The sequence below is a fragment of the Chrysemys picta genome, chromosome 5, assembly GCF_011386835.1.
Source record: "Chrysemys picta bellii isolate R12L10 chromosome 5, ASM1138683v2, whole genome shotgun sequence".
Taxonomy (NCBI): Eukaryota; Metazoa; Chordata; order Testudines; family Emydidae; genus Chrysemys; species Chrysemys picta.
The window spans coordinates 42,113,959-42,690,674 of NC_088795.1; the positions used below are offsets into that span (position 1 = coordinate 42,113,959).

At 41.0% G+C, this 576,716-nt stretch overlaps 4 protein-coding genes and 1 long non-coding RNA gene across 42 annotated transcripts in view; 3 read left to right on the forward strand and 2 right to left on the reverse strand.

The window, feature by feature from the left end:
- BBS7 (Bardet-Biedl syndrome 7) overlaps positions 1-19,808 on the reverse strand; it is a 48,493-nt gene extending 28,685 nt beyond the window's left edge. Inside the window, exons 1-9 of one of the 2 annotated variants that reach the window (XR_010601326.1) lie at positions 19,602-19,777; positions 18,071-18,136; positions 17,232-17,294; positions 16,102-16,277; positions 6,922-7,108; positions 5,526-5,598; positions 3,305-3,421; positions 2,029-2,159; positions 351-435 (exon numbers count right to left, since the gene is read on the reverse strand). Coding sequence is in view for 1 of the 2 variants with exons in the window: in XM_005290279.5 (XP_005290336.1) it covers positions 351-435; positions 2,029-2,159; positions 3,305-3,421; positions 5,526-5,598; positions 6,922-7,108; positions 16,102-16,277; positions 17,232-17,294; positions 18,071-18,136; positions 19,602-19,637 (934 nt within the window). In the remaining variant the exon portion in view is untranslated. Of the gene's footprint in view, positions 1-350; positions 436-2,028; positions 2,160-3,304; positions 3,422-5,525; positions 5,599-6,921; positions 7,109-16,101; positions 16,278-17,231; positions 17,295-18,070; positions 18,137-19,601 lie in introns of both variants that reach the window. The other variant, XM_005290279.5, reaches the window with a different exon arrangement.
- Positions 19,809-21,778: 1,970 nt separating this feature from the next.
- TRPC3 (transient receptor potential cation channel subfamily C member 3) lies at positions 21,779-81,912 on the reverse strand. Its single transcript, XM_005290277.4, has 12 exons — positions 81,334-81,912; positions 70,203-70,974; positions 57,273-57,458; positions 46,720-46,884; positions 42,420-42,636; positions 40,778-41,011; positions 37,463-37,727; positions 36,667-36,862; positions 33,344-33,553; positions 31,339-31,422; positions 26,655-26,730; positions 21,779-22,716 (listed from the first exon to the last, which is right to left on the reverse strand). Exons 1-12 carry the CDS (start codon positions 81,570-81,572, stop codon positions 22,574-22,576), a joined length of 2,787 nt encoding a protein of 928 aa, XP_005290334.1. The 5' UTR covers positions 81,573-81,912; the 3' UTR covers positions 21,779-22,573.
- A 69,819-nt stretch (positions 81,913-151,731) lies between these two features.
- Positions 151,732-392,998, forward strand: BLTP1 (bridge-like lipid transfer protein family member 1). Of its 25 annotated transcripts, none has more exons than XM_042860071.2 (88): positions 151,732-151,858; positions 154,004-154,075; positions 179,696-179,825; positions 185,469-185,585; positions 187,548-187,626; positions 188,349-188,413; positions 196,590-196,776; positions 198,984-199,065; positions 200,103-200,296; positions 214,354-214,433; positions 219,935-220,085; positions 226,464-226,620; positions 227,560-227,638; positions 228,760-228,851; positions 230,962-231,079; positions 232,204-232,359; positions 241,308-241,405; positions 245,616-245,794; positions 245,940-246,046; positions 250,245-250,453; positions 256,477-256,704; positions 257,351-257,488; positions 262,385-262,561; positions 264,068-264,196; positions 268,616-268,735; positions 271,980-272,260; positions 275,069-275,319; positions 275,793-276,051; positions 276,529-277,372; positions 279,880-279,950; positions 281,055-281,228; positions 281,555-281,675; positions 283,809-283,955; positions 284,375-284,502; positions 284,905-285,107; positions 286,474-286,671; positions 287,471-287,679; positions 288,046-288,197; positions 289,746-289,896; positions 292,986-293,138; positions 293,627-293,867; positions 295,522-295,670; positions 298,341-298,560; positions 300,748-300,906; positions 311,534-311,709; positions 312,358-312,533; positions 313,194-313,900; positions 316,234-316,479; positions 316,832-316,925; positions 318,644-318,694; positions 323,012-323,218; positions 323,374-323,612; positions 330,245-330,489; positions 331,506-331,611; positions 335,676-335,773; positions 336,105-336,290; positions 337,780-337,948; positions 338,533-338,744; positions 340,424-340,622; positions 341,328-341,387; positions 344,986-345,212; positions 345,658-345,855; positions 346,057-346,187; positions 348,576-348,699; positions 349,970-350,079; positions 352,233-352,323; positions 352,929-352,991; positions 354,649-354,893; positions 355,877-356,092; positions 357,802-357,982; positions 360,352-360,541; positions 362,791-362,952; positions 363,061-363,200; positions 364,266-364,467; positions 365,731-365,931; positions 367,568-367,747; positions 370,487-370,624; positions 372,369-372,629; positions 379,925-380,075; positions 381,459-381,616; positions 382,241-382,433; positions 382,670-382,884; positions 384,947-385,198; positions 385,633-385,836; positions 387,648-387,842; positions 388,229-388,363; positions 390,646-390,811; positions 392,271-392,998. In XM_042860071.2, the coding sequence occupies exons 3-88, from the start codon at positions 179,729-179,731 to the stop codon at positions 392,485-392,487; spliced, it is 15,267 nt and encodes a 5,088-aa protein (XP_042716005.2). In that variant the 5' UTR covers positions 151,732-151,858; positions 154,004-154,075; positions 179,696-179,728; the 3' UTR covers positions 392,488-392,998. The 25 variants fall into 25 exon arrangements, with proteins under 25 accessions (XP_042716005.2, XP_065452388.1, XP_065452392.1 ...); XM_065596316.1 differs by having other exon boundaries at positions 372,372-372,629; XM_065596320.1 differs by having other exon boundaries at positions 360,352-360,448.
- Positions 392,999-393,992: 994 nt separating this feature from the next.
- ADAD1 (adenosine deaminase domain containing 1) lies at positions 393,993-425,409 on the forward strand. Of its 13 annotated transcripts, none has more exons than XM_065596346.1 (12): positions 393,993-394,223; positions 395,906-396,112; positions 397,715-397,903; positions 399,491-399,658; positions 400,418-400,486; positions 401,069-401,194; positions 404,728-404,851; positions 405,904-406,074; positions 407,997-408,226; positions 410,149-410,386; positions 419,676-419,808; positions 422,934-425,409. In XM_065596346.1, exons 2-12 carry the CDS (start codon positions 395,914-395,916, stop codon positions 423,045-423,047), a joined length of 1,761 nt encoding a protein of 586 aa, XP_065452418.1. In that variant the 5' UTR covers positions 393,993-394,223; positions 395,906-395,913; the 3' UTR covers positions 423,048-425,409. The 13 variants fall into 13 exon arrangements, 11 of the variants coding, with proteins under 11 accessions (XP_065452418.1, XP_065452413.1, XP_065452414.1 ...); XR_010601331.1 differs by having other exon boundaries at positions 394,064-394,409; positions 395,902-396,112; positions 410,123-410,386; positions 422,934-423,110; XM_065596341.1 differs by having other exon boundaries at positions 394,147-394,409; positions 395,902-396,112.
- An 83,082-nt stretch (positions 425,410-508,491) lies between these two features.
- Positions 508,492-527,786, forward strand: LOC122174673 (uncharacterized). Its single transcript, XR_006176808.2, has 3 exons — positions 508,492-509,875; positions 525,744-525,866; positions 525,952-527,786. It is a non-coding gene; the product is annotated as an uncharacterized LOC122174673 (long non-coding RNA).
- The last annotated feature ends 48,930 nt before the right edge of the window (positions 527,787-576,716 follow it).

Consider the following 576,716-nt stretch of genomic DNA (forward strand, 5'->3'; position numbering starts at 1 on the left):
GAAACCGTAAACAATTCCATCATGTATAAAATCTAAACATTTCTAATGTACTCATCACTGTTATACAGCTGCCTATACCGGACAATAACTAACTGCTGTAGTATACTACAGTGAGATATAAAGTGAAAAATCACAGGGTTTTAATGCAATTTAAAATATATACAATAAAATGTTTCCCACACTCAGAAGTATTTTAAAAGCAGAGAATTTTGTGCCAGAATACTATTCTTTTGTAACCAGAACAAGTTACACTGTATTAATAAAATTCCAGCTCCATTAACAGCACAGTTTGCTTAACCATTATAATACCAATAGCCAAAATTCTTTTAAGTATTCAATAGACAACTTACCTGAATATGTGGATGCTAAGATTTCATCATACCCATCCTTTCCTACACAGCCACCCTGGATAGATGTGATGCTCTCTGACAAGGCCTAAAAAATAAAAACAGACGAGCACTCAGGAGATACATTACTTTATTCATTTTATATGAGCGCTGTTTAAAGAAAAGAAAAAAAAAACCACTTCCCCTTCTGTAATTGTAGTGCAGAAAAATCTATTCAGATGCACAACAGCTCAAAAGTATAAGAAATACTTAATTACTTGTTATTGTGTTTCAGCACATATATTTTTGGTTCTGCTGTATATGTACCTTGAAAGACATATTAGGAACTGGTTTATAAAGTAAAACCTTGATGCACAGTCTAATTTTCAAACAGTAATTACCAGAATGTGCTGGAAGGAAAGAAGAGTGACTATGAATTAAATCCACTATTTTAAACAATTAGTAATAAATACAGCCATACCAGAAAGTATAAACTTTAAAGAGTCACTTGTTTATTTAAGAGGGGAAAAAAATCAATACATTTTAAAGTTTTGGGGGTGGTTTGTGTTTGGTTGAGTGTTGTTTTGTTTAGATTGTTTTACTAACCTGAGTTAGTAACACCATCTTAAGTTATTAAAAAAAAAAAAAGAGAGAACTTTCAAAATGTATGTTTACCATTTGTGCTGTTTAATTTTAGCATTTCATTCAAATTGACTGGCCTGTTTCATTTTCTGGTTCTCACATATTAGCATATTCCTTTTGCGTTGGGGTTTCTACCATTACATGGAAGCATAAAATTTTAAAATACAAATAACATTTTTTAATTCTTAACAGTTTAGGTAAGCCCTTGGCCATTTTTGTAATTGCTATTATACAGTGTGCCTAAAAATAAAATGAAGTTCAGCACTGAACAAACCACCTTTTAAACACTCTTTGACAGCACATAAGAATATAGCTATACCATGCAGACAGAACGGCTGCAGACCATTTAAATAAATAAATTTATATAAAATGTTTAATAATGACTGAAGGGCAAGAAAGACAATGCAAATACATATCTATGGCATACCATTGGTTTAGCTGTGTAACAATATCGTTAGAGCCCTACCAAATTCACAGTCCATTTTGGTCAATTTCACGGCCACAGGGTTTTAAAATTAGTCAATGGCACGTTTTCAGATGTTTACATCTGAAATTTCAGGGTGGTGTAACGGTTGGGGGCCTGACCCAAAAGGCGGTCAGGGTGGGAAAAGTCACAAGGCTATTGTAGGGGGGCCATGGGAGTGCTACCCTCAGCAGTCTCTCAAGTGGAGCCGTGGAGCTTCCTGCAGCCGGGGGCTGACAGCTGGAGCCACGGAGCTTCCTTCAGCTGGGGCAGATCCCGGAGGTATGTCTAACCCGCCCCAGGCGGGGCCCCCTTCAGTGGAAGAGGAAATCTCATCCCTCCCCATCCCTGGCTGGGACTAGCAACTGGAGGCCTGCGGAAGGTAGGAGCCCCAGGGTGAGTGCCAGATTTCACAGGGAGATCAGATTTCACAGTCTGTGATGTGTTTTTGGTAGGCTGTGAATTTGGCAGGACCCTAAATATAGTTACAAATAAAAATTAAGAAATTAAACAATTATAATTCATTTCTTTTCTAATTTAAAGCAAATAAGTTTAAAATATGCCCTGTGAAGAGGGCATTTCTTGTGATGAGCTTACGTGATCATATCGAAGGACAGGCTCATTTGTGCTATCGAAGTTATAGATTTCTAACATACCATCATCTCGGCCAACAAGTAATTCTTTAACTCCATCACCCAGAATGTCAAAGTTATCAACACATAAGATACCTATAAATAAATTAAAAAAAAACCATCTTATGAACAACAAACTGACTGCTCATTTCACCTTTTGTCTCTCAATGAACTATTTGCAAAGTAGCCCATGAAAAAGGTATTACAGTGCATTAATAGTCTTAAAAAAACCAAATTGACAGCGCATTCTTGCTAAGTTTGTAAGGTTTTATTAACGCCATTTTTGGCTTCTGAGTAAAATGAGTGACTTCATCACTTTGATATGAGAAACAATGTACTGGACTAAGTAGGTAAAAAACAGAACTATATTCCAATGCAAAGCACAGAAATAAAGAGACTTAATAGAAATCAATTGTAAAGAACCCAAAACCAAATCTAAGATTCAGGCCCCTTTAAAGCATTTGAGTCACGCAAAATCACAACTCATATTTGAAAAATGACGTAATACTAAGAAGTTTACTAAAAATATTTTTGAGTGACAAAAGAATGAACATAGCAGCATGCTCTACAAGCACATGTGATAACTGGGTTCTATTCATGGTCCTTCCCTTTTCAGAGGAACACCACCTGATATTGCTGCAGAGGCAGCATAAAAATAAAAGGGAATCAATGTCCTGGAAATCAAAGCAATAATTTTTGGCCATTTAAAGAATAGTGGAGCGTCAAAAAGAGCCTTGGCCAATCCTCAGACTGAAAGCAGGTACAAAGTGACAAAAAACAGTATTACACAGGGACAGTGATAACCTGTGCTGGGGGAAGAATTCAAAATGCCACAGGTTTGGAAAAATATGATTTTCATATTTGGACTTATAAGTACAACCACCACAACAGCAGACAGTCAAATTATATATATAAAATAATTTAAAGGAGTTTATTTTTTAAAAGGTCACCTTAAAATAGTAAACAAAAGCATACTAAATAAGAACTGGAAATAACCTGCATGAAGAATAAGAAAAAAAAAAACCCAAGACAAAAACTTCTTCAGCAAGAGGTCAGGAGCAAGGAAACGGAGTACTCAAGTTACTGTAATATACAGGCAAAACTGTGATTTATCTTCAAAATATTTACTATAACACAAAAAATACCCATAAGTAATAATGAAATTTACTAGTAACTTTATTTCATACGGCCTGGTGTATAATGGAATACCAATGATCTGGAAAGATTACCAAGATACATACCTCCTCTCTTCTTCTCATTTCTGACTTCCCACTTATGTACCGGAGATGCACTTGAAACCTGAATGAGACCAACTTTCCCATCAGATGTTCCAAACAGAAGTTCTTCTCCAGAATCACCTAAGCATATAGGTACTATATTGGTTCTATTTTTTACATCTATTTATTATATTTTAAACTATTCAAATATTTTAAGGACTTAAGTCTTTTCTTTAATATTTTCCTTTAGAATGTAATGTATGAATCACAAAATATTCAAATTCATGTTCTGCAACAGAGTTACCAGACTTTTTCAAAACACAGTGGAAGAAACAAGGCTAGAACTTCAGAAGATGGACACTCAAACATCTTGAAAACTATGGGTATTTTAATAATTTGTTCTTTCCTGTTCTTCTTACATGTGTGCATCTCTCACTCAACTCAATAGCTGTTAATGTAAAAGGAGCAGGACATCAATTATATAAATACTGAATACATTAAAGTAAGGATATTTTCCCCAGCTTCTGAAAAAGACTAGCAAGAGAAGTACTTCCCTTCCATTCCTCTTCCCCCACCCCCATTAGATGGTTTGTGGAGAGGTCTTCAAAAAGACAAAACTACCTCACTCATTTACCTCGCTGGATAAGGGCTACAGAATCCAGCTTCTGCTAAGTGGGATTTAAAAGGGAAACTTATTCTCACTCCCAAACCAGCTGCTGCCATCACAGTGCTACTTTCAAATGGCCTGACTGAAAGAAAATGGATTAGGAGCCGGATTAGAGCCATTCATTAATTTTTTTGACCTATAGTGCTAAATTCAGGTGACAGAAGATAGCAAAAGGGCTGGCTAAACAATTTTAAACTTTAAGGTTGTGTCTACCCTACAGAGACTATGTCAGCATAGGTATGCTGGCATAACCCCATAGTGTAGACACAGCCTACACCGCCAAAAGGGGTTTTTCACTAGTGTGGAACACCACCTCCCTGAACAACGTTAGCTACATTGACATAAGCACTCTTCTGTTGACATAGCTGCATCTACCCTTGGGGTTAGCCTGGCATAACTATGTTGGTCAGGGATGTGATTTTTAAATTTAGGCCAAACCTAAATTACATCTCTCCTCCATACGCTCGGATCATGACAGCTCTGCTCAACCTTCTCATTCACCAAATCACAGCTACTGAAGATAAATGTAAAGAAATCCACGGCACAGTGAAAGATCAATGTCCATGAAAAGAATTCCTACATCACACAAAAAATAAAGGCAAAGGCCCTGTTTTTCATTTACAGTAATGTTACTTTTCATATCAGTGATAGTTTAAAAGGACCTTAAAGGGAATGTAAATGCAATTTGCACTCCCTTTTGTGGCCCCTTTACACTGCCAAAGTGGTGTAAAGAGTCTTAGAATAAAAGAGAATCAGGACCAGAGACAGAAAAAGGTGTGTGGGAGAAACTATCAAGTCCTTCACCTCCTGAACAACCCCCATGCCTAAATCGCTGCTGGCCTCTCTCACCATGTCCAGATAGGAGGCTACGATAGTCCCTGAAGTTCCACTTCGTGCCTTTTAGTGCTTGTGGATGCTTAAAACACTGCAGTGGCACAGCTGCACCACCATATACTTCAATGTAGACACTACCTATGCTGACAGGAGGGCTTCTCCCATGAGGAGATGAATTCCCTATGCCTAGGAGATGGTAACTAGGTTGACAGAATAATTCTTCTATCAACCTAGTGCTAGTTTGCACCAGGGGTTAGGTCAGTATAGCCGTCTCTCATACCTGCGAAAGATGTAGCTAAACTGAAGTAAATTACTGGTTTAGGCCGGGCCTTAGCCTCTTACTCCTGCCTGAAGTGGACAAAGGCTGCATTTAATAACACAAGTGCTAGTTATGTTTCTGTATGAAAAATGGAGCTTTGGACATATGACACTTTGAACAAAAAAGACTAACAGGAATCTTGCTTTGTCTCTTAACCACAGCAATTCTGTTTTTGGCAATGAGCTAATTAGAAATGTTCTGACATAAAAGTTTATCAGTCAAATTCTATCAAAGCTACGAAATGTTATATGTAAACTATTATAAGAAAAAACTGCATGGTCAGAGCTGTGACCCTTTCTGCATTTTTCACTTCTAGACAATGTTAACCAAGGTTCTACAATATTTGTAAATAAGACATCCAGATTTTGATACTTTTATTTAAAATACATTTCAGTGAAATACTGATATATTTAAGATCTAGTTACCACCATTTCCATTGTTTAAAGCAAGAACAGTAGGCGGTCCAGAAACTTCCACTTCATATAGCAAATCAGACCCCTACAGATGAAGAAGAAAGAAAAGAGTTTTTAAAATGATCCATTTAAAAAAAAAAATCACTTAAAATTGCATAAGTATGTGTATTCTGTGTTACACGTATGGATAAACTTGCTATGTGTGTTGGTAATCTTTCAAAACTACAGAACAGTGAAGTGTATAAATGGAGTACAAGACTGTTTTTTTATTAAAAGATGTTAAATAAGATGTTTAAAATGTATTTCTAGTGTTTTTAAACTCAGTTTTTGTGGCAATATAACCTGAAAATTCATGTACCAATTCAGTTGCCAACTTTTACGTGGTAAATAAGCACCCCAAACTTTCACAATAAGCCAAAAATCAAGCGAATCCCATTTCAAAACAAGGCCAAAACAAGCCAATCCCTAAGAATCCCCAAACTCTATTCAACTAGATCCCCCCAGCGTGCAGCCTGGGACTGTGGTGGGCCCGTTGTGCACCCCTGACTCTCTCCCCCACTTTCCTCCTGCTTGTCAGGAGCCAATCAAAAAAAAAAAAGGAAGTAACAAGCTACAAGCCAAAAAGCTAGCCAACAAGCAACTCGCAAGCCAATTAAGCCAAAAACAAGCCCAATTTCTGCATTTTTTTCCCCGGGGTTGGCATGTCTGGTATACATGTAATGATCTTTCACATAATTATTTTTATGATTTATAGAGTTAATAAAACTTGATCTGATTAAGTGATTTATTCAAATTGAAAATGTATATGTTATGAGAGACAGATTTAAGCTCCCATCCTACAAACATGTGTTTAAATTTTACTCATATGAGTAGTGCCATTGAAATCAATGGGATTACTCACTTAAATTATAAGGAACTATAGCTTAAGTTAACGATACATGTGAGTAAAATGCAGGATCAAGGTCTAAGCACGTGCACACCACACATCTTTAAGCAGAATTTCACTAATCCTTACCTCACTAGCCTACAAATGTTAATTCTTATCAAAAAGAGCACTCATCTCACTTCTCAGCAGATTTAAGAGTAGATGACGACTACTACTACATTATAAAATATGCTGTAGAATATTTATAGCCAATATACAAAGCATACTTCATGATGTGTTAGATTTGATATTTTAAAATTGTGTTTGTTTGCTTACTTAACATTTCACAAAATTCAATAATTCACAGTAACAACAAGGAGTCCGGTGGCACCTTAGAGACTAACATTTATTTGAGCATAAGCTTTCGTGTGTAAAAAACCCACTTCTTCAGATGCATGGAGTGGATCTTATAGTCAGTTGCGTGAATTAGTGAGGTTCTATGGTACCAGTAAAGGAAGTGACAAAAAAGCAAAGATTTTTAACCTGTAAAACTCTAAGGACTCTATCCTGGCATGCCAATATTGGTCTAATGCAAGACAGTTTCTCTACTGGAAGACAAAGGACATCATTGATTTTATCTCCTGACAGGTAGTAGTGCTGGTCCTTGCAGTCACAGTAATGGTTATAGATATAGCTTGCACAAAGAAAGAGATCTGCTCCCGATATATGCCTGAGAAAAAGAAAAGTATTTAATTTTGTCAGCATTTAAAGTTATAGTGATATTCTCTTGGGCCCCAATATACATGTGGATCAAGTTACACACATGTATAACTGTTTGTACATTCAGGGCCTTACTGAGCAAAATAAGCAATTAATCTGTTTAAATAGATTAAACCTGTTATTTTCTACAAAATATAAAATCATATACTTTACATTCCTTTATATTTTTCCCCTATAGTTTATTTTCATCTCTGCATAAGGGTCTGCAGACAACAAATGCTAAAGAGACCTTACTAATACTCTTCATAATAGAAATTTAAAGAGAAACAAAATTATTGAAAAGAAAAGAAATGCCCTCTTGATTAAAGCATGTTCAGGCAGAGTTCCCCCTGAGCCTTTTAGAATAGGATGAGAGAACATAAAAAATGATCTCCATGTGTGTCTCAAGAGAAGTAGTTAAGGCATTTTTAAAATACATTTTTAGAAGCACAATATAAGCAGGGTGAGTGGGGGCATTGTTTTGACTTAGGGTTTTTTGGTAAATATATTAGATTAACTTTGGTGAAAGGTGAGCAAGAGAAAGGGCTCAGTAATAAATAAATAAATAAATAAATAAAGAATGAATGGGAGTAGAAAATTTAAACATGATGGAGCAGTAACCCTTTTGGGCTTTGGAGGAACACTCCAAAAAACTAAACAAACGTTGAAGATTAACTGTAAAGCAAAAACAATTGAGTGAACACAGATTCTGAGTTAAAATGAGTCACCATAACTAGAATGGTGAAATAGAAGGGTGACATTCTGCACACAAGTAAGTTTTCACTACGGCCTTGGGTAAATTTTCTAATGTGCCCAAGTTACTCTAGGAGCCTAAATTCTATATTTAAGAGTGACTGAGGCATTAATCCCTTGTCTATAGAGGTTTTAGCCACCAGTGAAGCCATACTGACATAGTTATAATAATACAAACTTCTAGCGTGGACAGTTTACAACCATGTATTGTGCGTACATTGGGGTTTGTGCCATTATAACTACATTGATCAAAAAGCTAAAATCCAGAGTGTAAACAAATCCTATGTAACGTTACACTCCTCCCCCCCTCAATATCTGTTAATTTACTGGTTCACCAAAAGCGTTCCACAATGCAGCATTCTGTGACACCCTAAGAATCAGGAGTCTCATCACAGATGATGGATTGCAATGTTTCATTCTGGATATCTTCAGTCAACACAGAAAATTAACATATTTGGTCAACCAATTAGGTCACTTTTGGAATGATGTTTTGCCTCACCTACCACGTAAGTAGCAATGAAATGATTAAATGTAGTTCAATATGTTTTTTCTTAAACTGAGTCACAAAGTTGAAAATATTTTGTACTGAATGAAGCTTTGAGAATAAAGATAAGTACATTTTAATATTTATGTTCCTAGTTTACTTATAAGAGCTATTTAAAAAGTTATACTTAATATTAATTCAGACCCAAATACAAAAAAGAAAAGCATACAGATCTGTTTTTTGGGGGGCCCCCCATTTCAAAAATTATGTCTACATTAATAAATGTGGCAATTCAATGGTGCGCTCCATTTAGGGTGATCAGATGTCCCGATTTTATAGGGACAGTCCCGATATTTGGGTCTTTTTCTTCTATAGGCTCCTATTACCCCCCACCCCCGTCCCGATTTTTTACATTTGCTGTCTGGTCACCCTAGCTCCATTTGTTTCACTGCATAACAGGACTGTCTATCATACCAGTAATAAAGTTACTGGTTTCCTCACTTACTGCCACCTTGTGGCTCTCAGAAGGGGCTCAAAGAAACACTCACACATCAGCAGAAAGACTTCCTTTGATTTAACGGGAGTTGAAGCAGAGCCCAACTTCCCAACCTACTCACTCCTTCTGCTGCCACCTCCCTCTTGACAAGAAGTTTACGAAGTTGGCCCCTTTCTGATCTTATGGCTAAATTACATTTAAAAACTTTTTGGAGAGAGGGAGAAAGAAGATTTACAGTGAAGGAGGTGGCCAAATTATTAATCTAAACTAGGTTCTAGTTAATTTTATAGGATTCTGACAGTGTAATATTTTTCTTTATTTTATACCTTTTAAAAAGCCCTACCTATATGTATGACAACAGACAGACAAAGAGGTTTAAGTATCGGGGGGTAGCTGTGTTAGTCTGTATCTACAAAAACAACAAGAGTCTGGTGGCACCTTAAAGACTAATAGATTTATTTGGGCATAAGCTTTCGTGAGTAAAAACCTCACTTCTTCAGATGCATAGAGTGAAAGTTACAGATGCAGGCATTGTATCCTGACACGTGGAGAGCAGGGAGTTACTTCGCAAGTGGAGAACCAGTGTTGACAGGGCCAATTCAATCAGGGTGGATGTAGTCCACTCCCAATAATAGATAAGGAGGTGTCAATTCCAGGAGAGGAAAAGCTGCTTCTGTAATGAGCCAGCCACTCCCAGTCCCTATTCAAGCCCAGATTAATGGTGTTAAATTTGCAAATGAATTTTAGTTCTGCTGCTTCTCTTTGAAGTCTGTTTCTTTGAAGTTTTTTTTGTTCAATGATAGTGACTTTTAAATTTGTAATAGAATGACCAGGGAGATTGAAGTGTTCACTTACTGGCTTATGTATGTTACCATTCCTGATGTCTGATTTGTGTCCATTTATTCTTTTGCGGAGGGACTGTCCGGTTTGGCCAATGTACATGGCAGAGGGGCATTGCTGGCACATGATGGCATAGATAACATTAATGGATATGCAGGTGAATGAGCCCTTGATGGTGTAGCTGATGCGGTTGGGTCCTCTGATGGTGTCGCCAGAGTAGATATGGGGACAGAGTAGGCAACGAGGTTTGCTACAGGGACTGGTTCCTGGGTTGGTGTTTCTGTGGTGTGGTGTGAAGTTGCTGGTGAGTATTTGCTTCAGGTTGGGGGGGAGGGTTGTCTGTAAGCGAGGACTGGCCTGCCTCCCAAGGTCTGTGAGAGTGAGGGATCATTTTCCAGGATAGGTTGTAAGTCATGGATAATGCGCTGGAGAGGTTTTAGCTGGGGGCTGTATGTGATGGCCAATGGTGTTCTGTTATTGTCCTTGTTGGGCCTGTCCTGTAGTAGGTGATTTCTGGGTACCCGTCTTGCTCTGTCAATCTGTTTCCTCACTTCCCCAGGTGGGTATTGTAGTTTTACGAATGCTTGATAAAGATCTTGTAGGTGTTTGTCTCTGTCTGAGGGGTTGGAGCAAATTCGGTTGTATCTTAGGGCTTTGCTGTAGACAATGGATCGTGTGATGTGTCTTGGATGGAAGCTGGAGGCATGTAGGTACGTATAGCGGTCAGTAGGTTTCCGGTATAGGGTGGTGTTTATGTGACCATCACTTATTTGCACTGTAGTGTCCAGGAAGTGGATCTCTTGTGTGGACTGGTCCAGGCTGAGGTTGATGGTGGGGTGGAAATTGTTGAAGTCCAGGTGGAATTCTTCAAGAGCCTCCTTTCCGTGGGTCCATATGATGAAGATGTCATCAATGTAGCACAAGTAGAGGAGGGGCACGAGAGCTGAGGAAGCGTTGTTCTAAGTCAGCCATAAAAATGTTGGCATACTGTGGGGCCATGAGGGTACCCATAGCAGTGCCACTGACTTGAAGGTATAAGTTGTCCCCAAATCTGAAGTGGTTGTGGGTGAGGACAAAGTCACAAAGCTCAGCCACCAGGTGGGCTGTGGCCTCATCAGGGATACTGTTCCTGACAGCTTGTAGACCCATCCTCATGTGGAATATTGGTGTAAAGAGATTCTACATCCATGGTGGCCAGGATGGTGTTTTCAGAAAGAACACCAATGCACTGTAGTTTCCTCAGGAAGTCGGTGGTGTCTTGAAGATAGCTGGGAGTGCTGGTAGCATACAGTCTGAGGAGAGAGTCCAAATAGCCAGACAATCCTGCTGTAAGAGTGCCAATGCCTGAGATGATGGGGCGTCCAGGGTTTCCAGGTTTATGGATCTTGGGTAGCAGAGAGAATACCCCTGGTTGGGGTTTTGGGGGTATGTCCATGTAGATTTGTTCCCGTATTGTAGCTGGGAATTTCTTGAGCAGATGGTGTAGTTTCTTTTGGTATTCCTCAGTGGGATCAGAGGATAGTGGCCTGTAGAATGTGATCTTGGAGAGTTGCCTGGCAGCCTCCTGTTCATAATCTGACCTGTTCATTATGACTACAGCACCTCCTTTGTCATTTGACATTTGATGATAATGTCAGAGACTTGTTTCTGAGGCTGTGGATGGCATTGCGTTCTGTACGGCTGAGGTTATGGGACAAGTGATGTTGTTTGTCCACAATTTCAGCCTGTGCACGTCTGCGGAAGCACTCTATGTAGAGGTCCAGGCTGTCATTTTGACCGTCAGGAGGAGTCCACGCAGAATTCTTCTTCTTGTAGTGTTGGTAGGAGGGTTCCTGTGGGTCAGTGCACTGTTCAGTGGTGCGTTGAAAATATTCCTTGAGTCAGAGACAACGAAAGTAGGCTTCCAGATCACCGCAGAAATAATTAAAGAGGTTTAATTATTATTCAAGTGTGTATAGATATACACACACACTCGAATGAATATTTTAAGAGTGTTTTTGACTGCTCCAAGTCCTGTTTCATCTCCCTAACAGGCCACTCCATGTTAAAGTATGGAGAAAATATTTTTAAAACATGGTTTTTAAATTTTTATTGACCTACGGTCCCTGCAAGTGTTTTTTGTGCATATCCTGCTGAACTAGTCACTCTGCCATTTGCTACGTGTAGTAGTCAAGTCAGCCTACCACCCCAAGTGGAGTGTTCAATTAACATTAAAAAAAAAATCCAGCAGTAAGACTGTAAAGAGAATGTTTATTACAGCAACAAAAATTGTAATCCATTCCACAGGCCATGCCAATGGAAGTGTAGTGAGATTGATCAAGATCCTGGAGGGAGCCATAATGGGTATAGGATGGGTTAGGGAGAGTGAGTAGTAAAGAAAGCGGAGTCAGAGAATCAATTCATATCTCCCAGCAGAGCACCTTCAGCCACTGCTGTGGAACTCTGCATTCATGCTGGTGTAAGATTCAAACACAGCAATTAAGTTAATATTTACATGAACATGGAATGGAGCGCTAGTTTTGACACATGATTGGATAGAAGACTGAACTTCTTGATATTATTTCAGTTTAGCCTTCAGCTAGAAAAAGCATGTTGTACATTGGTTTATAATGTCAAGGCTATCTCCTCAACCTGAACAGTTAAAAGCTTTTGGTTAGTTGGATACCATTTATAGAAATGGAACTAACTTGCAAATGATGAGCATCCACCCTCTGAAGACATGTCTATAAGGTGCAGCAACACAAACTACAGGGGTATGATTTCTGGAGCTCACTGACTGGTCTGTGCGGACATTGCTGGTGCATGCTATAGGTTCTCCAGTGCACTTGAACACAATGCTGAATGTTTGAACAGCACTATGTTCAAGTGCACTAAGGAACATTTAATGCACAGCAGCATGGTCTACATCGACCAGTCCAGGGGTGGCCAACCTCTTGCTCTGGAGCCACATGCGGCTCTTCAGAAGTTAATACGCGGCTCCTTGTATAGGCACCGACTCCAGTGCTGGAGCTTCATGCGCCAACTTTCCAATGTGCCAGGGGGTGCTCACTGCTCAACCCCTGGCTCTGCCACAGACCCTGCCCCTGCTCAACCCCTTCCCGCCCCCTCCCCTGAGCCTGCCATGTCCTCGCTCCATCTCCTCCCCCACGCCACAAAACAGCTGATCAGGAGGTGCGGGAAGAGAGGGGAAGGCGCTGATCGACAGGGTTGTTGGTGGGCGGGAGATGCTTGGAGTGGTGCAGGGGAGCAGATGGAGGCTGCTGACGTATTACTGTAGCTCTTTGGCAACGTACATTGGTAAATTCTGGCTCATTCTCAGGCTGGCCACCCCTGGATCAGTTAATGTGCAACATGTTAATGATCTTTAGAAATCACATCCCCTTAGTGTGCACTACACCAGTGGTTCTCCCTGTGGGGCCGCGAGCAGATTTCAGGGGGTCCGCCAAGCATGGCTGGCATTCGACTCATTAGGGCCCAAGGCAAAAAGTCCTGCCACTACCCCACTGTGTGGACAAGCCCTGAGCTTTTAATCCAAAATATGCAATTTACATTATACTAACATTATTCACTGTAAAAATCTAAGTATTTTACATACACGCAGTGATTAAATAATCACATTTTGGTGCAAAATAAACCTAGAAGGCCTTCAAGCACATTAGAATATTTTAATCAATGGTCCACAATTTCTAAACTAGTGTGCTTCCTTTGAAGTGTCCAATGTACACATACAACCAAATGCAAAACTTAATAACTGCAAATATTTATGAGTTAACTCACAGTCTACTATGAAAACACAGTAATGGGCCAGTGCCTCAATCTATGCGGATACCTCTGAAGTATTTTTAACCCTGATACTGCATTACCAACATGGGACATCAAATACTTAAGGCTCATACAAATAAAAATTAAGTTTTGTCTTGTGCACCACAAAAAGAGGGATGTATTTCCTCCCATCTCCTCCTGTATTAAACAGGCCCCATAGTTGTTCATTTCCAAGATAAGGTATATTCAAACTGGTATTGTGTGGGAATTGTCCTTCTACTCCCAAATATGCCCCTTAACAAGGAATTTGGGGTCACTCTGGAGTTCAAATGTTTTACTTACAGGATTCTCACTCCTGTGTCTCAGCACCCAAGCCTGGATCAGGCACAACTCCCAAGTTTTTTTCTCTCTAAGGGCAGTAGTAGCAGGTAAGAATGTACACCACACATCCCCTGGCAATCACATACCAACTCTGAACTTAACCACTATTCTCAGAATCTTCTATTCAGTTCCTGATTTTAGCAGGAAGTAAAATCTGCCCAGAGAAGAGTTAGCTAACCACAAAACTCGCCCTTCGATATCTCCTGCATCAAAGACCACAAGCCTCTGATGCCAGGTCCTTGCACCTTGCATTAGCTTTTTATTATCCTGGTATTTGTCCTGAGGAAGAATCTTAACAAGAGCACAGGCTTTTTCCAAAATTTAATGTGCCCTCTTGCCACAAAGACCTATTAGTTCACATCACTAAGTATCCAAATTAGATCTTGTACCAAAGCTCAGGGTTCTGGAGTGCAATGCCACATGTTTAGCCAGTCTTCCTCTAGGTATGACAACCAAGCTCTTGGGTGGGGAGGGATACAGTCAGCAGTATACATACTTATTCTCAGCAGTCTTTAAAGGAGGAGTTATGGTGCAAAGCGTTTGCCACACCTTCTTCAGCAGTTGTTCCAAACCTGTTTGCAAGGGCACAGGCCCTTCCAGGCAGCAGTAGCAGGTCATCCCCATCCCTTCAATGCAGTGATGTCTAGAACCTCGGGCAGTTATGTGTCAGGAAGACAGCTGGCTCTCTGGATGTTTCTTGGTGATGATGCTTACGTGGAGGTGATGCTTCGTCAAATGAGCCAGAACACGATACCACCATCTCAAGAACCAGAACCTGAAAGGCCTTGGGGACTCGGAGATTAAGGGTGCTCCCAGAATCCAAGGTACAACAAAGGCCTCTTGCGTGGTGAAACTATTCTGCTGAGCCAAGAGAGAACCTGAGTGTGTGCTGACACAGAGCTCCACAGCTAAGCCCAGGCACTCTTTTCAAAGATTTTACTTTCTAAGCACTCTGGTTCAGAATGATGAAAATGTATATGGGGTGCCTTGAAGAAGACTTTGAGGCATTGCTCAAGGCACTGAGTACCTGGAGTTACATCTTCAAACAAACCTGACATCCCAGCACAGCAGACCTAAGTCTTAGTACAGAGGATGCAGCAAATGTGACAATTTTCTGCCAGATGGACACCACTTATATAAATACTACTACCTTTGTAGTTCAAAGTACTTTTCAAAACGAAGGTAAGTATAATACCCATTTTACAGATAAGGAAACCAAGGCACAGAAAGGTAAAATGACTCATCCAAAGTACTCAAGATCATATAGTAGATCAAAAGCAAGGCTTAGAACAGAACGCAGGTCTCCAACTCTCATTCCAGTGCCTTATCAGCTAGGGCACACGCTTTCCTTAGTGAATGTTTTTTCTTCCTCCCAAGGGATTGAGAAAATTCATTACATTCCCTTCTCTCCCCTTCCTCTCCACCCCAAACTATTCCCACAGAAACCACACAAAACAAGAAGCCTCAGAGCCCAGGCCTCAACATAATTATTGAAACACCAAAACAAAGGGACCCAGAGATAAACAAAAAAAGTAACGAAATAACTAAGCCCAACGTTTCTGTAGTGCAGTCATTAAGTTCCTCTGAGCTGTCCAGAGCCAAGTGTCTGCCAGTACTCCTGGGCCAGTAGCAGTGACGAATGCAAAGGGGGGTGGGGAGGGCGGAGAGAATCAGAAAAGTAGATTACAAAAAACCTCACTACAAGCCTGACTGGAAGTCAAGGAAGGACAAAAAGAAAAGAATACTGGATGTCATCAAGGCTGATTGGGATGAAGAGGAGCTGGCTAGAAGCTTTCAATTGCAGCAATTAAGTTAATGAATGACAAGCAGTTGTAATGGGGCTCACTCTCCGACTTGCTGATACCTTTACAGGAGTTCTACCTATCTCAGGATAGAGAGAAGAGACTTAAGAGTGAAAATCTTGCACAGATACTGTCTTTAGAGAAAAACTTAATACAACTACTTGGTTGTACAGAAAAATAAACCCTCAAATTTTATTTTGAGAGAAAAAAAACGAGTGCTAGGAGTACATGAAAACTAAAAAAAATTAAACAAAAATAAGTATTAGAACACAATAGTATACTGCACTTAGTTGGGATGTGCTTAATCTGGATGGCCACTTTCCTGAGCTACCTGCCAGAAAACCAATTTAGACTAATGTGATAGAAAATTCTTTCACAGAACCAAAAACTAACCAACTAGTTTTACTAAAATGAAATAATATTGAAAAACAAAGTACTGCACATACATAGCTTTGATGTTTTCAGTGAGGTTAGTTTCAAATGAAAGGAACTGCTTCCCTCTCTTTGTGAAACCTCTAACCTCTGATCCTGTAGCCACAAAAATTTTCTCCTGTGGTGTATTAAGAGCTCCTCCCAGCTCCAGCCTTGTGATCCTTTGCCCTGGCAGTGTCTTGAACACTGGCTGTGGAAGTCAAAAAGGAAAGTGATACTTAATTATTTCAATACTGTATTTGCATTTTTTTAAATACAAAAGATGCCAAATTTGCATTGGGACTTTTGACATAATTGCAGTGATTTTACAGAACATGTATACCTGATGAGGTTTTATTATACGTTAAACAACAAGGAGTCCCGTGGTACCTTAAAGACTAAAATTTATTTGGGCATAAGCTTTCGTGGGTAAAAAAATCTGACTTCTTCAGATGCATGGAGTGAAAGTTACAGATGCAGGCAAGCAGAAGCCTTTACGAAAGCTTATGCCCAAATAAATCTGTGTCTTTAAGGTTCCACAGGACTCCTCGTTGTTTTTGTGGATACAGACTAACACAGCTACCCAGATACCTATTATACATTGTTCCTCAGTATCAGTGAAGAAATCAGGCATTTTATAAATCAACTCAGTGCTCTAAAAGCTAATAGATAAAATACTTAAGATTCCATGCTGTTTATGGAAGCACAGCACAGAGAGCTGTAGTGCAAGCTTCTGCACAGTGCCCCACATACATGCTGCATTCCAATTCCAGAGAAATCATCTCTAGTCATGAAAAAATGATTTTATGGACATGTAAAATTAACTTATCAGACACACTACCAAGATACAAGCTGTGAAAGTTGTTTTTGTAAGTTGTCCTGCTATCCACAACTTTAGCTTCTACAGAGCAATTAGTTCACAGTCATTTAAATATATGTTAGATGTTAACTATTTAAAAAAAAAAAGTCATTACTGACATAGTTTGGAAGCCAACCACTGATCTAGAATCATGGGGCTTAGTAACCTTTTGCCAATGTCCGGAGCCATCTTGTTCCTTTCATTAACACAAACAGCTTTTTAATATTCATTATGTACAATATTGGGGACAGATGAAAAACTGTACACCAAGAACTTTAAAACAATTACATAAATAGCTGACCTTACCATAGCTTCCCCTTTTTTTATGCCAAAACATGTAACAACACCATCATGATCTCCAATGACAACCTGCAAAAATGTAATGCATAATTATATCAGCATTATTCCTGTAAAGATCATTAGCTTCCCATCTTAAAAAGGAAGAACTTTCCTTATATTAGTCATGTGCATCTGCAGTATGGAAAGTAAGCATTACCAACTACTGCATATTTAATGATCATACTATATCATACAAGCACACAACACTTTATAGATATAAAGACAAAGTCCTTTAGTCATAGAGCTTAAATCTAAATTATTTCTCTGAAATTATTTAACTGTCAACCCTTTTCGTATTTGTTGTTTTAAAGAACATCTGTCACATAATGGAATCTTTGAAAAAAATAGTATTATTTTGATAAAACTGTTTTTCTATATTTTATATTGCTCATCCTTTACTTATTACCAGAAATGAAAAAGCATATAATTGTTTTCTTAAGAGTTCATCTATTCTGATATTTTCTTCCCACACAGAAATCATAATCATGAATTCACCAGAAAAGATCTGTTTTAAAAAGAAAAAACAAACAAACAAACAAACAACTCCTGTCTTTAACAAGTGTTCTTAGCAAAAAAGAACAAGGGTGGAGAAATATACAACTAAGAGAATTTTTCACTTGACCAGAGCTAAAGCCTAAGAATGTCCATGCATTGTCAGCAGGTCTTGAAACAGAATTAGTTGGGAAACTTTGCCTATACTGTCCCAGATAGAAAGAACCAAAAGATTATTTGCACCACTATTGTTCCAAGGGAATAATAATATTAATTTTTAACAGAACAAGTATCTCATTGTCAACAAAAGCTACCTTCTGTGTTGCCCTACGTCTTGATGCAGGAAGAAGCTTCATGGTCTTCTGAGATGTCACTCCCACCTATTTGAAAACATCAACTCGTTACTGAACATCTCAACTCTTACATTTCAAAAAATTTAAGTCCCACTCCTCTATTTTAAATTTCATGCATTAGTGTTCATGCTATTTAACGCCTCTATCCACAAAGCAAGAAGAACAGTAATTCAGCATTGCTTGGATAGCCAAAATAATATGCCACAACTCTCATATAAAAAGATGAATTGTAAAGACCATCCATTTGAGACTTGTACTGCTTTGTACTTGCTGACAAGTCTGCTAATTCCTCTGGTTGGGGTACTGGTTTCAGAGATGTGAACACCACCTGTTTCCTGGATAGTTACTTGAGGCAGACAGCCAAAATAAAGCAACATGCATAACAGGTGTAATATTTCAAAAACTGCAATATTTAATAATAGATCCAATTATTAATATTGATTACTATTTCTGATGCTTATTTCTGTTATCCCAGACATTACTGACTCCCACACTGCAGAGTCCCCACAGCTGTATAGATAAATGTGTAGAAATACTATTTAATTTATGATTATAGTATTAGGCCCTGACACTACACAGATTTAAGCAGATGCTTAGAATTACAAAGGTATGATGTCCCACTGACTTAGTAGGACTATTCATGTCCATAAAGTGAAACACTCTGCAGGATTTGGGCCTTTGTATCCAGCAGTTTTAAGGTATACTTGATTTTTTTAAAGGTGTATTAATATTGCAGATTATGTATTCCTCATGCCACCTGATCTTAAGCCAAACTTTGCACCCTCGATAATCTGTATGTTATTCCCGGATAACCAGAAACTTCTATGTTCAAACTCTGTTCACAATTTTTTTTAACATCATCTTAACAAAATTTTAACTTGTTTTAGGCCCCACATTTGGGGGGTGGGAAATGAAAGTTTCATAAAACTTAACACTAATATATTTTGGTTTTAATTGTAATGCTAATAGTTTTCTGTTATAAAATAAACATATCCTAACATGCAATCCAGTAGACTAGCCTACCAGATGCTCAGCCAGGAAGAAGGAGAGGGAGAGAGAGAAAGGAAGAAAGGATGGTCCAGCACTCAGGGCACTAGCCTAAGATTTAAGAGAGCAGGACTCACTTCACTGCTGTGCCACAAACTTCTTGGGTGACCTTGGGCAAGTCATAGAGCCACTTTGTGCCTCAGTTTCCCCATGTGTAAAGTGGGGCAATCCTTGCCTGGCAGAGGGGTTGCGAGGCTGGATCTATTAAAGCCTGGGAGGTCTCAGGTAGCGTTTGTCCCGGCTCAGCGAAACAACAGCAAAGAAACGTGCGGAAACTCCGCCGCAGATGTTACATAGTGTGATAACAGGCAGGGCTCCTGGGAGCGCAGGGCTGGAGCGGGGCTTGGCGGCACAGGAGCTTTTCCCAGACAGCCTCTGTTTACAGACCCGCCGCCAGCCCTGTCCCATCACTGGGGAGCCCCGCGCGGCGCGGCCGCGGCATTACCTGCAAATAATCCACGCGAGCCAGTTGCAGCTCCATGGCCCCAGGCTCGGGGGCGACTCCACCCGCACGGTCCAGGGACTGACCCCGACGGCCGCAGCCCCAGCCCCAGCCTCCCTAACCCGGCCCAGCGGCCCAACTCCCCCCAGCCTTCTCCCAGAGACAGCTAATTATCCGCTACCATGGAGACGCCGAAAAGACACCTCCCCCACAAGTCGGCCTGCTATTGGACACGCGGGACGGCGAAGGGGCGGGGTCAGCATTAAACAGGTGCAGTGATTGGGCAAGGCGTCGCCGCCTCTCTGCGCGGGCGGCATGTCTAGGGGCCGCTGCAGCAGGAGCCCGCGCCTGGCCTGCTGGGAGGAGCGAGGCGGGAGATGGCGGCGAGGCTGGCGCAGAGCCGGAGCGCGGTGCGGGGGTTGCGCGCCCTCGGTTCTCACGGGCGACAGATGGTGATAGCGGGGCGGGCAGGGCTGCGGGTGGTTGGAGGCAGCGGGCCACCCGGTCTTATGGTGGGCAGGACGGAGATACCGCTGCGGCGTCAGAGCCGCAGCCGCTTCTACAGAGAAGGCTGGGATGAGGGTCTCCCAGCACAGTGGCCATCGTGGGGCTGCCAAGGTCGGCGCTGCTCCTGGGGGCCGAGCTCTCAGCCCCGGTGACATCACTGCTGGCGTTGGTACTGGAAGATAATACCTCGCCCTCCTTGTCTAATGTCTAACTGCAACTGTCAGCGGAGACTGGGCGGGGAAATTGCTACCCAGTTTTCTAAAAGTCCCTCCCCCGTGGCAGGGGGGTTCACGCACCTGGGAGCATCATGCCTCCTGGCTTTGAGCGCTCCTACGAAGGCTCCCCAGGAGTTTAATTTCTACTAGGAAGTACCATGGCAGTGAGAGTCATTGAAGGCGCTTTGCAGGCATGGTGTGCCCCGTTGACTAACTGCCATTGCCAATGGCCATCATGTCTGTAAATCAGCCCCTGGATTTCTGTGATTAGTCGGCAGGAAATGAGCTGGACACACAGTGAGTGACTTGCTCAGCATCAAGAAGAAATATATGGGAGAGGCAAAATGCCTCTAGGTTGGCACTGCACTGCTTTACAAAACTCCTGTGCTATGACGCTTACAACTAAACTGGACAAGTAGGGCTAAGCTACTGGAGTGTTGAAACCACTGGTTACCATGCTGACCAGTATTGTTTCCATTAACTCCCCTGTTGATCCATCTTGTCTTATACAGTACTTAGATTGCTCTTTGGGGGCAATGATCATCCTTTTGTTTTGTGTTTATACAGCATCTGGCACACTGAGGTTATGCTCCCTGGTGGGGGCTCACAGGCACTACAGTAATACAAATACCAATTTACATTCTGGCTCCTGGCCCAGTCTTCTCCCTCCCTCATTCCTCTGTCTTCCAGCTACTCCCTTTTCTTCCATGCTGTCAGTGAGGGCTATGAGAGCAGAAAGAGAGACAGTCTCTTCACTCTTGCCTCTGTTGCCTAGCGACACCGTGGCCTCTGCAGTCTACAAGGGCAATTTTGGGGAAATTCTGCTCATCCCTAGAGTAGATTATGCTCAGTCACTCTGTGGGAATGGCACTTATCTAGTTGGTGTGCTTCAGCTTTGTGGGGATAGAACACTTGCAGTGCAGACAGAATCTTTGGAGAATTTCAGTGCCAGACTCTACCAAACATGTACAAACTATAATTTTCAGAGGCACGTAGCTTGGCCACATTTGGACAGATTTTCATGGAAAAGCAAAAGGCCCATCCTTGACAGATAGGTAATTCCCTTGCCAAAAATTTCAAGTCTTTCTCCAAAGCAAGGAGGTGCTAGGACTTCAGTGAAACAGAATTTTTTGAGATAAGCAAAACATATTTTCCCATAAGTTCGTCTCAGAAATGGCTTAGTTTTTGCTGAAATTTCTCCAAAAAATTCAGTCGAAGGTGCACACACATCTGGAATGGAAAATTCCAGCTTGAACATCATAGGTTTGCCAAAGCTTTAAGCAACTGAAAGGTCTTATAATGGAAAATGTTAGGTAATGTTAGGTATAGGTGTTGCTACCAATACTGCCTAAAACATCTTTTTATTACCTTTGATTGATTGTTGTAAAAAGTCTCTGTGTATACCACTGTACACATCAAAATCAGGTGCTGAGTAACTGGGGCAAGTTAAAGAGCCTGTAAAGTATGAATATTTTATTTAACAAGTAAGCATCAGAGGCATCATTTAGAATAGTGTAACAAAATACCAGCCCTGCATAGAATCTGAATTTAAAAAAAATCATCTCTACCACAAGAAAGAATAACTTTTGACTGAATTCACTTTACCTTCAAAAGTTTCTAGTCCCTACTGTTGAAAGCAAACATTATGCTGCATTAAGAAACAAACTGTAGTCTATGTATGTTAAACAGTGCTCCTAAAGTTATATTCACGCTTTGATATTCGTTGTTAAATCTTAAAGTACCCATTCTGTGAGTTCTTCGGTCATATCTGTTATTAGAATAATTGAAAAAACATAAATATTTCAAATAATACTTAACTGAGACTCAGCTGACTACTCCTTATTTATTACATTCTAGAGAATCCTGTTCACACCAGTTGCCGCAGGGAACAGGGTCCTTTGCAGTGCCTTTTTTGTGTGTGTGTGTGCAAATTGTTTAGTGCAAAGTTTTTGAAGTTTGTTCATAAAACAGTCAAAATATCAGCAATGCAAGATTTTTTCACTTTCAATTGTACTTTCTTATTAAATGCAAAAACTGGTATGAGAGTTCTTACTTTTCAATACACTTAAATGAACAGAGCATTTTTTGCGTGATGAGTTAATAAAATTTCCTGACTAAATTTAAAGAAAGCTGTACATAAAGTTATTTAGTGCTAAAAATCTACAATATATTTTTCAAGTATAAGATACTCCAAAATATTATTGCCAATATTTGTGCTGAAGAAAATGCCAGGAATCCCGATAATTCATTGAATCATTCACATCTTGACATATTGGGGTTGAGTTTCTCACTGAGTTTATGTATTAGAATTGCTAAATCTTCTGTTGCTTGGGATTTATCTTCCAAAAGTTCATAGCGAAGACTGGAGATGTCTTGTTTGATTTCCTTTAATTCACCTGTATTAATTGTTGAAAGAAATACTTTAGTATTGTTTGTTAAATATTAAAGTTTTAAGTCACAACAATGCACATTTTTAGAATTATCTCCTACCCAACCAAAACATTCATCAGAATACCATACGTCTTTCCTTGACCTAATAAACTAACACTGTACTTCACCTGTATATAGTACATTTAAGGTTCTCAAAACACTTTACAAATGTTAATAAATTAATCATAACATCATTGTGAGACTGGTAAATATTATCTCTATTTTATAGAGAAGAAGCATGGAAGGATATTTTTAAATGAGTTGCTTAGGTCACACAGGAAGAGTGTGGCAAAGATAAAAACACATCTTCTGAGGCTCTGTCTTCTTCCTTAACCAAAAGCCCATCTTTAGAAAGCAGGGGGAAAAATCAACCTATTTTAAGGGATGTCAGACTTTGACAAGTATAAAAACGGTACTTAAAGTAAAATCTTCCTGGTCAAAACACAAATATCAAGGCCAGGTTAGTGACAAGCAACAGTGGTCTTTATTTCAGGACTTCAAGGGTAGAACCTTTCTTGAATATTCAAAGTATCATTCTTCCCACAAACTATGAGTGCTGTCAATTTTTATCCAGTACCCTGGGCAGAAAATTGCTTGCCATGTGTGAAGTGCAGAGTACAAAATAAGACCTTTACTGTTCTCTTAAAGTGAAATCCTTAGGCTCATATATTTGAAATAATATTTAGCAATCAAAGGATTTTCCACAGTGTATATAGCACCTTACATCCAATATGCTTTGAAAACCATAATTAATCCTCACAATACCACTGTGAGATAAGTATGATGCAGGGTACATATGATCTCTTTTACTGCTGAGAAATCTGAGATTCAGAGAGGTCAGCTGACTTGCTCAAGGTCACAAAGGAGAAGCAGTGAAAGATCAGAATTTAGGTCTCCTGACTCTGTGTTGTGCTCTCAGTGCTTGACTGTACTGCTAACCTGAAATCCAAGTGCAAACACAAGAAGGGACAAAACCCTTCAAAAGACTTGTGCTTTGTCAAGCATTTTGGTGACAGAACAGTAGATACCATCATCTCTATCCTGCTTTGCAAAAGATGTATGTGTAAGTTAAAAATACCAAAACCAGAATATAAATTTTAAAGTTTTTCTGGTACAGTTACATACTTCTGGGCTTCTGGCCAAAAATGCCAAATTGAACTGTATGCTGTACTCTTCTTTTTTGTACAACCCTTGGCATCATCTAGAAACTCAGCACCCCTGGGATTTGTGTGCCGTGCACTTTCCATTTTCTATTCTACTCTTAGTCAGAAATGAGTTCAGTAGTAATAACAGATTTCAGAGTGGGCTGTTCAGTTACTACAGCTATTCTCTTGATTTTGTTTTCTTTTTATTCATATTTTACTGGTTTTCAAATGTACAGAAATTTCTAGTTTACGGTGTATAAAATAAGATTAAGGTATACATTATAGTTTAATTTCTTTTCAAGCCTAGATTCAGGTTTCAATCAGCTTGACGGTCTTTTTGCGGCTGTCACTATTTTGCCAATGCCATAGCACTCAGGAAATGATTCACAGGTTATGAGAGTGAAAAATAAGTTTAGAATATGTTTTTATTTACAGTAACTCCTCACTTAAAGTCATCCCGCTTAACGTTGTTTCGTTGTTACATTGCTGAGCAATTAGGGAGCATACTCATTTAAAGTTGTGCAATGCTCCACTCTTACACTGTTTGGCTGTCTGCTTTCTCCACAGCTGGCAGCCTCCCTGTGGCCTCCTCCCCCCCAGCACCTCCCGCCCGCTGGCAGACTCAGCGGATCAGCGACTTCCCCCTCTTCCCCCCCGCCTCCTGCTGGCAGCAATCAGCTGGCTTGCGGCGTTTTGGAGGGAGGGGGGAGGAGCGAGGACTCGGCGTGCAGGCTCCCGCTCCCTCCCCTGCCTCCGGAACACAGCAAGCCAGCTGATTGCCCCAGGGAGAAGGGAGGGGGGAGTAGCGAGGAGTTGGCGTGCCTCCCCCCTCCCTCCCCTACTCAGCAATCAGCTGGCTTTTGGCGTTTAGAAGGGAGGGGAGGGGTGAGGAGGAGCCAGGATGCAGCCAGTGAAGTAAAGGGGGAGGAGGTGTGGGGGAGAAGAGGCGGGTCAAGGGTGAGGGTTTGGGGGAAGGAGTGGAGTGGGCGGGCTGAAGGTTGAATCCCCCGCCTCTGGTGCTTGCAGAGTAGGGGAAGCTGCCCTGGAACCTAACCCCCCCTATTTACATTAATTCTTATGGGGAAATTGGATTAGCTTAACATCGTTTCACTTAAAGTTGCATTTTTCAGGAACATAACTACAACGTTAAGTGAGGAGTTACTGTACATTTAAGCATATTTAGTATGGTAGCAAGGCTTTCGGTGTATAAAGCATCAATTTTTTTCAGAAAGCTATTTTGCTTAACATTAAAAATAAGTGCTAAACCGCTCTGAAAGAAGGGCCCATTCCTATCATGCATGGATAGTCCAAATGATTTCACTAGAATAAATCAAGCCACTAAACCCTATACCTGGCAGAGTTTGCATGAATTAGCCTTAACTGTAGAGATGGAATTGGTAGTGGCAGTAATTAAATAAGATCCAGTTTAAATCTAGATGTGAGACCATGAGCACTAACATCAATCAGGGCTAACTAACAAATTTAGCATGCAGGATGTTTGTTTTCAAGGATATTTTTCAATGTCTTTCTTAAAAGATTTTAATTATTACAGTTTAGCAGTAAAAAAGAACTGCCTTTTTTTTCACACCAATGTTTAGGCAATATTCTGAGTGATATTTTTGTCACATGAATGGTTTTGATAGCACTATGTTTGAAGAAGTATTGCTGAGCAGTGCAATGCATGTGTGATTTAATATAGGCCTATATGATTCCCCTCACTGTGTAGTGTGAATGAGTGCAAAACCATGGAAATCCTGCAGAAACTGGGGTGAGAGGGCCATACAGAGGGAAGAAAGCTATGCAGGGCATCCTTCCCCATCATACAAACTGCCTGCAGCCTCTGCTTCTACAGTGCACAAGCTCAGCTCTGTAAGGGCCATCTGGTGAGGGGAGGAGTTAGGGTAACAGCTGCTATGCAGCATGTTTGCCTCTCAAGCAGAGTAACCAATGATGCATTTTGCATCATAAATTCTTTTTTCTCTGAGCATAACTAACTTCCTGCTTCCACGTCTGCTTCTCCTTGCAGAGAGTTATGGGTATGTAGTGACCAATTGACAGGCCAACGTCACTACTGCAAGTTAGAGAGCCATGTTGCCTTGGCTGAAATAGAACTAGGGTCAAAGAAGCTTTCTGAGGCCGACTAAGATTCGTTAAGAGCTGTCCTACCATTTCTCATAGGACTCTGGCCCCCACCAGGAACTGTGGCCATTGCCCCTTTCTTTTCCCACCATACAGCTACCACATAGCCATTTTCAGTGTAGATTGGTGGTTCTCCCAGGGCCATGCAATTTTACAGGTGAATGTTCCCTCTTCCATTTCCCTCTTCTAGTTTTATGGTTCACAGTGTAATACAATACATTGCGTGTTCAGTTGAAATGAAATGAAGAGGAAGGATTTTCAAGGTGCTTAAGGTACCAGACTGAGGCGTAGGATATCTGAGTTCATTTCCAGGCTCCACCACCGATTTCCTGTGAGATTTTGGGCAAGTTACTTGATCTCTCTGTCCTTCAGTTACCCAGTCTAGAAAATAGGAATAATACATCCTTTCTCCCACCATTTGTCTGTCTTGCCTATTACATTGCAAGTTCTTTGTGGCAAAGACTGTCTCTTGCTGTGTATTTGTGCTAAGTTCATCTAGTAGAATGAGGCCCTGATCTCAGCTGGTGTTTCTAGGTGTAACTGTAGAACAAATAAATAATAATAATATAGTCCTGCAGAAAAACAATATCTGTGAATGCTGTGTTTACAGTGGCTCTCACCTTCATTCACTTCATCGTTTTCTTTGTCCACTTGTGCTTTCAGAACATAACGTTTTATAAGCCTTTTCATGATTTGCTGTTGGACAAAAAATACATAGTTAAGCAGTTAGACAGCCTGTGTTCTATTCACTTAAATGTCTCATATGCCTGTAAGTGAAACGTCCCACAGCCAAGAAGTCAGCACTTTCTTCATCTTTGCTTTTATTGGTGGGTTAAGTAGACCCAGATATTAAATTATGATCCCTTCCTTGTCTACATTCCTCTTATATGCAGCCCAGGCCAGCAGGAGGTCTTAACTGGAGTGGTACAAAAGTGCTAACAATATTTTCATGACATTATTGTCCCTTCATCCCAAGCAATTTCACACCCCTGAAATTTTGCTTCTCCACAAAATTCTACAAAATAGCTATTTTTTATATCTAAAACATGTACCAATCCTCACATGATTTTGCAACAAAGCCACATTCACTTGAAAATGGGTGTTTTTACTGGAAAAAATTAGCAAAATTTGGCAATGTTTTTGAGAAAATATGACTACTCTTCGCACTTGTAACAAAATATCCAAATCTTCAAATTTAAAATTCTTTCCATTACATTATAAATATTGTGCAGACTTCTAGTTCTAACTTCCCTATGTCAGGGACTCAGTATGTTAGGTTAACTGTAGGATTTTCATTCACACCTTCCGAGTTGATTTTCCCCCATCCCTTACTTTCTAAGGTCCCATTCTACTTCCTTGTGCTTTGGCAGGAGCTGTGTCACCGCATACATGCTATGATTTAGAGGACTTGCTACCTTCCCTGAGGCTATAATAAAGCAGCTCTTTACTGATCAGAATGCACCATACAATATAAGGTTGAATGGAGTGCTGAGAGATGATTTATAAAATCAAACTGGCTATTGTACAAGGCATTAATGCTATAGAAATTTCCTGTAAATACCATCTGAAAATACAATGCCCAAACTGCACATTCATCTGGTTATTTCATTTTCACCTTATGGTTCAAGCAGTGTCCCTTACTCAGGCTTAAGAGCAATGAGAGAGTTGCCTGAAAAGAACTGCAGGACTTAGCAATAATGACCTCAGCATAGAACATTTCCTGAGGATTAATGACCAGCTGGCATTTGTATTTATTTGAACTTCAGGCCATCAACTCCTTCCAGCCAGTCATTAATACTCAGGAAACGCCAAGTTACCTCCATTGTTATTGCTTAAGATTTAAAATTATGGACCCCCATGCAAAGCCTAAGTAATAGGCCTTATACAAGAGACATCTACACAGTCATCAGGGATGGAATCCTGCGGGCCCCACATACCAGAACAGCTCCTCTACAGCCCTTTCCCGATGCCGTGATTCTAACTGGAAACAACCCCAAATGGACTCAATTGCGACCCCTCCCACCTTGTTCCAACTCCCTTGATATAGCTGTGGAGCACTGTTCTGTTTTTCACTGTACAAAAGGTATGGAATTATCCCGTGCAGCCTCTCTGCAGTCGGCTTCCTGCTTCAGCAGAACCGTGGTGGTTTTACTGTGTTTGGATCCTTCTGTACCCAAATAGGGGAGCAGGTTTTGCCCCTAAATATGTGCCCTCACCCAAAATGATGAGAGCTTCACGTCAGTGCTGTGAACCCCTTTCAGCACAAGGCATGAGCATCCTGAGGTTGGATTGAAACTCAGGTATCTCACGAGGTACTGAACTCTGATAAGCCACCAACCCCATCCTAAGCACTTTATGTGTGCCTACAGGTCAGCTCTAGATCAAGAGTAAAAAGTATCTGGACATAGGAGCAATCTTTTAAATTGACATATATGCTTGGATTAATCTATGGGGATTGCTGTTTGACATTAACTAGCCATAAATTTTTCACTGTGATTGATCTTGGCAAGCCTGAATATATAGTGTGTTGTGACCTTCCTTTAGGATTTGTTTCTTTAGTTTAATGTATGTACCAAATGGGCAAAAACTTCAAACACAACTATTTAAAAAAAACGTTTAAATACACTGAAGTCAGATCATTTAGAATTAGGACTGATCATCCTGTTTACCACTCCATCCCTTTAACTCATATATGATTGTCCATGGGAAAAGGTTAGGGTTGCAATATCCCCTAAGTTTTCAGCATTACCTCTCAATTGTAGGGGTTTAATTCTGCCCCTTCACAGTAATTTTTTTTGCAGCTGAATTCACTTTATCATTATCTATGGCAGGGGTTCTCAGACGTTTTCATCATGCGAGTCACAATTTAACAGGAAGATTGTCTTGGGGTCACCCTCCTGCCCATTCAGATCAAGTGGACTACCACTTCTCACACGCACATGGCATTAGCCATCTCCTCTCCCCTTCATGATTGCATAATATGCCTGTGACAACTACAGCAATTGCTTACAGGGTTAAGTAATATTACAGAAGGTATTTAATGAATTTTTAGCTGCTTTTATTTCAGTTTGGCAGCTGGAAACAAGAAAAAAAAAGTCAGCACAATGTGACTAGCTAGCAAATGCTTCCACAAACCACCAGGGATTTATGGACCACAGTGTGGGAACTAAAGCTGGGTGGAAACTGGAATTCCAAATCGGTGATAAATTCTGAAATTTAAAGCAAGTTTTTGTTCTAAAACAGAACAAAAGACAAAGTTCCAAAATTTCCTGCAGAACAGGAAATCCCAAATTTCATTTAGAAAGTCAAAATGACATTTTGGTTAGACATTTTTTAAATGTTTCCACGGCTCCTTGAGCACCTCACAATCCTGCCAGCCCACCAAATAATAAATAACTTTTAGTTATTATTTATTTTTTCAGCACCTTGCTGTCTGTCAGTATCACTCAGTGAGGAAATGTGCTCCACTCTGCTTTTCTACCCTTTGTTTCTCTTCCTTTCTTATTGTCTGTTCTCATTTTCTCTCCCTCTCTGTCTTCGTGAGTCTCCTGTCCTCCATGCATTTCCTTCCCTGAAGAAAAACTCATTTCCTGCTTTCCTGTGGGATTCACTGCCACTCCCTTCTCCATTCTATAAACCAAAATGATCAGCAATGAAATCGTTAATGTTAACATTGACATATCATCATTGGGCTTCAAAGCTGACTCTGAGACAAGGGAGTTTACACCTCTACGTTATTATGTAAAGCTGTTGGCAGCCTCAGGAAGACAGCACTGTCTCAGTTATACTTGATTCATATTTGAAAGGTCATCTTTGCAACCATGAGGACTAGAAACTCACCTTTTTTCACAATAAACTCTGCATAGTCTAAGTATGTCCTTTGGCATAAATGTTTTAAGCAGGCAGGATCTGGCCGTTGGGCCATATTTTGGACACCCCTACTGCAAGGGCTCCTTTTGTGCACTCCTGTTGTTGCCCTACTCATATCTGTGGCTATGCAAGTTTATTTACTGATATATAGCCTAACCTAACCCCTACAGATTCCTAAAGCCCCTTTCACAGGATCCAGGGCCGGCTCTAGGCACCAGCGTTCCAATCATGTGCTTGGGGCGACACTTTTCAAGGGGTGGCACTTGGGGGTTTTTTGTTTTTTTTTTGCTTCGGCGGCGACACTCCAGCATTTTATTTTGTTTTGCTTGGGGCGGCAAAAAACCTGCAGCCGGCCCTCACAGGATCTGCTTAGTGTGCAAAAGATTCACCAGTAGGGGCCAGAGCAAATATTCTTCCCTTTCTGAGCTGTATGAAATGGTCTTTGACAGGTTCCGCATCCTAGCAGAAGGAGCCACCCTGTCCCCCCACTTCTCTCATAGAATCATAGACTTTAAGGTCAGAAGGGACCATTATGATCATCTAGTCTGACCTGCACAATGCAGGCCACAGAATCTCACCCACCCACTCCTGTATCAAACCTGTGCCTGAGCCAAATCATGGTTTAAAGACTTCAAGGTACAGAGAATCTTCCAGCAAGTGACCCATGCCCCAAACTGCAGAGGAAGGCGAAAAACCCCCAGGGCTTCTGACAATCTGCCCTGGAGGAAAATTCCTTCCCGACCCAATATGGCGATCAGCTAAACCCTTAGCATGTGGGCAAGACTCACCAGACAGACACCCAGGAAAGAAATCTGTAGTAACTCAGATCCCACTCCATCTAACATCCCATCACAAGCCATTGGGCAAAGACAAATTAATTGCCAAAATTAGGCTATCCAATTATACCATCCCCTCCATAAACTTATCAAGTTTAGTCTTGAAGCCAGATATGTCTTTTGCCTCCACTACTCCCCTTGGAAGGCTGTTCCAGAACTTCACTCCTCTGATGGTTAGAAACCTTCGTCTAATTTCAAGTCTAAACTTCCCCTCCATCTCCAGGACATTCAAGCATCACAGAGCACATGTAATCAGAAAGAACCTCTAAAGAAAGGAAGAGAAGATAATATCAACCCAGTGCTCTCTGGATCTTTCCCCAGAAATTTGCTTCTGTCACTTGCTGCACAGGCTGTCAAAATGGTCAGATCAAGGAAAGGCCTATTGGAGAACTAGTTTTAAATGTTTCAAATGATGGGGCTTGAAAAACAAGCTACAAGTACTGTGCGCACACAGCAGCAGCAGCAACAATATGCTTCTCTGATTGCCGAGATAATTCTTTTTCGTCTTGGGAAGACTCAGTGTATTTGAAGCACAGAATTCTGTTAGTATCCTCACATTATCACAGTGCTCTAAACTAGAGCCCACTGAATTCCTTACCTGATAGCGTGTTGGCTGATTGAGAATGCTGTTAAAACTGTGCGATTCGAAAACCCTTGAGTTAGATTGAGTGACGAGGTTTAACTAGGAAACAATAAAGCTAAATTAGAACATATTCTATGGAATTCACAGCTACTATAATCCAGCTTCATCTGGCAGTAGCGCATCATTTCAGAATATTGTTTTCAGAAAACATTGAAAATAATTTGGGCCCAAACTCAGCAAAGCACCTAAGCATGAGTTTAATTTCAAGTATCTGCTTAAGGCCATCCCTATTCAGCAAATCAGTTAAGCATATACTTCAAGAATGTGCCCAAGTCTCATTAAAGTCAAAGCATGGGCATATGTGTTTTGCTGAACCATGGCCTTGAGGAATAATAATAATATATTTGGAAAACAGTTCACCATCAAGTTATTAGTGCAGCAATAAACTCTTGTAATTGCTATCAGAGTCCAAATACTTAGAGTTTTATAGCTCTGGAGTAGAAAGAGAAGGGAAAAAGGGTTGTGGAAAGATGGTCTTGTGGCTAAACCATAAGGTTGGGGATTAGAAGATCTGAGGCCTCATTTATAGCAGTGGGAATTACGAGTTACAGCAGTGAAAAACTTGTGGAGATGAGAGGAGAATCAGACTCTTGGAATCTATTACTGGCTCTGCCATGAACTTCCTGTGTGACCATTTAAAGTCATTTAAAAGTGACCATTAAAAATATAGATACAGATAGATCAACACACACACACACACACTCTATTTTGTTTCTCTGTGATGTATAAAGAAAGCCTGAGTGTTTTTATCATAACAGAAACAATTCTGCTTAATTTTTTTTTTTTTTTTTTTTTTTTTTTTTTACATTATAAGTTCAGGTTTTACCTATCTTGAAAGACTTTCTGAAGACTGGAGTACTCGTGAAATGAGGACATTACAAGAGACCACAGAGTGACAACCCAGTAATTAGGAGGGGAAAGGTTTTTTAGCTAAACTGTTTCAAACTACTTTTGGGGATATGTGTGGGGTTTTATTTATTTATTTATTTACACACATATTTAACTCCAGTGCCCAAATAATATGAAGGTAGAGAGATATCTTTGTTAAAGATTCAACACTCCTGACAGGTCACAACAAACAGAAGTTTCAGGAAGCCCTTCATCAAAACCTGCAAAGACCAAACTTGACATTTCCCATATTTTATAAAGTAAAAAGCAACCAAAATATATGACTTTAAAAAATATTCTTTCAATCCTTCTGTATACCAGGTAAACCATCAAAAAAGGCGATGATCCTAATTTATAAAAAAATCCTTTGAAGGTCACTTTTAACCTCTCTGTGTCCCTTGTACCCATCCGCAAATGGGAACAATAGTTATCTACCTCACAGGAGTGTTGCAAGACTGAATTTATTGCTATTTGTAAAGAACATTTCAGATGCTATGAGTGAAGATGTTAGGGAAGCGCTAGATATTATTATACCACAAAGGCATAATTATCCCTCATCCCTGTCAGGAACATAGCTTTTGGTAGTGAAGAAGTTTGGGAAATGGTATACTATATAGCTGGCTAAACTTGCCCCTTCACCTATTCTGGTGATGAAAGGAAAAGTTAGCTTTCCAGATCTTCCAGTTTTTACCCTTAAAATACATGAAAGTCCACCAGTGGCATCTTTCTGGATAAGGCTGAAGACTTCTTTGTTTACTATTTAGGGCATTTCTTGTGGGATTTTATTTTTGTTGTTTGGTAGTTGGCGAGGAATGATGTTTTTGTTGGGTTATTTATGCTTTCAGTTATATTTAGTAAAGGGACCTTGCTGCCTTGCAAAACTGTATCATTTTACTTTGCTTTTGTGCTGTGCTTAAAAGGCATCTGGTTACAGCACTTTAAAAATAAAATGCTTGATTAATTATGGTACTATCCTTCACAAGTACAAACTATCCCCTAAGATTTAAAGGAAAGAAAAGAGCTAGGAGGCAAACACATTTATCCAGTGCAATGAAAACATTTTAAGACCTACCCTAGATTTGGAGTTACTCATCCCTATTTCAGTATCTTTCTGCAGTCTTCTCCTCCTGCACTTAGAAAAGCTGACGATCCTCATGATGAAATAGAAAAAAGACTTGGGGCTTGGTACAAGACTGAACGGCGGAGGTAATGTTTTTCCATCATCAAAGTAAGATAACCAGAGCTTAGAGCGAGCAAACTTCCACTCCACATCACTGTCATCCTGCGTTGGAAACAAAAAGATGTCTACTTTGTTTTACTTAACTTTAGGTTTCATACAATTCAAGACTCTTTCAAAAGTAGTTTACCTTAAATAGCTTCTCTTTTTGTTTTATACAGAAATGTGATGAACTTGTTAGTGTCAATGATTCCCAACTGAAATGCAGCTGCGTTATCAAGTCTATTTTAACTTAATTCCTGCTGTGTCTATTTTTATGGTCATATTTAGTTGAAGCATGCAAATAGTTTTAAAAAGTGTTATATCTGCAATGAGTGAAAACTGAAATATTAAGGTCCTGCTATTAAAAGAGAAAGTTATTTAATAAAAGCAAGTATTTTCTTCCTTAAATTTAATGCTGAAATGTGGTGCCATGCAAGTGAGGAAATAATAGTGTTGCCTTTTGGGTAGGTATAGTGTGAGCAGTTAACATGCAAGCCTTTCCACACAGCCCTGCCTATGAACATTAATTTTGATCTTCTTTTGATGGTTAACCCAGTATCATTTTTTTTAATTGGCATCCATAGGAAGGAATAAGCAAACAGATTTTGTGCCCAGACTGGTAAAATCTCATGGCAGTTTTGCGAGCCTCAACTCACTGAAATTTGAACACATTCTCCAAAGATGAAAAGTTAGTTTATTTGTTTCCAGATTAAATTTAATCCTAAGGAATATAAAGTATCAGAAATGCATGTGCAAAACATGTTTTGATTTTTCTCCTTTTATTTTAAATTTTTAAGTCAATTTATTACTCATCAAAAAATGCCAAAATTACAGCCCTGGATACTGCAGCCCTGCATTTACCCACAGAATAGGTAAAGTTTTCCCATTATATCCTGCCAAGGTGAACTGTAGGGACCTCTAAACTAGGTGTGATGGCATAGTTCAGTCCCCATGGCAATACATTTGGGCCTGTCTGCTGAGATTGCCAGCCAGAGTATAATTGCCAGTCATGATGGTGATTTGCATAATTTGGGCTCTTGTCTAGAAAGGGTTGACTGAAATCATCAATTCCATTTAATATAGGTCACTCAAGAGCCAGCAGATACTAAAATCTCTCATGATCTGGACCATAAATATGTGAGTAGGGAGCAGAGAATAGACCCTAAAGTTTGGATGTTTCCATCATATTTTGTACAGAGTAAATCATCTTAGAATTTCCAAAAAAAAACTATTTGTACGTAATTTTTACGTACTTTCTGATATCACAAAAGCAAGATGAAATTTTGCTAAAACTGTTTTTGTAAGGCCACAGATTGATTGGCATCTTAAATATACTTTTGTCTTTGTAAGCAATCTGGTTTTGACTTTTAAAACCAGTAATCTTCAGCAGTTTGGGTGTGTCTTTCTTTCTTTCCTTCCTTTCTTGCACAGTATTTGAACGGTAAGCACCTACATTTAATTAATTAAATTCTGAAATGAAGTTACACCTCTACCCCAATATAACGTGACCCGATGTAACATGAATTCGGATATAACGCGGTAAAGCAGCACTCCGGTGGATCAAAGCAAGTTTGATATAACGCGGTTTCACCTATAACATGGTAAGATTTTTTGGCTCCCGAGGACAGCGTTATATCAGGGTAGAGGTATATTTGCAGTCCCAATGAACCCCAAATAAAGCACCTGGCTGAGATGAAATAGCTATTCATAATTTTGAGAACTCATTCTAATTTAAGATAAACTGCAGGTATTAAAAATCTGCCACTCTGCAGGTGTGTGTGAGTGCAGCCACTAAATTTTCAGGGCACACGGCAATGTGTAGCTAAGATTAGAATCAAGTTTTAAATATTGTACTGAAAGCAGAAAAATGGTGCTTACACTTCAGACTGAATAATTAAGCTTGAAACAGCTGTTAAATGTGATTTAGTCATCAGAACACTCTCACACGAAAATCTTTGCTTATGTCATGCATTAGCATAGTGCGTAAACCTAAGAAAGTGTATGTATTAATGAAGCTGAAGTATCTAACACATCTATGTTTAGTTAAAAGGTTTGGGGAAAATGCACTAGCGAGCCAATTATCTTTATGGAATACAGTAAAATCCATCTAACCAGCACCGAAGGCCTGTCCATCCAGTCAAATGTACTGTGTTCAGGAAAAGGTGTTATGAAATGTTTAAAAAGTAAGAATTAGGGAATCAACTAGCCATGTGCTAAAATTGTCTGCTCAATAGCTCTGCTGTCTATTGTATCCCATCCTTCATTTGAAAGTTTGTTTAAGTTGTACTTTTTTGGGGACAGTGCTTACCATACTCTCATGTCTGTATAAAGGTAATGAACTATACTATCTGTCCAGATCCTGGGAGGTCCCAAACAGCTTGGCTTGTTTGCCAGGTAGAGCCAAATCCTCAACCCAGTTTTTCTGCCATGTCTGCAGGGCAGAGGACCAGATTGGCAGGTATTAAATGGCTGTAGAACAAATGCAGTAGGGGATCATTAAGCTACAGGACTCAGCTGCCAACCATAGAAAGAAGGAAGAGGGGGATTCTGATTAGAATTGCATTCACACTTGCATTGTCACTGATACTGCTTCCATCCAGAAAAGAGTTGAAATTTGATTTTGTTTGAATTCTTGTTTGGACTCTGGGTTTTTACTGGGCTATATCATTGTGTAGAAATATGTTTATAACACAATTTGATACTATTTACAGATTAAACTACATGGTGACATGGTAAAGCATAACTTTACTGTCTAGACAGGCCCTTAAACATGGTTCTGGCTACCAAATTCCTGTCTGTGTGGACCAGACCAAACTGTTTTGGAAAAAAAAGTTTTGGCCTTTCAATGCTAGTAACCAAACCCAGACTGGGGGTGGGGGTGGGGGAATGATTAAACCATGTTTTTCACTGATGGTTCAAAGTACTGTTTAAATAAGGTGTAAATGAGTTGTTCTCACTCTAACTTCGACTTTGTAATATTTTGTAGCTTTTTTCTCTCTAAAGTTGTTACGAAATAAGCCATTATCTCCTACCACAGTGTTTTCTTGTGAGCTTCTTTAACTGGGGTAGTCCCTTTACTGATACTTATTTCCATCAGAATGTGCCCATTAAGAGGATTCTAGTGTCCTTTTAAAACATAACAAAAGGGAGAGATACCTTAGAGAGAGAGACCTTACCTCAATTTCTTGGTACGAGCTGTTGATCATAGCAATCAGCATGTTGAGCAGAACTACAACCATTGTTACATTGTATATGCCATACAAAACATAGCCAATATTCTCTATGAATTTATGATCATATTTGAGGACAACTGAAGTCACTTCAGATAAACCAAATATTGACCAAAACAAGGTCTTGAAACTTTCTTCAACTCTGTATGAAAGAATTGAGAGGAATGTTACTAATTATATAATAAATACACAGTTCTTATGACAAATTTAGTAAATAACCTCAAATTTCTGTCTGTGATTTAGATTTTAAAGTTTTGTAAGGGATTTTAGTGTAGATGTTTAATCAAAACAACAAATACAAAAAATATTTTTTCACAGAACGTTTGATTTCTTCCCATCTTGATTTGACTATACTGGGAGCAGAGGGCGCTCAACATCTCACAAACTCAGGCTATGTCTACACAACAGAGATGATATCAGCACAGCTCTGCCAGCATAGCTCTGCCAGCACAGTCCCACCAGCATAGTCCTTAGAGCAGACACAGCCTACACCAACAGAATGAGTTTCTCTGTCAGTGTAAAAATGCCACCTCCCCAAATGACATTAGCTACATCGATGAAAGCACTCTTCGGTCGACATAGCTGCATCTACACCAGGGGTTTCGTTGCCATAACTGTGTTGGTCAGGGGTGGTTTTTTTCACATATAGCTATGTCGATATACCATTTCAAGCCTCAGGCCTCTAGCGGGTAATGACTAAAATTTTGTATTTCCTTTTGCTTAAGCACAACTTCATACTTACGTTGTAAAAGCAGAGTTTACTTTAGCTCCAAGGTAGTAGGAGTAGAGTATGAACATCCCAATCATAAATGCAAAAAATACCATAATAAAAAGGACCATAAACTTAAAAATGTCCTTTACAGTCCTTCCAAGGGAAATCTGCAAGGGCCCAAAGCTCTCATTTGCAGGCAGGATATATGCAATCCGAGAGAAGCTAAGCACAACAGCTATTGCATAGAGACCTTCAGATATTATCTGTGGATCAGATGGGAGCCATTTGTCTCTGGCTGGAACACATGAAATAAAAGGGTAAATAATTGAGTTTCTTACTTATCACCATGTTTAGAAAAATATAGCTATAGATTGGGAATTGTCATGCACATATCTGTATCTAGTAAGGACAAACATTGTGGAGTCTAATAGCTGATGTTGTATTACAATTAGTTTTTAAGTTATAAATGAAGAATTTGAAATGTATACTTTTTCAGTGGAAGTTATAATGTAAAGAGACATGAGGATCTCTTCTAATAGTGTGTGTATTTACCTCTCTATTGGTAGTTAAGCATGAAAATTAATATGAGGATCTACCCCACCATAGTATGCATTTTTTATATTATTACATATAACAATTATAGATTCTATAATAATTAAAATCACTACTAATATTTGCATGTTTCTGTACGTGATAAAATTTTCCAAAATAAAATTAATACATAGTAGTATTCTTATATGTACCTAATCTTTATTTCTCTTTATTTAATTTGTTTAGGTATCTATAACAGCTAAATAGGACCACTAATCATTATTCAGTCTTTCCTGAGTCTGGACGCTATGTCCCAGTCCATTTTTGTTTAACAACAATAATTATTTTGTATTTAAATTGTATCAATGACTAAAGACCGCTGCTTTAATAAGATATAACCACACATATGTTCTATAAAAAAGTTATTTTGTAGGTTAAAAATCATAAAATATCCATAAAAGAGTAATAATGACATCATAAATAAGGACAGTAAAATAAATATTTAATACAAAAACTTTTTAGAGAAAAATTAACAGTGAATTATGTGGAAATAAATACAATATTAGCTTTTTTTTTCAGTAACGTGTTAATATCATATCAATATCACCAAAGGTTGTGGGGTGTTTTTTGGTTGGTTGTTTTGTTTTTTAATTAAGGCAATGGAAAGGCTAATAATTTATTAGGAGTTATCATATGCAGGATTGAATCAGTAGCAGTGTATGAAAGCGGCAGGGGGGTGGTTTGGTTTTTTTATGGAAAGCCAGCAGTGTTGGCTGAGGAACAAATTTAGTTTATTGAGTGCAACAGGCTATTTAGGTTTTTGTTACAATTTTCTCACCAAAAAAACAAGAGAGAGGAGTCTCCCCCTTATACCCATCAGCCCAGTTCAAATCCCCACTGTTCCTGATTCAGAGCAAGGACTTGAACCCAAGTCTCCCAGGTGAGGGCCCTAGCTACTGGGCTAAGGTAGCCTTGGAAGGATTAGACAGGACTGTCCCTAGGGGGCGTGCATGGCCTGGGACAAATTAGCCACCGCCGGCTTGGGGGCCCCGCTCTGCATTGGCGGCTGGGCTGGATCCAGCCTGGTGCTGGGCAGCCTGCTGCTGCTGGCAGTTGCTGGCACCAACTGCAGGACTATTGTTGGCCATAGTGCCATGGTAGCTCAGGCCTCCGGCCGGGGCTCATTACAGCGAAACATGGGCAGCTGAGCCGGGCACTGTCTCCGCTAAGATCGTGGGCGTGGGGCGGCAGCCAGGACCCCGGGCGTGTGGGGCGGCAGCCAGGAGCCCAAGGGTGCTGCAGTACCCTCCGCACCCCTAGTTCCCACGCCGATGTCTTCCGGGACCGACCACGCTGGCCAATCGCACCGACCCATGGGGCCTCCCCAAAGGGCAGGGCCCAGAGCTGTCACCTCAATTAGCCCTACCTAAGGGACGGCTCTAGGATTAGATTGTTATTGGTAAACACTGGTCATCATACACATGCAAACGGACAAAAATATTTCCATCGATAATAATTAAAATGAACAAACAGGCGAGTAAGAAAAATGTTGCTTGAGAACTTAGAGTCAAAGTCCAATAATTTAGACTTGTGAATTAGGCTTGTTACAAATGGACAAGTGAATGAGCAGTAAAAACAGATATGATATGTTGATTTAAAGATATTTATGTTGTATATTTTGACATCTGATGTTGACAATTTGTGTTTTAATGGTTTATAAAGCTTTAACGCTTTGAATTGCAACATCTACTGTCATTAAACATTTGTCTGATCCCCTCATAATTTCATGCAGCTGTGAAAATTTTAATAGATCAAAGTCTAAAAAAATTCTTAAAAATACACAGCAATATTATCCATCAAAATTATAAAAATCAAATTTTGCCAAACCTAGATATAGGATATTTTGGGGGGGGGGGTTCCTCAATTTCACCTGTTGAAGCTGTTCCTCCCTTATAAAATGCTTAAGCATTCATTGGACCAGAAAGAGGATGAGAATGACTCTCTAGCCCAGTGGTTAACGCACTCACCTAGAAGACCCAGATTCTAGTCCCGGCTCCAATGAATATTTAAGTATTTTATAGAAAGTGGAACAGCTTTGACAGGAGAGACTGAGAGAAACCCACTCTAAAAAATACCCTATGCCCCAACACTCAGCTGGGAGACCTGGGTTCAAATCCCTGCTCTGTATCAGGCAGACTGGGGGTTTTAACTTGTGCCTGACATCCCACATGAGTGCTCCAACCACTGGCTATAAGGAGGATGGCACTATATCCTCAGCTGTGTTTTGTGTGGGGCCCAATCCAGAAGGCAGCCTCTAAGCATGCCTACCAGATCAGGCTCCACAGAAGAGATAGGTGAGGGAGTTTTTTGCATGTCCACCAACAGAAATATAGGCACCTACAGGGTTAGGTGGCAGCTGAGCAGAGGGTTTTGAGGATCTAAATTTTGGACTTAGGTACCTAAAGTGGCAGTAAGGCACCTAAATCTCTTGTTGAATCTAGCCCTAGGGGTCAAATTTAGCTCTGGCATAAGCAACTGCATGGACTTCATGGTTATGCCCAGTTAAACCTGAGCTGAATTTGGCCCTATTTTGTTTAGTATTAGTATGCCAATACGTTATTTGTTAAACTGATGGTCACAACAAATACTGTTTAAAAAGCATAAAAAATAAAAACAAATGGGCAGAAACCTTAAGGTAAATATTATGAATTCAAATAGTTGTAAAGGGTTTCTATTTATGCCTAACAATCCTAACACTGTCCCTTTATATGAGTGTCCACTAGTTTACTATTTGAAAGTAACATTCAAACTCACCGTAAGTAAAATACTCTATTTCGGGTGGAAGTGTGACTACGGAGAGGTCACTCTCCTCAATGTAGTTGTCCACATATTGCTGTGCTTTGGTGGCCTGCAGAAATGCTAGGAGCCTGGCTGTGAAAGCAGCTATGAAAATGGACAACATCCCAAAATCCAGAACATTCCACAGCTGCAAAATATATTCCCTGGGTCCTTCTAGCCAGAGCTCTTTGCATTCTGACCACATCATACCTGCAACAAGAAAGGAATAGAGCCAGTTTGGTCACAACTGAGAATCATTTAACTTTCCCTCCCATAAAATCGGGATTCACCAGGAAGGCACTGAAGTACACATTTTCAGTATTACAGGGTTGCTACCTATATCAACTTTCCTAGGGATGTCTTTAGGGCCAAAGCTCAGTCATCATACATTGGGGCTGCTACATTGTAATATAATGACTTCACGGTGCAAACATCATGACCTCTCAATGTGATGTTTTTGTTGCAGAAGGATATCTTTTAAAAGTGGAAGGATAACCCTACCAGTGCTCCTCTCCCATTTCACTTAATAACATACATAAAATCTCAAACAGGCTGGCAGATGATCAGGCAATGAAAAAATGTCTAGTAACAAAAACTGAGTCATTAGCCCTTTGACACTGAAAGAAGCTGTGATTTCCTCCAGTGCTAAGTAAGCACTAATTAGCTAATGCATTAACATCGAGCCATGGAAACACCTGACCTTCTGGCATATACAACGGCATAGACTTTGTGATCTTGTTTAAAATAACCAGTTTATGTTGTCAAGTATCAGAGGGGTTTACAGTCTGGATCTGTAAAAAGCAACAGAGAGTCCTGTGGCACCTTTAAGACTAACAGATGTATTGGAGCATAAGCTTTCGTGGGTGAATACTCACTTCGTCAGACGCATGCGTCTACATTCGTCATGCGTCTGACGAAGTGGGTATTCACCCACGAAAGCTTATGCTCCAATACAACTGTTAGTCTTAAAGGTGCCACAGGACTCTCTGTTGCAGTTTATGTAATTACACTATTGTATCAGTGATATTACACTAGTCCTATTACATTCTGAAAGCTATGATATTATTGATATGATATCTATGATATTACACCAAACCTGGGTTTCTGCCACAAATGCCAGGATTTCTGAACATTGTAGTAGTATCATTGTGAGTCATTGAATTTTTCATTTATTATACAGTGATACAATCTTCCTCCTCTGAAGAACACAGCTGGCCATTTTACTCTTGCAAATATGTGGAAAATTACTCATTTTACAATGTTAAATAAAATTGTTCATTACACTGAACATAAGAAGACATGTTGATGATGTTCACTTAACTGAGACAGCTCTTACTGAAAGCAGAAGAAACTAGAAACATGCTTTTCCTACCCATGGCACTTTTGTACACCAGGGGCTGCATGAAGGGCAGTGTGGATCTGCTTATACCAATTGTTGGCGCTGGAAGTTTTCCTCTGGGAGCCACTGTAGCCCCTGAATACCACTGGAGCCATATACACGGCTGCATTGGGGGGGGGGGGGGTCAGCATTTGGGCCTCGCGTTTTTCTTTTAGAATGTCTATCTACACAATACATCTGTCATGGAATTGGAGTGAAGCAGTAATATTCTATACTTACCAAGCACCCACACCATGATCAGCATCTCTGTCCAAGTGAACTGCGTAGTTTTCACCCTAAAGATCTGTTTAGGGTAATCAGTAACAGTGACATTTGGGAGGGTTGTGATGCCTTCAAATCTGTCTGAGGCATTGAACACCAGTAGGCCCAAGAAAATAATGAAGGAGGCTGCATGTGCCACAAATTTCATAAATGGGCTGCGGAGAATTTTTCCAAGCTGTGAAGGCAAAACAAAACCAGTCCCTCATTTTTAAAAAAGATACAGCATTTCCCTTGCATCACACAGCTCAGAAGCATAAAGAAGCACTTACAGATAATGGTGGACTAGAATTAAAGTACCCACTATTGCTTAGGGATACCCTTTAAGTGCACTGAACAGTCATGCAATGGTATCATTCCTGACAGTAGTCTCAAGAAGGCAACCCATACAGGATGATGTTCTGTCAGTCAGCATTTTTGATGCTCCATAATCACATAGAAGACAATGTCTGCAGAGTATCCTCTCTGGAATTACATCCACACCATCTCAGCATTCACTACTTTCAGAGAGGACCTGATCTAATGCCCATGGAAGTCAATGGAGAGGTGGATCAGGCCCAGGGAAAAGTGGATAACAAAATATCTTCTCTACCAACAGGGAAGATATTCAAAGTTTTCAGGGCATTATTAGTTTACTTATGATAATTAGCTGTATCGAGTTCAGCAAATCAGAACATCAAAGCACTATTTATATCATGCCTGAGGAAAAGTAGACTCTTCTCTGGATGATGTATTCAGAGCATAAAATATCCCCCAGATCAAGACTTTTTAAAAAAATAATTGAAAAAATTTACACAGCAACAAAGTAAAGTAAAACGAGTTCAGAAATATTAACATGTTTAAATGAATTCATCTGGATTAAAAGAGCACTCTGTGGGCTAGAGAGTGGCTCTATTAATGTTGCTGCATTTGGGGTGGGTGGAGGTGCATTACAACAGTGGCAGTGGCTAGCAGCAGTCTTCCTGCAGAAGATAGAGGAAGCAGCACACTTCAGGGAAGCTGAAGGGAAAGCACTCTGGAGCTGCATTTGCTACCTCCTGTACAAAGAGGGAGCATGTGATCCCATTTGCACTAGCCCGGTGCCACAAGCCAGTGTGGTAAGGGGCAGGGCCATTGCTCACCTTTTCTGGAGGGATTCTACTGCCAACCTCTGGGGGGGGGGTTCTTGTACCTCTGTTGGTGCTGTGACTCCCCAGTTTATGCACTCAATGAGTGCCAGTGAAAGGGTTCTTGGGGGATGGGCATTCTTTCCCCCTAACCTCCTGTAATGCACCCACAAAAGAGCAATCAAATTCTGGCCCAAAGACTTCGGGTAACTATGGACCAGTGTGTCATTTAGATGTTGGCCTAAAGTGGAGACTGTGCAGAGATGCAACCACCCCACACCATTGGGAAATCCAGGAGGGACTGCATTTTAGGAAATTCAGTTTCTACCAGTTTCCTCTCCCAGCTTCCTTCCAACCCCTTTTGGAGTGAATAGCACCCTTGGGGATATATGCATGGAGCAGTCTCTGAAGAGCCCTGCGTGTAAGGACTACTGTTACCCCGTCCTTTCACGAGATATTGCACGGTTAGTGGTGGTCAGAACTTCTTGCCTCAACCCCTGCACAGTCTCTCAAAGATGCAGGAATTATCTGGCTCCCCAAATATAGCAAGGGAGTAATACTAAGTTAGTTCAAACATATCAGTTGTATTCATAGATTCCAAGGCCAGAAGGGACCATTGTGATCATGTGCTCTAGCCCCTTGTATAACACAGGCCACTAAACTCCCCAAAATAATTCCTAGAGCATAGCTTTTAGAAAAACATCCAATCTTAATTTAAAAATTGCAGTGTTAGAGAATCTACCATGACCCTTGGTAAATTGTTCCAATGGTTAATTACCCTCACTGTTAAAAATTTACACCTTATTTCCAGCCTGAATTTGTCTTCAACTTCCAGCCATTGGATTGTGTTATACCTTTCTCTAATAGATTAAAGAATCCATTATCAAATATTTGTTCCTCGTATAGGTTCATATAGACTGTAATCAAGTCCCCCCCTCAACCTTCTTTTTCTTAAGATAAATAGATTGAGCTCCTTGAGTCTGCCACTGTAAGGCATGTTTTCTAATCCTTTAATGATTCTCTTGTGGCTCTTCTCTGAACCCTCTCCAATTTTTCAATAACATTCCAGAACTGTGTGCACCAGAACTGGACACAGTATTACAGCAGCAATCACACCAGTGCCAAATACAGAGGAAAAATAACCTCTCTACTTCTACTTGAGATTCCCGTTTATGCATCCAAGGCTCACATGAACTTTTTTGGCCACACCGTTGTACTGGGAGCTCACGTTCATCTGAGTATCCACCACAACCCTCAAATCCTTTTCAGAGTCATTGCTTCCTAGAATTGAGTTCCCCATCCTGTAAGTATGGCCTACAGTCTTTGTTCCCAAATGTATATATTTTCATTTAACCCCATTAAAATGCATGTGTCCTTACACCTAGCTTACCAAGTGATACAAATCGCTCTATATCAGTGACCTATCTTCATTATTTATCACTCCCCCAATTTTTGTGTCATCTGTAAACTTGATCAGTGATTATTTTCTGTTTTCTTTTGGTCATTGATAAAAATGTTGAATAGCATAGGGCCAAGAATGGTATTAATTATGACATAAGACAAAATATTATGTGAGATTTTAAAACCTCATCTGAAGTTCTGTATTAACAGCAATATCCTTTCACAAGAAAGCCAGTGAATTTAGTGAGTGAGGAGTCTAAAGTAGTTTCCCTATCTCATGGTTTTCCTGGACCTGAAGTCAGGGGTCAGATTCAGTGAGCTGAGCAGTAAAGTATGCACTAATTTGACATTCACTAGTTATACAAAGGACTTTAATAGCCCCTGTTTGTACCTGACCTTTATAAAGCATTTTTAAATTACAGTATTAAGCAGTTGATCTGTACGCCCAATACTTTGATTTCACATGAGCATTCAAAAACGGCCAAGTGTTTCTGGCAGTGGGAATTAAAGCTCCTGGAGAAATGTCATTTTTTCCATATCAGACATTAAAAAAAACTGACCATGAGTTTACATGACATCAGTCTACCATGCAGCTATAAGGGTTACCTTTACAACAGCTCATCAAGGGAAGTGACATTTCAGAAGATAATCTGAGTAACAATTATGCTATTTCATAAAGATTAATCTTTAAAATAAACAAATAAATAAATGACCAGGGAAAGAAAACATCAGTTTCCTTTTAAAAATGTATGGGGTGTGCAGAATCTTATCACCTCTTAAAGGTGAACTGCAAAGCAAAATATAAACTCAAATGGAACACAGATTTCTGTGCTGGATACCCCATCTGAACGAGCTTGTGGGGAAGGGCCAGGAAGACATTACGCAAAGAAGTAAGTTCTAAGTAAACTTTAAAAAAACCTTCTCTCTGTGAAATCCTCTTTTGTTCTTCCTGGTTTACTGAAGATATATCAGAATACATCATTTGGTTGACATCACACATATCATGGAATGAATGGATTTCAGTGAGACTGCTGGTATTTGTGTTGTGACATCATCTGTGAACCTAGAAACACCAGGATGATTTCACCGGGGAAAATATAAATATGAAATGATTTGTTAAAAATGTTGTTCTCTTCTGAATGCCCCCACAGTGTGGTTAGAAAACTGTGCTTCATTTAAATTTTGCTTTGCAATTCACCTTTATAAGCAATCTGACCTAACAGTTTAGCAACAACAAGTATTTCATTTAGGGCTCAGTCCTGTACCATTGAAGTCAATGGTAGTTTTGCTATAGAATTATATGAGAGCAGAATCAGATCCCTGAGATGCCAGCTGAGAGGAACTGATATAGAGCTTTTTGGGCCACTGTAGGAAGTGGTCATTAGCAAAAAGTACATAGTACTTGTACAAGTTCAAGTGCATAGCTGGTATCATGGAGAGAATCTAACCCAAAATATTAAAACAAACATAAATATCATGGAGTCTGAGAGAGCTTACTACATATCTTAGTTCTCAAACACAATTTACTTGCACATAGAATAACATTTCCTCCTCATACTTGATCAATCTTATCCCCTCTTTAAAATAAGAGAATTTGGTTCAAGGCTGCGATTTCTAAAAAATCTGAATAATCAGTTAAAATTCAGGTGATACAAAACTAGGAGTGCAAGATTACGTTGAAGATGACAGTAACTGAAAAGGAACATCTGGACCAGTACAAGGTGTTTAATATGTAATTTATAAAAAATCTGTACCCTGCTACATGGTGCAATCCAGTAACCAATGGCAAGAAGTGGAAGGCCCAATGCAACAACCAGCACAACGAGACACTTGATAGCTATGGTCTGTTCCCGTAATCCTGACAGATTTTCATACCAGATAGTCAACAGCTGTTGCTGACAGTTTGGATGGGCCACAAACTGTAGATAAAAAGAAAGAAAATCAAGGTTCAATACAATTTATAATAAGAATTATATAAACATTACATGCAGGATTAGCAAATAAATAAATAAATAACAAGTATTAATTTAGATCTTTAAAAGCATGTTCTTTTTGTCCTTTCCTAACATTTTGGTTAATTTATAAATAAACAAAAAAGAGAAGGAATAGAAACTGAAGTGATGATCTGAATTAATGAGCCAAATTCTGCATTTGGATGCACATGTGGGCAGCGCTCATTAAATTTAACAAAAGCCTCACATCTGAGACCAAGTTTGGCTCTACAGATTATGGGCTAGCTCCTTCGGAGCTGAGTGCTCTCATGCGTTTTCACAAATTGCTCAGCCCCAGCAGACCAAAATTGTTCCAATCTATATGAAGTGTTTCTATGGATCCCAGAACTTTCAGATCTGAATCTAACTCACCTGTAACCCTACCCCCTGCCACTCCCACACACAAAGAATCTAATTTCTTTTTGAAAACCTAATTACTTTTTGAAAGCATTAAGCACCTCTTTCACTAAATATCCCATTTTAAGTTTAAAATGGACTAAAACAAGAAATATAAATCAGCAAGATTATAATATGAGGTTTGGAACACTCCTACTGAGCAGCAGAAGCTATATTGTAATGTGTATTGTAGTGGCACTGTGTAGTTATATTAGTCTCAACAAGGCATGATACCACTACTCATCTGACTTCTTGACAATATGGAAAGCAATCACAGGACATTTCTAACAAAACATCCCAATGGAATGGAATTCTATGGAAAACAAACAAAAATTGCCACGATGTAATACAAGGAAATTCCATTTTGGGAATCTAGTGAAAAGCCACTCTCGTGGTCCATAATGTTACCAGAACTCTCCGTTTACTGTGTTACATGCTTTGTTATAAATTATTCTAAACATTTAAAATAGATATCACAATCTATTATCATGTTTCCTTAGCTGAAAGATACTATTAAATGGCGTGGTTTGATGGTCTTCCGAAAATGATTCTTTCTCTTGTATTATTTTAAAAATCAAAAGGTTCTTGAACATAGAGATTGTTACCACTATGCAGTTTTATGCTATAATTACATTTATTTATTAATTTACTAGTTTTACTGAGCTGTTATCATAACAACACCTTACAGAGGCTCAAATGAGATCTGAGAGGTGTATGTTTTAACTAAAAATACTAAAATCTGTTCTTTTTAGTTACAGTAGATCATTTGATTTTGAGCAAATCTCTCATATGGGAGGTTTATTTTATTTTTGTCCAGTGCACATTATTTTTATTTGTTCATTTAGATTGCAGTAGTGCTCAAAAACCCCAATTGGAATTGGGACACCATAGTGTTACATGTTGGACAAACACATAAGGAGACATGGTCCCTGCCATAAAAGATCTCAGGTCAAACTTGAGTGCTTAAAGTTATGCACCTAAATCCATATTTAAGCATTTAAATAAGAATGGCCTGATTTTCAGAGGTGCTGAGTATACACTGCTCTCATTAACTGTAAATCTTTAAAATCAGGCCACTTATTTAGGTGCCTGAATAATGAATTTACATGCCTAACTTCCAGACACTCAAATGTGTACATTTGGGATGGGATTTGCAAATCTTTCTGTGCTGGCCTAACTCCGATTGAGGTGAATAGTAAAACTCCCATGCCATTTCTAAGTGCTTTTGAAAATTCCACCCTTACGCTTTAGAATCTAAAAAGGCAAAAACTAGACAAAAGGTGAGAAAAGATGTATAGCATACAAGTGAAGCGATCAGTGTCCTACAACAGACAGAAACAGACAGACAGAGAAATGCTATCAAGTTGAGTGTAGGAACTTGCTTCTCCCAGTTAGCTATTAATTATCACTGTTATTAATAAATACAACATTAGCACTGGGTTGCTTGTCAGATGCTATCATTCATGCAAGGTTTACTGTCTTGTAGTTTCCACAGCCTTTTTTTCCGTCTGTCAGAAAGTTTAATGGAAATAATACATGAAAGCTTTAGATCCAAAAATGAGACATCCTATGGGATCTATTTCCTGTTAATGTACAGGGATCTTTCTTCTTTCAGGCACATTATATTTATCTGCAACAAGTAGATGCATGCACACATTACTTTCATTAGCATCAGTAAGAGATTCACATATACATAGAGAAGGGTATATTCACCAAAATGTAATTCTATATTGACAAGCTGTGACTAACTCTGCGTGGAGTACTGTACTTAATTCCATTTTAATATTTATTACAAATAAACACTGATATAAGAAATAGAAAATGTAGTGTAAAAGAAAGACACTTGCATTTGTTTTGATAACTTTTAAGCTTTAGTCTATTAAAATCAGTTTTGTTTTGATTTTGTTTAAAAGTGTTTAGCACTGTTTTTTAAACCTTGACTTTGTGTTTCTATATTATTGTGAAGATGTACAGTAAGACTGCCATGTAGTGCAAGAGTGGTGTGAAGTTGTGCACAAGACTAAGCAGGGTGAGCACAAAAATAATAGCATCCTCATTGCTTGAAAACTGATTCCTTTTCTAGTTCTGGGCAAGTCTGACTTTTAACCTCAGTTTCTCCATTTGTAAAATGAAGATAATAAATAGCATTTATCTGAGACAGACTGTCTCACATGGTGTTGTGAAGATTCAATTAATGTTTGCCATGCACTTTAAAGATGAGAAGTACTATTCAAGAGCAAAGTATGCTTACTTTGTAATATTTATAAAGTAGTTAAATTGGCCAATACTTGTGTAACAAAGTGAGAATATTTTTAAATATTTTTATGAATCCTCTGTTTGCCTCAATTTTCCCCATACTTTACATTGCTACCCAGTTGGGAGAAAAGGATTAAGTTTGATCTCAGGGCGGACTAAGAGACATAGGTGTGTTACCTCCCTGTCTGGGTGCAATGAATAGAGTCATTAAGAAACTGGCCAAAACCATCCCAGCTCAATAAGGGGTCTAAAGAGACAATGCAAGCTCCAATGACTCCTGGATTGACACTCTCAAGAGGGAAGCTGAGCAGAGACCCCCAACTTGAAAACAAAGGACTGGGATGTGTGAGTAGGAGAGCATAAGTGTGGTCACTGGAAGAAACTTGAGCTCTCTCGCACATGGGGACTGATCAAAGAGGAAGTCAGAAAGACAGAGCCTGAAAATGGAGTTCACTACAGATTGGCTGGTGAATTATGGCTTGACCAGAATGGACTATGCTTTAACCTTCATTTCTCTATGCTAACCTAAGGACTTCCTATGCTGTGTTCCACCTCATTAATAAATCCTACTCTGTTTTGAAAATGCTGGATGTCATTACAATACTGGCTGGGGTGCACTAGTCCCTGAAGAGTGTACAAGTCTCTATCAGGAGTCTCTCTCAGTTGGACTCACTGGGAAGAGCTTAGCGTGTGAAGCAGGGGTGCTGGAGCCCAGTAGCTCTCCCTAGGAAGTGGCGAGGCTGTATGGCCTACCCTGAAAGAAGAGTAAAACCCCTGGGGAGTCAGGCACACTAAAGGGGTTCCTCCAAAAGACTGTGCAAAAGCTGGGGCATAGCACAGATCCTGCCGATCTGTGATAGCTTGCCACTAAATTAGAAAATTATAGGAGTCGTCACAATTTTTTTAAATTATTCTGATAACAACATACAGTACTCCTGTACGCACGCTAGCTAATTCTCTATGTATCTTAGACAGATTGTTTCAGACTGCATTTTGCGGTTTGAACTGAGTTCCTCAAACTAAATCAATATAATGTAAGCATTGTACATCTACGTTACTACTTCTTCTTTACATCTTCGTTCTCTGTTGAGATCATAAGGTACCATTCATTGTTGCTTGCCAACTCTCTTGCAAGCTAACGTCCACTTAATGTCAAATATAATTTAAAAATGCTTATAGTAAAATAGGGCAGGCTTCTTAACAAAAATTAAATCAAGAGGCAGGTAATGAAGACAAGGAAATCTCTCGTCTCTTAGGGAGAAAAATGTTAATTTGATGCAGTGGCTTTAAACAGGGAAGTGATCTTCACCTTTTAATCCACTTTGCTAGAAAGAAAATTCTCTAAATATGCTGGTGTGTGACTCATGTGCCAACTAAATCACATAGTAAAGCATTTTCTGCTTACAATAGAATGGCAGATCAAGAGCTAAAAGTCATTAAGAGCTTAATGTACATCTGGTCTCTTAACTAACCGTCACCACTTAGAAAAGTGAGGGTCATCCTGAGTTAATTAGCAACCTTGCCCATTTTGAAAAAATACACACAAATATTATTTTATTTGGAATTTGGCTTCTTTTGAGTTCTAGTTTTCTTGTGCTCTTTCCTTTTGCAAGAATAAGCCCCACCCTTTGCACAGATAGGTCCACTGTTCACCAGCAGGGGCACCCAGCAGGAAGCAGCAGGTTCATCTTGAGCAGCAGAGAAAGACTGAAGTCAACAGGTTACTTCTAGTTCCAAAACTGTATTTAAGCCAGCCCTAAAAAATCTTGGGGAAAGGGGAAGTAATACCTGCCTCACCCCAAATATCTGCGGGACTGGGAAGAAACAGCCCCTCTACTCCAATAGTTATTACGCTCGGGAGGTACAGGGGTCCTGGTCCTGGAGAGTGAAGTCCCCCAGTGCAAGCACACTTCTAATACGCATCCACAGACAAGTCTTGCCACCCAGTTGGCTTGTTGCTAATGGTCTAGTAGCATTTTGATTTGACATTAAGAGGAAAACTGCCCATGTTATCTATTTCTTCACTGACATGAGAGAGGACCAAGTGGGGAAGAGAGTATTGTCAACTGTTATGCAAGTTCCCTTCAGGAAACAGATCAAAGAGCTGCCAAGAGGAGATTAGAGGTGAATTTAACCATTGACAACTGCATTATCTCCCCTTTATTCTATTTTATGTAGGTTTTTAAACCATGTTCATTACCATAGTATCTGACCACTTTCCAGTAGTGCATTAAGGAACATGACTACACATCTGTCATTTGTTGTTTGTTTTCTCATCCTCTCCCGGGGAAAGCGTGTACAGTGGAGTGTCTTGTTCATGTAGGATTTTAGAGAATTTTGGTTTTGTTATAAATATACATGTTGCTACATATTTATGTCAAAGAAGGCAAGGTCAAAAAAATGTGCCTTGCACTTGAAATGGAAGGTGATAAGGTTTGTGATGGTCCTTAGATCTTGGGGGAGTTCACTCCACATCTCAGGGGGGCCTCTAAATAAAGCTCTGGCTCCCACACAGACAACTCTTACTGGAGAAGGCTTCGTTGTGCTAGCGGAGCGTTGTAATTGACCACAGTCTTCATCCTGGCGCTTTAGGTGGTCTTTTAAACATCCTGGGCCCAGATCATAGAGCACCTTGAAGATAAGGATCCCTCACCAAATCTTGTCACTTCTCCTATAACGGCTCTGAAACCCACTGGATCCACTACCAAAATTTTAATTCATGCTTTGGTCATTTCTAACCTCACCACTGCAATCTCTTCTTTGGCTTCCATCTTCTCAGCTTTCCCCCTACAATCTCTTCAGGATGCTACCGCTCAAACTCTCTTCCAACCACATCACCCCTTCCACTGGTGACTTCTGCATTTCTGCTATCTCACATTCTCACACCCGCATCCACCTCATCTTTCATTACATTTATCTATTTTAGGGCCCAATCCCACTCCCATTAGGGTGACCAGACATCCCGATAAAATCGGGACCGTCCCAATTTTGAGCTGTTTGTCCCGCATCCCGACCGATCTCTGGTCGAGATGCAATTTTTGTCCCAATATTTTGTGCCGCCGGGATCACTCGGCTTTTTTTTTTTTTTTTTTGCCCCCCTTGGTGTCACGATATTTTCTTCATCTCATCTGGTCACCCTAACTCCCATTAAACTCTGAATAGGCACAGAGGCCAGATCTGATAAGCCAATTTTATATAGCTGTTTTTGACTTTCACATCTTGTAGATAGTTAACAGAGAACCACATTTCACTATTCAGTTTTCATTTAGTTTACCGACTATGAAAATTCAGGTAACAATGCAAGTTGTAATACATATCTATTTTTCTGTATGAGTAGATGTAATTATAGAATTACATCATTCATTTTTAACATTCCCATGAATTGTGTTAAGTCCCTGTGATGATGCATCTGCCTCACACTGGCAGAAAAGAGGTTAAAAGCTACCCTAGGGAGGCTGTGTAGGAGACAGCCAATCACAGAAGGGCTTATAGGAGCAGCCAATCAGGGTCGGGCTGGCCCATATAAGAAGAGCTGCAGAACTGAGCAGGGGCAGTCACTCCCTGGAGCTTGAGAAGGGAGGAAGATTGGCTGCTTTGTAGGTGGAGGGCAGCAAGCACCCTGGACAGAGCAGTACTGCAGCCAGAGATCTGCAGACTGAGGCCCTGATGCAAGGTGCTGGAGCCACTGAAGGAAGTGGCTAGACCATGGACTGCAATTTGCCACTGAGGGGAGTGGCTGGACAGTACTCTGGCCAAACTCCCATTGATTTCAGTTGAACATTCCTGTAGTGGGTTTTGCCTAAATAAGAACTGCAGGATTTGGCCCACTGAGAGCAACTTCTGTGAGATTGTTTGCAGTTTAAATACAGAGATAGCTAGCACACAATAAGGAAGGACAAGCAGCATGGCAGCAACTCCTTAGCATGGTGAGCCAGTCTAGTTATGCTAAAGAGTTTCTCCTGGCTTTTACTTCCTTTGGACATATGCTGTTTGAGAGGCTGCAGTTTTATCTTGATCATTAGCCTCAAAATCATACCCTGTTTCTGGAGCAGGGCTACGTTTTTTTTATGCAGCGCATAGGATAGTAAGTGTAGGCACTCTATTGGATAGTCAGAGTTATGAGCTGCATTTCCCACACAATGCGCTTCTGAGGACATTAGCTTTTAACTCTTTTTTTTAAAAAGAGGCTTTTTTTCTCATTAATTATTACATGGAGCTGCAATCCTAGCAATGCTTGGCTGTACTTTTGTCTCACAGAAGTTCACTTTTCTTTTGTAGTTGAACTCAGAAGTCCAGACAGAAATATGGGAGGCTAAGGATTATGGGTGAAATTTTCAGGCGTGCCTCACTTATGCATTTTTCAAAATGTTACCCCACTTCCTTGTGTGAAGCCAAGGACTGTTTAACACAAAGTTGAGGGTATGAGGGCAAAGGTCCTTTTGCAACCCCCCAAACCCAAATCTGCTCTGCAATTTGACGGCTGTTACAACTTGCACCAGCTGCCAATGGCCCCAAAAGGCTATTAGAGCACCAAGGGGCCCTCCCAGGGTAGAGATTCCCTGGCCATGCCCCCTTTCTCCTTATCATGCTCTCTGTCCTGGCCATCTGTTGGGAGTGGCATAGGCATAACTACGGTGACTTTACCCCATCTGAGGATCTCCATAACCAGCACAGATTCTCTGGGGTCACCATGGTCACCAATTCACTGGGTTTAGGTCCTGTTGTGCCAATGGAATGGCCCAAGATTAGGGCCTAAAACCTTTAATTTATCTACAGAACAGGTACAGTGTGTGCACCAGAAACACGCACTCCGTGACACCCTCTTAATGTGCTCCTCAACTCGATGTGAGGAGACTGAATGGACATTGAGACTGAGAAATCTTCTTTCTCTCTCTCTCTCTCTGCTGAGAATGCAAAGAAAAACACCATAGTGATGGTGATTTTTTGCAGTGAAGATGCTTGTCTACTGGGACTTGATTACAAAGACAGCTCATTTAACAAAGCATTGAAAAGACAGCAGATGGTAAAGAACTTTCAGGGTATGTCTTCACTACCGGCTGGATCGGTGGGCAGCAATCGATCCCCGAGCGCTCTCCCGTCGGCTCCTGTACTCCAGCTCAGCGAGAGGCACAGGCAGAGTTGACGGGGGAGCGGCAGCAGTCGACTCACCATAGTGAAGTAAGTAGATCTAAGTACATCGACTTCAGCTACGTTATTCATGTAGCTGAAGTTGCGTAACTTAGATCGATCTCACCCCCCACAGTGTAGACCAGGGCTGAGTCTCTACCAATCCCTTCTAGGCTTTTAGACCATGTTCATATTGGCTAGCTTTGAACCACTGATCTAGCGAGAGGTTCCTGTTCCCATCATTAAACATGTGTCAAGAATTGTGAAGTTTGCCAAGAATTATATTGGTTTTCCCCAATTTTGAAGTATGACAGGTTGTGCAAACACCAGCCTGGAAAGAAAGGGATTAAGCAGCTGCTCTGGCCCCAGGTGCCCACCCCACCCTATCTGCAAAGCACACACAGCTTGGAGGAGGAGATCAAAAGGGGAACAGGTCAGCTTAGTAGAGGAGCAGACAGTGAAGGGAACTGACTACACTCTGAGCTCTTGGGAAGGAGTAGTGGGAGAGGTCCTGTTGCCCGAGGCTCTGGTTGCAGAGACAATACCAGAGCCATAAGAGAGAGACTTGCAACACTCAGAAGATCTGAGACTTTACCTTTGATGTCAGTTATTTACTGTTTATTATTTTACCTGTTGGGAAAGAGGGGACTGGTAAAAAAGTGATCCAGGGCGGCAGCAGTACAGCTCTTTTGGGCACAGGACTTAGAAAGGGCAGGCCCTGGTTCCCCTACCACCAGGAGGGCAGAAGGCATAAACCCTACCCCTAACAGGGAGAACCTGGGCAAGGGAAGATCCTAAAGGCCTATCACCTAACCAACAGGGCAACCCCATTAGGGCTCTTTATATAACTGCAAAAGGGGTGGACAGAAAGGTGTGACCTAGGCAGAGGGTTGGAGTACAAGGAGAGCAGACCACCACAGGGCTGGAGTAGCTGACATCAGGGGCGGTGCCAGAGAAGAAGTAGCCTTGCTACACCTGTGCCCAACCAGAAGAGGACACCTGTGGTGAGCAGCTTCCTTCACTTGAAGATTTTACACTTTTACAAAACTGTATGATGATTACTCATGTATTTCACCCTGTTGGAAAAGCTTATAACCATAGCTAGTGGAAAAGTGGGTAAATAAAGTGAAAAATGGGAATTTTGAAAAGTTGGGAATTCCCATATTTTTGTGGGGATCTAAAAAAAAATTAAATGGAAAATCATAACATTGTGAAAATAGCAGTATTTTTGTTATGGTAATTTTATCCTGCCTCTGCACACAACCATCAGCATAAGTCATCCAATAAATATAATATAGCTGTCGCTATATTTCTTCTGTATGTGCTGCTAACATTTCTTTACATGATAATGAATTGATAAAACCAGGTGGGTGAGGTAATCTCTTATGGGACCAATTTCTGTTGGTGAGAGAGACAGAGCTCTTGTAAGAGCTCAAAAGCATCTCTCTCACCAGCAGAAGTTGGTCGAATAAGAGATTATCTCACCCACCTTGTCTCTCTAATATCCTGGGACTGACACAGCTACAACTACACTGCATACAATGAACTGATAAACATTTAACTAACCGGTTGCATTCTACAGCGTTGTATTTCTGGCTGTAAAGAATATTCATTTCACAGAATAAAGTATTTTTTTGGCAAACAAAATCTTTGCCATTGGTATCCACTGCAGATATACCGTGCTTTGAGTATTTACAAAAACATATGAATAAACTAATTGATTAACTGACAATAAAACTGAAGTGCATATTTCCACAATTGAACGCACTCTGATTTATTTAAACAGAAGACACTATAAGTCAGACAGAATTTTTTTCTATAAGGCTGCTTGATTAACAGCAACACATTTGCAGATGAGCTGTTTGGTGCTATATGATGCCTTCAAAAATATGATAAAGAAACTGAGTAACAATTGAAATGTGTTCTCTTTCAGAGCAGTGAAATGAAGGTTCTCCTTAAAAAGAAAAATATGTGTAGACAGCTATCCTAGTGGACAGATGCAAGACTTTCCAAGCAGCTTATGATATAATTTATTTGATCAATTCCAATACTGCAAGTAGCAAGTAAATATAACATTTTAAAAATGTTATATTTACAAAATAGCCCTTTTATGATAACATGAAAGAAATCTTGTTGTGGCTACAGCCTTCACTTTTGATTAAAATGCTATCACAGGGATTGGCAAGAAGACTCATGCACATAGCTACATTAACGGAGTGAAATGCTGACCCCACTGAAATCTTCACTGCCATTGACTTGGTTGAGACCAGGATTTCACCCACTGTAATTTGTGTAAATATATCATCTTTCTGGCACATGCTATTTCTGTCATTAAAAATGCAGGGCCAAATTCTCAGCTGGTATACACTGACATAGTTCCATTGGAGGGTTTTTGTGTGTGTTAGTTTATACCTGCTGCGAATCTGGCCCACATATTTTGTCTTAAGATAATTTACTGTCAGTCCATTAATACATGCAGAATATGATACAATGCATTCACATACAACATTGTCTAAAAGTGCTGGTTACACGGTTACCTTTTTTACTTCATACTTAATGGCTAGTTTGACACGACTCAGTGAAGCTCTGTGCCTCTGTGTTTCAACTGGCTCAGCATCCAAATCCCCGTTTAGAATGGCTTCTACCTCTTCAGAGTCTCGGCAGAGATCAAGGACACCAACCACGAAGTCCTTGCATTGCATAGACAGCTTGCGATAGTCATTCTGAAAAGGAAGTTAAAAAATAATAGCCTTTGACTCACAAGATGGGTTTGCTTAGCAGTTGACAATAAGGAAATATGGACAAATTAATGAAAGCTTAATAGTGTCATATTTATATTGTACTTTACATCCTGTGAATCTCTAAGTACTTTACAAATTTATATTGTACTATATTATATATTACAATCACTTCACTCTCTACTAAAAGGCAACAGACCACCTCTGAGGTGGCAACCGTTTAACAGTGCACTACAATATTACACAAAGGTTTAGGACAAGTGAAGAAGAATCCTGAATCAAAATGGAAGAGCTAAGGAAATTTCAGTGGTAAAATGGAATTGCCCAAATTGGAGACCAGAACCCTGGACTTATTAACCTTACTGCTGCAAAAAATGCCAATGTATTTTTAAGTGCCAGATACATTCTACAGAGATCGCCATTTGAGCTACAAAATCTAATTTCTGTTCCTCCATCATTGCTAAAGGTGCTGATAATCCTTGTTCTTACTTTTCATTTTTTTCTCTATTCCTCTCTCCCACTCATCATTTCCCCAGCATTTCTGAGAAATTCCAAATTGCAATAATTTGTGTCTTCTCCAGCACTCCCTACATACCTTTCCCTTCCTTTCCTCTCCCCTCTCTCCTATGTACCTCTTGCATATGTCTGATACGAACAGTCCCTTCACAAAACTATCTACCTTCTTAATCCCTTGCCCTTTCTTCTCATTTGTTCATTTTCCACCACTGTTTCTCCCTCCACTACCATTACTGTCAATAATTGCTGTCTTTATTACCTTCCCCAAGTCTCTAAAATGTCTCACTATCTGCCCCCCTTCTTAAAAAAACCTTCCTTTGCTTCAGAGATTCTTTTTAAAGTCCCCAGTACTGGAAATTAACACTGTGTTATCTGAACTAGTTTTAAATGTAGTTTAACACAACTTAAACATGGTTTGCCTGGACAGTGTTGTTTAGAACAGTGCTCTAACCTGTTTACCTAGGCTGCCCATTGCCTCCCTCCTCGCAGCATAGATGGGACCCTGTAGTGTCCTAACTTCTCTTTTTCTAAAAAGCACTTGAAAAAGTAGCATTTTCTCATCTCTCCAGTTTTGCACTACAATATGCTTGTCCATTTTCAGTCTGGGTTCAGTGCAGGTGATAGCATGGGAATCTCTCAATTGTATATAGTTAAATACTTCTCTCTTTCTGCTGTCTCTGGGACTCTTTTCATTCTCTGTGACCTCACTGCTTCCTTAGACACTGTGGGTTACTCTATTCTCCTGGACTACACCCATTGTTATGCAGGTGTGTCGAGATCCCACCTTTATACCTGTCAAACTATTATTTCTAGAGTGCTGCAGTGACAGCTTTTCTGTGCATAAGCCCCTGTTCTATGCAGTGCATAGCACATTGCTGACTCTTCTACCCTTTTCAATTTACCTCCTCCCACTGAGTCATCTTATTTCTACCGTTAACTGTAGCTGCTACTTTCACACTGGTAACACTCAGTTGTTCATATCTGTCAAAGCCTTTAACAATTTCCATCTGTTCACCCTCTTTGCTTATCTTCACAGGAAATTTGTGGCTGCATCTCAATATTGTTGATCCAACCTCTGTACATAATTTTAGTGTAATGCCTAACCTTGAACCTTCTTTCTGCAAACTTTTATGTCTGCATATCTGCCTATTATCACCTCTGTGACATTAGCCATGTATGCCTATATCTCAGTTCCACTTCTCTTGAAATCTTCATTCATGCTTGATTTCTCTAACACCTTCCTCAGTGGCCTCGCCAAGACTCAGCACTTGATTCCCTCATATACAGGTGCAGTTGGCCACCTTCCCACAAGTACAAAGAAATATGATCCTATCAGTTGCATAAACAGTCCATCATTCATTTCAGGACCCAATTCAAGATTGTACTCCCTTTTCTTTTAAAATCCCCCAATCATTTGCTCCAGCTAGTTTTTCCTATAGGCTATAAAAGGACCAATGTGAATCCTTTGTCTCTTCATACTGACTATTCTCTATGCATCTAGCACTGGCATTCTCTCTTTCTTTTCACACACTCCATCTTCTGAACACTCTGAACATGTGAGATCTTTCCTCTCTGCAACTCCTGTCAGCTGGAAAATCCTTCCTATATATCTCAGCTTTACCGTCTGCCCATCTGCAAACATATCTTTTCCCTTGTTTAAGCACCTCAATTTCTTTCCCCTTCTGCTATTAGTTTTGTTAATTTTTTAACTGAATTAGCTTTTTGTAATATGTTTTGGAAAGTTGCTCTACACAGCAGTGTTATACAGTATTTATTTGTACTATTTTCTAATTTCCAAAAACAAAAGCATTGCATATCAGTAATTAAGAAATTGAAAGGTTTCCCTTAAATAATTAATTTGCTACTTAAAGACAGTTGCTACCATTTTCACTACAACTAAATAGGCATTTATATAAATGGTGGAAAGGAAAGCACATTAATCACCATGTACAGAATCATTTGGAGTTAAAACAACAGGCATAAGAAGGGAAATTAAAACTTAACATTTTGTTAATAATATAAGGAGTAGCAACCTGCATGGAATTTGGAAGGAGGAGCACAGGTTGCAAGAGAGAAGAGTTTGGAGGAGGCACCAAGAAGCCAGTCACTGTGCATATAGCTTCAATTAGGGTTGCCAGGTGTCCGGTTTTCGACCGGAATGCCTGGTCGAAAAGAGACACTCGTGGCTCCGGTCAGCACCACTGACCGGGCTGTTAAAAGTCTGGTCGGCGGGGCTAAGGCAAGCTCCCGGCAGTTCCTGGAAGCAGCAGCATGTCCCCCCTCTGGCTCTTAGCCATGGGGCAGCCAGGGGGCTCCGCGTGCAGCCCGCACCCCAAGCGCCAGCTCTGCAGCTCCCATTGGCCGGGAACCACAGCCAATGGGAGCTGCAGGGGCGGCGCCTGGGGAAGGGGCAGCGTGCCGAGCCGCCTGGCCACGCCTCCGCATAGAAGCTGGAGTGGGGACATGCCGCTGCTTCTGGGAGCCACCTGAGGTAATCACCGCCTGGAGCCTGCAGCCCTGACCCCCTCCCATGCCCCAACCCCCTGTCCTAACCATGATCCCATGCCCATCCTCTGAACCTCTCAGTCCCAGCCCAGAGCACCCTCCTACACCCCAAACCCCTCATATCTAGCCCCACCCCAGAGTTTGTACCCCCATCTGTAGCCCTTACACCCCAGCCAGGGCCAGCTCCAGGCACCAGCCCACCAAGCTTGTGCTTGGGGCGGCACTTGGAGGGGGGCGGCGCGGTGCGGCCCCCGGCGCTCTGGCCACCGGGGAGAGCGGAGCTCTGGCCGGGCTCGCCGCCCTCCCCCCGGCGCTTTGGCCACCGGGGAGAGCGGAGCCCCAGCCGGCTCGCCGCTCTCCCCCCGGTGCTCTGGCCGCTGAGGAGAGCGGAGCCCCAGCCGGGCTCTCCGCCCTCCTCCCAGCGCTCTGGCCACCGGGGAGAGCGGAGCCGCAGTGGGCTCTCCGCCCTTCTCCAGGCGCTCTGGCCGCCGGAGAGAGCGGAGCCGCGGCGGGCTCTCCGCCCTCCTCCTGGCGCTCTGGTCGCCAGCGGAGCCGCGGCGGGCTCGCCGCCCTGCCCCTGGCACTCCAGCCAGTCGGGGAGAGCGGCCCGTGGCCGGGCTCGGCGCCCTCCCCTGCTGCGTTCGGGGGGGTGGCGGGAGGCTTTTTTGCCTGGGGCAGCAAAAAAGGCAGAGCCGGCCCTGACCCCAGCACCTAAACCCCCTGCCCCAGCCTTGATCCCCTTCCCACCCTCCAAACCCTTCGGTCCCAGCCCAGAGCACCCTCCATCACCCCAAACCTCTCATCCCCATCCCCAGCCCCACCTCGGAGCCTGCACCCCCAGACAGAGCACTCACACCCCACCTGCACCCAACCCCTCTGCCCCAGTCCAGAGCACCCTCCTGCACCACAAACCCCTCATCCCCAGCCCCACCCCAGAGCCTGCACCCTCAGCCGGAGCCTGCACCCTCAGCCGAGCCCTCCCACCCCTCTCAACCAGCATGGAGTCCCCTCCCGCACCCTGAACCCCTCATTTCTAGCCCCACCCTGGAACCCACACCCCCAGCCCAGAGCCTGTACCCTCTCCCACACCCCAATCCCCTGCCTCAACCTGGAGCCCCTTCCCATATCCAAACCCCTCAGCTCCATCCCCCATCCCAGAGCCCCTTCCTGCACCCCAAACCCCTCATCCCTGGTGCCACCCCAGAGCCCTCAGCCCCAGCTGGAGCCCTCACCCCCTCCTGCATCCCAACCCACTGCCTCAGCCTGGAGCCCCCTCCCGCACCTTGAATTCCTCATTTCTGGCCGTACCCCGGAGTCTGCACCCCCAGCCGGAGCCCTCACCCCCTCCCGCACACAAACCCCGAGCCAGCCTGGTAAAAATGAGCAAGTGAGTGAGGGTGGGGAGAGCGAGTGACAGAGGGAGGGATGGAGTGAGCAGGGGTGGGGCCTAAGAGAAGGGACGGGGCTTCGGAAGAGGGGCGGGGCAAGGGTGTCAGTTTTGTGCAAGTAGAAAGTTGGCAACCCTAGCTTCAAAGGTAGCGTCAGTTGCAGCATCTCTGTACATAGCTCTCTTAATAAACAGGCATTTTAGTTTTAGAAACATGGAATCCTCTCATGTTATCACCCAGCACGCCATACAGGAAACATAAGGCCACAAATTATGGCTCAGATCCTGCAACTGATAGTGTGTGGGAGGATGCACCTACGTAAAACCTCATTGCCAGCAGTAACGGCATTATATTGATGGGAGAGGAATCACAGCCATCCTAAATTCTGTTTTCCGGCACTTAAAATTTTTTAGAACAATCAGTCTTTGCTCTGACATAATTAGGCCTATTCTCTGTTCAATGCTGATTTTTTTAAAGTTTAGTAAAATTTAGTTTGGCTTTTTTTGAGTTATCCAAATGACATTTTTTATGCAGCAAGATCCAAATTTTGTCCTTGCATGAATACAATTTAATTTAGTTCTGAGAAAACTGACCAGGCTTTTTCTTGCACTTTAAAATGCCTTTATTGGTATGTACATAGATCTGAGTGATGAATGTGGGATTTACTAAATGAAGAAATTGGCTGAGAAGTAAAGAAGTTCTAATCTGAAAATAATAGTGTACCATGCAAGCAGCTCACACAACTTCCTTTACCATCTAAGCATTCATTTGCTTTTCTTTTTTCTTAAAAGAACATGGACATTTAATGGAAAAAGCTGTTAGTGAAAAGCTATTTTTGAAAAATAAAAGAAAAAAGCTAGGAAATTAAAATTTAGTTTCACTCCACTGAAACCATCACTTAGCCACATTATACATATACATATTTAGGCATCAATTTAACAATTTATGCAGTAATACAAAATACTGTGGGCCTGATCTTCATTTAAACTAAGGCTATATCACAGTGGTTATAAATTACATTTATATTCACTCTAAGGTCCCTTTACATTGCCAGAGTGGTACAAAGTGGCCTTAATGTAAGTGAGAATTAGGCCCTACCTATACAAAAGAGGGATGGGGTGTGATTGCTGCGAGAGCTAAGGTTTCCCGACTTTTGCACATTTAGTTTTTCAACCATTACATTGATTACTGCTTCCTGGCTCTGATCCAGTATTTGCACACCCAAAACTCCTACAGAAATGTGCACAGGGAATGAAGAATTGGGACCAAAATCTAATGTGGATTTCCTCCACTAAACATTTTAAGAATTTGTAACAAGTTCTTAAATAACAAAAGTATTTATTCAAATAAAAATGTATATATATACTGTATATATATGTTATGATCCATATTTTCAAAATGGCCAGAGCACAGGGGCACATAGAATTGCATAACTAATTCACTCACACAACTGGTGCAAGTGCACATGCAAACTTGGAAAGTATAAAAATGGCTATTTAGACCATGTGCATAAATACCCAATTTGTGTGAGTTATAAGAACTTCATGCACAAATCAAACACAAATTTGTATACATTAATGCATATTGATTCGAGCTCTTAAAATCTGGTTCTAAATGTAGAAGTTTGAATGCTCTTTATTAGTTCAGCTAAGGAAGACTACGCTAATTGACTTGGAAAAGGGATATCTGCCCTTAAATGCATATCCATATCTTCCATCAGTTTCAATGGGAGCTTCAAGCACAACCAAGTGTAGGAATTTGTCCTATATAAAGTGGGACTAGAGAGCTCTTTGATCCTTGACCTGAAGGACCAAATTCAGCCCTGGTGAAAGCAAGTGCAATTCTTGCTAAAGTTTATATGAGGGCATTTAACCTAATGCCATTATATGTAAACCAAATTATAGCATTGCCATTTTTAGCAACCTCATCCCTTTGTAGGTTCATATTTAACTTTTATCACTCACTATACCAAAGGGCTGTCAGCTGATCTGACTGCTAGAAAGCCTTCCATTGTCCCATGATAAAAACTTAAAAATGTAAAACAACCAATTATAATCTATTTTATCTGAGAAATATAAAAGGTCTAAAAATAAGTCTCAGCCAATCAGTTATCAATAAGATGATGCAAACAGATGGACGTAGAAGCTCTTTGGGACTATGAACGTAATGTTTTGCAAAGTGCTCAGATACTTTAAGAACTATACAAGTAAGAAACCAATAACTAACTTCAGTGTCCTAAGGGCCTGCTGAAACTAGAAGAGCAGGGATCTACAATGGTTGGCGGTATTTGTATTCTAACAAGTTTGTTGCAAATGTGGATGGGAAAACCATGGGCTTGTCTATACTTACGCGCTGGTTCGGCGGCAGGCAATCGAACTTCTGGGTTCGATTTATCGCGTCTTGTCTGGACGCGATAAATCGAACTCAGAAGTGCTCCCCGTCGAATCCGGTAATCCTGCTCGCCGCGAGGAGTACGCGGCATCGACGGGGGAGCCTGCCTGCCGGGTCTGGACCGCGGTAAGTTCGAACTAAGGTACGTCGACTTCAGCTACGTTATTCACGTAGCTGAAGTTGCGTACCTTAGTTCGATTTGGGGGTTTAGTGTAGACCAAGCCCATGATTCTATAACCATGGTTATGAACAATGTTGCACCATAGGTCAAGCCACAGTTACAGAACTGTGTTTTCCTATAAAGTCTTGCAATGAAAAAGTGGTAGTACACAGTGCCCCAGCCACTGCATAAAAAACATGTGCTAGCCTGGTTCTTCTTGTAGTATAGCATACTCTAACTCTTCATAGTTGATCTTTTCCATAAAAAAAAGAAAGAAAGAAATCTAACCACCACATTTATGTGCCTCAAAAGTGTCATTGTACTTCTAAACATTCTTTCTGAGCAGATACATTGGTCAGAAAAGCTTTTTAAATATCAAATTAGGTGCAAATCCACTACTGGAGCAAAATTCATATTCTATGACTATCATGACTTAGTCACAGCAAGGTCTTTCTCAGCATCACTATTTTCCTTCTAATCCTCTCTAAAGCTTCTAAAATGTTATTGAAGACCTAATCATGGCTGCTGTATCTCCCTGACAGAAGAGAATCTAATCAGTTGTTTTAAAAGATTAAAATTTGGTATGGAATGAATGTTTTTAATGGAATGAATGTTTTTCAATACTTGCCAACAGTCCTGATTTATCTGGGACAATGTGGAATTTCTGACTTCTATCCTGAACCTTGTTGCCTAACCCTACTAGTGAGAACTTGGAGTAGGGGAGGGGAGGAATTACTGCAATTCTTGTTGTGGCCTCCAGGAGTTCATGCTGCTGCTGGGGCTACAAGATGCTCATGCTATTGCTTTGTTTATCCCTCAGCTGGCTTCCAGAGATAGCCATCTGCAGTTTCATCTGAGACCAACCTCGCTTCACCAGATTAGGGAGAGAGGAAGAACTACATAGAGGTAGAAGACAAGAAAACCCCACAGAAGGAAAGAAAAAGGGGGAACCGCAGGGAGTGGGCAGAGAGGGAAAGGACAAGGGAAGGGGAAATCCCAAATAGGGGAACTTGAAAAGGAAGAAAGAAGAAGGGAGGGAGAGAGAAGATAGAACCACACACAGGTGCTGAGACGAGAAAGGCAAAATCCTACCACAGGGGCAAGAGGTGGAAACCCACACTGGCAGCGATAAAGAAGACACACCAAAGGCAGCAGAGGAAGAGTGGAAAGGGAAACACTAGAAGGAGGAGTTGGAAGTAGGGAAAAGATAAAGAAGTCAAATATACCTAGGAGCCTTCAGTTTTCCTTTCTATTTTCAGTATTTATATTTGGCCACCTTAGTGTCTTGTAACTTCAACAAAAATCAGGTTTCATTGGTTCCTTTGAATTCTTATTCCATAAATTTGAGAAGAAATCAGTTTCATTAGCAGTGAAATAAACACTAACTTTTATCCCCCATTAAAAATCTAATTTTCAAGACTGAGTGCACTAAACTGCATGCAAACAAACTCCACTATGTTTGTGCAAACCTTGATTTGCATGTGTACATCAGTATTTTCTTGTGCAAATAAGCAGTTATGCAGCTACATTGGGCTTTTCACATACCCAACTGTGCACATTCAATTAAGCATGTCTGCTTTTGGAAATTTAGCCCCAAAACATTTTTAAACCACCCCTCATTAAATGTGTAGCCAACACTCCCACTCTGTAGGGAACCACACCCAAAGCTGCTTACTGAGCTGCTGGTGCTGCTACATGTAACCAGAAAGTGAAATGCAGAGAGTGCAAACAGGAAATGAGACAAGCTGCAATTTACCATAGGCTTTGAGAACAGTTCATGAATTTCTTTTGAAATGAATCTTGCTGTTGTCTAGGTATGAAAGGGGGTTGTGTCTATATTTTAAAAACAAATCTTGGAAGAATTATGTTCAGTGCTGTGTTATCAGTTGCTTTTGACTGAAGCTGAAAACTTAAATCCCTCGATATCCCCCATGATGATCCCAGAGGAGCAGGGCTGGCTCTAGGCACCAGCGTTCCAAGCATGTGCATGGGGCAGCCCTTTTCAAGGGGCGGCATTCCGGCCCTTTGCGGGCAGCACTTTTCAAGGGGCTTTATTTTATTTTATTTTATTTTATTTTATTTTTTTGCTTCGGCGGCGGCACTCCATCCCTCCCCCCCCTTTTTTTTTTCTTGGGGCGGCAAAAAACCTGGAGCCAGCCCTGCAGAGGAGGGAGCATGAGAGGACTATAGGCCACACTCAATCATAGTGGATGGGAGTGCCAGCTTCCCCTCAGGGCGATGGCAGTACATAGCAAGGAGTCAGTACGCCATTCACCTTTAACCTCAGCTTCATGCCAGAATAGACTGAAGAGACACTTATAAAAAGGCAGCTCTATTTAACAGTGTCACAACTTGGGCTTGCACCAAACAAACATGGGTAAACAACCTAGAATGGATTCATGTGAGATACAGAAAAGATCTGCTAACAGGTTGCTCTCTCAGTCCCAGCTCTAGCGCCAAGGCTGCCAGTGTGGCATGTTGTGTAACCCTCAGGCTTTTGGCAGCCCTGCCTGCAGCCCTGATGGAATTTATTGCAATCCTCTCGTGACTTTATTGCAAGTAATGTGATTTGGGCTGCTAATGGAGCCAGTCGGGCGATGGTGTTAAAAACTCCAGCCTTCATGCCTTCCCCATGTCCTCACCTCCTGGGGAAAAGCTGCTGCAGGAAGCAGGCAGAGAGAGATCTCCACCTTCCCCTCTGGAGCCAAGAGTAGGTATGTTTTTTGGGGGGCGGGCAGAGGGGAGATGGAGCAGCCAACACCAATCTTGCAGGAAGGGATGAGGAAGGAGAAAGCAGAAAGAGCCCAGCAACTCAGAGTGGCTCTGCTCCTTCCTCCCCACTTCTATCCTGTGAAAAAAGGGTCAGTCTTCTCCCTGCTCCTCCCTGCTCCCATTTCTATCACATTCCCTGTAACTTCAGGCCTTGGAAGGAGAAGCGGGGAGCAAAGAATCCTAGGAGCGGCCCTTCCCCACAGGCTTGGGAACAGATAGAAGGGGGCCTTGTCCCTCCAAGGCCTGGAGGTGGTGAGGAACTCCGAGAGCTACAAGATGAGCAGATGTACCCAGAGGGGCAAAGGGCAGATGTGGGACTGGAGTGAGGCAGAATTGATTTGAGGGCTGGGAGTTTCACAATTCGTTGGTGGCTGGGAATGGGCAGATGTGGGGCTGGGTGGATGAAGAACAGAATTAATTAATTAATTTTGGTTAGGAGAGAATCTGGAAGTTCTGTACCAGCTCAATCCACCAGTGAGAACTCTTGCAGCAGGGTCAGTGTCACCTCACTATAAATCTGGAAGAGCTGGCAACACTATAACTGCCACACATGCTAGGCTGGTATGAGATGAGCATGTGGGGGACTGTGGTGGGGTTCTTGCCGCAAATTTCTAAGGGAGTAGGAAAGGGGCAACACTCTGAAGTTTTGCCTGGGGCAGCAGATTGGCTTGAGTGGCCTTTGACCTGAGGCATAAGCTCTCCAGTACTCCTCATGGGGTCATTTGAACCCATATCATCCAGTTCACGCAGCAGTGGTATAATTGCCGCCATCTGGCCTGTCAGATGCATCCAAACTCTGAACCTTTGGGGTTTCCCTGTCACTGGGTTTATATTGTATAGAATTCCGCTCTACTGATGTTGGGGTTTGCTTCGGCATGTTTTTGCATGACTGCATCTTCATGACAGTGTTTGTTGGTTACACACACCTGTGTCTTATCTTAATTTAGTTCTTTGTGGCAGGGACTGTCTTTTACCTATGTATTTGTATAGCACAAGGGAACCTGGGTCTAACAGGGTCTGAGCATTAATGTCATAATAATTAAAGTGACACACAGTAAAACACTTGCATGTAGGATTTAGTGCTGTGTCGGTCCAGTAGAAGAGTGATTTTTAAGAAGAGCCAGAAAAAGGCATTAACTTTATGGTTCTGATAACTGAAATATTATTTAAAAAAACATGAGTCATCAGCATATACACACATAACTTTGGAAGACAGGATCCTGGCTTATTTGGAAAATAGTCCATGGTAAAAAAAAATACTAAATTGGTGTCAACTATGGTTTTTCTGTCAATAATGATTTGCGTGTGAAGCAGGTAACTACAGGTCTTAGTGTGGGGCATATATGCCAACAGTCTCTGTTTTGGAGGAATAGTCCCTATTTGGCAAAAAAATCTCTCTCATTTTTCAGTTCTATCTCTGCAAAATCTTTTCCCATACAAATATATTTCAGTGGAAATAAAGACATTGTTTGATCTACCTCAATATACCACAGGTGGTGTGGGGAATTTAGAATAGACAGTATGTTATTTCTGTAATGGCAGCTTCTTTCTCCATGTGAGGAAGACGAGAAGTTCAAAATGATGGAGAAAGACTAAAAGAGGCTCTAGGATGTGTAGGCTATAAGGAACCTTACAGAACCCAGAGGTCTTGCAGCCCTTACTGTAGAGTTTTACCTGAGTAAGTGCCACAGTGGTTGGAGTAAGGGCTGCGGAGCCCATGTGAATTTTGTGCAGAATCAAGCCCCTAATCATAAAATATTTGCTTTGGCATTATACTCTGTCAGCCATGCAGGCCATTCCTGGAGCACAAACTCATGTTCTGTTAAAGTTATCTCATAACCACCCATAGGTTTTTCTCAGTATTAAAGCTTTCCTTCTTACTAGTTCTGCCTCGCTTCTGTTATCTAACAATATTTGGGATTACTCCTGTCCAGAAAGATACATTCGTTCTTTGTTCAAATGAAACTTCATTCTATTCATTCCTACCCATTTTCCCCCACCCACTCTAGATCCACTTGTATTTCTTCTCAGTCCTCCATTGTGTTTGTAATAAATTACAGCTGGCTGTGATCTGCAAAGATTAATGAGTCTTTTCCCCTCCTTCACATCATGTATGAAGATGTTAATTAAATAAAGTGGTACTCAACATTGACCCTGCAGGACCCCATTAAAATTTTTGCTGCAACTAGATACATCATTTATATAACCACTCTCTGTTTACAGTCTGTCATTCCCTGATCCAGGCTTTTTTTAGTGCAGTGTAGTCTCAACCATACAGCTGGTTTTTGTGAGTGTATTACAGGGAACTGCATATCATGAAGAGGCAGCACATGGTAATATTTATCATTGTCTAATCATGAATTACTTAATGGAGATGCTGAGATATACAAAATAATTAGTGTACAGTGAAACTAAAAAATACAAGTCAAAAAGAGAATAAAAGGGACTGCATATGTAAACAGACAAATACATTTCTGGGCAGACAAATACACTCCTGAAAAATGAATGAAAAAATTGACTGTCCAGTGGTAAAACAACAATCACACGTCATCTTCATAATTTGCAGAAAACAGCATTCAAAATGTGTGTGAATAAAAAATGGAAACAAAGTCATTGTGTAAATGAAAAGTGTCATTTTGCTGCTTGATGCTCAGATTATATTACCCCTGTAGAGTGCACATCAGCAAAAACAACTATTATCTGTTACAGTGAATAAAATTGTTTCCCATCGATTGTAGGGTTAATAATGCTCACACTGGCACTTTTTCTGTATCTCTTGATGCATATTAAGTGTAAAAGCAATTTTGTTTCAAGCAAAATTGCTTTTTAATGGTTTACTCAATGAGCATTCAAAATAGCAAGAACCAAAAGGAACAATATAAATCAAACAACTTTAACTCAAAAGGTAAAATACAGGAAATAATGTCAAGCATCTGATGACATTACAAGTAAAGTCAACATTAAAAAAAAAAGAGGCAAACAAAAAAGATCTCATACCTTGAATTCTTTTTCAATGTTGGCCAACTTGGCAAGCTCATTACTGAGTTCTAGAGCTGTGAGAACTGGGTCTTCGCTGGAAAGAGACAGGTAAGCAGGACTAGCCAGGCCTTTGTAGGCATTTATCCTCGACCTGGAGTGACTAAAAGAATCATGCTTTTGCTTTTCAGTGCAGTCATTGCATTTGCAGAAATAGTCATGAGGTCTTTCTATCCTCGCTCCTTTCAATAACAACATGTGCACAACCTCGTATTTTTGGCAGTGGGCAGCTAAAATGATGGGGGTGATATCTGGTGAAAAGCGGGTGCCGTCTTCATCATAGGAATAAAAATCATCATCCTGGAGCTCCTGCTCGCAGGGGCTCAGAGTCAGTCGCTTATTTGCTGCAAAACCAGGATGATTCAAAATTGCTTCCACTATCCGGATGTACCCCTTGCTAATAGCGAGCAGCAGTGCATCTCCAATTCGTGCCAAGTTCTCCTTCTTCAACAGAAGTTCTGTCACTTCCAAATGCTCATTCCCTACAGCCAGCTGCAAGGCGTTTTGGCCCATATAATCAACACAGTTGACATTTAGTGTTTTTGACTCCTCCAGCATTTTGCGCACCACGGGAATGTTCCCATACTCTGCTGCATCCAGAAAACGCTCTTCTTCAGCAGTGAGGCTTGTGCCCCTGTTGTTGAACATGAACGCCGGGCCTCTAATAGCTTGCCGTCTTCCCTTTTCCCTCATCATAGTCATACGTCTCAGAGACGGGCTTCCTTCAATGGACCTAATAAGCAGAAAAGATAAATAATTGTAGACTATTATAGCAATCATTTCCTTGGCAGTTTCTTCCCCAGCGGCTATAGACACTGATAACTTTCTCCTTTGTCTTGTGTCATTTGCCCAGCTGTCTGCCTGTATCTCCCTCTGTCCTGGCCCTTCACTCTTTACCCTTGCACAGAAAAGGCTTCTTGGTAGAGAAGGGGTCACAGATCCTTATATTGTCTTTTGCTCACAACTGAAAGGTGTTCACAGACTCATTTCGTGTAGGCCCATTTCTCCTCAAGGACCATGGTAAACTATTTTTATGTGCAACATCATTTCCTTTCAAAAATATCTTCTAAGCACATTCAATAGGTACACATAGGAAACATCAAGTCCTGTATCCGCCCCACAATAGTGGCACAGACCTGATGGTTTAGAGGAAGGCAAAATGCAAACAAAACATATGATACCTTGCACCACATGCAATGCTGTAAGTGGGGAAAACTTCTTTTTCTGACCCTAGCTGGTGATCTCTGCACATAGACTGTACAAGACCAATTACATATTTTTTAGCATGCACCACTACCAGTGTTTGGCCAACTTCTAAAAACTATACTCCGCCTAGGGTTATCATATCTAGCAAATAAAAAAAGAGGACCCTCCACGGGCCCTGGCCCCGCCCATTTCCCCACCCCGGCCCCGGCCCAACTCCGCCCCTTCCCCGCCCTAACTCCACCCCCTCCTCCCTCCCACTCCCAGCCACGCGGAAAGGATTGCCCGAGCGCTACCGGCTTCACGGTTTGCCGGGTAGCCCCCAGACCCTGCGCCCCCGGCCGGCGCTTCCCCAGCGCAGCTGGATCCTGGGAGGGGAAGCGCCCAGCCGGGGGCGCAGGGTCTGGAGGCTGCCTGGCAAACCGTGAAGCCGGTAGCGCTTGGGCTTCAGGCAGCCCCCTTGCCTCTGGACCCTGCGCCCCCAGCCGGGCACTTCCCCTCCCGGGCTCCGGCGGCGCAGGGTCCGGAGGCATGGGGGCTGCCCGAAGCCGATAGCGCTCGGGCAGCCCGGCTCTTAAACAGAGCTGAAGAGTCCGGGAGGAGCAGAGCCACCGCGGCTCTGTTTAAGAGCCGGGCTGCCCGAGCGCTACTGGCTTCGGGCAGTCCCCATGCCTCCGGACCCTGCGCCGCTGGAGCCCGGGAGGGGAAGTGCCCGGCCGGCGGCTGGGGTCCGGAGGCAAGGGGGCTGCCTGAAGCCCATAGCGCTCGGGCAGCTTGGCTCTTAAACAGAGCCGAAGAGTCAGGGGAGGAGCAGAGCCGCCATTTTCCCGGACATGTTCGGCTTTTTGGCAATTCCCCCCGGACGGGGGTTTGAGTGCCGAAAAGCCAGACATGTCCGGGAAAAAGAGGACGTATGGTAACCCTAAGATTCAGCCCTTACTAACTTCAATCTGAGTTTTGCCTGAGGAAAGACTAAGTAAAAAGAGAGTGAGGACTTTATTATTTGGCCCGTTGTTGCTGGTCACAAAGTTATCTCCAATGATGCCATTTTACTGTATGACAGCTATTAATGAAGTAGATATCTATTAACAGAAAATAGCTTCCCCCTCTGTAAGCCATGTTTTTATTATAGGTGTGGCTGGCAGCACCATCTGCTATTAAGTATTAACGCTTCCAATTATAAGATCTTGTTTTCAGTTGCTTATAATTCTGCCAAACTTTAACCATTTGGGCTTAAATTTTCCATGCTGGGTGTTTGCCTCAAGCTGAATTATTTTGGAAAGTTTAAGCAAAATGGTTCAGCTATTTCTGGACATAAGATTAGGGGAAAATGCATTGTTTTGTCCATGTTAATGAATTGGTTGTAAGAATTATTTTTAGAAGTTGCTGTAGGAGTCTACATGCCTTGAAGCAGGGACTTGAAATTTGTCAAGGGGTGGCCTTAGTGTAAGTCACCCACATTTAGCTAAGTTATGACTAGGCTTGGCAGAATTCAGTTTTTATTTTATAATTTCAACAGATCATATCAATGTTTATTTGAAGCATTTTTTTATTTTTATCAATTTAAATTTTCATAGTCCTGGGAAATTATTTGTATGTGGGGGTCAGAGCAGAATAGTGTACAGTAAATAAGGCCTTGGGCCATACATTGAACAACAAGTAGTAAATAAAATATTAATTAGCTGTTTATTAAGTACAGTCCATCTGTGGAAAAAAATAGTATGTGATGATGTAATTAAAGACTGCATCACCATGCACATGGGGCTGAATTAAGGTTAAACAGACAACCTTAATTAGGGCATTTTCTAACATCTGAGTGCTTGACAATGCAACCTTCTTAACAGTGTTCTCTGTACCATGGCAGTACAATCCAGTCAGCAAAGAATTCGCATTGACTTCAGTGGGAATTCAATACAAGGTGCAGCCATTTTGGACCCAAAGATTTTTATTTTGCATAAAAAATTCCATTCATGATGTAGGAGGGATGCTGCTGTTGAAGCTGTCTGCATCAGCCCATAATATATTGAGCAAAACAAACTCTTTATAACTTTATGAAAGCTACAAGCATCCTGAAAGCACACTGGTCCAGCCCTTGGATATTTTAGCTAACACAAATGTGCTGTTTCATTGTAATCTGGATGGTGATATTACAATATTAATTACCAATGGCAGGCCTCTCCCATGATAAAATATTTTATCTTATTTAAATGTTCAAGCATGATTAGTGTTTTTGTATAGCAGCAGTGACTTGTGTGGCACTACCGTGTAGTCTATGCAAAAAGAAATATCTGTTTTTGAAACATGTCAAACGGCTATGCCAAAGAAGACACATCCATTATTCTTTGCTCCTGAACCTCTTTACTTATGTCTACAAAAAGGAAAAGCTGTGTTACAAAGAGGATTTGTGATTTTGTGCTAAGCTCAGAACTGATTTAGGCATATTTTACATGTGAAAGCATTTTGAGAGAGGTTTGACTGTGGAGTATAGGTGATAAACAGTCAGATGCTATCACCCTCTTGTCCTTAAATCACAAATAAAAATGAGAATATAGTAAATATGAAAAGGCTAGTTAAACAAGATCATAACTAATATTTGACATGCTGCTTGGTTTCTACCTGTCTTTCCCATCCAAAGATGTAATGGTACCTACGGGGAGGATCACTCTCATAAATTGTAATTTTTTTATTATAATTTTATTAAACAGCAAATAAAGACAGAATAAATTCTTTTATGATTAATCCTTGATCTAAAGAAGTTCTAACAATTCACTTTGCAACCCATCTATCTTTTATGAAATAAGTGTTTAACATACCATTCATTTTCAAATATTCAGTACAATTTTTTCAGTACATTTTTATTTCCCATTCTATAAATCATTCTTTCAGAACCCACTGCTAGAGTAAAGAGACTCATTTGGTTTCTTTGGAGGAGATACATCCTTCCAAAGGCACAATGTGGAGTATGTTTTGCCAATAAGAAAAATGTACTCAGCAATGTATTTTATGACAAAAAGATATGACGTGCGTGAGATGTCTTTTCAAAATACTTAAATGAAAGTTGCTGGTATTTTACTAACTAAACAGACCTTCTGAAAAAAATCAAGAGCTAGCAATTTTGTATGGTACCACATTGCCAGAATATATGGCTAGATTCAGGCAACTCTCTCATCAAATTTATACACCTTTCTGAAGTCAGTTGAAATTGTCAAAGTAAGAAGTGTAGGATCAGATAGTCTGCTATGTCCTTTTCTAATTTCCATTTCTTAAATTTAATTATCACTTTTTAAAAGGAATCCCAAGGAATCTATGAAATATTTTGAATAATTGAAGTTTTAGCTTTTTGATTGCACTATAATTATCCCACATTTAGTACCTGCAATCCAAAGCATTCAAAAATCAAGTCAAGCCTCCCCAAAATCATGAGACTGACTTTAAAAAAGTCACAAGATTTAATATATTTTTGGTTCTTTTTATTTGCCTTCTGTTTTTTCAGCCTTTAGGGTTCACATGTTCAAGCTTTTCTCTGTAACCATGAAGGATAAAAACAATGACAAATATAAACTGAGATTCTCCTGACTCCAATGCGTTCTTAGTCAGACGTAATGTTAGTTTATAAGTAAATTCTACTCCCAATGCACAGCTTGAATAACTAAGCTGTTCAGTGGGGAGATTCAGATCAGGAAGGTGAAGTCCTACTCCCACTTGCAAACCAGGGACTGAGCTGCTCTTCAGATCCTGGTGCCGGCTAGCAACACAAGCATGCACCCAAGGTTCCAGGAAGGCTTGTACAGCCTGTGCCCGGGTCCTTGCCACTGAAGCTTCACTGCTATTTTTAGTTGTGCTCACTAGATTAAAGTTAGCTCGGATATGCCTACCCAAGCTCCAATCATGCCTCCAACTGTAGTTTAGACAAACCCTTGGTGTACCGCTTTTTGTTTCAAGGAACTTAAAAGCTTCACTAGCAAACAGGATGAACAAGTGTAACCTAGAGCAGAATTTGACTCAGAGCATCCCTAATCCTGAACTAATTGGCTAACAGTGTACAATATCTGCTTATGGCATGGATAAAGCAAGCATGTTCCTGGTGTCCTAAATTACAAATTGTAGCTTCTTAACTACGTTACCAATAGTAGTCATTTGCTAGCATGGATCCAGTCCTGAACTTAGTTAGGCAAAACTTCGAATGACTTTAACAACAGTTTAAATGTGTAAGGACTACAGAATCAGACCCTAAATTATTAACAGTTAGCCTAACCATGACTATTATTACTCATGCAAGCTCCTGTTTTACAATACCCATCTCACTAACATATTCTAGCTTTTCAGAGCCAGGCTGTGGTCCTAACACTATTTGCAGAGGGGAGAGTACATCTCCAGTTTCATAGTATAATCCATGGTTATGTTTTTCTAGGATAACATGAAATAGGGACAGTACATCTCCTTCTTCCCTTTTGTGCCACCCACTCCCTCCATAGTATGGGCATGCTTTAGAGTGACCGAGAAAACACTCTATGAAGTCACTTAATCCTAATGAGATACAGCAGGAACTTTCAGAAGCAATAATAATATGTTCCTGGTAAGTCTGTGATTAATTTACACACAAGGAAGTTTCAGAAAATAAACAAATAAAAACTATCCTACTTCATAACCATATTTTTGTCCACAAAATTCATCATCTTTGATACAGGTAATAAATAAAAAAGAGACATTAAAGCCCTCTTTTCTCCAGAAAAAGATGCTTAAGAAGTCTCTTCATCTCATGATTTGCATGCATAACACTATCACATTAGCATGCGCTGCTTTGTTGCCTGAACACTCAAGTCTGCTCCTGAAGCTAAATTTTCCCTCTAGATGGACATATTGTTACTGCTATGCACTAAGCTAGAAACATCATACTTAGCAGTGACAAGCTGGGCATTCGGCTGTTGGTTCCTCTACTTCTCAAATGTAATGTGATGAGCTGCTGCCCTCCTCCACACCAACCATACCTTTTAACCTTCAAACCTGCCCAAGTGTGACTGACAATTGAAATGTGTGACAAATGACTGAAACGTGGGACACCTGTGCTTTATTGCTCATTGTGTCATCACTGACAGACAATGTTTAACTATAAAACTTGTTCCTGAGTTAGTTTACACAGTGAAAACACAAAATTAACCAATTACAAAAAAGAAAACTAGAGAAACAGAAATTGCATTATTTGCAGCCATAAGGATCCCTCACATAGGTTGAGAGCAGGGACTTTAGATCCCCAGTAACGACTTCTGTAATTTGAGATTAAAAAACCAACTGCTGTCTTCTTTGGACCAGCTAGGAAGGGGAGAAGTGACAAGTGTATACAGTAGAACCTCAGAGTTATGAACACCAGAGTTATGAACACCAGAGTTATGAGCTGACCAGTCAACCAGATGCCTCATTTGGAACCAGAAGTATGCATTCAGGCAGCAGTAGAGGCAAAAACATAAAATAAAAAAGGCCAAATACAGTACAATATTGTGTAAAATGTAAACTACTAAAAAATAAAGGGAAAGCAGCATCTTTCTTCTGCATAGTAAAGTTTCAAAGATGTATTAAGTCAATATTTGGGTGTAAATTTTTGAAAGAACAACCATAACGTTTTGTTCAGAGTTATGAACATTCAGAGTTACGAACAATCTCCATTCCTGAGGTTGTATATGTGTGCCTGAGAAGGGACTGTGGTCTACCAGTTACAGTCAGAATAGCTAAGTACATCAGTATATCAATCTAAAAGCAGCATAGATGAGGCTTGAATCTGCTGTATAAAAGACCTAGTTTCTATTCCCAGTTCTGTCAAAAGTAACCTTCTGCAACCTCTCAGTTAACATTTTTATAGTGGAGGGAATGATACTAGCTTTGCTCGTAGGACAGCAGTGCTGAGGCCTTGCCCAACAGTAAATGTTTTGAAGTGCTCAGAAATATAAATACCTGTCAGTAGAAGAGATGAACTTAAACTCACAGCATCTTGGCTCAGTGCACATTCCCCTAAATCCAAATGTATAACATGAGGATTTCTCTCTCTCTCATCTGTAAAATATCACCTGGCTTGCTGGAACAGAGAGGCTCACTCACTTGAAATGCACTCACATAACCTAGGACAGCTGAGCAGTCTGATCCCAACCTACAGTATAACACTGGTCCATTCTGAAGTAATCTCATCCAAAGTGGATATAATGAATCATTGTTAGTGGAAGTGCTGGTTCATGGCTGTGAAGACAACAGTCAGACCACGTCAGCAGAGGTAAGATACAGTAAGATATTCAAAGGAAGACATCACTCCATTCCAGTCCCCTCCTCACAAATCTTTGTCATTTTTTACCATCCCTGCTTGCTTAGGTACAAATAAGCTCAGTGGAAAGAACAAGTAATATGCTTCATAGGAAAAATGTTTTACAGTTTAGTTTACAGCTAGACAGATTCTGATCTCAGGGCCAGATCTGTGCAGACACAGCACAAGGGAAACAGCCTATACAGAGAAGCAACATGGTAAGGGGTGGGCAGAGGAGAACATTAAACTCCCTTGCACTCCTCCCCCTGATCTGAGCTGTGATTGTCAAAGGAGTCTCAGGGAATTAGGTGCACAACTACCATTGCATTTCAGTGGGAGATAGGTGCCTAACTCCCTTAAGGTTTCTTTGAAAAATGGAAGCCACAACTCATAGTATTTTTGCCGGTGTGTTCCTTGACAAGACCATTAATACCTTGTGAAATCAAGATCATAATCCAAATGTTACTCTAGTGCAAATTTGGGAAAAAATACTTTCCAATGACACATGGCACAGCCTTAGTCTAGAAAAGGTGTGTGCCTAAACATTCAGAATGCCCAAGTAATATATGCAATAGAATAAGTGTCTGACCAGTAGCTAACCAGTTTGTCACCATTAAATTACTTAATGATCAAGGATCACACTACCAATATAATCCCTTCCTTCTTTTACAATGTTTTATCAATACTTGTCTCCTTCATTTCGTCTTGTTTACAAAACTATGATGAATAGAACAAGAACCCTGGATATATAGTATACATCATGTAGCAGCCCAGCACTTGTCAGTACATAACTTGGATAGATAACTGGGCTGGGAATCAAGAAACCTGGGTTTTATTCCCGGTGCAGCCACTCACTTGCTGTATAACCTTGGGCAAGTCACTTTAGTCCTCTTTGCCTGTTTCCCCTTCCATCCTTTATCTGTCATGTTGACTTAGATGGTAAACTCTGCAAGGAGGGGACTGTCTCTTATTCTATGTTTGTACAGCTACAGCGCGTACCAGGACACCTTATCTCAGTTAATCAGTATACTTATTCACATTGACTTCATTAATATGTGCTACATTTTTTTAGCATTTAAAATCCTACTTAAAACAGCATCCCAGAGGAAACGACCTGACTATCTAGCAGAAACCCTCTCTAACATGCTATGTTAGTTTGGAATCAGACTGCAGAGTTGGTCATTCAGTAGAGATAGCAGAAGTTACATATCCTTTCCCCGCTATACCCTGTTGCTTCAGCATGTCCTATTACGTTGATTGGGGAGTACTAGTATCAGCCCAGTGGACTGTCACTTCTAGGATAGGAATGCAAGAGCTGTATTCTGATAAGTAATTCCAACAGGTGGAGCTCATCCCAGATACAAAAGCCTTGAGCTGAGTAAACTGGACTCAGGTATTAGTCCATGTTGGTGTAATATTCATTTCTTAAGGAAGGGAGTATGTCAGTGGCTCTGTGACACCATTTATATTATCAGTAAAGAGATCTAGAAATTTAAGTCTCTTGATGTCTGGGCCACTGGCTACAAAGCATAATACAGTGTAAAACTCCTACCCAGGGATGGTAGAATGTACATATATTTGTGATTATCACATTCTAAGTGCTACTCTAATTGTTGTATTTTAAAATCTTCCCCAGTGTGATTTTAATTAAGCACATTTACAAACACAGAACACATTCTGTAATAATATATAACTCAAAAAGTGTTCATTTGCTTAGTAATGAAAACATTTAATTAAGAATTAATTTGACCTGAAATTGTAAGATATTCAGGTAATCCTTGGAGACCAAAATATTGAAGTGTCAACCAAAACTATAACATATTAAAGGACTGAACAATTCCTAGGCACCACACACAAAAACTGGGCAAGCCAGTCCCTTCCTAGTCCTCTTTCTCTAGCTAGCCATTGTATTGATTTTGTAAAACAGACAAAAAAAATAACCTCTTTACAAAAGTAAATGTATTTCTGTTGCAGGTAAGTCCTCCTAACTATTAACCATCATGATGTTTTCAGAAGGTGTCAAAACTTGAAATAAACTTACAAGATGCAGTTCAAAAGTTTGTCCCTCTGCACAATTCTTTCAGTTTTCTATTTTTGGGGTGTGATTCTATTAGTGTAGATTTTGAACATATTTTTCACCATATGAAAATGTAAAAATACTTTTGTACCTGTGTGGAAGTAATAGTTTTTTACCACTGGGACAAGAGAACTTCATTAACTCCCAAAACTTTGACTAAGCCAACAATTGGATTTTCTCAGAAAACTATTTTAGTAGGCACAAAACATCATGTTATATAATTGCTGTCAATGTAAATTAAGTTTAGCCAGTAGGATATTAAAACATCCTCTCTTAGGAAATGTCTTGGATTTTGAGTAACCTTACTAATAAGTTTGGTAAAATATTTCCATCCTGGCTTTTGCAGAAGGAATCTGCGCTGTGTCACATCTAACATAAATTTAATTTTAAAAGTTTTGTGTGAATAACAGTTGATTTGATAGAATAAAGATTGCCCGAGAAAACCTGCTCTTGGTAGGATATATAAACAAACTGATAAACCATCGCATTTCTCTCCTGTTTGCACCCAACAAAATCCTTTGCAATATTTCATCTGCATCTGCTGGGTCTAGCTCTAGGTAAACGCTAGTAAGGGATAGGCAGGGTAGGAGCTCAAATACTGTCTGTCCGGGGCAGTTTGGTGGAGTGCGCAGGAGAGACACCAGGGGGCACTGCTGACCCTCGGTCTCTGAGCTCCATCCTTGGGCCTCCTGCCTACCATGAGAATCTTCGGGGATATGGGGAGGGTCTTCTTCCTTCTGCACGAGAAACAAACTGAAAGGTTGTGTTGCAAATCCAGGCCACTCCACCCAGCCTAAAGAAAGGAGAAAGCACCTATCTACTGTATCTAGATCCAGGCTGTCCCTTTCCTTTGGGTTTTTTCCTCCCCTCTGTCTTGCTTCAAATCCAGATGTAACTCCGGAAATGAATGGAAGTCTATTTTTCCTCCAACTCAAAGAGACACATTCTAGCATTGCATTTAATTTCCCAGGAACAGCAAATCTCACGGACCCCTCTGCAAGTGGTCCAGGCACCTGCTCTGCCTGTGTAATTTTACTGACGCAGCATCCTTCACTTTCCCAGTCCCTTGCCCAGAATAATAAAGCAAACTCGGGGGGGGGGGGGGATTTGTAACCCCATCATCATGGCTTTATTGAAAGCATCCACCCCAAGGCTAGGTACCTGTACCTCCTCCCCCATCCGCTCTGCATTACTGACCCGCTTGTATTTCTAAACGGAGATCATCGCCCCACCATCTCCTCGGAGTGGCTCCAAGGGAACTGGCCCGCGCTGTCCCCCTGGAGAGACACAATCAGGCGGGTGCCTGAGCGGGATAGGAGAGCGGAGGGGTGCCCGGTTTGGCGGGGCTGCCAGAGCCCCAGCGTCTTGTTCACCTGCCTCGCAGCCGGGGCGCGCTGGCGTGACAAGCGCTAACTTTGTGGCTGTACAATCGGAGCCTTTCCCCGACCTCCCGCACATCTCCTCTCCAGGCGCCGCCAGGGCACCAGCAGGAAGGGGGCCACCCCCCAGCCAGCGCCGGTACTTACATGCTGCTGACCAGTGGAAGGGTCGGGTAGTAGCCGTAGGGGTCCCGCTGGGTTTTCACTGCTCTCTGCTGCTGCTGCTGCTGCTGCTGCTGCGAGGGCTCCAGCCCCCCATTAACGCCTCTCCAGCCCCGCCGCCGGCGCTGCTGCTCCTCTTCCTCTCCCCCGTCCTCCTCCTCCTGCTGCTGCTGGGGGAAGGTCACTCTCCCCTGCTCCTTACATCGCCTGCCCTTGCTGGACATGCTCAGGTTCTTCTCAGGATGCTGCTGCCGGCCAACCTCGGCTAGCAGCCTGTGCTGGGGAAGCGAGGAGGAGGAGGAGGAAAGCCCTGCCCAGCAAGGGACAGAGCAGCTGGAAGGGACAAAACCCTCACCATAAAATAATATCCCTTCCCCTCCCAGGCTGCTGCTGCTTGTCAGGAAGGAAAGACAATGTGCAGCCTGATAGGCAGAGCTGAGGAGTAGGTCTGAGTGAGGAGCTGATGAGGAGAAAGCACTCCAGGTCTGTCCCTCTCCTCTCCCTTTTCATCATCACTTTGCTAGGACAGACAGCATCATCACTCCGAGAGAGAATCGATCATCTACCAAAGCAGGCAGTGAGGAGAGGAGGGGACTCCACTCCAACCTGCACATGAGCAGGGAAATAACAGCTTCCCTCTCCCGCCCCAAATCAGCGCATGTCTCAAACAAAGCTGGGGCATTTCAGAATAGTTCCTATTGAAGAAAGGACAGACAAGGCAACTTTGCTACGGGGCAGTTATAAGGATTCCCAGACACAAATGAAGCCCACACTAAGCAGCCTTTATGTGCATTTTATCGATGTAAATAGTTTTTCTCCCAGGCATAACTTCTAAGTAGGGTTATATGTACAGTAATATTAACATGGACATGGTGCTTTCAAGAATATTCAAAAAGACACAAATTGTATATTTTATATGCATAGCAGCATGAAGCGGTGCATGGCCCCAAACAGTGTGATTTCCATAAAAACGTCCAAGAAACAAATTAAAAAGTAATCAATTGCCTGATACAATCATATAAGTCTCATAACGAATTACATTTCTGAGCAGTCTCTCTCTCTCTTTCCCCCCGCCCCCCGCCCAGCCCAGGAAAATGGTTTAAATAAGGTTCCCTACACGTGAAAATAAGAAGAGTTCAACATTTTCATTTGCTTGCCTATGACAAAAATGCAATGACAATCTAGATTTCCAAATTATTTTTAAGTGACAAGTATAAAGAAATAAAATGTGAGCATTAAGACACTTATTATGCCTCTTACTGGTAACTGAAGCTAATTATACTCATTTGTATAGAGCTCAATCACAAAGATTCTTGTTGTAAAAAGGAGAATACAAAAGTTACTTCTTCTTTTGTTCCTATGAGAGTTTCAGGTAATTATATTATGAGGCAAATTATGCCCTCATAACTGTGCAACCCCATTAGAGTCAGTAGGGTTGCACTGAGGGAGAATTTAACTTCATCTGTTTTCATAAGTAGTCTGTACAGCAATCAATTTGTTAGTTTATTCACTACAGTATAGCTATTCTCTTTCTATCTCCACATTGCAGACTGCAACCAGGTTTTTTTCTTGCTTTGAACTTAAAGGCTTAATGTAGCAGCCACTACGCATTGGAGCGAGAAAGACTGAAGTCCAGATCCTACTGCCACTGAAGCTAATGGGAGTTTCACTATCTATTTCAATGGGAGAAGAATCCATCCCGAAATACTATTCCCTCCTTAGAGAGAGATAACTATTGAGCAACACAAGACACTCACCTCTGCTAGGGCTGAGTGTACAAGTCTCCTCAGTACGCCTAGAGAACAGGTTTGCAATACCCTACTTCTTTCTTTTCTGATGCACAACTAGTTTTCAATATGAGCTGAGATTCTGCATTGTGTATTTTCACCACACATAAGTTTGTATTGTTGCATGTGTAGGAAGAATCTTGAAGAGATGCATAACCTCATTCCAGTTCTGCTAAAATTTTGGCATTTGGAAAATGAATCAGTTTGTCTTTGTCAGTTTAATCCATTAAAAAAAATATCAGTGGGCCATTTTCTGTCCATTTACGCCATGTCTAACCCGCTTTGTCTTCAATAGGATTATATAGGTTGTAGGGCAGAATGGGCCCAGTTTTAGATATTTATAAGCACTCATCATCATAATATGTGCTAACCACAGCAATTTAGAATCACATAGGATTATCCATACAAGACAGACATCAAGATGTTAAACCTAATTCTTCTACACTGTATTAGAGCCCAGTCAGCCGACGCATTCTGCTAGCACTGACACCTGCAGAGTCTCATTGACCTAAAACGATAATACTCATTTTGCACTCCTTACTCAGGAAAGGATATATGGGATGACCTGGGTAATTATAGTCCTGACATTGATCCTGGACAAGATAATGAGTGGCTCATATGGGACTTGATTAATAAAGAATGAAATGAGGGTAACATAATTAATGGACAGTACTGGGTTTACAATGGCACCAATGGCGCCAGGCCCACACTTGGAAGGGGCCCTTTATGATTGCCAGGCAGGAGTGCTGGAATCTCCTTAGAAGTGGGGGAGCCACTGGCGCAGACTTTGCTCTGCCTATGCTCCACCCTGTGGCCCCGCCCCACCCTATGGCCCTGCCTCTTCACTCGTGGCTCTGCTCCTGCTCGGCTTCTCCCCTCTCAACTTTTCTCCCCAAAGACCATGCCCACCATTCGCTCCTCCAGCCCCTCCCCCCGTCGCTCGCCTTTGGCATCTTGTGCTTTATCTGTTAGGACATTGATCCATAAGCATTCAAGCATTTTTTTCTTCACAGTTAGTGTCTTGGAAACAGGTAATGCCATTTTTGACAGAATGCTACTGCCACACCCCCTCCCCCTTTTGCTAATTCAGTCCTTCCTAAATAAGTTATAAGCATTGATTTTAACATTCCAATTATGTGAATCATCCCACCAGGTTTCAATAATACCAACTAGATTGAATTTTTGCTCATAAACGAGCAATTTCAATTCCTCTTATTTGTTTCCCAGGCTCATAGCATTGGTGTATAGGCAATTCAAGAATTTCTTCTCTTCATGTCCATTGGTTCCTTGATTAATGTTGTTCTCAACATCTCTATTTTCTCATGAGCGCTCATAGCTTCCCTCTTTTTACCCGCCCCCCTTTTGATATTAGTTTAACCCCCTTCTGACCCAAGGAGAATGGTCTCTCTTCTACTGAGGTGAAGGTCATCCAAACTATACACCTCCCTCTCCCCATGGAAGGTGAGCTAATGTTCCACAAAATCAAAACCCTCCACCCTGCATCTAGCCAGCACTTCATTTCCAGTCACTTATCTAGCCAGCAGTTCAACATTGCCTAATATAAAATATAGAAGTCTCTACTATTTCCAAGAGAAATGAATACTTTTTGTATGTAGCAGAACAAAAATGACAGTTGAAAGTGTGGAGCACAGATATTTAATTTATACATCTATTCTGGGATACTTGGAAGCTTATTAACATTTGAATGGATACAATTTCTAATACACCTCTACCCCGACATAATGTGACCCAATATAACATGAATTCGGATATAACGAGGTAAAACAGTGCTCCGGGGGGGCGGGGGGGGGGGGGCGGGGCTGCACACTCCGGTGGATCAAAGCAAGTTCGATATAACGCTGTTTCACCTGTGACGCGGTAAGCTTTTTTGGCTCCCGAGGACAGCGTTATATCGGGGTAGAAGTGTATGTATTATTGAAAGACTGTTTACTGGCTACATTGAATTTTACTTATGTATCCTGAGAAAACTGGTTATAACCATTTGAAATCAGGTCCCCTAAGTAATTAATACCATAACCTTATCTTGGGAGACAAGCCATATTAAAAGTGTCTTGTCAATCTTTAGCATGGATTATATCATAAAGAAACTACTGATAAAGTGCTTTGAGAATGAAGTAAACACATCTATAGATAACAGGAAGCTTCTATAGCGACAAGAATATTAGGATGAAAATTTAAGTTTGTGGGGAGATATATTGTTATTAAAAGACCTAAAGAATGAGCGGTGATTTGATTTAAAAAAAAATCAGAACCACCATTTCCCCCACTCCCATCGCCCTATTAGAGCATTATTTCTTTCATGAGGAGTGGCATATGCTATCTTTCGATAATGAGAATCCTAACTTTAACCCTATCCTTGAGAATCAATATTTAACTCATATACACTTGTTTTCACACACAAAACTTCACAGGAGAGACAATGCCCAATAGCAATGCCCTTAGCCATTAAAAACTTCCAGGAGTGAAGAATGAGGGTCCATAGTGTTTTTAAATAAAAGTGAGGTGGAAACTGAAGCAATAGCACTTAATGTGGACTCCTGCCAAAATGCACCTATCTCCAAGTCCTACCCCCAGTGCACAACTTCAACAGCCAGGCTATATGTTGATCTCCTCAGCCATAGGCTAGGTGGGGAGGAATTCCTCCTCCCATACTGCAATGTGGCAAAAGAGCCACTCAGCTGCCATTACTGCAGCTTCAGGGCTGGGAGAATGGTCACATAGCAGTGGATCCATTTCCCCTGCTCCTCCAGCAAACTTTCCACTGTACAGTAGTGTACTAGGAGCCTCTGGAGAACTTGGCTCAATAGCACACAGGGGAGGCACATCCTCTTTGTGGGCTCCTCACATTTTCCTACTCTGGTGCAGCAGAACCACCCCTTGTGGCAGGTGAGTCTCAGAGGGTTATCCAATATGAATTCTTGCTGGTCAGGCTGACGGGCCCACAACCTCAGCTGTTTTTCAGCTATGTAACAATGAAATTTTATGTAACTAAACATGACACACTAGGTTACATTTAATCACATGGAGCAGCAATAAAAATTCTCTTAGAAACATCCTAAGGAAATTAGCTATTAAATTACTAACAATACTAATTTTATTTCGATTTTGTTTGTATGCAATTTCTTGCACCTTGAGAGCCTTCGTTAGTAATTCTTGTGATAGTCTTATTTTTAAACTTTTTTAAAAATTGTAAATCCTCAGTTTCCCTCACAATTTGTGGAGTTCTACTAAATCAGATTATTGATTTCACAAATTATGGGGGGGGGGGAACAATTGGAGGGGACAAGTTACCCAGACAAACCCCAGGCTTTCAAGTCAGATTTCATGAGGCATCATGGTATAAAGTAGAGGAAATTGTTTGTCAAAGGAGTGGGAGGGGCATGGCTTTCCAGTCCCACAGATCTGCAAATAAGTACCGCAGAGCCAGCTGTACAAAGGGCCAGAACATCTGTAACGGGGACCTGCCCTTGTATATTGCATTCTTTCCTGGCAACATGATCCCTTTAGGAACCTTGCTTCCACTAGCTGCCTTCTCTGTACCTTCACCCATACCTCTCTGCGTGATGGAGGAGAAAAATGCAGAGAGGGTTTTCATAAAACTTTCTGGGTCAGGCTGCCATGATTGCACTCATTCCAGATGTTTAGGAAGAAGATAATGTCACATGAATCAGTTATATCCCTTTATCTGCCTCGTCTTACTACCCCAATCCACAAAGCCCAAATAAATACTGCTAATGTTGAGGGGTCTCTACAGATTTGGACTAGGTGCTGCTGATTATGCTTTTCTTCATCCTGCCCTCCCTATTTTACTTGTTAACTAGCCAATTGAGGCTTGCATTTCAACTCTCCTTTCCAAAGTGAGGAGAAAATCCTTTTGGAGAAGTAGCTGAGATGTCAATTAAAAATTCCATTGTGTAGCTCAAAATCCTTGTATTGTTTTAGTTTCAGAAATATTTTGTACTTCTAACCAATATTTTCAGATCTTTTAGAAGCAATATATAGGATCTATGTAGAGATGTACTTCTAATCTGCACGAGTAATATATATAGATAATCTACAGTAATCTGAAGGAACAGAAAGAACAGGAAGATTAGAGCTAGGCTATGAGCTCATCTGTCTTCTTGTATCTCAGTCGCCACCATGGTATGTGAGTAGTCATCAGTTCAAATGCAGCCCAAGGGTAAAGTTTTCAAAACTACTTAAGTGTCTTACATTAACAAAAGTGACTCAGGCTCCAAAGGGCCAGATTTGCAAAGATACTTAGATGTCTAAAGAGACAGTTACATGCTTTTGAGAATTCCAGTGGGTGCCAAACTCTCACTGAAATCAAACCTTTGAAAATCTGGCCCTAAATATCACTTTTGAAGATGTGCTCCAAAGTCACTTATGAAGTTTAACCCCAAGTCAATAATATTCCAGAGGCATTACTCCTCTTATTTAGTGACATCATTGCAGTTCTTAGTGAACAGATGTCCACATGAAAGCTACAGCAAAGAGACCAAAGAATGAAGAGCAGGTCCTTTCAGAAATGGTTTGAGATATATTGGTAGAACAGCATGGAGAAGCTTGTGCTTCTACTGTCTTAGCTCAGGGAGGACCTATGTCTCCAGGGCTGTCAGTTTGGTACTTTTTCCATGAGCACTAAACAAATAGACTGTATAGTACTTTGAAATGACACAATTTTAGTTTAGAAACCCCCTACTTGGTAATCATTTAGATAGGAGTAAAAGAAAGATGTTACTACAAGGACACACTGAATAGTAAAAGAGTAAGATATTTAAAATAAATAATAGAGCATGGCAGAGGCAGTAGTCTTTATTACTTAGAGTGCTGTTTGTTGAATTAATTTTCACATTAATGTTTGTGGTGTAGCTTTAGTTCCATAAGTATTATAGATCTCCGCTGGAACAGCAGAATTAAGGCAATCTCTCACTCTTATCAAGAGCATGAGTTTATCAAGCTAGGGATATTTTGGTAAAATTGTATTGGACAAGGGGATTGTTTATATAAACCAACTGTTCTGATGGAATATTGTTATCCTGCTCAAAATTAAGAGAGGGGCACAGTTTAGATAACACCCACTGACAGTATCTCTAGCTGAGGTGACTGATCAGCCAAAGGGCAGGTCTAAAATGGAATAAAATGCTTCAAGAAACTGCAGTCATAACTTTCCTTTGAGTGTGATAAAAAAACAAGAATCCCAGTCTTATCTATTTTCTGGTTTCTATCTCTGTAAGATAAATTAATGGAGCAAAGACCTGAATTATAAAACAAATAGCCTGACACCAGTGTTTAAAAATAACAAAAAGAACAGGAGTACTTGTGGCACCTTAGAGACTAACAAATTTAAATTTTAAATTTGTTAGTCTCTAAGGTGCCACAAGTACTCCTGTTCTTTTTGCGGATACAGACTAACACGGCTGCTACTCTGAAACCTAAAAATAACAACTTTACCTTAAACTGAAGCTATTTCAACCAAAATCAAAATTGTTCAGAACTTATTGGGCTTCAGCATGCATAATGAGAGTGGCAATGAAAGTCAGCAAGAGATGATGGTGAATAGAAGGGGTGTTTTATTCGTAAGATATGGGATTTTCCATTAACAGAATTTGGGGGGGAGGCATGTTTAAGAATTAATTTGATAATGGACTTAATCTGCCTGTTGAAGCTAGGCATTATTTCCCAGGAGATAAGCATCAGCAAGGTTCAAGAAAAAAAAAATGTACCGTGCAATATTACCTTAAATTGTATATGATGATGCCAAAGTTCTTTGCAAACATTATGTCTCATAACATTTCTGTCAGGTAGGTAAGCAATATTTTCCCCCATTTAAAGATAGATAAAGAAAGACACAAAGCAGTAAAGTGTCTTGACCAACAAATCAGTAGCAATGCCAGGAACAGAATCTAGATTTTATGCTCTGCTGAATCCTGCTCTCATTTACATACATGCAACTTTCATGGGAATCAGGAAGTCAGTGGGAATTCCAACAGTGTAAATTAAAAGAGTTGGCCTTCTGTTTCCTACATGGAATTTACCAAGAGTCTAATATTTTAAATGGTGTTTAGCTGCAGAATTAAGTACTTCCATGTAATCCTGAATGTCTCACCTAGCATGAAGAAAAATAAGGGGCCATATCAAGTCATTTATTTTTAAGCAGAACTCTGGACTAAGCTAATGTTACGGTTTAAACTAAATGAAACGATACACAAAATTTGACCTGAACCTATGATTCTATGCACCTCGTGTAGTCATTAAGCTCTATGCAAAGTGAGTAGGTGTAAAATATTACCAAATCACTAGAGGAAAATCAGTCTCTCAGAGTTGTGTTTTGAAGTTGTATTATATGATCTCAGTGGCTACTGTAGCATCATGCTGATGAAGATACTAGCCATATTTTGAAAGGTCTACATAATGGTTGATCAAGGCAAAAATGGATCAACACCCTTTTCTCCTGCAAGCGTATGTAGGTCTAAACATTTGCACATGCCTAGCTAGGTACATCTGCATACAAATCCAATGTCCTCATCCTCCACACATTAAGCCTTCTTTTTCTCCTCTTACTGAAATCAGGAGTCAGTAGAAAGATTACTAGAATAAGGGCTGCAGGATCATTTTACTTCTTTATACATTGCTGTGCTGACTGCATATATTTTAAAAATAAAATATTAATTAAGCATAGTGTATATTAATTAAGTATAATAAATTTTGCTTTTCTGTCATCTATATTTAGCTCAAAATACAAGGTTTTTCAAGCCAGGACTTCCTTCACGAAAATCATATCTTATGCCCTTTTCTCAGTCAATACTCCCTACAGATGCAAACATTGAGCCCATCCTGTTGCTGTATAGAAGTGGGCAACTGCCTGGTGAACAAGTTTACTGTCAAAAAGACAAAATTCCTAAACAATTCAATGTTTTTCTTTTGCTGGCAGTGCTGCAAATAAGAATGGATAAATGGAGCATATCTATACCAATTGGTACAAGAGTTACTGTATGGCGATATTCAGCAATTTGTTATATTTTGAACTTTTTATTCAGTTTAGTGAAAGAGTGTAAGGATGATAATATATACCGTCTATGAAGAGCCAGCATTATATAACATTATGGGCAGTGATGCTTCAAGAGATTCATTCAAGATATCACAATCTAAAAATTGCAAACAGTCTGGAGAGTTCTGCAAGTAACATGGAGTATAATTTTGAATCACAACCATCATGCCCTCCCCAGTTTGGATTAACAGAATATAAATTTGGTATGCTTTGGTCATACCTACTATTCAGAAAAGGAAGAAAAAATGTTCTGATCATTGGTCTAAGACTAATGCTTAGAACAGTTTACTGGTTCTGTAGATTTTGTACTCATCTACCACCTTTTTCCTAGACCTTGAAAGTTGTTAAGTAGTCTATCTTAAAGTGTATGAATTGTAGTTGTAGCTGTATCAGTCCCAGGATATTAGTGAGACAGATAGGTGAGGGAATATCTTTTATTGGACCAGCTTGTGTTGGTGAGAGATAACAAGCTTTCGAGCCACACAGAAGATGGTCCCATAAAAAATATTGTCACCCACTTTGTCTATCTTAAAGTGTGTCATTTAATTTAAAATATTTTCCAATACTTTTGCTGTGTTAAGTATCAGCTATATTCAATTTTAGCCATTTCACAATATATTAAACTAAATTCATAACTATACATTTGCTGTGGTTCTGTCTTCAGCCTAGAAGGCTACTGGAGTTCCATGCTGTCATTGCTAACCTCATAGATTATCCCTATTCTGTGTTCAAGAGGACCTAAAACCACTCAATTAGGATAAGTGGAGGAAAAATATTGGAATTTATCTTATTTCCCCCCTAAATCCAATATTTTCTTTTCTTAATCCAATTAGATTGCTGTAGCTGCATTTCTCCCTTCTATGTATCTTATTTCACTTCAGAAGAGATGCAATTAGTTGATACATTAAGTGGGCAGATATTTTGTTTTATCTGACTCTTGTACATAATTAAGATTCAGGACCCTATGAGAGTCCTAGTGCTTTTATCACATAATGTGACCCAGACCTAAATCTGGGTCTCTGGTGCAAGTTTAAGGTGGGCAGAGGCCAAGACGACTGACCTCCATTTCCAGAAGATCCCCTCCAATTGCAGAGTTCAAGAGGATAATTGGCCCTCTGGTTGTTAAACTTTTCTAGAATTGGGATGATGTGTTATTATTAGAGCTAGGCAAAATGTTCACAAAACCCCCCTAGCCCAACAAAGCTCATTTGGCTTCTGGTTTTGTTATCAACTCAAATCTGAGCCTAGATTCACCAGTTGACTAAGTGAACCTGAATCAATATGTTTTTTTTCCCTCAACACTAGGTGACACATGGCTGCTTTTATTGAGCATCTCTTTGAATTTTGGGATTAGGTAGAACTTGGAACTCAAGGAATATGAATCTATGTGACTGCAAGTCATAAGAACATGAATCAAAACTGCTGAGTTTAACCCAGTTTGTGTACCCAGTCCTGACTTCACTGGGACACTTTGCATGTGCAAGGGTTGCAAGATCAGGCCCTATTTTTTTTATAAAGTCCTTACAACCAAATTGTTAGCCTTTCTGAGAGCAGGCGGAAAGAATGATGTTTTGAAATTAGGCATATTGGAAGCCAGTGTCTCTCTTCTGTTTTGTATATCTGACACATTGTCTAGAGACCTGCCAAGTCTAGTCATGGTAGAGTGGCCTCCTTCATGCCCCCATAGCCTTCTAAAAATATGTATATGTATAATCTGTTAACATTGGCATAGAATAAAGTATCAATGGAGCCTTTAACAAGAAGGTAAAATGTTACAATGCATAACATCAAGATTTCCCTTTTGAATTGAAACATCCTCTAAGACATTGCTTCTGAGGTATCCAAGAACTCTAACCATTTCCCTAAGAGATATTTGCTTCTGAGTACCCTTCATTTGTAGAATGTGCAGGAAGATGTGCGCCATTTAAGAAATTATGCCTCTTATAAAACTAAAGCTTTGTCCGCTCACAATCTTAGTGTAGAACAGGAGGCAAACAATACCTTAGGCTAGTTCCAGAGACAGTCAATAAGGGCTCAATCCTGCAAGGAACTACTAAACTTAGCTTTAAGCATATTAATAGTTCCATTGACTTCAATGAGGCTACTTCCATGCTTAAAGTTAAGCACCTGCTTAAGGGCTTTCCTGTATCTAGGTTGGAGTGCTCAGCACCTTGCAGAACTGAGCCCTAGAAGAATAAAAAGGCCACAAAGGCATGTACACATGCTGGCGGTTCTGTCAGATTAGTTTTTGTTGTTGATCATTATCCCAATTCTTGTATAAAACTCATAGGTATAACAGGAAAAAAGTCTTGCTCTGGGAAAACTACAATTGTATTTCTAGTTTTAGCAGATCTGTTGCTGATGAAAGGTGCTAGATTGACAGCACAAATACTGATGATCAATGCACCACATGAAGATGCAGTAGAGCAACCTCCCCATTCTGTCCTGCCAATATGTTTTTGCCTTGACCTACAGCAACTGCATCTAGTTATGTTTGATGGATCTGCTAAACGAGGATTACAACTGCCATGAACCCCCTCTTCACAGGACTTCCCTTTCTCTTTCCCTGGCCAGAGGAAAGTGTCTTGAAGCAGAAAGTGGCCAGGCTGGCTCTGTGACATAGAGGCTGCATGTTAGGCAAGGAGCTGCAGAGAAGCTGGATGCAGAAAGAATTCCACAGGAACTGTACACAGAGCAGTGTTTGGAACGGGCTGTAAGGGCTGGACTTTACAGCTGTGTATAGGTCTATACAGGACTTATTGGGAAGCAGCATCAGCTGGGCAGGGAACCAGTGCAAAGGGACCCTGATGAGACACACTAACTGAACCTGGCTTAGAAACCTACAAGCCTTATTTGCTTGAATAGAGATTGGACTGAAGAGGACACCCCCCAGCCCTAGCTTGAAGAGCCCTAACTCACACCTGGACTGCTCCAGGAACCCAAACATTCATAGCTATTGCTTACTTTGAACTGTAACTGTTAAGTTTCTGCACGTAAGGTATCTGCAACCTTTCCCTTTTGTGCCAGCCCTAGTAAAATACCCTTTCATTTAACCATTCAGACATGTGGCTATTGGACTTAGGGCTTGTCTCCAAGTCACGGTACACTACTGGCACTTTAAGTGTTTTGTGTACTCCATGACTGAGTAGCCTCAATATTTACATATGAGTAGGTAGTTTTATTTCATGTCCATTCTGGGGAGATTTTCCAAAGGCACAAAGAGCAGATAGGTTCCCAACTCCCTTTGTAAGTCAAGGAGAGTTGGATACCCAATTCCCATTTACACCTTGAAAATCATTTCCTTATGTCTTTGTCCTAGACTAACCTGTAGGAACTAGACTGAAACAAAATCAGCTCATTTCATACTGGCCACAAAACAACTGACAGATAGCAACAACTTTTGGTCTGCTGACCTGAGCCCTATTTAAACCAGCCACCTCCAGCTGAAAGGCCGCATAATCTGTTCCTAACCCCTTGAACCACCCAGTCTGTTCCATAGTCATATACCTCAGGAAGCAGCACACTGAATTACAAATGGGATTCAGGATCACGATGGATGAATAGAGTGCAGAACAGATAAGATTTTAGCAAATTAGCAATGATTTTTGTCCAGTGCAAATGATTAAGTCTGAATAAATTTGTAGATAGTTCAATCACTCTGTAACTGGGAGATCAGCAGCTGAGTTGCTGCAGGGTCTGGACATGATAGAAAGTACATAATAAATACAGAAACTGGTTACATAACTATATAAGCCAATCCACCATGATTATTTCCAGACAACTATTTTTCCTGTCTTTTTACAAACTGTAATCATAATCTATTTTAATTTATGGACACATTCCCAAAAAGCACTCTGGGCACCTTAAGAGAATTAAATTAAAAACACAGCTAAACAATACAAGGAAATATGGCCAAACAAACATATCCCAGAGAGAGAGGGGGGGAAAAGCCATTAACTTGACCCTCAGCATACAAAGTTGCCCTTGGGTATAGTTGGTGATTTTAATAGATTACATATTTGCGTTAGTAATGCAGCACTTCATTGTTAAATTCCTTCAGAACTCATGGACAGATACCATCCGGTCTTTGTTACAATTCAAAGTATCGTATGTTCTTTTGGTGGAAGAGTGAGACCAAAAGTGCATATAATCTATTTTTTATAAATAATATTTTTTGCTACCTGGACTGGTAGTACTCAGGTGATGGACTGTTTGTTGAATGACTTTGACCTAGTGGCTAATTTGTTACCACATGCTTGCTCCCTTGAGTGGATGTGGAAGGCTGAAAGGGGTGGGGACCTTGAAAGCCATGTTCCCTTATAGTGAAATACTAAGGGAACAGAACCCATAGAAATTAATTATATTTAAATGAACTGTAAGAAAACACTATTAATGAGCAAGCCTTTTACCTGTAAAAAACTCAACGTACACAAATTGTCGTAAGTTATCTGACCATTTCCCCAGGAAAATTGTACTTTGGATCTGTTCTTCTGGTTTGTAAACAACCCGTTTTATATAAATATTTCTAATAAAAATCTGGGAACATTAAATACCAAAGGAGAATTCTCTGAACCATTTCTACAAAGGCTCTTTTCCTCCCCTGTAAAGTCAAAACACTAAGGGTGCAGTTTGCAGACCCTTAGGTTTTTTTAAGCCTCATTTTAAGGAGGATTCATACAACCATGAACATTTTCCATAGTTTGGTCTCTACTATATTGTTCAATGGTTTTGGTTCAGCTGCTGGAGAACTCTGCAGTTTTGGTAGGAACTAAATATCTTGGTCTTAAGACACTGGATTTATGGCTTATTACAACAATCTAACCCACTAACTCCCCTTTTTTGTCCTATGACCAGAGGTGTTAGTGGGCCACTTTACCTTGAATGGTTTCTTAGAATGTGTTAGCTATTTATGCTAAATAATCTGCTCCACCTTGTATTTGACTCTCACATGGAGTACCTTTTCCAAACCTGAAGCACTCTGTGTAGCTCAGGGGTTCTCAAACTGAGGATTGGGACCCCTCAGGGGGTTGCGAGGTTATTACATGAGGGGTTGCGACCTGTCAACCTCCACCCCAAACCCTGCTTTGCCGCCAACATTTATAATGGTGTTACATATATAAACAAGTGTTTTTAATTTATAAGGGAGGTCGAACTGAAAGGTTTGCTATGTGAAAGGGGTCACCAGTAAAAAGTTTGAGAGCCACTGGTGTAGCTCAAAAGCTTGTCTTCTTTTACCAACAGAAGTTGGTCCAATAAAACATATTAGTTCACCCCCATGGTCTCTCTAAACTTACTGTATGGAATTTGACTATATATCAGAATCTCACTTCACTTTATCACCTGTTCATCTCATCTTGATTCAGTCTTCCCATCAACACAAGTTCATTCAAGCATGAAGGAGAATGTCTTCAGCTTCAGATAGCATCGAGCTTGCCCTTATAGTATGTTACCTGGCATTGTTCTCTTGGGGGTGGGAGATGGGAAGAAATTAATGGTATACCAAAACAAAGAACAAAAAGTAATGATATACGTCTCCTCTCACCTGCTATTTTTTCCAGCTAGCCTGCATGTGAATATAACAAGCCCACAGCCTCTAGTTCAAGCATGGCTAACAGGGTCTTATTGCATTGGCTGACACATATATTCTCTACCCACTCAGCAGGGAACGGAGGAGTCTGATTACCTGCTCCTAAAAAACCTCAGCAAATTCTTTGACTTCAATGGTCTGGAAGTTTTGCCATAGACTTCAGTGGGGCTAGGATTTCACCGACTACCATTAATGGAAGTACAAAAACAACCTATCCTCCTGGGGAGGTAGAATAAACATTTCCCCTGGCTTCTGTCAAACCAAGCCAGACATGCAGCTGAGACAAGTTAAGAAGAAAGAAAGAAAATCTCAAGTTTCCTTCATTACAGGTGATGAGCATGAACAGCTCCCACTGAAACACTGAAAATAAGGCCATGTATGTCTACTCAACACAAATCTGGCAGGACAGAAGACATTCTCCAGTGAGTTGCGAACCAAATGTAAGGAGATGGCTGTTTATGTACCTAGAAATACACCTCTACCTCGATATAACGCTGTCCTCGGGAGCCAAAAAATCTTACCGCATTATAGGTGAAACCATGTTATATCAAACTTGCTTTGATCCACAGGAGTGTGCAGCCCCGCCCTCCCCGGAGCGCTGCTTTACCATGTTATATCCGAATTCGTGTTATATCGGGTCGTGTTATAGCGGGGTAGAGTTGTATAGACATATCTTAGCCAATCTAAAGCTCCTAAACCCATATAGTTCTCCATGCAGGATCATACCCTATTTGGGCTGGTCCACACTAACTCCCCACTTCGAACTAAGATACACAACTTCAGCTACGTGAATAACGTAGCTGAAGTCAAAGTATCTTAGTTCGAACTTACCGCGGGTCCACAGGCAGGCTCCCCCGTCGACTCTGCGTACTCCTGTCGCGGAGCAGGAGTACTGGCGTCGACGGCAAGCACGTCTGGGATCGATCCGGGATCAATTTATCGCGTCTAGACAAGACGCGATAAATCGATCCCAGAAGATCAATTGCTTACCGCCGGACCCGGAGGTAAGTATAGACGTACCCTTTGTGTTATACTGCATACAAACACAGAGAGTTTTATTTTGGGGATACTGCTGTGGTGGAGAAACTTCTAGACATACTTATAGGAGATTTGCTGGTGATAGTGGGCTCAAATTAAGATTTTTTAAATTTTATTTATTTATTTTAGCAAGGGGTATATTTTAATGAGACATATAGTTAACTTTGAAAAGTTGTAATATCAGGCGTGATGATTAGTCTTCCATTCCTACTCCCCTCAGATGGTGAACTTTATACAGTTGATCTTTAATTTTTTTGTATAGCAGATATGAATCATCTTTTAATCCAAGTTGAACGCTCCATTTTTTGTATATCCTAAGAATCATTATTTGAATATTTACATAGAAGAGAAATAGTGTTTTGTTTGTTCTTAAGTTCTTTGAAAGCTACAGCTTTATATTTTTTTCCTATAAGTTTTAATGTTAGTGTCCAATTAATTACAAATGCACTTTCATAGTTAAAAAAATCATGAGATATGTGTTTTGGACTGATCCATTAAATGAATGGTAATCTTTACAGGAAATGTAGGTGAATATTCAATAGTTCCTAGCCCCAATAGTTAGGCCTCTTGCAATGGTCTACCTAAGATTTCTAAAATGAAATGTGATCCAAAGCAGGTTGCTTGTCAGATGGACAGAGACACTATAATAGATGAGGAGAGACAGACATATTCATATCAAACTTTAATGCTAAGATTCTTGATTTTTTTTAAAAAGCCTCTTGCTTATCAATCAAGCTCAACTTGACAAATGATCCAGAAAACTGCCAAAAAATGAATCTGTATAAAAAAACTGCAAATGAAAGTTTTCACGAGCATGCTATTAAAAAAAATATTGCATGAACAAAATCTGGCCAGTTACTGAGTTTTCAAGAATAATCACAGCTTATTCCATTTTTCTGGCGATAACAGAGCTGAATTATTAAATAAATAAGAAAGATTACTTTTAGAGAACTCTGAATGAGTTGTTCATAACTAAACCCCAATACCAGATACAATATTTTAATGAGGCTTTCCAAATTCAAACTTATTTTTAAATTGTAAATCATTATCCAGTTGAAACCTTCCATTTCTTATCAGTCCAGGCATTTGCCCTTCAATACGACCTTTGGCTTGGTGTTTAGGCAGTCCATTTTCAGACTCCCATAGTGCTTAATATAATTTCTGTATATCAAACTTTTTAGAGAGAAAAGGCACTGTATTATCCATTCTGTTTGACATTCAAATTAAAAGGATTAACTGCAAATGAATATAGCTATGGGTGTCTCTTATCTGATAGGAGTGTTATCTCAGTCATAATTTTGGTGATAGAAATGCTCTTGTTGGCTTCCCTATTCTCTTCTACACAACTTGTAATAAAGATACTTGTATCAGATAAAACGCATAAAGAGTGGTACACATTTGCATTATAAAAAGGGGAGGGTGAAAATGATATACTGATAGCCAAATTGGCTGGAAACAAAATGAAAGCTCGAGAAGCCAAACAACGGTAAAATCAGACCTGCCAGAAACACTGATGCACACAATCAGAAATGATGTTTTGAGGAGGCCATACAGAAAGACAGCCTCACATTAGCTCTTGTCATTTACATTGCCTTCCCAACAGAGGGGAGTCAGATCAAGTCCTTCTGGGGTGGGGTCAGGTAGTGACATGGAAGGAAGCACCAGCTCTGTGATTGTCATGGTCAGTCAGGCCTGGCCCTCTGGAACCAGGACTCAGACCAAGAAGGGCTCAGAACAAGGCAGGCACAGGACCAATCACAGCCACTGCCCAAGACCGACTGCTGGACTTAGGAGCATTTCTGGCAATGCAACTCAGCTGATCTGGCCAATTGGGGGTTTCAGCTGCAGTTAACTAGCTGTTCCCAGATCATCTGCAGGCCCTCATTCTGAGTATGACATTCTCTTCTCTTCCTCTCCTCTGTGTGGAATCCCTGCTAGTTGATACACTATGGAGTTCAGCCTAGAGCTGGAGGGAAGATCACTGTACACAACATTGTCTCTTACTTGGGAGTTTGGTATTTGCTTCCTTCCCGATCAGATATACACACAATGGATCCCAGTGGCAAAGCTCTGGCAGGGAGCACCCATCATTGCCCTGAATTCAGACTGGAATGGAAAGAAGAGCTGTCAAGGGAATAATTGCTTTAGCATTTTGAATCAATTCCTTGCTTTACTTTGCAACCCTAACATTCTTTTCGTATAGTTCAAGAGAAATTTGTTCTAAGTTGAGACTGTTTTCTATCCAACCTCTCCGTAGCAGGTCTCTTCCTCTTCTTCCTTGCTCTCAATTTGGTATGATATCTGTACATTTGCAGCTCTTGCCTACATCTGTGATGCACTCTCACACAATGCTGTAATGGGTGAGCTGTATCCAACATCACCTACAAGGGAAAAAGAAGTTCTGTATTTTGTTGTATCCACTTCTTGCTTCCATCACATATTTATAGTGCAAGCTGTTCGGGGCACGGTCCATCTTTTCATTGTGTGAGCAGTGCATGCTAATAGGAACCCCATTCCAGAATAAGTCCTTTAGGCATTATAACAATGCAAACAATTATGAATAATCAACAGAGCACTGCTAGCTTTTCTGCCGCCCTAGGCGGCAGAAGGTCCTGCCCTGAAATACCGCCCCCCACAGAGGCGGCGGAAGGTCCCACCGCTGAAATACCGCCACGGTCACCACCCCCCAAATTGTAGTGCCCCAGGCAGCCGCCTAGGTCGCCTAATGGGTTGCGCCAGCCCTGATAATCAAGATAAACAGCAACAAATTCAGTCCAGCACTTCTTCATCCAAAGCAGATACCAATGTTTACAGCCTCCCTTTCTGTGTCTCCCTTGTTGCTTTGCCTTTGTTTTCAGTGTTCTGCACTTTTAAATCTCAAGTACAGGACACTCTTGAGACAGGACTCTGGATCTGATGGACACGGGATCTGATGGCCCAATAGTCTGATGCAGGTTGGCACTCCCTGCTTACTTAAACTTAGAATATAAAATGGCACAGAAAAAGAGAACACACTGCAAAATAGACCTGATTTAAGGAAGGAGAAAGCTGATGAAAAGTCTAGGCTATCAAAACAGAAAAAAATAGGCCCTGATGAACAAGGAAGTAAAACATTTATATCCAGCAAAATATAAGTAAATAAGCAATACAATAATAAAATACATTAGTATGCCGTATGCGTTTTAGCTCTACTACATATACCGCTAGCCAATATTCATTGGTATCTATTTGGAAGTGAATCAAAATCACGAAGTATTCTGATATGGATTCAGACTTTGCCGCCTTCAGAAATTCTGGACATAAAACAATGGTTTATAATTTAAACATAGGAACTTTGGTGAATAGAAGTGTAATTCTATGAATGCTGTCTTTTTTTTTATAATACCAGATGACTGGCTGATGGACATAGCCCCTGATATTTGTTTAGAAGTCAGGGATGCTATGTGAATACTGATGACTTGCTTGGCCCTGAATTGAAATATACTGTAGATTGGAGGAGTAATGAAAGATAAAGCAAATAAAATTGTCTCACCCACAATGACAGATCAAAAGGAACAGAGCAGAGTTTGTCTATAGAACTGCCCACTAGTGAGCATAAATAACTGTAAATATTAAAGTGTATTAAGGCATTCATATCACTGGATTGGTTGAAAATTTGTAACCACTTGGGGCAAGGGGTGAGAAGAATATGGCATTTTGTGTAGAATTAAAATAGCAAAATTAGCCAGGTGCATCATGGCTCTTTGCTTTCCTCTGAAGCATCTTACAATGGCCAGTACAGAAGGGAGAATACTGGACTTGATGGATCACTGGTTTGATACACCATGGCAGATCCTATGTTCCTATTAAAACTGCCTGAAAGAGGTTCCCCTCCACCCTCAACACTATATTGAAATTTAAAAGTCAATGTATATGTCCCTCAGAGCTTCACTCTGTTTAAATTAGTTTCCCTTAGTATCAGTTTGAGTATGCTAATTGTATGGTCCTTTAGTCTGATGTCTTCATGACAGACCCAACATTTTGGGGAAACCTAGAGTAACACTAATTTATGAATGATACCGAGCAGTAAGAAACATTGCTAAAAGGGAAAGGCGATGTTTATGAATTAGTTTATCTGTCAGGATTCTACCCTGCTTTTGCTGAAGGCTATGATCATGTGAAGCAGAGACTATTTTTCTAAACTATCATATAAACAGCAAATTTGGTGCGGTGATGTATGTGGCTGACAAGTGTTGGGCCTGCATCTGACATCAGAAATACTTGTAGGTAAAAGAAGGGGAATAACCAAGGGAAATTTAAAAGATATACACTTCAGCCATCACCTCTTATTGTCATTCAGCAACTATAATATTACACAGTCACAATACCCATTCACACAATTACATCTAAGATGAAGATGAGTAAAGCTCTTTAACCCCATTTACAACAGGGCTAGATTACTGCATACTTCAGATCACAGCTGGAAAGGCCAAATTATATACTATGGGGCTCAACACATTTCCCTTTGGTTATGAGCACCATCTTCAGGTCAGCAGTCCTGAAGAGACAGGGATCTACTGGAACCTTCTAGGGGCTGCAATAGCAGATTTTACAGAAGGTGATGCCTCCACCTGGGATGACAGTCTTCACATCCTGAGTATAGGCTTTAGTCATCTCAAGAACTTTCCAGGGAAGGCCCACTTATCCTGCTTACACTAATGCAGTGTTTCCAAAAGTACAAGGCGCAATTCCTGGGGGACACAAATAACTATCCGGGTATAGACAGAACTCAGTTGTTCTCCAGAGTCTCAACTTTCTTTCTTTCTTTCTTTCTTACATGAAAGTGAGGCTGCAGCTCTTTGGCAGCTAAGAAAACCTTAAAGCTTAAAGCAAGTGTAACCAATGCAAATGTCTCCCAGAGTTTGCAGAGAGCCTGCAACAGTAGCTCTGAGAAGTGTGAACTGTCCCATTCATTTCCCCTGTGTAACGTGGTGATTTGGCTTCATTTTCCAGAAAGTGAGGACTTATATAAGACATGGCACTAATGGGAACAATACTTTCCGTCTGAGCAGTCAGTAAGACATACACAAATGGACAGTAAAAAAAGTCATAAGAAGTGGGCAAATCTATCTGGAGTGGCTTCATTTAAACTAACTAGGGGTAAGAAACAAAAGCAAAACTGTTTACAATAACAGCACTTAATCAATACATGGGAAAGTGAACTAATATCACAAGTGGATAATTTTGTTATGAATTTCAGTAATATCTTGCAAGATATACAAATGGCTAATTGTCTCATACCCACGGACATTAGATATAAAAGTAGAGTAGGAATTTGATTTGTCCGAGTATTTGGAAAAAACATGGTAGAACATGAGAAACAAACCCAATTCATTATCACTATGATTTTTCCTTAACCAAATAAATAAATAAATAAATCTTAGATTTTAGTGCACACAAGACCACTACATAAAACAGATAAATAACAATTATACAGAGCACTTATTTAGATCTTTTTCATCCAGAAATCTGAAAGTGCTTTAGAAAGGAGGCCAGTATAATTTTACATGTGGGGAAACTGAGGCACAGAGAAAGGAAAGTGACTTGCCTGTGGTCACCAACAGAGCCAGGAATAGAACACAAACTCCTGAGTCCCTGTCCAATGTTTTAGGCACCACTGCTTCCCTATAGTACAACTATGCTGGAGATGCCACCAACCATCAGCTAACCTGCCTCACATAATTGTTTTCTTGCCACAAATTACTAAACCACTAGAGTAATATATGTAAAGTTCTTTCTGACAATAAAAATCTGCCCCTCCCGAAATCTGTACCTTGAAATTACTAGATGAATTCAGTCTGCCACTGAACACCATTAAATAGTTAGTGACATATCTAATAGAAGCAAAATGTGCAATACTTAGAAAGTTAGACACTTCCAGCTTATTTAAAGAAACGACAAACATAGCAGAGGAAATAACTTTATATCAGCAACAGAATGGGTGGAAGGATATGCTAAAGTTTGGTGTCACATGAATGCACTAATGTAGTTGTGGTTTAACATGGCTCTTAGATAATGTCAGAACTAAAATAACATTTTAGACTGCATTTGTAACTAGGATACACTGATCCTATGATCATGCACTGGCCCAAAATAAAAAAAATAGAAGAATGAAATAGAATGAAGACAGAAGTTGAAAAGCATAAAGCAATCATTTGGGTTCAGAGTGTGGTTTCCAGAGGACCAGTGGTCAGAGCAAGCATCAGTGCTGGGGACTGGAACCAAACTCAGAGTCTAAATGCCAGAGCCACTGGTCAAGATAGAGTCAGAGTCTGGAATGAGAGCCAAAGGTCAAAACCAGATTACCTGGAGTCAGGGAAGGCAGGAGCAGGGCTGGTTCCAAGACAGAAGCAAGGCTGAGACAGGACTGGAACAAGACTTGGTGCAGGGCAGGCTCCAGGTTGAGTGCAAGTAAGACTGCACTGAAGGTCTAGACTGAAGCAGTGCAGGAGCAAAGCAGGAACCTAGCTGGAGTAAAGTAAACAGAGAACCAGAAAATTATGACTGGGGAAATAATAATATAGTTCCTATTTTTATGAAAGGGGGGAAAAGTGATCCGGGAAACTACAGGCTTGTTAGTTTGACCTCAATTGTATGCAAGGTCTTGGAACAAATTTTACAACATGTTTTTATAAAAATTAGATCATGTCAGACAACCTGATCTCCTTCTTTGAGAAGAAAAATAATTTTTTAGGCAATAGATCTAGTCTACCTGGATTTCAGGAAGGTATATTTAGTTCCATATGGGAAATTATTAGTTAAATTGGAGAAGATGGGGATTAATATGAGAACTGAAAGGTGAATAAGGAACTGGTTAAAGGGGAGACTACAATGGTGAACTGAAAGGTGAACTGTCAGGCTGGAAGGAGTTTACTAGTGGAGTTTCTCAAGGATTGATCTTGGGACCAATCTTATTCAACATTTTTATTAATGACCTTGGAACAAAAAGTGTGCTAATAAAATTTGTGGATGACACAAAGCTGGGAGGTATTGCCAATATGGAGAAAGACCAGAATATCATACCAGAAGCTATTGATGACATTGAAAACTGGAGTAATAGAAATGGGATGAAATTTAATAGTGCAAAGTCCAAGATCACGCACTTAGGGACTAACAATAAGAATTGTTGCTATAAGCTGGGGATTTACGAGCTGGAACTGACAGAGGAGGAGAAAGACTTGGGAGTATTGGCTGATCACAGGATGACTATGAGCTGCACATGTAATGCGGCCATGAAAAAGGCCAGTGCAGTCCTAGGATGTATCAGGCGAGGTATTTACAGTAGCAACAGGGAAGTGTTAGTACCATTATACAAGGCACTGGTGAGACCTCCTCTGGAATACTGTGTGCAGTTCTGGTTTCCTATGTTTAAGAATAATGAATTCAAACAGGAACTGGTGCAGAGAAGGGCTACTAGGATGATCCGAGGAATGGAAAACCTACTTTATGAGAGGAGACTCAAAGAGCTTGGCTTGTTTAGCCTAACCAAAAGAAGGCTCATGGGAGATATGATTGCTCTCTATAAATGCATCAAAGGGATAAATACCAAGGAGGGATAGGAGTTATTTAAGTTAAGTGCCAATGTGGACACAAGAATAAATGGATGTAAACTGGCCATCAACAAGTTTAGGCTTGAAATTAGATGGTTTCTAACCATCAGAGGAGTAAAGTTCTGGAGCAGCCTTCCAATGGGAGCAGTGGGAGCAAAAAACCTAACTGGCTTCAAGACTGAGCTTGATAAATTTATGGAGAGGATAGTATGATAAGACTGCCTACCATGGCAAGTAGCCAAACTGCGACTGGTAGCAGCAAATATCTCCAACAGCCCATGATGGGATACTAGATGGGGAGGGCTCTAAGTTACTACAAAGAATTATTTCACAAGTGTCTGACTGGTGGGTCTTGCCCACATGCTCAGGGTCTAATTGATCACCATATCTGGGGTCAGAAAATAATTTTCTCCTGGGTCAGAGTGGCAGAGACCCAGGGTTTTTTTCCGCCTTCCTCTGCAGCATGGGGTATAGGTCATTTGCAGGTTTAAATCAATGTAAATGGTGGATTCTCTGTAATTTCCAGTCTTTAAATCATGATTTGAGAACTTCAGTAACTCAGCCAGAGGTTAGGGGTCTATTACACAAGTGGTTCGGTGAGATTCTGTGGCCTGCAATGTGCAGGAGGTCAAACTAGATCATCATGATGATCCCTTCTGGCCTTAAAGTCTATGAGTCTATTTGCATTGAGCGACTATTGATCCTTTGCTGTTGGGATTAAGACTAAGCCACATGACTGCCTTAGCCAATCAGGTGGTTCTGCTGTAACCCAGCTGTGCTCATTGGCTGACGACTAAGCAGATGCAGATGCAGATGCAGGCCCCCATTCCTGACACTTGGTTTCATTTGTTGTACATTGCCAACAAAATTTTGTTTTAACATTTATTAAAGGTAACAGAGAAAAAAGAAAAACATTTTAAACTCAAATTCAAATAAATCTTGATTTTATCAGTTTCCTTTACCTCCTCCCATCCCCACAGCCTCTCTTTATATAGATATAGAGAGTTTTTTAAAAGGAAAAACCCTTGCTTGACAGTCAGATAGTATCAAATGTCCTTGCTGGGGAAAAGAGAGATGCAATTTTAGGTTGTAGCTCTGGGGTTTTGTTGTTAAAGTCAGCTCCTGTTTTTTCTTAAGACAGGATGTACACACAGCGAGAAGACAGCAGAAAATAATAGAAGATAAGAAAATGCAGCTTCTGTCTCTTATGCTTGTAGTTCAGTTTCTTTCAAGTCATAGGCACAGCATAAAGGACCACAGCTTCACTTTCCTATTGTTGAAAAATGTCTGGCTAAGTTGCACTGTTTTATCCCTTGCCGGGATGCACAGCCATATTAACCACTTTGAGACACTATCTTTATTCTTCTGGAATTGACTGCTTGGGACATGCTTCTAGGTGCCAAACTGATCAGAGGAAAGGCTTCAAGATAAGGTTTAAGGTTTGTCCTAACTCTTGTCAGACTAAGAGAATCAAACTCTTTTTAGCCAGCAAGCAAAAAGCAAAAGATAATTAAAAGATCCGAGGAATAAGGTGAGGAGGAAACTGACACATTTGAGATAGAATAAAAGATTCACATATCATGGGTTGTGAAGGATATAGCTTTGGTAATGATGATCTGATCTGGTCCACACTTCTCATCTGGTCAGGACATCTTTCTGAGCCAGGAAAAAGAAGGCCCAACAATGTGATGGTAAAAGCCTGGGAGATGGGTCCCAAGGTGTGGTGCTACTGGTAGTGAGTAAGTTGCCGACTGCTCCCCAGAAAAGAAAGATCCAAAAATATGGCAAATTATTGACGTTCCTTCTGCAGAACATATGAAAGTTCTGATCTGTTGATAAGGTAATTTGGTAGCTTCTCTAGAAGTGTTGATACCCGTAATCAACAGTTCTTTCAGTTCAGACAAACTCAGATTATATCCTTCCTTTGGTTCCAGTCTGTGGTAACTTTCAGCAACAATTTTATACAATACCTTTATAAGTTAAAATGATCATCCCTACACATTTCATCTTTTTTGGACACTTAAAACTTCAGTCCAGATTGTTGTCGTTGTCGTCCTTTGTGACCGAAGATGACGCTGACAAGTTTTACGTCTTGTGAGGATGGTTGTGCTTAAAAAGACCAATGCAAGAGTGGCAGTCCTTTCTGCATGATGAGCAGGTAGCTCAATGCCATGGAAGAGATTACAGTCTGTGCCTGCTGAGTCTGGCACTGTTTACGACTCAGTTTCTGTTCCTCAAAATTCATACAGCTGTTAATCTTGAACTGGGTAATCCCATTGTTGGCTACTGCTCGCCAGCATGATCTATCTGTTGCTGATGACTTCCAGCTGTCAACGTCACTGTAGCACTGTTTCAAATTAGCTTCTGTATGTCTTTGAAGTGTTTTTTCTGGCCACCTCATAAGCGGTTGCCCACTTTCAGTTCGCTAAACAGCAACTGCTCTGGCATTCTGGTGTCGTCCATTCTCCACACATGATCAGCCCAATGTAACTGTGATGCTATAAGCACGGCTTCAGTCTCTGTGCAGTGACTACATTCCAGAACCTCATTATTGGAAACCTTATCCTGCCATTTGATGCAGACTATGGCACGTAGATGTCGTAAATGGAATGAATCTACAATGTGATGCCTGTAGCAGGTCCAGGTCTCACACCCATACAACAAGTTGGACAGCACAGCCACTTTATAGACTTTTAACTTGGTTTGAATCTTAATACCATCTTGCTGCCAGACTCTGCCTGATAGTCTGCCAAATGATGAACTGACTTTGTTGATACAAGTTGTCAGGTCCTTGTCTATAGTAACATCATTTAACAATATACTACCAGGATAGCAGACATTTCTAACAGCATTCAGTGGTGTGTTGCTGATGGTCACTTTTGGTTTTGTGTAGGTTTTCCCTGGTGCAGGTTACTACATGACTTCTGTCTTTTTCAAATTGATTGTCAGCCTGTACCTTTCTGCAGACTCTGTGGATTTGTCCATAATCAATTGTATATCTTCTGAGTATGTGCCTCAAGAGCACAGCCATCGGCATATAGCAGCTCATTAACAATTACCTCAAAGACTTTTGTGGAAGATCACAGCCTGTTCTGATTGAATAATTTTCTAGAGGATTGGAAACGTAACGTGATGCCACCATTCAGGTCTCTTGTAGCATCATTGACCATTGCTGCATAGAAGAGATTAAACAAGAGTGGACCGATCACACAGCCTTGCTTAATACCATTAGTAACAGGAAATGGGTCAGACAGAACACCAGCTACAGAACACCTTTGCAGATGCTTGTCAGACTTAGTGAGAACCAATTCCAGATTGCTGGTGGTGTTCACAAAGCAGCTCTAAATGGTGGAGCGCCGCTTCTGGGCCCAAGAAATGAGCACTGACTGGTGGGATCACATCATAAAGCAGGTTTGAGATAACGAGCAGTGGCTGCAGAACTTTTTGATGTGCAAGGCAACATTCCTGGATCTGTGTGCCACGCTCACCTTAGCCCTCCAGCACAGGGAAATCAGAGGGAGTGCTGTATTGACAGTGGAGAAGCATGTGGCAATGGCACAGTGGAAATCTGCAATGCGGGATTGCTACTAGCCAGTGGGAATCATTTTGGAGTTGGAAAATGCACTGGGGTTGGGGGCTGTTGTTGTGCAGGGCCATTAATCACCTCCTGCCATGCAGGGGTGCTGTAAGAACATGCAGGACTGGAACCTGCGGGTTCTGAGCTGCTTACTTCTCCGCATCACCACTGGAGGCTTAGGCTGTGCTCCTACAGGAGGACTCTGTGAGGCTGGGCTCAGCAGGAAGTACCCCCCAGCATGACCTGAGTGGTGGCCCATTGCAGCCCATTGATTGGCTATACCAGTACTTAAACCAGGAAGCCATGCAGGAGAGCTATCTGAGCAAAAGCACAGACTGCCTGCCTATCTCTGCTCCAGACCCTGCTCGCGATAGACTGTAGACTCCAGCTTCTGACCCTGGTTTGCCCTTGACTTTGCTCTTTGATTGCTGGCATCTGACCCTGATCTCCCGATAACCTGATCCTGCCTGTCTCCTGATGCTTGAACCTTGGTTTGCCCTCTGGCCTGTCTTGGACTCTGACCTCCCTGTACTTGGCTCAGCCTGACTCCTCCTCCAACTACTAGGTCTGACCTCCCTTGTCCCGTTCATGACAACAGTGACTCTCGGCAAAGTGTAGGACATAATGGATGGATTTGCAGCAACAGGGTTCCCAAACTGCGGTGGAGAGATAGACAGCACACATATCTCTATTTTGGCACCTGACCACCTTGCCACAGAGTACATTAATAGAAAGGGCTATTTTTCTATGGTTATGCAAGCACTGGTGGATCACTTCACCAACATCAGTGTTGGCTGGTCAGGGATGATGTAAGATACTTGCATCTTTAAGAACACAGGACTGTTCAGAAAGTTACCAGCAGGGACTTTTTTTCATGACCAAGGGATTACCATTGGTGATGTTGAAATGTCAGTAGTGATTCTGGGGGACCCAGTCTATTCTTTAGTCCCCTGGCTCATGAAGCCATACACCGAATGCATCGACAGCACCAAGGAAAGATTCAACTACCAGCTCAGCATGTGCTGAATGACAGGTGAATGTGTTTTGGTAGACTGAAGGGACTCTGGCATTGTTTACTCATAATATTGGATCTCAGCATAAAAAAACAGCCCAATGGTTATAACTGCTGCTGTGTCCTGCAATATATCTGTGAAGCAAAGGGGGAAAAGATGTTGCCGGGGTACAAAGGGAGGGGCTGTCTGCTGAGTTTGAACAGCTAGACACAAGGGTTATCAGAGGAGCTCAGTGCAGAGCTGTATGGCTCAGGGAGGCTTTGAAGCACGTTAAAAGCACAGTAATGAGTTGTGGTGTACTGTGCTCTACTAGGCCCTGCAGTTTGGGTGCCTGTGAGGAATTATGTAATGCATGGTGTACATTTATGAATATAATACTGACAATCTATCTATTAATTCTGTGGTGCTTGCTGTACATTTATGATTATTACACTGTTTGTCACTGATTCTGAGTTGCGTCACAGTGTACAGTAACAACTGGTGGGTGCTTTCACTACCACCAGGCATTGTCCAGCATAAGTTGGGAACTAATAAAGATGAATTATTTTCCAAATAATAGAGTTTTATTGAGTAAGGAAAACACACATAAACATTCTGTGCAAGTTAAAAGCAAATACATGAAAACCTTGATAAATGTATGGAATCAAGCTTAAAGAAGGGGAAGGAACATTCATGTCCATTTTAGCTGCACATACATCAACTGTGGCTCTCACAGGTATGTGAAGCTGTGGTTGTCCTTAATGTCCCCAATGTGGCGTGGTAGGGTAGGGATGTGGCCCCTGATGCCACCTGGAATCTTGGGGGGTAGGGAGTACGGAAGTGTTATACTGGAGTTCTCCAATGGATTGCAAAGGGTGATCCTGGGGTTATTGAACCTGTAGACCCACAAGAGTCTGCTGCATTTGTGTTTGCTGCCAGAGAAGCCCCATTATGTCCTGGTGCCTCTCCCTCTCCTCTTCCTGCTGGGACTCCTGGGCTTTCTCCTGCCCGCTCTTTCCTCTCTATACAGTCTGCAATATTCACCCTCCAGGCCTTCTGTTCACGGTCTGATGCAGATTTGGCTTGCAGGATGTAGCTGAACATGTCATCTCGAGTCCTATTCTTTGTCCTACTTATCTGGCTCAGGCATTCCATGGGTATGGAAGAGGAACCCCTCAAGGCCACAATGGCATCGGCTGCAGATAAAACACATAGAGGTGCCATTTTTAGTATAGTCACAAAAGAAAGTGAAAGCTGAGATTTAGAACTCCCTTTCCTTGCTCTCTAACAGTTATAAACAAGACATGCTAATTGACATGTCTGCTTCGGAGTGATTGTGCTCAGTACCACTCACAGCACCAGCCATATTGAGTATTGCCCTGTAGAGGTGAGGGAAATGAGGAGGGAATTGTTCAGTTGCATAAAACTATGAGTACAGGGCAATGGCACTGAATACTGGTGCCATTTTCCACAGGCAGTGGTGATTTTAGCTGATATCTCACTCCTGAGGGTAACAAAGGCAGAGAAAGCACAGCTGCTGCTGGCATCCCAGGCCTGTATGCTGCTAGCCTGTTTACTGGAAAGGTGACTGCCGAAGTTCTCACCAACAGTGTCCTACTACGGAGGAAGAAATAAGGCTGCCATCCCTAGAAACCTCCGGGAGAAGATTGCAGAGTACCTCCATGAAAGTTTCACCAAAATGTGTGAGGAGGATTCAAGGGACATCCCTGTGTATATAAACAAACTGCTCCACACGAATAATTTTTCCGTCGACCCAACAGGCGAACCCCTCCTTTCGGCATAGGTAGTGTCTACCCTAAAGTACTATAGCAGTGCAGCTGTAGCATTTCAAGTGTAGGCAACCCTCATGAGTTATTTTGAACTATTGGGTGTGAGGCTGAACTAGTGCTGGGGCCTGGAGGGCCAGTGTATATCCAGGGGACTAAATAAATTGGATTCCTGCTGGGGATTTTTGAACTGGCTGAATTCTTAGAGGGCAAAATGGGCAAGGCACTGCAGAGGCACTGCAGAGGCACTATGAAGGGATGCTTGGGAGGCACTGTGCTACAACACCTCTTTCTTTACAAAAAATACCTTCTTCGTTCACTGACCTATTAACCTGAGAAGCAGGGGAGTGTTAGGGTTTTTGTGATTTTTTTTATTTTTATTTTACTGCATTTTTTTCAAATTATACATTCATTCATGATGGCAAGGACAAAATGCACCCGACACCTTCCTCCCATATAGAACCTCTTCTGCTACAACTGGAAGTCAAACCATGCATAATAAAGCTTCTATAATTCCTTCCATCCAAGGATCTCAAAGTGCAGAGCCATTTTTACACTTTTCATCTCAAACAGCCCTGTGCATTAAGGAAGGGCTTGTCTCCCCATTTTATAGATAAGAAAATGGAAGCAGAAAGAGGAGACTTGCTGAAGATGACACAGGAAATCTATGGCAGTACTGAGAATAGAACCCAGGTTTCCTGCTTCTTAAGCTTGTGCCTTACCATGGGATCATTGTGTACTATAAGAGCAAAGTCAGACTTGATTTCATTTTAGGGGACCACTTGCAATGTTCTTAGTTTTGCCTTCTTAGGGAAAGTATGGAAATACCCTTTCAAAACCTATCAAAATCTGTTTTTATGCAAAGCTGATTTCCATGAAATAAACTGCTGTTGAGAAGGTTTATACTGAACATGTCCAACTATGTTCCGATTTCAAAGCAGAATGTTCCTCTGAACTTGGAATTACAGAAACAAACCCTGACCTTTTATCCTACTTGCACTTCAAGGGCACCAATGAAATTGAACTCCTTGCATTTCCTGTCTCCCTTTCTGCTTTTGTTTACTTTTGTCTTTTTCAGCCAGAGATCATCTCGAATCCAAAATGTCCCCCTTTTACTTCCTTACACCAAGGATGCCTGTCAAAGTGGGCAGGATGTGGCTTCTTTCATCCTGTCAATGCCACACCAAGTGTCAGGCAGAGGGGTTCATTTGAGAGGCATAACCACAACAGGCTGAGAGCACTTGCCATCACAGCTAGCAATGCCAGTATTTGCTGGCCTGGGAGTAAAGCACAAACTTGAGTCCCAAGGGTTTCTGGGTTTTGGGTTGCATTGTAACTTCTTAAAAGCCTCTTTTTTAGACCTTGTACAAGTATTCTCTTGGATACTTTTAAGTCAGAAGTTTAACATCTAAGTTAAACATAAAAATGTTTAACACTTACAGTATTTAACACAGTGCTTTACTTTGTCTAAGTGCTTTAAAAGATAAGTAATTAATATAGTCCCCGTAATGCTGAGACTGTGAAGAGAAAACAAAGTCCACAATGGATTTAGGGCCAAATAATTTGCTCCACTGAAAGCGTGTGGGGGCACTTGAAACAGGCTCAAATAGCAGCTATTCATAAGTGCTGGAAGTAGGGGTGCCAGGGGGCTGCTGCTGCACCCCCTGGCTTGAATTGGTTACCATCATATACAGGGTTTACAGTTTGGTTCAATGGCTCTTAGCATCCCCACTTTACAGCACCCCTGCAGCTATATCTGGATGGTGGAAAAGGAAGAGGAAATAGCCACTAAAGAAGCATCATCCCCTGCTTCTCCTGGGATGTCTGAGGACTCTCACTAGATAAAGGTGAGACTGCAGGTTTTGAGAGGACAGGCCAACTGAAGGGGTGGAACAGATGGTAGCTCTTCAAAGTGGCATCAGCCCAGGGCAAACTTGCAGAATTAATAGACGTGAATAGGTTGAAGGAGTTGGTGGGTAATGAGACACAAAGCAAGTCTAAAGAGATTGGCCCACAAACTAAATAATCCAATGTCTGCTGATTTCTGCAGATATCATTCTTGGAGCCTGTACATGAATAGAAGACTATGTCCTCTGACACAGCACAAGCCTGCAAAATCCTCCTGCATACCTTCAAAAGGATTTTTACCTGGGTTTTCTTCGTAACTTTTATGCTGTGGCAATTTGTGACAAGTTTTTCCTCTTCTGTGTAATTTTGTTTGAAAAGGGAACCTGGGGTCCTGGGAATTTTGTGTTCAGGATCTTTCCTCTTTTTAAAACAAAAATACTAATTCCCAGTGGACAAGTATCCATATTATAAAAGTAATAATCACACATTAATCAGCACCCCTGTTAGCAATTTTTTTCTAAGCAATACATTGTTAAAGAGAGCACAGTGTGGTATATGATACATATCTATATTATAATGCGTGTATGCAAAAAAGTGAATTTCTTCTAATACCAATAGTGCTTTCATTCTCAAAGTTAAAAATAACTGTGACATACATTTAAACCCAGTGTTTGCTGGGGATAAGGCAAGAGAGGCATTTTTTGTTACAGCTGATATAGAATAACCGCATCATCCATTTCCCATGTTCTATCTCACAGCTCAGGAGGAATACTCTTGGGTCATTGCCCAACTCCTTTTGCCCTGAATTTGGATCGGTCATCTGACTGCTGTATTCACAGCCACTGCTCTATTCCTGGGAACACCACTGGGAATACTTGTTGTTGTGATGGCAATAACATTAACTACAACCGGTGATTCATACCATGAATGAGTGAACATATACAGTTCACTGCACTTAGTGCCTGTTGTCTCTGTATTCGTTTTCTTTACTGACTGGCGATGTAAATAGTTTGTCTGAGATTAATGTGGTTGTCTCAGTAATATTGTGTGTGCTGCAGACTAATGAACATACAGTACTTGTGTGCAAGAGAACATACATATTATGTATTAAAGATTTCTCATACTGCTAACGATGCAAAGACAGACTAAAGGTAATAATGTTCTGTTAATTGGGTAGGTAGTGTCTATGGGTTCTTTAACTGCTAGAAGATGAAATACAAGATACTGCATTTACTATTGAGATCTAGCACACTCTTATAAAGATCTGACTTTATCTAACTCTTGATGAAGACCCCAAAGGACAGCAGGATGCCCTGTCATTTTTTTTATGGTTTACCAGACAAAAAATGCCAGAACATACATTCCAAAGGCTGAGGTACCTTTTCAAAGTACGGGAATATGAGAATCTTGAAACAATAAATTGAGGCAGCAGGCAGTTTATATTAATCAAACTCTATCACATGGCTTTACAGATTCCACCCCCCGCCCCTTAGTTTACTGATTTCACTATACAATATGCAGTTTGTAAATAGAGTTTATCACTCTGACCAGTATGCCATTATGGGTATGTCTACACTGCAGCTAGGAACATGCCTCCTAGCCCAGGTAGATAGACTCATGCTAGCTCAAGCATGCTAAAAATAGCAGCATGGACATTGTGGCTCCAGTGGAGACATGGGCTAGCCACCTGAGCTCAGACCTAAGAAATGAGTAGGCTTGAAAGCCCAAGCTGCCGCCCGAGCCACAACATTCACACTGCTATTTTTAGCACTCTAGCTTGAGCCAAGCTAGTTTGAGTCTGTCTACCTGGACAGGGAGGCTCGTCCCCAGCTGTAGTGTAGACATACCTTACGTGAGCAACAATATAACTTATCTAGCCACAATATTATAACAAAAGGGTATTTGAAGGAATGAGGTTAGGTCAGTATGATGGGCTGGATTAGGCCCAAAGGCTCCCTCCTGGAGGCCTCAGGGTTCTGCCACACCCATCCCAGGAAAGGAGCAGTGGAGAGGTCCTCCAATTGGCTTAGAGTGGTTGCAAGGAGGCAAGCAATCAGAGGGGCTGCTGGAATGTCCAATCAGTGGCCAGGAGGGCCATATAAAAGGAGCTGCAGAATAGAGCAGCAGTTAGTTGCTGCTTGGAGCTGGAGAAGACAGGGCTGGCTCTAGGTTTTTTGCCACCCCAAGCAAAACAAAAAACAAAACCTCTGACAGCACAAATGCCGAAGCAAAAAAAAACAACAACCAAAAACAAAACACCTCCCGGAATGCCGTCCCTGCAATTGTGCCGCCCCAAGCACATGCTTGGTTTGCTGGGGCCTAGAGCCGGTCCTGGGAGAAGAAAGGACTGCATGCCTAGCTGGAAGACCAACAGGACCAAAGACAGTGTGCTAGCAGGGACCGGGGGAGCAAGAGGCTCCTAGCTGGCTGCTAGGACTGAGCCAAAGACAGTTTGCTAGCAGGGACTGGACAACATTGAGAGAGCTCCTGGCTGGCTGTGGGGACTGAGTAAAGACTGAGCCCAGAGAGGACCCCATGAAGATAGGGTCTCCAGGGAGGAAGCCCTGGAGATATGGTCCCATATCAGGGCCGGGACTACTTATTTAAAGAACACAAACACACCCAAGCAGAATGGGCGCACATGAGAGGTGGGTGCCGACCTTGTTACAATCACTTTGTCTAAAAACCCCAACAAACTTTAATTCAGCCAGAAACTGAATGCAGCAGCAGGGTGTTACACATGCAGAACTTCTATATTAGTCAAAATATATTTTTTTTGAAATAACAATAGGCCCTCTTCAAACAGCCCTAGTCATTAGTGGGCAAAGTCATTGTCACCTGGTGGTGGTTGTTCAGTGGCTGATGTGAAATGAGCTGGTCATCTGGAGGTTCAGTCTAGTTCCCAGTGGATAAGAATCCATATTATAAAAGTCATAATCACACATTAATAAGCACTCCTGTTGGCAATTTCAATAGAGAGATTGAATGGAGAAAAGTATAAGATGCTCGCTCAGTACTAGCTCCACATCAGGCAGAGGCACATTGGCAGGGCACAGCAGCATGCTTACATTGCCATTGCTTGTATTACACCTGTGTTATGGATAAGTAGATGGCTTCAGTTTCCAGTCCCATCAGTCTGGCTTTTCAAGAGTAATAAATTCATCACCTCGCACTTATGGGAGAAAGTGCTAGCTGGAGAACTGTGATTTTTCCTCATTCTTTCTTCATTCTGTCATCAGCCATTAAGGATGCTCTGAAATAATGTCAGTCCTCCTGCTATCTAATACTTGATTGCTAATGCAAATTAAAACAATAAGATGATTTAATATTTGTAGCTAAACGCACTTACAGAACATACCATAATATTTCAGCTGGAAGGCTAAAGTAATGCTTTTACTTCAGCAGACTGAGATTAGGGTGTTATTTATAGAGTCTCCGCTGGACTGCGTTAGAGTTGCTCCTTTGCCTTCTTTAAGTTTCAGGCAGAATAATTCCCCGAGTTCTAGTCCTTTTTTAATCATGTGTATAGTTTTTAATAGGAGGAGAGATGTATCCTGCCTGCATGCGTTTAATGCTATTAGCAAAAATGCTTTCAACAGAATGTATTTTCCTAAGACATTTTAGCATCAGAAATTACAGATCTGGTGAGACAACACTTTGGCCCAGTGACCTTCATGAAGGTAATATCAAGCTATTATAAGGAATTACAGAAGCAACATGTTCTACCCTAAAAATCTGCTTGAGATCTTGATCCCACATATCACTATTGATCTCCAGGTACCCTTGTCACAGATCCACAGGATTGGTGCTATGGCCCCAGATTTGGAACAGTCTCTAGGAGGAACCCCTTCAGTGCGCCAGACCCCTTCGGGGTCTCAGTCTTCCTCCAGGGTAAGCCACATGGCTTCATTGCCTGCTTAGACTGGACCTCTGGGCCTGCAGCACTCTTGCTTCACATTGTAAGCTCTGTTCAGCAAGTCCAAAAGGAGACTTGTACATTTTGGGGGGATTAATGCGCCTTGCCGAGCATTTGCAGTGGCTCTTACACAATGTTGTCAAAACAGTCAGGTTTATTTTTTAACTGGAACATCGCAAAGGAAGTCTTTGAGGTAATCTAGAGAAATGAAGATTAAAACATAGTTCATTCTGGTTAGCCCAGAGCCCAGCCAAGCTATAGTGAACCCTTTGGTTCAAGCTCTGTCTGTCTGCCTCCATCTGATCTCCTTTGTCAGACTCCAGGTGAGAGCCACAACTTAACCAACTCTTATTCCCCACCTCATACCCATCCAGTCCTTTGATCTCGAGCTGGAGGATTGTTCAGCTTCCCTAAGGCGAGGTGGGGAAGTCCATATCCCTCTGGGCTGTTGGTTACAAGGTGTCAATGTCCTTGCAATTGGATTTGCCATTGTCTTCTCAGATGCTCCACTGATATGGGGAGTAAGGCACACTCCCATTGACTTAGAGTGGCTACAATAGAGAGTTTACAGGGGGTGCAGCTGCACCGCTGTAAGATCTCTAGTGTAGTCAGAGCATAAGGGTGAAATCCTAGCTCCAATTAAAGCCAGTGGCAAAAGTCTCATCTGTAGTGGTGCCAAGATTTCACATGAAGCATCAATTTATTTCAATGTGTGGTCTCTAAATATTTATTACAGCTGTGCAGTAGCCAGGTTCTATCGTGGCTGATGAAGCACTTTCACAGTGTTCTTTTCTGTTTTCAGGCACTTATAACTTTCTGAAAAAAATCATCTTTGGACTGAAATTTCTTATGCTTGTGCTTAACCAGACAACACATTCATTTTTTTTTATTTTATAAAATTCTGTTTAATAATTTTTCAGACTGTTGGAAAATAGATATTTTTCATGTCTTTTAAAATTGTTCTGATGTTTTATTTTCATTTAAATAACTTTAAATATAGTTGCGTTTTGTCAAATGTACCACAATCTTCATATAAAAGTCTGGGAAACTGAACCATGCCTTGAAAAATAGAGGGAGATAGAAAGCATTTGTTAAATCGTGGGTGAAACTTCGCAGAATCCCTGTCTGATTATACTGATTAAATTGTAGAGATAACTGTGATTCTTCATGTATGTCTGTGAGGCTGTTTCAACTCCTGAACAGGATTTCAGAGAGGGACACTGGCAGACTACCCCTTGCTTCATGCTGCCAACTCCTACTGAGAAATACAAGCAAGAAGCAGGCCCAGAATAAGACTGAGAGCTTGTCACAGGTCAAGGGGCAGAATGACAAGAGTCAAAAATTCCCCAGAGACTCAGGCTTGAATATACAAGTCACTCTCTTGAGAGAGGGTTTTATTGCAAGGGTCTGAGTTTATTTGAATTGGCACCAATTTTGCAAAAATCTCTAATTGCATTGTGTCCATGCAGCTTTATAGACAAAGAACTTTTAAAAAATACAGTTCAAGTTTCCTTGTTTCTCCAGTGCTCCTCTGGTCTAGTTTCCAGTCAGCCCAGCATGCTGTCACCTCTTCCCTCTGAAAGCAGTGGACTTACTGAAGCGACATACCTTGGTTTACCTGCACTTAATTAGTTTCTAGCTAGTAGTGGCTCCCTGAGCTATTTCTGAATTTTGGCTGGGGATTAACCCCAAAATGGAGATTATAGGCCTTCTCCTAGGGACAGCACTGGGGTGGGGAATGGCAGGGCTTTAGGAATCCTCTCCAGAGAATGCCAAAAGACCTAATTCCACCATGACAGGCAACCAGGTGCTACTGGAAGAGTATGAGAACTTGAGGACAGAATGTTCCTGTGACATGCTCAGACATCACAGTCAGGTATAGAAGCCTAGATAGAATGGCCCTGATGCCTCATTAATAACATATGTTTTTACACATTAATGGTCCTGTGATGTGCTCAGACATCACAGTGAGGTATAGAAGTCTAGATAGATACATTCTCAGACACTATTGCAAGGTATTAACACAATAAGAACAAAGAGTACATTTGGAAGTACAGGTAAGGATCACAAAGTCCTCACATTAGACACTTAATCTGTCTTGTGTATGACCAATTATCACGTAGGGAAAAATAATCCTGTTAGTACAGAGAGAACTTGGTCAAATGTTCTGAACTTCTAATTACTAATCCTTTTTTAGTGTAATTGATAAAGGGCAGTCAGGTGTTCAGATAATTGTTATAAGAGTGCCTTCTAGAGTTATAGATATTTTTCCATCGCAAGTGCTTCCCAAATTCCTAAAAGTTATAATCTATTGACGTTGTGATGCACTTGTGCCACTTTGGCACAATAGTAATTCTAGCAGCTTAAGCAAATCATCATTTCAGTTCAGAGGAAAGAAAGAATCAGTATTTTGAAAACTAACTGCTAACAACCCATGCTTGCTCAGAGAGGAATAGAAAAAGAATTTTTATATGATCTCTCTCCCCTTCACCTACCTTTAGAGAAATTTATTAGAGATTTGAGGGGAAATCTCTGTGGGACAACTTTTTTAAAAAATTACATTTAAGAATTGAATTTGCACAATTGGAAAAAAAGAGGAGACCAACACCATCTGTCAATTTTGCTGATATTAAGTGCACCTGCTGGAGTCCCTTATCCCTTTTCAGAAAAGGAAAAAGGTATACTAAATACATTGGTAGAAAGCCTGCTTATTACATGTGCTTGATTGAGCACCCAATCACTTCTTATAAAGCGTCTGAGATCCACAGCACAAAGCCAGACAGCAGGAACATCAAAATTGATCTTCCCTGGTTTTGCTGGAATAATTCTTAGGGGTCTCAAATGTGTATTATGAGCTTTTTCACATCTTACTTGAAGGAATGGGGGAGTTGAATGTTCAGCAAAGAAATCCTTTCTCCCAAGAGTTTATTAGGTATTTTGGTCTAATGGGCGTTAACAAAAAGCAAAGAGCAAGAGCCTCACATCATGTAAATTGGTATGTATATATACACACTGACATCAGTGCAGGTACATTTAATGCAGTAATTTAAACCTGCTGAAGACCTAGCCTGAACAACTTTAAGCAGTCTGACTAAAAATATTTTTCTCTCTCTGTTACTCAACTTCAGCTTCTTGTTTCTTGTGATGTCTTAATCCCATTCGTTTTTCAGTTGTCCTTAGATTTCTTGGGTATACAAAACTTGCATTTACAGTGTAAAAAGTAATCAGAAAGTTAAAAGAAAAAAGAAAAAGCTTTTCAGTCCTTTTTTATTAAATCACAAGGAAGCAAAAACCAGAATAATTTCAATTTTTTATCCTTGCAAGTCACCTCTAAGGAAACATTTTTATGTTCTCCCACTTTTCTGTTTCCAGTAATGAGATTTCAAAAACAAAAAGCATCACACACACACACACACACACACACACACGTGTGTGTGGGTGAGAAGCAGAAAAACATTTATCATTTTAGATTTTATATAAAATGCATACTTTTTTCTTTTTACATTTCTTTTATTGGAAATGCAGCGTACAAGGGAACACAAGACAGAAATAACATCCAAGAACACACAGCATAGGAAAAGCATCTGGAAAAACTAGATAACAGATGCAAGTTGTGTTTGTGTGTGTGATCAATTATAGGACTACTGTGTAGACTTATACTATAGTGATGTATCGACATTCTTATCAATAGGTCAAAACAGTCACGTTTCATAGATGAATAATACAAATAAAAACATATTTTCAACTATTTTCATGCTAATATTGCTAATAAATATGATTGAAACTTTTGGCTTGTCTAGCAATATAATACAATCTCAAAGGATTTAGCTGACAATACACTAAAAGTGAAATATCATTTAACCACAGTTTTCTGATGTATTTTGTAAGAAAAAAGAAAGAAAAGAATCCCTTCAACTCCACCAAAAGGATGAGTTCAACAAAAAAAGACAGTCTCACTTTCGTAAAAATAAATTTTTTTTTCAAATGAATCCATAAAACAATGCTTAGCCCAAAGCTTTAATAAAGAAAATAAATGACATAATCCCTCTATGACTACTGCTGCTCCTCTGAACAATTACCCCAGGCAGGAAATCTTTAGATAAAAACCTCTAATGATGCTAGTCTCCTATCTAATCTCCTTCCCAAAAACATTATAGTTAATGATTACAAATTCTTTCCTTTTGTATCATAATCAAATTCACTTACTTACATGGAGTGCAATAAGAATAATGGAATATTTTGCTTCATTATCTCTAATGTTATATTAAAACCGATTGACTGAAAGTATTTACAAAGGTGAAAAAAATAGCAGGGCTTTGAATTTTTTTTTTTTTAATTCAACATGTCATAACCTAGGGATAGATTTAAAAAAAAATGTGTTAAGGCAGGAGTCAACCCTCCAGATCACATAGAACATGTGTCCTTCTCTATAACTTGTCACTGCATGAAGGAACCTGTTAATGAACTCACAAGAGGCAGCCAGAAAATATAGGTAAACTGGATATACAGCAAAAAAGTAATACAACAGGCCAGTGTAGATATGGACATCTAGGTGAATGAAATAGTAATGCAAGGATTCATATCAGATACAACACACTAACAACTCAGATACATGATTCATAAAATGCTAATAATCAGCCTTGCTAGATTTATCCATGACCACCCAGGAATCATGTTTTATTAGACAAACAAAAAAAGACTGACTAAAGAATGTACTTTTTGATATGCAATGTTATCTAGTGTAGCCAGTTAGTTGTGTTACATAGTTATGCAGTCAGGGCAGTTAAACATCCAGATACCAGTAGCTAAAAGCAATGTCTTGCTTGGCTGCACTAATGTATGTTCTGGTTTACCTACTGGTAGTGTTAAATATAGTATAAATTGTCATCAACAGCCAGTTACTGTGCCATAAAATAAGTTGTTAGTGATAAAAATGTATAATTGCATGCCAGCACCACTTAAACCTAACCAGGAAAGAGTCACGGGATAAATATGTAAGTAGGAGATTTACATTAATAAATCATGAGATAGACAAGTAGGTGATGTAATATCTTTTATTGGACCGACTTCTGTTGGTGAGAGGTACAAGCTTTCGAGCTACACACACGCTTCTTCAGGTCTGGAAGAGGAAATCAGTGTCTGAGCTAAATACAAGTTGGGACAGATTATTAAGCATAAGAGGTAATGCATGGTGTAGGAGGCCACTTAAAATGGTGTAGGCAATAAGGGTTAGATTGTTATGCAAAAGGAATTTGAAGTGGGCAGTTAAGGATTAGCAGGCAAATTGTTGTAATGGGACATAAAATCAGTGTACCTGTTGAGTCCATGGCTTTTAGTATCTAGCAGCATTATGAATTTAAGTTCCCAGGCCTGTCTTTTGATGCTGTTGTTGAGGTTTCCTTTGGGGATGAGTATTGAAAGGTCAGATATGGAATGATGGCTTTGTGAAAAGTGCACAGATTATTATTTTGAGCATAAGCCTACAAATACTTGTTACCAGAAATAGTGTTTATTAACATGAGTAATGTCCGCAAGATTGTGCCCTCTGCTGTTAGGCAATGTCTGCACTGGGCTTCTTTGCCAACATTTTGCTACCATCACAACAGCTGATTGGCCAGCATTTCCCAGCTCCCAGAATGTAACGTGAAATGGGACCAGGTGGAGCCTCTTTCGGCTCTGTTCTAGTAGCCCTACCTTATCCACCCCCAAATTAGGAATGGGAACCCAGCCTGACAGATGCTGTGGGTCTAGCCAATAGCCCTTTTGGGGGTCAGGCAGGAATTTCTTCTCCCACAGGCTAATTGGCAGAGAATCAAGGAGTTTTTCACCTTCCTTGCAGCACCTGCAAGCCAATGTGGGTTAAGTAGGAATGTGCTCAGTACCTAACTGAGGTACTTGGGTTGAATTTTTAACTTGTGGCAACTTGTGGCTGGTTTCCAGTGAGGTTAAAAGGATAAAATAAACTGTTCCCTTAAGTAAAATACCTGGGTTTTGGTGATGGGCCTTGGGCTCATGGGATAGGGTGAGACCTTGTGGCTTTCACGAGCTGATGTCAGACCTTGTGGCCCTTGCAGGCCAAGATCCCTACCCCCCATTTGCACACTGTCCCCTTTATGTGGGGGAGGGAGCTGGGACTCAGAGAGCTGTGTCCTGGGCGTAGGCTGCAGAGAGTCACCCACATTATGGGTTATATGATAAGTAGCCATGTAACCCCCACACTAGAACCAATTAAATGCCTGGTAAAGGAGAGTATGGGTGATCAGTGGGTAGTGCCCCTCCCTTGTGCTACAGTTTAATAAAAGTTGCAGCCTTTCACATAATTCCATGCATGTGTCTGTCCTCATTTCACTGCTGTGTCTACATCAAGGTGCCCCTTGCTATTAGGGGATGTCTGCACTAGCATTTTTGCCAATATTTTGATACCATTATGTCAGCAAAGGAGCTACTGTTGAGTGTTCCACACCACTGCTGACAGTTTTACCATCAAGTTATCTGACCCTACCTTGTTCACATAGTGATTAAAACACTGGTGGCTGCCTGTACCTTGCCTACACTAATGGTCCTGCTGTTGCTACCCTAGAAGGAGTTGAACCAGTGGCAGCAACTGGGGGAGAGTTTTGGCAAAACAATTCTACTATAGACAAAACCTGAGCTAGCATTGCTTTTACAGGAGCAGCACCCAAAAATATGAAAAACATAAGGTTAATATATACGGCAATAAAGACCGATAAATATTGGGGTACTGTGATGTTGCACTTCATATGTTTTATTGAAATATGCTTATGAGTATGAATATGATGTAACTGGAATATGCTTTATGCAAAAGGTCTCTTGTAAGATATCATAACAAAGGTTATAAACTACAGATTATATTCCTCCTATTTGTATGCATGTATCCTTCTTGTATCTGAAACTAGAAATATGAAGTATAACTCTGAGGTCCTATTGTAATTATGCAAAGTGTGGGCCATTAATGGTGGTTTAGAATCTTGATGGCTCCCATTGACAAGGACAATTGGTTGTAAATGGTTTATTTACCTGCAAGCCTTCCTGTGTCCTTTGAGCCAACCCGGGAAGAATGGAGACTAGGGGGTCTTACAATGACATGTGGCCATGTCACATGATACTGGAATCCATCTTAATCATTGTACTTTTCCATTGATGAGGCGGGGCTGGGAATTCCTGCCTTGTGCCAAAGCTATAAAAGGGAGTGGAGCAGGACAAACAGGGCTGCCAGTCATGAGAAAACCCCTGCTTACCACCTGAGATGTCTGCTGGAATTAACAAGGACTGTACCAGGGGAAAGGATTGGGCCCAGACTAGGAAGGCGTCTAGTCTGTGAAAGAAGCTTATTGGAATATCTCTGAGGGTGAGATATTACCTGTAATCAGTTTCTTAATGTATTAGGCTTAGACCTGCGTGTTTTTGCTTTATTTTGTTTGGTGACTTACTTTGTTCTGTCTGTTATTACTTGAAACCACTTAAATCCTACTTTTTATACTTAATAAAATCACTTTTGTTTATTAATAAACCCAGAGTAAGTGACTAGTACCTGGCGGAACAAACAGCTGTGCATATCTCTCTATCAGTGTTATAGAGGGTGGACAATTTATGAATTTACCCTGTATAAGCTTTATACTGAGTAAAACGGATTTATTTGGGGTTTGGATCCCATTGGGAACTGGGTGTCTGGGTTCTGGAGACAGGTAGCCTGCAGCTTTGGGGGCGTGGTCTAGACCCTGGGTCTGTGTTGCGGCAGGCTAGCATGTCTGGCTCAACAAGACAGGGTTCTCGAAGTCCCACACTGGCAGAGAAAACGGACTCAGAGGTAATTTCAGCACATCAGGCGACAGTCCCAAGGGGATCTCTGTGACTGAACCTGTCACGGGTACATTACAGAAGTCCTTACTTATACCATCCATTAAACTCAATGACATATTTTGCCCGAGTAAGGACTATTAGTATTCCTTGAAATTGACGCCCTTTGTCATTTCTATATGCAGGCAAAAAAGGCAAGTGCTTTTAATTCAGTAGATGTAGTACATATTTATTGCTCTTTTACAAGAATTGGACAACTGCAAGGAATTATTTAAAGTTATTATGGGATCAGCTTAGGGCTTAAAAGACATGTTTTAGTACATGGACATGCAATATCTTTTAAGTGTGCCAGAGACTTCCGCCTGCTGAGCTTAAGATACAAGTGCTGTAATTAAAGTGATAAATAAATAAATAACTGCTTGATTTGTCACTTGCACATTGTATTGCACCACTTTTTAAAATAAAAAAGCACCACAATTTTACAGTAATTTTGTAGAGAGCTGCTGTTAATCCCTCCCCACACAACAGTAAAAATTGTGGTGCTTTTACTTTAACTTTAAAATAACTGGCTCTTCTTCCCCACTCAGGAAGCACTACTTCTTGTGCTGAAAAGAAAGTACTTGTTAATTAAGGTCCTTTTTTTCCCTATGTGGTTTTCCTCTGTGACTGAAAGTTTTGGTGACCTCTACCCTTAGTATGTTTCAATGACCGGGCTAGTGCTGGGGTGGGAAGCAGGCTGGTAGACTGCCAGGACAGCTGTCCTGGGCTCATGCTTGATGGGAGGGCCTGGTGATGTCCCTTCACTGGATCTGTGCAATAGTATGATCAGCCTCGGTGAACTCAGTACTACATCTTCCAGTGCCTGCTGCAAAGGGGAGCCAGCAGTGGGGGTACTGTGGGGAAAGATCAAGGAGAAGGGATAGAATCTCTGTGCAAGTCTGGCCATTGTATTATCTTGGATTTGGTATGAAGGTGGGGAGGGGCAGCAAAGGAGCAGCTGAGAGAAAAACGGAATGGAGAAAAAAGGTAATTGAAAGAAAAACCGAGGAGAAGGGCAGAGGCAGGAAGGTGATGAAGGAAAACATGAGGTGGGGATCAAAGCACCTTTTCTTGAAGAAAAAGATTGGTTGGTGGGACCAGATGCCAGCTGTCTTCTGTGTCTTGTCCCATGAACTGTGAATCAGGTTGTTGTATAGTTTATATCCCACTCCCACTGTGTGTGGTCTCAGTTTATCATGGAGAGGTTCCTTCTGCGAAGCCTCCTTAGTTTGTTCTGTTCCTAGAACTACTGAAGTTCTAGCACCTGGTGGAAAAGCTTTACCAAAGAGGAAGGTTTTATAGCATGCTCAAAGGATGGAGTTAGATAATAATAGTGCCTTGCTTTTCTATAGAACTTTTCATCAGCAGATCTCAAAGTGCTTCACAAAGCAGATAATTATAATTATCCTCATTTTACAGATGGGGACACTGAGGCACAGCTCCCTGATTCTCTAATCACATCTGCAATGGCTCCAGCCTTGTTGTAAGCTGCTCTAATATATGTCAGGCTTCCCTTCTGCCCCTCACATCCCTGCAACAATTAGAGGTGCTTGAATAGGCGGTGGCTATATCCGCTTTACAAACATTGGGAAACACAGGAATTTTCTGCTCCCTTTGCACCATAGCAAACACAGAGTGGAGGGCAAACAGGGTAAAGGGAGTGGAGTCAGGCCACAGAATCTGGCCTCCAATCTTTAATATAGCTGGACCTCATCTGCTAACAACTTTCAAGGGCTTGAACTGGTGGTAGGAACAAACTGGGAGCCAATGGAAGGATCAGAGCACAAGCTTGGTGTGATATTGTGGTCTAAACAGAGGCCAACTTCATTTTGCATCAGTTGAGGCCTTTGCACTGTTTTCACATAATACAAGCAAGAGGAAGAAATCCCTTGAAAATATCAGAACCGCGTGGCACAAATCACCTGATATGCAGCTTGTTTGAGACTGTACTCAGAGTACAGATCTAAAAAGGAATGAAATAACATACCCAAGAATTCCCTCTCTACTGAAATCATGTTGGCTGATTTATGCCACGCTGTTTTTCTCATTTGGAATAGCTATTCCAGTTTCATCATCAACAGATAGGTCCTGATCCAAACCCCACTGAAGTCAATGGAAAGAAATCCATTGATTTCAGTGAGCTTTGGCGCAGGCCCCTAATCAATAATTCATACTGAATGAATCCACTGGAATACAGATTTTAGGATTAGCCCAGTTGAAAGCAGCTCTAGTACCTGAATAATGTGCTCTTCTTAGCTGCTGGTGGCAGCTGTGTCAAGCTCTCTGCTTGCAGGGAGTGTTTCTGTGGGCAGCAGTGACAAGGACAAATAGGATCAGTTGACAGAATTAGATACAGAACCTTTCCGACAGGAAAGCATTACATGGCATTGAAGAATATGTTAACTTTTTAAATTGTCATTTAAAATACAACAGAAACGATTTTTTTTGCTTAGCAAAAGTGCCAGTGTTAGTGTATGCAGTCTCACTCCTTTTTGCAAATACTTTTAACAGAAGCGGTTAACGGTCTAAAAGTGAAACATGTTTCTACTTAAAGGGATACTCTCCTTGTTACTTCTTCCAAAGAAACCAATATTCCTGCAATTTTGCATGCCACATCTTATCCCATAGTAGAGTCTTTCTGAAAAACTTGCTAAAAATCAGACAGACTGTTACATTTAGGTATTTCAAAAAATTAGCTTTAGATCCCTTGACCATTTTCTAACACTTCTTTGACTCATGTCATGATAATTCTAAACTGGAGTTCAGTTGACTGAAAACTCCAGATACGTTTTGGTGGCCTTGTAGAGGTGAATGCGGGTGGCTGCACTTCCTTATCTATCTATGGGGATGTTATGCTTAGTTCGTTGACAAAGTCAAATTTGTTGGATTAAAGATGCCTATTGAAATGCAAGGTATTGTTACTAATACACATAGATGAGTGAAAATGTTTTGTGCATGTATATTATTATGATTTACAAATCCAAATATAGGATTTCTCAGTTCTTCCATAAGGGCCTGATTCAAGTCCTTTGAAGTCAAATGGAGTCTTTCCAGTGATTCCATGGGCTTTGGATCAAGCCCATAGTTAATAACAGCCAAATCAGGCTGTTAAACATTGTTTAAAGTTTAAGGGAATTTTGTGTAGAGAAGTCGGTGAGGCATTTCAGTGGGATCTAACAAAGTTAGGAGGATGGGTAACTTGATAGCAAATAAAATTCACTGTTGACAAAAGCACATAGAATAATCTGTATCACTTGTACACTTTATTCTTATATATACACATATATTGTTGTTATTATTAGTAATAGTAGTAGTATTTACAAAGAAAGAAAGCAGGTGGGTGCGCACTCAATTCTATCAAGGATGTCCACCAAGGAAAAATCAACAAGGCAACACGCGCCAGCCTCTTCAACTCAACAGTACTGCCAGCAATGTTGTACAGCAGCGAAACATGGGCGCTGATGAAGACAGAGGAGCAGCAACTGTCTGTCATGGAGAGGGCGATGGAAAAAAGAATTCTGGGAATTTCAATCTGCGACTGAGTCCCCAGTGAAGTGATCAGACAGAAATGTGGAGTGCAGCATGTTGTTGTTGAGAGCAGGCATAGTAAAATGCGATGGGCCGGGCATATAGCGAGGCTCACTGACAATCGATGGACTACAGCTGTCGCCAAGTGGTACCCATGGGAACTGAAATGACCACTCAGCCGACCTCCAAAGAGATGGGAAGATTTTATTGTGAAAAGACATGGCTGCACATGGAGAAGGAAGGCCAGGATACGAGAAGAATTGGAGGCGTGTTGTGATCGGTTCAATCTATACGAGGGCTGAAGGACCAATCGATCAAGGTGATCAAGTAGTATTTGTATTATCATAGTGCATACAGCCCCAGTCACGGACAAGGACGCTGTTGTGGTAGGTGTTGTACGAGCATAGAACAAAAAGATGGTCCCTGTCTCAGAGAGCCTCCAATCTAACTATGAGACAAGAGACAACAGATGGATACAGACAGAAGGGGGAGTACAAGGAAACAATGAGACATTATTGTTCAGCATGATAGGGAGTGGTCTCAGCTTGTCGAGGATTATATATATTGCGAGGTTGACTTATTCTTGCAGGTCAAAAATGCTGCTGAAGGGCAAGATTTTTGCTATTTGAGATAGAACAGATGACACCAAAAACATATGGTGGAAGGTACCCCTCTCATCAATCCACATGGTCTCCCCACTTCATTTATCCAATTTGAACACTGCTGTTCTTTCAAAACACTACTTGTATTTTTCAGAAACAGAGATAAACATTTCCTGGAAATACTCTTAGTGTGAGTTAATTTGCCAAGTGTCTCTGCTTTCTTCCTTAGTTATGGTTCTATGGAAGCTTTTTAGTAGGGCTGTCAAGCAATTAAAAAATTAATCACAATTAAAAAAATTAATTGCGATTAATCATGTGATTTTAAAAATTCATTGTGATTAAGTGCGTGATTAATCGCACTGTTAAAGAATAACAGAATGCAATTTATTTTAATATTTTTGGATGTTTTCTACATTTTCAAATATATTGATTTCAATTACCACACAGAATACAAAGTGTACAGTGCTCACTTTATATTATTATTTTTATTACAAATGTTTGCACAGTAAAAACAAAAGAAATAGTATTTTTCAATTCATCTAATACAAATAATGTTGTGCAATCTCTTTATCATGAAGGTGAACTTACAAATGTAGAATTATGTAAAAAAACCTGCACTCAAAAATAAAACTATGTAAAACTTTAGAGCCTATATGTCCACTCAGTCCTACTTCTTGTTCAGCCAATCGCTCAGACAAATTAGTTTGTTTACATTTGCAGGAGATAATGCTGCCTGCTTCTTGTTTACAATGTCATCTGAAAATGACAACAAGTGTTTGCATGGCACTGTTGTAGCCAGCGTCGCAAGATATTTACATACGAGATGCGGTACAGATTCATATGTCACTTCATGCTTCAACCACCATTCCAGAGGATATGTGTCCATGCCAATGATGGGTTCTGCTTGATAATGATCCAAAACAGTGTGGACCAACGCAAATTCATTTTTATCATCTGAGTCAGATGCCACCAGCAGAAGGTTGATTTTCTATTTTGGTGGTTCAGTTCTGTAATTTCTGCATCAAAGTGTTGCTCTTTTCAGGCTTCTGAAAGCAAGCTCCACACCTTGTCCCTCTCAGATTTTGGAAGTCACTTCAGATTTTTAAACCTTGTGTCGAGTGCTGTAGCTATCTGTAGAAATCTCACATTGGTACCTTCTTTGCGTTTTGTCAAATCTTCAGTGAAAGTATTCTCAAAATGAACAACATGTGCTGAGTCATCATAAAATATAACATGAAATATATGGCAGAATGCAGGTAAAACAGAGCAGGAGACATATAATTCTCCCCCAAGGAGTTCAGTCACAAATTTAATTAATGTATTTTTTTTAACGAGTATCATCAGCATGAAAGCATGCCCCCTGGCATGGTGGCCGAAGCAGGAAGCAGCATACGAATGTTTAACATATCTGGCATGTAAATACCTTGCAATGCGGGCTACAAAAGTGCCATGCAAACACCTGTTCTCACTTACAGGTGACATCGTAAATAAGAAGTGGGCAGCATTATGTCCCATAAATGTAAACAAACTTGCAATTGGCTGAACAAGAAGTAGGACTGAGTGGACTTGTAGGCTCTAAAGTTTTACATTTTCTTGGTTTTTTGAGTACAGTTATGTAACAAAAAAAAATCTGCATTTGTAAGTTGCACTTTCACAATAAAGAAATTGCACTACAGTACTTGTATAAAGTGAATTGAAAAATACTATTCCTTTTGTTTATCATTTCTCAGTGATGGTTTGGTACTATAATGTATACCGTAAACAGGGCTTCCGTAGTTGAACTAAGAAGCCAAGAATGAGAGAGAAAACTGAAGCAATCTGAAATAAAAAGAGACCAACAATGGTCCGGTCCCTTAAGTGTACACCAGCAATCAACACAATAGGATGTTAGGAATCATTAAAAAAGGGATAGAGAATAAGACAGAGAATATCTTATTGCCCTTATATAAATCCATGGTGCGCCCACATCTTGAATACTGCTACAGGTGTGGTCTCCTTATCTCAAAAAAGATATACTGGCATTAGAAAAGGTTCAGAGAAGGGCAACTAAAATGATTAGGGGTTTAGAACGGGTCCCATATGAGGAGAGATTAAAGAGGCTAGGACTTTTCAGCTTGGAAAAGAGGAGACTAAGGGAGGATATGATAGAGGTATATAAACTCATGAGTGGTGTGGACAAAGTGATTATGGAAAAGTTATTTACTTGTTCCCATAATATAAGAACTAGGGGCCACCAAATGAAATTAATGGGCAGCAGGTTTAAAACAAATAAAAGGAAGTTCTTCTTCACACAGCACACAGTCAACCTGTGGAACTCCTTGCCTGAGGAGGTTGTGAAGGCTAGAACTATAACTGGGTTTAAAAGAGAACTAGATAAATTCATGGAGGTTAAGTCCATTAATGGCTATTAGCCAGGAGGGGTAAGGAATGGTGTCGCTAGCCTCTGTTTGTCAGAGGGTGGAGATGGATGGCAGGAGAGAGATCACTTGATCATTACCTATTAGGTTCACTCCCACTGGGGCACCTGGCATTGGCCACTGTCGGTAGACAGGATACTGGGCTGGATGGACCTTTGGTCTGACCTAGTATGTTCATTCTTATATTCTTATGTTCTTATGTACTAAAAACAGCGCCTACTGTAGCTGAACGTGGTAGCAATTGTGCCCTAACAATACTACACACATAGCTGCCCAAATGAGATTAAAAACTGATGATGTTACAGATGAATGTCAGTGTCTAGATCTTCTGTAATTTTCCCATTGCCATTATATGCACACACCATTTCTTTCTTCCTAATTTATTTTGTTTCCTCTCTATCCTTCCTCTGTTTCTCCCAGATAATTTCTCCCTAAAGTTGCTAGGCAATACTTGAGTCTGATTATTCCATCAGTTGAACACACATATCTCACATTAAAGTCAACAAGAGATTTGTGCCCAGGCAATTCACTGATGGAGCCCCTTGTATTTAAACAAACAATTAAAGAAAACACCCACTCAGCCCCACTACTTTCCATTACACAAACAATTGGTAAGTGAGCAAGTGAAGATTAACTTTTCCAACAGACATCTCAGGGGGAGTTATGAAGAATGTAAATACCTAAATCAGAATTTGGGCAGCTGTTATGTACATTAAGTGTATTTCCATTTTTTAAAAAAGCCTGTTGTATACAGAGCAGGTAATGGACAATGTTTGGTCATATTTTACATAGGATCACAACTTGAGTTTCTTGCACATCCAAAACTCATGTCTATGGGAATTCCCAGTGTGCAAGGAATGCAGACTCAAGGCCAGAATTATTTGTAAACACAGAATAGATGAGATTCACATGACAAGCCATGGCAGATTTAGGAATGTAGAAATGGAAATAATTACAAGGGAAATGAAAGTTAAAAATAATCATGGTCTACTACAAAAATTGTAATCCAATATCCTTGTTTGGAAGTGGTGTTACATTACTTACTACACATCTGTCCAACATCCTAGGAACTTAACAAGGGGCAAGTGGTCTAAAAAGGAACTTTATTCTGTAAACACTGTATATAATATATTCAAATAAATGTTCAGATCGCTTCAAAATAAAGCATGTAAAATTTGCTACCACTTCTAATACAATGATTCCCTACTGGTATGTTTCAGTACAAACCACTTTGTGAGAGCTGAAGTGGCTAAAATAGAAATAAAAAACCAGCATGAGGTACTACATTACTAGCAGAAGTATTTAAACAGGTAAAATAGACATATGCTTACCTAGAATGAGAGACAAGATGGGTGAGGTAAAAACTTTTTTTGCACTAATTTCTGTTGATGAGACAGAGCCAGTAAGAGCAGGCAGCATTATACAATTTAAAGGCACTACATACCATTTCTTTCGTATGGAATAATGGGGATTTCAAACTCCTCAGATTGATGAAGATAGGTAAAATACTGTTATTCATTTTCCCTTGGTGGAAATCCTAGGGCCAAACATTCAAATCCTTACTCTGGCTTTATTCAGGCAAAACTCTCATGGACTTCATCAGCAAGAACTGAGCAGGGACTTCAGGATTTAGTTATCTCCTAACTGAAAGATTTTCTGAATTGTGTTTTGTTTTATCCTGAAATGGCCCTGGATGTGGAATGCTTTCATGGCTTGGAAGTGGTTCTGAACAATACCATTTCCTTTAGAACACTTGTTTTAAGTACAGTTGAAATCTGATCATGGAAGGACTTTCAGTTTGTGCACTCATAGAGACCTTGTCGCTTTTTATATAAAATAAGAAGTTATGAATAATCAAAATTACATTGCAGTGGTAAAAATGTAATAGTGAACATTCTGAAACAGAGCACAAAATGGCTCAGAGGAAGTGTGACACCAAATAAAAAAAACCCTACATACTACTAATAAAACCAGACAGAAATAAAAATGAGAAAACTGACTTAGAATGTTTCTCTACAAAGCAGGCTATTAACGATGTCTCCTTTATACAGGCTGACACTGACAACAGTGTCACAAATCAAAGAGCCTGTGTAAGACCTTTAGGGGATTCCAAACATATACCCAGAGGCAGTAACTATTTTTTAATGGTTTCAGAGAACAGTCCAGGCAAAGATACAGTAAGCAAGAGGAAGTCTCTGGTATCATAATAACAGTCCCTGTAGAGTGCTAGGCCAATGTAACTACTGAAGCACTCTGTGTCAGGATTTGGAAGAATTCTAACAGTCTCTCAGGAGTGTTGATGTCTAACTCAGTGTCAGATCTTGGAATTTACAAGACAAGTGCAATCTTGGAATTTATGAGTTACTCAGTCTCAGGGACTATGTGCAGTGATGGTGTTAGGCCCCTGCAATCCATTCAATCACAGGTGGCCCCAAGACAATGATGGGCCCCCTGAAAGCCAGATCTGGCCCACAGGGTGTCAGTTGCTCCGTCCTGCTCAGTTCCACCCAGGGCTCAAATGGAGTCCTCCAAACAGTGTGATCTCGCGCACACTGTTCATGCGAGGTCACTGACGGGGCCCCCCACAAGACAACTACCTATGTGTAGAATTAAGTACCACTAAAATGAATCTTATATAAACAAAGTTGTAATCCTCTTCACTTTCACATGTACGTGTAATGAGGTCATCAGGTTTGGGGGAGAGGGGCAAAAATGGGCTTAAAAAGAGTCAAAGGACCATAGAAGGAAGAGGTGTAAAAGAGTATATCATTTAGTGCCAAAATTAGAGATATTCAAGTGTGTTTGAACAATCAGATAAATCTTTTAGTCAAGCGGGGAAAAGTTTTAAAACACAACTTGCGTTCTGTGAAGGCCTTTTTAATGCAATTGTCTTTCAGCTTTCAATGAGCGTCAGAGTTAGATGAATTTTGATTGTGGGTTTTTCTTGTATGAACCAGTGAATAAGGAAAAGGTAGGTCTGTAGGAAAATGTTTTGTTTTTTCCATGAGCAATTTTGACTATTCCCTAAAACAAAAAATAAACCTGAACAATTTGGCTGCAGCTATAGAGCTGAAATCTGAAAATTTTGGTTTGGAAATGCCCCCATGGTTCCTCATGACCCCATTTTTCTCTGTGGGCTGAGATCCTTGACCATGCTATGTAGCCCTTGAAGCACCATGACCTCCCCTATTGCTGAGCCCTGTTTTAGTTTTCTAACATTTGGGTTTTTAATTAAAAGTCAATGTTTTTTCACAGGTGCTTTAAAAATAATTATATTTTATTGAAAAACCTATTTTTTAAAAATCCCCAGCTTTGATGGAAAAATGTTGAACTTTAGGTTTTAGCTTCTGTAGGTGAAATTGTGGACCTATTGAAATCAATGCAAAACTCGCCATTGATGTCAGTGAGACCAGAATTTTACCTGACATTATTATGATTATTTTATTATTTGTATTACTGTCGTGCCTAGGAGCCATACCCAGGAACCGGAACCCAGCATGTTAAGTGCTGCATTTTTGAGGCCTGTCCTGTGAGGTGTGCATGAGGAAAAGGTGGGTATGAAGTTCATGGGATTTTTGTCCTTGCATTTTGCTCATTGGCACTCATTGTCTAATGTAGATTACTACCATTTTGGAAGATGTTACATGGTTTACACATCTTCCACTGCTGTGCACCGGGCCAATAAGGTAGCTAACAGGTCCTTTGCATATGTAACTCCAAATAACACATTTTTTAAAATATTTTTAATAGTTAAATAGTTAAGAAGCTACAATGTTGTTTCTTTTTGTAGTGCAAATGGGATTGATATTGTATTCCCAAACTGTTGTAAGGTCTTGGACTTGTGCTAGGATACAGACCCTCTTTGTTTCTCTTTCTTCTGGGTGACTGAATCAACATTGCTATGTTACTAACCCTCAGATACTCTGATGATTGCTGGACTATAATACAAATTGCTTTACTTTAATTAATTTAAGGAATATGGAAGCAATGTGTATATCAAATGACATGCTAATGAGCATTTTGTCCTACAAATGATAGTCAGGGAAGTCAAGAAGAACAACCTAATCCATGCATATCTGTGTTGATATAAGTTCTGTGTGGGTTTGTCCTTTTACTCTAGTAGATTACTCACCAAAATTCATCTGGCTGAGAAAAAGCATTAGGATTTCTTATTTCCAGGAATTTGATATACGTATACAATCAGTTGTAGGGTGCTACATGAGGCTAACAATTTCCATTGAAATATATTTTGAAGTTGACACATCAGCATGCAGGTTCAGTATAATCACACATCCTGGATTTTCCTTAGCATAAGAGTTTAACTGCCAGTTGCTCCTCTACCAGCAGACCTACTATTGTTATTTAGATAAGCCTATCAATCTATAATATGAGTGGCTTTTTCTCTTTGATCACGTTGACTCACCCAGGAGGTCAAACACAATTACTTGGAAGGGTCCTTCTGGCAGAAGAAACCACAGCAAGTTCTGTAAGGTCAAGTATGTAATGAATTCTATAATTAGCAACAAGTGACTTTCAGGACCGGCAAATTGTGTGCTTAATACGAATTATTACTGTTTGTTTGTTTTTCTTAAATGAGTGTCTGTGATTTAGTCTTTAGATAAAAAGGGTCCAGGATTTAGAAAATTTACCATTACACTAAAAAGCCAGGTTTTTTAAACCCAGCCTTTGCGATAATAAGTTTTCAGTATGTAAATCAAGCAGGATTAGAAATTTCTGAAGTATATATTTATTTATGTTTATCTATTATATTTATTTATATCTGAGCTCAGAATTTGTTTATGAATGTAGACTAGAATGAACTCTGTGTGTGTAAACACAGCTTCTCTACATGATACCAATCAGCTAAATTCTGCTCTCAGTTACATAAACTGTAGATTAAAACCCAAACACTTACGTTTCATTGATTTGTTCTAGCTTCCTCAAAGCCCCAGAAGAAACTTATTCTGTTTTTCAGTCCTGAGTTGCCCTACCCACACCACTCCTGGTTCAAGTTGATCTCCGGACACAGGGAAAATTAGAGTTTCTTGTGATCTAGAATTTAAAGTCAGGGAAACTTTTCCAAGATAGATAAGAGAATTCTGTGCAAGAGGATTGTCTTATCCTTTTAATTCTGGGCAAGGGATAAAGGCTACGTAGCTTTCAGTCAATATTCTAGTATTTTCCTTATTATCTAATGCAAAATCCTTGAATGTAAACCTATGGTCTGATCAGACAGGCTATAAATTGGACATCAGAGAACATTAGGAAGATTGTTGGAATTTGTCTGCTTTTCTGAATGCAGAGTGAGCATTGTGATTGTAGGTTTCTTTAAGAGAGGGGACAAGAGAATGGTGAGATGACACAGAATAAAGCAATGGGTGAAGGCTCGAGGATCCCATCTTGAATGAGCTAACTCTGTGCTCTAGTCACTACCTTGGAGAGAAGAGGACCTCTCATAGATGCCACTGCCAACATTAATGGGATGATGAGGAGAGAGAAAAAGGATAGATGCTATTTAAAGTACCAGATATGGCAGTTTTGTAAAATTGTACTTGTCTGGTGTCAGAGGACAAGTAATTTTTGGTGACAAGTGAGTACACTGTAATTAGTGTCATCATTATCATCATCACTATTATGGCAATAGTGCACAAGCAGATTTTTTGCTTAGACTGGTTTTCAGGACACTTTTGGAAGGCTGAGTGAAGAGAGGAGCACCAAAATCAGATCTTGATTTTTAGATATGGTGTTGAGCAAATGTATCCTTGAATGTATCATGTATCCTTGATTTTCAATTCGACTAGTGGCGCTAAGCCCCTTTAAAAATCAAGATCTCATGTCCTTGTATAACTCTGAAGAATAATAATGTGAGAAACACAAGAAACAAATATAGATGATTTCTGTCTTTATAAAATAGTCAGAGCCTTTACATGTTGGTTTAAATAAATACTAGCCATTCAAAATCAGCTTGAGTTAGACACTATGGAACACGAGTGCAGTATCAGTCACAGATAAAGTGCTGGATAAATTGATTTTGGAGTTTTTAAAGTAATGCTTAGGGAATAGACTTCTGTCACAAAACTGAAATTTAAATAATTTCAGGACTATATGCTCATGCAAATAATGTTCTTTTTTTACAAACTGTGCCTTGTTACAGTGAACATAAAAACAACTATTCTGAGGCTAATGGAAATGTCACCTGACCCCAAAAATAATTTACAATAATTTATAGTGTAGAAGACAAACTTGAAAGTTATGGTCAAATTGTGAGACAGGATCTATAAAATGTATTTTTCAGTTCCCATGTTAATAAGCAAACACACGTCATAGACTGCAAGGAATTAAACATGAATGATTCTCTGTTTCCTATAAGCATGAGAAAAATCTGGGCAAGCTTGAAAAGTTATACCCCAGGGACAACACTAGAACTGGGGCCCTTCATGCTGTGTCTCTGTACACAATGCCCTCTGAAGCTTGCTGCTTCTCACAGCAGAGTGAATGAGCTTGCAGTAATACTAGAGAGGAGAGGCTTGAATGAGCATGCTGGAACTTGGAGGGAATTTAAACTTAGATCTGAAGTTAATTACTTGGGTTCACCTCAAATTCAAACTGATGTTTGGCCTGACACTGGCAGCGGGGGTTGGGCCTGCACTCACCGGCAGGAAGCGCGTGTTGTATTTCTTTTTTTTGCTCGGCATCACGGGGCTTGGGCTCAGTCTCCGGCAGCAGCAGCAGCGACCCCAGCCTGCCCTGCTCCACTGGCTCCGGCGTCACCTGCCGCCGCACCAGCCACCAGTGTCCTAGCACCGCTGGGACACACCAGTGCCAGACTGACCCATCCATTGCCCTTCTACCCCAGACCACTCCCTTTTCCCGGATCCCCCAGCACAGAGAGCCCCCTCGCCCCTAGCATAGGTGCCACCCTGTGACTCTCCATCATCCCTCACCCTCCAGCATTGGTGTAACCTCCCCACACCAGATTTCACCTGTATGAGAAATGTTAAAGGGGGCCCATACAGGCTGATTTGTCCTGGGCCCCCCACCCTGCTAGGGACGGCCCTGGCTCTTTCACAAGGAGATACTTCAGATCTGAGTCACCTCATGGATTTCAAAAAGCAATAGCAAATGTTTAGAGCTTTTCCCCTGTCACCTGAGTGGCCTCTGTTTATGTTAGTAGTTTTCACACCTTGAATATTTGTTTGTTTAGCCATATTTAAAGGTCATTTTTGTAAATAAATTGTAGAAACCTAAAAGTCCTCTTTTGTGTGTGACCAGTATCCATATGCAAAAGGAAGAGTTGAAAAAGAGAATCCAGTAGCTTTATCTATGGGGAACAAATACATTGGAAGGAAAATCCCTTATTGGAGAGGAAGAAGGAAAAGAAAGCTGGAGAGAGTTCTAAGGAGCTAAAATATAGACACTCCCTCACGGGGTCATGAGAGATAATGAAAAGAATGGAACTAGTGATGGAAATCAGCAGCAAAGACAAACATCCACAAAATAGAATCTTCAAAAAGCAGCAGGCAAACAGTCAGGGGTCACAAAGCTAACCCTGTGTACAGCCTTATTCATGTATTTATGTTTTCATATGCATGCTCTGATTTATGTCTATGCGGTATCTTGTTTTATTTACCTGGGAAATGGTAATGTCAAAAATTTGTTTAAATTGCCATCTTGAATGGTATCTAGTAGTTGTTTGGCAGCAATGTTAGCTACCCTTCTCTTGGGAACTTTGGCACCCTTTTGTTTGAGTTTGGCGCTCTTTTGTGGAAAGGCTCTAGGGTGCTGTCCTCCCTAGCGGCAGCCCACACTCGTATCGTCGGATCAAGAACCACCGGAAGATCTCTGGGAGAAACCACCACAGCTACTTACCTGAGAAGTAATCCTGATTCTGATCCTAATCCTGGTTCAGCAGTCATCAAAGGTCCGAGACCCTCCTGCGCCACCTGTCATCCCCAAGTGCAGTGGTAGGTTCGACTCCAACATCTCAAGGGTGAGGCAGATGATCAGACGAACTTTGATTTGTAAAGTATAAATACCTTTGTCTGTCATCTGTAGAGGGAGAGGGTTCTGGACTTCATGCCCATGCAAGCCACTGAGATATTTTGTCCATATACTTACTTTATGTTAAATAAAGCACCTTTTTAGTTTACCTTTTCTTATCCCTTATCCTTATTTGCACTGAGATCAATTAGGTGATAGATCATAATTTAGGGACAGTCATACCAGTGACTTCTTACCAGGGGTCTATAACATCCTGAATTTCTTCCCCCACATTGATACATTGTAACACCTGCTGCTAAAATACAGGGGCCAGATTTGCCTCAGTCACACCCATGCAACTCCATTTTCCTTAATGGAGTTGATCTCACACACAACAGATCTAACGCTGGCACCAAGTGTCTACCTAAGGAAGGAAAAACTAACTTACTATATACATGACTTTAGACTCTTATACCACGGATCATGTGGTAGAGGTGACAAATCTGAGGAACTGTCCCAGATTGAGGTGTCATTAGAGGAGGTTTTGGAACAAATTGGAAAACTAAACAGTAGTAAGTCACCAGGACCAGATGGTATTCACCCAAGAGTTTAAATAATTTAAATCAGCTTCTGTACCAAATGACTGGAGGATAGCTAATGTGACGCTGATGCCAATTTTTAAAAAGGGCTCCAGAGGTGATCCCGGCAATTACAGCCGGTAAGCCTCACTTCAGTACCAGGTAAAGTGGTTGAAACTATAGTAAAGAACAAAATCGTCAGACACTTAGATGAACATAATTTATTGGGGAAGAGTCAACATGGTTTTTATAAAGGGAAATCATGCCTCACCAGTCTACTACAATTCTTTGAGGAGGTCAACAAGCATGAGGACAAGGGGGATCCAGTAGATAGAGTGTATTTAGATTTTCAGAAAGGCTTTGACAAAGTCCCTCACCAAAGGCTCTTAAGCAAAGTAAGCTGTCATGGGATAAGAGGGAACGTCCTATCATGGATTGGTAACTGATTAAAAGATAGGAAACAAAGGGTAGGAATAAATAGTTTTCAGAATGGAGAGAGGTAAATAGTGGTGTCCCCAGGGGTCTGTTCTGGGACCAGTCCTATTCAACATATTCATAAATGATCAGGGTAAACAGTGAGGTGGCAAAATTTGTAGATGATACAAAATTACTCAAGATAGTTAACGCCCAGGCAGACTGTGAAGAGCTACAAAAAGATCTCTCAAAACTCGGTGACTGGGCAACAAAATAGCAGTTGAAATTCAGTGTTGATAAATGCAAAGTAATGCATATTGGAAAACATAATCCCAACTATACATATAAAATGATGGGTCTAAATTAGCTGTTACCACTCAAGAAAGAGATCTTGGAGTCGTTGTGGATAGTTCTCTGAAAACATCCACTCAATGTGCAGCGGCAATCAAAAAAGCAAACAGAATGTTGGGAGAAAGGGATGGATAATAAGACAGAAAATATCATATTGCCTCTATATAAATACATGGTATGCCCATAACTTGAATACTGCATGCAGATGTGGTTGCCCCATCTCAAAAAAGATATATTGGAATTGGAAAAGGTTCAGAAAAGGGCAACAAAAATGATTAGGGGTATGGAATGGCTGCCATATGAGGAGCGATTAATAAGACTGGGACTTTACAGCTTGAAAAAGAGTTGACTAAGGGGGAGATATGATAGAGGTCTATAAAATCATTATTGGTATGGAGAAAGTAAATAAGGAAGTGTTATTTATTCCTCCTCATAACAAAAACTAGGGGTCACCAAATGAAATTAATAGGCAGCAGGTTTAAAACAAACAAAAGGAAGTATTTTTTTCACACAACGCACAGTCAACCTGTGGAACTCCCTGCCAGAGGACGTTGTGAAGGCCAAGACTATAAAAGAGTTAAAAAAAAAAAAGCTAGATAAGTTCATGGAGGATAGGTCCATCAATGGTTATTAGCCAGGATGGACAGGGATGGTGTCCCTAGCCTCTGTTTGCCAGAAGCTGGGAATGGGCAACAGGGAATGGATCACTTGATGATGACCTGTCCTGTTCATTCCCTCTGGGGCACCTGGCATTGGCCACTGTAGGAAGACTGGATATTGGGCTAGATGGACCTTTGATCTGATCCAGTATGGCCATTCTTATGCTAGTCCTTATCTATGTGAGGTTTTATGCTAGTCCTTATCTATGTGAGGTTTTATGCTAGTCCTTATCTATGTGAGGTTCTAATATACTATGGTGATGGGGGCGGGGGGCATATAAATAGAGAGTCTAAGGGCAGACTTTGACTGTTCTGAAAGGGCTTTGTTGAAACAAAAAAAGAACCCGAAGATGTAATCTCTTTGAATTGAGTTTACTAAATGTAAGGTTAGACTATTCCTAAATAAATATATGGAGATATACCTATCTCATAGAACTGGAAGGGACCCTGAAAAGTCATTGAGTCCAGCCCCCTGCCTTCACTAGCACGATCAAGTACTGATTTTGCCCCAGATCCCTAAGTGGCCCCCTCAAGGATTAAACTCACAACCCTAGGTTTAGGAGGCTAATGCTCAAACCAGTGAGCTATCCCTCCCATTTGCGAAGATTACTCATTACTATCAACTTTGGAAATATTATTTACTGGTGAAATGCTGGCAAAAAAGAACTGACACAGGGGTATCCTAAACATATACAAACTTTTACAATGGGGATTAGTTTAAGCTTTAAACAAGTCTGCATCTACCTATCTGATTTAAATAATGCACAATGCTTTCTGGAGCTCCTACAACAGTGGTACAACTCTGCACCACCATAAGCACAGGCTAATGCTTTAAAAGAGCCCTAAGCGACTTGCCAAAGGTCACAAACTGAGTCAATGTCACAAGTCTCAGGTCTCAAGAGTCCCAGTCCTTCACTCTAACAACTAGTTATTAGTATGATTTCTGTCACATGCAGAGATGTAGGTGGTGCAAGAGCAAAATCAGAGGGCAGAACTGGAGGCATAGTCATGATGCAAGCCAATGGTCAAAACCATGAGTCAGAACAGAACCAAAGGGCAGAGCCAGAGTCATGGTCAGGAGATAAGCCAGTGGTCAGGGCCAGGAGTTAGGTATCAGGAATTCAGAGGCACTGGGGCTAGAGTGAAGCAGGCAAGGGACAGAGAATGAAAATCAGTCTATCTTCACTAGGAGCAGGGAAAATATTGAGTACCCACTAACTATCCTGCTATTGCTACAGGGCTTAAATAGTGACCTAGTTGGTTCTTCTAACCAATCATGGTGCACAGTCATTTAGTGAAGGTTTATTGGGCCCAGCTGAGCTTATTGGGTTGCTAGGTGAGTATATCCCATCAGCTTTCCCTGCGCAGGCTCTGTCTGGCAGAAAAAATGGATGGGACTGTGTGGCCTGGAGCTGTGCTGAAGGGCCAGGTGTCTCTCCTCCAGCTCTGCAGCGGCCTCTGTCTCTGGTGCTCACCCCCAGTAGCCCTCAGGGACTCCAGGCAGGTGGTGGGGAGCAGAGCCCAAGTCCCAGTCACTTTGAAGCACCCAGGAGGCTCTGCACACGCCAGGACAGTCATAGGAGGAGGCCCTGGGGCAGCAGGCAGCTCTGGATTGATCGAGAGAGCATGGTGTCCTGGCGGAGGAGGTTGCAGGGGTCCAGCTCTGGGGCTTCTGCTGCCTGGTACTGGGCTTCTGGAGGGCTTTGCTTGCCTGCCCCATGCCCTGCACATGCAACGTTGCACAGATCTAGAGTAGTGAACCTGCGCTGGGCATTGTGTCCTTCCCCATCCAGAAGAGGAGCGTTGAGTGTGTGCAGAGAGCCTGGAGCTAGCGGGAAGGGATAATCTGAGGTCCGTCCTGTATTTTTTAAATACAATGTTGGCAATCTGAGATATATTGTAACAAAAAAGCTTATATAGAATGGTATAGATTCACAAAACTGTTACTTCAAGGAATACAGATAAATAGACATGCCTTGAATAGCAAATTAATGTTTACCTGCATATAGAAACTGAAACAGATACGGTTGGTTGGAAGATTGGCTGTTCTAAATATATATGTGCTTGATCATTTCTGGTATGAACCACTGAAGCAGCACATTGTGCTAAATTGACCTTGGAACATAAATATTATTAGGGCCCTCATTTCTATCTACTCATAATATAAAAATATTAGCTGTAGGCACTTAGGCTACAATAATGCAGGTTAGTCTGTGCAGGTGGGCCCTTATACCCACTCAGAGCTCCATTAAAGTCAATGGAGAGCAGCATGGCTGGAGGGTTCCGCCCATAAGGATGAATTTGCAGGACCAGGGTATTTATTCTGAATCAACATTGTTTCTTGTTATTGGAATTATCACTTTTAGACATAAAGCCACAACTTTTATGTTTGAACCCTGATAAAGGTTATATTGTTACAGGTTACAAAGGACATAAACACAAACAGAACCCCGACCAGGGGTATTCTATCTGCTACCCAACATCCATAAACCTGGAAATCCTGGACGCCCCATCATCTCAGGCACTGGCACCCTGACAGCAGGATTGCCTGGCTATGTAGACTCTCTCCTCAGGCCCTATGCTACCAGCACTCCCAGCTATCTTCGAGACACCACTGGCTTCCTGAGGAAACTACAATCCTCTGGTGATCTTCCAGAAAACACCATCCTGGCCACCATGGATGTAGAAGCTCTCTACACGAACATTCCACACAAAGATGGACTACAAGCCATCAGGAATAGCATCCCCGATACCATCACGGCAAACCTAGTGGCCAAACTTTGTGACATTGTCCTCACCCACAACTATTTCAGATTTGGGGACAATTTATACCTTCAAGTCAGTGGGACTGCTATGGGTACCCGCATGGCCCCTCAGTATGCCAATATTTTTATGGCTGACTTAGAACAACACTTCCTCAGGTCTCATCCCCTTACACCCTTAGTCTACTTGCGCAACATTGATGACATCTTAATCATCTGGACCCATGGGAAGGAGGCCTTTGGGGAATTCCACCAAGATTTCAACAATTTCCACCCCACCATCAACCTCAGCCTGCATCAGTCTACACAAGAGATCCACTTCCTAGACACTACAGTGCTAATAAGTGATGGTCACATAAACACCACCCTATACAGGAAACTACTGACTGCTATAATTATCTACATGCCTCCAGCTTTCATCCAGACCACATCACACGATCCATTGTCTACAGCCAAGCTCTAAGATACAACTGCATTTGCTCTGATCCCTCAGACAGAGACAAACACCTACAGGATCTCTATCAAGCATTCTTAAAACTACAATACCCACCCTGGTGAAGTGAAGAAACAGATTGACAAAGCCAGAAGGGTACCCAGAAGTCACCTACTACAAGACAGGCCCAACAAAGAAAGTAACAGAACGCCACTAGCCGTCACCTACAGCCCCCAACTAAAACCTCTCCAGCACATCATCAAGGATCTACAACCTATCCTGAAGGATGATCCCTCCCTCTCACAGACCTTGGGAGACAGGCCAGTCCTTACAGACAGCCCCCCAACCTGAAGAAAATACTTACCAGCAACTACACACCAAAAACACCAACCCAGGAACCAAACCCTGCAACAAACCCCAGTGCCAACTCTGTCCACATATCTATTCAAGGAACACCATCATAGGACCTAACTACATCAGCCACACCATCAAGGGCTCATTCATCTCCACATCTACCAATGTGATATATGCCATCATGTGCCAGCAATGCCCCTCTGCCATGTACATTGGCCAAACCAGACAGTCTCTACACAAAAGAATAAATGGACACAAATCTGACATCAGGAATCATAACATTCAAAAACTAGTAGAAGAACACTTCAATCTCTCTGGTCACTCAATAACAGATCTAAAAGTGGCAATTCTTCAACAACAAAACTTAAAAAACAGACTCCAACATGAAGCTGCAGAACTGGAATTAATTTGCGAACTGGATACCATCAGATTAGGCCTGAATAAAGACTGGAAGTGGTTGGGTCATTACAAAACCTAAACCTAATTTCCCCAATACTAATTTCTCCCTACTGTTACTCACACCTTCTTATCAACTGTCTGTAATGGGCCACTCTCATTACCACTTCAAAAGTTATTTTTCCTCCCTTGGTACCCTGCTGTTAATTGACTTATCTCATTAGACTGACCTCACACTTGGTAAGGCAACCCGCATCCTTTCATGTATTTATACCTGCTCCTATATTTTCCACTCCATGCATCTGATGAAGTGGGTTCTAGCCCACGAAAGCTTATGCCCAAATAAATTTGCTAGTCTCTAAGATGCTACAAGTACTCCTCGTTCTTTTTACAAACAGAAATGTTTCTATTAGAAAATGGATCTTTCTTTTTCTCCCCCTTTCATATTTAACATGCTTTACAAAATTTCGTCTTCTAGTTTTTCAGTTTGTTTTTCATATTCAACATTTTAAGGGCATTTTCCTGAGCATAGGCAGAATCATTACTTTTTCAGAGAGGTCAGTACAGTGCTTTCTGTGAAACAAGTGGGTTGAGGGTAGCAGAGGGTGAACATTTTCCCTACAGGCTTTCTTCAACAGAATGGCCATCATGTATACATTTCACAGGTGGGAGAATATCAAAATGAAAGCTTTATTCTATACTTGTTGGTCTCTTATTCACCAAGGACTATTCCATGTCAGTGTCCACCTTCCTGCATGCTTCCAGCAAGAGATATGGTAAAAAGTCTCCATGGAGTTTCAGCCACATCATCATTGCCATGGCAAATCCTAAAAGAATATAGCTTCTTTGCAAATTGAGCACCATGATCGCCAGCCATGTAGCAACATTCCATTGTCTACAGACAAGCTCTAAGATATAACCACATTTGCTCCAATCCCTCAGATAGAGACAAGCACCTACAAGATTTCTATCAAGCATTCTTAAAACTACAATACCCACCTGCTGAAGTGAAAAAACAGATTGACAGAGCCAGAAGAGTACCCAGGAGTCACCTCCTACAAGACAGGCCCAACAAAGAAAATAACAGAACACCACTAGCTGTCACCTTCAGCCCCCAACTAAAACCTCTCCAGCACATCATCAGAGATCTACAACCTATCCTGAAAGATGATCCTTTACTCTCACAGATCTTGGGAGACAGACCTGTCCTCGCTTACAGACAACCCCCCAACCTAAAGCAAATACTCACCAGCAACCACATATCACTGAACAAAACCACTGACCCAGGAACCTATCCTTGTAACAAACCCCGATGCCAACTCTGTCCACATATCTATTCAAGTGACATCATCATAGGACCTAATCACATCAGCCATACCATCAGGGGCTCGTTCACCTGCACATCTACCAATGTGATATATGCCATCATGTGCCAGCAATGCCCCTCTGCCATGTACATTGGCCAAACCGGACAGTCTCTACGCAAAAGAATTAATGGACACAAATCTGACATCAGGAATCATAATACTCAAAAACCAGTGGGAGAACACTTTAACCTGTCTGGCCATTCAATGACAGACCTGTGGGTGGCTATCTTACAACAGAAAAACTTCAAAAACAGACTCCAACGAGAGACTGCTGAGCTGGAATTGATATGCAAACTAGATACAATCAACTCAGGATTGAATAAGGACTGGGAATGGCTGAGCCATTACAAACATTGAATCTATCTCCCCTTGTAAGTATTCTCACACTTCTTATCAAACTGTCTGTACTGGGCTAGCTTGATTATCACTTCAAAAAAAAATTCTCTTACTTAATTGGCCTCTCAGAGTTGGTAAGACAACTCCCACTTGTTCATGCTCTCTGTATGTGTGTATATATATCTCCTCAATATATGTTCCACTCTATATGCATCCGAAGAAGTGGGCAGTAGCCCACGAAAGCTTATGCTCTAATAAATTTGTTAGTCTCTAAGGTGCCACAAGTACTCCTGTTCTTTCAACATTCCTTGGTAAACATGCTCCATAATTCATTGGTCTTCCATCCTAATGTCGTCTGTACCAAAAGCCAAAACCAAACCATTACTGATGGTAGTGGTTTCTGGGTTCAGCTCTGAATATCCTCATTGCTGATCTTATCCTGCTACTTAATATGGAACAGTTGCTGAAGACAGAGATTCAAAAATGTCAATCCAAATCTTTTCAGCCTTCCTCAATGCCCAGATTTCACTGCTGTACAAGAGTTGGTATAACTGCAGTTCTATAGATCCACAGCTTCATAGCAAACTTGATCATGATGTCCTCACAGAGGCTGATGAATGACCCAAAATGTGGCAGCAGCTGCTGCTATACAAATGTCTACATCTTTTGAGCATCTTCTAGCACTGTCTGACACTTCCCAAATATTTGACACAAATATTTAGCCACATGACTCCCATGATACTTGTAGCTAAGAGCTGGCCCATCCTTTTGAAATGTAAGCGTGTTTTCCATATCATATTTAGTAATGGTGCAGGCACACAAATAATAATAATAATAATAATTAATAATACATGAAGGATATAACTCTATATTACAAAGTAGCTCATTTGCTCCATTAAGCCAGGGCTGTCTCTTATTATTCTTATAACAATGTGGCCCTGATACTAATTATGGCATCTGGGCATACAAGAATGTAAATGTTATGTAATTGTAGTGATATTTAGTATTTCACTACAATGAAAAGGACTTCCAGAGATAGGGTAAAAAAGATGGGAGAGGCAGATCTGACAAAGATATTTCACAGGGCTCCTGGCCAGTGTTGGATAAAGCCTAAATGAAGGCTGAGTCTACCAGAATTTCCAAGCACACCTAAGAAATTCTCACTATCAGTCCAACTTCATCATAAGGGACCATTTGTGTGTCTGAGTGAGATCTTCTTGCAGACACATATAGCATTAGAAGAGATCCTGGTGGCTCCAAAATGCCACTGAGTCTTTGTTCTGAACTGGCTGGGTGGCATTCCTCCCCTGTACCTGCTTGCAGGCAGAAGGATCTGCACACCAGCCAGTTAGTAAGACATTCAGACATGCAGACCAAAGTGAACTGCTACTCCCACACTGAGAGTGTCAGATCCCTGAAGACCAGAATTCTGTGTTCACAAATTCAGATAACCTCTTTAAACTAGGGGCTAAGATCCTGGACTGGGAGGGATTCTGCTTTAATGCACTGCTGCTAGCAGCAGGGCCTAAAATGAAAGAGAGAATTATAATTGCAAAAGGTAACGTACACATGTTGAATTATCTATAGCAGTGCTATATTTTTAGTAGTATTTAAGCATACATGCATTAATACAAACAAGCAACCTAAAACAAAGCTTCTTAGTTTCAATGTAATTGAAAAGGTTTGTTTGCCAAAACTTAAATAATTTTGGTATCTAGTTTGATAAAATTTTTATGTTTAGGCTATTTTTAATATAAACAATTTCATGAACATTTAAAAAAAATGAAAAATGGTTCTCTTTAGAACATTTAAAAAAAAGTTGCAATTTGTTACAAAAATAGCTTTTAATTTTCCAGCTAGCTCATATTTACCCAATAGTATGCACTGTTTAGTATTACATGATTATTGAATGAAAGACAATATCAAGCAGATCCTCAGCTGGTATAAATTGTAATTGAAGTCAGCGAAGTTATGACAATTTATACCAGGTGTGGATTTATCCCTATATCCTGTTAGGGGTTCAGTTCTGTGAGATACTGAACTCCCTACATGTCTAATGACTTCCATGGGACTCAAGGAATGTCAGCACCATACAGGTATGCTTAGTACCTTACAAAACTGAGCCCATAATGCACACATACAATGACAGTTCAGGATGTTGTTTAAGCCTTAACTCTGATTTTCCAACTTTTGTGGTTTAAATTAGAAACTTAACATTCCAGTAACAGTTTTGGTTAATAAATAGTCAGTGCCCCTTCCCCCATACATTATATATGATAATTTGTATCTATTTTGCTTTACAAGTGTATTTTAGATACTTTCAGTTTCATGTGATACAATGTTAGTTTGCAGAATTCTACACTGTGCAATTGTAAATAACTCTATAAGCTCATTATATTATGTTTTATAATGCTGAATGCCCAGTCATGACCAAACAAACATTGGAAAATTTGTTTCAAATTTTATTTTCCCTTTGCTGAATTCCATGCCAAAAGTTTTGTACACTGGCTTTGCATGGAACAAACAGAAGACAAGATATGAACAAGCAGAATACAGTTATCTGAGAACTGAAAATAAAATACTTCTGCGTGTATAAAATAAAAAAAATCATGAAACTGTGAGCAAATGAGGCAACAGTGTTTGTTGTGGGATCACACATAATTAAGCCAGAATGTATTGTTTGTGCTTGATTACAATAAAGAAGAATGTGCATGTCAGGATCAACTGCTTCTCTAACTATATGATGCCTCACAGAAGATCATGATAATGTTGTATTAGATCCAACAACTGCATTTATAATTTATCATGTTCCAGCTTCAGTGAATCTATCTGGGTCTCACCACTAAAGCCCAAAGCAACTCTGACTGAACTTCATCATTGTTGTGGGGATCTAGAGAAGATATCCAAATTACAGATACCTAAATTTCCCTTAAAAAAACAAACAAAAAAAACAAATACAACCCTCGCTGCCCAATGCAGCATGATACCAATGGAACTGTAATTTCAACTTCTTTTTCTTTATTCCCTTCTATTGTGATCTCGCCTCTGTCTCTCTCTAACTTCTTCCTGCAAGTGCTATTCTAATTTATGCTTTCTCTTTTCCCTGCTTCAGGAACTCTTTCCGTTCCTCTCTCCAAAAGTTAGTTTCCTTCAGCAGTCTGCTCTTGTTTTCATCCTCTTCAACTTCTTTAAACAGACTCTGATTCCTTCCCATGCTTCTCAAACTGCCTCTGATTCCTTCTCATTTCTTAGCCTCTGGTTCTGTCTCAGTGTTTTATCTCCCCAGTTGATGTACTCTTTCAGAACCTTCTCCCTAGGACATTCTAATATTTTGTCTCTTGGTTAGGGACGTTTGAAGGAAAGATTTACTTTGGGCCCAGTCCTTCAAATTCTGGCTCAGATGAGTAATGTAAACAGAAACATTTTTTAAATGTATATGATCAATGTCAGTTAGGACTCAGAAAAATCCTATTCCGTAAATAAATACTGTACACAATAGATATTTCAGTGGATGTTGATAGTTCTCCACAGTGCCGGCTCCAGGCACCAGCTTAGCAAGCAGGTGCTCGTGGCGGCCACTCCGGAGGGGGGGTGGCACGTCCAGCTATTCGGCGGCAATTTGGTGAAGGGTCCCTCACTCCCGCTCGGAGTGAAGGACCTCCCGCCGAATTGCCGCCAAAGTGCCGCAGATTGCGATCATGATCATGGCTTTTGGGGGAGGGGGGGAGGGGCTGTTTGGGGCGGCAAAAACCCTGGAGGCGGCCCTGGTTCTCCAGGGTGGAAATGATTAGGCCATGTCTACAGAGCTTACAGAGGCACAGCTGTACCGCTGCAGTCGCGCCACTGTAAGATCTCCCATGTAGCCGCTTTATGCCCACAGGAGAGAGCTCTCCCGTTGACATAAGTAAACCACCCCCAACAAGGGGTGGTAGCTATGTCGGCTCCTGCCACCATAGCGCTGTCCACACCTGCACTTCTGTTGGTGTAACGTATGTCACTCAGGGGTGTGTTCTTCCATGCTCTTGAGCAACATGTTATACCAACAAAAGTGCTAGTGTAGACATAGCCTTAGCAAAAAACCAAAGTAACCACGCAAACCCACACAAAAGTTGCCCTAGTTGCCATTTTGAGTTCATATGACCAGACTGTAGCATTTTTCAAAAGGACTGCGGAGGACAGCTTTCCATATTTCTTTTTTCAATCATTTGTTGAGGGAAGGCCTCTTGCATTGTAAGCCCTTGGGTACTTTGCATGGGCAGTAATGATCCTATGGCACCTCTTACAGAATTAAGAGCTGGTCCTGGGGCCCATTCCAAATTTCCCTTCTCTCCATTGCTGTGCAGAGTGTTCTGCACTGGTATGTTGCTCTCTCCATGTTAAAGGTAGCGCCCTTTCATTGTTGCTTTATGTATATTTTGCCTGCGGTGTTTTACCTCTGGAATTCAGTAATATTTCAAGCCATACATTTTTTTGTGTGGGTTTTGATTGAAAACACTGAACAAGTTGGGAGATGTTTAAACCTGGGCTTTTGTTTCAGGCTGCCCTATGCGAAATCTGGATCATGGCCCAGATCTGGATTCTTTCAACCATGAGCATAATTTAGGTGTGTCCCGGACTAGGGGTTTGGTGCAGGCCCCTCTCTGGTTTCAGGGACTGGAATGAGAAGCTTTGGGTAGAGGCCGGTAAATATGGACCGCAGAGAAATACTAACAAACATTGCGTGGCATCTGTGCAACCCGCGAGCCCCTGAGCTATTCATTGACTATCTTGTGCTGCACGCTGAAGGCCACGGCTACCGCACCGCAAGAGCCACCGCGCCCGCCCAGGGCAATGAATGAACAATCCCCTGCACTCCCCGCAGGCCGGGGCGGGGCGCCGAGGAGGGGACAGGAAGGGGGCGGGACCGCCTCGGCGGGAATATTGACTATTCATGAGGTAACTTTAATTATTCATGAGATAAACCCTTTGAACTGTGAAGGCGTCCGTCCGCGCGCGCGCACGAGCCCCTACCAACCCACTCCCTCCTGACTTCAACCCTGTGTAGGAGGATCCCCTGCAGGGCCTCGTTTTGCCATTGGCTACGGAGGGATCCTTCCACCTGCCTCCTGTCGGATGCAGTGCGTGGTCATTGGCCAACCGGGCCGGTTGTGCCCGGCGATTGGTGGGCGGCGCAGAGGGAGGGCTGGCCGGTGCGTGTGGGCAGAGCCATCCGGTGTGTGCGGCTGCCGCCGGGGCTGTAGTAAGAAGCGGGGAGGGGTGCGGATGTAAACACCGGACAATGGCGTAAGCGATGGGGCGCTGGGCCGGGCTGGGGGCGCCGGGTGGGGTGGGGCACTCTATCCCGCCCCTGTGTGCGGGGGTGGCTGGCGCTGGGGGGCCCTGTAGGGTGACCAGATGTCCCGATTTTATAGGGACAGTCCTGATATTTGGGGCTTTTTCTTATATAGGCTCCTATTACCCCCCCACCTCCTGTCCCAGTTTTTCACACTTGCTATCTGGTCACCCTACGTGTGAGGGGCGGGCTACGGGCCCCTGGAGGAGCGCTGGGGGGTGGGGTGTCTGCGGGGTGCTGGCTAACAGCTGAGTGGGGAGTGGGTGGGGCCGTTGGGGGGCACGGCATGGGGTGGGGGAGGTCTCCTGGTGCTGCCTTGCCTTGTACCGGCTGTACAATGGGCAGAGCTAGACTTGCCTCAGGAGATGCCTTGACTGGTGTCCAAGCAGCCCTGTGAAAGCGGCTGGACAGCTATGGGAAGGTTTTTTTAAATTTTATTTCTAAGTTTCTTAGTTATCTGGTCATTCTTGTTGCTCCCATTGGCTCTCCTGAAAATTGGGGCTGTCCTCTCATCTTCTCCCTCAGGTGTCATCTGTGTTGCTCCTTCACTGAAGTGAAACTAACATTAGACTGGTCACTTTCACTCAGTGTGCACAGGGTGCCCCACACTTGGCCTGTGCTGAGCAGAAAATGAAACTGACCGGCTTTACAACAGGGTTAGTCCTGTGCTGTTACTGTCCCACTTGGATCCCAGGTATACGGTGCACACAGAGACACTCCCTTTACAAGAAGTTTTAAAGAAGATGGTATAAATTTGTGTACCATAAAAGTTGGCTGTAATCTGAGCTTCATGAGTCAACACTTCTGAGGTCAATAATTCATGGTAAAAAAAACAAGATGCCATAAAACTGCATTGGAACAAAAGTGTGGAGCTAATGAGATGTGTTCTTGTTGGTATAGCTGGTGAAGCGGTGGGGGTAGGAACAGAACAACAGCACCAATAAGATCCTTCCTTACAAGATTGTCAAAATGCATGGCTATGTGGGAATCCCATGCTGAATCTGTGCTAGCTGTAACATCACATTTTATTGCACTTGTCAGCTAGCTGTGCTATCAAACCTATACAACCAAGCCATAGTAAAAACAAAGTAGGTCCATTAGTTGTAAATTTAAATAGATGTAACCTCCCAAGTAATTGATATATATATATATATATACACACACAACCACCCACCCACCACAAAACACTTCCTAATGCTAATTACGATGACATACAAACTGACTCCTAAAAGAACATCTGTACTATCTGAAATTAGTAAGAACATTGCCTTCTTTTTGGGAGATAAAAGGCGAAAAGACAAAAAATCCAAAATGTGGAATGGAGAGCTCCGGCTCTGTAACATACCTCGTTGTGTGAGTACAGTATAGTATCAGGATTTCATGAATATTTGGGGATAGAGGTGGGAGTGGCCATTTTCAGTGGCATATTCCTCTTCATATTCTTCAGTAGTTCAAGTAGAACAAACTCTCACAAAGTCTCATCTGTAGAGCTTCTTGCATAACAACGGAAGGAGGTTCAGCACAGCTCCTGTAGGATCACTATGTTCTGCGGTATTTGTAGGCCAACATCCCCTGCTGCTTCTTCAGCCCTCAGTAACCTTCTCCTGTGGGACATACTAATTGGAAATTCTGAGAGAGGAAGCTTGTGGAGTTTCTTGGGAGCTCTGTCCCACACCTGTGTATGTCTCCAGAGAAGAAAAAAAATCAGTGATATGCTTGGAAAAAAAATTGTTTCAAGTGAGAGTATGAATTACATGAAATCATAAAAGTTTAAGGACCTCCAATTCGTTTGGTCTGTACAGAAAGATTCACTTTTGGGGATGATCTTTGTCAACTATAACTATCAGTATCTCTGATCCTTTGCTTAATGATTGACATATCCTAGTTGCTTAAAAAACCCCAAACCCCATAATTTTTTAATTTGTCTAAGATCATATTGAAATAATACTAAATACTAAAAAATGTTTTTAATAGTGTTACGAATGTAAGTTGTTTTACACTGTACTGGAAACATATCTTGAAAGACTAATTATTCAATATCTTAACATCGAAAGACTAATCATAGTCCATATCTGAATTTTTGTTTCCCATTTCAGTAATGCCTCAGTTGTTAAAAGAAGTAGGCCCAGGATTCCAATCATAAAACTATTTTTGGACTGAATAGAACAGTGAGTAATCGATTATGGCCCATAATCATCATCATTATAGGTATAAAGGTTCGTTGTTGTATGTGTGCTCCTTGGCAAGCTCGACCTAAGATTTGTGGCATGACCTTTGTGTTCTACAGCACTCAAATATAGCAGATTAGAGGGAAATTAAAAAAATGAAGTTTTTAATGGAGTATGAAAATCAGGAAAACAGTCATGATAGATCCCTTCTGATATTTAATTTGATATTAAATTAAAATTTTACTTTGTCCATTAATTTTTAATTTTCATTGTGCTTCACAGTTTTGTGTTTAAAATGTGTAACTGTATTACAGAAGTTGTCAGGATGGAAGTTGAAGGTTTGGACAGTTGAGCAGGGGAGAATTAGAGCTCTTGGCACCTGGTAATAATGTGGAGAGGCAGTGCTGGTAGTGCTAAGCATGTTAACAAGGTGTTCGAATTATCATTGGTAAAACACTTAAATTTTAAGGAAGCAATCCTGCACTGAGCTCCATGTGAACATGAAGGATCAGGGCTTAAATTTGCATAATTAGGTCTTGATGCTGCAAATACTAATACACGTGCTTAATTTTACCCCCAGGCAGTGGTCTTATTGAAGTTAATAGAAGTGTGTGAAGTTAGGTATGGACATAAGTCTTTACAGGATCAGGGCCTAAGATTTCTAAATTGTTCATTTATGTGGGGCGTTGAAGCATTTCACCTGTCTTGGGTATATTTAGGATGACTGCAGACTTCAGTCGACATTTTATATGTCTACATTTCATTCACTTGTGGAAGGTGCCCTTTGCAGCCTTAAGGGCTAGATACTTAACAGCTTTCTTTTTAAGAGGTTGGCTTTTGTGCCATTATTCTGTAGCAGATTCCACAGAAGCATGCAGTATGCAGAGCCCTGGTTATGAATAGTGGCTGCATTCTTTTTGCATGGGGTTTGGGTAGAAGTTTTAGAACGTTGAAATGTTTTCCTCTAAGGTAAAGAACGGTATTGCTAAACAAGCCATTCAAAGAATCATGAGTTTTTTTTAAAGGGGCAGTGTCTTTTTATTTGCCTTTTTGTTTTAAGCCTTTAAGCTTTGTTTTGTTTTTAGCTCTTTGCTGAAATCCCAAGAGTTGGAAACTTAAACCTTTTTCTTTTTTAAATGAAAGCTAAGACTTTCTGGTAATCATAATTAAGGTTGCGTGTCTGTCACGGAAGTCACAGATTCCGTGACTTTCTGTGACTTCTGCGGTGGCCAGTGCGGCTGGTTCTGGGGCTGCCCTTGGGCCAGCCACATTGGCCCAAGACTGCCCCAGCAGTGGCCACCACTTACCTCCCCAGCAGCAGCAGTAGTTTGGGTGCGGGAAGGGGTCTCAGGGCTGGGGTAGGGGGTTGGGATGTGGCGCGGTGCTTACCTCGAGGGAGGGGGTGGGGCTCTCCAGAAGTGGCCAGCATGTCCCTGCAGCTCCTAGGTAGAGAGATCAGGGGGCTCTGTGCGCTGACCCTGCCTACAGGCACGGTCCCTGCAGCTCCCATTGGCTGCGGTTCCCGGCCAATGGGCACTGCGGAGCCGGTGCTTGTGGTGGGAGCCGGCGCTCATGGCGGGGGCAGTGCACGGAGCCTCCCTGGCCTTCCCTCCCCCTAGCAGCTGCAGGGACATGCCAGCCACTTCTGGGGAGCCGTGCTGAGCCGGTTGGGGAGCCCGCCAGCCCTGCCAACCCTTCCTCTCCTCCCCCCAGCACTAGCAGGGGTCCCGGGCTGCACGCTGCTGCATGCCTCCCCCCCCCCCCAGCACCAGTGGGGTCCTGGGCCACGCACCTTCCCTCCCACACCCGTGTTCCCCTGGCCCACTCCCCTAGCATCCGCGGCCTCTCAGCCCAAGTTTTAGTTAGGGGTATATAGTACAAGTCATGGACAGGTCACAGCCCATGAATTTTTGTTTACTGTCCGTGACCTGTCCATGACTTTTACTAATAGTACCCATGATTAAAATGTAGCCTTAATCATAATTCCTGGAGCCGAGGCTTTAAGAAAAACAACAGATATTATGAGACTCGTGATAGAATTATGAGAATTAGTAACATTGCATCCTTTCTACTGACAAGAAGAGAGGTTTGTGTTAGATTGGATTAAAACTAATACCTGATTGAGAACACTAAGGAATAAGAGTTCTTTAAAATAGAGTTTGTTTGCTACGGGATCTGGTTTTAGAGAATCTTTCAAGTACCTGAAAACAACAATATAGATTATTTTTAGAGGACTTTATAAAAATCTGTTCTAAATAGATGTTTTTATTTAATTTTTTTAAAATATAACATTTTTGGCATGTTGGCCAAGCAGCATTGTGCTAGTTCATGAGAACCTGGCTGTGAAACTGACTAGTTTAGTTTCATTGTCCAAACTGAGTGAAATGCAGAAAGTAAGCAATTTAAACAGCTTAAAAGTAAGCTAGATTTTTTTTTTTAATAATTTGTTCTTTATGTATGAAGTTGGTTCTAGTAACACTGGTAAAGAAATTCCGAATATATATACTTTTCTAAGTTGATGGATTCCATTTTTCAACAGTGAAAATAGTTTAGCCTTTTCCCTAAAAGAGAAATTTGAGACATTGTTTTGGCAATGTATTGTTTCCTCTTCTGTCTCTGCAACAGCTCAACAAACACATCCTTTTCCTAGTTCAGAGCTGTGTTGATACTGTGTAAATGATGCAAAAAGAAAGTAAACAAATATGTAAAATGTCAAGTACTGTTAAGAAACTTGGAAAGTAATTGGTAAACTTCCCTCACAAGGTAGTTTTCTGTGAAGGAAGAACTTACTGGAAAAATATTTGCCATATAGTGTTGTTGGTAGGTTTTACACAGAGAACTTGAATCCTGCTTTTTAAAGCTGTGTGTTTGTGCTATGTAAATAGAACTCTAAATGAGCTAGAGGTTCGGATCTAAAAGGATTAATACACATTAACCAATGTGTAATTTACTGCCTTTCTGCAGCTACAGACATGATTATCAATTATTAATTCATGATGTTATAGTGTTTTATATATTTTGCAGGACAGATTGCAGTGAAATTTTTCTTCCTTATTCTTTATTCTGTTTTATCTTTAAATGTAGCCTTAATAAGAAATAAGAAAAATCATGTTTAAGAGCCACAATTAATGAACAATGTGTTTTGTATTCTGTTTGACATATTGTTTGCTCTTGTGTGTCTGTGTTACATGCGTCTTTCACCAATGTGTAGTGTACATACCCATGTAGCCCACTTGGCACTGGTATAAATAGCAGTGTATATGGTGAGGCACAACTTAGGAGAGTAAAGACGTGCCTGAAGGGTGCAGGCAAGTATGCACGCAAGTACATCCTTATGTGGCTCTCTACTCACCCAGGCTGTGCCTCCCTGGCTGTGCTGCCATTTTTAGCAGTGTACTCTGCTACTGCTGGAGCCTTTCCTGCTGCAGGAAAAAACTCTGGCCACGGGGAAAGGCTGTGGCAGGGGAGATGGCGGGGAAAGGCTGTGCCAACTTCCTGCTGCTGCAGCCCTTACGCCACCATAGGGAAAGAGTCCAGCAGCAGAGAGAGGCTCAGGTTGAACCTTTCCCCGCTGCATTCCCTCTACGAGAGCCTTTCACGGGCATGTATATCTACATACCACAGTGTAGATGCAGTATGCTTTTCACTGCAGTTTGTACCTACATGTAGACTGCACACTGCCACCAGTGGTATATAGTGTAGAAGTAGCCTCAGATGGTAGAACCTGACAAGCAGTGCCTGCTGGAGTGCTCTTGCATACTCCCTTTGCCCCTCCCCTCATCGTTCCCTGAATATTCTAAGGCAAGGCTATAAAAGGGGGTGTGGCACTTTGGCTGCCTCAGTTCCGTAGGGTGACCAGATGTCCCGATTTTATAGGGACAGTCCCGATATTTGGGGCTTTTTCCTATATAGGCTCCTATTACCCCCCACCCCCTGTCCCGATTTTTCACACTTGCTATCTGGTCACCATACAGTTCCGTCTCACTGGCACCTCAGTCATGGGTTATAATTGGGGGGAGGGATAGCTCAGTGGTTTGAGCATTGGCCTGCTAAACCTAGGGTTGTGAGGTCAGTCCTTGAGGGGGCCACTTAGGGATCTGGGGCAAAATCAGTACTTGGTCCTGCTAGTGAAGGCAGGGGGGCTGGACTCGATGACCTTTCAAGGTCCCGTCCAGTTCTAGGAGATAGGATATCTCAAATTTATTTATGTATTTATTTATTTATTATAATGAAGGTTGTGAGGAAGAGGGGAAGGGGAGTGGGAATATGCAGAGGCCACTTGAAGGAGAAACAGAGGTTACTTGTCAACAAAGTTCTTTATGACAGACTCTGTACATTTCCACTACATGCCCACCTTCCCCTCTTCCTAGGCCCCTTAATTATAGCTCATAGCTGAGGAGGTGGTGGGAAGGAGCTGAGGTGGTCAGAGCACTTTGCCCTAGAACCCTCAGGAACAGAGAGGGGAGAGGTAAAAGGGGGTATGAGAAGGGGCAGCTCTAGCTTTTTTGCCACCCCAAGCACGGCAGGCAGGCCACCTTTGGTGGCTTGCCTGCGGGAGGTCCCCGGTCCCGCAGATTTGGCGGCATGCCTGCGGGAGATCCGCCAGTCCCGCGGCTTTGGCATACCCGCCGCAGAATTGCCGCCGAATCCGCGGGACCGGTGGACCTCCCGCAGGCATGCCGGCAATGGCGGCCTGACTGCCGCTCCCACAGGGACCGGCAGGGCGCCCCCCATGGCTTGCTGCCCCAGGCACATGCTTGGAGCTCTGGTGCTTGGAGTGCCGTTGGGTACGAGGGTGCTCCAATGGGCACTGATTGCCACATTGCACCATTTGAGCTGCACATATCTGGTGCATCCCCGGAGTATAAATATGCAGAGTCCATCTCTAAGAACTCCAGTAACCTCCATTTACCCTTATCACAGTGCAACCTGGGCAGCTAACAGTTTACATGTCTAGATGGAGCTCATTGGGGGCAGAGGCCAAATCTTTCCTTTTTTCAGTAATGTGTCTATGCTAGATACATTTTAGAGGCTGATAAATAATTTGTGACCACAGGAGGCTTCTGATAGCTCAATTGCACCTTTCACTGGAGATGTGGTGGCATTATGGATCATTTGTCTTTTTCACTCTCCTACCTGAATCATTTGTGTCATAAGCTGGATCTTGTAGTAGAAATATTGGAGACTTTAGGTGAAAGGAAGAGGTACAATGGATAGAAAACTAAAACTGCCGCCTTGTTTTTTTCTTTCTGTTTTCCTTAAGAAGCTTACAATGGTTTTGATACCCTATGGTAAAGGGAGCCATATCCTGAAATACTCATGTAAAGCATCCTGGCAGTTTATGTAAATTAATAGACATTACTAGATAAATCTCCCTAAATATAATCTGGTATGTTGAGTGTTGCAGAAGTACAGATTGCTATGTGCATTTTAAATTTTTCATAATTGCTGTAGGAACTGGGAGTTTGAATGATTTGTCAGTGCAAAGTATTTAGTCAAAAGGAGGAGAGGTAACCTTGTACATTACTTAAAAAACACATACTACAGTAACAGAAGAGGTTTTTCCGTCGCCATATTAAATCCATCCCTTCAAGAGACAGAAGTAGGTTGAGGGACGTATTCTTCTGTCAACCTAGCTGCATCTAGGCCTGGTTTCAACCTAAAACTTAGGTCAACCTAACTATTTTGCACAAGTGTGAGGTTTTTTTCACAGACTTGAATGATATAGATAGGCCAACCTAAGTTTTAGGTGCAGATCAGGCCTAGAACACTGAATATGGGATGGAGGGGAGATGACTAAGGTGTTCTCTATTTCCTTCAGGACTGCCCAGAGGATTCAGGGGGCCTGGGGTCTTTGGCGGCAGGGGGCCCCCGCTGCTGAATTGCTGCCGAAGACCTGGCACTTTGGTGGCGGGTCCTGGGGCGGAAGGACCCTCCGCCGTGGGTCTTCAGGGCACTTTGGAGGTGGGTCCCGGAGCAGAACGACCCCCCGCCGCACAACTGCCGCCGAAGACCCAGAGCGGAAGAAGCTCCAGGGGTCCGGGCCCCGCGAGACTTTTCCGGGGCCCCCGGAGCGAACGAAGGACCCCACTCCAGGGCCCCCAAAAAACTCTCGTGGGGGCCCCTGCAAGGCATGGGGCAAATTGCCCCACTTGCCCTCCTCCCGGGCGGCCCTGATTTCCTTCACCCTCAAATTAAAAATGCTCTCTATTAGAATTAGAAGAGTTGTTCTGCGCTCAAACAGTCAGATTATAATCCTGTTTATTCCTACAAAATGATGTTAGGAAGGGGAAGGTGTTACAAAGAGGAAAAGGTAACCAAAATTAGAAGGATGGGTGAACCTTGCATTTTTCCTTCTGCTGTCCTTCCACACAAGCCACATCTTGATTCTGTAGCTGAGAATATAAAGCAGTCATCTGTATTTTCAACTTCAGTTCTAGGTCTTTATGGTAGTCATTCAGTTGTTTCTTGCTTTGCCTCAATTGTCTGTTGCTACACTAAGCAACACTATTCCAATGACCAAGAATGCTGGAAAGCGTCATCTGTGATCATAATGCCAATATATGTGCAGATGCTACAAAGCGTTCTGCAGTCTGCTCTCTTCTTCCTTTCTTCTGTCTTGAGTGAGCATTACTGCTGTGGCACTCTGAGCTACCAGTAATGCGATACTGAATCTGGGTCTTCAAAGGTAGCTTTTTGTGTTTGTGTGCTGCCAGGCAAGCTATTTGGTGGATTTCTATTCTTTTTATCATATTGGTGTAGATACAAATGCTCTCTAAATGTCATGTGGACATGTATTCATTTAGACAGAGCTGTCACTTTTGTTGTTAACAATGTTAACACCTCACATCAGTCGGGTTAAAATGAGGTTTGCTTTTTATAGTGACTAATAGATCTTTTTCACAAAAGCAGCTAATTTTAGGTAATTTAAGACAAATTTTTATCCATAAATTACCAGTTAATAGTTCGAATTTGGAAACTGGATGAGGATGAAGTACATCTCACCAAGATTGAGTTCCGCTAGTGCTAGAAAGTGGAAAAGGCGAGCACCTGATTAATACCAACATACTTCAGCCAATGAAACACATTTTTAACCAAAATAGCAAGTGTAGTATTTCTAATTGGTACCCAGCATCCTCCTCTATTCTTTCTGTTTCTAGTAGAGCTGTATCTTAATTTGGCCATCAGCAATAATAGGGAAATCCAGAAAAGTGACATAACTATAGAGACTCCATTTAATAAAACAACAACAACAAAACTCAATACATTAAGCATTAAAGGCTCGTATTGTGTTGTACAGCACCATGCAGACAAGCTTCCAGTTCAGTTCAGTAGGACATGTTGCACTCTAATTTCAAGATTATAACCTGAAGAAGCAGTTTTAACCTTTCAAATCCATCAGTTGGTGATGGATTTAGCATGCCTAATAGACCATGTGGATTTCCTACAGCGAAAACAGTCATGCTTTGTGGAAGATGCCTGAGTGCAAATTTCATCAGCAAAATCATAAGTGGCCTGAAAGTGGTGTGCAGCAAAGAGTTTTCTTCTGCTCCCCCTTATGTATACCATGTTTTGTTACTCTTTTGGCAGAGAAAAATGTAATTGCCAGAAATTCAAATTCTTATGAACTGAACAAGGAAATATTACATTTGCAGAGTCGATACACTCTGTATCAGTTTTGGCACTGAAATGTAGAAATACAATTTGATGTCCGGAATAACCACACTGGAATCTTCTTTTGTTAAGCTTCAACTAAAATGGTTCAGCAGTTTCCAAGAACAATATTAGAGAAAAATGCTTCTCTCCCACCTTTTTTTAATAGTTTTGTTGAGAAGCTTTTGTACCTCCAGATTTTGGAACAGGGGCTTGAGGTTGGGGTGAGGATGGGGTTGGAGAGGCCTCCCCAACATCAGGAATATGCCTCTTGCAATTCCTGTGAAAATCCAGCCAAATTTGGCCAGATTACAAGCCTCTGAATGTAGCAGTTTGCACATGCTTGGTACAGGTTGTTGGAAGCTGGCAGTTAAATCCTCTGAAGATTCGATCTATATGGAGTATGCTCCATAGCCACACAGTTCCTTCCTATGTGCTGACCAGACTGTTCATGTACCACTGTGAGACAGAGTATGTCCTGTCTCAGGGCTGAGCAGAACTTCTCCTGCTGTTGTCCTTCCTGATAGCTGGGGTTCCTGTGGTGTCAGGGATCAGAACTGAGAGCAATGAGATTCTCTTGTGCTCTTGTTGCTCTGCCTGCTGGACTGCAAGCAGCATGGAGGAGAATTAGGAAGCAGCTTGACTCAAATGTGGATGGGTGAGGAACAGAGGGAGGCAGGGAAACGAGCTGGGAATGGGGGTGGATAGGTGTAGAGGGGAATAGAAACAAGGGTGGGCAGGTCTACAACCACTAAATCACACTCTCTTCCAGAACCTCAGATTGAACCTAGGATTCCAGTGTGTCAACATTCCTCTACTTCCGCAAATTTCCCATGGGTTTCACAGCTAAATGTGTCATCACCCTGTAGTGGCTGGTCCATAAAGGAAATAAAAGCCTGATATTGCTACAAGTTAACTTTAGTTAGCTCCAGTGTTAGAGACTTATGTTGTGATCTAAAGATTTCAACCCTGCTGATGACTCATGTGGCTGTCAATATTGGTTGCACATCATGGAAATTCTGTTGTTTTACTTTTTAAAAATGTAGGAAGTGATATACAATGTTACAGCTGCAGAGTCAGGGAATGCCAGAATTAAGGTTGCTTGTGTAATTTTAATTCAGCCTCTTGTGCATATGCATTATGATACAGCCTGTAGTTACATGATCAGATACTTTTGTTTTCGAAGGAACCCCTTAGAACACCTTATTCAGTGTAGGTAGTGGACCTGCTGTGTGAATGAATTTGGGGTTGGTTCTGTTGGATCTCTGCCTTTTATGTTGGAGATGTTGGAATGTGTGTAGTGAATGATGCAGGGAACAATAGGAAGAGAATGAACGGGCTCATGACTGAGGTAGCTGAATGCTGTCACGGAGAACTGAATTCTATTCCTGCCTCTGCACATAGTGGTACTGAGCAAGTCATATAAACGAGTGTTTCCCAAACTTGGGATGCCGCTTGTGTAGGGAAAGCCCCTGGTGGGCCGGGCCGGTTTGTTTACTTGCCGCGTCTGCAGGTCCGGCCGATCATGGCTCCCACTGGCCGCGGTTCGCTGCTCCAGGCCAATGGGAGCTGCGGGAAGTGGTATGGGCTCAGGGACGTACTGGCCGCCGCTTCCTGCAGCTCCCATTGGCCCTGGAGCAGCAAACTGCGGCCAGTGGGAGCCGCGATCGGCCGGACTTGCGGACGCGGCAGGTAAACCGGCCCGGCCCGCCAGGGGCTTTCCCTACACAAGCGGCGTCCCAAGTTTGAGAAACACTGATATAAACCATACATTTTCACAGGTGGACACTAACTGTGTATTCCTCATTTTCTGTATGCCCAATGTGAGACGCCTGGAGCAAACTCTGAGAGGTGTTGTATGTTCCCAGTTGCAACTGAAATCAATTTGGGCTGTGCTCTGAACATATGAAGTGTAAAATGGTCAGAACTTTGAAAAATCAGGCCCTAGATTTCTCAGCTTGGACATCCAAAATTCAGGGCAATTTTGGCCTTAATTTCACTGTGCCTCAGTTCCCCCATTTGCTAAATGGGGATAATACCACTTCACAGGTGTATAGTGAAAACAAATTAATTAATGTTTGTGAGACACCCTGATGGTATGGCTAATGTGCCATAGAAACACAGGAAGGAAATTAATTCTGTATTCAATGTAGGCTTTGTATGGTATGAGAACTAAGGATTACACACACTGATCGTCAGAGCCTGGGGCGCATGGGACTTCAGTAATGAGCAAGTGCTGAGAGAATGTGGAATCGGTCAACGCTACGCTCGGCTGATGCAGCAGCTCATGGTGTCGGACGCCATCGGGTAGTCGAGGGACATCTACATAGAACACATCACTGGACATCGGCAATACCAGGAGGGATGAGCTGGAGTGCCGATGAGAAGTGCAGTCAGGAAAGTAACAAATACTTTCCTCATGGATTGTATTTTCTAAATGGACAATCAATCTAATTCTCAATTACTGAGGCACAATCTCCACTCATTGATATATTTTACTTTCCACAACCAAATCTCCGTACAACTGTTCATGAGTGATATACCCGAGTATTCGGACTCTAATATCTAAACTGTATTGTTAAATCTATTCACTTAAATTTGGGTTATTGCTGATTATGCACTCTATGTATTTTATGACTTTTAAAAACTAACTTTATATTTGTGGATAATCTAAGCACTATACCTAGATGAACAGACACTCTTTCCCAACCTATGTATTATATAATTTTTTTAACATTAGCTTTAATAAAATAAGGGTGGGGGCCATGTACTGATTTAGGATTTTAAAGAAAGTAACTGCCCATTCAAGAAGCATCATTAATCTTGTGCATTGAATGAAAAAATAGTATGAAATCATGTAATTAAAGGCCATATCTCAATGCATACACACAAGGGGGCCGAATTAAGGTTGCATAGGCAATCTTACTTCTGGAATTTCCTAACATTTGATTTAGAAGAATGCAAAGGTTACAAACTTAGGGGTGAAGGTTATAATGTAATATATAAGTTTGAAATGTACCACATACTCATGTACCCTCCACCCCCAGAATCTAAGCAGGAAAAAATGAGTTTTGAAACTAAGTTGCCATGAGAGACCACAGTGCTCCCTGAGGATTGCTTCTGCTGAAATGTTGATGTCATAGGGAAACTTGCATTAGTTTTAAACCTTAGGTTGTTTTTTTTTTTTAGAAAAAAATACTGCAAAGTACATATATGTAAGAGAGTACTTTGTACATTGCAACTGACCTATAGTTTTCTGCAGATGGCTGGCAAATAAAGCCAGTTGCTGCATTAAAGAATAGCTGAAGAATAAGCATTTTGTTGATAAGTGATCTTTGTGCCCCTTTATTGCATGAGCATGAAATATTGTTTGTACGATACTGTACTTAATCTCTTACAACAGGTTTCCCTTATGTAAAATAGACAATATACCTTTTCTTTCAGAGGTGTTGTGAGAGTAGGTAAATTAAAACTGTAGAGCTCTTTGAGATCTTTGGATGATGAGTGCTGTAAGTGCAAAGTACTATTGTAGTCCAAATCCTGCTCAGTTTATTCATGCCACTAATCCCATTGACTTTAATGGGACTACTCATTTGAGTGAGCTGAGCAGCATTTGGGCTATGTTTAGGCTTCTGTGCTGCACTTATCATGGTAGTAGTTGACAGCCTAAGAAAATACTATTTATTTCTTTGCATTCATTTATATAAACCCCAGACCTCCTTACTTCATCACATTCCTCCTTTGCATGTGTTAGAGTAGTGAGCAAAGATGTGCTCCTTATCTCAAAAGCAGCCCTGTATTAGTAACTTTGGCTAGCCATTCTATCATCTAAAAATAAAAATCCATCCTTAAGAAGCAGAAGTTTAAACATTACTTTCATATAATTTATTCATATGAAAATGTATTAAACATACTCCAGAAAATTCTGTTTTGAATATCCAATTTATAGTTATTATGTGTCATTGGGACAGTTTAATTTGGGAGGCTAATAAGCTAACATCTTCCGCCTAAGTCTCTGTTTGTTGCAGTAAAATTGTTCCTGTTTGATTAAACTGGGAGTGCCCTAACAATTAATGAAAAATAACATTCCATACAAAAAATAGCCACCTCACAGCATAGCAAGTGAAATAAGTGTTTCATCTAGTAACTTAAAATAGCCAACAAACAGATCACTCAATCCCTCAGCTATCCCCAGAAAACATAGCATATGGTACGCCTAATGGTCATTCTGGCCTATTTCATTCATAGAGGAAATAATATCTCACACAGAAAGAGGTGGTCTCTTGGGTAGGTATGTCTCAAGCCAGTTAATGTTTTGTAACTTCTTAAATGTCACCAGGATGTCAGTATACTGCCAGTGCATCAGGAGACCTTCTAAACACTCCTCAGTGAACAACTGGCTATATGCATACCTGGAAATGATAGCACAAGTGTCAAAGAAGACTGGGAAGCCCTAAAACAGACCATCCATGAGATTTGCGAGGACTCCATTGGCCTTTATACCTGCCGCCATCAGGACTAGTTTAACAAAACAAAATTGAGATTACAGCCCTTTTGGACCAGAAGAGAAAAGTTTTTTCTGCAACTGACAAAACCAACCACTATCCAATCAGAAGCAGAGCTCTTTCCATCAGCTCAAAACTGAAGTTAAAAGGAGGGTCCGAGAAATCAAACACAAATGGTGGGAGGACAAAGCAAAAGAAATCCAAACATTTGCTGACAGATATGATATGCGGAGCTTTTTTTGTGAGACAAAGACCCTGTATGGACCAATCTCAGGTGGACTCTCACCTCTGAGATCTGAAAATGGTAGTATCCTTCTTAACTATAATGAACCCATCAAAGAGTGCTGGAAGGAACACAACTAAAAGCTTCTAAATCATGGCACCTGCCGGGGCATCTATGTGCACTCGCGTACTGGCCGATGGACGAGCATCCGCTGAAATGCCGCCGACAAGCAGCGTCATCCAGAGGCGTTGCTGCCGAAATGCGACCAATTTTAGGCGGCGACGCCTCTGGATGACAGTGCTTGCCAGCAGCATTTTGGCGGCAACGTCTATTGACTTTGCCACTTCTCGGTGGCATTTCGGTGGGTGCTCATCTGCCAGCCACAGTTCACGGTGGCTCGTCGTCTGGCGCCTGCCAGACGAAAAAGGTTGGGGACCAATGTTCTAAATTGAGAATTGACTGTTACTGACGACACCATCAACTCCATCCCTCAGCACCCAATCTGGGAAACTCTTGCCAACTACCAAAACCTGAGCAAAGCAATTAACAATCTGCAAAGCAATTAAACAAATTAAGAACAATAAAGTTCCAGGTCCTGATGGCATACCAGCTGAAGTACTGAAAGTGGGGGGAGAACTACTGACTAACAAGTTTCACCTGCTGCTCTTCAAAATCTGGCGCACCGAAGAAATCCCTGTCAACTTACGTAATGCTAACATCATCATCATTTTCAAAAAGGGAGACCAGGCCGACTGTGGCAACTATCGATGCATTGCCCTCCTCTCCATCTCTGGGAAGATTCTTGCTAGAATCTTACTGAATTGCCTGCTCTCTCTTGCCAAGGAAGTACTTCTAGTCCCAGTGCGGTTTCAGACCATCATGAGGCACCACTGAAATGATTTTTGCAGCCAGGCAGATCCAGGAAGAATGTCAAGAACAACACCAGGAGCTGTATATGGCTTTTATCGAGTTGACCAAAGTCTACTCTGTCAACGGTAAGGCTCTGTGAAAAATTGTGTCAAAGTTTGGCTGCCCAAGCAAATTTATCACCATTGTAAGACTCTTCCATGAGCAGATGACAGCTATCCTATGCAGTGGCTCCATCCTATGCAGTGGCTCAACCTCCTTTGTCATCTGAATTGGCATAAAACAAGGTTGTGTACTGGCACCCACCCTTTTCTCCATTTTCTTAGCAGCTATGAAAACACTAACCCAAGACTGTCTAACACAGGGCATTAGCTTCCAATATCGGATTGACAGCAACCTCTTCAACCGCTCTCGTCTCAGTGCCAGAACTAAAGTAATATCAGCAACAATAACTGAACTCCAGTACGCAGATGATTGTGCTGTAGTTGCACATTCAAAGGAGGATCTTCAAACAGCCCTTAATTGCTTCTCTGAAACTTACAAAAGCCTAGGGCTAACTGAACATTGGCAAAATAAAAGTTCTCCACCAGCCAGTCCCCGGTCAATCATCAGATCCAGCAAGGAAGATCTATATTGACAAAGAAGATCTGGAAAATGTAGAATACTTTGCCTATCTTGGCAGCCATCTCTCACAGAGTGCAGACATGGATGTCGAGATTCAGCACAGAATTCACTGTGCCAGCCTTGCCTTTCGCAGACTGTCTCGCCGGGTGTTCAACAATCAGAACACATAGTAAACTGTTAGTTTACAGAGTGGTGGTAATCCCAACTCTCCTCTATGGCTGTGAGACTTCGGTGACCTACAGAAAATATCTGAAAAACCTGGAACGCCAGCACTTTCTTCAGAAGATCCTCAACATAAAGTGGGAGGATCATCGCACTAATGTCAGTATCCTCACAGAGGCCAACATCTTCAGTGTTGAGGCCCTGATTTCCAGCACCAGCTGAGGTGGAACAGGCACTATGTGTGCATGCCTGATGTATGCTTACCAAAACAACTGCTGTATGCCCAGCTCACCAAAGGAGAAAGGAAATGAGGAGGCCAAAAGAAACGCTTTAAAGACACCCTCAAGATAAACTTCAAGAGATGTGGCATCGACACCGCACATCGGGAGACAGCAGCGAAGGATAGGGATAACTAGCAAAGACTTGTCAGAGAGGGAACGTCCACTTTTGAGGAAAATTGCCTTGCCCTGGTGGCAGAAAAACGCCAGAAAAGAAAGGAAAGACAACTGTCACGCAGCAATCGCGGCCCGACCCTGTCTTCCAACATCATCTGCAATGTCGGCCAACGAGCCTGTGGCTCAAGAATCTGACTCTTCAGTCACCAAAGGACCCATGAAAAACAAAACCTGTGAAAGAGATCATCCTTGGCCTCAAGGGATCGCCAACAATTCACAGAGGAAACAATATCACACACAGAGAGGTGGTCTCTGGGTAGGTATGTCTCAAGCCAGTTAATGTTTTATAAATCCTACTCAACAACTTAAATGTCACACATTGCTTAAGTGGGCAGCTGTATTTAACGTGTTTCAGTTTCCAATGAATTTAAGGGGTAGCCCCTTATAGTACATATTGCAGTAGTTTAATGTTGAGGAGTCCAAAGATGTGGATAATGGTAGCCATGTCTGCATCAGATGGAAAACCTACCTTTTTGGCCAAGCACATATCAAACAAATTGTCTTGGTCACTGCTGTAATATGCTGGCCCAGAAGCTGCTTGAGAGCTGGCATCATCCCTATGTTGTGAATTCAGGAAACTAATAGAGAACAAACATCCTCAATCAGAGGAGTGATGCTATCTGTGCCATCTAGTTCAGGTGCTTTGCAGCCAACCATTGTCACTTCAGTCTTATTTAGATTGAGCTTTGGTAGTTTGCTCCGGTCCATGCCCCATTATTAGTTGACATGCTTGACCGTAGCACGTGAGTCAAGAAGAAAGACATCTAGAAAAGAAAGCTAAGGATCATCTACATACTGAAAACACCTCATCCTGTGCTTTCTCACTAACCCTTCTAATAGTTACGTATACACATTAAATAAGGGGTGTGTGTGTGTGATAAAATGGAACCCTTTAACATTCTACAGTTGGGAGCCCTGGGGAAGCAGATCAGCTGCCCACAGCTACCCTTTGTATTCTTTCTTGAAGAGAAGACTGAAGTCACACACAAGTAGAAGTCGAGTCACCACCTCGTTATTAACATAGAAGGCACATGACAATTCTAATACCTTTGTCCATTGTCAGATCATTGACTAGCACAACCAGTTCAGTCTCCATGCCAAACCCAGGTTTATGTACACATGGACAAGTAACAAGGAGATCTGAGTCATCTGTGTACTGAGAGTTGTCACCGTAATCTTATTCGCAATTTAAAAATGGAATATTAGATCTGACAGAAGTTGTCCATGTAAACATCAATTCATGGTTTCTTAAAAGGTCACACCATTGCTTTCTTCAGTAGTCATTCTGCACTCCTTAAAAATGTTAATCTCAGACAACAGTGGAGCCAGCACTTTCCAGCTGGTCTACACCATCTAAAAATATTCTTTTGCCTTTCACATGCCACAAAATTTTACTTAAAAAAAATCTTTATGCTGCAACCAATTGGCTTCTGCACCAGATTTCCACCACCAGCACATTAGTAGTTGTCTCCACTTGTTGCATGTCATACTTAAGTCAGGTGACCTTGTAGGATGTCTACAGGTCTTCCATAATATTATCCTATGGGGGGGGAGTCAGGAGAAGGAGATTGTATGTGTGGGAATTATTATAAATTATTTGTGTAACAGTGCTCTTTTTAAATTTAAAAATATTTGTAATGCACTGTAGAATATTTCTCTTACCGTTCTGAAAGGTTTGTAGCACAGTGCAATACCATGAAGTAGCTGGGTTTGCCATTGTGACACTATTTGTTATTGTAATGCAACAGAGATAAAACCAGGGTTTTTTTTTTTTTTGCTTTGTTATACAGTATGACTTTCCATTTCATTGTTTGCTGATCTTTTCTCCTCTCCTGTCTGTGAAGATAATGTAGTGTCTTCTCTCAGTCAGTACTGAAAATAGATTTTATTTTCTTATTCTCCATCAGAAGAGATTGTAAAGAAACTGCTAGCTGTTTCTCTTTGTGAGACTGAGCCCATGTTTTTTTAAATTTCCAGCAGAGGCTCTTGATTGGATAGTTAATTGATAGTATGGATAATGTAGGTGGGGGAAAAAAAAAAACCCTGGGTAAATCAAGTATTGATTCCCAAGGCAGGCTATTTAAAATACTGACTATTGCAATGACTTTATTAAATGTTATCTTAACAACAGTATTAGGTTTCAGATTCATTAATTTTTGTTAGAGTGTGTCAAAAATCTCATAAAGAAGGGAAAGTAAGACTGCTTGTTAGCAGTCATCCCTTAAGAAATAAAGTTGTATGACATGTTGGCAGGAGCTAAAAGAGATAACATTATCTGTGCCTCTTTAATATTTCTTTTCCAGTGAAGAAAAGCAAGTTTATGACAGATAACATGTGAGAGGAAGGTGGGAAGGCAGCTGAAATTACAGCTCAAGAGAAATATTGCTACATAACTACAAATATTGAGTAGGACGACTCCTCCCTGTTAATGAGATCTAATTAATATAACCCAGGTTAGAGGTGATTTATATGTAAAAGGCTTTTGAACACGTGCATAGTGCAGAATGCACATAAAGGTTTTGTCTTTGGGAGAAAGACTTTTGGGAAGAAAGACTTGGGTGAGATTAATTTAATTGCTGTTTAAGAATGTGTTTTACACAGAAATATTTGGCCAATCACTGATTTGTTTATTAAAACAATTTCTTTGAGTTTTTGAAGTGTAAAACACTAGACATAAATAATGTAGATCAGTTTTTTACAGGACTGCATGTGGTGGAATGATTACAGCACTAGGAAGTGGAATTCATAGATTCTATTCCCAGCTCTATCAACTTTCTCTGTCACTTGAGGCAGGTCAGTTCTTTCCCCCTTTGTCTCAGATGCTGTAAGGCTAAGTTTAATGTCTGTAATGTATTTTGAGATCTTCTGATGAAAGGCATGATATAATTGCAAAATATTATTGCTACTTGATAAAGAAAATATCAGACATATGTTGCAGCACTTTACATTTTCCTTTCAAAGTGCTCTATGACCATTAACTAATGGGCAATATAAAATAGAATTCTCACGTATACTTGTAAGGATGGCAGGCAAATTATTCCCATTTATAGATAGGGAAAACTAAAACACAAGCATATTCCCCAAGACTGGAATCCTGGTCTGTACTAGATACGGGAACACCTCCTGGGTGTGGTGTTCTGTCCCACCTAGTGGCACTGAGACCACTTAGAAAGAGAGAGAAAATGAGTCTGCTCTACAGCCGTAGCTAACAGCCATTTGATTTTTAGCTCATACAGTAGAGACTCATGCACTGAGCTCCAGAGGTCTCAGGTTTGATCCCGCCTGCTGATGACAGGAGAGTGTTGGCGTTACAAATGGGAACTTGTCCGGGATTTCAACTGGGAAGACTCTGAAGCTCGGGATGCGCTTATTCAGCTAGGGGAAGTATGTAACCCACACTCCTTCTGGGTGTAATGTTCTGTCCCATCTAATGGCACCAAGACCACTTAGAGAGAGAGAGAAAATGAGTCTGCTCTACAGCCTCAGCTAACAGCCAGTTGGCTTTTAGCTCATGCGGTAGCGGCTCATGCACTAAGCTCCAGAGATTCCCGGTTCGATCCTGCCCACTATTGTTCATGGGCAGTAAACTCCTTGAGTCCATTTTCTTAATATACATTGTGCTCTCTGAATTAACAGACACAGTTACCTTTTTTTTAAAGTTCATACCCTGCAGTTCCCTTTGGATTGTGCACTGCGCTGGGATTCCTAGGTAGCAAAAGTAGTCAAGATTATCTCATTCTTGCCTTTTTCTCTTGGATGCAGGCCTTGCCACAGTTACATATGTCTTTGTCATCTCCAGGTTGGATTATAGCAAAGTGCTTTATGTGGGGCTACCCTTGGAGATTACTCCAAAGCGTAAGCTACCTCTTAGCTGGTAGTGCTTTTTGTGAAGAGCACGTTACATCTGTGCTCTATGGACTTAGCTGGCTACCAGTAGTTCTGAGTGCTTTTATAGGCTGTCAGAGGTGGTTTTCTATAACCTTACCAAAATCAATCTTTGTGTTTCACCCTGACAGAATCAGGTGGGATGGGTTTTGGTGGAAGATCCATCCTATTAGATGAGTACTTTGCTCCATCAGTCTGAAAAGTCAGTTTGAACATCAGGGTACATTGCAAGACGTATTTTTTTACTGAAGCTTTGTTTGAAGATGATGGTTTAAATGGTTTCGAGCTGGTGAAGTTTATTTTAGAATTGAGCTTTAGTGAATGAATTATGGTAGGCGCATATGTAATTAATCAAAAATTAAATACTGATTTTGTGGAGATACTTGTACCAGTGCAGTCAAAATGTTGTATAGGGCTCACCTGTCAAAATAACCATGGGAGAGAGCAGAGGAAAGCAGAAGGTTCACCTTTTGAGGAGTCCTTCATTGTAATGAGCAGAGGGGTTTAGTCTCCACTTCCTTACTGTACCATTGTGCATGTCTTGAAACTTGAATCATTGACTAAATGACACTTTTTATCTCGGTTTAATGAATGCCTTGTAAATATTTAAATATTCAATTTGAGAAAATATTGAAATAAAAAATAAGTTCTAGCCCTTCTTGATACAGGGACTGTGATGGGGTGTGTAAAGCCCATACTACATCTGAAGGGGTTAAAGAGCAACTTTGGGCCCAGATGACCTTGGCCAGTCACACCTGCAGAGCATGCTTCAGCTGGAGGTGAGCTTGAGAGGGAGATGGACAGCTCAGAATGGGGCTGACAAGGCAGGGAGAAGCACCTGCCCGGAGAGCTCCTGAGGAAGTGCGCTGCTCGAACCTTCTCCTGGAGGAGAGGAGTCTACATGCTGAACCTGAGATGAACTGAAATTCAATCAGTATTTTATTCTATTACTATTTTGGGACAGACTGAAGTCTTGGACAACAGAGTGGTTGGTAGGAAGTGGCTCCTGGGCAGAGAGGGGAAGTCGTAAGAGGCTCCTGGGTGTTGGACATTTAGTACCTCTGCTGGGGCCCAGGGTCCACTACCAAACCCTCCTCCCCATTAAGCAGGGCATGAAACCCCTTACATTCTAGACTGTCCCCTGGTGGGAAGTAGAGGAAGGATAAATACCTTTCAAAACCAGTGCCTGGGATCGGATGCTCACGGGGGTCAATAACCGAGCCCCTATCTTTCCAAACTCCCCACAATACTGGTGAGACATGACTGAGTGGATAATCTAACTGGAGGGTTGTGAAGGTGGTCTGGGGTGGGGGGGGGGGGTGAAGAGTAGAGACTTGGCAACTAAAGGCCTGGCCCCCTAGGCAGTGCTTCCAGTGAGCATTGGCCATTATAAATGCACAGTGTAAAAACATGCAAGAAGGCTGTTTTTGTGGGAAGTGAAAATATAGGGGAGTGTGGCTTTTGTTTTGCATGCACTTTCTTCTTGGCTGTGTAAATTTGACATCTGGTAGTTCTTTAATTTTTTCAATATAAAGGGATTTAGTAAAATCATAGTTAACCTAAATTATTAAGAATTTTTTTTGTAATGATCGAATTCTTTATTATCATACTTTTTCACTAATTATGCATTATGTTCTTTACTCAGCTTAGTCCCTTTTCATTTTCTAATTCTTGTGTATGTAGCACACTGCTGCAATATATGGGGTTGCAAGGGCTGACGAGTGTTTAAACTTGAACAGCTTTTATTAATTTGAATAAAAAAGCTAAACTTTCCTACATCATTGCATTACTGCAAGGAGTTTCCCTTCAAATCATGTTTACATAAAATAAGTATTATAACTGACCAAACATACCCTTCATTTTAAAATAAAACTGAAAAGTGTGAGTCATTGTAAAATCAACTTCTCTAAAGGAGTGCCCAACTATATTTCTCTTTGTTTCATACATCTTAGGTTTTAGAAAGTAATGCCAGAAAACTAGAAAATTGAAGTAAATTAAAAAGTATTGCAACTAGTTGTTCTTAAATCTAGATAGCAATGAAATAACTTTACAGGAATTGGGCTGACTTTTCCCTTGATGGATGATTCTTAATAAACAATTGAAATGTGTTAAAGGTTGAACTTGCTTCAATTGACTTCAGTAGAAACAGGAAAATGCCTTGCACTTGTGTTTTTTGAACTGTTAGCATAACTAAAACATGGTTCTAGTAGATGAAATGAAAACACAGTAAATGTTGTTGTATAAGGCACTCATGTCACATTATCTGATATTTAGTGTTTTGACTGTTGCCTCAGGCTGTATTGTGAAGGGCAGTAATGATGCTACTTCTGAAGAGTTTTAGGCTACTAAATCATTGGTCTGCATAATATTTAAGGGTAATGAATGGAGGAGAGGGCTGGCTGAACATATGGAGGAGATTCTGTTGAATCTCAAAATGTTGTTTAGCTCTATTAATCACTAAATAGCCTTCCCTCTCAGAATTTTGCTCCTACCTCATGCATCCCCAATACTTTCTTCTTTGGAGTTCTGCTAAAATTGTAGATATATTCGTTTCTAGGTAGATTGCCTTATAATAATAAAACTTTGGCATAATATATTTTTATATTGCCTTCCAACTGAGAATCTCAATCTTCTGAATAAGAGTTAGTTAATACTCAGCATATACCTCTGAGGTATGGTATGGGTATATGCTTATTCTCATTGGACAGATGGAGAATTTGAGATACAGAGAGGTAAAGTGAATCGCCTAAGATCTAACATGTCAGTGACAAACCTATGAACAGAACATAGATTTCCTGACTTTCAGTCCTCTGAATGAGCCAGTAGACTGTTGCTCCTGGATTAGCAATGTTCCAGTGTTGGTAATACTGTTTTAAAGGACCATAGATTCACTCAATCCTGACAGATTGTATTTTATTTTTGTTTTGTATTCATCTTTTCTCGTGGATGATTGTTGAGCCATGTACTCTAGTAACATTGAATATTGCCACTGCTTGAGTAGTTTGCTCTGGTGAGTGATTTTTCTTCTTCCTCTAGATTAATTCTTTCTCGTCCTTTCTGTCAGTCAACACATCTTTTCATACTAGTGAAACTGAAAATAATCGGAATGACTAATATTCCGCTTGGTTCTTATAGACATTGAGTGTGTACATTACCTAGGAAGAAGATTGATTGAGAGGTAATGGTCTAGGTTTTGTGATAGACTTTGATGTCTCTGACAAAGGTGAAAGATCTCATTTCAACACTGATTTTCTTGAAACATCACCTAATTACACGGTCACATTGCACTGTATAGCTATAAAACTAATTTGAAACTCTGAAATATTGATTCTGACTTTGAGATGTAATTCAAGCTCTCTCAACTTCGAGTTCTTATTTCAAAAATTGGAATCTGATGCGTAATGTCCAGAAGTGGTAGGCTTTTATTTGAGTCAGTTACCTCACATTTATATAACCTGTTTTCCTAATTGCAAATTACTTCTCCAGATACACTAGTTGTAATGGGTCCATGCTTCCAGCATGCAACTGGTGGGAACTCTAATAGCTTTGTAGTTTTTGGACAGGTGCATTCCGTTTTACTGGAATGCCATCAGTTTGCATTGGTGTCTTTAGGGAGAAAGGGAAAAGACAGTGTGTGGCAGATGTGAAACATGGAATATTCAAAGATTATTTTATCAGCTTTATAAGTGTTATATGTATCTTTATGGCTTGGTAGTGATCATATTTCTGTCTCAGTGGGTGAGTAAAAGGGATGTTGTTCAGGAAATAAAATCAATGATGTATAATTAATGATATCTACATTGTTTCGGGATTAGGTATTTGCAAGTCTTTTTTTAGGTTACACCTTCAAGGGAAATAGTATATACTGGTCTGACCTGGTTCAAGAAGCCTAAGAATACAAAATACTTGAAACTGCATAAAGTGACCGACCTGATCTGAGGAAGAGGGTCACTTGCACTTGATCCAAGAACTGACTGAGTCTGTGCCCAGAGACAGGCTCTGTGGGAAGGCCTGAAGTATTTTAGTCCTGTTAGGATTTTCCCCATGTGGAGGTTGGGTGAATAGAAAGCTAGACATGCATACAAGCTGTTTGTTTGTATATGTTTTTTCTGTAATGCTTTTCTTTTGAATAAATAGTACTTTGCTTCATAAAATCAGACTTCATGAGCTAATCACAGTAAATTGCAGGAGCCTGCAACCTAAGACCCAGGTCTAGCTCCCTGAGAAACGTGACTGCTAGAGGCTTGAGACCTAAGACGGGGTGACCCTTGAGGAGGCCACAAAGGGGATAAAGGTGCTACTAACTCAGGAACTATGACATACAGTCCCTGTCCCCTGGAGTTTATGGTGTATGCTTGATAGAAAGCTGAGGCAATATTCTAGATGATAATTACTGGTGGAGACGGTGCAGCTCAGTACTGTCCTGATGGGGTGTAGCATTATTTCTATAGTTCAGTGGTTTTTTTGAGGCAGTGAACACCATAATACCTTACATTTTGGCTTTTTTTTTTTTTTTTTTTATCCTTTTCAGTTTGGGAAATGTTTCTTTCAAGTATTGATGGTGGTGATTCCAATCTTAATTGCCAACAGACAAAGTTCAGGGAGAAGTCATTGCTTTTTACCCATTAATGGAGCTCTTTGTGATGTTTTCTAGTCTGCCTATTCAGGAGCTTTCCACGGCAGGATGCTGTGAAGATTGTCCTACCTCTCAGGGCAGCAGGAGTTTCAGTACTGAAGACATTAAGTTGTCCTAAAGAAGAAATGCTCATGCCAGGCAGCACTGAAAGACACTACTCAGGGAAAATGAAGCATGAGTAGATACTAAGGACCCAACACATAAAGCAATCTCCCATTGGGATGTCTTTCCTCCCTTCTCCTCCCCCCAATTTATCTCTATGCACAGATGTAGTTAGCCTAAGGGACTGGCACAGATGATCTAAGTATTAGACCATGTTGCCATGGCATCTCCTCTCAGCACCCATCCATGCTCCCATGTGCATCTATTCGTCTAAGAGACTAGCACTTTTGTCCACCCACTAGCAATCTTTGCCTTATTCCTTTTCACCTTCCATGAGAAAGGGGTCAAGACAAAGGATTTCTCTCCCCCAGCACATGTAATGTGAGGCAGCCTCTGTGGCACCATCCAACCAACTTCCTAGATGAGAAGCTTGCTGGGGGCACACATTTCAGATAACGTTATCTTTTTCCTCTCTGCACCTGTGCATTAAGGGTGCAGCCATGATCAAGCCTCTGTGTAGGGAGAGGTCTAGTTTTGGAAGAGTTGTAAACTTCCTGTCACATTAGTGCTTGGTGGTAACTCTTGATGCACACAAAGCTTGATGGCTATGAAGAGCTGGTGCCTCTCAATGGATGCTTTCTAGGCCAGCTTTCTAGGCTGTTTTGTGCATGTTTGGGTTGATGACACTTGGGAAGGGAAAAATCTCTGGAAAAGATCTTTCAGCCCTCAGGTAGCTGAGCATATCTGCTTGTGTGCATACAGATCCTGATTGCAGGTGCCTGAATCTTCACATGCTTGCTCATTTGGAGCTTGATGTAAACTAGCAAAGTTGGGCAATTGTGCATACATGTAACTGTGCACTCACCTGGCGACTGAAAACCATGCTGGGTTCTTCAGACAGGGTCCCAGTCTAGGACTCTAATTTCTGGGGTGACATGAGGGACTGAGAAGGGAAAGGCATGAAGCCATATTCTATCATATTACCTTTTAGAAAGGAAGGAAAAAAAGAGAAGGAAGAACTAGTCTTCTTTTAATGGCTGCCAGGCTTAACTTCCTTGGAAAAAAATATGAATTACAGGCTTGAGTTTTTTTTAAAAACACTCGGTGTTCAGTTGTACACCTAATATGGAAAAGTAATCACTGAATGGGTGTGCAAATGGTCAGATATGCACTTAATTGGTGCACATACACTTTGATGCACCTGCCTTTTTGGAAGTCGAACTCTGCATTTCTGTTTGGCATTATGAACTTAAGAAATTTAAAGAAAAGTCATGCAATATGTTTCTGAGCTATTATATGCCTTAGTTGGTGCCTTGAGGCACCGTGCTGAAAACTGATAGATCTTTTTAATTCTCCTGGAGAGTATAGTAATCCCTGTGAAACATACTGTCTGTGACTTAAATCTGCTCTGAAAGAAACACTTTGTAGAAGTGAATTTCCTGTGTGTTAATGTGAAAGGTACACTCTCTTTTATCCACATTTGCTTGTAATGCTTTCCTTGTTGTGGGTTAACTAATTTAGTATATATTAGTTGCCTTTACATTGTGGAAAGATATGTTTTGTGGTGTGACTTGTGCTGTTATAAGCTTGTTAGTTACTAGATGGGTCCTCAGTCTTGCTACCCTGTGGGGGAGAACACAGTTTATGACTTGGTTCATTTCCATTTTGGCGGAGGTGGAGTGTGCTGAGGAAGTATACTCATTGTAGCAGGAAGAAGCACTTTGTATTACTCAGTAGTGGCTTCTCAGCAGGCACTGGAGTGGCTGAAAGGATAGCTAGGAATCATGATGAAGTTAAAGGGAAAATATTTTGGTGCTCTGATGCTAAAGTTTTTGAAATAATCTTGGGCAGTTATCCTCCCAATCCTCAGAAAGTAGGTATATGGGGAACTCTAATATTAGAGTCAACTTTACAAATCTTGTACGAGGTTGGCCTGCCTTGTATGGGGTAGAGCAGTGGTTCTCAAACTGTGGGTTGGGACTCCAAAGTCGGCCGTGACCCCATTTTAATGGGGTTGCCAGGGCTGGCGTTAGACTTGCTGGGGCCAGGGGCCAAAGCCCAAGACCAAGTCCCACTGTTTGCGGCCGAAGCCTGAGACCCATTGCCTGGGGCCAAAGCTGAAGCCTGAGTCCTGAGGACTTCATCCCTTAGTGGCGGGGCTCAGGTTCCAGGCCCCCCCATTTGGGGCTGAAGCTTTGGCCGCTTCCCCCCCCCCCCCCCCGGAACAGTGGCGCTCGTGCTTTGGCCCCTCCACCCGGGGCAGCTGGGCTCAGGTGGGCTCAGGCTTTCGTCCCCCCTCCTGGGGTCATGTAGTAACTTTCCTTGTCAGAAAGGGGTCAGGGTGCAATGAAGTTTGAGAACCCCTGGGATAGGGTATGAATGTGAATTCTTATCTTCTGCCTTATGTGAGAGCTAAACCATTATGAATTCTTTAACATAGTTTTGTGTGGGAACTTTTTGATAGTTTTGCTGTGCTATATTATTCAGTTTGGAATCTTTCTCTTTCAGCCCTTTATACACTGATACAACAGCAATCTAGCAATGGAACAAAGAAAAAATGACAGTTTTGTCCCAAGTATCACACAGTTGGAACACTTTTTGACAGAACACGACTCCAATGTTGTTTGGCTATTAGTTGGTAAGTTGAATATATTCTGGTTTTGTTAAACGTTTTTGTGAATCCATTAAACATACTTTTCTAGATAATTGGATGCTTATATAGCATCTGTTACCCAGAAAGATCCCAAAATATTTGCAGATAGAAGCCCCTTCATTCATCATGCAGCTGTTTAATAGCACCCAGCAACACTACTACACAATTTAAGAAGGAAACAAATAATTGCTTTCAATTTAAAACCTCAGAGAATTGGGCCTAATCACTAAGGTTAACTCTACTCCTATTTTCCCCCCTCCCAACAAAAAAAAGCCTCTGTGGGAACTTCACTGACAACAAGAAGTTGGGGGCACAATTTTATATCTTGTATCTGGAAGAAGGCCTCTCCAGTAGCAAAGCACCTTCTACTACCAGAGAGTTTAAAACAACTCTTTGATTTATGTTTTATATATATATCCACACACACAAGAATGCAGTACCATAACAATATATTTCATTTTTTCCTGTTATGTGGAGGAATGACTAAGTTTTCTAAAAGATTTGAAAGTAGTAGTGGTCTGTGTTGCAATAAGTGTATAGTGCAGGATGCACTTATGTGTCTGTCACATGAGATAGTGCGCATATACTAGGTATGTGGCACAAGTGTAGGGCAGTCACATTGTACTGGAATGGGGAAGCCATAGTTGTGTAATGCAGGTTACTCAAGTGCGTGACAGTAAAGCCTCTACATCACACCAAACCATAATGGGAGCATTACAGTGTGTTACACAGTATAAGGGTGATGCAAGAGCATGAGAACCTACCTCAGGACAGACTATTAAAAACCAGGGCACAAACCCCTAATTGGTTGTGAGTTCTAAACTTAGATTTCACCAACCAAGTGCAAACTCGGTAGGCACTTGAACAGCTTTAACACAGAGTCACAGTTGATCCCCTTGGATACTCCAGTCTGTCTTGCCATCCAGGTGAGCATATCTCTAAGGTAGATGGCCAATTGCACCAAGAATCACAGAAAAATATTCAGGTTACTTCTGATCCCGAAGGACCAGTCCCTGACCCCAGGTCACTTGTGCTTTAGGTCTCACACCAACGACAAGGCCAATCCCATAATAAACTATATGAAGATTTATTAAATTGGAAAAGGAAATAAGAGAGTTATTCACATGGGTTTGATGTGTTGGAAGTAAATCCTAGTGGAGATGATTGAGTGATTCTGTGTATTTTAACTCTTATCTGGTAACAAATAAACTGGTCTCTGAGAGACTATTTCCAGGTGTTGTGAGGTGAAATGTACAAATATTAATGACACTCTTGTAGGAATAAATATATTACAGCTGGTAAGCGGGTATGTTTTTTTTCAATTTTTTTGTTGGAACTTTATTCCACTAAATTTTCTGAGGAAATTATTACTAGTGTTGGAAGGTAAATACAAAGCAAGCAGTTCTTTGCAATAACTCTAAACAAAAAGTTTGCTTTTTTGTTTACTTTTGTATTTAATTTTAAAATGTATTTTTTGCCCATTATTGTGAGATCTGGGTACATAAAATAAAACAAAAGTATTGCATGCCATTGACACAGCTCAGACCCACTCATGCCCCTAACTGTCTTGGTCAATGGATGAAGATAAAAATTCATACTAAGGAAGAGCTGCAGTTTTTTTTTTTTTTTTAAAGTGTCTTCAACCAAATACTAAAATTGCCAAATGTTGGTTCTGGTGGATTGTAATAAAGAATGAATTATAGAGCTGAATACTTTCTGCTAAATTTTCCTCCCCATTTCCGGAAGGCCCCCTGGGACAGACAGTAAAACTTTCCTGTTGATTGCAACTAATAAGGTAGAAATTGCAAAGCTGCATAATCACTAATGTACTACAAAACTTGCACTACATATTAATATTTTACACTTTAAGTGAAAGATTTAAGGCCTCAAACTGGTTTACAACCAGTATTTGTTTTGTAGTATGCAATTTTTAAAATTCTTAACATAGCAGGTTGCTTGGAACTACATTTTAACACTTTCAGCATTTGAGGACAGTTGCAATTGGCAGTTCACTGGTTATGTGTCTCGTTTATGTAAATTAGCAATTAATCCCCATTATAAAGGATTTTTATGCAAATTGCAATTGACTCCCATTTATTCATGAACCGTGGAATTCAACTTTATAATGTTTCTGTGAACTTGGTATAGGTACTGGAAGTAGGGGTGCTGGGGATGCTACTGCACCCCCTGTCTTGAAATGGTTTCCATTATATACAGGGTTTACAGTTTGGTTCAATGGCTATCAGTACCCCCACTATAAAAATTGTTCTAACACCCCTGGAACTTGGTACAAATGATTCTTAGGTTATCTTCAGTGTTTTTTCACTTTTATATTCCTTAATGTTAGGGGGGGGGTCTATCTTTTTGATGGTGAGAACTGAACTTGGCGGGTAAAGGGGAAAACACTTACAGATTAAAGTAATTTCAACAAAGGATTTAAAAAAGCTTCCCAAATTTGCCTATTTAAAACACTGACTTGATGCAGAAAGCCCAAAATTCACATCCTCAAACCCTTGTTCAGCTACTGCCTAACCCTGTAGGTGCCTAAAATCCGATGGTGCCTACATCTCCACCTAAAAATCTGCCAATGAGTGTGTGCACAGCCACCTCAGTCCTGATACTCTGTGCCTATTTCATGCTTCCCCTTTCTTCCCCCTGCACTTCCAGTTGGATCATCAGACTAGGCATTACCCCACCCATCTCACCTACAGAACCCAGTCTGGTAGGTGACCTCTGAGAATGTCTACCTGATTGGAGGAGAGGGGTGTGGCCTAATCCTAAGGGAGATAGGTGCCTAAATCTGGACCACAGAGAGACACCTTTCTCTGCTTGGGATTCACAGCTGTGAATATCCTCCTGGATTTAAGTGTTTGAGCTCTTTCTAAAAAAAAAAAAAAAATGGAGGAGCAGTAGGTACTGGTGCTCCCCTTTATAATCTTCAGCCCAGTGATGAGAGCACTTAACTATGATGTAGGAGACCAGGGTTCAAATCCCTCTTCTGCCTGATTTGGAGCAGGGATTTCAACCCATGCCTTTTCCGCTCTCAGGAAAGGGCCCTAACCACTGGGCTATGTATAAATAAATGAGATTCACTGGAACAGGAACTTGAACTTGGGGTCTCCTGCATCTCAGGTGAGTGCCCTAAACATTGGGCTATAGAGTTACTTTCCCTCTTTCTCTGGCCCAATGAATATTTAATTATTTATACAAAATGGAATGGCTTCTACAGGAGAACTTGAGAGAGACTCATCCCAGAATATCCCATAACCTAGCAGTTAGGACACTATCCTGAGAGGGAGAAGACATGGGTTTAAATCTTACTCCAAATAAGAGAGGGAGGGGGATTTGAACCTAGGTCTCCCACCTTCTTGGTGGCTGTGCTAACCACTGGACTAAAGTGTCTAAGAAGGTGGCGAGAAAGGGCTTAGGTGCCTAACTCCAGAAGAGGGTTCGTGGCTTGAATCCCATTTGGAGATTGGTGCCTCCCTCCTTTTGGCGTTTCCTATTGGCTACATTAGGAAGCTCCCTGCTCAGCTTGCTGGCTTTTGTGGATCCCTCTTAGGGGCCTAACTCTCCTCATGCCTTGTATAGGCGCTTAACTGGGGGCTGTGGATTCCATTAGGTGGCAGGGTGCCTAAAGTTAGGCACTGCAGCACTGATCTTTAATTTCGTTTGTGGACCTATTTTTTTATTGCTCACTTTTAAATATGCTGTATAGATTTGTAACCATAATTTTTAGGTGGGGAGGTACCCTGAGATCACTCAAAATATAAAGATTAGTTAAATTGTCATCAGATGTGAAATCGTATTCTCTTGCTGGTGCTTAATGACTCTCTATATAGTATTGATACATGGAACCCAAAGGCCACAGCCTGCTTTCTCCTTCTCTTCCCCTCTTCCCGTATAAGCTATTTAAACAGGTAGTGAAGAAGGGCAACAATGGATATGTTTAAATTAATGGTAAGAGCAGGAAGTTAGGGGTCCTGGATTCTGTACTAGTACTAGTTTCTGCTACTAAAACTCTGATATTGGGTAAGTCTCTTAGGGGTCATCTACACTGCCCCACAGTTTGGACTACAGGGGCATGAATAGCAGTACGCACCAAAGTGCTGTGCTGTAACTCCCCCATTTGGATGCTGCAGGTGCAAACTAAAAAGTTCCTAGTTTGCTGTGAACTGGGAATCTTTAATTTCTCTCATCTGGACACTGGTTGCAGTTAAGGTGGAGCACTTTGGTTAGCATTGCTATTCACACCCTTGTACACTGAACTGTGGGGCAATGTAGATATAGTCTTATACTCTTTCTGTGCTTCATTTTCCCCATCTTGAAATGGGATAACACTATCCTTCTCTTACATGGGTTTTTTGAAGCTTCATATTTTTAAGTACTTTAAGTTTCTTGGATATGCAGCGAAGTATGTTATAAAATTCAGTTTACATAATGTATAACTGCACATTAAATGCACAACTACATAATATGCTGTAGTTCATCCTAACGCTTTTAAGGAATGTGCATTTCTTACATTGGCTCAGATCTTGCAGAGGTTTAAGTATGTATTTATGCACTGTGAGTACTCCTATTGATTTGCATACATCTTTGCAAGGTTCTGGACCATTGTTCGTAAACCTAAAATTTCACAACAACTGAATCAGAAAAGGAGTCATAGCCAATATAAATGCAATTAGTATTTATAAACATATCTAAAGATATATTCCATCTAAAGATTTATTCTACCTAAAGAGTTGTCAGTAATTTTCAAAGATGTCTGTTAAGCACTGCTTTTTAAATAACTCGTTAACTTTAAGTGCCCAGATCTTGTGTTTTGTGTGTGTGTGTGTGTGTGTCTGCGTGTGTCTGCGTGTGTGGTGGGAGTGAATGAAACTTGAAATATTCTTTTGAAGTCAGACAACAATTATTTAAAACTATAAAAATAAATCAATTAGAGATGAGTACAATGCCAGTTAAAACTAGTCCATCCCATGCCAGCCTGGGATTGTTCCCTTCAGATAGACCTTTCTGGAAACTTTATGAACCATTTTGGTTAGAAATAGGTTACTTGATTTTAATCAACTAATGTAAAAACTACTTTTGGGACTAGAAGACCTAAATTTATTTTGATTGGCATATTTCTAATTGGATTGAAATTCCCATGTTTTTTTCCATTAAATTCCAATTTCACACTGCTGATAAAAATGAGAGGTATTGTATTAGCATGAAGTACTGCTATGTGACAAATTGCTGGGCTAAGATGTGCTGAATCAGGGGCGATTATAGCTTGGCTAGGATTTGTTTTCTCATTTTAGTTCCCATTTAGTTGTGGATATGGCTGCACATAGAGATCCATCAAATCTATAATGTTTTGTTTGGGTTGTGGGAAATACTTTTTGTGTGATAGTGGGAGTGAAGAGAGAAGGGCAATGGAGAACCGATACCTTCCCTCCCCCAGTGTTAAAAGCCCATGTTAATTACAAACATGTTTTTGCATGGGTTTTTTTTAATTGGGAGGGGGAAATAGAGAAGAGGGGACATTGTTACTGGGCTTTGTATTTTGGTATACAATGCTTTTATCGGGTCACACAAGTGTAACTTTAATACGAACTAAAACTAATATGTTAATCTTTTCAACAGCTACAATCTTGTCTTGTGGATGGATTATCTATCTAACTTATTATAATTCCCGAAATGTTGGACTTATTTTAACATTGGTTCTGAACAGATTATATAAACATGGCTACATCCATATTGGTAAGTTGTGGTTACAGTAATATGGCTACATGTGAATCTAATAATTATCTTTGATAATATTTTGTCGTTTATCCTAACGTGACTTATTAAAAACTACAGGGTACATCTTGAGAGTTTCAGTTTACTAAAGTAATTTTCAAAATAACCAGAATAGTTAATTTCAACAAACAAAGTATTTTTTCAACAAAAAAGTATTTGACATATAACTCCAGGATGATTCTTAATGTAGATTAAAAAAACTAATCCCAGTAAATTCCTGTTTTGAAATTCCTTATGGTTTTATGGTCAATTCAGGTTGATTACAAAAATTATAAAACCCAAAGGTACCATACTTTCGTTTGTTAAAGAAATCACATGTTAACTTTCACTGTTATCTTTCCCCTCTCTTTCAAAAGCCATACATCATAATGCCCATTTTTCCAACTGAAGAAAACTGGCTTGGGCTCACTCTGGAGCCCATCAGTGCTCCTTGTGAATCAATCAGATAAATTGTTGCTGACTGACATGAGGATTTTTTTTTTCCCTTCTCCCACCCTTTGGGCTGAGTGCACTGTCTCTGCAGTGCAGCTAGCTACTGCAAATCCAGAGCAAAGGAGTGGACTGGAATCTCAAGCTCTTACTTTGTGTATGGTGGTGTATTGTATTACTAATAAACTGGCGGACTAGCTCATCCAATTAATTCTTATTGGGACAGTAATATTTAGAATTCATACTGGTAAGGAGCTTTGTCAAAACCCATTAACTCTTCTTTATTGTTTAAATTTAAAAACATTTTTATGGAATAAACCAGGTCAGTACAAATCACTTGGGTGCTCGCCCACATTACCAAAATATATATGATGCTGAGTCATGAAAAGTTGTATCCCACAACCTGACTCTGATTGTCCTTTTAATTTTCTCTCTCCTCTCCAATCTCCCAGGCCTCCCTCTCTGTGCTACTCAGAATAACTTGTCTTTTTAATCTTGGACTTGTTCTACAGCTATTGATCATGTATACAATGAAAATAGAAGATAGAAAAATTGTATTAATCTACTGATCCTGTAAGGAATCTGAGATCCAAAAATTCCAAACCATGTTCAAATCCAACACTTATTACATTACATGGACTGTAATGACTTCAACACTTGTTGGATAAAGTATTTGATATATATGCTGTATTTAAAAAAAAAAAACTATATGCAGTGAAATTTGTATTAAGGAAAAGCAACTGGAGATAGCTACCCAAAATACATAGTGTTCTTTATTAACTTTCGCAATCAATAACATCATGGATATTGGATCCCACTAGTCCCATTTCTGGACTAGCGCTGATTGGTTTGTTGATGTCATTTTAAAACAAATATGGTTATGTCTATTTTGCATAACTTCTTGTTTCTAAGTAAGGTTAAAAAGGATTGGGGAGAATATATGACCCATCACCACCCTGCCTTGTTGCAAAGGAAATTGAGCCATGCTGATGTGTCTGCTTACTTGTTAACTCCTCTGTCCCCAAATGTTCAAAGCTCCAGATGAGATTGCTAGATTTGAAGGCCTAGGCCTGAAGGCTGTTAGATTTACTACCACCAGAAAATTGTGTGTATTTTATGGTGAATCTTAAATAATTGGAAGATGAGACAAAGTTAACTGAACTATATACAATCTATAGTAACCAGTGATATTGATACATATCTTACATGTTCTAAATAGTCATCCCATCACTTTCCTCAAACTTAGTTATATAGACCTACATTCTTAAGAGTAATTAGTGATTTTTAGTTGCCCAGCTTGAGACACCCTAAAGATGCTTGATATTTCAGAAAGTTCTGAGTCCTCTACTCTCTCTGAAAGTCGTCTGTAAGGGCAAAAACCCAGGCACCCAGAATCGCAAGTAAAACTGTTTCAGGAATCAGTTGTTCCCGTTCAGAAAAAGAAATTAAACCCACAGACAAAAAGCCTTACATGAAATCTTTCTTTTAAAATAGGTTCCTTTTCATTCTCTGTCCTGTCCGGAAAAGTCATGGTTCGTGAAATCTATTACATTACAGAAGACATGTCAATCAGGTACCTGTTTGTCAATTTACTCTTATGGTTCTTTAAATATATTTTTCTTCCCTGTTGGTAAGACTACATTAAGAAATAGCAGATCTTTAACATGAAACTGATTCTTGTTAGTAGATATGGGGCCAAATTGGTTCCCTCTTAAAATTGTATAACCCCATTGACCCTTTCTCCGCTGTTGTTGCATTGTAAATCGAAAAGTTCCAGTATCAGATATAAAACTAGTAAAAATTATTGATTGTATTAAGAGAATGCTTTTCAGAATATAAAGGAAAATTCTATTCCCTAATGTCTTTCATTTCATTGCCCTCTTATTTAAATTTTTTATAAAACTGTAAAAAGTAAAACTCTTAAATCCAAGTTCTATTAAAATATTTGAAAGATCTATTTTAGCCAAGCAGCTTACACTTCATTTTTTTCATAAATTTTAATAATTACATGAAATATAGAGCAGACATTGTTTGGTGATTCAGCCAGAGGTCCAAAGCATTAAGAGGGAAACAAATGAGGGATTCTGAAAGTGAGGCTTTTTTTTGTTACACTAGTGTATCTGCATAACATAAAGATTGGGCATTAGTTATTTGGATCTATTATTGTAATGTTGTTCAAAGAGATTTAAGAAGGAATCTTTCTACAATGTTTAAGGCAGTTTTTCAAGCTGCTGTACATAAAAGATCTATAATCCGTGTTCTTAAATTCCTATTTATGTAATTTATCCAATTTAGAATTCAAGATGGATTTATTATATTTCGCTGGTGGAAAATGTACAATCCAAAGCAGAAACAACATGGTAAGTTGATTCATAATGTTTCAAAGTTTGAATTGAGTTTTAGAAATATGATCTCTTGGCATTTTGTTTGTTTGTCACTGGGTTTCTTTTGTAAGTATTTAAATTTACCATAGAGAGGTGGTGTCTTAGGTCAAGGTGAGACAAATAGGTGGTGATGAGGAAGCTTACACTGCTGTTGCCTTTGTAGTACCAGTTCTGTGTATAAACAGGGAACTTCTACTGTAGAGGTGTTCATCTGGCTCTTCCAAATACTAAACTGACTGTAAAAAAATAGAGGGGAGAAAAAGTTGTTGAACTTTTTTTTTTGGAGATGTTAGCAAGTCTTGTAAGTTTATAATGAATAGTATTAAAATCAAGTTCTCCTTTCTCTAAAGGTGGATGACTTCTCACAGTTATTCAATTAAGTGGAAACAATAGTAAATAATTTTAAAAGGCGAAATACTTGTAACTCATTCAGTTTACAAATTTACTTCTCATTGGCTGCAGGGTTTCCACATGGGAGTTCAGATTTCCTGCTTTTGATATTTCCATAGCTAGTATTTTAATCATGTTTCCTCACTGGCTCAGGTCATGTTCAACAAATGCATCTGGAAAGTACTACAAGACTTAGAATGTTTCTATTGGAACTTAAAACAGCATAATTGGCTGAAGTGTGCACCGTTGTTGAACACTTATACAGAAAATAGCAAACGTTATGAACAATGGTTATTTTTCTGGCATTTTTGAAAGAAGATTGTCGATGTAATATCAAAATAACCTTAAGGAAATAGTGTTCATTAAGTAATTTGATTTGCTCTTTAGAAAGAAAACTACTCTGCTGCCTTTATTCACGATTGCTTTAGCAGAGCTGCTCTTTTATTTTTCTTCTTCTTCTTAAAAAACAAACTCCTTCACCAGTTTGGCATATTCCACATTTAGCACATGCTGACTACCTGACTAAATTGCAGAAGGCCAATAGCGCATTGCATTTAAAAATCTTTTTCTTTTTGTTCTTGTGTAATTTGTTCTGGTGGCAGCCTGTCACCCAGAGCAGTGTAGAGATCTGATGGAGCCAGGTATTATTGCTGCATAAATTTGTTCAAATCTGCAATAAAGTAAAAAAGAAATAGAGCTTAAATGTTCCTGAAGGAAAATGTCTATGTACTATAATGCTTCTAAAAGTTTCACTAAAATGAAAAGTGAACTACCACGAGCTTATATTTCTTTAGTAAAAAAAGGAACAGAAATTCTAAATCTCTTTGTGTTCCTTCTGGAAAAAAATTCCCAGCATTTGTAAGGATTTAAATGTAATCAGAGAAGGTCAATCTCTTAATGGAGCTTCATGGGAGCACTTAAGTTCCCTGGGGTTTTCCTTCCATCATAATGTAGATATCTGCGAAGCTCAGAAGCTCCTCAGACTTCCCATTAGGTTGAGGGGATATTATGGCCCTTCTGCCTCCTCAATAAACTTCAAGTCATCAGTCTTCTCTTCCCCTGTGACCCCAGGTTTCATACATTCATTCCTGCTCCCAGATCCACATTAGCCTCCTTGCTGACTCTATAGAGACTGCTATATGCCTTTCATAGAGCTTGAGGTTGGAAGGGACCATCTAGTCCAACCTGTATATCATGGGCGATTACATTTCACCCTGATCTCTACATTGAGCCCAATGACTTTAATTAGACTAAAGCATTTCAGGCCTTGGGATACTAAACTGTTGTGCACTATGAGTGGAGAAAGGGGAGACTAAGCATTAATACCCAAGGCCCCTGTTATGGCAGGGTGTCGATTAAGTTTATCTGGGTATATCTCACCTATCTCCCTCCCCTCAATGCTATGGAAGGAGAGCAAACCTCCTGCTTTCCCAAGGCTCTGCCAATCTGACCTGGGAGAAAATTTCTTTTCAACCCCAAATCTGGTGATTAAGTATGTAAGCAAGTACGCCAGCCAGGCATTTAAGAAAGAGGATTATTTGTACCTATTTAAAGGTACCTACTGGTCCATTCCATCTGGTATCCCATCTTCGGCTGCAGACAATTTCTGATGCTTCAGAGGAAGATGAAACACCCCCCCCCCCACTCCCACCCCATGAATATGTTGTGCCAGTTGGGCACTGGGCAGAAAAAAATTCTTCCTGCAGGCAACTGGCTGAGGCTCTGAAGCATGAGATTTGATTATAGTCATTGTTTTAATACAGAGCTGCAAGTATTATGAGCATATTGAGGGTAGAACAGGCAATCCTGTTCTCCCCATGACCCACAAAGGAAGGGGATGAGCAAGAGGATTCACAGATTTCAAGGCCAGAAGGGACCACCATGACCATCCAGCCTGACCCCCGTCCCCATGCATACAGGCTATAGAATTTCTCTCAGAAGCTAGATTAAAGTGTATCATTTAGAAGGATATCTAATCAAATCTTAAAGATTCCAAGTGTTGGTGTGTCCAGCGCCATCCCTGTTAAACTGTTCCAATGTTTAATTACTCTCTCTGGTTGGAAATTGCATCTTATTTCAAGGTTGAATTTGTCTAACTTTAACTTCCAGCCATTGGATCTTGTTATGCCTTTTTTCAGCAAGACTGAAAAGCCCCCCGTCTCTCCCCAGTTAGATAGCTTTTCCATGTCTAAGTACCTAGACGGGGGGCATGGATCAGTGTTCACATCACAGTCCCCATCAGTACCCGGCCCGAGCCAGAGAAGCTACTGATCCAACCAGCAGACCAAATTCAGAGATGAATTCTGGTCATGTGCCACTTGAGGCACATTGTGCATAGGTTAAGAAGAAGTACCTAGACCAGGGGTGGGCAAACTTTTTGGCCTGAGGGCCACATCTGAGTATAAAAATGGTATGGCGGCCCATGAATGCTTGTGAAATTGGGGGTTGGGGTACGGGAGGGGGCACAGGCTCCCACTGGGGGTGCAGACTCTGGGGTGGGGCCAGAAATGAGGAGTTCAGGGTGTGCAAGGGGTCTCTGGGCTGGGGTGTGGGGTATGTGTGGGGGAGCTCTGGCTGGGGGTGTGGGCTCTGGGATGGGGCTGAGGATGAGGGGTTTGAGGTGCAGGAAGGTGCTCCAGGCTGGGACTGAGGGGTTCAGAGGGCAGGAGGGGGCTCTGGGCTGAGGTAGGGAGTTGAGGTGCAGGGGTGTGTGGGGCTCTGGCTGTGGGTGCAGGCTCTGGGGTGGGAATGGGGATGAGGGGTTTGGAGTGCAGGAGGGTGCTCTGGGCTGGGACCAAGGGGTTCGGAGGGCGGGAGGGGGATCAGGGCTGGGGCAGGGGATTGGGGTACTGGGAGGGTGTCTCAGGGGTGCAGGCTATCTCTTAACATAATTACCATCTTTCTGATTAAGAAACAATCTTAGACCATGGTGAGAAGAGACACCTCTTTTGGGGAGAAGAGGGGGGGTTGGATCACCTATCCCTACCTCCTGAATATAGTCAAGAGTTACAAATGTTTTGTAATCCTAACTGCTCTTGGTTACCAGAAACAGATACAATTCCCACTCATATTGGAGGTGGTAGTAAAGTGAGTCTGCCACTCTGAAGAAGGTCTAGTTGCATCTGGTCCCAGAAAACTAAAGCACTCCTTTGTGTTCTGAGCCTAGGATCTCTTAAACACACCCTCTCTTCCCCTCCACCCCCCTTCAGTTAGGTCACTTGCTGACTTTCTCAATTACAGAAAAGATAGTGGTAGTTGGGAATAGATTTTAAACAATTATTAATGATCATTCTTCATTTTAAACATGATGAGGAATATCTCTCCTGTAACTGACTATTGATGAATTGCTAAACTTTGAGGGACTGTTAATATTGTAAAAAGCAACAGACGGTCCTGTGGCACCTGAATAAGTGTGGTGATATGACTGTTAATACTAATACTAATAATCTGTTATATAAAGAAATAATTTGTTTTGATTAAGCCCTGAGGAAGCCAGAACCTTTTTTATTCATCTTACTTTCAATTAAAATTGATAACATTACTTAAGAGTGCGGTGTAGTGTTTATTCCTCTTTAAGAATATGATGATGATGATGATCGAAATGTTTCATATTTCTTAGTTACTTGCTTGTTTTCTCTAAAAAATATTTTGGAGCAGAGTACTGATGTGTGGAAAAGAGGACAAAACTTCCTTCACACTTGAAAAAAACAAAACAAAAAACAAAAGCCTTTAAAAATAGTTACCTATTTTAAGCCCTGCTCTTTTTTAATAAAGGAATTATAATTCAACTCATTCAATTAATGAAGTCTAATGGCTGCCTCAAGGAATGTATTAGCTATAAAATTAACTTTTGTATATTCTTAATAATGTACAGGTTATCTGAAGATCTCCCAGGCGAGCTATTTTCTACTCCAATTTTGTGCATAATTCATCTGAACTTCTGTGATTTGCTGTTGCTAATTAATTAGCTTCCTATGAAGCACACTTTATTTCCTTACTTATTTGTGTAAAACCAAGTCAGTACAATAACTCTATACTTGTTAAAATAATGTGACATACATCGAAAAAGCCTGGGAAATTAACTCAAGTTATGGAGGGGTGGGAGAAAACTCAGTAGGAGGGATAAAGGATGAAATGTTGGCTTTTATTTGTAGGTAAATACGTAACTCTTGTGGATGGAAGTAATGGTTAGGGAACAAAAGCTATTTAACACAGTGATTTGAATTGCATCCGTTTCCCTCAGTCCATAATTTAGACAAATAGAACAAGTGGTATTTCAGAGCAGCTCAAGTCTCTTGAGTAAATATGTAATGGGGATACTTTTTGTTGCAACTAGATAATTATTGGGAAATTGTGTGGGGTTTTTTATGTAATTAGATCATGCTGTTACATAATTAGGTCAAGCTATCTGTAGCAGAAGTAAGTCAAGGCATGCCACTCCAATGTTCTATATGGAATCCAAATATTCCTGATGTTTTTAACTATCACAGAGTCAATTCCATATTACAGACTAATATTCTACTGTTTTTAAGTGTGCCCAAATGTCCAGATATTTATGTGAGTTTGATCATTTACAATTTAGTACGTGAATTTAGTGCTTAACAATTTTGGATATTAAATTAAATTAATTCGGTGTTTTACAGAAGATTAGAAAGTTAAGACTCCTGTCACAAGACACTTACAATCCACAGTTTAGACTTGAATGAGGGTGACAAGGAAGGCAGGGATGGATGAAGAAAGTAAGTTACAGCAAATGATAATAAGGTTTAGGCATGTGCATACTTAATGGTTCAGTATGTTTTTATTATATAAAGATGGAGAAATTGAGTAGTGTGCACTATAGAACTGTACTTCATAAAGTGTGACTGTTAGCCAGTTCTAGAGGTTGAAGTTTATCTAGAGGTGTGTTTATCAACAGAAGAGGTGCAAAAAGGTAGTGACACTGCTAGTTTTCTCGCACTTTGTGTCCACTGTATGTGAACGCTTACCTGGAAGGGCCACTTTCAGATGTCAGAACACAAGTCCAGTCTTTATGGTTGATGCAATCCTTGCAGCGTTGCCATTTAAGCTCTTTTGTGGTGGTGTGTGCAATGGGAGCTATCCTGACACCATGACATTTTCTTACTTTTGCACCTGAGAAGCCATGAGATTAGTAATCACTTTTGGTTATTCTTGCCTGATTCACCCTTGGATTGTAACCTAGCAGTGAAATGCTCTCTGAAAGTTTTGTATAGAGATCTTGCCTATCATGTGTCAAATTTGTTTTATTTTTGTATGGTAAAGTTATGAATCCTTAAACAAAACAAAAACAAAAAACCCTCAAAACCCCCCAACACCTAACCTGGTTGGTTAGAGTACAAGTTAGCAGCTTTAGTGGCACGAGTTATAATTAAGAGTATCTCAGTAATTCTTATTAAACTTGTTTACAAAAATGGCTACTTTGACTAACATGTGCCAGTGCTTAGGCATATCAAGTAATTGCTTAAAGTAAACCTGTTTTCTGTAATCAAGAACTAATCCTGTGTGTAATTGGATAAAATTCTAAATCATCTCTGTTTAAAAAAGAGGTTTTATACCACTTGCATCTCACATGTTAACAGATCATTGTGGTGTTCTAACAACTGGATAATGGCCTGGATGTCAGGTTTTGTTCCTGGGTCTGCCACTGTCTTGCTGTGTGACTTTGGGCAAGTTACATACTCTGTGTGCTTTTCATACAGTCTGATGTACTTCCCTTTCTTATAGTGGTGGTATGTTCAGTTAGCGTTTGTAAAATGCTTTGAGTTCTTTGGGTGAAAGAGTATACAGGTATAAAGCAGTACCTGGAAAGGATTTAAAATCTGTACATTTCCAACATTTCAGGGTCTTCAGCTAAACTTACATTTTCAAGTATTATCTTTCTGCTCATCCATTAGAATGTTTTTTCCCTATAATTTAAAGATGCATTCCAAAACTGGGTTCAAATGTTGTCTTTTCTTATCTATTACTCTTGCTTCCAGCTTCACTGTTTCCCTTGATCGTTTGCCTTTGTTCTGTTTGTTAGAAATTAGAGTTCTAAAGAGTTTATACCTTTTTATTAAATGGAGAAGTTCCAGGCCTTTGGACAGTTGTTTCTTGGCCAAGTCACTTGATTTATAAAAAGTTCTCTTTGGTGATTTCTCTCAATTTAATAATCACTACAAATGACATATCACAGGTAGTGTAAAGATGCTCATTCTGTGACAGGTTAACAGCCTGTTAAAAATCAGATCTCTGTTTTATATTGCTCTATGATGTTTCTCAAAACCAAAGCTCACTGTTGAAATTATTATTGTGTAGTCTCTGATATTTACATGCAAGGATTTGTAAACCTGTTAAAATGTCCTAAATAAATACATAATTAAAAAAATTCTCTTTGGTAAGTTTGGGCTTGCCCTTTTTAAGGCCTTGTCTGAACTAAACTTGTTTTCCTAAAATTTCTCTTTGCTGCTGTCATGACTTAGCTCCACCAATAGTACCAACAGTCAGAGTTCTTATGCAGATAATATATAGTCACCTATTGCCATTTTAACCAACATGTTGCCTGAAGCTACTGTCAGCAGATTGGCGTACAGTGGTTAAAACATCAGTGGCGTCTATGCTAACACATCCTATGGGGTGGCCGGGATGGGAAACTTTAAGGGAGGAAAAAGCTAGCGTATTACCCCCAACATGCTCGGGGAGGTGGTAAGGGGGACAGATAACACACATTAACAGCACAAGTTTATAAAAAAAAACCCCAAACTTTCTGCATTACTTTAAGTAGCATATAATCTGCAAATCACTATACATCCTGCTTTTTTATGTGCATATTTATTCCCCTACCAATTTGCTATCTCTTCAACTTAACACTTTTTATGAGTTAGATCCCATGAAAATAAATTGGTTTAAAATTTTTATATTGAAAGCATGTGATAAGAGCATGATTGTCTGAAAGTCTTTGAGGCTGAAGCGATCTATTTCACCATAGAGTGCCAGATCACAACCTTCAGTAATATACATGAAAATGTGTAGTGAGAAGATAGTTTTCTCTGTATGCCCATTCAGTTCTTGTCATCTGCTGAAGCAGCCAATGTGGTACCATTTTGGTGTTGACTTTTTTCATATAGGAACTGGAGTGAGACGATAAATTTATTTTCTGTAAGCCACTGAATATGGTATAAACTTTGGATCATTGATGTCCGACATATGAGTCAAAAAGTTGAGTAAAGAAATAAAGCTCTGAAGTATGCTTGTATTGAAGAAATCACTCGTAATGGCAATATTGTACTATTTAATTTGCTTATTGCATATTGTAGACTTGACTCTAATTTGGGGAAGCATCACCATTGAAATTGTAATATACTGAATTAATATTAAAATTTGCATGTTTAATACTGGAACTTGGCATATTATGTCTTCTAGTTCGTAATGACTAATTTAGTAACCTACATAAACAACTTTGTGTAATGTAAATTCTATATTTTTTCCTATAATAGCTTGGCAAATGTCAAAATACTATTACTGTTAGAAACTAAATCAAGGTTCTTTTTGCATATTCAACAATTTTGTGAAGAAATTTTTGTTGTGCATTGTCTGGATTTATTTTTTACATCTGTTTAATATGTACTTCAATATTTGTTCTCTGCAATGTACAGTTCATTTTCCAAACTATTTATGCACATTTGAAGAATTTGCTTGAATTATGGAAAGGAACTGCTGAATAGAATCAGAAGTATTGTCCTTTTCCTCTTTTACTTTATAGATCCAAAAGCAGAAACTAGACTGTATATCATGGTAAATGACTTTGAATTTCATGTCTACAACCGCTCTGCCCTTTACGGACAACTTCAGGAATTATTTGGTCTGGATCCAACAATAATTCCGCCAAGGAAGGAGGATGAAAAAGCACAAGAAAATGGAAGAGACACAACGCACTCCAATCTTGAAAGGTAAAATATTACATCCGCCCTTCAGTATTTAGTGAATGTTTGGCAGAATTTTGATATAGACATACCTTTTGAGTTTCAATTCAGCACTGTTTGCTTGGAAGAGGCCAACAGAGGAAATGCAAGCAGGGCCGGCTCCAGGCACCAGTTTATCAAGGAGGTGCTTGGGACAGCCACTTTGGAGAGGGGCGGCACGTCCAGCTGTTCGGTGGCAATTCGGCAAATCTGCAGCGGCAACTCCCGCTGAATTGCCGCTGCAGATAGCAATTGCGATCGCGGCTTTTGTTTTTGTTTGGCTGCTTGGGGCAGCCAAAACCCTGGAGCCAGCCCTGAATGCAAGGCAGTGTTGGGCAAGAAAAAAATGGCCTTGATGTATGTTTGGGAACGTGCACAGCACTGGCCCTCATCTGCATAAAAGGGTTTTATTCTTGATGCTGACAATTCCAATGTTTCAATGGAACATACTTATGGGAGATTAAGATTGTACAGGATTAGATGGTACCTTAGGTAAACTGTGCCAATTTCATGTTGGATACTGAAGAGAACCTAAACCTTGAATTTGACTTGGTATTCCATAGGGTGCTAGTGAAGAGAACAGAGCACTGGGGTGATGTACTCTCACCAGCCTGTGTTACTAAACAAATGGGCTATTCTATTCTGAACCAACTATCGCTCTTTTAAAGCTGATATTTTTGTCTGGTTTCATACAGATACAAGAAATTACAGTATTTAAGCCTGAAGGTTATACATGAATTGATCAGTGATTAAGTCCAATCCAGTAGGAAGAGGCACAGTCTTCTTGCCAGTCATAGTTGGAAAAGTGCTCCCTCCTCCCCGCAGTTGTGAGACAAGAGGGAGGCTGTATTTGCTCCCTACCTCTTAGGGCAGGTCTACACTACCCGCCTGAATCGGCGGGTAGAAATCGATCTCTTGGGGATCGAATTATCGCGTCTCGTTGGGACGTGACAATCGATCCCCGAATCAACGCTTGTTCTCCACTAGCGGAGATAGGAGTAAGCGCCGTCGACGGGGGAGCCGCGGAGGTCGATTTGCCGCCGTCCTCACAGCGGGGTAAGTTGGCTCCAATATGTCGAATTCAGCTACGCTATTGGCGTAGCTGAATTTGCGTATCTTAAATCGACACCTCTTCCCCACCACCTTCCTGTAGTGAGGACGTAGCCTGCAAATAGGCCAGTGGGACAGACCACAAATCTTATTGATCTCCAGGAATAAGACCATGTAATTGGAGGCAGTTGAGTCCCATTTCTGCATGGGAGGGAGAGGATAGAATATATAGAAGATCGTCTCCAGGCCTGGAACCTTGATTGTAGCACAATCAAGCCCTATGTTAAGTATAAGACCATTTGCATATAAGAGGTCTTAATTGTCTGAATATTTTCTGTTCAACACTCATATTCTTAAGTTTTGTTTTAGCAAGCTAATAGACAGGAGTGTTTTTGATAACTAATAATTTAAATATGTCTTTTAAAATGAGAACTTCCTTTTTCATGTATATTACAGCTCTCATTACATACTTTTAAATGGTAGAATTCTCCCATTTAAGATTTGCATAATTAAAGGTAGAGGGGGAAATGAAAATTATAAGATAAATGGAATGCTGAGATGTCCTAATGTATCAGACACTAATTCTCTAGAAAAGGCCGTGTTTAAGACAGAAACAAAAGATTATCCACATCTGTTGGCTTTTTCTTTCAGTTTAGAATAGCTGGAACTACTGCAGTACAAGACATTTCCAGGGGATTAATAGCATGAGATTCTGAAGAAGGGCATTAACTCTTCCTAGTCAGCCACTTTTCTTCAGGCAGTGCTGTACTGAAGTCATTATGCCTTAAGTGAAAAATCTGACAGACAATACATCACAATATCTAGCATAATGTGTACAGTGCTGGAAGTAATGAGTAACATCTGTTCCTTGCTGCTTAAGTTTGACTGTCCTCACGATTATCTGGAATATTTAAAAACAGGGTTTGATCTTCCTTTTAGATATATGGGTGGTTATTGTTGCACGTCTTATAAAATTGACTACTGCACATATTTGTTAAACCATAGCATCTTTTAAATGAGAGATCTGGTGATGACCACCTGTGTAGCAAAACAAAGACTGAGTCATGAAAGCTTTTAGTTCTGATTGTTCTTGTTTATGTTCATTACATATATTTGAATATAGATTTGATTTTTTTTTCTTTTAGTGTTAAAGTAAAAACAGAATCTCAAGACCCTTCCTCTTCATGGAGATCTCTTATTCCTGTAATCAAAGTCAATGTTAGCACGGTAAGTGACATATTCTCCGTTTGGTCTGTAAATAAATAAATGCCTTTAAGTTATGGAAACTTTAAAATTCACTCTTACAGTTGTGACTTCATTATTACCATAATTTAATTCTTTATTTCTGACATGCTTTTTATTTATTTATTTTCAGCACAAATTCTGCTACCCTTCTAAAAGCGCATTTATTCTGGATTTTCAACCACAGTAACCTAGATTTTTGTGTGATTATTTTTTTTAAGTATGAGACTAACAAATTAACTAGGTGGCTCATTTACTGAAATTTTTTATTTCCATGTCACTTTCAATTTAGGTATTAGGATCTTTTGATTCTTTTTTTTTTTTTTTTTAAATCAGTGCATTTTTCTGGTGCCAGGTGAATTCAGAATAGTGCTCAACAGCTTCTATGCTATGTCCAGAGTATATTGTAAGTTATCACAGAATCTGAAATTCTCGACTACCTATTGTTATACAATGATGGTCACAATTTTTTGTAGTGCTGCTGTATGAATGTAATTCAGCATTAATGATGTAGTATGTTCATACTCCTTCAAGGAGTCACATGAGTCAGGGCTGCAGGTTTGGACACATGGGGTAAAGTCCTAGCCCCATTGTGTATATCTACACTGGAATAAAAAACCCGTGGCACGGAGTCTCAGAGCCTGGGTCAATTGACTATGGCTTGTCAGGCTCACAGGGATAAAAATTGCAGTGTAGATGTTGAGGTTGGGCTGCAGCCTGGGTTCCAAAACCCCACAAGGGTGAGGATCCCAGAGCCTGGGCTCCAGCCCAAGCCTGTATGTCTACACTGCCATTTTCAGCTCCACGTGCCCAAGTCAGCTGACCTGGGCCAGCCGCAGCCATGCCACGAGTCTTTTATCGTAGATGTACTCACCGAAGTAAGTGGAAGTTTTGCCACTGCCTCATTGTGGCTAAGATTTCACACATAGTCTTTACTGGCATGGTAGACTGGTTAGTTATCTGTGTAAGTAGTGTAAACAAAACAATGCAAAATAAAGTAATTGATCTTTCTTTTAACTTAGGGTCGCTTGGCATTTGGGAATCATTATCAGCCACAAACACTCTGCATTAACTTTGATGATGCTTTCTTAACATATACCACGAAACCACCTTCAAGTCACCTTGACCATTTTATGCACATTTTGAAGGGAAAACTGGAAAATGTCAGAGTCATGTTAGTTCCCAGTCCAAGATATGTTGGTCTTCAAACTGACGAGTAAGAGATTTTATTTTTAAGAATCCAGATATAATCTGACATTTTAGCCTGTTTTTGTTGTTGTTGTTGTAGGTTGTCTTTACAAAAACACACAAAAAACCAAGACTGCCTTTTGTTTCTGTTAGTATGGTTTCATTTTCTTCGTGCCATTGGGTCTAATTAGTTAACACCTTTGCCTCTAGAGAGCCTTTGGACATTTGACCTTTAACAGAGTAATATTTATAGAGAGACGTGCAAGAGTTACTGCTGTTTTGCTATGACCTTAGAACTCTTCTGTGCACTTTTTGCTGTGATTGATTAGTATCTCACATTAAATAAACCCATGTTATTTCAATTAAGTTCTGCTACAAGCTGCTTGCTGCTAAAGCCTATGTCTGCAGCTGTAAGTTTTAGGACAAATACAGGCTGAGATGTTGACTTGCATATAGTCACTTTATATACAGTTGTAGTTATTGAAAATAGTGAAAAATGTGAAATTATATGAAAAGCTGCACCGTGTTAGTTATAGTAGGAAGTCAAAAAGTTTTGAGGAACATGATCTTAAGGAATCCTCAAGATTGTCAAACACCAAGCTAACCTACCTTTTAAATTTTTATTGCGATTCTATTTATTATCAGGGGCTATTACTGAACTTCCTTAAATTTAAAACGAGGGTGGTTATCTGACTGATTTAAGATGAGAAAAATGGTTACCTGATTTATGATACAATGGTAAATCCAAGTAAAATGTGGATCATATATGTAATGCAAGTTGTTCATTCTTACACTTCTGCATGTCCTGCTCCTTGACTAGAACACAGTTCTGAAAAAATTCTGAGCAGAGATGACAGGCGAAGGAAGGAAATTGCAAGCTGTGTATGGTGGCTGGATACCATAGCAACGCGCATAGTATGTGTGCCTAGATGGATACAGTGTAATGTGCGTACATTTTCGCAGTGAAACAGTATGAACATGTAGACAGGCACAAAATTCTGTCTACCGTGACAGGGTTCTTTAAGTAGATTTTCTCCAGCAATATTTTATGTGCAAACAGACCCTTTAGGGCAAAGCTGTTTCATTTTCAGGTCTTAAAAATGTTGTTTGCTCAACAGAAGGTAAATTCTGTGTAATATCTCTGGAAAAGAGTGTGTTTGTCTGGTCTTATTCTATATATGATTAGTCATAAATATATACACTAACCAGCATTTTCTGGAGGATGCCTCATTGAATTGAGGAGTAAATTTTGAACTTCAACAGACTGTTCTTAGTTGAGATAAGGGTTAAGTTAAGAGTTTACTATCATACATAAGTCAGGAATAAATTTGTCTTTGTAACTTTTGAAGATGTAATATAAGAGATCCTTTTAATTTAAAAAAAAAAAAAGCGTTCGGCAGTTTTATTCCTTTCCCCCACTCTGGAACTAGAACTACCAACAGTCCAGATTAAGGTGTTGAGCTATCAAAAGCTAGAGAGAGTTGGCAGGAACTCCTTCCTGAGTTTTGCACTGCTTAGCTTCACACCGTCACTTACAGCATTGCCATTCTGTTTTCTTTTTATTGTTTTCTTTTTGTATCTCATGTTTGATTCCTGAAAAGAAAAATGGCCAGACGGGGACTCTCATTGTGGAGAGAGATGGAAATATGCCTTTTTGTATAGCTAACTGTATCCTAAATGTTCAGTTAATCCAATCCTAATTCTTGTCATGGGAACATTGTTTGAAAGCAATGTTTTTCTCCAAAAAACCTTTAAAAGGATGGAGTCCTTTAGACATTCCTTTAGTATCCTTGTAGATCACTACTGCAGCCTATGTAGCTAGGGATCGATACTCTGGTCTGGTTAGATACTCTCACTGAAGATGAAAGCCTAATAGTTAAGTTTAAAAGTATTAAAAATCCTTACACTAGTGCCTGATAGCCTTATTGGACTGATGCTCAACTGTGATTCTTTTAGTGATTGCTCATTGCTACACTGTGAATATAATTATCAGGAAAGAATTTTATATCTCAGTTTATGGCTTGTTCTTTATAGATCCCAGCGTGATTGGAGAGGATTTTATTTATTTTTTAAAACTGAAAATTTTCGACTTCACTTTAGCCTGGACTCATGGAAAAAAATGTCACAACCTACAGAGGTTCTGTCTTAATTAAGAGTTTCTTGAAATACTAATTGTATGAAAGATGTTTTGTTTTGAGGATGGTTTATGTTGTGGTGGGACACTGGAGTAGAGTTAAGATAACTGTAATTCAGCATTTCTGTACTTTCAGATGTTCAGGAGTTTAAGTGTAGCTTTAACTTTGAAATATTTGGCTTTCTGTCCTTGTATGTATTTACAACCCTGACTCCAAGAATGAATTATCTGTCTGCATTATGCGTGTATAATATATCTTTTGGTTTATAAAGTATTCCCGAGTGTCTGTGTGTATGAAACACACACGTTCAGCCTTGCTGTTTCTAAAGATAGGAGAAGGCTGAGAAATTTCTCTGTGAGGGAGAATAAATAGAGAGTAGCTAACTACAAATTCTCTGGGAAAATAACAAAGGAATTTTCTTCAGCTGGTACTGAAAATAAACTAACAAGATTAATGCAAAATAGGATTAACATATTCAAGTTATTAGTTTGTTCCCCTGCCTCCACTAAGGATCTTCCTTTGTTCTCTTTGCTTCCTTTGCAACTCCTGGTCCTGGATTGGGAGAGTGTATGCAGAGAACATATGGACATGTTTAGTGTAAGACTCACCTAGATTGACCATGTATCCTTGAAAAGTGAGAATGGTCTTATCTTTAGGGCCTGTCCCAATGCCCTTTTTGGTTTTATAACATCGAGTACTTTGTTCCAGCTTTCATAAACCCGCTGCAGCCTGGGACATGAGACAGGTTAGTTAGCCAGATCAGCTGGTGAAATAGGTGACAAGCTGGTTAAGCCTATATGCCCTTCAGGGACCAACCATCCTACACGCCAAAGTTAATGCAGGCTGTCATCCTAAACTGCCTCCTCCCTGCAAAACTAATGGATACCTAGCAGTGGCTTGATATGGAAAAATAGACTGTTTCTGACTTAAGAAGCACTGCGAGTAGTGATCCTACAGGAAACTCAGCCACATCATTTCTATATGCAGGTGGCTACATATCGGGCCTGAGTCAGCTGCTGTGTTTCTCAATTCTCCTGCAACAGAACACCAGACTCTGGCAGGGCACGGGTGCAAAAGAGATCCTGTTTCATAGGGTATGTAAGCAGTGAGAGGAGAAAAAACATATTGAAAAGAAAAAAGAGAGGCATAGAAAATGAGAGAAAATCCAGGTGGATTCAGGAAGAACAAGTAAAAACACAAATGGAGAAGAGCAAGAAACAAAAAGGGAGGACTTTAACTTGCAGATGCAGGGAAGAAAATACAGGAAAGGGAAAGGACAGAGAGAACAGTAAAAGGAAACGTAGATGCATAAATACGGTCTTCTCCTGTGCTGCCGTTTATTGTAAGTTATTCTGTTTTTTCTCCTGAAAATGGAACAGTGTAGAGGTGAAGGAGCTGGGGGTGGTGGTATCTGGCTTAAGGTGGGAGACAGGAGGAGTTGGCCCCTTCTCTTATTTATTCCTTCTCTCGGCTGGTATAGCTTTCCTATGTGCATCTCTTTGTGTCTCTCTCTTCCCCCCCCCCCCCCCCAACCCACCTCAAATGGCTTTTATGGATTTGTCAAACATGAAGTTACTGGAATATAAGTGTCATTTTCTGGTACACTCTTTTCTCAAGTGGGCACTTCTCAAAATTCTTAAAGTTTAATTATTTTGTTTAAGCTCAAACTTAAAAGCTAAAACACTAAGGTTGCAAAGTTAAATGCTCATTCAGGATATGCAAAAGTTTGTTTCACATGCCCCTTTATGTGAATATGCATTACAGTAGTTCTGATTATACGAACATAATTTTCTCAAGCACAATTTTTTATAGCCTTAGATACATGTGTGTACTAGTATGTGTTAGGGTTGTCAGCTTTCTAATTGCACAAAACCGAATGCCCTTGCCTTGTTTTCTTCCCCTCCCCTTCCTGAGGTCCTACCCCTTCTCTGAGGCTCCACCTCCCGCTCACTCTATCCCTCCTCCCTGTGTTGCTCGCTTTCCCTCACCCTCACTCACTTGCTCATTTCCACCAGACTGGGGCAGGGGGTTGGGGTATGGGAGGAGGTGAGGGCATCGGCTGGGGGGGCTGGGGATGAGGGAGGGGGAGGGGGCTCCGGGCTGAGGCAGGGGGTTGGGATGTGGCAGGGGGTGTGGGCTCTGGGGTGGGGTGGAGATGAGGGGTTTGGGGTGCAGGAGGGGGATCCAGGCTGGGGCTGAGGGGTTTGGAGTGTGGGAGGGGTTCCAAGCTGGGTCAGGGGGTTGGGGTGCAGGAGGGGATTCGGGGTGTGGGCTCTGGGAGGGAATTTGGGTGTGGGAGGGGGCTCAGGGCTGGGGCAGAGGGTTGGGGAGTGGGAGGGGTTTCGGAGTACAGGCTCTGGGCAACGCTCACCTCAGCTGGCTCCCCGCGAGTGGCAACATGTTTCTTGGCTCCTAGGCGGCTCTGCCCGCTGCCTCTGCAACTCCCATTGGCGTTGATTCCTGGCCAATGGGCATTGTGGAGCCGGCAGTGCAGGGTGGGGGCAGTGCACGGAGCCCCCCTAGGAGCCGAGGGACATGTTGCTGCTTCCAGGGAGCTGTGCGGAGCCAAGTAGGGAGCCTGCCAGTCCCATGCCAACCGGACTTCTAACAACCCAGTCAGTGGTGCTGACTGGAGCCACCAGGGTTCTTTTTTTTTGACCAGGTATTCCAGTCAAAAACCGGACACCTGGCAACCCTACTATGTGTGCCAGATACAAATCTAGGAATGCCATATGTGAAAAAGACAGGGTAAACTATAGTTATACAACATACTTCAGTTTAAATAAACACAGAGAAATAATGAAAAATTGCTGGCATATACTGGCCACATATGTCTGCAGCTAAATGACCTTTACAGTTAACTTCATTCCTTGCATTTAGTCTAATGCATGTATGCATACATCTAAGTTCACTTTTTTGATCTTAAGTGGTGTGTTTGCAGAGCTTCTTTCCTGCAGATCTGGCAAAGAGGAGCTCTTATCTGTGCACTTTGGAAAATTCACTGTAGCAGATCTCCTTTAAAAGCCACCTTAATGGGAGTGAACCGATCTGGTCTCAAGTCTGTGTGCACTTGAAACAGGAGGCCGTACCTACTACATTCGTCAGTGTGCGGCAAAATGAGCCCATGCATACATGCACATTATTGTCGTCTTAGCTGCTTGCAAAAACTTCATCTGCGAAGTGTGTGCATGTGTGTGACGTGCCATTTTCAAAGCGTCATAATTCAGTGAAAACCAAACTAATTTTAATGAGAATGTTCAAAGGTGCTTTCTTCCATTAAGGCTATTTTTATACCATACTCAGTCTTTCTATCCCAGACCACCACATTTGTGGGCTGCTGAAGGAAAGATCACAGTAGTATTTTGATTAAAAAAGGTAGTTTCCTTCTCCCCCTTTCCTCTCACTTATGAACAAAATTAGATTTTTTAAAAAAGTCATCTGGAGGCAGAGCCCAATTCAGGAAAATTTTAGCCTGAAAAGTGAAAGCTCTGGAAAATTATAAATGAATAGAAACTGTAATGCATCTTTAACTCGGGTTGTTTCTGTTTATGATGATGTAATATTGTTATACTGTAAGTAAAATTATTCATATTTCCTCCTGTTGGGTGTAAATGGCCAGGGTACCCTGCATCTGAAATGGCTTGTTCTAAATAGAGCTATGTATTCCTAACAAAAGAGACCTAGTATAAGGTTGTAATTAACCATAGGAATTCTAATGTTCTAAAGATGCATGGGATTAAGAAAACTAGGAATATATTTATTCTTGTCACCATTTTTTTAATGAAAGTATTCATTTTCCTATGTTTCATTTATGTCCTTTTAGAAGGGTATATAGTATAGTACAGCCATGTCAAGGTAACATTGTTTTATCAGATAATCTTACTTCATGACTCCTCCTATACAGTTACAGGAAGAATACCAGATTTGGACATACAGTATTATACTAATGGTCTAATTACTGAAGATGATCTGTCCCTGTGGCCCTGAATGCTATTTTTGTAGGAAAACAATTAACAAATAAAAGAATTGAATGTAGGACAAGGAGAAAGCAACTCTTTAACAAAGTAAATGAAAATTAAAAGTAGGGCTTCAGTAGTTGATTATGGAATAAGGTAACGTACACGTCTCTCTTTGTGTGAGAATAAGTATCTCAAACTGAATCTGATATTTCAATATGTTGAGTTAAATCCTCCTTCAGGTTGTTTTAATTTAAAATATTTTAACTGACCTACTGCATTTTGAAAACCGATTTAAAAGACAGTGAAAAAAAGAATATAGGATGGTTTCTTATTAACGTTTTAACTTTTAAAATGGTGTAGGTTATTTAAACAGTTATATTCTTCTTCGAGTGCTTGCTCATATCGATTCCAATTCGGTGCGTGCGCGCCATGTGCATGATCGTCGGAAGATTTTTACCCTAGCAACACTCGGTGGGTCGGCTGAAGCGCCCCCTAGAGTGGCGCCCTTACGACTGGGTCCCGACCCAGTGCCCCCTCAGTTCCTTCTTACCGCTCGTGACGGTCGTTGGAACTGTGGAGCGCGGCATAGCTGATCTCCACTTCCCTAGCTCTTTACTCGTCTTTTTGTTCTCTAGTTAGTTGTATTATAGTTCTTAGTAGTTTCTAGTTGTAGTTAAAAGTTTATAGTTAGTATATATAGTAGTATAGTGTATATAGTAGTTTGAGGAAAGGGGGGGTTTCTCCCCTCCCTCCTTCCCGGTACCCGGGCTCATGCCTAGGTCTCCGGGTTTCAAGGCCTGCCCGGCCTGCCTTAAGCCGATGCCTACGGGAGACCCCCACGACTCCTGTCTGAAGTGCCTTGGGGAATCCCATCAACCAGATAAGTGCCACATCTGTAAGGCATTCAAGCTGCAGACAAAAAAGGAGCGGGTCTTTCGTTTAAAACAGCTCACTTAGCCCAGTGCCCTTGGCACCGTGTGCAGACCAGGCGCTGTCGGTCCAAAGCGCACCTCCGGCACCAGAACAACCTGGCACCAGCAAAGACTCTCTGCACCGGACGTCTCCGGCACCGGTACAGACGTGACACCGCTCACTGTCTCTGGGGCCCAAGAAGCAGCACAAACCACCTGCTGCTCCTGCACAGTTGCAGGCACCGCCTATGCCCTCATTGGAGGAACGCCCCGTGCCGGACCGCCCCACGAAGGCTCCAACGCCGGCACCGTCGATTCCGGTGCCGCAAGCGCCATTGAGTCCAGTGCACACAAGCTCCCCGGTGCACACAGTGGTCAAGCTCGGTCTGCCGTCCACTCCGGAGACCTTCTCTACTGCTCGCAACCTGATTGCGCTGACTGAGCCGAGATCGTCTCACCCTCCGGCACCGCCGGTGCAAACTGTCCCATCGATAGGGGAAGCCCGCCTTCATGCGCCCTCCATCGCAGAGCGAGACAAGTCGGCACCGATCTCAGTCCCACTCCAGGTCATGGTCCCGATCTCGTCGATGGTCTCGGACTCAGCACCGCTTGCAGTCTCAGCACTGATACCCATCTCGGCGCCGGTTGTACTCGCAGCACCGCTGCGCCTCACGAAGGTCTCCCTCATGGTATGATCGGTACCAGTCCAGCTCCCAGCACCGATCGTCTCGCAGCTGATCCCGGCCCCGCCCGGCCCCTAGGTCTTCGTCGAGATCTAGATCGGCCTCCCGGCACCGATATGACAGTCGGTCCCGATCCCGATGGCGGTACCACTCGAGACCTTTGCACCAGTCTCCATCTCCCAGGGATGGAGCAACAGCGCGGGACGGTGCGACACTGCATGTGCGTTCGGCACCGCCTTGGCCTTCACGACCAAATTCAACGTCATCCTAAGCGGGGAGCGGCTACCACATCCAAGGCCAAGACGCAGATGGTGCTAGCCAGGGGCAAGACGAAGGACAGGATCCTGACCATGGACCCCAGCAATGGTCCTTTTGGACTCCTTGGGCATGCCACCAGACCCAAGGTGTCCCTTCAGGGGCTTCTCGCTCTGCCCATTCGGAGCCCCGAGTCCCAGAGGCCACTGTGAGCCACTCTCCTCCGGTGGCCTTGGAGGCGACAGCCCTGCCCTCAGATCAGGCCCATGCCCCTCGTGTTGTGGACCTAGGGCAACCAGACCCTCCCCAAATAGACCTTCCCCAGGATCCATTAGTCCTGGGGGTGTCCTCCTCATCCTCGCCTGACGAGGCGGTGGCAGGCACATCCTCCTCTGGCCCACCACCTATAGATCTTTGTGCACACCAAGAATTGCTACGTAGGGTGGCACAGAACATGAACCTCCAGGTGGATGAGGTGGTGGAAGTCGAGGATCCAGTGGTGGACATTTTATCGGCTAATGCCCCCACACGTGTAGCCTTGCCGTTTATTCGGACCATCCAGGCTAATGCCAATACGATCTGGCAGTCCCCAGCGTCTATTCCTCCCACTGCCAGAGGGGTGGAGAGGAAGTACTTGGTTCCCTCCAAGGACTATGAATACTTGTATATTCACCCCCAACCTTGCCCCTCGTTGTACAGTCTGAATGAGAGGGAGAGACACGGCCAGCAAGCGCCCGCCCCTAAGTCTAAGGGCGTGAGACGCCTGGATTTATTCGGGCGCAAGATATATTCAACTGGCGGCCTACAGCTCAGGGTAGCTAACCAGCAGGCCCTCTTGAGCTGTTATAATTAGAACAGCACCTGGAACTCGATAGGGAAGTTCAAGGAGTTGGTTCCTCAGGAGTCCAGGGAGGAGCTTGGGGCCTTGCTAGAGGAGGGCAAGACAGTAGTGAGGACATCCCTGCAGGCATCGATAGATGCAGTGGACTCGGTGGCTAGGACCCTAGCCTCTGGCGTGGCTATGCGCCCCATCTCATGGCTGCAGGTGTCCGGTCTTCCACCGGAGCTGCAGCAGACAATTCAAGACCTGCCTTTTGACAGCCAGGGGTTATTCTCAGACAAAACTGACCCTAGACTTCAGAGTCTGAAGGATAACCGGGCCATCATGCGCTCATTGGGCATGCATACCCCAGTGATGCAACGCAGACCCTTCCGGCCCCAACCACAGCGCACCTACCCTAACCCTCGACCGCGACAGGAGTTCGCCAGGAGGCGTGATCACGGTGGTAGGAGGAGACAATCTGGTCCTCAATCAGGCCAGAATCAGGGCCCCCCAAAACCATCGGCAGGCCCCAAGCAAAACTTATGAAGGTGCGCCCGAGGGCAGAGCACCAGTGTCCTTGCAGGATCCTTTCCCGCCTTTCTTCAGTCACCTCTCCTATTTCCTCACTGCGTGGTCCCGCATAACGTCAGACTGCTGGGTCCTACGCATGGTGGAAACTGGATACCATCTTCAGTTTGTTTCGCCCCCCCTCCCACCCTGTCCCTCTCAGGGACCCCTCTCACGAGCAATTCCTCTTACAGGAGGTACATGCGCTCCTGTCTATCGGAGCGGTGGAAGAGGTCCCAAGGGATTTGAGGGGCAGGGGATTTTACTCCCGTTACTTCCTAATCTCAAAGGCAAAGGGGGGACTACGACCCATCCTGGACCTGCGCGGACTCAACAAATTCATGGTAAAGTTGAAGTTCCACATGGTTTCTCTGGGGACCATTATCCCTTCCCTGGATCCTGGAGACTGGTACGCCGCCCTCGACATGAAGGACGCATACTTCCACATAGCGATTTACCAGCCGCACAGGCGCTTCCTCCGCTTTGTGGTCAACCAACAGTATTTCCAATTTACCGTCCACCCCTTCAGCCTGTCCACAGTGCCAAGGGTCTTTACAAAGCGCATGGCCGTCGTAGCAGCCTCGCTCCATCGGCATCGGATCCAAGTGTTTCCATACCTCGACGACTGGCTCATTCGGGGTCGTTCCGAGCTCCAGGTGCGGTCTCCTGTTCGGTTCGTCATGAGCTTGTTCAGACAGTTGGGTCTACTGCTCAACGCCGAAAAGTCCACTTTGCAGCCAACCCAAAGAATAGACTTCATTGGAGCAATCTTGGACTCTAATCTCGCCAGGGCGTGCCTACCGCAGGCCCGCTTCCAGTCCATGGTGACTATTATTCATGGCCTCCAAAGCTTCCCGACCTCAACAGCACTAATGTGACTTGGTCTACTAGGCCACATGGTATTGTGTATCTTCGTGACCAGACATGCCAGATTACGCCTCAGTCTGCTTCAGGCCTGGCTCTCGTCAGTGTACCGTCCAGGCCGAGACAAGTTGGACAAGGTACTCACAGTGCTGGAGGTCTTATCCTCTCTGGGTTGGTGGCTAAACCCCAGCTTTGTGTGTGGGGGGGATGCCATTCCATGCCCCCCAGCCCTCTCTAGTCCTGACCGTGGACACATCATCTCTGGGCTGGGGCGCTCACTTCACAGACCTTCGCACGCAGGGCATTTGGTCTGCACAGGAGATAACCCTGCATATCAACGTACAGGAACTGAGAGCGGTACGCCTGGCGTGTCGGGTATTCCGGAAACACCTTCGGGGCCATTGTGTCACAATTTTCACAGACACAGTTTTACATCAACAAGCAAGGGGGAGCACGGTCGTGCCCCCCGTCAGGAAGCCATTCACCTGTGGGAATTCTGCATAGCCCACTCGATCGACCTGGTGGCGTTGTTTCTCCCAGGAGCCCAGAACGCCTTGGCAGATTGCCTCAGCAGGTCCTCCCTGGCTCACGAGTGGTCGATTTGTCTGGACGTGATCCATTCTGTTTTCCGGAAGTGGGGGTTTCCCCATGTAGATCTTTTCGCCTCTCATGAGAACCGGATGTGCCAGGTGTTCTGTTCTCTCCAGGGACGCTCCCCGGGCTCCCTATTGGATGCCTTCCTGATGCAGTGGAAAGACCATCTGTTCTACGCCTTTCCTCCATTCCCATTAGTTCACAAGGTCCTTCTCAAATTGCGACGAGACAAGGCCTGCTTAATCTTGATTGCCCCGGCGTGGCCCAGGCAACATTGGTACACCACACTCCTCGATCTGTCGGTGACCAAACCAATTCCTCTACCATTGTGGCCCGACCTGATCACTCAGGAGCACAGCAGACTATGTCATCCGGACCTGCAGTCCCTCCATCTCACAGCATGGATGCTGCATGGCTAAATCAATGTGAGCTGCGTTGCTCCCGTTCAGTGCAGCAAGTATTCTTGGGTAGCAGAAAGCCCTCTACTAGGTCCATATACCTGGCCAAATGGAAGCGCTTCTCCTGCTGGTGTGCCCTGAGCAATACTGTCCCTCTGGAGGCGCCAATACCTACCATCCTAGATTATCTCTGGTCCCTGAAACAGCAAGGCCTGGCTGTCTCATCCATCAGAGTATACCTAGCAGCGATTTCAGCCTTCCTCCCGGCGAAAATGGGTGCTCGGTTTTCTCCAATTCCATGGTCAGCAGGTTCCTCAAGGTCTGGAACGTCTGTACCCACAAATTCGACATCCAGCCCCTCCGTGGGATCTCAGTCTGGTCCTATCTAGACTCCCTTCTAGCTGATGGCCACCTGCTCGCTTCTGTACCTTTCCTGGAAGACAGCCTTCCTTGTCGCTATCACCTCGGTGAGACGTGTGTCGGCGCTTCGAGCCCTCACTTCAGACCCACCGTATACGGTGTTCCATAAGGACAAGGTACAGCTGCGACCACACCCCACCTTCCTCCCTAAGGTGGTGTCTGCCTTCCATGTCAATCAAGACATTTTATTTCCGGTCTTCTTTCTGAAGCCACACACTACACGACGAGAGCAATAGCTGCATTCCCTAGATGTTCGTAGGGCTCTCGCCTTTTACATCGAACGAACAAAACCTTTTAGGAGGACGTCCCAGCTGTTCCTAGCGGTGGCAGACCGGATGAAGGGCTTCCTGGTCTCCACACAGCGAATCTCATCTTGGATTATATCATGCATCCGCGCATGCTATCACTTGGCTGGTATCCCAACTACACGACTCACTGCCCACTCTATTCGGGCTCAAGCTTCGTCCTCCACCTTTCTGGCTCATGTACCCATACAGGAGATATGTAGGGCAGCAACTTGGTCATCAGTACATACCTTCGCTTCCCACTATGCGATAGTGCAGCAGTCTGGGGTGATGCTGCATTCGGTTCAGCGGTCCTCCATTCTGCGACTTCTAACTCCAACCCCACCACCTAGGTAAGGCTTGGGAGTCACCTAATTGGAATTGATATGAGCAAGCTCTCGAAGAAGAAAAGATGGTTACTCACCTTTGTAACTGTTATTCTTCGAGATGTTGCTCATATCCATTCCAAACCTGCCCTCCTTCCCCTCTGACGGAGTAGCCGGCAAGAAGGAACTGAGGGGGCGCTGGGTTGGCAGGGGCATATATCCAGTGCCGTAAGGGCGCCACTCCAGGGGGTGTCTCAGCCAACCCACCGAGTGTTGCTAGGGTAAAAATCTTCTGACGATCGTGCATGCGGCGCGCGCACACCTAATTGGAATGGATATGAGCAACACATCTTGAAGAACAACAGTTACAAAAGTGAGTAACTGTCTTTTTTGTATTTAACAAAGCACATAACTATTTTTCTGTTACAGTTTTATTACTGTGCTAGTTTACAATCAGATATTATGTTGCCATACTACTAGTGACACCAATGATGTCCTTATTCAGAAAAAACAGTAATGACCAATGAAAAGAGACTTAAATACCAAAAAATAGGTTTATTTTCAGAAATCGCTTATGCTTTGCGTGGTATGTGAACTTTCTGAATACTGCAGTAAGTGTGAGATCTCACTGCACTACTCATTGCACTGGTGTGTTAACTATTTCCCTTCTCCTAAGGTCTCTATTGTCCCTCATTCTGAAACTTTAAATAATTAAAAAAGCTATATACTATATTTTCTTCTTTTCTCCTCCCCTACTCCCCAAATACATCTGTTGTGGTGATCTCATGGTTAAAACCCTAGACTGGAAATCAAAGTCTAGGGTGAAATCCTTTGTCCTGGGCCAGCCCCTTGAGGCTGGGTAAAAAGGGCCAGAGCAACATAAAGGGGGTCCTAAAAGACCCATATTCAGTCAGGGAAGGGATTTCCTTGGGGCGGATGCTGCAGAAGACAGTCATGAGTCTGCTTCCTGATGACCTCCTTGCAAGACCTGGTGAAGAGGGGGTGATGAGTAGGAGGAGGCTATGTTGGGGGTGCACATGCAGTGATTCCAGGCAATACTGCAGCCCATAGGGCTGCATAGGGAGACTTCTGTTATTTAGACAGTCCTGAGGGCCAGACTAAGTTACAGTAGGGGCCTATGCAGCCTATGGAGCAGCCCAGAATTGGGAGATTGCATAGATAACTTTAAAACCACCATAGCCCTCACTTGTTAGGGATTGAGATTTCTGTGCTGCGTCTCTTAGAGGCACAGCACAAAATCTGACCCCTACGCTCTTCATTTCTGCTATAGACTATGACTTTGAACAACTTCTCTGTTTTCTGAGTTTCCCCACCTATATAACGGGATAGTTACCTGCTTTATAGAAAGTTTTTGAGGTTTAATTCATTAATGTCTGTAAAACGCTTTGAGATCATGAGATGGAAGTTACTATGGAACCACAAAATACTTACTAGAATTACTCTGCACTAGCAGGAAGGTCAGCCACTGAACCTGCAGTACCATTCCTACAATATTGGAGACTCTGAGAGGAACTGATTAGTAAGAGACCTGAGGCTTTCCTCAGATCTGGGTAACCTGCAGGATATTTTATAGTACTATCATTAGGACACTGACAGCCTAAAAAATATTTTCTGTACAAATGCCTTTCTAAAAGTGGATTAGTTACTACTTATGGCAAGTTTATCAATTGATTCTAAGATTGTCTATGTACTTACATTACTTCTGAGCTTACAGCTGAGCATGACCTGCACTCTCTTTTTCAGGGTACCCAAAAATTCAAATTTAGCTTTATTTAAATTCATAATAGTTAATTTCTTCTAGGATACATTTCATTATTGACCTAACGCTTTTTTCCCTCACAACAGGCCACCAAGGTTAATGGGAGAAGGCTTTGTTGTAATGCAGTCCAATGATGTTGACATCTACTATTACATGGATGAACCAGGTATCTTCTGTTAAATAATAGTGTTATTTACATAATTTGTGCACTGTTTATTTATCAGGACTTCCTGTACCATTAGTTTTAATGTCTTACTATTGTCTTTCTGGAATGCTGAAAGACTTTTTTTGATCTCCAGCTTAGATGAGTCAGCACAAGATGTGAGACAATAAGAATGTTGCAAGCAAGTGTGTGGACTGTCCCTGCCCCTCTTTAGTATTATCTACTAAATTTTCACATTGTTGTCATTGACAGGAACAGGTGGGCAAGTTCCACTGACATAAATGGAAAAGAATACTAATTTATATTTTGAGTCAAAACACTGTTTTTAACAGTATATTTCAGCTGTCGTGCTTCATAATGAATATTGTCAACATTTAGATAAACCCAACATCCAGGCTTCTCTCTGCAGGTCTGGAAAAGGTCAGACCTGGAGGTGGGATTTTCAGAATGGTATCAATGGGAGTTTGGTGCCTAATTCTCCTCAGACACTTCTGAAAATGTCAAGTTTTCAGTGCCTAATATTAAACTTCTTAAAACTATATTTAAGCATCCACATAGAAATCATCTGATTTGTAAAACCATGCTAAGCAAACCTAACTCCAGGTGAAATCAGTGGGAACTGCAGATGTTTTTGAAAATCAGTCCACTCCTGCGTTGATGTATAAGGTCTTGTGTACACAGGGAAGTTTTCTCAGTATAACCTAAGGTGTGAATTTAATCTAGTGTAGTACCACTATAGCCTCCTGTGTAGATGCTCTTATTCTGGGATAGTGGGTCATTTTTGGCATAGTGTTTGTCACTTCGGAAGGGGTTTATAACTAGACCGGTATAACTGATCATTTTTTCCCCATGTAGACAAGTCTTTAATATACCTTTATGAGCTTAACTTTAGGCACGCAGATTAGAGAACTTTGGCCTAAGTTCTTGAACACATGGGGTAGGATTTTCAGAATTGCTCATTGTTGGCCTATCTCTCTACCCACATTGAAGTAAATGGCAAAAATTCAACCATATTTACATTAGAAGGTTTTACCAGTAAAATTTCTACCAGTATACAGCTGCTGACATTGCTATCACTAGTTTGTATTCACATTTGACTGTCTTTGCTGGCGCAGCATGCCCTCACACTGACAAGTTGTATTGGCAAAAGGAGGACAGCATGGTGATTACACATCCCAGTGTCCCCAGGGCCATTGTTCAGTGCATTTCCTTCTAAGAAATCTTTTGGCAGTGCATTGTGGGCTGCCAGTGCTCTTCTCAGGCAATTGTGGGATTTGGGGGATCAAATTATCACAGTTTCCTCTGTTCCATCCCATAGTCTTCTCTTCCTCATGCTGGTTTTCCATCTTGTTGTCAGAATCATGGATGTGGAACAGATCAGTAGATCTGGCTTGTCTGTTTTAGAGACAGAGCAGCTGATTGTTCTGTACTTACGGCGCTACAAGTACCATCACAGCTGGGTCTGCAGTAGAGAAAACTGAAGAGGTGTGGGTAATGTGGAAAGTGAATGAAAGTCACCAGATGCTGCAGGCACTCACTGAGCAGCTGCACACTATGGAGCAGCAGTTTCTGAGCCTGTGAAATGAGCACCGAATGGTGGGATTGGCTCATGATGCAAATCTAGTGGCCGTAGAATTTTCATATGTGGAAGGCCACATTCCTGGAGTTGTGTGCCAGGCTCCCTTCAGCACAGAGACCCCAAAATGAGGGCTGCTTTGACAGTAGAGAAATGGGGGGTGATTGCTGCTCCGACAGGTTTACTCTTGAGAGAATTTTGTACCAAAAAGTTACAAATTCTGCATGCAATGTTTTAAAATTCTGCATATTTTATTTGTCAAAATAACACAATATAATCGTACCATTTTCAATTATTTTGGTAATTTAGTTCAAAATACCTGTCAGCAAGTACAGACAACAAAGATGATTCAGGAAATGTTTTTTGACAAATAGATTTCTTACTCCACAGAGCTGATGGAAATACTAATATTACCATGTATGCTAAGCACAGAAGACTTTAAGGGTATGCCTACACAGCAAAGAAAAACCCACGGCTAGCCCGTGCCAGCCAACTCAGGCTTACAGGGCTCAGCCCGTGGGGCTGTCAGTTTCATTGCTGTTCAGACTTCTGGGCTTGGAGCTCAAGGCCTCCCGCCCTCCTCTCCCTCTCCTCCCTCCCCCCCCCCCACGTGCAGAGTCCTATTGCAGATGTGCGCAAACTACGGCCCGCGGGCCACATCCGGCCCGTGGAACCGTCCTGCCTGGCCCCCCGGCCGGGGAGCCTAGTCCCCGGCCCCTCCCCTTCTGTCCCCCTTGCCCCGCATCCACGCCGCTGCGTGGGCCGCACTCTGGCCCGCCGCTCTCGCTGGGCATCGCAGCTGCGAGCTCCTGCTGCTGGTAAGGGGGTGGGAAGTGGGGGGGGAGGGTTGGGTAAGGGAGCAGGGAGTCCTGGGGGGGCAGTCAGGGAGGAGGGGCGGTTGGATGGGGTGGAGGTTCTAGCGGGGCGGTCAGGGGATGGGGAACGGGGGGGTGGGATCTTGGGGGGCAGTTAGGGACGGGGTGTCCCGGGAGGGGATGCTCAGGGGACGAGGAGCAGAGGGCGGTTGGATGGGGATGGGAGTCCCCGGGAGCTGTCAGGGGACAGGCAGCAGGGGGGGTTGGATGGGTTGGGAGTTCTGAGGGAGGCAGTCAGGGGGCGGGAAGTGGGAGGGGTCGGATAGGGGGTGGGGGCCAGGCTGTTTGGGGTGGCACAGCCTTCCCTACCTGGCCCTCCATACAGTTGCGCAACCCTGATGTGGCCCTTGGGCCAAAAAGTTTGCCCACCCCTGTCCTAGAGCTTGGGCTCCAGCCCCAGTTCAGAAGTCTATACAGCAATGAAACAGCCTCGTAGCCTAATCCCCACGAGCCTGAGTTGGCTGGCATAGGCCAGCTGTGGGTTTTTCTTTGCTGTGTAGACATACCCTAAAGAGCAGAACATCTTTAGGAGTGAAGTTAGGGCATGACCTGGTACAGCACTTAAATATGTGCATAAAGTACAGCACCTGAGTATCCCCATTGAAACTAATGCTTTGCCAGCTTGCATCCTTAGTGAATGGCATGGTTAAGTAGTTCTCAGCATGTCACTATAAAGTCACTGGAGTAGAATTGAAATTGTTCTAGACAGTAGATTAGAAAGGAAATGGGAGTGGAGTCTCCAGCATGACAGTGGGAAGTGCAGGCCACTACTGCACCGAGGTAGGGGATCACCCTGCAGACCCTCCATCTTCCTCTGGGACACAGACGTGGCGGTGAGGCTGCACCTCACCCTGACACAGTGCCAGGCCTGAGCTTGCATCAGAAACACATCTGGGCCCTGCCCCTCCATGTCATGGCAGGATCCAAGTGTGGAGGGGCTTAGTGTGGGTGATCCATGTATGGGATAAGAGGGTTCTGTGTGGGGCAATCTAGGTGTGCGTTGCTCAGTGGGGGGTCCAGGTGCAGGGAAATGGGACTCTGCAGGGGGAAGGGTCTAGATCAGGGGTCTTAAAGTCCCAGCCCGCAGGCCATCTGCCACCCGAGAACCTCCCCAGTGTGGCCTGCAGGGCTCCAGCAATTTTGGGGCTGGGTCTCTCCCTTGGCCCCGCTTGCCACCCCCGGGCACTCCCCCCCCCCCCCCACGTGTTTCCTGGACAATTTAAAATGGCTCAGGGCCCCGCCCACCACCAGCAGCACAGCTGATGGCTTCCTGCGCGCTTGCTCCACGTGGCTGCCGGCCCCTCCCTGTAGCCCCGGGGGGTAGTCTTGCATGCACGCCCATTCCTGACCCCCAAGGCGGTGATTTATGTCTCCCCTGGCTGCTCCTGATGCCAAACCAGATGCACCTGCTTGGGACCTCTGTCTGGGAGGGACACATGAATAAATTATTTTGTGGGGAAAGAGTAAAATCTTGCACAATCGCGTAGAATTCATGAAGTCTCAGTGATCAGTTACTGGATTGTTTGCAAGCATTCTTCTGTATTTTTGATGTATTTAATTTGAATGCATTTTGTTTTTGAATGGATCGAATTATATTTGCATTACTGTATTTTTATATTACTGGACATTTTTTTTCTTCCTGCAAAAGTTTCTTTTGAATGTATCAACGTCCTGCTAAATAATCTATTTGGGAATGCTTTTTGGTTGCTTAAAGTATTCTTTGTTGTTTTTGGCCTGTTCATGCTACTGTGTGCTCTTAAAACAAATTGGCTACTTTAAAATCGAATTCCCTTTTTCCCTGCCCACTTGCAGTTGTCTGCCATTTTGAGGGTGTGTGTGAAGGACAGATAGGAGATAGTGAAGCGTTGGGGGCTGTGAAGAAAGTTTTGTTTTAAAAACCATGTGCAGAATGGGGGGTAGTAAATTACACCTTTTTCAGGGGGTTCTCTCTGAGTTTGGCTGGGTCTCAGAGCTTCTTGGGTATATGTGGGCTCATGTCTCACTCCTTAGTGAGCTCTTCATCACTGTGCAGTTCTGGTGTGCCCTCCTCAGGACATTACGGAGCATCCACTGTTAGTCACTAGTTGCTGGGGTCCCCACTTGTTATGGCATCTAGCTCCACATAGAGTGGCAGCTCTGAAGGGCAGCACCAAATTTTTTTGCTTTCCTCCATTGCCTTTTGGTAGGACTGCTGCAGTTCCTTCTCCATTGCCTGGCATTGGAACTCATCCCTGTCATATTTCAGTTTCTGCATCTCCTTTGCAATGTCCAAATAAACATCTGTGTTCCTGTGTGAATTCTGTAGTTACAGTTCCATTGCTCCTCTCCTCACTGGCTGAGGACATCCAAGACTACTTTCCTGTAGTAGGCAGTAGCACTAGGGTTCACTGGCATTTTAGCTGTAGCTTTACATGGAGCCATACCTGTGTGTTTGCAGAAGTGAGCTAGCAAGAACAGAGATATTTCCAAAAACTCTGGACGTTTTAAAGGGGGTCACTGTGACCATTAAGCAGAAGAATTCAAAAATTTGAGCAGAGAGCAGTCACCAGGACTGGGTCATTGTGGCAATATTGCTGGAGGGCTGTTTGTACTGGTGCAGGTAATACAGTGTCCATACAGGCATTGAACCAGTGTAAGTGTGTCAGTAGAGGATTTATGCTGCTCAGGAAGATGATTTAACTTGACCCACAGTAGTTGAGGGTTTTGTCAGCAGGACTGAAAAGGCAGTGCCATGTGCGAAGCTGTGCTGACAGAAGGCAGGTTTTACCGCTAAAATTATGTAGTGTAGGTTCAATGGATTTTATTGACTTCAGTGGAGCAAAATTAGTTGTCATTGAGTGCTTTGGAAAAATTCCTTGGCTGCTTGCTTTCAGTCATATCCTTCTCTTCCTTTCTCTTTAGTCTACATGAAGGATGGGTTGACTCTTTTATATCCTGCAATGTTCTTGAATGAAACTGACAACTGCATACTTTAATTGTGTAGCAGTCTGCAAAAATTTGTCATAATTGGAAACAGCTTCCTGAAGTAATATTTGCTGTATTACACGCTACAGGTCTTGTACCAGAGGAGACAGAGGAAAATAATGATGGAGAAACAAGCGATGAAGACAGTAAACTTCAAGACCTGCCTCCATGTTGGGGATTAGACATTGTATGTGGGAAAGGAACAGATTTCAACTATGGACCGTGGGCTGACAGGCAAAGGTATTAAACTGAATTGCATTTTAAATATTAATTTTGAATATCATTTCCTGTTTGGAAATTGTTATGACGTCTCCATTGATATTGCTGCTCAGGCTGTTAATTGTACATGGTAGACTACGAAGTATAAACAGTCAAAATATGAAATTAAAGGACCTCTGTCCAGTAGTTTAGGCCTAATAGTAGCTCAACGTTAGCTGCTATGCATGTCCTCCAGAATTTAAGGACCATTCTTCACAAAGATAATAAGCAACCAATAAATTGTATTCCTATTTAATGAATGTAGTAGCTCTGATGCTGTCAAATTTCTGTATCTGTAGCAAATTTACACTTAAGTCATTTGAAGAAAAAAAAAAAAACCTCCACAGTTCTGCCATTTTCTGTATGCAATAAAACTGTAATGATTTTTTTATGGAGAATTGGAGCAAAGGGATATTGTAAACTGTAACTCTTCATGAATTTTTCCCTTTAGATTAGGGTAGGGAATTAATAAGGAGGAAAAGATTGTTCTGTAAATTGGAATTATTGGTGGGAACAGGCAAATGCTTGATGGAATCCCAATGAATACTTGCAGGTTTGGCCTTTTGCCTTAAATTACAAGCCTAGATTCTACCACCATTTCTTACCTTGGATAGCACTTTACTCTGAGAGTAATTCCACTGAAGTCAGTGGGACTGTTTACGGGTAAGGTACAAGTTGCATAAAGGTGACAATCTGCCCATTTAAGAAAAAAAATATTGAGAAGAATCACATACTTGTTATCCCTCTTGGATGTATGCCATTTACCCATCTATGAAATTGTTGTGATGGACTACCTTATAGGAGTGTGAGAATGTACAGATCATAAGGAGTATAGATAGTAAACAATATCTTGAAGTACCTAAAGGAAAGAACTTCTGTGTACAGCATAGTGCATTCCTGGGAACATAAAACCTCTGATTTTTAGTATCACCAAGAAAATTTGCTCTCCTTTAGAACACTTCATATTTTAACCTGCTCAGTGATGGTGGCATTGTTGTTGATCAGGTAAAGGATCCAAAGAGGTGGGTCTTTTCAAAGGAAAGGATGGAAGATGATAAAATACAGGTAGGATCTGATGAAAAAAAGTCAAATGAAAAAAAAAGTCTCATTCAATTACATCATGTAATGGGAGACAGCTAAAAAGTGACAAGTTTTTAAACTGCTTATATACCAGGGGTTGGCAACCTATGGCACGTGTGCCAAAGACAGCATGCAAGCTGATTTTTAATGGCATGCTGCGGCAGCCGCTGGCCCCGCTCAGCCTGCTGCCGAACCCCAGCAGCGGGCTGAGCGGGGCCGACGGCCGGGACCCCGGCAGGCAGCAGCATGCCATTAAAAATCCTGCCCGGCCCAGCCCGCTCTTCTCCGCCCCCCGCCTACCGCTCTCTCTGGCGGGGGCAGAAGCAAGCTTGGTCCTGCTGGCTGCTGCTGTAGGGCAGGCTCTGCCAGCAGCCAATCTTCCCCCTCCCCCGCCTCTTCCGCCAGCGTGCTGTGTCGTGCTCTGCCTCCCTGCCTCCGATGGCCTTGTGAGGGAGGGGAGAAGAGGAGCCCCAGCGCCCTCGCTGCTCAGACCGGGAAGGAGGCAGAGAAGAGGCAGGAGCGGGGCCTTGGGGAAGGGGGGGTGGAATCAGGGCGTATCCCTTCAGCCCCCTGCCGTGAGCTGCTCAGGGCAGGGGGCTGGGAGCACCCCCCCGATCCCAGCCCATCCCCCCGGCCGTCTGCCCTGACCCCTGCACTCCCCTCACACCCCAACCCCTTGCACCCCCCATGCCCCATCCCTGACTCTGGCACCCCCACACATGCCCCCAGCCCTCTGCCCTGACTCCTGCACCCTTCACACATACCTGGCCCCCCCACACCCCATGCCCTGACTCCTGCACCCCCTCACATGCCCCCAGCCCTCTGCCCTGACTCCTGCACCCTGCACATGTACCCAGCCCCCCACACCCCATGCCCTGACTCCTGCACCCCCTCACACATACCCAGCCCCCCCCACCCCGAGCACCAAATGGGAGCTCCTTCACCCCCCCACACACACACATTCCCACCTGCACCCCTTGCACCAAATGGGAGCTGCCCAGGTAAGCGCTCCACACCCAAATCTCCTGCCAGAACCCTAAGCCCCCTCCCTCATTCTAGCTCCTGGCCAGACCCTGCACTCCAACCCCCAGCCTGCTCCTTCACCCCCAGCCCTGTGCACCCCCACCCTCAGCTCAGTGCAGAGAGAGAGGAAGAGAATGGGCCAGAACCAGGGAGAAGGTAGGTACCCACTCTATGTGGGCAGGGCCAGGACCCCAGACAGGCAGTGGGCTGAGCGGGGCCGGCAGCTGGGACCCTGGCTGGCAGGAGCCAGCGGACGGAACTCCAGACCGGTCCTGTCCGCAGGCCTCGCTCAGCCCGCTGCCGGCCTAGGTGAACGGAACCCCAGGCCGGCAGTGGGCTGAGCAGGCTGGCGGTGTAAGATCAGCATTTTAATTTAATTTTAAATGAAGCTTCTTAAACATTTTGAAAACCTTGTTTACTTTACATACAACAGTAGTTTAGTTATGTAATATATAGACTTACAGAGAGAAACCTTCTAAAAAACATTAAAATGTATTACCGGCACGCGAAACCTTAAATTAAAGTGAATAAATGAAGACTCGGCACACCACTTCTGAAAGGTTGCCGATCCCATTATATACCAATGCTAGAAGTCTAAATAATAAGATGGGTGAACTAGAGTGCCTTGTATTAAATGAGGATATTGATATAATAGGCATTACAGAAACTTGGTGGAATGAGGATAATCAATGGGACACAGTAATACCAGGGTACAAAATATATCAGAAGGATAGAACAGGTCACGCTGGTGGGGGAGTGGCACTATATGTGAAAGAAAATGTAGAATCAAATGAAGTAAAAATCGTCAATGAACCAAAACGTGCCATAAAATCTCTATGGATAGTAATTCCATGCTCAAATAATAATATAGCAGTAGGGATATATTACTGACCACGTGATCAGGATGGTGACAGTGATTGTGAAATGCTCAGGGAATTAGAGAGGCTATTAAAATAAAACAATAATAATGGGGGATTTCCACTGTCCCCATATTGACTGGGTACATATCACCTCAGGACGTGATACAGAGAGAAAGTTTCTTGACACCTTAAATGACTGCTTCTTGAAGCAGCTAGTCCTTGAACCCACAAGAGGAGAGGCAGTTCTTGATTTAGTCCTAAGTGGAGCACAGGATCAGGTCCAGGAGGTGAATATAGCTGGAGCGCTTGGTAATAGTGACCATAATATAATTAAATTTAAACATCCCTGTGGCGGGGAAAACACCACAGTGGCCCAACACTGTAGCATTTAATTTCAGAAAGGGGAACTACACAAAAATGAGGAGGTTAGTTAAACAGAAAATAAAAGGTACAGCACCAAAAGTAAAATCCCCAAATTAAAATACATGGTAAGAGAACCAAAAAAGAGCCACTGTGGCTAAACAACAAAGTAAAAGAAACCGTGAGAGGCAAAAAGGCATCCTTTAAAATGTGGAAGTTAAATCCTAGTGAGGAAAATAGAAAGGAGCATAAACTCTGCCAAATGAAGTGTAAAAATTATAATTAAGAAGGCCAAAAAAGAATTTGAAGAACAGCTAGCTAAAGACTCAAAAAGTAATAGCAAAATATTTTTTAAGTACATCAGAAGCAGGAAGCCTGCTAAACAACCAATGGAGCCACTGGACAATCGAGATGCTAAAGGAGCACTCAAGGATAAGGCCATTGCGGAGAAACTAAATGAATTATTTGCATCTTCATGGCTGAGGATGTGAGGGGAGATTCCCAAACCTGAGCCATTATTTTTAGGTGACAAATCTGAGGAATTGTCCCAGGTGTCATTAGAGGAGGTTTTGGAATAAACTGATAAACTAAACAGTAATAAATCACCGGGACCAGATGGTCTTCACCCAAGAGTTCTGAAGGAACTCAAATGTGAAATTGTAGGACTACTAACTATAGTCTGTAACCTATCATTTAAATCAACTTCTTTACCAAATGACTGGAGCATAGCTAATGTGACACCAATTTTTAAAAAGGGCTCCAGAGGTGACCCCAGTAATTACAGGCCGGTATGCCTGATAGTAAAGAACAAAATTGTCAGATACGTAGATGAACATAATTTGTTGGGGAATAGTCAACATGTTTTTTGAAAAGGGAAATCATGCCTCACCAATCTACTAGAATTCTTTGAGGGGGTCAACAAGCATATGGACAAGGGGATCCAGTGGATATAGTGTACTTAGTTTTTCAGAAAGTCTTTGACAAGGTCCCTCACCAAAGACTCTTAAGCAAAGTAAGCAGTCATGGGATACGAGGGAAGGTTCTTTCATGGATTGATAACTGATTAAAAGATAGGAAACAAAGGGTAGGAATAAATGGTCAGTTTTCAGAATGAAGAGAAGTAAATAATGGTGTCCCTCAGGGGTCTGTACTGGGACCAGTCCTATTCAACATATTCATAAATAATCTGGAAAAAGGGGTAAACGGTGAGGTGGCAAAAATTGCAGATGATACAGAATTATTCAAGATCCCAGGCAGACTGTGAAGAGCTACAAAAAGGATCTCTCAAAACTCGGTGACTGGGCAACAAAATCGCAGGTGAAATTCAATATTGATAAATCCAAAGTAATGCACATTGGAAAACATAATCCCAACTGTATGTATAAAATGATAGGGTCTAAATTAGCTGTTGCCATTCAAGAAAGAGATCTTAGAGTCATTGTGGATAGTTCTCTGAAAACATTCATTCAATGTGCAGCGGCAGTCAAAAAAATGAACAGAATGTTGGGAATCCTTAAGAAAGGGATAGATAATAAGACAGAAAATGTCATATTGCCTCTATATAAATCCATGGTACACCGACATCTTGAATACTGCGTGCTGATGTGGGCGCACCATCTCAAAAAATATATTTTGGAATTGGAAAAGGTTCAGAAAAAGGCAACAAAAATGATTAGGGGTATGGAGCGTCTGCCATATGAGGAGAGATTAATAAGACTGGGACTTTTCATCTTGGGGGGAAAAAAGACAACTAACAGGGGATATGATAGAGGTCTATAAAATCATTACTGGTATGGAGAAAGTAAATAAGGAAGTGTTATTTATTCCTCCTCATAACAAAAACTAGGGGTCACCAAATGAAATTAATAGGCAACGGATTTAAAACAAACAAAACAAATTATTTTTTCACACAATGCACAGTCAACCTCTGGAACTCCCTGCCAGAGGATGTTGAGGGCCAAGACCATAACAGAGTTCAAAAGAAAACTAGATAAGTTCATGGAGGATAGGTCCATCAATGACTGTTAGCCAGGACGGGCGGGGATGATGTGCCTAGCCTCTGTTTGTCAGAAGCTGGGATTGGGCGACAGGGGATGGTTCACTTGATGATTACCTGTTCTGTTCATTCCCTCGGGGAATTTGCTGCCCTAATTCACTTAAGTGCTTTTAACCTCTGAAGTCCATTTCAAGAACCCTTCACTTTCTTCAGGCGGGCATTAATGAATCTGCATAGGGTAATTCTGAAAAAATAATCATTTCTCAGCTACTACAGCAGTCCGGTCTTGAGTGCACTGAAAAAAAGACCATTCTCATTCAAATACTTTTATTTTTTCCAAGAAAGTATTTCATACGTGGCTACAGTTTTAAAACCGTTCTGTGGAATTTGACCTTAGTTCACCGATGGACTCCTTATTTGAACCACATATATCAGGCTCACCATGCTTTTATCATCCTCTCAGTTTCCTTTCTTATGGCTATATATCTGGTTCAAATTGCAGAAATTCAGACTACGTTCCGATCCACACATTCTAATTTCAAAAACAATTTGTTATTTTTATAGTTTCTGTGCTTCTGCCAATTATACACAATCAAAAAGTGACCTTGTCATCTCTCTTATCCTAATCTCCACAACAAGGTAATTACAGTATATTGTGGTGGGAAGATGAAATGAAAGAAAAAATGTAACTGTTTGTATTTACTTTCTGGGATTGTTATACGTTATTGCTTCCTGTCATCCCCTCATAACATGCCTCTTCACCACAACCATCCCTGCATATATTTTTTTCCTAGCAGTTTGAATATCTAGTTTATTTTGAGTTTGATTTCACTAACGAGGCAGATGTCTTTCCATTGATTAGATTTGAAGATTTCAGTGTCTTGCAGCTTTATGCAAATGTTATTTCTTCCTTCACTTTCCTTACCTGTTGGCTGTCCAAGGACCTAATTCATTTACACAGACTGGTGGCAAAGAAATTTGTAGATGAGCCAAATTGTTTGTTTCCTTAGGAGTAACTATACTTCTCTTCTTGTTTTCTAGGGACTGTTTGTGGAAATTTTTTTTCCCACCAGATTACCAGGTTATGAAAGTCTCAGAAATTGCACAACCTGGCAAGCCAAGACAGATCCTTGCTTTTGAGTTGCGGATGAATATCATTGCAGATGCCACTATTGACTTGCTCTTTACCAAAAACAGGGTAAATAATGGCCAGGTGGTTAGAAAGACATTTTTAAGATAACTCTGAATCTTACAGGCTCTTGTGATTAGGTTGTCTGGCTTTTTGTTCGTGCATATTTTCATTTGTCAGGTGGTATCTAGAGATATTAAAATATGATACTGTGGGGGAGTGGGGAGGATTTTTTTTTTTTTTTTTGCTTGGATCTTCCTGAATTCTGTGTAGAATCATGCGAGCTAGAAGAGAAAGGGAAATATAATCTTCTTTCATCCACACCAGTTCCTCTTTCAGCCAAGGATCTTCTGGTTGTTAATGTTAACTTACTCTCAGTATCATGATTTCTCATATTTTTTTAAACATTAAGGCCATGTCATCATCTACATAGGATGTTCCCAACTAGGTGATAAGTAACTCCATGAAATTTCCCTCATGGAGTTTCCTACATAGTCTGCCATTATAATGACGTTTCCCATGAAGGAGAGCTGGTTTCTAAAGCATTGAGGGGAAAGATGGGTAACTTAATGCTAATTGCTGGGTCTAGTGAGTGGCAGTGTTGCCTCTATGGGCATCACTCGCCCACTCTCTTCCATATGCATATCCTGAACCCTTCACAGGGGCTTTCAGAACTGAGAAGGTGCAGTAATTCCAGGGACACAGCCCACTTTTCTGTTCCATTACTCATCAGGTCAGGTTATTTGATGCCATATTTTCATGGCCCTAAATCAGTACTTGTTATACCTCAGAAATTGTAAATATTTTCCTTTAAAATCATTGCTTGTAGATCCCTCGTTAATATTTAGCATGTTTAGTCCAAGGAAGACTACAGTCAACTAGAGCCTTCTTTTTTAATCCTGACAATGTAACCATGAATAATGATGGCCAGAGGCATGACATACACTGGCTGAAGATAGGGGGAGAAATAATGTTTAAATTTTTTTCCCCCTCCGTTGGCTGGTGTAGGAAACCAATGCTGTACATGTAAACGTTGGAGCAGGCTCGTATTTGGAAATAAATATTCCCATGACAGTCAGTGAAAATGGTAAGTTGATGAGGTGGTTTATTTTACATTCTTAAGATTGTGCATCGGAGAAAACATTTATTAATTCATAGGATTGGGATATCCTAAGCTGTTTTTCCCCTTATGGCTACAAAGGACCTATATTTCTATGTAAAGGAGCAATAATAACTTATACTTTCATAGTGCCTTTCATTACAGGATCTCAAAGCACTTTAAAAATACAAGTTTAACTCTTGTGAAGCTCTAATTGATATCAATAAGACATTACCGTAACTTCTCCCTAGTTACTGAAAATAAGGCTCTTATTTTATTCATATTTTAGCATATTACATAAATTGTATCCGTACAAAGGCAAGTCCCATTTTTCAATGTGATTGCCATAACAAGTCTTCAGAAACATCTTGGGTAATACATTGATGAAATATTAACTTAGTCATAGAAATACCATGTAAAGTCAAGATAAAGATAAAGCTTGGGGTGGAGGGAGACCGGGATTAGGGCTCTTCTATTGCCCTCCCCTGTCGGTAAGTGTTGAAGTCCTATGTTAAATATGCTGAAGTTCTCCTTACTTGCTTTTGCTTATGTGTCTTATCTTTACCCTGCATATAAGGAGTAGAAGATGCAGCTTCCTTTTGAAGTCCATCTTTGCCTTTCCTATCACTTTCTGTCTCTTTTGGCTATTGTACATATATATTATCCCTATTGCCATAGTATCTGAGCACCTTACAATCTTTAATGTATGTATCCTCAAAAACACCCCTTTGAGGAGGGGAAGTACTGCTATCCCCATTTTACAGATGGATGACTGAGACAGAGAAGCTAAGTGACTTGCCCAAGGTTTCACACAAAGGCTGTGACAGAGTTGCAAATTGAAACCTGGTCTCAAGAACCCCAGAGTAGCCTTTTCTGGACCAGCAAGATTCCACAACTGCATTATCTTAAGCCTTTGTCATCCAACTAATGTAGGACTGAACTGGAGCCTCACACTATTGATTCTCTTCATGATGTGTTTTGCACCTCATAGTGTTTGTTTATAAAGTATTTGAATTTCTGTTTAACTCTTGCTTCTTTACTGTAACTCAGAAATAATCTTGTCATACAAGAGAAGCCACGATGTAAACATTATTTGTTCTGTCTGCTAGGCTACTCCCCTGCAATTAAAGGACAGCTTTTACACGTTGATGCCACCAGCAGTATGCAGTACCGAACTCTTCTAGAAGCAGAAATGTTAGCTGTAAGTCTGCAGTAACAAAGCATCGTTAAGCACAGACGTGCAGGTGTCTCTGATGGACATTTGGTTTAATATAAACATTTTTATATGGCTGGTATAAATGTTGTGCAAGTATAGAAAACAGTGCAATGATTGGGGCATTTGTATATACTTTACAAGATCTCAGTCCTCCAAAGAATTATGCACAAATAATTTTATGCATGTTGAGTAATCCCACTGAAGTCTGAAGAACTACGTATGTGTGTAACGTTAAATATTAATTTAGGCCCCTATCTGTGAAGACTTGAGTTTGCTAATCTCACCTAGTTTATAGGCATAACATAATTTATAAACAGTCTCTTCTGGGAGCAGAGCAAAGATTTAATAGTAGAGTGTTGCTCAGACTTGCATTGCTAAGACATCATTACTTCTGCAAAATATACAATTGTATGCTAGCTAGTACACCTCCACCCCGATATAACTCGGTCCTCGGGAGACAAAAAATCTCACCGTGTTATAGGTGAGACCGTGTTATATTGAACTTGCTTTGTCCCTCCCTGTTCCTTGTTCCCTGACCACCCCCTCCAGAGACCCCCTACCCAACCTCCCTGTCCCCTGAGTGCTCCGACCCCTATCCCTCCCCCCCACTCCCCAACAGACACTCAGTGGCAGTGGCGGGAAGCGGAGCAGCCCAGCTCCAGCCTGCTCCACTCTGCCACCTCCCCGCCGCAGCGCTCCGCTTCCCGCTGTCGGTGAGTGAGGGGAGGTTGGGGAAAGGATGCCCCCCCCTCTGCGCACTCATCGGAAGCGGAGCGACACAGCCCCAGCCTGCTCCACTTTCCTTGCCCCGGCCCCAGCCGTGTCGCTGGAGGGGGTGGCTGGGGAAAGGTCCTGCACTCACCTGCGGCTGGAAGTGGAGCGCTGCAGCTGGGAGCTGGCAGAGGGGAGCGGACTGGGGCTAGCTGCTCCGCTTCCTGCCACCAGTGAGTGTGGGGAGGTTGGGGAAAGGACGCCCCTCGTACTCACCTGTGGTGGGAAGTGGAGCGATGCGGCCCCAGCCCCCTCCACTCTGCCACCTCCCAGCCACGGCACTCTGCTGTCCGCCGCAGGTGAGTGTGGGGATGTTGGGAAAAGGACGCCCCCACCCCCGGACTCACCTGGGGCCGGGCTGCTCTGCTTCCGCTGCTGCCGGTGAGTGCAGGGGGAATCCCTTCCCCCAAGGCCCCTCCCCCGAGCGATACGGCTGGGGCTGGGGCAAGGGAAGCAGAGCGGGCTGCTCCCGGCCCCCTGCTAATCCCCAGGGCCACTCTGGGACTGCGTGGCCCCCAAAAGTGCCCCCCACAGCTCCTGCCTCCCAGACCTTGGCGGGGGAGCCCCTGACCGCCCCCGAGACCCTCTGCCCCTTAGCTAACCCCTCGGCCCCGGCCTGGTCCGGCACCCTTAACACGCTGCTCAGAGCAGCGTGTCAGAGCTTTACCGCCTTGTATGCGAACCCGCGTTATATCGGGTCGCCCTATATCTGTGTAGAGGTATATACTGTGAAGTATTTTAAATACTTAGAACTAAATTACTTGTTAAGTATGACAAATATATTTTATGATGGATTAGCTTTATTTGTGCATTTAGTACTTCATGAAATTCAGCAATTGTATTCCAGTTAAATTCTACTGAAATGCATATGCACTAGTTTTGAAAATGCTACCTTTCCCTGAATGACAAGTAAAAGTAGGCACTTAGTAGCCACAGTGCTACTTTTATATGATTTGGTTTAAAAAATTGTTTATTTAGATGATATTTTGTTGTAGGCTGAGGAAGGTGGGGCCTTGATATGAAAGGTTAAATTAGATTATAAAGCGCTCAGTGTAACTGCTGCAACAGCAGATGGCAAATCTGTGGTATAATATGAGAAATTCATAGTAGAAGTTTTCAAACAAATGAATAAAGTGACAATTGATCTTCAGGCACAGAGAAAGAGATTAAATTATTAAGAAACTGGAGAGGCCTTCTGTTCATCCCAGCAGGAAAATGGTTTTAATTATTCACCAAAGTGTACATGATTGACCCTTCATCTCAGCATTGTTCACACATTGTCATGTTTGAAGCTCATACTGATGCTTTAGTGTTTTGTTCACAGTTTCATATTAATGCCAACTATCCCCGGATATGGAACATGCCACAGACATGGCAGTGTGAAGTTGAGGTTTATAAAGCAACCTATCACTTTATCTTTGCTCAAAAAAACTTCTTTGCAGGTAACTTCCTTATTTCATTAGTATCTAAATATTTAATTTGTGGAACATAAGTATGTCTGGCACAATGTTTTTTCTTTGTCTTGTTGTTTTCCAAACCATTTTAGAGGAGCTGATAATGTTGTTTTAATGCAAGAGCAGATGGCCTTACGGTCCATGTGGTTACGTTTGTCTAAAATGGTGAATAATCTTGAGGTGCTAAAAATCCAAATTTTTTATTTCCTTTAATCAGGTATTAATTTATGTTGTTTTTGTATGGTTGACTACCACAGTGAAGAATAACTTTTTTTTTTTTTTTTTACAAACAACAACAAAATGTATTGATTTGTGTTGATCATAACTTTTGAGATATTTCTTAGTTTAATATTGCTGACCTAAGAGACAAGTTGACCTGCATTTCTGGTTGACTGTAAACTCCCTGAGGGGTTGGGGTCCTGATGTAATTCTTTCATAGTTAAAACAGAATTGGGACTGATAAAATCATGACAATTCTTTAAAACATTTTTCTTCTAGTAAACTAAAGAAGAAATTTTAAAACACTGAATAATCAGAAACTAAATTAACTTTGACAATTTTTAATGATGTCCTTTACATTCCTGTTTTACTTTGTCTGTTTCTGTTGATTTTTTTTAAACTTGCAAACTTATGTACTTGCTGTTCTGTCATGTAATAGGTACACTTACTTTATCTGAAGCTTTGAGCTTAATGCTCAGTAAGTCAGACTTCAAAATCATACTTCTTGTCTTATCCTATACCGTTATTGCAGTTAATTATTAAATTGCATTTATATTTATGCATGAATATGATTTTAGTGTTTGCATATCTGTAAATAATTAGATTTCATTTTAATTTTTATTTTACACAAATAAAACCTTGTACATCATTGATTCATCATTTTTAATAGACTGAGGTAACTCTCTTTTGACTAGAAAGGTAAAGGATTGCTGAACTTTAGTAGTTCAATTCTTAACTGGTGTAAATTGGCATAGTTCCCTGAAGCCAGTAGAGCTACAACAATCTACAGCCAAAGATCTGGCCCAACTACTTTTTAAAAGACTTCTCCAGAGTATTTAGTTTCACCTGATAAATTGCTAATAATTTGTCCTTTTTATTTTATATAATTTTAGATTTGATTCAAGACTGGTCCAGTGATAGCGCTCCTGATATTTTCTCATTTGTTCCCTATATATGGAATTTTAAAGTAATGTTTCATCAATTTGAAATGATTTGGGCAGCAAATCAACACAACTGGATTGACTGTTCCACCAAACAGCAGGAAAACGGTAAGAATGATTCTTCTGAAATTTTTTTGTATAATATTTAAAAAAAAATCCCTGTACCTGTTTTATATGATGTGTAGGCGATCTGTTAGGAGGTAATAAAAACTCATCACTAGGTACATTGTTTGTCAAGAGATATAAGGTTTTTCACATGCTCGCTACTGAAAACCTCTCACACGCTCAAATACAGCAATTCTTCTTTGGGTGATTGCACATGTCCATTCGATTGTAGGGTGTCTGTGTGTGCCATTGCACAGTTGTCAGAATTTTCCCCTCAGCGCTACCTGCTGGGGCAGCACAAGTGCCCTCTGCTGCCTAGAGTACCATGTGCAGTCATAAAGATCTGAGCCGCCCCCAAGTCCCCTCACTTCCCTCCTACCGCTTGTGACAGTTGTTATCGCTCTCTGTCCTTACTTCTGCAAATCTTCATTCAAACCTGTAAATAGTACCCATTGTATAGTTAGTGTAGTTTAGTGATTGGTAGGCTTAATTAAAAAAAAAAAAATGTATCGGACACCCAGCCTGGATATTGGCCCTAGTATCTGAGGTATGCCTCACTCTCTGGGTTCCAAGCTCTGCCACTCTTGTGGTAAAGCAATACCTAATAATGACCCTCACCCCAGCTGCAAATGTGGCATTTGTAAAGGCTCCAAGCCACACTATAAAAAAGGCAGTGCAGCTAGGTTGAAATATCTGTTGCTGGAATCGGTGCTACATTTTCCATCAGAGCTGACTACCTTGGTCCAAGTACTGAGCACCTTTGGTGCTACTGGTGCTGAAAGGCAGATTGGCATTGCCAGTACCGAAGAAGAGGCATCGGAAATAGGAGTTGGTATTAGGATTGTTGAAAGAGACAAAGAGATCGAGCTCTTCTAAAGACTCAGGAGGTTGGTCAAAGAGAAGGCACTCTCCAGAGCACACCTGTAAACAGGGGAGTTTGTTGTCTCCAAATCCTAGTACAGGCGTGTCAAGATCAGCTCCAGAAGCTCCTTCATTGGCATCGCTTCGCACCCCAGGACTGCAGAGTTTCTTCCCAGTGCCATCTATTCCTGAAGCATTAGAGGCTGCAAGAGACTTATTAAACCTCTCAGTGCTGCCGTCACTGGCAGTTCAAGAGGCTTCCCTGGCACTCACGCCCAAGGTCCCAGTGTCAGCACCTTCACCTCTGCACAAGGTAATTCAGTCTGATTTGACCATAAGGGTACCAATTAAGGTGGTGCCATTTAGGGGAAAGACACAGATGATCTCCCCGGGTCCCCTTCATCAGAGTCTGATCATTTTCACTGGTACTGACAGGTATGGCCCCCGCCATGATCACAAGAAGAGGTTTCTTCTTCAACGGACTCTGAAGTGGGATTCCTATGTGTCCCACTCTAGCCGGTCCCATCATCAGGAGTATGTCATATGCTCGCCCTGATTTCAGCTTCGGCACCAGCAAGGGGCTTAGCCCAAGAGTTCCTTCTATACACACAACTGGGGACTGGGGCTGTATCAGTGGCCCTTTAGGAACCCGTGGGGATTTCCCCCTCAACAGAGAGCATCCCTGCTCAGCTAGCTCCATTTACTGGTTGTCAGGATCATCAGCACTGCAAACGCTCTAGCATCTGTCCTGAGCCTGGCACAGAAAATATTCAGAATCCTTGTCACAAGCAGCCACAAGAGAATCCGCATCTGGACCAGCCTTTGTTACCATTGACATCCTCTTTCTCAATTCCTGATGAGACCATTGTGGCAGAGCCAATTTCTCCATTTTATGATGATTTTAAGACTCTTCAGGAGTTGTTGGGGAGGATGGCTATGACCCTGGATGTTCACCCAGAAGAAGTCCAGGAAAAATCCCACAAGCTGATGGACATGTTGACAGCTGCAGCTCCAGCTAGAATAGCTCTCCCTATTTATGATGCTGTCTTAGAACCTTCCAGGTCCTCTGACAGGCACCAGTTTCCCTGCCTCCAACTTAGAAATGATGGAGAAGGGGTTCTGTATCCCCTCTGAGGTTCGAGCACCTATATAAACATCCCTCTTGGGCTCCCTTTGAAGTGGCGATGGCCAATGAGAAAGGTAGACAGGGCACTGGCAGCCACCTCAAAAAATAGAGGACAAGAAGCTGGATTTATTTGGGAAGAAGCTTTATTCCACAGATGGATTCAGCTGTGTATTGCAAACCAGCAAGCATTGCTGTGGTGCTACAATTTCATCTTGTGGGATACAGTTTTAGAGTTCAAAGACAAGCTCACAGATAAGGTGAAAAAAGAGTTCCAGGCTTTAATAAAAGAGGGCAAGTTGGTCGTTCGAATGGCCCTGCAGGCGGGTCGGGATGTGGCAGATTGTGCCATTTGCAGCACTTTTGCTATCATGATGAAGCATTTGTTCTGGTTACACTCTTCTGGCCTGCCTCCAGAGGTGCAATAGACAGTCCAGAACCTACCTTTTGATGGGCCATCGCTCTTCTCAGAAAAGATGGATGACTCTGCATAGTTTCAAATATTCTAGTCCAACCCTGAAATCCCTGGACAGTGAAGTGGAAGGTGTTCCGATCTCAGTCCCAGTGTTTTCAGGAGTTTATCCCTCGAGCCCAAGGCTAGCCAAGGAAAAGGAACAGATGTTACAAAAAACAGCAATCACCACTCTGTGCTTTTGTATCCGCCGGTTCATCAAGGTGGGCAGCATCTGCCAAGAGCTCATTTTGACGGACACATCGAGAACAGAATACTAGTTCTGAAAGTGCCATCTTTTTCTTTTCCCTTTTTTGGAAACTGCCTGTCCCAAATCCATTGTGCTTGGGCCCATATCACAACAGATCTATGGGTTCTTCGCATGGTAGAAGTGTGATATGTGCTCCAATTTATTTTGACCCCCTCCCACCCCATCACTCTTCACACCTTTCTCAAAAGGCAGTGTTACTGCAAGCGATACAATTGCTCCTCCTTATAGGAGGTGCAGGAGAGATCTCTCCTTTGTGCAGGGAAAAGGGATTTTACTCCCAATACTTCCTTATCCCAAAGGCAAAAGGGGGTCTCAGGCCTATTTTAGATCTAAGGCAGTTAAACAAGTTCCTGAAAAAATTGACATTCCCCCTGGTCATTCTAGCTTCCATTATTCCTTCCCTGGAGCTGGGGACTAGTATGTTGCTGTTAACTTAGACGCCTACTTTCACATGATGATTCATCAGAGTCCCAGAAAATTTCTGAGAATCACCATCAGTGGTTGCTATTATCAGTTCACGGTGTTTCCCTTTGGTCTCTTGTCTGCCCTGTGTATTTTTTTTTACAAAGTGTATGGCAGTGGTAGCAGCATCCCACTGGAGGTCAGGGATTGATGTTTTCTCTTACTGGTACGACTAGCTGATAAGAGGTTGATCCAGATCATAGGTGGTATCCACCATAAGCATCCACCTCAATGTGTTCATCCTACTGATCAGCACAGACCTATTAGTCCTGTTAAACAAAACATATTGGAGCGGTTCTGGACTCAACAATGGCTAAGGCCTTACTACCACAGGCAAGGTTTCATGCAATGCAAAGCCTCATTCTGGACTGAAAGGTTTATACTCTCACCATGGTGAGAAACTGTTTAAGGCTGCTGAGGCACATGGCAGCATGCAATTAAGTGTTCCAGTAAGCCAGACTGCATTTCAGACTCCTTCAGGAATGGCTGGGAGAAGTGTATTCTCCAAGAAGACACCATACAGAGATGTTAGTGCACTTACCACATCAGATTTTATCCTCCCTAGTTTGGTGGATAGCTCCGTCCAATGTCTGCAAGGGAGTTCCTTTTGCCTTACTTCAGCAATCTCTTACCTTAATCATGGATGCCTCGGACCTGTGTTGGGGGGGGGGGGGGGGGCTCACCTGGGACCCCTGTAGACACAAGGTGTCTTATGTCCCCAAGATCTCAGTCTACATATAGCTTGCAACTCCTTGATGTTTATCCAATTGGCTTGCATGGTGTTCCTTCCGTTCATCAGGGGAAGGGGCATATTGGTGTTGACCAACAATATGACCACCATGCTTTATGTAAACAAATGAGAGGAACCTGGTTCTCACTACACTTTCAGGGAGCAGTACTATTCTGGGACTTCTGCATCGACATCTCTATATTTCTGAAAGCGGCTTACTTTGTGGGGCTCAGAATATGCTGCCAGATCTCCTGAGGAGGTTGTTTATCAATCACTACAAGTGGTCCTTTCACCCAGACATAGCAAATCCACTTTCCAGCTCTGAGGAACTTCCCAAGTGGATCTTTTTGCAATAAAAGACAACACAAAACACCATTAGTTCTGCTCCAGAGCAGGGCTCAGCCTGGGTTCATCAACTGATGCTTTTCTACTGCTGATCTGGTGTTTTTTCCCCTCCGTCTGTCTTCTCCTCAGAGTTTTGTGCAAGGTCAAGCAGGACAAGTCCTATCTTAGATTGGTTCCCCTGGCATGGCCCTGTCAGCACTGGTTTTCACAGCTCTTGGACCCCTCAGTCAGTCCCCCATTGTCGCTCCTGCTTTACACAGACATAATTTCAGAGAATCATGTCTGTCTTCTCCACCCCAAGTCTCCAGGCCCTTCTCCTGATGGCCTGGAGGTTTTATGGTTAACATCAGTGGAGGTACCATCTCTTGAGAGGTACAGGAGGTACTACTGAATAGTAGAAAACTATTAACCAGGACAACTCACCTTGCTAAATGGAAGAGATTTTTCATCTGGTCGAGGCTGAATGGGGTCTCCTCTATTCTCGATTCTATTCAGCATGTGCTGGACTACCTTCTGTATCGGAAACATGAAGTATTGGTGAGTAGCTCGATCAGGGTACATCTATTGGCTATATTGGCTTATTTGCCCTCCTGTGGGAAACCACTCCCTGTTTTCCAACCTGATGGCCATGAGATTTGTGAAGTGTTTCAGCAGACTGTTTCTGCACGTAAAGAACCCTATTCCGCCATGCAGCCTGAATCTAGTCTTAACATGGCTAAGGTTCCCCCATTTGAGCCTTTAGCGACCTGCTCTTTTTTCATGTTTCAAGAAAGGTGGCGTTTTTAGTAGCCATTACATTGGCCAGGAGAGTGGGGGAGGTGAAGGCGCTAGTATCAGATCCTCATATATATATATATATATATATATATATATATATATATATATAGTGTGTGTTTTGTTTTTGTTTTTGTTTTTTTGTTTTTACACAGATAATCTACCTTCATCCCCTTCCAAGTGTTCTTATTAACCAAGTAATTTTCTTACTAACCTTCTTTCCAAAGCATCATGGTAATACGGGGGAGGAGAGCCTGCACACTAGATATTAGAAGAGCTTTAGTATTATATATAGAATGGACTAAACCGTTCAGGTCTTTGTCTCTATTTTTCACTGCATTTGCCAGCAGAATGAAGGGCAGTCCTGTTTCCACGCAAAAGATTTTTTTCATTTTTTAACAGTTGGCCAACGTGAAGTTGCCAGATAGAGTATTGGGTCATTCAAATAGATCCAAAGTGACCTCTGCAGCATTTCTGGCTAATGTGCCCATATTAGACATTTGCAAAATGGCAACTTTTGCACACTTTTGCCTCTCACTATGCTATCACTCAACAATCTAGAGATGCTAAATTTGGATGAGTGATCCTCCAGTCCCTGTTCAAATAGACTCCAGTTTGGACTGCTTGTGAGTTACCTACAGTGGAGTGGACATGTGCAATCACTGGAAGAAAAAACTATCACTAACCTTTTAGTAACTACGAAAACAACAACGAGTCCGGTGGCACCTTAAAGTCTAACAGATTTATTTAGGCATAAGCTTTCATAGGTAAAAAAACCTAATTTCTTCAGATGCTGAAGAAGTGAGGTTTTTTTACCCACAAAAGCTTATGCCCAAATAAATCTGTTAGACTTTAAGGTGCCACCGGACTTGTTGTTGTTTTTGTGGATACAGACTAACACGGCTACCCCCTGATACTTTCTGTAACTGTAGTTCTTCAAGATGTGTTGTACATATCCATTCCACAACCCTCTCTCCTTTCCCTCTGAGTCTTTCCAGTAGGAAGGAACTGAGGGGGGTTGAGTCAGCTTGGCTCTTTATACCTGTCCGTGGTGTGTGAGGCAGCTGAGGACACTTGTGCTGCCCTGACAGGTAAGGTAAAAAATTATCTGCGAACTATTGCATTGGAGTGCACAGGCACCTACAGTGGAATGGACTTGTGAAACACATCCTGAAAAATAAGTTATAAAAAGGTTATACAAACTTGTGAGGAACCTCTTTAGTTCATACTTTATTTTTATTTTTGAAGGCCCTTGAATGTCTGACAAGGTAATAGACGACTTTAATAACATCACAGTTTGCTGTATTACTACTCGCTGCAGCTATCTAGTTTTTATTGATTTTCAATTAACTTACTTTAAATGTACACTCATACATAGAGACTTCCAGAGATTTTTTTGAACCTCATGCATTAGAAATTTCTACCTCCAACTCGAATCAAAATTAGCGAGACCACAGTTGTACTATTAAAACAACCGTAAAAAGTGCATTTTAGAACACCAAAGCTTTTTAGCACAAAGCTCTTGGCTCCTAGATACTACACTAATGAGCACTTTACTAATGTTGCATGGCTTCAGTGTGAAAAGGGAATTGCTGGTGAAAGGACAGAAGGTAATTGCAGAGAACATAAGTACATAAGAATGGCCATAGTGGGTCAGACCTATGGTCAGTCTAGCCCAATAGCCTCTCTTCTGACAGTGGCCAATGTCGGGGAATAAACAGAACGGGCCATCATTGAGTGATCCATCCCTGGTTGTCCACTCCCAGCTTCTGGCATTCAGAGGCTAGAGACATCCAGAGCATGGGATTGCATCCCTGACCATCTTACCTAATAGCCATTGTTGAACCTCTTCCCCAAGAACTTATCTAATTCTTTTTTGAACCCTCCTATAGTTTTGGTCTTCACAACATCCCCTGGCAATGGGTCCACAGATTGACTGTGTTGTGTGAAGAAGTACTTCTTCCTTTTGTTTGTTTTAAACCTGCTGCCTATTAATTTCATAGGGTGACCCTTAGTTCTTGTGTTTTATGTAGGAGTAAATAACAACTGTTCTCTATTTATTTTCTCCATACCATTCATGATTTCACAGACCTCTATCATATCCTCTTGTAGTCATCTCTTTTCCAAGCTGAAAAGTTCCAATCTTTTAAATCTCTTCTCATACAGAAGCAGTTCCATACTCTTAATCAGTTTTGTTACCCTTCTCTGTTCCTTTTCCAATTCTAATATATCTTTTTTTGAGATGGGGTGACCAGAACAGTACGCAGTACTCAAGATGTACCATGGATTTATATAGTGGCATTATGATATTTTCTACTTTATTAGCTATCCCTTTCCTAATGGTTCCTAAACTTCTGTTAGCTTTTTTGACTGCCGCTGCACGTTGTGGACGTCTTCAGAGAACTAAACACAATGACTCCAAGATCTCTTTCTTGAGTGTTAGCTAATTTAGACCCAGTCATTTTGTATGTATAATTGGGATTATGTTTTCCAGTGCGCATTACTTTGCATTTATCAAAATTGAATTTCATCTGCCATTTTTTTGCCCTGTCACCCAGTTTTGTGAGATCCCTTTGTAACTCCTCACAGTCTACTTTGGACTTAACTATCTTGAGTAATTTTGTATCGCCTACAAATTTTGCCACCTCACTGTTTATCCCTTTTTCCAGATCATTTATGAATATGTTGAACCGCACTGGTCCTAGTACAGATTCCTGGGGGATGCCACTATTTACGTCTCTCCGTTCTGAAAACTGACCATTTATTCCTACCCTTTTTTTCCTGTCTTTTAACCGGTTACTGATCCATGTGAGAACCTTCTCTCTTATCCCATGACTGCTTAGTTTGTATAAGAGCCTTTGGTGAGGGACCTTGTCAGAGGCTTAAAACACCATAAACTGTATCGACTCGCTCACCCTTGTCCATGTGTTTTTTTGACCTCCTCAAAGAATTCTAGTAGTTTGGTGAGGCATGGATTCCCTTTATAAAAGCTGTGTTGATTCTTCCCCAACAAATTACGTTAGTCTATGTGTCTGATAATTCTGTTGTTGACTATATTTTCACCAATCTGCCTGGTACTAAAGTTAGGCTTTCTGGCTTGTAATTGCCAGGATCGCCTCTGACCCTTTTTTAAAAATTGGTGTCACATTAGCTATCCTCCAGTCACCTGGTACAGAAGCATGGGATTGCATCCCTGGTTCAAATGATAGGTTATATACCACTGTTAGTAGTTCAGCAATTTCATATTTGAGTTACTTCAGAACTCTTGCGTGAATATCATCTGGTCCTGGTGACTTATTGTTTAACTTATACATTTAGTTTTAAAACCTCCTCTATTGACACCTCAATCTGGGACAATTCTTCAGATTTGTCACTTAAAAAGAATGGCTTAGGTGTGGGAATTTCCTTCACATCCTCTGGAGTGAAGACTGAATGCAAAAAGTCAAGAACTTGATGAATGGATTGATTACAAGGAAATTCAGTACTTATCTGAATGACCTGGCACGTTTTCAAGCATTAGCAGAAAGAATTTGATGGTGTATTAAACCATAAAGCCACAAGGCATTAGGTGTGACATTTTGGATCTTTCTGATGGTGATTTAATTCTTGATGGATAATTTTGCTTCAGTAACTGGAATGGTCTTGTTTAGACACAAAAATGCAGAGAACAAGCTTCCAAAAAAGAGAGGGTTCACAGTTTATTCCACATGTGTGATAGTTTAAACTTGCCATTTCCTTTGTAGTATGGATTCTGTAGCAGCTGTTTCTTAATTCTCACCCATGCATTTGCAAGAAAACTTGTCTAATTGGGAAGATGCTCCCATGAAGGAGAACTAACTTAAAATAGATAGGACTTGTTAGTATTGCTTATAATAGAAAAGCATTCAATTTAAAAATGATTTTTATTTGAATTTATTTTTCTCTTCTCTTGTAGTTTATCTGGCAGCCTGTGGGGAAACTTTAAACATTATTTTCTCTCTGCCTTTCACTGACTTTGTTCCAACCACATGCAGTACTAGGTTCTCTTTAAGGGTAAGTAATATTTTATGTGCATGAATTACTACTGTAAACAGCATAGTATTTCTTCATGTGTAAGACAGTCAGTTGCCCAGTAACTTCTTGCTTCCTTGTCTAGGCCTTGTCCCAGGCTTGGGCAAGGAGTTTTCAGAACCCTGTTTCCTCCTTGTCTGAGGGGAAAGGGGAAGAAAAGATGTTCTCTTCTGCTGCTTATTCTTATAACTTTGTTCTGATGAGTCCACAGTTAACTCCTTCCTTGCCTACATTAGTACATTCCATCACAAGCACTTTCTATTTAATAGATGTTTAATCCTTTGTTAATTTTTCTTCCACTCTCCCAACACCACCACCCTGCCCCCTTAAAAAAGCACATGCACTCTCAAAGGAACCACTCTTCAGCAAGGCCAACAAAACAAAATGTGAGAACCAAGCCACTTTGGAGATGGGAGCACAAAACATTAAGAACTTCTTGAAAAGTCAAGAACAGATATTTTTAACAAACATAACTTTAAAACATATATTCTGATGCCTTCACACTTTCCCCTCCAAACTTCCTAGAAAATTTTATTCTCGGATGACAGTTGTCATTGAAAAATTCAGTGTGATTGCTTTCTTTTTGGGGAAATTGGAGCTAGGATTTGAAAATGAGGTTTATAATGTGTGACTGGCTTCAACCTTACCTATGGATTGGCCATTGCTAATTCAGCTTTGTTCTAATAGGTAGGGCGGATAGTGCTGTGTATAATGAGAAGTGTTAGGCAACCTTACCTATAAGACCTGATTCGCAGTTGCTTATCACTTTGTCAAACTTTAATCGTTTGGGCTGAAATTTTCTATGCCGATTGTCTGCCTCAGGCTGAATGTTTTGGAAAGTTTCAGCCAAAATGCTTCAGCCATTTCTGAAAAAGGGAACATAGTAAAAGATGCATTGTTTTTCCCTTGTTAAAAATTTCCTTAATAGTTTTGCTGAGAAGCTGTAGCACCTACATTCTTTGGAGCATGAACTTAAAATTTAGCTGGGAGGTTGTACTTGGGCCAGAGATGTGCCTTTTGCCTTCCCTATGAAAATATGTCCAAATTTGGCACAGTCTGTGAAAACTTATTTTGCTTCCTTCTTGTGTGTGTACATTATGATACCTTATTTAATTACATGATCGCTTATTTTTTTCAACAAGACCCCTGCCTCATTCAGCTTACAGGATGGATGGTGCTATGGCAGTGTAGTGAATGTAGCTGTTGTCTGCACGACCTTTTGATTTATTTGTTACAGAAGCCACAAAGTATGTGGTAAATGAGCCTAGGGATTGTAGGACAAGGGATGGCCTTGTGATTAAGGCAGTTGAATATATTGGAATTTGAATGTTGAAATTGGAGACCAGAGCTGATTTTGTGCAACTTTTTTGGTTTCTGTGGGGTTCAAATAGTATTTTTCTACCTTCTTAGAAATCTCTTAACTAAGAGTTATATGAGGTAATTGTTAATCATTTTATTTTTAATTCCTGCCACAAAGCAGTTCTAAGAAAGTAATGCTTTTGCCCCAGCTAACCTAATTAAAATGTGAAGCTCTTTAATCTAAGATCACAGAATCACAGAGTATCAGGGTTGGAAGGGACCTCAGTAGGTCATCTAGTCCAACCCCCTGCTCAAAGCAGGACCAATACCCAGACAGATTTTTGCCCCAGATCCCTAAATGGCCCCCTCAAGGATTGAACTCACAACCCTCGGTTTAGCAGTCCAATGCTCAAACCACTGAGCTATCCCTCCCCGCATTAAAACACATTTTGATTGAATGAGCCCAGTTTACTAAGCAAATTTTAATAGCATTGATTTTATATATAGTTTCAAGTCATTAATGCAAAAGCTGAGTAATGTTGAGACTTAGACTCCCCGTGAAACCCACTGGAGACAGACACCCCCATTTGATGAGGGTTCCCCACCAACGACTACTGTGAGCTCTGTCAGTTAGCCTGTTCTTAATGCATTTAATGTGGGCTCTAGTCATATTGTATAGTCTAATTTTTCAATTAGAATGTTGAGCTGTAGTAAGTCAAACACCTTACAGAAATCCAAGTTAGGGGAAAAAACTGATCAACAGTTTACTGCATAAAATCTGTACCTTGTTGATTTGTCTTATTTCTCATCTTTCTTAAATGCTGCTATAGCTTTCTTGTGAAGTTCTGTATTAAATCTGATTTTGAGATAGTGCTATCTCATATTTTTCTCTTAAACATTTACAAGGTCTATCAAGAAACTTGCTTCTAACTGCTATCTGCAACCCCAACTATTGTGTCTCCAATTTCCCCCATCCTCTTCAGATTGACTACATTTTCAAAATGGAAAATCGGGGTGGGGGGGCGGGGATAAAGAGAATCTGGTGGGGAAGTGAGAGGAAAAAGGGATACCTCTTTCCCTTTGGAATGAAAAGCTCTGATACTTGATAGGAGCAGGTGGGAAAACAGTGTTTATACAACTGTCACCCTTTTATTGTTTTTTTTCTAGTTGCTTCTGCCTCTGCCCACACCACTTCATCCACTAATGCGTGTGCTCCCCCGCTGTTTAATTCTGCTCAATTCACCATCATTCTGACTCAAAACCTCATCTTCCTTCAACTTAAACCCCACTTGCTCAGAAATATGCCACACCAGTCTGAGAAACTCCCCTCTTCCCTCCTACCTAACCTCTTCACAGCTCAGAAACCTTCCCTCTCCTATTTCACATCCCACTATCAGGAATGTCCTCGCCTATTTCAGAAACCTTCCAACTTGTTGCTGGGTCTGGAAGAGCATGGGGCATCTGCAGTTGATCTGAAGCAGCCCTGCAGAAGTCCCTGTTCCATGCTTCCTCTTTATTGCTGCTGGCATGTGCTGCAGGACCTGATGTCCCCTGTGGATTTCAGGTGTACCACAGACTCCAAGGTCTGGAATATTCCCAATGGCTGCCACTGATTTTACCCTTTGTAGTAAATTGGCCACAGTACTCAATTGTGGCGTTACTAATAGAGTTTAGCGCCTTTAGCCCCAATGACCAGCTACTTCCATCTAAGACTAACATATATCTTAGGACACTGACTGCAAGTTTATTTTATATATTGGTGATCAGAAGACACTTAGTGGGCTGTAACTCCCTCCTCCCTGGAAACTACATGTAGTATTTTAGTGACATAACTTTTATGTGCTTTCAGTCCCCAGGAAGAGTGCTCTTCTCCATGGCAAACCACACTGCTTTAGTCAGCTCAAAATAATCTTGCTGTCCTATTCCCTCGATTTCAGATATTGTGTTTTGTATTTATGGCTGTATTGTTTGAAAACTTGTTTTGTATGAAAGCTTATTTTCATGATATGAAAATTTTTGAATACCAAAAATCCAAGTATATAAATGAAGATGAAGCTTAACAAATATTTTCCACTGATAATGGTTTTTTATTTGGGAATAACTACACACATGGATATACTGTTTGCAAGATTAGGCCTTATGCCCATATCCTGCAAAGACTTATGAGCGTGCTTAATTTTAAGCATTTGAGTAGTCTCATTATGTCCAGAAGTGAAGCATCTAGTTAAAATTATCTTTGGGAAGCACGTAGTCTAATAGAGAACTGTATTTAAAATTCATGGATTCTTTTTGACTCAGCCAGTAATTTTATGAGTGACCCTGATCAAATTTCTTAAATGTCTCTGAATGTTAGTTTGCATATGTAGAACAGAAATAATACTTAACCACCTCACATGAATGTTATGAAGTTTGATTGATGTTTAAAGTACTTGGAAACTTTTTATGAGCAGTGATGTAAGTGTGAATTATTATTATTATTTTATTAGTAATTAGAATTTGAAATCTTCAGATTCTAGGGTTTTGGGGACTTGAATTAAATATTACATTTTTGAGGTTTTATGATGAAAAGGACATTTAATGTGTCAGTGTGCTCTAGAGGTCAGATCAGAACATGTGACTAGAAATCATGACTCCTGTGTTCTATTCCTGGATGTGCTATATGGCCATGAGCAAGTCACTTGGAGCATGATTTTTTTTCAGAAGTTTTGAGCACCTCTGATTCCAGTTGAAATCAGTGGGAGCTGTGAGTGTTCAGCACTTCTGAAAATCAGGACCTTACATCTCCTTGCTGCACGCAGTTCATCTGTCTATAAAGTGGGTATACTGATGCATAGAACAGTACAAATAGTACTTGGAGTTCAAGTTATGAATATTGTTAATATTTCATTTGTAGGGAGAAGATGTCGATCTTCATTTATTTCTACCAGATTGCCATCCTAGTAAATATTCTCTCTTTATGTTGGTGAAAGATTGTCATCCTAATAAAATAAGTCCTGAATCCTGTATTTCGGCTGAATGTCAAAGTGGTCAAAAAACAGGCAAGCCCAAGTGGAGGAATATTACTCAAGAAGAGTGAGTTCTGTTATCTCATGGAATATATATTAGCTCCTTGTATATTTGTGTTTGGGGTAGAATATTATTAGTTCTGTTGACTTTCTGTATGCAATAGGAAAAAATGAAACAATGGGTACTTTAAAAATATATTTCTTTCGGATAGGGCTGGATGGGTTGAATGCTGGACTGTACCAAGTGTTACATTCACAATTGACTACACTTGGCATCCAATTTATCCACAGAAGGCAGATGAACAGTTGAAGCAATCATGTAAGTGTCACTTCATTTCTGTTGTATTTTAAGAGTGATTGCAAAAAAACCCGTGACTTAGTATGATCATTTTGATTTAAAATTGTAGTTTACACAAAAGAAATTGAAAGCATGCAGATGTAATGCGCAGGCAATATTCTGAATAACTTTACATTCCCCTTCTTCCTGGACCTCAGCTTAACTCTTTGTTAAGCACAGGGTAGAGTTCCATCTTTTCGGGACTTGTCAAAAAGCATTACACAGAGTTGTGTGTAAAACAATGGTAAATGGATGTTAATAATTCCCAGTTAATTTTCAAAGAGAAAATAAACAAAATTTAATGCACAAAAACCCCATTGTAAATAGTGTTTGCAATACTATGAATAATTTTTAAACAAAATCCATTGGAGAGTAAATCTACTGGTGTTCCATATACAAACTTCCCCCTTTTTGCTTCTATTACAAACATTAAAATATAATGTTTTAACATAAGATTTTTTCTATACTTTAATGCACACATCAAAACACATTCCCCCTGATCTTCTCTGAGATGATTTCTTATTCTTAATAGTGTGGCCCTAGTGTGCAGTGTGTCACCTGGACTCTTCAGAGTTTGAGACATTTCAGAACCCCATCAGCAAAACAAACAGTCTGGGGATCTCCACAGCTAACAGTATTCCAGCTCTTGGCTCAATAGCTGAGCGATCCTCTCAGTTGTTGGAGAAACAGAACCTATATGCAAAGTGGTACAGGGATTGGGATCAGCATATAAAATATCGATTCCCTGAATCTCTATAAGGCTCTCTTTCTATAGGATACCATCTTCTCCCCATAAGGCAGGGGCTGGCAAACTTTTTGGCCTGAGGGCCGTATTGGGTTTCCAAAATTGTATGGAGGGGTGGTTAGTGGAGGCTGTGCCTCCCCAAACAGCCAGGCGTGGCCCGGCCCCAGTCCCTATCCAACCCCTCCTGCTTCTCACCTCCTGACGCCCCCCCCCCCCCCCCGGGGCTCCTGCCCCATCCAGCCTCCCCTGTTCCCTCTCCGCTGACAGCCCCCAGAACCCCCGCCCCTGACTGCCCCCCGCCACCTCATCCAATCCCTCCTCTCATTCCTGACAGCCCCTCCCGGGACCCCTGCCACATCCAACCACCCCTTCTCCCTGACTGCCCCCAGAACCCCTGCCCCTGACTGACTGCCCCCTGCCGCCCCATCCAACCCCTCCTCTCATTCCTGACTGCCCCCCGCCGGGACCCCTGCCCCCATTCAACCCCCCTGTTCCCCACCCTCTGACTGCCCCGACCCCTATCCACAGCCCCGCCCCCTGACAACCACCACCCCGAACTCCCCTGTCCTCTATCCAACCCCTCCTGCTCCCTGCCCCCTTACCACGCTGCCTGGAGCACCGGTTGCTAGTGGCACTACAGCCGCGCTGCCAGGAGCATTGGAGGCTGGCAGCACTACAGCCATGCCACCCAGAGCACCAGGACAGGCAGCTGCGCCACCCGGCTGGAGCCAGCCACGCCACCGCACAGCACAGAGCACCGGGTCAGGCCCGGGCTCTGCCGCTGCGCTGCCCGGCAAGAGCTCACAGCCCCCTCGCCAAGAGCATTGTGCTGGCGGTGCAGTGAGCTGAGGCTGCAGGGGAGGGGGAACAGCAGGGGAGGGGCCGTGGGCTAGCCTCCTGGGGCAGGAGCTCAGGGGCCAGGCAGGGGGATCCCGCGGGCCGTAGTTTGCCCACCTCTGCCATAAGGCCTGCCAAGACTTATAAGTCAAGCAAGAATGCACAAACCCTCATTTCACTTAAGTGCTGTCCCATTTTTTTTCTTCTCTCTGACAGAATCCCAGTTTAGAGCGGTTAGCTGATAGCCAAATGTAAGGCTCTATTGGTGACAGATGCTCTCTTCTCCCCCCCCACCCCCAAGTCCTTACTCTAGGTCCATAAAACACACTGCGGTGGACCAAACATTATCCTACTGGAGAGCTGCCATAGTAAATCTAGAATAGTGCTGACCTGTATCCAAAGTGGTACAGGGATTGGGACCCACCCATCATAGTAGACAACTCTTGCTCCTATATCAATCAGTGCTGTGTCCACTGTACCATCTGTAACTCCTATATTTATAACCTCTCCCCCCTTGCGCTATAGCTAAGCTCTCAAGGGTACCTAGAGTATGACCTGCCAGGTGGCTTGCCCACAATGAAAATTTCATATACAGCTTCAGGACGTGCAGAGCATGTCGGGTAACTCCCACACATAGTCTGAAAGTTTCTGGATCCTTCTAACTGAATTGCCCTACTCTGCATGTATGCACCGACAGAGTATCTATTTAATATCCATGTCTCCTCCCTATTGATCCTTTCCCCCTGCCCTGGAAAAACACAATCCAATGCTACAATATTAAGCTTGTGGGCAGGAGCAGTGCCAGGATTTTTGCTGCCCTAGGCAGCAGCGCTCCTCCTCTGAGCATTCGGTGGCGGGGGGTCCTTCCACTCTGCGTCTTTGGGGCATTTCAGCGGCGGGTCCCGGAGTGAGTGAAGGACCCGCCGCCGAATTTCCACCGAAGACACGGAGCGGAAGGACCCCCTGCCGCCGAATTTCCACCGAGGGCGGCAAAATGCCGCCCCCCCAAATCCTGCCGCCCTAGGCGACTGCCTAGGGTCGCCTAGTGGAAGCACCGGCCCTGCTTGTGGGTTACACAGTCTATCAATTCTTGTCAAGTAGGATAACGTGAATCCTTGAGTTGAACCAGTTTCATCAAAAGCATGGTTTTCAATTTCAAATTTTAAGAAGATGCATCATTTCTCTAAGTGAAAAGCAGGTAACAATGCATTAGACTTGTCCAAACTTGTTAATCTAACCTTGCCCTTTACCTAAGAAATAGAGCACTTCTGCTAAATGAATCATTTCATAAATCCAAAAATTTCTTGTTGTTTGGAAGACAGTATTATGGGGCATGTTAATTTTGCCCAGTAGTTGGTTTTCCAAGCAGTCTTTCTATTCTTTAGATAATTTTGTAATATTATTCAGCTCTTACAGTATTGTACCTTCATAGACAGAGATGGAAGTAGGTTTAAAAACAGGAATGTGCTGGCTACTGATGTTGCCATTTTCAGCTGGCAATTTACTAGATATTGCAGTAGAAGTGAGCCAAGAGGATGGGTTAGGAGTGCTACAGATTGATTAACGGAAGGTATTTCATGCATAAGTGTTGGCAAGGATGAAACTGTGAAGGTGCTTGTGGGAGAAGGGGAGGTAAATGGACGGGGGAAGTTGGAATTATTGGTTTGAGGGGGCATACAATAAGCTCCAAGAGAAAATGATAATCTGAAGGGGCAAGTTGTAAAATGATCTTATAAGTAAGGCTAAGAAGTTTGTCATTGATGTGGTGGTAAAGTGAGAGCCAGTGAAATGAGTGTGGAATGGTATCATAATGACAAGCCAGAACGGTGATTTTAGCAGTAATTTGAATTGATGTGATTGGGCCAAGGTAGGTTTTAAAAAGGACTACAGGAGGTTTAAGTAGTGCAAGATTGGAGATAAGTCCCTCCATGTGAGTTTTAGAAGCACGGATGTAAAATTAAAGACCAGATCTGAAAGATTTCTCTGGAAGTAACGGCAGGATGAAGATTCAGCTTGGAGCGCTGGGTTCCAAGTTTGTCAGTGACTTATATACCAAATTTGCTCCATTTACAAGTCAGTGTTTTCTAACTCCCAGCCCTGCAATTAAATCTGGATCTGCAAGCTTTCACATCAGATATAGCAGCTGAAACTTGGTTAACAATTGCACTGATGATGCATAAATGAGAAGAGAATCCAGGTCACTTGTTGATAGTGCTAATGGGAGTAAAAAATAGTAAATTTTTATTTTCTGACAAATCAGTTAAAATTCTGAATGGACACAGTTGCATGGGAAACCTAATACCCATGCAACTGAAAGTCGCACCAATTTTACTTTAAAAGTGAAAGAAAAGAATAATAAAAAATAGTTTTTTCCATAATTTAAATTAAAGATATTGGCTCTCTTGTGCATGTTGAATAAAACATTTCATACTCATTCTTAAAATTACTTGATTTTTCATTGCTTGCTTGGATAAATGTATTTATTCTACATTATAGATATAGACTAGAAAACTACAAATCTGTTCTAACTTAATGAATGTTCATTTGCAGAAATTCACAAGTAAATTCAAAAGATTTACTTTTTTGTTTATTTCTAAGTGTCAGAAATGGAAGAAACTATGTTATCTGTACTAAGGCCATCACAGAAGACAGCCGATAGAATCATTTCCTCTCCCACAGACTCAACTCGCCTTCCTATTGATCCCTCAGAACTTCCACCTGATAAGCTACATGTGGAACTAGAAGTCTCTCCGGATTCTCAGATAACCCTGTATGGACCTCTACTAAACGCCTTTCTGTTTATAAAGGTATGAATAAAAGTAGCACATACCATTCTTACAAGTAGGGAAGAAATATTTAACATGATTAGAAGTTCAAATCACTCCGATTTTATAAAGTAGCAAATATCCTATAAGAGAACAAGCTTAATTTTTTTGGCATTGTGGCACCTGCTTGTAATAAGGTCTTCTCGTGAGTTGCTAAGAACCTTGTTTTTCTAAAACAGAAGCAAACCTTTTTTGCATTTAATTGAAGTTAACCATACTCAAGCATGGTCAAGTTTAATCAGATAAAATGCAGCTTACTTACAATAAGAGCAGTCCCATGCAGAATCTCTTTAGTGTTGTTAAACAAATAAAAACCATGGAGTCCTCTGTCTCAAATAAAAACTGGTAACTTAGTGGTGATTTTTCTAATGGGTGTATAGTGTAATATTGGCGGTGACAGCCATGTAATAGAGAATATATATATTTTTAAACACTAGAAAATGCCTGAAATAGCTTTTCTGTAACAATGTGTGTTATGTGCAGGATACATGATGATATCTAGCACATGTTTCAGTGTACATAACTCACTTGTGACTTTGTTACTTAGGAGTATTGCACTCATTGCAAACTCACAAGGTGAAAAATTATATTACACTATCGTGCTTGTGTGTGTGTGTGTGTGTGTGTGTGTGTGTGAGAGAGAGAGAGGTGTTTTTTGTTTTTTGTTTTTTTTGGCCCTAGTAGATTTTTTGGATTCCTTTTTACCTTGACAAAATCCAGGAAATTCAAAGTTAAGGCTGATAATGCATCATTAACTACACCTCTACCCCGATGTAACGTGACCCGATATAACACGAATTTGGATATAATGCGGTAAAGCAGTGCTCTGGGGGGGCAGGGCTGTGCACTCTGGCGGATCAAAGGAAGTTCAATATAACATGGTAAGATTTTTTGGCTCCCGAGGACAGTGTTATATCGGGGTAGAGGTGTAGTCCCCATTGTGCATATATAACCCACACACCTTCTGGGTGTGGTGTTCTGTCCCATCTAATAATAATATATGGAGATATCATATCTCCTAGAACTGGAGGGGACTCTGAAAGGTCATTGAGTCTAGCCCCCTGCCTTCACTAATGGGACCAAGTACTGATTTTGCCTCAGATCCCTAGGTGGCCCCCTCAAGGACTGAACTCACAACCCTGGGTTTAGGAGGCCATTGCTCAAACCACTGAGGTATCCCTCCCCCCATGGGACCAAGACCACTTAGAGGGAGTTAAATGAGTCTGCTCTACAGCCTTAGCTAACAGCCAGTTGGCTTTTAGCTCATGTGGCAGAGGCTCATGCGCTAAGCTCCAGAGGCCCCAAATTCAATCCAGTCTGACGATGACCGGGGTCCGTCAGTGTTACACATAGGTCTGACTCTTTGAACAGGGAGTGATTAGTATCTTATTGGACGCTGCTATATATGGGCACAACAGGGAGCATGAAAGGATCATTTCAGCCTTAACTGTTAATTTAATGAGATCTTTGATGTTGGTTTTTGGTAGTAAAAATTCAAATTGACCTACCAAATTACACTAAACAGATGTCTAATTAGCATCCTTAATTTTTTTTTTAGGTATCTTTGCAGAACTTGGACCCAGCATGCACAGGGTTCTGCTTAGGGACAGTATTTCTTTAGAGACTCCTGATTTCTGTTGTATATTGAATTCTTTGAAGTGTCTATAGTGATGCACAGTAGGTGGGAAAATATTAGAGAAAATTAAAATGTTAAAGACATACCCTCCAAGGACATATAAAATAGAATATTTTTCATTTATTTTCTTGGATATTAACTTTTGCATTTTAAAATGCGTCCATTTCCTCCCCTCTTCTTTGTGGCTGTGCCTTCTTCTAGGGCAGTGGCTCTCAATCAGAGGTACACATACCCCTGGGGGTATGCAGAGGTCTTCCAGGGGTATGTCAACTCGCCTAGGTAGTTGTCTAGTTTTACAGCAGACTACATGAAAAGCACTAGCGAATTCAGTACAAACTAAAATGTCATACAGACAATAACTTGTTTATACTGCTCTATATTATTACTTATCAGTGTTTCTCAATCTGAGGGGCACAATTTATTTTATAATTGTATGGTAAAAATGAGAAAGTGAGCAATTTTTCAGTAATAGTGTGCTTCGAACTCTTCTATTTTTTTGTCTGATTTTGTAAGCAAACACTTTTTAAGTGAGGTGAAACTTGGGATATGTAAGGCAAATCAGCCTCCTGAAAGGGGTACAGTAATCTGGAAAGGTTGAGAACAACTGTTCTAGGGGAAATGGGGGTAGAGCGGGAATTGTTGCCTTTCTGGTGTAAAAGGAAAGGAAGTGAACATGTGAATCTCACTTGATTGATTAGGAAATGTTCATGTGCTCAGAAATCTGCTTGGAGTAAAGCAGGTTGGCTCTATGATCAGTTCTTTTAAGAGGCTTTTATTGCAGAGCAGAGCAGGGTGAGTTTTCTGAGACGGGTAAATTGCAAGGCCTTTTAAGTAATCAACTTTCTTGGCTGTTCTGAGACACTTACATAGACTGAAAGAGAATTTTGGATGTTTGTGTAAATTATGAATTTTAAGTGGGACTTTCAAAAGTGCTCACCAGTGGCTTAGCTGTGCTCTCATTTAAGTCAGTGGGAGTTTAACCATTGAATGTGGTGGGAGTAGAATTAGACTAATATGAAGTGCTTCTGAAAAACCTTCCCCATCTCATGATATATTTATACTGTAGCATCTACATAAGGGGTGGCATGATAGGAAGTTTTCGTTCTGGTCCCTGTTCACATGATAGTTTCCCCTTTCTCAGAACTCTTGTTCTCTAGAGGAAGCTTCCTCCTCTGATGAGGCTGAACTCCTATGGTATTTATAAGCAATATTGTGTCATAAAACAGGGAATGCAAGTGCTTGGGTCCTCTAAAACTTGAAATGCTGTTTGAAAATTAAATGAATGACAGTCTTTCCAAGTGTTCCCATTTGTTATACTTTCTAATATTTTTGTCATTTGTGCTTAGATTCTTTTAGTCCAACTTTGCTGGCAATGTATCTTCCTCTTTTTTGTTTGTACTTGCTTCTTAATGACTTTTGTGTGATATGGTTGGGTTTTTTGTTTTTTGTTTTAATTTTCAGTTTGTGTTCACGAATTCTCTGTGTGGGAGGTTTCAGTTGCATATATATTTTTCAAAGTTTAATATGACTTTCAGTTCTAGCTGTGAAGCCCTTTAATGTGGAACATTCTGTTTCTTCAATTCACTAATTTCTAATGGGTGCTTGTAGTGCTTTGTATCCTCTGAGAGACTCTAGCAGCAAGTTATCAGTATTTTTGATACCCTCTACCCGTCCTTCCTTAACATACTTCTGCCAGTTCTGTATCTGTCACAACATTCAGCTCCTGCAGAGAAATATCCTCTGAAATTAGGAAAACATTTAAGTGACTGTTCAATCAATCAATAAATAAATAAAGAGGGGGTGGGAGAGACTGTACTGTGGAGCTTCTAGGATGACCAGACAGCAAGTATGAAAAATCAGGACAGGGGGTGGGGGATAATAGGAGCCTATATAAGAAAAAGACCCCAAAATTAGGACTGTCCCTATAAAATCAGGACATCTGGTCACCCTAAGAGTTTCTGAGGTGAAAGCTTCTTATTTTGAGTGCATTGTCTAGCATTTTAGTGCATAAACCACTTTAGAAAGAACTAGTATAATTTAATTATATTGCATGTCCCAGGTCAGACTTTGGAATATGCCTTTTACGCAGGTCTCTTCCCAAGGTTTGGGGGATATGAGTCTATTTTCCTTCTTTATATTAGATAGTGCCTCTTTATGATTTACTTGATATTGTTTCACATGCTTAAACATACATGGGATTGAGGTCTTAGAAGGCAAGTGATGTGAAGGGTGAGGACAGAGGGATACAACTAAATATATAAAATTTTAGTGTACAAATTTGAGTTTTAAAAAATTATCCTCATTTGCCCCTCAACCTGGTCATTAATTGTCTTACTTCTTATAGGATGAAGGTAAATGGCTTTTTTCCCCTTGCAATATTTATTTAAATGCTGGGAGGGGAGGAATTAATTCCTCCATTTAAAAAAAATTTCTGACTATCTTTTTCTAAAAATTAAAGTGTATATTTTGTGACTCAAGGGAATAGTAATTGGATATAGATCTCTTGATCTCATCGTCATTAATTCAAATTTAGCCCAGATTAGTAATGACAAAAATATCCTTGCGAAGCTGAAGACTGGTGGTCTGTGTGAAATAAGTTGGACTCAGTCTGGTTCCCAATTGATGAGTGTGTACAGCTCAAAAACCACCACCACCGTTGACATTAATTGGCTATACATGGAGATTGAATTATCTTATCCCTAGAATGCCCTCTTCCAGAGTGCGTGAGGTAGCACTACTTAGGCATGTGCCATGACCATTCTGTGGCTAAAGAGAGGACTTCACTCCTCAGGGTGCTCAGTCCAGCACCTCTTCCCAAAGTACTTAATTAACATGAAAATGTCATTTAGCAACCTTTTGTTGTCCAAAACCCCTCCTTGAAGTATCTAACTTGTTAACTTACTTTACTTTTCTACAGCATTTCTTACCTTTTTCTAAAAAAACCCATCACAACAAAAAAACCCACACATAACTTTTAAAAATCTGGTTCTGACACACTTTATAAATAAAATGTAGGAAATATTTCATTATGATGGGGTTCGAGCTTCCCAAAAGAATTTGGCAATAGTTATTTCTGTCTGAGTTAATTGAGTGGGGATTGGCTTAGAAGCAAAGTGAATGTTTGACCCAAGAGGATGAATTTGTGAACTTCTGATATGCTGCAGGCATGTAAAACGTGCAACAATAGATGGGTTTGTGAAGAGGTATTGGATGACTGTTGCTCATGTCTGACCGCTGTAGGCTGTACTTCATAAAATAAATTAAAAAATAAACATCTATCTAGCAGTACCTCTAGCTATAGCCCAGCACCAGAATACTTTTTAAAATCCTGCTCCTGTCCCACTTGACAATTTTCACTCACACTCCCACCGGCTCCCGCTTTGTTCCTTGACCTTTTATTCTGCTCCCACTATTATGGCAGCGGGATTTGTGGGATACCAGTCCTGTTGCAGAGCTCTAAAATGGTCCCAGGAATAGCTGGAGTTGCTACTCTCAGCAGATGTCTCCCCACCAGCACCCACTCCATGCACCCCTGTGTAATGGGATCGGAACCCCCCCACCTTCCCATCTCACCCATGCAGAGGGATCAGAGTCCTTATGCACCCCTACAAGGGGATGAGCAGCCCCTGTATCTCCTAATTTCTTTGTGTGGGGAAGGGAAACCTCTAACCCTCCATGCAAATGGCTGGAGAGCCCTTGCATCATCATGCAAAGGGGATGGGTCCCCATGTGTCACCATCCCCAAAAACAGGCAAGGAGATCCCATGATAGCTCCCTTACTTCTGTGCTGCTGTAGGTGGCGGTGCTGTCATCAGAGCTGGGCAGCTGGAGAGCGGCGGCTGCTGGCCAGAGCGTTCATGTTGTTTGCTGCACGGGAAAACTATTGTCATTCCTCTGTCATCCTGCCCCACAATAGCCACTCCGACCCGCATTGTTTCTTGAATTTTTATCCTGCTCCCACTATTATGACAGTGGGTCCTGCAGAACCTGTGGGATCCCAGTCCCAATGCAGGGCTCTACTTCCAGCCAGGTATTTGTGTCACAGTACTGAAAGTAAAATTTAGTATAGCTAGATTGAGGTTGCTTTCGAAGACAATGCTATAAGACCCTGCTCCTGCAAAGCACATAGCCAAGTGCTTAACTTTGCTCACTGGAGTGATCCTACTGAAATTAGTGGGGCTGCTGTTAGGAGCAAAGTTACACCTGGGCTTCAGTGTTTTGTAGAATTAAAGCCTTAGTGCTTATAAGGGGGGGGGTGGGGGAGAGGGGTAGGACTAGGATATAGGATAAGCACAGATTTGTGTTACATGATACTGCTAATGACACAGTTCACCTTCTTTAATGATGACTGCAATAATTCACTTCCCAGGAAAATTACTTTGGAGAAGATGACATGTACACAGATTTTGAAGAAGTCATTTCAAGCCCTGTCCTATCAATGTCAACATCTTCAAGCTCTGGGTGGACAGCAGTTGGATTGGAGAATGACAAAAAGGGAACTGAGAGTTCAGCCAAACCAGTTCATCCCCTAACCTTGCGCCCTTGGGACATTACTGTACTCGTTAATGTGTACAAAGTGCATGGACGGTTACCAGTGGTAAGCTCTTGGGAACCTTGGTCATCATGTGAAACCAAGTACTTATTAATTCCTTTAAAATATTTTATGAAGTATAGTAAAAATGATATGCATTTAAAAATTATAGGCTATACTGCAGTATGTGCGAATCCAAGTGCTTTATGAAACTCTTAAGTCCTATCCTATCTTTGGTGGGTTTTGGGTCAAATTACGCATATTTTTTCCATAATATAATACGTAAATGAATGCAGAAATTTGATACTTGATGGATTTTGCTGTATTTAATGAAGAGTAACTATTGTTCCATCTAGTTGATAGTCATTATTTTTCATCAGCCATAATGATTACTCTCTAAATCAACAGGGCATCTCACTAATCCTGCAATCTGATCTGTGCAGGCAGACCTTTATGGAGCCCTGTTAATTTTAATGGCACCCTGGGACTGTGTGTGTGTGTGTGTGTGTGTGTGTGTGTGTGTAAGGGTTCACCTGCACAAAGTAGAGAAGCCTATTTAAATTAATATTAAATGGAGTTTAAAGTAGTAGACTTTTTCATCAAGCACTGTAGGAAACCTGTCACATTCTGCAGAGGTTTTTCATAATCTGACAATCTCAGTGGTTTTGTGTATCCGCAATGTCTCACAACAGGATATGTTGATTAATTTTAGCATGGCAGCACGGATGGTCCTGAATGCCCTACTGCCTTCTTGGAAAGATTGTGTTTTGAGATGAAAAAAGGATTTAGGGAGACCATGCTTCAACTTGTACTATCCCCACTGAATTTATTCTTGAATGACAGCTATCAGGTAATATGAGTATTCTTTTGTGTTGGAGGAATGCTGATTTTTACCGTGAAACTAAAACTGAATCGTGTTTTGATTGAATCCTCTCTAACACACACAAATGTTTCAAGGCATTTAAGAAAACTATATAGTAGTAATTCTGCTTGTCATGCATTCTGTATTTATCACTGTTCAGCCTTCATTTTTAGTTCATGCACAAGAGAAAAGGATCTTTGTCCTGTTAACGTTGCCTTAAAATTGTGTAGAAGGGATGCTGTAGGTGTCTGGAATTTGGGCTTGCATCTGAGCCTGGGATCAGCTAGTTCCACCTCCCTCATGAGCAATGGAGGACTCGCAACTGAATTATCTGATTGGCCAGCTTGACCGATTGGCTGGAGGAACATGCTCCAGACATGCCCTTAAGCCCAGCAGCAGCATTTGGCCGACAGTTGGCCAATGCTTATGCTTGCAATTGTGATTGTTTCTGTACCTGCCTTGCTTCCTTGCTCAGTTCCTGGTTTCTAACTCTGACTTTGACCATTGGCTCTGACTCATGAGTCCTGACTCCAGCTCTGACCACTAGGCATGACTACTCATGCTCCAGTCTGTGACAGTTTGAGCGGCTCAAAATAAAAAGGGGTAGCTTCCTTTTCTATGATGGATCCTACAAAAGCTAACATCCCCTTGTTGGTCTTGGTAAATGCCCTGCAGAATTTACAAAGCTAGATTAGGACCCTGCAAGTGCAAAACACTGCTTTTCAGAGTCAAGCCCTGCCTCAGGTCCATGGAAACTGAAGATTTGTTTACTAAGCAAGTTCAATCAGGACTATGGAAAGTTCCCTGGCTTTCTGAACCAATGTTGGCTCCTGTTCTTATATGCCTCCAAATTTACCCCATGGACTGGTCCAGGTTGGGGCTCATCATTAGTTGCTGACCAGTAGGTGCTGGCCTGAACCTTTCCATTGCGGGAGAAATCTAGCCCCCTGCTGCACCAACTTGAGAATTTTGCCTGAGCCCTTGCAGCTTGGACATAGCCCAACCCCATCTCTCTGATTCAGAGAAAGATCAACACCAGTCATTGGGTCTATTCCTCTACTGCGGAGGTCCAGAACGCTTTGCCTTGAATTGTCCAGCATAGGGTTGATCTGCTTGTTGGTCAAGAAAACGCCAGGTTCCAGCCTGATATGGGGTCTGGGCAGGGCTTGAAATTCACCCCTCGCTTCTGTCCATGGCACCTATTTGTCCTCGGGTAGCTTGATGGCATCTAATCAGCACCCAACACACCTTAGGCTCCTGTTCTGTCTACAACATCCCCTGATGTTGGGAAGCACTGGTGGACTCTGGTACCTCCAGTAATTTTATGGCCATAGAACTTTCCCTAAAACATAAGATCCTGACACAACGTAAGGTGATCCCTGATATAATGGAAGCCATCAGTGGTTCTCTCCTATCCTCAGGCCCAGTCTCACAAGAAACCTCACCTTGGAGGTCACTGCCCTTCAGCGTCATTGAGTTCCTCCCAGTTTGGTTTGGTCCAGTCCATTCCCCACACTTGCTGTTCATCCTCTGCACCATGTGGCTTGTTATTCATGATCCCCACATCCTTTCGGGTTCAAGCAAAGTCAATTTTAATTTCTTGTGCTGCCAGCAATCCTGCTTTCCTGCTGGCAGTCAAGTTTGAGGTTAGAGCTTCTCCCTAGTGCAACTCCAAGCAAGTCCACTCCCCTCCTCCCCGAAGAATTTGGAACAGGGGCACTCAGCTTTCCCTACTGGCCCCAACAGCCTCCCTGGCAGCCTTGGCGATAGCAGCCAAATACCAGGACTTCAGACATTTTTGAAAAGAAGAAAGCTGATGTCCTGCTCCTGCATTGGCAGCATGATTGTCCTATAGACCTCCAGCTCAGAGATGAAGTGCTCTGAAACTATCTCCAAGAAAACCATAAGTGGCATAAAACAGGCTCTGCTGGATGATGGCTTGTGTGGAATTATTATAAGTGAACTCTGAGTATGATAATAAGGGAACCCAATCATCCTGGTGATAATTTAAAAAGCAATGGAGATATTGCTCCAAGATCTGGTTAACCCATTCCATCTGCCCATTGGTCAGAGGGTGATAAGCCAATGAGATAAGGGATTCCATGCCAAGGAACTTGAACAATGGACACCAAAAATGGGAGATAAATTGTGGACTTGGATCTGATACATCAATAGGCAAACCCATGATATCTGACAACATTTTACAAGAAGAGACTAGCTGTTTCTTGGGCAGTTGGGTGGCATAGGAAGGAATGAAAAGCACTATCTTGGTTAGAAGATCAACCACAACCAATGTCATTATGCAGCCATGACAGCAGGCTATGAAGTCCAGCAACACATTAGACCAGGGTTTTGGCAGAATGGGTGAGGACTGGAAGACATTGAGTGGATTGGAGAGTGCAATCTTGGTCCAGGAGTGCTCAAGTCCTACAATGGCAGGAAAATGATTAAGTAAGATATACCCAGATACTCCTAATTTGTCTGAGAAGGTCATGCAAGACCGTATCAAAAGCCTTACTATACACATCTTCTGCTTCCCCCCCATCCACAAGGCTTGTTATGTGAAAGAAAACGATTAGGTTGGTTTGATGTGATTTATTCTTGACAAAGCCATGCTGACTATTACTTATCTTATTATCTTCTAGGTGTTCACAAATTGATTGCTTAATTATTTGCTCCATTATCTTTCTGGGTACTGAAGTTAAGCTGACTCATCTGTAATTCCTTGGGTTGTCTTTATTTCCCTTTTTATAGATTGGCACTCTATTTGCCATTTCTGGTCCTCTGGAATCTCTCCAGTCTTCCATGACGTTTTGAAGATAATCACTAATGGCTCAGATATCTCCTCAGACAGCTCCTTGAATATTCTAGGATGTATTTCCTTAGGCCCTGGTGACTTGAAGACATCTAATTTGTCTAAGTGATTTTTAACTTGTTCTTTCCCTATTTTAGCCTCTGATCCTACCTCATTTTCACTGGCATTCACTATGATAGATGTCCAGTTGGTCCTAGCTTTTTTGGTGAAAACTGAAACAAAAAAGACATTTATAATAATAATAATAATTAATGGAGATATCCCATCTCCTAGAACTGGAAGGGACCTTGAAAGGTCATTGAGTCCAGCCCCCTGCCTTCACTAGCAGGACCAAGTACTGATTTTGCCTCAAATCGCTAAGTGGCCCCCTCAAGGATTGAACTCACAACCCTGGGTTTAGCAGGCCAATGCTCAAACCACTGAGCTATCCCTCCCCCCTTTACATTTAGCACTTCTGCCACTCCACATTTTCTATTATTGTTTTCTCCCCCCAATGAGTAATGGGCCTACTTTGTCCTTGGTCTTCCTCTTGCTTCTAATGTATTTGTAGAATGTTTTTTTGTTACCCTTTGTCTCTAGCTAGTTTAATCACGTTTTGTGCCTTGGCCTTTCTAATTTCGTTCCTATATGCTTGCGTTATTTGTTTCACACAGTAATAACAATAATGATGCTTTAAGGTAAAACTTATAACTGGGGTGCACTGCATCTTTGGGGGAAGAGGATCTGGAATGTCTGTGGATAACCAGAATCAGGGGCTGGAAATCACAGGGGAACACTTCAAAGGGACTCAGAGACTGAGATACATCTATTGCAGTGGTTCTCAATCTATTTACTGTTGTAGGCCGCGTCCAATATTACCTGTATAGCCCTGAGGCTGTCACATGGGCCGCATCTCTGTCTTGATTGGCTGCAGGTTGAGAACCACTGATCTATTGTTAACCTGCAAGGCAAAGACAGGGCTGGCATAGCTCAAAGGAGAGTGCTTGAGTGGCTGTAAGGCTGGCGGTGTCAGGGATCTGACACCCAGCTAGGCATAGGGAAGACTCCCTCACTCTGGAGGTGAAGTGATAGAGTGACTAACAGTCCTGGGTGTCCCAAAAGCCATTACGCCGAACTAGCTGAAAATTGAACCGAGTGCCTTAATTGGCATCAGAGCGTAGTGTCAACATCAGCTTCAACTTGGGAGTGTTCTGACTCTCTCTGTGTCAGCTATTTGGCTGGAACATAAATATATCCATTGGCACTGAGATTGATAATGCCCTGTTATTTGGGGGGCTGATACTTAAACAAGACCATTGCTTTCCCAAAATATTATATAAAGCCTATAAGGGATTGTTGGTTTCAAGTGGTTTAAACAACATGTTGATTATATCAATTTTATTTTATTTTCACCCACTTTATTCTAATTTGGTTTGTTTATATGTATTTTAAGGTTTTGCTTAGTTATTTAATTCAGTAATTAAATAGTAGTCAAGTAAGTAAAATATATAATATTGGAAACCGGTGTGGCTTCGAGGTTTTTTTCCTGGTGCAGAACCTGAGAAGTCCCCAGTGTAAATAAATAAAGAAGGCAACTGGCCCACCTAGCATTGCTGTATAGTCCTCTTGTAACTGGTGCCCAAACAGGAACCACTGCTGCTTTTTGAGGAAAAGTCAACTTATGTATTATCCATTAACCATTTATATATTAACCCACCATAAGCAACGTGGGTTCTAAAACTTTGGATGGTCTGGGGTGGAGAATGTGAGCCATTTAACATAAAGGATAACCGGTTTCCCAAAACAAATCTACACTCACACTTGTTTTGTCTTTTATTTATCTGTTTAAGATTTGCAAATTATCGTATGGCCCATTGTACGTGACATGATATAAACTCTTACTTCTTTTACTTCCACATGTTAGCTGAAGTTCTATTTTTTTATTTTTTATTTTTCATTGTATAGACAACAGTGGGATTTTATAGGTCAGGATTAATGTCAAAAAAGTATCTTTTGATAATTAAAAAATATAAAGCCCTGTGTAGTCATTCTTTGAGAATAGTAGTCTTTAATTTACTTCTCCTCAACAGCGACCCTCTGTGGATGAACTACTTAGAGAGGGCCATATCAGCCTGTCAGGTCTGCAGCTACGAGCTCATGCTATGTTTTCAGCAGAAGGTCTGCCTGTGGGAAGTGATACTTTAGAATATGCATGGCTGATCGATGTGCAGGCTGGCTGCCTTACAGCTAAGGTTACAGCACCACAGGTATGTTCTAGAAATGCTAGGTAACATATTTAGTACAAGGCTTTATCTGTGTATACACATTACTTTGTTGCAAAGCTAATATAATGTGGTCTTTTTTTTGAAGGGGACAAGTGTACATAGGCTCAGCCCAGCTGAGATTCATTTGTGGCTAAAGTAACTTGAAATTAAAGGCTTTGAAAATTCAGTTTGAAACACCAAACTAGAGAGGGAGAATCTCCATGTAAAATCTAGGATTGAAGTATGGTGTGTGTGAAGGTAGAAAGACAACTGAGCATACAGACTAGCACTGCTTGAAACTTCAAGTGTAGGAGCCATCTGTTTTAATGTCCTGAAATTGTCCTGATTTGTACCTAATATTCTTGCCAGTAAATACTGTTACTTATATTAAAAGGATATCCATAACCATAATATTTAAATGCACTTTAGATGGTATGCAACATTTCCTGCAAATAGGAGCATATATATTGTTACTTTGTGTAGCACTGAACAAGCATTAATGAAAGGAGACAGGAAAAGGTAGGAAGTAGACTAAATGCCAGGGAATGGCAGTTAATTAAAATCTTATTTAAAAAAAAGGGTGCATTTTACATCATGCTGTGAAAGAGGCCAGGTTCACACTTCATCTCATGATGATACATTTCAGAGATGTGGCTCCTCTGCCTACTTCCAAACTCTCTGGGATAGACAGCTAACGTGTCCCATTTCGATGAGTTGTTGTATGAGAGGCAGTTTGATATCACTGGAACCTAGGGTATTTGGAGTAGTATGCTAAAGTACATTAGCGAACCCTTATTGTGCCACCAGCAGCACCTATATGGATTAATGCATAACATATTATAGATTCATAAATTAATAGATTCTAGGACTGGAAGGGACCTCGAGAGGTCATCGAGTCCAGTCCCCTGCCCGCATGGCAGGACCAAATACTGCCTAGACCATCCCTAATAGACATTTATCTAACCTACTCTTAAATATCTCCAGAGATGGAGATTCCACAACCTCCCTAGGCAATTTATTCCAGTGTTTAACCACCCTGACAGTTAGGAACTTTTTTCTAATGTCCAACCTAGACCTCCCTTGCTGCAGTTTAAACCCATTGCTTCTTGTGAACTTTAAAAATCACATCTCTGCTGAGTGCATTACCCCACCATGTAGACAAGACGCAGGATGAACTATAAGTTTTGAAAAATGAGCATTCAATTACATAAAAACAAAGATGTTTCCCTAAAGGGGGTTCATTGCTTTAGAAGTGGCTAAAATAGATTAGTTTCGAATAGAGATGAGTTTTGATTTTTGACAGTACACTTTGCCATTCATGAAAGAAAAACTGCATAAACTTATAAACTGTGTCAAATCAGAAAAATTACAAAAGTGGCTATCTAGCAGCAGAAATAAAGCTCCTGATGGTTTATTCTTTCTCAAGCTTTGCTAATGTTCTTTCTCTGAATTCTGATAGTTTATTTTGAATACTTACTGTATTGTGATCCTGTTGCTGTTTGCTTACAGCTTGCATGTCTGCTGGAATGGGGACAGATGTTTGTGTTTCATGTAATGTGTCGAGAGTTTGAACTGGAAAGGCCAAAATCTGTAATAATGTGTCAGCATGGAATTGATCGTCGGTTTTGTGAATCTAAGGTAAAACTTCATCAATTTCGAGTCTGCAAGTTGGTATATTTACAGTAGTATATTGCAATAGTATTTGAATATAACTTTAAAGTATCCGAAAGTAAAACAAAGCTATAAATGTGGTTTGGAGCATGTAGATATTTTAGTTAAAGAAGCATAATTATTTCCTTTAGCAAATTATGGCTAAGTGACGATCCACATGGAATCCCTTCTAGGTGCATAAGATCAGATTCTTTTGGCAGCAGTATCTGTTGTGGCCATTTCTGCACCCTAGATGTCCTCATTCATCTCCAGCCCAGGGCTTAAAGGGAGGGGTGGGCTCAACCATCTCTCAATTCCTTCTTACCGCCCATGACAGCAAGATGGAACACCTTTAGCGTCCCCCTAATTTGCTGTGCACTGTGTAGTGATGAGTTAGTTTTATTGCCTGTTGGCAACACACACAAACATATAAATTCCTTATTTTACTCAGGTTCTCATTTTCAGGCTATTACACCCCAATCTCTGCCCCCCCTTGTAGAGGGACTCCAGCAAAATGGCAGAAGCAAAATCTCTTGGGTTTAAATCTTGCCCCTAGTGTGAAGCTTCAGGGACACCTGATGAGCACTCTAGGTAGCTGTTTTTTCTAGGAGAGTGTATTAGTACCATATGTCACTCCTACTCTAAGTGGACTCAAAAATTAGAAAAGCCCATCTAAAATTGTTCCTCCTGGAGTACTCCTGTGAATGTCTCCTTGAACTCCAAAAAGAAGACTGCATTTAGACTTCAGTCTTCTAGTCTGTTCTTCTCTTCATGAGTGCTTCGGTGAGTAGAGATTTTACCTTGAGATTTCTGGTTATATTGACCAAGAGGCCTCAGTCATTTGTCCCTATTCTGGCTTTGAATTCTCATAGGGTAGGAAGGAGCACCTATCCAGAGTACAGCCAAGACATAGGTCATCCTCTTTCATGCCTACTAATTCAGGGCACAAGTCTCCTAAATCTGAGTCATCTTGCATTCAACAAAGACAGACAGTGGCCTAAGAAGGGCCCCTCTGGTATCTTGGTACTAATTAAAAGAATGCTGATGGTACCCACTAAATGTGTGGACGGCAATCTTTCAGTACTCAACTTTCACCACTCAGTGCCTTGGTACCTGGCACTTCTGTACAGGGAACCGTGAAATCATGTTCCTTGGTGCCCAATGCATCAGAACTTAGTGTGGTGGTAATGAGGCATGTATGGTACTTGAGTGATTTATCTCTGGGCCCCATTTTGGAATCTCCTTTCCTTGAGAGCTTCAGTATGGTGATAACTAGGCCACCAGGTACTGAGCTGTCGGTAGAGTGGTAGAGGTACCTCTGTTACCCATTTCACCCTCTACCCAGTTAGGGAGGACACAACAGATCCAGGGCATTCCTGACAGAATGGCCACTCCTTTTCTTAACTCCATCAGGGCATAGTAGTTACTCCTCTTGTTGACATTCTCCTTGGGTAGTGCAGTGGCATCAGGAAGAGACTCGGCAGAGGAATGTGTAAAGGACAACAGGAAATTTCCTAGTCACATAGGAAACATCCTTCCTAGTACTCTCCTGATTTATCCCTCTCCCACCCCATATCCTTATCAGCCCTGGCTCTACTGGGAGGTGCAGCTGTGTTCACGTAAGCCTGCAACTTTGTCTCCTTCTAATTTTACATCCACCCTCCCCCCAAGAGGCCATATAAACCAGCATAGCGAGGTCAGTTAGTGCAGCATCAGATCCTAGAAAGCAGGATAACGAAAGTAATGTGGAAGAACAACTTACCTTGGCTGCAATCTCCTCTTCTCTCAATGAGTAGGAGTGTTAGATTCCAGGTCAATGAGAGATTATCTTTCATGAGAAATATTCCAAACAATAGTGGACTTCATCAACTAACAAAAAAAAAAAAACCCCATGAAACTCACCCCAAAACATCCCTAAGGGCATGCCTCAGACTTCTGGGGCGTATGGCCTCATACACCTGTCTGATGGAGTTTGCTAGCCTTTGTCTACACTTCCTGCAAGGATGGTTGAGATTCATGTATCCACTCAGCAGACACCTGGTGGACATGTTGGTTCTGATCCCACATGAAGTCCTCTCCTCATTAAGCTGGTGGAAAGACCCCAGTTCAAGTGTTCAAGGGAGTAGTTTTTTCTGCACCTTTGCCAAGACAGTGGTGATTAATGCCTCTACCCAGGGAAGAGGGGCTGACCTAAATCAACTTTAAACTCAGGGCATATGGGCCCCTCAGGAAGCTCATCCTGAAACTCAGAGCCATCCACCTGGCATGCAATGCATTCCTACCATGACTCCAGATATCCAGTATCCAAGTGCTGACAGACCACACCACAGTTATGCCTTATGTCAACAGACAAAGGAGAGTAAGATAGTCTCCGCTCAGGAGGACATGGTACTCTGGATTTGGTGTATTCTGAATCAAATCACACTAATGGCACTGCACCTTCTCAGCCTACAAAACACCTTGGCAGATCAACTCAGTAGGCAGCTCTCAGACAACTGTGAGTGGTCTGGTTTGTCAAAGACTCAGTCCTGCAGAACATCTTTTGCAAGCTGGGATTCCTTGAAATAGGCCTGATTGCCACAGACCTCAACAAGAAGTCTCTGAAGTCTCGCCCCGGAGGGAGTTCGAGTCTAGGCTCGCTAACAGATGCTTTTCTCATTCCTTGGTCATTGGGCTGATCCCCAGGATATATTAGGGGTTCTGAGGAAACTGAGGCAAACATAGGACTGATGATTGAACAGGCAGTTCTGGTATTCAGATCTGATGATCCTCTCATCACCCTATCAGCCTGGACAAACATATTCTCCCATGGGTCAGATCCTACACCTGAATGGAGCTTTGGTACATCTGACTGCCCGGATGCTGGCTGACTGACGTCCACCGAAAGAAGCTGTGCAGCTGAGATTCACGTGATACTGCAAAGCAGGAAAGCCTGACTTAAAAAGCTAAATGGAAGAGATTTTCTATTTGGGCATTTCAGCACCAGCGGTCTCCCTTGACATCGCCCATTTTAGCAGTATTGGACTATTTGCTAGCTCTGAAGCAGCTCCATAGGGGTCTGTCTAGCAGCAGTATCTATACATCACCTCCAATCCAGAGCCACACAGTATTTTCCCACCCTTTAAATACCTTAAAGGCCTTACTCATATTTTACTCCCTTTTGAGACCTCAATATAGTAATAAGCAGAGTGGATGGGTCCCTCTTTTAACCCCTTTGTAACTTGTCTCCTTTACCACTTACCTATGAATACTGCTTTATTTTAGTGGACATTATGTCAGCTCAAAGGGTAGAGGAGATGCAGGCCCACATGGTGAGTCCCCTTTATACAATGTTTTGTAAGGACAGGATAGCTCTCAGGCCTCATCCCAGGTTCCTTCCCGAAAGTGTTTCATAGTTCTATTTGAATCAATTTTTTTCAGGTCCCAGTTTCTTGCCCAAGCCTCATTCAAACCCAGGGGAAGCTGAATACACTTGATGTATTAAGGCACTGACATATAACTTAACAAGACGAAAACATTGAGGAACACACCTAGACTGTTTGTAGCCTTTGCTGATAGGCTTAAGGGTCAGGAAATATCCTCTCAGCGATTATCTAAGAGGGTCTATGAAAATATAAGGACATGTTATAAATTAGCCAGATTATATCTACCCTAATCATATTAGAACTGATTCTGTTTGAAAAATGTCCCTATTTCTGAAACTTGTAGGGCACCTGTGTGGAGCTCTGTTCACACCTTTACAAGACACTACTCTTTGCTATAAACTTCCACGTCCTATGCACGGTTTGATAGGGCTGTCCTGCAGTCATTCTTTAATTAGGACAACTCCTGTCTACTTCCAAGCAACCCAACAACTGGTTGTTACTCACCAAGAGAGGAATCCATGTGGACTATCAGTTGAATAAAGAATAGTTACTTACCCCACAGTAAGGGCAAGAGGTCAGACTTAGATGATCATGATGGTCCCTTCTGGCTTTAAAGTCTATGAGTCTAACTTGGAGATATGTTGTCCACATAGATTCCATGGTCTGTCCTCCTCCCCTGTCATTAAAAAGTCTTACACTAGAATTCTGCATTGGAGAAGGAACTTAGGGATGGATGGTCCCGCTGCACCCTTTATTCTCTCAGGTGAAGGGGGTACAAGGACATCTAAGGTGCAGGCAGGGCCCCATAGGCACTGCTAGTCAAAAGAATCCAATTTCATGTGCATGGGGTGCATTCGCACCAAGAGTGGAATCCCATGTGGACAACACATCTCAAAGAATCCGTTACCGTAGGGCAAGTAATCATTCTTTTTTGCCTAATTTGTCCTCTGTTAAGTAGAAAATTGAAGTATGATGAGGAAAAACTTAATATGAAATTAAAACTCTAACAAAATTGAGTGCTTTGTTTAAATATCTCCTCTAGATGAACTGTGTTCCTGGGCCATGTCCAACATCTGATGATTTAAAGTACACTATGACACGCCTTGCAGTAGATGGAGCAGATCTGTATATTGTAGAGCATGGCTGTGCCACCAATATAAAGGTAAAAATATTTTCTCCCTCCTTAATTGCGATATTATTTTTCTTTTTCTCTCTGCCAAATGAGGAAGCACTTTCTATATTTCTAAATAACTGAATTTATTGTCTGGAATGTTTGTTCTGCAGTAGTGCTTATTTTGAAAATTAGATGATTAAAATATATTTTAAAATTTGGTATTTCATAAAAAAATAGTTGTTGGAGGCTTGAAGCTTTTAACCTGCCTAAGTCCCAGTTTCAAAGGTGACTTTTTAGGCTCCGAAGTCACTAAGGCAATTTTAAAGTTTTACCATAAGTCCATTTCCAGTGTCCAATAAGAAGTTTGTGCCAGAGCTGGCAACACAACGCAGACTTCTAATGTAATAGACCATGGGTCAAATTTTCAAAAGTATTTTAGTCCTATTTTCAATCTTTTTTCCAATTTCCCACTAAATCTTCCCTCTCCCTCAAAATATGTGAAGAATAAAATATTTCCCTCTTAAAAATTGAAAAGTGTGATTTTGAAAGTTGGTATCAGATTTTTGGAGTAGCCATATTCTGGAGGAAATTTATTTTTATTTTCTCAGTTTGAGAGTTTGAAAATTGGGTTTTGAACATGTACAGTAAGTGTTATAACTAATTTTGTTAACCTGAGCATCTAAAGAAAGATTGGCGAGCATCTGCAGCTAAATTAGCTTTGCACTGGCCTGGATCTGATGCAGGAGTTAGGTGCTTATAGGATACAAAGCAAAGGCTTCAGCCAACGTTGTTTTGTGGAGGAGAGGGGCTCCCTCCTGTGCATTTCTGCAGAACTGCTAGACTTATGCCTAGTCAAAGAAATAATGTAAGATTACGTAAAGACTGTATTGTAATACATAGATTCAAGGTGGCAGAGTTGAGGTTCTGCATTTGAGCACTCAGCGTGACAGTTCTTGAGGTACCTGGCCTCCAGTGAGAGAGAGACTTGCTTGTGCTTGAAGAGTGTCAGCTCCATGATGCCACCAGTTTGTTAACCCAAAGGAGATTGTTTGGGTGGCTATGTCAGCCCTTATTTAGCTTTGCAAGTTAAAAGTAGGTGTACCTGAGTTCATTGAAACATTCCCCAGTCCAGCCCCTTCTACACACGCTGAACACTCTCAAAAATACCAGGTCTGCTGCCCGCAAGGAGACAGTGTACACATCAGCTTACTTGATTCAACTCAGGATCAGCACTTAAAACACACGAGATATATATTTATAGTGAAAACAATAATACGTTTATCATCAAAGATGGAGATTTAAGAGATGGTGAGTATGGATAATAGGAACAGGTTACATATAACACAAAAGTATAACATGCTTTCTAGGGATTAAATTTAACTTAATAGGTTAATCTTCTGTCTAAGACATTTATCTCACCCCACATATGCTCTGCAGCATTTCAGCAAGGGCTGGTTGTGATCTTGTTGCATGAATGTAGGCGCACTGCCCAAATAGTTTTCTAGGTGTAGGATAAAGAGGTGTGTTTTTGCCTTCTCCTTATATTCCTCAAAATTCATTCTCCCCCACCCCCCAGATATAGGACAGCCCAATGAGGTTCCCCGGTGCCCTGTCCCTCTGCTGACATTCCTCTGTTGATTTCATACGTAAATAGGGCTTCTGTTATGTTGGCTTCCAGTGCTCAATTTCCATGTGAACCAAGAGATAGGTGAACATATATCCTTTGTCTGGCAGAAACCTGTTTGTCAACCCTGCCTTGATACAGACTTTAGAAACATATTTTCATTATACATACACAACATCTTACATAATATCTGTCCATAAATTTCACAACAATATTAATGATCAGCATGATCCTGGCTTTCTTTTAAGGCATTACATGATACTCTCTTTGGTAAACCAAACGTACGTACCAGGACCAGGATATTCCTGCAACTAGTTGGCATTAAGGGGGTAGCTTGATTCTTTTTTAATGGTAAATAATTATATTGATTCCTGATTGATACTAATTTAATGAGCTGGGGGGATATAGGGTCCTTGTCCCAAAATCAGGCTCCACAGAATTAAAACTAACAAGTTCAATATCTTGTAGAGAACCCTGGAGTATATGGCAAAGACGTTCACACTGAGTGCAAAGCAAAGTCTTAGCCACTTTTATTAAAACAATCAGTAAAGACAAGAAAACTCCAAACCACATAAACAATTAGCAGTCATATAGTATTAGGAATAGCTTCAGTGTCATCCCTGCATATGCTCATATACTTACTTTAAGGTAGCTGTTGGACCATTTTATGTATGTAAGGGTCATAGGCCTACTTTGGCTTAAGCAAGTTAGCATCAATAATGTCTTACAGGGTACAGGCCTGTAAGTTCCTTGTGTTACTGCTAAGTAAAATAAAAGGCAGAGCTAGCTCTATGGGCTACAGAGGTTTTGGGGTCGGACTCAACTATGCAAATTTCTTGCTCTATCAACAAAGCTTTGTCATCGATTAGTGTGTAAGTGCTTCACAAAGTAATGTATTGTTGTATTCAAAATAGATATCTGATATCCATTCTTTCTGGAGGCCATGTAATAGCATCCAGCTATACCCAAAATGAGGATTTTCATACTCAGCCTGTACTCAAATTGCTATTCTAAAAACACAGTTTGCAAATTCCTTGATTTTTTTTCAAGTCAGCATTTCTCCAACTGGGGATACTAATCCAAAGAGGGGTTGCAAGCCTCTTGTAGGAGGGATCACGGTATTGCCATCCTTACTTCTGCACAGCCTTCAGTACTGGGTGGTCGGAAAGCGGCAGCTGCTGGCTGGGAGCCCAGCTCTGAAGACAGCGCCGCCGCCAGCAGCAGCGCAGAAGTAAGGGTGGCTTGGTATGGGATGGGTCATCACTTTTTTGGGGGGGTCATCACAGCCTGATATATTTCCAAAGATGTCCAAGCAAAAAAAGTTTGAGAACTGCTGTTTTAGGTTATACTTAGGAAATTCATAACACTTCTAACCTTCAGACATGACTCATAACATTCATTAGAGGGGTACATTTTATCATCCTTTTACAAATGGAGAACCTGAGGTAGAGAGATTTAGTGATCCGTCCAAGGCCACAAAGGATATTTATTTCACGTGTGTGGCTAAATGTAGTTCCTGACCAGTAGGCCAGCCTTGCGTCTTTCTTTAAATATACAGAGTTGTATCTTTCTGGGACTGCATTATGGGGTCCTGCAATTAGTTTTAAATGACTCTTTTGTGGTTGAATCTTTAACTATTCAGATATTCTTTTTTAATTGTATTTTCAGATGGGTGCTGTACGTATTGCAAACTGTAACCTCCACAACCAGTTTGTTGGAGAGGGTATAAGTGCTGCTATCCAAGACTTTCAGCTGAGACAGTATGTTGAGCAGGTGAATAACTGCAGAGTTGGTCTTCAACCTGCAATACTGCGGAGGGCGTACTGGCTGGAAGCTGGGTCTGTCAATTTGGGACTCATCACTGCTGATATTGCTTTAGCTGGGGATCATCATTCTAAACATGAAGTGCAGAGACATTTCTTAGAAACACATGATAGCAGAATTAAGAGGTAAGTGAAATTATTGGAGGAGGTGAGGTCACCATATTTCATGACTTTTTAGTTGATACATTTATTTGTTCATGAGGGTGTATTTTTAAGTGCTGACTCTTATACATTTGCTTAAAAATTAGATTGTACTCACTTTATAAGTAGGTAGATTGCTGAGAACCACCTATGTATGTAAGGTGCTCAGAGGAGATTAAGGATTTGGTTGCCAACTTCTTGGATAACAGAGACCTGAATGATTTTTGTATTTTTGGCAATATGTAGAGCAGTGATGTCAAAATAAAGAGATGCAAATCAGTTTTTAATTGTTGGCCTAAGCTACAAAGCTAGGATCAAATACTGCCTTCAGTCCAAACTGGATCGCCCACTGATAACAGCATAGATTTATACAAAAATTAATGTAAAATATGGCCCTGAGGAAATAACTAAACTTTCTTTTAGTAATCTGCCATACAGCATCAATGAGTGAGAGGGGAAAAATTATGCAAGTCACTTTTATGACCATTCCTATTTTTGCCCTTTGTTTAGCCAGTTTTGTTTTCAGTTATTAGATGTTTGTGTGCAGTCATAGACCTACTTTATACATAGTTACTTTTAAAAAATCTAAGCTTTTTGAGTTAACATTTTATTTGGATGAATGAGGGCAGTTGACAAATCCTGTGAACTTGTTTCACATTATCAAAGACCATGCTACATTAGGCCATATTTTTGAACTTTTTCATAACAGTAAAGGCTACAAATTATTTTTTTAAATGAAAGCATAGATTGTGGAGAATCTGAACCAGTCATGAAGGCTAGCTAGATACAACCAGTAACCCAAGTATTTAACATCACTAATTCAGAGAATTGGAGTAAAAAGCATTCTGAAACTAGAAAAGTGGCAAAATCGGCTCAATTCAGTAATAATAAAATTAATTAAAAACCAATCAAAAACTTTGTGTAAAAACAAACTGTTACGTGTTTGTTAAAACAAATCAGGATAACTCATTAGGAGGTGATAAGAAAAGAAATTTGTGGTGATCATGGTGTATAAATGGAAAAAGAATCAACAGTGCAATGAGGTTGGTGAAGAGGCTGGGGCAGATCTTCAGCTGATGTAAATTATCATAGCTCCATTAACTTCGGTAGAGTTACGACATTTTACATCACATGAGGATCTGCCCTGCCACTGCCATATTTGACTAAAGGTATAAATGTAAATTCAAAGGTAATTACTTTTCTCTTGTCTGAACTGGTTACGCCTTAACTAGGCTGCATTGTTCAGTGTTGGGTACCCACATTTCAGAGAAGACATACAAATTAGAGTTCAATAACAAGTGATAGATAAACTTTGAATAATAAAATCTGCTATTTGAGGAAAGGCTTGGAACGGAGTGTATTTAGTCTGAAGAAAAGTCCTTGAGGAGAGCCAGAACTTTATACTGTATAAAGAGTATATTTTATCTCCTTAGGCATATAGGACCGAGCAAGAAATCATGGAAATACACTGCAGTAGGGAAAATTTAGGATAACATTAAGGAAAAGCTGAAACTGGGGGGGGGGGGAGATGGATTGCTGGAATTGCCACCAGTTAAGATGTTGAAATCTAGAATATCTAGAAATTAATTTTAGGAATTGTCAAGGTTCCTTCCCCACTCTGAACTCTAGGGTACAAATGTGGGGACCTGCATGAGAACCTCTAAGCTTAACTACCAACTTAGATCTGGTTTTGCTGCCACCACCCAAATTATTTGAGTTATTTGGGAAACTCTGTCTACCTTCCCCCCAGAATATCTCCCTCCCAAGTACTATAACCCTTCCCTGGGTAGCCTTGAGAGACTTCTCCACCAATTTCCTGGTGAACACCGATCCAAACCCTTGGATCTTAAAACAAGGAGCAATTAACCATTCCCCCTCCTTCCCCCCCACCAATTCCTGGTGAATCCAGATCCAACCCCCTTGGATCTTAAAACAAGGAAAAATCAGGTTCTTAAAAAGAAGGCTTTTAATTAAAGAAAGAAAGGTAAAAATCATCTCTGTAAAATCAGGATGGAAAATAACTTTACAGGGTAATCAGATTCAAAGAGCCCAGAGGAACCCCCTCTAGCCTTAAGTTCAAAGTTATAGCAAACAGAGGTAAACCCTCTAGCAAAAGGAACATTTACAAGTTGAGAAAACAAAGATAAACCTAAAACGCCTTGTCTGGCTGTTACTTACAAGTTTGAAATATGAGAGACTTGTTCAGAAAGATTTGGAGAGCATGGATTGATGTCTGGTCCCTCCTAGTTCCAAGAGCGAACAACCCCCAAAACAAAGAGCACAAACAAAAGCCTTCCCCCCACCAAGATTTGAAAGTTTCTTGTCCCCTTATTGGTCCTTTGGGTCAAGGTGTCAGCCAGGTTACCTGAGCTTCTTAACCCTTTACAGGTAAAAGGATTTTGGAGTCTCTGGCCAGGAGGGATTTTATAGTATTGTACACAGGAGGGCTGTTGCCCTTTCCTTTATAGTTATGACAGGAATCAATCCTGCAGTGAAGTGACTGGGACTAGTTAAACATACCCTTATGACATTTTCATGATCAGATCATGTGGTTACTATCTACAAGTAATATAAAAATACAGCTTCCAAAATGGCCTCAGGAGTTCAAATTGACACAGAATGGCATCAAAACTCACCTTCCTTAATTCTATAAATAAATCCATAAAATGGGAGTTGGTATTTAAAAAAGAGAGAGACATTTTGAATCTTGGTTTCGCAATATGAGTTTAAATGTACCTAAATCTCAGTGCACTATTGCTTCTTGTTTTTGCTTTTTGTTTTCCTTTTGTATAGGTTGTGGTTTTTGTGGCCAGATGATAATGTGAAGAACAAGAGAAGCAAGAACAAGTGTGGCTGTCTTGGTGGCTGCCGATTCTTTGGTGGCACAGTAACAGGACTAGACTTCTTCAAGCTTGAAGAGATGACGCCTTCAAGCAGCTCTGCCTTTTCAAGTACAAGTGCAGAATCTGATATGTTTTATGGACAGTCTTTATTGCAACCAGGAGAATGGATTATTACCAAGGAGATTCCCAAAATTATAGATAGTAAGAATAAAATGTGTACTACGTAGTATGCAGTTTTGTCCCACTTTCTGAGAAGTGTAGATTCTTAACTGTACAACGTACTTTCTAAAATCTTAATTGATTCTGGTAAATGAACAGTAAATTATTACTAAATACTGTGTACGTAATTCTACTACAGGTCATACAATAGAATGTGGTCTGGTAAACCTGTGAAAGTGGAGAGTATGTACTAAAACACAGTGGGTGCTAATCTACCCAATCTGTTGGGTGGGGAGGGTCGACAGTTGCTTTCTTGGTAATATGCAGTTTGAGGACTTTATAGCCACTAATTATCTAAATTGGGCATAAATCAATGGGGGAGTCTAGTGTTTTGCCTTTTAACACTTTGAATGTTACTTTTTTAAGGGGGGGGGGAAGAAACCATTGTAATTCTTAATTCTTGGTGCCACAAAATGTTCACATTTTTAATTGATTTTTATCTCTTTTGTACTTAGGTAAGACAAATGGTGTAAAAAGAAAAGATTGGGATTGCAGATCTGTGGGTATAGAAATAGAGAGAAAGGCCCAGCACCTGAGTCTGCAAGTACCATTGCGATCCCATAGCTCCTCATCATCTTCAGAGGAAAACAGCAGTTCCAGTGCTGCACTTCCCTTGCTTGCAGGTGAGAAGGAAAGCCCTTCTTCTACTACTGAAGATCACATGGGACAAAAGGAGTTCGTGTCTGGTGCAAAAAGAGAGGATGGTCATGGAAGGTTAGTACTTTGTCCAAGGTAAAAATTTATTTGTACTCTTAAGGATTAATAATGCTGAGTAAACCAATGCAAAATTCAAACACAACTGATGATTTCTAACAGTATTCCTGAAATTAATTTGCTACTTTGAATACAAAAGTTGACTCATTAATATTGGATTTTCTGATCTTGATAGAAAATCTTACATGATGACAATAGCATTTGCCTAGACGTGCCTCATTTGTGCTTTGATCAGTTTGAAGATGGCCTCAGTTTCTAAAGACCTTGATATGGCTTAGTATGCATGCTCTGTATTGTGAAAATAATTTCTTACATGAATAGATATTTTCTTTGACAATTATAATTTCCTCCTTTGTGTTGATGAAAAGTGCATAGAACTGTTTCTTTAAATGTGCATTAATAATTGTTAAGATTGTGCAATGTAAGATTTGCACCATACTAAATCGAATAAACAATCGTTCTTTTTTCTATTTCTAGTACTCCAGCAGAAGTTTCAGGAACCAGTCCTGTGTCTCCTAACAACCAGGAAAGGTCTGTAGGACAGTCTCCCCTCAGGTCTCCTTTGAAACGGCAAGCATCTGTGTGTTCTACCCGACTTGGGAGCACCAAGAGTCTTACTGCAGCATTCTATGGTGACAAGCAGCCTGTTCCAGTTGGTGTTCAGTTCAGTAGTGATGTCTCTCGCAGTGATGAGAATGTCTTGGACTCTCCAAAGCAGAGGAGAAGCTTTGGTTCTTTTCCATACACGCCATCTGCAGATTCAAATTCATTTCACCAGTATCGCTCAATGGACTCTAGCATGTCGATGGCTGATAGTGAAGCCTATTTTTCAGCAGCTGAAGAGTTTGAGCCAATAAGCAGTGATGAAGGTCCGGGAACCTATCCAGGGAGGAAAAAGAGAAAAAAGCAAGCCCAGCAAATTGAGTATAGTAGAGGGTCAATCTATCACAGTGTAGAAGGACCTCTAACTAGTACAGTCCATGGAGAAGCCAGTCAAGATCCAAAGACTTTGCCAATCAAGACTCATGCTTCACAGGCTTCATTTGTTTCAGCAGTGGGAGGAGAAGATGAGCTTGTTGAGCACATGTATATCATGGAAGCTGAGAAGGCTGTAGAAAGTGATCAAATAACTTCCCAACAACCTATAATGACCTGCTACCAAAGTTACCTTACCCAGTTTCAGGTGGTCAACTGGTCAGTAAAGCATCCAACAAACAAAAGAACCTCAAAATCTTCCTTACATCGGCCTTTAGACCTTGATACCCCAACTAGTGAGGAAAGCTCCTCGTCTTTTGAGCATTTTTCTGTTCCAACTTTTAAGGTATGGAAAAAAAAAGTGAAGAAGGAAACAAAGTGGTCTAGAAAGGCTAGAATGTGCTGTGTTAAAGAATTCCTGTTAATTAGGTCAAAGGAAATTTAAAACTGTTCACTGTTGGTTACTAAGAGTTGTGATCTCTGATATTAAATTCTTAGGATTTAGGAACAGGAAGGGTTTGTGAGGTAGAGAAGAATAAGTTAGTGTTTTGTGAATGAAAAGTGTGTTTGAATTATTGAGAGCTTTGTAGACTCTCATTACTGTACTTAGAAATGCTTTTGAATAACATCCAGCAGGATGTGATTTGTAGTGCATTTTCTTACAAAATGTGCCTGCAGTATACTTGATTAAATCCTCCACAAAAGCTTAACACTTCAGTTAGTTGTGGTTAACCATACTGTGTCATATAGGCTGTGAACAGCTCTACATCAAAGTAAAGTTGGGAATCAGCAGATTTAGACAACAAGGTGCTGAGATTTGGCTTTATTTCCTATTTAAGTTACTCCTGGGGGAATTCTGCACCAAAAATTTAAAAATTCTGCACAAAATAACACAATATAGTCACACTAGTTTCAATTATTTTGGTAACTTGTTTCAAAATACCTGTCAGTAAGTATTTCTGCAACAATACAGACCAAAAAAAAAAAGATTCAGGAAATGTTTTTTTGACAAATAGATTCTTTACTAGGCATATTAATATAGAACTTTGAATAATTCATTTAAACTACAATACAGAAACATATTTCACCCACCCCTCAGAAGCAGTGCAAAAGCTTGGGGGAGGCAAAGGCAAAGAGGGAGCTGTGGGAGAGGAAAGGAGCCTGGGGGTGAACCTGGAGGGGTGTTGGGTGTGGGTGGGAGAAGTAAGGAACAGTTTTTTTGGGTGGGGGCGGGGAAGGGAAGGGATTGTTATGGTGTTGGGGAGTTTCCCCCATGCAGACCTTGGCTGACCCAGAGCCTCTCCCATTCAGTCACGCACATCTGCCCTTGTCCCCGTGTGTCCCTGAACCCGCTGTCCGCATGTAGCCCTGGAGCCCCCCTCCCATTCAGCCCCTGGCTCAATGCTGTCATCCCATTTGCTCCTGAGCCTGCGCCCTAGTCTGTCCCTCCCCCCAGCCCTTCCGAAACCCAGTCTGTAACCCCCGCAGCAGCCCCATGTGTCCCACTCTCCCTCCTACCCTGGCTCCATGGGCAGGTTGCTGTAATTAATGCAGTTGGCTGCTAGCTGTTATTGCCAGTCAGATGGCTGTTCTGGTGCCACAGCAGCATCTGGTGGGTGAAAGGCCAAACTGTAGCATTCTTGGGCAGAATCTATTTTCTGGGGGGAAAGAATTTTGCACCAGACATGAATTGTGTGTGCGCGCAGTGGTGCAGAATTCCCTCAGGAGTCTTAGGTATTCTGTGTGACGGTATATGTTTGAAGGAGCTACTAAAATCTAAATAAGACTTTTGAATGGTATGTTGATATATGAAAACTTAGGATCCATGAGGCCAAAATGTTTTGTGTTGGGGGCCGAGAATTGATTAAAAGAAAATTAAAAAAAAACATACACACCCACACACACCAGGAGTTCTCAAGCTGGGGGTTGGGACCCCTGAGGGGGTCGTGAGCTGTCAGCCTCCACCCCAAATCCTGCTTTGCCTCCAACGTTTATTATTATGTTAAATATATAAAGAAGTGTTTTTAATTTATAAAGGCGGTCGCACTCAGTGGCTTGCTATGTGAAAGGGGTCACCAGTACAAAAGTTTAGGAACCATTGGACTATATACTAGTACAGTTTAGTGAAGACTCAGAAAAGTACTTCCCAGTGCTCTGAATTAGTTTAGTAGGCTTGTTTGCATATTAGGATTCAACACAGGAAAGCAAATATCTCCCTTACAACAAAATGTTTCTGGTTTGTTTTCTTTGTGCAGCAATATTATTGGGTGCAAGTTTTCCATTGCTTTCTGATTTCAGGATAACCTAGCCTCCTTCCCCTCTTTTCAAGTAGATGCCAGTATGAAACTGAATATCAGCAATTGTACACATGTGAAATCATGGCTCCATTGGGTTTACCCCTTTGTTTACTGAACACTATACTATATTATATTTGCAATTTTCATATCATATGAAAAATAATTAAAATGATTTTGTAGAAATGTAAGTAATGAACACAATGAAAGCTAATTTTAGATGTGCTTTTAGAGTCAAAGAAACACTGTATATTGTTAATCTTTCATAATTACTTTTCTTAAATAGTTGTGTAAAACATTTTCAAATAATATTTATTCATTGTATTAATTTTTATGTGAGAATTTCAGGATCTTATCTTTAAATGGTTATAAAAATGCAGCTTAGTGATGGAATTCATGTACAATATGTTAAAAAAAACCTAGATATATAGTTGGAGTGCCACTCTGGGTGGGAGGGCAGAAAACACAATAATGGGAATCTTCTCTTGAAGTTATAGTATTCAAGGAATATATTAGTCATTTATAAACTCAAAGTAGTAATTGTTTCGTACTGTTTTAGATTGTTAAACAGGGTCTCACAGCTAATGCTTTGCTGGACAGAGGCATGCAGCTTACAGGATCAACATCCAAGTGAGTAAAAGATTGCATTATAGCAGAGATCCCCAAATTGGGGGAGGGAGGGAGCACCATCCAGCTCCACCCCTGCTGCTGGCCCCTGGGGCCATGGCTGCTGGCCCCAGCCGAGACTCTGCTCCCAGCCTTGGCCCCCTTACTCCATCCACATCCCTCCCCTCCTGGAGCCGCAGCCCCACTCCTGGCCCCAGCTTGGGGGAAAAAGGGGGGCATGGACAGGAGTAAGGGGGAGGGCAAGGTAAAAAGTTTGGGGACCACTACATTATAGTGTTGGTATGGCTTTAAATGAGAGGTGACTGAGTTTGTGTAATACTTCAACTGTTGCAGCTCTTGCTAGCCTTATTAAAATCAGGCTGGTATCAGCAGCATTTTTGTTATATATCTATTTTAGAATGACATATCATGTCTTATTTAAAGGCTTTTCTGTGTTGCTCGTCACCAAAATATATGAGCACCTCACAAACATTAAAGGATTGCCCCTGTGTAGGGAAATAATATTCCCATTTTACATATTGTGAACTACGACTTGCCAAGGTACCACAGGAAGCCTGTGGCAGAACCAAAAGTAGAATTTGGCTATTGTGACTAAAACATTAGACTGGGACTCTCAAGACCATCCTTTCTGCAACATGTTGTTATAAAAATTCCATTAATGTTGAGAATTGCCATGACAAATATTGTTTTAACACTGACTTAACCAATGTTAACGTCAGTAATACCGGGGAAGAAGAATTTCAGCGAACTGAGAGGCCAGTTTTGCAATCTTTGAATTGGGGAATGCTTACTTGCATGCATAGTTCTAGCAGATGTACATAGGTACTTTTCACATTTGAGGTTCTTATACATAGCCTATTAAATATGTAGTCTGTTGTGCTTACTTTGAAAAGTATCTGTGTCTTGAAGACTCTCCTCATCCCCAGAGAATCTTCTGTTTAAATAAATAGAAGATTTGTTTAGTGTTGAATCTCCAACCCAAGGCTCTGATTCTTTTGGAGTAGCTGTCATACCAAACTATAGGATTAGAAAATATAATGTTAACTATAATTTTTATAATGCCTATTTTGAAAATCTAAATAATGAGTTTCTATTTGACATGTTTAGTACACCCTATACGCCTTTGGAAAAGAAAACAATGGATAATACAGATGATGAAACCATCACAGAGGAATGGACCCTGGATCATCCAGTCTCCCAGACTAGAACAACAGCAATAGTGGAAGTAAAAGGAACTGTAGATGTTGTTCTTACTCCTCTGGTAGCAGAAGCTTTAGACAGGTATTTTATTTTCATTTACTTTAAGATAAATGTTTAAAATTGCTAGATACTAGAAGATCAATTGCTAAAATAAAAACTTTTTGGATAGACTAATTGTATGTAGGCTTTGGAAAAAGAGCTGATTTTATATAATGCATAGAATAGCAGCTGATGTCCTGCTCTTATTCCCCTCCCCCCACCCCCCCCAAAACTGCCAATTTATGTAATTTCACATGTCTAACAGGAGAGCTAGAAAAAATGTTATATTTTAGTGACTTGTGACCTGCTCTGACCCCTTGTTGGGAATTAATTTTTCTTTTGTGAACTGATTTTTTTTTCTCCTATAGGTATATAGAAGCAATGGTACATTGTGCTAGCACTCAACACCCAGCAGCAATTGTGGATGATCTACATTATAAGGTCCTCAGAGAAGCTGTACAGAACAGCAAAACAACCTTTTCAGAGAATGTAAGGGTACTACAAAACTGCAGGATGTTTTGGGGGAGCAGAAGCATGTATATTTTTATTAGATTGGGTGGGATGAAACACAACAAATAACATTATAAATGTCTTTATTTCAGATTAAATTTTTATCTTATCCTATAGTTAAGGATGCATGCACATTTGTTATAACCAAATGTTCTCCTTCAAGTGATTGAGTACATACATATTCCACTCCAGGTGTCTGCATGCCCAGTGCACTTGAGTCAAAGATTTTTAGCTAGCACTGTCCATTGTGGAGGTGCATGCACCCTGCATGTGCTTGTGCTGCCATTAATGGCATAAAGGATGGAGTCACCCGACTCCTCCCTTACTTCCTCCTTAGCACCTGTGGCTATGAGTTGGAACTCCGGTGTTACCTGGAGCTCTCATGGTCTTTTATTTGTTTAATATGTAGATAGTTCATAGAGTGTGTTTGCTGTTGTGTAAATAGATAATAAGATTTTAGTGTTTACTTTTCTTGTTTCTTGAGCAGGGAATTTCTGTTTTCTGGAGGTGAACTAGAATGCCACTTTAAAATGTAAAAAATGCCCTTCCTGTTGTTGTGACCCTTAGTGATGGTCATACACGTTGCCTGATATGTTAAGGCAAAGGGCATCTAATGGACAGATGGTCATCTGCAGGTCTTTCTGGGATGCAGAAATCTCATGAGATACTTCTGAGTAGGGTGACAGCTGTCCCGATATTAGGAGCTTTGTCTTATATAGGCAATCTATTACACCCTTCCCCCATCTTAATTTTTCATGCTTGCTATCTGGTCACCCTACTCCTGAGGGAGTACCTCATGGAAAAATCCATGCATCTAAATCTGGAGCTGAATGGACAAAGAACTCATCATCCCCCAGTGCTCTGGCTGGTCCTCTGGCTACCTCCTGTCCCTCAAGAGACAAAAACTTGTGAAGGCACACAGGGAGCAAAGGCATCACTCTTCTTACCTGGGGCCATCTTCCAGCTCTCGGGAGGAGGAGACTGAGTCAAGACCCAAAAGGGGCTCCTCAGGCTCTCACAAGAACTCAAATAATAGGATTTTGGCTGATAAGGGCTCTCCTAAGTTCTCTGGTACTGAGGTTAAAAGACCTCAAGAGTGCCACTCCCCACTAATGTCAAGTCTGGTGCCAACGTCATCAGTGCTGTAGAGATTGTACGCTCCATTGCAACTCCAGTGCTGATGGCACCAGAGCCAATGATATTGATGTCAATGCCCTAGACATCGGCATGGGTAGTACCCCGTGACAGACATCTCAGCTGTGAGTACCATCGAGCCTGCTGGATGCTGCTGTTCAGAAGAATTCAATCTTGAGCGCGAGGCACATGTGCATCTACAGTGGGATCCATGATGACAACATCTCAAGGATCCACAGTTACAGAACAGTTATTTTCTCAATAGCATAGCAGAAAAATCTATATGACTGTACTATATTTGAGAAAGTGTGACATTAATTAATATAATTTAGTACAATACATATAAGGCTGGATCTTTGGCTGCTGTAAATTTGACATAGCTCTGCTGGTGATTGCGTCAATATTCTTCCAACAGATTTTTTTAGTGGAATGTATACTGGCAATACATAATTTATCACAGTTAATGTTTTAGAATACTTCCAGAAAGTTGTGCTTTGTGATTGTGGGGTAGGGTTCTGCTGAAATGAAGCCATAAAAGCACATCTATCTTTTTATGAGAGGAGAAAGGCAGGCCATCTGATATCTTACAAAATTGTCCCTACCTTCCTGTCAGTCTTTTGAAACTAATTGTACAATTCTCCCCTTCCACAACTAGGGATTCTTTCTATCCTTGCTGATGATTTCTTATATTTTTAATTTACCTTGTGACCTCTCCTAGGGGTCCCCTATCAAAACAACTAATCTTTTAGATCAAAGGAACTCTTTGGAGTTCATTTTGGATCAGTTGAAATTTATGTGCTGAGCGGCACAACCCTTTTTAGCACACTCAGACTCTGATGATCCAGAAATCATGACACCATAGGTTGGAATCAAACCTGAGTCTATTGCATTGTAATGCCTCTGAGCCAATATTTAAAAAATATTTTGATAGGTTTCAATTAGTGTAAATTACTAACTGGTACCACATTTTTTTTTAAGTTATCTTCCAAACAGGATGTTAGAGGAACAAAAACAGAGAACCCAGCTACAGGAACAACAAACCAAGGCCAGGCACAGACTAATCTTTCACTTAAGCAAGATAATGTGAAAATTAAAGGTCTTCAGGCCAATGTTACCATACCCAAGGTAATAATTTTCTGTGCATATGTGTAGTCTCACATGACAGGAGTTCACAAGCAAACCTTAGTATGTATTCTTTTGACTTTTTGAAAAGCTTACCTCTAGCTGTGATAAATGACTGTCATATTTCGTTGAGGATTATAAATTTTTGTCAGTCTGCTCAATCAAAGTAAAATAGTTATGCAAATAAAGTATAAAATTAAAGTTTTTAACCAGTGCAATGCTATCTGACTGAACTTGTGTTCAAACTCTGTAAAAGGTTTAGATATGATTAGATTATTTCACCCTCTTGAATTTCATTTTTACTAGAAATGGTATAGATTATATCAGATGAGAAACCTTTGATATATAGTTCTTTTTTTTTTTTTTTAAGGGGCATTTTTAAAAAAAACTGTCTTTATTCTTTGTGGGAATTTTGTGTTTAGGTAAACTTGTGTTTATTGCAAGCATCGGTTGAAGAAACCTCAGGCATTGCTTCTGGCAAAACTGTGACTCATGTTTCCTTAGTATCTTTGTGTTTTGATAGAATTGCTACACAAGTTCGTATGAACAGGTAAGAACAAAACATTTAATAATTCATAACTCTTAATATCTTGCAGATCAGGAGAATCTGAAAAAATTGCTCTGGCTGAGCCTTTTCTTGTCACTGGATTTCTAAATATAAATTAGTTTTTAAATGAGGTGGGGAAGAGCACTTTGGAATCTTTAAAGCCTTAATCCTTCAATTACACAGGTTTAACTCTTAGTGATGTCAGGAGGGAATTGTACTTATGTCATTGAGGGGAGAATTAAATCTTTGTTAGTTTTCCTAATCAACTTTTATTAGTTTTTGTGAACAAAGAATTCTTAGTTCTGGTGTGCTTACTTTATTTTAAATTGGCATAAAACTAAAAGAAACCTGGTAAATAATTGTCTTCGAGATTTTTATATTTATTTTTTCCTTTTCACTTAAAAGGGGTGTGATTGAAGAGACTTCAAACAATGCAGATACTGGGAGGAATTCAGTAACATTTGATCGGTACATCCATGCCAGTAAAATGCAGCCTCAGTCTTCTGGCTCACTGAGATCAAATGCTGGAGCAGAAAAAGGAAAAGAAATTGCTGCCAAACTGAACATTCATCGTGTTCATGGACAGCTTAGAGGCCTTGATGCAACAGGTTGGCTTATTCATAAGTGTGGAAACAATTTTTTTTTTTGGAGGCATCAACTGTGATTGTCTATTTAAGATTGAGTCAGATTTCAGTTTTTCTACTCATAGCTTTTGACTGAAATTACCAATTTGAACTGCTTTCCAAATAAGGGCAGCTGGTCCTATCTTTTGTTTAAAATGCAATACCCATTAGTGAGTATATTTTTTCCATTGTCATTTTCAATGGAGAGGGGAGGCAAAGTTTCACAAATGCCTCTCTCACTGTTATTTGATTAACTTCAAGCGTCCCTTTGGTGACAGAGTTTCGCCAGCTTACATCAGTTCTGTCACATGATGCTTAGGATAACTTCTCTAATTATTTTTTTTGTACAAGTCATGGGGTCTGACTCAGACTTCAGAGAAAGTAATATAACAAATTTAAAATAGTCTGTGTTGAGTTTGTTTTCTTAGCGATCAATGGAACTAATTATACGCATTACACACTTACAACATGGGCGGAGGCATACATTCTAGCCACTGAATAAACCTTGAATTTGTACTGAAGATATATTTTGAAAATACCCTCAAAATATAGTGGACTCAAGCAAGTGCCTTTAAAAAAACAAAACATTTTTTTTATATGCCATAAAGTTTCCCTTTTATCTAAGAGAACCACATCAATATCACTTGCATGGTGTCGAGTATCAGGGGGTAGCCGTGTTAGTCTGTATCTACAAAAACAACAAGGAGTCTGGTGGCACCTTAAAGACTGTTAGTCTTTAAGGTGCCACCAGACTCCTTGTTGTTTTTATCAATATCACTGTATTTCATTTATCATTTGATATCATGAATGTATTCATTTGGAATGTGCTGTAACAAGATTTTTCCTTAGGGCTCAAGTATCTCAGAGGCTGTAACCAGTCTCAGGTCAATTTTTGAAAACCAGCCACAAACTTTTCTTTATATAGCATCGTATTTTTGCTAACAGTACCTTAACATCATTAAGATTGGAAATATATTTGGGCTTAAATTAAATTTTGTAATCCTTGTTGCATTGCTTTCTTCTCCAGGCTCTTTCAGATTGTATGTAGGTGATGGAAGATGTGGTGAAAGAGAAACACTATTTTAAAATGTTATGAGCAATGCTTAATGAGTAGTTGTTTGCTTTTTTTTTTTTTCTTGCAGCAGTTCCAAATGTTAAGATCACTTCTTTCAATCTTTCCTTTTTGTGCATAGTCATTTTTTAAAAATGATTGATTTGTACCACCCCCCCCAATCCAAACAAACCCTCTTTAATTTAGGAAAAATGCGCTGTCGCTATAAAAATGCGCTATATCCATATAAATTCTTTGTCATCATCTGTATAAAAAGAAGTAAATTACTTGTTTTTACAGACATTGGGACTTGTGCAATAACAGCGATTCCTTTTGAGAAGTCAAAAGTTCTTTTTACTTTGGAAGAGTTGGATGAGTTTACTTTTGTAGATGAAACGGATCAGCAAGCTGTTCCAGATGTAACTCGAATAGGTCCCAGCCAAGAGAGGTGGGGCTGGATAATGTTTGAATGTGGAATTGAAAATTTAACAATAAAAGGTACAGCTACAGTATTGTAATACTACATGATCAATATTATTTACTATTATTGTAATTAATTAATGAAATGCTCTGTTAGGTGTTCCAAGTTTCTAATCTTCATTTTTAATTTAATTTTAAAAGTTACTTAATGTAGGTGGTATTGAATAGTTTACATTTTATGTGAATATACATACTTTACACAATGGATTCTCTAATAGGTAAGCTTGTATAGTTACCTATATAATTAGCTCAGAATGACATGTACTAGTGCAGAGTAACTTTTTAAAGGTTAAAATGTTAGCTTTATTTCAGCCTTAATGATATTTCGGGAGTTTTGTCTATAACATTGAGTTTGTAAAGATAGAAATTGGTAATATAAGTAGTCCTTTGGCCCATGATCCTACAATCAGACCCACAGTAGGGGTCTGCTTGCAGGATTGGAGCCTTGTTTTCCAGAAGGAAGCTCACTCTTATAAAAGAAATAGTCTAAATGTGTTCTGCATCTGAATTGTTCTCTTCAGTAGATTGTGTGTTTAATGTTTCAGTTAGATAGAGGGCATACAAAATTGCTTTGAGGAGATATAAACTTTTCCAAAAATAGGTATTAAATTTACTTGTATCTAAATATATGTGTACAAGGATTAACTAAAGTATGCAGCAAAGTATTTGTGAAAGTAAGAGGAGTTACAAATGTTTTGCATGGGACTTGGGAGTGGAAAATTGACAAAATTCACTATTTTTAAAAGTTTGTGAAAATAGAATAAATGGAACAAACCAAGAGTTTTGTAAACAAATTACTCTAATTTTGTATTTAAAGGTGGAAGACAATCTGGAGCTGTTTTATATAGTACTTTTGGAGTCATGGGTAAATCTAATGCTACGGAGAGGGGTGGATTGCTTGCATCCAACAATTCTTCAGATTCTCCAACTGGTAGTGGTTATAATACTGATGTGTCTGATGATAATCTTCCTTGTGATAGAAGTCCCTCTTCGGACATAAATGGAAATTCAGTTTCCGATGAACAGGTGGGTACATGCCCTTTTAAATTATTCAGATTGGTACTTGTCTCAGGGTTGACTTCTTTTTTAGCAGTTGCTAATGATAGTGCAGAATTATTTTTAGTAGCAGTTTAACAACTTCTGTACTTACTTTGAATTCAAAGTATCTGCTTACATAGCCTACATAGTTAAAATTGCAGTTTTCTGAAGGATGCATCAAAATATGAGCTTGGGAGTCAGTGTGAGGCATGTGTGTTTTTTATTCTTTTTCTCTAGTTAAATGTCATATGCAATTTTATTTTTTGACAGACAGTACATAATATGCTTTTCTGTTAAGCACTTGTTGCCCTCTGAAAACAATTGACCTCTTAACCTTTACCTCTTTTTGTGTAGGATGAAGGAGTTGAATCTGATGATCTGAAAAAAGATCTTCCTCTAATGCCTCCCCCACCTGACTCCTGCAGTATGAAGCTGACAATCAAAGAAATTTGGTTTAGTTTTGCAGCTCCCACTAATGTGCGCTCTCCTGCCCATAAATTTTCAAGGTATACTTCCTTAGACTTAAAAGAAATAAAAGGAGCTGCTCTGTATATTATTAAATCTGGTATATTCTGTGTGCAGCCTCCTTAGTAATTGCTGCTGCTTCTATTATTGGATAATGACAAAACTTTGGGATGTAGATAGATCAGACCAAATCAGTGTCACTGTACTAGGCAACTGCCGGTATAACTGTCATAATTATATAGAGATATATCTAGTTACCTTTTTAAAAAGGGATTAAAAATGACTAAATAGTGAACATGACATAGGAAAAGTGTAGGAAAGAGTAATATTTTCAGAAGTGCTTAAAATTCCATTTTCTAAAGGGATTTAGGCAATTAAGAGCCTAAGGGTACATCTACACTACAGGGGGGAGTCGATTTAAGATACGCAAATTCAGCTACGTGAATAGCGTAGCTGAATTCGGCGTATCGCAGCCGACTTACCCTGTTGTGAGGACGGCGGCAAAATCGACTTCTGCGGCTTCCCGCCGGCGGCTCTTACTACCACCTCCCCTGGTGGAGTAAGAGCGCCGATTCGGGGATCGATCCCCGAGAGGTCGATTTCTACCCGCCGATTCAGGCGGGTAGTATAGACCAGGCCTAAGGCTTGACTACTCGAGGAAGCTAGTGTGGGATAAGCAAGGGTGTGAAGGTAGAGCACATGAACTACTCTGCATTAACACCGCCATGAGCACACTCTTAGTACACACTAAGAGTGTCTTTGTGCACTGTAGCTTAATATACTTCCAAAGTGTATTAAGTTAAAGCAAACGAAGACACACTTAATGTGTAGTAAGTGTATCCACGAGGGGAGCTAGTGTGTGGAGTGGATGGCGTGCACTAGCTACTGTGAGCTTTTTGCCTTTGTAGAGACAAGCCTTTGATGTCATTGAAAGTGGGACTTGAGTTCCTAAGTCACTTTTGAAAATATTCAGGAAAATATTATATTTGCACTGGAAATCACTGAAAAAGCTGGAAATACCAAAGTTGAAGTTGCACATAGTCTCGGGTATAAAATGTTTTTTGACCAGTTTAAGGATAAATACTAATTTTATCCCATCTTGACCTTTTATTGTAATGTGTACTTTTTTTAAATTTATTCTGAGACAGTGAAATGGTTTGAGGGGAGTTTGTTTGAGAGAGAGGAGGGAGGTGTTACATTTTCTTTCCCCTTTCCATCTGTCAAAACTACTTGTACACCCTTGCATGACTCCCATTCCTGTGACCTGTTTTTCACTTTGAAAACCCAGTTACCCTATGCCAGGAAGGAGGGAGAAGAGTAAGAGAGCCTGTAGCAGGAGTGAGAGAAGGGTATTAGTGAGTGTGTTTCTGGCATTTAGAGCCACATATTTAAGTTTGCACCAGTTTTAAATATGAATAATATTGTTCTGTATAGCTTAACATTTTCAAGCCTATAAAGATTGTTTTGTTTCATTTTATAACTATCTAGTTATGTAATATCCAACTCAAACTAATGCATATGGAAACATTACTGATAATTAGTGCTGAACTTGAATTCTGTCTTTTAATATTTAATTTTTCTTCAAATAGGCAACTGAACCTACTGAGCACTGCAACTCCTGCTGTTGGTGCGTGGCTTGTTCCCATTGATCAACTGAAGTCTTCATTAAACAGATTAGAAACTGAAGGAACTCTAAGGATTTGTGCTGTCATGGGCTGCATAATGACAGAGGCATTAGAGGTTGGTGACTCACTGAAAAATAAGGTCAACAGACTTAAAATAAGCACAAGCAACATACCTTCCTTTGGTGTCTGTCTTCTTTAGTGATTTACTTGTAACTGAAATCCAGTGCTTGTTGAACTGGCCACAGATTTCACCCCTTGTGATTTGGACGCAGAACCTAAACTTCCTTGGGAAAAGTTTCTAGCTGTTATGTCTGAGAAGAAAACCTTGGTGATTGTGAACAAAATGGCCCTGATTCTCCTCTCACATTGATGTTAATAAATAGTGTCTCCAGTTGAAGTCAGTGGAGTTACACCATTGTAAAGTAATGGGAAATGAGGAGAATTAAGCCCCATACTAATTGATTTGGTGTCTGCAACAGTGTCTTTGGGAATGTGTGAACTATCCAGTGAATATTTGTGGGCTACAAATTGAAACCTAATGAAAACAATGAATTCTTGCACATGATTTACGTTGTGTCCAGGCAGTGTATTGATCTGTATTTGTTGAATATAGCCAAAGATTTTTTTGGATTGGGGGTGTGGGATGGAAAGGAGTGAACTACTTGCTGGAGCACGGAACTAAAAATTTAAAATTGCTCTCACTGCCTTTTCCTTGCTCCCTCCTACCCATCACCCTCCATATTTTTTAAAAAGGTATTTTCTTGGGTGCCAAAAGCCCCATATGACCTTACCCAGCTGTCAAAATCTTCATTTTTTTTACTGGACAACTTCCGTAAAGTTTAATTAATAGCATACAAAATTCTATGGCAAAGTAAATATTGAAAATATTGGCTTATACAGCTGAAAAACATTCAAAATTTGAGATTTGACTTGAGTTCAAACCCAAATGAACATCACAAGACATACTGTACCAACGGTATTAATTTAATATTTAATTCAGTAAAAATTATTTTCAATTGACTCGATTATGCAGAAATGTCATTTTCCTGACAAATTCAGCATAATTTAGCTGCAGAAATTGGGGGACTTGATGCAGAATTTAGGTTAACTGTGTTGTAGAATACACATGACCCTGATTTTATGCCATAAACTTTCTTTTCTTCTGTTTCATTAAATCAGTCTCATTGGTGGGAAGGTTTTTCAAGGCTTCCTTGTCTGCTATTGCAAGACCTGGCAGGTTAATGCTTGTTACAGTTGCCTATCCCTTTACCTTCCGTGTCATCACATCCTTAAAACTTGAATAAAAAATTTTATACTGCAGGAAACAATGTATAGTATTAGGGTGACTTCTTCTAGAATTAAACGGTTAGAAAATAATTAATTTGTTCAGTTTTTAGGAGGAATTATTAATTTCTGTAATCCATATCAGAAGTTCTAAAATGCAATGTGGTCTCTTATTGTATTTTTTTTCACAGTATAGTATAGCAGATAGTCCGCTCTGTCAATGGAGATGGACATAGAAATATTTCTAAGTAGATTTTCTTTAAATCTTCTGCAACAGTGTGGTATCATTAGAGTTTGACATCACACTGTAAAACAGACTGTAAAAGCCTGTAGCTCATGGTGTCACATTCTGGGATGCAATCCAGACCAATAAGGTTGTATCACTGCCTGCCTGTAATCCTGAGTGCCTTAAATGCTCTGCTGCTGTGGCCAACAGCCTGGACACTGACAGTCAACAGACAAGCGTGCACTGAATGTCTGTGTGCTAAGCAGCTCTGACTAAGCAACTGTTTCCAGCAGCGTGCTTGTTACACCCCAGCCACACTCTGATATACACCAGCTTTGAGTACACCTGGCAAGATGACCCCAACACCCCCCCGACCCAAATTTTCCCCAAACTGTGTGCTCTGCAAGGTTCACCCCTTAAACATTCAGAGGAATAATACAGTTTGTTTGCTCCTCTAAAGAGACAAAATGCTCATCTTATCACTTTAACTGGAGTTAGCAATTTCTTTGATTCAAATTCTGCACTGGGTTGGTTTAGACTGAAAATAACACAAGTTTATTAACGAAAGGAGATAGGATTTTAAGTGAATTAAAGTATAAATGATAGTGTTTAGAAATAAAAGGGAAAGATGCTTTCTAATGGCTAAAATTTAACACAACAAGCTACAGCCTTTGTTCCAGGTAGTTTCCTTACCAGTCTACCTTCCAGCAAGATGGCTGACCACCCTTCTGGTCAGGATTTCCCACAAAGTCCAAAGTGCTCAGTTCCTTAATCATCTTAGGTGAATGGTAACTTAGGGTTCTTTGCCCCTCTCTTTCGTAATCCAGTGAACCTTTGAAATGGATTATTCTGAAGATTACCTCTCAAAGTAAAGTTCATTCAAGCTGTGAGGAAGGATTCATGGAGTCTTCTGGTGGAAATTCCATGTTGGTTTCTTCACCATCTGGTGTTTGCTAAGATGCAAATGAATGGATCTGTTCCTCAATTCTCCTCCCCGTACTGTATTCCTGAGTGGTTATCTCCTCCCCTTGTTAGCTTGATGGTTTTTAAGTAAATACATTCTCATTATCTCTTAATGTATCTTGGAGGAACCATCAAGGTGGCAGAACCACATACCTTCGTCTGAAGTTATCCCAACCTAGCCCTGCTTAGCAGACACACTTTCAGAACGTAATTTCCAATTGGTTTGTAATTTGGAATTTGTTCTCCGTACATATACCAGACAATAATATTAGTGATTGATATTTTATATGACTCTTTTAAAATACAGGTTTTGGCATTAGTGTGTTGCAATACACTCAACTGGTCAGACCAGCTGAAACTCACTACCAGATACCAGAGAGACAAGATGGGTGAGATAATGTCTTTTATTGGACCAACTTTTGATGGTGAAAGAGACAAGCTTTCAAGCTACACAGAGCTCTTTAACAGGTCTTTGTAGCTAGAAAGCTGGTCTTTTTCGCCAACAAAAGTTGGTCCAATAAAAGATATTACCTCATCCATCTTATGTTTCTAATATTCCTGGGACCAATATGGCTACAACAACATTGCAAACAACAGTACCAGATACAAGTGAGCTCCTTGCTCTCTTACATAAGGATGCTGTTAGCTCACACAGAGGTTTATAATATGCATGCATTTTTATATGTATTTACTATAGGGAAAATATATACATGTATAAATATTTATTTCAGAATAAAAGTATGCACTTCCCTTTGAGAAGCAAATACAACAGACTGACTAAAGTGGCTCGTTTCCTACAAGAAAATCCTTCCTGTTTGCTGTGTAATATACTGCATCACTACCTTCATCAGGCAAATTATTCCATCATTGAGGATGCTACCATGGTGAGTTATCCTTTAAAGAAGTAAATAATAGTGTGTACATAATAGTTTTACAATATTGAGGTTATTACAGTTTAGCATGTAAACCTAGTACAGACTGCAGGTGTCTTAATGTAGATAACTGTATAAAAACATTAAAGTGCTTATTAGTTACTATTATATAGGGCTTGAATTTTTTTAGACTACCATTTCTACATTATAGATTAATTGTTTATAGTCTGTTATTTAGCTATTTTATTTATAAATTTTGGGAGACACCGTAAATTTAACATGTGGATTTAACCTCCCTCCCCCCAATAATTTATTGGCCTTTCTATGTCATGTTTCAGTTTTCTTTAAACATTTCCAGTTTTGGACATGGAAGCTGCAGAAATATAAACTCTTGATAAGCTTTTATTCAAGGTCATGTTCTGCATGATCAGAAAATGCTTTGTAACACTGATCTTTTTCAATTTATGTTAAGATGCTATTGTGTGTGTCTGTATTTTTAGAGTGATGGTCTTCCTGCATTAGTGACTTTAAAGAAAGGTCTAGTTGCACTTGCTAGGCAGTGGATGAAATTCATTGTTGTGACACCAGCTTTCAAAGGAGTTAGCTTACATAGACCAGCTCAACCGTTGAAACCACAGACAACTGCACACCATGAGCATGAGGATGGAGTTGGATTAGACAATGGAGGTGGCCTTCAGAGTGACACAAGTGCTGATGGAGCAGAGTTTGAGTTTGATGCAGGTATATTGGTGTTGCAGTTATGCTCTATACAAATGATGTGGGAACAAATAATACTTTTTAGACAACTTTTGTGGTAAAATAGCATAATAACTATGTTTATCTTTTAAGGCTCTGTCTGCACTACCTAACAGTGGCACAGCTGTACCGCTGCAGTTGCACTGCAGTAAGGTCTCCCATGTAGCCACTCTATGCCGGCGGGAGAGAGTTCTTCTACCAGCATAATTAAACCAATCCCAACAAGCAGCAGTAGCTATGTCGGTGGGAGAGTGTCTCCTGCCGACGTAGCGCTGTCCACACCAGCACTTTTGTTGGTGAAACTTATGTTGGTCAGGGGTGTGTTTTTTTCACACCCCTGACTGACAAAAGTTTTACACAAAAGTGCTAGTGCAGACCAAGCCTAATGCTATGGCATCTGATGCTAAAACTCTCTAAATCTGTGGTACTAGCTCAGTCCTCACTTCACCTCAGTGAACTTTGTTTTAACTAGAACTGGGGTTGCCACCTGTCTTGAAAAATTGACATCTGATTTTCTTCCTTGCTCACACTTATTTGATAACATAAAATACTTCAGCTTAATTAGTTGCCTTGTGTGCATTTAACTTGTATTATGTGCTGTCTCTGACATTGTAGACTTATGTCATGCATTTGAATGGTTGTAGCTGTGTGTCTGTCTTCAATAGGTATTTTCCGTGTGTAACGGTTGCGGGGCTCACCCCTGCGCGTCTCCTGCTGGTTGTCTCAGGGAATTATCTCTTTCCAGCACAGAGCGCCCTCTGCAGGCTGGTGCCCCGTGGCCGCTGGCCCCCGTGTCCCACCCGGACCCCGATGCCCTTTGTCTTTGGGGTGCTGCCCCCTGGCAATACCCCCACAGTCTCAGGGTCTCCCCACCCAGGGGAATCCCCAACTCCCTATCCCCACCTGGCCTCAGCCTATGGGCTACTGCCAGTCACCATCTAGCCCCTGGGGCCGACTCCAGTCTGTATAAGCCAGTCATCATAGGCAAGGGAGGTTTTGACCTACTGCCTTTTCCTGCAACCCAGTACCTCCAGGGGCCTTGTACAAGGCCCTGCTGCCTGAGGAGTTGCCGGCCCGGAGCTCCCCAGCTCCTCTGGCCTTTCCCCAGCCCTGCTTCGCTCCAGTGCTTAGGCACTCAGGCAGCTAGGTCCCTCTCCCTCCTCAGCTAGAGGGAGACTGCTTGCTCCTGGCCCACTGCCCTCTTAATAAGGGCCCAGCTGGCCCTTATAAGCCAGCTACATCTGTGGCTGCTTTCCCAATCAGCCCAGCTTTCAGAGCTGCAGCCCTCTCCAGGGCTGCCTTTACCACGGCAGCCCTCCCCAGGGCTGCTTGTACCCTTCCAGGGCCGGAGCGGGGTGACCACCCTGCTACATCGTGACATACAATTTTAAAAGCTGTCTTAGTGTAGTTTCAAAACATGCTTGACAACTGCATTATACTCTTGTATAAATGCCAGCTGGCACATGCTTGGGGTTTTGTTTTTTTAGATTTTGCTTAGATCAGTCTCTCTGCCGTCTGTGTGCCAAAATGCAAAAGCATGGATGTGTACAAGATGGTTTGGGAATAAGAGTACATAATAATAGATATTCTTGGACTTGTTTAACATGTAGTTAATTTGTACAATTGTTACATGGTTCAGCTACAGTCAGTGAACACACAATGCTCCTAGAAGGAACAGCTAACCGTCCTCCACCTGCTGGAGTTTCTTCTGGGCCTGTAACTGGGGCTGAGATCATGAGGAAATTATCCAAGACCCATACTCACAATGATTCTGCTCTGAAAATAAAGGTAAGTTTATACTGTAACTTGGAAGATATGGGGGGAGAGAAGTTTTTTGTTTGCAATCTATTTTAAATTTGATTTTATGTCCCCAAAATAATTTTCACCTGGATTAAACACTAACCAATATAATGCATACTATGCAATTGAGCCATGTTCATTACACTGTAGAAAAGAGTTACATTATTTAATCACTGTCGTTTTCTTCTCTCCTCCGCTTTTCTTCCCCCCCCCCCCCCCAGCAGTTAACTCTAGGTCCCCACTTTCAAAAATAGACCATTAAATTGTGGATTCCAAAATGTATGGGTGCACACGAGTAATATTTAGGATAAAATATGTGGTTGTGTGCACAAATTGGAAATTTTTGGCTAGAACGTGCAATTTAGGAATATGATATATAAAGTCTGCTGTCACTGATGGTATTATACTGCAGAACCCTATCACATTTTCTGCAAATAAATAATCTGGATATTCTTAGAAAGAGTTCCTCCTTGATTTTGGTTCCAGTGATGGTATTAGCTAAAAGCAACTCTTGTTCTGAGGATAATAGTAAAAAGTTTGTTCTCATGGTACTCTGATTGTAGCCTCAATGCTAGTATTGTCTTCTAACTTTAACAGTAGTAAGAGTTCTCCACATGATTATTGCGACAAATCACCCTTAAATTAATGGGATATAGTTTTGTAGATGGACTCTGATTGTGGGAGGTAAGATGAAATCATTTACGGAAAAGGGATATCCACAAACTGATGGTTTATGTGTGTGTGTATGTATATATATATATATATACAAACAAACAAAATTAAGTTTTAAAGAACGTGGAGAATTCAAACTCCCCACCCACAAATGTTCTAATTTAACCCCCATTGTCACAGAAGCTCTGGCAGTGAAGAAGGAGAGGTCTGTATTACTACTGTGAACAGGTTAAGCCATATGCACAGTGGCATAGTAATGGTAGCATAGAGAGTGTTCTTCATGGTGGTTCTTTGAGTAGTGTATCTAAGGGTGTTCCACATCAGGTGCACATGAACCTTCAATTGGAGATTTTTGGAAACTGTGCTCCATGGTGCTGGAGTTCGCTCCCTCCCCTTCTTGTCTTTCAGTCAGCCAGCATTGCAATCGCCAGTTCTCTCCTCCTCCCTGCCCCCCAGTCTTTTTTTTTTTTTTTTTGAGGACCCCATAAGCGGTGCGCTGGGAGGAAGGGCTCATTCGCTCATTGTCCACTAGCTAAACCTAGTTTCTGACACACGGCTTTTGGTTCACTGGTTTCCAGTTCGGTATTTCTCTTGTTTACCAAAAATAATCTTAACACAGTCCTTGAATTATATCAGCAGGCCTTTTTGTTTGCACTAGTTTAGTTTTTCTTGTTTTTGCACCTTTTCTTGTCAGCATTTGTTATAAGATATTGTGACATTTTTATGAATTTTCACTTAAGTTTTACAGCTGAGCTCACAATTAGGGTAAATTTGTAGGCCCCATTATTACAACACCGCTATTTGTCCTCCTTCCTTTCTGCTTTGGAGTTTCATCTTACGGAACTTCGGAGTAAAGAAGGAACTGAGGGAGGTTCATCTGTGCAGCTCTATATCGCCTTGGTAAGGAGTACGAGGATATCTGGAGCATATACATGGACTGAATGGGCACAGCTATTGAAAATCTCTGATCACAGATGCATGGGGCACATACACACCTGAAATTCAGCACTCATAGTGAAACACATCTCGAATAACTCTAGTATTGCACAGGCTGACTAACATCTCCTGCTGTGATTTGAGTTACTTTGAGAACATAGCATTGATATGGAACTTTTTATCTTAAAAGTAATGTACAAACCTGAATTAAAAGTTACTTTTCTGATGTATGGTAAAGCTATGATATGTTTTATATAATTAACTTTCTGGTCTCAACTGTTACAAGATCTCATGCATTAGGTCCAGTTATGGACAAGAGGAATGTGATTTTAGGCATCATTACCTAATGATTCCATGTTTGATAAAGTGTCATTCAGTAATAGTAAAGCGTGCCTGCTTTGGGAAACTATTCTACAAATCGTTTTTAGAAAAGTAATTCTAAGGGAAAAAGTCTTAATTTTACTTTTACTGTTTGGGTAAAGTTCTGGAGATTCTTTAAACCACCTGTTTATGCTTCAGCACCTTAGACAGCCTGAAGCTTTTTTTAATGATGCTTTTGCAACAAAAATGATGCTTCTAGGCCTGCATTTTTCCAGATTGACTATTAGAAACAAATATAATTGCAGTTTAGATGGGTATTCAGCAGTTTTTGCTGTGTCTTCCACAAACTTCCTTTAGTTAAATTCAACACTGGTTACCTACCCATGATTCCAGGTGCTAAAAGTTTACATACTTTGCTTTTTAATTAAGGTGTCTCACACACAAAATCATAGCACTTTTTTCATCTTTGGAGTGCAGGATAACTAATAATTCTACACCACACGCTTGTGAGGTGGGGCAAGTACAAATTGTGGAAAGAGGATGTAACTTGTCTAAGACTGCCAAAAGAGTTAGTATCAGAGCCAGATTATGATCCCTGAGTTTCTGGATTCTGGTCTTGTGTTCAGGCTTAATAAAGTGTTCATAGCACTTAATAATTACTTTATTTTGATTTTGTTATATGTACATAGATTACTTAGCATTTAGTGTTTCGTGTTTTGTGTGTGAAAGGGTATACATCCTTACCAATCCTTGAGCTATACTAGTGGGGACACAGCCACGGATTCACCAGTGCATGTTGGCCGTTCTGGAATGCCAGTCAAGGAAAGTCCGAGAAAGGAGAGCCTACTCAGCTATCTTACCGGAAGTTTTCCTAGTTTGCATAATCTTCTTGAAGGGACTCCTCAAAGAAGTACTACAGCAGTTAAAAGTAGTTCTTTAACAAGAACAGGTACTGTACATGCTATGTCTTTGGATTTTTTCAGCTTAATTTATGAATCATCAAAAAAGAAGCAATGCTTTCCCAAAGGAGTTAGGATATTTATCTTCTGACTTTCTAAAGAAGCAGTAAGGTTATTAAAGCAGTGCCTAGTGGTGACAGCTATATTTTAGTCCCCCCCATCCCGCATATCTTTACATTCTTATAACGTTATGAAAAAATAGAATTTTGAACTGAAATTTTGCATGTCTGGTCTCTTTCCAAGAATGGTATTTTCTGTGTGTGTGTGTGTGTGTGTGTGTGTGTGTGTGTGTGTGTGTATACATACAATCATTCAAACAACAGAACTGAGAAACTTTGTATATGACTCCTCTTGAGAAGTGTGTCCAATATGAAGGTCCCTAATCAGGGACTAGATTAATAGATTATAAAGACAGAAGGGACCACTGTGATCATCAAGTCTGACCTCTTGCATAACATGGACCATAGGCCTTCCCTGATATGCCTCAGTTCAAACAGGTGGTAAATCTTTTAGGGAAAAAAATCTAATCTTAATTTAAAAATTGCTTGTGATAGAGAATCCACCACAACCCTTGGTAAATTGTTCCAATGGTTAATTATCCTCACTGTTAAAATTTGTGCTTTATTTCCTGTCTAAATTTGTCTAGCTTCAACTTCCATCCATTGTATCTTGGACTAGCACTAGGGCTGCTGCTCACCTTCTTGCCTTCTGTCCCTCCCCGTCAGTCAGCTGCTCTGTTTCTTTTTTGCTCACTTGGGGCTTGTCTACGCTACCACTTAAGCAACATAACTTATATTGACTTAAGGGTGTGAAAAAGCCACCCCCTGAGCGACGTAAATTACATGGACTTAAAGTGGTGTCTACACCATGCTATGTCAGTGGGAGAGCCTCTCATTGATGTGGAGTAATGATGCTGATGGGAGAGCGTTCTCCCATCGGCATAGTGCATCTTCACCAGACACGCTACAGCGGGCTCAGCTGCATTGATGCAGCTGTGCTGATGGACTGCGGTAGTATAGACTAGCCCTTGTTCTCTCCTCCTTTGTCTCTGCTGCCTCTACATAGTGTCTCTGTCACCAGGAATGGCTGATCTGAAGGGGAGCTGAACACATATGTTGTTTAGCAACTCGGTGATTTTGAAGAAATCTGCCTACATGAGCACCTCACAAAATGAAGATCTCAGTTTTAAATGCTAACACTTCCCTTTAGCTCTGCTTTAAAAAAAAATGCCCAAAGCCAAAAAGCAAAATAAATATGTAAAAATGCATCATTAAAGTTGTTAATTTTAAAGTAAGAGTCTGGAAGTACATAACATTAATTCTCACTGCACATCCTGTAATTTGAAAATTAGTATCAAAACATATACTATAAATCTGTGGTTTCAGTGGAAAAGCAGAAATAAAAAAATTAAAACAATACCATACTGAGCAGGGCTTTGGAGCAGAGCGTGGAGCAGCTCCAGAGCAGTGCAGCTGCAGGTTTCTGCCTGGAACTGGAGCGGAGCCGGAGCACAGCTCCAAAGCCCTGGTACTGAGAAGATTAACTTTGTATTTCCTGACTCTCTGCTTGTTACCATTCCTGTTGTTTTTATGGTAGCAGTTGGAGGCTCTGAACAGGACTGAGGCCTTCATGTACTAGGTGCTTTACAGTAGTAAGATCTTGTAAGGTCTTCATGTTGCTTGTCTTTGATCACACCTACTCTGAAGTATGGAAGGTTGGGGGAGAAGATGACAACCAAATAATTACAATTTTTTAAAAAAAGCTTTCATTTTATATATTCTTACTAGTGTGTGTGTGTGTGTGTGTGTGTGTACACAGCATTTTGGAATGAGCCTTCAAGCCCATTTTGACATATTGGGGTTAGTGGGGCTTGTGCTAGTGCTCTAAAAATAGCTGTATGGAAAGCACTTTGAAGTTGCAGCTTGGGCTGGAGCTCAGGCTCTGAAGCCTAGGGTTGGGGTGGATTTCCCCAGCACCAGTAGTTTGCAAGAGTGCTGTCTGACTATTTTTTTATACCTTTCTGGAATATCCCTTGAGGAATTCCTATATATCGGAATAAGCTAACAGTAAAGGTACCTCACCTGTTTTCCATTATCAAGATACCTATGTTGTGTACCAATTTTACACCGTAATTTTGGTGTTGTGGTCTTTAAAACTTTACTGATTTATTAATACAGGAAATACTGTGGCCACCGACATGTTATCTGAACATCCTTTGTTGTCTGAACCATCATCTGTGAGTTTCTATAACTGGATGTCAAATGCTGTTGGCAACAGAGGAGGTGTAGTGCAAGAGTCTCCCAACACCAAATCTGGACACAATAGCCTTCCAACAGGTATTGTTAACTATGATTGGACTTCAAAGATATTGCATAGTTATCAGTTTTCCCTGAGTTATGCAATTCCTTGCATTCTGGTGCTGGGTATTTGATTTGCATGATCAGTCTATTTCCTATCTTTCCTTACCATATGCTAATTTTTATTGTTCCTCCTCTATAAAATGGGGTTAGTAATACTTCTTTATATCAAAGAAGTGGTGGTAGCATAAATGCATTAGTGTATTTGTAGCACTTAAATATTACAATGATGGATGTCATAAAACAGCCTTTACATAATATGCAAATCTCTGTATTCTGGCTTCTGTCCAGACTGGCTCTTTATTCAGCATTTTCAAGCTGCATGTCATCCAAACATGGTTCCCTCAAAGTCTCACTTCTGAAAAACTCCCTCAGAGTCTCAAACTCCGAAAAAAATATGCATGAAAGAAAACAAGATAACTCCTAAAGGAAAGAAGGCAGAGTTGTCGAACTGCTGAAAGATAGCTTAAAAAAAAAAAAAAGCCTGAAAACCCTTTATTTCCTTTCTTCAGGCTCAGTTCTGCTCCCAAGGAATTAATGGGAAACTTTCAAATGTCAGGGTGTTGCAGACCTTTCTTTTCATACTTTCTTCTTCTGTCAGCAAGGCTCTTGTCTGCACGATAAAGTTCTTATTTTTGTGTATATGTTAGTTTACACAGGAAAAACAGATCCTCTTTCTCCCTGTTCAGTTTTGAAGCTAAATATAACCAAACATATTTCTTCTGTTTTGAGAAAGACGAGCTTTAACCTGAAGGAAAGGTAGTGAGAGGACATGAGAGGGAATGAAGGCGGGAAAAAGAAAGGAGAGATGGGATTGAAGGATTAAAAAATGTGCTAAAACACATTAAACAAGATAATTTACAGCAGATTACTGGTCTTTCCATAGTCCTTTTGTAATCCTTCCCTTGTTCATAATCTTCAAATGTGAATATTTTAATTTTCAGTTTTTCTATTAATAATTTGAAGGTTCCTCCTTTTTTAATTTATTAACTGTCCTTTAGCCTCTCTTTGTTAATCTCAGAATATAATTATTACCTTGTAATTATGTTATGGTTGAACAAATACGTGGCCCAATCCTGCAAACACATTGTGAGTGCTTAACATTACATGTGCGTGAAGGTGTTCACCCACTATGACTCTGATTCTGTAACCTGTTAAATCTGTAATCTGCTATTCTGTGAAAAGAACCACAAAGTAGGAATGTTGTGAACTTGATTTTAAAAGATCTTTGTTAAACAGTTGCTTTAGTTGTATAGTATTTAATAGCATGAGTTTATTTAGAATCCTAGAATATCAGGATTGGAAGGGACCTTAGGAGGTCATCTAGTCCAACCCCCTGCTCAAAGCAGGACCAATCCCCAACTAAATCATCCCAGCCAGGGCTTTGTCAAGCCTGACCTTAAAAACCTCTAAGGAAGTATATTCCACCACCTCCCTAGGTAACTCATTCCAGTGCTTCACCACCCTCCTAGTGAAAAAGTTTTTCCTAATATCCAACCTAAACCTCCCCCACTGCAACTTGAGACCATTACTCCTTGTTCTGTCATCTGGTACCACTGAGAACAGTCTAGATCAGTGGTTCCCAAACTTTAACAACCTGTGAACCCCTTTCAATAAAATGTCAAGTCTCGCGAACCACCTCCTAAAAATGAACATTTCCAGGGATTTTCTCCTTTACCTGAGTATAAATTATAAAAGCAGTGATCTTGGAAATATAAAATTTGTTTTTATGACATGTTTATTACCCACTATTTATTATTAATTATTTATCATTACAGTATTTTATTACATTATGAAAAGGGCCACTCTCTTCCAAGATCTCACTTTCGTAGCTTGTATCACTTTGAATGAGCCTGTTATAAGACAAGGATCCTATGTTTCATCAAGGATTATCAGATGTGAAACAGCATGAAAGTATTTAAGAAGCCACCTCAAAGAGTTCCTCCTACACAAGCATTCAGGTCTTGAGCAGTCCAGGCAAACACCACATGTTACAACAAAGCTTAAATTTGTTCTTCATAATACTTTTAAAAACAACACTAGCTGCCTATTTAATTTTAATAACAGCAAAAAATATCCACCTCCCCTTTCCCATTTCTTATAAGGAGTCTTGAAGTTTAAATCTCCAATAGATATGCTTGCTTTGATCTGCTTAGCTCTTGGAAGTCTAGGGGCTCTGGGCTGCTGGGCCCATGCTGCCCGGGGTCCCTAGGGACAGCTCTGGCTGCCATTAAGGAATTTTTTCTCAAGAACCCCCTGTAACATTTCGTGAACCCCCAGGGGTTCACGAACCCCAGTTTGGGAACCACTGGTCTAGATCCATCCTCTTTGGAATCCTCTTTCAAGTAATTGAAAGCAGCTATCAAATCCCCCCTCATTCTTCTCTTCTGCAGACTAAACAATCCCAGTTCCCTCAGCCTCTCCTCATAAGTCATGTGCTCCAGCCCCCTAATCATTTTTGTTGCCCTCCTCTGGACTCTTTCCAATTTTTCCACATCCTTCTTGTAGTGTGGGGCCCAAAACTGGACAGTACTCCAGATGAGGCCTCACCAATGTTGAATTGAGGGGAATGATCACATCCCTCGATCTGCTGGCAATGCCCCTACTTATACAGCCCAAAATGCTGTTAGCCTTCTTGGCCACAAGGTCACACTGTTGATTCATATCCCGCTTCTCGTCCACTGTAACCCCTAGGTGCTTTTCTGCAGAACTGCTGCCTAGCCATTCGGTCCCTAGTTTGTAGCAGTGCATGGGATTCTTCTGACTCTGCAATTGTCCTTGTTGAACCTCATCAGATTTCTTTTGGCCCAATCCTCTAATTTGTCTAGGTCCCTCCAGCATATCTACCTCTCCTCCCAGTTTAGTGTCCTCTGCAAGCTTGCTGAGGGTGCAGTCCACGCCATCCTCCAGATCATTAATGAAGATATTGAACAAAACCGGCTCCAGGACCAACCCTTGGGGCACTCTGCTTGATACCGGCTGCCAACTAGACATGGAGCCATTGATCACTACCCATTGAGCCCGACGATCTAGCCAGCTTTCTATCCACCTTATAGTCCATTCATCCAGCCCATACTTCTTTAACTTGCCGGCAAGAATACTGTGGGAGACCATATCAAAAGCTTTGCTAAAGTCAAGGAATAACATGTCCACTGTTTTCCCCTCATTTGTTTAATTAAACCACAATAATTTGGTCACCAATTCAGGTTCCTGAAATTGCTGTAGATATAATTCTATGGCCCAGAGACATGGCTCTATCAAAATTTTCCTCTGTAAAAGGTTTGTGGTGATATCTACAATTATACCATTACATGCAGCATATATGGATAGAAAAGAGTAATTTAGTTAGTGAATCTTGCTTAAATAAAATGCATGTTATTGGGGATAATAATGAGCAGTGGTGTAAGTTTTGAATTCAAAACTAAAAGCATGCATGTGTGGCAGTGCTAAGGATCATTATCCTTCTGTGGAATGTGTAGCTAAATATTTTTTGACTGTTTAAAACTAGCACATATTAATGCAGTTTACAATAATGCCATATTTTAAAAAATACAAATATTATTGTGGGCTTTTAATAGGAGTTAGATGGTTGAAATTCAAATTAGTCAGTTTTTCTTTGTTTGTCCACATGTATTCTAGTCTTGGTGTACATGTGCATGAGAGCAGATTCATTTGGCCAGCAGTGTTCTGGTGCCGAAGATGTCCTTTCTCCTTCATGGGCATCAGACTGGGAGTCAGGTAGAGACTTTGAGCAGGAGAAGGGATGGTTCTCACAAGAAACAGGCTCCCTGGTATTTTGCCCCCTTCCATGCTTGGTAGATTCACCATTGTCTATTAAGGGAGGGATTGTTAAAGCCTGTAAAAGACTTGTGGCACACTCTAGCATCAATACCTGCCATTTCCTAGAGGGTAAATAGACAGTACCAAGTTCTTCCCAAGGGCTTTGTGTACTTTTATTCACATCCACTTGTCATAGTGGCTATTCAGGGAAGACCCAAGCAACCAGGGCCTCCTCATACAACACCAAGGGAAGAGGTCTGTTAAAAGACTGGATCTCTTTGGCAGAAAAGTCTACTCCTCTGCTGGTCTCCAGATGGACATTACCAAATAATTATATTTTGCGAGAAACACCTAGTATCTACCTTAGGACAAATGGTCTGTTAATAAGGACATCAACAAGAATACAGGGAAGAATTACAATCTGTCATGCTTGCTGATATCTTGACCTTCACTGAATACTGTTTTGGATGTATCCACATACACCATTGCAACATATGTGGTGATAAAGAGATCCTCCTAGCTCCAATAATCAAACATCTAGGCACGTCCAAACCAAAACAGAGGCTCTTCCATTCAAGGGCTGTGATCTCTTCAACTCATAGACCAACAAGGCCCTCCACTCATTAAGGACTCTAGAGCCACTTTGTATTCTCTTGTATATGTCAGCCCTAAAGAGAAAATCAGCTAGACCTCAAATTTTCATACTGTATCCCTGTAGTGCACACTGTAAGGCACTGGATCCACCAACGGAGAAGAACAGGTTCAAACACAGATGACCTCTTCAGCTGTGGTGTACTCGACTTCTTCCTCTCAACATCAGGTTTTTCACCAGTCTAGAGGTTGGTGAAAGTGTGGGAAATGCTTTTCCCCCCCTTCTTCTTCTTCTTGGTGGAATCTCCTTCCTTAGAGGTTTTTAACGTCAGGCTTGACAAAGCCCTGGCTGGAATGATTTAGTTGGGGATTGGTCCTGCTTTGAGCAGGGGGTTGGACTAGATGACCTCCTGAGGTCCCTTCCAACCCTGATATTCTATGATTCTTCCAGGAAGCCTAGAACTGGGTTCACTATGGATAAGTGGATCTGACATTATCAGAAATGGGTATTGCATACAATTTCAGTCCTTTCCTACCCCCCTACCATCTTCCTAATTCTTATTCAGGGACTCTTCTCATGAAATACTATTGAAGCAATGGTGGACTCTCTCCTGTATCTTGGAGTAGTGGAAGGGATGCCCTAAGAGTTCAGAGGCAGGGGTTTTTATTTCTATTATATTCTCATCCCAAAGAAGGAAGGGAATTAGTGTTCCCATTCTGGACTTTTGAAGTCTCAAAAGCATACTTCAGAGTCACAGGACATACCTCAGATTTCTGGTAGGAACATCTCTCACTACCAGTACAGGATTCTGCCCTTTCGTCTTTCCACTCCACAGTGTGTTCACTACATACTTGGTAGTCATACAGTTCACTTAAGGGAAAATGGTGTTCAGTTCTATCTATATCCTGCAGACAGGTTGATCTGGGGTCTACCGGTAGGTAAACTACTCAGTTCAAGTAAACTTAGCTCTTTGCCACACTGGACCTCAAAGTCAACAGAAAGAATCTGCACTTACTCTGACTAAAAAGACAGAGTTTATAGGAGCTGTGTTAGATTCCAGGTCAGTAAAACCTTATCTTCAAGATTTCAAGGTTTCAAGAAAGATTCTAAACCATAGGGAACCTGATGAACCATCTTCTAACTCACAGAAGAACATCAGTAAGAGAATGCTGCATGCTTCTGGGACGTATGGCGTCACCTACGTTATGTAGTTTGCCAGTCTTGACCTGTGCTCCATGCAAGTGTGGTTGAAATCAGTGTAACTGCCCACCACATAGGCCTATTGATTGTGGTCCTGCAACAAGCATTGTACTCATCAAACTAGTGCATGAGTCATTAGTGCAAGGGAGTACTTGTCTCTGCATCTCTACCTAACAAGACTAGTGATCAGTCCCTTTGCGCTGAGGTGGGTTCTAAACCACATTCAAACACAGGGCCTGTATTACCCTCCAGAAACTGGTCTATACATTTCCTGGAACTCAGAGCTATCCACCTGCATACAAAACATTCCTGTTTCTGCTCTAGATCTTCACAATCTGAGTATTAACGAATAATACTACAGATCTGCATCATGTCAACAAACATGTAATTTCTGTTCTATCAGAAGGCCATTCAACTCTGGAATTGGTGTATTCTTCGCTGTCCATGTATTTTCCAGGACCCACATTCAGAATTCACTAGCAGATCACTTCAGCTGACCGTTCTCAGACAACCTTGAGTGATCAGCCAAGGATCCAGTATCACAGAACGTCTCCTGCAAGTGAGGAGACCCATCAATAGACTTATTTGCCATAGTCCAGAACAAGAAATGCCAAGTGTTCTGCTCCACAGAGTGCTGCAGTCTAGGCTGCCTGTCAGATGCCTTTCTCATCCCTTGGATGCTGGGACCTGGACACAGTTTTGTTACCACACAGCCTTTGTGTTGGCCGGCTGATGTTCACCAAAGAAGCAGTTCAGAAAATACTGCTCCTAAGAAAGAAAGAGCCTCAATCAGACTGACTTATAAACCTAATAGGAAGAAATTTTCTGTTTGGGCATCTCAGAAGCAGCTGCTTTTTTGACAACACCCATTTCAGTAGTATTTACTAGCTGTGAAACAATCTGGACTTTCTATTAGTTTCATAAGGGTACACCGGACAGCAATATCTGCACATCATCCTTCTATACAGGGCCACAGTATGAATTCTTAACCTACAGTGGCTGGAATCATTAAGGGCTTTCCTTCAGTTCAGAAGTCCTGTTCCCTTTTGAGACCTTTATATACTATTAGTAGAGTTGATGGGATGCCCTCCTTTGATTCCTTACCAGCCTGTACCACCTTATTAGTGAAGACTGCCTTTTCAGTAGTTGTTCCGTCTCCTGGTAGCATAGGGGAGATTCAGGCCCTCATGGTGAGTCAGTCCCCATCATGCAGTGTTTCATAAAGACTGGGTCTGGTCCCACCCAAAGTCCTGAAATGGCATTCCTAAGTGCTCTGGGGAGATACGCAGGGCTGTCAATTAGCCCCTCTTCCTTCCAGCTTGAGTCAGGAAAATCTGCCAATGAGTCCCCACCCTCTGACCTGCAGGAGTGGGAACCTAAAGGGAAGGATTCTGAGAGAGGAATTTGTAGAGGGCTCAAGGCCCTTCGCAAGGCTAGCCACAAAAGACCCCACCTAGGGCATACCCAGATGGCCACTCCTGCAAAGTGTGTACATGTGTACACACACACACACACACACACACACACACACACACACACACACACACACACACACACACACATCAACTGCCTTCCTCCCCTCCCCCCTAAAAAGGTAAGAAAACCTAAAGGATGGTTGCCTCTGCTTCAGACACTTCCTCCTTTTACTGAGGAAGGAATGATATCAGCTTCTGATTCTCAGCAGGACACGAACAAAATGCCAGAAAGGTTTTGTCCCTCCTTGAAAAGTTTGAAAAGTGTGCAAAAAAGTTGGTAGTATCTAGGTTCCAGTTCACACGTGAGCAGGCCCTCAAGGACAAGCTTCAGAGCAAATATTTCCCTTCTAAACCTTCTCCCCTGGCAGCAGTTCCCCTGTATCTATCATGCAAGGAAGTAATCAGGGATGAGTGCCAATCCCTTGAAAAAATTAAACACATTCATAGGCATGTTCTCAGATTCTACAAACTGCCAGAGTCAAAGAATGCTCTCAGAGATGTGTCTAAGGTCGATGTAGCATCTGTAGCAAAGGATATGGTTATTCCATTCAAAAGGACTTCTTTCTCCAAGTATCTAACTGATAGGAAAGTGGAAGCCTCCCATGAAAGGGGAACTGAAGCAAAAGGCAAACTAGCTCAGGCATTGCAATGTCAGCAACTGGGAATTGTGCCTTATCTGAAAGTCTTCAACCCAATTGCACATGCGCTGGTCAACCTGTTTGCCAATAGGAAGAAATGATTCACCAGGGAAGCAGACCCCAAGTCTGTGGGGACAGATGATGTGTCACATAAATGGCTTCAAGTACCTGCTCTTCCCTCTCAGAGGGATAAGGGATTTCAGCCAAGCACCTTATCATGCCAGGTATCAGTAGTGCACTGCTTGCAGGATCTTTGGTCTCCCTGGCTGAGAACCCTCATGTATCTTATGTTCTTCAGAGCAGTTAGACTGGCCAGACCAGTGGTCAGATGGATCTTCCCTAAGTAAGACCTACTACTGATGTTGAAAGCCCCAACAACCCGTGCTTCCAAACATCACTTGGTTGATGGGTTGGAGTGTGAAGATGCTCTTCCCCTTCTTGGTTAGATAGACCCCCTTCTCTTCCCAGAAGTCCTCCCTAGAACAGCCAGGACAAAGAAGCCAAAGCCCTCCGATCAACACCATCTACACAGCCATGCATTCATCTCCAGGATGTGCATGTCCCTGCCTGGAACCTTACCCTCAACTGGGCGGTTAGGCAAGAACACCACTTGCATCCTCTACACCTTCAGTCTCGCTCCAAGAGTCTTGTAGTCACAGCTGATCTGTTAAGGGTCATGGCTAAGCAGCATGGGGTAGTGATGAGAGGGACGGATTAACCTTGGCAACCTGTAATATCTCTTATGCAGGGTCCAGGCAGGTAGCTCACCTCCCAGGACATTGTGTCACATTGGTAAATGTATGCCTCCATCTCCCTCAGAAGGGACTTTCCTACAACCACCACTTTATATCCCCTTCTTGGGCACCAGTGGCCATGAGACACACAGCTTTGGCGGCAGGTGTCTTCTCCTCCTCCGCCATTGGCAGGGTCTTCTCCTTTCCTCCTGTAGCCAGTACAGCATACTGATTCTTGACCTCGAATTGACAGAGGATCTGGTTCTGGGGTGGGGGTTGAGGGGTGCACTGTTTAATGCCCAGGGTAGCCAACAGCCGTCTCCTGCCTTTAAAGCAGGTGTTGTTTTTTTTCCCCTCTGGTGATGCTGAAGTCATTTGTAATCAGCTATCATCCTCCATCCCAGATGCTTCCAAGTGTGTTCTGTCGATGAAGTCCTAGTGCTCCCGGGTACTATGCAAATGAGTCACCCCCTCCTGTAGCTCTCTTGTTTGTTGAGGGACCCCAACAACAGATGCTTCTCTTACTGGGTGGTTCCCCGTGCCTGGCTTTCTTCAGAAGGAACGTGCAGTCTACATTCCCAGCAAGTCAAGACCAGGACCTGGGTAGAAGCCATCAGGGCCCTTACAGGTGCAGGCAGAAGAAGAGCTAGCAGTGCTGCTGGCGAGGTGCAGTTTTCCTTCCATTGAGGATTCTTCCTTGTAGAGTTGGTTTCAAGTTAAGGGAAAATATCCTACCTTCCTGCCTTTCTTTGCTGGAAAACTCAGCTGGCTGACTCCCTTAGTCTCCCACCTGCTTTCGTCTCAGCAGCCACATGTCTAAGTAGACCCAGCCATTGTTTCAGTTGGATTGCTACTATCTATTTTCAAGCAAACAGACAAAAACTTGTTAGTTATCAAGAATAGAATCCAAGCGGGCAAACATTTGAATAATAAACATTGGTTACTTACCGTAGAGTAACTATGATTCTTCAAGATGTGTTGCCTACATGGATTGTACAACCCGCCCTCCTTACCTGCCACTATGGAGTTCTCCTCCTCTGGGATTCTGTGCTGGCAAAAGAACTGAGGGATGTTTGGCCCTTTCCACCGTTTATGCTGTCTAGTGAAGGGGACATAAGGACAGCTTCAGCATACGTGTGGCCGCAATGGGCACTGCTGCCTAAAAAGAATCTGATTATGTGTACATGCAGTGTGTGCACGCAATGAATAGAACCCATGTGGACAATATATCTCAAAAAACAATAGTTATATCAAGGTAAGCAATCATTCTTTTTGTTGAGTTTTCTGTAATAATAAATTGTGTTGTAACAGGATTATTTTCCAAACATGTCCCTCAGGCTCACTAATTCATGGAAGCTTTACATTTTAGGCCAGCAAATCCTATATTTTGATCTGGGTGAGATTTATTTTTATTTTTGCTTTCAGTATTTAATACGAGTATGGTATATTATTTCCCACAAATGCTCTGAGGATCAGCTTGTTGACGTTAGCTGTAGATACTTAAATACACTAAATGTCATGGTAACTCAAAAGCAACAGAGGGTCCTGTGGCACCTTTGAGACTAACAGAAGTATTGGGAGCATAAGCTTTCGTGGGTAAGAACCTCACTTCAGAAGTGAGGTTCTTACCCACGAAAGCTTATGCTCCCAATACTTCTGTTAGTCTCAAAGGTGCCATAGGACCCTCTGTTGCTTTTTACAGATTCAGACTAACACGGCTACCCCTCTGATACATGGTAACTCAAAGCACTCTTTGAAAAGCTCTTTTCTAATGTTAGCAGCCTAGTAAAAACCTTGACTTGTAATGAGACAATGTGGATGAAGTAATATCTTTTTATTGGACTAACTTCTGAATGTGAGAGAGAGAGAGAGAGAGAGAAGCTTTCGAGCCCCACAAAGCTCTTCTGAGGTCAGTAGAAGGAGGACTGAAAAGCTTTAGGTGGCTCAAAAGCTTCTCTCTCTCACTAACAGAAGTTGGTCCAATAAAAGATATTACCTCACCCACCTTGTTTCTCTTAAGATCCTGGGATCAACAAGGCTACAACTTGACTTCTGAATATTCCACTTGTTTCTACATAACTATCCTTTTTATTATGAGTTTTATTCTTTGTCTAGACAACGTAGACTCACTTAGTGTTATGACTTGCTGGGTGTTATGGAGTGTTCATACAGGGATTTATTTTGTAGGTGTTGCACCCAATCTTCCTACAATACCCTCTGCTTCAGACTTCAATACAGTTCTGTCTAGTGACCAGAACACTTTGGATGGGACACATTCTCAGCATAGCACCAGTCAGGATGACATTGCAGGTGTAGAAGAGGGTAACCAGGGATTTCCTGCTGTTCAACTTGCAGATGCGCAGGTGGGTATTTAATGAGTTTTGGAGTTTGTTGGGAGGAAAAAATGTTTGATAAAACAAAGTAAAACGTCAGGTGATTATATTGTTCTACCTTGTATTGTATCCAACAGTATAACCTTGTGGGGACAGAAGTCCCAAGCAAGCTTTGTGAGAGTCTCCTAATGTTTTCATGAGTGAGGACTAAGAGGGCATTTTCCTTTAAATCTGAAGAGCTAGGGGATTTTTAATAAACTGAATTTGGGTCCTTTGTGTGGAGGGTCTTCCTCTGCAGACTTATTTCCTTGTCCAGTCAGAAAGCTGGGGCTGCAATTGGATGGAACCCCCTCATCCAGCTTTAAATTTAAAGCAACCAGTAGCTGAGGTAAACATGCTGCATAGGAATTTTACTGGGCTTTTTGGAAGAAATAGGTTCACTACATTGCTTCTCTGTCTAAATCTTGGATTTGTACTTTTTAACAGCAATACAAATTGAATTAAGTTTAAAAGGAAAATCTTTTTTATTTTACAATGTATATAGTGGGCCTATCACAACTATCCTAGATTTATGATAAATAATTACAAAAAAATAAAACTCATTTCTGAAGCAAGGAAACAGAAATATAAGAAATCTCCAGGCAACAGAGCTAATTCAGAGATCTTATATTTTTATAGGTTGTTTTCAAACCTCTTCTGAGCCATACAGGAATTCAGTCACAAGATGCAGTGCCACTATGCTATAGAATGTATTTCGGAGAGTATCTTTCATTCTCAGGGACTTTGGACTGTCTCAGGGCAGACATTGTTGATTCAGATACAACAAAAGAGAGAAAAACCAAGAGAGCACGAAGGTATATTATCAAATATTTATTTTTAAATTTTATATATATGTGTAAGAGTACAGTAATTGCTTTTTTCACCGTTGCAAGTTCGGTTTGACTTTCTGAAACACATCCTCACAGAATGGGAAAACAGTCTTTCATTAAGTTTTAATTTACTTTCACTTGGAAAAGCTACATCCAAAGCATTTTGATATCTTCATATTTCACTTTTAGAAATATAGGTGCAACCTCAGAGATCCAGCTGCTTATGCAGGTTTGAGGTCTACAACAGGAAAGGTTGGAGAGAAGAGCTGGGGCTAAGGGAATGGGAGGTAGAGATGTTAACAGGGTTTAGGATGTTCCAACCCTGTAATGTAATTGTCATTTACTAAATAAAACTATATTACTTCTTGTTTGCAAAACTTCTTAGACAAAACTGGATGGTAAAATTGACAAATTACATATCAAACTACACATTTCATAGAATAAAATATTGAACTGTGTAGCCAATATATTGTATAATATTGACAAACTGTATAGTAAAAATTAATAAACAATAGCACAGAGGTGATCTCCTGAAGGAACTGAATGTTGTTATATTACTAATTTATTGAACTTTTTATATAAAAGCTATTTAATGCTGGCCTTCTCTTTTTTAAAAATCCTTAACTTTTATCTTTTTTCTGTCAGGCAAGGAGCCGTCAATCTTCCCCCACTTGAATTCAAACCGGCATTGATGTTGGAAACTTTTAGCATTAGTGCTGTTGTAATGGAGAAGTCAATGTGTACACCCCAAAACTCCACCAATGCCCTTTCTTTTCATGACCTGAACAAGCGTTACTATAATACTTTTCACTGTAATTTTACAATTTCCTGCCAGTCCATAAGCCAACACGTAGATATGGCACTGGTTCGGCTTATTCATCAATTCAGTACAATGATAGACGATATTAAAGCCACGCAGACGGACATCAAACTTAGCAGATACACTGCTGGGTCAGCCTCTCCAACACCTACCTTTAAAACCCGTAAACATAGAGACTTTCGCTCTTCTGACTTTAGCCGCAGCTCCCGAGGAAGCATCAATGGAGGCAGCAGAGTAAACAATGCAAAGAACAAAAGAACCAATAGTGAGAACAATAAAAAAGAATCTCGAAACAAGAATTCTCTGGGGAGATCAGAAAGAAGAACTTCTAAAGTATCCAGGAAGGGTTCAAAGGATGTAGTTGATCACATGACCATCCATATGGATGATTCAGATTCCATTACAGTGTCAGAACAGAGTGAGCCATCTGCAGAGTGCTGGCAAAATATGTATAAACTGCTGAATTTTTATTCACTTATCTCTGATCCAACAGGGATTTTAGAAAAATCGTCTGAAACTTTTGGGCCAACAGGTGAGATGTTTTAGGGTTGAAAATAATTTAACTTACACCGTTTTTTGTAGTACTGGATTCTGATAGAGCAGGGGTGGCCAATCTGTGGCTCCGGAGCTACATGCGGCTCTTCAGAAGTTAGTATGCGGCTCCTTGTATAGGCACCGACTCCATGGCTGAAGCTACAGGCGCCAACTTTCCAATGTGCTGAGGGGTGCTCACTGCCATGGGCCCTGCCCCCACTCCACCTCTTCCCACCCTCTCCCCTGAGCCTCCTGTGCCCTCGCTCCTCCCCCTCCGCCCCGCCTCCTCCGAGGCTTCTACACTCCACAGAACAGCTGATCAGGAGTTGTGGGGAGTGAGGGGGAGGCACTAATCAGCAGGGCTGCCAGTGGGCAGGAGGCGCTGGGAGCGGGGTAGCGGGGGAACTGATACAGGGGCTGCTGACGGATTACTGTGGCTCTCTGGCGATGTACATTGGTAAATTCTGGCTCCTCCTCAGGCTCAGGTTGGCCACTCCTGTGATAGATTTTACAAATGGGAAGATTCTTTCCTAAATGATTTACTAAAAGTTGTCAGTATTTGTGTAGTTCTGTTCAGAAAAATGACTGTAAAATGGAATTATTGAGTTCAAGTTGGCATCTTATTGACTTCCAAACAAAATGTTTCCTGTTTGCAAGTAAACTTCTGATTTGCCAACTCTACAAACTCCATGTGATATTAGAAAGTCAAGCTAGTTTCATTCTGTTCCAAATTTGATACCAAATTCTGTCATTAGGTACCTGTTCAGCTCAATTGTTTTCAGATTTTGCTCTCTGGTATGCTTGTGCAGCCTTGTTGTCTTCGTTTGGGTTGCACTGTGCATTTGTCTCTATAGTTAAAACTTAGTTAACAATTCTGTTGATCAGGTGAGAACAGGGTAGACTCCAGCTTGCTTTCCCATAGATGTTTTAGCTTTGCAAGTCTGATGCAAGTGCTTCTGTTTTACTAAAGTGAGTAGGTATAATTCTTAATACAAAGGAGGAACAGAAGTTGAGTAAGGAGGTCATTTTTACTCAGGGCTTGGGTTGGAGTCCCATTTCAAATAGTCTTATGTTTCACACATACTGTGTGAAAAAGGATTAGGTTAATGCACTACAGAACTTTTAGTGTACACCAGCAGGATCCACACAGGCCAGTGGATCAGACAACATATTGATGCAAACTAGAATTTACACCCCATTGGTGTGTACTGACACCCTGTATAGATGAGCCCTCAGTCACTTCAAAGAGAAAAACTTCAGAACCTTTGTAAAAGTCTAAATTTAAGAAAAGATGGTGAAATACTTGTTCCATTGATATCAAACTATCATTGACTTCATTGGGGACAGCATTTCTTCCAATGCTTTAGAAGTTGGGTGATCTTCCCATGTATACTGCAGTATATTTGAACACTGAACACAACAAAGTGAATTAAGAATTGAGTATTGGCCTTATGTCTAAATTACTTTTTGTTGATGAACATTTATTATTGAATTATATATCATCAGAAATGTGTTTGGCACTTCAAGTGATAGGTCATAGACTTCTATACTGCATTTTGTAAAAAAAAATATATTATTTAAAATGTAAAACCTAAAAGCAGGGCAAAGTGTTATATTGATGTCAGTGCTTCCACTAGATATGGAGGAAGTGAGGGAAATCCATTTAATTGACAAATGATAATATCCATAATTCTCTACATGTAAATTCCATTATTACATTTCTTTTAATGTTATGTTTAAAGTGTTTAAAAGGAAACTTTTCCTCCAAAACTAAATTATTAGAACTTTCTGGCCATTAAACTAACCAGAAATATTAAGGAAATCTAATTAAAGATGAAATATTCCAAGGGGGCAAATTTCTCCTGTTTTTCTTGGTTTTTTGTTTTTTGGAGGGCGGGGGGGAGGAGAGTTACCTGTCTAAATCACTCATACCACTTTGTAAGTGGAGGGAGCTATGCCTAATAACTAGTCACAATGGCTGCTGCTCATTATGAAAACTGCTATGTGGCCAAATAGTCATGCCAGTGTATTAAATCCTCATTCTAGGCTGTAACGTTCAGCAAATATTTTTAGTTCAAAGGGATCAGCAATTGTTAGCAGTACAATAATGAAATCATCAGTAGTTATATTTATTATTTTATCATTAGTGTCTTGGTTTTTGCTCAGTTGTGACAATCTTACTGGATTGATGTGAGTGACATACCAATGGTTAGCCAGAACATCGCCTTCTTATACAGGAAAGATTCCTAGTTTCAAATACAAATTTAAATAGATTTCACAATAGATAATTTACTCAAATTCTCACTGAATAATTGGTATATATTTGTGCAGGTGTTCGGAGTCCTACTGAACCTGCATATAGAGTTGTGTTTGAGAATGAACAGGACAATAGCAGCTTGAGCAAGACACAGAGGAAACGCAGTCTGGTTACTTCCGAACCTCAGCACGTGACTCTAATAGTCTTTGGAATAGGCATGGTGAATCGCACACACCTTGAAGCAGATATTGGTGGACTAACAATGGAATCAGAGCTGAAGAGGATTCATGGAAGTTTCACACTAAAAGAAAAAATGAAAGGTGGCGTAGTAACTTTTTGCTTTTCTTTCACTTAGTAAACATCTTCCAGCAAGGCAACAGCAGATGTGTGTAAAAATACCTAAATGTTACATAAGCAATATTTTATGTAAACTTATTTAAAACTTCAATAAACTGAAATATAATGAAAATACTTTAGAAAATGAAAGTGTAGCTTACATTTTTGCAACTTTTCTTCACCAGATAGTGTTTAAATGTGAGACTATTTAATACAATTATCAAACACTGTGATGTTTACATTAGCTTGTACTGTATTTTGGCAAGTAATTGACATATATGGAAGTATTTTACTGTATTCCAATATTTCTAAAGTATTTTCTCTTTCCTCTTAAAGATGTTCTGCACCAAAAGATGACTGAGACTTGTGCAACTGCTCATATAGGTGGTGTTAACATTGTTCTGCTGGAGGGAATTACACCAAATATCCAGTGAGTGTGAAGCCAAAAACAATTTAAAAATAACAAAAACACATTTGTATAGAAATGGAGCGTCAGCTGTACGTACAGAGAAATATATGGGACTTACTGTGGAGGCTGGGGCCCTGGTCTTATAATGAGGTCTGAATCCATGCACAGTCCCCTTTAAGTCAGTAGAGCTCTATGGGCAGCCATGTAGAGCTGATTGTTGGAATGGGTCTCAAGTCTGGTTCCTAAAACTAATTTTTACAGATACAGACACAGAAGGTTTTTTAACTAAAGCATACTATTTTTGTTTCATGACAGCATTTATAGTGAGAGCCATTTTTCTTGCCCAGACAATATACAGTGCAAACATTTGTATTTGGAGTAAATCCTGCTTACATTACATAAATAATTCCATAAAAGTTAATGAGACTACTCATGTGAGTACAATGAGCAGTATTTGGGCTATGGTGAACGTACAGTCATCTATAACTATGGCCCCAATCAGTTAAACACTTAGGCATGTACTTAACTATACAGATATGAATACTCCTGTGGACTTCAGTAGGTCTACGCCCATTAGCAAAGGGTGTGCAGAAGAGTTTGCAGGATCAGTGCCTAAATAAATGAATGGTTGGATTGTGAAAAATGGTAGGAAATAGATCCATTGAATAAAAATATTTTTTTCACAAAATCATAGCTTTCTTGAGCAATTTTCTCCTGCTTTGTGAACACACAGTGACTAAATGACATTACCTGTATCTGTAGTTATTTCTATAATGTTTATAATAATTACTTTTAAAGTTTAGAAATTTCGCTGAATGATACATAGAGGTTCTTAAATCAGAGTATTTAATCTTTTAATGCTGATTCTTCCCTTATGAGATCTTCTTGCTTCATAAAGGATGAACTTTTTGACCTCTCATGTTGCATGGTCTTTTAAATTACTTTACTTCTATTAGGTCTGTTCTTTACCCCATACAACTGACAAATTTTTAAAATATCACCTTTTAAGCATGAACATCTAGAATGACTTGCTCAATATCCATGTAGTTTGCTCTTTTGCTATGTTCACAAACTCAGGTTAGAAGTGCATGCTTATTTTTCTTACTTCCTTTCCATTTGAATCTCTTTATTTTTGAGTTGCAGAGCACTACAAATAAAATTAAAATTCTTCATAATGTAAATCACTTTCATGCTGTTTCTCAATGTTAGTTGGGTAACCCTCAGTATGCTACTTTGGCCTTTAAAATGTGCATAATGATGAGATGGCTAAGGAGGCTGTCTCATGTGAAAAGTCACTCATGTCTCATTTTTTAAAATAATTCTTGTCCAGTTCTCTACACTATATAAATTCTAACTAAATATTGTAATATTGTTTTCTGTACTAAAACCCCCTACTATTGATATTGTCCATAGCCAAATTGCTAAATGTACATACATATTTAACAAGTGTAGATAAAAGCTCTAAACTGTAAGCCATGGAATACTTTAGAAGGTGGCTGAAATTTATGTTTCTGTTCAATGCAGTGTCTCTGATCTTGCACACAGAAAAATAGGGATGCAACAAAATGGGAAAAATTACTAAAGTTTCTAAAAACCATAGTGTCAACTTGTTAAAATTTAATATATTTTTAGATAATTTGTCATATTCTGGGTTACGAGTATTTAACTAATTTTGCATGAATGTTTATTCTTTATTTGCTTTTTGTTTTTCTTGCTTTCTCTTCAATCTTCATCTGTAGACTGGAGGATTTTCCTACATCTCCAACAAGCACAGCCAAACAAGAGTTTCTGTATGTCATATTATTATGTTTAATGGACTTGCAATTAACATTGTGCCGTGTAGTTAAAGGCTGCATTATTACTGTGTTTGAGTGTAGCCAGTTGTTGCTTCATAACATTCTAGCTTACCAAACAATAGACTCTGAATTAGTTAGTATGGTCCACTAATTCTATATTAAGAAAATTTATGGGCGTTCATTGAACAGTCTACCCTTTTGCTCAATTGTGTGCACTGTGCTATAGTTGCTGAAGAACTAGACTGGTTTTAATAACTATTAAAGCCTAATTCTTTGGCTGTTCTTTACGCTGCTATTATATGTTTTAATGATATGAAATGGTGCTGATCCAGGTAAAGAGAACAGGTTAATTAGACCATTCTTATCCCACTGTGGGCCTGCTCTTATTGACTGCAGTCACATAACTCTTTTTAACTTCACTATGGGCTCTTTGTCTTTACTTACTTTATTCTTGCATCTAATAATTAAATAATATTTGAAACTATAAGTACACACATTAGTTATCTTTAAAAGATACTGTTCTATTTAAAACTTACAGCACTTCCAAATCCACGCCCTAACTTCCACATGTACAGGGGACCCTGTGCCCATGGGTCTCCCCCTCCCATATAGAAATAGACTATGTTGTCTTCATGTTCACTTCCTCCCTTTCCCCTGTCCTCAGACCCAAAGAAGGTCTTCCACAACTCTGGGACTTCACACCAAGAAAAAAGGTTGGGGGTGGGAAGTAGGATAGTGGTCAGACCTGCAAGTTTCTGTCTCTCATTGACTCTGCAGACATCAGGGCAAAAATGTAAATATGGGCAGAAACTGTATTTTCCAAAACACCTACTTGGTGGGGAGTCCCTTCTTACCGCTGATCAACCCCACATACCTTTGTGGGGCAACTCCATATGCAGAAGTCTGGGGATGTGAGGAGTGGGGATAATGCTGTGGGATACAGATATGGCATGGAGCCTCCATGTAGATAACAGCTGGCCTGCTGCTGAATTCTCCTTTCTAATTTCCCCCAAGTTCTGTGGGGGTTGGGGGCTGGCACTGTAGCCTGTTTGATGGTAGGGAAACCCTTCCCATCTTTTCCCTCTTCCTCCTTCTCCCATCCAGTTCTTCCTCAGGCCAGTTTAACTGGTTTAGGAAGTACTGCAGAATGGAACCTTGCAGCAATTTTCTCCCCTTCAGCCTACTTCCATAGGTTTTCCCATAGAGCTATGAGTTCCTGTTTGCCAAATCACTTTCCAGCTGTTCCCTTTTAGAATGACAATCTACAGAACTGATCCAATACCACAAAAACTACTACTTGAATGAATTATTTGGTGAATAGCTTCAGTGTTTGTTTAGTAACATTTGAATAATATTGAGCTAGCTCTAGTGCTATATACATTTTTTTGTTAGATGTATAATGCATGTTAAGTATGAATAGGATGGTGTTTTAAGTGTTCTGAACACCTGCTTTCCATGTTGGCAGCATCTTAGAGCAGACACTTATAGTAATATACTTTAATTAAATGAAAAATTAAGTATTTGCCCAGGAAGCACGGTTAACCTAGTTGTTAGATATAAAGGAAGTCTAGATATGTGAGTTTTGAGCTTCAAGTCTGGAACCAATGAAATGTGAGTTTCTATCATTTAATTTAATTCTATTGGATCTGTATTTGTTTCTGTGCTTCTTCCCTCCCTCCCCCCCCCCCCCCGCCCTTCTGGTACATTAGTTTTCTTTAAATTGTATTAGAAATACTGCTCATGTTTCAGCACCAAGACAGGGTGTGCATTCAGATGTTGTTTTTAAACTGGGAATTTTTTTATCATAGAATTGAACAGTGAATATTTTAATGCTGACTATGACACTTACTTTTTCAGCAAATTGTCTAGTGGATGATTGTGTTGGTGTCTTGGCATAGATTGGGGAAACTGCTTCATTGTTCCTTCGTGCTGAGAGTTACACTGATGATTGAACAGCTAGTTGAATCAATTTTTTGAAACATTGATGTAAGGAATGTATTATGGGCTGACTCACAGCTAGTTGCCTTATGGTGCTGGAGTGTTGAGTGGTTGAGGGAAAGACATAGGTATGGAAAGTAGTTCTGCCCCCCTGTTAATTTCTGCTTGGAATGAGATGTATGGGAATGCTAACGTAAACAGAGTGGTATTATTTTGTATTGGCCCATATGTGTTTTATATTTTTAAAAGCTAGAACAAAACACACATACCCACTTTTGAAGGAAAGCATATTTGCCTAATACTGTTCTGAAAACATTAATGAACAAATTGGGACTTTTCCTCCTTGGAAATGTGTCTTCCACATTTCTGTGAGAGCACTTTATAATAAAATTAAACAACCCTCTCTACCCCTGAATTTTAATCAATGACGATCTGGTTCCCTTAAAGCTGCTGCCTTCCTTCTAGCCATGGGATCCTGAACAAGAACTTCTTTCAACTCCCAGCAATATCTATTCTTAATCTGTTAAGCTAGTGTTAGAACAGATGTTTGGAAGGCCTCTAATTGAATTAGAGTGACAGTTTTCTTCTGCTATGAGCAGAAAAAACACTGCCTTTGTTGTACTCCCACCTCTTGGGTTCTTTGAGCTAGCTAGGCCTTGGGCATAGTGTTGGAGAATAACACTTGAAATAACTTTTAATTACTTTAACATTAACCCTGTGAAGATAATTACATAAATACTGTGAGATTAGGTTGCCCAAAAATTAAATCCCATTTTTCCTCTTAACTTTATCATTATAATGTTAATACAGTGAAGAATATTAGTTATACCCCTGAGAAGAAATTGCTGCTCAGATCATCTGAGATGAAAGTTGAAAATTTAATTCTATACTAATTGGCAAACTATGTTGCTAATATATTGCCTCTTCTAAATTATATTCCTATCATATGTATTAAACCATAATAGTGTAAGCCAGGGGTAGGCAACCTATGGCACGCGTGCCAAAGGCAGCATGCGAGCTGATTTTCAGTGGCACTCACACTGCCGAGGTCATGGCCACCAATCTGGGGGGCTCTGCATTTTAATTTTATTTTAAATGAAGCTTCTTAAACATTTTAAAAACCTTACTTGCTTTACATACAACAATAGTTTAGGTACATATTATAGACTTATTCATAGATTCATAGATTATAGGACTGGAAGGGACCTCGAGAGGTCATCGAGTCCAGTCCCCTGCCCGCATGGCAGGACCAAATACTGTCTAGACCATCCCTGATAGACATTTATCTAACCTACTCTTAAATATCTCCAGAGACGGAGATTCCACAACCTCCCTAGGCAATTTGTTCCAGTGTTTAACCACCCTAACAGTTAGGAACTTTTTCCTAATGTCCAACCTAGACCTCCCTTGCTGCAGTTTAAACCCATTGTTTCTGGTTCTATCCTTAGAGGCTAAGGTGAACAAGTTCTCTCCCTCCTCCTTATGACACCCTTTTATAGAAAGAGACCTTCTAAAAATGTTAAAATGTATTACTGGCACGTGAAACCTTAAATTAGAGTGAATAAATGAAAACTTGGCACACCACTTCTGAAAGGTTGCCAACCCCGGTGTAAACCATAGTACTTGAAATCTTCTCTGAGTAAAATTCCAGTAACTGACCACAAAGATGAGAAATACTCATGGATTTGTTATTTTTTATAGCATGGTTGTTGAAGATGGAAAAACACTGTTAGAATTACAAACACATAGTGCAATTGTGTTTCTTTCACAGCTGTATTATATGATGACACCTTTGAAATTAGTGTAGTTTGAAGTTTACATTTGTGAAGTTAGAGCCATTTAAACTTGAATATTCCTACACCAAAAAAGCAAATAGTTTGCTACATATTAACTACAAATTGAGACAGAATCCTGTCCAGTAGTCTAGTAGTTGTTAAAATAAAGTCTCTCTGAGGAGCTGTCACTATAGAAGATGGTTTAAAATTCTTGAGAAAAATGAGGATGAAATAGGTGATACAGAATCACAATTGTGTTCAGTGTGTGTATGGAGTCTATTGTGTGTAATCGCAAATTATCTTATTTCATTTTTATAATAGTTGAATGGACATTTTGCTATGCATGCCTTATAATTTGGTTAAATATAATAAACTGCATAAATTGGATAGTTGCTTATACAGCATGTACTGCATCTGCGTGTGCATAAATAGAAACTAAGTAGGCATGTATATAGTTTATAAATTGTTAATACAAGTGTGTTCATCTGAATACTTGATAATTCAGCTAATTTGTTGTTGAAAAGCTATATCAATGTATATATTTTTAAAAAATATTTTGAGAAAAGGGTGCAAATAATCATATTTTGTTGTTTGTTAGAACTGTAGTCAAATGCAGTATTGCCAAATCACAGGCTCTTTATAGTGCCCAAAGAGGATTGAAAACAAATAATGCTGCAGTGTTGAAAGTGGGAGCTATCAGCATCAACATTCCTCAACACCCTGCCACTCTACACAGCATGATGGTGCGCAGTTCTCACCAGCTTTCCAAACAGATTTCAGACCTCATCAGACAACCATCAACAGCGTAAGTTTTGCTTTATTTGCCATCCTGTATGGACCTGTCTTATTTTCTATCCTCTTACGGGCTAATGCTGCTCTGTGGGAGAATCAGGCCAATACTGTATAATGAATACATTAGGATATCTAATAGTTGTTTCTGGTATCTCTTCTTCTAAATAGGCCACAGCCTGCAAAAGAAGATGTTGCAACTCCATTGCCCTCTGAAAAGACACCAACAAGTGTTAATCAGACTCCAGTTGAAACCAATGAATTTCCACAACTGCCAGAAGGCTTAGAGAAGAAGCCCATAGTTCTTAAATTCAGTGCCATGATAGATGGTATAGCTATTGGAGCAGCACTCTTGCCATCTCTAAAAGCAGAATATAAGATGGGAAGAATGAGAAGTCATGGAATGACAGGTAACCATAGGCACTAACTCCGTGGATGCTCCAGGGCTGGAGCACCCACGGAAAAATATTAGCGGGTGCTTAGCACCCACCGGTAGCCAAGCCTCTCTCCTGCCTCCCTCCCCCCTCCCACTCCCACTTGCTGGTGGCTCTGCCAATCAGTTCCTCCCCCTCCCTCCTAGCACCTCCCACCTGTAGTGGATCAACTGTTCCACAGCGTGCAGGAGGCAGTGGGAGGGAGAGGGAGGAGCGGGATGGGGTGCGCTTGGGGGAGGGGGCGGAACGAGGTGGAGTAGGGGCAGGGAGAGGCAGGGCAGAGTGGGGATTTGGGGGAAGGGGTGGAGTAGGGACGGGACCTGGGGGCAGGAGTGGGAGCTTGGGGGAAGGGGTGAAGTAGGGGCGCGGGACCTGGGACTGAGTGGGGGTTGAGCACACACAGGGACAGTTGGAAGCCAGGGCCTGTGCAGGTAACAGTACTCCATGAAACTTTGAAAAGATCATGGTCACTTTTTAACATTAATTTCACTAGAAAAGATCAAATGTGGCATTATGGATTCCTATTCAGTTATGATAATAATACTTTTTTAATCCTTTGTCCTTGTGGCTATGAATTTTCACAAACAGATTGGTATGAGAGAATTTATATTAATAAGGAACTAGAATATAGTAAAAATCAATCCTGCAGATATGACTATTTAGTGTATTAAAATAAAATAGGAGGCTAATTCTAGCAGATTTTGTTATAATGAATAATTGCACAAGGCAGAGGCCAATGAGGACAGATAGAAAGATCTGGAATTTTTGACCAAGTGGCTGCAACTTCATTAATTCCATAACAGGATAATTTCTTGGGCAACCTGTCCTAGCAGCAGTGAAACCAGGAAGAACATCAATTCACTTGCCTTCTCCCTATAGGTTGAGCATATCCTGAGCATCACTGTCCCAGGTCTTAACAACTCCCTATCATAGTTTGTTTTACCCCAAGGTCTATCATGGGTTGCAACCTAGAACAGCCTACTGCCTAGGAACCCCCGGTCTCATAGTGATGGCTCAGGTTTGCCCACAAATCCAACCTCTTTTCCTGAGAAAATTGTGTTGATGTCTAATTCTTAAGGGAAGAGTGGAGGCGTCCCAAACCCACCCAGGCTCTGTGATTTTTGGGAGAACCAGTCACAACCAGTATCTGCCTTGGTGAGGTTTGAAATCCTTGCTGCCAGGACCTACTAGCCAAAGCTGTGATTCTGTGAAATAAAAAGCATATTAATAAACCAAACAGAATTCATGCTGATTCATCAAAAAACACTGCTGTGTACACTAGTTGCAAACTGACCACATAAGTCATTGGAGCACCCATGCCAACAAACTGCGAAAATCTTTAGTGGTGTTATTCAGGGTTTTCAGAACCCAAAGCAGCGGTAGCTTATCTGTTTCTCTCCTGGCAGTGTCAGGAATAAATCAATGGGGATGCAGCTCCTCTGTCTGATAAATGATTGATTGATAACCAGAGTGCTTTTACCTAAAACTACTCTTTTATTAGGTCTCAAGCACACACAACCATATATGCTATAGGTATAGGTTCAGAGCATCCCAAACATTATAGTTACCCAAAGTCTGAGATGGTTTTGAGTAATCAACAGCCAGGCTTCCAGGGGCCCTCCTTCCGTTCAGCTGATGAGGAATTTAGGGGTCAGCTTCTAACTCAAAGAAAAACTTCCTCTGACTGCTCCAAAATGTATTGTTTTGCTTAATCTTTTATAGCTAACTTAAACAAAGTACATAACTCATAGTGACTTCTAGTATGTCACCATAGTAATTCTTAGTGAACCACCAGTTCTCCTATCATCTCTTATCAAAACATTTCTAGTTATAATAACAATAAAACTTATATGCAAGATCACTTTAAACCAAGGCCAGCTGTCCAAACATTCCTTCCATTCTTATGGTACATTACATCAGGGGTTCTCAAACTGGGGGTCGGGACCCCTCAGGGGGTCACGAGGTTATTACATGGGGGGTCACAAGCTGTCAGCCTCCACCCCAAACGCTTTGCAACCAGCATTTATTATAATGTTAAATATATAAAAAAGTGTTTTTAATTTATAAGGCGGGGTTGAATTCAGAGGCTTGCTATTTGAAAGGGGTCACTAGTACAAAAGTTTGAGAACTAGTGCATTACATAATACATCTCTAATCCATCCTCCAATTCGTATTCGCAAAACTGCAAACATGCAGCTATTTGGCCATGCCTCTCAAAAATTATTCCTAATGATGTGGTATTTGGTTTTCAGCTAGCAATGGCTGGACTGCAATAATGTCAAGTTCTGGGGTAACAGTGCCAACATAAACTGACTGCAAAGACTTCCATGAAATTCCCCATCATTCTCCATGTTGTCAGTGATGGATGCTGTCAGTACCTGGATACACATCCACACGATTGCTGCAGTCCATAATCTGCAAACCAAAACAAACCGCAGATGTACTCAGACCTTCCACTAATAACCCCAAAGCATGAGAGGGAGGATATGAGTTGTGGTGCAGGAAATTGTCCTCTTCTGCCTTTCATCATAATACCAACTGTCCTGTACCCCAGCCAGCCTGCCCAAAAGCCTATTGAAGGCACCAGGACTATCCAATGAGAGCACTCATCCTACAGATTCTGATCCATTGGCTGACCGTTGCAACAGGGCAAACCAAGGTGGTATGCATTGCCCTCCAAGCCACTCCTCATAATGTCATGTTGGCTGGTGATAATAGCTAGTGCATATTAGCATGGCATAACCACCACCTTTTTGTGTGGTTCTGTTTATCTATTTACTGCTAGTTTTTTTTATTTCTAAAATATTCCAGTTGTGTGTCACTGAGGGCATTGCAGTTTGACAGAGTCCTTTCTCGGGTTTTAAATGAAAGCATTTCAAAAGAAGTAACTTACTAAGGTGGAGTTCAATACAGTTTGCAGGGCCAGCTCCAGGCACTAGCCTGGCAAGCAGGTGCTTGGGGCGGCTGCTCCAGAGAAGGGCGGCACGTCCAGGTATTTGGTGGCAATTCAGCGGACGGTCCCTCACTCCGCTGGGAGCAAAGGACCTCCCGCCGAATTGCTGCCGCAGATCGTGATCGCGATCACAGCTTTTTTTTTTTTTTGGCTGCTTGGGGCAGCCAAAACCCTGGAGCCAGCCCTGACAGTTTGCATTTAAGTCAGTTAAGATCACACTAGCTAAAACAGTCTTTTTATTAATGTATATGAGAGTTACTCATATCTAGCTGTATTATGTTCTGTTACACTTGTGCAGGTTTTTTATTGAATTCCAGTTTCCTACTTTGTATGAGTCAGCTAGATTCTAGAACTGGGTTTTAAGAGGTTCACAAACTATGACACTGTGGACATCTAAAGTTTGGAAAAGACATTTTTACTGGTGACCATTTTACAGATGAAGATTGATAATCCTTCTCTGAATCAGGCAGAGAGAATATTTGAATCCACATCTCCTTCTGCCCAGGGTATTGTGTTGACTCTCCACCGCAGCACCTCCTGCTGGCTGTCCTGGGAATTAGCTCGGGGTTGCCAGTGTGCCCTCCTCAGGTGGTGTCTTGACCGTCATCACTCCTGTCTCATGTCCAGGACCCGTGTCGCTCCCCAGACCCCGTCATCCTTCTGGACACAGCCTTCTGTGCCCCACTCAGTTCTTTCCCCCCTTCTCGGGGACCGACAGTTCTCAGTCCAGCCACTTGCCTCAGTGGCAATCTGCAGTCCAGGTTCTAGCCACTCATCTCAGTGACAGACTGCAGTCCATACACTGGCCACTCCGGTCCTCCAACTCTGCCGTCTCCTTCCCTGGGCCACTTCCCCACCGTCCCAGCACCTCCTCTGCGCATGTATCAGGGCCTCAGTTTGGCAGCCGTCAGCCTGGAGCTCTCTCATACTCTGCTGACCCTGCCCATCACTGCTCTGTCCATAGGGCTACAGCCCTCTAAGCAGCCAGTCCTCCTCCCTCAAACTCCAGGGAGTGACTGCCTCTGCTCTGCTCAGCAGCTTCTTCTTATATGGGCCAGTGTGGCCCTGATTGGCTCCTCCAATAAACCTTCCCCTAATTGGCTGGCACTGCAAGCCTTTTCCTTATTAGCTGCCTCCAGCACAATCTCCCCAGGGTTGTGCCTATTGCTACCCCTCAAGATGGATTCTAAGTAGTCAGATTTGAAACCCTGCCCATCCTGTGACTGCCTCATCCCCCTCATAAATGGATAGAGTTGATGATTTTTCTGCTTGGGACAGAGCCACATCCTGGACAGGTGTTCTGTGTGCCAGTTGTCTCCTTGAAGATTATCAAGCCCAGGTACACTTGGCTCAAATTACAGTTGATAGAGAAGTCCATGCTTTTGACCTTGAGGAGATGGTAACAGCTATACTTGAGTCAAATCATTTTTGGCCAACACTTCCACCAAAATCTGAGGCCAGAGAGAGAAAGGAACTGAAGAATGGAACCAGCAGCCTCAACGCGGACTATCTCGAAACTGCCAACTTCAGCACCAACAGGTCTGGCATCTAGTCCCCTGACACCGAAGAGTGACTACAAGAGGTGAGGCAGACTGGAGAACAAACAGTTCCAAGCATTATGTGGACTCCACATGCCCTCTCCAAAGACAAAGCCTCGAAACTCTTTATGATTTCCAAATTGGAGGAGGCCAGTCCTGGTCAGTCAGTGTGGCACATGGGGATGAAGGCCCGGTGCTGACCTTGGTACTGGGCATGGCAACTGGCACCTGTAGCTGAACCTGTCAAGGCTTAGAATTACACCTCCATGGAAGACACACATTCCACACCAAAGCAGTGGCTGGCACTGAGGCCTACATCACTCTTTGGCCCTCCGATTGAGGAAGCATACCTCTCATCACCTTCTTTGACCTACTCATTCTCACTGTCTCAGGCAGAGATGACTCTCACCTACCATCAGAGAGTGACCCTAGGCAGGGTTCAAGAGGCTATCCATTTTGAGCCCCACCACTGGGGAGATGTGAATGGCACTGGATCAGACAACATCAACCCAGACAGTACCTCTGTAGAATACTGCTCTGTCCATATTGGCCATACTGGGAACCACTGTTGCATATGTCCCAGAGCAGATCCACCTCCCACACACAAAAGGAAATCCTACTCCCCAGCAGCATCAATAGCTGGCCACCCAGAGGCTGACATCAGCATCCAGGAGTAGGCAATAATGGAGGGAGAGTAACAACATCAATCCCTATATAAGGAATCATCATCATTGCCAGATGAAGTGTTGGCAATTGTCCCAGTGCCTATGGTTGATGACTTTATGGCTTTCCAGGACCTCCTGTCCTAAATCGCAGAGATCCTGGATGTTGAAACCACAGTAATCCAGGAGAGGTCTCTGAAGCTCGATATACAGAGGTCAACAAACCGAAAAAAGCTCAACTTCTTCAGGATATATTCCTCCACCTCATTGCAACTCTGCATTACAGATTACCTGGCCATTTCACATCCATGTCCGCTTGTAGAGCTGTTCTGGCCACCATTTAGCCGTCTTATGCTCTCTGTCAGTTTCTTCCTGTTTTTCTGTAGGATTTTGAACAAGGGGGAAGCTTTCCCAGATGAGTAAATTACATACAAAGGAGGAGGAGGACATCATTCTACTCCCAGAGCAGGCAGCCTGAATGTCCAAGAGAAGACCTTGATGCTCCAGGAGATAGCCATCACTGTTCTTTGTTCACCATGCACCATCACAGTCAGCAGGTGTGATGGGAGTATTTGGCTCTAACATGGCTCCCATCAAAAGCCTACCAGCACTTTAAGGAACTGTCTTGCCCCTCTCCAACACTCTTGGTCTACTGTCACAACAGACAAGTGGGTATTGGACATTTTGCCCATGGCCACCTTATTAATTTCCACACTTTACCCTATATGTACCCCCCCCCCCCGCCCAGTTGCCCTTCAGACACCTTTCTCACAAGAGCCTGTTGCAAAACACAGTGGCCTTAGAGGGAATATCTCAGGAGTAAAGAGAAGAAGAAGCTTCTGCTCATAATATTTCCTTATTTCAAAGAAAACAGGGAGCCTTTGTCATTTCCTAGACCTGAGGAGACTGAATAAATACATACACCACCTCAGATTCAAGATGGTAACACTTACCTCAATCATTCCAGCCAAGCTGCGCACTTCCACATAGCCATCCACTTGGCCCATAGAAAGTACTTGAGATTCACAATGGAGCCAAATCATTACCAGTACAAGGTATTGCCATTTGGACTTTCCACAGCACCAAGAGTTTTTAAAAAATACCTAGGGAGTGGTAGTATATAGAGTTTTGTGGTCCCTGATGAGTTGAAACTGTTATGAATGGATGAGGTTGTTTTAAGTTTTTCACAGGTTATCAGTACAGATACAGAGTTGGATTGTTTGACTACCTTTACTATGCATTTACATAATTTCAAATGTTTGGGTTTTTTTAAATTTAATTAGCTTAAAAACCCAAGAAATTGAGAATTAATTGTTGATAGCCCTTACACTACTGTGCTCTCAATCTTAACTCCAGTTTGAGCTTTCATTTGGTTCCACTAATTTTCTTAACTTTTTCAAGTTTGAAATATTCTTTCTGAGCCAACATTATACCCACTTTTCTCTTCCTTTACAGGTGCTCAAACAAGGTTTACATTTGAACTTCCAAATCACAGATTGCGGTTTACATCAAAAGTTTCTGCCACTGATATGTCTACCATTCCTCCTTCAGCAAGTCTTAATCTTCCTCCTGTCACTATGTCAGGCAAATATGTCATGGAGGAACATGACACCTATTCAGATCAAATATGGAGTATAGATGAGCTACCAACTAAACAGGGCTATTATCTACAAGGGAACTATTTACGTTGTGTGGCTGAGGTAGGCATTGAAGACTGCCAATTTCTTTAAGTTACTTCAATTAAGTTTCATACAGTATTTTTATATATGCATGTTTGGCATCCCTAAAACTCCTTGGTTGATATTTGCCCTGATATTTGAGACTTCTGATGATCTGTATGCTTCTCAGAGAACTCTAACATGCTGCTGTCTTTTTGTACTTCCCAATCTAACCTTTGCTTCTTTCTGCTTCAAGACCGAGCTTACTAGTGCAGTGATTGAGCCTTGGTTTCAATTTACTCTAAATGTGTAAAAGGGGTTCTGATTAGTAACAGAATTGTGTTTCTATTTGCCATTTTAAATTTGATGAAATTTACTTCCTAATATTAAAGTTTTTTACCAAACTTGTTTTTAATAAAGTTAAAGAATACAAAGCATGATAACAATTCTTAGAAAATGTAGAAATAATATTTCTTAAAGCATATAATCAGAGTTCAGAGTTAATAACTAGGTTTATCAGGTATTGCACATATCAACAGTGGTTTTCTTCTATAGCATTTAGAATAAAGGACCTTGGGAGTCAGGACACCGTGGCTTTTGTTCCCAGTTCTGTTAACGATTTACTCTATGACACTAAGCAATTCATTTAACTTGCTTGTGCCTTAGTTAAACCTTCTGTAAAGCTGGTAAAATTATACCTACCATTTTACCGTTACAAAAAAGCTGAATGAGCTTTGCGATTCTCTGTTTTTGATAATTCAATAATGGTATTCTGCCTATGCTCCCATTATAGTAGTCGACATAATGCACTTTCCCCCTTATTTATTGTCATTTGCTTATAATCAAAAAATATACTAGAGAAAAATGTTCCACATACAGTGGCCACAATTAAAAAATAATTGTTTACTAACAATAATTACATCAATGTGTCTGAGATGATGTGCCATTGTTATGCTGTATTCTGATGCAGTCAGTACTTAAAACATTATTGCATTGACCACAGCTATCACACGTATATTTTAAAATTTTACAAAAATAATCTTCATATTTTCTGGCAGGTTGGTTCCTTTGAACATAATCTCACAACTGACCTTCTAAATCATTTAGTGTTTGTACAAAAAGTGTTCATGAAGGAAGTCAACGAAGTCATACAGAAGGTGTCAGGTAAGATGAACTCCCTGAAGATTTAACTAAAATTTTAGCTTTAAGACTTTTGGTGCTGCCTAACATATCTGCAATATCTATCTGTCCCTGTATCAGGTTCTTATGTCACCAAGAACGCCACCATTTTCTGGTTCCACTGTAGCACAGAAATTGTTTCAGTGGCCAGCAACACATGGAAAATAAGTTTGGTTAGGTAGAATTGTGGCTTTGGAGAACATTGTGGGTGACATTGTTAGTCTCTTCCTTGAGTCATTGGAGCTTCTGTGTCACATATGAGAACTCTGTGCAAGGGTGCTGTCTATTAATTGCAAGAGTAATTCTGCCAAACAATCCACTGAATGTGAGCATCTGTCTGTAACATTGCTTTCTGTCCAGTCAGATCAGCTTGCAGCTTTGTGAAAGTTTGCAAAAGAAAAATAACATTCACTACAAAAAGGTAGTGGAGGATTTTTGCAAAGCCATATGGATGGACATTTGGTCACGGTAGAATGGTAAAATTTATTGTTTGTGGTAGAGTGGATAGAAAAATTAGTTTCAGCACCACATTTGTTCTTATTACATAAAATACTGTTTTTAGTAAATTAAGCTTATTGGGTAACAAATAAAAGTGTACTAAAACAGATCTTTAGTTGGCATAGCTCCATTGATTTTCTTGGGCTATACCAAATTACCAGCTGAGGATCCTACTGCATGATTGAAGATGAAAAGCAAATGTGAATGTAACTATATAGTGACAGTTTATCACAGAAGTGTTTAAATTTAGTGAAGGAAAGCTTATTTTTTCCAAAGGCTGAAAGAAATAACATGAATTAATTTGACATGAACCAACAATGAGGAAACCTGAGAGCAAGTCATTATATATGAATCAGATTAATATTTCTTGTAGAAAAAAGTTATGGGAAAATACATCCTATTAGAACATTACATATTTCTGTAAGACACTTGCTTAAATTGGAGATATTAACTACAGTAATAATTGGGAAATGGGTAGAGAAGTGATCTGAATAAAAACAAGTCCAAAAGCCTAATACACAAGTATAAATTAAAGTGGCACAGAAGATTTTTTTTAAAATGTGACTAAATTAAGAATTGATGAAAAAATAAATTTGAGAACTGCATGAGAAACAAGAAAAGGAAAGAGAATTACATAAATAAAATCTAAGCTGTGTGTTGAAGAATCTAGAGGCCAGGTAAAAAGCCAAAATAAAACCATCCGGTGAATAAAAGGTCCATAAACAGCAGTGTAGAGGACTTGTATGTCTGTGGAAAATAATTTTACAAAGAATAGGTAAATGAAGAGTCCAAAAGAGCTAAAATTTACAAATAGCTGTTTTTAATATACTTTTTTAGTTTAGTTTTGTTGGGTCTTTTTTTTTTTTTTTTTTTTTTTTTTTTTTTTTAGAATGCTTTAAGGAAAATATAGAGGCTATTATGAAGCAAGCAGACATGTTATCAGAAAAAATAGTTGCAAAGACCCAGAACAAAAGGTAACAAGCAAAATAATGACCAAGTGTCTGACAGCTAAATATATATAAATCTATAGGTCCAGATGAGATTACCTCAAGAGAGTTTAAAGATCTAGTGGAGGAAATCTCAGAACCTCTGAAAAGAAATAAGTCATGCAAGTCAGGAGAGGTACCAGAGGACAGGAAAAAAAAATGTGGTACCTATCTTTAAGAAGGGTGGGAAGGAAGAACCAGAAAAATCATCAGCCTGATGTTTATTCCAGGCAAAATATCTTGACATATAATAATCAGTATGAGAACATCTGGAAGAAAAAGCTTTAATAGTGATCATTATTCCATTAAAATAGCTTCCCAGAGAAACTTAGAATATTAAAATGAGAAGGCTTTATTAGGTGCCATTGTATCATTTCTCTGTTTTCACTGATGTTCAGTATCCTCCCAGTTTACTGTCATCTGTGAATTTCATTAACATGCTGTTTAAGTCTTATAGATTGTAAGTGAAGCTGTTCCAAACCAATCAAAAGTCTTTTAAAAACATTATTATTACTATAATAGTTTTTCGTATTGCTGTAAATTGCAAGGCCCTAATCAGGGCTAGGCAAACATAACAAAAAGATGGTCCTTGCCAATAAAGACCTTGCAGTCAGAATAACTTAAGTAAATTACTTGAATGTTACAGTAAATGTAATAAGTGAATGCAGTGGCTGTGGTTTTTCCTTAGTATTTTAAGGCATTAATTTTAGTGGCACATTATAAACTTTAAAATAATTAGAAGAATATCAATTAGATAAAATTAAAATACCATGGAGAAGAAGCTGGTTGATGAGCAGAGAATACAGAGCAGTCATATCTCCAAGTTGAGAGCAGCATTGGGTTGAGCACTGCAAGTGTCAATTTTGGCTCCTTTATTCTTTAAGTTTTTCACTGATTCTCTAGAGGAAGGTATAAATTCAAGCATGGTCAAGTTAGCCAATGACACCAAAATTAGAAGGGTAAAAAATATACAGGAGGATGGAGAAAAAGTGAAGTGCCTTCATTTGACAGGATGTGATTCACAGCTAACAAATGTAAAGCCCTACATCTCAGGGAGGGAATAGAGCTCAGCTTAGAATGGGGGGGCGGGTGCTGCGGGGGAATCTACTTGCAATCAGTGACTATTTAAGAAGAAAAAAAAAAAAGTACCGGGATGTCACAATAAAAACTACTTCACTGAAATCCATTGCAAAAACAGCCTGAGCTAAGTGTAATTATTGAAATAGCATAGAAAACTAGGGAGTTATTCTTGCCACTCTTCAGAACCCCAGTGTAACCACACCTGGAACATTACACGCAGTTGTAGTCATTAGAGCTGGGACATATTTTTAAACTGAAAGATTTTTGGCAAAAAAATGCAGTTTCAGCAGCACCAAAACATTTAAGAGCTTTGTGTTGATTTTACCAAGTTGTTTCAACCAAAAAACAAAAACTGAAAAATCTAAATGTCTTTTTGATGTCTTCAAAATGAAAGGTTTCCATTTTTTTTTATTTTTTTTGAACTTTCCCTTTTATTTTTTAAATCAACATTAAAATGCTCAGTATTGCAATAAATCATTTTGTTCATCCCAAAACTATTTTTTTTTTCAATTTTTCAGATTTGCCAGTGATCCAAAAAATCCATTTAGCCCAGTTCTATTAGTCACCAAAGTTTAAAAAGGATATTGAAAAGCTAGAGAAAAGCAAATAAGGTCATCAAAACTAATTGGAGGATGAAATAGTCTGTGAGCATGTATACCAAGTCACTTAAAAATGTAAAAAATTACCACACTTCTGCATAATTATTTTAAATTTGAGTGCTAACAGAGGTTAGAAAAATTTGGAGTTGCAGGGGAGATGGAATTCTTTGTGCTACTCCAATAGTAACCCCTTTTTGTCAGCTGTGGTGGAATATTGATAGACCCTACAGAAGATACCATTGTGTCCTCATCCGAAAGGATTGTTTCTTTCATTTATAGCCAGAAGTATACGTGAGGTGGGGAGGAGGGAGGCCAAAGTAAAGTTTTAAAAAAATGTTCCCAAGGACACAGAAAGATTTTGCAGAGGACTCCTTCACATTCACTCTAAAGTAACTTTTTTTTTTAATCCACCTTTTTGCATACCTCTTAATAAATTTGGTCAATTGACTGGTTCTTTTTGTTAGCTAAATTCAGTCCACATCAGGTGCTGCAGGTAAAGAGCAATTATTTGTGAACCAAATTATACCCTTTATCTGCAGGTGCTAGTTGTTCTGTGGGTGTTATTTGGAGAGTGGGAGTAGTCCCTGTCCATCTTAGACACCCTCACCCCCCTTGACTTGATGGGATAGGCAAAAAATGTGTTAATCTGTAGTAGTGGGCCATTAGCAGTGCTACTCCCATGATCTGAGAATACACCCCAAGTAGCCCTTCCTCTCCCGAATCTTCCATATTTATGCTTATTATAGTTCTTTACTGCAGAACTGGCAGTACTCTACTCTGGTTGATTACATTCAGTGAGTCACATTTAAAGATAAATTTTATTTCCATACTGTATGAAAAATGCTCTTTGTTAAAACACTGAAAATACAGTTTTTAACATGTGCAGGAGGGGAGCAGCCAATTCCTCTTTGGAATGAACATGATGGCACAACAGATGGAGAGAAGCCTAAAATTCTCCTGTACTCTTTGAGCCTACAATTTAAGGTAACTTTATGACCAACAAATTTCTCAAGCTGTTGCCAGTAGTTGAATATGTTGAAATCAAACAAATCAAGAATTTTCCTGAGATGGTCACAAATAAAATGTCAGATAACAATCAGCCCAGTGTTAGACAAGGATAGAAATCTTTCTTAATTAACTAACAAAAAGCAAGAAAGAAGCCTCCCTTTGATTTTTATGATCCTTTGAAATGCCCTAAATGCAAAGTGTTATGGAAAAATCCTTATTCCATTTCCTGTTTCATGTCTAAGAATTTTTTTCATCAATGATACCTTTGAAGCAGATCCTAAATAACTTTTCTTTCATTGTTTGCTAGGGAATTCAAGTGACAGCCACAACTCCATCAATGAGGGCCGTGAGATTTGAAACTGGATTGATAGAACTTGAGCTCTCAAACCGAATACAAACCAAAGCAATGCCTGGAAGTACCAGCTACCTTAAACTGTTTGGTAAATGCCAAGTGGATCTGAATCTGGCATTGGGACAAATTGTTAAACATCAGGTTAGTTGACAGCAACTGTGTGTATGTTAGGAAAGCCTGGTAATGATACTTTTCCATTCTTATGAAGACAAGTATCTTCTGCTTTGAAAAGAACGTAACACACCTCTCTAATCTTACTCTGCTAAGATATGACTAGCATGATTTTTTTAGACCTCTAGTTGGAAAATATTTAAAACAATTGCTTTAGAATGCATCTGCAGTTCAGAATCAATAAAGATTACCGCCTAAATATATTCTGCATGTACTGTTGTGTAACAGTTGAAATTGATTGTCTGGCTTTAGACTTCAATGTCCTCATTAAAGATGGCTTTAAGAAAAAAGGGCTAAATGTTCACTGTGAACAGTAATTCATGATAAATCAGAGGGAGTATCAAATGCATTTTATTATAATAATGCATTTAGCACTTCTGTAACTAGGGACTAGAGCTGGGCAAATAACTGCTTTTTTTTTGTTTGTTTGGTGACAGTTGTGAAATATTGCGGGGCAAAATGGTTCAGGTTGAACCAGAACTGAAAAGTCCATTTTAGGACAAACCAAACATGTGGTTCAATCTAAAATGTTTTGTTTCTGGGCATTTTAAAGAGCTAGATTCATAAAAATTGGGGGGTAGTAGAGAAGGAGCCCCCTTTATAACTTTTTTTAGTCCAGTGGTTAGGGCACAAACCTGGGTGGAGAACTGTATTACATTCCTGCTCCAGAGCAGATTCAAACCAGGGTTTCTCACATCTGGGGTGAGTGCACTGATCCGCTGGGCTAGAAGTTATAAGATGGGCTCCCGAACTCTCCCACATTGTGTGAATCGAGCTAGAAAAAAAAAATTCTTGATGAAACTATTCAGCTTATTTGTGTCAAGTTTATGAATAGTCTTCAGTGAGCAGGAACTGCATTTTCCAACAAATAGTTTATTCATCCAAAAAATTTGCCCCACTGTATTGCGGACACTAATGGCCTAATGCTTTAGTTGATCCAAATTCAAAATTTCCATTGATTTCAATGCTATTTCTAGTATACATACGTGGAATGAAAAGATTATATCACAAATTGTGAAACCTAAATCTTGATCCATTTCATTTGTCTTAAATTGGTAATTGCATCTCCTGGATTCTTAAATTCACTACTGCCTCCTGAAATCACTTAATTTTATGGGAAGTACAGTATTTAGGATTCTCTGGAAAGTCAGAAAGAGAACATAAATTTAACAAACTTGTATTCAGATGGTTGTTTTCCTCAGAGAGGATTCTGCTGCATCAAGTGAATGTAGAGAGATATGTTGGCTTATGTTATTTAAGAAACACAGGAAAACAAACAATATTTGCCAACTTAGGTCAAAATGTAGTAGAGAAGGAAACAGTTTTCTATCTTCTTAAGAGCATATTGCAAAAAGGGGCATGCTTGATTTTCTTGTGTTATGCCAAAGTGTTAAATTAATTTGTCTGTTAAAGTCGTAATTTAATGTGTGATTTTATTGTATTTTTCAAATGTTTTAAGGTATATGAAGAAGCAGGTTCTGACTTCCATCAAGTTGCTTATTTTAAGACAAGAATTGGATTAAGAAATGCTCTCCGAGAAGAAATCAGTGGCTCATCAGATAGAGAGGCTGTGCTTATTACTTTGAACAGGCCAATTGTCTTTGCTCAGCCTGTGGCGTTTGACAGAGGTACTGTTGGGTGCTGTTTCTATTTCTCTTCTGCTAGAAAGTAGAGAATCATTACAAATTTGTTTTCAAATTGAACAAGTTCTGGACATTTCTTTTAAAAAAGAAATGCTTGATATTTATAAATCTGAATTTATCTGTAACCTAAAATAAACTAGAACTGTAAGTGTAGTTCTCAAAGTTTGGTTAGGAAGTTTGTTGTGTACTAATGTTAATTAAGGGCAAAAAATTGAACTGATGGGAGGACGGCTTTTCAGTTGGTATAGACAAAATGGTTTATGTAACTGTATACCAACATCAGCAGCACTGAGTGTATCAGCATTTTGGGATCTGTTAACTTGGCCTCTGCCCCTTAGCATTTATAATTTATGTATTATTTTATTTTGCTCTTGACAACAAAAGCACATTGCTCCTGGGAAATAAGTGTGTGTGTGTGTGTGTGTGTGTATACAAATATATATCTATTGTATTTTAATATATGCTGACAAGACAAAAACAGAAAAACTCAAACCTTAGTCTTGTTACAATGAACACTACTTTTGTGCCATTTTATTTTAATTTTATTGGAAACTTTTTTCTTCATAAAGCTGTGCTGTTTTGGCTGAATTACAAGGCTGCTTATGACAACTGGAATGAACAGAGACTGGCTTTACATAAGGATATTCACATGGCTACAAAAGAAGTGGTAGACATGTTACCTGGAATCCAGCAAACATCTGCCCAGGCTTTTGGGACACTTTTTCTTCAGCTAACTGTTAATGATTTGGGAATTTGTCTACCCATCACAAATGCACCACAGGTATCTGAAAAATATCAGGAGTGTGGAGAAGTGCAGATTTTTGTTGAAGTAGCAATTTTTATATATTTTATGCTTTTAACATAAACTGTTTTTCTATCATTGCACCAATTTAGAATTTATTAAATGTTAATGTTTCCCTAGCACCGTATTATAGTTATGATGTGGATAGTAGCCTTAATTTTCAAAAACGACTACTGATTGTGAGTAGTTCACTTTCCGTGTGCCCAGCTTGAGGCAACTTAATGGGCCCTGAGTTTGAGAATCTTTTGAGGTGTGTGAAGTTGAGCGTGCTTTTTGAACATTTATGCCAGCAATTCCAGTTTAAGACCTCTGTTTTCAAACACTTATAACTGAAGACAAACAAAAAGACCCTACAAAGTTCCTTTTTTAAAAATGTGATTAAATGTTCTGACTGATGTTTGGATTATTCAAACAAGTGATGAGCGTTATTTAGTATTTTTAATGTATTTTTCACTTGAGTAATGGTTTTGGTTGTGTTTAGACCCCGAGTTGGTCATAAACCTTGTCCAGAAAAGGATTTAAATTGTGATGTAAGCACTTATTAGCTAACACATGCTAACTGACATTTTAAGTCTAGTTTAGACAAGGCAGTGCTTGCTTTGACGTGTGCTAAGAGTTCAGTCCTTGAGGGGGCCATTTAGGGAACTGGGGTAAAAATCTGTCTGAGGATTGGTCCTGCTTTGAGCAGGGGGTTGGACTAGATGACCTCCTGAGGTCCCTTCCAACCCTAATATTCTATGATTCTATGAAATTAAAGTCAGGAGGGAGACAAGGCTTCAATATGACAAGTTTAGCACATTATAACAGAATGCGCACGACCTGTGTTCACTAAACTTTCACAAAACACATCTGCACGCTAGCTAATATGCTGACATCATCCATTAAATTCTAGTTTAGACAATGCCATAGATTTACGTCTTCATGGGGAACTAGTCTTGCATATGTCTGAAGACATTTGGTTTACCAATAATGTATCCACTGTCACATATTAATCTCATTGGACTTTGAGCTTTGAAGCCCAGTGACAACTTTTTAGTAACCGTGTTAACTACTCCATTGCCGGTCATTTTATTAGCAGATGGAATAAGAAAGAGGGTATGAGAGAAGCTCTCAAGGGGTGAGAGTTGCAGCGTGGAAAGAAAAATGCAGAGGGAAGGACAGAGAGTGACAAGCAAAGACAGAGAAGAGAGAAATAGGAATAGTGAAAGGTGGATAGGAAGGAAGAGAAACAAAAGGCAGAAATAGTGGTGGCCTAAAAGGGAGCAGTTTTTCTCCCTGAGTGATGTTGCTTGTGACTATAAGATAATCAAAGTTTCAAATAATCAGTTTTGCTGCAAAGGCAGTGGGGAGATCTGATATGAATTAAGGGAAGTACGAAGTCCTGAATTTATATTCCAGTCCACAGACCATAATTAAGCATGGAGTCTGGCCCTCTCCTCCAAAAGAATTTAACACGCCTGCCATAGGATATGCTGTAACTACTGAGAAGTAAGGATACATGACATTGTGAATGTGTAGACTTGCTGCTTTGGAGAGGGTTTCTATAGAGCTGGCAAAGTATAGAAGGAGGCTATGAGGAAGATATGAACTGCAAAAAAAAAAGTTCGTGATTACCAATAAATTGCCTTTTCTGTACAAGTCTCTTCTTCCTTTTACAGTCTAACCACACAGCAGATCTTGACACTGGCTCTGCTTTAGTCCTGACCATTGAAAGCACATTAATCACTGCCTGCTCTTCAGAGTCTCTGGTTAGCAAAGGACATTTTAAAAATTTCTGTATCCGTTTTGCTGATGGTTTTGAGACAAGTTGGGATGACTGGAAACCAGAAATACGAGGGGATCTAGTCATGAATGCCTGTAAGTGTTTCTAATCTTGTCTTGGTGGCCCTGGAACTCAGAGTCCCCTATTGCCCTTTCTCATGGTTTTTCACAACTTTGACGGTTCAGAAGGAGACTAAGGAAGAGATGAAGATTTGCTTTCCAAACCCAAATAAAGCTCTATTGCATGGGGGACCCTACATGTGAACCCCAGTCACCCTTTAGTATTCTTAACTTTTTTTTAAACAATAGATGTCCTTTTCTCAAGAATTGTAATATACTGCAACATAATATTTGCCTTGCAGTACCACCTTAACCAGGTTGGAAAAGTTTTCTACTTTATTGCTTTAAGTGTATTAATTTAATTGAATTTTATTACATTTTTATTAAATATTATAATAACACAATGCATAAAATGCGTAAAACCTATTTGTTAAAAAATGTGTAAAAAATTGCTTTCTCATAACACTTCCCTTCTTATCTTCCATATTCAGCAGCTAAATATGGATTCTTTTAATTTCCCATTGCATACAGAAATGTCTGAAACAGGCTTGCAAAATTGCTAAGAAAACTTGCCAGCCAAAGTGAAATTATAATCACTCATATGTTGTTAATGATTGATGATTAAAAAAAAAGTGACATTTGACTTAGCTAGGGCAAGTGTACAAAAAGAATTTTGTAAGGAAGATCTAAAATGTGTTTAATTACATCTGTCTTACAAGCATGTGCTTATTTCCTGTTTAGGTGTAGTACCAGATGGCACCTATGAAGTCTGTTCAAGGACAGCAGGACAGGCTGCTGCAGGTAATGTTTATATTCAATTTTTATATTCTTAAAACATTTATAAAAGTGTTGGATATTCTAGTGCAGGTGTGAGCTCTTGATAGCTTTGTTTTAATTGTGATTGTGTATTTCAAGGTTGTGCTTTGTTTCGATTCCCGCTTTTTCATGGTAGCGGCTCCACATTTCCCAATCTATTTTTGGCCATGAGTGCTTTCAACAATCCCTTGTAGCCTTACAAACTCTTGGACTTTAGCTACAAGAAATTAGTAAAAGGCAGGACTGGCTCTAGGCACCAGCAAAGCAAGCACATGCTTGGGGCAGTACAATTCCAGGGGTGGCATTCCGGGTCATTCTTTTTTTTTTTTTTTTTGCTTGGGCAGTTGTGCTCTCGGGGCAGCAAATCTTTTGCTTGGGGCAGCAAAAAAACTAGAGCCAGCCCTGGTAAAAGGTAGTAGCAAGCCATGATAGACTTTAATTCCTACTGGATCAAATGTGTAAAACATTGGACACATACAAAATAAAAATAATCCTTTTAGTATAATAATTGGAGCTGGTTGAAAATTTTCCAAAGAAAACAGTTCTCTGCTGAAAAATGTTGATTCAACAGAACTGGAGTATTCTGCAGAAATATTTCAATTTAATGAAAAGTTTTGATGGGAGCCTGCCTCCCTCCCTGCTTTCCTCTCAGTCAACCAGGCAGGCAGGCTCACCAGCAGCCGACCTGTGGGGTTGCCAGGTCCTTAATTAACTGGCTCCCCAAGAACTCCAGTAGCCTGCCTAGTGAGTTCCCAGGCTGTGCCTGGCTTCCTAGACAGCCAATTCCTTGGGCTAGCCTGTTTTCACTGATAGCCAGTTCCCCAGGCTTCCCAAACAGCTGGCTCCCTTGGTCCCACAGCTGGCTGACTTATTGTTCTGTCCGGCTGCCCTTCCGCAGGAAGCTAGGGAGCCAGGCAGCCAACAAGTGGAAAAATTCCATTTTGGTTCTTCCAAACCTAGATTTTTCTTCCTACAAAAAAAAAAAAATTGAATTTTTGTCTTTTTATTCAGAAAAGTTTCAAAAACTTTATCACTCAAAGGATAATCCATTTTCCAGCCAGCTCTGTTGATATACATTCAGTCTGGGCAGAAAGGGAATTTCTGGAAAGGGAATGAATGCAGGTGGAAGAAAATGAAAATTATGGTGGATCAACCTCCCTCTAGCACTTTGAGCAAACCCTAGATTTCAAAAATATAATGGGATGCTTTGCTTAAGTTACCTATTACATTTTCTTTAGTCCAAGTGTGTTTGGCATTTAATCAGCCCTGAAGGGGGAGGATAAAACAGCCATGGCTGCAGAGGTATTTCGATGCTCTGGTGATGTCCACCATTCCTCCCTAGGGCTGATATGACTCATTTGTGCTCTTTGGTTTGCATTTTACATTATCTTTTAACAATTAAAAATTGAGCTACTGGGCATGCTAATCAGGCCACAGGGCAAACACTGGGATAGGAGAGGAACCAACAGTCTTAGCAGGCTTCAAGGAAGTGGGGAGGGTAACTGAGGAAGGGGCCAGAATTGCAAAGCAGATGAAGGTCAAATTACAGAAAAAAACAAAAGGTGGAAGAAGATGGGGAAATACATAGAATTGGACAAGAGGACTATGCAGACTACGATTATGCAGATTAAGAAGACTAGAATGTGGACAAGAAGGGGTATGTTTGTGGGGAGCAAGAGAAATTAGGGAACAGCAAAACCAAAAATTAAATATACTTTGAGGTATCAAATACAATTTTATTTGTTTAAAAATCATGGTGTATTTTAGAGTATAAGAATATATTATGAAAATAATTTTAAATATAGAAATGTCTTTTATAATCTCAATTTTATATTGCAAACAATGTCGCTTTTCTATTTATGCCCAGTGTAATCTACCTAGGGTATGCATTAATTAACATATCTGCAAACTGTTTTAGATTTTATAATTGTATGGTTATAGATCAAAACAACACAACTGCTCTTCTTCCCACATAGTTAGATTCTCCATTCTGGCAGTGGGTTTTCCCTCTGCTTCTATGGTTTAATGGGCCAACACAGGGCTCTGCCCACTTGTGAAAAGTTCCCTGTTCATTTTGCTCTGAGGGAGCTGTGTCGGCAGTCTGCAGACTCTCTCTGCCTTTTCAAGTTACAGAGCATATGAAAAACCTTCCAAATAGGAATTTCTGAACTAGTCTTTTAAAATTCACTTGCTTGCTTTGGTGGCCCATTTCAGGGATTTTTGTGTGGCTCAATGGAGCTTCTAGGGGCTCTGTGCTCTAACTTACTCTTGCCTCAGAACCATAATGCTGGAGAATGCCAAAGAAAGAGGTGTTCATGCCGTTCTGCAGCATGTCTGAAAGGTAGCCTGGGTGGGCAGCTTTGTTCTCAGTGAGATGGAAACTGTGAGCAAAGACTACCCCAGAAAATTCAACAAAATTTCTTGTAAGAAACTTTTTCTTCCCTTCTATTCTCAAACCCAAGGAAACAAACTCAGACCATAAAAACCTTTTCACATCTTTTAGCTATTGGGACAATAGCTGAAGGGAAAGCAAAGCTTGGGAGCATATTCAGTCCTGATCATTCCCAAAATATCCAGTGGAAATGGGACCATTTGAATAGGAAAGATTTAAATTGGTAAACACGACATGTAAAAAGGAGACTTTGGAATCCATGCTCGTTGTGAACACTATGAAAATTTATCTCAGGATATCACCAGTACATGTCCCTTTCTTCTTTTTGTCCAAATTCAGCACTTTCTAATGAGAAGGTCTGGCACCAGCTTCATGTCCACAAAGCAGTCAAGATGTAACTGTTCAGTTTTCTAAAAAGTTTTGTCATTAACAGCCATATTCATCCTCTACCATTCATCAATTTAAAGGCAAAAAATAGCCAAACTCAGCATAACCAGATGACTAAGAATACTATAAAAAAAAGCTTACAAAGTCCATTAAGCCATATCTGTTTTTTGGCGCTCTATGGTGGAACTTGGTTGGAAACTGCTATTCCCTCTTAAGATGAAATATGTAAAACGCCAACATGGTAACCATTTCACCCATTCAGTAGGCACTAGAAATTATATGTTCAAGACTCAGAGGATGCAGGTGCAGGCTTTAATGCACCGTTGAAATCTTTGTGATTTGAGTAATTCCAAGAGTCTGATTTGTGAACAGTTAAAAATTATTTTTTCACATGCCCATCCTTTGGGTTTCACTGCTGTTGGAATCCCTGTGTTGGAAATGGTAAACCTAGCTCAGAGAGAGAGATTGAAATTCATATTTCATGTTTGTCTTCTAGTGGCTAACTGTGTCTTTCACACCCTGGAGAATTTACTTTCCATGTGGCCTATCAGATTTTCCTTATATTCAATAGAGAAATCTTGATACAAACTTAATAGATATATCTGTTAACTGTTTTCAAAGTGTGTTTCAGTTCTGGAAATGTCTCACTGGGGGCTTTTTACAAGTGGGCAGAGCCAAGGCAGCACCCCATGATGGATAAGTCTGGTTCTATCTGCTAAGCTTTAGAAGCAGACATGACATCCAATGACAAACCTGGTTACAAGGAAGAGAAAAATCATCAGGCAAATTTTCTCTTTTAAACAGAAAGCAATAGTGCTGGAACCTGGACTCTCAATGTGTTATGGAAGATGTGCGGTATTGATGTCCACATGGATCCTAACATTGGGAAAAGATTAAATGCTTTGGGCAATACTCTCACAACACTGACAGGAGAAGAAGATGTTGATGACATTGCTGACCTCAATTCTGTAAACATAGCTGACCTATCGGATGAGGACGAAGTTGATACCATGTCTCCCACTATACATGCAGTAAGAGAATCAACCAAAATAGTGTCTAAATTTATTTTGTTAAATTATTTAGGCATAACAGTAAGCTTCAGAACATTTCTATTAGTGTGTGGGGGGGGGGGGAAATTTTAGGTCAATCAGCTTTGAGATTTTTGCAGACCATTTCTATTAGATGCCGTACTAGGCATTCAGGTGTCTAACTTTAAGCACCCGCTTTGAAAGACTTTGGCTACAGTTACTCTGATTATCCTAGCAAGCAATGGAAGATACTAACATTACAAACTAGCAAGAAGAACTACATTTTCAGTAGCAAAAACCAATACTGTGTGTCAACTTGTGTTTTGGTTTCGTATTAAATAGTTTTTTTAACAATTATTTCTTTAAACAATTGCAGTTTTGCAAGAATCTTGTACTGGCTCTGGGGAAAAAACACCCTAAAACACTAACATTCCTGTTTATTATTTAGAAATCAGATGGAGTTTCATTATGTGGAGATGCACACAAGTTAACATTTGGGCAACGGATTGTAAATCACCTGTTGGGTTTGAGCCCCCAAAACCATCGATATTCCGTTCCTGTAGAGTATCTGTCGGGGTCAGCGATGTGTGACTCTACTCATTCTAGTTCACATTTGAAAGCGGGCAGGTCTTGCTCATGGGGACATGTATGTAGCAGCTAATGTTTGTCTTTAAGCAAATGATGGGACTTGAATCACTGGAAAATTTCAAATCAGCTGCCTTTTGACTTTTAAAAATAATGTTTGCATGCGGTGTTTTGATTTAGGGTGTACAATTCATTGTACCTGTGACTTAAAATTGGTTCTGTATGTTTAACAAGGAATTTAATGAAATATTATTTTCAATAGGAAACTGTTGATTATCGGCGACAGGGAGCATCTGGTAGCCAAGTTGGAGAGCAGAGAGGAAGAAAATTTGTGAAACGTTTAGTAGATATTAGGGAACTGAATGAACAAGCCAAAGTAATTGATGACCTCAAGTAAGTTGGCTTTTCTTGTGTTCTAAAACAAAACAAAAAAACCCTCCCCCAATAGTTAAGAACATAAGAAAGGCTATACTAGATCAGACCAGTGGTCCACCTATCCCAGTATCCTGTCTTGTGACAATGGCCAATGTCAGGTGTTTCAGAGGGAATGAACAGAAGAAGTAATCATCAAGTCATCCATCCCCTGTCGTCCATTCCCAGCTTCTGGCCAACGGAGGCTAGAGACACTTCAGACCACAGTTTTGCATCCCTGCCCATCCTGGCTAATAGCCATTGAATGACCTATCCTCCGTGAACTTATCTAGTTCTTTTTTTTAACCCTGTTATAGTCTTGGACTTCACAACATCTATGGCAAAGAGTTCCACAGATTGACTGTACATTGTGTGAAGAAGTACTTTCTCATGTTTGTTTTAAACCTGCTGCCTATTAATTGCATTGGGTGACTCCTGGTTCTTGTTTTATGTTAAGGGATAAATAACACTTCCTTATTTACTTTCTCCACACCAGTCATGATTTTATAGATCTCTATCATCTTTCCCTCCCTCCCCATTAGTTATCTCTCCAAGCTGAAAAGTCCCAGTCTTATTAATCTCCCCTCATAGTTTGGGAAAAACAAATTGAAACTGGGCTTTCCCTTTTCTTACCTCTACTGCTTCAGCATTGGTGGAACTATACAATCTGCAAGAGGAAATGTTTTTTTAATAGTTGATCATTCTGGTTCTACTAGAGAAAATCAGGTGCACAAGTGGCTATTAAAATCCCCAGGAAGCTCTCTTGAGTCTCAAGTCATCTTTCATTTCTGGTTTTGCCTCACATTGATGGCAATGTGTCAGCAGTTCCAATATCAGGGCAAACCATATTTCCATCATGATTTGTAGCACTTCTGTTACCAGCTATATGATTGTGACTTGCTGGAAGTTAGAATGAGACAGTGCTTTGAAGTTGGAATGAGATCACATTCACTGCAGGAAGAAGAAACCTCTCTAAATAAACTATTTTATGGATTTTATATGATATATTTTATTATATAAATAATTCACAGACACTCCATAAAACACACACAAAGAGAAAATTAAAAATGTCACCTGAAAGTGCTCATGGCAAGAGTCAGCTTATGAGTTTTCTATGAAAACATTTTATTTGCATTTTTGGCATTTGGAAGGCAAGGTCAATCATAGTAAAAAGTGGGATCACCTGTGATAAAGAATGCCTGTTGCTGATTGATTGCTAAATTATAATGAAGAATGGACATACTTTATTATTTCAGCTTTAGGCAAGATTGCCAGCAGCAGTCAGTCAAAGGCTAGTTGTAACCAAACTCTTTGATATACAAACATTCATAGTTAATATGTGGTAAGAAATGCTTGTAGCCATGTGACTGTGATGACCAAAATTAATGTTTGCACCTTTCTGTCCTCAACGTAGCATCAACAAACCCTGTTCTCTTTAAAATAACCTTAGTGAGTTTCCTTTCTAAACTTGTTTACGTTCAAGTTCATCATTCCTACAGGAGATTTTCTTCTTCTGCCTTCCATATTCAGGGGATATGATCAGTTTGGTCTGCCATTGTGGGAAGCTCTTTCCTCCTGGAAATTTCCCCAGTTCAGTCTGCCTCCTGGCATCTCTAGCAAGTGGTTTCCACTCCCCGCCTGCTTTTCTTGAACTAAGGAACATAGAAAATACTTAAAAATTCTAATTTTCATCCACATTTGTTCCAGCTGGGAATCTTTGCTCTCTTTAGGAGCCTTTCTTTTCAAAGGGAGCTGCTGTCTAGCAACTGTCCCTCTTCCACCTCTGTTGGCATCACAATATAATGTTTGCCATCTTGTATATTTTGCTACACAGCTCTTTTTCTGTTTCCTGAATGTGTGACTGGGAGGTAAAAACATTGAAATCATGGGTACTTGCAAAGAAGTTACAGTATGGACAAAAGTTGTATAGTGAAATAATGGTGGACCCTCAACAGCAATATATGGAAAAGATGGCATTGGTGATAGATAACTCCTCAAACACAAGAAGCTGATTGGGTAATGGTTTGAAAGGCTTTAAGATTGTCACAGGAACATAGTATAGAGCAGTGATTCTCAAACCTTTGTACTGGTGACCCCTTTCACATAGCAAGCCTCTGAGTGCGACCCCCCCCCCTTCTAAATTAAAAAACTCTTTTTAATATACTTAACACCATTATAAATGTTGGAGGCAAAGCCGGATTTGAGGTAGAGGCTGACAGCTTGTGACCCCCCATGTAATAAACTCATGACCCCCTGTTTGAGAACCCCTGGTATAGAGATTTTGTTGATAAAGGAAAGGGTGAAAGTAGTATTTAACTTCACTAGTTATTCATTCCATCTGGAAATCTCACTATCCTGACTTGTTCCCAGAAAACTAGGTGCAAGTGAAGGAACCATAAACCAAGAAATTCAGCGCTATCAACAATTAGAGTCAGTAGCTGTGAATGACATTCGCCGAGACGTCCGTAAAAAACTACGTAGGTCCAGCATGAGGGTGAGCAATTTTCTAAAGCTGTTTGGCAAGTTCTTAAGATTTTCACTTACAAGTTTCTCTTCCACATATTAAAAATAAATAAAAGAAAGACACTGAAAAAGAAAGGTAAAAGGACTGTTAAATATATAAAACACATGGTTTAACTTTGTGGGAAAACAGATTATTCTGTCCTACTGGAGGTAGAAAACCAGAATTTTAGTGGTACAGTACATTAGGTGGATTTTTGTTTGTTTATTTTCCTATGACAAATCTTTAGGAAAAAACTATTTTAATATCTCTATTTTAACTTTTTAAAATAGATGTTTTTAATATTTTTAAATATATCTATGTTCAGAAAATGTACACAAGAATTGGCTTCCAGAGGTTTGGAAGCCATAATATGCAATGCTGTAGCATTTACTAGCCAAGACTCAAGCTCAGGCTTTCAGAGGTGGTGGTGATCTTAAAACATTGCCTTACTGTGCCAGAAGAATCCAGATATGATAAGCATGCTTGAGTATCTGAGCAAAATCTCTGTTGTATTCCGTTTGGCTGATTTATTTTATTAGGTTTATAATGTGTGCTAAAAGAAATTGCTTATTCCCAAATTGAGATGCCTTTTTATTAATCAAAAATACACTATCGTTAAAGATAAAAACAGCAAGCAGGAGAAAATACCCAAACAGAAATAAAGCTCCAACCCAAACAGTGTCCTCGCTCGCCCACAAATGCCTACTCTTATCATGCCACCCCCTGCCATAAAGCATGGAAAAGGGTATTTGCAGCAGACCCTGAAGATCAGTACATTTGAGCTATTCTGGACCAAGAAATGAGTCCATCCCAAAGCAAGGGACCGCTCTCAGAGAGTATTCTGTTCGCAGCTTCTCCTTAAATGAGGAGGCTCTAGCTCAGGTTCCTCTGCTGACTGCAGTTGCAGCAATATCACATGAAGAGAGGGCTTTTATTCAAGTAGGCAGATCCCAAACTACTGGGTGCAGGAGGGGTCACCCTGTTCTTCTGGCAGCAAGAAAGTACCAATGCCAGCTAGTATGAAAGGTGAGTGAATTGTCCAGAGACCAGTCAAAATGAAAATTTGGGCAGAGGCCTGCAGAGGGGTGCCTTGAGCACATGCTACAAAATAAAATTATTTTGTAAATGTTTTTTCATAACTGTTGGCATGGCTGTAAAATAAAATGTTTTAAGTAGTGGAATTTTTCCACATTGCCATGTTTATGTATAATTTTCATTATTTTTGTCCTCAACATCTTAGATATATTTTTCTTTTGTTTAGGCTGCTTCTCTGAAGGACAAATGGGGCCTAGGTTACAAACCCAGCTATAACCGATCTAAAACAATTTCAGCATCTGGAAGACCACCTCTAAAAAGAATGGACAGGGCAAGGTAGAGTGTTTTTGGCAAATCACTTTGCATGTGGGAGGATGAGATCTGTAATGAAGTTAGAATAGACGGCAACAGGGAGAATGTCTAATTGTGGAGCTTCATGATATCTTTTGCCATAGGTGATGGGTGTATGTATGTGTGTGTGTGTATAATATTTTAAGTGTTTTTGAGAGATGGGAGGTTTGACAAATGAAGTTTCCTAATTTTTGTGAAGCATCTGTTTTTGGCATACCATGTCTCTAAAGCAGCTTGACTTAGAAATTCCAAATTTGTTTTGTCTGTCTTCTGAGAACTAATGTCTGTACATTTCTCAGGAGGTTTGACGATTACAGATATTCACTGTGGACATTCATAGTGCTCAAAGCTTACAGAATTAATAAGGTCTGTGGTCTTCTACACTTCATAGTCAGTATGCACAGCTGAACTATCAAATTTAAGTGCATCCATAAATCTATAAAGGCAAAGCTTTACCAGAAGTTATTGGAAGCTAAAGAGTGGGGGGTTTGAATTGCTGTCTTGGAAACTCAACCTGGATTCTGAAAATTAAATTGAGATCTTTCTGGCTCACACATCAGCCTCCAAGATTCTACAATTTAAATTTGGCTAACTATTTTGAGATGATTCACAAGCAGAATAAACTCCATCTCCTTCTTCCAGAGCTGTATTTGCTCTGCAGGACTGAGTTAAGAAGTAGTAAACCTTAAGGTAGTAAAATCATCAGATATTACTCTGCATGCATTCAGGGAGCCAATCAGTTGAGGAGAAAGGTGTCACTTTTTTATGTAGTCATTTTGCAGGACTTTTAAGAACCATATTTGAAGGTTCTACTCAGCAGGCACTTCAGGGGACGCTAATAAGTAAAGAGGACACAATTTATCCCTTTGATTTTTACACTCCATTGTCAACCTCATATTAGAAAAAGGATTAAACTACTAGTGGAGGGAAGGCAACTTTTTAGTTCAGCAAATGATTTCCTTTTCTCCTTCTTCCAAGTATTCTGAAGCTCACAGCAGCAAGTTGCAGTTCTCATAGCAGAATATTGTGCATCAACTTTGCTTGGTGTCACTGCTGCTTTGTGAATAAGCATGTTGTTGTACAACCAGCAGAGGGAAAACGCACACGTTGGAGGGTTTGGATTTTAAAAAAATTAGTGGCTACATTTTAATCAATAAAGTAAAGCACTAGATTTAAAAAAAAGAAAACAGGAGAGGGAACTTGGCTATTAGAATTATAAGCATCTTCTCCATCAATTATAGACATTTTTAAGTTAAGACAAATTGGTTGAAAATTTTGAGCATTAGTTTTAAAGGTAGATTGAAGCTTTAAAAAATACTAATAGAGATCCCAAAATATCAGAGAACAGCTCTTCCAAATTACAAATGGCTTTAAACAAAATGGATCAAAGTGAATTCCTCTTTTACTTGCCTTGTAAGCTTATAGGATTTACAGGTTAATGTTTCTTCTGAACTGGTTAGCATTACTGATACCTTACACAGTAGAAGGAGTGCAAGTGTGAAGACTCTTAACTCAAATCCTGGCAGGTAAAAATTTCACTTCACCTTTTAACAAAATCATCTTCAGAGAATTAGGAATTCTGTTGGGAAGATTAAGAAAATGTTGTGTTATATAGTTTATTCAGCTGGCTAGCCTATCAAGGAATGCTTAAGATTTTTTCAAAAGCTAGTGAGTTGTTAATTGTGAATGAGAAGTTGTAAATTTGCACTGTAAATATGTCATAATGATTTCATTCGTTTTGAAAAATTGTCTGTATTTTGTGAATATGCATAATCTGCCAGTTGTACTTCATTCCATGTGACAAGTCACACACATTTTATGCTTTTAACTGTCTTTCTGCTTCTTGGCCTGTGCTTGAAAAGAGTAAAAAACAAAAACAAAAAAAAGCCCCGCAAAATTAAGTGAACTGCTGGCCAAAGTCATTTGAAACTTCATCTTTTTCCTTTTTATGTGCCATAAATGCTTGAATACTGATTTAATACCATTTCGTTTCTATAAGATGTTAAACATTGACTGATGCTTTATATTTGTAGTGCAACAGCTTTTGTGTAGTTATTGAACTTTTACGTAGCAACTACATCCTGCATTCCATTCAAAACTGTAATAGTTTATTTATTCCTGTTATATTTTGCTTGTAGCTCTCGACTAGGAGACAGTGAAGAGCTCCCAGAAATCCGTGTAGATGCAGCATCTCCTGGACCCAGAGTAACCTTCAACATACAGGACCCTGTAAGGCATACCCTACATATCAATTTAATTAGCATACCATGCTACAGTAGATTAAATACCATGTTGACTGGTAGCACCTTGGAAGTATCTGAGTTAAATATACTTACGAAGATTTGAATTGCCAACCCCTCTTGATAATTATTAAGTCTGGTGGTGTCCATTTTAACACAGAAATTATTAATAGAAATATCAAACTAAAGAATTTTCACTTACTTCTTTAAATAGATTAGTTCATATTTTTAAGAAGTTCACGTCCAGGTATCCTCAGACCAAGAGCTATCCTTTGCAAAAATAATACACATGGTTAACATGTTATTGCTATTTTTAACAGATATGCACAATAGCCATATGCTAATTTGTATGTTCAGCCTTGTTTAGCATTTTGGAAATGGTTATAAATGAAATAAACATTTTCTGAGTTTGCTATAGTCTGACACACACATGGCCATCTGTATGTTTAAAATGTATTATTCAAATATCAGGTTTTTTGTTGCAATATCCCCTCGTCCCCATCCTTCCTAAATGTGTCATTGCTGTTGGTTTTGAATGAGTCATGCTATGGTAACTGTTTTAATTTTATTTTTTCTTTTTCATTTTTAATTAAGTTGAATAAAACAGTTTTGGGGATTACACAACAATCCAGCTGTCCAGGGGAAGGGTATTTTCAGGTACTTGTAAAAAGAAAAAATACATACTTTGCCATAGCACTAATTCACTTCACTGGCAGCTGCTCTTCAGTTATTCATCTCTCTTTCAAACTCCACTAGGCAGAATGTATATCAGTTTTTAAAAAAAGATTTTAAGTAAGTTTAAACGTGAAAAGTTATAGGTGGACAGGATAAATTGAGTTCTCAAGGATGGTTACCTTCCCATATGTAGCTTAAATTTTGCAGTTTTTTGTAAAGCTAGTAAGGACATATTTTGTTTGCATATTTAAAAAGGCCCTGATGAAGGCTGATCTAAATTATAGAGACTACAATAAGGCAAGCCATGATCTATCCTTATATGCAGAGCATACTGTAGAGAAGAACTCAGTGCCCACACAATTATCTTAATCTTTTTCAAGTGTGTCCCAAGAGTGCAGGCATCAACACTGATGGAATATAATTCCAAGGTGGGAGGCCATCAAGCATCATAATTTGATATTAGAATTCCTATATCTAGTACAGTTGTGTAGGATATCTTATTTAAAGGGAGCAGGATAACCAGTTTGTCAAAATTAGTGCCCAGACAACTCACCTACTTAAAAAAAACCCTTTTAATTTTAAAAAGATACTTTAGACATATTGAATGGAAGAAACTAAGTACACCTTTTAGAAGACAATCATCTAACTTTTTCCTTTCCACCTTTTCTCTATTTTTCTTTTATAAGTTTTTGAGTTAGAATGCCTTTTCAGATCACCTTAGAGTGTTGATGTCTAAACAGCTCATTTCTGAGAACTAAAGGAAAGGCAGAATTGTGCTTTGCTGAGTTCTTTTATATACATTTAATACAGAACGTATCAAAAGGTTCCATTCATTTGTAATATCCATTTCTATCAATTTTCCATAGCTTAGAAAAGTTAAGTAGTGTTAAGTCAGATGTGTTAATGGCCATAATGAAAGCATGGAGCAAATTGTCAAAGGGTCTTCCACTCAACACCCATTTGAATGGCCCATGTGTTAGAGTCTAACACCTGCATGTACAGTTGTTTAGACCCTATCCCTGCATATACAGGTGTTAGTGCTTGAAAACAATTTGTGTGGGGGTATTTGCTGATGCAACATGCACCAAAACAGTTGGAACCACTTTTTGGAAATGTAACCCTAAAGTTTCTTCCCATCAAGTCACTTTTATCCAACTTTCTGAAAAGAAGAGCATAATGTATAAGAGAATACTGTACATTCTGTACTAGTACTTTGCATGCTCTTTCATTCACTAACAGATTCCTGTGCATTTCTCTAATTTACAGGTGGCCAGGATGATTCTTTCTGTTCTATGTTCTTTACTTTTAAAATCTGTTTTCAGTTAAATGTTCATTCTTCTAGTGATGGCCTGTCATAATGTATGTTTTGATCAGAGCTTGTTTAATTATCTAGCTAACAAATTCAACTCAATCACTAAATGTATGGTACTGTTTTTCCTCCAAACCTATACATTTATTTATTGTTACATGATTCATTTCATACATTCCTAAATCTGACACTTCTGTCTGTTCAAAATGAGGAACCTGAGCTTTGAGAATTTTTAAAAGCACTCCTGCGTTTTCCCCAAGATATCTTAATTTTTGCGTAGTAAAGACAGTAACTGTGAACTTTAATATCTTTTTGTCTTTTCACAATCAGTTTCCAGAGGAGACAGAACTGGACCTTTTGTCAGTAACTATTGATGGTCCATCCCATTACTCATCCACTAGTGAAGGATCATGCTCAGTATTCAGTTCACCCAAAACTCCAGTAGTCTTCTCACCAAGCATTCCCTTCCAGCCCGAAGAGGGACGGCGGGATGACAGTTTATCTTCAACCAGTGAAGACTCTGAGAAGGAAGAAGACCATGACAGAGAGAAGGCTTATTTTTACAGAAAACCACAGTAAGCAATTTGTTTTAAAATATTTTCATTAGGGCCATGAGAAAATGGTCTTTAAAGTTCATGTCTTAGGTCTAGAATAGCTTTTGCTGACCCATGTCTGATGAGTTGACTTTTTTTTTTTTTTTAAATGGCAGCTCTTGGAAGCCTCTCAGATTTTGGAATGTTGGAATAAATCTCAGTTATTGGGCAGAGGGTAGATGAGGAGGGTCAAAGGTACGCTGTACCTTATTTAACATATAGTTCTGCAATTTACCTCATGGCTAAGCATGTGTATAGGGGCTAAACGTGTATATACAAACACAGCATTATAAACAATGTTGAGAGGTGATATATATTAAAATATAATATACATAACAAAATGTGTTATATTTAATTGTCTCTCTCTTCCATATCCCTCGTTTGTTGCTTGTTGTCTTAGTCCTGCCTCAGACAGCTACAGTCTGTATCTACAGGGCCCAGTTCAGATCCACCATGAAGTAAATATTTAATATCAGAGGGGTAGCCATGTTAGTCTGGATCTGTAAAAAGCAACTGAGAGTCCTGTAGCACCTTTAAGACTAACAGATGAAGGAAGATGATATCTGTCTGTACTTGTGCAAGTTTCTTCATGAGGTTGATAGATTTCCATTCCATACGGCTAAATGCAGTGCCTTGCATGGTGTCAAGTATCAGAGGGGTAGCCGTGTTAATCTGGATCTGTAAAAAGCAACAGAGAGTCCTGTGGCACCTTTAAGACCAACAGATAGTCTTAAAGGTGCCACAGGACTCTCTGTTGCTAAATATTTAATAATACCTTAGTGGAAGATGGACCAAGATAGCAGTGTGTATCTATGAAGATTTACCATATGGTGCTTCTTACAGAAAACTTTTTAAAATGTTCTATATAGTGGGTAACTGAATTGTCAGCAAATACATTAGTAGATAACCTTGGAAGGAATCTTGTCACAGTGCTAATATCTAACAAGTAATTGTTCTTTCTGCAGGAATACCACTCGCAAGAAAGCAACAGGCTTTGCCGCAGTTCATCAACTGTTTACTGACCGCTGGCCAACAACTCCTGGCAACAGAAATGTGACTGGCACAACCACAGAGAGAAATATTGACTTTGAACTTGATATCAGAGTTGAAATTGATTGTGGAAAATGTGTGCTGCATCCAACAACGCTTCAGCAAGAGCATGATGAAATCAGCTTAAGAAGGTAAAAAACCTATTGAAAGACAGTAAAATTACTAAATCATATTAGAAAAGAGTAGTTTACTGTATTGTGCCAGTCTTTCTGTATTTTACATTTCTGTAGTCATATATAAGACAACTTACTGATTTACATCAGTTGGGATCCTGCCAGTACATCACACAATACTCAATGGTAACTAGGCATTGACTCATTTTAAAAGCATAGAAACTATAATAATTCCCACCATTTTTAGCCAGTTAGTGGTCAGTAATTTGTATCACCACCACATGTTGCCATAGCATGCAATAAAATTAATTATGATTGAATTATAGTCTTTGTTCTGGGAAAGCATGAAAGTCTGCTTCCACAAAGGCTTGAGTCTAATTAGCCTGACACCAAGAAATTAGTGTACACCTGTTTCCTTCTTACCCATCCTTTTTATAAATGGAGATTTTAAGCTTTTAAAGCACCTGGATTCCTTTTTTACTCTCCAAATAAATGCCTGAATGCACTGTCTCAAAAATTTTGAAATACACTGCTGAGTTGATCCATACTGGGCTAATGCTGTGTTCTCTTGATATTCAGTTCCAACATTTTTTTCATTTTACTCACTATCCTTGAGATAATGTTCACTGTACAATTAAATGTATTTGTACAACTTGAAGTGAAATCCTGACTCCACTGAAAACAGTTGGAGCTTTGCCATTGACTTCAGTGGGACACGATTTCCCCTGTTTTTTTAAACCCTTCTCTCCATTCTGCAGGTATGCTTTGACAGCCAGTGGCCTCTGTTTTTGTTATTCATTCTTAACCAAATACACCTTTACTTTTAATTTCTTCTTTGAACTTTAACACAGTGTTAATGATAACCAAGCTTTAGCAAAACTGAACTCTTGGGATTTGTAATGTCATCCTTACCTTTCCCATATTTTAAATCATGCAAGGATTTGTATGTAGTAACAGATCTTCTTCTTCTTCTTTTTTTTTTTTTACTTTCCTCCTATAATCTCTAAAGAGAGGAACCTGCAGCTGAATATCCGGCTGTGCCTGGCATACTTTAGGCAATCCCATGACACTTTAATTGTAGTGATATCACATATTTGAGTAACCTCCCAATATACAGCAGTGGGGGCATTTCTGAAGAAGTTTATATAAGGAAATATGATTATACTGTTGAATGACTTTAAAATGGACATGGGACAGAGTAGAAATATTTTTTTCTTTAATGAGAGCTATATTTTGTTTTGGTTTTCATATTGCTTTATTATTATTTTGCTGTGTCACTTGTGTAAATGGAATTTGGTATGCAGGGGGAGGAAATCATAAGGAGAGAGCAGAAACAGTGAAAAATCCACAAATGTTACCTGCACTCTGAATTCATCATCTACTATAGATAAACTTGAGAATGAAGGCAAGGGACACTTTACTACTTTTTGTCATTTTTTTAAAAAGTTGGTTTTAACTTTAAAATCTGCAAATAACACTAATAATGTTATTTGGCAAAAAGCAGAGGGGGATGGGAAAAGGCCAAAGGGGATAAAAAGGCCAGGTGAAAAGAGGTCTGATGGGCAAAGAACAACTAAAAGGGGTGGAAATGCTTCTACTATTCATTGTGAAATTACAATGTAATTTTTTAAAAGAAAATCCCCTAAATTTTAAATATTGAAAAACATACTTGTTTTGGAGTATTAGGTCTGTACTAAGATAGGTTGTATATTGTTATGTATCTGCAGGAGTTATGATCGGAGTTCCAGAAGTTTAGATCAAGAGTCTCCTTCAAAAAAGAAGAAATTTCAAACTAACTATGCATCTACTACTCACTTACTTGCTGGCAAGAAAGTGCCGTCATCTCTACAGACAAAGCCTAGTGACCTGGAAACTACAGTATTTTACATTCCTGGTGTAGATGTAAAGGTAAAAATTATGTGTCAGGGCTGTATCCCCACTTTGAACTTTAGGGTACAAATGTAGGGGCCTGCATGAAAACTTTCTAAGCTTAACTACCAGCTTAGCTCTGGTCCGCTGCCACCATTTCCCAATTAGATTCCCTCCCTGGGAAGCCCTGAGAAACCTTTCACCAATTCCCTGGTGAACACAGATCCAATCCCCTTGGATCTAAAACAAGGAGAAATTAACCTTTCCCCCTCCTTCCTTTCACCAACTCCTGGTGAATACAGATCCAACCCCCTTGGATCTAAAAACAAGGGAAAATCAATCAGGTTCTTAAAAAGAAGGCTTTTAATTAAAGAAAAAGGTAAAAAATCATCTCTGTAAAATCAGTATGGAAATTAACCTTACAGGGTAATCAAACTTAAAGAGCTCAGAGGACTCCCCTCTAGTCTTAGGTTCAAAGTACAGCAAACAAAGATAAACACTCTAGTAAAAGGTACATTTACAAGTTGAGAAAACAAAGGAAAACTAAGACGCCTTGCCTGGCTATTTACTTACAAGTTTGAAATAGGAGAGACTTGTTTAGAAAGATGTGGAGAACCTGGATTGATGTCTGGTCCCTCTCAGTCCCGAGAAAGAACACACTCCCAAACAAAGAACACAAACAAAAGCCTTCCCCCCCCACCCCCAAGATTTGAAAGTATCTTGTCCCCTTATTGGTCCTTTAGGTCAGATGCCAGCCAGGTTACCTGAGCTTCTTAACCCTTTACAGGGAAAAGGATTTTGGAGTCTCTGGCCAGGAGGGATTTTATAGTACTGTACACAGGACAGCTGTTACCCTTCCCTTTATAGTTATGACATTATGGGACTAGGAAACATTTTTCCTCTCCAGCTAGAAATGACTAGAAACAAATACATGGCTTCCTTTAGATCATTTTTTATCATTATGGCATGCAATTTATATAGTACAGATATCAAGTGTGATACCTGCTGTTTCTTACATGGGAAATATATGTTGTACTTACTGCACGCTACTTCTGGTACATGTTAGCAACATTTTGGAGTTGTGTATGGTACATGTGTATGGCTGATATATTCTATATTCTTAATAGAGCATAATAAGTATTATAATGAGAAGTGTTATCTAGGCACAAGACTAGGAGCCGTGAATTCGAGAGTTCCAATAACACTTCTGGCATCGCTACGTGTCCATAACAAAACTTGACCTTCTGACTCACTTTTGCCACAAATAATTTCTCTAATCTGATGTTTTGGAAGGAGATTCAAATCCATAGGATATCAACTACATTTCCCTCCTCCCACTAAAAAAAAAAAAAAGAGAGAGAGATTTTAGTTGTAAGATAGGAAAAATGTTTAGCTTTGTGCCAGTGTGTGATCCTGTATATCAAATAGTATATATGGTGTTACATAGACTTTAAAAAGCCAATTAGTCCTATTTAAAAGAAAAGGTTGCTTAAGTTAAAGCCAGACATTTGGCTTGTTTGCTTCTGCTTTCTGATAGGTGGTATGGATTGCATGTATTGGGAAGTCTTCTCTGTGCCTTTAGTGCATGTGAAAATGCAATAGTCAGTGAATGCAGGGTTGGGGCATAGGTGGAGGATGTGGTCTTCCTTTTCTGCAAGTGATCATCTCTCATAAAGGTAATTATTTATGACAACGTCATCTGCTGTAGATCTTTAAGAAGTGGGGAGCTACTCATGGTGACTGGACTTCCCCTTCCAGAACCACAAGAAATCTTCAGGGATACCAGACATGGCCCAGTTCCCTACTGTAGCTTTTAGGTGGCTTTAGGGATACACAAGCATCATTTGCAGTTTCTGCTCTGGCTCCTAGTGCTATCCACTGAATAAGACTAGATTTTGCTTACCCACATCTATAGGATATTTGTATGTAGAACATGAAACCTTTGAATTACTTTAAGAAGAGAGGTAAGTGATCTGGGCAAGATGATATGTAGTAGTGTGGATAGTCTGTACAAAAAAAACAAAAACCCACAACTATACGAGGGAATAAAGTAGTCATTGGCCAGGGAATGTGTATGTATCAAGAGGAGAGCAGCAGCTCTTGGTGAGAGAGTCTGTCACAACTATTAGAGATTTGTGTCCTATATGCTAAAAAATATTGCCTGTTGCTCATTATGTTTATGATTTAATTTTGTTTTATGGGTGAGGTTTCTTAATTTATTTTGCTTACAAAAAATTATGACTCTTTGTAGATAAAGATTATTGATTCCAATGTTTTAAATATATGTTTGTTTTAAGATCATGCAATTTAAAAAAAATGCAAAGAACATTTGGAGGAAACTGAACTGTGCAGAGATTCAGTGAGAATGCTACTTCTGTGAAGTAAATGGATTATTTTTTTCATTTCAGTTACACTACAACTCTAAGACTTTGAAGACTGAATCGCCAAATGCCTCCCGGGGATCCTCTTTGCCAAGAACCCTTTCCAAAGAGTCCAAGTTGTATGGTATGAAAGATACTGCCACATCTCCTTTATCTAATACTACCCACAGCAAGACTAATACCTTACTTCTGCCCCAACCCCCACCCATCCCATCAGGTACTTGTAGAATATCCTTTTAAACTATAACTTTGATATCTTTTTCCCCTCCACATCATATGATCTACTAGCTCTAGATCTGTGCATTAGCCGAACCTCAAAATGGTCATAAATGTCTAAATATTTGCTGCAAAGAAACCTGACTACAGAAGCACATGTGCAATTCATGAATTCTAACTGCTCTTAAAGCTGCCTTCTCAGAGATTTCCCGTTAAATGGTTCTCAACATATATCTCACAGAGCACAGTAATGGCCAAATACCACCTACTCCTCCTCTTCCTTGAACAGATAACATACAATGCTGTAAAGAAGCTTAGTTGTTTTTAAAAATTAATAATTATGTTACTAGTACAACTAGCTATAGTTATACTCTGCAGTATTCAAAATTCAATAGAAAATTTTATACTACTCAATTTACTCACCAGTTCATCCATGTTACATCCTTCCAAGAATACTCTTCATTACCATGCAGCTTGCCTTGAAAGTAATACTTTGAAGTGTGATAATTTCTGTAATTAATTTATTCATCATGATCCCAAGCAGCTGTTTACAATCATTGGATTAGTCAAAATACCAGACATTACTGTGCTCCACTACTGCAGTCCACTGAAAACTACTGTGGCTTGGAATTACCTGAATTCCAGTTTTTAGTGTCTTCAACATTTGATTTAAAATGTCAAGAGTAACAAGTTGAATTATCCCAGTTTTCAGTCAGAGGTCTATGACTATCTCTGGAAGGTTGCAATGTCAGATCTAGAGGTACGTAGATTTCTTTCCCACCTTCCAGAGGATTGTTATCTCACTTCTCTCTTCCTCAGAGTTTAGATATTAAAAAAAACAAACCCCATCAAAACAAAATGAGCTGGAAACAGTAAACAGTGAAAAAAGATTCTATTAATAGGCTCAAGTCTGAGAGAGAGCAGTGAATTTGAGCACTTGCCTCATTATCCCTGGCTTTTAACCATTGTCACTGTGTTTCCTCCCAACATCCACCTTCTTTGTGGATCTCTGAGTTCATGATATTTAATTTTATTGCTTGCTTCAGTTTCTGTCTTATGTTGTATCTTTCCTTGTAAGCTTGCTCATAACTTCTTTCCATTCTTTACTTTTTAATTTTTGCCTAAATCTCCCGCAGAGCTTTTTTATCTTTTCTCCACATAGATTTCTCCCATAACTCTCCTCTACTTATTCTCTTATTATACGATAAGAGAGAAGCCAGTCCAGATGGTCAGCAGCATCAGTCAGAGTAGCATGGTATTAAAATTCATTGCCAAGTGGCTTAGGAACTGACAGAAAGATAAAGTATGAGTGTAAGGTTCTATTTTAGTCCTTCGGTTAGTCAGTATTTGTATCTTGCGTGGAGAAATCCTATACAGCCATAATACTATATTTTACTTGTATTCAAATGATCCATTTTTGTATATGATGATGAATCCCAATTCAATTACATTGCTCTTTCTTCATTCCTAGTTCTAATTATCTATACTTCACACTGCAAATAACTGAGCTGGTACTAATAGCTTTTTAGAAATAAGATCTTGCTTGAAATTTACTGAGCTACGGTAATTTTCTCATTTTAGGGCGCACAGATTTATACGTGCAGGTCTCTTCCATGAATTGAGAAGAGAATTCTCTTACCTGGAATATAGCTTAATATAAAATTATCTCTAAGCTTGGAATTTAGGTGTTCGAAATCAATTGTTAATATGATTTCCTGTTTAGAATCCTCATTTTATTATTTTTATAATATTGTAGGACTTACCATTTGCTCATAGGGGTTTTGACATTTTTCTCTGTTGAAATCAATATATTTTTCCGAACTGTTGCAAAATTAAGTCAGATGAGCAATTTTGTCTTCACCCTTTCCAATGTAAATGCCAATTGCCTTCCAGTAAGTTATGGCTGCTGTGTCTTGTCTTCTGGAGAAGTTTTGTTTGGCTGATTTTAGTGACTGTTTTGAAAAAGCATAGATGTGGAAATGAAGTAAGGACTTGAACTAGAGCAAGTGCATTAGGATAGTACTACTAACTGAACTGAGTTCTTCATCTCTGTTATTTTAACACATTTTTATTAGAAAACTATGCACTTCTGTTTTTTATAACTGATCTATGAAGTGGCTGTTTCACATGATGATGGAGGAGGATACAGTACTTGATCTATTTTTTCTAATTGTAATGAAATGTTGCTATACATTTTAATTGGAGAAATTGTATTCCACTAAACACATTTACATTTTATAAATGTTTCAGCCAAAGGGAAAGGAAGTGGTGGAATAAAAACTGCAAAATTGTATGCATGGGTTGCACTTCAGTCATTGCCTGAGGAAATGGTCATTAGCCCCTGCCTATTGGACTTCCTAGAGAAGGCTCTGGAAACTATTCCTATTACACCAATAGAGAGGAATTACGCAGGTACCATGTGACTACTTCTTTTTCATATATTCTAGTATCTAACTTTATTGACTTTTTAATTACAGTTGCTTCAAACCATTATTTAACAAGTTCTTTCTACTTTAAAAGCTGTCAGTTCTCAAGATGAAGACATGGGACAGTTTGAAATACAAGACGCGTTGGAGGAGTCCACAGCCTCACTAGTGTCATCGTCAACGTCAGCATACTCATCCTTCCCTGTGGATGTCGTGGTTTATGTACGAGTTCAGGTGAGAGTGCAACATTAACATACTGCATACTGTGTAATGCTAATAGCATTTTTAAAAACATATGCAATTTAAGTTTGCCTTTAACTTTGCTGTTTAAAATTAGATTCTTTAGAGATAGTTACATTCAATAGATAACCATTCTGAGGTATATGTTTCCAGCATGACATCAGTGAGAATTCTTGTAACTAAAGTTCTGAAGTCATTGGCTCCAAGCACATGGTGATCAACAGTAGTGAACCATTTTGAGAAGCCCCACTGGCCTTTAATCATCACTACTTTTCTTGCTGTTCATGGTGGAGTTTCCTTTGTTGCTTTACTGCTGCTAAGTTCTTACTGTTTCGTAGCCACACTTAGACATACTTGTCTTCTCCACAGCACAATTCTCATCTTATTCCTCAGAAAATATCCTTGGATAACTAGCATCCATAGCTATCATTCTTTTTCAAATAAATAAATAAAGTACATATAGCTAAAATATAAAAGACATCAAAATGAAACATAACTGGTTGAGTTGGGAGACTTATGCCCAAAAATTGCTGTGGGCTACCAGTCTCTGAGCTCTTTTGGCACTTTCTTCGACCTCTCTTGGTTCTCCCTGTAAATCGGACAGGAGGCTGACCCAGGAAGTTTTGAGAGGCAAGGATTTTAAGATAATCCAAAGTGTCTTGAGACTGTCCATTTCAGCTGCTTCAACATAGTTTGGCGTGATAGGTACCAAAGCTAGCAGCCGCATCTTCCAAATATGAAGCAGCTTCCCAGCTGTGGATTCACCGGGGCGCACAGATTAGTTCTGGCAGAATGGTTCACTATTATATCTAGGCGTCTTTCCTGACCATTACCTGGATTTCCTGGGTAACACACCTCAATGATATAGGAAATCTCAGAAATGAACATAAATTCTGCAGATTGTAAATCATGGAGATTTTAGTAATTTCAAAGCTGGACCAAAAAGCCTTATTATATTTAGGCTACAGGAAAGTTAAAAGCTATTATTCTTTGGATTCAAGCTCATAATGATTTTCAGGGATTTTATATTTGTGCTTAAATTCCTTTCTTTTGGCTTAGCCTTCACAGATCAAGTTCAGCTGTTTACCTGTATCAAGAGTGGAATGTATGCTGAAGCTGCCCTCTCTAGACCTAGTGTTTTCTTCAAACCGAGGAGAACTGGAGACCTTAGGCACAACTTGCCCCACAGAAAACTTGGCAGTTGGTGGTAATACTTCACAAACTGGATCAAAGAACTCAGTTAATAAAACTGGGATACCAGGTAATATATATGAACAATTTTCTTCGAATTAGTTCACCTAATACATTCAGCTAACAGCATGAGTGAATTAAGTTCTGTTTGTGTATTGAGGGGGTGGGAGGAGGAATAAATTTAGAATAAAAGTTAAACAGCTATGTAGTGCAGTGTTAGAGTTCTGTTAGGTTCTAGGCATGACAAAAACTCCTTATTGCTAGAATAATAAAATGTATTTTTACTACGTTGTTATACAGTTGTCATTTTTAACAGAATGGCTCTTTGGTATCAGATCAGTATTAAAAACCTTTTTTATGTTGTTGCTGATCTTCAGGAATGTCCACAAACCATGTAATAGAAGCTTTGTTTTTTAAAAGAAGTTTCAGAGCAATACTTTTTAGTAGTCTGTATTGCCAGTGTTCTGGTATTTTATATCCAAAAAAACACTTTTGGAGCTGTACAATTAGGTTTATTTTGCTGCTCTTTGATAAACTTGCCACATCATTTAGTAACTACGGTGATGAGTATTATAAGAAAAACTTTAAATGGATAGGTTGCTAGCTCTTCTGTTAAATATTGAGGAACTTCTCAAATATCTTTATTTGTACATATATGTATATATTATATGAGGTTTATAAGTTCCACCACATGTTGTCTGTTTTCAATTTGGAATGACTTCATCCTTTCACTTTTAGTGTGACTTTTAGTTTACTCTATACTTTCAACTTTTGATGGTATGTGTTTCTATGCAAAGTTAAAAATACAGCACCCACTAACTATGGAGTTGTACATTTATGAAATTGTATAAGAAGACATTCATATCAGTTTTCTAACCTATTCTGAAAACTCAGATGGGTAAAGTATTTTAGGAACAGTTTTGTTGCCTTTGTAAAAGTAAGTTCAGTTGTCTGTTTTAACCTTTTGACAGGAATGGCATTGTTAGGTTATTTAAGGCATAAGAACCTATGAATGGCCTACTGGGTAAGACCAATGGTCCATCTAACCCAGTATCCTGTCTACCGACAGTGACCAGTGCCAGATGCTTCAGTGGAAATGAACAGAACAGGGCAATGTATCAAGTGGTCCAGCCCTAGCTTCTGGCAGTTAGAGCTTTAGGGACACCCAGAGCATGGGGTTGTGTCCCCAAATTGTTGTTTCACAGATGTTATTTTTGAAATGCATCTGATGCATCATCTAGCTTTTTATGACATAGTAAGTATTTTTAAACGGTTTCATGGTTGAAAATGCTTTTGTACTAAAACTACCATAACATTTTTGGATTTTCTTTAGGTTCATCTGGACTAGGCAGCCCTCTTGGCAGAACCCGACATAGCAGTAGCCAGTCAGATTTGACTAGCTCTAGCAGCAACTCATCAGGCCTGAGTTTCACAGCCTGCATGTCTGATTTCTCCCTTTATGTATTTCATCCATATGGAGCAGGAAAACAAAAATCTGCTGTTACTGGTCTAACTCCTGGATCAGGAGCACTAGGTACAGAATGGATTTTTTAAATTTTTTTAACTTTTGCAATTGTTCATTAGATTTCATAAACAATTGTTAAAATGTGAGAAATAGTTGCACAAAGCTGTGTTAAAGAATCAGTCAATGAGGGATGTGTATACCCTCTTTACTGTCTCTTACAGAATCCTGGAGGACCTTATTTTCAGCACTCCAAGTGACACTTATGTGAAAGCATACATATTACCTGCACTTGGCAGATCCAAAATCATGTGTGTTCATGCTTTAGAACCTGCAACTGCAAAACCCATTTGTCTTAATAGGAAAAAGTAGGCCCACATGCGCTTATAGGATTCTTGGTGTAAATTCCAACACTCCCACAAACATGTTAAAAAGCTTTAAGTGGGTTTGCAAGTGTTCGTACTTATTTGTATGTTAACTGTTTGTTATATGGTAGCAGCTCACAGCCACAATCAAGGTTGGGTTCCATTTTGCTATAGCCTATATAAGCATAGGTCTTCACCCTGAAAACACTTAATAACATGAACAACTTTACATACATGGGTATTCTTCTTGGATTTAGTGGTACTGTTAACATACGAAGTGAATGTGTGCAGGATCTACATAGAGTAGAATAGTCTCTGCCCTGAAGAGCAGTGACAAAATGCTATCAGATAGAGCTGGTCGAAATATTTCAGAGGAATAGTTTATTTGCTAAAAAAAGCTGTTTGGGTTGACCCAAAATTATTTGCAACTTTGACATGAATTTCGTGGAGTGCAGCTTAGATGCCATTCACACAACCAGGGCAGGGAGGAGGAGGTGGAGATAGTCATCTCCTTGTAATTTTTAGCCAGTGGTAAAGGCACTCACCTAGGATATAGAAGACTCTGGGTTTGTCTACACAGTGCGGTAATACACTCTACAGCGAGTGTGATTTCTAAAGCACACTGACATATTGTGCATTAATTGGTCGTGGAGACTCTCCTGGTGCTTTTCAACATAGTGCTGTTTGAAACTGTACTACATTAAAGCTCACTAGGGAACCTTTAGTGTGCACCAGCTGAGTCGACACAGACTAATTAATATGCAACTTAGAAATCACACCTCTGTAGAGTTACCCCACTGTGTAGACAAGCGCTCAAATTCAGTTCCCCTCTTCCCATGGAGAAGGGATTTGCAAGAGTGTGTCCTAACTACTGGACTAAAAGTGATAAGAAGATCACCACTATTTCCTCCTTCACTGGCCATTTTGTGAATCTAACCCTTTAAAAATGCTCAAACCCACTCACCCTCATTTTGGGTCAAACAAAAAAAGTTTCATTTCACCCAGAACAGATTTTTTGGATCACCTAAATTTTTTGCAATTGTGGGATTCAGTTTGATCTGAAATGGTTTTTTCCAATTTTTCAGAACTGCCAAGAAACTGAAAAATTAGCTATTCACCCCACTCTACTGTCAAATGCATAATGTAAACAAACTGAAAACTGTGTCACTTGTGACATATTGTAATTTCCAAAATTTCATACAAAATTTTGACTTTCATCTTGATGGTGTTCCTAGGTAAATCTTTTTTTTTGTTTTTCTATTCTAAAAGAACCATAAATGATGATTTTTACTCTGAGGTGCTAATTTGGGGAGTACACTGAGCATCACTCTTTCTGTTTGTAGGTAATGTAGATGAAGAGCCCACTTCAGTCACTGGTCGGAAAGATTCTCTGAGTATTAACCTTGAGTTTGTGAAAGTAAGTCTGTCAAGAATAAGACGTTCAGGAGGTGCTTCATTTTTTGAGAGCCAGTCTGCAAGCAAAGCTGCAAGCAAGATGGATACTACGTTAATAAATATATCTGGTACTTAATAGTTTCATTTAATCTATACTGCTTTCTTCTGTGTTTGCCGAACAGTAGAGGTGTTGTTCCAATGATAAGCACCATTCTTTCTCCACCACTTTTTATATAGATGTAATTTCAAAGCCACCAACCTATGATGTGCAATAACATCTTTTAAGTGAATCAATGACTAAGACCTTGTGGGGGGTTTTGTGTTTGGGTGACCTCAGATATCTGTGTCTGCATATATCTCCCTCCTCCTCCGCTGTTGACTCATTTAATTTCAACACTCCACACATGTTCTTTGACTTCTGTTTATATGGGTTTACAGCTCTTGAGATTTTTGCTTTGATTTTCCAGTATGAATGAACTTTGAATTTCATCCATGATCATAAAGCAAAGAGAATTGTTATCCCTGAGTTTCACCCAAACAAGCTTAAGCCATCAATTTCATAGGATTTTGAGGCATAAATTGTGGTTAGGTAGTTCATGAGCCTGAAGGACCCTTTGGCAAATCCAGATGTTTCATGTAGTTTTGAGGGGGTTTTGTGGGTATTTCTCACAGCTCCAGCAGTACCAGCAAAAAGTAATTTAAGTCATTGTTTACTAAAATCAATATATAGTATGTTAATGATGTACATGCTGATGTTAGTATTTTTAAGTATACTTCAAACAAATGAACTTATTTTCCAACAGTTTGTTATCTTCTCTGTGTCCACACAGATCCCACTGTGGGTGCACATGAGCCTTATGCACACAAGATCAGAATCTTTGATCTGCAGTGTCAGTTCAGGCACAGTTCAACAATTCATGTCCTCATGAGTCCCTCCTGTCGGATAGAAAGGGCAGAGCAGCCACAACTATCTATCAGTTCCTTATTGCTGTCTGTGGCAATGATGTCATTGCCAATTACTGATTTGAGCTAAAAAACAATTTGAGACTGTTCACCCTTAGTTCCCGTGTTAATCCAGATAAGATTTACAGACTTCTTCCCAAGGCCTTTCCTCCCCTCCTTGTTGCTGACCAACAGTTTTTTCCACCTGGGTTCACATAGTCTTTTATTTTTAGGATAACACTGATATGTGGGGTGGGAAGGTTTATGTTGGTTCCTTTTAAGACAAATTCTTTTTGTTTTATTTAAAACCATCTTCAGTCACCCCTATCAGTCAGAGGCCTTCTTTTTAGAAACTTCCCCTTATCTTATTAGTTATTCTTTTTAGCAGACTTCATTCCTTCTGGCTTTATAACTCATTATTTTCAAGACCTTCTTTCTGCTTGCTAGTCAGGGCCTTTCTTTACAACATATATATTTCCTTAAATCAAACTTAAGCTAACTTTAATTCTTTAATTTCATATTTATCCTACAATTCCCTTTATATTGTCCCCCTTTTTTAACTTTATTTTGGTCATATCAAAAAATAAATATAATTTGTTCCTCATCACACTGTGCCACTATTTGCACCAAAATGGCAGATGCAAAGCCCCTTCAAACAGTGTTGGTGTTCCAACAATACATCAACCACCACAAATGCTTTCTGAAGAGCTCCATCATTATGCCAATATTTCACAATCCAATTACAGATTTGTTTGCCACCAAAGATAGCACCTTAGCTTCAAGACAGTATTTTTAGTCACCATTACGTAAGCCCGAAGAGTCAGAAACTCCAAGCTCTCATTGCTGACCCTCATAGCAAAATATTCTACAGAGATGTGGGGATGGTAAGATCTCACCCTAAACTTATTCTCAAAGTTGTCAGACTTTCATTTGAACTACTCTGTTAATCTCTAATCACCCATTTTCTTTTCAAAACGCCATTACTCTCCAGAAGGGAAGAAACTCCACATCCTGGATGTTTCAAGGGTCTTGTTATATTATCTTGATAGGGCAAAGCTTTTCAAACAGACTGTCTTTTTGTGGCCCTCTCTGCCCTTCTAGCCATCTCCTCCCAGAGAATATTGAAACGGATTACATAATGTATTTAAATCTATCATGATGATAATCTTATCCTCCAAATATGAAAGCTTGCTCCAATAGAGCACAAGCCATGTCCTCTGTATGCTTCAGGAACATGCTCATGTCTCAAATGTGCAAGGCAGCTGTGTGAACAAATCCCTTTACTTTACTTAAATGCTATGCCTTTGACCTGGCTGCAAGATCAGATGCCAAATTTGGTATGATGGTTTTACAGTCAGTATTTAGTTAGTGGCAGCCAAAACTTCTCAATCACACCTTTCAGATGAGGTTTATTGGTCAGATAGAGTGGGATCCACATGGACACATACTCGAGGAAGAAAGAACAATTACCTTATAGTAACTGGTTCTTTGAGGTGATATTATCCATGTGGATCCCAAAACTTGCCCTCCATCCCCACTTTTTCAGAGTCCTCCTTCCCTGGATTCTGAGTTGGCAAGGGAACTGAGGGAGAGTTATGCCCGCTCTACCCTTTATGCCCTGGAGTCCAGATGGCACGAGTACATACACAGTGCATGTGCAGCCCAATGGACATTGCTATTCAAAGATTCCGCCCTTGCACACAAGGCACAGGTGCACCTAGAGTAGGATTCACATGGACAATATCATCTTGAAGAACCACAGTTACTGTAAGGTAAGTATATATTGCACTACCCCTTTTAGTGCTTGAAAATGTTTTGGTGAATATATCAGATATAAGTAAGCTAAAAAAATTGAAGGGTAAATTTTCAAATGTTAGATTCGATTTCAAAATCTCTGAATATTGAGCTTTTGCATTTTTTATCAGCTGTCTGTGATATAGGATCTGCTTCTTTTAAATATGACATGCGGCGACTCAGTGAGATTCTGGCCTTCCCAAGAGCCTGGTATAGAAGAAGTATTGCCAGACGCCTTTTTCTAGGTGATCAAACCATAAATCTACCAGGTAAACTACCCCTTATTTCTCTGAAAAATTCTTCCATGAAATAAACCAAAGCAAGAATTGTTTAATTTATGCCATAATATATTAGTAGAATGAGTAATTAGATAAAGCAGTAGAAACTATACTGTAGTATAATATACAGATTGAAAACAGGTATTGCCCAATTCTAATTCGCAGGAATTTTTCATTCGCCTAAATGGGGAGTTGGTGTTTATGTATTAAGAAAAAGTCACTACAAACAAATTTAAATTTCAGCAAAATTTATAACCTAGATCAGGGGTCGGCAACGTTTGGCACGCGGCTCGCTAGGGCAAGCATCCTGGCAGGCTGGGCCAGTCTATTTACCTGCTGACATGGCAGGTTCGGCCGATCGTGGCCCCCACTGGCCGCGGTTCGCCGTCCTGGGCCAATGGGGTGAGCGGGAAGGGCGCAGGCAAGGGATGTACTGGCCGCGGCTTCCCGCCGCCCCCGTTGGCCTGGGACGGCGAACCGCAGCCAGTGGGGGCCGCAATCGGCCGAACAATGCCATGTCAGCAGGTAAATAAACTGGCCCGGCCCGCCAGGGTGCTAACCCTGGAGAGCCGCGTGCCAAATGTCGCCGACCCCTGACCTAGATAATGGAGTGGAGAGTGTGCTTATAAAATTTATGGATGACACCAAGCTGAGAGGGTTTGCAAGCACTTTGGAGGACAGAATTATAATTCAAAATTACTTTGACAAACTGGAGAATTGGTCTGCAATCAATAAGATGACATTCAGTAAAGACAAGTGCAAAGTACTGCATGTAGGAAGGAAAAATCAGATGTACAGTTACAAAATGGGGAATAGCTGGCTAGGCTGTAGTACTGCTGAAAAAGACCAGGGCGTTATAATGGGTCACAAGTTGAATAGGAGTCAATTTGTGGGTCACAAAATGAATATGTTGTGAAAAAGGCTATTATTCTGGGGTGTAGTAACTGGAGGGTCATATGTAAGATCTGGCAGCTAATTGTCCCATTCTGCTTAGCACTGGTGAGGCCCCAGCTGGAGTATTATGTCCAATTCTGGCTGCCACAGTTTAGGAAAGAGGTGGATGAATAGGAGAGAGTCCAGAGGAGAGCAACACTCATGATAGGAGATTTAGAAAAGCTGACCTATAAAGAAATGTTAAAAAAAAAAAAAAAGTAATGTTTAGTCTTGAGAAAAGAAGACTGAGGGGCACCTGACAAGTCTTCAAATATGTTAAGGGTTATTATAAAGATGACTATGATCTGTTGTTCTCCCTGTCCACTGAAGGTAGAACAAGAAGTAATGGGCTTAATCTGCAGCAAGGGAGAGTTATGTTAAATATTAGGAAAAACTTCAGGGTAGTAGTTAAGCTGTCTAATAGACTTCCAAGGGAGGTTGTGGAATCTGCATCATTGGAGATCTTTAAGAACAGGCTGGACAAACACCTGTTAGGGATGGTCTAGGTATACCTGGTCCTGCCTCAGCACAGGAAGTTGGACTCGATGATTTATTGAGGTCCCTTCCAACCCAACACTTCGGTGATTCTATGAATACTATTGAAATAATATTAAGGTGACAATAAAAACACTTTAGAAGAATTTCAAAGTTACTACTATGAAATTTGCTGCTAAGATTGAAATATACAGAACATTTTCCCATATGTAGGAGTAAATTTATTTTGCTTCTGTTAAGTGTTACAGACTGATTGACTAAAAATAAAATAAAGTTACACTGCACTATGGGCACTTTTCTTTTCCAGCAGCATCAGGTCCTGGAACACCAGATTCCATTGACGGGGTAAGCCAGCATCTTTCTCCTGAATCGTCACGTAAAGCATACTGTAGGACTTGGGAGCAGCCCTGCCAGTCTGCTTCATTTACGCACATGGCACAGTCACCCAATGTTTTTAATGAGCACAATACAAACACCAGTATGTCACCTGGGACAGCAAATCATAATTTAAAATCTCCAGCTGTTGCACGATCCAGGAGTGTATCCGATTCTTCAGTTCCCCACAGAGGTGAGTGGAAAAGGAGATTTTTAACAATTCTGTGTCTTGTTAGTGTGGTCTAACACCATAAATATTTCCAGTAATTAAATACAATGATGTGATAGGGCATTGAGTCGTCATATCAGTCAGAAAAGTTATTAGTTAGTCAGAATAACTCTGTTTGCAACTGTAAATTTTCATTCTGATCTTGTACTCTTAGAGTACTGTAGGTGGGATGGAGATAAGGTAATTATATTGCTTTAAAAATTCAATGAACTTGTTTTTAAAATTTTAAACAGGAAATTTAATCATGGAAAAGTAGCAAGCCTATAAATAAATTAAAACTTAAAGGCACAATCCTGTGAGGTGGTGAATGCCATTGGCTCCCACTGAAATGTTTAGCATCTTGCAGGATCAGATCCTAAAGCATGTATTTTTCTCTCATCTATAAAAGACATTGGAATTGCTATTGCTAGCACAAAAGTTACACAGCTGGGGTGTGGTTCTGCAGTTTCTTCATTTATAGTAATCCTTTCCTCTACACTTGGGTCCACCCACGCTAATGTGGTGTTCCCCGCAGCAGCTCCACGTCACAGATTGGATAGGGTCAAATATGTGGTTGAATGCAGATGACAGAGTCTCAGGCCCATATTAGGAAGTACAAAGTAAATACAGATGTGTTACTCTTTGTATAGAGTGGAGAGAGTAATATGAACTTGTTCTACTATGACTGATGTGATTTTTGCATCTTATGGGTGAAATAGTGGTGTCTATTTGGGGTCTGTACAGGATTGAGGCAGATAAGGTGTTTAAAAATGTTTTTTACTATAGTGTAATATCTGGAGAAGTGAGAGGACAGGCTTTTAGTCTATATGGAGGGCAAAATGTTGTAAGCAGTTCAAAAAGGAAGACTGAGCTGAAGTAGAATTTGTGGTTAGCTAAATATTTTTTGAACTAGCACATAAGCAGTTTAGGCATAGTACTGTGTTTTAAAAGATGACAAATATTCATGTGGGCTTCCAATAGGAGTTCGACTGACTTGAATTTCACCAGTCTGTGACAAACCCCAGGGTACAATCTAGACTAATGAATAGCTATCACACCCCTGCCCTCTAACCTGGGGTGCCCTTTACAATGTTTTGTTGCTGTAGCTGCCAGTCTGGACTGCTCACAGTCTCCACCATGGAAGTCACTCCCAGCTATGTCTGTATGTGTGCTGCAGCCAGCCAGCCACACCTTGGCTCCTACCAACTTTGGCTATTGTGCTGGGTGACCCAACTAATTCCCAATCTTAGATTTTGCCCCAGAAATGTATGTCCTGTACTGACCAGCCTTCTCCTGGACAATACAAGTTTATATAAACTCTGTTATTGCTTTAATAGAAATAACGCTTGCCAGTCCAAATGGAGTTTCCCAAGTTTAACTATAAAGAGAGAGATTTTAAGTGAGTACAAGTAATAAGGCATAAGTCAGAAGTGGTTACAAGAAAAATAAAGATAAAAAGCAACTGGTGTCTAACTTAAACTGTTAAATTCAGAGCAAAGTTTTCTCACCACATACTCTATGCAGTCTTGCAGTCTTACTGACCAAATTTCTTAGGGCAGGACCCTTCCCCAGTTCATTGGCTGCTTCCTTTGCATCTTCTGGTGCAGTGAATCAATGAACGGGGGGGGAGGGGAATCACTTGGGGGTGTTTGTCCCTCCTTTTTATAATGTCAGTCCCCCTCTTGGAAAACATTTCTAGCTGAGAAGATTCAGGAGACCGTCTATAAGGAAGGATGTTCCTTGCTGCTTTTTCCTTACCTGTTAGAGCTTCATTTGTTTTTCTTCCTGCTTGATGACTCTGTTTACTGCTTAAATGCAAATTAAGCAGAGCACACATTCCTTTGTTTGAGACAGGACTGTTTATCAACCTCCGTTTGGAACATGTGTTAAGAACACTATACAATAGAATCTTATACGGTGTTGACATACACCTTTTATCATGTCAGTAATGACCAGCAAATAATACGTTTTCAAATAATACCTCACAAGGCATATTTCATACAAAGATTATTACAATAGTGTGTACGATGTGGACACAGCTAGATTATGTCCGTTGGTTCTTAACATGGTTGTCCACGTGGATTCTTCTCTTGGTGCGCATGGACCTCGTGTGCGCAAGATCAGATCTTTTTGGTCAGCAGCGTCTTTTGGGGCTGCAACTGCACCCAAGATGTCCTTGTCCCTCCATGAACATCACACTGAGAGTTGGCGGGGAGCCCAGAGAGCACTTTTGGGGAAGGCATGGTTCTCAGAGGGAATAGGCCCGCTCGTAATCTTCCACCTTCCACGTCTAGTAGATTCGCCATTATCTATTGAGGGATTGTTAATCCTGCAAAAGACATGTGGCACACTCCAACATCAATACCTGTCACTTCCAAGAGGGCAAATAGACAGTACCAAGCTCCTCCGAGGGCTTGGAATACTTTGATATGTATCCAGGGACAAGCTGACTTATTTTAGTAGCTATTCAGGAAAGATCCAAGTAGCCAGGTCCTCCTAATACAACACAAGGGAAAAGGACCATAGAAAACTAGATCTCTTTGACAGAAAAGATGTCTGCTGCACTGGTCTCCCCATGTATGTTGCCATTTCTGAAATACAAAGATTCAGTGTTTAATGTGTAAAATCTGTAAGACTTTCAAATATTTATTATATTTTATGGATGACTCGAAATTTAAATTTTTTTTTCTCGTGACCGTGTTCATAAAATTAGAGAAATGAATGACTTCATTCTCATGATATTTAAGGCAACAAAGTAAACCATAAATGTTTTAATTTTCAGCAATCTTTAGTTGTACTTCTCCAAGTATATGACCCGGGGGCACTCCACCATAGGATGCATGTGTCCCCATGCGCCCTTTACCAGAGATTGTGTTTTTTGTTTTTTTAAAGGTAGTGTGCTATTCTAGAGGGCATTTATGGTATCCACTGTTCTCTGCTTCCCACCTTTTCTCACTTACTGTTAAATCATTCTTTTAATTAGCTCAAATTTTATTTTAATTATTATATTAGGTTTTAGTACAATCCTGTGCTTTTGAAAGGGGGTCTCCCCTCCCGAACTTACTGTTTTTAGTTCTATGGCACTTCCTGGGTTATATCAAAAACCTCAGAGTTCCAGACCTGCCACAGGTATTTTCCCTGTAATGACAGGCACTCTAGGGTATCAGCCTGGTAGAAACACCCGCACCGGTTGGTACCGCATCACTCACAGGCACTGCAAAACCATAAGCCGGTACTGTGTGGCCCCTCGGTACCTGAGGAGACCCAAGAGGACCAGGACCCACAGAATGAGGAAGGCTCACCCCATTCAGCCGAGTCCTTTGAGGCAGCAGTGCCACTAACCTTCCTGTGCTGACAACTTTAGGCTTTTCAGGACTTAATGAAGCCTCTGGTGGAATTCCTGCAGACTCCTTTAAAGGAGCTCCAGGAATCTCAGCAGTTCCTGATTGATATTTTAAACATCACCCCCCAGGATAAGATTGCTCTTCCTATTAATGAGTCACTGTTCTCGCCTGCTCACACTCTATGGCAAACACCTGCTACTAGTATGCCCACTTGCAAAACAAATACTACATTCCAGCTAAGGGAATGAAGCTGATGGTAGAGGCTGTCAACAAAAGGAATTATTAAACATGTTCCAGACCCTTTCCTTCCAACAAGGAGTCAGTTAATCGCCAGAGCTTCCCTGCAGGCCATTCCCAATGTCACTGACACTGCTTCATGATCCCTAGCCACCACAGTGGTTATGAGGCGAGTATCCTGGCTCGTCATCTGGACTCCTGAGAGAGGTGCAAAACACTATGGAACACCTCCCCTTTGAAGGGCTCAAACGCTTCAGTGGTGACATGGACTCCTCACTCCACTCTCTTAAAGACTCCAGAGCAATGTTGCGCTCACTGGGAATATACATGCCTGCAACAAAGAGACATTTTAGCACGTCTCAAACTGCACTCCGTTCTTGGCTTTTTCAATACTACCCACAACAGCCCTATCTCACATCTTCGGAGCCTCCTAGGCAGTGATCAGGACCAGCACAAAATGTGCACCTCCGTGTAAGAGACCATTTTGACAGCTTGCTTGAGGGCCTCAAACAAGCTCTCCCTCTAGATCTTTTGCTGTATGACTCCACTATATATCCCTCCCCCCTTTGGAGACTGCCTATACCATCCATTTCCTACATACCTAGGAAATGCATCACCACAGACAAGTGGATTCTGTAGGTGATCAGTGTGGGATACTCCATTAATTTCCATTCTGTCCCTCCCACCCCTTCCAGTTCCTCTTCAGGGGCCCGCCTCCTGAAGATCTCTTGAAGCAGGAAGTGCAATCTCTCCTGCACTTGGAGTTATCAAGCTTGTTTCTCCTGACTTCATCAGAAGAGGATATCACTCCAAATATTTCCTGGTTCCCAAGAGAAGCAGAGGCTGGAGGACAATTCTAAATCTCAAGAATATGGACATCTGTGTCCTTTCACAGCACTTCAGGATGATAACCTTAGCCAGCATATTTCCATCCCTAAATCCTGGGCATTAGTTTGCAGCCATTGACCTCCTTTTATATAGCCATTCACTCCTCCCACAAGCACTTTCTGCACTGGTTAATAGACTCAAAACATTACCAAATCCTCATTCTCCCCAAGGGTCTTTATCAGGTCTTTTTAGCAGTGCCAGCTCACCTCTGTTGGTGGAGCATTGCAGTGTTTCCATATTTGGATGACTGGCACCTCAGGGGTCACTCAGCTCTAGAGGTTCAGTTGGCAGCATGCAAGGACTAACACTGTTTCAATACCTGGATATTTGCATTAATCTAAAAACACTGACATTAACTCCTGTCTTCATGGGAACCACTCTAGATTCGCTAACTGCCCAAGCTTACCTTACCAAGGTAAGATTCTCCACTATGTCCAGTCTAACGTCTACCCTACAGCACAGTCCACAAACAACTCTAAGGGCCTGCTTACAACTTCTAGGCCACATGTTGGCTTCCACATTCATTATGTTGCTTGATTCCACATGCATTATGTTGCAAGACTGCACCTCAGATGTCTTGGGGCTTGCCTGAGGACTGTGTACACCACAAACAGATGGTCTTTCCAAACCAATCATGGTACCGCCAAACATACAGAAACATAAGACTCTCTCAGGTGGTGGAAGAACCCACTGAAGTGAAATCCCTATTTTCACATCCTCCACTCTAGAAAATCCTCATGATGGATGCCTCTCACTTGGGTTGGGGGTTCCCATCTACAGGAGGCCACTGTACAGGGCAAATGATCCCCACAAAAGAGAGCACTCTTCATAAACATCCTAGAACTAAGAGCATTTTGCCTCGCCTGTCAGCACTTCCTTTACAATATACAGGGCCCCTCTGTCAGGGTATTGCTGGACAATCAGGCAGCGATGTACTATATAAACCATTGGGGGAAGCAAGATCCCAGTCATTATGACCAGAATCGCCAAGACTGTGGAACTAGTGTATCTCACATCATATAGAAATCTCAGTGGTTTATGTACCCGGCCTCCCAAAATACAATTGCAGATTTCATCAGGACCACGAGTGTTGGAAAATGCCCAACAACACCTTGGTCCCCTGCCCAGCTCTACCTGCCCATACCTCTGAACCTCAAAACATTATTCAAACTGAGACAAATAGGAGCAAGGATTAGTCTCATAGTGCCATCATGGCCAAGACAAGTGTGCTACTCAGACCTTCTTCACCCCTCTACACCTCTTCATCTTCTGAGATAGGAAGTCTTCCCTGAGAGGAACTCAGGTGCCCTGATCCATCCCAGTCCTTTGTCTCAAGGGCTGGCTCCTCAACGGTTCTTGAGTGTGGAATTACCCTGTTCAAATAAGCTCTAGTCAGATAAGATCTAGTAGGAAACCACCTATTTGTAAGACTTACTTGCAGAAGTGAAAACATTTCCATTCCTGGTGTTCCCTCCATTCTTTGCACGCCTCGGATGCTCCACTCTCAAAATCCTAGATTACCTGTTGGACTTAAAGACCTGAGGCTTGTCAGTAAGCTCATTCAGAGTGCACCTGCTCGCTATCAAGGCCTTCCATTTACCTATTGAGGGGGTTTCAGTCTTTGACCCTTAACCATGGTTAGGTTCCTTAAGGGCTTACACAACTTGTTTCCCCTTCTCAGGAACCCTGCTCCCCCATGGAGCCTTAACTTGGTCCTTAATGCCTTGAGATGCTTCCCCTTTGAGCTAATAGCCGCTCTCTTTTTTACCTTTCCCTTAAGACTTCATTTCTGGTTGCTGTTGCTTCAGCCAAAAGAATGAGGGTGTCAAGGTGCACATGGCAGACCCATCATATACTGTCTTTTACCCCGACAAGGTCACACTGTGTCCCCATCCTCGCTTCCTCTCTACGTTCTCATTGAATTTCATATTAATCATGAAATTCGTTTACCAGTATTTTATCCAAAGCAGGACACCTCCAGAGAGGAAACTAGTCTACACACACTAGAAGTCAAGCAGGCCTTCACAGTCTTCCTTTCGACTGAGACCTTTAAAGCTTCTCCAAAGATGCTTTGTACCTTTTGCTGAAAGAATGGATAGCCAATTTCCACTCAGACTCTGAAATGGGTTTTAGGTTGCATCTTTACCTGTTATAAAACTGCTGGGATACAACACCCTCGCAGAGCAACAGCACACTCCACTGGGTGTCATTCCACTTCTGTTGCCCCTCCTGAAGGATGTTCCCATAGCAGAGATCTGCAGGACTGCAACTTGGTCTTCAGTTTACATGTTTGCCAAGCAGTACACTATCTTACCTGCTTCCAGAGCTGACGTTACCTTTGGTAACACAGTTGTCCAAACTGTTTTGGATTTGCCTCCTCAGCACCCTCCTCTACATTAGTTACTACTTGGGGGCCTCCGAGAGTGGAGCATCCATAGGCATATACAGTTGCTGTGGCATCTTTGGTTTCATGGTTGATAAGAAACTGAGTAGCAGCAGATCCATGCTTTTTTTTTTATATGTCCTTGTCTGGGAACACGAGGTGCTGCTCTGTACAGACACATGGATGCTGCTTTTTTACAATCTCCAGTTGAGAGCACATGGGTATGCACGCGTTCTACACTGGAATACCCATAGGGACAAAACTTCTTGAAGAATTCAAATTACTGTTAAGGTAAGTAACCTCTCCATCTGTGGTGCTTTTAAATCTAGTGGCAGTTTTGTCTTCTGTTAACATCTTTTAATGTTAAAAACCTACAAGTTTTCCTTCAGGGAATGCCTTTTTCAATCTTTACTTTCCTCTGTTTTTAGATACGCTCTCGAAAACATCAACACCGTTTAATAAATCAAATAAAGCTGGAAGTCAGCAGGGGACACCATGGGAAACTCTGGTTGTGTTTGCTATGAATTTGAAACAATTAAATGTCCAAATGAATATGAGCAATGTAATGGGCAATACTACGTAAGTAGAAAAATTGGTGAATTAGCAGATTGTTTGTTTGATATTTTAATTTGCTTGGGGGAAAAGACTGTTAAACAGTTGTCCCCCAAGAACATTCAAAACTTGCTGTCTTCTAGGTCAGTGGTTCTCAACCAGGGGTACACTTACCCCTGGGGGTACACAGAGGTCTTCCAGGGGGTACATCAACTCATTTAGATATTTGCCTAGTTTTACAACAGGCTACATAAAAAGCACTATCAGAGTCAGTACGAACTAAAATTTTATATAGAGAATGATTTTTTTTACACTGGTCTATATCCTATACACTGAAATGTATGTACAATATTTATATTCCAGTTGATTTATTTTACAATTATAAGCTTAAAAATGAGAAAGTAAGCAATTTTTCAGTAATAGTGTGGTGTGACACTTTTTTGTATTTTTAGGTCTGATTTTTGTAAACGAGTCGTTTTTAAGTGAGGTGAAAATTGGGGGTACACAAGACAAATCAGACTCCTGAAAGTGGTACAGTAGTCTGGAAAGGTTGAGAGCCACTGTTCTAGGTTATTTGTATTTTTATAGCTTTAAATCTTACCATTTTAAATGCCCCTAGTGAACAAATGTAGTGTTGTATGATTTCCTGACTTATGGTCTGCTTGAATTGAAACTGACCGTAAGTGTTAACAGCCACTGAGGCTACACTCAGACTTCAGGAACTTGACATAAATTAGGATCTGAGATAGCCTCAGTGCCCTCTGGAAATTATAGTCTGCTCTATCCTAGGCAGGCCACTGGCCATAGGAACACTACATTATATGCATAGATATTTCTACAGAGAGTCGGTTTCTACATCACCAGTATAGGACAATGTGGGAAAATCAGACTACCATTTGTAAGAGGCACAAAGGTGTGGAAAGGTGGATTTTCTCTTTGCCGGGTGTGGGCCCAACCCTTCCATTTTATATTATCTCTGCTTCATGGAGAAGGGGGGGAAGCAACATTTCATTTGGAGCCAAATTTTCAAATTTTGTGTGTCAAAAGCTTCATTCTCCACAGGTAGATTACCGTAGAGTATACTAGATCCATGCTCTTAGCAATTCTGCCCATTCCATGTTCCAGTGTTGAAATGCTCCAACAGATGGCGCATGCCTAATCTGAAGAATTACATCCAGTAACTTGTTCTCACACCTTAAGTGTCTGTTCTTTCTGAAACAGCACTATTTTGTCATTTGGCTTTTCTCATTTGTGGAAATATATTTTTCTTGCTGCAAACACTGACTCAAAAACAACTGTGCAGTAAAACAAGAAACTATGCCTATCTCAACAGTTTCTGCTTACAATGGTACCTTGCAGTTTGAAGTATTGGAAGTACTCATGCATTGCCACTTTTCATCTCTGTTTCAGGTGGACTACCAGTGGTTTGAAAAGCCAAGGACGTTTATCTGTGGGTAGTAACAGAGACCGTGAAATTAGCATGTCTGTTGGTCTGGGAAGATCACAGTTGGATTCCAGAGGAGGTGTGGTTGGAGGTACCATAGATGTTAATACCTTGGAGATGGTGGGTAAGTTGGAAAGACTAAAACTTTTACACTTTGCTATACAAAGTCCATTACGAATTACACCAGTGCAGTTGTATTCTACAGAACTGTAGTGTTCTGAAGTGTCAACTTTTTTACATAATGTGAAAAGCCAAAAGCACATATGTAATACAAAATTTTCCTATGTGAACTTATTTAATTATATAAACAGATGGCCTAGAATCTCACCTGCTGCACCCATTGTCCACTGGGCAAAGTTTGGGGGTGGGGGAGGGTGTACAGGAATCAGTTGCAATTCCCTGATTCTGGGATGGTTCTCTGCCTCAGGGCCAGGGCTGCTCTTAACCTGCACTGGCTGACTGTGGCCCCCAAGTGTTCTATCAGTTGGGAACTGGAAGAGTACACAGCACTCCAATGTGCCCTATAGCTCCTCAAACACCCCTATGCTGGGAACTGCAGGAAAGATGATGTAAGAGCTGGATATGCCAGTCCTATACCAATTTGGGGACTTCCCAATGCTTAGGACAGTTCAGTGGCTTTCCAGCCCCTTTCCAACACCAGAGTGGCACAAAGGGTCAGGATTCATTAGAGAATCTGGTCCTTTATTTTTAACATCTTGTATATCCATATGGAATTATTCTGTTTCAGCTCATATTTCTGAACATCCAAACCAGCAACCCAGTCACAAAATTCAGATTACTATGGGTTCTACAGAAGCACGTGTTGACTATATGGGGTCCAGTATCCTTATGGGAATCTTCAGTAATGCAGATCTTAAACTGCAGGATGAATGGAAAGTTAATCTATATAATACCTTGGATTCAAGTATTTCTGATAAAAGGTAATACTTCTTAATGTACTTAATGTTTCCACTATCTAGTTCTGTCCATTTATCTCATCCAAAAGAATAAAGAAAGTACATATGTATTTTTTCATAAAAAATTGCTAGATCATATCTGATGACAAAAATTAAATTAAAATAATGCAGGTTAGGAAAGTGAAAACAAGTCCCTTTTTGTACTGAATCAAATATAAACTGAATTTTTGGTGAATGTTCTTACTCTTTTTATATTCTAGTGAGATATTTGTCCATGGAGACTTGAAGTGGGATATCTTTCAAGTGATGATTTCCAGATCAACCACCCCAGACCTGATAAAAATAGGAATGAAGCTTCAGGAATTCTTTACTCAGCAGTTTGATACCAGCAAACGGGCTTTGTCTACCTGGGGACCTGTTCCTTATCTTCCTCCTAAGACAGTGGCTAATATAGAGAAAAGCTCACACGAGCAATGTATGTATTATAAAAAAAAAAAGCTTAGTTATACAGTACCATTTATAGGTGAGATTTTTACAGAATTAGGTTTCCAGTATTGCAAACACTAATGTGTGAGAGTAAGTCCCATAGAATTTTAAAGCATTAATATTAGTGTAACAAGATATCACGCTAAAGCTTCAGTACATCTCCCACAGATTGCCTATAAAAATAAAGTTCAGCACTCTTCTTGTGAATGTACACTCTTTTGGTAAATATAAAAGTAGGCTGATAATTTTGTTGTCAGATTTTTAGATGAAAAATGAATTTTCCACTAAAACAAAAACTCTTGTATTTTGAAAAACTTTGTTTTGAGGTTTTCAAAGGGTTTTTCCCCCCTTTCCAGTGGGGAAAAAAGTGAAAACGTGTGGGGAGGGAACCCCAAAAAATTAAAAGCCTTTAAAAAATTCAAATTAAACCAATGTTCATTTAAAAATGTTCATAAAAAATATTAAAAAGAAAAAAATATCAAGCAAAATGGAAAATATTTGTTTTTTTCCAAGGCTTTTCATGAAAATCGTATTCTATTTTTGACTAGCCCTCATTTAAACACTCTGAAGTGTAAGGGTCCCATTTCTCCTAATCAAATGTGGAAGTTGTTAATGACCAATAAAGAATCTAGGGACTTTCTTGCTACACAAGAAATTTTAAAATATCTAGTATTTAAAAATATCTGGTGTACACCTACTTCAACATACTTGTGGTGAACAAGGCAGATAGAACAGGGAACATTTCATGTCATTTTAGTATCCCTCTTTTGATCCTAGAGCGATTGGCACGCCTTCACCGTACTCACTGGAATTCTGTATGTTCAAATAAGTAGCTGTTTTATACATCTGTTTAGCCAACAGTAGTTATTAAATTGATATTATTCAGTACCACAGTTCAAATATGTGGATGGTTGAGTTTGGGACTGGGCGGGACAAGAAGGAACGAGTTATAAAAATCAAAGGAGAATACTGTCATCAGAGATCTCTTTTGTATAGCGTTCAAGGTAATTTAATCCACTGACTACTCTACACAGCATCTGCGATAGTGAAAATTGTATCCTGTAATTTTTTGGCCAGAGTTGCTTCCCAGAATAGGTACATAATATTCTTTGTGTTGCACATTAAATTTTTGCATTTTTTTTATGGAAGTACTTCCTCCAAACCTGCATCATTGACCTTAGTCCTCAGTGCTGCATTTTTTTCTTGGCTCTCACGTTACCGGTAAAGGTTATGCTGTAGTGGGTTGGCTGTTGGTTTGAATAGCTCACATATAAGTTACTATGTTCCACACATATGTGATCCTTGTCAATGGTTTTGAGTAACCTTTTTCAGTAAATGTAAGGTTTGTGCCCTTTTGGGTAGCACTACGACTCTGATATATTTGGTCCATGTTTGTCGTCTAACTTTCTAACCAACCTTAAAGCTGTATATTATTTCTTTATTATTGCTGACTCTTTTTAGACTATCCTATTCTTCACATTTTGTGTAATTGTTGAATCCATTTTGACAGTTTGTTTGTGTGGGTTGCCTTTGGGCTACCAGTACAATTTTCTATATTAATCTTTGCTGCTTATTCTTATTTATTTGTAGTACAGTAATGCCTAATGGCCCCAATCAAGGGTTAGAGACCCACAGTAGTAGGTGGTAAGCAATTAAAAGACCAGCTAACGTTATCTTTTTCCATACTGTCTGCTGTTTGGTCAATTTCATGAGACTTGTCTCTATGAAGACTAGCAATAGTCACTGCTGGAGCCATGTATCTTCTTGTCAGACATGAACTTGGGCATCTCCTAATCTGATCAAAAGAAATATGAGTTTTATTGATATTCAAGTATGTTTTTTTGGATACTTTTTTTTTCATCTCCTCTGTCTTTGCACGTGACAAGGCTGAAACAATTTAAGTGAAATAGACTGTATAAAGTTAGTATAGCCACAGTCAGATTTTCAGTAGACATGGAATTCCAGCAGGCGTTTTACAGTTGTACCTTCCACTTCTGTAAAGTTCACAGTCAAGCTTGAGGACCTTTCTATATTTGTGTTTTTTCCTCTAGTGCTGGATGCAGCCCATCATCGCCACTGGCCAGGGGTTTTGAAAGTAGTATCTGGGGGCCACATATCCTTATTTCAGGTTCCTTTACCAGAAGACGGAATGCAGTTTGGAGGATCCATGAGCTTGCATGGAAATCACATGACACTGGCATGCTTCCATGGACCTAATTTCCGTTCAAAATCTTGGGCACTGTTTCACCTTGAAGAACCCAACATTGCATTTTGGACAGAAGCACAAAAAATTTGGGAAGATGGTAACTAAAACCTTAATGCATCCTTCACTTTAGAACCTTTTCTTGAACCATAATTGACCATCACTAACCAAGCTAATCAGTTTTCCTATACTTTGAATCAATATTGTTCTTTTCCCCAAAAAGCTTCTACGTGTTTAAAATAGTGATGGTGTACCAGAGAGAATATATTGCTTCTTGCTTTGTCTGTTGCATAAAGGAAAACACCTAGCTGAGTATAATATTTGATACGTCCTTTATTTAAGACTTTATATTGCCAAGATAGGAAGACAGCCTTCTTGTTCTGATAAATCTTTTCTGTCTATAAATAAGGAGGCTTTAGTTCTCCTATCAGTTTACTAGAGTTACTTCTGATTTATATTTGTACAAGTGATAGGAGGATCAAGTCCTATCATACTATTACTCTCTTCAGAATGTTTTTTTTTACATTGACACAGGTTCTAGTGAGCATTCTACTTATGTTGTACAAACACTGGACTTTCATTTGGGTCATAATACAATGGTCACCAAACCCTGTGGAGCCCTAGAAAGTCCTATGGCAACAATCACCAAGATAACAAGGCGCCGCCATGAAAACCCACCACATGGGGTTGCAAGTGTGAAAGAATGGTTCAATTATGTTACTGCTACAAGGAATGAAGGTTAGATTCATATTCATTAATTTCTGGCCTGATTGCTAATCAACTGCAGAACGTGTTGACTTAAAGCCGTTGAAGTTAAAAGGGAAAAAGAGGAGTTTAGCTCAAAAGAATAGATATTTTATGTTCGTAGAAAAGCTGAACCCCTATAATCGATACCTCACTTATTTGAAACCCCATTACTGGGTCATGTTCCCCCAGAGTTTCACATAAGTAATGCTAGAATAAAAGTGAGGTTTAAACTTCTATTCTAAAGCTTTCACTTTAAAAGGTTCTCTCTTTGCCCCTCACCCAGGAAATCAGAGACAAATCAAGGTGGACTTCGGGCTTCCCAAAGATTGACTAACACAGCAAGACTCTTACAGATACTTGGATTCTATGTATGGGGCAATATAAAAACCTAGATAGACTTCTGGCCTAGTTCTCCATTGGCGCTACAAGTATCGGATCCCTCAGGCTTATCAGACTTCTAAGCACCATGCACTTAACACACATGCATAGTGTTTTGATCTTTAACTGTGGAGCTAATACAGTAGAACCTCAGAGTTACAAACACCAGAGTTACGAACTGACCAGTCAACCATATTCCTCATTTGGAACCAGAAGTATGCAATCAGGCAGCAGCAGAGACCAAAAACAAAAAAACAACAAAAAAAAGGCAAATATAGTACAGTACTGTGTTAAACGTAAACTACTAAACAAGGAAAGGAGTTTTTTTTCTTCTGCATAGTAAAGTTTCAAAGCTGTATTAAGTCAATGTTCAACTGTAAACTTTTGAAAGAACAACCATAATGTTTTGTTCAGAGTTACGAACATTTCAGAGTTATGAACAACCACCATTCCTGAAGTGTTCGTAACTCTAAGTTTCTACTGTAACTCAATTATTCACTGCTTATATGCCGTCCTGGCTATTAAACATATGTAGCCTTATTGCAAAACCAGTTTATTTCCTGCTCAGAGCAGTGTATCTACCAAACTTGAAGGTTCAAAGTTCAACCAGTTTTGGAACTATTCCTTAGGGTGACCAGATGAGAGGAACAAAATATCGGGACACGGGGGGCGGGGGAGGGGGAGAGTGTGGGTGTCTGCCGGCGGAGAAAAAAAAAAGTGAAATATCGGGACAAATTGCGAAATGCAAATTGCGGGACAAACACTGAAAAATTTATCGAGATGTCTGGTCACCCTACTATTCCTTTGAGTGGGGGGTGCAGCAATATGGTCACACTTATTATAATTGGGAATATATTATTAGTATCTTCACATTCAATTTCCAAAATTAAGGTGAATGTTGTGCTAAGTTCCAAGCATTTGAACATAGGGGATTGCAACAAAGATTGTTTTGAAACCTTAATTAAAGTGGTGGCTTCTAGAGAAACTGTTATGAAAAAGTCATGTGTGTATATACTGCTTAAAAAACCAAAATGATTATTTGTCAGTCTTCCATCCATTCTTCAGAACGCTTTCTTAATAGTAATTGAAAACATGAGTATGGTGAAGATGTATGGGCCCTAGTAGTCTCTCTTTATTGAGGCAAAATTATCTGGAAGGAGTAAGGAGTACAGAATAATGCCCCAAGGATGCTGTGGGAGTGATTTGAGACATTACCCTTACCTCTGAATAAATGTACTTCCTAGAGTGTTCTCAGCCCAGACATTCTTAGGAGTGAGAGACCAGTCTTGACATTGAAATACCATGTTGCAGTGAAAAACAAAACCATTATTAGGCTAGAACATTTGCAAATCTGTCTCCTTAAATGCTGATAAGGCTTTTCAATAAAGATTGCTGAATTGCAGCATTTGCTGTTATCCATATAGAACTAAACCTGCTTCGAAACGTTGATGCTAACAACACAGAAAGCAGCACAACAGTGAAAAGCTCAAGCTTGTTAAGTGGATTCAGAGGAGGATCCAGTTACAACCACGAGACTGAAACCATCTTCGCATTACCAAGGATGCAATTGGATTTTAAATCCATTCATGTTCAAGAGCCACAGGAACCTTCATTACAAGGTGCAATGGACATCTTTTTCTTTTTTTCTCTCTCACCGTTCAAAACTATTACTTCAATTCTGATCATGCAGTGGGATTAGAAGATTTTAATTCACTGAAGTATATGGTGTTACACTGGTGTAAAATTGGTCTGAGAGAAGAATTAACCTTTGTATCCTAAAAACTGAAAAGCTGACAGACTAATGGCTTTCTATGCAAGAAAATACAATCTGAGAACCAGATCAAATTTGGGGATTTTAATCTGAAGATGGTTGGAGTTCTGGGTAGAAGGACACTGGCTACTTCATTTTCTTAAACTAACCTAGAGTGAATTCTGATATTAAATCCTGAGGGATTGTATATATATATCACTTTACAGTATGCTAAAATTACGTTTCTTTGTCCAGACACCAGTGTTAAACCAACGGTGGAGTGCAGTGTAGTAACTGAATTCACAGACCACATTTGTGTGACGATGGATGCTGAATTAATCATGTTTCTGCATGACTTGGTGTCTGCTTATCTTAAAGAAAAAGAAAAAGGTATGTGGTTTAAAAAAAAAACTCTTTATGATGTAATATAAATGAACCATCTTATATTAAGCCACTTATGTATGAATTTATTTTTATACATTGCTATTAATACGATAAAGTAAATTTTGTTTTGTTTAAATGAAGGCTTGCTTTTTACGGGCTAGGTTTTCAAAATGTTTAGTGTTGGCCTAATTCTGCTCCCATTACAATCAATGGGACTAGAATAAAGACAACACCGAGCGAGTTTGAAAAACCTACCCTAACAGTGTAACTGAGATTACAGAGCTATGTCTTCCAAAGAGCACTGCTAATGACTGAGGGCTAGTCTACACTACTGCGCTACATCTGCGCAGTTGCATCATGTCTGGTGAAGATGCACTCTCCTGTCAGCATAATTACTTCACCTCAACAAGAAGCGGAAGCTATGTCAATGGGAGACGCTCTCCTGCCAACATAGCGTGGTGTAGATACTGCTTTAAGTCTATGTAACTTACGTCACTCAGGGGGGTGGCTTTCTCACACCCGTGAACAACATCCGTTACGTCGACTTAAGCAATAGTGTAGACAAGCTGAGATTTGTTCTTACACTAACAAAAATGTCTGAGTCTTGCTTGGTTGTTTTGTTGGATTAGAAGTCAAGAAACTTGGAGTTTGTTCCTTGCTCTGCAACTTATCAGATGTGTGACCTGGGGCAAACTACTTTATTTCTGTGCCTTAGTTTTGCCTTAATTTTGCCATATGTTTATTTTCTTTGTAAAGCTGTAGATCAAGGTGGACTGACTTAGATCAAGATGACTTAAATAACCAAGTAGAAAGTCTCAATTTAAATAATCGATTTTAGTCAAGTTTTCCATTTGTACTTTATTTTCTAAAGAAAGATGCATTCTCATTGGTTGAGATAACCATTAAAATGTTGATTTTCAAGTAAATGGCACCTTTACACTAGATTTGGTACATCTCTTTGCTATCTAGGAGGGTACACTATAACTATATACATTTATTTAAGCAATTATATAGGTTATTATTTTTAGCTTCTTATTAATTGTACATTTTAGTATGTTAGAAAATGACTTGTGTCAAGCTGTAATAGGATGGTAACTGAAATTTAATTACATGCACAAAAGAGCATACAAAATGTATTTTTATTAAACAAAATAAGCCCTTAATAAGTACACAATCTATTGTGCCATATTTATAAAGCTTGACCTCAAGTTAGAATCAGGAAAAAACATCTTTCTTTGTATAGAAAAGTAACCTTTAACTCAATTTTTCATAGCGGCCCATGGATTCAGCATATTTATTTTTTCTTAAAATGTTTTAATAGATTTTAATAAGTTTAGGCCTTAACTTATTTTGTATTAAATTCAGATTTTATTTTAAATATGTTTATATTAAAAAAAAACTTTAATAAGCAAATTAAATGATTTAAGTTAAAAACAATTTTTTATTTTTTAAAAATTCTCAATTTTATCCACCTTGCAGGAAGTGAAAAATGCTATAGAAGATCTGTGTATTAGTTTATTAAATACCAAGTCCTTTAATCTTTAGCAAATGTAAACTAATATAAAAATAACTAATCAATCTTGTGTATTTCTTATGTACACTGACAAAAATAATTGAAGGTAGAAAGTTGAAACCTAGCTTCCTTGAACTCACAAAAATCTAAAGAATAAACAAACTTTAAAAAACTGATTAGTTTATAAACTGTTAACATTAAAACTTCATCTTTGTATATGAGAACTTGCAACTTCCATGCATGTGTCTGCCCTCCTTTTGCTACTATGTCCACAGCAAGGTATTGCATGTGTTTAAGAGAGGTGAATTACAAATGTGGTGAAAGTCATAAATATGGTGTCTGGTGTATGTGAAATCCAATGTTTTGCACAGATACTTGCATTCAGTGTGAATAGTTTTTTAAAATATACATGCACAATAAACATTACATTATTAAGGTATTTAAGCAACAGAGGGTCCTGTGGCACCTTTAAGACTAACAGAAGTATTGGGAGCATAAGCTTTCGTGGGTAAGAACCTCACTTCTTCAGATGCAAGGGAATTTAAGGTATTTAAGGTTCATTAGACTTGAGGATTTTGAGAGTTTATTTTTACGTTGTGTAACTTGCTCTTAAAGGAGGTTAAAGGAGCTTAAAAATTATATTCCTAATGCTTGTTGAAGTAAGATGTGTCCACGATAAGAATGAAGTCAGCACTTACTTTACTACCAAGTCCAAGCAAAGCCTTGACTAAATGCCCATGAATGAAATTTTACTTTTTTCCTCCCCGCTTTGTAGCCATCTTTCCACCTCGTATTTTGTCTACTCGACCAGGACAGAAAAGTCCAGTTAATTTGCTTGATGAGAGTTCCTCTGAGAGAGATGCAGAAGAAAGTATTACTTACACTACTGTAGACTGGAGAGAATTTATGTGCAATACTTGGCATCTGGAACCCACACTTAGGTAATTAGCAGGCTTATTTTGCAGTATATTCAATTTTACATTTATTTTGGCTGAGTAATAGTATTATCTGCAGAGACTATTCTTCAAACCACAGATGTTTTAATTTGATAGTTAACCTCCTAATGGGATCTAGCCTTATGGAAGCTATCACAGATTCTGCTTTGGCTATTAAATGATGATAGGAAGACACCTGCTACAGTATATGAAATGTCATTTGGTAACAAATGCTGGGTAATACCATCATTCACCATAGACAACCGTTGATCCGCTGGATCATGGTGTGCATGTAAGAGGTCTAGTCAGGTGCCTAATGAATTCACTTAGGACTGAGAAGCCCAATTCAAGAGTAGCCATTGGATAAAGGCACTGAAAGTTATACTGCTTAGAACTCCTGCACACACAACAGTAAGGTTCTCAGGTGCTCAAAGTCAAGATGAAGCGAAATGCAGCTCATTAAGGACCACACATTAACTTGTCATTTACCTTTTTCTGCTATTGTTCAAATAATCTTTACTTCCCAATTTAAAAGAAGAACTTAGAACCTTTCTTCTTCTATTCTGTCAGTATGTTTTCTATTGAGAATGTAAGCTATTGGTGGTTTACATTTTTAAACTGTATAACACTTCTGGGGGCTATAAAAATAATTTGAGGCAGACATTCAGATTCAAATATTCACTTTCTGTTGATTGTCAGCTAGTTAGATCCCCTGCTTCCTCTACTGATGTAATTTAAGAAACTCCTTTTTTCATGCAGGAAGGGAAAACTTTTTTTTCCTCCATTTTCACAATGGGAATGCAACTATTAAGTATTATTTTTTAAAAGTTATTATAGAATGAAAGTAAGTCTCATTAAAAGTTGCCATATGCCTGATGAAACTTCCCATACAACAGATGCAGTAGCAGGTGTACAGGCACCCCCTGCCCTAAATATGCACTTCATCCTTGACCAACAGGAATCACTTCTGAGAATGAGGGGGTAATTGTGTAGTCTTCATGCCTTCTTCAGTTGTTGGTCTCTGCTGAGACTAACAAGGCACCAATTACTGCTAACTATAATGTTTTGATAAGTGAACACTTGCCTGCTAAGAATGGACTGTGAGACCACCAACTCAGTCCATCCAGGCCAATAAAACATCTATCAAATAACCATTTTTGGTTAACCATAACATGGTCCAAATTGATACAGGATCCAGAGATAACGTATTACATCTGTGATCTCCTGAATCATCTAGTCCTTCCAAAAAGGTCTAAATACAAAATTTATTTACATAAGTTAGCTGAGACTGAAAGAAATGCCTGTTAGACTTTCACAGTTTAGAAGTAAAAAAGTTTAAGATTTGACAATGCCAATGTTAACTTGTGATGAAGGTTCTAGTTTCTATGCCATATTTAAGGCTGAGTTGAGTTTTACACTTTACACAGAAATTTAACCTTTTGGGGTTTTTGGGGGGGTATTTTAGATTAATCTCTTGGACTGGAAGAAAGATTGACCCAGTGGGTGTTGATTACATTCTTCAAAAATTGGGCTTTCATCATGCCAGGACTACTATTCCTAAGTGGCTTCAACGGGGGGTAATGGACCCACTGGACAAAGTTCTGTCAGTCCTTATCAAAAAACTTGGTACTGCTCTACAGGATGAAAAAGAAAAGAAAGGAAAGGACAAGGAAGAACACTGAAAATATTTGTGACAAAACTATAATTTTATTTCCATTCTGTCTGAGACTGATATTTTATTGTATAATAAGAATTTATTTTAAGTATGATTTAAAGAGAAACCTAACAGCTCTTTTGCTACTATATTTAAAACTTACATTGTAAGTGACTGTTTACAGTGGTATACAATACCATTCTGTATGTGGTAAAGTATTGCATGATTATGACCAATGTATATTCTGTGAAAGAATAGGTGAAATACTGTAAATCTGCTGTTTAGCATTAACAGTTTTATTATGTGCAATATGATTCCTGCATCTTTAAAATATGTGCAGATTAACTGTGAATTTTCATAACTTTTATTGGCCATAACTCACAAACCCTTGTTAATGTGATTCTGTTAATGGCTTTTTTTGTCAATGTAGACTTGTGTAAATTCCTGTATGTATATAATTTATGGAACTGATTGTCATAGTGCTAAAAATCATTTTAAGTTTGTTACACTTGTAATAAAAAACAGTAACTGTGTTGTAATTTTTTTTCTTAGTTCCTTATTCTCAAAAAGTAGCAATAAGAAGTGTTAGTGGGGCATGCACACCTATGTCCCCTAATTCAAGCACTGGAAACACATTACATTACAGAGTTTTAATTGTACAAGTACTAAGAAAAAAGTCTGTAGTTTATAATGTCTTCAGCTGTAATGGAATGGGGACAGGCACAGCTAGAGCAACATTCATTAATAATGCAATAGAAAAATGACAAGCTATCCAATGCAAATCTGAGCGTTTAATACAGTAAACAAGTCTTACACCATCTGGAAGCCTACAACAACCTGTGGAAGCCATGATTTTTCAGACACTTTTTATTCAATAAGACTTCTAGCATCACAAATTACTTTGCTCCTCTCAGGATTACTAAAAACGCTTTATGGTGTTATATATGGGTGTAGTTTAACACTTTTGCTTGCATCTGTTATAAATTTTTAAAGCCCAACATTCATTAGTGCAATGTGAATGAAGTCAAAAATAAATGTCTGTACATGCACACCAAGCTGTACAAAAACAACACTAGCTTTTCTGGCCAGCTGACTTCCTAATGTTTCCTTCAGTCACACACACTTATTCATCTAATGAAAGACGAGGTACTGTACCTTTTATGTAGTCAATATAATCCACCTTTCTATAGTATTTTTGTTAAATATTTGTTCTTTAAAATGTTTTTTCTCCTCTTCATATGTAAACCCCCCTGCTCTGGATATCATCGCCTGAACCGGGTGTAGCTGAAAACTAGGTCACTGTTGAGGCCTCTTGTTCTAAGTTTTCCTATGTCCACAATTGGGATTTTAAAAGTCACTAGCGTGGGGCTTTCCCAGAGCGAGGCAGAGGCTGGTGTTTCGTGCCAAAAGTGCGTGTGGGGGGGGGTTAGTTTTACATTCTACTTTTTCAAGAGCCAGGCTCCAGAGAGACAGGAAAATGTCTAGACGGGGACCAGCGACAGTGGCTACGCCAGGGGCTGTCCCGTGCACACAGCGGCCCTGGGGCTGGGAGAGAGGAGGCATAACAGCCCCGGCGCTGCCACCTCCCAGCGGCCGGGCTCCGGCGCCCGAGCTCACTCCTACCTCCGCGAGGCCGGTTCGGAGTCGCTGACAATGAGCGCTGCGAGGCCGCTACAGGGGAAGGGGCGTGGCTGGGGCGGGAGGCCACCGCCGGCTGCGGTGCTGCTTCGGGAAGCAGAGTCCAGCTCCCCCGAGAGGAGGCAGGTGCATGACAAAGCACCTGAGCGCAGGGCCGCCAGCTCCACCGAGTCGCCCCCCTTAGGGAGGGGCGGCCGCTGGCCGGTCATACTGCACGCGCCCGCTCGGGGCTCCAGTTTGCTCCTGCTGCTCGTTGCTAGAGGGCTGCAGAAGGATCCCGGGCGGCCCGCCCGGACTATCTGCACAGCCGGGGTGACGTTAGCGGGCTCTATGTGGCGTGCGCCCCCGTGAGGCGAGAGACACGGAGCCCCTGTGACTTAGGCCGAGTCCGTATCCGACTCCCCGTCCCCGCACTGAGCCGCCTCGAGCCAGGCCTGTCGGCAGCACGAGCTAGCCCGGCGGCGGTTGGTCGGAGGATCACGTGATCTGAGGGCGAGGCTTTTTGAGACGCCCTCGCGCCCCGCTGACGGCCAAGTGGGGGAGGGCGTCACGCCCCACTTTTTGTTCGTTGTCTCGGGCAGCGACCTCGAGCAGGCGCGTCGGTGCGGAGGGAGGCAGCAGCCGGGGAAAAGTGAAATCAGTGCGGGGGGCTGCTCTCGCGCGGTGCGACCGGGCAGGGCCCCGGGGTGGTTCTGGGGCAAGTCTCAGTCGCGGTACATGGCCTCGTCTCCGAGTCCGTGTTCCGGAGAGGGGGCTGCAGGGTGATCCTCCCCTGGTGCAGCCAGTAGCTTGCGCTCCCCACTGGGAGGCAGCCCCACTGCACGTCCCTTGCTCCCGTCGCTGCGCCTGCCCTGCAGAGGTGTGGGGCTGATACAAGCACCTGCTGCGGGGAAGCCGCCGGGAGTCTCCAATGCGCGGGTGGTTGGATGGTGTCAGGCTGGGATCCCTTCCCATGGGGAGCCTGGCCCGCCCCGGCGCCTGCCGGACAGTGGGACGCAGGAGCCTTCCCGTCCCGTTTGCCCTGACCCAAAGGGGCTAGACCATGAACCAGCGTGAAAGCCAGCCACGTGGGGCTCTACCTTGCTGAGCCTGGGTAGCCGTGCTGGAGTTTCTGTTTCCATTGCTCTTGTAATCTAGGGGTGGGGTTCTCAACCTTTTTGTTACCTCTGAACCTCCCCCCATCCTCCAACATGCTATAAAAACTCCACCGCCCACCTGTGCCACATAATTGGTTTTCTGCATATAAAAGCCAGGGCCAGCATTCGGGGGTAGCAAGCAGGGCAATTGCCTGGGCTCCCACAAAGCTACATTGCTCAGACCTCAGCTTCCGTCCTGGGTGGTGGGACTCAGGGACCTGGCTTCAGCTCCATGAGGTGGGGCTTTGGCTTTTGGCCCTGGGCCCCAGTGAATCTAATGCTGACCCTGCTTGGAGGCCCCCTTGAAATCTGCTCATGGCCCTCTATGGGGCCCTGGATTCCTGGTTTATGATTATTGATCTAGGGCACCTGGGACTCAGCGGGACAATTGCTTTTCAGATTGTGGTTGCAAGGAAGGGGAGAAAGTTCTTAGCTGACGGTTAACATTGCCATTATCTTCCTATGTTCTGTTCCCCTCCCCCATCTGTAAGTTTGGGTCTCAACTATTATTAGTGTGCTTTCGAATTTAGTAACTTCATTTATTAGCAGAAAGAATCAGGAGCCATGAAACATGTAAAACTAATTTGTGGAGAAATTGTCCATATTTGCTATGCTATGCTAATGTTCAACAGCCTTAAAAATACCTGTTGGCTAAATTTGGCTTGTAGGTAGATGGAAAAATGGCTCGCAACAATGACTGGTTTCAAAGTTCCAGAGTACCCAGCTTTGCTCAGATGCTAAAAAAGAACTTGCCCACTGAACCGCCTCCTCAAGCCCCTCCTCAGCCATCTCCACACCCTGTGAATATGGGCCTGATGTTTTCATCTTCTGAAAATTACAACATGCCAAATTCAGCACGTAAGGTGACACACATCACAGGTATTGTCTTTACATTTATTAAGTTGATTTGCTTCTAGGAATGGCCTTTCAACACTAGTACAAATGGCTTTGCAAAATTGTAATGAAAATTAACCTGCCTAGACATGCCATCTACTTGCCTTTTACCAAAAACTATTTTACTTACCAATTTAAAAAAATAAGATACTGAGGGCAAATAAAAGGTTAGGACTATTAACTTTAATGAATTTTGATCTTTTTCCTCTTTACTTGTACATGTCAGTAAACATATTATTTGACTGTTTCTTAATTATTATCCAGCAGTGGTGTAACTAAAGAGATGCAACCTATCCAGATTTAACGTCACATGTTACATCCATGGAATTTGTGTGTATAAACTGGATGACTCTACAGGTGGAAGTACAGGGAATTTTCATCTTAATAACTTGAATAACTACAAACACTTTTTCAGAAATAGCTTTTCTGTAAAAGAGAAGTGTAGAATCCTCATCCTTACAGCCCACTAAGCTAATGCTACCTCTCGTCTGACTAATCTGCTTTCTGCCTTCATCCCCATCTCTCTTGTTTTAGGGCAACTTCTACCTTGAACCTGCAGTTGAGGATCTATGTGGGTGCAGGGGTCTGCCCATCTAGAGTTTATTCTTTCATCAGGTCTATAATGTGTACACAGCACTTCATATAAAGTGCACCAACATGTATATAACAGGCTTTGTGTTCAGCATCTTTTGTAGAAAAAGCTGAGAATTTTAAATACAGTTTTGTTTGATAGTAACAAATTCCCTGACCCCCGCACATGTAACTTTCAAATGAGGGAGTTCAAGATTTTAGCAGGTAGTCTTATTTCTGAGTCTTTTGTCTATCAATATGTTTATAATAACTGAAGAGGAAATCTTATTCTGTATAATTTAGATGCAGCGTTTATTTCATGTGGCAGGTGCTTATGTGTATTTGTGAACTGAAAGTAATAACATTTTTGTGACTTTTTGGAGAAAACTATTTCTCCTGTGCTTAAAGCTCAAAACATACTTGGATAATTGGGCAGTGTCTTGCTTAGGAAAAGTAATCAAGTTTAGGTCAGGCTAAGATAACCCATGCTAAAGTCCAGTCTTTTTTCTAGTGTAGATACAGGGTAACACCAGTGCTGTATCCTAAGCATCTGCATGACCAGTTCAAATGGACCTGAGGGCCCACAGCATGAGGCAAAAACTCTATTGTCCTTTGTGATACTGTCGTAAAAAACTATGGCTTGTGCTTCTGCTATTTTTGTATGCCATGAAATAGATTTTGATCTGTTAAATCAGATAATCTCTGGAAGTACTTGTATTCTTGGAAATTATGGCCTTTGGTTCTGGGTTTACATGTGACTGGGTTTAACTTCAAAGACTATCAGGTTTATTAGTCAAGGAACAAGCCCTAGTGCCTTTAAAGGGGGAGTCACTAACATTTACAGGGTTACCAAAACTACTTACAACCTCTTCAATTAGAATAAAATGCAAATTGCTTAATCTTCCAGGTAGCCTTTGTTGAGATGCAGCAATATTATTCTCACACTTTCATTTTACTTTTATATATTGCTTTTAGCTTACTACACGCTAACATCTTAATTTAACAAATATATTTTAGGTCATGTTTCAGACTTGCTATGTTCCAAAGCAGCCCATCCACCTCCAATCACTTCACTTCTTCCAAAGAAAATACCAAAGGAGTTTATACTAAAATATAAACGTGGGGAGATAAACCCAGTATCTGCCTTGCATCAATTTGCACAAATGCAGCGTGTGCAACTAGATTTGAAGGAAACTGTTACAACAGGTAAATATTTCTGGTTTTAAGAGAAAGTGTCCTTGTTTCCTCATGAAGTTGCTCTGCATGCACTTGGTGTGACTGGCTGATACAGAAACTAATTTTTTTTTAAAATGTTGGTTACACTGTATGTAGTATTAACAGCTATTTTTACCATGCCTATATCATGCCTTCATGTAATCCAATCAGTGGTTAATGTGATCACTACAAAATCAGTTATAGAAAATGCTCTCACGCTGGTCTTTGAATGCTTTTTTTCAGGTACTTTTTAGACAATTAGTTCTTATATGTATAAGACGTATATGTCTGCACTGCAGTTAGATACTCATGCCAGCTGACTCAGGCTCGGGCTAAGGGGCTGTTTAATTACGATGCAGATGTTCAGGCTCAAGGTGGGAGGGTCCCAGAGCTTAGGCTGCAGCCTGCACTGAAATGTCTGCATCACAGTTAAACAAATCCTTAGCCTGAGACCCACATGCCCAAGTCAGCTGGCATGGGCCAGCTGTGGGTTTTTAATTGCAGTGTAGACATACCTATAGGCAGTCATTCTTATAAGCAACTTTATTTACAACTTGGCCTGCTAAATTTGTACCAAATATGAGTTGTTGTTTTGCAACCTTGAACATACTCATTTCCTGACATGTAATTTGCATCCTCTCTACTTTAATGTTTTGGGGTGCTTCGGGTTGATATTTGGTCACAGTGGACTTGCATCTGTATGGGGAGTGTAATTCTTTTTCAGTGCTATTCAGTTGAATCCCCCAGACTGAATCAGATATGGTGGGACTGGGGAGAAAGTGAGCCAGTCAGTGAAAGATCCGTGTCCAACCAAGGTAGCCTTGGGTGAACAGATCAAACCATGGCAATGACAGGAGGTTGTCCTGTCATGTGCAGTACAATGCAAAAAGAGATTGAAACTGACTTTTCAAAGGTCTTGTTTTCATTAGGCTCTCTGCCTACTAGGAAGTAATGTCTGTTAAACTAACCCAAGAGGAAAGCTGAGATATTGGGGAAACTGGAATTCTGTTTTCTGACAGACTTTGATGTTGGGAAATATATTATTGGACGTTTTACCATTAATGTAAGCCCCCTTTTTCAGAGGTGACTTGGGCACTTAGGAGACTTAGTCTGATTGAAAGGCTATAGGATTTAGGCTCCTCTATCACTTTTGAAAATGGAACACAGGCTCCTGAGTCTAGGTGTTCTTGAAAATTTTACTCTTAATTTCTCTCTCTAAAGCTCAGGTCCTAAACATCACATCACTACTGAGAAGTAGAAAAATAGTTTCATTTTACAGAAGCGTCGAATGGCCATAGTTTCCACTAAAATGAAAGGCACCTAAGTGAAGGCACTAAAATGAAATGCCTAGCACCTCTGAAAAATTGGGCTTTTCATTAATGTGTGTAATCTATTTATGAATCTTGGATGAAAGGTGAAATGTAAATATAAAATGTAATTCTTGTAGATGTAAAAAGTAGTTTGGATTTGTTAAAATATCTTGGCCTTATATTCATCTGATCTTCCATAATTATAAAAGCATAAAGCTAATGAATACATTAAAATAAACTTCTAACTGTATATGGCTTCTTTTTCTAGGCAACGTCTTGGGGGCTTACTTTGCTTTTTGTGCAGTGGTGGATGGAGTTCAATATAAGACAGGATTGGGGCAAAATAAAAAGGAGTCTAAATCAAATGCAGCAAAACTGGCTCTTGATGAGCTACTCCAGTTGGACGATACAGGACCAAAGGTTTTTGAAAGTTCAGGTAAATATTCCAGTAACATCTCTACAATAAAAGTATTTTTAAAAATAAACGTCTAGAGTAGCTTTGACTAACACTCCTGCATCAGTGTGTCTCTTCCCATTCCAATGAATCCTTCCGGCAGAGTTAATCAGTTTGCAATCCTTAAATTTTCCCTTTCCTGCTCTTGTATTTTTAAATGCTGCTTTCAAGGTTCCTGCCATCTACAAAGGGGAGAAAGCAATAAGGAAGTTAACCCTTTAAGCAGTTTCTTTTTTGTAGAGTCTTCCACATTATTACAGCTATTCTTTGTAGTGAAAAGAAATTTTAAATTTTGTTCATAGTCTGAGACTTTTTTTTATTGAAAGTCCTATTGCACTAAGTCACTGCTTTCTGAAGAATTCAGTTATCACAACATTAATCTCCTGTTTTTTTTGAGACGGGGACTTTATTAATAATCTTCTGTCCTCACCTGCTGTAGCTTTGAAAGAGAGCAGTACTTTATAGAATGTGGACTAATTTAGGGAAACTAAATTAATTAGGAAGTAGCTTACTTTTGTTCAATGATAAAACAATTGACAGATGGCAAAGTGTGAATTTTAAATTATCCTGGCTGTTTGAGGGCCTTCCGATTTCTATTTATATAACTTGAAAAAACTGTTTCCAGCAACCTTTATCTTGGGACTTTTAACTAGAATTGAACTACTCTACTGCTAGAAACACTAAATGACAATGAATGTTTTAAAGTCTTAAATGTTGAAACTTTCTTAATTAAATTTACAGGTCCTCCTCGGATTCCTGCAGAACCCATAGTTTCAGCTGAATCAACATACATTTCAAAGATGCCTTATGGTAGGAAATCCATTCCCTCCCCCCCCCCCACACCTGAAAATTAAATTGGAAAGCTAATGTCTTTACAGAGTTGTATTTGGTATTCATTCCTGCCAACTTAATGATATCTATAAAAATATTACTACCTGGTTCATGCAGGGATGTCTCTGCTTTAGTGACACTAATCTCCCAGTGACGTTTGAGGTAAGATTGGTGTACCTGTCATATAGATGGATAAATACACAGATGAACTTGCTTAAAGTCAAACAGTGAGTCAGTGGCGGAGTTAGAATTAACGTTTCTGTCCTTAAGATATAAAAGGCTGTGTCTAATAGATTGCATCTAGGGAGCATACTAGCATAACTTGCTTGAGTTTTCTTATTCTCAATTTTTCATATGCATTTTTAATTTTTTAATTCAAAAATGCCGGTTGGCATTATTTAGTATGGATTAGTGAATGTATTGAATGACTTTATCATATGTTCAGTTTTGTAGCTCATATGAATGTTTGACATTGCTTTGTTCTATTTTTTCTTACAAACTTGTATTTTGTTGGTTTCTATGGTCTTTTTTTTTTTCTTTTTTAATTATTTTCTTCACTAGAGAGAAGGCATCTTGTGTATGAAAAATTTTCACGAGCTGTCAGGGAAACCTTTAACAGTCTGACTGCCAAATATCCTGAGTACCAGAGTTGTAGCAATTCATTGGCTGCTTTTATAATTGAAAAAGGCAAGTCTGTTTTGATATTCAGTGTAGTTGTACGATAAAACTCTTTTGTATTTGTAGGGTGCATATACAAAAAGGGGTATTGAGCATAATATAGCAATGTAGATTAACAAGTATAGTAGCCTAATAAATCCCATAACCAGCAAACCCTACTTCTTTTGACATGCCATAAAATCATCTATACAAAACAGAACATTATTGTACTTCCCTTATAAGGATATTATAAATCTGTTTGTACGCATTGAAATGGAAAGCATTCCATTGTGTTAGCCTTCACCAGAAAAGTTGAAAGGTGCAAGCCTTTTCAAGATTGTTGGGGTTGAAACTGCTGCATAATCTCACTTGTTCAGGCTTACTTTTCATTTTGAACTTTCAGAGGATAATCGCAACGAGTTATTTGTTTTGTTATATGCATTTCACTGGGAGTTCCCTAAATGAAATTAAAGGGTTGCTTCTCAGGATAACACATTTCATAGTTGAAAGCTTTACATTATTCATTCATTCATTATAGCACCTAGATTCCCAGTCCAAAACAGGGACTCCTGTTGTTCTAGGCGCTATACAAGCGCAGAACAGATAAGCCTTCTGGGGCAGGACTATAATTGAAGTAAATTCTAATGTGAAGTAATTGGAGCACACTCACTGGATCAAAGTTAGACAGTACAGAAAATGCAGATAGCTATATATGCTCTTTTGAAATCATAGGCCATGTTCTGCAGTAGATGCAGCCTACAGTGACTTTCAATGATATCACCAAATAAAGTACCATTTGTGATGGGATCCCCATTTGTGGGACTGCTGTGCCCCCTTAACTCTCCAGCTTGTGCTGTCTGTTGCAAAGCTTTGCTAGTGATGAGCAGCAAACACCTCCGGGCACTGTCATCACACAGCACAACCGCATGTGGTGCCCCACACCCATCTAGATTGCATGAATGTTCCCAGAGCCACTCATGAATCACACAGAAAGAGGAACCACCCAGATCCCCCCCAGCTTCCAGCCTTGTACCTCAGGAATATACCAACTTGCACTGCTCAAGACCCTTTCTTGAACAATGCAAGTTTATTAATTGGTTCACCACTTCATCAATGGAAAGTAGATACACACCAGCCTTTGTAAACCTTAGCAGATTTACCAAACACTTCAGGCAAACTCATTGGTAAAGATAAACATTAAAACAAGTTGGTTGATTACAAAAGAGATTTTAAGTGATTATAAATGATAGGCAAAAAGTCAGAGTGGTTACCAAAAGAAAATATAAGCACGCAGTCTAAACCTTAACCCTTATCATGCTAGACAGTATTTAGGTCAAGCAATGTTCTCACCCGACTAGATCTTAAAGTCCTTAGTATACAGGTTTGTCTCTTAAACCTGGGCCAGTCTCCTCTGTTGGAGTCTTCAGCCTTCTGAGCGTTCTTGTTGCTTGCAGCGTAAGTAGTGGGAGGAGAAAAGGCAAATGCGTGGGGCCACTGTGTTCTGTTTTATACCTGTAGTCCATGTGCTTGGAGAACACAAGTCAGGCATGTCTGGTGGGCATTGCTGAGTCACTAGGGCAAGGTTGAGCAGTTCCCCTGGTGTGGCCTTGGGCAAGTGAGTCATTGCATTGTAGCTCCCTTGCTGGACAATGGCTGTTGTGATGGTTGTTCAACACCCACCCGGGTGTTGGTTATCCCCCAGGTTATTGTTTTTGGGGAGCTAGTATCTGGGTGCTTCCCAAACCCTGAACATATTTTAGTGACAATCATACAACACAATTCTCATAACTTCATATGCATTAATGATATACATAGTTAGATGGAACAGTGAGTTTCAGCAGATCATAACCTTTCCCATGATACCTCACATGGCATGCTTAAATGAAATATCACAATTATATTCAAATGATGAATATGGGGGGGTTGCAAGGCACTCCCCTGAGGTATAGTGTCACACCCTTATTGTTAGCTAGCCAAGAGGTCCTGAAGATGTAGAACACTATAACTAGATTTGTATATGAAAGAATAGACTGACTTTTGGGTATTTAAAAACTTTACTTTTGACAATAATCAGCATGTGAGGTGCCATATTTGGGTTGCTTTCCAGTGGTCTTTTTTCCATCTTTGGGGGTTCCCTCATTCTGCTCAACTGATGTCATTTGCAATGCATGGAAGAGGATGGATAGAATTCTCATGTGCTTTATCTTCCTGCTACAATGTTGGACCCTAGGGCATACTTCTAAACTCTGGTGTTACCATCTCTTAACAACAAGGTCAGGGAGTTAGTTAGGGGTGAAAGGTTTGCTGGGATTGTATCTGTAATGGGGGAGAGCAATGTTGACATCATCTAGGTTAGAGAGGAGCAGTTACAATAATCTTAAAAGGGGGATTAACAGGATGTAGATGGGTTTTCAGAGATGGAGAGAAAAAGAAAATCATCTTTTTGGGGAGGCAAGGAGAGGAGGGAAAAGTAGTAAGGCAAAAAAGATTGAGTAGTGGGGTGAAATAAAGGGAGAGCGAGATATACTGCAAAGCTGCCAACTTGGGGAATGGGGAGGATGGTGGAGTCCTGCCAATATAGAGAAGGGAAGGGAAAAGATGAGTTTTGGTCTTATCATACTGATCTTAAACTGATGGTACATCCTGAAGGAGACATCACCCAGATGGCTGTGGATGTGGTATTAAGGAAGCCAAAGTGGTGAAACAGGCTTGAATTGTCACTGTAAAATTAACGAACTCTGGATGAAGCTCTGAGGGGCCGCAACAGAGGGAAAGGGAGACGATACACACTGAAAGTGTAGCCGAGGAGAAGAGAGGTATTTGAGCATTTAACGAAAACCCTTCGAGGTGAGGTTCAGCGTGACAACTGTAAGGTCCAACTGTGTTGAACAGAGATCAAATTCATCTCTGTACACAAAGTACAATACCATCCTTTCGTCTTCCCCTGCCTCGTACTTCAGTTAGTGCCTAAGCCATCTGCACCATTGATACTCACTGAGCCGTAGGTCTTTTTTTTTCTGTCCTTTGAGGTAGACAATGTTGGTGCAATTGCATTGATGCATTTATCTTGCTGTCACTTAGCAGTCTGAGTTAAAGCAGTTAAGGGAGTCATCTGTCTCTCACAAGATTTTAAAAGTCCCCCCAAACTGTTTCTTCTGATGTCTCTCTGGAAACTGAGTAAAAACTACTTCTCTCCCTTCCAGAAGAGCAGAGTTCTGAATTATTCTCAGTTATCCCCTTCAGCTTACAATTTGTCAAGGACTTGCAGGGTCAGTGATATACCAGGACGTTAAAAGTATAGTGTTCCACAGGTGTGTGATGAAATGTTTTTAAAATATGCTCTAAACTCTTAGCGTAAAGAGGTATTTATTTTCATTTACCAAGCAAGTTTCCACCAATAATTAAATGTGTGGCCTCATTAGACTAAAACACTCTCCTTTTTTCTCCCCTTTTATATTCTAATCAAAAATGGAATCCTTTTAATTCCTCCTTTAAAAGCAGTTGCTTTAAAAAGATGGGATCCTTCAATCAAATGAAACTACTTAACTACTTTTTCTTTTTAGCTGGACACTATGAAGTTGTAGCTCTTGGCACAGGAGAATTCAATTACAGTCAGTGCATTCATCATGATGGGAGAGTGTTGCATGACACTCATGCTGCTGTTACTGCAAGACGCTCTCTGCTTAGGTAAGAAGATGAGTACGTAAACTACAAGAACTGCAGACAACCATTTTGATTAAGCTAAATATTTATGGCAATGCATTTTGTGAATAGTAGTTTTATATAGTTAGGGCTACTGTTTTGGGGGTTTATTAACTTTATTTTTAAGCAATTTTTGAATGTTATGGTGCTGTCCAAAAATTGGGGCTTTAGGAGGTTTTTCTCTGTATGTAGTGTATTACACACCATTACTCATTACAGTAGTATTTACTCTCAATAATCTCTGATGTTCCCTAGTGCACTTTAACATAGTATTGTTGCAAACAGTACTAGGTAAAAGTTAATTAGGGAGCCTTTACTGTAAACTAGCAGGGTCTACGCGGGCCAGTCAATGTGCGGCATTAGTGTGCTTTAGAAATCACACCCCTGTCATCTGCACTGCTGCTCTGTGTAGACAAGCCCTTAGATCAGGGGTCGGCAACTGTTCGGAAGTGGTGTGCCGAGTCTTCATTTATTCACTCTAATTTAAGGTTTTGTGTTCCAGTAATACATTTTAACGTTTTTAGAAGGTCTCTTTCTATAAGTCTGTAATATATTACTAAACTATTGTTGTATGTAAAGTAAATAAGGTTTTTAAAATGTTTAAGAAGCTTCACTCAAAATTAAATTAAAATGCAGAGCCCCCTGGACCAGTGGCCAGGACCCAGGCAGTGTGAGTGCCACTGAAATCAGCTCACGTGCTGCCTTTGGCATGCGTGCCATAGGTTGCCTACCCCTGCCTTAGATATAAGTACCTGTTCTTGGTGGTTTTCCAGTGTTTGGGTAGTCAACAATTTCTTTTTTGTATTGAATGGTGTTTTATTGATGTCTATGGATTAAAAACAAGTCAGAAGCCTTATATATAGTATTTCAGGTTTCTTTACTAGATTATTTATTCAGATTTTACAGATGTGCTGAATAAATTAGTTGTGTGTAAATGCTCAGCAGCTTAAAATGAATTTAGTTTTTTATACAAATATGCTAAGTCTTTAAAAGTCTGCATATTTCAGCATTTCTTGATCTATAACACTTTGTTTTAGGTATTTTTACAGGCAGCTTTTGTTATTCTACAGTAAAAATCCTATTATGATGGACAAATCCATATTTTGTATGGAACCAGCATCAAGCCTACTCAGTTTAAAACAAAATATAAATATTTTTCTCTACATGAATCAGTTGCCAAAAGGATCTGCTCAGATAAAGTCACAGTTGTAAGTATTTGAGTCTTCAGATCTCACAGATGCTTATTCAGAGTTGTAATAAGATACTTAAATCTTCCATTGAGAATAAATTAATCTGCATCATAGTGAGGAGCATACATAGCAGGACTATAAATCAGATGGTATGGAAAAGCTGAGTTTTGGGGTTTATTTGGTAGAACTGTGTTGAAAAATAGCTTAATTCTGTAACTAATGGACTGACAAATGCATATTTTGGAGCTTTTCCTTTTATATGTACACACTAAAATTGTGTAGTATGACTAGAAAAACTGTTTTCATTGTATGATGTATTACTCAACCATGGTACTTAAGACTGTTGCTGGAATATAATGTTGACTGCTCATACTATCAGAAATTCTTGGAGTTTAGAATAGTCCTTTCAAGCTAAAGTTAGAATAGACTTCTAGGGCGTCACCTGAAGTGGAGCCCCCATAAGGAAATTACTTGAAGAAGAGGATACTCACTTTGTGGATTTCTTCGAGATGTGTGTCCTTGTGGCTGCTCCACTACTGAGCTCTGCTCCCCCCTGCTTTGATGTTTCCTCTGTCAGATTTTGTGGTAGAGAAGGAACTGAGGGCAGCATGCAGATGCAGTCCTATAGAGTCTCAGTATGGGTACAAGGATACATGCATGGGCGAAATGAGCGCTACCAAAAAATCGCGGATTAAAGATGATGCAGGGTGCATGCACACCTGGAGTGGAGCATCCCAAGTGAGATACACCTCAAAGAACTCAAGTTATTACACAAGGTGAGTAACCTCTCCTTCCTTGTAAACAATAGTTCGAGCTTCTGGTTGAAATCTGTGCCATTTGGTGCTCTTTGACAATATTTTTGAGGTATCTTGATCTTGAGGCACAAGATTACTTAGGTACGAGCAGATGGCTTTTGTCCCAAATCCTGTCAGCATGGGGGCTCTTTGAATAGCATATTTAAGTATAGGAAGTTTTGTTTGCTGCAATAATAAATACCCCAACAAAACCATGTGAGATGGCTTTTTATTTTAAAGTTTCTGCCACGCTTATGCATGTTGGACACTTATGTAAGTATTCCTATGTTGGCAAAACCTGTCCCTTAATTAGCAGGTTTTAGTGTGCTTTTCTGAGAAGAAATTAAGATAAATGGTAGTTGAGCAGTGCTGCCTGCAATTAGCGCCCCTGCATATCTGCCACACCATAGCTTGTCTGGCTGGGACAGAAGGCAGGACCTTCAGCCCAAAGTGACAGGCTTCTGCTGCCTGAGGAACTCTCTAAGCTAAGAGCATTACTAAGCTCTTTTCTGTTTGGAATAGCCAGTAAGAGGGAACATAGCATACTTAGCCAATGTTACATCTGTTTTCTTCAAATATGTTGGAGTGTGAAGGTTTCTTGGCTGTTGTCTCAAATGAGAATGACAAGTTTGCATCTGCTTTCATGTGGCAAGCATAGCCTCCAGATAACTTGTAGTCAGATGCATAATGCAGCAATAGTAGCCTACTTGCAGTAGAATTTCAATTTTGCATGACTAGTGATGTTTAGGATTTTGAGACTTATTAGGCTGAATTACTGCTTCCTCTGGTCAATTTGAATAGTAAGTAATATAGTTATTTATAGGAAAGTAGCTTAAAAGTCATCATATTAAACCTTTTATGTTTTGGACAATCCATTTGGAGGGGTTTTTTTTTTCTTTTCTTTTGGTTGTGGAAGAATGAGTGCTGTGATTTTTTTGCATTGCATCTAGAAAATATTGACATAGCAATCTAATAATGAAGTCATTTGGCAGTATAAGCAGATTTTGGCAATTTTAAACCTTGAAAAGTAACTAATAGTGCCTGTTAATTTTGTTTCTTGGCTGTCTTTTATTTATTTATATATGTGTTTTTTAAAGAAAATATTTTTGTTGGACTTCATTGGCTTTTCTGTAATCTTTATTTTAGACGTCTCAATCCAAATTCTATATCTGCATTTGAAGCTAATGAAGAGCTTAGTCTCCATCTTGCTGTGGAAGGCAAGATTTACCTAACTGTTTATTGTCCCACTGAAGCTGCTAACAGAGTAAACAGCATGTCAGCTAGTGACAAATTAACCAGATGGGAAGTGCTGGGTGTCCAGGGAGCATTGCTAAGTCACTTCATTCAGCCAGTTTACATCAGCAGTATACTTGTTGGTAAGCCTTCCTTTACTGATATAAAACAATTATTGCTTATGCCCTAACTTTCAGCTGTGGTATTTCATTCTGGTTACATTAATAAAAATTCTAACCAAGTGGAATATAATGCTTTATTTTAAAAATTGTTTTGCGTTTTCTATACTTCGTTTTAAAGAAGAAATTAAATATAAATGTATTTATACTTAAAATTGAGGTTTAACTTCTTTGAGATTAGAATATGTTCTTTACTAAGTCAGATTACCCTCTCTGTCACCATACATTAATTCTAAATTTCCTGGGTTTCGTTGGTTCGCCACACATGCAGTTATTCTGTGTTTAAAAATAAGATGTTGCAAAGGATGTGGTGACGATTTAAATTCAGATTATTTAAATAACTTGCATATATGAAAACTCCCAACTATACAGTCCGGTAATTAGACAGTACAAAGTAGAGCTGGTAAAAAAACTTAAACATTTTCTGTTGAATTTGTAGGGGTATTATGAAAAATGTCATCAAACTCAACATTTATACTAAAACTAGTTAAAGAAAAACCTTTGTAAATCATCTTACTTCCTCCTTTTAAAGTTTAAAGGTACCTCTAAATTAACTAGTTGGCAATAGATTTTATGCTGGGAAATAGTAACTGCCAAGACAACAGTAAGATTTTTTTTTTTTTTTTTTTTTTTGCCCTCATATGGCAATCAGTTTTGATGGCAGTGAATGGCCTTCCTGAATTCCTACAGTAGTATTTGGCTATGCAACTCAAATAGGTGAAATGGAATTGCTGGGAGTAACATGATATTATCCCAAGTAGTTTTTAAATTAGTTTACATGTAGATCAATTTCCCAGATGTTAACAGTTGTGGTGACTTTTCCTGTGATTATGTATATGGAATACAGTTTTGGAAGCAGTTTGAGGAGGCACAAAGTCTCCCCCTCTCATCTCTCCCTCCCCCCCCCCACTCTCTCCTAGTACTTAATTGTATGCCTGTTCCTGTCATTCATACAGAATGTGGACACGGTCACTCATACTGCTTTTTTAAATTACTTTTATGTTCTGACTTTTTTAATGTTTAGATTAATGCATTCCAGATTCTTTCTTCAACCTTCCTATACACAGGAACTCTCCAGACAATATGTACCCCTTAGTGCCAGTTTAGTCCTTGATGGAAGTATGTACTTCAAAACCCAGAAAAGTCAAAGGTTATGACTATGCTACAGAGCTGACAACTGCACCACTGTGGCGCTGCTAGTGCAGATGCTCTAAGCCAATGGGGGAGAGAGCTCTCCAGTCAATTTAAATTACTCCAGCGTCTGTCAACAGTGGTAGCTATGTAGGCTGGAGAAGCTCTCCTGCTGACATAGCTGTGTCCACACCAACACTTAGGTCAGTATAAATTATGTCGTTCGGGGGATGCGGGGTGTAATTCTCACCCCTCAGCGACATATGCTATACTGACACAACTTACAGTGTAGACATAGCCTAAATTCAAATCTGATGAGCCAAATGCTTCTGTTAAATTCCTCTAATAAGTTAAAATATAGAGTAACTCCAGTGACGAGAGTGCAAAGGCTGACTTTCTATATCAAAAATAAAACACCATCATAACTTGCATTTTAATTGGCATCTTGAGCAAATACACCAAAGATAAATTGAACCTCTCTAGAGAGAAGGTATCCTATCAAAACAAATATGGTACTTGTTGCAGATGAAGTTGAGCAAAAGCTTGTGTTGCCAATGATGATGCTGTTCTGCAGACTTAGTTTCAGCTTTAAAAACAGCTTTAATAACAGTTAAGAGTAATAATTCAACCTGGAACAATTGAAGCTTCTGGGTTCTGAGCTCCCTTGAAAATCTGGTCACAATTTATCTGTATTCTAATATTTCTGCTTACAGTGATGTGCCTGTGTAGGGTGTTTTTTTGTTTGTTTTTTTTAGGGGATGGAAACTGCAGTGATACAAGAGGACTAGAAATAGCTATAAAACAACGTGTTGATGATGCACTCACATCAAAGCTTCCCATGTTTTACCTGGTCAACAGACCTCATATTAGTTTGGTGACTGCTACACATCCAGTTCAGATAGACTTGGAGCACAGATCTCTTAGTGTGAATTGGTCACAAGGGGACACTTCATTAGAAGTTGTGGATGGTTTCAATGGGAAAATCACTGAAAGGTTAGAATCTTTATACTGTGTTAAAATTAGTGGTGAGCCTGATTACTCTGTGTATGTTTGTGCCTGTCTAAGTAATTTATTATAACTCTCAAACAGTTCTGGTTTTAGGCCACATTATAGAGTAAATGACAAGTTCTCAGCTGTGACAAGTTAGTACACTCAAGTTACTCACTCAGGTGAGTGACTACCCTGCAAAATGTTCAAGCAATAGTGATTTGATTAGCAGCAGAAATTGCTTGGATTAGCAGCTGATCAGATCCAGGGTGAGCAGCATTTGAGCTTCAAATAGCACACGTGCCCCCACCTTGGCCAGCTAGCTGGAGCTTAAAGCATCACTTACCTTGAGCCAGAGAATTGTGTGTGTGCATGTGAGTGGTCAGGGGTACAACTCTAGTTTTACCTTGACCTAACACTATAGGGAAGACAAACCCTGTATGATGATGATGAAATGCTTTCTATTCCGATAGTAAGTCAGGAGGATGTTAGGCAGCAGCAACTAAATCAGCAGGTTCAGATAACTTGCATCCAGAAATTTTAAAAAAGCTGGCCAGGAGCTTGCTGGACCATTAATGCTGATTTTTTTTTAAATAAATATTGCAACTTTAGGGAGATTCCAGAAGACTGGAGAAAGCTAATGTTGTGCCAATATTTAAAAAGGGTAGATGGGACAACCGGGGGTAATTATAGGCCTGCCAGCCTGACACTGATTCTGAGCAAAATAGTAGAGCAGTTGATCCAGGACTCTAATTACAGTAACTCCTCTGTTAAGGTTGTAGTTATGTTCCTGAAAAATGCTACTTTAAGCGAAACAACGTTAAGCGAATCCAATTTCCCCATAAGAATTAATGTAAATGGGGGGGATTAGGTTCCAGGGAAGTTTCTTTTCACCAGACAAGGCTATATATATATTTTTTACGCACACAGTATAAGTTTTAAACAATTTAATATTGTACACAGCAATGATGATTGTGAAGCTTGGTTGAGGTGGTGAAGTAAGAGGGTGGGATATTTCCCAGGGAATGCCTTGCTGCTAAATGATTAAGTAGCACTCTGCTGGGTCTTCAAGGATTAACACGTTGTTAATGTAGCCTCACACTCTACAAGGCAGAACGAATGGAGGGAGGAGAGACAGCATGGCAGAAAGAGACAGACACACACACGGTGTGTGAGAGACACACATTGCCCCTTTAAGAATGCTGACTCCACTCTAAGTACATTGCCTTTTTAAGTAGCTAAGCAAGTTGAGATAGCAGCTGCTGCCAGCAAGCTCCCTCCTTCCTGAGCCCTGTCGTGTCCCCCCACTTCTCTGGGGAGATAAGGTACAGGAGCTGGGGGAGGGAGGGGGAAGGGATCACCCTGACATTAGCGCGCGCGCACACAAAAGCAGGAGGCTCCCAGGAGCAGCTCCAGGGCAGGAGCAGCACACAGCAGTGTGGGGAGGGACAGCTGAACTGCCTGGTAATTCAGAGCCTGCTGGGAGGCTGCTACACAGGAAACTTAGGGGAGCTGATAAGAGGGCTTCCAGTCCACCCTGTTTCCAAGCCCCCACCAGCTAGCTCCAACGGGCTTCTCTTTCTGCAAGCAGTGAACAAAGCAGGTGGCTGTCAAACAATGTTTTAAGGGAGCATTGTGTAACTTTAAACCATCATGTTCTCTAATTGATCAGCAACGAAACAATGTTAACCGGGATGACTAAGTGCAGATTTTCTGTATATTACCCTCTAATTCTTGGTCATCGTGGTTTTATGAAAAATAGCTCTGGTTCAACTAGCTTGCTCTTTTCTTTGGTGAAATTACTACTTAGATCAATAAAGTTAATAGCGTTAAGGTAATATATGCAGACTTCTGTCAAGCACTTGACTTGGTATCTGCGTGACTCTTTATTTAAGAAACTAGAGTGAAACAAAATCAATATGGCACAAACTAAATGGATTAATCATTGGCTAGTCTCAAAATGTAATTATGAATGGGGAATCATCAAGCAGGTGTGTTCCTAGTGAGGTCCCACAGGGATTAGTTCTTGGTCCTATGTTTTTAAGTTTTTTTTGTTAGTGACCTAGAAGAAAACATAAAATCATAACTGATCAAAGTTTGCAAATGACCCCAAAATTTGGGGGAGTGGTAAATAATGAAGAGAACAAGTCCCTGATAAAGAGCCAGTTGGATCTCTTTGTAAACTGGGCACAAGCAAAGAATATTTATCTTATTACTGCTAAATGTGAATGCAGACTACACTTAGAGAGCCGCATCCTGTATCCTACCTCATGTCCTTTTCAGAGTCTCTGCTTCCAGGATAATCTGTTGAGCGTGAGCTCCTATGATGCTATGGCCAGAAGGGCTAATGTGATCTTTGAATGCATAAACAGGGCTATATCAAGGAGAAGTAGGGAGGCTGTATTACTGGGCTGCAGAAGTGTCTCCCACAGTTCTGGACATCTGGCCTGCTCACCTCTCTCTGCATCTCAGAGAAGTGGATCGGTGTTTTGGCACAGCACAGTCTGGCCATGACCCCTCTGCTTCCACTTGCTGACAAATTCTCTGCCTTAGTAGCAGTTTCTTTTGCTCCTCCTCTTCCTCCTTCTATTTTAACTTTGTTGCTCAGTTTTTTGGGCAGTGGACAGCACCATTCTCCCTTCTCTGCATTCCTCATTCTCCCTGGGTCTATTAACCCCATGGGGGTTAACTTCCCCAAGCCTCTGCTGTATTGCACTGTCTCTGCTGAAGATGAGCTGTTTGGCTCTGAAACCTGAGTAGGCTCCCCTAAGTAAGCCTCAGAGTAAATTTCTCCACTCAAAACCCTCTCCCTCTAAAGCTGCTGCAATACCCTTCATTCCTCCTTCGAGGAAGTGATTAGAGATGAAAGGGACAAGGCTGACTAGGGCAAGTATATTAACAAGAGCAACTTCTATTCTATAACATTCAAACATCAAAGGGCTCTATTGCTGAGACACCAAAGGTGGGTACCGCTGTAGCATCCCTTGTTTGGGATATGGTTATTCCCTTAGAAGGAGAGTGCTACACTAAGAAACTTAGGGATAGTGCAATGGAGGCCACTCTCATAAGGGCTTTGAAGCTTCTTTCCCCACCCTTTGAGCATCCTTGGAGGTTTTGCAGGAGCATCTCTTTCCTGGCTAGAAGATCTCAAAGCCTTTAAGGACTGAGATCACCCTGACTTTGGCTGCACTTTAGAAAAGTCTCCCTAAAAAGAAAAGAGTCTCCCTAACAGTGTTCCTAGCTGATGCCTCAAAGAATGCAATGAGGTTCTCAGCCCAAGCCATGGCTTCCATTTTGTTAGCCAGGGGCCACCTCTGGCTCGGATTCTGGAAGCTAGATACTCACTCTAAGCAGAGCCAAGTTTACAGGCTCCTTCTTTTTTTGGAGAAGCTGGATAAGGTGGTGGCTGACTATTCAGCAAAATCCAAACAGTCTCTCCCTTTCCCACTAAGGGCTCTCTGGAAAGAATATACACCAGACTTCAGACATTTCACTTCTTGTCCTCAAAGGTACTAATGTAAGGACAATAATTGCCCACTAGAAAACAGAGGAATCCACATCTGAGATAAATTCCAGAGGGACTTCACCATTCCCACCCACACAATCCACTCTGACAAAGATTGCATATACCTCCTTCCAGTGCTGAAGCTACAAAGTAGGATATCCCATTTACTAGAGGAATGGTTTTAAAATCAACCACAGATAAGTGGGTCTGGGAAATAGTGAGCTGGAGATACTTCCTTAAGCTTTAGTCTCCACCCCATCTCATCCAGTCACCCGGCTCCAACAGCCCTGTAAAACAGTCTGTTCCACAAAGAAATATCTTGTTGTCTGCATTGGGGAGTGAAAGAGTGTGTTCACTCAGAAGAAAGCTTCTCTGGGTTCTACTCCATCTTCATTGCACAGAAGTGCTCAGAGGGAATCAGAGCATTTCTTGACTTCAAAAGACTCAACAAGTGGATGAAGAAAACAAAGGTTCAGATGGAAACCCTGGCCTCTACAGTGTCATCACAAAACTAAGTGATTGGGCAACAAAATGGCAAATGAAATTTAATTTGGATAAATGTAAAGTAATGCACATTGGAAAAAATAACCCCAACTATACATACAATATGATGGGGGCTAATTTAGCTACAACAGGTCAGGAAAAAGATCTTGGAGTCATCGTGGATAGTTCTCTGAAGATGTCCATGCAGCGTGCAGAAGTGGTCAAAAAAGCAAACATGATGTTAGGAATCATTAAAAGGGGGATAGAGAATAAGACCGAGAATATATTATTGCCCTTATATAAATCCATGGTACGCCCACATCTCGAATACTTCGTATAGATGTAGTCTCCTCATCTCAAAAAAGATATACTGGCACTAGAAGAGGTTCAGAAAAGGGCAACTAAAATGATTAGGGGTTTGGAACAGGTCCCATATGAGGAGAGATTAAAGAGGCTAGGACTCTTCAGCTTGGAAAAGAGGAGACTAAGGGGGGGATATGATAGAGGTATATAAAATCATGAGTGATGTGGAGAAAGTGGATAAAGAAAAGTTATTTACTTATTCCCATAATACAAGAACTAGGGGTCACCAAATGAAATTAATAGGCAGCAGGTTTAAAACAAATACAAGGAAGTTCTTCACGCAGCGCACAGTCAACCTGTGGAACTTCTTACCTGAGGAGGTTGTGAAGGCTAGGATTATAACAGTGTTTAAAAGAGAACTGGATAAATTCATGGTGGTTAAGTCCATTAATGGCTATTAGCCAGGATGGGTAAGGAATGGTGTCCCTAGCCTCTGTTTGTCAGAGGGTGGAGATGGATGGCAGGAGAGAAATCACTTGATCATTGCCTGTTAAGTCCACTCCCTCTGAGGCACCTGGCATTGGCCACTGTCGGTAGACAGGATACTGGGTTAGATGGACCTTTGGTCTGACCCGGTACTGCCGTTCTTATGTTCTTATCCCTGTCTTGGGGTGGGAACATGGGACTTCTTGACTTCAGTAGATCTAATGGATGCATGTATCCATGTCCCAAAGAGACTGTGCCATCACAGGCTTCTGAGGTTTGACTACAGCAGGAAACATCAATACTGAACACTCCCTTTTGGACTGTCCTCAGCAAAGATGGTGGCAGTGATAATTGCCATGCTCAGATTGCAGGACTCACCTGTTCCCCTTCCTGGATGACATCGTGATCAGAGCTCCATTGCGGTCAACTGTGGAAATGGTCACATCTTGGACTTTGAATTTTCTTCAGGCACAGATCTTCATCAATGCCAAGGAAAGTCCTCTGGTTCCATCCAGGAATTTATTTTCTTGCTCCAGAACTGCAGGAGGCTTACCGTAGCACTATGCCTCCAACTATTCGCACTTCTGGTGTCGTGCATAGGGAATCACTCCTTGGGAACAGTGACGCCTCAGAAGTCTTCAAACTTTCATACTCAAGTTGTAGGACCCCTCTCTGGAAAACATGTAAGATCAAGTACAGGTTCCAACCTAAGTTCCCTGTAAGCTGCATGGCCATGTGGCACCCTATTTAGCACCTGTGCTCAGGGAACCCTCCCGGGGGCTTGGAGCAGCTGGGGTGGGGGTGCCCCTCCCCCAGCCCCAACCTAGCCAGGCCCCCAACCTGCCACAGCCGGTGCAGCCCCCCAGTCCCAACTGTGCCTCAGCCCAGACCTGCTGCAGCACCCCTACCCCAGCCCGAATCCAGCCAGGGTGGCATGGCCCGGCCCCGAACCTGGGCGGCCTCACCCTAAATCCAGCCCCAGTGCCCCTTCCTGAACCCAGCCCTGGGGCGCTCTTTCCCAGGTTCTGCTGCTGTGGGGAGAGCTGGGCAGAGTTCTTTTTCTCTCTCTCTCTCTCTCTCTTCCTTACCCCCAGACCATCAGCCTGCACCCCCTGCCAGAACCCTCCCCCTCATCTCAAACTTCTGCCCCAGCCCTAAGCCCCTCATCCCCGTCTCCACCCCAGAGCCCGCACTCCCAGCTGGAGTCCTCACCCCCCTGCACCTCTACCCCAGCTGTGAGCCCCTCATCCCTGGTACCAACCCAGAGCCTGCACCCCCAGCCTGCGCCCTTGCGCCCCTGCACTGCAACCCTCTGCCAGAGCCCTGAGCCCCCTCCCATACGCCAAACCCCTCGGCCCCAGCTCCACCACATGAATTTTGTTATGTGCACCAATATGATCACATCCGTATTGGTGCACCTAACAAAATTCATTCCGCACATGAGTGGTAAAAATTAGAGGGAACATTGGTTCCAACGGAGGTCTTCAACTCCTAACAGTTGTGATCAGCCCATGATAACGTCTTTTAAAGCTGTTCCCATCAGCCTTCCAGATCTTTGCAACCAATGTCAGCATGGAGGGCTGGAGAGCTCACTTGGAGACCCAAACATCCAGGGCCTCTTGAGCAGGGAGGAAAAGACTCACAGCATAAATCTCATAAATCTCAGAGTGGTCAAGCTAAATCTGCAAAGGCTCCAGCCCACCTTAGGGGGAAACCACGTGCTGGTTCAATCAGACAGTATGACACTGGACACATATATAAACCAAGAGGGGACTAGGAGTCTGACACTACATATGGAAGCAATGAAAATAATGAAGTAGGCAGAACAGTTCCTCCTTTCCACATCAAAGGGGACCTGAACCAAAAGGAAGACAGAGACAGCAACTCCAAGAGGTGCCTGGTTTAGGAGGTTTTCAGTCTCATTGTTCAGATGTTCGGCCTCACTTCATCCATCCTTCACAAATCATACGAACGCAAAGAGACAATTACTTCATAAAGGAGGCAGACCCCAGAACTACGGGAGCAGATGCCTTCTTGCCACAGGGCCTATTTTACAAGTTTCCACTCTTCGTTACTGAGGAAGGTGGTCCAGAAAATAAAATGAGAACAGGTGATGGTAATACTGGTAGCTCATTTACCGAGGAGACCTTGGTTCTCAAACCTGATTAAAACTGCAACTGGAGCCTCTAGCAGTTTGTACTTTTGTGACCAATCATGAAAAGGTATGCTTCTGCTGCTTCTAGGATTGGCTCAAAACAACCTGTTTGCTAGCCAGAGGCACTTTGGGCAGGCATGAGACAATTTCTCTCCAAATAAAGAACTCCCTAGACTGGGGAAAAGATCCACTCAATGTCTGTGCAGGCATTCCTTTCTGTCACCCAGCCCGATCAGTAACTATGACATCAGATGCATCATGGGATGGGGAGCTCACTTCAGTGCCCTCATGACTCAGAGCAGATGGACACCTCAAGAAGCCAGTTTCCACAACAATCTGTTGGAACTCAGGGCACTCAGGAATGCCTACTTTCATTTCCTACCCTTCATCAAGGTAAGTAAATCAGGGTTCTGATGGATAACATGCACTGCATGTTCTGTGTCAACAAGCAGGGACAAACAAAATGAAATGTGATGAAGTGTGTAGTTCATCAGATCCAAATTTCTGTTGTCCTACCTCCCATGTGTTCGGAACGCCACAGTGAATTATTCTCAGCAGATGCTTCTGCCAGGACTATTAATGGGAGCTAGACTCTCAAATTCTCCATAGTACATTCCGAAGATGGAGACTGCCAGAAGTGAATCTCTTCACCATCTCCAGGAACAAGAACCATCCTTTATTTTGCTCAAGATGGGATCTGAGCCACCACTCTTTCTTGTATCTTGGAAGAAGAGTCTGCTATATGGGTTTCTTCCAACACCACTAAGGGCGATGAGCAAGATCAGGAAGGGTAAAGCCAGAGCTATCCTTATAGTACCAACCTGGCTGAAACAGGTTTGGGAGCTTTATCTGTTTCAGGTTTCTACTGAACTGCCGTTCAAGCTTCCGATCATCCCTTCTCTCATCTCCCAGGATGGGGATTGTGCGTTTCACCCCAACCTAGAGGTTCTCTGCCTCAGGATATGTTTCCTTGGTGGGTCACTGGATTAGAATCCTCCTGCTCTGTGGAAGTGCAACAGGTATTACTCAGCACTATAAGGGAGTTAACGCATATTTCTCTGCTATTCTGTGAGTTTCTTCCATTGGTGGTGTCGCCTCCATCTTGTGCCTGAATCTGTGCAATTCTGTTTTCCTGAATTACCTGTGGATATAAAACAATTAGGCTGTTAGCTCAGTTGAGGTCCATTTGGCTGCAGTATCAACTTTTCATCCCCCAATAGGAGGGTTCTCCATATTTGCTCAGCTGGTGTTGTCCTGAGTTTAATAAGGGTTTGGGGAAATGTCTGCCCCAGATTAAAGACCCCAACCTGGTATTGCCATGAGACTTCCATTTGAACCAGGGGCAACCTTCTTCCTTCTCCCTTTATCTATGACAGGGGTGGGCAAACTACGGCCCGTGGGTCGGATCCGTCCCATCAGGGCTTTGGATCTGGCCCGCGGGATTGCCAAAGACAAAAGGTATAACAAGATCCAGTGGCTGGAACTTGAAGCCATGCTAATTCAAACTGGAAACGGGACACAATTTATAACATGAAGGGTAGTTAATCATTGTGACAATTTACCAATGGTTATGGAGTATCAGAGGGGTAGCCGTGTTAGTTTGGATCTGTAAAAAGCGACAGAGTCCTGTGGCAATTTATAGACTAACAGACATATTGGAGCATAAGCTTTTGTGGGTGGATACCCACTTCATCAGTAGACCCATGCGTCTGACGAAGTGGGTATTCATCCATGAAAGCTTTTGCTCCAGTACAAGGGTTGTGGTGGATTCTCCATCACTGAAAATGTTTGTTGTGTGGATGATTATCTAAAGGATATGCTCTAGTCTAGTTCAAACATGAATTAACTCCTATAACCTATGTTATGCTGGAGTTAAGACTAGATTAGATGATCATAGTAGTCCCTTCTTGCTTTAGAATCTATTAGTCTAAACTAAACGCATCCTTCCTACAATTTGACACAGTTTAAGAAGCAAGATTATCAGTGAAGCACCAACATATGAAATTAAGTAGTCCTCCTTTATTGAAATTAAGACTCTTTTCTCTCCTTTATCTCCCATCAGCAGTACAACCTTGAAGAGGCTGAGTATACGCAATAGTTTGACTAAAACCAGTGGTATCTCTGATCTGGTAAACTACAGGATTGAAAAGATTTTGCCAACCTTCCAATAGCTGTAATTATGGAGGTTTATACTTCTTAATTCCATTATCTTTGTTCATTTCTGCTATAAGTGGAGAACATATCACTTATGTAGTTTGAAACAGATAATCTTAATTTCAAATGTGGTAGCTGGAGCAAATAGAAACTGAATTGAATAACAAATTTCTTAATTTGTCTCATTGCTTTTCCCCCCTCAACTTTAGTTCACCATTCAAAAGTGGCACTTCAATGGCAAGCCGTCTTTGCAAGGCTGCAATGTTAAATCGTTTCAAACTGGTTTCTAAGGAAGCGAAAAGAAGCGATTTGCTTGAAGCTAGTACATATCATGAAGCAAAGGTAAGACTAGTTAAAGGAAAAACAGTAAATGCCGTTTTAATGGTTGCTTTCAAGGTGCAGATAGCTGGCAAAGAAAGATTTCTAGTATGCTAGAGATGTTATGTGAATGGTTGAGCATTTCTTACAGCAGTAATGACCTTTGTCTCAAAGGCTTGCAAACTGATTATTTGCAAGTGGCCCCTATCACAACTTCACTCACTCCTCGTAAGTGCCTCCTATCAGTCGTGTGCAAACCTGCACACTCTCTGCTCCTGGTGCCTCCTGCCAGCTGTTAACCACGTCAGATGGGTCTTCAGTGGCCCAGCCCTCCGGTCAAGTCACACACAGTCAACATGCATGAAGGAATCCCTTCCGGGGTAACAAAGGTCCAACAGGGCCAATCACTGTGCCCTTGTCACTATCTGCAGTCCTGTCTCTGGGCTCAAATTTCACCCCTTCTGGGCTAGCTTTATCTGTCCCTGCCTTGTTGTAGAGCACTGCCCCCAGGGCTTTCTCCCTAGAGACTGTCTTTAGCCATTCTGTGGTTTCCCAGCTCTTAACCTAAGTCACTTCCTAACTGGAGTCCCCTTCCGGGGTAACAAAGGTTTAATGAATGGTTGGCCCTCTTCATGGTCTTCAGCCCCATCCCTAGGCCTTTTTATATCTTCCAGTCCCTTTCTTGGGCTTTTTAATCCAGAGTATTTTCTGTTCCCTGGGGTTTAGGCCATGGCTCCAGTGGCTGGTGGGGGGGACCTGGACCTGCTAATTTCTCTGGGTCCCAACCCAGGAACCCTATAGACAGCAACCATGTACTGCTTCCTCACCTGGTTGCTGCTGCTGTTCCTTGACTGCTTCCCACTCAGTCCTGTTACCTTAGGTTACAGTCCTTGGCTTCTATTTGTCTTGTTCCCTGTTTGTGCAGGGTCTCCTCCAGGCCTCCTTGCCTGGAGAATATTTCTGTCTTATCCCTTCTGGTCCCAGCCAGGAACTGATCTGCTCAGCTCTTTTAACTGAGCTTGTTATTTTCTGATTGGCTGCTTCTGTGGCGGAGTGCGGTAGGACCACGAGGCCTAATACACCCCATAACAGAAATCCAGGAACTATTAGTTATACTGAAATTCTGCAGGACTTACAAAATTGCCTTGATAGTTGCTGGAACTTGAATTATTGTTCAGGTTAATGTTAGGAAGTCCATACAAAACTGTTCCTTAAGGTTACAAATTGAGAAATATCTTTTGGGTTGAAACTTTCACATTTGATCTCCATCCACAAATGGCTGCCAACCATTTCCTCACAATGGCTAGCTTGATATTGACATTGGAAAGTTCTGCAGACTTTTGTTCCGCTCTTAGCACTAGAGAGACGCTTATTTTTTGTAAGTACAGGCCCTGTTCTCCCAGGGAATACTCTGGTGGGAAAGGGATATCAACAGAAGTGGGGGAGAAGGTGATAATTCAACATCAGAATTTGGGACTGAGTATGATCTTATGTTCCTTGGGCTGAGAACGCTGAGGGAGCACTAATTGAAGAAAGAATGCTGTTCTTACTAGCTGTATTATTTTGGAACCGTGATGCTAAGGTAACTGTCTTCCCCTCCTCCCTATGAAATAGACTGCTTGTAATGAGGAGCATATTGACATTAAATTCCCATCCTGCTGTAAAGTTGCTGGGGAAAGCTAGCTCATTCATAGACATGCTGAGAAGCAGAATATCTAATCTCATTTCATACGGTTAGGTTTATGCCCTCCAGGCATTGAACCATTTTTGTACCTTAGTCCTTTCTATTTTTTTACTGAGACAAGATACATATTTTCTCTTTTTTCCGTGAAGGTGCACATAGAATTTGCTTTTCTAACATATGTTATGACCACTTTTGTCAGCATTGGCTACACTTTATTTCTATAATAATTGTTAATTTAGATGATGAAGGACATAAATCCACACCGTGTAGAGGTCAAAGCATAGGGGTTTATTATACACAGCGCTGGCGGAGTGTCACCTGGCTTATTAGGCTCAGAGACACTGTCAATCAATTGATTACAATGAAATATATAGATTTTCCATGGGCGGGGGAAGGTGAACGGGGTAGGCAGTTCCACACCCCGGGATAGGTTTTGCAGCAAGACAAGATAGCACAATAGCCAATGGTTAAAAGGTTACACAATGTCTCTGCCCATGGTCTCAAGTTAGCAAGTTAACATTTGATTAATACTTTGATAAAATGTCATTAGTATAAAATATATATGTTGAATTCTGATTTGGGGTCCATAGGAACGGAGTAACTCCTTTGATTGTCCGACAGGTACATGTCTAGGGGTAAAGCAAAGAAACAGTGAAAGCATATGAAAATAGAGATTGTCTCCTTTATGTCTTAAGGCAGGGCATTGGTCCCTTGGAAGGGAGGTGGAAGGATGCCATATTATTATAGTGACATGTGCCAATATTTCATAAACTCAAGGTTGGATCTGTGGGAAGATTGTTTTCCCTTCAGGAGAAACACAGGAATTCTTTGTTCAATTTGAAACATTGGATGAAACATAATTATTCAGTTATTGCTTCAACATCTAGCATTTCTACTGACCAAGCAGATCTTAGCAAAGGCAATGTTATTTTGTTTACCCCAGCTTTCTCGTAGCTGATCACTATTAGCTAGGCCTCTGGTCTCCAGACCAAACTCTGGACTTTGGGTCTGGAAAAGAGCTGGCATAATTCATATACCAGGTTGTTATATAACATGCACATGGATTTTAACCCTTCAGATGATATACTAAACTTTTTCAATGGTGTCAAAGCTACAGCTGTAATTTTACCTGTTTTTAGATTCATGCGATACGTAGCTAAACATTAGACTGGTTTAGAGAATGAGTAATTAAACTGATGTTGATAAACATGAAATTGATTTTACCAAAAAAATTTTTCCTTTTCCAGTACATAAAAGCATACCCTGTTTCTTATAATCTGTCAAATCCTGTTTTTCCCTTTGCCCAATCTTTTGCATTTCTTGTTTCGCATTCAATGAACACTGGCGTCACAGGCATCTTTCAAAATCACGTTTTGCTATGGAATGCCCTAGTGGCACAATATATTAAATAGGGCAAATCTTGTGGCCATCTGTAACATTTTTTTTAACTTTTGTTTCTCTTTAGATTAAGTCAACACTCTACCAGGAAGCTAAACATTTGCTGAAAAGCTACCTAGAGCAGTATGGCTATGGATCATGGATTGTGAAGTCTCCGCATATTGAACAGTTCAGCATGTAACTACTAAGCTGATATTGGTTTTTATCACCTATATCAATAAAAAAGTTAATTTTGCGAGTAAAATATTTGGATATTGGTAGTCTTAATCTTTCAAATCAGAGCCATTTATAGCAATAACAAGTGAATGGCTCAAAGACTTCTATGGTCAGTTTAAACACAAATATTAGACTACCTCTTGTAACAAATAAGTCTTACTCAAGACACCAGTGATTGTTTTAGATAATCTCACAAAGCTGCTATTAAAGAGTCTTATCTGTATTGTTTTGTGGTGTTCTCTAAAGACCCTGAGATTTTTCCTGTCAAATTTGCAATGTCACAGATTATATGTTGATTTTTCCAGCTTCTCACAGATGTTTCTTCAGTGAAATTTGGCTTTCTTCAGAGGATGCTATTAATGTCCTTTTATGGTTTAGTTGTAAGAGTGAAACACGTTTTGATCTCCAAAATCAATCACACTAACTTAATGAAAAGTGACGGTTGTTAATACTGGCTTAAGGCATCTTTTGTTTGAGTTAATTTAAACCAGTCTTCATTGGAATACCTTAATTTAGGATTATTCAGTGGAACACTGTATTATACAAGTCCATGCAGGAGGCTAATAAAAGTTTACTGTATACTTAGAGGTAAAACTTCAGTATTGTTAATATCAAACTTTTACTTCTCAGAAATGATACTTTTGGTGTTTATCAATGTTAAGCATTTTAGCTTCCTAACTTTCAGTGAGTTTAGCAATAGTGGAAAAGTGCACGATTGATAGTGTTGGACAATGAAGTCTTTAGTCACAATAAGTGTTGCTTAAGTAATGGTGAAAGTTTCCCTATATTGCATTGACAATGAGCTTTGCTCCTAACATGGGAAATAGGCCTGGTACTTTCCTCTCATTTAGCTCTCTGAAGCCCACAATGAGCCTTACTAACTCGGTTGCATCCTTTGAGGACTGGGATTACAACCCTCTGCGGTCTTTTTCCTGTACCCTAGGTGTGTTTAAAAGTTCTGAATTAGCTTTCTTCAAAGTCAGTGTTCAGTTACTTGGTGAAGTAAGTGTGAGTGAATGGTATAATTTAATGGGTTAAATAGTTGTTTCCTGTTCTAACATTTTATTGACAAATTATCAGAACAGAGGAGATCCCTACAATTTTCATTTATCTAGATTAAGGTTAGAGTAGCTCCATTGAGTATGAGTAGCCCCATGGTTGTTTTAAGCAGTACTGCAATTAAGGGTATCTTGTCTTATAAAAATATCATGCCACACTAAGTAGCTACAAAATTTTATAATTTGACTCAGCAGCTGTTTCTCTTTCTGATCAATGTGTCCCAGAACAGATCTATATCTGTTTTTATTCCCTCAGAAAAGCCACGGAGGTTACAGACCATGTGTTACGTTGTCTTTTGAAACCAGACCAAAATAGTAAAACTGCTATGCATACAGTATACATACATTACATTTATTTTACATCAAAATCTCATTTAAGCTGTTGTTGTCTTTAAGTATTCCTTCCCTATCACCCTAATTTTTTCATCTTCTGTGATGATATAATATATCTTTCATATAAATAATTTCTTGACAATTACTAGGTGTTCTGTTCCAGACCAGCAGTAAACATTTTCCCTCATTCATTAAAGAGCTTGTTAAATGGAAACCTATAGAGATAAGTCTGGGCATATTTTAGGATCACGTTAGTTCAAACTTTGTATATTCAGAAAAAGTTACAGTATTTTTATCATCTTTCCATTGTTGGCCTCTATAGAAATTTCAGGGTTGCAAATGGTAGTGCGGTATTTTGACATAGGCCTCTCTACTAGTAATTAGCATGATTCCTCCAACTCATTTGTGTAGGCTACTAACAGATGTCAGTGACTTTAGGTCAGTGTTACCATTGTGGGGTATAGTCAGAATAGTGACAAAAGGGTGAGAAATGCTGTGTTCCATTATGAGTCTATTAAGCAAATTCATAAAGCATCAGTTGCAAAACTGTTGGCCAAATGGGAGTATTTTCCTTAAGTTACAGTAGTAATACTCATTTGTTTTCAAGAAAGTAAGTTTAAAAGGGTGTTAAATACCTACTCTTGTTTTATGTTTTTATAGAATGTTACTATACTTGAAAAAATAAGTTAGCTTAATTTTGCTGTTTGACTTTTTGTATTTCACTCAAGATGCTGAAAGCTGGACTTATGTTTAGTCAGTTTCATTTTGTACTCTGAGTGCAATGCTATAAAGTGGGGTTGAACTTTTTGTTGAAGGAGGGGTATACTAAAACAAAAGCCTGTTTTCCATTTTTGTGTGTGTTTATACCAGTAACTGCTTGTATATGGTTGAGTAAAATGAACAGTAGGACCTTCAATAAAACCAAGAGTTCTATCAGATGTGGGTTTTTTATTTTCTTGATGTAGGGAAGATGGTTTTAAATAAAAGCTTTGTTTCAGAAGTGAAATGTTAATGAATTAAAACTTCCTGGTCTTACTCAATTGTTGAAAGAGGGACCACTATACCAGCACTTGTCATTAATTTTTTTTCATTTCCCTGATTTTTCTGTTTTTTCTAGTACCCAGCTTCTCTTTTCATGTAATGGGTAATGCGTTTCACTTTTGGAACTTGGAAGCTCTCCAGTTTTGTTGATGGGCACTGTAGTAGGACCAAGCTATACCCTTCACCTCAGGTCACCAGAAATTCTGCCTCTGTCAGCAGAATAACTTGGCAGTTCAGTTTCTCCCCACCACTTTGTTTAGAACTTCACTTCCTGAAAATTAATAAAAAGTAGACACTTCATTTCAGCTTTTTGCTCCTTTCTCTCTCACTGAGGAATCCCCAGAGCACTGAGACTTTAACCCTGCGATGCCATATCTCTCTAGCAGGCTCCCTCTGCCTCTGCTGTGGTATCAGAGAAGCACTGCAAAACAGCAAGCTACATCTAAGAGGTGCAGTATTTATAAAATTCAGCTTCCCAGAGTCTGAGGTGTAGTTGTGCTGCGCACTGATTCTAGCATTGCCTGATTATGGGGTTCTGAGTTGGACCAGCATGTTGGGGACTCCCCTCCCCCCCACATGAAGCTACCACTCCACCATTAGAAGGTTCAAGCAGGAGCATGAGAATTCCAAAGGAGAAAGGAATGCCTTAACAAGCTGTAAGGGGTGTGGCTTGCAAATTTCAGAGACTCTGGGTCCTAAAAAGATAAAGCAAGTCTCCCCCCCTTCAGAAAAAAAATAATTCATTATTTTTAAGGAACAAGTAGTATAAAAATCAGGTTCATACCGTCAGAATGGGAAGGCAAAGGAGAAAAGGTATATTTGTGGGGGCTGCTCTGATGTAAAGAGGTTATGAATTTAAGCTCCCGGGCACCACTTTGAGTTGGTGTGTCCTGGTCTATGGGAGTTTGCTTCTGATGATGTTGAAGATTTGGAGGGTTGTTTGAAAACCAGAAGAATAGGTTCAGGAAAGGTTTATTTCAGGATTGGGTCCATATTGAGTAGGGGTTGTAGCTTTTTGATAATACCCTATATGAGTTCCAGCGTGGCATGGTAGGTGATCACTAGGGTTATGCGATTGGAGGGGGTTCTATTTCTGTATTGAAGCAAATTCTCTCAGTATTTAGGTGGCCTGATCCATGATGTGATCTGCTTCTCTAGTAGATTGTTCTAAAAGACAAAAACACCCTGTGGGTGAACACTTATATCTGACCTGTCATCCCTCATCCTTAAAGGAAACCTGCACAACACTTTCAAAAGATGAGCCTGGGAGCTTAAATTCACAACTCGTAGATACTAAAAATAATGGACTGAACAGAGACACTGTATTTATGGCTTATTACAACAATTCGTAACCCACTGACCTTCTCTTTTTCTCCTCTGACTCCAGAGGTGTTAACGGGCCACTCTACCTTGAATGGTCCCTTACACTATGAACTAACTACTTATGCTAAACAATCTGTTCCACCTTGCATTTAGCTGTGATGCTTGGAGTACCTTTCCCAGACCTGAAGACGAACGCTGTGTGGCTCAAACGCTTCTCTCTCAAAAACAGAAGTTGTCCTAAAGCTACGGCCTCCCCACCTTGTGTCTCTAAAGACAACATGAGCATTTATGTGTGAAAGCTTACAGTGCCTGTACAAGATCTGTTCCATTGATCTACCTTCTGCACCCAGAGTCTCAAGGAAGACATGGAAGTAGTTGCAACAAGCTCAGGTCACAAGATACACATTTATGTCAATCCATGAACAACATTCTAATCAGTGTCCTGCCTAGAGAAACAGACTCACTCATAACTTGCCAAGTGCTGGAAATGACTCAAATGAATCAAGAACTTTTTGAGCCCATGAACAGAGAGCATTGCTCATCCAAGTATCAAAATAAGCATACCTGGGGACATAACTTTACACTATAGCAAAGATTCAAAACTTAATCATATTAGTGATCTTTCACAGGAAAATGTCTCCAGTGGCTACAGGTACCATGTGTCAATATCTTCCCATGAGTGTGTTTTCACAAAATGTGCTTCCAAAAAATCTTGAGGCATGGAACGAGTCACAGGATGTAATGCAAAATTAGATGACGTTCTGAGTACTGTCTCTGTACAGGATAGTACAACATCCTGAAAGTCCACCCAGTTTTCCCTCTAGGACCAATGCATCAGGTCAGGGGTGTGTATATAGTTCAGTAATACTGTATCTGATAGTGCCTCATATCAGCTGCTTCAGAGGAAATGTGTGAAGCCCCAAAATGGGCAATTGTAGAATATGCCACTGAGGGGATTTCTTCCTGTCATAGTTTTGTTCATTCCCTGAAGCATGAAGGTTTATCACTTCTAATTTTACCTAATATAATAGTTTATCTTATACCAATATAAATGTCTAATCCTCTCAAATCCACTAAGCTGTTGACCTGAATGACATCTACTGGCAAAGCATTCCATATTAACCATGCTGTGTGTATAATATTTTTATTTTTTTAAATTTGCTGCCTTTCTATTGTATAGAATGCACCCTGCTTCTTGTCTTACAAGGATAAAAAGGAGCACATGGTTTACCTTTTTCTCTGCCAGTCATTGTTTTGTATATTGATATACATATTGATATATTCCCCTCTTCTTCATCTCTTCTAAACAACTGTTGCAATCTTATCAGTATTTCCTCACATAGAAAGCTTTTCATAGCCTTAAAATCGTCACCCATCACTCAATCCCTAATTTTTACAGTATTGTTTTGAGAATGTGACCAAAATGGAATATAATATCCCAGAAGAGCATGTAGCATTGCTTTTTATAATTTTAATATTATTTTCCATCCAATTTCTTATATGTTGTAACATTTTGTTTACTTTTGGATTGCTACTGTATATGGAGTAGAGGTTTTCATTAAACTCTCCACCATGATGTCCAAATCTCTTTTTTGACTAGTTAAAATTAATTTAGAAGCTAGCAACGTGTACAAGGAGTTTAAATGATTCCTTTCAATGTGTTATGTGACAAAGTTCTGTCCTTGAGTCAGGGGGTCCTGCGCTTCCTGATAAATTTTGCTAGCCTCAGAGGCTCACTGTGACCTTCCACCTAGCCCTTCTCTCTCTAGAGGCAAGGGTCGCAGTCGTCTGAGCCATTTTCATCATAAGCTAGCAAGGGAGGTGAGGGGAAGCTCCCTCACACAGTCTCTGTTGTCTCCCAGTTTCAGTGATTAATCAGGGGGGGGAGCCCTCTACTCCGGGCTCCAGCCCAGGGACCCTAAAATTGGCAGCTATGGAAGCTGACTTTTTGGAAATAGGACATGTACAATTCCCTGGACCACTTTCCCACAGCAGCCCCCACTCAATATCTTCTTCACACTTACCTCAGGGCCTCCTTCCTTACACCTGATATAGATTTGTACTGCTTCATTCCTCCAACAGCACAGCTCTCTCCGCCCTCCCTGACTAACTGGGAGGCTTTTAACTAGTTCCAGCCAGTCCTTGATTGGCTTCAGGTGTCCCAATCAATCTAGCCTCTCCACTGCCTTCTAGAAGGATCTTACTTGGCCCCAGGTGTCTTGATTAACCCGGAGCAACTGCCATTGGGTTACCATGGTACTAGGGATTTGTTTAGCCTGGGGCTAACATACCTGTTCCTCACTACTGTAGCCATCTGGCCTGCCCCATCACAGTTACCACTGATTTAGTGTCTCATCTTAAGCTGTTTTGTCAAATGTTCCTGGATCCCATTGAAAATATACTTCAGTGACCCCTGTAACTCAGATTCTCCCTGCATTCATTTTTAGCGCTGTAATGCTAGTCCCTATGAGTGGTCCAACTCAGGTATGCATACGCCTCTTGAGCCCTTGAGTGGAGATTTTCAGCTAAAAGTATACATTTGGCCTGCACACGTGCTCTAAGCAGGCTGTGTGGGGGCGTGTGGGTGAGCTGCCCTGAGTTCGTTCTCAACTGCCTGGGCCTTGAGCGGGCCTTGGCCTTTCCATTTTTTCCCTTAGTGTTAAGATACTTAGTCTAGTAGTTGATAGGATAGCTATAGTTAGTTTGTATAGGTAGTGATGGATTGTTTTGTTTTCCTCTTCTTTTTTTTCCCCTCTAGGAGTCTTGTTTTCCTGGCGGGGAATGTCAGGCTCCCCAAACTTCAAATGCTGCCTCTCCTGCCAGTGAGCTATTCCTATAAGCAACAGTCGCTCTAAGTGTGTCCATTGCTTGGGGCAGTTCCATGTTTCCCAGAAGTGTAACTTGTGCTTGGACCACAAGTCTAGGGCAAGGAAGAACAGGAAGATGAAGCTAAGACTGTGATGGAATACACCCTGCAACCACAACCGAGTCAGGAGACCCCCCCCCACTGGCCCTCGTACATCTGTCCCAGACAGATCCAGTCAGAGGGGCAAGCTTCCCTTAAGGAAGGGAAGATTGTGGAGGCTTCTGGGAAGACTTGCACTTCAAGGAGCAAGCTTCAGAAAAACTAGGTTCCTGGCCAAGTCTGTTGTTTCTCAGGGTATCGTTGAGGCCAAGGACTCGGCCGTGAAGCCCCACAGCTCCAAGGAGAGGAGACATGACTCTGATAGGGCCCTGATACACTCTACCAGCAAGGAGAGCAAGCATAGGGCACAATCAAGTTTGGCCCAGATAGTGGTACTGTAATGCCCCTTAGACTGCATCAGTACCAACAGCAGGGTTATCTAGCTGCTGGTTCTGACGGTATCAAATTCACCAGTACCAAACAAACACCGTCATCTTCAACTGCAGTGCAGTCGTCATCTTCAATGCTATCTGCTTCAGTAACCGTGGCCTTAGCTACTAGATTGATAACAGATCCCTCTTGGTACCACAGGAATTCCGAAACTCTAAGGACCTTTTGGTATCAGATGAAGAGGAGTCTCTGCTTCTTATGGGTATCAAGCACTTTTCGGTACTGAGACCCTCGTCTCTGCACTACTGCCATCAGCACTACAAGAGACTCCACTTTTTTTAAGTGGCTCCCCTACATAGTATGAATGATAAGAAGACAAAGGAGACTCCCAATCCTCCTCTGTTTCGGTCAGGGGTTCCACAACATACCACTTCAGGAATCCCTTTTCAATTAGTCAGGGGGAGAATCATAGTGGTCACCAAAAGTGGTGGAACTAACCCTGTATGTCACCTCCACTTCCATATGGATCACAGTGGCCATACTGGGACCCCTGGGCAGCCTATCAACAAGAGATTACAAGACCACCAGTACCATCTTGTAGGGAGACCAGGGTTATGCCACCTCCCCATTCCCAACCAGTCGTGTTTCCTTCTCCCCCCCCCCCCCCCCGCCCGAGACATTTGAGTAGCAGGAGGCTAGCACAGAAGAGGAGGCTCCTCCTGAAACACCCCTCTCCTCTTCATTGCCAAATGAGGCAGCCAGGCCTCCGCCATCTTCCATGATTGACGACTTCAGGTAATTTGAAGACTCCATTAGGAGGATAGCAGACAGTCTTCAGATTCCTCTTAAAGAGGTCAGGGATCCATAACACAAACTTCTGGATACTTTGCAGTCAGTAACACTCTCCAAAGTGTCATTAGCGATCAGTGAGGCACTTCTAGATCAGGCTAAAACAGTGTGGCCAGCACCTGCCACTATTATGCCCATTTGTGAAAGAGCACTTGTGAAGAAAAGATTGTGTTTTTGTTTTCCCAGCATCTATCTAAGTCGCCGGTGGTGGATGTGGTAAATGAGTGGGGTAGACAACATTATTCTAGGTCTACCCCTTATGAGAAGGACCAAAAATGACTGGATCTCTTTGGATGAAAGTCCTGTTCATCAGCAACCCTGCAGTTTTGTATCACAAATTATCAGGCGTTCATGGCTAAATACAACTTCACCAATTATAACAGTTTCAAGCCTTTTATTGAATAAGCAATTCCAGTCTGTTGTCTCTGAGGGCCAGTTTTTTGCCAGAATTGCTCTTCAAGCATCCGTAGATGCTGTGGACACTGCTGCAAGATCAATCTCCATGGCAATGGCTATGCGCAGGCTGTCACGCCTCCAGCTCTTAGGGTTTCCAACAGAGGTACACAACACTGGAGGATCTTCCCTTCAATGATCATAAACTCTTCTCCGAAACCATGAGTGAGTCACTGCACACGCTGAAGGGGGCTACCTTACGATGTCTGCGTATATGTACATCTACAAATAAGAGAGGTTTAGTAGTCACAGACTATCCAGAGATCACATCCTACTCAGTTTTCTGGATTTCATAGATCCTCTGAACTCTCCACAAAGAGGCACAGATTCCAGAGACAAAGAGCCACTCAACTACGCTCCTCGACCACCCAGGCCTCATCCAAGCAGCAGTTCTGATGAGTTGGTCAAGCATTCGAATCCTCCCATGCTTCTGGGGTGACAATTGTGCCCATTGGCCCATCTCCTTCATTTTTGGGATCTCCTCTTCAGTTTCCAGCGGCCTTGGAAATGGATCCTTATGGAGGTCGTACCCTTGGGCTACACCATCCATCTCTCCCTTCCACCTTGCCATCATATTCTTCCCCTCATCAAGAGTAGAGTAATCAGGGTTATGATGGACAACATGTCCTGCATATTCTGCACCAACAAGTTTAGGGAAGCAAGGTCCCCCTCCTTGTGCGCTGAAGCTATGAATCTATGGAACTGGTGCATAACCCATATTTCAGCAGTTTACCTCCCATTCAGAATACCACAACCGATGCCCTTAGCCAACACTTTTGACAGGACTATGAAGGGGAGTTGGACACTTAGGTTCTCTGCAGCATATTCCAAAGATGGGAACTATCCCAGATCAACCTTTTTACGGTCTCAGAAAACAAGAAGTGCCTTGGGAGATGCATTCCTTTTATCTTGGAAGAAGGGTCAGTTTTATGCATTTCCCCCTACTCTCCTAAGTCTACAGAGGGAGGGATAGCTCAGTGGTTTGAGCATTGGCCTGCTAAACCCAGGCTTGTGAGTTCAGTCCTTGAGGGGGCCACTTAGGGATCTGGGGCAAAATCAGTACTTGGTCCTGCTAGTGAAGGCAGGGGCTGGACTCAATGACCTTTTGGGGTCCTTTCCACTTCTATGAGATAGATAATTCCAAATTCCAGCACATGCAGATAGATCCAGGGGATTCTTTCTCTCTACTCAGGCACTATTGAAATGTATATCTGGTTGTGTTTTCACTTGTTATGAGTCTGTAGGTGCTCAAATCTCCCTTGGGGTGATAACACCAGCTCTCAAGCAATATCTACAGCATTACTGAAAAATGTACCAATTTCTGAGATATGTAAAGCTACTACATGTGCATACATTGACAAAACATTATGCCCTCATCCGTGCCATCAGATCCAAAGCAGCCGTTGGTTCTTCAATATTATCTTCATTTCTTGACTCTATTCCAAAGCTCCCTCCTCCTTCTGGGGATACTGCTCAGAAGTCACCGGAGGTGGTGTATCCACAGGGACACTACACGAAGAAGAGGTTATTCACCTTGTGCAGTAATTGTGATTCTTTGAAATGTGTCCCCCCATGGGTGCTCCACTACCCGCCATCCTTCCCTTCTGCTTTGGAGTGTTTCGTAAGGGACACTGGGGTAGAGAAGTATCGGGGGTAGCTGTGTTAGTCTGTATCCACAGAAACAACAAGGAGTCTGGTGGCACACCCACGAAAGCTTATGCCCAAATAAATCTGTTAGTCTTTAAGGTGTCACCGGACTCTTTGTTTTTAGGGTAGAGAAGAAACTGAGGTCAGCTCATCTGTGCACCCCTATATAGCTTTGATGTCTGGCATGAGGCAGCTTAGCATGCTTGTGTGGACCAAACGGACACTGCTAGCTGAAAATCTCTGATCAAGGGCTCAAGAGGTGCACAGTTACCGTACAAGGTAACATCGCTTTCAGTTGTGATTAAGGTGTGCTCTTCCTTATTTTGTTCCGGAATGATGCCCAGATGTACACTCTGTCACCTAGGCTTCATTTGGTGGTGATATGGATGCAATGTAATTGTAGTAAGATGAGGCCCTGAAACATAAACTCTTGTGTCAGAGGCCCAGTCTGAGGCCTGAAACCTGAACCAAAGTACTTCCAGGCATTGCTAAGCAAAAGCTGGGCTGTGAGCCAGAGGCAGGCCCCACTCACAGAAGTTGGCAAGAAGAGGGTTGTTAGAAGCAGGTGCATTCACATATAAGTGCTAATAAGAGGAACTTGTACCAAGATGGCACCTGGACAGCCCGATACAAGGACACTCCATAGACATAACAAGGAACAGGCAGGTGCATCTTAAAGACAGGGTCAAAAGGACAGCATGATGGATAGATCTGTTTGTCTGAAACAACATGATCAAAGGGGGAGACAGCACCCTAATGAGCCAAGGGGCTGTACCTCAATACGTCAGTAGGGATGAGTAATCTGTCCTGTAACTGTGTAAATGTAGGTCCCGGAGTGTACATCTTTGTCCAGTCTAGGGGGCAGTGGAGTGTCCATATTCGTAGTATGTCCTGTAGAGTCTATAGGAAACTATTACTGTGCTTTGTTTGACAATAAACCTGGCTTGGGTTCCTTTGTACCTTACTAGAGTCTGTGGTCTTTGGGGAGTCTCTCGGGATTTGCTGTGTCAGCTATCTGCGCAGAGCCGGGGCAGCACGCAGAGGGAACACACGCACGCAGCTGACTGATATCAAGATTGAACAGAGCGGAGCACCACACCGGTAGCTACTGACAACAGTAATCACAGCTCATCTGGCTGGTTATGCATTGAACTACTACTTGTTTATAGCATGAAGAGAGAGGGAAATGCTGTGGTTTTTTCCCCCAAAGTTCTTGCAATACACTGGGTGAGCAACTGGTCTTTTCCACAGCCAAAATTCTGTGTGCCTGTGGTATTGGTGTGGTGGTCGTAGTCATTGTGGATGGTCATCTTTAGGGATTAAAATACTTGTGCAAATGTCAGATCAGATGGAGTGTGTCTTGCTAGATGTGATGTACTTTTTAGGTTTGACTGAAAAGTAAGGAATCCTCCCACAGTTTTAATTCCTGTCTTTGGGTCTGATCTGAAAATATCAGATATTGGGGTCACCCACACAGGTGATCTAAGCAACCTTGTATGTTTCAATACAGAAGCTACTTAGCACCTTAAGCAGCATCAGGTGTATTTTCTCATGAACTTGGTGGGTAACTAATCCTGAGGATTTTTGTGATCCATTTACTTGTGCTGGCATGTATCTGTATTTGAGTCCCAGCATGTCACTTACCTGCAATTAATATCTCCTATTTAATGGAGTGTGTCAACTTTCTATTTCCTTATACCCTCATTGCTTCATGTACACAGGCATCCTTTTAACATCTCATTAGAAATGTATAAATAAAAACACTCTCACTCTTTCACAAGAAATGACTGATATGTTACAAATACAGCATTATGACTTAACTGCAGGATCAAATAGAAAAAGAGGAGAGGCCAGCAATTGACTCTGAATTTGCATAAGTAATACATTCTGAGAACTCCAGCTGATGTAAGTAACTTTTCTTTTCAGGGGGAAAAAACCTTCCCTTCAATATACAAGAATATTTCCCTAAGTTTAGTATATCTCTGTAAATTGAAATAATACAGTAGATGTGTAAATTTAAACCATGTCTCCCTTGATATTTTGTATAACATACCGTAAAATGTATCCCTTGTTTATACAGATGTTCCTGACACCTTCAGTATAATTACACATACTACACACTAAAGATCAATAAGCATTAGCAAATATTGGACCTGATCCTTCAGCATCTCTTCATGTAGGATCACGCCCATTGAAAGTTTCCACAGAGGAAAACTACATAGGACACTTAGTTGTGGTAAATTCAGTCATTAGTGCTTTTAAAGGCAATTTTTGTTTATTCATTTGTCCTTTGCTTCTGAAGAAATGGATCTAGGGCTAGTAAAAGTGCTTAATGTATGTACTAGTACCCTGGAGGGGGAAAGGAAGGAAAATGCACATATACCTTTGTATTTGAGCAAAGATAAGAGTAGGTTTCTTGTTAAGTAACAGTTTATGCCTTTCTATTTTAGTGAAGTTATAATGCAAACAATGTTCTGGTATAAATTGGGGTAGCACTATTGACTTTCGTGGAACTATGGTGATTTACACCAGCTGAGGATCTTTGTCTACAGTGCACTCTTATGCAGCCTTATATTTGCCATGTAGGAAAAGATACCATCAAACTTAACATACCACGGGATGTGTGGTGAAAGGCTACAGGAAATGTGCTGACCACTAGTACATAACATGCAAAAATATATAAATTTTGCAGCAAGGATTTTGCTACAGCAGAAGCAGCTGTGATGAGGAGTTGAGGCAGATGAATTCTGTGGCTCATTGACATGGAAGAATATCATATGGAATATGCCAGTGGAGCTCTGAACCCTTATTTGGACCAAGAGGTTAGTACAGAAGTTGTTAAGACTTGAAGACTTTTTTTTTTTTTTGAAATGTAGTCATGTTTCATGAATGCTTATGTAACCATGTTAAATGTTAGTGTATCTACAGAGAAAAATACTTCCTAAATAAGCAGAGAGTTTTTTCCTTCCTCCTCAGCTGATTAAAAATATATGTTTACAGTTAATTTAAGACTAATAGTTGTGTAACTCAAAAGCATTCAGATATCCTGGCTGGGCAAAAAAGAAAAGACTTATTTCTGAATCTTTTCTATACCACACAAATATTGTAATAGACAAAAATTTAACATCAATGATTTTTTAATTAAAGCAGTTTTGTCATGTGATCTCTCCTCTCCTTGTGCTTTGTATCTGAAATTTAGAAATGAACAGCTAGATAAAATGTCTCAAGTATAATTCAGCATTACATCAAAAGATTTAGGGGGACTGATGGTTTTGTTTAGTTGGAATGCAAAATTATAATGCATAGATTTGGTCAGTATTTATAAGATGAGTGAGCAGATATCTATATCTAAGACTATCTCAAATTGTTCAGTTACTAAACATGGAATCTTTATGTGTATCTTGTGCTACCCCCTCCCCCCCCCCCGCCGCCGCCCCTCTCTCTTCAACTTTCTTATCAGTTTGGTGCGTTGCTATTCTACATTCCAAGGAAAAATCTTCTTAATTTATTAAAAACCTCCTAACATGGCTTATTTTAGAGGAACCTACACTGATTTTTTCTTTAGTTACAGAATTATTATTTGACTCAAAGTATAAAACTGAAACACTTAGTGCAACCATGTACAAATATTAAACTGAATATGCCTTCTCATCAAGTGGTCTTCTCCCATGCACTCCATAGTGGCCTCACGTGGTCCCTCAGTCCCCCCTCCTCTGTCCCCCGGGTTTCTCACATAAATTGGCACACAACCTTTTTGTCCATTCACAACAGCCCTTCTTGGGGTCTGGATTTTTTTCACATAAAATGAACTTAAAATAAAACTTAGTCCCAAAACCAAGTCCATCCGTTTACCCTGTTATCAGTATCTCTCCCAAGCCCTTCCTGCCTGAGTTCCAAGTTTATCTACTGGAGCCCACTTGCTCCCGGCAGCCTCAGTACTCCACTCAGGTCTCCATGAATCTCCCAACCCCTACCCCCAGATGTGGATTTGTGCAGCTCTTGAAGGAGGATTACCTAATTCCTGCTCAGGCATGCCTCCTAGCCCTTAAGGGGCAAGCTCTCCAGGAACATTCCTAGGTAAAAGTAACATAGTTAAAAGATTGCTACAACTGCTCTTTCTTGGCTTAGATATTAAGGTAATCAAGTAATAGTAAATATAGTGGTAGTAATTAAACATACATCACCGTGACAACTTTATAACACAGGAATAATCTTTCTTTTTTGTTTATATTTAGCTTTCTGTCACCATGCAAATTTCATTGTAGAATCAAGGCCTAAACTACGTTGGGAGTATTATTTTCTCCTATTATTGAGCCTGCATAATTCCCATTGGCATTAATGGAAAGTTGTGTGCGCACATCAGGAGGAGAATTTACACCTTTGTATTCCTTATCCTGAAACCTTTAGTTTTTGGATAATACTTGACTTCTGTAGCATACATGTTAACAAGCTAGAATGTCAACAAGAATGACTATCAAATGTGCACTGGTGCACTGTTCTGAATTTTGAGAACCTTTGCACCTCACACTCTCAAATTCCAGCACATGCATTATTATCTTCCGTGGCAGGTTATTAGGAATGTAAAATAAATATGGACTGAAAAATATTGTACTGCTAGCCATGTTGCTTTTGCCCTGAAATTTGCACTGTAAAACCTCAGTGGATTGACAATCTTGCAGGTTAAAAGGACTAAGTTACATTTGTTTCTTAGGAGTCATTTTTAATTACAGTGGATTGAGAAACATTTCAGCAATGTCACTACTGTGAAGAATATTGACTCTTGAGCACCAATACCTGGGATTCTCAAACACAATAACAAGCAAATGTTAAATGTACTGTTGCTGCATGGAAGCATTATGGTTATAATGCAAAACTAATGTTAAACAGAAACATTGTGTTAAATAGGTCAGACTTAAGATTTACAAGAAAGATAAGATAAAACTGAAACCAGGTACTTTACTGTAGATCTTGAATTGGTCTTGTATTTTTAATAAGTGGCATGAACTTTGATCCATTTATTTTATAGTGGCATATTGCCACATACTCTTCTGTAGCTGTGCCATAGGCTACTAATGCACAGACATAAACACATGTTGCACCACCCACTGATTTCTCAAGATGTTTTGCAAGCATTTTGTATACTTTTAAGGACGATATGGCATGTATGGCTGAAACTGGAATAGCAACTAAAATATGAACTAAAATCATTCTAACACATCTGGCCTACAACCATGGACAGCACAAACAGCTGCCTTCCCACTCCTGATGCTACCCCAGCCAGCTAAAATTCAGTGTACTGTACTATAAAGATCAGTAACTTGGAGTCTGGCAAACCACTACAGGGAATAATTTCTTGTGTTTCACCGTCTTCTGAAAATATCCTGCCACAAGAGAGAACATGTTAAATACAGGAATAGTAGCCACATCCCCCCTGCACTGGTTTCATGAGGCACTGCAGCCACTGAATTCTCATATACACAGATATGCAGCCACATCCTTTAACACCCCTGCTCTCCTCTAAAATGATTTTCTGTGCTGGCCTCATGTAGTTTGGCAGAGGTCAGTTCCACAGTTCACACTGAATGTATCCATGACACACTTCAGGAAGCTAAGGGCTCTGACATTCTTAAAAAATACAGAGATCAGTCTCTTCAACATACCTTCTCTTGATGCTAGAGTGTTCAGCAGTTACCAACTAGACTCAGACCTCTTGTTCTGGGGACAGTGATTGAGAAGGCAATTGCTAATGTATTCCAGGTGTACTTAACATCTTTGACATTCTGGGTAGATCCCAGTCTGGGTTCTGGCAAACCTTTGGAATTGAGACTTTTATCTCATCCTCAACCACTGGAAAGCCAACATCTTGCTGTTGGTTAGGAATTGTGCATAGTGAAGCGTCTTGCTACTGTGTCATAACACACACCTTTATTGATGGAATAGTGCTGCAGTAGTGAATCAGGTAAAGGCCCTCAGCATTGCTTTGGACCATGCCCTATTCACCTTTCCATCTTAAGTTATCTGTGATATGTAAATATTGGGGGGCGGGTTTCCATTTTCACCTGTATTTATAGCATGGCAGTCTTGCACCAGTAATACATACCATTAAGAATGATCCACGCTCTTATTTTTTTTTAGAATAGCTACTCTTGGACCTGTATTTATCACACACCCTTACAATTCCTTTCTCTCCCCCCCCATGTTTGTTTTATGTGTTTGTATTTTAAGAGGGGTTTATTTTATTATGTTTTATTTGCTGTACACTGTTTTGAACATTTTGACAGGGGTAAGGGACTCTCTAAATAGAAATATTATTCCACAGAAAACAGGAGTGATGTATGACAAAGGAAACTAATTTGTAGTAATTCTGTTTGTCACAACTGTTATCTCCTTCCTGCTTTCCCTTTCTCTTCTGAGTTCAGTTTTTAGTAATATTTTATCATCTTATTGCTGTTAGTTGTTTGGGAAGCATCAGATCGGTGAGAAGAAAGTGGAGGTGGTTTGTACATGGTTTTGATGATTGACAGTCTTCTGGCCTCTTGAATCCTAGTGGGTGGAGACAGAACACTCTCCCTCAGACAGCGAAGGAAGAGAAGATGACTAGAGCAAACAGAAATACCAATATTGTAAGTAATTTACCAGTTTTGACAGGCAGTTGCTATTATAGTTTATTTGCCATATTTGAGAAAACTGCCATTTTTTCCAATTACTTACAGCCTGTTCTGAAGTATGACTCTGAATACTCCATTCCCCACCCACTTAGTAAAACACATCAAAGAGACAATGATAGACTGATAACTACTAGTATAGCTTGTTTTCATCAATTACAATTTGTGCCGTTGTCAACACTGAGTGGTGGTTTTTGAATTGTAAAAGATACTCAGTTTAGTTGTTTCCTTCCGCATAAACTTTTTAAAAATGTTACGTGATTTGACTCTATCTTCATACAGAGTAAGTGCATTTCAGAAGTTGCACAAAAAGGCTTTGTGTACAAAATGTAAGAAGATTTGTCTACTATATATTAATTTGGATTTATTAATTGGCAGCACTATTTCGTTGCTGGACGCAACTGGCTATGAAAATGTTTAGGGCATTGGTTTCACACTTGGAGGATTATTTATTTCTGTTTGTTTGTTTATTTATTTTGGACAACCTTTTCATGTCTCTCAAAGGCTTTATCTTTGAGATGTAAACATTAATTGCTGCAAAGTTCTTGCTACAAAGAGATAACTGGGAGCCTGAGTAGAGGAAGAGCTTTAGCAAGAGATTTGCTAGTTTTCTGTACTTGTTCTGTTATTTGTCTTATATATGCTACATATTGATTGTTATGCAAACATAAGCTGGTATTGTATTCTGTTTGATAGAATTTAAGAAGAGCCTTTAAAAAAAAAAACACAGCAGTAAAGTCTCAGCTTATCTCCAAGTGTCTCATGTTGAATCTGTTACAGAAACTCTTGTGTACAGGTAGATGCTATTTTTAATTAGATTCCTCTATATGATGCAGTGTGCCACCAGTGAAATGAGCTTTGTGAACTAGATAAGCATCATATTTAATGAAGAAACAAAACAGTAAACCTTCTTTAACATATCACAAAATTTAATAGATCTTTATTTACTACCATCTACATTCATAAAGTATGAGCTATTTTTAACAGATGATATTTTAATAAATAGTTGTTTTGAAGTACAGCAATTTAATGAGAACTAATTAGCTTAAAAACACACACACAATAGTTTCGGAGCCCGTAGGGCTTACAAATATAATCAGATGTCATTTTACTGTAGAAAGGCTTGCTTAACACCTGTACTTAAAGAATATGATAGTGCCAGATGGACAACAAGTTAATAAGCCACAGGGCAAAAATATAAATTATAATAATTAAATATATAAATAAATAATGTAGCAGTTACAGTAACAAATGTTATCCATTATTTTGACTGAAGTAGCTAGTGACTTTTCACTGGAACCATACTAGAGTACATAGACTGCAGAAGTTTCCGCAGTCCTTCAAGAAACTCTTGAGTGTTCTTCTGTTGGGAGCCTTCATATTTCCGTGTTGTGTTTTTCTGCAATGAAAATATTTATATAGTTAATAATTGATTAGTGATAGCTCTCATTGGCTAGAGTCAGTGGTAATGAATGAACCTGTGCATGCTGAGTTTCCTTCCAAAATGAGGCCCAGAATGTTTTTCAGGTTTTTACTTTTTGCTAAAGTTGGGTATTCATATAGTAAAGTAAGCCACAGATAGTGGGATGCTTTGTGGCAGTGAAATATATCATAACCTTAATTCATTAACTTTCAGTAATAAGAGAGTTGGTTAATAATCCAGCTGAGGCTGGAAAAAAGATTTGATTTTTAACCAAAGCCTGAGCGATATTTCTAAAATATCATGTGGCCCCCTCTTAGCCATGTTTTCTGTGTTATTTTTTAATCATAGTGGGATTTGGCACTTGGTAGCTTTACCAAGTCCTGCTGCATAGTGTCGCTTATTGGTCTCAAGATTGGTATTCAAGATTAACTTAAATGGCTTCATTTTCAGCGAAGAAACTCTACTTTGCCACTGTATATAATCAAATGTGAAGTTCCCATCACCAAGATTTTCTCTTTATTCTAGTTAAAGGACAGAAAAAAGAGAGGAAAAATACCCATAGCAATTTATGGGGAATTTTTTCCCTATATTGAGCCTTAGAATTCTGATTTAAAAAAAATCAGATTTGGGTTACCATTAAGCTACACATTTCTTTTTAAAACCATCCAACCCAAGTTAGAAAGAAAAACTTTTGTAAGAGGCTGTTTAACTTGAATTTTCAAAATGTCCATAGGAGCGCAGATCCTGTAGTGATGGGAGTAGTATAGAGTCTAGATATATTAGATGGAAAAAGACTTTGAGACAGATTATGGGAGTGTCAAATGAGCAAATAATGCTGTGTTGGGTCCACTGCCAGCAGATAATTTTTTCTTTCTAGTTGATATTCTATCAACTTCTAAATTTGTGTATCAAATTGAGTAAAAATGAATCCTTACCCCAAAAGCACCAAGATATTTCATGATACGATCAATAATATTATTAACCATAACATTGTTTTCGCTTTCGTCTTTTAAAGTGTTCATTTCAGCCATATAAACGCCCAAGGCCTCCATTCTGCGCTCCTCCTAAAATAAGAAGGAAAATCATTGCTAAGTATGATTGGCATTTACTGGGGCCAGCAAAAAAATGTATTATTTGAATATACCTTGATTTATTTTACCCTAGTATGAGAAGTTTATACAGTATATCATTCATCTGTGCTCTTTAAAGTCAGACTATAAGAAATTAAAAATGGGCCCAACTCTAGTATTTTCTTGTAGGCTTGTGCTGCTCCATTTGGAAGTCTGGTCAACCATTGCAGGATTCCTTGAGCATGGGAAAATCCTCAGGTGGCACAGAGCTGCTCTTTCAGCTCCTACACTAATACTTGGTCCTAGCTTGTAGTGCAGGAGGTATTATCTGGAAAAGGGTATGTAACCTTAGCCCCTGTACCTAAGGTTGATTCCCAGCTGCTGGAATGGCTCCGTTTGGCCATTTCCAGTTGGTGAAAATTAAAGCAGGCTGGCTGATCTATTTCATTCCTGGGACTGACACGGCCTCTAGATTCAGGGGGAGTCTTCTTCACACGCAACCATCACAAGCTGTGCCAAACACAATTTGAGCGTATCACATGATCTGCCCCAATAAATTGACTTTTAAAAATCGAAACCAGAAATTCTTAGTGTTTGATCCAGTGAGCACATGACTAAAATTACTCTGAGGAAGTCATTGCAGGTTGAGGCTTTAAACCTTTACTTAAGCAAACATCCCATTACCTTCAATGGGAGTTCTGTAATTAGGGATTTACATAAAAGTATAAATCAATTAATTGTCTAACATCTTCCAACACTAATATACTTTCTCAGCAGATTATCTAGGTAGGTAGGTATTATCCCTATTTACATAAAGGAAAAGCTAACACTAAAGTGGCTGAGTGACTTGATAACAGAGAGTCTGTGGAGAGCTGGAATTACAATGCAATTCTGTGCTGTGTACACTAGATCACATTGAAAAAAGCAATCTCCGTGACTTAATGAGAAGTCAGAGCAGAAAGTTCTTATGCAATTGGATATTTGATAAAATACATACGTATTAATCTATTATTGTATAACAAGTATAAATAAGTATTCAGAGCTAAAAGTACCCAAGCATGGCCTGATGAAGTTTCACTCCTGGAAAGAGCACATGTAGAATTTTAAAACCAGAAAGCACGGTCACTTTAATCTGTGATGTTATATGAGATTTGTAACAGGAACTGCTAGTGTATTCACATACAGTTGGGATAAAATTAGACTCTGTGCCAACTTCTGCCTATATTCTTAAAAATGAAACTGGCATTTTTTAAAAATCATCTCACACTAAAGACTATTCTTCCTGTTTATGCTGCTGATTTAAGAGTTAATATCACCTGCTGCATATTAACCTGTGGCCCAGTAAATCACAAAATAAATTATTGTAAGAATTAATTCAACTGCAGTGCATTAAATAGAGCAAACTAATCTTGCTCTGTTATGCTATTCCACAGAGCCATGAGATAGCATTGTTATATCAGCTTTTTCTGCTGTCAGGCAGCATAAAGGAAAAACACAGTAGAATCCCAAAGACTGGGTCTCGTACAGTGAACTCATGCTCCAAGTGTTGATCAAGTCTTTTTTTTAATTTCTGCCTTTTCAGAAAAGGTAAAATATTGTTGATGTGAATTAATAACACACATTAAAAGTAGCAACACTTGGAAAGGCTCTTTAAAAGTTTATACTCACATTTGAGAAGTCCTCTGGTGTGTAAAAGCCATCATATTCAATATCCTATGAGAAAAATAGGAGTTAATTTTTTCTGCAAAAAGTAAAATAACAAAATTACAGTACAAATTTAAAAAGGAAAAAAATCCACTTACTTTGGTCATTTTTTCTAGCTCGTTTACATCATCAATTGCATATTTTAGATACTCTTCGTTTGGTGAGGTGAATGGTGTGCCGTTTGGTGAGATGAATGGTTTACCATTTGCTGCAATTACAAGCAGTAGTGGAATATAGCAGGTGACCAATACTTTGCACATTATAACAGTGTTCTAATTTACTGTGTGTCAGTATCCAAGTGTGATTAACAGAGCTGATAAATTGTCCTTTAGCTGCTCGGTATATATATACTCTTAATTCTGGAAAAAAATTTATGGGGGCGTCACGTTACAGTGTTGGCTTATTACACACTTTTTCATATGTTCTACCTGTGTGGCAAGAATCATTACTTTTATTTTTCCTCCTCTGATGACACTTTGGAATTTCTTTAAAGCCTCATAAGCAGTGAAGGGATGTAGGTAAAATCCCTCTTGGTGTAATAGAAGCCCACACTCGTGGCAATACCTCTTCACGATATGTATATGAAACATTTTTTCCCCTTCGCTCCCTCTCACTTGCATCTCTCTCTCTCTCTCTATACTATACCAAGCTACAAGCACGTGAAATGTTGATCTCAATCTGTATCATTAACCATAGACTGTATGGCAGTGGTTCTCAAACTATTGTACTGGTGACCCCTTTCACATAGCAAGCCTCTGAGTGTGACCTCCCTTATCAATTAAAAACACTTGTTTATATATTTAACATCATTATAAATGCTGGAGGCAAAGTGGGGTTTGGGGTGGAGGTGGACAGCTCGCGATCCCCCCCATGTAAAACCTCATGACCCCCTGTCCCGACCCCCAGTTTGAGAACCCCTGGTGTATGTTTTTTGTAAATGTACATGTCATTCATTTATACACACCAACAGATTTAATGTGGCACAATGAAGAGAAGTGAAATGTACAGATAAAAGGAGAGAAGAAATTTTATTTTGTTTTTGAATTGTTGATTAAACAACAGGAAGAAAGTTGGCTTCCTGTCTGATGGTGGTTTCACCTGTCATCTTTTGCAAAAGACAGCTAATGCATGTTCAGTGATAGATGCAGAGATGAATCTTTACACAATCAACTTGGAAACTGTTGTGAAACTAACCCCCTCACCACCTCCCTACCAAGGATCCCTGGTTTTGGGATGGTTATTTAAAATTTCTTTTTTATTGATGTATGACTTACTGATATTTCTCTTCCACCATCTACACCTTCCCTCTCTTTTTCAGCATGTGATTAAAAAGCCAGGGCTTTTTTTTTTTTTTTACAGCGTGTCATTTTGCTTTTTGGATATTTACATGTGTTTCTCTGTCCTGCTGTTTTTTTATTCTATTGTTCCTCATTGAACCTCATTGAACCTCATTGCATATTGAAATTGAGAGGAGACTGTTTTACAGTGAATTTGACACTGGGCTCCCATGTTGCAGTAGCATAAATTGTCACTTTTCCCCCCTCACAATACCTACTGCTGGCTCAGTTGCTAATTGCAAATTTAACATTCAGTTCTGTCCGCCTTGAGCTTAGTCCTGAGCCACATACTCCCTCTGTTGCACAGAAGCCCCAAGCACATTGGAATGGATGCAGTTCTTGTGTATAGAGGAGCGGACCCTGGAGAGGCCATGCAGAGGGACTCTACCCCTTAAATTCTCTAGAGCTTTGCACCTGTGGACACTTAAAATCTTTCTTGGCCTGTCTTAAGGCTTGCCTGAGAGCAGGACTCCCATACAGTTAAGATAAAGATGTCTAACAAAGAATGGAATTTTACTATGCAGTAACCCTTCTAATGTATTTTGAAAGATGTTTTAAGATATATAGATAGATATAGATATACATATATAGATATAATATATAATATAGTGTACTAACTGCAAGCTGTATAATGCATGAAATTATAAAAAAAAAAAAGGGGCATAAACACTGACTAACCGCCAGGTGTTGAAACCGTTGAAAAGTTGCAGTGGACAGGGAACCTTGGAAATAGCCTCAGATAAGAAATATGTACCAAAAAGTGGAAATAGGTAAGGATCACACTGATATACAATAAGGATAACAAGAGTGTAATTGCCCCTAAATCATAGGGGAAGTAAGATCCATCTACCGGCTGGACACAGATTGTGAGATAACTACAGGGAAGGTTTCCCACAGTTGTTGGTAACTGTATGTCTGTTTATGTGCACTCTTTGGATTTATTAATCAGTTAGATAAGTCAGCTTTGATTATTGAGGTTTGTTATTATTAAACTAATCCAAACTTGAGAGAACCTCTCTCACTAAACACATAATCACAGAAAATTTGTATCAGTTATTGGTTATCAATACATTTATCAGCAAATTATTAAGTATTGATAATCCACAGTAGCATGGAGGAATAAGGGTAGGATGGAGAAGTGATTGGTATATATCCATGCACAGGCAGGTCATGTAGGGGAGGATCTAGGCTTGTGATCCATGCTTTCACCATCTCCAGACTGGGCTGTTGTAATAGTCTGGCGTTGGACACAACCAGTACTGAAAGGTTGAAACCGGTGCAGTATGTAGCAGCTTGCCTCACTACCAGCTCAGATTAATGCACACACATCACACATGTATTTCACAAACTCCACTTGCTTTCTATTCACTTCAGAATAGTGTTCCGTCTTGGTTCTGATCTACCAGGCACTTGATGCATTGGGTTGCAGCCACTGCAGAGGCTGCCCTCTCCTCCATGATCCTGCAAGACAGCTGAGCTCAAAAGGAGCAATGCAGGTGGATAAACCCAGAAGAGATCTTGCGGACATAGCATGCTCATAAGTGTAAATCCACCTGTGGAACTTCTTGCCCACAGAAATCAGGCTGAGCCCATGCTCTGTGATGTTGAAACCAAAGTGTAAAACCTTAGATTGATAGGAGGCGTGCAGAAGTTCCAGCTGCTACTACAGCTCATAAGATGCCCTAGTGTTATTTATGGCTGTCTGCAGGGCCGGCTCTAGGCACCAGCAAAGCAAGCAGTTGCTTGGGGCGTCAAATTTGCAGGGGCGCAAGAATCCAGCATGGGAGCTGAGAACCAAGAGGGGGCCCTGGGAGCTGTAGTTCCTTGGTTAGCTCCCTGCCTATAGAGCCACTCCTGGAGCAGGGAAAGAACTACATTTCCCAGCATTCCCTCGGCTGCAATTAACAAGAAAGGGAGGGGGAAGGAGTGTGGAACTGAAACGTCATGCTGCAGCTTGCTGTGAATGGTAGGGACAAAGCCAGCTCTAGGTTTTTTGCCGCCCTCACCCCAGTCCTGGGCTCCCCCTGCACTCCCGTGTTGCCCCAGCCCTGGACTCTCCCCTGCCCACACCCCCTGCTGCCCCAGCTCTGGCCCCCACCTGCACCCCCCCTGTGCCCCAGCCCTGGGCTCTCCCCCCACCCGCATCTCCTGCCACCCCAGCCCTGGGCTCTTCTCCCCCCAACCCGCACCCCCTGCCGCCCCAGCTCTGGCCCCCACCTGCACCTCCTGCCGCCCCAGCCCTGGGCTCTCCCCCAAAGAAAGTATTGGGTGGACTAAATGGACAGTGCACCTCTCTATCTGAAGCCTAGCAAGGGGGGTACGTGTATCCCACTAGAATTTAAAATGAAAAGTAAGAGAGGGGAGGCTCTACTAGGACCTGGGCAGCTTTAGATACAGTAGCAGGCACGTAGGAGGATTTACACTTCTGAGCCATGGAAGCAGAAATTGACTTTTCTTTTCCAGATTTAGCTAATATTCAGAAAGGGAATCTAGCACCTGCCTTCCAGAGTTGAACACCCTCAAAATTCAGGAGTGCTCAAGCTCAATTTGGTCAGCTGTTACTTCATTTCTCCCAAATCAAATATACTGATCCACTGTAACTTGCTGTAGAAAAAAAGTACAATAAATTGAGCAAGAAATGCTTCCCAGTGGTTATTGGGACTGGAATTGCTATTTTCAACAACCATTGCTTTTTTTTTTTAGTTTTAGTTTTATTTGTTTAAAAGGAAGACAGTGATATTGCATTGGCAAATTCCCCATAGAAACAAAGAATGGAACAAAAGAATAATAAAGGCACCTCAACTTTTCCTCATTTATGTAGGACAGTCTTATAATATGCATCCAGATATACTTCAATCACACAAGCTGAAAATTGTTCCACTTTACTGCAGTTCTGCAACCATATGGGAACCAATCCTGTCTCTGTTCTGTGCACATCCAAAATTCCTGCTGAATGACCTGCCCTGGGAACGAGTTACCAGTGACCCAGGGCTGGGGCGGCAGGAGGGTGCAGTTGGGGGGCGGGGATAGAGGGGGAAGAGAGCCCAGGGCTGGCGCGGGGGGAGCAGCCAAAAATTTTTTTGCTTGGAGCAGCAAAAAACCTAGAGCCGGCCCTGGCTGTCTGGCTGCTTCAAGTGTCCCCTAAGAAAATATTTGGAAACACTGGTTTCTGATTTTGAGATTTTTCTTGTGTAGTTTTACCATAAATGGGGTTGCCTTATAAGCGCACATGCTTGCTTTGGCTTACTCACTAATAAGAGTGTGTTGTTGCGGCTCATACTTTTTCATTGGGTTAACATTGACTTAACACAATGTCCCATATATTTTCAAAGACAGAAAATGTGGAGAAGAGACAGCAGAATGTTTGAGAAGTAGCCAGTGTGACCGCACGTAAGGATGCTAAGGTGATTCATGTTTAGAATCGCATGGAAGATAAATGTTAATGTATTCGTTCAACATGGTCTACATGTCTCTCCCTCTGGCAGTCTTACTGTAAATACAAAAACTGTAAATAATCCAGGTCCCGCAACTCGCATCCTTTCACATTTTAATGCCATTTTCCTTAACCAATCAGTAGCTGTTATTACAATGACCTGTTTGGGGCTCTAGAGAGCAATAAATGAGGGGTTAAAATACTATTAAAAGTTTGAAAACAAGCCTCAAGAGGAACTGCTTGAGCTAATATGATGTTTGTGTTAATTTGAAGTGTATCAGTAGTTCTTTGACTCAGCTGTAGCAACAATGACTGCTCTGGTCACTCAGAGACAGAATACTGGACTAGATGGGATAATGGTCTGAGCCAATATGGCAATCCCTATGTTCTGAAGTCATGGTGGAGAACAATGCTGTCAGGGCCGGAGTTTCAGAAGCGCTGTGCACCCACAATCAGCACCAGATTTTCAAAAGAGCTTAATTCCCATTTAGGCACCTCAGTGAGTAGCTAGGTACTCAAAATAGTTCTGCACTTGAGATGCCAAGCTCTTTTGAAAATCTGACTGTAAGTTCCCAAAAAGATCTTCTGCTGAGATGCAGGTTTTATGTCCCAGAGGAAAAATGGATCTTGTTTTGGCATATTGCTGGGGAAAAAAAGGAGCTAACATCATGCTGGGATGTATTAGCAGGAGTGTTGTAAGCATGACATAAGAATTAATTCTTCCACTCTACTCAGCACTGCTAAAGCCTCAACAGTATTGTGTCCAGTTCTGGGCACCATACTTTGGGAAAGGTGTGGAGACATTGGAGAAAGTCAAGAGCAACAAAAATTATTAAAGGTCTAGAAAACATGATCTGTGAGGAAAGATTGAAAGAATTGGATTTGTTTAGTCTGGAGAAAACATGACTGGAGGTGGGGACTAATGATAAATCTTCAAGTACATATAAGGTTGTTACAAAGAGGAGGGTGATAAATTGTTCTCCTTAACCACTGAGAACAGGACAAGAAGTAATGGGCTTAAATTGCACCAAGGGATATTTAGGTTAGACATTAGGAAAAACTTCCTACCATAAGGGTAGTTAAGCACTGGAACAAATTATGTAGGGAGGTTGTGGAATCTCCATCATTGGAGTTTTTTAAGAGCAGGTTAGACAACCACCTGTCAGGGATGGTCTTAGTCCTGCCTCAGTGCAGGGGACTGAACTAGATGATCTATTCAGGTCCTGTCCATTCCTACATTTCTATGATTCTATGTCTTAGGTACTTAGGTACTTTCCTAGGTATATTCTATCAAAAGGGTTGACTTAGGGGGCTAAGTATCAGGATTGGAATATTGAACTTTCTAGAACCACTGCTTCAAATCCATGCAGGATCAGTTCAGACCTTCCTACTTCTCTTGTACCTCACCTTTATCTGAATTCCTATACTGTACTCTTCTTTTGCTACCTAAGCACCATCCAAAGTAGATTAAGTGAGTCCCATGCGGTTTATGCTATGTACAGAAGAACCTCAGAGTTATGAACGTTTCAGGAATGGAAGTTTGTAATTCTGAAATGTTCTTAACTCTGAATAAAACGTTATGGTGGTTCTTTCAAAAGTTTATTGACATTGACTTAATACGACTTTGAAACTTTACTATGCATCAGAAAAATGCTGCTTTCCCTTTGTTTTTTAGTAGTTTACATTTAACACAGTACTGTCTTTCCTTTTTTCCCCCCTCTGTTGCTGCTTGATTGTGTACTTCCGATTACAAATGAGGTGTGTGTTAACTGCTCAGTTCATAACTCTGGTGTTTGTAACTCTGAGGTTCTACTGTAACTCTTTCAGATCAGACCTTCAATATCGAATCTTGTCTGCTCTAAATGAACATCACAAACCCTATGGAACTTTGTGTAAGAGTAGGCATTTGTCCTGATATCCATGCCTAAATGTTCCCATGGACTTGTATGGTATTGTCTTTGTTGTGGGCTGTCTATTAGTTGTTTTAGGGAGGAATCTTGAGACAAGGACCTACTTTCAAAACTATTTGGTCATGAGCCCGATCAGTACCACTTTGTGCACTGTCAACTCTTACAAGCTGGGGTGGGTCGGTACTTGGATGGGAAACCTCCAAGGAACACCATTAGTCAGCAGTAGAGAGAGGCTACATTACAATGGCAAAATTTGCAACTATTTAATTGTAGCAGTAGTGGAAATTGTAGTATACACAGGACAGATATGATATAACAACCTGGTGTTTAAAAATACCAGTCTCCAGACAACACTCCAGCTTCTGCCAATGCAACCAACAGTGGATCTGCCCAGTGGTGATTTACAACTCTGATTTTTTTTTAGTGTAAGAAAAGCCAAAGTATTTCTCTAGGTGCTGTTCTTCTCTTTGAGTCAGCAATGACCCAGTTTTTCACATAGTGTTAGGAGCCACTGTGCTGCTAGAAGTGACGTCTTTCAGGAGAGACCTGAAACAGAGTTGATGCCTAGTTTAATCATTAAATACCATATAGTGCAGGGGTCGGCAACGTTCGGCATGCGGCTCACCAGGGTAAGCACCCTGGCGGGCCGGGCAAGTTTTATTTACCTGCTGACGTGGCCCCCACTGGCCGCGGTTTGCCGTCCCGGGCCAATGGGGGTGGCGAGAAGCCGCGGCCAGCACATTGCTTGCCCGCACCGCTTCTCGCCGCCCCCATTGGCCTGGGACAGCGAACCGCAGCCAGTGGGGGCCGCAATCGGCCGAACCTGCCACATCAGCAGGTAAATAGAACTGGCCCGGCCCGCCAGGGTGCTTACCCTGGCGAGCCGCATGCCAACGTTGCCGACCCCTGATATAGTGTGTGGTGGTGCTTTTTGGGGTTTTTTTGTTTGTTTGTTTTTTTGCAAGAGTAGGAATGTTGGACTTGGTGCTCTGCTCAAATTCCAATTTGAGTAATTATGTTCTATCTATCTAAATTCCTTTTGTAGCTTATATTGGAAAGAGATTTTTCACTTCCTTTCCTGAGTAAAAATAGCTCCTTTCACTTTATTCCAGGTAACTTCATTTTAACAGAAGGTGAAACTACTCCTGAATATAGTGACTCTAAAGTGCCTTGGCCTCAGACAAGATAAAAATAGCATTGCCAATCCCAGGCCTCAAAATCATGAGATTATTGTAAAAAAAAAAAAATTCAACTTCAGTTTATTTACTTTCTGATTTTTTTTAAAATGTTTAGGGTACACTAGGTTTCATTTTCAAGCTTTTTCTCAACAGTTGAGAGGCTAGAAACCTTTTTTTAAACAAAAACTGAAATACATAATCACCTGATTCCAGGAGCTGGGGCTTTAAGAAAAAAACAACAACAGTGGCAACACTAAAAGTCACCATGTAACTGAGAGTCTTTTGAGCTTCAGGGAGAACAGCAAGGCCTATCTCCTTTCCCTTGTCTTCAGGAAGAGGTGAATTAAAGAAGGTCTGAGTGGGCTAAAGGGAGTGGATCCTGCCAGCTGGAAGGGCTGGGGAGAGTTTGTATTCTGCTATTGGGTTATTTGTCTGAGTTGTTCATAATTTTTAATGTGCATTTGCCTAGCGTAAAAGAGACTTTTTTAGAAATCCAAATTAAATGTAATGGGCCAAACCTACATCCCCACTGCCAATCTGCACATCTTCAAACACTATAAAACTTCCTACCTGGATCAGAACCTTGCAATATGTACTCAACTCTTAATTATTTTTATCTTACTCTCTTATGCAACTTTCTGAACTGAAAGTTTGGTTCTTATTTTTTTCCATATGAAGCTGATGACTGGTGAGTTTGAAGAAAAGTTTTACTTTCAGTGACGTTTTAGGGAGCTGATCTATCAAGCTGCTCACCTCTTCTCCCCATCACAAGAACAAAGCAGTATTCAAGAGTGTCACTGCTATTGTCTTGTTTTGTATATTATATTCATTCTGCTGGAGTTTTTTCAAACTCCTACTATAGTATTTCATTTAACAAGATTACTGTCAACAGAGTCATAGGAACCACAACGAGTTCATCTGCCTGACGAATATGATAAGCATCAGCCTGTGATCATAATCTGTTGCTTTTAACTCTTGTTAGTTCTGTCCTAGGTTCACTCTTTTTAAGATGCTAAAGAACCACCTCCTTTTTTTATAGTAGAATAAGATTCATACTATGTTTTCAGAGCACAAATAGTGGTAGAAGTATTTGAAAGTATACTTTTAATGGCCCCTGTCTGCCATTCACATTCTACACGGGGGACCCTTGCAATACCCTTCAGTGGGGTACAGTGCAGGCATAAAGGTCCATCCATGTAGATCTAAATGCAGCACCGAGGCCAATATTTGTAATTAACTTTAAATAGATAATGTATCGAAGCAAAAGGCAGTTGATGGTTTTTTGTTTATTTTTTTCATTAATTACTAGCAAAGGCTATTGATACTGCCAGTATATTGAAAATTATTTAGAAGGAAAAAGGATGGAAGCATGGATAAAAGTTGAGGTTTGTTAATATTAAACTAAAGTTATATACTTATGCAGGGCACCATATTTATTTAGTTTTGATTTATACTCAGTGAAATGAAATACCTAACTCTAGGCTCTCCCAACATTATTTTTTTAAATATACAGTCATAAACAAATTACTAACTTACTAACTCCTGTACACTTCTTTCAGCCAACAGTAATTTGTCAACAAAACAGTTGGTCAGAAATTTGTATTTTCATATTGCACACCCTTTTGCCAGAGGCTGCCATGATCAAACATTTTTCAACTAAAATATAATGGACTACATGATTTGGCTGATGTTAACCAGGAAATGGAATGACTTGGGATGTTTTAGGGGAGAATCCTTAACACATGTAACATGCTTGTAGTGTTTGCCTGAAACACCCCACCGTGTTGTTATATTGATTCTTCTGGGAAAGTGTTAGGTGCGCTTTGCCAAGTCACCAATGCAGCTGGCCTTACTTTTTCTACTAGGATATAAGGGATGCAGGAGAATAGCTGTTTAGAGTGCTCGAGTTTTGGGGACAGATGAGTCCGGGGGAAGGCTTAGGCTGGGATAAAGTAGGAACATAGGAATTTCCAAACTGGATCAGACCATCAAGTTCAATAGTGTGTCACTTACCAAGGTGAGTACTAGATGCTTCAGGGGAACATGCAAAACATCCCAAATGAGTAATCGTTAGAGTTAGTCAAGAAATGAATTTTTTTCCCATGAAAAATGTCAGGGTTTTTTGTCCAAAAATCAAATGTTCAGCTTTCATTTTCTGATGAAAACTTGAAAATGTTTGACAAAATGGAAATCTTTTCATGAAAATGTGTTGAGTTGAAAAGTCATTTTTCATTGAAAGATAAAATGCTCATATAAAAACATTTTAACCATCTATAGTAATTATGGAACAAGTTACTTCTTGACCTATTAGAAGTTGGTTGAAGTATGAGAGCTTTTATTCTTCCAAGAGTCTCATTTGTTTTAATTGTTGTAACTCTTGATGTTCTTGGTATCCATATAACTGTATTTCTGAAGTTGCTGAAGGACCAAAAGTATTGCTTTGCCAAATGATACAGTATATTTTTATTGTACTGTACATACCAGGAGGAATGACCAAAGCATCTTTTTATATGCACTTCATTGGTCTGATCTGTAAAATCTTTTGCTCTTTGACACATAATTTGATGCTTGTCCCAATACTAACTGGACTTCCCTCTTTGCTGGTGGAAATGTAACACCGACAGACCCTGGTCGTTAAAGGGCAGGATCGAACCTGGGACCTCTGGAGTTTAGTGCATGAGCCTCTACTGCATGAGCTAAAAGCCATATGGCTATTAGCTAAGGCTGTAGAGCAATCTCATTAATCTCCTTCTAAGTGGTCTTGGTGCTACTAAGTGGGACAGAACACCACACCCAGGAGGTGTGTGGGTTACATACTTCCCCTAGCTGAGAAGCGCATCCCAAGCGTCAGAAACTTCCCAGTTGAAACCCCGGATGAGCCCCCACTTGTAACACCGACAGACCCCGGTTGTTGGCAGTGGGGTCAAGCCTGGGACCTCTGGAGCTTAGTGCATGAGCCTCTACTGCATGAGTTAAAAGCCATATGGCTCTTAGAGAGAGTTAATGAGTCTATTCTACAGCCTTAGCTAAGTAGTCTCAGTGCTGCTAGATGGGACAGAACACCACACCCAAGAGGTGTGTGGGCTACACAAACAATTACCAGTTCAGGGTATGTCTTCTAGATGTTTAAGTACTTGATGAGCCCTCAAGTAGGGGAAGCAAAAGTGGATGGGAACCTGGGAGGCAGTGACCATGAGATGATTGAGTTCAGGATCCTGACAGAAAGAAGAAAGGAGAGCAGCAGAATATGGACCCTGGACTTCAGAAAAGCAGACTTTGACTCCCTCAGGGAACTGATGGGCAGGATCCCCTGGGAGAATAACATGAGGGGGAAAGGAGTCCAGGAGAGCTGGCTGTATTTTAAAGAATCCTTATTGAGGTTGCAGGAACCAAACCATCCCGATATGTAGAAAGAATAGTAAATATGGCAGGCAACCAGCTTGACTTAACCATGAAATCCTTGCTGATCTTAAACACAAAAAAGAAGCTTATAAGAAGTGGAAGCTTGGACAAATGACCAGGGAGGAGTATAAAAATATTGTTCAGGCATGCAGGAGTGAAATTAGTAAGGCCAAATCACACTTGGAGTTGCAGCTAGCAAGAGACGTTAAGAGTAACAGGTATGTTAGCAACAAGAAAATAATCAAGGAAAATATGGGCCCCTTACTGAATGAGGGAGGCAACCTAGTGACAGAGGATGTGGAAAAAGCTAATGTACTCAATGCTTGTTTTTTGCCTCTATCTTCACGAACAAGGTCAGCTCCCAGACTGCTGCACTGGGCAGCACAGCATGGGGAGGAGGTGACCAGCCCTTTGTGGAGAAAGAAGTGGTTCAGGACTGTTTAGAAAAGCTGGGAGAGCACAAGATCACGGGGCTGGAATGCACTGCATCCGAGAGTGCTAAAGGAGTTGGTGGATGTGATTGCAGATCCATTGGCCATTATTTTTGAAAACTCATGACGATCAGGGGAGGTCCCGGATGACTGGAAAAAGGCTAATGTAGTGCCTATCTTTTAAAAAAGAGGAGGAGGAGGATCCGGGGAACTACAGGCCAGTCAGCCTCACCTCAGTCCCTGGAAAAATCATGGAGCAGGTCCTCAAGGAATCAATTCTGAAGCACTTAGAGGAGAGGAAAGTGATCAGGAACAGACAGCATGGATCCACCAAGGGCAAGTCATGCCTGACCAACCTAATTGCCTTCTATGATGAGATAACTGGCTCTGTGGATAAGGGGAAGGCAGTGGATGTGTTATTCCTTGACTTTAGCAAAGCTTTTGATACGGTCTCCCACAGTATTCTTGACGGCAAGTTAAAGTAGTATGGGCTGGATGAATGGACTGCAAGGTGGCTAGAAAGCTGGCTAGATTGTCGGGCTCAACGGGTAGTGATCAATGGCTCCATGTCTAGTTGGCAGCCGGTATCAAGCAGAATGCCCCAAGGGTCGGTCCTGGGGCTGATTTTGTTCAATATCTTCATTAATGATCTAGAGGATGGTGTGGACTGCACCCTCAGCAAGTTTGCAGATGACACTAAACTGGGAGGAGTGGTAGATACGCTGGAGGGTAGGGATAGCATACAGAGGGACCAAGACAAATTAGAGGATTGGGTGAAAAGAAACCTGATGAGGTTGAACAGGAAAAGTGCAGAGTCCTGCACTTAGGATGGAAGAATCCCATGCACTGCTACAGACTAGGGACCAAATGGCTGGGCAAAAGTTCTGCAGAAAACGACCTAGGGGTTACAGTGGACGAGAAGCTGGATATGAGTCGACAGTGTGCCCTTGTGGCCAAGAAGGCTAACGACATTTTGGGCTGTATGAGTTGGGGCATAGCCAGCAGATTGAGGGACGTGATCATTCCCCTCTATTCAACATTGGTGAGGCCTCATCTGGAGTACTGTGTCCAGTTTTGGGCCCCACACTACAAGAAGGATGTGGAAAAATTGGAGAGTGTCCATTGGAGAGCAACAAAAATCATTAGGGGGCTGGAGCACATGACTTCTGAGGAGAGGCTGAGGGAACTGGGATTGTTTAGTCTGCAGAAGAGAAGAACGAGGGGGGATTTGATAGCTGCTTTCAACTACCTGAAAGGGAGTTCCAAAGAGGATGGATCTAGACGGTTCTCAGTGGTACCAGATGACAGAACAAGGAGTAATGGTCTCAAGTTGCAGTGGGGGAGGTTTAGGTTGGATATTAGGAAAAACTTTTTCACTAGGAGGGTGGTGAAGCACTGGAATGGGTTACCTAGGGAGTTGGTGGAATTTCCTTCCTTAGAGGTTTTTAAGGTCAGGCTTGACAAAGCCCTGGCTGGGATGATTTAGTTGGGGATTGGTCCTGCTTTGAGCAGGGGGTTGGATTAGGTGACCTCCTGAAGTCCTGATATTCTGTGATTCTATGAAAGGTGTTTGTTTCAATAATTATCATCAGCAGAAAGTTGTTCTTCTGGCAGCAATGTCCAACTGTTGCCCAGGCCAAACAATCTGACACTGACATAATTACCAGATGTATTGTTTTCAGCAATGCCTCTTGACACACCACCATCATTTCTAAGTGTATGTGAAACTGACTTAGCCAACTTTGAATCTGGTCAGGCTCAGTCCTAGGTTTGCACAGTGGAAGGAGATTAGTTGAGTCACAAAGAGGCTGCAGCAGCTCCCGGAGTGAGACTGCAGACAAAGACATAGAGGTGGAGGGATGGCTTGCAACTGCGGGGAGAGGTGTCTACCTGATGAGTTATTCCTCAGAACAGCCAGGAGCAGGCACCATACCTGCAGCGAGTGGAGCACCCCATCAGGCTTGCCTTCCCTGCAGAGTTAACTTGGGCTCTTACTCAGGTGTTGCCCCAGATCAAATTCCTGCACGCACAAATCACTCATGAGTGTGTTGGTACTTTACACCCAACCTAGCTAGTCCATCTTGAAAGGTAGGCTAAAGTCGAGTGCTGCTTACCCTCGATCTGAAACCCACCCACCTTGCAGTGTGAATTATCATATTTGAGTGCTCATTGTCCTCCAGTGCCTTCCCACAATCCACCACATGTGCCCAGAAGCATAGGCGCCAACTCCGTGGGTGCCCCGGGGCTGTCCCATGGCAGCCCCCCATCAAGGCCTCTCCCTCCCCCTTGCACCTCCTGCCTGCCGGCAGACCTCACCAATCAGTGCTTCCCCCTCCCTCCCAGCAGATTAGAAACTCGGCACCTATGCTCAGAAGGCCAGACAAGTTCTCCCATAATTCACTGGGGAAAAATTTATAGAGCAGCTTAGTTTACTGCAGCACTAAAATACATAGCGTATGACCCCCCAGAAGTCCTAGCACCTCATGTGAATGAATGCAGCACCAGGGTGGACACACTCGAGTATGGCTTTGCAGTGTGGCCACTCTCACCTGAGCTATGCTAGCCCAGGTGTCAATAACCCAAATTAACTCTGCAGTGAAGACACATCCTTCTAGAATGGAGACTGGCTGTGTACCCAAATATTGATTAATTTATACTCAACAGGATAGGAATAGAGAGAAAAAAATGGGCAAATACACATTTTAAAATGTGTTGTTAAATACTTTAGTGCCCCACCAGTAATTTACAAACAATTTTACTGCTCCCTTTATCTAATACTGGAAGATATTAAAGTTGTTTTAAAGTAAGCAATTTTCTGCAACATCAGAAACTAATGAATCTAATCCTTGGTACAGACTCTAGAAGTGTAATTTAAAATGTAAGCAGCTGGAGTCAGATCATGTCTTTTTCAATGTTTATACTGCATCAAGCACAAAAAACAAATAATAATAGCTAGCAGTCTTTTGGTTCTCCATTCAGTAAAGTGGATTATGTAGAATTAACATGCGTGGTACGTAAAACAATTATTTTAAGTTGAAATGGTGACAGAGGGTATGTTCATACAGCAAAGAAAAAACCATGGCTGGCCTGTGCCAGCTGACTTGGGCTCCTGGTGCTCGGACTGTGGGGCTGTTTCATTGCTGTGTTGACTTCCGGGCGTGGGATGGAGCCCAGGTTCTAGGACCCTGTGCGTGGGAGGGTCCCAGAGTAAGTCATGAGAATCTTAGTGTCCGGCCCTCAGTTACCTCCTGACAATAGCACTTGTTATACAGTATAAGGAAATGACTGTCACTCTAGTTTTGTAAGTTCTAATTTTTGGAATTTCTGAAATCAAATAAAAACTGAAAGGTGATTTAATCTAAACGTTTCCAAGTACCATGGTCAGTGGAATTCCATTTCTACTGCATCTGTTAGGTGATGCAGTTAGTAGTCATAGGGAAATTTCTTTGTAGGTGAATCTCTTATCTGTGGTATTACAGTGGGGTTGGATTTTTTTCATGATGTATGAATGCACACTTGCTCACCCTCTTGGTCTGTTCAGGAAACTCAGAATATACCATTCTTTGACATAACTAAAACCGTTAGTTCCAAGAAAACCAGGCACTTCCTGGTTGATTTCACTAAGGTGGGGTTGGCCAGGGAGAAGTTTCTCCATCTCTAAAATGGAGGTACTATTGGTCTAATATATGAGTGTTCTAAGAGTCCGATCAAGTTGAGGTACTGGCAGTTGGACATGTGCAGCATCTCACAGGAGATGCTCAGAAACTCATAATCAGGCCCTTCATTTGTACAGCACTTTGAAAGCCTAAGATGAAAAAGGTAATGTAAGCACATTTTTCTGAACATCACTCAATCTCCACTTTAGTTTTCCTGTTTACTTTTAAAGAAAGATTGCTATGACCACTTAAAATCCAACCAATGACTGAATAAATGTTTAACAAGAAAATCAATTTTAAAACCTGTTTTACAAATGTCCATCACTTTCCAATATTTGCTAGGGTTGTCAAGCAATTTAAAAAAATTAATCTTGATTAATCACGTGATTAAAAAAATGTATCGCTGTTAATCGCACTGTTAAACAATAATAGAATACCATTTATTTAAATATTTTTGGATGTTTTCTACATTTTCAAATTTATTGATTTCAGTTACAACACAGAATACAAAGTGTACATTGAAGAACAGGAGTACTTGTGGCACCTTAGAGACTAACAAATTTATTAGAGCATAAGCTTTCGTGGACTACAGCCCACTTCTTCGGATGCATATAGAATGGAACATATATTGAGGAGATATATATACACACATACAGAGAGCATAAACAGGTGGGAGTTGTCTTACCAACTCTGAGAGGCCAATTAATTAAGAGAAAAAAAACTTTTGAAGTGATAATCAAGCTAACCCAGTACAGACAGTTTGATAATAAGTGTGAGAGTACTTACAAGGGGAGATAGAGTCAATGTTTGTAATGGCTCAGCCATTCCCAGTCCTTATTCAAACCGGAGTTGATTGTGTCTAGTTTGCATATCAATTTTAGCTCAGCAGTCTCTCTTTGGAGTCTGTTTTTGAAGTTTTTCTGTTGTAATATAGCCACCCGCAGGTCTGTCACTGAATGACCAGATAGGTTAAAGTGTTCTCCCACTGGTTTTTGAGTATTTTGATTCCTGATGTCAGATTTGTGTCCATTAATTCTTTTGCGTAGAGACTGTCCGGTTTGGCCAATGTACATGGCAGAGGGGCATTGCTGGCACATGATGGCATATATCACATTGGTAGATGTGCAGGTGAACGAGCCCCTGATGTATAACCGCATTTGCTCCAATCCCTCGGATAGAGACAAGCACCTACAAGATCTCTATCAAGCATTCTTAAAACTACAATACCCACCTGCTGAAGTGAAAAAACAGATTGACAGAGCCAGACGAGTACCCAGAAGTCACCTCCTACAAGACAGGCCCAACAAAGAAAATAACAGAACACCACTAGCTGTCACCTTCAGCCCCCAACTAAAACCTCTCCAGCGCATCATCAGAGATCTACAACCTATCCTGAAAGATGATCCTTTACTCTCACAGATCTTGGGAGACAGACCTGTCCTCGCTTACAGACAACCCCCCAACCTAAAGCAAATACTCACCAGCAACCACACATCACTGAACAAAACCACTAACCCAGGAACCTATCCTTGTAACAAACCCCGATGCCAACTCTGTCCACATATCTATTCAAGTGACATCATCATAGGACCTAATCACATCAGCCATACCATCAGGGGCTCGTTCACCTGCACATCTACCAATGTGATATATGCCATCATGTGCCAGCAATGCCCCTCTGCCATGTACATTGGCCAAACCGGACAGTCTCTACGCAAAAGAATTAATGGACACAAATCTGACATCAGGAATCAAAATACTCAAAAACCAGTGGGAGAACACTTTAACCTGTCTGGTCATTCAGTGACAGACCTGCGGGTGGCTATATTACAACAGAAAAACTTCAAAAACAGACTCCAAAGAGAGACTGCTGAGCTAGAATTGATATGCAAACTAGACACAATCAACTCCGGTTTGAATAAGGACTGGGAATGGCTGAGCCATTACAAACATTGACTCTATCTCCCCTTGTAAGTACTCTCACACTTATTATCAAACTGTCTGTACTGGGCTAGCTTGATTATCACTTCAAAAGTTTTTTTTCTCTTAATTAATTGACCTCTCAGAGTTGGTAAGACAACTCCCACCTGTTTATGCTCTCTGTATGTGTGTATATATATCTCCTCAATATATGTTCCATTCTATATGCATCCGAAGAAGTGGGCTGTAGTCCACGAAAGCTTATGCTCTAATAAATTTGTTAGTCTCTAAGGTGCCACAAGTACTCCTGTTCTTCTTTTTGTGGATACAGACTAACACGGCTGTTACTCTGAAACCTGTCAAAGTGTACATTGCTCACTTTATATTTATTTTTATTACAAATATTTGCACTGTAAAAAAACAAAAGAAATAGTATATTTCAATTAACCTAATACAAGTACTGTAGTGCAATTCTTCATCATGAAAATTGAACTTACAAATGTAGAATTATGTACAAAAATAACTACATTCAAAATAAAACAATGTAAAACTTTAGAACCTACAAGTCCACTCAGTCCTACTTCAGCCAATCGCTCAAACAAGTTTAATTACAATTTGCAGGAGATAATGCTGCCCACATCTTGTTAACAATGTCACCTGAAAGTGAGAACAGGCGTTTGGATGGCACTGTTGTAGCCAGCATTGCAAGATATTTATGTGCCAGATGCACTAAACATTCATATGTCCCTTCATACTTCAGCCACCATTCCAGAAGACACGTGTCCATGCTGGATAATGATCCCAAGCAGAGCGGACCGATGCATGTTCATCTTCATCATCTGAGTCAGATGCCACCAGCAGAAGGTTGATTTTCCGTTTTGGTGGTTTGGGTTTTGTAGTTTCCGAATCGGAGTGTTGCTCTTTTAAGACTTCTGAAAGCATTCTCCACACCTCCTCCCTCTGAGATTTTGGAAGGCACTTCAGATTCTTAAACCTTGGGTCAAGTGCTATATCTATCCTTAGAAATCTCACATTGGTACCTTCTTTGCATTTTGTCAAATCTGCTCTGAAAGTGTTCTTAAAACAAACATGTGCTGGATCAGCATCCGAAACTGCTATAACATGAACTATTTGGCAGAATGCATGTAAAACAGAACAGGAGACATACAGTTCTCCCCCAAGGAGTTCAGTCACAAATTTTAACAACACATTATCTTTTTAACAAGCATCATCAGCATGCAAGCATGTCCTCTGGAATGGTGGCCGAAGCATGAAAGGGCATATGAATGTTTAGCATATCTAGCATGTAAATACCTTGCATCTCCAACTACAAAAGTGCCATGCAAACACCTGTTTTCACTTTCAGGTGACATTGTAAATAAGAAGCAGTCAGCAGTGTCTCCCATAAATGTAAACAAACTTGTTTGTTTTAGCGATTGGCTGAACAAGAAGTAGGACTGAGTGGACTTGTAGGCTCTAAAGTTTTACATTGTTTTGTTTTTGATTGCAGTTATGTAACAAAAAAATCTACATTTGTAAGTTACACTTTCGTGATAAAGAGATTGCACTGAAGTACTAGTATGAGGTGAATTGAAAAATACTATTTCTTTTATCATTTTACAGTACAAATATTTGTAATCATAAATAATATAAAGTGAACACTGTACACTTTGTATTCTGTGTTGTAATAGAAATCAATTTATTGAAAATGTAGAAAAACATCCACAAATATTTAATACATTTCAATTGGTATTCTATTGTTTAACAGTGTGATTAATTACGATTAATTTTTTTTAATTGCAGTTAATTTTTTGAGTTAATTGTCTGAGGAGAGTCCCCCAAATATGACTTTTCTTGTAAGATACTTGTAAAGTCTCTGCTTCCCTGATCTGCCGCCTTCAAGAGCACTTTCAGGTCTTTTATTCAGCAGAAGTTACCCCCATTGTCTCAGATCCAGTTAGTTCCTGATTTCCACACTTGTCACATTTTAGCTTTTAAATTAGCCCCATCTGGACTGGTTCATGCCTACAGGCAGCAGCCATTGGGGCGGGGAGTAGCTGATTGCTTCACAGAGCCAGTCTTTTTCTCCATCAGAATGGGGAGAAAAATCTACTGCTGTTTCTTCATCAGGTAAAATAGCCTTTCTAAACTGGAAAAGGGGATTGGAAAACAGAATGCTTCAGTGATTTAGGGGAAAAGGAAGAGAAAGATCAAAGTCCCATTCCATGCTCCATTCACATCACATATATATCCATCTGTTTATCTGTCTTTTTCAGATGCTTCCCATTGTGGTGTCTGAGTATAGAATAAGTTCCCAAAGCAGGGAATACTGTATAATTAAATGGTAATGTTTCTAGGATCTTTGAAAGAGAGAAAGAATGAAGCTCCTATTCTCTCCCACTTAGGACCTCTGTTCTCAGGGATCCTCAAGCAAAAATAATTTCATTAGATAATCATTTGTTTTCATGCAAATTCTCTGGGAGCACAGAAATCCAAGTACCCTACAAGGCAAGAAGACAAACGGGGAACAGATTTTCAAAAGTGACCATTTTATTTATATATTTGTATGTTACAATAGCATCTAGGGGCCCAAGTCATGGACCAGGACCCCACTGTGCTAGATACTGTACAGACATAAACATAAAGACAGTCTCTGCCCAAGCTTTTTACATCTAAAGTTTGATATCCAGAGATACTAAACAGCCACAGTTCACACAAACTTATAAGACCTTAGGAACATAAAGCTGGGCACCAATAATTAGAGGCTGCTTTTGAAAATTTGGGCCAGTATTTCCCTGTCTCCAATGTAAATGTTGACGTATATCTGTGGTTAGCTGCTGAATGATGCTTATGACCTCTTTATTTTCTCTTTAGTTATTGTTCATATTTGTATTACAGTAGTGCCTCAGCAGCGTAACTGAAATCAGGAGTCTATTATGCTAGACACTGTACAAGCATAGACTGAGACACTCCCTGCCCTAAATAGTTTACTTAATTGTGGTGCAGATGCTTTTTTGCTTTGCTTTCTTTTGTTTTGGGTGGTGGGAATGAAAAACTGGATCTGTGGGCTTTTTTTCCCTCTCCTGAACAGTCCCGTGATTCAAATTAGTCTGTGTTGCCTTTTGTATTAGTAATTATGGTTGCATTTATTATATTAAGCAAGCTCATAAATGCTTGCCATCCACATGGCCAGGAAGGCATAAAGGAAGTGTGCTATAGCGGGGCTCAACCTGGCTAATGCTTTTGGATCGATGGCCCGCCAGCATATTTTTGCCATGCTGCAAGAGTTCAGGATATCTGAAAACTTCCTCCAATTAATCCGGGAACTTTATGAAGGCTGCATCTCCACCACCATCTGCTCCATGGAAGGGGAGAGGCCTGAAATTCCTATCCGTAGCGGCATGAAACAAGGCTGTCTCTTCAGCCCCATCATGTTCAACTTAGCTATGGAGCCACTCATTTGAACAGTCTCCAGTGGGCTAGGCAGTTTCAACGTGTATGGCAACAGTGTGAATATCCTGGCCTACACAGACGATCTGGTCCTGATCACAGACAACTCTGAGCCTCTCCAACAAATGCTCAACATCACCAGCCGGGCTGCCAACTGGATGGGACTCCGTTTCAACACTAGGAAGTGTGCATCCCTGCATATCGATGGCAGTAGAAGGGATTCGGTCCAGACAATGCCGTTTCTGATCCAGGGTGAACCCATGATCTTCCTCGAGAATGGACAAGCATACCAACATCTCGGCACGCCAACAGGTTTCCGTGTCCAGCGGACACCTGAGGATACTATCCTACGAGATGTGGCCAGGATCAACTCTTCCCTACCTGCACCATGGCAAAAGATGAACACCTTCCTGATCCCCCCCGTATCTCATTTGTCCTGAGGGGATCTGCTGTGGCGAAGGTACCTCTTAACAAGACCGACAACACCATCAGGCAGCTAGTGAAGAAGTGGATGTTTTTTCCCCAGAGAGCAGCAATGAACTGGTGTACATCTTGTGCAGGCAGGACAGTGCCAATGTCCCTCGTATGGGTGATCTATACGACGTTGCAGTGATCACTCATGCCTTCCGCCTTCTGACGTGCCTGGACGCCACGGTGAGGAACATTGCAGATAGTATTATGCAGGATGTCATCAAAAAGCAAATTGCCAGGACCCTTCCAACCCAGAGTTGCCACCTACCTGAGTGGGTCCCTGGAAGGTGAATTTGGAAGAGAAAAGGGAGACTTTGCTTCATTCCGGACTCGTGCCCACAATGCTACATGACGACTGGAGAAGCGTATCGGCTGCCACGTGGAGCAAGGAACACCAGGAGCTGGGAGTCCTGCTGCCACAGGTGAAGAATGTAGAACACGCACTCTCATCACTCCGAGAGCTGGAACCATGCTGTAGAGAACCCTGAAGGATGCCATCTGCTGCCAATACGTGGAAAACCTGAAACAGAAGCCGGACCAGGGCAAGGCCTTCGAGGTGACATGCAAGTGGGACATCAGCAGCCACTTCCTCCCCGGGGGCAGCTTCACCCAATTTGCAAACCGGAGGTTCATCCACAGAGGCCGGCTCAACTACGTTCCGCTGAACGGAGCTGTCCGCCATGGAAATCAGGACAAGCGATGCGGGAGGTGCGGCTATGCCAACGAGACACTACTCTACGTCCTGTGTAGCTGCAAGCCCCATTCCAGAGCCTGGCAGCTGCACCACAACGCCATCCAAGACCGACTGGTCAGAGCCATCCCGCCACCCGTAGGAAAGGTTGCCGTGAACACTGCCATCCCCAGAACAGATAGCCACGTGCAACCGGACATCATTATTACCAACAAGAACCAGAAGAAGATCATCATGGTGGATGTCGCACTTCCCTTTGAAAACAGGACCCTGGCCTTCCGTGATGCCCGATCTCGAAAGCTGGAGAAATACAACCCTCCAGCCGACACCTTGAGAGCTAGGCGCTACGAGGTTCAAACTCAGCCACTGATCGTCAGAGCCCTGGGTGTATGGGACCCCAGTAATGAGTGAGTGTTGAGAGAATGTGGAATCGGTCAATGCCACCTTCAGCTGATGCAGCAATTCATGGTGCCAGATGCCATCAGGTAGTTGACGGACATCTACCTAGAACACATCACTAGACGTTGACAATACCACGAAGGATGAGCTGGAGTGCCAATGAGAAGCGCAGTTGGGAAAGTAACTGAAATACTTCCCTGATGGATTGTATTTTACAAATGGACAACCTACCCTAAATTCTCAATTACTGAGGGACAGTCTTCACTAATTGATATATTTGCTCTCCACAACCAACTCTGTGTAACTTTTCACTTGGATGCTAGTATCTAAACTGTATTGTTAACTTTATTCACCTAAATTTGGGTTATTGCTGATTATGCACTATGTCTTATGACTTTTAAAATGAACTTTGTGGATAATTTAAGCACTATACCCAGATGTATAGACACTTTTCTTAAACTGTATATTATATATATTTTTAACATTAACTTTAATAAAAAATTTAAAGTTACTAGACTACCTATGTTTGCAGCTTATGCCTCACTGAGGTGAGTAGAGTGTGGGGGAGGTGAGTTTACACCTTTGCAATAGCTGTTATTTGCCTGGAGACAGTTTTCTGTGAGGAGGCAAGATTTACAGAGCATCAGCAGATTCACTGAGTGGCTCCTTGCAATAGAGGAGAATATAAACCATTTTTAAAATGAAAGATTATAATCTGAGGGAAGCTGAAGTGGTGGAAAGACTCAAAGATCATGGCATCCATGATTTTCACACATGCAATTTTCCGTTCACGCTGCTCATCAGTAATGAAATGGTTCAGGAAATTGAAACTTGCAATTGTACAGTTAGAGGTTTTTGACAGGACCACAGTGATCTGATTAGAGTTTATTCTTTTTTTTTAATATTTGAAACCCTGATAGAACAGGAACCTTATTAAACCACAAAGTCAAATTTTAAACTACATGTAATAGCTGCACTGGAGAAAGCTTGTTTTAGGTGATTCCCCATTTGAATAAGTACAAATGCAGGTGATTAGAGAGACTGTATAATGGAAAGAAAATGTTGAAATTCTATACTGAGTTTTCACTCGCCATGTGGAGTTTCTTATTGACAAATTTAATAGCATGAGCAAAAGCAATGGAGAAACTTGTCTGTGAATTGGTCTTCCCACCTTTATTCAAATTACGGTACTTTTTCCTTTCCGTACCTTACTGAAGGAAAGATTGACAGTGATTTGTTGGTGGCATTTGCATCATAGCAATTTCACTCATATCTTCCATAACTGAATGAGAGAGAACATTTCCCCCCCATATTCACAGGCAAATGTATGGATTTTAATAATATGAAGATTGTGATACAAACCAATGAGTAAGGGGTTATGAGACAATGTTAACTCTCCCATCTCGCCTATAGAATTGTAAACTTGTTTTTAAACTCTTAACATTTTTTCATTAGCTTCTTAATGCCAGTAGGTCAATAACTCTCCCATACAAGCCCAGCCCCAGTAAGGAGAAGTGGGGAACAGTAAATGCATCATCAGTGGGAAGTTCCCTCCTTGACCACAGAAAGGCCAAGTAGAAAAATTACTTTACCTTATTAAACTCCATATAGTCATCTAATTTTTAGTGAAATTCTAGTCTTTTACATATGGTCTGGGCTTGGCCTCATCTGCAAAATGTTTTCAATAAAAATGTGGAGAATTGACAGTTTTCCAAATACCTGTTTGCTTCAAGATATTAGAGAATACACATTAAATAAACACCCAAATGTGTTAATATATAGCTTTAGAAACCATAGCATTACAATAATATGGAAATCTGAAAAAACATTGAATATATATTTTACTTGGTGGGATCTCACACCAGTGGGAAAGTGAAGGAATATTTCCTGATTTGGAACCCATTCAGTAAACACGCTACAAATAGAAACTGAACACAAGCTCCTTAACTTCCTCAAGACAAGGACTTTAACTTCCTCAAGTGCTTCTATAGGGGTGAATATAACAATTAATAATTAATAACATGTATTGAATAAAATAGTTTATTCAATACACTTATCCCAAATATCTCAAATAAGCAAGAGGAGGGAAAAGCTGAGTCAATGTGCAATATTGTCATTTATTATACCACTCAAACTTTAATCTCTGTAGTTTTGTAACTTATTTGATGTTATGTGATATACAATACCATAATTATACCACATATATTATTGTAACATCACTGTTTTTCTGCATTTTTCACTTTTTAATTTTAAAAGTATCATCAAACTAAATCTGTTAACCTTAAATTAAGTTGTGACAATGTGGATCAGATATGCAAACCAATCAGGAACCATCTGCTGCTACAGAAATGTTATCTCCATTTCAAGGAAATGTTTCCTGCTAGTTTGATCAGCCTTTAATAAGAATCTCACAGAATACTCATCACATTTTCTTGTAGGAACTTGTCACATCATTTCTGTTGTACCACCACCTTGTTTGCAGATTGTTTGCATGCAAAGACTGCACCTGAATTTTTGCAGGTAGAAAATGTAAATGCTGGCTTGAGGTTGGGTTCGGATTTGGTCCTATGTGTTTAAAGAGCTGTTTGATGCTTCCAGATCATTATAAGTTCCTTGGTGATCCTGCAGTGAAATCATAATTGGTGACAGAAGTTAAGAAATTTCCATTAGTCAGAGGAGCATCCAAAAGTTGAAGTAATTTAAATTATCCAGACTTGTGGGTGCAACCTTTCCTCACCCTCAGATCCACGTATATCTTCCTGGCCCTTTGACTTGCTCTCTATCTGGTGACCACTCCAACAAGACGTAACTTTCCCATTTTGAATTTGTCAGTCACAGACTACTTACTAGCACCTCTCTGGATAGCAAACCTCGGAGCATGTGAAAATTTAATTTTTCAATAAATTGGAGTAACTAAACTCTCTGATAAGGGGTTGGAGACAAGAAATGAGTCTATGGGAAGGCAAAAAGGGGTGAGAGATGCTGACAGGACATAGTTTGGTGGGTTACCAGGGATGGAGATGCAGAGGGGTTCTTTAACAACAAGCATTGTTTGGTGACTTCGCATGTTTGAGGAGGACAATGACTGTCGCCACATGCTACCTTTTTGGGGTCTTCCCTGTCAAATGTACAGTAGTGAATAGGTCTGCCAATCATGTTTGTCCTTTACCACCCATCAGCAACATGCTCCCTGACCTCAAGATAATGGCAGAATATTTTCAGTACTGGAAGGTACGTCCCAATGCCTCCAAAAGTTTGCTAATAGACTTTCACCTAAATCAACAAAACTGCCAAGTTACCACTTATTATCATATTTGGGTGGTGAATGGGTCCAAAATGATCCCTATCTGAAATACTTGGGTGTAACCTCAGATGGATGCCTGACGTTTGTAGCTCATCTGGAAGAGGCATGTGAAAAGGCAAAATCACGGACTAACCTTGTCCGACTCCTCACAGACACAACATGGGGTACTGATGCGCACACACTTCGAACAGTGACTCTAGCAATGTTGCACTCCACCACTGAATATTGCGCCTCAGTCTGGGCAGGCAGCTCCTATACCACATCTCTGAACATGCAGCTCAATGTTATGATGAGAATTATAACTGGAACATTGAAATCAACACCCATCCACTGGTTGTCCACCTTTGCATATATAGCCACATTCAAAATACACAGAGAGAGAAAGCTTGTGAGTACATCAAACTATGGCCAACCTGAATTTACCAATTCATGAGGACCTACAGAAGCTTCCAAAGTCATGTCTGAAATCCTGTAAGCCTTTTTGGGATCAGGCTAAAGCTCTTATTCAATCATGAAGCACACTAGAAAGAATTCTCGGTTAATGCTAATATCCCAATCAAATATTTGATTGTTGATGCCCCAAAAGAACTTTTTAGGCTTCAACCTACCCCGGAAGCAATAGCCTGCATCGAACAGTTTCAGAAGTTTACATGGCAGAGATGCTGTCATCTCTCACATCTCAGGAAGATTGAGAGAGAATGTAATTTTGGACACGAGCCACAAACTGTGAACCACATTGTAAAATCAGTGGCATCTTAGATTTACACCAGGCCACTTCCAAAGCTATGCACTGGCTCACTTATCTGGACTTGGTTATTTGAACATTGCTAATCAGCTCCTTTGCCATATAAAAGTAGAAGATGGTAGAAATGTATATATGCATTCCCTAAGAAACACGACTCAGATGGGTCTCCTTTGAGAACACATCTGTCTAAGACTATAGAGCAATAAAGAGATGGTGGTCATCTCTTTTAAAAGTAGAGCTGGGCCTAAAATGCATCACTAAATTCAGATTCCTCCTTACACTTTAGGAAAATCCAGATCTGTATCCAGATCCAAAATTCTTGATTCTGGTCCATATTTATAGGATACATTATAACTAGACTACTGCAGAAATTTAAGGGAAGTTTGGATCCAAATCTGGATTGGAAATTTTCAGCTCAGTTCCATCTCTACTTAAAACTGAATCAACTTTTGCCTGGAATGAAACATATAGAGTCCCTTGTCAGATGACTTGCCCCATATGCAGTAATTTCAGGGGGTGCATTTAAAAAGTAGAAGGGTTTATGAAGGCTTATTAAGGGCAATGAATAAGGGGTGTAACAGGAGAGCTCTCATGGGAAAACGTAGGCAGGTTCTGGGCATCGCCACTGCAGAGAAGAGGCTGAATTTTCAGGAAAAATAGAATCTCACATCTGAAACTTGAGCATTTCAGTCAGCAGCATGATGTGTAAGATGGCAGGTTTCCTCCAAACCAGTGTTTATGGTTATTATTAGAATAAACAACTTAAGATTTATTGTCTGTATGTTGAGTATATTTATTATTAGTACTATGGTTCCGGATCAAGGCTCCATTTTGCTAGATCCTGTACAAATAAGTAGTAATGTTTCCTGCCCCAGTGACCTTATAAACTAATTTGAGACAAGAAGCAAATAATGAGTGGGACAAGGCTAATGAAAATGTTTTGTGCAAGTGTGTAGGTACCCGTAGTGGAGATTGAAAAGTCCTAGTGGCTATGAAGATTTGTTGTTGGGTTTGTTTAAATAAATAAAATCAACTATCTCTGACGGCATGAAGAAACCCTTTGTATAAGATTTGGTCAGTCCAGGGTAGATGAGTAATTAATTCTCATGTGATAAAACTGATCTAATATCTCACAAAATATAAGTGGTATGCAGCATATGTGAGAGGGGTATATAATTTCTTTTTAGCGTGCAGGAAACCATTTGAAACGTACTTGCTCCTTTTCCTACCTTAATAATGACAATGTTCTAAAAATAAACATACAGTACCTTTGTGGTTTGGATTCTCATTTCATTACTGATCTACATGATTGATATGTACAACATAGGGGTTTCCCCCCAATAACAGGTATATCCCTGCTTGTGGTGACTCGGGGGGGGGGGTTTCCTTTCACATCTGCATGGTTCACCATTGGGTGTGCAGTCTAACTCTTCACTCTGGCCTCTTGGGGAGCATATTGAAAGCCGTTCAATTATTTGTGTGTTTTTAATACTGGCTGGTTTCTGTGGGATTATCGGGGGAGGGGAGGAAGAGGTGTGGCCTCTGGCAGGGATAGGGGCCAGGGATAGCTCAGTGGTTTGAGCATTGGCCTACTAAACCCAGGGTTGTGAGTTCAATCCTTTAGGGGGCCATTTAGAGAACTGGGGTAAAAATTTGTCCGGGGATTGGTCCTGCTTTGAGCAGGGGGTTGGACTAGATGACCTCCTGAGGTCCCTTCCAACCCTGATATTCTGTGTTAATTCCAGTTCTGGTTCTGACATTGACTCCCCTTGTTACCTTGGGCAAGTCACTGAATTTCTCTTCTTTAGCTTCCTCATGGGTATAGTGAGGATGAAAATAGTTCCTACTGTATCTCATAGGAATGTTGTTTCTGATCCTAAATAAACTGGCCCAATCCTGATCCGATTGAAACAAATGGGAGCTTTGCATTGACTTCAAAGGGAGAAGGCTCATGTTTTTTAATACAGTTTTTGGGTGGTGGTTGTTGAGTTCCCTTCCTCAAAAAAGTTCTCAGCATTGGCCTAATTTTGTTCCAATTAAAGTCATTGCTTTTCTTCGAGGAGTGTCCCCTGTTGGTGCTCCACTTCAGGTGAGTGTGCAACCCTTTGCCTTTGATCGAAGAATTTTAACAACATTGCTTATCTGGGTTGCGCATGAGCTCTCCTCATCTCATGCTGTTGTCGGCATCTGTCTAGTGTGCGTGACCAGACCCCGCCCCCCTTAGTTCCTTCTCAACCATCCTCGGCCTGAGACAAAGTTCCCAGTAGTGTGAAAACCAATAGCTTTATTTAGTGTTTAGTATAGCTTTTTAGAGTAGTCTTAATATGAGTTACATTTACTTACCCTTTTTCTTTCTCTGTTTATTTTTTCATTTAAAAAATTATTATACATATATTTTCTTACCCCTTAAAATAGTGGGCTGAACCACCATAGTTGGACCTATGGCTGGTTCACCAGGCTTCAGGTGCTGTCTTTCCTGCTGGGAGGCAATCCCAATATCGGATAGATACTCTCAATGTATCTGGTGCTTACGTGAGAGAGACATCCCACAAAGTGGTCTCACTGCAGCAACATAAAGGCTTGCACCAGGAAGAACAGAGAGCTGCACCTCAAACTTATACTTATGAAGAAATCTCTGTGCCCGGCATCTGATCCCAGCCAGAACACCCCGTCTGGACAATGATCTCCAGAAACTTCACCCTCTTCACAGAGGAAGGCTCACTCCTCCAAAAAGGTAGTGAGGAAAAGTGCATCAATTTCCCCCATTAAAGAGTCATTGAGAAAGAAATGGTCTCCAGCTCATTCTGTATCCTCGGTACCGACCACACAGCAGCTGAATACATACGAGGCACCGGGATCCTCCGGTTCATAGAATCAGAGGATTAGGATTGGAAGAGACCTCAGGAGGTCATCTAGTCCAACCCCCTGCTCAAAGCAGGACCAACCCCAACTAAATCATCCCAGCCAGGGCTTTGTCAAGCCGGGCCTTAAAAACCTCTAATGATGGAGATTCCACCACATCCCCAGGTAACCCATTACAGTGCTTCACCATGCTCCTAGTGAAATAGTGATTCCTAATATCCAACCTCCCACACTGCAACTTGAGACCATTGCTCCTTGTTCTGTCATCTGCCACCACTGAGAACAGCTGAGCTCTATCCTCTTTGGAACCTCCCTTCAGGTAGTTGAAGGCTGCTATCAAATCCCCCCTCACTCTTCTCTTCTGCAGACTAAACAAGCCTAGTTCCCTCAGCCTCTCATCATAAATCATGTGCATCAGCCCCCTAATCATTTTTGTTGCCTTCCACTGGACTGTCTCAAATTTGTCCACATCCTTTCTGTAGCGGGGGGCCCAAAACTGGATACAATACTCCAGATGTGGCCTCACCAGTGCCGAATAGAGGGGAATAATCACTTCCCTCAATCTGCTGGCAATGCTTCTACTAATGCAGCCCAATATGCCGTTAGCCTTCTTGGCAACAAGGGCACACTGCTGACTCATATCCAGCTTCCCATCCACTGTAATCCCCAGGCCCTTTTCTGCAGAACTGCTGCTTAGCCAGTTGGTCCCAAGCCTGTAGCGGTGCATGGGATTCTTCCGTCCTAAGTGCAGGACTCTGCACTTGTCCTTGTTGAACCTCCTCAAATTTATTTTGGCCCAATCCTCCAATTTGTCTAGGTCACTCTGGACCCTATCCCTACCCTCCAGCGTATCTACCTCTCCGCCCAGCTTAGTGTCATCTGCAAACTTGCTGAGGGTGCAATCCATCCCATCATCCAGATCATTAATAAAGATGTTGAACAAAACTGGCCCCAGAACCAACCCCTGAGATACTCCGCTTGATACCGGCTGCCAACTAGACATCGAGCCGTTGATCGCTACCCATTGAGCCCGACAATCTAGCCAGCTTTCTATCTACCTTATAGTCCATTAATCCAATCCATACTTCTTTAACTTGCTGGCAAGAATACTGTGGGAGACCATATCAAAAGATCTGGCCCTACATTGTTATTTGTCTGAACTGTTCTTTCTACTTGCCTTTTTATTAGGGTTTTCAATTAATTGCAGTTACCTCACACGATTAACTCAAAAAAATTAATCATGATTAATCACACTGTTAAACAATAGAATACCAGTTGAAATTTATTAAATATTTGTGGATGTTTTTCTATTTTTTCAAATATATTGATTTCTATTACAACACTGAATACAAAGTGTACAGTGCTCACTTTATATTATTTTTATTACAAATATTTGCACTATAAAAATGATAAACAAAAGAAATAGTATTTTTCAATTCACCTCATACAAGTACTGTAGTGCAATCTGTTTATTGCAAAAGTGTAACTTACAAAAGCAGATTTTTTTGTTACATAACTGCTCTCAAAAACAAAACAATATAAAACTTTAGAGCCTACAAGTCCACTCAGTCCTACTTCTTGTTCAGTTTGTTTACATTTACAGGAGATGCTGCTGCCTGCTTCTTAATTACAATGTCATCTGAAAGTGAGAACAGACATTTGCATGGCACTTTTGTAGCTGGCATTGCAAGGTATTTAAGTGATAGATATGCTAAACATTCGTATGCCCCTTAATGCTTTGGGCACCATTCCAGAGAACATGCTTCCATGCTGATGATGCTCATTAAAAAATAATGCGCTAATTAAATTTGTGACTGAACTCCTGGGGGAGAACTGTGTCTTCGGCTATGTTTTACCTGCATTCTGCCATATATTTCATGTTATAGCAGTCTCAGATGATGACTCAGCACATGTTCGTTTTAAGAACACTTTCACAGCAGATTTGACAAAACGCAAAGAAGATACTAATGTGAGATTTCTAAAAATAGCTACAGCACTCGACCCAAGGTTTAAGAATCAGAAGTGCCATCCAAAATCTGAGAGGGACGAGGTGTGGAGCATGCTCTCAGAAGTCTTAAAAGAGCAACACTCAGGTGCAGAAATTATAGCATCCGAACCACCAAAAAAGAAAATCAACCTTCTGCTGGTGGCACCAGACTCAGATGTTGAAAATGAACATGCATTGGTCCACTCTGCTTTGCATCATTATATAGCAGAACCCATCATCAACATGGACGCATGTCTTCTGGATTGGTGGTTGAAGATGAAGGGGCATATGAATCTTTAGCGCATCTGGCACGTAAATATCTTGCGACGCCGGCTGCAACAGTGCCATGCAAACGCCTGTTCTCACTTTCAGGTGACATTGTAAACAAGAAGCGGGCAGCATTATCTCCTGTAAATTGTAACCAAATTTGGTTGTCTGAGTGATTGGCTGAAGTAGGACTGAGGGGATTTGTAGGCTCTAAAGTTTTACATTGTTTTATTTTTCAGTGAAGTTACTTTTTGCACATAATTCTACATTTGTAAGTTCAACTTTCATGATGAAGAGATTGCACTACAATACTTGTATTAGGTGAATTGAAAAATACTATTTCTTTTGTTTTTTACAGTGCAAATATTTGTAATAAAAAATAAATATAAAGTGAGCACTATACAATTTGTATTCTGTGTTGTAATTGAAATCAATATATTTGAAAATGTAGAAAACATACCAAAATATTTAAATAAATGGTCTGCCATTATTGTTTAACAACGCGATTAATCGCGATTAATTTTTGTAATCGCTTGACAGCCCTACTTTTTATCCATGTCAAATCTTTGAATGGTTACTGTGGACACATGCATTGTGAGAGATAAGGTTAGTTTTGCTTGTACCTGTTAACCTTCTGATTAATTTTTGAATGTGTAATAACATGGGAGTTCATAAAGGAGAGTCACGTTGTCATAGTAAAAAAATAGTCAAATCGTAATCCTGGACTTGTGGCAGGTTTTTGATCAATCTTCAATGGTTTTGAGTGCTTCCTGCAAGGTACTGAGTATCCTCAAATCCCACTGGCTTCAGTGAGAATTGAGGGCATGCAACACTTCGCATGACTGAACCATTAATTGCATGTCTCTGTGTTATTTGCATATGTAGTTATTGCTCACGGAAAGGAAGGGGAATTCCCTTTAAATGTCTATATCAGACCTACTTTTCCAGGTTCTGCCAGGAGCAGCCCTTAAATCTGAATAAATAATTTTTAGACAGTGTTCAGAGAAATTGAAAAAATATTTCATAGGACACTCTATCCTTTGATATTGTATGTTGTATGTTGTATGTCTTGGCTATATGTGGTTGAACAAAAATGTCAAAAGATTCCATTTTTAATGTCTAAGAAAGAGATCTAAGTGAAACTGAGATCTGTGGGAGACAAATTTCCTATGTTAAAAGGAAGTGTCCCTGTTTAACATAAATGTTAGCAATAGTATCAACAATATCTTAATAAAACTATGTGTGTGAAACTTACTACCCAGTTTTTCACATGGGATTCTGTTTTCTTTCACGGGAAACTTTAGTGGAAAATAATATTACATAGTTGCAGTTGTTATATTGAAGCTAGGAAGGTGGAAAAATACAGCTTTTTGCTGTGTGCTTACCAGAATGGTTCAAAATCTTCTCCCTGTCTAGTGGTGTGAATTGTACTACCAGAGCCAGGGAGGCCTACTGATTGTTGTCATAATTCAATATTATTTAGGCCTAGCTTTCACAATATGCAAGTTGAAGTTTGGGGCTTCCACTGCATAATGTGGAATAATAATAATGATAATGCCTAGCTCTTAGATAGTATTTTTCATCAGTAGATCTCAAAGCACTTCACAAAGGAGGCAAGTATCATTATCCCCCTTTTACCAATGGGGAAACTAAGGCACAGATTAATGAAGTGACTTGCTATCAATGTTATCCAGCAAGCTAGTGTCAGAACCGGGAATATAACCCAGGTTTTCTGAGGTCCAGAATAGTACTCTATCCACTATGTGCCTATGTCTTAATTTCACTATCTGTAAAGCGAGGATGATAATTGCTTACATCACAGAGGTACTGTGTGACATAATTATAGGTGCAGGCAACATTACCTATAGGCAGGATTGCCTGACACTTCCATTATAAGACCCTATAACTTTGCCAAACAAACTGTCTGGACTGAAATTTTCCATGTTGGGTGTCTATCTCGAGCTGAATTATTTTGGAAAGTGTAAGCAAAAATTGTTCAACTATTTCTGAGAACAAGATTGGGGGAAATGTATTGTTTTGCCCATGTTAACAAATTTGTTAAGTTGTTATTTATTATGTATTTAGAGTATTTAGTGTGTTCATGCTTTGGAGCAGGGACTTGAAATTTGGTGTGTGGGGAGGGGGGTGGCTGTTGTCAGAGATATGCCTTTTGCTGTTCCTGTGAAAATTCAACCAAATTTGGCGAACCTTTGAAAAATCTCAGTTGAAATATGCTCAGATGTGTTAGTGGATAAGTTCTTGTTTGGCAGCTGAATTCTCTGAAGATTCTGTCTACACTGAGCATGCTCCCGCCCACAGCAGCAGGGGCTGAGCAGGACTTTTCCTTAATTTCTGTTCCTGGCTGCTGCAAGCCTAGATGGGGGCTTGATATAGGAACTAAGAGCTGGAAGACTGTCTCCTGTGCTCTCAAGGCTCCCCCTGCTGGGGAGGAGGAAGCTACCTAAATCTAATGCAGAGGAGAAAAGAGCTGGGCTTGTGGGATCATGGGAGTACATTGGGAGAAATTGGCGCCTATGCACACAAGGGGGCTGAATTATGGTTGCACAGGTAACATAATTTTGGCATTTCTTAGCTTTTGAGTTCCTGTCTTTGCAACTTGAATGTTTTAGCATAATTTTTTTTATGTATAATTCGTAAAGTCCTACCAAATTCACGGTCCATTTTGGACAATTTCATGGTCACAGGATTTTAAATGATTTCAGCTATTTAAATCTGAAATTTCACAGTGTTGTAATTATAGGGGTCCTGACCCAAAAATGAGTTGTGGAGGGTAGCAAGGTTATTGTAGGGGGAATGTGATACTGCTACCCTTATTTCTGCTCTGTCTTTAGAGCTGGGCAACTGGAGAGTGGCTGCTGCTTGCCGGGAGCCCAAATCTGAAGGCAGAGCTGCTGACAGCAGCAGTGCAGAAGTAAGGAGGGTATGGTGTGGTATTGCAACCTTTACTTCTGCACTGCTGCCTGCAGAGCTGGGCCCTCAGTCATCAGCCACCACTCTTCAGCCGCCCAGCTTTGAAGGCAGCAGTGCAGAATTAATGGTGGCATGGTGTGGTATTGCCACCCTTACCTCTGCACTGCTGCTGGTGGGGTGCTGCCTTCAGAACTGGGCACCTGGCCAACAGCTGCCACTCTCTGGCCACCCAGCTCTGAAGGCAGCGCAGAAGTAAGGATGGAAATACCACAACCCCCCTAAAATAACCTTGTGACCCTCCTGCAACTCCCTTTTGGGTCAGGACCCCCAATTTGAGAAATGTTTGTCTCCCCCGGGAAATCTTTATAGTATAGGGTAAAAACACACAAAAGACCAGCTTTCACGGTCCGGGATGCATTTTTCATGGCCACAAATTTGGTAGAGCCCTAGTAATTCATGATTGTTTGTAAAATGCTTTTTTAGCCCAAAAGAAGGTGCTGTAGAAGTGTGAAGTATTACTAGTATTTAAAATGTATATTAAAATATAGTTTCAGATAATCTACATAATTGTAGCAATTTAATGATGCAATTAAACACTTATGCACTGCATGTGCAACCTGCTTGTAATTCATAGAACATTACCTTGTACATTCAAGAATAGCAATTGACATCTGAAATATTGCTCACTGCTTCCTTGCTCATATATAGAAACTGAAAACCAAATTTGACTGTTACACCAATGTAAATCTAGTGCAGTAGGAAAGGCAAATAAAGCCCATTGGCTTCAGTGGATTATCCAGATTCCCATGGGTGTAGACTGAGACTAGAATTTGGCTCACCATTTGCAGAGGGAGGAATGTGAGCCTTGCAGATGATGCTTGGGGTTCATTAAACTGAAATGATTATGAGAATCATGAATTCTGAACTGAAATTACAGGATTTGCTTTTACTTGTATTCAAATATTTATCTGGTGTTTTTCCATCCAGGAGATGAATGAACGTTTTTAAAGAGAAAAAAAATCAAATGTAAGAAAATGATTTGACTCAACATTTTGCAATAATAATAATAAAAAAAAAGTACAGGTTTATTAGTCATATCCTCTAAAGGATTTCTTGTAAAGCAACTTCACCTTTTGTAAATACTCCCATGTAATTAGTTTAATAAGGAATCTCTTCTTTTAAAAATGAATATTTTTTTTAAAAAGTGAATTTTTAGTATCCAGTAAAGTTGCTGAATTGATAATCCCAAAAATTGAAGTCAGTCCTCTGTGCCTGATCTTCAGAGATGCTGAGTATTAAGAGATCCATGTAAAGAGCTTTACAGAGGAAGCCATTTCCAGAATACAACAGCAAGTTTGGTGGTCTTACAATACCCAGGAACTATGGTACATATTCTTGAGAATCATTTATTGGTACTTTATATATTGATTAACAATATGCAAACAATATATACAAACATAGAGCATTCCTGTAACAATGAGCACCTACACCTCCTATTGATTTAAATTGAAGCTCTGAGTGCTAAGCATTTCTGAAAATGAAGCCACCTCTATTTTTATCTTTTCAATAGATACAGCCTGAGGAGTATAAGAGTGGCCAATGAAGTAAGAGGTGCTGCCCCCTGTCATGTTTCCATTTGTAATGCTGACCCAAGCCAGATGATGGGATAAGAGATAAAGACCAACTGTAATACACTCCTTTATTACATTATGCAATAGTAAATTAAATCTCTGGCAAAAACTGCAGAAACGAATGCACTGAGTCCCCAGGTCTGGAAGAGAACCAGTTGGAGAACTAGAGGAGGTTATTGCAATGCTTCCAGATTTTCCTGGGGAAAAGTGATATTAAAGAGAAATGTGTGTGTGTGTGTGAACCCTTCCGCAGCGCTAAAGTGACAGGCCCAGAAGTATTGGAAATTTCCACTATTTTACAGGAGGAACATGTAGAGGACTACAAACTGCTAGACATTCAATCATTTCAAGTATACTGTGATGAATCTGTGAAGTAATAAATCTGTTGCTCTTCACTCTTTAGTACTAGAAGTAGGCGGAGAGGGTTGAGGTTCCAGGCAGTTGGGACACCAGAGGCAGCAGCATGGGAAGTGGCTGTGGAGAGAAGACCAGGCAGTCTGAGAACTGGGACTGAACTCTGAGCTAGTCAGAGAAGTAACCTGTTGCTGTCTGCAAGTTAGGAGTAGCAGCGGCAGCAAATGGACACAGGACCGCGGCCTGCAAGGGGGATGTATGGGACACCTTTGTGTGAGAGCAGCAGGAGAACAACATAAGGAGTCCCAAAGGATGTTACTTTTATACCCCTGCATAGAACTACGTGAGGTGAGCTAGAAAATGAACACCCACCAAGAAGCTAGTGTCTGTGGAGCCTAGTGCTTGGAGTAGTTGTGATAATTTTGTCTGTGCTTTTAATACATGGAACGTGCTACCAGACATCTAGATGGAACTGGTGTACACCAGCACCCTTAGTGAACACCTGCAGAGAGGTCAGTTACAATACTTTAATCCACAAAGGTGCACTACATTACAAGCAAATAGCTGCCAGTTGAGCCCATTGAGCATATTATTATAGATCTACACAATAAGCTGCATCACAAGATTATTAGATACTTCGAGAGAGAATTATTTATGGTATAACTGATAGATCAAATCAAGGTTACTGTGAAAAATGAACTTGACTTTGCAAAGAACATTATTACAGGACCAGTAAAAACAGCTCCAAAATGAGTATTAAGAAGAGAGCAGCAGTAAATCTGATTTAAAAATTCATTCTGAGGCATAAAAACAGAATACAAGAATATTAAACAAGTCAGAGAGACCGGATTTGTTTGCAGTGGCTGTTGAGGCCAATCATAACATGCTGCAAAGACCACCAGCACAAGGGTGTAATGTCATACATTCAGTAAAAACAACCATTTTGCAAAAACATATCATTTATCACAAACTCCAGAAGAGTATAAAAGCAAAACACATGCATGAAAATGCAGCTTGTAGACAAAACTCAGATGACGATCCAGAAACAGAGTTCACTGCTGGATTTCTTAATACATTTACCAAGCAAGATTCTGCAACAGAATGGGTTTGACACTGGAAATAAGTGAGCAAAAAGTGAATTTCAAAACAAATACTGGAGCCAAGTGCAACATAATCATAGTAAACATAAGCAAAAAACTTAATGACTAATGATAAAGTGAAAATATTAGCTCATTTCACATAACTTCTAATGAGCCCACAATACCATGATGTAGAGTTTGAAATATTGGAGCATGAAGTCCCTCCCACACATTACCTTTTTGTAACCTTTACACTCATCAGCTTACTGGGGTCAGGAAATGTGAACCACTCTTTCCAGTTTTCCACTGTCACATATTTATTAAAAGCATCAGCAGTGTGAGCTTCCTCACAATTCCTTGCCAGTATACTTTGTTAACTCCATATGAATTCCTTAAGCTATAAGAGGGCAGTTCACTCCCAATGCCCAGTCAGCTCAGATGTCTTTGAGCCTGCTACTATGGCGATTGTTGTGGATTCATCTGATTGCTTTACTTTTATCGCTGGAAACATTCTGAAGAAATGGGTAGATGACCGGCATCAGAATTTGCTGTGTGCTTTACTATGGTTGAGACTAGATAATGCAAACAAGATAGTCACCTATCAAAACTTGCTACCTCACTTAACAATGGAGAAAATTCTGACAGTGTAGCACTAGTTAGAATCTGCAGCCCATTGTTACAGGAGATATAGCCCCTCCTCCCCTCCCCAAAAAAGTAATCAGCACATTGGATCTGAACATCAAAGACACTGATAGAATGTGGTTGATATAATGACATTGATATAATGGCAACATGGCACCTATTAAAATTTGGGAGATTTCTATCATCATTGTGCACTGTAACATTTTTCATTCTTGCAGGGAGGGAGTGCTCTGAGTGGTGGCATTCTAATTTTAATGTAGAAGTCAAACTGGACAACGCCACAGAAGAGGAAGAGAGAACGAAACAAATGAGTGACAGAGGACTGTGTATCAATGGAAATTTTGGTCCCAGTTGGAATCTCCCATTTCTTGTGTGGTCTGTTTTGCTCATGTTTCATAGTCTTTCACTCTTTTGTAGTCATATATGCCTCTTTCTCCCTTCCTCCTCTTCCTTCCATTGTTTTCTCTTATCTCCATCTTTTCCGTTCTTCTCTTCACTACAAGTTTTGTATGTATCATTTAACATTGTTGATGCACATAAGCTATCAGGTAGGAAACTCTGATAGGTAGAACTGCCTGAGAGCTGGGTGGTTCCATTTTTGAATGAGCATCAAAAAACAGAAACAGTGCCACATAGTGATGGAAATACAGTACTACAGTTACTATTAAAATGAATGGGGAACCCATAGTAGAAGTATTGTCCTTTATTCTATACTCCATTTTTTAATTTCCTCTTTGATTTTATTCTTCATTGTTTTGTGTTTCCAGAACTTACGGCTTCCCTCCTACCAGATGGAGTTGGAATATATTGACTTTAATGGTGTGTTTGTTTATTTACTAAAGAAGGGGAAACATTAGAAAGGTGGAGTGGGCAGATTGTCTAATGTGAAGTGGAGGGGGCACAATAATGGTCCTGAATTCTTGATAGGACAGTTCAGGCTAGGACTATAAGGATAACGGATGAGCAGTCTCTGAAATGTTGGGGAAAGTACAGGTCAGAGGTAGTGAGTACAGGGACTTATGTGTCATGATCCAAATCACCTTGTAGATAGCACTAGAAATAGAGAACCATTTGATTTGAATGATATAGGAAATGCATGACCAGCTAGCCTTTTACTGCTGTTACTTGGCTGTACACTACCTCGTATGGCCCTTTGGCAGCATTATCAGGAATAGAACTCAGAGCTTCCTCCAGAAACAATGGTGCCAATCATTTGAGCTAAAGGAGAATTTCCATTTGCTGTTAATAGTATGGGGCCTATGACACCCAGCTGCTCAACTCTGATTCCATCTGTCATAACTATAAAGGGAAGGGTAACAGGCCTCCTGTGTACAATACTATAAAATCCCTCCTGGCCAGAGACTCCAAAATCCTTTTACCTGTAAAGGGTTAAGAAGCTCAGGCAACCTGGCTGACACCTGACCCAAAGGACCAATAAGGGGACAAGATACTTTCAAATCTTGGTGGGGGGGAAGGCTTTTGTTTGTGCTCTTTGTTTTGGGGGTTGTTCGCTCTTGGGACTAAGAGGGACCAGACATCAATTCATGCTTTCCAAATCTTTTTGAACAAGTCTTTCATATTTCAAACTTGTAAGTAACAGCCAGGCAAGGCGTGTTAAGTTTATCTTTGTTTTCTCAACTTGTCAAGATTCCTTTCCCACATTGTTAGTTTTTATATAATCAGTAGTATGTCTAAAGGTGCAAGTGTCTTATTAACTCTGTTTTCTCCTAGAGCTCCAGCAAAAAATCACAGCCAGTGTGGAACCGGCTGTCCAACACTATCTGTGATTTGGGGGGCGTGTCATAACTATAAAGGGAAGGCTAACAGCCCTACTGTGTACAATACTATAAAATCCCTCCTGGCCAGAGACTCCAAAATCCTTTTACCTGTAAAGGGTTAAGAAGCTCAGGTAACCTGGCTGACACCTAACCCAAAGGACTAATAAGGGGACAAGATACTTTCAAATCTTGGTGGGGGGAAGGCTTTTGTTTTGTTTTGGGAAGTTGTTCGCTCTTGGAACTGAGAGGGACCAGACATTAATCCAGGCTTTCCAAATCTTTCTGAATAAGTCTCTCATATTTCAAACTTGTAAGTAACAGCCAGGCAAGGCATGTTAGGTTTGTCTTTGTTTTCTCAACTTGTAAATGTTCCTTTTGCTAGAAGGTTTACCTCTGTTTGCTGTAACTTTGAACTTAAGGCTAGAGTGGGTTCCTCTGGGCTCTTTGAATTTGAATTTGATTACCCTGTAAAGTTATTTTCCATCCTGATTTTACAGAGATGATTTTTATCTTTCTTTCTTTAATTAAAAGCCTTCTTTTTAAGAACCTGATTGATTTCTCCTTGTTTTAAGATCCAAGGGTTTGGATCAGTGTTCACCAGGAAATAGGTGGAGAAATCTCTCAAGGCTACCCAGGGAAGGGAGTTAGTACTTGGGAGTGGTGGCAGCAAAACCAGATCTAAACTGGTAATTCAGTTTAGGGGTTCACATGCAGGTCCCCATATCTGTACTCCAAAGTTCAGAGTGGGAAAGCAACCTTGACACCATCCTATAATCAAGACAAGATAATCATACTGGTCTCTGCTTTGTCTTCTTACAATGAAGCAGCATGAGTTTACAATTCATGGCCTCTGTGTGTGTTATAACCCACAATACTCATGCAGCTGTAGGCATTCCCAACTACACCAACTACCCCATCCACCTCTTACAGAAGAACTTGGAAGAAGCTCTGCAATAGTAATGTCACCTACTTTCCATTCACCTAGGTCCTCCTACCACAGATATTTCCACAGAGAGTAGGCCACCATGTCAAATGTCAGCAAGGGTACTGCCCTGACATTGATGATATCTGTTAACAGTTATTAATTAGTGATGGATTGCTGCCTGTGCAACCATAGAAAGTGTTGTGATATCATGCTATACATTAATGGTGGGGCTGAGGGTACGTCAATACTGAGCAATTTTGAAAACCACCTTACTCTCTGGCAATTTGGTTTTTATTATTATTTTAATTTTGAAAATATGCAAAGATTCAAAAAAGAGGGGCAAATTTAGATAAGGACCTTCTCCAGCCAGATATGATCATTAAATTGTGAACTTTTACAGTAAATGTTAAACTAAAAAAGCTGTTTGAAATCCCAGACCATTTGGACAATACATGTGTGGCCTTAAAGGGACAGTGTCTAGAAGAGGATCGTATTTTTGAAATGAGCTTATCTATGTGACCAATAACACTAGATTATTAAAAATCTAATATATTTTTCACCATTTAATGCTGACTGTTTATTTTTTTTTACACTTTGTTTAGCTTGAGCATTGAAACTAGACTGGTCTTTTTTACTTTTTGGATCTTTTACAACATTGGGGTTTCTGGCATGGTAAACGAATAAGGTAAAAAAAATTTGTTAAAGTATCATTCTTTGGTTCTGTTAGTTTGAAAATCAGTTGAGCTTCAGTTTTCCAAAGATATGTGATTGCTGATATCTGGCAGTTGGTGCAGATTAATTTTCATTGAATTGTGGTGGTGCTTCACCTGTGTGGAAAGGAGGGAGTTATGTGGAGAGGGGAAAACACCTTGAGGACTTTTTTTTTCCCCCTCTGAGATGAGGGTGGATGGATCAATACTCATTTGGAAACTTGTGTAAAGAGAGAACTTTTTAATAAGATGATTATCCATCTCTGTTCTCCCATTGACTTTAGAACCATTGTGCCATAAAGAGATTTATTGGTTGCAATATGGCTCTGCTGATCTATCTCTCTATCTTGCATTCACCACGGTGCCTCCCACTGGCTTCTTTGTTAAAGGGCACTTAACACATACATTATACTGTGGAATTTTCCAACAGGTCTCAGACACAGTGGCATAAAAATTCTGAGGTTGATGGCCTATGCTACATCTTAAAGTTTGTAACAAAACAATGTCTAATATTATTAGTACTATTCAGCACATTCAAACTTTGTGGCAAGTGTTGGCTAATTAATCATCTGTTTTTCTCTTGAGTGCATTAATTATGATGACATCATGTTTTGTTAATGCCACAAAAAACTGATAGTTTAGTAATTTAGGGACATTGCTTGTTGACATCTACAGCAGTATTAAGCATACTTCCAACTCCAATATGAAATCAGTTCTTAGCAGATTATAGCATTATTGCAGGGATCATCAGATGGCACAATTACACACTTTTGTAAGTTCTTTTTCTTAGTGCATGAGGCAGAATTTAGTCTTGGAACAAATACTGTGGTGATGTTTTTCTGAGGTAGTTTCTTTGGGGGAGATGTGGCAAGCAGCAAGAGATTTTGCTATCTGCTTTATCTCTCTAACTAGATTCTAATCTTGGGGCAGAATTGCTCCCTGGGAAAACAGGCATTGACCTCTGAAATATGAGATTGCCTGCATGCTGTATGTGACCACCTCTGTTCCAGGACTGATTATATATAGTAAATATATATATAGTAAATAAACAAGTTGCACTAAGAATGTTCCTGAACTTCATGTTACTGATTTCTTCTCTGAAAAGCTCATCTGCAAGGCTAAGACTTCTGTTATTGCTTGACAGATGTGTGTATGGGGGGAATGGGGATAGAGGACAAGAACAATAAATGTAAGTACATAATACTGTTCATTACTGTGGCACCATCTGTGTGAGGATTGCCATTTGACCATGGTAAAGAAAGAGTCACACTCCTCCACGACTGATCAAGAATGTTTATTAGAATAAGGAAAACCGTGTTAAGCCTAAAGCAACGTTGTTGACTGTAGAGCTTCTGCCAAGATTCTTTCACCACCCCCTACTGCCTGGTTTCCTGCAGTTTTAAAGAAGCATTCCACATCTTTTCACAAGGATCTGAATGCTGTTATAATTAAGCCTAAAAACACTCCTATGAAGTAGGTGATTGAAAAACTATAGAGGAATTACTGCAACTGCCACTGGAGTGGAATATACAGCCACTTAACAGCACATAGCAAGACTATACAACAAGGTAGGAAGTGAATAAAAATGCTGTATCCATGTGATGTGCAAGAGCATAAGGGATAGGCCAGTAATTATCTGTGTTGCGGTTTGGCCAGGGGCAATGTGTTAATTTTCCAGAAGCTTACCAAATGCATTAGGGTCAAGATCTCAGCTTACATTCCATCCGAACGATGACACTTGTAGCAGCAGACTGCTTTCTGTCACTGCACTGAAGACTTGGTTTAGCTCTGACTCATGGGGAAGAGTGTCATCTACTGAACAGCTAACATTACTTCCTGCAGCACTTAGTGTACGGTAGATGCTCTTTCATCCATGTACTAACTTTAGGCCTACCCTGTGTAACTTGCAAAAAATAGACTATGTTCAGTCAGGGCTTTAAACTACTAGTTGCTATTAGAGGGAAAGCAAGAGCCCGAAAAGTCCATCTTATGAAATTTCAAAGTTGTTGTATTGGAATTTCTATTATCTTCATGCTTGCTTTAAAGTAATATTGCTCCTAATCCCTATAAAAGAACTCCATATGCTATTGACATTTCTAACTACCATCAGTAGTTTCCAGCGTACAAATAGCTTTTTGCCTATACACCATTTATATGACCAGTTCAGTTATTATGACAGTGATAATACTCTGTGTGTCTAGCTTTTCACTATCCTGAGGCAAACAATTTTATGTTTGGTAATTTGCAATTTCCATCTCTTGTAACTGCAGACTGTAGTGGTGGCTATAGAAATGAGATGATTTTAGTGCTCTTTGACTGCTCTGAAGTAGTATTTCAAACTGTAAGACCTGTGGACACCCCTGGTGTCCAAAGCAGGACTAGATTTTTCCAGTGCTTTGTCCAAAACAATTAGTCTTGTTGCTAAAGACTTCTGCATAAAAAATTATCTTATTATAATTCATTCTTTTTGAAGGAGACGGGGAGGGGTGATTGGTGGAAGAAAATTCCTATTGGTGGGAGGTAAAGAATAGAGAAGGAAGGAAGTACCAAAGGTGTGGGTAGTGGTGGAACAGGGTGAGGAAACAATTTTTTCCAAGGGGGGAAAGGGACAGGGAGATGGAGGGTAGAAATTTCCGGGGGGGGGGGAATTCTCAAAATAGGCGAGAAGAGGTCAAGAGGGGAAAAGCACAAAGTGTTGGGGGAAGAGGGGAAATGCCAAAAGGGAGGCAGGGCAAGGATGGGGGAGAAAGGGAACATTCATAAAATGAGGGGAGACGGGGGGCAGAACCTGGTCATATAGGAAAAAATGCACAATTTGTCTCTTGCCAGTTAGCCCTTTCCCAGCCCAGAAACTCTAACTGAACGCCTAATTTGTATAGCTGTTTTTGTTTGTTTGTTTGTTTTTTAAAATCCATATAAAATTTTGATTCTCCGTGAAATACTCCACTTTTCCTCTAAAGGTCGGGCTCCCTGGTTGGGCTACAATCTCCCATGATGCATTATGACCATCTCTCTTGGGGTGGGGAGAAGAACATCATGGGAAATGCAGTGTGACCGGAGAGCTTGACTTATATGGCAACCTGACCCATTGATAAGATTGGGAACATAAGGCAACTGAGAAACAGCGACATTTCAAAATAAACAATTTTCTGTTGAGGCAACATTTTTCATAAAAAGTCTTTGCCTTCTACAGAAAAATTTTTGTTTTGTCAAAAACAAGTGCCATAAAATCAAAATATTTCAGTTTTTAGTGGAAATATTTGGGGTTTTGGATTTTTGGAAAATAAATATTTTCCACAATAAGCAGACCCTTTTTATGAAAAATTTCGCTTCGACAAAATTTTTGACCAGCCTTGCTAATGTTGCACTCCTGTATAAGAGAGATGTATTGAATCATGACTGGGTTTTTTGGGCTCCTGTTTCTTTCCAACAAAAACCAGTCCCATTTGTCATGCCCCTCCCACTTTTAAAAACCAGCAGCGATGCCTTTTGTTTCTTGCTAGAATATCTATGATATAAAAGATAGTATGCACTACACTTCTGAAACAGGCTTTGTCAAGGGAAATAACTACAGAGATGGTGAGAGTAAGAGTACGTAGGGACTTCTAGTAGACTTCATTGCAGATGTACTTGCTTTTGACTAGGTCTGAATATAAGAATGGCTTTTTGGTTACAAAGTGCACAGTACTTGAAGGTAGGTATACTCTTCCTAAAAACATGCATAAGTTTTTACCTGAAATGTTAGCAGATCTGACAGGGCTGCCAAAACTATGAATGCCACGCCTGATGCCTGACACTCTGAGGTCTGTGGTAAAGAGATTGGAGTGGGACTTGGAAGACCTAGTTTCATTTTCAACCCTGCTTTTTGATTAGCCAGAGGGGCTGTAAGTGAATATGAGGCCCTCCATGTCTGTCCTTCTTGGTAAGAGATGAGTCCTCTGCCTTCTTGCTACTCCCACAAAAGAGGAATCTTAAATGCATGCTGAAAATAGAAATATAATTAGCAACTTTATAACTTTTTGGATTAGGAAGTTTCTCTTCAGTAATAGTTTGTAAACATGAAAATAAGGAAAGAAATGGTTTTATACTGTCGCTTTTTAATAAAAATTTCCTTTCACAACATTTTCCCCTGGCATTACTGTAGTGGTGGTGGTAATTTTCAATTACCTTTGGCCACAACTGTCCTCAGTTTTTTGATTGTACATCGCCATCTGGTGGTAAAAATGCAGAACTATTCTTTACTACACTATATTGTTTACTTTTCTCCCAATATGGGTACCCTTCTGGCTCTGTCAATCTGTTTATTCACTTCCCCAGAAGTCACCTACTACAGGACAGGCCCAACAAAGAAAGTAACAGAATGCCACTAGCCATCACCTACAGCCCCCAACTAAAACCTCTCCAGCGCATCATCAAGGATCTGCAACCTATCCTGAAGGATGATCCCTCACTCTCACAGACCTTGGGAGGCAGGCCAGTCCTCACTTACAGACAGCCCCCCAGCCTGAAGCAAATACTCACCAGCAACTACACACCACACAACAGAAACGCTAACCCAGGAACCAACCCCTGCAACAAACCCCGTTACCAACTCTGTCCGCATATCTATTCAAGTGACACCATCACAGGATCTAACCACATCAGCCACACCATCAGGGGCTCGTTCACCTGCACAACTACCAATGTGATATATGCCATCATGTGCCAGCAATGCCCCTCTGCCATATACATTGGCCAGACTAGACAGTCTCTACACAAAAGAATAAATGGACACAAATCAGGCATCAAGAATTGTAACATTCAAAAACCAGTAGGAGAGCACTTCAGTCTCCCTGGACAGTCAATAACAGACTTAAAAGTCACCATTCTTCAACAAAAAAAACCTTCAAAAACAGACTTCAATGAAAAACTGCAGAACTGGAATTAATTTGCAAACTTGACACCATCAAATTAGGCCTGAATAAAGACTGGGAGTGGCCGGGTCACTACAAAAAATAATTTTCCGTATGTTGATACTTGCACCTTCTTGTCAACTGCTGGGAATGGCCACATCCACCCTAATTGAATTGGCCTTGTTAGCACTGACCCCCCACTTGGTAAGGCAACTCCCATCTTTTCATGTGTTTTATATTTATACCTGCTAACTGTATTTTCCACTCCATGTATCTGATGAAGTGGGTTATAGCCCATGAAAGCTTATGCCAAAATAAATGTGTTATTCTCTAAGGTGCCACAATGACTCCTCGTTGTCTTTTTATGTTAACTGTCTTCTGATCCTTTCAGGTACATAAGGGAGAAATGAAATGGATTTTCAGTTACAGTACAGTGCTCAAGGAGATCATTATCATCTGTTGTGGTAAATATGTTATGCAAACCCAGGTCCCATCAGCATGTTTCTTGTGGTCGGCTGGTGGTCCCGTCAGTCTTTGTAGTATTTGCAATCACTTGTTAAAATTAACTTGTTTCTACCTTTATGGTTGTAGAGAGAATCTTCTGAATGTGACCAAATGCAGTTCTGTCTGGAAAGAGACTGAGTGAGACATGGGCCAACTTCATTCTAGTGTGAATTTTCCCTAATAAATCTAAAAGCAATGTATGCATTTGAGCTAAATGAGGAAATTAACATTGAAGCCTGATGATATCATCATAACATCATGTTTGCTAACTATTTTACCTCCATTTTAGCAGAAATATCCAGTTTCTATCCAGTTTTTATACAATATGGTGTCTGAATATCCTAGAAAACAAAGGAAAATGGAGAATGCCATGGGCTAAAGATCAGAATGAAGGAAAAGAAGGCAAATGGGGGGGAAATGGAGGAGAATAAGAGAGAGAGAAAAGAAAGGGGACAAGAGGTGGAAGAAGTGAGGAATTAAAAATGGGCAAGGAGAATGGAGATGCAAGGATGCAGAGAGGGAAGTTGAAGAATGGAAGGAGAGAAAGAGAAGCAGAGTGGAGAGGAAAAAATTGATAGGGAAACAGTAGAGGAAGAGAGAGAACAGGAAAAAAGAGAAAATTAAGTAGGAAAAGTAAGTAGGAAATGGACAGAAATGGGAAATAGGCATGAATTCAGTTATTAACATGAATTTAATTAGCTTAATTTAGTCAACATAGATCTTTTGAGGTACACAAATTGACACACAATGTCTGTAAATGTTTATACAAATTAGTCTCATCCCTTAGACTGTGGACAAGTTGCCAGAGCAGTCCCCCATTGCCCCAGAAGTTATGCACCACTGTGGTATTGACATTACACATGTAAGAAGAATCTGGCATTTGCCATAAAGTTATTCGCTGGTGCCAAACTTGTGGCGTCCTCCTTGAACAGACTGTAGGAGAAGAGCCAATAGTGACAGCCCTGACAAACTAAGCAGCATAGTTGTGGTTACTTTCTCAGACTGTTGCAATGTTGCAGCAACTTGGCAACCAACTTTAGCCCTTTTTTGTGGGGGGGAGAAGAAAGCCATCAAAACTAACAGAATCATAGAAATGTAGGGCTGGAAGGGAACTGAAGAAGTCATCAAGTCAAGCCCCCTTCACTGAAGCAGAAGCAAATGAACCTATGAATGAAATCATCCCTGAATCTGGCACATGTTTATCCAACCTGTTCTTTAAAAACCTCCAATGATGGGAATTTCACAAACACCCTTTGAAACGTATTCCGGAGTTTACCTACCCTTATTGTTAGAAATATTTTTTGCTAATTCCTAACCTAAATCTCCCTTGCTGCAGATTAAGCCCATTACTTCTTGTTTTACCTTCAGTGGACATGGAGAACAATTGATCACAGTCATCTTTATAACAACCCTTTACTGTTATCAGGTCTCCCCTGAGTCTTCTTTTCTCAAGACTAAACATGCCCAGTTCTTTTAACCTTGCCTCATAGATCAGGTTTTTTAAACCTTGTATCATTTTTGTTGTTCTCCTTTTAATCTTTGTGTGCCCGGAATTTCAGGATGTTCAGACCCCATGGTTTTGGGAGAGGAGGATAAACATTTCTTTTCAATTCTGCCAGTGTGACAGCTGCCTCTTATTTATCCTCATCACAAATTAGTAGACCAACCACACAGAACATTTTCCCCTTTTATAAAGGAAATTATACTCTTAAAATGTAAATTTCATGGCATATAAGTGGCTGCTACTTTTAACCTTTTTAAAAGTTATTCTTTCATTTATTGCTGGGTATTGCCAAACTCCTGATGGTGCCTGTTCCCATTAACTATCCTGATGGCAGGGAGACGACTGGGCCATCAAGGAGAGATGTGGGCTGCTGTTGCTTGAAGCATTGATTGAAGGTGGATGCAGGGGCAGTGGTTTGAAATAAAGGAATCTTCCATTAAAACAATGAGAATGCCACTTTGATTCATTATTTGCATTAGAATTAGGGAGAGTAAAGTCAGGCATTGCTATAAATAATTGTCTGACTAAAATGTTGCAGTGAGCCGCCTTTAAAAATTCTTACAGATCACAATCCTCAATAATCAACGACCAAAGAAATAGCGTATTTTGGGTGCAAGAAATCAAAGAATTGGCAAAGACAAAAACAAAATTTTGAAGTTCTGAAACGCTGCTTCAATTTGTGTCTGTTTTAAAACTCACTGCAGGGCTGCTCAGATACGTCAGATACATTTATTTTTGTGAACAGATGTTTTCTTGATTGCTATTAAATCTGATATACAAGATCACATGATGGATTTTATAAGAGTTACTTTGGCAGCTTTGAAAATGATCAAGTAAGCATCATGGCTCAAAAACCTGTCCAGTCAAATGTGAGAACCAAGTTGGACTAAGACTGTCCCTTAGAATCCTGCTAAATGACATCATAGATTCTAAGGTCAGAAAGGTCCACTGTGATCATCTAGTCTTATAATACAGGCCATAGAACTTCCCCATAATTATTCCTAGATCATATATTTTTTAAACTAGATCATATATTTTTTTAAAAATCCAATCTTGATTTAATAGTTGGTGATGGAGAATCCACCATGACCTTTTGTAAATTGTTATACTGTGCTTTTGTGATGCAAAAGTCACTTCACCACAAACATAGCAGAAGTTATCTGCACTGTTCACACAAGTACGAGGCATCTCTGCTCACTTTGGCTAAACAGAAATGTGTCCCTTTGCAAAATCAAACACTGACAAATAAGAGAGCATGACACTGTATGATTTCTAGAGCTGATATAGGGCAATTTGTTCAGCAGAGTGATGTAAGCTTCGTTATGATTGCATCATCCATGACTTCTAGGAATAACATGATGCAATTCATATCATGTATGATGCAATACCAGCTTCAGATTGCATCATTCATTGTTTTGCCTAAAAAGCAAGTACTGTCCAAACCCAGTCATAGATTTATTCATAGATACAGTCAAAGATGTATTTTAGTCATTTCTGGTTTAAATTGAGATCCCTTCCCTTTATAACTCACTTATCCTCCGCCATTCCCAAGTCAAGGGTCATATATACTGACCCAATAGCATATCTTGAAAACTAGAGCCAATCAACAATTTTAAGCATCATTTTCGTTCTCAGTGACCCAGAATTAGTAAAGTTTGACTACATTTATTTCAGAAGCATTTTGGCTGTAGAGCAGTGTAATATTTGTACTGCAACTGGGACTTAATTAACAATCCTGTGAATGTGTGAGATCCAGAAAAGAACTCAAGCACATTTTCTTAGCTATGTTAGCTCTTCTGTGATAAAAAAAAGTAATAAACATTTATTTTTGCAACTTAGTAGATAAGACTTAACACGTATAGGGCGCAGATCTGTTAAGTGATAAGGTGGCATTTTTGCACGTGCCCATTCCTGAGTATAACTAAACTTCTTCTTCAAGTGCTTGCTCATATCGATTCCTCAAAGACTCAAGGGGAACAATGAAGTCCCTGGGTATGCACACCCTGGCAACCCAGCGGAAACACTTCAAACCTCAGCAGTCACAGCAGCTCTTATATCCTCCTCAGCTGAGGCAGGATTTTACAGACGATGGGGGCATAATGGCAGGAGAAAGCCCTCCAACCCCCCATCTGGACAAGTCGACCAAACCAAACAGGCCTTTTGAAGGGACACCCGAGGACGGTGTACCAGACCTCACTCAGGATCCTACCCTACCTTTTTTGAATCACTTATCCCATTTCCACCGTGCTTGGTCGCAAATAACCACGGACCGCTGGGTCCTTCGCACGGGGTGGAAACGGGATACTCTCTCCAATTTTCTTCCTCCTTGCCCTCCCACCCTCCTTCCCTGTCCCTCTTCAGGGACCCTTCTCACGAGCAACTCTTTATTCAGGAGGTTCAGGTGCTCCTCACCCTAGGGACGATCGAGGAGGTTCTGAGGGAACTAAGGGGCAGGGGGTTTTATTTCCAATATTTCCTAATCCCCAAGCCCAAGTGGGGGGCCTCCGGCCCATTCTGGACCTGCGTGAACTCACAAATTCATGGTAAAGCTGAAGATCCACATGGTCTCCTTGGGCAGCATTATACCTTTCTGGAGACTGGTACGCTGCCCTTGACATGAAGGACACGTACTTTCACATAGCAATTCACCCCACGCACAGACCCTTCCTCTGATTTGTGGTCAACCACGAACACTACCAGTTCATGGCCTTCCCCTTCGGACTTTCCACGGCCCCCCAAATGTATGTTGGTTGTGGCGGCCTTCCTCCGTCTAAGGTGGGTGCAAGTATACCCTTACCTCGACGATTGGCTGGCTGATCCGGGGCCACACCAAAGAACAAGTGCAGTCTCACCTCCGCCTAGTCAGGGATATGTTTCTTCGGCTGGACCTCCTCCTCAGTGTTGCAGAATCGGCCCTAGAACTGACCCAGAGAATAGAGTTCATGGGGGCGGTTCTGGACTCCGTTCATTCACTAGCCCTTCTGTTGGACTCTCACTTCCAAGCTATCATGGGCCTCGTCTGGAACCTTCAGAGCTTCCCGACCTCGATGGCAAGAAATTGCCTGAGTCTTCTCGGCCATATGGCTTCCTGTACATACGTGATCAGGCACTCCAGGCTCCGGCTCCAACCGCTACAGGCCTGACTCACTTTGGTGCATCTCCCCGTGTGGGACAGTCTGAACTTGGTGGTCACCATTCCGGAGCAGATCCTAGCCTTCCTCCATTGGTGGCTAGATCCCCAGGTGGTGTGCAAAGGGGTCCCCTTTCACAGTCCACAGCCTTCCTTGTCCCCGATCACGGATGCGTTGGCCCTGGGGTGGGGCGCCCATCTTGGAAACCTTCAGACTCCGGGCCCGTCCGAACTTTCCCTCCATATCAATGTCCGAGAGCTGATGGCGGTGCATCTTGCTTGTCAGGCCTTCCAGGAGTGCCTGCAGGGTTGTTGTGTGGTGGTTCTCATGGACAACACCATGGCCATGTTCTACATCAACAAGCAAGGGGGGGCCATTCAACTGTGGGAGTTCTGTATAGCCCACTCCATTCACCCGATGGCATCTTTCCTTCCCGGGGTCCAGAACACACAGGTGGGACCGCCTCAGCAGGTCCTTCCACTCGCACAAGTGATGTCTCCAGCTGGATGTCATCCACCCCATCTTCCAAAGGTGGGGGTTTCCCCAGGTTGACCTGTTCACCCCCCACAGCAACCGGAAATGCGCAATGATCTGCTCCTTCCAAGGTCGCTGCCCAGGCTCCCTCTCAGACGCGTTCCTGCTTCCGTGGATGGGTCGCCTTTTTTTACGTCTTCCCTCGTGCAGAAGGTGCTGCTCAAGATCTGCAGGGATGGGTGCGGGTGATTCTGGTGGCCCCGGCGCGGCCCAGGCAGCACTGGTACACCACGCTGTTGGAACTATCCATGGACGCTACAGTCCCGTTGCCTCTTCTTCCCGACCTGCTCACTCAGGATCACAGTCGCCTCTGTCACCCCTACCTGCAGTCTCTCCACCTCACGGTATGAATGCTGCATGGTTGAACCCTACAGAGCTTCTGTGTTCAGACTCCATCTGATAAGTATTACTGGGTAGCAGGAAGCCCTCCACTCGAGCCACGTACCTGGCGAAGTGAAAGTGGTTTTCGCGTTGGTGCAGTCAGCACCGCACATCTCCCCTCCAGGTGCCGGTGCCCCTCATTATGGAATACCTCCTGCACCTGAAGCAGCAGGGCCTGGTGGTGTCCTCCATAAAGGTTATCTTCGCGGCCATCTCGGCCTTCCACCTGGGCATGTCTGGCCACTCTATCTTTGCCAATCCAATGGTTGCTCGCTTCCTCAAGGGCTTGTACCACTTCTACCCTCAAATCAGTCAGCCTGTCCCCACGTGAGATCTCAACCTGATCCTCTCAAGGTTCATGGGGCCCCCGTTCCAGCCAGTGGCCACATGCTCCCTCCTGTATCTCTCCTGGAAGACGGCCTTCCTTGTCACCATCACATTGGCGAAGCGTGTCTCCGAGCTGAAGGCCCTTACCTTGAAGGCCCTTACCTTATACGGTCTTCCATAAAGACAAGGTACAGCTCAGACCTCGCTCGGCCTTTCTTCCCAAGGTGGTGTCAGCCTTCCACACCAGCCAGGACACTTTCCTGCCTGTTTTCTACCCTAAGCTTTGCGCCAGTCCCCGGGAACAGCAGCTGCATTCCCTTGATGTCCGTAGGGCCCTTGCCTTCTACATCGAGCACTAAATCGTTCAGGAAATTGACTCAGTTTTTCATTGCAGTGGCAGACCGGATGAAGGGCCTCCTCTCAGTGGATTTCTTCCTGGATTACGTCCTGCATCCGCACTTGCTATGAGCTGGCCGGTATACCAACCCCAGCTCTCACCTCTCACTCTACGAGGGCTCAGGCTTCATCAGCGGCTTTCCTGGCCCAGGTACCAGGAAGGGCAGCAACTTGGTCCTCGGTGCATACTTTCACCTCGCACAACGCGATCGTCGGACATGCCAGGGATGACACGGGGTTTCGGTAGAGCAGTACTGCAGTCCTCGTTGCTTCACTCCAATCCCACTGCCTAGGTACGGCTTGGGAGTCACCTAATTGCAATTGTTATGAGCAAGCACTCAAAGAAGAAAAAATGGTTACTCACCTTTTTAACTGTTGTTCTTCGAGATGTGTTGCTCATATCCATTCCAAACCTGCCCCTCTTCCCCTCTGTTGGAGTAGCCGGCAAGAAGGAACTGGGGAGGTGCCAAGTCGGCTGGGGTATATATTGAGCGCCATGAAGACACCACTCCAGGGGGCTCCACAGCTGACCCGGTGGGTGTTGCTAGGGGAAAACTTTCCGACGGCCATGCACATGGCGCGTACACACCTAATTGGAATGGATATGAGCAGCACATCTCAAAGAACAACAGTTTCAAAGGTGAGTAACCGTTTTTTTTCCAATTTCCACTATTGTGAAAATCCATGGAATTTTTTCCTTGTGAATTGCAGCCCATTGTTTGCTTCCTCTCCCCCCCACCCCCCCGGGTGTACCATCTCTTCCTAGGATTGCTATTGCGTGACTGATCACAATATGACTTTTGCAGTCTAGAAATGAAGCAATGCTATTTCAAGATATCTTGAGTAATAATTCACCATGAATCTCCCACTGCTTGTGAAGAAGCCTGCAGCCAGAATTTACTGTTGTCAGGTGATGTGTGATGGGGTGGACTGCGCCCTGAGGCCCCTTGCTGGAGGCCTCGCAGCCCTGCTACACCCCATTCCAGAAAAGGGCAGTGGAGAGGGTTCTCCAAGCTGCCTAGAATGGCTGTGTAGGATGCAGCCAAACAGAAATGGCTGCAGGATGCAGCCAATCAGAGCCCAGCAGACTAGTATAAAAGGAGCTGCAGAGCCACAGTGAGTGCAGTTCCTTGCTGGAACTGGTGGAATGTGGATGGTGTGCCTGGCTGGCTGAGGGAGCTACAGGACCTCGGACAGAGCAGTGCTAGCAGAGACTGGGGGAAGTGAGAAGGAATTCAAGGCTGGCTGCTGGGACTGAATCAGGACAAGGCTCTGAAGCTGGGTCTACACTACCCGCCTGAATCGGCAGGTAGAAATCGACCTCTCGGGGATCGATTTATTGCGTCCCGTTGGGACGCAACAATCGATCCCCGAATCGACGCTCTTACTCCACCAACGGAAGTGGGAGTAAGCGCCGTCGACGGGAAGCCGCAGAGGTCGATTTTGCCGCCGTCCTCACAGCGGGGTAAGTCGGCTGCGATACGTCGAATTCAGCTACGCTATTCACGTAGCTGAATTTGCGTATCTTAAATCGACTCCCCCCTGTAGTGTAGATGTAGCCTCAGGTAAGGGTGAAGAATGTGCTGGGGCCATGGGAAAGTGACCCAGGGGATTGTAGCAGTGATGCAGTCTATTTAAAGGAATGTGGCGGATGGCTGCTATCTATAGGGTCCCTGGGCTGGGATCTGGAGTAGGGAGCAGGCCCGGATCTCTCCTCTCCCCGGATCTCTCATTACCCACTGGGCAAGAGGCCTGGTCTTTTGATGCACTGCAGAAGAGGGAACTGAACTCTTTTAGTGGCCCAGCAGGAGAGCTGGGGCCAGAAAGGCCCTGAGAGGGTGAAGATATTGTCTCCAGGGAGGGAGCTCTGGGGCACCGCTCTATAGCAGAGCAGGGGCAACTTGAGAGACTCCAGAAGGGGCTGAGAGCCCGTTTGAACCAGGGTACTGCAATAGGCCCTGCTGGACTAATTGAGGAGTGTGCCAAGGGATAGGGCTGTAGATAAAGAGATGTTACAGAGGACATTGAGAGAGGGGTTTGCTTTTTATTTCACATACAGACTGTGTGTAACCCAGAGGGCTAAGTTGCTGGAGACTCACTGCAAGGCAGAGAGAAAGTGCAGGCACATGCAGTTGGACAAGGGGACACTCGCGAGAGGTGAGTGCCAGCCTGTTACATGGTGCATGCCTCCTTTTGCTAATTTCAGCACTGCAGATACTGCTGTGTGATATTTAGGCACTTTTCTTGCTTTTCCTTGCACTTACACCAGTTTTACTCCAATTTAACTCCATTGACTTGAATGGTATTACCACTAATTTAATTGAGAGGAAAAGGCAGCCCATTTCTCTCTGGAAAATACTTGCCAAAAAGATGAACACTCCTACTTAGTATTAACATGTCTCAATTCCGAACTGTCCTATAAGAATTCTTTTTAATATCTCATTGCTTTTTGAATTTTCCCTTGTTCCTTTCTCCATCACCATCTCTTAATCTGCCGGTCCAGTAATCTTATAGACTAACTAGAGTATTGTTATCCTGTGATGTGATGTTATATGATATGGACTTTGCAGTCACTATATTTGCACTATATATTGCAGTCACTATTTCGGTTACCTAACACTTTCCCTAATAAAAGTTTCTTCCAACCTTCACTGTGAGAAGCACTCGTTTACAGCAGGCTTTGGTATTCAGCAAGCAGAATGCCTCCAGGGTTTAGAATTGCCTTTCTTTTGTCCCGTGAAATTTCATTCAGTATTTGCCAAAATAGAAAGTGTTAAATTTTGCCATTTTCCCTTTCTCGTTTCTGTTACTCAGGAAAATTTTGGCAGCAAGTCAAAACAATAAATTGGCTGTTCTGAGGTTGGTCTCAGCAACATGCACTGCCCTGGGAGCTACCAGAGCAGCTGTAATAGGCTACTCCCACCACATAGCCCCAGTGTACATACATGAGGCAGGAGGAGAGAGAGAACCAGGCTGGTTAAACCACTCCTGTTAAACCCCCAGAGTCTGGCCCTAGTGATCCCAATCCCCATTAAGACATTATTATTTGTATTACCATACCACCTATGGGCCCTAGTCATGGCCCAAGACCCCATTATGCTAGGCGCTATGCAAACACAAAACAAAAAGATGGTCCCTGCCCCAGAGAGCTTACAATCTAAGTATAAGGCAAGAGACAGATGCAGACTGATGGTGGACTACAAGGAAACAATGAGACAATATTGGTCAGCATGATAGGCAGTGATCTGAGCACACCAGCAGCCTAACTGCTGTCAACTTTTTGGTAGACATCATGGCAAAAGAGAGCCAGGCCACACTCCCTTTAGCTACCATTAGGAGTCTGAACATGACTCCAGGAGCCCATCTCATACACATCCTTTCCCCCAGAACACAATGTGGGGCAGGAGCACCCTGGAGTGAGGTGATAGAGCCAGGCCAGGCTGAACTCCTCACAATCACCCTCCAGACCCAGCACCTGGACCCAGTTGTCCATCCTGCTCACATGCTGCGGGGGTATCTGATCATATATGTGGGGATGGGAAAGAATTCTCCCCCAGATCAGATTGGCAGTGACATTGGGTTTTTCCATGTTCCTTTGCAATGTGTGGACATGGGTCAGTTGTCAGGATTTTATGGATATGTCTCACTTAATCATTTCCCTGCTGTTGGGGCCTTGGGCACAGGTGCACCTTGATGCCTCCTGTTCTCTGTCTGTGGCACATAGTCTCCTGTGACCAGTAATACTTTGGTCTAATTTCTGTTGTTGAGTTTGCTGTGCAGGTGCTGGGTGGTGTTGGTGGTCTGTGATAGACAGGAGGTCAGACTAGATGGTCTGGTGGTCCCTTCAGGCCTTAAACTCCATAACTCTATCTTCCCCCTTTGAGATAACAGCCTTCTCCTGATGCCAGCTAATGTAGTTAGTCCTCTAGCACAGGAGGTAGCATTCTATGATGCAAAACTGAAAGTTCAGGATTCAAACACTGATGATGATACATAGTGGATGAGGGATTGTTAGTTACACATAATGGGATTTGTTTTTACCTTTTTCCTTACCACCCCTCTCGCCCCAAAAAACCCACCCAAACTAGAAAATTACCTTTTTTTAAAAAATGCTAAAAGAACGTTAGGTTGCAAAGTCAAGCACTGCAAAGTTAGGAAATGCCAAATTTTCTGTTTGTGCAGCCTCAATTCAACCCCCTTATGTGTATGTATTATGATTGTCTAATTACCTGAGAGCATACTATTACCTCAGCACTCAGCTTCATTCAGTGCCCAGGATGGTCACAGTACAGGATGGAATTGAGGTTTCACAGGCATCCTTAAATTTGGCATTTCCTAATTTTGAGTGCTTGACTGTGCAACCTAAATAAGATTCTTTTTAACATAGTGTCTGTCTGTCTGTGTCTCTCTCTCTCTCTCTCTCTCTCTCTCACACACACACACACGCACGCACACACACACACACACACACTTACTTACTTACTTTACCACCTGTTAATTGTATTTAATTTAGTGTATGCTTCTCAAGTATTATGACATGAGGATGGGTCTTTCAGATCAGAATCACTCTCCTAACACTTTTTGTACTGTACATCAACAAGTACCAGTATGAGAATACCCAGAGCATTTCTTTGGGCTGGAAAGTCATTTGGACATGATATTCTCCTGTCATTTTTAAATCCAGTGGTAAGGGAAGCATGAGCAGCAATGGTAGAGCAAGGGCTAGAGGTGGATTCTGTGATCCCAGGTCTTGTAGAGCTGTGTAAGTGGGTCTAAAACACTGCCAGGGAGGGAGGGAGTCCAAAAGGACAATTTCCTTAAGTTCGGGAGCCTCAGGGGCTGTAACTTGATTACTGGAGTTAACATGATATTTTCCTTGGATTGGTTGAGACCGTGCCTTTCTCCTACCTCACTGTTGTGTTGGGGCTCTTCACCCCTTTCCCTTTAGTTGCCCCTCAGAGAGACCCTGTCAAGCTGTCAGTGAATAATATTTTTAAAATCATAAGTACAAGTGTTTAACTTTAATTTGTATTTATGCTTCAACTTCATTAGGACTTAAAGGCACCAAAATGTCTAATAGTCAAATTACTATTTTAATTATTTTACTGACTTTTATATCCTGTCTATTGCATAGTAAAGAAACTGATACTGTAGTGGGGGAGAGAAGTAAAAAACAAAAAGCACTTTTCGTTAAAAATTAAAATATTATGTATTAAAAAGTAGGTGATCCATATTCATCAAATATGCAAATGCATGCATTGCATTATTTGCATAAAATATCCACATCTCTGGACCTTTAGTCTTAAGAGGGGAACCAGCAGCAGAAAATCGGAAATGAGATCTGATTAGCAAAAGCAGAATTAGTGCCCAAGCTAAACCCTCATAAATGTTCGGAGGAATTTCACAGTGCTGCCAACAACCTGGCCCTTCGCACTTGGATGAAAATAGCAGATAATGGCCAAGAAAAGCAAAGAGCAAGGAAATAGAATAATAGATACAGTAGAAAACATTTAGACTCACGGACCTTCTTTTGATTGTAGCTCTGATATTTAATAGAGGTAGAGGAGAAGAATGAAAAAAGATTAGGAGAAGGAGGTATTGTAAAAATAAGTAGGAGAGAGAGAGAGAGAGCAGTCTAATGGATGAAGCCTTAAGAGCTCATGCCATTTTTTATTTCCTTATGATGGATACAGAAGCCGTGTAAGATTTGTTTCTTTCGTTTTAGAAAATCAGCACCTAACTAACCTGAAAGACACTCTAGTGACTGAAGAATTAGTGAAATGAGACATCACAAGAGCCATTTCTCATATTTCTAAAATAAAAACCATGACTTTAAAATGTAACTAAGCTAAAAAGAATACAAAAACAAACCACAGAAAAGCATAAACCTAGCTTCGGGTCAATTTTAAAGTTATGGTTCAACTGGGAGTCAGATTAGAAAACAGTCACTGTCAAGCCTTAATTTTGAAGGGTTTGATTTTGGTTGGTTGGTTGTTTTAGGGAACCCTTTTCCTAAAGGGAAATGGTTCCTATTAATTCTCAGATGTCCGTAGCCTCTGTAACGCACTGAGATTTGGGCAGGGAACATTTAATTCAACTTTGTTTAAAGTAGTCTGAAGTTTTAATATACTCTAAGTTGTAGAAGTCTCTTTAAGAGAAGACATTTGTTCACCTCACCTTTGTAAAGATACCTCAAAGATTTAAAAAGTCTTGAAGAGTGACTGAAATTCCTAGAAGTATGCTGGAACTTTCATATGATCTGAGTTTGCAAACATTAGGATTTATTTAGCCTGGAATGGAAAAGAATGAAGAAAGGGGACTGCACTAATTTATTTACGATTGTGAAGGGCATTGTGAAAACTGATCAATCCCTCCTTTTTATCTTATATCATTAGTTTGATTAAATTAAAGGCAGTAAATTAAGAATAAATAAAAGAAAATACTGCATTACACAGCATACTGTCAGCTTGTGAACTTCACTGCTTCCTTGCTGCAGTAAATCGAGTCATATGCTTTGGCTAACTAATTACCATGAAAAACTATGATAGTATTAGCAGTGAACAAATCTGATCTATCAGGGCATACATAAAGCAATTACCTGGTAGGGTGAGGAAGGCATTCCTCCTAATGTATGGCAGTGGACAGCTAATTCTATACAATGCAGGAGGATGGTGGTTTATCTTCCTGGAATGCATTAGGTACTGGTCACTTATTCAGGAAAGATATTCAACGGGATAGGTCAGTGGCCTGATCTAATATGGTAAATCCTATGACTACATAGGTTAAAAAATAGCCTCCATAGATGCCTCATCTTGGCCCACAGAAGTAAGGTACACATGCTACAAGTTTTTAGTAGATGACAAGAAACAGTTACATCAGCTGAACAGTATTTAATGTGATATGCTTTTAAATAAATGTGATGACTTGATATATAAATATACAACATGATTCTCAATATCAGCTTTTCATGAATAGGCAATAAATAATCATTAAATTAAATCAGACAATTGATATAAAAATAGAAACTCTTTTGAAAATGTAACTACTATACAGGAGTTATATAAACCATGCTAAAACACATAGAGGTGTCCAAAAAGGACACCTATAGCTAAAATCATAAATAGGTTGTTAATCCTCCCTAGGAGGTAAGAGCCTTTGTGACTTGCTTTAAGCACTCAGACAGCTATAGGAACTTTCACCCTGTTTTGCAGTAGATGGTGCTGCAAAGGCTGTTAATACACAAACAGTTCAGTTTATAATTGTGAGTACATTAAGCCTGGCTACACATCTCAAAAGCTTCATAGATCAACTCTTCCTACATACTAACTTCTTCATAGAATTTCTTCTTTTTTCTTCTTCTTCTGATGATGATGATGCCAGAAGAAGAGAGAGACACATTTATGTTGAACACTGATTTGCTCCTTGTTGATTTTGCTGTTCCCAGTTGAGGATTCAAGTAATTCATCCTTGTCTAGTACATTCCATTTCTCAAATCCTGATGAAAACTGTACACATATATTAACCTGCCCTATACCTTCAGTGACCCTTTGAGCAGTAGCTTTTGAGATGAGTGCAAGCCTGAGTAAAATAAATAAATGACACTAGAAGAGAAGTGAAAGGCTATAAAAACTAGGATTCTTAAATAAATTTGGCACAATTAAGCTTTTTAGATAATCTAGTTAATCAATGGCCTGTGAGATGGAAACACAGTGGAAACTTCTCTTTAAGGGTGAAACTCACTCTTTGTAAAGTAGCTCACACGAGGCCTAAGTACCACTTAAATTCTACTTAAGGCTTATTTTGAGGGCTTAAATATAATTTAAGTAGTTCAGTCCTTGGGCTGGAACTGCATAGAAGTGAATTTTACCCTATAAGCAGGTTTCATTGTACATAATGTAGTAACTCATTATTCCTAGACAGTATTAGCCAGGCGAGATGTAGCTTATTAATTCTTCATGGTGTTAAAATATTTAATTTTTTAAAGTGTCCTTTATTATAGTTTACTAAGATTTTTTTAAAAGGATCTTAACATGGTAAAATATATCCTTTTAAATGTTTTATAATAAATTAAGTACAATTTAAATATAACTACAGTGTCACACTAAGTCTGCTTGGCTACTTAATTTGAAAAATGGAGCAACTCATCCAAAGCATATACAGGTACAGTGCTTACCATCCCATACATTCTTTCACATAACAAAAACAAATCGTATTTCATTGCAGACAGGCATCACTAATTAGCTTATGACATTCTGGTGAATATTGCTTCTCTAGAGCAGCCTTGCAAAACTGTCATAAAATTTACCACCCCAGGGACAAAATCTACTTGCCCACTATTTTACCTTGATAGATTTTTGCTTCTTAAAATGTAAGGCTCAATCCAGCTCACTTTAAAGTCAATGGCAACACCCTGATTGACTTCAGTAGGGAAAAGGATTGGGGCCATTTTATACAGTTTGGGTTGTAAATGTATTTCCAGTAATTTTAAAATAATGAATATCAAAATATTAGTCTCTATACAACATAAATATTTCAACATGTACTTTTGATAAAAGTAAAAAACAGAATATTTTTCAGTAGTTGACTAGCAAAATGCTCCAAATACCCATAAATAAAATTGTGCGTGTGTGATGATGAAGATAAACAAATTGGTCCAGATAAAATCATAATCACTCTTTTGCAATTTCAGAAATTCTAATTAGCTTTTCTTCTTTGCTTTTTTTTTTTTTTTTTTTTTTTAAAGATTCAAGTAAGTCTGTTTATTTCATTTGGAATAAGAAACAAAAACAAGGCTACTCTTGTGGTATTTCTAAACCAGCTAAAATTGGGGAATACTTGAAATCTCATGAGAGAACCTTTTCCTGGGAAATTTTGAGTCTAATTTCCAGCATGAGGGGATGTTCAGATAAGCTCTGAATAACTCTCCAGCTCATCTAAACATTTTGAGGAAGGTCCATCACTAATGTACCCAACATACAACACATCATAATGTTCAATACACAATATTTACATTTTCATTGTTGTCTTACATAATATAGTGTCTGCTTTAAATAGTGGATGTCCAGTAGTCTTCATATCCATTGTGTCCTAAATGTGAAGGTTTCTGATTCGCTGTGAAAACAACATATTGTTTAAAATGATGTAAAATAATGGATATTACAATTTTTTAAAAACACTTAGGCAAAATGAAAGACAAAATGCCAGAAACTTATAATGAAAAATGAATGTTAATTACCTCCTGTAGCAGTGATAGAAAGCTATCCAAAAATTGTCTGGGGGCTTCTTTAGCATAAGATTCACATGGAGAACAATTCTGGAAGACAAAGAAAAGGGCTTCTTATCAGACATGCGGCATTTGAAAAGTGTATCATAACATAATAATTTGAGATCATTGAATGAAAAATATGTGATGAACTAAAAATGTGTAAGTAGTGTTATCTTCTTTTAACGGATGGGAAAACTGAGTATAGAAAGATTAGGTAGTAACAAAGTAAACCAATGGCAGTCAGAAGAAGTACCCACATCCATTGATTCCTATTCCCTTACACTAATCAGGAGACAACCTGACCTCCATATTACACATTTCCCATTATTTAGTTATATGTGAACAGTTGATTAGTAGAACCAGAATGAGTGTGATGTTAGAAAGAAGCACTAAGTATATTTACATCTTGAACTCTTAGTAAAACTTAAAGAAGAATCTGTACTTCCACCAAGCTTTACAGTTAGGACATAATAAACTATGCAAAATATGGTGCAATTATTAAGTTAGCGAACATGTCAAACAATCCTACCATGTCAGTAATTGTGTCTATAATAATCGGTCTCCTCAACCTCGTAATCATGACCTCAAAATTACGAGATGATTGGCTGTTTGCTGGTTCTAAGTGTAAACTTGCATTCTGGAAGCAGTTGAAAGCAGAAGAGAGGCATTTACTCTGGAAGAGAAACATTGAAAGTAATTAAATTACTGCCAAATATTTCTAGAAAGTAAACTAACACTTTTTTACATTTGCTTGGGTTTTTCTATGATTCCACATGCATAGTTCTCTCATTCCAACAAATCAATGAAATCTAACTCATGTTTTTGTTTAAAGTTTATTTATTTTGATTTATACACATCCACTATAAAAGAGCCTGTACCCCTTACTCTAGCTGCCCCTTGACAAATTTTAAACAGATATTTTTAAAATAGATAACTCATAAAATCTCTCTTTGGCCATTAATCAACACATTGACAAACAAGAATTTAATCCAGAAATGACTCTTGCTACATCTAGTGGTTTTTTGACATACATAAGTAGAAATGTTTTCTTCTCATAAATAATGAATATCCTACTGAAATCTCTTGTTTTGTATATATAAATATGCATTTTGATCCTCCATGCCACTTCTAACATCACATTTAATAATACTTAGAACTTACATAGGGCTTTATCTTTTCAGAGCACTGTACAAATCTTAAGTATCCCTATTAAACAGATGAAGGAATGAAGATGGAGATATTAAGTGCATTGCTTAAGGGCAATGCTGGGAGTTAGGGGCAAAGATGGGATAAGAACTCAGGGAATTCTGGCTCCCCGATTCACTTCATCCTATTAAATCACAGTGCTGTTATTTCAGCTTTAAACTCAGGTGCACCTTAAACCATAGGACAGATAATCAAGCAACAATTGTATCTACTCTGAGAATTATCTCATTCTTCTTTATGCTTTGGTCTCATGACATAAATTTTCCTATTTGCACTTCTTATACCCAGAGCAAAAGTTGCCTATTTTCCCCCCATTCATATTGCTATGGTATGTTAATTTTATTAATACCGGCAGCATGACACTTTGACCCATCCAGAATCTCCCATCCTGTGCAGTGGTCATTTTCCTTCCTATGCATAGCTGTGGAAACTACTACTGAAACTAACTACTCAATGGAGAGAGAGCAGCATTGTTTACTGTAGCCAATTTCTAACCTGCTTTGCACTTTCCAAAGAAAAAAACTCTCAGAAATGCTGATTATGCACATCAAGGAGGAGATAAAACCGTCATCTTTGTTTTGCATACCAACTGCTACCCAAACTCAGTCTCATCCGGTATATAAAGTGTCAATGCAATTTGCTTCTTGTGCAAGGACCAGATGATGTTCTCACTGTGTATTTCTTACAGAAATTTTTTTACAGAAACCCTTTGTGTCAGTCAGATATAGCATTATATTTTCCTTAAAAACCACACATTCATGTTTGTCTCAAGCTTTTTACTGTAACCAGTCTAACTTACTGGAAAAAAAAAACATTCATTTTAAAGAGCTCAATTTTCCAGCTGAAACTGAAAACATTTTCTGTCTCATCTGTGATGAGCTGAGAAACCAGCATTTCTCATATAGGCACAGCTTTTTTTTTTTTTTTTTTTTTTTTGCTGACTTAACAATTATCTGTAGGTTGGCTAACAGTCAAATAAACACAAGGATTCTGCATGTAGACTATTCATGCACAGCTAAGAATATTGATTGATAGATGTTAAAGTTTGCCCCAAAGTCATGGGAAGCTGGTGACATCTGAGAGCGGGTAGGCAGACGTGCACAGTTGCCATATCAGAAGTAATTTACAGCAATGGGTAAAGGGTATTTTACGTCTGACTCAAAATAATGTTGCTGTTTACCCTGAAGAACCTTCACTTCCTGAGCTAGGAACCGTGGTGCCAGAGTCTCAGCTAGCGCAAATCAGCGTAGTGCCATTGGTTTCAGTAAAGTTATGTCTATTATTACTAGCTAAGGACCTGACTACATTCCTCTTTGCAGTTGAACTCATTTTGCCTTAAGATTATCAATTTCAGTATATTTCCTTCTCTTTGTTGATGTTGTCTTATTTCTTAAACTTGCCCTCACCCGCTACTGTGAACTGGTGAACACACAAGGAATTGTGTGGGGTTGCATTGGGGCTAACACTCAGTCCACTCACAGGAAGCTCCAAGGAAGTCAAAACCAACAGTGACAAACCACTGACTTTTGGGTCATGTGTAAGGCAATCTTCTTCCGGTATATACAGGACCAAATTTAGCCCTGGGATAAGCACATACAGTTTCACTGATTTCAGGGTAATTGCACACATTTAAACTAGCCCTGACTTTGTCACATTTGATTTCATGGCTAACCTGTTGGAAAAGTTTGTAATTCGATCCACACAAATTTAACACTGGTAACAGAGACCATTTTCATTGCTACAAACACCCAGTGCAATCGTTAGCAATTGAGAACTACTGACCGTGAAGTATGATTGCTTTTAAGCCCTTTATCAGTGCACTAAGGGATTGCAGCAGTGATAAGTTTAATGTGTTCTGAGAAATGCTGAGCTCTTAATGAAATCAAAGGATGTGTTCAGCCCTCGCAGGATCAGACCCTAGAACTGTACTTTGAGTTGTAAGTGAACCACTATCTCTCTTCCTGAGCTCGCCTGACAATGTTGTTTTGAAAAAGTTATGATTAAGCAGTTAGTCACTAGCTATAGTCGCTTCATTTCTGGGATAGTGGCAAGTTTATCTCAGTGAAACGATAGCTAATCATCCAATTATTTTCACTTTGACATGAAAATGTAGACATTTAAAAAATCCCCAACAATTTGAATGTCGTGGGATTTTGCATTGCATGTATTCCCAGCAGTGACATAGAGTAGGTCTGTGTGGGTCATGCATGCTTATAACATTTGTTTTCTTTTCTGGAAAGTAACAAAAAGAAGCTAAGTAAAGACCATGAGGAGTGTAGCCAAAACAGTGCAAAACAAGGTGAGTTTTTCCTCTCTTTTGTTCTGCAGTAAGTTTAAAAAGCTGAAAAAATTGCATTACAATATACGCATGCTTTGATGAATCACCATGCCTAATAATAATCTTTGTATACTAGTCAGAAAAATTGTTTTAAGTTTTCTCAAGTATTTGCTGTTGCTCAAATCTGTATATTGCAGTTAAAGCTAAAGCAGCTGATGCTATAGCTAAGTGTTATATTAAATAAGTACATGTTAGGTCTAGAACTTAGTTCTGCATTGGTGAATGTCAGAAGAAAGCACAAGTGGAACTCATTCACCTTCTAAACTTTTGAAGTGTGTGGACTTCGTTATTTTGTTCCTTACATTTAACTTTACTACACATCCTGCAGTGAGATACTTTTCACGGGGTGCAGACATTCTCTGACTTATTTAAATGTTATTCTTATGTATAATAATAGTTCATGGAACTGAATAATATAAATATACATCCTGAAATGAGAATTTACAATGACTTATTCTTGTTGTTTTAATGCGAGGCACAATATAAAGAAAATTTGGTCCAATAGACTGTAATAATTTTATCTCTATTTGCCTGGTAATGTAGTCCTTCCTCATATACTCATAGACTTTAAGGTCAGAAGGGAACATCGTGATCATCTAGTCTGACCTCCTGCACAAAGCAAGCCAGAGAACCTCACCCACCCACTCCTGTAAGAAACCCCCTAATCTCTGGCTGAGTTAGTAAAGTCCTCAAATGATGATTTAAACATGAGTAGTCTCACAGAAGCCAGTAGGACTACTCGTGAGAAAGGGCTGCAAGGGCCTGTATTTCCACTTTTGTTACTTCATTTCAGTTAGTAGTTTTTCATTAAGTGCGTGATTCTGCAAGGTGCCGAGAACCTTCAATTCCCAGTGCAGTCGATTGTAAATTGAAGGTGTACAGCATCTTCACAGGATTGAGTCCTTGAAGAGTAGTATTGATTATCAAGCAGCTGTGTGAATATCTGGTACCAGGACTAAATTTCAAGTAAAAGGAATACATTTAGATACTATGGCAATGGGTGCTTTAGAAATATACATATTATATTAGTAATAATAATACAGTACTAAAGCATACTGTAATATTAATCTAATATTTAAAACAGAAATAAGAAGCAACTTCTATTTAAAGTATTTTCTGGTTTTTTTTAAATCTAGTGTTAAGAATAGTTTCAAATCTACGATTAAGAGTACCAACTCATATGTGTCAGAAAAAATGCAGTTGTCACTTTTAAAGAGAATAAACCTATTTAAAATAAATTCAGTATATTTAGAAGGATATGTTAAAGCAGTCTTACCTCAAAGTCCTCTGGCGTATTCGGATGTTCAACATCCTAGAATAAAAAATTACATTAGAATTTTTAGTATCTAATAATAATCTCTCCCATTAGGTTTATTCTCAACAATACATACTGAGAACATTTTATAGACAGATTTTTTTATATTGCCACAAATACTGTGCTTACCTTAACTTTCACTATTTTTTTCAACTCAATGACTGTCTTTACAAGCTCCTTGTATCTTAACTTTGTTGGTGCAGCTGCACTCAGCAGCATACTGGAACAGAAGAAAAATAGACAGAAAATGATCATCCTCTCCATATTGATGGGTTTAGTTTTAAAATATGCCCAGAGTAGAGTTGATGCTATCCAAGAAGTACACTACACTTTAACTGTGCTCAGGTACGCTGCATACCTACCTATTTATTGATCCTTACTGAAGATGTAAACCCACCCATTTCAGTTTGGAAAGCTTTGTAGAATGGATTAATGAGTAACCCTTTTTTCTTTTCCACTGGCTAGGTGTATGTGTGTGAGTTAGTGCGTAGGGGGCAGGGATTGATGGAGTGAATAAAAATATGCCCCATCTGCACATTGGACAGGAAAAAAAGAGAGAGAAAAGGTGAATTCCCATTTTCACTTTGAGTCAAGAAATGAACACAGTAAATAATAGGTACTTAGAAACCACAAGCCTAAATAAACAAAGATGCTGCATTTTTTCTGTTTCATATAGCATCTTACCTGTCCCATCGCACAAATGCATGTTTGTAGTAGCACTATAGTAATGAGTAAAGTGGCAACACTTACTTCTCTTCATGACTCTTTTAAAAAAAAAAAAAAATATATATATATATATATATATGCACACACACAGACATTTACCCTAGCTTCTTTTTAATTCCTGCAAACATTGTTAGTTTCCTCTGTTTTTTGTGGAATACCATCTTTTCAGAATTATTTTGATTATTTTGGCATTTTCAAAATAAGGAGGCATGGCTTGGTTTCTGTGGCTGAAAGTATCAGTTCATTCAACATCTGAACTAGCTGAAGTATGCTACATTATTATATTAACTTCATGAGCACTGCCAAATGTTTTAATTATGATACAGCCTAGAAAATATATCCACTGTGCTATGATGCACAGCATAAGTCCCTGATCCTGCAATGAGCTCCAGGCAGGTAGACCCTTACACCTGTGCAGAGCCCTATTGAAATCCAAGGTCCACCGACATGGAGTATATTGCAGGATCAGGGCCTAATATGCCACTGTTGGACAACAGCACCACAGCAGCCGTGGTGGTTAAACACATTCAACTATATTATGGGAATACAGGTCATGGTTCCATAGTCGAGTTTAGTTTTGCACTTAAAGCAACCAATTTGTTGTGTATGAAGGATATTATAGTACTTATTATTTGACTACAGAATGAATTTTCTGATCATTTACAAGTAAATAGGTTAATTAGTTTGACTTAAAATAAATTAAAATGAGGATCTTTTAAGAAATTTAGCACTCTGTGTTAGACCATGTTCTCTCTCCCCCACCCCATCCCCCGAATGACCTTAATTATGGAATAAGGCAGACTTCTCATATAGTGAAAATTCACTGCAATCTAGTGAACTGACTTCATTTGAAATTTATTTAGGATTAATGTTTGGGTGTTTTTTATTCTCCATAAGTGAGAGTTTCTTCTTCAGCAGAGGCTGATGAATAATGTTCTGATATACAGAATTCGAAGAACTGCCCTCTTTCTAAATGACTGTAATCACCCATTGTTTTCAAAGGGAATGAAGCTAAATGTGTCCTTGTCAAATATGCTTTCTTTCAAAATAGCCACTGCCTGCCATAGGGCCCAGATCCTATAATGGACAGTGTGTAGACAGACTGCTACGCCTGTGTGGAACTCCATTGACTTCAGTGGAGTTATCTGTGTACACAGGGGTTCCCTTATACATTGCAAATGCTGTACTAGGCCTGTAGTTGGGCCACCACATAGGGGATCACCATCTGCTCTGAGAACAGATTTGCTTCACACCCATTGTTCCCAAGAGTGACACCATAAAGAGGAGAAAAAATGCTAGTGTCTGAAAATCAGTTAAATCTGGAATGAAAACACTATTATGCAGCGGTTATAATTGTATGGCATTACTAAAGGGCAGAGTTAAGGTTATCTGGGCTTTTGAATTGAATCTTAATCTTTGCATTTCCTGGGTCTGTAGCAATTGTTTTGGGATAATTACAAAATTGCTGTAACATTTTTATCCTTCACTTAATAATATGTACTCAACCTTGACTCCAGTTTGACAAAACTGTACAAAGTGTGTGTGTATAGATCTCACCTATACACACACACACACACACACACACACACACACACACGCAGGTCAAATATTCATGGTGATTCTTTTTGAACTGTTGGCATAGAGCTGGTGAAAAATAGAAAAAAATTCACTGACACACTGGCAAATTCAAAAACATTGTATACCTTTGTTTTTTATAGTTTTGATTTTTAATTTTCTGTATTTTTTTCAAACAAAATTTAACTGTTTTGAAATTTGGAAATTTTCAGAAAGGAACATTTTAAAAATATATTTTTTATTTTGACCAAGTCCTACCCAATGGGTGAGATGGTCAATTAAAATTGGCATAACAAAGAAATTGCAAAACCAAAACTAAACAAAAAAACAAACAAAAAAAAGAAAAAAGGTAAAAAAATATTTTGCAGAATGATCTAGCAGGCAACATTTTAAAATATTGGGCTGTTTTTTAATCTACCGCATAGCTCTCATGTGGAATTCTACAAGGTTCTGTTTTGCCACCTCAGTTGTTCAATGTGTTTGTGGTGGGAGATGGCGAGACCAGTTAGTACTATCAATATGCAGATGATACTTAGGTGTTTCCTTTTTAATGGATCAGATATGCAGTTTCTTTGTTCTCCCAGTGCCTGGCTGAGATAGCAATTTGGATCAAAGTGTGTTGGATCTCAGGCCAGACATAGGTGATGCTGCTGGGATGGGGGTAGAATGAACCTTCAGAAAAGACGCCTTCTGTTGGGTGTTTTTTTTTCAGGGTAGGCCACAACCTGGAGGTCTGCTTGCCTCATCAGCTGGTCCAGAATTCATAGATAACAGTAGCAAAGAATGTTTTTTTTAAATCTTCGTCTGGTTTGTCATATATAACCATGTCAGTTTTCCATGCAGTTGTATTACTGCAATGTGCTCTGTACGGAGCTACACTTAAAGACCTCTCAGAACGTTCAGCTAATGCAGAATGTGACTGTCCACTTATTTTTGTTGCTCTGCACAATAAAATAAGTGTATTACATGGGTGCATCAGATATAGCATTGTCCACCAGTATGTTTCTGGATGCAATTCCAGTTGTTGCTTGTGATCTGTAAAGCCCCACATGGCTGTGTCCAGAGGTTTTACAATAGAAAAGTAGTAGAAACCCACACCTATTTAGCTAACAAACATTGTGATTATGGTATTCCATAATCCCATAAATAGTATAAGAAGTCTAAATTTAGTGGTAATGCCATACTAAACATGGGCAAAATTGATTTTTAATTGCGTATAACTCAATTATTTTAAATTTTCTTTTGCAGTGAGGAGTAGCCATCTGGAAAGTTTCAACTTCAGCTTGATAATTCAGTCCTTTTTGAGTTATGCATGTACAAAGGCTGTGATTCAAAGCCTTTGGAAAATGATGGAAAGATTGCTATTGACTTCAATAAACCTTGGATCAGGCTCAAATTAGTGCTTTTAAATCTACATACACCTTGGAATGGGCAAGTGGAATTTGCTCAAACTTTCAAAAACAGAACCAAAAAACAAACAAAACAAATCCTTACCAGTGCAAGCTATAACAATGAAAATATTTTACTAAAACAACATTTTTCTGATAGAAATTCTCACTAAAGGAAACAAGGTAAAACATCCCTTGCTATCTAGGGTCTTATAATGCGTTTATGCAGCCCTAATGAGATCTCAGCAATGGCTGTTTCAACAGTGAGGTTATTTAGCATAGCATAATAGTCAGTAAAAGAATCAACAACATCCAAGATGCTGGAGTGCTGTACACTCTTCCATTCTCCCCTCTCATTCGCTGTGGAAATAATATTTGGTACAGTTAGTGAAGAAATTTCTGAAGTATTCTGTTAAACATGCCAATCAGAAGACAGGCTCAGGAACTGTGAGTCTCAATGCAACACGCTAGCTGCTGCTTACTGTCTTTTAAGATTGAACATTGTTTCATGTTTATGCTGAACTCTGCTTCCTATAGATGCCAGTTAAGACTGAACTTGGAGCCAGGCAAGAAGTGAACTTACAAGTAGTTTTTGTTGTTGATGGACTTATTGTGTACATTGAATGTTAAAGTTTTTTTCTTTTATTCCATGTGGATGATTTTGGCTCTTACTATTGAATGAATCCCTAGAGGTTCGAAATGAATTAAACTTTGAGATGGGTTGTTTGGCTTTCAAACCTAGGAGTGTATTGAGATTAGGATGAGGGTTTTACCCACCTCCTGACCATCTCTGACTGGCATGTAGCAATTATCAGAATTAATATGCTTGGATATTTTCTGAGAGAGACCAGAGGCCTAATCCCATGCCTGTTCACTTGACGATTGGGTCCTAATGCTATGACATTTCTAGAGGTACAATCTGAGTAATAAAACAATAAAGTGACCTGACCAAGATCACATAATTAACAGATTTCAAAAATTAACCATATCCGGGTGGTTCAGACAGTCTGTTCACAGGAAGTTAACAAATAATCACTATACAATAAGGCAGCATCAGGCACTCCGATCCAAATTCAGGGGTGTTGTGAGTGATTTAAAATTAACTCTTTTTGTTCAAAATAATTTCAAGGGTGGTTGAGCATTTATAAACTTTACATTTTAATGGGGATATTATATTATGCTCATCCCTTTAAATTTAGGTGTATTTAATGAGCTTGCAGAATGGAGATATGGCTGAAAAGTCCAGTGACGGTCTGCTAGCCAATATGTATGTTGTTTTAGGTCTAGTGAACCTTTTGGTATCGCATCACCTTACAGGAGGTCCTTCATGATGTAAAGAGAAAAAGGTATATAGATTAAAGATTATTTATGTGACAGCTGATAGTGGTAAGCACATAGTTTATTACAATGAAACTCAACTATGTGTAATAGCAGATGTATAGCCTAACCCATGGGCAATAAAAAAATGACAGACTTCACTAGTAGTTCGCTGGTCCAGTGGGGTAGTTCGAGGATATTGTGGGTATCGTGTTTGGATGGGTATCTCAGCCCAGCCCATTTCTAACTGTAATCTATGATCACTTAAAACAGCTGTGATGCATGCTGAATAACAAGAATGGGAAGCTAAGTAATATATATTTGGCAATGGAGCAGCTAACTGTCTCATGCCATTTCTCTGGAGTGGAGTCTATTTTATGTTAAGGGACATGGTCAGCAATACATTTTGGTCATTTGAAAAATGGCACACGTAGCAAGTGAAAAAAAAATAAGCAAGGACAAAGAACTTCCCTTGTGTTCATACAGCGAGGAAAACTCCTTGGTGTCCTTCTCATCTGATAAGAGCAAGTACTGTGCTTTTTATGTACGTCACTTCTTTTTCTTGTGGCTTAGGAACATGCTGAGTCAAATAATTGCACTCTCTCTAGAATTACATCACCAGTCAGGGACAGGGGGAACTGCCAGACAATGGAATTCTGAAAAACCTCAGATCCATGGCTGATGAGAGTTGTCTTCCTCTTTCCTCTTGATGACTGTCACTTACTATCCAAATTTTAAATTAGTTAGACCCAGAAGGCCCAGTTCCCCCACCCACATTTTCCTTTACATTATAACTGAAAAGGCTTTTCCTATAGCTTAGTCATTGCTGGGTTAGATACGGTTCAACCAGTTACAACTGCAAATGTACAGAGTTGCTTTCAAAGAATTCTGTGGTGTTTCATCTATACCACAAGGGGTTGGGGAAAAAGTGAGGAGAGGGTACTGTGTTTCAAAGTGGGAGACTGGGGCAGAAGAACTACTGTGTAACAAAGAGACCAAGAAAACAATGGTCTTTAAAATATTTAACATTTGCAAAAGTTCAGTCTACTATTTTCTTACTACCACTTTCTCTATCTTTTGTTTTTGTCACTGTGGGTATTGGTGGTTTTTGTTTTTGTGTTTTGTTTTTTTTTTAACTTTGAGTCACTCAAAGTAATTTTGAAAAGAAAGCCCAAAAGAAAATGTAAAAATAAGGAAAACCAAGTTCCTAATTTGGAATGATATTAAATTTAAAATGTAGAATAAATGTAACTGGGAAATGTGGTGATATAAGTATTGAGAAATTAACATAGTACATACAGCAATGCAAAACTATACAGACTACAGGAATAATAGTCTTATGTTAAGGCATTGGATTGGGATGTAGGCAATCAGGGTTCAATTTTTCGTTTTGCCACGGGCCTCCTGTGTAAGCTTGGACAAGTTATGATCATTCTTTGCCTCAGTTCTCCCAACCTGTAAAACAGATTACTTTATATCCCTGCCTCGTAGGACTGTGTGTGGGAAAAATTCATTATCTACAGGAGATGCTAAGGTACTACAATGCTGGAGGGCATATAAGAACCTAGATAAATTCCAACTGTAGCTGTTTTGAAAACAGACACACTAAGGTCTCTATTCAGGACAAATTAGGTTCTCAAGAATTAATCTTCACAGTGTCCCTAAAAATGCATGTACATGCCAAAGCATACAGTTTTTGATTTCCTAGAGGCAACAATTATGTCAACTGGAAAAATATTCTGGTCTTTATCAAGTCTTTTATTAACAATGTGGTGCCAGGAGTCTGTGTTTCAACTGAATGTAAATAGAGTCTGAAAAAAATAAGACTCTTTCCTACATCTCTGCATTAGGTGGGGCAGGAACATCCACCATGCTCCTAAGGTCTGCCTGTTTTCCTCAGGAGGAGAGAGCAGCAGAGGCAGCAGGAGCCATAACACAGGATTGCAGGTGTTCCCATGACATTGCCAACTGTCTATTCTGTAGTCTTGTTTTTTCTATAGGGAAGGGGGTTTTACTATTTGGACCAGGGAGAAGAAATATTACTGGGGTAGGGATAACTAGGGAACTTCTGGTTGAAACAGCTCAAAGTGGGGCTGTTAGTGGGAAGTGTGGGGGCCAGCAAAAACAGGAAAAAACTAATCTAAAAACACTTTTTTCCAGTGAACCCATGCCAGGTGTGCACATGTCAGGACCTCCACCTTCTCACTCCTTTTCCCTCACTGTTTATTGCTCTCTTGTGTCACGTATAATTAGATTGAAACATCTTAGACTTCCTATACTGTATATTTTCACACACACAAGTGGTCTACACTTCAGAGCTAGGTCGACATAAGGCTGCTTATGTTGACCCAACTATGTCAGTGTCTACGCTACAGCCTTGCTCCCACTGATGTAAGTGCCCTATTATACTGACATAATAACTCCACCTCAACGAGAGGCATAGGGCTTATGTCAGTGTAGAGTGATGCAGTGTCTGCATAGATGCTGCATTTCTTACGTCGGATGTTAACTGTCTTGTCAATTTCACAGCTCCACGGGGGGCAAAAGTTTTTCAGTTTTTATGGTTTTAATTGTTTCCCTCTCCTTTCCCTTGTTTTCTTTCTCCCCGCTCCCCATTCCCCATGCTATTTGCCCCACTGAAAGAAGGAAAGAAGTATTGGGGGAGGGGAAATCAGGGTTTTTTCCAGTTGAATTCTCACTCTTCTCTTTTACTCCCCCCACCTACTTTTCCCATTGAAAAATCGAAATGTTTTCCTACTAAAAATTTAGTTTTAGCCAAATCCCCCCTCCCCTTCTTTTATTTTAGGTGTGGGGGTGCTCTACCTAGGAGCTCCTGCCCACACTTCACATGTAAAACTCGTCAGTTAACTGTCAAACTAAGATTGCGAATTAAGACTCAACACTGTGCCCTAATATTCAGGCTTAAGTTTAAATAAGAATTAACCAGCAGCCCATGTTGTGTTGGAAATTATGTTTGGGGTGTGTGGTCACTTACATGGAAGTGGTTTGACAGCCGATGGAATGTTGAGTCCAAAGATTCTTTAGAATTTTCAGAAATGCTCCGGTTGCAAAGGGATGCTGATGATGATTATGTTGAGGTGTGATTTAGCCATGCTGTGCCTCTCACTGCAGCATTCGAATGCTGCCAATGGCTTGAATGGAGGCCAGTGTCAGAATTACTACTACCCCATTTCATGCTTGCTGTGTATTCTTTATTTGCCAGTCCCACCAGTTTGTACAGCATGAGCACTTTGTGTGTACTACAATGGGAAACAATTGTAATGTGGGAGCTTCATGTCCGCAGCCATCATGGTGTATGGAAGCCTATTGTTCCTCCTCTGCATAAAGTCTATTATCTCTTTACTTCAGTCCACATAAGCTCTTCCTCTTCAGCTCCTTTATTTACAGTCACCATTTCAGCATATTCATCAGTTTCAGGATCTGACAAGAAATCTCTCTGCAATCATTGGTAGTATCCTCGGTGTAGATCTGCATTCCAACTGCCCACTTCCTAATCTGTTTAATCACAGGTATGGTTTTAATAAAGTAAAGCCAGTGGGCCATATTTATTGGTATAGCCTGCTTTCCACCACACTGCTGTTGCAAAGAATTTATAGAAGTTTTACTAGTGAATTAAGCAAGGTTTATGGCTGCGTTGCCTCACCAGATTGGCACAAAGAACCCAGAGTGTACTGGTGAATCTGGTCCAACATCTGGGCAGTCAGTCTCCAAGATTTGCAAGTGGAACTGCCTGTCTGCAGGGTTGCCAATGCTGAGGAAGCTATGCATGCTCTGGTCTTCTCTTCTCCATCTGAAGAACCAACTGAAAAGTGACCTCAGCTGCCCCTCTTAATCCAGAAAAGACTTGACCAATCCAGGATCAAGGCAAAATACGATGCAACTTCCACCATGAGATTTACCCAAATGCATCAGGCTCAGGTAGGAAAAACTCCCCAAGCAGCAGCCTAGAAAAAATTCTACACTGTGTGGGAACTAATACTGAAACACTACTCGTGCATGGAAGCAATTCAAACTTGAAGATGGCTTTTCTTTAATACAGTAAGTCAGACAACACAACTAAGTTGCAGGTCCTGAAGTTGAAAAAGATTTAGATTTGTACCCACTCAGCTTTCACAGTCAGGTTTCATTGCAACATAGACAATTAAGGCATGGTCTCTAAAGCCTACTAAAGTCAGACTCCTATTGATTTCAGTCAGCTTTAAGGCTGGCCCTTTGTGGGCATAAAAAAGTTCTAACAAACCACATGAACACAGGCTGAACTTGTACCAAGACTGATTGTGGGAACTTTTGCATTGAGTTAAACATTCTCTCTCTTGCCATATTTGAAAATAAATATCTTACACTTGCACTGATGAACATCGTTTAAGTTTACCTAATAATCTGTTGTTCTCCATTGCAGTTAGGCTTTAGATACAATGCCACTAAACTTTAATGCCAAAAATAGGCAATGTAAAAATAACAGTAACATGACCTCAGTCTCTGGAAAAATCCTGGAGCAGGTCCTCAAGGAATCCATTTTGAAGCACTTGGAGGAGAGGAAGGTGATCAGGAACAGTGAACGTGGATTGACCAAGGGCAAGTCATGCCTGACCAACCTGAATGCCTTCTATGGTAAGATAATTGGTTCTGTGGATATGGGGAAAGCGGTGGACGTGATATACCTTGACTTTAGCAAAGCTTTTGATACAGTCTCCCATAGTATTCTTGCCGGCAAGTTAAAAAAGTATGGATTGGATTAATGGACTATAAGATGGATAGAAAGCTTGCTAGATCGTCGGGCTCAGTGGGTAGTGATCAATGGCTCGATGTCTAGTTGGCAGCTGGTATCAAGTGGAGTGCCCCAGGGGTCAGTACTGGGGCCGGTATTATACAACATCTTCATTAACTGGATGATGGGATGGATGCACCCTAAGCAAGTTCGCAGATGACACTAAGCTGTGGGGGAGAGGTAGATACGCTGGAGGATAGGGATAGGGTCCAGAGTGACCTAGACAAATTAGAGGATTGGGACCGACTGGCTAAGCAGCAGTACTGCAGAAAAGGACTTGGGGATTTCAGTGGATGAGAAGCTGGATATGAGTCAATAGTGTGCCCTTGTTGCCAAGAACGCTAATGGCACATTGGGCTGCATTAGTAGGAGCATTGCCAGCAGATCGAAGGAAGTGATTATTCCTCTCTATTTGGCATTGGTGAGGCCACATCTGGAGCATTGTGTCCAATTTTGGGCCCCCCACTACAGAAAGGATGTGGACAAATTTAAGAGAGTCCAGTGGAGGGCAACAAATATGATTAGGGGGTTGGGACACATGACTTACGAGGAGAGGCTGAGGGAACTGGGCTTATTTAGTCTGCAGAAGAGAAGAGTGAGGGGGGATATCATAGCAGCCTTCAACTACCTGAAGCAGGGTTCCAAAGAGGATGGAGCTCAGCTGTTCTCAGTGGTGGCAGATGACAGAACAAGAAGCAATGGCTTCAAGTTGCCATGGCGCAGGTCTAGATTGGATATTAGGAAAAACTATTTCACTAAGAGGGTGGTGAAGCACTGGAATGGGTTACCTAAGGAGGTGGTGGAATCTCCATCCTTAGAGATTTTTAAGGCCCGTCTTGACAAAGCCCTGGCTGGGATGATTTAGTTGGGATTGGTCCTGCTTTGAGCAGGGGGTTGGACTAAATGACCTCCTGAGGTCTCTTCCAACCCTAATCTTCTATGATTCTATGCCATATGTAAAAAATAGCTCCCTGTGCAAGTAAAAACATTGTTTTACAGCACGGTCTACATAATTCTGAACTTGCCTAGATCACAATCCTTTTAATTTATTTTGTTATCTTTGGTAAGAGCAGACCTTGTGAAGATGTCATATGAACATAAAGCCACATGGACACTTCCCAATTTTGTGATGAATGTTTGGTTTGTGTCCAACTTGATTATCCTAGTATTTATCTGTTTAGCAGAGGTGTGCAGTATGACTTTATATTTTGTTTATATTTGGTTTCTTGTCAATAAGAAAGAACACAGCTGCAGCAATTAGTAGTATTAGTAGCTTACATTTATAAAATATCTTATACCCCAAGAGTTCAGAGTATGCTACATATTTTGGGCCCAATATGCACATGCATAGCTATTCACAAGATTAGTTCCACTGAAGTTAATGGGCCTACTCCCATGTGCATTTGCAGGACTGAGCATTGGTAGATAAGCTACATACCATGGGCATCTTCAAAATTCTCACTACTTTTCTTTCATTTCGTCCTCCACCACCTCTGTATGCATCCACACCTTCTCTCCTAGCTGTTCACTTTGTCTCCTTTTCAACCACTTGGCTTTGCACCTAATTTTATGCCACTCTTTAGGGTTTGTCTACACTTAAAAGTGAATTCAGATTAAAAGGGGGTATTAATTTAAAGCACAATGCTATTCCTGAACAACTCCATGTGTAGACACTATTATTCCAGAACAAGAATGCCTTATTCCTGTTTAGCCCACTTCTGGGGAAGGAGGGAGGGAGGGCCAAGAGACGACATGGCGTACAGGTACAGGGAATTAAAATCAAGAAAGGTGGCTGTGCATCAGGGAGAAACACAAACAACTGTCACACAGAATGGTCCCCCCAAAGATTAAACTCAAAACCCTGGGTTTAGCAGGCCGTTGATTTCACGGAGGGAGGGGAAGCAAATGAATACAGAACAAATCTATTTTTTACATCTTAAGCTGGCAGCCGACGGTGCAGCATGACTGATAGCCACTGCAGTATGACGATGATGGATATCAATCATAATATACCATCTTCTACCAAAAGGCAAGGGGCTGCTGCTATGTAGCAATGCAGCTCCACATCTGCCAGCTTCACGTCTGCCAGCACCCAGATCGCCCTCGGCCTCTTCTGGGTGCTTAGCAGACAATACTGGGCGATTGGCAGAAAATAGCATACTACGACTGATAGCCATCATCATCGAGACAGTTGCATGTCTGCCCAGGTGCCCATGATTGACAGCCACTGCAGTACGATGAGACGGATACCAGTCGCAATATACCATCTTCTACCAAAAGGCAAGGGGCTGGTGCAATGCAGCCTTACGGCTGCCAGCCCCAGGGCTACCAGTCATGCTGCACCATCTACCACCAAAAGGCAGTTAGCTGCTACTGCTGTGTAGCAATGCAGTACCACGTCTACCGGCACCCAGATGACATATGGTAACAGTGAGCTGATCTGAGCGGGCTCCATGCTTGCCGTGGTATGTTGTCTGCACAGGTAACCCAGGTAAAAAGGCGCGAATCCATTGTCTGCCGGTGCTCTGACGGAGGGGGAGGGGCCTGACGACATGTACCCAGAACCCCCCGCGACACTGTTTTGCATCATTCAGGCATTGGGATCTCAACCCAGAATTCCAATGGGCGGCGGAGACTGTGGGAACTGTGGGATAGCTACCCATAGTGCAATGCTCCGGAAGTTGACGCTAGCCTCGGTACTGTGGACGCGGTCCGCCGACTTGAGCACTTAAAGCATTTTATGTGGGGACACACACAATCGGCTGTATACAACCGATTTCTATAAAACCGGCTTCTATAAATTCGACCTAATTTCATAGTGTAGACATACCCTAAAGTTAATTAAACTAAACTGATTTAAGGCCACTTTAATTCTGAATACAGTTTAACTACTAACCCACTTTAAAAGTTAATTCAGATTAATTTTGCTGAGTGTCCCTGTATAGACAAGTCCTAAGTCTTGGAACAGCCTCATGCTTCCTGGATGACCTGTAGCTTTCCCCTTTCTCTCTACAGATCTGTTAAAATTTGCTTATTTCATGAAGCAGTCTCATATTGATCTCTTCATCAATAATATTTTTGAACTTTCTCATTCTTGAACTGTGTTCCCATATGGTATATTTGTCAGGTTATAACCTTTATAGTGCAAGAACCAAGTTTTACTGTGTGTTCCGTAAAATATCAAACACTTAGTACTTTAGTAATAACTTTCACCACCATTAAAGTGCAGCCACTTGTGAAGTGTAATATAGCATTTTAGGACAGGAAGTGAAGAACACTATAACACTTCTATGGGAAACTTTATGGAAACAGAATATAATTGTGGAAACTGGAATTTGGCCAGTCCCCAAATAATGGGATTGGGACTGATGGGGAGATAATTGATAAAGAGGAGCCCCTCCTTCCTCCATACTGAAAGGATTACTTGCTCATGGACTATTGTACTTGGGGTATTTTCATTGTTCTGGAGATCTTCAGCCTTTCTCATGAAGTAGACCTGTCATCATTCAAGCTACCCTGAACAACATACTATCTTCCGGCTACCTAAGAGTTCTCTTTGAATAATACACACATACTGAAGACTCCATTCAGAGTCCGTATGATGTATGTTGTAAAGAGTAATGACAGTATACTGGAATGAAACTCAGTGTGGTGTAAAGTAAGAACACAACAAGAAATCTGGTTTAGATACAGTTGGTAGAAGAAATGTTCTTTTCTTACTAAGGCATGTATGGTGAACAGAGTGGGTCAGAATTACAAGAGGGTCTCCTTTGTTTTATTCACTGACAGAAAGAAACTACATTTACAAGAAAATGACTTCTATGTTAAAAACCTGAAACCAAGAAATACCATGAAATTTTAGATTCAAGAGTGACAGGCAATCCTTATATAGGGCCTGATCCAGTGTCCATTGAAATCTGGGAATCTTTCCATTGACTTTAATGGGTTTTGGCCGAAGATCATTGTCCATACTGCTTTTTTACAAATACCTTATAGATTATTTAAAATTAAACTATTTTTTAAAATCTAATTTACTTTTTGACTATTATGTTTTTTGCATGATTAATGAACTTCACTTTTAGTCCTAGTTGGAATCACTTTCTTGTTCTCATGCATTAGAATGGTGATGCTGTCTTTAGATTGTAAACACTGGAGGTTAAATTTAAAAAAAACTTTATGCTGGAATTTTAAAAACCATGGCAACATTTCTATTGTGTCTTGGGTTTTATAAAATCTCTGGCTCAATTGTCTTCTCATGCTGGTGTAAATCAGGAGTGACTTAGTCCCAATGGTATTTAACTGCAAATGAGAGCGGAATCAGGCCCCTAACTTTTTACTAAACTTAAATTTGGGGCCAAATTTGACCTGATACAATTTCTTTAAGAAAGAAGGTACAGAAATGCCATAACTCAGAGGCCTATCTCCCCATTATACTTGAAATTTTACTGGGATAACTTTGTTGGTTACAGGTGTGATTATTTTTTTTAACCAATGTAGTTATACTAGCAAAAGCACTAGTGTGGACACAGTTATACCAGTAAAAATATGCCTTATACCAGTAGAGTTATTCCATGTCCCATATAGGAGTGGCTGTATAATGCACCTTTATACCAATAACTTCACTCACACTATGGGGGTTGTACCACTTACCTATACTCGTATAGTTAAAGTGGCACAAATTTTATGTGTATTCAAGCCCTGTTTCTTTGCTTTGGGCAGTTAAGGTAACATCCTGAAGGTGGTTAAAGGACATCCAAATGTACCCTCCTTTATATGACAAATCCTGTGTGGCATCCCTGGAAAATGGCTTCTTTTAAGATCTTCTGCACTGATCCTTTTAAGGTGTGTGCACATATATATTTAAAAAAAAATTAAAAAGCTATACAGGGTAGTTGCTTTGCATAATGAGGTTTTCTTTTTTTCACAGTTCAGCATTTTAAGCGAACCTTGGAAAAACGATTGTGTGATCAGACACCGCACTGCAAGCAAGAACGCCCATTTGGTAATGGTAGTTGTGGACAAAAAGCTGAATGCTGTGGTTTCAGTGACTTATCATTGAGACCTTGTGGTTTCTGTGTAGGAGGGCTGTACAAGCTGGACACGTTTGACATCCTTATTTCTGAGCTGTGAAATCTGTACATCTAACTTATGAAAATTACTTCTGCTTTTATTTTATTCTTTTATTTAATGAAGTCAACGCCATATTTTCCTTGCATTCAGTGGAAACAAAAACAATGGAAATGTTTTAGGGTATGCTATGAACCTGCTTTGACCTCCAAAGAGAAAAGGATGAATATGTTCATTTCTATGATTAATAGTCAAGATGCTTTACTTATAGAAGTAAGCTTAAATAAAATATTGTAACCAGTTGATTGGAGAGAGGGGAGCATTTCTCTGATGTGGAGCTAGAGGATTCATTACTATGCCATGTCAGTATTATGTTTTTAATCCTTGATTTTTTACTGTATGTATAATAGTAACATAGAACCATGTAAATATCTGTATTTCTTTTAGAGGGCTAAATCTGGTTCTTCAGACCAAAAATGGATTACTTCGGAATGGGGAGGGCTGAATAGTCTTCCCATGCTGTGGAGCCGTAGATAAGTCACTCCTGCACCTCTGTTCTGCTAGTAATAGATGCACTGGTGTCAGCCTGTCTCTTCCCCCAGGCCACTCCCTCTCTAGCTGCTATGTAGATACATACCAGGAGCCCCCAGAGAGCTGAGATTTGTAGAATGCAGAGCATTTGGGCCTGTGTGGGTTCAGCAAATCCTGTCTCCCCTCATTGTCCTACACAGCAGAACCCCACCAACTGCACCACACCTGGGGCCTTCTGCAGGGGCAAGATCAGTGCCCAGGTAGCCAATACATCATACTCCAAAATGAAGCAATAGAAGTGAGTCAAATCCTATGCATATGAAAGAGACCACTCAAAGATTCCAAACTGACCCACAATCTTTCTTGGGTATGTCTACACTACAAATGCTACAGCAACACACTACAGCTATGCTGCTATAGTATAGACACTAGAGCGAGGGAAGAGGTTTTTCCTGTTCTTTAGTAAATCCACCTGCCTTTCGAGAAGGCTGATGGAAGAATTCTTCTGTTGGTGTAGCTGCATCAACTGTGGGGGTTAGGTTGACCTAACTACATCGCACAGGCTGTGAAATTTTTCACAGCCCTGAGTGACATAGCTAGGTCGACCTAAGTTTTAGATGTAGACCAGACCCTGGCAAAATAGAAGAGGAACTAGTACTTCTGTGCAAAACATCCATTCACCCCATCTGTGGTAGAAAAATCCATCTGAAAGCATGAAAGACAATAGAACCCTCTTGCATGCATTTTGTGTTAACTAAGATTTAGAGTGTGATTATCACTGAACAATCATTTTGGAAAAGATGGCCATGAGATGCTCATTTTACCAACTCTGATTTTTGTATCAAACACATGCCTTCACAAGTAAAAAGATCAGATATGTTGATTTTTAACTACAAATTTGCTCAATGATCTCTGTTTCAGACATGTTAAAAAAATGTTTGCTAAGTGCCAGGCTTGCAAAATCTCCCTTGGATCTGAAAATCAAGGGGGTGATACTGCTTAATCAACACAATCTGAATAAAGAGAGTCACGTAATAGTGGTAAGCAGTTGAGGTATATGGTTGGAAAATAGTAAACTTGCTGTATTAAAATATCCATGTGTCAGGGACATTTTTCTTGTGCTACTAACCAAGTACTTGTAATAAACATCTCTAAGTGAGAAACTACATTTCCTATGGAGACAATGAGTTTGTCAATGGTCCAACTTGTGGAAAAATCATCTGAGACACTAAGGGATATACAGAGACGACCAGTCAATCCAAGTCTTACTGAAGTCAGTGAGGGTCTTGGGAAGTTAAGGCTTTAAATGTAATCACTATGTACAAATGCCTATGGGCAATGCAGGAGACAAAGTGAAAATCCGAACTTTTCAATATGCTGAACTACTCTGTAAACAGGTTTAGTGTCACAAGATTCTCTCTATCTAGTCCAAATGCTCATCATTTCACATCTTGAGTACTACACCAGTACCAGTCTCCAGCCTGGACAAATGCACTCTTGCCCCGTTCATCTCCATTCAAAATGCTGCTATAATGATCACTTTCCTGGCTCATTGCTTTGATGAGATCACCCCCCTCCTTGCATCCCTCTACTGGCTCCCTCTTTTCCATCAGATCAAACACAAACTAATAGTCTTCACTTTTAAGATTTGTGACCAGGCTGGTCAACTCCCATGTGCCCCTTCATGGCCTTGGGTAACAGTACAAGCAGCCTGCCTCAGTTTCCAGTCTTGAAGTTTTATTTGAACATGCCACCCAGGCTTTTTGTGGTCAAGAATACCTGTCCTTGGGGCCTGGGTTTATTAATATAGAAATAAACTTCACATAAAACACCAAGTCCCAAAACAAAGTCTATCCAAAACTAAGTTTGCTCTTCCTCCTCCCAGCCTTCCTGGCTGGGGTCTTTCCTGTTTTTGCAGGCCCCTGCCAGTCCTAATTCCCAGGGGACACTTCTAGAACCTGCTCACTTGTAGTTCTTCTTCGAGTGCTTGCTCATATCCATTCCATTAGGTGTGTGCGCGCCGCGTGCACGATCGTCGGAAGATTTTTACCCTAGCAACACCGGCGGGTCGGCTGTGGAGCCCCCTAGAGTGGCGCCTTCATGGCGCTGAATATATACCCCAGCCGACCCGGCGCCCCCTCAGTTCCTTCTTACCGCCCCTGACGGTCGTTGGAACTGTGGAGCGCTGCTTAGCTGTTCTCCACTCTCCCTAGCTTAGTTCGTTATTCGCAGTTATAGTTATAGTTATAGTCCTAGTGTTTATAGTTAAATGGTTCAATAGTTTTAAGAGTTGTCTAGTTGTTAGAATAGTTCAGGGGATTAAGGGGGTCGTCTCCCCCTTTCTCCCCCGGCCGCGGGGCCGGGCTCATGCCCAACGCTCCCGGCTTCAAGCTGTGCGCCTCCTGCGCTAAGCCTATGCCCACGAGCGACCCGCACGATTCCTGTCTGAAGTGCCTGGGAGAGTCCCATCAAACAGATAAGTGCAAGATCTGTAAGGCCTTCAGACCAAGGACCAAGAAGGAGCGGGACTTTCGGCTCCGGCAACTCCTGATGGAGGCGGCACTTAGTCCGGACGCTCCATCTACAAGTCAGGCCCCGGCACCTAGCGCCTCGGTGCGCAGTGCCCCGGCGGCACCGGCCATGACGACCACGCGAGTGGCGTCAGATGAGCCTTCCCGGCACCGGACCTCGTCGGCACCGAAAGCACAGCAAGTGCCTCGGCGCCGGTCATTATCCCCAGGGCATAAGAAAGCCCATAAGACGGGGACCTCCGTGCCGAAGACGCTGGCTCCCCCAGTGCCGGGGGTAGAGCCGCGTACGCCGGTGGAGCACCGGAAACAGGTGCCTCCAGCACCGTCGACTCCGGCGCCGAGGCCGTTGAGTCCGGTGCAGACGGCGTCTCCACCGAGGCAGGCGGTGATACAGTGCCTCCCGTCGACGCCAGAGACCTTCGCGGCGGCGAGAGACTTAATAGCTCTCACGGAGCCGGCACCGCCTCAACCACCGGCACCGACGGCACCGTTGCCTCGCCCGGTCCAGTCGAGGGGGAAACCTGCCTTGATGCGCCCTCCATCGCAAGGGCTGGAACCTCGGCACCGATCCAGGTCCCGAAGCAGGTCCCCACGCCGCTCGCAGTCCCGGCACCGAATATCACCTCGGCACCGGTCGTACTCGCGGCCAAGATCTTCTTCGCGGCACCGCTCTACGTCTCGACACCGCTATGATCGTCGGCACCGATCAACGTCGAGACGTAGTTCTCGGCACCGCTACGGTCGCCGCTCGACGTCGAGAGGCCGCTCCCGGTACCGGGCATACTCCAGGTCCTCGTCGAGGTCCAGATCCGACTCCCGGTACCGACGAGGTCATCGGCACCGGTCGCGGTCCCGGCACCGATCGCCGGCACCGCGTGGAGATAGATCATCTCCAGACCGGCACCGTGCGGCACCTCAGCCCACGGGAATCGTCTCGACGCTCTCGGCACCGCCATGGCCATCGAGATCGGGGTCTCGCTCCTCGGAGGACCTCTCGAGATCGGCATACCCCCCTCAAGGGCAAGCCGAGGAACAGGGCTTGGGCCATTGGCAGAACATAACAGAGGACCATTCTCATGGCCCTTCTCACTGGTCGTTTTGGACCCCGTGGGCGTACCATCAGGCGCAAGGGGCTCCAGTTGCTTCGACCTCTCGCTCCGGTCACTCTGTTAGAAGGGCCCCGGAGTCCACCATCTCTCGGCCTCCGCCAGGGGGCATGGAGGCTTCCGTGTCCGCACCACCTGACACACTGGACTCAAATGCAGGTGATGCTCCGGCCCAGGAGCAGGGAGCCCAGGACCCTCCCTTGGATCCTGTCCCACCGGAGGCATCTTCCTCTTCCTCTCCGGATAAGGCAGTGGCGGGCACATCGTGCACAGGTCCACCTCCAATAGATCTTCGGGCTCACCAAGATCTTCTGCGTCGGATGGCCCGTAATATGGACCTGCAGGCGGAGGAGATAGTGGAGGTGCACGACCCCATCGTGAATATCCTCGGAGCGGATGCCCCATCGAGGGTGGCGTTACCCCTGATCCGCACGATACAAGCCAATGTATCTACGATATGGCAGACTCCTGCCTCTATCCCACCCACAGCGAGAGGGGTGGAAAGGAAATACTTTGTTCCGTCTAAAGACTACGGGTACTTGTATACCCACCCCCAGCCGTGTTCACTGGTGGTGGCATCAGTGAACGCAAGGGAGCGCCACGGTCAGCAGGCCGCAGCGCCCAAATCGAAGGAGGCTAAGCGCCTCGATTTATTCGGCCGTAAAGTTTACTCAGCCGGAGGGTTGCAACTTAGAGCGGCTAATCAACAGGCGCTCTTGAGCCGCTATAGCTTTAACTCCTGGAACTCTATGGGGAAGTTCAAGGAGTTGGTTCCCCAAGAGTCCAGGGAGGAGTTTGGAGCCCTGGTGGAGGAGGGTAAGAAGGTGGCTCGGACCTCCTTACAGGCCTCCTTAGACATAGCGGACTCTGCTGCGAGAACCCTGGCCTCAGGTATCGCTATGCGGAGGATCTCCTGGCTCCAGGTTTCGGGTCTGCCTCAGGAACTGCAGCAAACCCTGCAGGATCTGCCCTTCGAAGGACAAGGGCTGTTTTCCAAAAAGACGGACTCTCGCCTGCAGAGCCTCAAGGACTCCAGGACGATCATGCGTTCCTTGGGGATGCATGTTGTGGGCCCTCAGCGCAGGCCATTTAGACCGCAGCCTCAGCGCTTCTACCCCCCTCCGCCTCGTCAGAGACAGGACTCGACCCGGAGGCGAGGGCGAGGTGGTAGAAGAAGGTGGACCGGCCCTCAACCTGGTCAGAACCAGGGGCCACCTAGACCACCTTCAGGCCCCAGGCAGAACTTTTGAAGGTGCGGTCGAGGACGGCGCCCCAGTCATCCCACAGGATCCAGCCCCATCCTTTCGGGATCGCCTTTCCCATTTCCACCGGACCTGGTCCCTTATAACTTCGGACCGTTGGGTCCTTCACACGGTGGACAGGGGATATGCTATCCAGTTTTCTTCAATCCCCCCCTCCTCCCCCCCTTCCCCGTCCCTCTTCAGGGACCCTTCTCACGAGCAACTTATTATACAGGAAGTTTCCACGCTCCTTGCTATGGGGGCCATAGAGGAGGTTCCAGTGGAGTTAAGGGGCAGGGGATTCTATTCCCGTTACTTCCTCATTCCCAAGTCCAAAGGAGGTCTGCGACCCATCTTGGACTTGCGCGGACTCAACAAATTCGTAGTAAAGTTGAAGTTCCGCATGGTCTCTTTGGGGGCCATTATCCCTTCCCTCGATCCTGGAGACTGGTTCGCCGCCCTCGACATGAAAGATGCATACTTTCACATAGCAATTTACCCGCCTCACAGACGCTTCCTGCGGTTCGTGGTAAGCAAGGTGCACTACCAATTTGCAGTCCTTCCCTTCAGCCTATCCTCGGCCCCAAGGGTGTTCACGAAATGTATGGCTGTCGTGGCAGCGTACCTTCGTCGGCAAGGGATACAGGTGTTCCCGTACCTAGACGACTGGCTGGTACGCGGTCGCACGAAAGAGCAAGTTCGAGCTCACGTCCACATAATAGTGCACACATTCAACAAGTTGGGTATCCTACTCAACAAGGACAAATCCACTCTAGAACCTACCCAGAGAATAGAATTCATCGGCGCGGTTCTAGACTCCAGACGCGCACAAGCCATCCTGCCAGACAATCGCTTTTGCACCATCACGAGCCTCATTCAAGGACTCAAGGCCTTCCCAACTACCACGGTGAGGTCGTGCCTTACCCTGCTGGGTCACATGGCTTCCTGCACGTACGTAACCAGGCATGCCAGACTTCGGCTTCGCCCACTCCGGACCTGGGTGTCATCAATATACCGCCCACATCGGGACAGCCTGAATATGGTGGTCACAGTCCCGAACTCGGTCCTGACCTCCCTCACATGGTGGCTAGATCACAATGTGGTTTGCGAAGGGATGCCGTTTCACGCCCCACAACCCTCTCTGCACCTGGTCACAGACGCTTCATCTCTGGGTTGGGGCGCCCATCTCAACGAGCACCATACACAGGGCCTGTGGACTGCACCCCAGCTAGCCCTGCACATCAATGTTCGGGAACTGATGGCGGTGCGCCTGGCGTGCCAGGCATTTCTCAATCTCCTACGTGGTCGTTGTGTGTTAGTTCTCATCGACAACACCACGGCCATGTTTTACATCAACAAGCAGGGAGGAGCACGTTCGTCAATTCTATGCCAAGAGGCCATTCGCCTGTGGGACTTCTGCATCGCCCACTCAATCCTTCTCACGGCATCGTTCCTCCCTGGAGTCCAGAACACTTTAGCGGACCGACTCAGCAGGTCCTTTCAAACACACGAGTGGTCTATCCGTCCGGACATCATACATTCCGTTTTCCAGAAGTGGGGGTTTCCCCAGATAGACCTGTTTGCATCTCGAGACAACAGGAAGTGCCACGTGTTCTGCTCCCTGCAAGGTCGAGCTCCGGGCTCCCTCTCGGATGCGTTTCTCCTTCCCTGGAAAGACCACCTGTTTTATGCCTTCCCTCCGTTTCCTCTGGTCCACAAGGTACTGCTCAAATTGCGCAGAGACCAGGCACAGGTGATTCTGATCGCCCCAGCGTGGCCGAGACAACATTGGTACACCACGCTGTTGGAGCTCTCGGTTCAGACACCGATCCCGCTTCCATTATGCCCGGATCTCATCTCTCAGGACCACGGCCGGCTGCGTCACCCCGACCTGCAATCACTCCACCTCACGGCGTGGCTGCTCCATGGTTCACCCAGGCAGAGCAGCAGTGCTCGCACTCTGTCCAACAGATTCTGCTGAGCAGTAGGAAGCCCTCAACACGGACCACATACTTGGCCAAGTGGAAGCGGTTCTCCTGTTGGTGCGAACAACGAGCCACGTCCCCGTTGCAGGCACCTATTCCTCTCATTTTGGAATATCTCCTCTCCCTAAAACAGCAAGGGTTGGCGATATCTTCAATTAGAGTTCACCTGGCCGCTATATCGGCCTTTCACCCAGGGGAACTCGCATCCTCGGTATTCTCTAACCCGATGGTCGTTAGATTCCTCAAGGGCTTAGACCGGACGTACCCACAACAACGTCAGCCCGTTCAGACGTGGGACCTCAACCTGGTTCTCTCCAAGCTCACAGGTCCTCCATTCGAGCCACTGGCCACCTGTTCACTCCTGTACCTATCCTGGAAGACAGCCTTCCTCGTAGCCATCACCTCAGCAAGGCGCGTTTCTGAACTCAGGGCGCTTACATCCGAGCCCCCTTACACAGTTTTCCACAAGGATAAAGTGCAGCTTCGTCCACATCCTGCCTTTCTCCCTAAGGTGGTTTCTCCATTTCATATCAACCAGGATATATTTCTCCCGGTTTTTCACCCTAAACCACATGCTACTCGCCAGGATCAACGTTTGCATTCCCTGGACGTGCGAAGGGCCCTGGCCTTCTATATTGACCGCACAAAGCACTTTAGAAAGACGACGCAACTCTTCGTTGCAGTGGCCGACCGAATGAAAGGCTCACCGGTCTCCTCACAACGCCTATCCTCCTGGATTACGTCTTGCATCCGGACTTGCTACGACCTGGCAGGTGTCTCAGTACCACACCTCACCGCTCACTCCACGAGAGCCCAAGCTTCCTCGACGGCTTTCCTGGCGCAAGTTCCGATCCAGGACATTTGTAGAGCTGCGGTTTGGTCATCAGTCCACACATTTACAGCTCACTATGCACTAGTGCAGCAGTCCAGGGACGATGCTGCCTTCGGATCAGCAGTTTTGCACACAGCAATGTCTCACTCCGACCCCACCGCCTAAGTTGGGCTTGGGAGTCACCTAATGGAATGGATATGAGCAAGCACTCGAAGAAGAAAAGACGGTTACTCACCGTTGTAACTGTTGTTCTTCGAGATGTGTTGCTCATATCCATTCCAAACCCGCCCTCCGTCCCCACTGTCGGAGTAGCCGGCAAGAAGGAACTGAGGGGGCGCCGGGTCGGCTGGGGTATATATTCAGCGCCATGAAGGCGCCACTCTAGGGGGCTCCACAGCCGACCCGCCGGTGTTGCTAGGGTAAAAATCTTCCGACGATCGTGCACGCGGCGCGCACACACCTAATGGAATGGATATGAGCAACACATCTCGAAGAACAACAGTTACAACGGTGAGTAACCGTCTTTTCTGATCCCTGACTATTCTCCTTTCCACTGGAACCTTCTGCTGCTCTTTATAGGGCAAGCAACTGATCTCTCCCAGGTGTGGCTCCTTAGTAATCAGGGTTGGCTGACCATAGGCCTTCCAGCCCTTAGGGGCAAGTTGCCCTGCTACAAGACCCTTCAATACTTGTCCCTGCCCCACCTGTCATCTCTTATAGGGTATGAGATGTCAATTCCTGCCTCTGCTTTGCCAGAGCTGCCAGCAGTTTTTGCACGTGTTAAAATTTTCAAACAAGCACCTTTATGATTTCTCCCAGACTGCCCATCAGGCATGGAAAAAGCTCCATGGAAACACCTACAAAGCCACCTCATTGTTCTCCTTCTAAGTCTTCCTTAAAACTCTTCTCCTCGGCACCTACAGAAAATGTGGTGTGCTGTGACCAATGATTTTCCGGCTGCTCAGTTCTGGCTCATTATTACCTTGTGCTCACCTTCTCTTTTGTCTTAAACTGTAAGCTTTTCAGGGTAGGGACTGTCTACTTGTTACATGTGTGTTCGATGCCTAGCACAATGAGCCCTTGTTCCATGACAGGGGCCTCTAAGCACTACTGCAATGCAAATAAAAGTGTTGACCCTTAGAACAAGTGCAAAACCAAAATTCAGGGCCTTGTAGGTTGGTTCCGTTTGAGTGAAAAATCAGTGACCCAGAAATCCTTGATGTAATCCATTTATTTACAGAAATATACACAAAGTCTTGTTTCCATGAACAGAAACATAGAGCACACAGGTAGCTTCCTTGCTAAACTATCCCTAGGTGAGTCCCTCTAGTCAGCACTGTATCTGAGGAGAGGCTGCCTCTCTGGCTCTGCTTTCTTTCAGGGTCATACACGTTAAACTCTTCAGCTAATATACTCACCCACACAGCCCACAACACCCCTTAGCCTCTGTTTTAGGAATCTCTCAGCTGGCTGGCTGCGGACATTAGCCTCAAAGATGTCCCTTTAATGGCCCTCTGGGTGGTTACCTCAGTTGCCAATAACCCTTAATAAGCAGCCACGAGCCCCTTTCACAACAACAATAATAACCATCACCGCTTTGGGATATGAGATGCTGCTCTTATTCCTGAATATATGTGGCTGAGCTACTAAGTAATAGTGACCTTAAAATAATTACATTAGACTTCCTTGCAGGGAGGATGACAAGTGATGGTATTGAGACATTGGAGCCTGGGCTACACTATGAAGCTTTACCAGTAAGACTTGCTGTATGGGGGCATATATTTGCATGTATCCGCACACAATTTTGCATCCTGTCAGTAAAACCCTCTTATTCTGTCAGTCAAATTAAACCACCTCCCAAAACGACATAAGCCCTGTACCAGCACTGTTCTGTTGGTTCGTTGCCTGTGTTGACACTGCATTACCTCATCCAATATAAACCATCCTCTAGCAACAATCACACAGTGCCCCTGTTCCAGTGATGGTGACAGCTGTAGTCCAGTTTTGAACTCTGCTGCCCAGGGCTCACAGCATGTGCGTAGGGTGGTGCTACAGGGTTTCCCTAGCAATTCCAAACACAGGAGCTAAGGGCCTTGTTGTGGGCTGCCAGACCAGAAGCCTGCCGCCCACTGAAACATCCTCAGCCTGTTTTGGAAATTCTTCTCTTCCTACGAGCCCACCTTTGTGAGCACACCTGTGCTAGCCCTGTGCACAGCTATGTCACCAGACGGAGCTGCAGCTAAGAAAAGTTCAGGCAAGCCTCATGCTGCAGCCTGGGTCAAGAGAGGAGTTCTGGACTTCCTCAGCCTGAGGGAATAAGGGGCAGCGCAAGCCCAGCTGTGGAATTGCCATAGGAATAAAGATGTTTGTTCTGAGATTACAAAGAAAAAACTAAAGGTGGGGTACGCCAGGGATGAGGAGCAATGCCAAGAAAGGGGAAAGGAACTATATCAGTCCTATCAAAAGGCAATGGAGGTTTCCTGCTACACCTTCTGATATTATTATGGTGCTGGATGCCATACTGGACAGGGATCCCCCACAACCACCCTGTGAATGACAGTGGACTGAAATCCAGAGGCATGAACCTCCAGTAGCTCACAGCAATGAAGAACTCATTGAGGAAGGGGGATACAAAAGATGCTGACCCCATGGAAAGCCAGGCGTTCTTCAACAGCCAGCCAAACCCAACCCAGACAAGGCCCAAAGTGGAATCCACTGATGAAGGGGAAGGTCGCTCAGGTAAATGTATTAATTCATACTACTTTAAAAAAAAAATTGTTCACAGGCCCCAAAATCCCCTCCCCTTTCCCCCCCTCCCCCCCCCCCGCCCTCTTCTCCCACATGCATGCTTCTGTCAGGGTAGGCAGATAGAATGTCTAGCAACATAAATGGATGTATTCTTGTAAACAGAACAAGAAATATGCTCAAACCTATATGTAAGCGTTAAAATAAAATACATAGAAAATTTAAAATAATCCTTGCAAGCAATCCAGTAAGTGGTAATTAATAGTACATATTTTTATGAATAAAATTGTAAAGCAAACATATAATGAAAACACAAAAACACGGTGCTTTGTTTTTCCAGGCTGAGTGTCCAAGTCCAAAACAAATTACTTGCATTCTGATCTTGGATTCAGGGGTAGAAATGACTTTTTGCTGGCTCAGGGGGTTTATCTTTGAACAGGTTTGCAGATAACAACCCTTCTTTTTCAGAGTTTTAGGTTGACCTTGACAAGAATATCCCTTTTGTCCTCTGGCACAGTCTAGATAAAGTTGTCTAGCACATATTTGTTAAGCTCTGACCGAAAATTTCTCGGAAAGGCTGCCTTGTTGCTCATGCTGCAGTAGGGAATCTTCCCAAACTGCTCTCAGTGAGTTCTAGTGGCACCGTCACTATGAAGAAACCAGCAACATACAGGCCAGGTGGCCTCGAGCAGTTGCCTTCTCTGGGCCTTTGGCACCCTCAGGAGTGATATCTCAGCCAGGTTCACCGCTGCCTTTTATAAGTTTCACAATATTTACTGTACTATCCCTACACTTATTACCTGAGACACAGGACAATCCACCCTCACCCCTTTACTACAGGTTTTGAAATATACCCTCATATACTTGCCATGCTAGAAGCTGCTGATGTGATTGTTTTTCCTCCCCTTTCTCATCTATCTGCTATGCCTTCTACCAAGTTTGGCTTTCCCCTTGCCTTTGTTATCCCCCTTTATGTCTAGCTCTGCTGAGTGCCTCTGGAGGAAGCCCTATGACTATGCCTCACTGTAAATTGTCTTTAACAAGCAGCAGGAAGCTGAAACAATTCTACTTTTCCCTGATATACTCACATGCCTCTATCCCTTGAGAATTCCTTCATTTATCACACCCTACGTCTTCCTCTCTGACATGCTCTGTTGTCTCCTCTATTCCCAGGATCTTGCCAATTATTTTAAAGTTAGGACTGACATATATGTGGCACAAGGACTCACTTCCCTCTTTCTCATTTCTATTATCCATCTGACTTATGTGAACCCCTACCACACAACCCGTCCCCTTGGCCCCATCCCCTCCCATGTGCTGTCTTTCTTTACTTCATTTCTCAACTTCATTTCACCTGGCTTCTTTGCTTTTACTTTAATAAAAACACTTAACCACACTTGCTTCTCCAGCTTCCATCATAATTCCCTCCTCCATTTTACCACTGTGCTTCCCTGCGCTTGATTCTGTCTTCTCCAATTCACTCCCTGATTAGTTTCATTCTGCCCTCAGACCGTTCCACACTAATGAAAGTGTCCTAAACAGAACTGTATTGGTTCAGTTTCAACACCATTGCAGTGTCAGTCCAGGTCCTTTTAGACTTTATCTGTCTCTGTTTGTGCTCCCCCAAGCAAATCTTGGGAGACATATTTCTTACCTTTAAGAGAGCTCACAAAATGACATATCCGAAAGCATTACAAACTTATTGAAACAGGTGCTCCATAACGTGTTTATCATTAAATGCTCATATTGTGTAACTCTAAAATACCTCACACAAGTGTTTATACCCTCCTTTTTCCAAAAAGCAAAAGCAACTATCCATTGTAGATGGGGGAAGCTAGTTGGTGTTCAAGACGATGGGTGCCAAAGAGGATTTTTTTTACAACAAAGAACAATCTGACTTTCCACCAATCCCAGAGTATATGTATAACTATGTGGTATCGCCCACTCTGTTTCAGTTATGAAGGGCAAGTGATTTTGTATGAGAAAGGGAAGTGAGCATATACCCGCATACCAATGATTCAAGCATTAGCTACCCAGAATCTCACCTCGTCTTGATTCAGAACACCAAGACAGATTTGTCAGTGTCATTGACACAGGGTGTGCTCCTCCTGTAAGAGCAGGCCAGCACATCCCTTCTCCAAGTACTGGCTCTTTATGGCTGGCAATAGGGCAAGCATGGCCTGACACCAATTCACTGAAGAACAAGGGAATTCTGGGAGTTGTAGTTCCCTGAAGGATGCATGGAAATTGTAAGCTGGGAAACAATGCATCATGGTAGAGGAAAAAAGTATAAGAAGCTTGGTTTACTACTGGTGAGCTTTTTGGTGTGTAACTTGTAATATGTGGTAACTAAACAGCTATTATCTCAATGCTCTGCTGGATATGAGTGAGGAAAAAGCAGCTGGAAGGCACAGGCAAGTGGGACTAGAAGGTGAGGAGAGGGGGCCCCAGTCATGCCCTATTAGATACTTCCATCCACCCAGCTCCTACCACTCAAACCACCTGCACAGCTGCCTCTAAACATTTCCCCAGAACACACAAAAGGCCTTGGCTATCCCCCACAAACCCCACATTTTCCTTACCTTGCTGGACACTCCCACAAAGCAGGCTCTTTTCAAGACACCTCTGCAAATGGAGCTGTCCCCAGCTTCTGATTCCCCACCTCTCCCGGAACTGTATCCTTAGCCACTGAGCTTCCGTCCCACTTCCATCCAGATATCTCTACCCCCACAACACCTGGACAGCCCCACGTCATTCACACAAACACAGCAGCCCTGACTCTTGCTCGCCTCCCTCGTGCCAACACACACCTACTCCCCAGGCACCCTTCAACACCTACCCACCAGCCCCAGCTGCCAGGTTTTGCAAAGCTCCAGATCCAAGCCCCTGTACTACTTGGAGCCAGATATATGGACCTTAAGCTGAAGTTTATAGTTATATACAAATTATGTATATGTATGCAAATTATTGAATGAACTAATTTGAGTATTTGTAAACTTCTTATATAAACATCCCATGGAGTTGTGCAAAACTTGGCCACTATAGGGGAAAAGCCCAGGAAGACATTGTTTAAACTGGGGATGGCTGAAGATGGTTTTAGGTTGGGAATTTTTGTTTATCCCAAAAGGGGGGCTCTTATTGGGTTTGACTGGCCTCCAAATCAATTTACCAGCCCAGGAAGGCCATTGTTGAGGCAGAACCTGAGCCAGCAGCTGTGTACCATCCTGAGATCAGGTCATTAGGATTAGCTTTTATAGTCACAAAATGAAATGTGAACCCTTACAGGAGAGACTTTTTTTAAACTTAAAACTAATCTTGAGGTGACAGATGGCTGAAGGCTATTCACAATGGATTTGTAAAAGGTTTGTGCAGCTCAGTACAAGTCACTGAAGGCATTTCACTGTGAAGATTTTTGAATAAGTTTAGAATTGAGGTACTTGTATCATTTGAATACTATTTACCCACCTCAAGTAGGGCAAGAGGAGTTCAGCTCTTCTTGCTGAGTCAGATCAGGTAGAATTTATAAGTGAAAGAGGATGACTGAAGAAGGCATAATGTGGGGCTCCAATAGTCATTAACAAAGTGGTAACTTTTAAGACAAATCCCCATTTTGTTGCTTCAAAATCAGTTTTTATAGCCAGACTATAATATGGAACACTTCTATAGAGATGTTCATCTCACTATTTAACCCTCAAAATGTTCTCTGAAATTGTATAATTATTTTACATATCTGGAAACTGAGGCAGAGAGGTGAAATTACAGAGAAAGTCTGTGTTAGAACTAAGAGTAGAATTTCAGAGTTGCTGGCTTCCATTCCTATGTTCCAGCCCCTGGACCATACCCTTTCATCAGAGAAACAGAAGTTATCTTATTATAAATTGCAGATTGTCTCTTTCATTACAATGAATAAAATGGTTTCCTTCTGAAATGTATGAACATTATTTTTTTTAAATGAGCTTAATTAATTCCTTTCCACTGACAGGATGGGAACTTAGATATAGGCTTGGCAGAATCCTTTTCTTTTTTTTTTTAAATAATTTTGACAATAGGTGGACCGCAATCATTACTGAGTGCATCCCATGAAAACAGAAAAGACCACCTGGTCAGCCTCCAAGAAGATGGGAAGATGACATTATAAAACGTTTCGGACGAACGTGGAGAAGAAAGGTCAGAATGCGAGAAGAATGGCGGACGTGTTGTGATCGGCGCAGTCTTAACGACAGCTGAAGACCGATCGATCCAGGTGAATAATTTTGACAGATAATATTGATGTTTCCTTCTAATCATTTTTTTTAGATATTTATCAGTTTAAATTTTCATCTTTGTGGGAAATTATGGGGAGGTCTGTCAGATAATAGCGGGTCGGCCAATACTTATTTAATTACAGTAGGAGTTGAGATTCAAAAAGTTAAAGCTTTATAACCATTAAAATACAAATGGTCAACATCACATGTCAAAATATACACAGTAAATATCCTTTAATCAAATTCAAGTAAGTTCTCAAGCAGCATTTTTCTTACTTTGCCTGTCTGTAAATTTCAGTTATCAATGGAATTATTTTTAATTGTTTTGTTTGTGTACAGTGAAATCAACGTTTACTGCCATATACTAATAAAAAACAGAATCCTTCTAACCTTACTTATATAGCCATTGGCATTCAAACTGTGTTTTGATAGTTAACATACTATTTAAAGTCTAGAAATATAAATAATTTAATCTTTTCTTTTCAAACATTAACATGAAGATGGCAGGAGGAGTCAAAGAACTGCATGCAACAGAAAGGTGTCTAAAAAAATGTAAAATGTTCTTCAATAGTGTTTAATACTAGTGCTAAATGTACTTTTAGATGCCCTGAACTTGGATCAGTGAAGCCAGTCAGTGGAAGGAGGATCAGGCCCATAGTGACTACTCTTTAATCAGGACCTGATCTTGCAAGGTACTGAGAACCCTCAACTCTTGGTCTTTAAATAGGAATTGTGGGGCATTCACAAAATTGGGGCTATCAGTCCCTACTTAAGCAAAAACCCCATCAAAGTCAGCTCTACATACTATTCCCATATTTTTTCATTCAAATGAAGTGATTCATGCCAAATTAAAAGTGATCCTAGATCTTAAATCATAACACTATACAGCTCTATAAAAATAATTATATAAATAGGTATGAGTCAGAGCAACTGTTAAAAAGTGATTGGCTCAGCCCTGTACTTAGAAAGTATTTGGGGCATTATTAATCATTTGGAAGAAGTACAATGAATGGCACAGAAACAGATACAAAAATAAACCACAATAAATGTGGGTTTTAACTGCTCTCTAGTGGATTTGTGAGTAGTATCATTAGTATAAGCAGGATCTACATTAAAAAAAGGTAATCTCTCAGACATTCTGACATGAAGAAACAGAATCAAGTACTTCCTACACATCTGAGCTCAGCCGTTGCTTCTCTCTGGCTATCTTTCCCATCTCAATTTCACTGAATTACAGAAAGGCTAAGTCTGAGTAGCAGAACATAAATGTAACTTTTAAAAAATGCTCTTACCATGTGCTTTGGTGAACAGTATTTCGTTATATATTCAGCACATCTATATGGGCCAATGTTTACCTTACCTTCATGTTGGAAAATCAGTGTGTGTTATAACTTTCTGCTTTGGAAAAAAATTGTTAAAAGTTGTTCTTGAAAATACAGTGTTGATTTCCTTAAGCTAATACCTTAGGGAAAGGACACAGAGAGATAAACATCTACTGCTTCTTTGGTATATGTATTTCATCAGAAAAATAACTTGAACATACATAAAAAAGGCCAGATCTTGCAGAGCATACTCAGAAAAAAACTGCTATTGATGTAAATGGGAGCAGGGTCAGGTAAAGACAGTGTGTCCAAACATAAACCCACGTGTGCATTGGTCTTTGTTCTGCAGTGAGAGTAGGGTTGTCATGAACTATACAAGGTAGAGAGGGTCATGTTTTGAGCTTCAGCTATGGAGTGCTCAGGACAGTTCTGGGGAAAGGCTGTGTGAAGATGCCATTTTCCCCCCCATCCCTTTCCTCAGTCCTCGTAAAGGCTGCTCAGATCCGTACTGGCTACTAGCTGTCCCCAGCGGTCTTTCTAGCAGCCAAGGATTGATGGGGCATAGGGACTCCAACTAAACCACCCCAGGAAGTAGTGTAGGAGCTGCTGACGTGGCTCTATGCCATCCAAGGTTTACTCTTGAAACCTCAAGTAGGTAGGTAAGCCAGATTTAGGGCTGCTTTTCATTACAGTAGCAGCACAAAACTGCTGCAGCACAGCTGAAGGTCTGGCCCATAGGTCTAACAAAATCTCCAACAAAATGTATCTACCTTACACATGTTCATTGCTGGATGGGTCATCTCTGGAAGAATTTTAGAACAAATTCTGCAGTTATCTTCCTCCACCAATAATTTAAAAAAATCAATGCCATATTTCATGAGCAGTTGCACAATATCAAAACTGACACCTGTTCATTCTAGCTCACAAGGTGTTATTGTAAATGACAGGCAAAATATGTTAATTTAAAAAAATTATGGAAAAAATACCACCTTCCATTTCTATAGTACCTCATTGAAATATGTGGAATTGCCTTACAAACAATTAAGTCTCACTACACTCCAGTATTGTACAGCAGGTAAATAGCACTATACAATTTGTTAAGACAAGTAAATGGAGGTTAAGCAGAGACGTTAAGTGTCTTTCCTCTTTGTCAAACAGAGAATTAATAACAAAATCTGCTCTAACTACTGGAAACCAGAAAATATCGTAGGAATAACCTCTTAAGTCAATGTGTTTTTATAGACATATCTATAATGCCCTTCAGTGTGAATTCTCCATCACTGGCAACTTTTAAATCAAGTTGGATGTTTTTCTAAAAGAGCTGCTTTAATTCAAAGTGAAGTTCTATAGCCTGTGTTATAGAGGAGGTCAGACTAGATGATCACAGTGGTCCCTATTGGCCTTGGAATCTATGAAACCATACTATGTGAGCACCCTGGATATTACCTGCAGCTTTTGGGACTTGATCCAAAACCTGAAAAAGTCAATGGAAGATTCCCGTTGATTTCAATGTGTGTCAGAGCTGGACCATAATGAATTATTATTTATTATTATGGTAGTGCATATTGGCCCTGATTGAGGTTGGAGCCCCCCTCCCCCATTGTACTAGGCATTGCAACGAATGCATTATAAAAAGATTTTCTACCCCAACAAATTTATAATGTAAATAGACAAGACAGACAAAGGAAACAGTATTATCCCTATTTTACAGATGGGGTACAAAGAAATTAAGTGACTTGCCAAAGATCAAGGCAATCTGTGGTACAGCCAATAACTGAACATAGATCTCCTGAGTTCTAGTTCAATGCTTTCATCATAGGATCAACCTTTCTCTCTAACTGAAAGCTTTGTACTCAAACCCAATGTATATCACTTGAACAGTGATACCAATACAAAGTAGTCCTTATTATACATGTCCAACAGAAAATGTTAAACTTGAATCCTCACAGCGTTCTTCTGTTATGCTAGCCCCATTTTACAGATGGGAAAAACAAGTCACAGAGCATATGTCTACTACGTTGTGTCTGGGAGTATGCTTCCCAGCCTGGGTAGACAGATTTTTTGCAAGTCCTGTTTGAGTTAACACGCTACTATAGCAGTGTGGACATTGCAGCAGGGGTGGCGGCTTGGGCTAGCCCTCTGAGTCCAAGTCCACCTGATGATCTGGGTACAAGTTTGGGTGGCCAGCTGAGCCGCTGCTCATGATGCAATGTTCACACTGCTATTTTAGCATGCTAGCTTGAGGAGAGCTGAGAGATGTACACACAACTGTAGTATAGACTACTGAACGAGCTAAGTGACTTGCCCAAGGTTACATGCATAGTGAGTCAGTGGCAGAGTTCTTAACTCCCAGTGTCAGGTTAACTCTTGCAGAACATGCTGAGCTTGTGTTAGTAAGAAGCAGGATATTTTTGGTAATATTGTAAGGAAGGTTTGATTAAGAGGCTTTCAAATACACCATCATATAAATAAGACAGCCAGATTTTTCTCTACAGGACGTAATTTGACTGTGAAGAGTATTCATCCAGCATGGAAATTTTTATCCCAAACAGTTAAAACTTGGCAAAATTATAAGCAAATGAAAACAATGTTTTACAATGGAAAGTATTGGGTAACCTTAACTATAGATGTTGCTGCCTGGTCTACGTATAATAATAGGTTAAGGTTATTAAGGTGCAGTAATAGTTGCACCATGGTTAAGGTTGTGTTACAGTATTCAGTTTTACAAGGCACTCTAAACCTTTATTTTGTAAAAATCTTATTGAAATGGCAAATCCCAAACCACAGAATATAAACTTTGAGCACTATTTCAATTTTTCATTGTGTTTTTATGAAAAATTGATACGAAAAGAATAATGTAGGTTCAGATATCAGTGCTTTTGGTGTTTTAACCACTCCCCCCCCCCCCTCACACACACAGGATTGTCTCAGTTTTTTGCAAGAAATTTCAGAACTGTCTGGGATCAGTCCTTTGGCCCCATTATTGCTCTTCCTGTGTTGATTCCTTGAATATCATTTACACAGAAGCAGTGTTTGCCTATAGCAGGAGTGGCTATCCTGTGGCTCCGGAAGTTAATATGCGGCTCCTTGTATAGGCACCAACTCTGGGGCTGGAGCTACAGGTGCCAACTTTCCAATGTGCTGGGGAGTGCTCACTGCTCAACCCCTGACTCTGCCACAGGCCCTACCCAGACTCCACCCCTTCCCGCCTCCTCCCCTGAGCCGACCGTGCCCTCACTTCTCCCCCCCCAGAGCCACCTGCACGCCATGAAACAGCTGATCTGGAGGTGCGGGGAGGGAGGGAGAGGCGCTGATTGGAGGGGCTACTTGTGGGTGGGAGACGCTGGGAGAGGGGAATGGAAGCTGCTGGGGGGCTGCTGACCTATTACTGTGGCTCTTTGGCACTGTTCATTGGTAAATTCTGACTCCTTCTCAGGCTCAGGTTGGCCACCCCTGGCCTATAGAGTATTTTACAACTTTGTAGCCTTAACGGAAAATGTGTGCCAAAGCAAACCCACCAAATTTTAATTTGATGACAAAACTGCCACATCACAAAAGAGGGACTGAAACTACGGCTTGTCTACACAGGGACATTCAGGAAAGTTACAACAAATCAAATAAAAGGGGTGAAGTTAATGTACATAAATTAAAGCACATTTAACCCACTGTGGAAGCTATCATTCAGGAGTAAAGTGGTCTTCGTTTGCTTTAGTTGAACCCTCAAGCTATAGCAAACTACTTTACTCCTGAGGCTAAGGCCTGGTCTACACTACAAAGTTAGGTCAACATAAGTCACCTTGCATCAATCTAGTTGTGCATGTGTCTACACTCAAATTGTCTCCCACCAATGTAAGCACCCCATTACAGCAAGGCAGTAACACCACCTCCCCAAGCGGCATTGAGCTAGGCAAGTATAGACGCTGCATGACCTATGTCAATCTTAACAGTCCTCCAGCTGCTGTCCCACAATGCCTGACACTCACCGCTCTGGTCACAATTGTTAACCCCACTGGCCAGTGGTCACAGAGACTGGAAGCCACCTCACCCCTTTTAAAAAAACCCACGTATTTTTGAAAAGCCTTTTTCTGATTGCCTATCTTGGCAAGCACACCTAGCATCTCTCCCTTTTTGTGTGCAACTGCCCAAGCAACCATGCTGGCTACATGCTCCAGATGTGCTCCTGCCTGCACTACACAGGAGATATTGGCTCTCCTTGGCTGGTGGGGAGAAGAAGAGGCTCTGTAGGCACAGCTAGGGAGCAGTCATAGAAAAGTGGACAGCTATGAGCAGATTTCACCAGCGATGCAGGTTAAGGGGTACAACAGGGATCAACAGCAGTGATGCGTGAAAGCAAAGGAACTGTGGCAGGCATACCAGAAGGCCAGGGAGGCCAACAGTCGATCGGTGCCAATCTGCAGACCTACCACTTTTACAATGAGCTGCATGCCATTCTTGGAAGAGAGCCCATCAGCACCCCACAGACTACCGTGGATATCTCCAAGGAGTTCAAGACTTAGACTCCTGCCATGAATTGCAAGGAGGAGGGTGGAGCACATGCAACCTAGGGGAAGGGGAGGGATCCAACTATGCTGCAAGTCAGGACCTGTTCAAGGCTCCACAGCAGTCTAGCCAGTCCAGGCAGCCAAGCACATGCAAGCCTGATGCAGAGGAAGGAGCCTCAAGTTAAGTGTTTGAATGCATTTTCCATTACAGTGTTTAAATGTACTGATGGCTCTCAACCCCAACTTTGCAGGACATTAGTATTGACTTTTCATTGTTTTACTCATAGTAGAAATAACGGTACGACAAACAGAGGTAGAGCTGTTATCTGATTTTCATTCCCCAGTAAGGTTAGGCGGGTGGCATCCATGCAGAGCAGTTTGTTTATGTACATAGGGATGTCCCTTGAATCCTCCTGAGAGATCTTGATTAAGCTTTCATGGAGGTACTCTGCAATCCTCTCCTGAAGGTTTTGAGGGGTATCAGCATTAATACTTCCTCCCCAGTAGGAAACTTTCCCATCCCAGTCTATGATGACGTCAACAGTAAACAGATTAGCAGCATATGGACCTGAGTGGCTTTGGGGTGCCCGCAGCAGCTGTGCTCTCTGTGCCTTTGTTACCATCAGCAAGATATCAGCTAAAATCTCCACCACCTGTGGAAAACAATGCCGGTACTCAATGCCAATGTCCTGCCCTTGTACACATGGAAATAGGGACTGAAATTTTATTGTTTAATGCGGCCGAACAATTCCTACCTCATTCCACCCTCCACCCCCATTTTCATCCCCACCTCCCACACACATGCACATGCCCCTGCTGGGCTATACCCATGGCTGGCACCGGAGAGCCGTGCTGTACAGAGGAGCTCCAAAGCTGAAATGCCAATAGGCACGTCTTGTTTAAAACTTTAAGGATGCAAGGGAAGGGAGTTCTGAAACTTAAATTTCACCTTTTGTTGTGAATATAAATACGATACCTCTGTGTGTTTTACCTGTAGCTGCTGCTGTTGTGGTCTTGAGGGTCCCCTCTCTGCACCTGGGGAATGCCTGACCATGATAAGGAGGAGAAAGAAGAGGACACGGGAGGATATGCTCAGTGAGATCCTGCAAGCCAGTTTTGCATCAGATTGTGAACAGAGCACATGGAGGGTTAATATTTCAGGCACTATGGTGAAAGAAAGAGTGGATAGGAGAAAGGACCAGGAGTCCTAGCAGAAAAAGGAGAGGGAGATGGACCAGGACATAATGGGGCTTCTCTGGCAGCAAACACAGATTCTGCAGACTCCTGTTGATATACAGGTCTAACAATCACAGGTTCACTTCCATTTGCAGTTAATGGAGAACTCCATTTTAGCACCTCCCTACGCCCTCCAACATTTCACGTGGTATCAGGGATATCATCCTTACCACTCCACATGGGGCTCCAGTCAGGACAATTATAGCTTCACAGACATTGACCTATGAAAACCACAGTTGCTATATATGTAGCCAAAATAGACTGAAATGGACAGAAATGTCCTTTCCCCTGGTTAAGTGCTGTTCCATTAATTTACTTCAGAAGTTTTTATTGTATTTGTTTTCCAATTGCACGTAGTTTTTTGCATTGGTTTTGGTAGGCAATACAATTCTATGTTTTGGAAATGAATTAGTATGTATTACTTCAGCAAGCATGCTGCATAATGCTTAGCAGTACTGAAAGCACCCACTACTTGCTAATGTACAGGGTACATTAACAGACAGTGCTAAATATACAGCACACATCACACAATTCCTAACAGCATGGGGTGACGGGTATCGTAAGAAGGGGCTGTGCCTCCCCAAGCAGCCTAGTGTGGCCCTGCCCATGCTGTGCCCCAAGGCCAAGCCCCCTCCTGCGGATCCCAGCACTCTGGCTGGTCCAGGCTGGCTTGCCTGCCTCCTGCAGGGACTCAGGACAGCTGGTGCTGTGGCTGCGCTGCCCGGAGCATCGGGATTGGGGACAACCTCGCAGCCCCGAGCACTGGAGCTGGGGGTGCTGCCACCTGGCGCACCGGGGCTGGCCGTACCACCTGGCCGACCGGTGCACCAGGGCTGGCCACGCTACCCGGAGCCCCGGGGCTGGCTGTGGCGCCTAGCTACCTAAAGCACGGGATACTGCTGCCTGGAGCACCAGGACTGGGGCCACGCACCCCTCCCCCGGCTGCCCAGCACTGGGGCCGGGCAGTCGGGGGCCGCGGTGGGGGTGCTTTGGGTTCCTGCAGGGGAGGAGGGAAGAAAGGGAAGGGGAGGGGCAGGGCCTTGGGCCCAATGGGAGGGGAGGGGGCTGGCCTCCCCCAGTGGCTGGGTCACCGGCCACCCATGCCTAACAGGCTCCAAAGCTGAAGGGCCAGATAGAGTACAGTCCACCACACCATAATACTGTCGCTGACGGTTAAAGGCTGGGTCCCCCAGGATCACTGTTAGTATTTCAACATCAGTAATGGCAATCTACCAGTAGGGAAAGAATGTTGCAGGTTTCTGAACACTCCTGTATTCTTAAAGATGTGAGCATCATGCACCATCCCAAAACTGATGTCAGTGAATGATCCCTGGTGATCAACCAATGCTTGCATAACCATAGAAAAGTAGCCCTTTCAGGTGATGTGTTCTGTTGCAAGGTGGGTTGATACCAAAATAGGGATATGTGTGGTGTTTATTGCCCCACAACAGTTCAGGAACCCCATTGTATCAAATCCATCTGCTATGTTCTGTGTATTACCGAGAGTCACATTCCTGTGCAGCAGGGGATGATCAATGGCCCTGTACACTTGCATGACAATGGCCCCCTGTGATGGGGTGTAACAGATCCTTTGAGGCCCCCTGCTGGAGGCCTTGTGGTCCTACCACACTACATCCCAGGAAAGAGCAGTAGAGGTGGGCCCTCCAGACTGCATAGAGAGGCTGCAGGGAAGCAGCCAATCAGAGCCCAACAAGCTGGACAGCGTGAATCAGTTGCTGGCTGGAGCTATGGGAGTAATGATGGTGTTCCTGGCTGGTGACTGGGTCTTACGCAAGACTTTAGCTCTGATGTAAGGGTGAAGCTGAAGGTGCTGGGACTAAGAGGGGAAGTGCCTAGGAAAACAAAGCAGCAAGTAGTTAAAGGAAACTTATAGGGTCCCTGCTACCTTATAGAGTTCCTGAGTTGTGACCTGGAGTAGTGGAGTGCACCCACACCACACACATGGAGTGACCTATTCCCAGAGAAGGGGACAGAAGACCCTGAAGAGGGTCAGTGTTTAATTGAACTGGAAGGGGATTGAACTGAACTAGTGACTCAGCTGGAGAGCTGGCGTCAGGAAAGCTCGCTATGGAGTGAAGAGTCATCAGGGAGGGGCCCTGGGGCACTGCTTCATAACAGAGCAGGTACCATTGGAAGCTAGCCCAGGAGGGGCTGAGGCTAATGTAATAGGCCCTTTTAGACTGATTGAGAACCAAGCCCAGAGACAGGGCCATGGACCAAGATGTTGCAGAGAGCAGTGTGAGAGGCCCTGTTGGACTTGTACCCTGGAATGAGTCTGTTTGTTTGTACACCTACAGCCTGTGTGTGACTCAGCAGAGGGCCAAGTCACTGAAAACCTGCTCGAGAAGTTTAACCATCAACAGGGGTCACCACAAGCAGAGCAAAGTTGAGAGAGTGCAGGTGCAGACACACCTGGCTGGCCGGGGTGTTCATGTGCGGTGAGTAGCCCTACTACACACCCATTGTTAATTTTCTGGCTCCAAAATGATTTCCCACTGATGTTGCAAGCTTCCAGAGTGCCATCACCACTCGCTTCTCAACTGGCAGCACAGCTGTCATTTTGGGGTCCCTGTGTTGGAGTGCTGGGATGAGCAGAGCCGGGAACGTGGCCTTGCATATCTGAAAGTTCTGCAGCCACTGCTCGTTATCCCAAACCTATATTATGATGCAATCCCACCGGTCTGCGCTTGTTTCTTAGGCCCAGGCGCAGCACTCCACCATTTACAGCTGCTCTGTGACTGCTACCCACAACCTTGAAGTGCTTCCACTATGTTCCACAGCAATCAGTCCTCCATGAAAGTGTCATGTCCCCCATTTCTGTGATTCTTCTTTTGACTCTGCAGATACTGGTGTATCATGCATCCTGTGTTTGCAACACTCATGACAATAGTGCAGAGTTGCATGGGCTCCATGTCTCTGTCACAGATGGCAGACAGCAAAAAGTGCTGTGCAGGTTTGTGGGATTTTTTTTAAAAAAGGGGGTGGAAATTATGGGATATAGATGGCACTATGGATGGGAAAAGTTACATGATGGGAACTTGACCCCTTGTGCTTAGGCTCCCCTTCATGGCTCATTTCTGCCCATTGTGCATTGCCAGAATTTCTCAAAATACAGTGCCCCTGCCAATGGTGAGTTGTACCACACTGTGCATGGACACAAGCACTCTTGATGAATACAAGCATAGCCAACACAAGGAGCCAAATATGCACCTCTGCATGAGTGATATACTAACTGCAGCAACTTTATGCTGGCCTAACTTGCATCAACCAAAGTTTGTAGCATAGACTCTGTAGAGTAGACACAGGCCATGTCTATTGCCGGAGCCCCCTAGTGTAGATGCAGTATATTCTGACAGAAGGAGTTTTTCTGCTGGTGTAGGAACACTACCTCCCTGAATAGCATCGTCTATGCTGACAGAAGCACTCTTCTGCTAGCATAGCAGCATCTACAGTGGGGGTTTTGTCAGGATAGCTGTGCTGGTAGGGGGGGGGAGGGGTTTCACACCCCTGAGAGACATAGTTATGCCAGTATGTTTTAAGTATGGACCAAGTCTCAGTGAGAGTTTCCACAATGGAGTTAAAAATGTTCTAATTTACGTGCATTAACATCACACATTTAAGACAAATCAACTGAACTTTCCTGAGTGTCCTTGTATAGACACAGACTTATCAAATGCTCCAGTAACCTACGGGTAAGTTCCCTGAACTGTGAAAGAGGAGACCAGAAGTTCAAATTCCTGGGCAATACCCTATGCTCATCAACTACAGACATGAATCCCAACCTGAAAATCAGTTTAGGAAGAGTGTCTGAATGTCTTTCCCCCCACCCCTCCATTTTTAAAAAAATAAGTGAGCATAAGCCTTATGCAATGTCACTGCTAGTTCAGAAGTCAGGTTTCTAAACATGATGAACCCCAAGCTTATTCACTGCACCACACTGCCTTTCAGAGTGACTAAGTCAGTTTGGATAATCCAATCTCTAACTGCAATAAACAATCCTTTCCACGGATCAGAGATGGGATCCAGGATTCCTGATCACCAATATTCTTCTGCTGACTAATAACTAGTTATGTAGTCCACTGGGAAAGTGTGTACCAAGTCCTTCCCTAATGGCTGGTTTAGAAAGGACATAGTGATTACATCTGTAGCTCAAGTGATAAGGGCCTGAGATAGGGACCTGAAGACTCTGGGGTTTTAAACTGTTCTTGGTTAATGTGTAGGGTGAGTGACATGGTTGTACATGATTCTCACAGTGGGGGGGGAAAACACTTTATCCTAGGATTTTAAGCAGAGAACCTGCTTTAATCTGTATACTATGAGTGAAATGTGCATTTGGTGACTCAAACGTTTGCCACACCTTTTGCCTGGGTAACCCAATAGCTAATGTGTGTGTTGTGTCCCCTGTGTGCCACATCCACAGAGGCTATGAGTATGTGATAACTCTGCTTGCATGCTCAGTTCTTTTTAGCACAAGCTGTAAAGACTTATGCGTTGTAGCTGTGGAGCTCATGGGTTCAATCCAAATGTTATCTGTCACACATACAGGTGTCCCATATTGGTGGGTTTGAAGGTGAGGGGTATGCTTTACACTGGCAGGGAAGGAAGAGAACTATAGGCAGACCTGCTGGTGTAATGCAGTGTGCTCATCCTGCAGCTACTCCTGGCTATATCCAATTTGGGGAAATCCATGAAATGCCATGGAGCATTTCAGACTCCTTCAGAGAAGTTCCCACCTGCTGACTGGTTACATCATTACTGCTGAACATGGAGGGTTGCTCTTGGTGTACTTACTTTCATAAGGGGGGTAAATTTTAACAAAGAATTTACTGAGGTGCATCTTGGACATGTGCACTCTTCAGGGTTGACATAGGAGCAGCTTCAGCAGCACAGTTTCTCCCTCTGATTCCCATGTAGATGCAGCTCATCTTTTCCTTGACAAAAATTAACTTTAGTGACAGTAAGGTTGCACCAGGACACACTCCATCCACCTGGGAACTTAAAAGCAGGGAAAGGAGACATTAAGAGGACAGGCATATGCATTCCTTACCATCTTCATGTTGCTAACAACATGCTCCAATGCTTCATAAGGCTTTCACTTCCATCTTCAACAGATAGCCAAAGGTATCCCCAGCTTCATCAAACTAGCAAATTCTTAACAGCAGTGCTAAGACAAAACAACCTCCCAGGGGCATGGAATGACAATCAGATGTGCTGATCATTTATATAATGATATAAAGTCAACCATACTCTTCTTAGCAACTGGTACTCCCTTGACTTCTGTGACTGTCATCTCCTGATTTGCTTCTTACTTCTCTAATTACCCTTCAGTGTGTTTTTTGGAGAAGGATCTACATCCATGCTCCAGCTTTCTGTAGGAGTTCCATAGGGCTCTGTCTTGGTTCCCTTTCTCGTCTCGTCTCTCTCTCTCTCTCTCTCTGTCTCTCCACCATAAATCTAGATCAGGGGTCAGCAACCTTTCAGAAGTGGTGTGCCGAGTCTTCATTTATCACTCTAATTTAAGGTTTCGCGTGCCAGTAATACATTTTAATGTTTTTAGAAGGTCTCTTTCTATAAGTCTATAATATATAACTAAACTATTGTTGTATGTAAAGTAAATAAGGTTTTCAAAGTGTTCAAGAAGCTTCATTTAAAATTAAATTAAAATGCACAGCCCCCCAGACCGGTGGCCAGGACCTGGACAGTGTGAGTGCCATTGAAAATCAGCTCGCGTGCCGCCTTTGGCACGCGTGACATAGGTTGCCTACCCCTGATCTAGGTAATCTCGTCTGTGCAAACACATGCAGCTACCATCTCTATGCTGATGATGAACAGCTCTACCTCACTATTTCACACCTCGCTCCTTCTGGCCAAACTAAAATCTCGGCCTGTTTCTGACATTTCCTTGTGGGTTTCAAACCAACAGCTGAAGCTAAACATGGCTAAAACAGAGCTCCTAATCTTCCCTTCCAAGTACTCCTCCCACCTACTTATTTTTCTCAATCACTGTAGACAACAACAACATCCTGCCTGTTACTCAGGCCTGTAACCGTGGTGTCATCTTCTACTCTGACTGCTCTCTAATCCTCACATCTGGACTATGTCTAAATCTTCCTGATTCTTTCTGCATTACATCTCTAAGACATGGCCTTTGTTATCCATCCACACAGCTAAAACTCTTGTCCACGCTCTCGCAATCTTGTGTCTCGATTACTGCAATATCTTTTTCTCTGGCTTTGACAAATGCAGTTGTGCCTCACTCATCCATTCAGAATGCCCCCGCAAAGATAATTTTCCTAGCCCTTTGCTTTGACCATATCATCCCTCTCTTTGATTCCCTCTTCTGGCTTCCCCTTCTCTGTTGCATTAAACATAAGCTTTTTGTCTTCACTATCAAGGTCATTTGCAGTCAAGCCCTTCCCCCCCATCTGTCATTCTTTATCAAGCTGTCTGTGCTCCCCCCCCCCCCCCGACAGGCCTATAACACCAGCCTCCATCACTCATTTGTTAAATTTTCAAACAAGCACCTTTCTCCCATGCAGCCCCCCAAACTTGGGAGGCACTCCCTATAAACTCCCATAGTGCTACCTCATTAGTCATCTTCGTATCCCTCCTTTGCCATGATGCCTACATAAAACTTGAGAGAAGTTAAGCAGCTAGTGTGCTGAGATCACTGCCGATGCTGCTGACCAATGTTGTCTCATTGTTCACTTGTACTCCCGTCTGTCAATATCCATTTGTCACCTATATTTATACTCATAAACTCCTCGAGGCAGGGACCATCTTTTTGTTCTATGTTTGTACAGTGCCTAGAACAACGGTCCATGATTAGGGCTCCTAGGCTGTAATGTAGTACAAATAAATAAGAAATTCATTGTTAAGCCAAAAGAAGGCTTAGAAAGATGCTGCGTGAAAGATGCTACCTGTAGGAGTAAGGACAATAGGCCATCTCTCTCTCTTTGTTTATTATGGAGGATGCCAGCAACTCCATAGTTAAGACTGTCTTACTGCTTTTTTCTATCAATTAAATTTTTGGTCTCCACAGTATTCAAACCTAGCAAAAATGTTTTATATTAAAATGTTCATAATTTAAAAAAAAAATGGAAACTAATATTTTTCTCCTCAAAGAATCTAAGTTTCTTCTTGCAAGATGCAGTCTTTTATATGAAGAAATGTCAGTTTGAATTGTGCGTAGGTCAAAATATATATGTGTATATTTTAAAACTAATATTTTCTATTTCCTTTTTGTCTAACTTCCTGTGTGCCGAGCCCAGGTTGTTTATTCTTCTGAGTGATGCAATGGGTTAACGGACTGTTTGTGGGTTATCAGTAAGGAAATCTTAAGGTACAAGGACCATAACAGTACCTTATGTTTCACTTTGATTAAACTGGTAGAATTCCGCGTAAATGGAAATTTGTGAAGGCGTATAGCCTTCGTTCAGTTAAGTGCCAGAACCAAGAGGATACAGTAGGAAGTAAATTAAAACAAAGAGCTTCTCCTTCTGCTGAAAAACTCAAACATGCTGAAGTCTTCAAATTCAAAATTCAGTCTGTCTCACAAACAGAATATGCCTTTTAAAAAAGGGAAACTAGTAATCTTTTTTGATGTGGGGGAGAGGCATAGCAAGGTTGATAATTTGGGATATAGTGAGGAGGCCTTTGAAGGTGGAGAAGATTTCCCATCAAATAATTATTTTATAGCTTTGGGGAGATGGCTGGGATTACTTAATGGAATTACAGACCTCTGTAATTGTCTTTTAACATATGTCAAAGGTGCCTAGAACAGTGCTATATTTGTTTTATAAATCTAAATAAATATTGTTTTAAAGGAAACTGTTTTTAAAACAGTAGTTTTTTTTTTTTAATGTTTTACAGGCATTGGTAAACCCAACTGCTTTTTCAGAAATAAAAATGTTAGTGCATTGTGAAGCTTCCTCCTAACCTGTGAAGCCAAGAACAATGTAATGCATGTAGTATTGTTTATCTGCATTAGTTCCAAGGGATATCATGCAGGATCAGGGTCCCATTGTGCTTGGTATTACATAAACACACAGGAAAATGCAGTTCCTGCTTGAAGAGCTTACAGACTAATTTAAAACAAGACATAATAAATGAGTAACCAACAGGAGGGAAGGAGCAGGGCAGACAAGGGTGACTGTAGTAGGATCACACAGCTAATTAAGCTTAGCGATTGCACTACTTGAGGATTCTGAATTACATATAGATATCTGCAATCCACTGACCATCATGCCTTATTAAATATATATGGGATTTTTGTGTGTGTGTAACACAGCCAGATATGCAAGAAGCAGATCCTCTTCAATCAGTGGGCCTGCCTGGATTGTGGCTTACCTAGTAGCTGTTCTTAAACAAAGAAAAATAATAGTTGTCCCTAAAACAAAACAAAAAATGGTAGGGGGTAATTGGGGTAGGGAAATTTGTTTTCTGACAGGCCATAATCTGTGAGAAAAGTAAGTGTTAAACCTCTGCCTTTTAAATTCACAATTTTCTGAATATTATTTTTCCTCCAAAGACACACTTAATTGCTACATTCTTTGACTCTGAGGGTGGCTTGTGGCCAGTGAGAGTACAATTTTCACTGAAGGCTGCTTATATTGACGCCTACTTGTGTAGGCACACCGTTGACATACATAGGAGGCAGCAACGCATTTTTTTTTAATATTTAATATGGGGCGATTCCTTGGTCTACTCCATATTCTGCACTACCTTGAGCACGTTCAGCATGCAATGATTGTAATGAGAGGAGTAAACCATCATAAAGAGAATCTGAAAAAAAATGTAAAAGCTTTAGTAGTCATCTTTTGCATGCTATTTATGATCATTACTTATTGGTTTACATTCCAGGATCTCACACTGACTCAACTGTGAGACTTAGGGTGAGTCTTTTCATCTCTCTGTACTTCAGTTTTCTCACCTATATCATACGTTGTTGGAGAAGGATATTTGGCCAATGTGAGCACACAAACAACCCTAAGAGACAACAAACTAACTTCCAAAGTATACTTTTATTGATAGATTTTTGCTGGTATACAAGATGAAGGGTAAACCGCTAGGCGGCACAAATTTTTCTCTCAAGCTGGTGTAACTGTTAAATCTGAGCAGTCACATCTTGTGGATATATTGATACATCCTGTGGCCATAATATGTGTTTGACTATTTTTCCTATATTTACTTGTGATATAAATATTGTAAGATATACAGATACGAAGGTAATGAGCGTGAGAGAAATGATCAGAGAGAGAGAAATAGATATAAATTAAATTCAGGCATAATCTCTGAAAATTTAAGGGGACTTTTAATATGGTTGACTTTCAGTAAACCTTGTGTAAAGTTCCTGGCTAGAGTGAATGCCTTCATTATGTACCTCCTGGGGCATTTGTACCTCAAATGTTATTTATAGCTTATGAAGCAGTGTGAACAAAATTCATTTGTCTCTAAAGCTTTGCATTTAGAGTACTCCAGCTATTGAGATGGGGTGATGAGCATGATTAACAGGGCTTACATGTCCATCTTATCTCCACAGCACACAATATTAAAAGCTTTGACAAAGACTTAGACCTTCTGTCAGTCTCTACTCTCTGTAAACTTTGTCACTCCTAACCCTGAATTTGCATTTTCCTTCATATAGGTCAAAACTGCCTATTAATACCTCTATAATATTATCCACTGCCTCAGCTCGACTTCTTTGAAATCTTCATCCACATCTTCCACTCCTTCAACTCTCAGCATTTTTGACTCTAGTACATTGTAGAACACCACTTCCCAGCTACTGCAAAAGAAACATGACCACAACACTCGCAACCTGCTTAAACATCTCCACTAGCTCTATTCATTTGAGAAAATAATTCAAAATTGCCTGCCTGGCTTTTAAAATCCTACATGTATTTTGTTCTTCAGTTACCTCTGTTCACCTAATATTGGCTGCCTCCATGCACTTTCATAATCTCACCATTTCTGGTGCAAGAGTTTTCTCTTCTGCATTTCAGGAAAGGCCTTTCTGTATATCTCGGTCTCATTGAGTCTCTATTTCTAAAAATCTCAGACAGAAGAATGTCCTCCCTTCACTATACTTGTTAATTTTTCTCTTTTTGTTGTTGGAATTGATTTAACTCTGCAATTGCATTATTTCATTTTTAAAGCACCAGGCAACAGTGTGTTCGAAAGATGTTACAGAATGCAAAGTTGTAATGTACTGAAACAGGAAATAATTTCAGAATAGGATGATTCACCCTCTCTACAACCCCCAACTAAAAATAAAAAAAGATGATTCACTGTAGAAAGTCTAAATGAGGTTTCTCAAATTCATATGCTCACTGGATTATCATCTGAGAGGCAATTCTGTGGTTCGCATTCTGGCAATGTGGTATCATTTTACTTGAAAATGTCCTAGCAGATGTATTGATTCATCCTGGGAGGTGTTCTTTTATTTAATTGTTGGTTACTGAATACTATATATAATTTAGAGTCCTTTTTGTTAATTACACTTTCCCAGAGATAATTCAGAATATATCTTAACATTAAGAACACACCCTATAGTTAAAAATGTAGTAAGACATTTTAACTGGCTAGTCCAAAATATATAGTATATGTGCAGTTATATTTTTCTCTATATATTTTCCACTGCTTAAACTTTATCTGATGGAATGAATTTTAAAATAAATGCTAAGAGAAACACACTTAAAACAGATAAAAGGAAATACTCTTGATACAATGCGTAGTTAACTAGTGGAACTCATTGCCTCAAGATATCACTGAGGCCAAGAACTTAGCAAAATTAAAAAGGAATTAGACCTGTATATGGATAATGAGACCATCCACAGTAAAAGGATTTAAAGTGGGGAGGAGGTGGGGAAAGCAAATAAAGTACCACGAGTGAGGCCTAAGCCAACCACTGACTCATAAGGGTTAGGAAGAAACTTCCTGTATAAACAGGTTATTCCATAAGTGTGTGTTTGGGGGTTTCTTTTATCCTCATCCAAAGTCGCCTGATACTGGCCCCTGTCAGAGACAAGCTACTGGAACAGACCATTGGTCTGATCCCATACTGCAATGTCTATGTTCCTATCTTTTATAATAAGGGATGTGACAATGTGGGAATCTATGTAAATGTATGAATTCCAGTTTGCAGTATTGCCAACCCCAAAGGTTCAAAAATCATGAGGCAGACCCCCAAAATCATGTTTCTGGTCTATCTCTTCATTTTGAATTTCCCTTACGTATTCCGTGTGTGTGTCACAATTAGTGTCATCAAATCTCCCAAATTGATTGGGAAATGTTTTGGCCTGCTACAGGAGCTCTCACGCCAACACCTGCTCATCCCCTTACCTAGCAATTAATTCTGTCCCCATCAATTCTGTCCCCACACCAGATCTGCCTCTGAGTCACACCTGCCCCCCAATCTTTCCTGTCTCCCCATTTGCCTCCCATCAGTTCTGTTCCCTGAGCCTGAACTCTGTGCTTCCTACAGCTGCAGGGTCTCTTCATCCCTTCTCCCAGGCTGGGTGTTGCAGGGGGGGAGTGGGGAGGAGCTGTCCGCCTTGCTCATGAGAGGGGAGGGGAAGGTGGGAGCAGAGCAACTCTGAGCTTCTGGGCTCTTTCTGCTCCCTCCTCCTCTCTCCAATCCTGTGAGAAGGAAGTCAGCTCCTTAGGGGAGGAGGAGAGAGTTCTGCCTGCCTGCTGTAGCAGCCCTAATTGGCTATTCTTTCCCTTGAAGGGCGTTTTCCCTCAAGCATGCCCCTGCTCAAATCAAGTAACATGCAAAAAAAAAAAAAAAAAAATCACAAGAATTGGTAATAGTGAGTTTGATTTTTATGAACTCTGTATGTTTATATTCATATGGTTGTTTGGATGGATTCTTGCCTCAGACATCTTGTGTTAGTGGCAGGGGGAGTGGCACCTGGGTGTCTTCCCTTGAATGGGACAGATGTTAAGTACCATGAACAATTGAATAACCTTCCTCTACCAGGACAATGGAGACTACCAGCCAAGGACAATTGACTTTACTAATATATTTTGTCAGATCCACTCCCACCCCTGTGAAAAAGGGAGTTGTGCACATGAATGCTGTATGAGTGGGCCATGAGATCTCACACTGGGACTCAGCCAAAACTGTGCTTGTTAGTGGGAGGGCTTCTGCCACAGTTGCCAACTTTCACATGGTAAATAAGCACCCCAGACTTTCACAATAAGCCAAAAATCAAGCTAATCCTGTTCAAAACAAGCCCGTTCTTAAGAACCCCAACATTCTATGTGATTAGATTCCCCCCGGCATGCAGTCTGCCCCCTATGCACCCCTGACTCTCCCCCCACTTGCCACTGCTTGCCCCCCCCTTGCCCCTGCTTGCCAGGAGCCGATTAAAAAAAAAGCCAAACAAGATACTAGCCAACAAGCAACTCACAAACCAGTTAAGCCAAAAACAAGCCCAATTTCTGTGGGTTTTTTTCATGGGTTTGGCATGTCTGGCTTCTGCATGTGCTCAAGCAGAGACAGACCAGAAGCAGAAGACAGGACTGGGTAGAAGGGGAGAGGGAAAGCAAAAGAATCTTGGACTACCTGGAAGACACTGATTAAGACCCAGAGGACTCTCAGGAGGTTGAAGAGACTGAGGCAGGGTCTTGCAAACAGGAAATTGTTGTTTTTCAATAGATTTGTATATCTCTAGAGGTTTTCGAGGCCTACAGTACCTTTTTGATTAAGCATGGTGCCATTCTTTCATTTATTTTTTTAAGAACTTCATTTCATTGTGTTTTTACATTTTTCTGAGTTAACTGAGTTATTTTAAGTAGCTTGGTGTTTGTTGTTTGTTTGTTTTTGAAAGTAGGCCTAACTAAGACTAAGCTGATTGTAGACCCATAAAGTCTTACTCTTTTTTGTTACTGTTATAATAAATTAGCGCTCTAACATATTGGACCATTTTTGACACTGTTTGACAATATTTGACCAATATTTGATCAGTTAAATTGACCAATTATTTTTGGACTGGTCAGGTGTAAAGCATAAGTCTAGTACAGCAATAAGGTGATCGTCTAGTACTGGAAGCTCATCCAGAGTTATAACAAGGTACAGATAATTTAAATAAAGGTTGTAAGTATAAAATTTAAGTAAGCTTTATTTTATCTTTTCCTCAGACTCTTTCAAAATGATTACACAAATGTAGGGCTGTTCTACATGCACACACGCACATGCACTGTACCTGATAACCTACAAAAGAAATGAAAAGTTATTTATAGTATTTTCCCTCTTCTCTTCAACCTATAGGCACATACTTTACCATTGCCACAACTAATGTACACCACAGACAAAGCTTTGTAACCTTAACCTGCCCCCCTAGGGACGCCTGCCTTCCAACTCTGCTGTGGATGTTTAGCATAGAAGTGTGTTGTATTGGAAGGAGATAGTGTGGTAAAGGGTACAATAGAAGGTTGGCACCCCTAGAGGGGCAGAGTTAAGGTTTGCATTTAGTGGTAGGTGATTTAACAATTTCATCTCTTCCTTTTGTCAGTTTTTGTCAGGTATATATTTGTATAACAATCAACTGCTTCACAATGAAACTTTTTGTGACTTAATTTCCAAGCTTCTCTTAATGCTTATGTGGTGATGAAGGGAAGCAGATCTCTGTCAGCAGCTATACTTTTATCTCGTCACAGAAAATTTTATCCATCGGCACTTGCATATAATTTCTTATGTAGCTGCATATGTATATGCACAGAAAAAAAGTTTATGCACGTGTGTAAAATGTATGCATTGACAATTGCTGCAAATAAAATTTGGTCACAATGGATAACTGCCAAAAATGACTGTAAATCCGATTTTAAAACGTACATGCTGCAGCAGATTTATTCAGGATACACCTGTCAACCAAATGTTTTGTAGATACATTTTACAAAAATAAAAGGTCAGACTGTAAAGAAATAATTCGACCAGAACTCAATTTCAAGGACATTCTACTAAAAACTTTATGAAGAGAAATCAAAGAAACTATATAGTTTTTATGCCTTTTATGTTTTCTAGCACTCTGAAATTTCTCACCAATAATCCACTTACTCTTATGCAAAAACTGGAATTTGTGGCTCATTTTAGCATGCAACCTTTCCAGGTGTCTCCAAAATGAGATGACTTATAAATTGGTTATTGCGTACTGTGTATTGGCCTTGAACAATAAGTGATATTTTCCCAGAGAAAGTGGTAATTATTTGGGGAACTACAAAGCAATCTTTGTGAAGATGAATAAACTCCCCACTCTCATCCATGTAGCAAATGGGTAGAGATCTCTGATAGGAAATCTGTACTGTTGAGAAAAGAATATCAACAATGAGATTTTCATTGTGGAATGAACAGGAGAATTTTCCCCTCAGGGAAGGGACCTTGAAAGCATTAGCACTATGTGTTTTGATTGATGTTGAACTTGCATCCTGCAATCAGCTATAATATTTCACCAGCTATTACAGCCAGGTTTTAAAACTTACTTTTTATCAAATGTTCTGTCCCTGGCAACTGTAATCCCTTTTAATGTTGTTCTGTATCAAAGGGATCAGCAGTACTCAGGGAGTAATGACTTATTTTCAATATGCGGAGCGAGGAGGCAGTAAACTCAATTAATCACCAAAGAGGACAGAGAAATAATAAAACAGGACAAGGTTAGAAACATATAAAAAGGAAATAAAATGGAATACACCTTGGAAAAATACATCTGGGGACATATACCTGAATCATGGATATGCAGTGGGAGAGCAATAAAGCCAAACAAGACCCATTGCCAGGAGAATAGTGGACAGCAAATTTGACATGCATTTCCCATACAATATGACAACAGGAATGGCGATTGTGATCTGTGGCTTGTATGCAGAGTCACATAGAAAGAGGGGGCCGAAAATACAGTGTTCAGTTCTGGGGGGCCATAGGATAACTTCTCATCCAGGCCTCTGCCCAATCTCCATTTATCTGAATGAAAAATTGCAAGCACATTCTTGCACCCACCCTTTAAACATATTTGCCAGTGTGCTGTAAAAATGCCAACACTTTAAGTACAGTAGGTCTGTATGTTTGCAGGTGTTACAATTGGCACTTTCAACCCTTACCAGGTTTTTGTGGTTGCAAATTCTGATACTTGGGCACATGCAGGTGTTAGTCTATTTAAAATGAGTGTTTGTGTGCACGTGTGTTTGCTCTGGGCTAGTGAGAACACAAGTATGTTCAGCATAGTTTTACATGTGCACAAATGAAACCTGGCATTTGAAAACTTACCCCTTAATATGGATAGCATTGATAAATATGACTAAGAGCGGACAGGAGAGCTATCCTCAAGTATTTTAAGGATGTAAAATGGGAGAGGAGTTAGTAAGTATGGTACTAAGCATGGGGGTATAACTGAGTCATGCCTCACCGTCTGTGCCTACATGTTGCACTTGTTACTGCTTCATTTGTGATTTTTTGCTACCACATATTCAAATGTGGGCAGATTTCAGACAACTTGTGTCTCTAGCTACCTGATTTGCCCTTGAATTTGAATTTGTGGGAGCAATATTTGCCTGAAATTCAAATGCAGCTACAAATTGTATCAGCCAGCAGGTAGACTGGAATTCTTATCATTTGGCCCTGAACATATGTAAACATATACTTGAACACTGAAACCATTTTCAGCAACCAGACAATTAATTTCCTGGAAGGATGGTCTTCAGTTGTGAAGAAAATGTATTGTTAGTTTCCCCAAGGTTGACAATATTTTTTAGAAATGGTGTTGCCTATTGGACGCTGGTCTTTGCTGCATGTTTCAATCAATAATAAATACGTGTTACTAACTCCATAATTAGAAATAGTGTGAATTATCTCTCAGTAACATTTTTACTGAGATGTTTTGGTAGGAGGCCAAATCTCATCATTCAAAGTATGGCCCGTGGAATGCAGTTTCAATTTGAAGATCTGAGTAAATGGAATATGTTCAAAATTGTTGTGAATTAAGTTCCGTAGGATTTTGTTTAATTTAAAAATGCTATTTTTATTTTTTAATTAACACTTACCTTACAATTTTGAAAGTCTTCTGTCTTGTAATGTAATCATTACATTTATTATTTCTATTTAAAATAGTTGAACTCTGACTTGTTCTTTGTAATTAACTATAGTGATTACAATTAGCTGAGACCAATATCATATTACACTGCAGTTTTCCTTCAACATTTGTTATATGTAATGCACTTTATTTTCGGTTTTTATTTTGTTTAAATGTATCAGTATATATATTACAAAAAATAAAAAAATGTGTGAAAAATCAGTGCAAAAAATTAACTTAGCAGTTTTCTAGGTAAATATCACTCTTCTGTTTTTGTTTTTTTAAAATGTTAAAAAAAAAAATCTTATTGCTCTGAAATGTAGTCACATACAATTTTTCATTTTTGACCCATTTTAGCTTGAAAGGTAGTTCACTAACTTTTATTTGCTTTGAATCAGTATCTGTTCTATCTGTAAAGCTGGTAATGTGTATGTGGTAGCATGGGATTGACAACAGTATGTACACCAGTACAATTCAAATACTTCTGACACAGTTCCCCACTCCAAAAGGAGAGAAAGCATCTTGGTACCCTAGACAGCCCAGGTTACTGGCCACCACCTCTCCCTTTGGATCTGGGTCTGGAGAGTTCTGCACTTCCAAAATTTGGGTGAAAATTGGTAAAAACCAAATAAAGGATTTTATAAAACCAGGGATATTTTTGGTAAAAACTGAAAACGAAGGGCCAAAGTTGTATCAGATTTACTCATTGCCAAATACTAATGTTTGGATCAAATTATTAACTTCTGCTGATATTTCATATATCAGTTTATCTGTTTTTGTCAGTGTACTGAGTCTGAGTATTAGGATACTGTGGCATCACAGCCTCATTCACATATAGTAATGAAAATCATGGGGGGGGGGAGGGAGGGAAGAAGAATGCCAGAACACTTCTATCCCCATAATCTACCCCAACGTACACCTCTAACACTCTAATAAACTTATACTGAAAATATACTTTCAGAGAAATAACCAAGTGCGCCGATAAATATAACATTCAAACATGGCCAATCTTACCAAGTTTCACAATGAATCGTAAATGGGAACTGAAAAAAAATAAAGCTGTTGCCCATTGTTACGGTAAATGTAAAGGAAAAGAAACACTGTAGGTGGGGATAGTCGTTCTGAGCCTTTCCTTTGGTATCTTACATATAACTGTCCCAAAAACCCCAACCGGGCTTCACCGTCAGAAATCTCCCATTCTGTAGACTTCTTGCCACAACTCCTAAACGGCTCTGACGACACAATAAGAATATAATTTGACGCATTTCACTTTTCCATGTCTGTTTACCAGATTTTCATTTCCCTGTCTGCGGTCACTTACTTGTGCTCCAGTCATACAGGTGAAAAGCAGTAACATGTCTGCGGCTTTTTCTCTCTGTTTGCGTTGAGACATAAAGGCCTAATGTTGCCAAAAGGGTCACAGATGGCCTTACAGTATATCGACATTGCAATTTAAAGGAGTGATTGCAGCTTGAGTAGACACAGCCTTAATCTAAAAATAGCAGTGAAGCCACAACACTGTTGGCTTTAACAGGGGCTAAGAACATGAATACATACCTAGGGGCACTGAGCAGGCTTGTAGAGTGTGTGCTGGAGCCTGTGCCACTGCAGCTTCACTGCTATTTTTAGCCATGCTAGATGGATGAAAGCAAGTGTGGATATGTCTAGCTGCAATCACACTTTCAGTTGCAGAATAGACATACCTTAGATACCCAGAATCTAAAATTTGCCACTTTTCAAAATGATGTGTTGAGTATAATCTAATTATGATGGTTTCTTCAACCATTTGCAAGTTGTCTATCTTACCTGGTAGCCATTCAAAGAGTAGGTTGTTGGGTTTTCCTAAGGCTGAGGACTTAATGAAGGGAGGCTGTTGGGGAAACACCAAGGCATTCAACAAGCATCTGAAGTTACAGTAGAAATGACATAGAGTTGCCTGCTGTACACTCTTGCTTTGTACACTTTGCACTTGCACATACATTCTCTCTTGCAGAGAAAAGTCATAATCATACTGAAGCAAAAGAAGGGGTCACATTCTGTCATGTCTTTGATAGCCTTGCCTGATGTTACCATGCCACAAGTTAGCTAGATTGCATGGGACAGCAGCAAATCAGCTGTCTTATTCCTCTCATTTTATATTTACCCAGAATATTATAATGTTTAGGGAACACAGAGTTGTATGGTTTCTCCACATACACAGAGGTACACAGTGGTTAAACTGACCATTGTGTTCTCATTTGGTCACCACAACATCCAATGTGGCCTCCTTGGCCTTTGTAAGCAGTGATAGAAAGTTATTGTTTGCTATGTTTCAGGTCTGATAGTAAGATTTTGGCCAATATTTTAAGCCATGAGTCAATGGGTGCTGCTCAGCACTCAGTACTTTCAAAAAACAGTCACTTAGGCACCTCAGTGTCATGTCTCACGTCTCAGTAACATGTCTCACTTTAAAGAGACAATTTTGAAAATGTCAGCCTTTGTCCTTAGTGATCTTTTGATAAGATCAGTTACATGTATAATGCCACAAGTAATCCAAACAGGGATAGGAGAATTCTCATTTTTTAGCGCTGGGATGAACTGCTTTAGGCAATACTACTAAATCCAGAGATGTTCAGGGACTTATGGGAAAGCTGACTACTTTTGTTTACTCTTGACACCTTATTTATCAAGGGCCATTCTCTAAGATGTTCTGTGTAATTAATGGAAGAACAGCACTAAGTCAATTGCAAGAACTGCAAAAGTGGCAATGGACCTTTCAGAATTTGATTACACTGATTGGCCAGTAATGTGGCTCTCAGTTGTTTGGTGGGGGGGATGGAAGTCACATAGTGCTGCATCAGCAAAAGGAATGAACTAGGGTGAGAGCATAAGGAGTTTATGGCAAAATAAAATATGGTGGGAATGACTCATGTTGAGCAACAAATGTTCTTTCAAGTTGTATTTACTTTAATCTTTTATTTTGTTCTTTCAGTTTTTGCAACATTTGCTTTTCATTCAAAGAAACAACTGTCAATTTATTTTAGGTTTTATTTCAGCAGTATCTGACTAGAATTCTCAGCTTCAGCTGGAGAAACATGCAGGAGTTCAGATTGTGTTTCCTGTTTAAAGGACAGGAGCACATATTCGGTATGAGAGATGATCAACATAGTGGTCCACTGAAGCTCAGAGTGACCAGTGCTTTGTGAAGTCACCTAGTGACTTCAAATGGGTTCTGGCTGTCCACAATATTGCCCTTTCTGTAGGTTATTGTTCAGCGAGTCCAAATACATATTTATATCAACCAGGAATTTGGATCTTTAGTCATAAAGCTATTATATACAAACTGCCGTTATGTTTTACTGCTGAAACAAATTCTAGCCCATAGCATATAACAATGATCATGTTGCTATTATCATTTCTATGGTATCGTAGTGTACATAGCAATTTACAGATACATGAAGGTTCCTGTCTAGAGGATGTTGCAATATAAGGCCCTGTCTTCATGTGGGGGTGGTGATGGAGAAGGTGGTGGTAACTCAAGATAACCAACTTGAGGTAAAATCTTTGTGATCACAAGGCAGGCTGTAGTTTTCACATGAGTTAGCAGGTTAAGTAAAGAACGGACTCCGAATATAGTTTTTAACTCTAGCTGCTAACTTCTGTGAAAATTACAACCTGCCTTGTCATCACTAGGATTTTACCTCAAGCTAGCTAACTTGAGTTGAGAATACACCTTTTCCCCCAGGTTAAGACCAGGCCAAAGGGTGTGAATCTACAGCCCTTACCACATGTATAGTCTCTTTGATTATAATGGGTTTAATCACACAAGTAAGAGCTGCAAAACTTTTAGCTGAAGGACAACCAAAGTTGACAGACAAAAGAAGCTCGTCAGAAAACCATCCTTAGCTGAATCTTGTTTCCAGGGAATTTCTCTTCTCAAATATAACTCTGACCACTTTATTTATTGGTCATTTGAATAATGTAACATTACTTGAATTGTTTGAATAATGGGGGGAAACAGGTTTGTATATAATACATTTGAGGTGCTGGTATTTGTAAATAACTTAATTCTACCCCTCTTTAAATATTACGTATGTGTGTCTACATTATTTTTCTAATCCCAGACAAAGATGTGGAATGGAATTCGCCTATCAGGTAAGATCCATTTATGAAGGAGGCTATTTAACATTGCTAAATGACCTTCTTCTCCTCCCTGAACAATGTATTTGAGGAAAAGTATAAGTAGATGTTTACTGGCACCTATTGTGTGTATCCATCTTTTAAAGGACTACTTGGGGATAATGTGACACACACAGATGGGAGCTTTCTGGAATGATAAACTCTAGAAACCTTTCTGGATATCCAAGGGGATGACCTGGATCTAGGGATTTGATAAGCAAGTCTATAGGAAATGGAAGAGGTGATCTTAGGGACAATATGGTGAAGGCTGACCAGAGTGGTCAGAGATGGAAAAACAGCTTTAAAGAGATATAGTTTTCTATTCATTTTACTATAACTAACCTGAGAAGGCCTTATATAGCTTAATTTATGAGAAGTGTAAATCGTATCGTTATGAAGACACCCCCAAAATCACAGTCAATAGGCATGGGAAAGAGGTCTTCTCCCATTGGTGTGTGCTACCTGGGGTTGCAGTCAGACCAAAGAAGAAAGATATTAGAGTTGTCTGAAAGTGAAAAAACTTTATCCAATTTACTACGTTAAAAAAAGAATGAGGAAACTAGATAGCTCAACAGACAATATTTGTTAAACACAAAATACGTAGCAAGTACTTCAACAGTTCTTCAGTTTCTTTTTTAAAAAGGTGTGATGTGAGTGGGTGGGTTTGTGGAGAGGTAGAAAACATTTTAAATTAAAAAAACTAAGTGTTTTAAAACTTACCTGGAGGAACCACCCTATGGATGAAAAATGGTAATCAATTTTCTATGCCTGTGTTATCCTTGGCCTCTCTGCTGAGATTGCAGACTAGTGCTAAGTAGTTTGAAAAGCCTTAACTAGGAAAACAGAGCTAGTTTTACGCAAATTTGGTAAAGAGCAGCCATGGAGTGGAATGATCCTGGCTTTATTTAACAAAATATTCAAACATCTTAGAATCTGCAGAAGAAACTTTGACTTGCAATGGAGTCTGAAATCTTCCTAAAACACACCCCACTCCCCCACCCTGCCTCTGCAGCATAGAATCTTTCTCCAAGTTACTCAGCCTTAAAAGTTTAAATGTCAGTACAGAAGCTACATGCACACTCTTGAAAAGACAATAGTAAATAAAACTATTTGTTTATTGTTTAAAGAGAAAAGAACATGCTTGTGGTGATGCACTTTTTGACACAGTAAGCAATGGAACTACAAAGGAATCTTAAAACATACGTTATTATTAGACCAAGTGCAGGTTTTATCTAATGTGTAGTACATCTGGTGGCTTGTTTTGGGGGCTTCTCTCTCTCTCCCTCTCTCTCTCTCTTTGAAAATGGACTGTGACCTACTAACACACACTCTCCTGTAGCACTACATGTGATCAAACATATTTCACCCTTGCAAAAACATAATTTTTAAAGATGATTTACAATGAAATCAAAAACTTGTGTGGTGGGAACTTGCAATCCTCAATCACGAGTAGGGTTTTGCAGAATCAGGGCTATATTCTGCTTTTTCAACAGGATGATCCTGTATCCAAATTGCATTTTGCTGGTGTTTAAAGAATTAGTAAGGAGTCCAGGGGTACTCCCAGAGGAATTTTCTTCTAAAATCCTGGCCGTTTATTCAATGAGGTGTATTCATTCCAAAAGGAAAAATGTTTGCTCTTCAGGAGATTTGTTATGAACATGAATTATAGGCCATGCAGGTAGTGAAGCATATAGCTAAAGTTGCCTGACACTTTCCATTATAAGACCCTGTTTTCAGTTGCTTATAACTTTATCAAATTTTACCCGTTCTAGCAGAAATTTTCCATGCTGGGTGTCAGGCTCAGGGTATTGTGTTTATTGTTCTTCTTAAAGTTTCAGGTAAAATGGTTTTGCTGTTTCTGAGAATTAGATTGGGGGAAATGTATTGTTTTGATCATGTTTTTAAAGGGGGGGGAAGAATTTACAACCATTTTTGTTGAGGTGCTCTGGCACCTCCATACTTCAGAGCAGGAACATGAAATTTGGCAGGGATCTGCCAGGATATCAGCAATGTGGCTTTAGCTGTTCCTATACATTTTTTTCCAAATTTGGCTGTGTTATAAGTAAGGCTCTGCAAAAATTGTTACCCATGATGCTACCATTAATTAAATAAAAGTAAGTGTTGGAATTTCCATGGGATATGCATGGCTGCTGAGTCTCCCCCGCTTCCTCAGAACTGCTGAGATTTTTCCAACAGCAAGGACGCAGAAGCACATGGATAAGGCCAAGGTTGCTCATGGGGGTTTAGTGGGCTGGTCACATCCTGGATGGAGGTGGCAGGCCAATCCCATCACGGAGAGTAGGTGGGTGGCAGGCTGATGGGGGGGAAATCTGCCACTTGGAGCATAATCAGATGTCTGAGGGGGTCCTGCCTCAGTGAGGGGATTTGGGTGAGGAGATAGGATAGACCCACGCACGCACATGCTCACACTCCAAGCAGTGGATCTCAGTCTTAGCTCCTCACCAGCTGGTGCTGTGGTGTCTCCAAGTGCCATTGTGGGGTAGGTCAGGCCACAGATCCTAATTGCCACACATTGTCAGCGCCACCCCCTCTGGCCAGCCAGAAAGCAGCAGTAGTAGTCTGGGCCGGAGCTAAGCATGGAGTGAGCTGGGCCTTTATCCCTGCCGCTGGGTTGGGCTGGGTTGTGTGGTGAGACACCCCCTGTCCTGACATGCCCCCTCATTTCTTTGGATAGGACCAGCCTGCCACTTCCGTGCTCCACTCTGGGATGGGAATGGCCCACTAGCAGCCAAATTACACCTCCCCGCTGTTGGAAAAATCATGGTATTGGGCTAATTTCATGATTTCCATGCAATCTGTGAAATTGTGATTTACACAGGGCCCTAGTTATAAGTCTCTCAAAAAACTCAGTTCACACATGCTCAAGAGACCTGTTAGAGTTTGGCAGCTAAATTCTCAGATGAGTCCATCTGCAGTGAGCATGCTCTGTCCCAGCCTGCAGGGGCTGAACAGGACTTTCCCTGCAATTGCTCCTCCTGGCACTGGGCCTGCTGTGGCACCAGAACTGAGAACAGCGAGATTCTCTGTCCTGTGCTCTCCATTCTCCCTTGAGGAAGCTGTCTCACTAGAAAGCAGAGGAATGAGGAGAAAAGAGAGGGACATCAGGAAAGAGTTGCAAGGCAAGGGAACTTGAGTAGAAGTTGGGGAGGGGACAGGGATGGGAGTGAGTATAGGAGCCTGGCGTGGAGGGGGGTTAGACACAGGAGTTAGGGATTGGAAAGGATAGGAGCTAAGGGATGGGAGTTAGGGGGCAGGGACCAGAGCTCGTGTGGGGTAAAGGATAAGAGCAGAGAGGCATGGGGCAGGGGAAGAAGGATCTGTAACCACTGGAGAACACTCCCCTACAGAGCTTGAAATTAAATCCATTATTTCTGAGTTTCAACATCGCTTTGCTGTCAGAAAATAGTGTGCCTCTCTGTTGCCTAATAGTGGCATGTCTACATAGAGGAAACAGCATTCTATGGCTACCAGTTTATTTGTTAGCTCAAGGGATTTGTGTTAGCTCAAGGGATTAGTAATTTGTGCTGTGGACCTAGACAGCCCAACTCAGCTGATGACCTGGTGGAGATGTGGTGAGACAACTTTAACAAGGGGCTCTCATCTTTGGGACAAAAATGATCATACTTGAAACCTATAAAGATAAGCCATAACATAGTGAAATCTCTCACATCTGGGATTATTTGTATATTATTAAAGTTCTACTGTGTTACCCCTATGCCCCTTAGGAGGAGGTCTGTCCCAAAGCCTCAAAATTCTTTCAACACCTTCTCCCTCCTTTTTAATTTTACTATTTCCACTCAAGACTCCATATCATGCCAACTCTCATTGTCAAGGATGGCTTCACGTTGCTTCCAACAGGTTTCATTAATGCCACTCTTCAAATGGTCAGTGGTCCTTATAAAATAACATAAGGCAACATGTTGCCTCCACAATACTCCCAGCCCTGCTAGCTGAGGAGCAAAATCCACAGTACTATTTCAGCCTCTGGTCCCCTGCATAGCAAAAGACCAAAATACTATTTTGCTGGTCATCCTGTTGTATGCTAACTAACAGAAGGAATCAGTATGAGCCTCCGTTAAAGCAGCTGTGATAACTACAGGTGATTCATGAATAATATCACAGTGGCCTTGATTCATTTAAAAAGGCAACCATTAAAGCAAAACTTCTAGAAATATCACCCAGTATTGATATAAAGGAATCTTAGTCTTAAAAATGAGTTAAGCTGAATCTATTCACACAAAGATTGAAGATACTCTGTGTTAGTATGAGTTTTCTTTATGTTCCTTCCAGTGTATAAGAGTTAACAGAAATTGTGGCATATTCACATGCCTACACACACATGCATTTTCTTTTATTCCACTTAGGCTTCCACTGCTAACCTCCATTTGGCTACAGTCTACTCCTGCTTTCATACCTGATCAAATATTATTTCTAAAAGTTAGGGATTGACAAGGTACACATGAAATAAACAATTCCATTATTTTATTGTTGAAACTCTCCTGCTTCTAATCCCCATTCCTCATTCTGCTATCCCCTGTGCTTGCTGCATCATGGCTAATTCGGCATGTGAGCTCCTTTGGCCCAGGATCTTGTCTTCCTACAAGTCTTTGAATCACCTTGCAAAAATACGTTCTCAAGCTACATATTATAATTTAAAGTAAACTACCACATCACCACCAGAATGACATTTCTTAAAACGCTTTACTACAGCAACAAACCTCTCAATGAAAAGAACATCCGCTTTCAGATATTTGCTTTTGAGGAGCCCTAACTGTTTAAGTGTTACAAGTTCTAAAATAGTATATTCAAGGCTCAAATTCCTCCTTAATGTCACTCTGTTGCCTTCAGTGGAGTGACGCCAGGAATAAGTTTAATCCAGAAATGTTATGACAAGTTTTTACCCAGTATTAAAAAAACTGTACAGATCAGTGTGCAGTTTCAGCCAATAAATGTCAATAAATGTTCACTGGAAAATTATACAGAAAATTTGTACAGAAATAAACAAAGGAATATGAATATAAATAAGGTCACAGGAATGGCATGGTATGCATGCTATTAGCTCCAAGTTTTTTGTTTTAATTAATTACAACATACCTCCTTTATTCTGCTGTTGAAGATTTTATCAAGGACTTCCATCTTTTGCTCATTAATAACAGACGACAAAACAAAGGAAGTAAAGCACATGCATGGAAAATTTAAACTCAAAACCACATTATCCTGTGTGCCTGCAAACTTTACAAGATGCCCAATGAGCTTCTGAGTCGGTAATGCCACATATGTCACTTGCCTGGCTTAGAAAGGACTGAAGCTGCGTGTCAGTGTTTAAAAGGTCAAATGGAAAGCTTGAAAACTGAAATTCATTTACTGTGTAAATCTGCACTGGTGGTCTGAATCAATAAACCAGATAATCACACATAGCCCCCTCTGCAGACTTTTAATTACACTAAGTTGAAAGGTGCACGATATAATATTACTTGTCTATTTTTTAGTACAGTATTATAAAATATATATCTACTCAAGCTGGGAATCACATCCCAGCTGCTGCATAGACATATCCTAAGGCTTAGTGTACACTACAAAGTTTTGTCAGCACAGCTGTGTCTAGAAGTATGAAACAAAAATCACACCCCTTATCCGACAAAGTTATGCTGGCAAAAATCTCAGTGTAAACGCAACTATGCCAACAGAAAAGTGCTTCTGTCGTCTTAGCTAATGTCATTCAGGGAGATGGGTTATCTAAGCTAGCAAGAAAACTCCTGTGAGCTTATTCTGCATCCACACTAGGGGGCTCTGCTGGCATAGCTGTGCCGACAAAGAATTTGAGGGAGATTTTCAAAAGCACCTAAGGGATTTATCAACATCTCATCTGTTTTGGGTCTGTGCCTATCCAATGAAACAGTTGCAAGTGTGAGGGATGTGCTTAAATTTATAATGTCTTTTTTCCAAAGTGCATTTGTGTCATTATATTGTTATGATTTGGGTTAAACCTCTTTGTAATTGCGGGTGTAACTGACGCTCTTAATTTAAGGCAGTTGTAGGGAACAAGCTCCTTTATGTAACCAGGTAGCTGAAACAATAGCAGCCACTACCACATACACACAGGCACATGTTACTGCCTTAAAAATGGTACATATGGGTAGCAGGCTTTTGCTGGATATTGTTTTGTGAAGGTTTGTGTCTGTAGCTATGTCCAAGCTACAGGTGTTACAGCAGTGTAGCTATGCTGTAATCCCGTAGTGTTGGCACAACCTAGAGTGACAGAAGAGGTTTTTCCATCACTGTAGGAACTCCACCTAACCTAGCAATGGTAGCTAGGTCAATGAACGCATTCTTTTTCCAACCTAGCTGCATCTACACTGCGAGTTAGGCTGTCATAGCTCAGGGGGTGGATTTTTCATGTACCTGAGCTCTGTAATTATGTCAACCTAAATTTTCAGTGTAGACAAGGCCTGTGTGAGAAATAACAGGAGAATCTGAGAGAGAAGGTGGAAAGCCAAGGACACAGCCTGGACAAGCTCTGGGAGTGTGATCCTGAAAAAAAGCCTAGTGAGAGAGCTTCTGGGGAAGAGTGCTGGTTCAAAGAGGCTTGGAGCAAAGAAAATATCTCTTGTTTTGATTCCTCCTGTGCTCAGGGAAACAGGTTAAAACTGCACACAGTTAATTCCCTCTTTCAGAAACTCAATTAAGGCACCGCTGCCCAGTCACCAAGCAGTGTCTTTCTCTTGGACTCTCCTGCTCAGCACACCCTTCTCTTTTATTGCCTTAGTCCCTGGGCATTTCACCTTGAGAAGGGAATCCGTTAGCACAAAACTGCTCATCTAGAGGACCATGTGGTCTTGAAAGGTGCACCTGTGCATTAATTCCCTTTTATACAGCTGTTCTGCAACACAAAGGAACCTCAAAAAAGGTTTGATCGTCCATCCAGCCAAAGGAGAGTGCTTTTACCCACCTGTCCCTTTAATGTGTGTCTTAGTATGGTTCCTGCATGAGGTCACTTTAACTTTTTCTATGGAAAGTTTCATACTGAGTGCTTATACATTGATGACTCATAACATGTATGACCTTAGCATCTTTTGCTGTAATAATATAGATATTCTTGCACACAGTCGAGACAAAAGAATAACAGATATACAGTGACTCCTCTTCCAACACAGCTTATCTGACAGACCCAGGCATGAGTACAGATTGCACACAAGGGTAAATCTCACAGACTCCTAGACTTTAAGGCCAGAAGGGACCATCATGATCATTTAGTCTGACCTCCTGCACATTGCAGGCCACATAACTTCATCCACCCACTCCTGTAATAGACCCCTGAACTTTCGGCCCTGTGTGCTTGGTTAGGAAGCAAAGAAACACTTTTGGGCCTTGCCTACACACAAAAATTGTGCTGGTTTAACAAAACTATTTCATTAAACCAGCAGAAACCCCTGTGTGGACACTTTAGCATCAACATAATACTGATTATATCTATTTAGCTTGCACCTGTGCCTGTACTGACATAAACTAAACAGCTATAAACCAGGCTTAAAACAAATTGAGAGTGTTCATACAGGGCTTTGCATTAATTTAACTGACTCTGTCTAAAATAACACCTTTCATTAAACTGGTATAAATCTGTTTTTAGCAAAGAGGATGTAAAGGTGCAAAAAGAGTGGGAGGAGATGTAGGATGAGATGAAAGAGACGTGCAGATCAAGACTTGACTAGAGATTTGAACACAGAGCTATGCAAAGGCAGGGGAGCAGCCAGCTTCAGAATTGGAATTTAGCCAGAATACCAAGATTTAACAGCACAGAAGGTACCGTGGAATCCTTAGTGACCACAAGCAGGCAGGCTCTCTGACTTGTCCAATTGAAAAGATTGCTATATTGACTGCTACAGAAAGAAAGTAATATAAACAATGTCATGCCAACGGTGATAAGAAAATGAAGACTGGAATTTTATTTCAGTAAACAGAGAGAGATGGGATAAGAATGGTCTAGTTCCAGAGGAGAAAAGATTTAGAAAACAAATATTTATATTCTTGAATAAAGCAACAGTAAAGTGTAGGCAATATATAGTTTTGCTGTTGCTTTGTTCAATAA

What these genes read in the sequence shown, in the direction of transcription:
- BLTP1 (XM_042860071.2), top strand. Translation starts at nt 179,729, where the DNA reads ATGGAACAAAGAAAAAATGACAGTTTTGTCCCAAGTATCACACAGTTG. An exon ending in ACAGCCAAACAAGAGTTTCT is followed by an intron (nt 318,695 to 323,011) that starts GTATGTCATATT and finishes GTTGTTTGTTAG; the next exon opens with AACTGTAGTCAAATGCAGTA. An exon ending in AAAGTAATTGATGACCTCAA is followed by an intron (nt 346,188 to 348,575) that starts GTAAGTTGGCTT and finishes ACTTGTTCCCAG; the next exon opens with AAAACTAGGTGCAAGTGAAG.
- TRPC3 (XM_005290277.4), bottom strand. Translation starts at nt 81,572, where the DNA reads ATGTCCAGCAAGGGCAGGCGATGTAAGGAGCAGGGGAGAGTGACCTTC. An exon ending in ACATTGAAAAAGAATTCAAG is followed by an intron (nt 57,459 to 70,202) that starts GTATGAGATCTT and finishes CTTCCTTTTCAG; the next exon opens with AATGACTATCGCAAGCTGTC. An exon ending in ATCAGCCAACACGCTATCAG is followed by an intron (nt 26,731 to 31,338) that starts GTAAGGAATTCA and finishes TTTGTCCAACAG; the next exon opens with CAAATCATGAAAAGGCTTAT.
- ADAD1 (XM_065596346.1), top strand. Translation starts at nt 395,914, where the DNA reads ATGGCTCGCAACAATGACTGGTTTCAAAGTTCCAGAGTACCCAGCTTT. An exon ending in AAAGGTTTTTGAAAGTTCAG is followed by an intron (nt 399,659 to 400,417) that starts GTAAATATTCCA and finishes TTAAATTTACAG; the next exon opens with GTCCTCCTCGGATTCCTGCA. An exon ending in CATTTCAAAGATGCCTTATG is followed by an intron (nt 400,487 to 401,068) that starts GTAGGAAATCCA and finishes TTTCTTCACTAG; the next exon opens with AGAGAAGGCATCTTGTGTAT.